This window comes from Stenella coeruleoalba (assembly GCF_951394435.1).
Source record: "Stenella coeruleoalba genome assembly, chromosome: 14".
NCBI lineage: Eukaryota > Metazoa > Chordata > Mammalia > Artiodactyla > Delphinidae > Stenella > Stenella coeruleoalba.
Genome location: NC_137160.1, coordinates 87,682,297 through 88,161,803, shown reverse-complemented (window position 1 = coordinate 88,161,803; position 479,507 = coordinate 87,682,297). Strand labels below are relative to the sequence as shown.

The 479,507-nt window shown below is 48.1% G+C and overlaps 4 protein-coding genes and 1 long non-coding RNA gene across 14 annotated transcripts; 3 read left to right on the top strand and 2 right to left on the bottom strand.

The window, feature by feature from the left end:
• Nucleotides 1-44,332: 44,332 nt before the first annotated feature.
• On the bottom strand, nt 44,333-49,329 carry RAN (RAN, member RAS oncogene family). Of its 3 annotated transcripts, none has more exons than XM_079942434.1 (7): nt 49,222-49,329; nt 48,605-48,650; nt 48,096-48,180; nt 47,891-48,016; nt 46,475-46,662; nt 46,182-46,352; nt 44,333-46,092 (listed from the first exon to the last, which is right to left on the bottom strand). In XM_079942434.1, exons 2-7 carry the CDS (start codon nt 48,638-48,640, stop codon nt 46,048-46,050), a joined length of 651 nt encoding a protein of 216 aa, XP_079798560.1. In that variant the 5' UTR covers nt 48,641-48,650; nt 49,222-49,329; the 3' UTR covers nt 44,333-46,047. The 3 variants fall into 3 exon arrangements, with proteins under 3 accessions (XP_079798560.1, XP_079798561.1, XP_079798562.1); XM_079942435.1 differs by having other exon boundaries at nt 48,605-48,647; nt 49,222-49,301; XM_079942436.1 differs by lacking the exon at nt 49,222-49,329 and adding an exon at nt 49,054-49,075 and having other exon boundaries at nt 48,605-48,647.
• A 22,778-nt stretch (nt 49,330-72,107) lies between these two features.
• STX2 (syntaxin 2) lies at nt 72,108-117,955 on the top strand. Of its 4 annotated transcripts, none has more exons than XM_079943405.1 (11): nt 72,108-72,612; nt 86,764-86,838; nt 91,632-91,731; nt 103,459-103,533; nt 105,191-105,264; nt 105,935-106,022; nt 107,977-108,050; nt 108,173-108,310; nt 110,419-110,529; nt 112,505-112,630; nt 115,778-117,955. In XM_079943405.1, exons 1-10 carry the CDS (start codon nt 72,583-72,585, stop codon nt 112,583-112,585), a joined length of 846 nt encoding a protein of 281 aa, XP_079799531.1. In that variant the 5' UTR covers nt 72,108-72,582; the 3' UTR covers nt 112,586-112,630; nt 115,778-117,955. The 4 variants fall into 4 exon arrangements, with proteins under 4 accessions (XP_079799531.1, XP_079799529.1, XP_079799530.1 ...); XM_079943403.1 differs by having other exon boundaries at nt 105,914-106,022; XM_079943406.1 differs by lacking the exon at nt 72,108-72,612 and adding an exon at nt 86,150-86,336 and having other exon boundaries at nt 105,914-106,022.
• A 953-nt stretch (nt 117,956-118,908) lies between these two features.
• LOC307196787 lies at nt 118,909-165,833 on the top strand. The gene is made up of 5 exons (XR_013831224.1): nt 118,909-119,731; nt 136,374-136,466; nt 160,286-160,397; nt 161,124-161,231; nt 165,656-165,833. It is a non-coding gene; the product is annotated as an uncharacterized lncRNA (long non-coding RNA).
• Nucleotides 165,834-197,840: 32,007 nt separating this feature from the next.
• RIMBP2 (RIMS binding protein 2) lies at nt 197,841-439,555 on the top strand. The gene is made up of 22 exons (XM_079942129.1): nt 197,841-198,081; nt 328,403-328,492; nt 336,782-336,904; nt 365,095-365,199; nt 373,713-373,763; nt 384,562-384,757; nt 389,258-389,403; nt 390,910-390,986; nt 396,406-396,515; nt 399,346-400,155; nt 403,499-403,650; nt 404,628-405,089; nt 406,974-407,117; nt 409,698-409,856; nt 412,560-413,255; nt 414,772-414,889; nt 420,394-420,578; nt 421,273-421,441; nt 427,379-427,482; nt 428,605-428,676; nt 435,672-435,806; nt 437,959-439,555. The coding sequence occupies exons 1-22, from the start codon at nt 198,079-198,081 to the stop codon at nt 438,145-438,147; spliced, it is 4,296 nt and encodes a 1,431-aa protein (XP_079798255.1). The 5' UTR covers nt 197,841-198,078; the 3' UTR covers nt 438,148-439,555.
• A 6,417-nt stretch (nt 439,556-445,972) lies between these two features.
• Nucleotides 445,973-479,252, bottom strand: PIWIL1 (piwi like RNA-mediated gene silencing 1). Of its 5 annotated transcripts, none has more exons than XM_079942629.1 (21): nt 479,074-479,182; nt 476,357-476,444; nt 475,898-476,009; nt 469,509-469,634; nt 468,801-469,015; nt 468,298-468,419; nt 467,153-467,233; nt 466,306-466,503; nt 465,756-465,867; nt 461,869-461,995; nt 461,530-461,647; nt 460,897-461,011; nt 459,589-459,776; nt 459,152-459,224; nt 457,450-457,650; nt 457,233-457,336; nt 455,996-456,066; nt 455,683-455,836; nt 451,734-451,859; nt 449,411-449,558; nt 446,836-449,254 (listed from the first exon to the last, which is right to left on the bottom strand). In XM_079942629.1, exons 2-21 carry the CDS (start codon nt 476,432-476,434, stop codon nt 449,138-449,140), a joined length of 2,586 nt encoding a protein of 861 aa, XP_079798755.1. In that variant the 5' UTR covers nt 476,435-476,444; nt 479,074-479,182; the 3' UTR covers nt 446,836-449,137. The 5 variants fall into 5 exon arrangements, with proteins under 5 accessions (XP_079798756.1, XP_079798755.1, XP_079798754.1 ...); XM_079942628.1 differs by lacking the exon at nt 479,074-479,182 and adding an exon at nt 476,851-477,244; XM_079942630.1 differs by lacking the exons at nt 466,306-466,503; nt 479,074-479,182 and having other exon boundaries at nt 445,973-449,254; nt 476,357-477,244.
• Between the last annotated feature and the right edge of the window lie 255 nt (nt 479,253-479,507).

Below are 479,507 nucleotides of genomic sequence, written 5' to 3'. Positions count from 1 at the left end.
AGCCACAGTGCATTTATAGATTTGGGGTACAGGGGAGATGGGTGGGGGAAGAAGAGTGTAAGTATGCCGATGCTGGACTTCCCTGGTGGCGCAGTGGTTGGGAGTCCACCTGCCAATGCAGGGGACATGGGTTCGAGTCCTGGTCCAGGAAGATCCCACATGCCACAGAGCAACTAAGCCCGTGAGCCACAACTACTGAGCCCACGAGCCACAACTACTGAGCCCGCATGCCACAACTACTGAAGCCCATGTGCCTAGGGCTCGTGCTCTGCAACAAGAGCAGCCACCGCAATGAGAAGCCTGTGCACTGCAACGAAGAGTAGCCCCTGCTCGCCGCAACTAGAGAAAAGCCCACGTGCAGCAACGAAGACCCAACGCAGCCAAAAATAAATAAATATTAAAAATCAATAAATAAAATAAAATGACAAAAAAAAGTATGCCAATGCTCAAACTGTCCTTTTGAAATAGTGTTCAACCCCCAGCCTCAGGGGGTCAAGGGACCGTCGAAAACATCTGTTCAGTGATTACTGATGTTAATTACTGGATTTTTTCACGTTTGCCACAGAGTAGAGTAATCCAGGTCATGGAACTCAGATACCTAAACAGTTCATGTGTCTCAGTCTGAATGATTTTATTTCCGTGACCCAAAATTTCGGATGTCTCTAAACCACACCTAAGAAATTGTCTCAGAATGTGAAGAATTTTTGAAATTACAAAGTTTTTATGCCCTAAGCTCATCTGTTTCTCTCACATTTAACAATTGCAAATGGTTCCACAACGTTGAAGAAAAATATGTTCTTTCTGCAGTCATTAAAGATCCTACTTCCTGAATCCTGAACCTAATCTCTTACAGGCTACTTTAAACTAGCTAATTCCTGTTATTAATGTTAATATGCAGGTTGCATGGGCATCATTTATGCACCTCATTCCTTTTCTGTCTCTTTATCAAATTATTCCTATAATGGCAGGAATGATCCTTTTATTTCCCTTGTATTTGTGCTCAGAGCTTATCAGACAAAGAGCATGACATATACTAATTATAAATGTAGAAAATCATCCTGTTTTTAATCAATTTAAATTAATGATATTAAACTACTCAACAGTATATTCTTTCTTTCTTTCTTTCTTTCTTTATTTTTGGCTGCATTAGGTCTTCGTTGCTGCACCCAGGCTTTCTCTAGTTGCAGTGAGCAGGGTCTACTCTTCATTGCGGTGCACGGGCTTCTCATTGTGGTGGCTTCTCTTGTTGTGGAGCACAGGCTCTAGGCACATGGGCTCAGTAGTTGTGGCTCGCGGGCTCTAGAGCGCAGGCTCAGTAGTTGTGGCACATGGGCTTAGTTGCTCTGCGGCATGTGGGATCTTCCCGGACCAGGGCTCGAACCCGTGTCCTCCGCATTGGCAGGAGGATTCTTAACCACTGCGCCACCAGGGAAGCCCAGTATGTTCTTCTGAGAGCAGCTGGTTTAGGTTCGAAATCATATCCTGCAGTGGGGGATGGTGGACTGGCCAAAATCTGTTTGAAAACTGGAGTATGTCCTAGGGCAAAAGGCTCCCAATCTGTACACGGACAATGTCAGGAAAATCTTCTCAAAATCATTTGCAAGTTCAGAATGAAGTACTTCCAAGGAGTACAAAGCACCATGAAGGCCGTTGTGTAGGAAAAGAACAAACCATTGCTTATAAAACAGCAAGACAGATTAACCTTAACTGTGCAGACTGTCACATACCTTATTTAGACCTACAGGAATGGCCATTATATAAGTGGGAGAAAAAAAACCCTCGCATGTAGCCCTGCTCCAAAAGCATGACTGTTTCTGTAACCAGTCTTGTTTTCCTTGAATCTGTGCCACTGCTGAACTGGCCATCCAGAGGAGTCCAGAATCTAAGACCTTTAAGAGCCAAAGCAGAGGCAGTGGCACAGCGAAGCTTTCATTCATTTTGGAAAATGAGAAAATATATCTGAAACCATGACCTTCTGAGATTTTAACAAGCATGTTTTTAGATTCCTTTAACATTTTGTCTCTGCACTCATGAGGAGCTCCTCAGTCAGGCCAACTAATAGATACTGCGAAGTCTTGGTAGAAGTAGATTAGATCACACCCCTTTCTGTCATCATCTTCATCATCATCATCATGATCATCATCATCTTCTTCATCATCATCATAGACATCATCATCCTCATCACCATAGACGACATCATCCTCATCACCATAGATGACATCATCCTCATCACCACAGATGACATCATCCTCATCACCATAGATGACATCATCCTCATCACCATAGACGACATCATCATCCTCATCACCATAGATGACATCATCCTCATCACCATAGATGACATCATCCTCATCACCATAGATGACATCATCATCCTCATCACCACTGTAGACAACATCATCCTCATCATCACCTTCATCACCATAGACATCATCATAATCTTCAACACCACAGACGACATCATCCTCATCACCACAGACGACATCATTCTCATCACCATAGACAACATCATCATCTTCATCACCATAGACAACATCAGCATCTTCATCATCATCCTCAGAGCAGACAGCTATGGAGCAAGAACCCTGTGCAGACCTTGTTCTCTAAGTACCTACCTATGATAATTCATTGAATTCTTACAACAACCCTAATGAGATATATGCTAATATTTTTAATTGAAGTATAGTTGATTTACAATATTGTGTTAGTTTCAGGTGTACAGAAAAGAGATTCAGTGTTTTTTTTTTCAGATTATCTTCCATTATAGTTTATTACAAGATATCAAATATAATTCCCTGTGCTGTACAGTAAATTCTTGTCGCTTTTCTATTTTATGTATAGTAGTTTGCAACTGTTAATCCCATACTCCTAATTTATTCTTCCTCCCCTCCATTTCCCCTTTAATAACCATAAGTTTGTTTTCTATGTCTGGGAGTCTTTTTCTATTTTGTATATCGATTCATTTGTATTTTTAGATTCCACATGTGAGTGATATCTTATAGTATTTGTTTTTGTCTGACTTACTTCACTAAGTATAATATTCTCTAGGCCCATCCATGTTGCTGCAATGGCATTATTTCATTCTTTTTTATGGCTGAGTACTACTCCATTGTATATATGGGCCACATCTTCCTTATCCATTCCTCTGTTGATGGACATTTAGGTTGTTTCCATGTCTCGGCTACTGTAAATAGTGCTGCAGTGAACATTGGGGTGCATGTACCTTTTTGAATTCGAGTTTTCATCTTTTCTGGATATATGCCCAGGAGTGGGATGCTAGAGACACACACTATTTTTAATCCCTGCTTTGCAGATGAGGAAACTGAAGCCCAAAGAAGTGAAGTAAGATGCCTAAGATCAAACAGTTTTTGAGTAGGGAGATAAGGAGCAGGGAGTCTTGCTCTAGATCCACATCCTTCACCACTACACTGTACAGCCTCTCTATGTCCTAAATATTCCAAAAGAAAAATGTTCCATAAGAAAGAAGTGTACATTTATATATATATATAAATTCATTTACATGTTTATTTATGGCTGCGTTGGATCTTCGTTGCTGCATGCAGGCTTTCTCTAGTTGCAGCGAGCGGGGGCTACTGCAGTGAAGACGTTGCAGTGCGCGGGCTTCTCATTGCGGTGGCTTCTCTTGTTGCGGAGCACGGGCTCTAGGCGCGTGGGCTTCAGTTGTTGTGGCTTGCCGGCTCTAGAGCACAGGCTCAGTAGTTGTGGCGCACGGGCTTAGTTGCTCCGCGGCATGCGGGATCTTCCTGGACCAGGGCTGGAACCCGTGTCCCCTGCATCGGCAAGTGGATTCTTAACCACTGTACCACAAGGGAAGTCCCAGAAGTGTAAGTTTTTAAAGTTTACTACTACCTTGATATTATATTCCATTAGTGCACAAATACGTAGTTATCACCAGCACACACACAACTTATGGTTGCCTCAATTTCGGTTTTTTTTCAAACATACACACAGTCTCACATTCGCACGCGCCACTGAAGGAATTAAGTTTTTTACACTGGTTTCATGTGCAACGATTCAAAGACTTTGGAAATGGAAATCTTGCCAGTCTCATAGCATCTACCTCTCAAGAGAATGCTTCTTTCTTTCCCTATTAAAAAACAAAAAACAAAAAAACCCTTCATATTCCATCTCTGCTTGAGCCTTTTAACAATAGTCCCTTCCCATTTGCCACCATAATAAGGCATGCAAATAGCTGGCCAATATGTCCAGCGTATTCTCAGTAAGGAAAAAATAGTACCACTCACACTTTGCTTTGCCTGAAATAAAGTCTGAGGCACCTTAGGAAGAATTTTAAATGTGTGAGTCCGTGTGGAATAAGAAAACAAAATCAACGTGCAGTGAAAGTGTTTATAACAATTCGTAAGGCACACGGTTTTTTCTATTTGATGGGAAATGGGATGCATAGGCCATTAGATGTCAACTTTTGGCAGGATCTCAAGAATGATGAATACAAGAAAACATCACTGTAACGAGGAGGTAGCAAATCTTCTCCATATGCTACTTTCCCAGTAAAATGTGTTGCCAACTGGGTTATGCTATAGTTGCAGAGAAAAGAATTCGTGCTAGATTTGGAGGGCTTGGTTATTTTTTGCCATGTTACCTAAGCCAAATGTGAACTAATACGCAGCACCCACAGTGACCATCGTGCCGTCACATAAGTCATGATCTAAGCTGTATACAGACTGTTGACCTTTTTGGTCTTTTGCAAGGTCGAAAGAAATAGTGAAGGAAGGGCACCTTGGAGGGTGCTGCAGCCAGAAAGAAACATAGCAAGAGAGCAGAAAAAATCTGCCATGGAATCTCTGCCAGTGAGCGTCGTATCTGTTGCCAACCCATCTGATAGAGGCGAAAGGAAAATGTACAACTGGTCCACCGGAGGGAAAGGCCAGCGGGGCTTTCTGGCTGCGGACACAGCCGAATCCAGGAGCTTGAACGACCTCTTGTCATGCAGCTTTGCCCTCCCAATGTCAGCTGTATTCCCAGACCCTGTCCTTGTGGTAAAGAGATGTGGGAGGATGCTAGCAGCTCCAGGCCTAGGTTCCCTCTCTGACTCATTGCGATTACGTTTTCAGACCAGTTTCGGACAAAAATCATAGAAAAAGCATGACAGTTGAAATCTCAGTTAGCAAGAAATGGGAGAGAGCATAGTGACCAATTAATTTAGGCAAATGAGCATACGGGAGGACAAGGGGGTCTCACAGCAGAGAATGAAATGGAGCAGGACCCTGTGGGACCCTCCAAGGAACAAATCCTTTCTGTGTCCCCCATTTCTTGTTTATAGGAAATAGGCTTCTTTCAGCCTCCTTGACCTTCCCTAAGTTCCAAAGGGGAGATTCAAACAGCTGCTAATCAGGGAAGGGAGGGGATGCAGAAACAAAGGAGGAGCAGTCAAGACACCACAGTACAGGATGGGGCAGCGTCCTGGCTCCTCCTCAAGGAATATATGTAATAATAGCTTTGCGTTCTTCTGCAGAACAAGTCCCCCACCCACGTGGAAAATGGCAACTTCAGGCCGAGGGCAAGATTCCGCCCTGTTACCTCACCACCAACCAATCAGAAGAAAGCTTGCACACAGCAGAAGATAACAAAGGCTCTGACCCCTCCCCCAATGATTCTCCTTTTAAAAACGTTCATGGTCGAGCAGAATCTTTGGAGTTGGTTTCTTGGACACCTGTCTGCCTTCTCCCCAGGTTGCCGGCCTCCTGAATAAAGCAAACTTTCCTTTCCAACCAACACGTGTCTCTCGAGTATTGGCTTTCAAGCAGCGAGCAGTCAAACCCGGGTTAAGAAATAAGAACACTCTCGTTTTTCCAAAAAGGAGCCCTGACTTGCTGCCGATACTTAAGGGGGAAACCTCAAAATGACTGGGATTTTAGGAAGCTTAAAAATATCTGAGGCAGACTTCCCTGGTGGCACAGTGGTTAAGAACCCGCCTGCCAATGCAGGGGACACGGGTTCGATCCCTGGTCCGGGAAGATCCCACATGCCGCAGAGCAACTAAGCCCGTGCACCACAACTACTGAAGCACACGCACCCTAGAGCCCGCACACTGCAACTACTGAGCCTGCGTGCTGCAACTGCTGAAGTCCACGTGTCTCCACAACAAAAGAAGCCACTGTAATGAGAAGCCCGCGCACCGCAACAAAGAGTAGCCCCAGCTCGCCACAACTAGAGAAAGCCCGTGCGCAGCAACGAAGACCCAATGCAGCCAAAAAAGAAAAAAAAAAAATGTTACGCATTCCCTGGTAATGGAAGCAAGTCAAATTATATGAATTTTAGAGGCCCCAGAATTCCCCAAATGCTTTAGAAATGGCTAAATAAACAGATGTACGTTCATGTTTTGTGTTGTCGTGTTGTGTAGCTGCTAAAAGAATGAATAAGGTCTACAGGTACCAATGTAGTAAGATGTCCAAGAAATACTGCATGAAAGAAACAAGTTACTCAACCACTGATATAAGGGACACCATTTACGAAAAGTACATGCACAGACACACATACCATTATTTTTCTCTGGATCCTGTCAACTGAGAAACAACGCACCATCTAAAAGCTGAGAATCATGTTTTATTTGGTGGCCTTCCTGTAGCCCGGGATGGCAGCCTCTCTGAGAGCTCGGAGGGACCACTCCACAGAGGTCGGGGAGGAGCCAGGATGCAGAGGAGTTTTGCTGGAAAAACACATGTAGTCGATCATCAAAAAAATATTACTGCCTCACAAAAAAACAGACATCTCAAGTTAATGATATGGGTGTTTTTCTATGTATGGGAAGATGCGAGCGTCTGGGCTCGTTGAAATGCTTCCCTGGATGTGCACCTTAGCTGTCTAGGGCCAGTGTCCTGCTTTTCTCCATCCTGAATCCCCTCAGGGAAGCTGCTGTGGATGACGCTTTATGGCTGCAACATCCTTTGTTTACTGAAGTGGCAGGTGGCATTCTTCTTCCACAGAACATATAAATGTGTGTAAAGGCACAGGGAAAGTTCTGGAAGCATAGGCAGCAAGCTCAGAGAAGAATGTACCTCTGGAAACAGAGAGAGGGGCCAGCAGGCAAAGAGGTCTAGTCTTACATGGAACATTTCAGGTCTTCACAAGAAGAATGGCTCCAGCACATGACGACTAAATCCTGTATCCTGAAAGTTTAGAGCATACAGGAGGACTTCTCATTTTAAGAAACCAGCTTGACTGTGGAGAACAGTTTGGAGGCTCCTTAAAAAACTAAAACTAGAGTGGCCATAGGATCCAGCAATCCTACTCCTGGGCACACACCTGGACAAAACTATAATTCAAACAGATACACGCACCCCCATGTTCATAGCAGCACTATTCACAATAGCTGGGACAAGGAAGCAACCTAAACGTCCACTGACAGATGAATGGATAAAGAAGTTGTGGTACATATATACAATGGAATATTACTCAGCCATGAAAAAGAACGAAATAATGTCACTTGTAGCAACATGGATGCAAATAGAGATTATCATACTAAGTGAAGTAAGATAAAGTATCATATGATATCATTTATATGTGGAATCTAAAATATGGCAAACATGAAATTATCTGTGAAACAGAAACAGACTCAGATATAGAGAACAGACTTGTGGTTGCCAAGGGGGAGGGTACTGGGGAAGGTAACGATTGGGAGTTTGGGGTTAGCAGATGCAAATTATTATATAGAGAATGGTCCTACTGTATAGCACAGGGAACTGTATTCACTATCCTGTGATAAACCGTAATGGAAAAGAATATGAAAAAAAAATATATATATATATATATGTATACAAATACATATATGTATTTCAGTTACAAATATATGTAACTGAATCATTTTGCTGTGCACCAGAAACAGAACACTGTAAATCAACTATACTTCAATAAAATACGTTTTTTAAAAACCAGCTTGTTGCACTGTTTTTCATTATAGATTCAATTCTTCACTCATCTTTTGTTTTCCCAAATACGTGTAATTCACCCATAGGAGGTTCAAGAACTTGAGTGAGATCAGTCAACAGCAGAGGAACGCCCCTCCCCCCAAACCACATAAACTAAATGTATCCCTTACTTCCGCTCAGAAGCAGAAAATAAAGAATGTCATATGTTATCAAAGCTTCTGACCTCTATTTACTTCTATATTCAGCTCAAGCTTCTTCAGATGAAAAACTGTTTGGGCAACGTCGGCGGCCCTGTTGCAGTGTCCGCCTTCTTTAGGAAGAAACTGGTCTGTGTTTGGAAAACCACAGTCCCTACTTTTTACTGCCTGGTTGGACGTGTTGGAATCAGTCATCTGTCAGAAACGAGAATGGTACGTGGCTCATTGTTGAGTGCTGGAAGGAACACAGATTAATACAACAGATGACTCCTGACCCAAAGAATTCACAGTCCTGCTGGAAAGACCAAGTGGACCCACACGAGCGAGAGTAAGGACCACGGAAGTGGTGTGTGATGGGCAGCCGTCAACCTAAATGTAACAGGGAGGAGCCAATTTTGACTCCTTGTTGGATCTGTTTCTTTGATTTTAGCTTTTGCTGTTCGTTGCTTTTGTTCTTTTTTTTTTTTTTTTTTTTTTGCAGTACGCGGGCCTCTCACTGTTGTGGCCTCTCCCGTTGCAGAGCACAGGCTCCGGATGCGCAGGCTCGGCGGCCATGGCTCACGGGCCCAGCCGCTCCGCGGCATGTGGGATCTTCCCGGACCGGGGTACAAACCCGTGTCCCCTGCATCGGCAGGCGGACTCTCAACCACTGCGCCACCAGGGAAGCCCTGCTTTTGTTCTTATAATCATACATCGTGGGCTGCCTCAGGGAAGCCCACCCACCAGTGGATGGCTGCAACAAAGAAGAAAGACTGAGAGCCCTTTTACTCTACGTCCCCCCCACCTCTCCCTCTCTGTTCTGCCTGTTTACTTTACTTCCCTCTCTGATCCTATAAAAGAAACTGTCATCCAGACCCCAGAAGATGGTTTTCTGGAGACACTAGTCTGCCATCTTCTCGGTCTGCCAGCTTTTCCGAATACAGTCGTGTTCATTGCCTCAACACCTCATCTCCCGATTTCCTGTCCTGTCCTGCGGCGAGCAGCGCGAGCTTGGACTCCGTAACGTGAGGGCGTCTCTACTCGCGCGCAGCCTCTGTGGGAGGAAGATGACGTGGTGGCAGTGGTGGCAGGCAAAGGGTATCTCCTCTGCCTGACAGTTGAGAGGTCAGCAGAGGATTTCACCGGGTCAGCGGGCGCCACTACTAGGTAGGATAACATTTCTGGTACTCGTTGGTGGGTTCTCTCCGTTCGCCCGTCTTCCCCCACCTCCCACATGGTTGTCCACCTGCGCCACGACCTCTCCAAGTCACTCTGCCTCCAGGCCAGACACACAGGCTTGAGTCACCTGATGGAAAAGCAAACTAAGGCTTCAAGTCTCGCTGTGTTTTCCCCTGGGCTGTGTGTGAAATGTGGCAGACCGGCAAAGACGGTGGCAACGGAGCGTGTCTGTCCCGCATCTGGCTTCGGTTGGGTCCCCAAGGAGCTGGAGCCCACCCTTCACGCAGAGGGGCTGCCCAGCTGGGGCTGGTGTCCCTGCAAGCACGTGACGAGGTGCTCCTGGGAGGGCAGAGAGAAGCTGGAAAGCTCGGGGTAGAGAGCCGCGTCTGGCCCTTCAAAAAAGAAGAGATGCAAAGGGCCAACAAGCACGTGAACACATAGGTGCTCAACCACATTAGGAAGATGCCAACTGAGACCATGACTGCCCACCGCGCACACGCCAGCACGGCGAAAACCACAAAGACGGGCCACCCCAACTGTTGGCAAGGTCGTGGCGGAGTCTGAACTCTCGCACACTGCTGGGAGCATGAGCTACGGGACGCTGGCGAGGACGGACCGCGTCTGCTAGAATGAGGGAGGAAAGGACACTGGTTGGCTTCTGGGCAGCGGAAAAGCAATCAGCACCTGCCCTGGAGGCTCCGCAGCTTTTCCTGGGGGTCCTGGGGACACAGTAGTTCCTGCCAGGTAGACATGCGGGCTCAGGTTTCAGGATCTTCTGATTTCTGTGGGGTTTTTGGAGAAGCTGGAAATTCTAAATTTTGTGTAAAACGCTTTGATTTTTCAGCATTGGCAACTAATTCGAATATCCTGAAAAGGTGTATGCAGGCCCAATAGGCCCAAGGGCTACCAGTTTTCAGTCTCCGTAAAAGAGGATATTGACCAATTTTTTGAATTTTTTTATTTATTTATTTTGGCCGCGTTGGGTCTTCGCTGCTGCGCACAGGCTTTCTCTAGTTGTGGCGAGCGGGGGCTACTCTTCGCTGCGGTGCGCGGGCTTCTTACTGTGGTGGCTTCTCACTGTGGTGGCTTCTCTTGTTGTGGAGCACGGGCTCTAGGCGCGCGGGCTTCAGTAGTTGTGGCGCGTGGGCTCAGTAGTTGTGGCTCGCGGGCTCTAGAGCGCAGGCTCAGTAGTCGTGGCGCACGGGCTTAGTTACTCTGTGGCATGTGGGATCTTCCCGGACCAGGGCTCCAACCCATGTCCCCTGCATTGGCAGGCGGACTCTTAACCACTGCACCACCAGGGAAGTCCCTGATCAATTTAAAAAAGGGATTTGACAAAGAAAATAATACCGCTTGGGTCAAAGGCCCTCACAGACGTTTAAATGCAAGGAGATGCATGGTGACATCTCCCCTCCCCCATTCCAGGCTCAGGATCAAATATTTTTTCTTAGAGCTGAGTATCGATGAGCACGACCTTGCCAAGCAGTGACCAGCCTCGGATGCTTCTTCCAAGACCTGTCAAGCACCCGGGATTCTTGGAGCTTTCTAATCTCTGCTCCCATAATCGCCCCGAGTGATACAACGTGGCGTTCTGCGAACGTTAAAACATTCATTCTAGGAAAACAGAACCGTCAGCTCCGAAAAAGACCATTCCTACTTTTTGCTTTCTTGATCGTTTCTCGTTCCCCCGTGGAGTTAAACATCGCTTCGATTTCAAATAGAAAGCAATTAACAGACAAATCCACCGTCTTCAGCTAAGGCGCTTCCTTCAGATGCAACGTTTCTGAAGAAAAGATAAAAGCCAGGCTGAAGTGATCACATTGTGTGAGGCTATTCCTTTTATATCTGTTGAAAGTGACCTCAGACAAATTTTCTTCGCCAAGAGAGCCAACGCCTAGTACACTTGTACTTTATTTGCTTGGCGTCCCTCGGGCTCTTCATTTTTCTGGTAATTAGGGAAATATTTGATGATAACCGCCCGCACTTGAGCCAGGCTCTCCCTCTTCCCTTCCTCCCTCCACCCCTTCCAGCTTTTCCCCAAATTGTGTCTCCCTGGGAAATCCAACCTCTCACCCCTGCTGCTTCCTTTCACTACCTATGGCTTATCTTGATTCAAATCTAGACTTTCATTCCAAACCCTCCCAATGAAAAGGAGAGTATATTCCAAGTGAAGGCCAGAGCCCAGCAATCCTTAAATTGGGTCGTGATGGAAAAAGGCAGCCCGGCTTTGGGGTAGACAACCTGGGTGTGAGTCCCAGCTCTGATTCTTGCTGGCTGATGGAACCCCTCTGCAGCCTGTTAAGTGAGTGTTCTCACGCGTAAAGTGCCAAGAGTGATATTTACTCCAAAGGGTTGTGCTGAGGATGAAATGAGATTATATTAGCCAAGTGCCTAACATCTAATAGTCCCTCAACAAATGCCGGTACCCACCCTGTCTCCTCAGATTCCCAGGACGCCACACACTCACGTCCAACCCCAGGAGCTGATACCGGTTCCTTTTTATCTGTGTCGGAGCCAAGCATCCTCTCCCCGAGAGCGCCCTCTAGCAGGGCCTGACAGTGTTCACCTGTATTCTTTTGCTTCTGTTTCCCGGCATCCCTTGAAGTGACATTGGTCTCGTCACCAGTTCTGGGAATGTGAGCAGAAGGGGCGCGTGTCACCTGTCTCCCCTGTTCCCATGCAGCTCAGGCCTTTAAGAGGTACTTGGGGCAGCTCCCCATCTCTCTGCTTGAAGGCAGAGGGCGCTGAGGCCCAGGTTGGCAGGGCCCGCACCCCTGAATCTGCACGGCAGAGCACCGCCAACGAGGAACATGTATCTAGACCTTCCCATGGGAAAGAAAGAAATTTTTGTCATCTTAATTGTTTTGGAGGAATTTGCCATTGTACATGGGTGCAGCAGGAGGCGACATTTATCCCCACCCTGGAGGATGAGGGGACAAGACCCTCCATTTCCCCACCTCGGCAGGGTCAGGGAAGCCCGTGCGTGACCTGGGATCTGCGAGTGTGGTCCTTCACCCGGGCCTCTGCGTCCCAGGGAGCAATGGCCGGTGCGTGCTCACGCCGCAACCTCGCCGTGCTTCCCGCAGCCCAGCCTTCCCAAGCCCCCTCTGCTGGTTCTATTTTCCAAGCCTGACCCTCCAGCCCCACGACGGCTCTGAACCCTCCACATCCTTTCAAAACTTTCCCTTTTGCACAAGAGAGCCAGGGTCGGTCCGTGGCTTGCAACCAAGTTCCCTGACTAATATGCTTGATATCAGCTGGGAAAAAATGTTTACACACACTTAGTCTGTTCTCAGTCAAGCCGGCCACCCCTCCTCCCCACAACTAGATGGGATGCAACGGCCAAGCGGCACGCCCTTGGCAAGTCTGCAGGAACATGTCTTGCGAATTTACGACAGTCCCGACGGCCAGGCCCGGTCATCGTTTGGCCATGAAGCGCGCACTGGCAGAGAAGGGCCGGTGAAGGTGGTGCTGAATTCCACAAGCAGTGTGTGATTTCTGAGCCTAAGCGATAGAACCGGATTCCACTAGGAGAAAGGTCAGGGGAGCTCACGCCTCCCCCTGAAGATGGCACCCCTGGAACCTTGGTGAACCCTCGACGCCGTTTTGTTCCACGGACCACCCTGCGACGGTGTCACCACGCGTCCAGAGGCAGTTTGGAGAATCTCCGCGCCACCAGCTGGTTCTCCTTATGCCCCCTCAGCCCCCGAATCCGAAAGACAGCCTAGCTCTCTGTGAGGTAAGACAGTGCCAACTCCAGGAACAAGCAAGTCCAAAATCACCAGTGCCCACGCACAGTATTCACTTCTTGCTGGCATAGACCCCAAATGGCAGTCCTCCTCAGCAGGCAGCTTCCCTCCGTGAGGTGACCAGGGACCCAGGGACCCACTGACCTCCCTCAAGCCAGTGGACAGGACCTCGAGGAAACGGCTGCCAGTGTGGAACGATTTCCACGTCAGGCCTGGAAGCGTCGCATCCAGTCCGCTCACTTCCACCAGCCACACCTACCTGCCCCGGGAGCCAAGACATCAACCCGGTGCCCACCAAGAAAGGAAAGATGGGACCCCCGCACGGACCCCCAGGCTGGGTGAGCCACTCTCCCACCACCTGCTCTGAGCAGCATGTGTCTGACGGGACCGGCACATCCGAGGCCACCTGTCCACCCCGCGGAGCCAAGTCCAGGGCAGGACGAGCGACGCGTGACTCCAGCTGACGGCTCTGATTTCAGTGCAGGGAAATAGACGAGTTTTTTTTCCGGTGCTGGAGGGGGAGCCGCAGGGATGCTCGCGCGCTGGTGTCCACCCTGAACGATCGCACCCTTTCGGAAGCTGGCTGAGCCCCTCTGCCCTGAGATTATGGGGAGATCGGAAGCTCACTGTCTCCACCTAAAGAAACAGAAGAAAATGTAAGACAGGAAACAGCTATCCTCACGCACTGGTTCAAAGAGAGCCCTTCACAGCTCTGACCTTGACACTGGCAGGAAAGTCATCACCTGAAGGCTGTTTCCTCCCTCCTCTCCGGAGGGCTGTTTGCCAGCTGCTCCTTCCTCTGAAGGTGGAAGGGATGGGCAGCCTGATGCCTCTGAGATGGGATGGAACCTATCTGGCCACCTGTCCCCAAACCACCCACAGCGCTCCAGTGGACGGCTTCTTCCTGCTCTCCCTCAGATCTAATTCAGGATTTAATTACTTTTACCATCTGGCAAAGCGTCTGTGTGTCTGCCAGGACCCCTGCAACATATCCGGGTGGGAATTAACATCCACAGTAGTGCTGGGAGGTGTCAGCCACACACTCCGGATGAGACAGGCGAGATGGGGCAGGCAGGTGCCCTTCACCCTCTCCGTCTGTCATTGTCACCTGGAAACCGACAAGGACTGAAGCCAGACAAGCGGGATACAGTGTATGTGGGCTGTTTGCGAAGGTTTCTGCCAAGGTATCTGGAATCTCAGCGTCAGGATTCAATGGCAACACAGTTTCAGTCCTGGGAGCCTCAAGCCCGCTGGTCTGCTGCCCCCACGTGGAGATGCCTGCACGCCTCCCGGCTCCCTGGGCCCCGTGACGTGCTCACATTTTGCAAAGATAAGTCTGTCCCATGGAGACAGGCTGCACTTACTGTAAAGGCAGGGCGCCTGAGACCCCACTTCCCCTTAGTGTGCGGTAGCCTTACGTTGACCCCCTGGGCAGGACCACCCAGCGCTCCAGCAGGAAGAGCATCCCGCCAGGTCCCTGCCGTCCCCTCCAGCCGAGGCTCCAGATATCCCCCTCTCACTGTGTCCCAACCACGTGGACCTTCCAGCTCTTCACAGAGACCCGGGGCCCTCCTGCCCGGGGCCTTGCACACGTGGCTCCCTTGTGCTCCCCCCAGCACCACCACCTAAGAGACCCCCAGCCGATCCCCCCTCGCCCCGCAGACCACAGCCCTCGGGCTCCATCCTGACTTCTGAAACAGCTCACAAGCTGTTACGTGTGTCCGAGGCTCTCTGCCGCGCTTCGTTGCTCGTGGCACTGAGAGCTAGGAATCGCCCATCTCTGCGATTTTGTGTCTCCCAAACGAAAATAATAACCCTAACAGGACAGGGGTCAAGTTCGAGTTTACTAGCCATTCCCCTCCAGCCACGCGGACATGTGGTGGGAGCTCAGTGCTCTTGAATGATGGAAGCGGATGAAAAGGGGAGGTGGTGTGAGACAGGCTACGTCCTTGTAGAAGTCATCTCCCCAGGATGCCCACCTCGCTGTACCTCAACGCTAAGTGTGGTCCGAGAAACACAGACTCAGAATCTGCCGGGAGCTGGTCAGAAACGCAGACCCTCAGGCCCCGCGCCCCCCCCCCCCCCCGACCTGCTGAGTCAGAGGCTGCTGGTGGACGGGCTCCCAGGTGACTCCCGCGCTCCTTAGAAAACGCACGTAAGCAAGGAAGACGCTACAGCTTTTCTATCCGAGTCTTGCTGCTAAAATCCTGCCCCTCTCTTCTTTCCAAGCATCTAACAACCTCCAAGGCCTTAGGAATCCCCAGAGCTGCAGCCTTTGGCAGAGAGAGCTGTGCTGCGCTACAAAGCGCCCGACTCCTCCGAGGACGTTCCAGCTTCAGACATTCGCCCGGTGCTTCCACCGCTAACGCGCTCCCCTAAGCCCTGCTGCAAAGTCTGGCTCGCTGGACTGACTTTTTATTTTCAGCTCTTCGTCTGCCAGAGACGCAATCTCATTTAGGCTTAGAACATTCAATGACGTCAGGACGCAGGTCCAAAGTGCACGATCATCTCCCTAAAAACCTCCCTGCGATGTGGTGTGTGTGACTGTAGCATCGGAGGACCAGCCTCCGCTTGAGTACGGCTCCAGCCTTGCGTGCCGAGCCCCGGGCTTCACCCCCTCCCTCCCTGGAGGTCCTCAGCTCAAGCAGCCCAGGGTAAAGCATTTCTAGCCACCCGTGCCTCTGCCTGGCATTTCAGGAGACACGTCAGCCTGTCCCACCCAGCCCACCCCGAGTCCCAGTGCTCTGGAGCACTGACAGTGGTCCCGGCGGTGATCAAACAACCTAGGCAAGAGCTAAGGAAACTGACACCGAAAGGCACGTGGTCCTCTGGTCCAGCCCCGGCAGCCAGACGGCACCGGTCCCCTGGTACACACCCGGGTGGCCTCTTTTGCCTAATAGCTTACAAACACGTTTTGCGGTCACTCAGAACAGGAGATTCACTCATGTCCCCTTTCCAGACGGTAAACTGGAGGGGTGATTATCATGGACAATTTTGTTTTGTTTTGTTTAACAGATTCGCACTGTGTGTGTCCACAAGCGTGGAGCGTGAGTGCCTCCTGGTGGCTCTTAGGGGAATTCATCCAGTAACTGCCTGAGCGTCTCCTAACTGAACCGGATAGAGGGCTCTGCACCCGTGGGATGGGACACCAGGTACTTGGAAGAAGTAGATGGACGCCTGACAGTCCAGCCCAGGCCCCCAGGACGGGCAGTCTGCTTTGCTCGCCGATGGTCCTGAGTGTCTGCAACAGGGTCTGACACGGGTGCTCAATACACGGCATTAAATGGACACATGAAAATACAAGACCAGGAGGGACCGCGGTGAAAGCTGCTACGGCAGAGGGTGACCGGGGAGAGGGGACCAGAGTCACGGAGGCGCCCCTCTGAGACGCCGCACGGCCTGACACTGGGATCCCGAGAAGGAGCCCAGCGTGAAGCCCTGATGGGGCCGGAAGCTCCCTGCGGGAGCGGGGCACCACACAAGCCGTGGAGGTGCTCACTGTGCCCCCAAGGAGGTCTGCGCTCTCATCCTAATGGAACCTGTGGAATTCACCAGGGTGAGAGGCCAGTGCGGGTGTGGCTGAGCTAGGAGCTCGGGATGGGAGAGGGTCCTGGACCATCCTGGTGCCCCAGTGTCATCACAGGGTCCTTGTGAGAGGGAGGGGGAGGGTCAGAGTCAGAGATGTGAGGACAGAGCAGAGGTCGGAGGGCTTTGAGGGGGCAGCCACAAACCAAGGGATTGGACCTCTTGAAGCTGGAAAAGGCAAGAAAACCTTTCCTCCTGAAGCCTCCAGAAGGACTGCAGACCTGCCAACCCCTTGACTTTTGACTCTGACCTCCGGAACTGTAAGAGACTAAAGTTATCTTAAGCCACTAAAGAGAGAGAGAGAGAGAGATTACAGGGAAACATAGACCAGGCAGAGAAAAGCAGCAGAGCAAAGGCCCCCGGGGTCCAGGAAGCTGGTGCATCTGAGGACCAGGGAACAGGCCGGAGAGGGAGAGAGTCCAGGAGGATAGCACCGGCCAAGTCAGGGGTCCCTGCAGGGCTGACCGCGGGAAGGCTGGGTTTCAGTCTCAGGGGGCTTTGCGTGGTGCACTTACATAGATCCTTTAAACTTTAAAGAGATCACTCGCAAGGTTTTCCTTTTATTTAACAGAATTTCGTTTCTTGGCCTCGGGAGACATGGTGGATCTGAATCTGCTTATGAAGGAGGCGGAGCTACAGCCCTGCACACGTTCATCACACGAGGACACCATGCACAGGCCCGGTGGTGCACACAGCCACTGGCAAACTGTCTGATGACATAAGCACTTCATCATTCTGGATAGAAGAGAACCATCTTAGTATTTTCCAAACTTGACTGATGGTAAGGTAATTCTAGGGGACTTTTTTAAGCTGACATTTAAAAATTTTATTTATTTTTGGCTGCGTTGGGTCTTTGTTGCTGCGCTCGGGCTTTCTCTAGCTGTGGTGAGCAGGGACTACACTTTTTGTGGTGCGCGGGCTTCTCATTGCGGTGGCTTCTCTTGTTGCAGAGCACGGGCTCTAGGCACGTGGGCTTCAGTAGTTGTGGCACGTGGGCTCAGTAGTTGTGGTTCGCGGGCTCTAGAGCACAGGCTCAGTAGCTGTGGCGCACGGGCTTAGTTGCTCCGCGGCATGTGGGATCTTCCCCGACCAGGGCTCGAACCCGTGTCCCCTGCACTGGCAGGCAGATTCTTAACCACTGCACCACCAGGGTAGCCCTAGTGGACTTTTTAAAAGGACAGATACCCAGACCCATCCTCTGAAGATTCTGACTCACTAAGTATGGGGTGGAGTCTGGGAATTTCTACATTCAACTATACCCCAGGTGTTTTAGAAATAGAAAATCTGAACACACCAATCATGACAAAGGTTCTTAACTGAATCGGTAATCACAAAGAAAAGCCCAGAACCAGAGGGCTTCCCTGGTGAATTCTACAACCACTTAAAGAAGAATTAACACCCATTTTTCTCAAACTCTTATGAAAAATAGAAAAGGAGGGAACACTTCCGAACTCATTTTACAAGGCCAGCATTACCCTGATATCAAAGCCAGACAAGGACGTTACAGGAAAAGAAAGTCACAGTTGACCCTCGTCAGGGCTGCCAACTCCACCCCCTGCACCCTGTACAGTGGAAAATCCACATATAACTTTTGACTTCTCAGAAACTTAGCTACTAATAGCCTACTGTTGAGTGGAGGCCTTACTGAAAACACAAAGTTGATTAACATGTACTGTGCATGTTAGGTGTATTATATACTGTATTCTTAAAATAAGCTAGAGAAAAGAAAATGTTAAGAAAATCATAAGCAAGAGAAAATGCATTTACAATACTGACTGTGCTAACATGGTAAGTTTACATCATCTATGAGATCAATGTCCATCTGTCTGCCAGTACTTACATCAATGTTGCTTTACATGATACAAAACACTATAGATGTTATGTGTTACTAACACTTGACATCAAAAGTGAAAAGGTAGGACTTCCCTGGTGGCCCAGTGGTTAAGAATCCACCTGGCAATGCAGGGGACTCGGGTTCGAACCCTGATCCGGGAAGATCCCACACGCCGCAGAGCAACTAAGCCCGTGTGCCACAACTACTGAGCCTGCGCTCTAGAGCCCGTGAGCCATAACTACTGAGCCCGCGAGCCACAACTACTGAAGCCCACGCGCCTAGAGCCCGTGCTCCGCAACAAGAGAAGCCACCGCAATGAGAAGCCCGCGCACTGCAACGAAGAGTAGCCCCCGCTCGCCGCAAGTAGAGAAAGCCCAGGTGCAGCAATGAAGACCCAACACGGCCAAAAGTAAATTAATTAATTAATTTTTTAAAAGTGTATTTAAAAAAGTGAAAAGATAACGTGAAAAAGAACTCCACACTTATTTACAGATGTAACCGTTCAGGCCTTGATAGTGAAGAAGCTGTCATATGCCTTATGGTCACCTAGTGAGATCAGCGTGATTGCCTCATGGTGGCCCCGCCTACACACTAACGAATGAGTCATTATAAAATTTTTATGGCCTACAGCCTTACAGTCATATTCATAACACAGTACTAGAAACACTGTTACATTTTTCAAAAACCTCTTACCGGATGATAGGCTGACATGCAGTTTTTCCAGTTACGAGAGGGAAGGTCGTGCTGCAGACGCAAAGTCTTAAAGCAGTAGGAAACTAGCACGTTGGTAACTTTATATCAGATACCACTCAGTTTAAGTAAGGATGACTAGCGTCTACGTATGTTTTATGCATTCACGACATGCCTAAGTTTTTCTTTTTTTGATATTTCTAGGCTACAGGGTTTATCAGCAAGTTTTCTCCAATTGTCGCGAATCTCAAAAAAAATCCCATATATTTATTGAAAAAAATTCGGAGAGGGATTGGCCAGGATGGTGGAGTAGGAAAGAGTCTGAGCTCAATGCCTCTCACGGGCACCGACATCACAACAAATTACAGAGCAGCTATCGACAAGCTAGACTGGATCGCAGCGGAAAAGCTCTGCTACAACTAAAGACACAGAGAGAAGGAACCACAGCCAGACGGGGGCGAGGGGTGGAGACACGCTGCAGTCGATCCCCCCGTCCCTCACCCCACACACGGGAAAATAACTACAACTGCAGAGGCTCTTCCCAAGGAACAAGGGGTCCGAGCCCCGCACTGGGTTCCCGCACGAAGAAGACGAGCCCCCAGAGCCTCTGGCTGTGAAGGCCAGCGGGGCTTTCACCTTCAGGAGACCCACCCTTAAAGGGCACACACAGAGCCTCACTCACTCCACGACCCGGGGCAGAAGGGGGAGTTTGAAAGGAGCCTGGGTCAGCCCCACCTGCTGATCTTGGAGGGTCTCCCTGAAAGGCAGGAGGCCATGGGTGCTCCCCCTGGGGACACAGACACTGGCACAGCCGTCTGGGGGGACGCGCACCCTACTGAGCGGACACTGGTGCTGACGAGTGGCATTGGTAGTCGTCCTACCTTAGCTCCAGGACCTAACCCGCAGCAGAACTGGGACGCCTCAGGCCAAGCATCTAACTGGGCACTGATACAGCCCCTCCCCCACCAGCAGGCTGGCTGCCTTAAGACCCCTTGAGCTCACAGCCACGCTGAGACCCAGCTCGGCCCACCAGAGGGCCCAGGACCCGGCACAGCACACCAGGTCAATGGCACAAGCCCGGGGGGAACCCCAGGGTCCCACAGCCAGCCGTCAAGACCCAGCACCACCCGCCAGCAGGCCAGCACTAGCTCCAGACCTGGCCTCGCCCCCCGGTGGGTGGGCACCAGCCCCAGGACCCCTCGGGTCCCTCAGCCAGCCACCTCGGGATCCAGATGCCCCCCCATCAGCTCTGGACCCTGTCGCCCTAGCCGTGTCGAGGGCCGGTCCCACACATCAGCCCGCCGACACCCACTCCGGGACCCCAGTGCTCTGCAGCCAGAGACCCTGGGCCCTGGCCCCGCCCCCCAGCAGGCCCAGACGAGCTGTGAGACGCCTTGGACCCCTCGGCCAGCCACGTCAGGAAGCATCCCTGCCCACCAGCAGGCTGACACTAGATCTGGGGCCCCCAGCTCTGCAAGCACCCACACCCGAGCTCGGCTCTGCCCATCCGTGGGCTAGCGCTAGCCCCAGGACCCCCCGGCATCGGCAGCCTCCACACAAGGCAGGGCCTGACAACCAACCAGCCCACGGGCCGGCCACGCCAACCAAAACATCTCACGCCCGTCAGAATGGCTGTTTTCTAAAAGCTAAGAAAGATGTGTTGGCAAGGGTGCGGAGAAAAGGGAAGCCTCAGGCACTATTGGTGGGAACGTAAACTGCAATATAAACTATGCAGAACAGTACGGAGAGTCCTCAAAAAATTAAACACAGAACTACTATATGATTTCACAATTCCACTCCTGGATATATAGCCAAAGAAAACAAAAGCACTAATCAGAAAAGATATATGCACCTCTATATATTCATTGCAGCATTATTTACAAGAGTCAGAATACGGAAGCAACGTAAGTGCCCACCACTGGATGAATGGATAAAGAAGATGTGGGAGTTATGTATATATATATTGGACCAAAAAGTTCATTCAGGTTTTTCTGTGCCATCTTATGGAAAACCTGAACGAAACTTCTGGCCAGCTCAATATAATTGAATATTACTCAGCCATAAAAGAATGAAATCTTGGGAATTCCCTGGCGGTGCAGTGGTTAGGACTCTGCGCTTTCACTGCTGAGGGCCCTGGTTCAATCCCTAGCCGCAAGGTATGGCCAAAAAAGAAAAGAATGAAATCTTGCCATTTGCGACAACATGGATAGACCCAGAGGGCATTATGCTAAGTGACACAAGTCAGACAGAGAAAGACAAATGCTCTATGAGTTTACTTACATGCAGAATCTAAAAAACAAACCAAATAAACAAATATAGCAAAACAAACAGTTATAGATACAGAGAACAAACAGGTGGTTGCCGGGCGGGGGGGGGGGCGCATGGGGAGAGGGAAGAAATAGGTGGGGGAGATTAGGAGGTACCAACTTCCAGCTGCACAGTGAGTCACAGGAATGCAACGTACAGTGTGGAGAGTGTGGTCAACGGCTATGCAATAGCTTTGTATGGCAACATATTTGTAACTAGACATCATGGTGATCATTTTGAAAGGCACAGAAATATCAAATTACTACGCGTGTAACAGAAAACGACATAGTGTAGTAGGTCAATTATGCTTCAAAAACCAACAAATAAAAAAACTCAGAGAACAAGAGATCGGTTTTGTGGTTACCAGAGGCAAGGGGTGGGAGGCGGGGGACCTGGATGAAGGTGGTCAAAGGTACAGACTCCCAGGTATAAGGTAAATAAGTCTTAGTGATGCAACGTACGACACCATAAATGTAACTAGTGCTGCTGCACGTCCTATACGAAAGTACAGTGAGTGAATCCTAAGAGTTCGCATCCCAAGGAAACGTTTTTCCTGTTTCGTTAATTGTGTATCTATATGAGATTCACCAAACTTACTGTGATCATCTTTTCATGATGTCTGTAAGTCAAATCACTCTGCCGCACACTTGAAACTTATGGAGTGCTGTATGTCAATTATGTCTCAATAAAACTGGAAGGAAGGGCTTCCCTGGTGGCGCAGTGGTTGAGAGTCCGCCTGCCGATGCAAGGGATGCGGGTTCGTGCCCCGGTCCGGGAGGATCCCACATACTGCGGAGCGGCTGGGCCCGTGAGCCATGGCCGCTGAGCCTGCGCGTCCGGAGCCTGTGCTCCGCAACGGGAGAGGCCACAGCAGTGAGAGGCCCGCGTACCGCAAAAAAAAAAAAAAAAGAAAAAGAAAAAATTCTGCATATAAGTGGACCCGTGCCATTCAAACCTGTGTTGGTCAAGGGTCAACTGTATAAGGCCCACATCCCTGATGAACACAGACGCAAAGCTCCTCAATAAAATGTTAGCAAATCGAATTCAACAGTACCTTCAAGGGACGATGATCAAGTGGGATTTATTCCAGGGATGCAAGGATGTTTCAACATCTACAAATCAATCAAGGGGATACACCACATTAACGAAAGGAATGATAAAGAGCATATGATCATCTCAGAAGATGCCAAAAACTGTTTGACAAAATCCAACTTCCTTTCATGAGAAAATTCTCAACATGGATATAGAGAGAACGTACCTTGACACGATCAAGGCGTACGTGCCCAGCCCAGGGAATTTCCTTCTAGTACCAGTTGGCTGGCAGTTTCGATCAGGAATGGCTACTGGATTTTGTCAAACGCTCACCAGGATTCTACTGGGATGATCGTATGAGGTACACCATCTTGAACAAATGAAACGTGGCTACAATAAGTATTTTCACATCATTTTCTAAAAATTCTGTCATTTTCTGGATTGCGATCAATGTTCTCCTTATTACGGGTCACATTTCTCCCACTTCTTGGCATGTCTTGTCGTTTTTTATCGGTCGCCAAGCACTGTAAACTTTACATTGTTGATGGTTCGATGTTTTCGTATCCTATAAATATTCTCAAGCTGTGTTCTGGGATGTATTCAGTTATCTGGAAAAATTTAACCCCTCTGGGTCTTGATTTCAAGTTTTTAGGCAAAATTAGAGCAGCTTTTAGGTCTAAGTCCAACTTTGTACCATTTCTGAAGCAAATTCTTTTGAGTACGTTACCTCATGCCCAGAAACTATGCAGTTTTCCTTTCCTTTCCTAGAAGCTGGTGGGACAGGAACTCTTCCCAGCCTTGCGTGTGCTCTGAGACTTGTTCTCTCTCAGAGAACTGGGTGGTTCTTTCCCTGCCTTGGATGTGTCAGGACTCCGCCCTCACACTCTAGTTGCTTCTGGTATATTTGAGGAGCTCATCTCACATGTTCTCCATCTCTCTGAGATCACTGTTTTTCACTGCTTGAAGTTCCAAGTCTTAAAAACCACTGTTGTATCTATTTTGCCCAACTTTTCACTTGTTTTGGGTGTTTGTGTAGAGGGGAGGGAGAGAAATCCAGTCTCTATCACTCCCTTTGGGGTAGAAGCAGAAGTTGAGACTTCTCATTACAGGAAAATAAATACTCTTTAAGCCGCTTTTAGATGTTCTGTCATGTGCAATAGAAAGAAAGAAAGACCAAAAAACCCTGACAAAGACGACCACCATGTTGAACTGTTTCATTTTACTTTGTTAAAGTGTCTTCAATTACGTCAATTGAAGATTCACCCGGTTTACTCACAATCTTTTTTTAAATGTCAGTACTTCCAGTAAGAGCAAAGAGCTATCAACTCTTTCTCATTGAATGCAAATTGTTTCTGACTGCTTCCCATCTAATAGCTGGCTGAGATTAGCCAGACTGACAATGAAAAATTTAGTTTGGGGCGGGGGGGCCAAGGCGAGAAATGGTCTGAAATTTGGAGAGGAGATAGAGCAAGCTTCGGGAGAAAAATACATCTGGGGGGGAAGAAGGGAGACTTTTGTTCTGTTCGAGGATACTGGGGAGAAATATTTAAATGAAGAGCCCGAAAGGTGTCCAATCATTAGGCTTGATCATATGAACCTGCCATTTTGTAGGTCAAAAGGGAAACTATCGGACTCCCCCGGCGATCCAGCGGTTAGGACTCCGCACTTCCAATGCAGGGGCCGTGGGTTCGACCCCCGGTCCGGAGCTGAGATGCCGTGCGGTGCAGCCAACACTACCACCAACCAAAAAACCAGGCAAACTATCAGTGATTTCATGCCGTGCAACAAAATATTGTTTTCAAAACTTTGCAGTGAGCTGACTGGTCTGCCGCTCCCAGGAGGGAGAACACTGGCTGGTACAGGCTAGCCCTCCTGTGAGCGAGTTTATTTATGTATCCCCCATGGTCCTGACGCTAGGGATAGAGCCCTCAGGAAGACAGAAGAACTCACATGGAGCCTGTGACAAGGCTGGGAAACGGTGGTCAAGCGGTGCACTTGTGCAGCGCCAGCCATGTAAAAACCTTTCAGGCAAATGGGATGGAAAAGAAGGGCATGAGCGTGGCGTATTCATGGGACAGAGGGAATAACGATGTGCCTGGAGCGATGGGGACAGTCATTGCCGATAAACTGAAGAATCAAGATAAGGCTTTATATTTTATTCTCGGAGACATCAGACGTCACCCGGAGTGACTAAGTCCCATGGTTTGCCCTCTTTCAAAAATAATACAATGGAATATTACTCATCCATAAAAAGAAACGAAATTGAGCTATTTGTAATGAGGTGGATAGACCTAGAGTCTGTCATACAGAGTGAAGTAAGTCAGAAAGAGAAAGACAAATACCGTATGCTAACACATATATATGGAATTTAAGAAAAAAAATGTCATGAAGAACCTAGGGGTAAGACAGGAATAAAGACACAGACTTACTAGAGAATGGACTTGAGGATATGGGGAGGGGGAAGGGTAAGCTGTGACAGAGTGAGAGAGTGGCATGGACATATATACACTACCAAACGTAAAATAGCTAGTGGGAAGCAGCCGCATAGCACAGGGAGATCAGCTCGGTGCTTTGTTACTGCCTGGAGGGGTGGGATAGGGAGGGTGGGAGGGAGACGCAAGAGGGAAGAGATATGGGAACATATGTATAACTGATTCACTTTGTTATAAAGCAGAAACTAACACACCATTGTAAAGCAATTATACTCCAATAAAGATGTAAAAAATAAAAATAAAAAAAAATAACTGTACCACCTGGTAAAGTAAGACATTCCTGGACTAACCTAGGAACTTAACTCTCACTACTTCTCACTCCCCTATGACACACAACCTGATATTTAAAGTTGGGTGAGTGTGAATCTTCGCTTTAGAAACATAAATCTGCTCCCAAGTTGGAGAATAACTCTATTTAAATAAAGCAGAAAGAGAAACTCCCATCCTCCTGGAATATATTGCTATTTAATGACCTATAAGACAGAGGTCCAACTTGACCATGGGCTCTTAAGAGATGAGACAGAGAGTGTCAAACGTTTTAGCAGAGAATCTGAGAGTTTCAGAGACAGTGCTGCTGTGCACCGAGGAGATAACACCTCCCGTTCCTTCTTTCTGGCCTTTTCCGTGAGGGGGACACGGACTTATTGTGCCCCCCTCCTAAACTTCAGTATTTGAGGGATTTTTCTATCTGCATCAAAAAGGTCAGATACCACAAAGACCACACTGATGACCTATGTTCTCTAAAAACACTTTCAGTTCAGATCTTCCGACATCAGGCACCCTTATCATTTCAAGACTGCTTGACATTTAGGGCCTTAGGTACAAGGTTGAAGTCAGTAGACAAACTCCTTATATAATTCCAGACTAGAGAAAATAATAAAGAATTCTCATTTCATTTTAAGAAGACAGCGCACACAGGGAACAATATTCAACATCCTGTGATAAACCGTAACGGAAAAGAATATGAAAAAGAATGTTTGTGTATAACTGAGTCACTTCGCTGTACAGCAGAAATTAACACATTATAAATCAACTATACCTCAATACATTTTTTTAAATAGAAGACAGAACAACTTTTTCCTGACATTTAAGAGCACAGTGTATGCCAACCCTCTTCTAAGTGTTTTACGTGTAGTAACTCATTTAATCCTCATGGCAATCCACAGAAGTATTACCTGTATTCTCACTTTACAGATGAGGCCACGAAAAGGGAAAGAATAAGTATTCCGTGGACACACAGCCAGTGAGTGGGGACAATGGGGCCCAAACCCAGGCAGTCTGTTCCCAAATCCTGGCACCAAAACCTGATCATGGTAATATAAAACCAGAAAACAACTGATCCATCCCCCTCATAAAGACACAAAAATTCACAAAGACGATGCAGAAGTGCACCACATAAATCCTACAACCAATGTATTCCAGAAATTCAAGAATGATCGATATTAACAAATCTATCACAGACATAGAGAACAGACCTGTGGTTGCCAAGGGGTGGGGGAGGGGAAGGATGGATTGAGAGTTTGGGATTAGTAGATGCAAACCATTATGTACAGGATGGATAAACAACAAGGTCCTACTGTAGAACACAGGGAACTATATTCACTATCCTGTGATAAACCATAATGGAAAAGAATATTTAAAAAAGAATGTGTGTGTGTGTGTATATATATGTATGTATAACTGAATCACTTCATTGTACAGCAGAAATTAACACATTGTAAATCAACTATACTTCAATAAAATAAAAAAAGAAATCTATCGACATTAAAAAGTTACATCAAAGGAGGATAAAACAAATTATTATAAGTAGATGATGAAAAGGCAATCGTTAGAGTTTGGTAATCGTTTCTAATAAAATCTATATAAATAAAATTTAAATATGTTAAAAATTCTTTGCCAAAGACCAAGAGTAAAGATCATTTACAGTAGTAAATATGAATGCTTTTTCCATTAAAATAAGGAACAAGACATTGATACGAATAATTGTCATTATTCAAATTGATTAGGGGTTCCAGAATATTGAAAACTGTGAGAAAATACAATAATCAATATAAATATTAGAAACATCATAACAGCCTCTTTCTGCTAAATGTGATTGAATACTCGGAAGAAAAGCAAAAGACCTGTAAGATAAAGGAGTGTGTTAGAGCCATTGGATTAAAGATAACTAAAGTTTAAAAACTTTTTTTCTTCATGTTAGCAATAACCACCTAAAACTTAAAATGGAGAAAAACATTCCATTTGTCTAATGGGATGCAAATTTTAAAATAAAGTTAAAATAAAAGTAGAAGATCAATTTTAAAATGTGTCTTATTATGAAATAACATCTTCACAAGTAGAAAAATATACTGTGAAACTCACAGAAACAGAGAGATGGTTGCAGGGGCAGGAGGTGGGAGAAATGGGGAGATGTCGGTCCAAGGGTACAAATTTCCAGTTATAAGAAGAATAGGTTCTGGGATCTAATGTACAGCGTGGTGACTATAGTCAACAACAGTGTACTGTGTACAGTAAGTCTCCTACATACGAACCTTCAAGTTGCGAACTTTCAAAGATGTGAACGTGCGTGCGCATATCCAATCACGTAAGCTAGTTCACGTGTCTGGCGTACACTGTCACGTGTGCACATCCTCTACAATTGGTGGTGCTTTTGTGTACTTTACTGTACAGTACTGTTGCTGTGCAACATGAGGCGCTTACTCATGAAGACCCGATGGAATTGGGGGCCCAGAGAAAGGATGAAGAGGGACAGGAGGAAGAAGTAACTGAAGAACCGAAGAGATTCACGAAGCAGGAAGTGGCAGGGGATTTTCTTTATCTGAGGAGGCACTGTTACATTTTGAGACACAGGACCCGAACGTAGAACGGTACACGAAAGTTGCAGCTACCGTTCAGAATGCAATCCAGTGCTGCCGTGTCATCTACGACGAGAAAAAAGGAGCTACTACCCAGACATCACTGGACTGTTTTTTCAAGAGGGTGGATAGACTTGAATCCAGCAAGGAACCAGCACCTGAGCCATCAGCGTCAGGCGTGAGTGCAATTGCAGCTCGCCCTCCGTCTGCTATTGCTGACGGTCCTTCAGCTCTACCATCTCTCACCCCCCTCCCTCCTCCAGTCAGTAACTCTTCCTGCCTGTTCACTCGATGCCAGCCCCTGTGTGCCAGCTGTTGTGCGGCACTACTGTACTTTTCAAGGGACTGCGATGTAAGATTTAAAATGTTTTCCTTATTTTTTGTGTTGTTTCTTTTTATGTATTAGTTGCATGAAAAGTATTATAAACCTATTACAGTGCAGTACTATATAGCCGATTGTGTTAGGTGCGTACCTAGGCTAACTTTGTTGGACTTAAGAACAAAATGGGCTTACGAACGCGCTCTCAGGATGGAACTCGTTCGTATGTAGGGGACTTAACTGTACTTGAAGTTTGCTACAAGAGAGTAGATCTTAAATGTCCTCACCATAACAAAACCTACAACAACAAAAAATGTATATATATATGATGGAATACTACTTGGCCATAAAAAAGAAGGAAATATATGCCATTCACAGCAACAAAGAAGGACCTAGAGATGATCATACTGAGGTAAGTCAGAAAGAGAAAGACAAATACATGTGATGTCACTTCTATGTGGAATCTAAAATATGGCACAAATGAACCTATCTACAAACAGAAACAGACTCACACACCTAGAGAACAGACTAGTGCTTGTCAAGGGGGAGGCAGGGTGGGAGAGCCATGGAGGGGGAGTTTGGGGTTAGCAGATGCAAACTATTATATATAAAATGGATAAAACAACAAGGTCTTACTGTATAGCACAGGGAACTATATTAATATCCTGTGAAAAACCATCATGGAAAAGAATATTTTAAAAAGAATATATATATATATATATAAACAGAATCACTTTGCTGTACAGCAGAAATTAACACAACTGTAAATCAACTATACTTCAATAAAATAAAATTTTTTAATGATAATTATGTGAGGTGGTGGAGATGTTAATTAACTCTGTTGTGGCCATAATTTTGCAATATATACAAGTATCAAATCATCACATTGTAAACCTTGAACTTACACAATATTTTATATATATATATATATATATATATATATATATATATATATATATATATATATCTCAATAAAGCTGGAAAAATTAAAACACCACCATTTGGGAACTGTATAAAAGTAGCTCATAAATATTTAGAATTAATACAAAATAAATTTTCACATTATACAGAAAATGACAACTCTGAAACAAGCAATGGAAACCAACGAAAGCATTAGACAAAAATATTCTGTCTAACATAATTTGTTAATAATTAATTTTTTCAATATCTAAATTAAAGTTAAAGAAATTAGAAAAAGATCAAAAATTCCAGGGAAAGAAGGAATTAATAAAGAGGAAATAAAATGTTAATTAAGAAACATACAAATGTGAATGCTATCTTAAAAATCCAAGAACTTATGTTTTTTAACTAATCTAAGAAAAACAATAGAATATTCAAATGTAAAATAAATGATAAAGGAGAATTAATTGCAGAGAAAGAAAACTGAAGAAAACTGGAGGGAACAATTTGTTTACACCTATGGAAATACACTAGAAGACCTAAATGAAATATTTATTTTTCAAAGAAAGTGTAATCTACCAAAACTGCTTTCATAAGAATTGTTATATTAGCACAGAAAGTGATAGAAAAAGACCCTTAAATACCCTCAGGTGACTATGGTTCCAGAGGATAAACCAATGCAACAGGAATTCTCTCATTCATTGCTGGGGGGAACGCAGCCACTGTGGAAGACAATCTGACAGTTTCTTATAAACTAATCATCCTTTTATCATAAAATCCACCCATCACACTTCTTGGTATTTACCCAATGAAGATGAAAAACTGATGTCCAAACAAATGTTTACAGTAGCTTTATTCATACCTGCCCCAAATTGGAAGCAACCAAGATGTCCTTCAGGGGACTTCTCTGGCAGTCCAGTGGTTAAGACTCCAAGCTCTCACTGCTGAGGGTCTTGGTTCAATCCCCGGTCAGGGAACTAAGATCCCACAAGCTGTGAGGCACAGCCAAAATATTCAAAATTTTAAAAAATTTTAAATAAGATATCCTTCAGGAGGTGGCTGGATAAACTGTGGTCCATCCAGACAATGGAATATTATTCAGTGCCAAAAAGCAATGAGCTACCCACCAGTCTGAAAAGGCTACCTGCTGTATGATTCCCACCGTCAGTAAAAAGTGGTTTATTCTCCCCGGTGTAGGAGAATTGCAAATTAAAACCACGCTGAGTCACTATTTTTCACTGATCATAATGGCGAAATTACAAAAGTTGAATAACACACACTGTAATTGAAGCTACGGGAAAATAAGAACTCAATTTTGCCAGGGGAATGGTACCCTGAAATAACCACTAGGGAAGGCAGGTAAGTAATAGCTATCAAAGTTAATCGGTGACCATGATTCCACCCCTAGGAACTTATCCTGCAGATATACATGCACACACACAAAATAACAAATGCACAAGGATATACTTACTGCAGTGTTTGTCGTAGTAAAATATCATAAACAACCCAGATACCCTCAACGGAAGACTGGTTACAGAAATTCTGATGCAGCCGTACAGCTGCAATGCGATGCAACTATTTACAGAGGGATCTTGGGACTTCCCTGGCGGTCCAGTGGTTAAGACTCTGACCCTCCACTGCAGGGGGCACAAGTTCGATCCCTGGTGGGGAACTAAGATCTCACATGCCGCGTGGTGCAGCCCAAACCAAAAAGAGACAGAGAGAGATCTCTTATACAATGTGAAATGATCTCCAATGTGGAACGATCTCCAAGGTCTATTGGTAGGCAGAAAAAAGTCAAATGCATATTGTGTAAGTAAGGTGACTTTTGTGGGTTTTTCAATGGTAGAAAAATAAGAGTCTGTATTACGTGTTTGTTTATGCATAAACAAATTATGGGAGGATACATAAAGACACTAATAAAAGCCGCTACCCGCTGAGGTGAGACAGGAACGGCCAGGAGGGGGGTTTTCACCAGGGTGCCTTTCAGTGTGTTTTCATTTTTGGACCAAATGAATGTATTATGCATGCCCTGTTCAAATCATTAAAACCTCATTAAATCTGTATACACACACAGTATGGTATGTGGAACGATATCCTACCAGTTTGTCACCATTGATTACTGGGTGGGAGGAGGACGGAAGAAAAAGAGAATGACTGTCCTTTTTTAAAGTGCAAGAGGAAAAGAACATGAATGGTGACATGAACCACGAGGCCAAAAAAGGTGCTTGTCTCAGAACATGTGATTTCAGATGGCTTTTATATTAATATACATATATATATAGAGAGAGAGATAGTCTGCATTTTTTATATAATTAACATCTACTATTGTGTAATCAAAAACTGGTTATTTTCATTTCATAGAAAATTTTCAACAAATCAAAACTATCATTTATTTCTCAAAAGGAAAAACCAAAGAAGATTTTACACTATAGAAGGAAAACATTTAGCCCATCTTTAGAAAGAAAATTTACAAATCAGAAATATGGATATCTTCTTTTAAAAAGAGAATTTTCTTTTCTTATTGAGACACCTTACTATATCCTTAGGTAGAAATAACACATTCCAAATTCAGTTGTATTTGGGTCTTACCCTATACTTTTTTACTCTCTTAAAAAGAAATCCTCAGGACCAGTATGCCTGACATTCAGTTTCGAGGCTTGGGAAACATTACTGAGATAATTATATGGTCATGAAATAATGTCTACTGTGAAACTTAGTGGTTTATACATGCATTCGTTAATTGTTGACACTAGATCATGCTAGATAGGGTTCATTATATGATTCTATTTTCTGTACGTCTGGATATCTTTCTTAAGAAAAAGGTTTAAATTGTGCAATACAAAATGAGTTAGCTGCCGAGATGCATTCCAGCTCTGTGTGATTTGAGAATCACAAGAAAAATTCACTGTTCTCTTCTTACATCAGCAGACTTTTAAAAAGAAAGTAATTTCTCACAGTTTTCCCTGGAAACCGAGACACACAATACTTTTGTTATCTTCCGTAAAAATAAAACTTTAAATGGATGATGAATAAAATATGTCGATTCTGGTCATTGTGGGAACTAAATTGCATTATGAAATGTTCAGGGAAACTCATACAGTGTGAGGACATGATGAATTGCAGCATTTCTCTTTGTCAGCCTGGCCGCTCCTACCCTTACAGTAACTATCACAACCCAGATGATCTGTGAAAATGGAAGAAAGAAATCAGTCCTACGGAGGAAAGAATTGGGGCCCGTAGATTTCACGTGGTCTGAACCCATGTCTCCTTAGCTCAAAAGCACTTTCTTTTTTCCACTTCCCCAAATCACCTCTGCACAAATGACGCACGGTAAATCCCTCTGGAATCAGTAAATAATATAAACTGTCAATGAATGGTGGCAAAGTGGAGAATGCTCATTGTGTGTTGTGACTTAAGATCAAGCAGACGTTGCATAGCAAAGAAAATCATCAGCAAACCGAAAAGACAACCTACGGAACGGGAGAAAATATTTGCAAATGATGCGGCCAACGAGGGATTAATTTCCAAAACATACAAACAGCTCATACAACTTAATATCAAAAAAAATCCAATCAAAAAATGAACAGAAGATCTAAATAGGCATTTCTCCAAAGAAGACATACAGATGGCCAACAAACACATGAAAACATGCTCAACATCGCTAATTATTAGAGAAATGCAAATCAACACTACAGTGAGGTATCACCTCACACCGGGCAGAATGGCCATCATCAAAAAATCTACAAACAATAAATGCTGGAGAGGGTGTGGAGAAAAGGGAGCCCTCCTGCACTGCTGGTGGGAATGTAAACTGATACAGCCACTATGGAGAACAGTATGGAGGTTCATTAAAAAACTAAAAATAGAACTACCATTTGACCCAGCAATCCCACCCCTGGGCATATATCCAGAGAAAACTCTAATTCAAAAAGATACATGCACCCCAATGTTCACTGCAGCACTATTTACAATAGCCACGACATGGAAGCAACCTAAGTGTCCATCACGGATGAATGGATAAAGAAGATGTGGTACATATATACAACAGAATACTACTCAGCCATAAAAAAGAATGAAATAAAGCCATTTGCAGCAACATGGATGGACCTAGAGATGATCATACTAAGTGAAGTAAGTCAGACAGAGAAAGACAAATATCATATGATATCACTTATATGCGAAATCGAAAAAAAATGATACAAATGAACTTATTTACAAAACAGAAATAGACTTACAAACATAGAAAACAAACATGGTTACCAAAGGGGAAAGGGTGGGGAGGGATAAATTAGGAGTTTGGGATGAGCAGATACAAGCTACTATATATAAAATAAATAAACAACAAGGACCTACTGCATAGAACAGAGAACTATACTCAATATCTTGTAATAACCTATAATGGAAAAGAACCTAAAGCAGTATATATAGATATATATATTACTTTGCTGTGCACCTGAAACTAACACAACATTGAAAATCCACTATATTTCCAGTAAAATTGTTTTAAAAGCCAAGCAGACTGCCTGAGTCAAAATCCTGACTCCATTACCGTGAAGCTTGGACAAGGTCTTAATATCTATCTTCCAAACATCCATTCTTTCTCTTCTAAAATGAGGAAAGCAATAGTATGGATCTATTAGGATTGTTAAAAGGATTAAATGACATGTCAGGAAGGTACTCATTGTGTCTGGTTCATACATGTCATAAATATTAGTTGTCTTTATTATATATATATATATATATATATGTTTTTATATATATTTAACACTAATAATATATATTTTATTTACATATCATATAAAAATAGATACAAACAAAATATATATTATTAGCGTTACCACTAATATATATCAAAAAGCTATGCCTTCCATGAAGAAACTGAGATATTTTTAACTCAAATCAAAACCAATTTATCACCGTCTTAATCTTTTAGAGGCTATAGAGATTCTACCTAGTTGTACAAATTTGCAGGATCAGTTGTTTTGTTATTTTCCAATGCATTGCACACTCAGGCCCTTTCTGGACTTTTTTGGATTTGCTTGAGTTTTGGTGAAAGAAAACACTGACAGTATGTATGTGAGAGCTGTTTTAATGTTAAGAAGCAAAAGAAGAGAGTTCTTTGAAATAAAATCCACATTTAAGACTTTTCAAAGGCATGCATGTTCACATTGTTGATAGCTCTAAAAATGTCATCTTTTCAGAGTGCCTGTCACAGTGCCAGGCCTAGCATGTGACAAAAGGCCCAGAATGACCACCGTGTCCTAGCTGTGAGGCCTTGTCTGGTGACAGGATCACTCTGAGAGTCAAACAATGTACAGGAGGGCCTCATCACCCCATATTCCTAATAAGAGGTTGTGAAAGGGGTCAAACGCCAAAACACAACATTTTTCACAAATGACCTTTTTTAAAAAAATTAATTAATTAATTAATTTGGCTGCATCGGGTCTCTTCTCTCTAGTTGAGGCGTGAGAGCTCAGTAGTTGCGGTGTGAGGGCTTAGTTGCCCCGCGGCATGTGGGATCTTTGTTCCCCGACCAGGGATCGAACCCATGTCCCCTGCATTGGGGGGGGGGCAGATTCTTAACCACTGCGCCACCAGGGAAGTCCCACAAATGACCATTTTTAAAATGACTCCTGAACATCCTTCCCTGCTTAGTGCCTGCATCTGTCATGGCCCAAGCCAGGAGGCAAACACCTCCCATCTTAGTGACTCCAGCCCTCTCCGACTAATGGAATTACAGTAAAAATTCAGCAGCAGGGCTTCCCCGTGACACAGTGGTTAAGAATCCGCCTGCCAATGCACGGGACATGGGTTCAAGCCCTGGTCCGGGAAGATCCCACATGCCGCGGAGCAACTAAGCCCGTGTGCCACAACTACTGAGCCTGCGCTCTGGAACCCGCGAGCCACAACTACTGAGCCCACGTGCCACAACTACTGAAGCCCGCGCACCTAGAGCCCGTGCTGTGCAGCAAGAGAAGCCACCGCAATGAGACACCCGTGCACCGCAACAAAGATCCAACGCAGCCAAAACTAAATAAATAAATAAATTTATTTTGTTTTAAAAATCAGTAGTAGTAAAAATCTCCTTCAATTTTAAGTCCTGCAACAGATGCAAGGTTTGTTAAACTGGATAAAAGGCATGTTGAAGAACTGCCCAAATTTCATGCAAGGTTACCAAAACATAAGTTATCTGGCAGAATTTGACCAGCTACAATTGCAGAAGAGAAATCAACAGGGGTGATCGGTGCCCCAAAAGGGAAGGATTCAAATCCTGCAAGACTAATCAAGGCCTAATCAGATATTTTTACAAAAAAAATTATGATTATGCTGTGAAAATTAAGTGTGACTTGAAGCACAGACCCTAACTACCATACAAATTGTATTCCTCCCCAGTGAACACAGTTCATTTCTGGAGAACTAGTACATAACTTCAGTTACAAACTCAATGGCGTTAGATAGAAAACTTGTCATAATTTTTGGTTTCATTTTTCAAAATAAAGCCGTAATCATTTTTCACTCTTCACTTGAAAATGTTGATTCTTGTTTTAAACATTCATCTCAGGCGACTACTTTTAATACCTATTAGACTACAAGGACATAAATCAAAGAGCTTTATTAAACGAGAGTATTGTAAGGATTTAATATTGCCAAATATTTGGTGATTTAATCTTCAAATGATCACTAACCAGCAAAATCTGCATCTTTCTCAACATCGCAGTGATATTGCTGCTACCAGAAGCACTGTTCCAAGCCTGTCGTCTTCATCCTCCTGCGACAATTCTCAATCGTCTGACATAAAAATCCGACTCCGGATTTGGATGTCGAGGCCAGGCCAGGTCCCCCACACTTAACCTATACAGACACCATTCCCTCTGTGCTGGCTTCTCGTTAAAATAAAGATAAAGGTCCTAAAATAAAGTTGAGAGTCCCACTATTTCAAACTCCACTCAATTTCTATAGAATGAAAATAACAAAAACTTTTAAAACCTGAAGATCTACTGCTTTCTATGTTACATAAAAACTGTATAAAATGTACTGAGCCCTCTCTACACACACACACACACACACACACACACACACACACACACTCATACACACTCTCAAATGGAAATACTGCTAAAGCAGATACGTTTTCTGTCTCAGTCACAGGCAATGATGATTTAAAACCATGAAGTACCACTTATAACAGAATTCACAAATTCAAATGCCTACAAACCCATGCCTGGGCTGGGTGTAAGCAAATACACAAAAATCTGTCAGCAGCGGGAGTACTGACCACCAAGAGAACCCATCCCATCCACGTGGGAATAGGAGAGGGGTCCCCAGATCTTTCCAAATCTCAAGAGAAAGAAAAAATCTAAATTTTTATGAAAAAGTTTGTAAAATGAATAACTTTTTAACAATGATTGTGGCCAAAACAGAAATAAGCAAAGCTAACTCTGTACCAAGTTGATGGTATGAGCAAAAAGAGAAGAATTATTTCAAGTGATTTTAAAACACTGTATTTTGACCACATGCTGTTAGTGGGAAAGAAAACACATACACAGAAGGAGATTGTAAACTACATTCAGTGTTATTCTCATAAGTGGTAAAATTGGCATTGTTATTCTAGATCTATGAGATGCAGTAGGATAAAGCATTAACAGTGCTAAAAACCAAGATTTCAGCATAAAAAGATGTAACTATAAAATCAAAGAAGTAAAAAGTGCAGTCTTAATGTTTACTTGAAAATAACAGTATGAACTATTTTTCCCTTTCAGAAAAGACTTGTTTCCTGTCTTTGTCAATTGAAAGGCTAGAAGCAATGACAAACTAGTAACAACAAACGGTCCTAGCGCTCAGATTCTGGGCTCTAACGAGCGTCTCTCTAGGACTTCCTGGAGAAATCTGAGGTCTGCAACAGGAAATGTATGGAAGGACCTAGGATATCTTGTCCCACCTCAAGCAAAAATGTTATTAAAAGAGAGAAGGGTCGTATCAAAATTACACAGGAACTAACTGGATGTGGTCGCCAAGGGATAAAGATAGTACAAGTTGACCATCAAAAAAGAACGTAAGGACTACAATATATCGAAGCATACCAAATATATTAAAATATATGTGTCCCTAATGATACGACAAAGAAAAAACAGAACCTCATTGGTCAGCATCAAATAATTACTCAGACAATTTATGGAGGACAGGACTTAAGTATTTATTCTGTCTGTCCCACATGGACCATACTTCAGGGCAACCAAACAGTTGACGAAGAGAAGTTATTCCTGATAAAGAGGCCAGCCAACAAATCTAGGAGGAGTGACAGAACGAGGAAATGGCCTTTCTTCCATCCCTAGTGAACCGATGGATCTAGAACTGGTCAATGACTGCTAAAGCTATCAGGTGAAAGATTGAGGCAGAACGTTTATCAGTTAGATTTTCATTACAGAAATTTTCAACCATATGCCAAAGCAGACTTCCAAAAAACTTATCAGAGCAAAACCAAATTAACCGTAACTCCTTCTAGGGTCATCAAATATATAATCAATGCTCGGATTTCTTGGATTGTCTACCAAACACATAATTTTTTAGACTTTGTCAAAATCCATATCCAAACGAGGGCCACAGATTGCTTCCAATTCATGTTGATCTTAAGTGTCTGTTAAGCTATCATTTCTCCCTTGGTTTGTTTTTTTTTTCCTAGAAGGAGTTTGTTCTGTTCAGTTTTTTTTCATATTCTGGATTTTGCAGACTTGATCTGAACAGTGTGATTTGACATATTCCTCTGATCCCATATTTTTATAAATCGGTGGTTACGTTTAAGAGCTTGATCGATCGATTTTTCAGGTTAACCTTTTGGGCAGAAATATTTCCCAGGTGGGACTTTGGATTATGATGTCGGCCATGGTGGCAGAGTTTTACTCTGCCTCTGCCTATGAAAACTGACAGAGAACCTAGGGTAGCAAAACAAAAAGTATTACGGCATCTCAAGAAAAACAGAAAACCAGGCTGGGGACAAATCACTGGCTCCTGGATGGTCCATTTAGTACCAGCACCTTTGATGGGAAAAGGGAAAGAAAAGACAACAGGGCCGCTGCAGGGTCTGAAAGCAGAATCCCAAAGTAGTCAACAAGCTGGTCACTGAGAGGCAGAAAGTGGCCGGCTTGAGAACAGCAACTGAGAGGCATCCCACACACCAGAAGGTGGTGCTTCGAGGACCAGCAGGGACTGGAGCATCTTTAGCTTATGAATACGTGAAACTAACAAGCTGTATGAGCTGGACGTTCGTGGCCCTCAAACTCCACGTGTTGAAGCCCTAACTCCCAGGGTGGCTGTATGTGGAGGAGGAGCCTACAGGGAGGTAACTGAGGTTAAGTTAGGTCATGAGGGTGGGGCTGTAATGGGATAGAATTGGTGGCCTTATAAGAAGAGGAAGAGGGAGATCTCTCTCCCTCCGGAGAGCACTCAGAGAAAAGGCTCTGTGAGGACAAAGGGCCGTCTGCACACCAGGAAGAGTTCTCACTAGAAGCTGAACCCTGCAGAACCCTTCAGAACTGTGAGGAAGGAAAAGTACGTTGTTACAGCAGCCTGAGCGGGCACAGTCCCACGCTGAGCAGAAGCTTCTAGGAGTGGATTCCCAAGTAGGCAGGGCTGGGACAAGAAGCAAAAGGAAAACCAGAGTCCAAATAAAAGCAGGAAAGGGTAAGAACCAGGAAATTTCCAAGTAGGGAGCTATTTCTTAAACATCACGAATCCCCCAGAAAATCGGCTCTAATCCACCCCTCCCTTCTGAAAGTGCAGGACGCTAAGCTCCCAAAGATAAGCAAGAGAAAGGGATGATGGTGGAACCTCATACAAGACAGTATCTGAAAGAGAAAGAGAGAAAATAAGCAAATAAAATAACGCACCTGCAGACAAGGAAATGATGCCAGAAAGAGGCCTCCTCAAAAAAGATTAAAACTGTAACCGTAATATTTCAAAATGAGCAAAAGGAAATTATGAAAATGATGTCAGATATTAAAAAAATAAATCAGGCCCCAGAAGAGGCGGCTGACAATGCCTCTTAAAAATGCTTTTCTTGAAGTAGAGCTGGTTTACAATGTTGTGTTAATTTCTGCTGTACAGCAAAGGGACTCAGTTATACACACACACACACACACACACACACACACACACACATTCTTTTTCAGATTCTTTTCCATGATGGTTTATCAAAGGATACTGAATAGAGTTCCCAGTGCTATACAGTAGGACCTTGTTGTTGATCCATTCTATATATAATAGTTTGCATCTGCTAATCCCAAACTCCCAATCCATCCCTCCCCTCCCCCTTGGCAACCACAAGTCTGTTCCCTATGTCTGTGAGTCTGTTTCTGTCGTAGAGAAGTTCATTTGTGTCGTATTTTAGATTCCACATATAAGTGATATCATATGGTATTTGTCTTTCTCTGTCTGACTTATTTCACTTAGTACAATCATCTCTAGGTCCATCCATGTTGCTGCAAATCAGACGCCTTTTAAAACACAATGATTTTCATAAACTGCGACCAGATAATCCCCTGCCCATTTCTAAGGAAAAAAAGTTCAAACCATATATACAAAAATGTTCGTTGCAGTTATGGAAAAAATGGGAATAAGTTGGTTATTAGCAATGATTTGAAAAGTACATAATCCTTTTTAATAGAGTGTGTGATCATTAGGGTAAATGATCACCCCAAGGCCATCGCCCACCTCGGCCCTGCTGCCGTGCGAACAGAAGCCCAGGTTTGCTCTGGGTCTGCGTCAGGCCCGTCTCTTTCCAAGCATCCCCTTTTGTATCTCCCACAACCAGACGAAAGGGTCTGAGGGACTCTGCCTCTTGGCTGCTCTAGCCCCAGGCTTTGAGGCAGAAGTAGCCACAGAGAGACAGCGTTCCTAATCCCGGCAAGGGCAGAGACAGTGGCACTGCTTCTGGAATCGAGGCCTCAGTGGCAGAGGGTCTAGGCAGAAGCCCCCAGGTGTTCAGAGGAAGTGATGACTGAGTTAGGAACTAGAGTTTTAAGTCACCAGTTTATTAATAGTTCTGTGTGCTGACAAAGTTTACCTTCTAACACAATCCCGTAAGTAGAGGGCCTCAAATCATGAAGACTCAGGTAACAAGACACCTTATATTTCCTACCCACTCATCCTTCTTCAGTAGGCCCAGTGGGACTTGATAGCAACCAAACGGCCAAACGTGGTCTTAGAAAAGAACAGGCTGGGATGTCCCTGGTGGTGCAGTGGTTAGGAATCCGCCTGCCAATGCAGGGGACACGGGTTCGAGCCCTGGTCTGGGAAGATCCCACATGCCGCGGAGGGGCTGGGCCCGTGCGCCGCAACTACTGAGCCTGTGCTCTAGAGCCTGCGAGCCACAACTACTGAGCCCACATGCCACAACTACTGAAGCCCACGCGCCTAGAGCCCGTGCTCCGCAACAAGAGAAGCCACCGCAGTGAGACGCCTGCGTACCGCAACAAAGACCCAATGCAACCAAAAATTTAAAAATAAAAAAGAACAGGCCACCTTAGCCCCAGTATTTAATTACTGGCAACTATTCATAAAAGGTAAGATTATGCCTGAAGGGGTAAAATTGTTCACAAAAAGAAACTAGTTAGCTCCCTTCCAGAACTGGACCATCATGTGGTTTTTTGGTTTTGTTTTTGAGATTTAAGCTTTCCACATCCTTTTTCCTCAGGGCAGTTTTCTTTGGTTAGCCCTACTCTTCTTCCAGATCTTCTCCCTATAATCCAATCCCATCACCAGTCAATATTTTCTGAGCTCCAAATTGGAGCATAACACAATATAAACACTTGAAAAGGGGGTAAGAGTACACACCTCACTTTGAGTGTCTGTGAAAACACAAAACATGAATTCACAGAATAAGTAGCGGCAGGGAAACTATTTAATAAAACGTGTTTAGTTCAGCACAGACTAGTATGTTCGCATCTTGCATCGATCAGACACGGGGACAGAAAGTTGAAGATATGGCAAAACACACATGCAAAAGGTTTTTAAAATAATTTTGATTTTCCACCATCTTCAAAAGTTACAATTTAGAAACATGACGATTTTAGTAGTACATGGAGGTGAAAGGACGTGGAAGCTCAATGCATTTGGAAATAAGAGCTAGACCCTTTCTGAAAACCAAACGAAGAGCAGAGAACAGAGAAACATAACCCGAACAAACAAAAGAATGTGTCTGACCATGGGATGGCCCATCCACGCTGTGGGTTACTAGGTAATTACCCAAAGTGGTGTAAAACCATCTGATGTGGAAAAGCCCCTAATAGAGAGTGGAAAATGTTTATGAAACCATATTATAGTATAATCAATCCCACTCTTTGAAGGAAGATTTGAAATGTCGACGAAATGTCAACAAGTTACCTCTGAATGGTAAACAGAAAATGTGGTGGCTGTGTATGTTTTAGCTGTTCAAATCCCTAAACTTTTAATCCATAAAGTATATGACTTTTTTCTCTTTGGGAAAAAAAAGGTCAGACGTATGAGGAAATAAAAAAGCAGACGTTACTCACCCCCAAATGGCCCATGAGTTCACTCTGCCAGGCTGGCTTCAGTGTTGTCTAGAATAAAGGATGCTTCCTAACAGTTTGGTTTCCCATCTTTCATGCCTAGGGGATCACAACATAACCATCTCGCCTGACCGATAGTTTTGTCTGTAAACAACTGGCCTTGAATTCGTAACTTTAAATAGGTTTAAGTCTCACCGCTACTCTTGGGGAAGCTCAATTTTTTTAAGATCCCCTTGTCTTAAGAAGCAAATTTATTTACAACAGCCAAGACACGGAATCAACCTCAGTGTCCATCGGCAGATGAATGGATGAGGAAAATGTAGTGTGTGTGTATATATCTATCTATGCGTCCATCCATCCATCCATCCATCCTTCCATCCATCCATCCATCCATCCATCCATCCATCCATCCATACATGACAGAAAATTGTTCAGCCTTAAAAAGAAGGAAATTCTGTCATTTACAATATGAATGAACCTCAAGGACATTATACTCAGTGAAATAAGCCAGAGACAGAAAGACAAATAGTGTAGGGCAATAGGCGCATGTGGAATCTAAAAAAGAAAGGTGAACTTGTAGAAGCAGAGTAGGAAGGTGGCTGCCAGGGGCTGCGGAGAAGTGCACGAGAGGGAAATGGGGAGATGTTGGTCAAAGGGCACCAAGTTTCAGTTATGCCAGATGAATGGGGCCTGGAGATCAAAGGGACTGCATGGTGACTGTAGTTACTACTGCTTCATTGTACGCTTGAAACGTGCTGAGAGAAATCCGAAATGTTCTTACTACACACAAAAAATAACTGTGAGGTGATGGATGGTGGACGGTATATCAAACCACCGCAGTGCACACCGCAAACACACACAATCTGTGTCAATTATACCCCAACGAAGTTGGGGAAGAAACGTGAGTGTGGTGGCTAGCAAAAAAGAGGGGGCCTGGCACTCCCAGCCGGTATTTATTCAATTTAGTTTTCGCTGAGATGCTTGCTGGATGAACAGGGGCTTTGTCCACGGTGTCACCCTCCCTTCTCCGAACTATTGCAGCGAAAGTCGAGAATGGACTTGAGTGGGGCAAGCCTGGACTGTCACTGGCCCGTGGGAGCCCACTCCTGCTGCCACAGCTTCTGAAACGTCACTCTGACCCTCCTCCAGGGGCTCCCCACGGTGTCCCAAGTATCGAAATCTGTACCTGGGCTTGAAAACCCCTGTCTATGGCTCTCCAGCCACGTTCTCTGCCCCGGGGTTTTGTTCCCTTTGCCTCACGTGCTTTTCTCTCTCGAATACCTTCAGATCACCGCCCTTCCTCCCAAGACTCAGATTCAATTCCTGTCATGCTTTCACAGCGTTGTCTAAGGTTCCATCTGAGTACTCACTACGGTCATTAACATTTCTGCAGGTGCCTCCTGACCACTCGCCTCCCAAGACGAAAGCTGCCTGGCCAGCCATGATATCCCTGGTCACGGAGCTCAGAATTTAGGGGGTGAACTGCCCACATTACAGAAAGATATCCATCTGGGGTGGCTTCTCCTTTGCTTCTTAAAGGCAGGGGGCTGACTGAAAACCAACTCAATTCAAGGGTCCTCTTCCACTTCCTACGGTCCAACCTGAGGCACCAGACCATGCAACAGCACTGTCCTAACCTAGTTACTCGACAACTGGCAAAGCTCCCGACGGGCCCCCCTTTCCCCACTCCTGTAAAGACAAACTGGAATAGAAGGACCAAAGACAGTGCAAACTACGAATTCCGGGAGGGAAAAACTTCAAAACCACCAGACTGTAATGGCGTAACCCCCACCCCCGCCCCTTCCCACCCTAATCCCATCGACCCCAGCCCTACCTCCAACCCCTAAGTTCCTTTCCTCCTCAGGGTTCAGAGATTTAATAACACCAGGAACATGAGGGAGCAAAAAGACACGCTCCTTGGCCCCACGGCGATTGGGCCGCCGAAGGAGACCACCTCTAACACAAATCTACCATCCGATGCGGCCCGAGGCCGAGGCGGTCCAGTGATACGGCCACGGCAGGGACCCCCCGACCCAGTTTAAAACCCAACGCGTGAGCTGTAAAGGAGCTGCAGCACTTAACTGGTGGGCTTACTTCAGGAACGAGAAAGGAGGTTCTGCAAAAGAACACTGCGAAGCCCAGAAAGGCAGGACCCACGCGTGCAAGGCCTTGCGGATCAGGTGGATCAGGTCCGAGCCACTTCCCAAGGACCGCTCAGGGCGCTCTAATGGGAAGGTGCAACGGGCCAGGGCCGCCTTTCACCCCAACACGGCTCTAGGTGGGAAGCATGTGCCCAGGTTACTGTCAGGCAGGGCGCCTAGAGCTCCCACACGCCTGAAGGCATCTGAAGGCGTCCTCGATACGTAATGTCACTCGTCTCCGAGGCACGACTCCCGAGTCAGACACAATTTCTTTAAGTGATGCTTTTACAAAAGGGACCAGAAATTCTCACCACCTGGTGCACACGATCAGCCAGGCAACTGGTCTTACAAGTTCAATGCGTTTTCGGCCATCTCTGCCCTTTCCTAGGTATTGAGACCGATGGGACCAAAGACCCATTCTGTGGGGTCTTAAAACTTGGCCGGGGCACATCACGAGACTGTCTTCAAAATCACTGTGTGCTTCTACTCCGACCAATTCTGTTCTTAGAAGCCATTTCTAGCTTGGCTTTCAACTGAAGGTTCCCCCGTGTTAGAGACCAGATTTCAAACTGAGGGGAAAAGTCCCCATTTGTATAAAAGAGACAGAAACGCATTCCCCGCAAGATAACTGAACACCAGATGATTCAGAAAATCCAGGCAAAGTAGAAGCAATGTATTTGGCAATTTTTTTCTTCCGACGAATGACGTAAATTCTCTCCCACCTCCAAGCAGCTTGCAAGATTTAAGTGTTACATTTAAGATTCAGCGTATTTGTCATTCTACATGAGGTTACACACACATACCCTTCGTGTAAGTTATCTCATCCTGATCATGGGAAGAAACTTCACATCTGTTAAAGTCTGGTTCTGAATATAGCATAGCATATACAGCAATTCAAATCTGTAAGTCAATCTATTAATATTTATTCAATATTTTAACAAATTAAAACGCATCCAATTGTACCCTTTATATTTCAGTTCTCCACATACTGACGTGATCCTTCCCTACCTTTTTAGGTAGGAAAGTAATCATTTAAGGATAACTGGACACCTAAAGAACTTTGGTAAACTGCACTATAGTACAGTAGTACTTACATGAGCAAAACAGCTCTTATTTTGACTTCTAATTGCTACAGTATGGTGTCGATGGGATCAAACTCAGGCAAGACGGACTCAATTCATGTTTACATGTGGAAACCATACGAACATAAGTGGTTAACCTATTGAGACTTTGGCAGTCTTGTTTCACTTCACTGAGAAGCCAATCTAAGCCCTACTTTTCTGTTGCAGCATCCTGCTGTGTCCTTGCACCGCCCACAAAAATTCTTTGTGGGGAGAAAAACCACCAAAGCTGGGATGTGTCCAATGAAATCCTTAATCTTTGACATCTTTAAAGCTTGGGAGTACTTGACAACAGCAGGTAAACGTGGAACATCTTCCTAGCATACCAACTTTACGTTAAACATGTTAACGCTGAAACAAAAGGCAAGTAAACGCACAATTTATATTCATTTTTAACAGATGAGACGTCCCTCAAGTTCCCGCAACCATCTGTATGGTTTCATCAGACTTTGAGAAGCTCTACATTAGAACATGGTTACTTTTGCCATAAAAGCAACTATAATTCTTAAGATCTCTATTTGAAACGTCTAAAACAGGTACCACTTTTATTCTGACAGGTCACACAAATCTCAAACAAGCTCTTCCCTAGGTGTGAAACTACCTAGGCCAAAAGACAGGTGGGGTAGGTATTATTTTAGCCTGACTGCATTGACAGTATTTACACCTCTTAACGACTTACCGAATACAATACTGTTGACCTGTCATTTCATTTGTGTGAAATGATTCACATGTACAGAAAATTAGAAGAATTTAACCTAACAGACTTCAAATTAAGTAGTAATAGCAAAGGCAATTCAGATACTAACATGGCACAATTTTCCCTGTTAGTGGTTTTAAAATGCTCATTTAAACGAGGGATGAGTTCATTTGCTTAGATATTTGAAATACAACTTTATTCTGATTCTAAACGAAAAGGAATGGGAATGACAGTAACAAACAAGATTCCACCACTGAATATTGTGATGTGACTGTAGCAGTCTTATATTTGAAACTTAAGGAGGAAAGAACTGTGTTCCAAAACACCTAAATATGCAGGTCCAAAAAAATGAAGTTTTTTTTTTTTTAACTGCCACATTCACTCCAAAGCCCATTCATCTCCTTCAGCATACCAAACATTAAGCACATGTTCTGCTTAGCTATATAATAAAGTGGCAAACACGCTGCACCACTGACATCACAGGACAGTTGCCTATAAAACTAGACTTCTGACGCTGGGCTCCAGCTTCACTTTTCTCACAGGTCATCATCTTCATCCGGGAGGGCAGTTGTCTGAGCAACCTAGACACAGAGATGAAAACGTTGTCATGCTCCAGGTGAAAACCACTAGGAACCTAGAAGCATTCACTACCGAGCCGCACACACCGTACCTCTAGATCGTGCTCGTACTGCGCTGCCAACGCTGGGTCCATGACCACCTCTGGCGGGGCGAGAGCAGGCATGGCGACGAACTCCAAGTTAGGGTCTCCGATCAGTTTTCTAGCAAGCCAGAGGAAGGGCTTTTCAAAATTGTAGTTACTTTTGGCGGAGATGTCATAGTACTGTTTAAATGAGAGGTAAAATTAATTTTAAAAACCCACACATCAAAGATGTTGATGAAGCACTTTAATGGACTCATAATTTACCTAAGGATCATAAATCCAGTAAGTTCTAAGAACCATACCTGAAGATTCTTCTTTCGGTGGAAGACGATCGACTTTGCCTTAACCTTTCTGTCCTTAATATCCACTTTGTTGCCACACAGCACGATGGGGATGTTCTCACACACGCGTACCAGATCTCTATGCCAGTTGGGCACGTTCTTGTAAGTAACCCTCGATGTTACATCAAACATTATGATAGCACACTGGGCTGAAAGGAGCATTTACAGTAGATTAGTGTCGGCCTAAGAATCTGCTACATGGATGAAACATGCTAAGAACTATGGACTCACAGTCTCAGGCCTAACTCCAGGTCAGCCACGTTTCTCTACTCATTTTCAAGATCTCTACCAATTCCAAAAATCTCAAATCATTTTAATACACAGTATTATTTAAACGTCCATTTTACTGTACATGAAACCATGAAAGACCAGCTTACCATATGAAATCTCTCTACCTGTAATACTTCGTAAGTTCTGCCTCATCCCAAAAAAGTATCCAGTAGATCAACGATAAATCAGCATTCCAGGGAACTCACCTCCCATATTCTGAGGATCTAGCAATCTACTCTTTCAAAACGTTCTTAAATGGCTGAACACACTAGGATATACTGTGCCTATTTTTAAAAGCTCAGTTAAGTCCCTATGTTGACCTGCAGAAAGAGCCATGATAAAGCTGGTAAGCCACTGAGTATGCGTGATACATTAAACAGATTTTTAGGTAAAGAATGGGGGCGGGGAGGGGAGAGGAAAAATCTTTGCAGTTGTACGCACTCTCGTAAGGCAAAAGACATGGAAAGATTCCCAACGATTTTCATGGGAAGAGAAAGTCTTACATTGAGCATTTTCTTTGTTCATCTTTTTGCTGGGTATAATGAGAAGCATTTGTTTCCTTTGCACTTTTAAAATCAAGCACTCTGAAAAAAATATTCTGCAAGACCTAGTGAAATTAAAAAGAAACCGGCTGGTCTTATACCACATTTTATAAGATAGAAAGCCTAGTGCCTCTGGTCCAGGATCTGGTCAAACTGTTTACTACCTTTTTAATGGAGTGCAGAAGAAATGATCATCGACTACCACCAAAATATATACCCAAACCTAAGTTTTCAAATACTGGGGCTGCAGCAACACCTTGTCTGTTGCTTCCAGTTTTTAAATTAAGAGCCTCAACATACATCGCATCACCTCTTTCAAAACAGTGCCTACGGTGACGCAAGCATGCAATCAAATGGCACCAGACAACCTTCACAGGACCTCCTCCCCTCCGACCGAGGGTCAGCTCTCAGGAGCCAGCCCACCTCCTGAACCGAAGCGCATCGCGCAATGGCCAGTCAGCATGAGGCACGTGTCTGCCGGGACAGACCTGATGACCTGTAAGCAGCCTTGGACGGGAAGCTACAAATCCTCTCAAAGGCGGCCGGTTACGAGGCAGATACCTACCTTGGATGTAATAGCCATCTCTCAGTCCACCGAATTTCTCCTGGCCAGCTGTATCCCATACGTTGAACTTAATGGGTCCTCTGTTGGTATGGAACACAAGGGGATGGACCTCAACGCCCAAGGTGGCTGGAACATAAGCGTGGAAAGTTAGTCAGTGACCTCATCCGTCTCCCACACGTTTTCACACATCGTTTCCCCCACGTACCTACATACTTCTTCTCAAATTCACCAGTCAGATGGCGTTTCACAAATGTAGTTTTCCCAGTACCGCCGTCACCAACCAATACGAGCTGTTGGGAAACACATCTTTGAAGTAAACACCGGAACGGGTCTCAGGACCTCGGGACTGAGAGACTGTCCCGGTGCTCTGGACCGCCGTCTCACAGGGAAGTACCCTACATGCCCCCTGAGCACACCTAAGACAAAGCATCTTAAGACAGCAGCCCCGTCCCATCTCACGAATGACCCGAACCGGCGGAGCTCCGAGCCCAGCTTCCCCGCGCGCAGGGCGGGGCTCGCCCCCTCCTCCCGCCCCTCCCCCCCCCCGGTTGTCAGGGGACCGAAGGCACTGCCGCAGCACCAGCACGCTGGCCGGCGAGGCGGGCCAACGGCACCCGGCCGCGGTCACGAAGCAGAGCCCGCCGTTAAGGCCGTCCGGACGCGGGGCCCCCGTTCCTAGGGCCGCCCTTCCTCCCGACCCCCTCGGATACCCACCTTGAACTGCACTTGGGGCTCTCCTTGCGCAGCCATCGCGATGCTACTGCGGGCAAAGGAGAAAGAAGTGAGGCCGCATGGCCGGACCCGCCCCACGTGCCCGGGCCCACAAAGGCCTCCACCCCGGAGCCCGGCAGCCCGCACCCCACCCCCACCCCGACACACACACACACACGCACACGCGCGCGCGGGGGCCGCGAGGGCGCGCGACGGCGATGGCGGCGAGGCGCTGCTCCCCGGCTCGGCTCCCCCGGCCGCCGGGGCCCGGCTCGCACCCGCTCGGCGCCGAGGCCCCGGCGCGGAAAGCGCCCGGTCACGGCCCGCGGCCAGCCCGGGCCGCCCCGGCCGCCCCCCGGCCCTCCGCCCGCCCGCCCCGGCCGGATCTCTCCTGCAGCCCCGCGGCCCGGCCGCCCGGCCTCCCCTCCGCCCCGGCCGCCCGCCCGGCCCACCGCGGCTCGGGTCCCGGCGCCCTCGCGGCCAGATAGGAAGGAAGGTCCTCCTCCCGGAGCCCGGGGTCCCCACGCAGCCACCGCCTCACGGCCGCCTCCCGCCGCCGCTGGGACGCCCCGATCCCCGCCCCCGCCCCGGCACCGCAGCCCCCGCCCCAGCTCCACTACCTTCCAGAAGCGTCTCCGAGCCCGTCTGACTGAGGGCTGGAAAGATGGCGGAAGCGCAATTCAAATGCCCGGAGACGCAGCCGACGCCGGCGCGCGCCGAGGGAGGGCGGGGCAACGGCGCTGCGTCGCTCCCACGTGACCCCTCGCGCACGCGCACGCACGCCGCCCCGGCTCCGGCGGCTGTGCCCGTTGGCCTGGCGCATAGGGAGAGGTTCGCGGCGCGCCGGGCGCGGGAGGCTAGGCGGTCGCGCGCACGCACGCCGGCCCGCGGGACCACGTGCGCCAGCCCGGAGGGCGGGTTCCCGCGCGCGCATGCGCCGACGGCGACGAGGCGCGCCCAGCTGCCACCGCGGGAACAGAAGTGGAAGGAGAGGGCCGAGGCCCCCTTGGGCGGGAAACTCGCGGGGTGGCCCACACAAAGGCCCTGCCCCTGTGTACAAACACGGCACGGCGGGCCCGGGGCGGGCGCCATGTTGGGGTGCGGGCCTCCCTACCCGCCCTTCCCTCCGGCTCTTCCCCCGCGCCTCCGTCTCGGTCAGGACCTTCTGGGAAGTAAAGGAAGCAGAGACCGATGCTTTTCCCACCCTGGAAAGATGGCCACCTTATTCTTAGAGCATCTAAGTGGTCGGCAGCCTTTGTGGCCCTAATTCTGCAAACAGGATGATGAAATTTAGTGTTTCCAGCCGTGGCAGCTCTTCTCATCTTAGTGACAAACCAGGGATGCAATCCATGAGTATTTAGGTTCCAGGGTCAAGGGTCCAGACAAGAACTGTTCACGCATAGAACTTACATTCTCCTGGGGCACAGCCTCCTCTCAGTATTGTCAAAGATGGAAAATGAGGTACACCTCCAGCTCGACAAGTGTGGGTTATTATCCTTCACTGGCTTTCAGCAAAGATGTTGGCCGAAGGGAGTCCTCCAAACTCACACACATCCTAAATATAGAAGGCCAGTTTGGGGCATTTGTCTGAACAGCCACGGATTCTTAAACTCATATGGTGGCCCCTCTCCTCAAGCAAGCATCCACGGCTGGCAGCAAGAGCAGACAGCTAATGGCCCCATCAGGAGAGTCAAGTTCCCTGGGAAAGATGCCACCATGGGGAGTCCTCCCAAAGCAAAGAGAACCCAAAATGACAAGGAGTTAGCTACCTAGTCCTGAGCACACTTGCAGACAAGTCTGCTGGGAACCCAAGTGATGCAAATTGGGCACAACAGATCTGAGAACCTGCCCGCTGGGAACTCAGGTCCGAGGGTCCCTAAGGACCCTCAGGCAAACACCAAGCCAACCTCGATGCCGCTGGTGGGAGTGTAAACTGGTTTGGCCACTTGGGAAGGTAGAAACATAAAACACATAAGTGTCCATGACTTATGACCTTTATAGTTCCATTTCTAGGGAGATGCCCTGGAGTTCAATTCACACATATGCCCAAGAAGACAAATATCACAATGATCACTGCAACATTATTTATAATAGCAAAAGATTAAACTTACATAAATGTCCATCAGGGAAATTTATAAATAAAATCTATTATCTAGACTATGGACTTACTGTACAGCATTTAAAAAGAATGAAGCTCATCTAATCAGCAGGGTTGGGTAGATCTCAAAAGGCTCACGTTGAGAAAAAAGAAGCAAGTTCAAGGAAGATGTGATAATAGCTTTATACAGTCTATACATAACTTTATAGAGGTTATACATATAGTATAACACTGCTTATGTTTTTTACAAATACACAGAAACCATATTAGTCCTTGAATGTAGGTTTTTAAAAATTGAGTGCAAGTATATAGACTGAGTTCTGATGGCTGTCGCTTCAAGAAATGGTGAAAAGGATTCTGATGGAACGATGAGAGGTCAACGAAGATTGTAACTTTATCTGCGATGTCTGCTTCTCTTTTTCTAAAAGGTGATTTGAAGCAAATATGACAGCCTATTAACCATTATATAATTCTGGGTGGTGAGAACACGTTTATAGCATTTTTATAGCATTTTATAGCTATAAAATGCTATAGCATTTTATAGCATTTTTCTTCCGGCAAAAATGCTAAGGGGATATATACCAAACCAAGAGTACTAGCTGTTCTAGACAGAGCTCCTGGGTGATTGGTTCGTTTGCAGTTTACAGAGGTACTTACTTGTCTCTGGCATCCAGTGTGGATTGCAAGCCGATGCTTAACCTGTAGTTTAAAAAAATGTTGCAAAAATCGTACAAGGAATTTCAGCATCCATTACCTTTGATTTCCCCAAACGTTAACATTATTTACTTGATCATTTGTCTTTACCGTCCTAGCCTGCTGTGTCACAGTATATATATCGTACATACATTTTTCTGTAGATCATATATATAGATATGATTTTTTTCCCACTGCAATGTTTGAGACTAAACAGCAAACAGGACACCCCTCTGTGTGTACTGCTTAAAACGTCAGGACATTCTGTTACATAATCGCGGCACACTTACCAAAATTGGGAAATTCATATTGTTATCGAATATCGAATGTTATCGAATATCGAATTATCAAATGTACAGGACTTAATTGGCAGTTTTCTCCCTCCTGCCCTTATCTGGTGCAGGATCCTCCAGGATTACACGTTACGTTGACCTGTCCTGCTAGTCCCTAACTCTTTTTTTTTAATTGAAGTATAGTTTATTTACAATGTTGTGTTAGTTTCTGCTGTACAGCAAAGTGATTCAGTTATACACATATACATTCTTTTTCTTTTTAAATATTTATTTATTTTTGGCTGCGTTGGGTCTTCATTGCTGCGCGAGGGCTTTTCTCTAGTTGCAGCGAGCAGGGGCTACTCTTCGTTGCTGTGTGTGGGCTTCTCATTGTGATGGCTTTTCTTGTTGCGGAGCACGGGCTCTAGGCACACAGGCTTCAGTAGTTGTGGCACATGGGCTCAGTAGTTGTAGCACATGGGCTCTAGAGCGCAGGCTCAGTAGTTGTGGTTCACGGGCTTAGTTGCTCCGCAGCATGTGGGATCTTCCCGGGCCAGGGCTCGAACCCATGTCCCCTGCATTGGCAGGTGAATTCTTAACCACTGCGCCCCCAGGGAAGCCCCACATATACATTCTTCTTTTTTTTTTCTTTTCTGGCCGCGCCTCGAGGCATGCAGGATCTTAGTACCCCCAACCAGGGGTCGAATCTGCGCTCCCTGCCGTGGAAGTGCAGAGCCTCAACCACTGGACCTCTCTGTGCTATACAGTTGGACCTTTTATTTGTTTTGGGCCGCACCACATGGCTTGTGGAATTATAGTTCCCCAACCAGGGATCGAACCTGGGCCCTTGGCAGTGAAAGTGTGGAGTTCTAACCACTGGACTGCCAGGGAATGCCCCAGTTGGACCTTGTTGTTTATCCATTCTGTATATAAAAGCTTACATCTACTGACCCCAACCTCCCACTCCATCCCTCCCCCAACCTCCTCCCGCTTGGCAACCACCAGTCTGTTCTCTATGTCCGTGAGTCTGTTTCTGTTTCGTAGATATGTTCATTTGTGTCATATTTTAGATTCCGTATATAAGTGATATCCTATGGTATTTGTCTTTCTCTTTCTGTCTAGCCTCTTTGAATCCAGGACAGTACCTTCCTCTTTGTCTTTCATAGCCTGGACCCTTATGCTGAGTATTTCATAGGCCCATTGCTTTGTAGAAGGTCCCTCCATTTGGACGTGTCTCATATTTCCTCAGGACTAGATTCAGCGTATGCAGTTTGGGTCGGGACACCCCAGAAGTGATGCTATGTCCTTCTCAGTGCATCTTATCGGGAGGCACAGAGTGATCTTCTGAAAACATATCAGACCATCCTTCTCCCCTCCTAACCCCTGCAATGCTTTCCTATTTATCACACTCAGATAGCTGAAACCCAAGGCCAGCCAGGTCCTACATGACCTATTTTGTACCTATCTCTCTGCCCCATCTCAGGTCTCTCTCCGTGTAATTCTGCTGTAACCACACAAACCTTTCTGAATCTTTCCTCGGCCAAGTTCATTCCTGCCCCAGGGCCTTTGCAGTTACTGGTCCTTCTGCCTAAAATGCTCTTCCTCCACATCTTTGCGTGATTAGCTCCTTCTCACCCTTCAGGGTGAGATGCACAGATCACGTGCTACTTCTTAGCGTTAGCACAAAAATTGTCTTCCTTAAAATCAAAAGGGTGAGGATTGCATATATTATTGCCGTATGGCCCTTTGATCCCACAGAATGGTGCAGACGATATGCTTTGACGGTCCATGAACGAATCCAGCCTTCAGAGCTGTCGTTTGTCCTACACTGGTTGGGGAAGAGCAGCGCGCTTTATATCTGAACTACTTGCCGGCGTTTTTAAATGTGATGGTTCGGGGAGTTCCCTGGTGGCCTAGAGCTTAGGATTCCGGGCTTTCACTGCCACGGCCCGGGTTCAATTGCTGGTAGGGGAACTGAGATCCCACAAGCCGCGCATCGCGGCCAAAAAAAAAAAAAAGTGATGATTTTAAAATGAGTCCACAATTCTTTGATATGTCTCCCCTCAAAAACTGGAGCTTAATTCTCCTCTCCTGGAGCATGGGCTGCGTGTAGTGACTCACTTCTAACCAATGGAGGGTGTCACAATGGACAGTGTGACTTCTGAATCTAAGTCATTGAGGCTCTGCGGCTTCCACCTTGCTCTCTGAGGTCACTCATTCTGGAAGCCGGTCCCCATACGGTGAGGACAGGCACAGCCCTATGGACAGATTCATGGAACAAGGAGCTGATGCCCCCTGCAAAAAGCCAGTAGGAGCTTGCTGGCCTGTGAGGGAGTATCAGGGAAGTGGATCTGCCAGCCCCACTCAGGCCTATGTCTTACCTGCAATTTCTTGAGCCCTGAGTCAGAACCCCGCAGTTAAACCACTCCTGAATTCCTGGAAACTGTGTGAGATAATACCGTGCATTGTTGCTTCAAGCTATTAACTTCTAGGGTAATTTGCTCTGCAGTGTTAGATAACTAACACAAAAAGTGAGGATATTTCCTGTAAAAATCCAGATACCTGGTTTCTGTTGAACATCTAGACTGGAAAGCACTGGACCTGATTTCTTGCATCGCCACGCTGTCTGGAGGTAAATACCGCTGCCCCGCACGGCTGGGGCAGACACTGCCATTTGCCTCGGACCCCAACATTCCCCATCATGTCTCCGACTTGAGACCTGGTGTCATTTGCTATTGGTCACTTGTCATCTGACACCCAGCCTGCTCTACTCACTGACCTGCCTGAACCCTGAGATGTCTGAATTCACAACCTCTCGTTGAGTGAGTCTGAGACACAGTGACAAAAAAATACAGATTCATTAATTCATTCAGTTGATGTTTACAGAGCACCTCGAGGGACCAGGCACTCCCTGAGGACGGGGGCAGCGAACAAAGCAGACCCACAGGGTCCTGGGCTCACGGATCTTTCGTCCTTGAAGGAAGAACAAGACATGGACTGGCCATGTAGGTGAGATGAGTGACACAGTGATCATTGCTCAGGGGAGAAACACAGCAAGTAAAGAAGACACAGATGCCAGAGGCAGGGGGCGACAGTGAGGCAGGGTGACCAACAGCCCTCCCCTAAGATGGTGACATTTGAGCAGAGACCTGCAGGTGAGGGAAGGAGCCACACAGGTGTTGGAGGGAAGAGAATTCGGGGCTGAGGGGGTGGTGGGGAGGGCAGGGCAGAGGCACTGAGGCCGAGGCTGCCAGGAGACGTGCAGCTGGAGGGCACCAGCTCAGAGAGCACAGGAGGGGCTCACACTTGGCTGTATTTCTGTGTAAACTCAGGGTCTCCGCAGGAGTGCAAGGGGCCTCTTGTGTCAGGAACAACGGTTGTTTCTTTTTAGCAAGAAGAACTTTAAAAGCTGCCTGTTGGCAGTCCACAGTAGGACAGAGCCCTCTCTGTGAAAGAGGCTTTTATCCTGTGTCCCAGGTCACTTTAGGAGGGTGTAGTCTGAGGAAAGAGGCTAGGAAATGCCATAAGAAAACAGAATTATATAGTAGGGTATAACAGGGCTTCTCAGAGGTTGAGACAGGCCTGGACATTTTAGGCCTATCTACCTATCTATCTATCTGTCCATCTGTCCATCTGTCTGTGTATCTATCTAGATCTCTAGGTATTTATATTTACTTCCAGATATAGGTAGAGAGATACCTAGTAGCTATATACAGTTGACCCTTGGACAACAGGGGTTTGAGCTGCGTGGGTCCACTCATACACAAATTTTTTTCAACAGTAAAAATTGCAACCATATGATATCACTTATACGTGGAATCTAAAGTACGACTCACGTGAACATATCTACCAAACAGAAACAGACTCACAGACCTAGAGAACACACTTGTGGTTGCCAAGGGGGAGTGGGAGGGGGAGGGGTGGATTGGGAGTCTGGGGTTAGCAGATGCAAACTATTATACATAAGATAGATAAACCACAAGGTCCTACTGTATAACACATGGAACTATAGTCAATATCCTGTGATAAGCCAGATTGGAAAAGGATATGAAAAAGTATTCAGTATTCAGTACATGTATAACTGAATCACTTTGCTGTACAGTAGACATAACACAACATTGCAAATCAAGAATCCACCTGCCAATGCAGGGGACAAGGGTTCGAGCCCTGGTCTGGGAAGATCCCACACGCCGTGGAGCAACTAAGCCAGTGAACCACAACTACTGAGCCTGCACTCTAGAGCCCACAACTGCTGAGCCCACGAGCCACAACTACTGAAGCCCATGTGCCTAGAGCCCGTGCTCCGCAACAAGAGAAGCCACCGCAATGAGAAGCCCTGGCAGCGCAAATGAAGAGTAGCCTCGCTCGCTGCAACTAGAGAAAGCTCGCACGCAGCAACAAAGACCCAACGCAGCCAAAGATAGATAAATTAATAAAAGAAAAATGCAGTACTACATGATCTGTAGTTGGTTCAATCCACAGATTAGGAGGAACCACGGACACAGAGGATTATGTAAGTTATACGTGGATTTTTGCCTTCGTGGAGGGTGGGCACTCCTAACCTCTGCATTGTTCAAGGGTCAACTGTAATATATATATACATAGTATAGTATCTGTACAGTATCTGTATCTATAGATGGATATTTATACATGTGGATATATAGGTGTATAATTTTAAGTGTGTATGAAAAATTCCACTATATTTGTTTTCGAGTATAGATTTAATAGTATATATATCTAAAATTTCAATATGTATATTTTTTCAGGATTTCAAAAATTGTGGTACTTTTAAAAAATATCTTTATTGGAGTATAATTGCTTTACAATGGTGTGTTAGTTTCTGCTGTATAACAAAGTGAATCAGCTATATGTATACATATATCCCCATATCCCCTCCCTCTTGCGTCTCCCTCCCACCCTCCCTATCCCACCCCTCTAGGTGGTCACAAAGCACTGAGCTGATCTCCCTGTGCTATGCGGCTGCTTCCCACTAGCTACCTATTTTGCATTTGGTAGTGTGTATATGTCCATGCCACTCTCTCACTTCATCCCAGCTTCCCCTTTCCCCTCTGTGTCCTCAAGTCCGTTCTCTACGTCTGCGTCTTTATTTCTGCCCTGCCACTAGGTTCATCTGTACTGTTTTTTTAGATTCCATATATATGTGTTAGCATACAGTGTTTGTTTTTCTCTTTCTGACTTACTTCACTCTCTGTGACAGACTCTAGGTCCGTCCACCTCACTACAAATAACTCAAAAAATTGTGGTACATTTTGAATACTTCCTTTGCACAAAACTAACTCTTATAAGACAGAGTAATCACTAATATAGCATCCCTGTGCTATTTATAAGATAATTCCAGGGTGTACTGGTTTCCTAGGGCTGCTATAACAAACTACCACCAACTGGGTGCCTTAAAATAACATAAATTTAGTCTCTCACTGTTCTGGAAGTCTGAAATTAAGGTCTTCACGGCAGGGCCATGATCTCTGGAGCCTCTCGGGGAGAATCTTTTCCAGGCCCTTCTCTTAGCTGCAGGTCTGCTGGCATCTTTGGGGCCCCTCCGTTTGCAGATAAAACTGCAATGCTTCCTCTGACATCACATAGCATTCTTCCTGTGTCCCTGCCTCCGTGTGTGTCTGTGTCCTAATCTCCTCTTCTTGTAAGATGAGGACCCGTCCTCGGCCTCCTCTTAACTTGATCACATCTGCAAAAACCCAATTTTCAAATAAGGTCATATTCACGGGTACAGGGGTTAGGTGTATATTTCTGGGGCAGACACAATTCAACCCATAGCACAGGGTTTATGAAATACATGAATTCACAGTATGCTTTGGTAGAACGGATCAGACCTGGGGTTCAAGCTTAAGGCAGTGTGGTGACTGCTTTCTTCTGCCAGTGCTGACAGCACGTGTCGGGACTGCCCGAATGTATACACCTCACTTAGATGGAGGCCGGTGAAGCAGCAGGACTCTGTCTTCTTACATAATAGTCACTACACTGGTGAATCCCAAGTTGTTCAGATCTTCCGCTACCAATAGTCATTTGTTTTGAAGCTTTTTTCCCACTAAAACAATGCAGCAGTTAATATCCTTAAACATATCTATTTACATCCTGGGGCTGTTGTTGTTATGGAATTTTAATTGATTAGTTAATTAAGGCCACGCTGGTGGCTTGCAGGATCATAGTTCCCTGACCAAGGATCGAACCCGGGCCCCCAGCAGTGAAAGCACAGAGTCCTAACTGCTGGACCGCCAGGGGATTCCAGTCATGGAAATTTAGATTCCTCAAGAGGAATTGCTAGGTCAAAGGGATTTTGCTAGGTCAAATTGCTAGGATTTTGCTAGGTCAAATTGCTAGGTCAAGTTGCTAGGTCAAAATTTTCTATTTTCCCTAGAAGTTGGGAAAATAGTGTTGAATTGTAGTTTTGGTTTGCTTTTCCTGATTATCAGGGATATGTGTATCTCTTTGATCCCCATGTGCCATTTCAGCCTCGTAGCTCAAAGAGTGTCTCCTCAGGAGTGATCTGATGATAGCATTTCAAGTATTTTTTTTTCTCTTGGATAATATCAATGCTAAAACAGAAGTCATGAGTCATGATCTGTGGAGTATGTCATCCTGTTTCCTTTCCAGTCACATAAGCGAATACATTAAATAATTCTCTGAAAAATAAACCAAGAGTATGTGTCGTAGGCAGAAAAATGGCCCCCAGAGATGTCCGTGCTCTAGTCCCAGGAGCCTGTTGTGACTATGTTATCTTCCATGGCAGATGGGACTTGGTAGGTATGATTAATGGTATGGACCCTGAGTGCAGAGGCCATCTAGATGGGCCTCGTCTGATCACAGGAGTCCTGCAAAGTGGAGCGCAGGCTGTGTTCAGAGTAAAACATGTGATAATGGAAGAAAGGTCAGAACGATGCTACACTGCTGGCTTTGAAGATGAAGCAAGGGGCCGTGAGTCAAGGAGCATGGGTACCTCTAGGAGCTGGAAAAGGGAAGAGCCTCCAGAAAAGGCTGATTTTAGCTCAGTGAGACATCTGGCCCGTATGACTGTAAGATAATAAATTTGTGTTGTTTTATGCCACTAATACAGTGGTAATTTGTTATAGCAGCAGTAGGAGATTAAGACAATATGTGACATCATAAGGCTGTTTCCAGATAATGTATTCAGTCCCATCTTTAAAAGGGTAGCCTAGGGGGCTTCCCTGGTGGCGCAGTGGTTGAGAGTCCGCCTGCCGATGCAGGGGACACGGGTTCGTGCCCCGGTCCGGGAAGATCCCACGTGCTACGGAGCGGCTGGGCCCGTGAGCCACGGCCGCTGAGCCTGCGCGTCCGGAGCCTGTGCTCCGCAACGGGAGAGGCCACAGCAGTGAGAGGCCCGCGTACCGCAAAAAAAAAAAAAAGGGTAGCCTGTTTCTAAACTTTGAATAATGATAAATTAAACAAGGCTATTGCATTTCCAAATACCTTAAAAGATTCATCCTCATTTAAATGTACATTCTGTATCTGGGTCAGGAGAAGACAAAGTGAATTCTAACACAGTCTTCAACTGACAGTCAGAGCAAACAATCCTGTGGTCAATTGACAGTCTTCTTTTTTTTTTTAATATAAGTTTATTTATTTATTTTTGGCTGCGTTGGATCTTTGTTGCTGCATGCGGGCTTTCTCTAGTTGTGGCGAGTGGAGTCTACTCTTTGTTGTGGTGCGCGGGCTTCTCATTGCGGGGGCTTCTCTCGTGTGGAGCACAGGCTCTAGGTGCGTGGGCTCAGTAGCTGTAGCTCGCGGGCCCAGTAGTTGTGGCTTGCAGGCTCTAGTAGTTGTGGCACACGGGCTTAGCTGCTCCGCGGCATGTGGGATCTTCCCAGACCAGGGCTTGAACCCGTGTCCCCTGCACTGGCAGGCGGATTCTCAACCACGGCGCCACCAGGGAAGGCCAACAATCATTTTTTAGAGGTCTGAATTTGAATGGATTTTTTAAATGTCCCCTAGTATTTCCTTAAGTCAAATAAACATAAGTTAACTGATTGTTTCTCGGCCTAGGAGGTGGTGGTTGCAGCGGCTGCTGCTACGGATACTGCCCAAGACTGGGGTGCGGGAAGCCGTGGAGGACTGTCTGCCACACTCCAGCTGCTATCTTTCCCTTTTAAAAGAGACTCAGGCTGACAGAGATGGTTCGGCCAGCACCCCAGATCCCCGCCGCCTGGGCCATGAACAGCTGAGCAAGACTGGACCCCAAAAGGTGGGAGAAGAGTTGAAGAGGCAAAAAGCCATGTGGCCCACAGGGTCTTGGTGCTCTGGCCGAGCATCAGGCCTGAGCCTCGGAGGTGGTAGAACCCAGTTCACGACACTGGACCACCAGAGACCTCCCGGCCCCACGAAACATCAAACGGCGAGAACCTCCCAGAGACCTCCATCTCAACACCAACACCCAGCTCCACTCAACGACCAGCAACTACGGTGCTGGACGCCCTATGCCAAACAACTAGCAAGACAGGAACACAACCCCACCCACTAGCAGAGAGGCTGCCTAAAACCATAACAAGTCCACAGACACCCCAAAACACACCACCAGACGTGGACCTGCCCACCAGAAAGACAAGATCCAGCCTCATCCACCAGAGTACAGGCACCAGTCCCCTCCACCCGGAAGCCTACACAGCCCACTGAACCAACCTTACCCACTGGGGGCAGCCACCAAAAACAACGGGAACTACGAACCTGCAGCCTGTGTAAAAGAGACCCCAAACACAGTAAGATAAGCAAAATGGGAAGCCAGAGAAACACGTAGCACATGAAGGAGCAAAGTAAAAACCCACCAGACCTAACAAATGAAGAGGAAATAGGCAGTCTACCTGAAAACGAATTCAGAGTAATGATAGTAAAGATGATACAAAATCTTGGAATTAGAATGGAGAAAATACAAGAAACGTTTAATGAGGACCTAGAAGAACTAAAGAGCAAACAAACAATGATGAATTACACAATAAATGAAATTAAAAATTCTCTGGAAGGAATCAATAGCAGAATAACTGAGGCATAAGAATGGATAAGTGACCTGGAAGATAAAATAGTGGAAATAACTACCGCAGAGCAGAATAAAGAAAAAAAGAATAAAAATAATTGAGGACAGTCTCAGAGACCTCTGGGACAATATTAAACACAACAACATTTAAATTATAGGGGCCCCAGAAGAAGAAGAGAAAAAGAAAGGGACTGAGAAAATATTTGAAGAGATTATAGTTGAAAACTTGCCTAATATGAGAAAGGAAATAGTCAATCAAGTCCAGGAAGCACAGAGAGTCCCATACAGGATAAATCCAAGGAGAAACATGCCAAGACACATATTAATCAACCTATCAAAAATTAAATACAAAGAAAAAATATTAAAAGTAGCAAGGGAAAACCAACAATTAACATACAAGGGAATCCCCATAAGGTTAACAGCTGATCTTTCAGCAGGAGCTCTGCAAGCCAGAAGGGAGTGGCAGGACATATTTAAAGTGATGATAGGGAAAAGACCATAACCAAGATTACTCTACCCAGCAAGGATCTCATTCAGATTTGATGGAGAAATTAAAACCTTTACAGACAAGCAAAAGCTAAGAGAATTCAGCACCACCAAAACAGCTTTACAACAAATGCTAAAGGAACTTCGCTAGGCGGGAAACATGAGAGAAGGAAAAGACCTACAAAAACAAACCCTAAACAATTAAGAAAATGGTAATAGAAACATACATGTCGATAATTACCTTAAATGTAAATGGATTAAATGCTCTAACCAAAAGACATAGACTGGCTGAATGGATATGAAAATAAGACCCATATATATGCTGTCTACAAGAGACCCACTTCAGACCTAGGGACACATACAGACAGAAAGTGAAGGAATGGAAAAAGATATTCCATGCAAATGGAAATTAAAAGAAAGCTGGAGTAGCAATTCTCATATCAGATGAAATAGACTTTAAAATAAAGACTATTACAAGAGACAAAGAAGGACACTACATAATGACCAAGGGATCAATCCAAGAAGAAGATATAACAATTAGAGATATTTATGCACCCAACATAGGAGCATCTCAGTACATAAGGCAAACGCTAACAGCCATAAAAGGGGAAATCGACAGTAACACAATAATAGTAGGGGACTTTAACACCCCACTTTCACCAATGGACAGGTCATCCAAAATGAAAATAAATAAGGAAACACAATCTTCAAATAACACATTAGACAAGATGGACTTAATTGATATTTATAGGACATTCCATCCAAAAACATCAGAATACACTTTCTTCTCAAGTGCTCGTGGAACATTCCCCAGGATAGATCATATCTTGGGTCACAAATCAAGCCTTGGTAAATTTAAGAAAATTGAAATCGTATCAGGTATCTTTTCTGGCCACAACGCTATAAGAGTAGATATCAATTACAGGGAGAAAAAACTGTAAAAATACAAACACATGGAGGCTAAACAATACACTACTAAATAACCAAGAGATCACTGAAGAAATAAAGGAGGAAATAAAAAAATACCTGGAAACAAATGACAATGAAAACACGACAACCCAAAACCTATGGGATGCAGCAAAAGCAGTTCTAAGAGGGAAGTTTATAGCAATACGAGCCTACCTCAAGAAACAAGAAAAATCTCAAGTAAACAACCTAACCTTACACCTAAAGCAATTAGAGAAAGAAGAATAAAAAAAACCCAAGTATCCAATAAAGATGTTAAAAAAAAAAAACCCAAAGTTAGCAGAAGGAAAGAAATCATAAAGATCAGATCAGAAATAAATGAAAAAGAAGTGAAGGAAATGATAGCAAAGATCAATAAAACTAAAAGCTGGTTCTTTGAGAAGATAAACAAAATTGATAAACCATTAACCACACTCATCAAGGAAAAAAAGGAAAAAGACTCAAATCAATAGAATTAGAAGTGAAAAAGGAGAAGTAACAACAGACACTGCAGAAATACACAGGATCATGAGAGATTACTACAACCAACTATATGCTAATAAAATGGACAACCTGGAAGAAATGGACAAATTCTTAGAAAAGCACAACCTTCCAAGACTGAACCAGGAAGAAATAGAAAATATAAACAAACCAATTACAAGCACTGAAATTGAAACTGTGGTTAAAAATCTTCCAACAACAAAAGCCCAGGACCAGATGGCTCCACAGGCGAATTCTATCAAACATTTAGAGAAGAGATAACACCTATCCTTCTCAAACTCTTCCAAAATATGGCAGAAGGAGGAACACTCCCCAACTCATCCTACGAGGCCACCATCACCCAGATACCAAAACCAGACAAAGATGTCACAAGAAAAGAAAACCAGAGGCCAATATCACTGAGGAACATAGAGGCAAAAATCCTCAACAAAATACTAGCAAACGGAATCCAACAGCACATTAAAAGATCATACACCATGATCAAGTGGGGTTTATCCCAGGAATGCAAGGATTCTTCAATATACGCAAATCAATCAATGTGATAAACCATATTAACAAATTGAAGAATAAAAACCATATGATCATCTCAATAGATGCAGAAAAAGCTTTTGACAAAATTCAACACCCATTTATGATAAAAACCTTCCAGAAAGTAGGCATAGAGGGAACTTACCTTAACATAATAAAGCCCATGTATGACAAACCCACAGCCAACATCGTCCTCAATGGTGAAAAACTGAAACCATTTCCCCTAAGATCAGGAACAAGACAAGGTTGCCCACTCTCACCACTTTTATTCAACAAAGTTTTGGAAGTTTTAGCCACAGCAATCAGAGAAGAAAAAAATAAATAAATAAAAGGAATCCAAATTGGAAAAGAAGAAGTAAAGCTGTCACTGTTTGCAGATGACATGATACTATACATAGAGAATCCTAAAGATGCTACCTGAAAACTACTAGAGCTAATCAATTAATTTGGTAAAGTAGCAGGATACAAAATTAATGCACAGAAATCTCTTGCATTCTTTTACCCTAATGAAAAGTCTGAAAGAGAAATTAAGGAAACACTCCCATTTACCACTGCAACGAAAAGAATAAAATACCTAGGAATAAACCTACCTAAGAAGACAAAAGACCTGTATGGAGAAAACTATAAGACACTGATGAAAGAAATTAAAGATGATACAAACAGATGGAGATATATACCATGTTCTTGGATTGGAAGAATCAACATTGTGAAAATGACTCTACTACCCAAAGCAATCTACAGATTCGATGTAATCCCTATCAAACTACCAATGGCATTTTTTACAGAACTACAACCAAAAATTTCACAGTTTATGTGGAAACACAAAAGACCCCGAATAGCCAAAACAATCTTGAGAAAGTAAAATGGAGCTGGAGGAATCAGGCTCCCTGACTTCAGACTATACTACAAAGCTACAGTAATCAAGACAATATGGTACTGGTGCAAAAAGAGAAATATAGATCAATGGAACAGGATAGAAAGCCCAGAGATAAACCCATGCACATATGGTCACCTTATCTTTGATAAAGGAGGCGAGAATATACAAATGCAAAAAGACAGCCTCTTCAATAAGTGGTGCTGGGAAAACTGGACAGCTACATGTAAAGAATGAAATTAGAACATTCCCTAACACCATACACAAAAGTAAACTCAAAATGGATTAAAGACCTAAATGTAAGGCCAGACACTATCAAACTCTTAGAGGAAAACATAGGCAGAACACTCCATGACATAAATCATAGCAAGATCCTTTTTGACCCACCTCCTAGAGAAATGGAAATAAAAACAAAAATAAATAAATGGGACCTAATGAAACTTAAAAGCTTTTGCACAGCAAAGGAAACCATAAACAAGACAAAAAGACAACCCTCAGAATGGGAGAAAATATTTGCAAATGAAGCAACTGACAAAGGATTAGTCTACAAAATATACAAGCAGTACATGCAGCTCAATAACAAAAAAAACCAAACAACCCAATCCAAAAATGGGCAGAAGACCTAAATAGACATTTCTCCAAAGAAGATATACAGATTGCCAACAAACACATGAAAGGATGCTCAACATCACTAATCATTAGAGAAATGCAAATCAAAACTACAATGAGGTATCACCTCACACCAGTCAGAATGGCCATCATCAAAAAATCTACAAACAATAAATGCTGGAGAGGGTGTGGAGAAAAGGGAACCCTCTTGCACTGTTGGTGGGAATGTAAATTGATACAGCCACTATGGAGAACAGTATGGAGGTGCCTTAAAAAACTAAAAATAGAACTACCATACAACCCAGCAATCCCACTACTGGTCATATATCCTGAGAAAACCATAATTCAAAGAAAGTCATGTACCACAATGTTTATTGCAGCACCCTTTACAATAGCCAGGACATGGAAGCAACGTAAGTGTCCAGGACATGGAAGCAACCTAAGTGTCCATCGACAGATGAATGGTTAAAGAAGATGTGGCACATATATACAATGGAATATTACTCAGCCATGAAAAGAAACGAAATTGAGTTATTTGTAGTGAGGTGGATGGACCTAGAGTCTGTCATACAGAGTGAAATAAGTCAGAAAGAGAAAAACAAATACCGTATACTAACACATATATATGGAATCTAAAAAAAAAAAAAATGTTCTGATAACCTAGGGGCAAGACCGGACTAAAGATGCAGACGTAGAGAATGGACTTGAGGACATGGGGAGGGGGAAGGGTAAGCTGGGATGAAGTAAGAGAGTGGTATGGACATATATACACTACCAAATGTAAAATTGATAGCTAGTGGGAAGCAGCCGCATAGCACAGGGAGACCAGCTCGGTGCTTTGTGACCACCTAGAGGGGTGGGATAAGGAGGGTGGGAGGGAGATGCAAGAGGGAGGGGATATGGGGATATATGTATACATATAACTGATTCACTTTGTTATACAGCAGAAACTAACACACCATTGTAAAGCAATTATACTCCAATAAAGATGTTTTTAAAAATAAATAAATATATTAGAGTCACAAATTTTAAAATAGGTAGGAACTTTGCTAAGTTCAAATTCAAACTCTGCAGCTGGCCAGAAATTCACAAACCTGTAATTTGCCGTTAAGTTTCCCACCACAGTAATAAAGTTTACTTTTGAATGAATACATGTAGTAAGCAAATTTTGCAGCATAAGTTGTTCAACAAATATTTATTACACACCTCCTATGTGCTGGGCCCCATTCCAGGTGTTGGCGAGAATTGCTGAGCAAAGTGGACGAAAATCCCTGCCCTAGATGGAGTTGACATTTCGGAGGAGAAAGACAAATAATAAGCAGCATACAAAATAAGTGGTCAGAGGACATAGGACATAGTTGGTCGGAGGGTGTAGGTATTAAGGAGAAAAAAGAACAAGGTAAGAGGGTTCAGGGTGTGAAGAAGAAATGGCAATTCTTAACAGGGTGCGGCAGGACTGGCCTTGCAGAAAAGGTGTCACTGGACCAAAGTCTTAAAGGAAGTAAGGGACCAAGCTACACAGGTATCTGGGGGAAGAGCATTCAGACAAGCACAGCCAGTGCAAAGGCCCTGAGGTGGCACATGGCTGGCTGGGAGTCAGTGGAGGGAAGTGCAGAGGGAAACAAGGCTCTGGAGGTCTTGGAGGATGTTCAGATTGGGCAGGACCTTGCAGGCCACTGTAAGGACTTTAGTGTTTACTCTGAGTGAGTAATACTTTCTATATATATGGTTTATAAATGGTCCCATCAATCTGCACATCATGTTATCAGTGTGCTGTAACCTGCAGAGCGTTGGCTTCACTTCAGGGTACTGAAGAATCAACCATTTCTGATGGATGAATCAGGTGGGAAAAATAAAAACGATGATCTAGATGAAAATTCTAGGCTGCGTAAGAGAAGGCTGGAGCCAATGTGTTGGGGCGTACATCACCCTTAACTGTGAGTCTCTGCCCTGTGAATTGTCCATGATTCCCACCGTGATCTCAGGAGGCATTCGGTTCTCTTCTAGCTCTGTGTAGGCCCTTCTCACGCTGTGGCACCTAAATGTATGATTTATTTATTCAGTTCATGTCAACCCAAAACACAGCTATGTGGGGAGGACAGATCGAAGGATCAGTGTGTCACCATCCTTGCCCTATTCATTCTTTCATTCATTTATTTGTAACACTCCTTGAAAAGGGACACATAATATTAAGAAATATGCCCTATCTTCCAGGAGCTAAATTCCTAATTTTAGTAAATGACTATATTAGTTTTCTGTTATTGACATAACAAGTTATCGAAAACTCAGCGGCTTCAGACAATACATATCTATTAGCTCACAGTTCCGTAGGTCAGAAGTCTGGGTGGCCCAGCTGTGTTCTCTGCTTGGGTTTCATAAGGCTGAAATCAAAGTGTCAATGCCCGGGCCCTTATAGGGAGGTATAAGGAAGAATCGGCTTCCAAGCCCACGCAGGTTGTTGGTAGAACCCAGTTCCTTGCAGATATTGGACAGAAGGCCCCATTTCCTTGCTGGTTGTCAGCTGGTGTCCACCCTTAGTGCCTAGAAGTCTCTTGGGTCCTTGCACATGACCCTTCATTTCAGAGTCAGTGATGGGGCATTGACACCTCACATTTGCACTTTCTCTGACAGCCCCCTCCTGCCACACCTTTTTCACCTGCAGAAAGTTCTTTGCTTGCGAGGGCTGAGGTGACTAGACTGGGCCCACCCCTACTAATCCAGGAAAGTCCCAGTGCCTGCAAGACCCCTTTTGCCATATAAGGTAACAAAGTCACAGGTTCTAAGGATTAGGGTGTGGCCATCTATAGGGGGACATTATGATGCCAATGCCATTATCCCAATGACTAATGGCCTTTCTCGTTGCCCCCGTTCTCTCTGCCTTCTCTCCTTTCTAAGGTGGCCTACTGTAGGAGAGGATACCTTTTCAGGCCTTGTCTAAGTCCAACTCACAATGACCCCCTTTCTTCGAGAACCACCCCCATCCATCATGGGGGTGGTAATCACACCCTCATTCTTCCCCTGGCAGGATAAGAAAGTTCTGGTTGACAATTCAACGTTATCCAACTGCTCCCCCTATTATATGCTTTCGAATAATCTGTTGGGGGGAGGCGGAGGAAAAGGTAGGGCCAATACTTATTGGAGAGAAATTAACGATGGTGGTGGATGGACGGAAAGTGCTGACCCAGTACGAGTGCCCTGGTGGGTAAGTTTAGAGGGTGCTGAGTGAGAAAAAGAGTACTCTGGGAACTGTAGGGTAGAAAAGACATGAACCACTAGAAGACTGTAGAAAGGATTTAAAGAGTGATCTTGGGGGTTACAAATGAGACCTCTTTTAATATTCTTAGGGATAACTTAATAAAGATTGGAATCATTTTTAATTGCTTTGACTGTGGGACTCCATTTTTTCAAGTGAGATGCCACATTCAGAATCCAGGGAACATTTATGCATAAACACATTTAGTCAAAATTGTTCTGACATCAGTAAGGATTCATTAAGAAAGTGTTTTCCAGAGGGAACCGAGTTAGGGTAATTCAAGGCCTTAATTAGGGCTCTACACAGTACAATGGAAAGACCACAATGTCTTCCTTTTTCATTTCTTGCTAGTGAGTTTATCTTCCCTGGGATGGAGTGGCATGGGGTGGTTATTCCGCTCCGCAGAACCCCTTGTCCTTCTGCAGGGTTTGGCCCTGTTCATTAGACCTCCCTCTGCCAGTGAATTCGGGTCAGGCATTTCCGGTCCCAGGGAGGTCACATGACCGAGTGTGACCTATCACAGCCGCAGAGCCACCTGACTGGTGATTGGTTCGGGGGTAGACAAATGACCCCAGTTGATCCAATCAGAGTGAAGTTCGGGAATCTGGGCCTGCTGCCCAGAGAAGGTGCTCTTTTCTTTTCCCTGGGACTGAATCTGGCTCCTGCCAGAGCCGGAGCCCAGTAAAGAGGAGTCACCTGCGGGATGAAAGCTGAGCCCTGATGGCTGCCTGAGTACCCGGATCAGACCCGCCTGTCTGAGTCACTACTCAAACCTGAGTAGTGTACTACTCAGTACACTACCCCTGTATTTTCCGCTGCCAAGATTTTACTCATTAATCAGCTCTTCAGTATAAAACGTTTATTTATTACAGCTTCTGGCATTGGCAAGTATTGGTGTGTGTGCAGGTAGTTAAATAAGTTTTACTCAGTGCAGTTTCTCCAGGCTTCATCTTGCACATCTAAGGTTTGTTAAGATTTGATGCTTTCATCAATTTGTAAAGAGCAAATTTTGCAGTGTGCATTTTTAGGAAGTTAATTTTATGTTAATGATTCTTTCTACGAAGGCTAATTTTCCTGAGTAATTTTTTCTGCTGTTGCTAACCAGATATAACTTTTCAATCGGTTTTTAAAATTTGTAACACATTTTACCATGTGTAGTTTAGATTTCTATTACTTGTTAATTGCTTCTAAGAGTAATAAGCATAAATTGATTAAACAGACATCATTCATACTTATTGTTTGCAATTAAGAGGGCAAATGAGTAGGGTGAATCAGTCTCTGGAGGCATAGTGGGGTCAAAATGGGAAAGTCACAGCCTTTCAGCTTGAAAGCTGCCTTTTCACCGCTTCACAGGCAGGAAAATTGAGGCTTAGAGAAATTAGTCTTTTTGTCCTGTTAACCTGAAACAATAAAAGTCAGTTATTTTACCAGCAAAATGGGTTTATTCCTGAGCAGCAAAGAATTTCAATTTGGGATGTGCAACTATGGCAACCTACAAGCAAGTCTGGTAGAACAAAAGAAAGGAAACTCTTATCGAGGAGAAGGGGAACTTGGGAGGGGCTGTTATGAACAAAAAGTCCGTTGGAAGAAACTGGGAATTTGAAATACAGTGGCTTTCATTGGCTGAGGTGTGATGGTCTCTCACTGGCTGAGCTGTTGCCAGGCCAAGAGAAAATCTTCCTCTCGCTGGTGGTAGTAATGTCACTTCCCACAGGGGATGTGAGGTACCATCTCTTCCTGCTGGGATCTGTATTGACATTGGGTGAGAGCACCCGCTCTGGCCTCTTGACTCCATTTTAGTGAGGTTTCCCTTTATTAATTTTCACAGTCCAAAGTTGCACAGAGAGTAAATAGCAGAACTGGGATTCAAAGCCAGGACTGGACATCTATTATTATTATTATTTTTTTAAATTTTATTGAAGTATAGTTGATTTACAATGTGTTAATTTCTGATGTGCAGCAAGGTGATTCAGTTACATATATATATATATTCTTTTTCATATTCTTTTCCTTTATCACAGGATATTGAATATAGTTCCCTGTGCTATACAGAAGGTCCTTGTTACAATATACAGTATACAATTGTATATACAATCCTATATACAATAGTTTGCATCTGCTAATCCCAAACTCCCAAGCCATCCCTCTGCCACACCCCTCCCCCTTGGCAACCACAAGTCTCTTCTCTATATCTGTGAGTCTGTTTCATAGGTAAGTTCATTTGCATCATATTTCAAATTCCACATATAAGTGATACCATATGGTATTTGTCTTTCTCTCTCTGACTTGCTTTACTTAGTATGATAGTCTCTAGGTCCAACCATGTTGCTGCAAATGGCATTATTTCATTCTTTTTTAATGGCTGAGTAGTATTCCACTGTATATATGTACCACATCTTCTTTATCCATTCCTCTGTTGATGGACGTTTAGGTTGCTTCCATGTCTTGGCTATTGTGAATCGTGCTGCTATGAACATTGGGGTGCATGTATCTTTTTGAATTAGAGTTTTTGAACATCTATTATTTTATTTTACAAATTGTGTATTGAGTGCCTACAATGTGCCTGACATTTTGTAGGAATCGGAGACACAATAGTGAACAAAACAGACCAAAGCCCCTATTCCCTGGGACCTTACATTTCAGAAGTAGCTTACCTCTTAGTCTGTAAATTCTCACAGCAATGTATTAGGATGTCTTCATTCTAAGTGAAAAAACTTAAAAAGGAATTCATTGGCTCGTGAAAGTCCTGCAGTATGTGGGTTTCAAGTACTGCTTGACACAGGAGCTCAAATGCTGTGTCCGGGACCAGGTGTTTTTCTACCCTCGCTCAGTTTTACCCCCTTTATATTAACTCCAGTCTCAGAAAAGCTCTGTACAATCGCTGCCGCCTCACCCCCTGCTCACACCTCATTTTAATTGCTTAGTCAAAAGGGAGGAGTTTTGTTCAACCCATATCCATCAAATTATTGATTTTGATTTAAATTATGAAAAACATAACAAAGTCATAAATGAAGAAGAGACAAATTTGCCCCTGGTCCACCCAAGTTTAAGTCCCTATCTTTGGTTTCTAAACTGTCTAGTCTCTGCTTCCCCTGCTCCCCTACTATAATCCAAGAACCCAGTCATGCCCAGAACCAAACCCCAAATTCCCTGCTTTTTCTGTCTAGACTATTCTCAAATATATTTCTTATGGCTGCTTTCTTTACCTTAGATCATAGCACAAAAGACACCTATTCAAGGAGGTAGTAAAGAATTTAACCTTGTCCAAAAAGCAATCTGTCCTTTGCTCTCACTCCTGGAAGTAGCATGTGTTTGCCTGGGGGCCTTTGGACTAGCCAGAGAGCGCCAATGTGATTTGGGTTACATGGGTACAGGTCAACCTGGAGACTTAGATCAACCAGGAGGGTAATCAATCAACAGTCATGCCTATGCAATGGAGCCCCAATAAAAACTCAGAATTTGGTGGCTTGGGTGAGATTTCCTGGTTGGTGACTTCGTGTATATTGACACACATCAACGCTTGAAAGTAATGTGCCCTGACTGCCCAAGGAGAAGACAACAGAAGCCTCCCATTTGGTGCAACCGGTCTCCCCCCATGCAACTCTGCCCTTCGCTGATGTTAATCTGTATCCTTCCCCTGCGATAAACCCTGTCAGCACTGCAGTTTTTAGTGAATTCTGAGTCCCTCCAGTGAATTATTGAACTTGAGTGTGGTTGGGGGAACCCCCAGAACTTGGTAGTTGGTGTCAGAAGTGAGAGTGGTCTTGGGGACTGTTCCCTCTAACTTTGTTGGGCTAAACTCTGGCGCCTCCTATGCCCACCTTTCTGATGTAGCCAGCCCTCTTTCAGCTCTCCTCCAAGTGCATGCCCCTATTTTCTTTGCTTATTTATTTATCTGCTTCTGTATCCTATTTCTCCACTAGAACTGCATCCCAAGGCCTGAGTCCCTGCATATCACCATCCCATGCCATTTTAAGTTATAGTCTTTGTTATGTTCGTTAAGCATTATAGGCCTTACTTTATCTCTTGTCCTTTATTCACACAAAAGGCTGGTATGAAGCCTTAAAGAGAAGGCCTATGTTCAGAATACGCATATGCAAAGCTGCACCCAGCTCATCTCCATAGGCTTGCTAAATTTGTCACCAAATTCACCACGAATTTTTAAAATAAATAAAATGAATGCGAAAACACAAAAGCAATCAAGAAGGGTAAAACGTGCATCTAATTGACCAGGCTAAGAGGCCGCCAGAACGCAGCTCGGCCGGGCCCCGCCCCTCCATGGCCAGCCCCGCCTTTTCCTCAACAGGCCCCGCCCCTCCACTTTCAGTGAGGTTCTGCCCTTTCCCCCACCAGGTCCTGTCCCTGTCCCGGCCTAAGAGGCCCCGCCTCTTTCCCCTCTCTGGCCGGCCCCTTCCCTCCCCGATAGTCCCCGCCCACCCCGCCAAGGCTCCTCCCCTCCCCGGCGGGCCCCGCCCCTCGGGCCGCGGCATTCCCGCAGGAAGGCTCCCGCCGTCTGCGTGGGCCTGGGCGCGGCGCGGGCCGGGCGTACGCAGAGCGCGCCGGCGCGGTTGCCGTGGCAGCGCCGGCGGAGGGGACGGCGACCGGCGGGCTGAGGCGGCGGCGGGGCCACCGAGAGGTCGCGGCCGGCCGGAGGCGGCGCCGGGCAGGCCTGAGCGGCGGCGCGCGGCGCCCGGCCCGCGGGGATGCGGGACCGGCTGCCGGACCTGACGGCGGTGAGTGGCGGGCGGATAGCGGTTCGGGCCGGGAGCACTGGGGCGCGGGCGTTGGCCGGGGCCTGGCGGGAGGGGGTCGCGGGCCGGGCTGGGGGCGGGGGCGCGGGGACGGGCGGGAAGGGGAGGCCAGGTCGGGGGGCGCCGGCCCGTCGGGGCGGCCTAGCGGGTGGGGTCGGGGCGGGGGCGCAGGGCTCCCCCAGCCCGCAGCGCCCCGCGTAGGTCGCCGTCCCCCAGTCCCCCGGACGCCCCGACAGCCCAGAGGCGGGCACTGTTCTGCCCTCGCTTCCGCGCGGGGGGGAAAACAGCTTTTGAAAGGGCGTCTCAGGGGAGCGGCCGGACTGGACCTCGAACCCCTTTCCTGAGCTGGGCTCTGCCGCTTCTTCAGCTTGATTCGTTCCCTGGAGTCACTCCATCCTGTCGCCTGGTTTGAATGTTGCACAGCACTCAGCACGACCAGAAATTACTTGCTGAATTATGGTCCGTCCCACCCTAGTGGGTGTCAGCTCCTGGGGAGCAGGACTTGTCCCCTCGCCCCCTGTCTTGTCGCTGGGGTCTAAGACGGGGCCCCGCGCGGTGGGAGTGAATGCACCTGACGCGCCTCCGTCGGGGGCCCTTGCCGGGCTGGATGCTGGGAGGGAGCGGCGAGGCAGGTACGGAGCGGCGCCTTTTGTTTCCCCTGTAAATAGTTTGCTTTGTGCTTGTTTACTGCCAGTGAGCCCAGCTAGTGGAGCGTGTAGGTGCTCAGTGAGTAGCGACAGCAGATGACCGATTATTTTAGTAAGAGAACAGCGTTTTGTTCACTTCGGCGTTGGACTAGTGTTTGATGCATTTCACAGACAATACTGTGAATGAGATGGTGACGTTGAAACTGTAGTGGATGTTTATACTGTGGGAGAGTTGAAAAATTTTAGGCCAACAGAATTAATTCTTTTTCTTTAAAAATATTCAATACAAGTACTAATTGTGCTGAACGTTTGCATTTTGTTTCCCAGTGCACAGAATCCCTGGCAGCCTCAGACCTGCGCTAGGCCCACTGCCCTAAGGCATCCATTGACTGTCATGAATTAACTTCTCTTCTTTGCTTCTAGAATGGATCTAGCTGTGCCCCAGGCTTAGGAAGTAGAGAGAATAGTCAGATTATTATCTGTATTCTGTCCGCCAGATGAGGAATCTTAGTTCAGAAAGGCAGTGAATTATTCATTCTTAAGATTATGGAAATTATGCCTTTGCAGTCATCCCCAGAAAGTTTCTTCATAGTGATTTTTCTTTCCTTCCTTTTTTTGTTAACGGTCAGGTACTTTGACCTCTGCACTTTGCAGGTCAGCATCCTGTGAAACAGCAAATTACTGTTCTGTTATCTCACTCAAGGGAGTATCTTTCCTTGTTAGAATTAGAAGCTCAAATATTTGTTAAGAAGTGACGAATGTATCATGAGAGGACAGCCAAATGTTTGAATGTTGGGCAATAGTAGAAAAGCTCTGTCAGTGGAGGATGTGACAAGCTTTTCTTGGCTTGATTAGCAAAAAATAAAGAAGACGGTTATTTATTACTCTTCAGTGTATGTGTATTTCAGCTCTCATGGCAACAGTGTTCGTAAGAACAAGTTTTGATCTAGAATTTTAGAGCAAGAAGTGACCTCTTCTGGTCCAATATCATCTTGCTGTAGATGAAGACTGAGCAGCTGTAGAGCGAGTTAGCAGAAGTTTCTACGTCTGGAGTCGTCGAATCTTGGGCAGAGAATTTTTAAACCTCTCAAAACTTCACTTTTCCTGTATATAAAGTGGGGATAGTAACATCTTTCTTGTCTACTCTCATGGAAGAAGCTGTGAAACATAAAATTATCTGTTGCGTGTGCCACTCTGGGAGGTGGGAGAGAGAAAACGGTCTGTAATTACAGGTGCTCTTAATATTTATTAGTTTTTAAAAATGTTTCCAGGAAGTTATAAAAAGGAACCTTCTCCCTGGCATAAAATATTAAGTTAAAATTGAATTTGACATAAAGTTTGATAACTTTTAATATTTAAAAACTTCTCTGAAAATTATCAGATATAAAAGATAATTTTTTTTCCAGGAAATGTGTCCTCTCCAAGTAGTTCTTGGAGAAGTTGACTGTCCTTTCACAACCGTGCTTCTAAATGGCTGGTGTTTTTTTCCTAGGTAAAGTTTAATATTTAATTTTGGTAGTTAAAATGCCTGTGATGTCCACATTGACAAAATATTTGTGATGCCTTCTAAAGATTTCTTTATTAGCTGCTAAGGATTCCTCCTGAGAAGAAGATTCCCACTGATAACTACTCAGAAAGGACTTAAAAGTTAGTTTGTCTAATACAGTTTGTCAAATATAGAGTTAGCTGCTTCTAAGCAGTGATTCTCCTTTTGAGCAGCCAATTCATCTGGGTGCAGAAAGTTTAACTGACTTGCCCAAGATTGCCTAAACTCTAAATCCAGAAAGATGTTTCTGGATTATAAAAAAATAAAAGGACGACCCATTCAGCAGGCACTTGAGTGCCAGTGCTCTACGAGGTAATGTGCTAGGTGCAGGGGACACAGAAATGAACTGGGTGTGTGCGGTGGGTGTGCACAGCCCGGGGAAGGAAGAGTGAAGAAGCAGAAGGAAATACTGTTTAGGAAATAAGTCAATCAGAACGGAATTGCTGTCCTGTAAGATAATGACCCCAAATATATTTTGATTACCTTTAAGAAAAGTTTGCAAATGCAAATGGCTATATTTATTATAGTTAAAAATAGAAAAATTGCAAATTTCAACTGTGGGAATTTGCAGGGTAATAAACATAAACACACAGTAGCTATGTGGTATTCATTAGTAGATGTATGAGAAAATTACCTTTCAAAAACATTTTATTGAAGTGTAGTTGATTTACAATGTTGTGTTTAATCTCTGCTGTACAGCAAGGTGACTCAGTTACACACATGTATATTCTTTCCCATGAGGGTTTATCACAGGATGTTGAATAGAGTTCCCTGTGCTCTACAGTAGGACCCTGGTGTTTGTTGAGAAAATTACTATTTTTTTAACATCTTTACTGGAGTATAATTGCTTTACAATGGTGTATTAGTTTCTGCTTTATAACAAAGTGAATCAGTTATACATATACATATGTTCCCATATCTCTTCCCTCTTGCGTCTCCCTCCCTCCCACCCTCCCTATTCCACCCCTCTAGGTGGTCACAGAGCACCGAGCTGATCTCCCTGTGCTATGCGGCTGCTTCCCACTAGCTATCTATTTTACGTTTGGTAGTGTATATATGTCCATGCCACTCTCTCACTTCGTCCCAGCTTACCCTTCCCCCTCCCCATGTCCTCAAGTCCATTCTCTAGTAGGTCTGTGTCTTTATTCCCCTCTTACTCCTAGGTTCTTCATGACATTTTTTTTTCTTAGATTCCATATATATGTGTTGGCATACGGTATTTGTTTTTCTCCTTCTGACTTACTTCACTCTGTATGACAGACTCTAGGTCTATCCACCTCACTACAAATAACTCAATTTCGTTTCTTTTTGTTTGTTTGTTTTTTTGTTTTTGTTTGTTTTTGCGGTACGTGGGCCTCTCACTGTTGTGGCCCCTCCCGTTGCGGAGCACAGGCTCCGGCCACGCAGGCTCAGCGGCCATGGCTCACGGGCCTAGCCGCTCCGAGGCATGTGGGATCCTCCCGGACCGGGACACGAACCCGTGTCCCCTGCATCGGCAGGCGGGCTCTCAACCACTGCGCCACCAGGGAAGCCCTCGTTTCTTTTTATGGCTGAGTAATATTCCATTGTATATATGTGTCACATCTTCTTTATCCATTCATCTGTTGATGGACACTTAGGTTGCTTCCATGTCCTGGCTATTGTAAATAGAGCTGCAATGAACATTTTGGTACATGACTCTCTTTGAATTATGGTTTTCTCTGGGTATATGCCCAGGAATGGGATTGCTGGGTCGTATGGTAGTTCTATTTGTAGTTTTTTAAGGAACCTCCATACTGTTCTCCATAGTGGCTGTATCAATTTACATTCCCACCAACAGTGCAAGAGTGTTCCCTTTTCTCCACACCCTCTCCAGCATTTATTGTTTGTAGATTTTTTGATGATGGCCATTCTGACTGGTGTGAGATGATATCTTATTGTAGTTTTGATTTGCATTTCTCTAATGATTAATGATGTTGAGCATTCTTTCATGTGTTTGTTGACAATCTGTATATCTTCTTTGGAGAAATGTCTATTTAGGTCTTCTGCCCATTTCTGGATTGGGTTGTTTGTTTTTTTGTTATTGAGCTGCATGAGCTGCTTGTAAATTTTGGAGATTAATCCTTTGTCAGTTGCTTCATTTGCAAATATTTTCTCCCATTCTGAGGGTTGTCTTTTTGTCTTGTTTATGGTTTCCTTTGCTGTGCAAAAGCTTTTAAGTTTCATTAGGTCCCATTTGTTTATTTTTGTTTTTATTTCCATTTCTCTAGGAGGTGGGTCAAAAAGGATCTTGCTGTGATTTATGTCATGGAGTGTTCTGCCTATGTTTTCCTCTAAGAGTTTGATAGTGTCTGGCCTTACATTTAGGTCTTTAATCCATTTTGAGTGTATTTTTATCTATGGTGTTAGAGAGTGTTCTAATTTCATACTTTTACATGTACCTGTCCAGTTTTCCCAGCACCACTTATTGAAGAGGCTGTCTTTTCTCCACTGTATTTTCTTGCCTCCTTTATCAAAGATAAGGTGACCGTATGTGCGTGGGTTTATCTCTGGGCTTTCTATCCTGTTCCATTGATCTATATTTCTGTTTTTGTGCCAGTACCATACTGTCTTGATTACCGTAGCTTTGTAGTATAGTCTGAAGTCAGGGAGCCTGATTCCTCTAGCTCCATTTTTCGTTCTCAAGATTGCTTTGGCTATTCGGGGTCTTTTGTGTTTCCATACAAATTGTGAAATATTTTGTTCTAGTTCTGTGAAAAATGCCAGTGTTAGTTTGATAGGGATTGCATTGAATCTGTAGATTGCTTTGGGTAGTAGAGTCATTTTCACAATGTTGATTCTTCCAATCCAAGAACATGGTATATCTCTCCATCTATTTGTATCATCTTTAATTTCTTTCATCAGTGTCTTATGATTTTCTGCATACAGGTCTTTTGTCTCCTTAGGTAGGTTTATTCCTAGATATTCTTTTTGTTGCAGTGGTAAATGGGAGTGTTTTCTTAATTTCACTTTCAGATTTTTCGTCATTAGTGTATAAGAAGGCCAGAGGGCTTCCCTGGTGGCGCAGTGGTTGAGAGTCCGCCTGCCAATGCAGGGGACACGGGTTCGTGCCCTGGTCCGGGAAGATCCCACATGCCGTGGAGCGGCTAGGCTCATGAGCCATGGCCGCTGAGCCTGCAAGTCCGGAGCCTGTGCTCCACAACGGGAGAGGCCACAACAGTGAGAGGCCTGCGTACCGCAGGAAAAAAAAGAAGGAAGAATGCCAGAGATTTCTGTGCATCAATTTTGTATCCTGCTACTTTACCAAATTCTTTGATTAGCTCTAGTAGTTTTCTGGTAGCATCTTTAGGATTCTCTATGTATAGTATCATGTCATCTGCAAACAGTGACAGCTTTACTTCTTTTCCGATTTGGATTCTTTTTCTTTCTTTTTCTTCTCTGATTGCTGTGGCTAGAACTTCCAAAACTATGTTGAATAAGAGTGGAGAGAGTGGGCAACCTTGTCTTGTTCCTGATCTTAGTGGAAATGATTTCAGTTTTTCACCATTGAGGATGATGTTGGCTGTGGGTTTGTCATATATGGCCTTTATTATGTTGAGGAAAGTTCTCTCTATGCCTACTTTCTGCAGGGTTTTTATCATAAATGGGTGTTGAATTTTGTCGAAAGCTTTCTCTGCATCTATTGAGATGATCATATGGTTTTTCTCCTTCAATTTGTTAATATGGTGTATCACGTTGATTGATTTGCATATATTGAAGAATCCTTGCATTCCTGGGATAAACCCCACTTGATCATGGTGTATGATCCTTTTAATGTGCTGTTGGATTCTGTTTGCTAGTATTTTGTTGAGGATGTTTGCATCTATGTTCATCAGTGATATTCGCCTGTAGTTTTCTTTCTCTGTGACATCTTTGTCTGGTTTTGGTATCTGGGTGATGGTGGCCTCGTAGAATGAGTTTGGGCGTGTTCCTCTCTCTGCTCTATTTTGGAAGAGTTTGAGAAGGATAGGTGTTAGCTCTTCTCTAAATGTTTGACAGAATTCGCCTGTGAAGCCATCTGGTCCTGGGCTTTTGTTTGTTGGAAGATTTTAAATCACAGTTTCAACTTCAGTGCTTGTGATTGGTCTGTTCATATTTTCTGTTTCTTCCTGTTGCAGTCTCGGCAGGTTGTGCCTTTCTAAGAATTTGTCCATTTCTTCCAGGTTGTCTATTTTATTGGCATAGAGTTGCTTGTAGTGATCTCTCATGATCTCTTGTATTTCTGCAGTGTCAGTTGTTACTTCTCCTTTTTCATTTCTAATTCTATTGATTTGAGTCTTCTCCCTTTTTTTCTTCATGAGTCTGGCTAATGGTTTATCAATTTTGTTTATCTTCTCAAAGAACCAGCTTTTAGTTTTATTGATCTTTGCTATCGTTTCCTTCATTTCTTTTTCATTTATTTCTGATCTGATCTTTATGATTTCTTTCCTTCTGCTAAATTTGGGGTTTTTTTGTTCTTTCTCTAATTGCTTTAGGTGCAAAGTTAGGTTGCTTATTTGAGATGTTTCCTGTTTCTTAAGGTAGGATTGTATTGCTATAAACTTCCCTCTTAGAACTGCTTTTGCTGCATCCCATAGGTTTTGGGTCATCGTGTCTCCATTGTCATTTGTTTCTAGGTAGAAAATTACTATTTTTAATACCTGAGTTCATGGTGATGAATTGCAAGTATAATTTATGTATGTATGTATTTTTGGCTGCACTGGGTTTTCGTTGCTGCGCGCGGGCTTTTCTCTAGTTGCGGCGAGCGGGGGCTTCTCATTGCGGTGGCTTCTTTTGTTGTGGAACACGGGCTCTAGGCACGCGGGCTTCAGTAGTTGTGGCTCGCGGGCTCTAGAACGCAGGCTCAGTAGTTGTGGCACATGGGCTTAGTTGCTCTGCAGCATGTGTGATCTTCCCAGACCAGGGATCGAACCCTTGTCCCCTGCACTGGCAGGCGGATTCTTAACCACTGCGCCACCAGGGGAGTCCCACAAGTATAACTTTTTAAGCGGCAGGAAAAACTGCCCAGATATTTTTAAGGTTCTTTTTTGGCAGCTCAGATTGCACGCAGAGTGCAGATTGTTATGTAGTAAAGTTTCAGGTTCCAATTTGTAAAATAAAAACATTTTTTTCTAAGTACTTCGCTGAAACTTAAAATACTGAGAATTTCATAATACATGTATAATTTAATATATGAATATATCTCTAATTTTGAATGTTTATGGTTTAGAATTTCATAATTTACTAAATCCTGTATCATCATACAGACAGTTCCCACAGTTGGAATCTATATAGTTTCTCCAGGAAGTATAATAAATATCCGTTTGTATACAAAATAAAAGAGCAAAGCCTGTACCTTTCCACAGGTTAATTACTTCTGGTTTTTAACTTCAAGTCTGTTCATTCTGAATGTAAGGAATAGAGAACCTAAGCGATAACCAGCGCCCTCACTCCCGCAGATCGCCTTGTTCCAGTCTCTGTTGTTCCCATGTGCCCTTCCGCTCCGGCCCTTGCACACGCTGCTCCATGTGTGTGTCTCTCTCCCCCTTTCTCTGCCGGCCCCACCCCTTCTTTTGTTTTGTTTTGTTTTGTTTTTTTTCCTTTGCGGTACACGGGCCTCTCACTGTTGTGGCCTGTCCCGTTGCGGAGCACAGGCTCCGGACGCACAGGCTCAGCAGCCATGGCTCATGGGCCCAGCTGCTCTGTGGCATGCGGGATCCTCCTGGACCGGGGCACGAACCCGTGTCCCCTGCATCGGCAGGCGGACCCCCAACCACCGCCCCACCAGGGAAGCCCCCCCACCCCTTCTTTTGGCCTCAGTTCAGACATCACCACCAGGAAGTCTTCCCACCCTCCTTCCCCCTTGGGTCCCCAGAGATCTTCCTGTCTGTGCATCTGAACACACACGAGGTCCTGTTTTCTTCCTGCGCCCTCCCTCAGACTCTGCACCGTTTCCAGGGCAGATGTGTGCTGTCAGGTTTGCTCTGAAGACTCAGGATTCTGCACAAAGCACCTGCTAGGTGTGTATTGAGTCGTGTGTTTGCTTTTGAAAATGCAAAGGGTTAGGGAGATGCAGATGACAGTGGACTCTGTTGTCTTCAAGGTTCTTTGGGTTGCAAGGGACAGAAACCCCTTAGCTAAAACAGAAAAGGGAGATTGATTAAAGGGTAGAATGGGGCCTCAGACTCAGGGCGGGCTGTGCCGTGAGACCTCACGAGGAGATGGAACCAGGGCCAGTGAGCAACCAAGCCCGCCTCTGTCCTTGACTTTCGTCTGCCGTGCTGCTTCTCACTGTGTGTGTCTGTGTCTTTGTTTCCTGGTTTCTCTGTCCTTCTGTGTGTGCTTTCTCTCCGCTCCACCCCCATCTCTGTCTCATCTCTCTGCTCTTCATTCATTCCTTCAGCTGATCTCTACTGAGTGGCTGCTACGTACCAGGCACTGTTTCAGGCGTGAGTTATGACAAGACCCTTGAAGTCCTTGCTCCCCTGAAACGTGTCATGGGGGAGGGGACAAGAAACAGCTAAGTCAATGAGCAATAAAATGCCTTTCCCGGTAACTGCTGGGGAGGAAATGAAACAGGGGGAGTGGGTGTGGGCGTGGCTGTTTTGGGCTGGGCCATCAGGGGTCTCTGATCGGGGGAAGTCTCTGAGCTGAGATCTGAATGAGAAGGAGCCAGCCGGGCACAGGTCTGGGAGGTGGGCACTGGGCAGAAGGCACGGCCAGCCGCAGGGCTCTGCTGTGGGCACAGGTTGGTGTGAAGGACAGGAAGGTGGTGAGTTTGATTGTCAGTGGTGAGCAAAACATGAGAGATGAGGAGAAATCTTTAAACATACCTTCGAGAGGAGAAAAACAGAAGCATTTGTGCAATACAGTGTTATTTATGTAAAGTGTAAGTACCTGCAGTATTTATATAATATTAATAATGGAGACAAATATGAAGTAAAAATATAAAACATGAAACAGTGTAATAGTCTACCTAGGGCATGAAACTACGACTGATTACATACATATATGGGAAAGAAATGCGACTGACATTCGACGGCACAATTACCACCTGGCCAACAGTCAGCTTTGACCTATTTTGAATTACAAGTATTCGTCTATTACTGAAGCAATGGAATTTTGAAATTAACGTGTTGTAGCAGCAAAGCTACTACAACCATTGTACATATTTCAAGATAATTATTGCCTCACAATTATCATTTGCATGGAAGGCCCTAGTGTATGTGTATTTGGAGAACAACCTGGAGAAAAATCCAGTGTTTGATCCAACTTTGGATTCTACTAATTTGTGATAATTCAGCTTCTGAATTATCTAAACGGCATTCCAGTGACAAATGATTCATCTCTGTTAAATAGTCTCTAAACATGGAAGCTACTTGATGTCTCTTCCTCAGAACAGTTTTTACAGAGAGAATTGTATTTTAATATACTGCTGCTTTTAAGGAGAATTGTTTTAAAATTTAACAGAAATGGAAAGCTGATATTTGGATGTTTATCTTGCACTTTGACACTTTAGAAATCAAGTTGGAGAGTATTCCCACTGCTCATAGTAAATGCTTTGCCACAAATCGTTTTGTTATAGACGATAAGTACACTGTCGTAACCAGCAGCTACTGTACAGGGATCACACCGTCTCCGCTAGAAAGGTTGAACGTGGGCTTCACTGAAGACGGGGCGATTGTGCAGCAGCTTAAACAGCGTTGTTTTCGTCTTCTTTTTCTTTTTTTTTTTGGCCACGTCGTGCGGCATGTGGGATTTTAGTTCCTTGACCAGGAATCGAACCCTGGCCCCCTGCAGTGGGAGCACAGAAGCCCTGAACCACTGGACAGCCAGGGGAGTCCCTAAAGAGCATTGTTTTGGTAGTCACTTCTTTGTTTCTTTTTTCATTAATGGAAAAGCTAAGACAGTATTACTAGGTCTATTTCCTAATGTCAGGTAATTCTGAGAATTCCAGATAGAACTAAGAAATATAAGTAAAGGGTTAAAAATGAGAAGGAAAAAAGAAGACATTAGAGGAAACAGATTCCAAGTCATTGGCTCCCTCTTGGTCTGCAGGTACAGAAACGAATGATTTACCAGGAAGCGAATGACTGAATAACGGTCACGCATGAGACGTGGGCTTCAGCGGCGAGGAAGAATTGAGTTTCTTTGGTAACTGTTTGTTCACCGCCTCCTGCACGGAGTGTGGTCTGTGTGTGATGTGATAGTAAAATGACCGACTGCCCGTAGGGAGAGTGTCATGTTGGAAACCGTCTCTCCTGAGCCTGGAAATGAGTGAGTGTCTCTCCCGGAGCAGGTGAAGTAGCGGGCTTAGGTTCGCGACCGTGTCACACACACAACAGGCATCTTCGTGTGGGCTTCGCCTCGAGGTGGTCTAGTGCCGCGGGGGTCAGGGGTGGGGCTGGGGGCGTGCAGGTGAAGCAAGACAGGTGTGGATTGATCGTCGTTGAACCCCTGCGATGGACCCATCGAGGGCCCAGTATGTCATTCCTTCCACTTTTGTGCGTGTTTGTCATTTTCCACGGCAGAAAGTGAAACAGGCCGAACGCCGAGGCCTCTGAGAACCGCGAGTGGCTGTCAGCGGGGTGAGATGTGCGCCCCTGGCCCCGGGGAATCCCAGCCCTGCTAGGCCACGTTCACGTTCACTCTCTCCCCTCCCCCGTTGAATCTGCAGGGAGTTGGCTACTTACAGCTAAGTCCCTTGAGCCCTATGAGCGCCCCAGCTGAGAAGCGACTGGGTGGGGCGCGGGGAGGCAGTGACGTGCGGGGCCACTCGGGGAGCGCGTGGTGTCGAAGGCCCGCGCGAGGCCGCCCGGCCCGGAGCTCGGAGGAGAGCTGGGAGGAGAGCTGGGAGGCCCGCTTCGCCTGGAGGACCCTCCTGCAGCCCTTTCTTCCGGGAGGAGGGCGGGGGCGGGGTTAAGAGCAAGGGCGTGGGCTGGAGTCAGAGGGGCAGGGCGGTCCCTCCTGGCAGAGGGCGGGTTGTGAAGTGGCGCGCGAGCGGGTGTGGGAGGTAAGTTTTGTCGTCCGGTGACTGAGCCAGGCGAGGGCAGCTCTTGCCGTTGGGGAGTGAGCGCAGTGTGGGATCTGTGAGGTCGAACCCACCTGGTGCCCAAAGAGGCTGGGTGCTCAGCCGTCCATGGGGTGCTGTGTGCGTGAAGTGGGGATGCTCGCAGGCCTCGGGCGGCGCTGGAGGACCGGTGAGACAGCGCGCGACCCGTGCCCTGGCGCGCGCGGTACCCAGTAGCAGCCGTCTTTCACTTCAGGTGCCTTGGGAGCCTGGAGAAAAGCACTGCGGAGTTGGTGGGCGGGTCTGCACATAACTTTCTGTCGCTTGTTAGCCGATTGCCGATCTGTCTTTAAGTGCTTTTTAGCTCGGAATTAAGAGCATGGACCAGAAGTGATTTTAAGAGCCTTTATTGGGGTATGCATGCCCTGGGAAAATAACGCCCTTCCGAAACCCACAGCCCCGCCTCTGGGGGCGGGGACGGGATGGGTGTTGTCCCCGCCTCGTCGCCCGGTTAGAACCCACATCTGCGACTCCCGGTAGGTACAGGGTTTTTTCCTCCGGACAGCGCTGTTCACGGGCTGCAGAGTTGAGAGGAGTGTCTCGGTTAGCACGCTTGATTGGAGAAAGGATGGCGTGAGCGTGCTTCAGCCCGTACTGGTGCGTGCGCGTCCTTGGGCTCTCGTGCCGCGGGCCCGCAGACTGGGGCCTGACCCAGGGAGATGTGCCCTCCCGGCTCTGGAGGCCAGAAGCCAGGGTGTCGCGGGGCCGCACGTTCCCCGAACCTGCGCCAGAGCCCTGCCTTGCCTCTCTCACCTTCCCGTGCGGGCGGCGGTCCTCAGGGGTCCTCGGCTTGTAGGTGCATCGCGGTCATCACGGGCCGCCTCCCCCTGTGCATCTCTGTCTCTTCTCATGAGGACGCGAGTCACGTTGGGTTAAGGGCCCACGCTGCTCCAGCACGACCTCATCTTGACTGACTGCATCTTCACTGACCCTTTTTCCAAATACGGGTCCCAGGCTGAGGTCCTGGGGGTTTGCAACATCTGTGTTTAGGGGGCACAGTTGAACCCATAGTGCTCGCCCTGTTAGCAGAGCTCACATGAGACGTTTGCAGTGGCAGTGTTGCCTGACTGCAGGCATCTTTCCCCGCAGCTGGCGCCTGTGAGAGCAGGGTCCCTCAGCTCTGAGAGGTGCCGGGGGGCCTCCGGCCCGCAGCTGAGGGAGCTTCTGCCGGAGTCCTGCGTAGGTGGGTCTCTGCTTTTCCCTCCGAGACTGCCCCACGGCTGCCCCAGCGCGAGGTGTCGCCTGGTGATATCGTTCACGGTCCTCTCGTAAAAGCCCGTTGTGTGAGGGAGCTCGCGCCTCCCGTAGAGGAGCACGCCTCTTCTCCCTTGCCGTCCTGGATTGTCTCCTCGAGGAGGCCCTGGGGTAAGGCAGGTGCCGAAGCCTTCCCTGGGGTGGTGAGAGATTATTGTTGATTTTTAGGCCACATCGAGTTGCCTTAGTGAGGGCCCTGGGTGGGTGCAGGGGGAGGCTGCATTGTGCTTTCTTGACACATTTATTAAATTTTGTAGCTGTTTTCCTAGATAAATTTAGTGGAATTTTGTTTCCACATTATTTCTGGGTTGTAGATCAGTAGAGCCACACTTCTGACTTTCCGTGGTTAAAGACTCTGATTTCACGAGGGTTGAGAGAATCCCCGAAATCTGGCCGCCTCGGCTCTCGCAGGGTTTGAGCTGAGCTGACTCACCCTGCATGTCCTTGGGGAGACAGTTCCTAACAGTTCCCTCCTCTGTATTCTGGCAGGTGTATTTCCTTTTTCCTCCCGAGTCCCCAGCTCTCGCTGGTGGATGCTGTGTAACACGTCCTTGACAAACACTGTGATTCCGGTACCAGGTCCCGGGTTCTGACGTTGTCTCCTGTCCCCCATGGCTGTAGACGGAGGTCGCTTTCTTCCCAGGAGAGACTTGCCACCGTTAGGTTCTTCTGCCTCCCTCAAGGGGTGGGGAACCCAGCCCGGCAGCATCACTTAGAACTTAGAATGTGACGATGTTCCCGACGTTCTAGGACAGTCACGAGTGCATGGACTGCCTCACCCCAGCCCCTCTGAGTCAGAGACTCAGCCCTCTAGGCGGAGCTGATGCCCCTCAAGTTGGAGACCCATTGGTCTAGAATAACATCTCCTCATTCTTTATTCTTCAGTGTTATTTTAAACTGATGGTACCTGTTTGTGTCTACGTGAAAAGTTTTAAAACCAGAATTTTACGTTTTATATTTTTCCATTTTAGTGTAGGAAACATGATGATGGAGACACAACTGTTGTTGCTGAAAAGGACGCTTTTATGGGTGACTTGTAAAGTACGGTGTTATCCTGGGTCTTCCCAGCGGTCAGTTGCTTTCTTCCTCCGTGTTACTTACTCAGGTCTTCGCTACTGAGTCTTTCCTTGGTAAAGTGTTCCTTGATTATGAGTGTGGCCGTGACTGGGAGTTACTCACGCAGGGAAAATTGGTAAGCACCAGCTAACATATGTGATAGTTCCTTGAAGATTATTACGTAGTCTTGAAAAGTGAGCTGGTGGTATCAGTATTTTCAATCTTTATAGAGAGTGAGCAATGTAAGCGGTTTCACTTGTTGAGGATAAACCTGGCCTGTGTTAAGTGGACGTACTCAGCATGGGTGATTCTGCGTCTCTCAGTTCTGAGAGATCTCGCCATCGTTTCCCCAGGACGTGGCTGCTGCTCAGGGCGTGCAGCCCAGTCTGCCTGCCTTGACTGTGGCCTGGTGCGGCTCTGGCACACGTCGGAGTCGTTACACTTTGGTGCTCTTAGCGAATTGGGATCCTGTAGGTACCGAACTGCTCTTGTCTTTCAGTTCACTGTGTCTATGTGAAAATTTTTAAAACCAGAATTTTACATTTTATATTTTTCCATTTTAGTGTAGGAAACATGATGATGGAGACACAACTGTTGTTATTGAAAAGGACCATTTTATGGATGATTTCTTCCATCAGGTAAGAGCCGTTTAATGAAACCCAGACGGACTTGTTTTCTTTAAACATAGTTAAACTAATGTAACTGTGCACTTGTCATATTTGAAATAATACCCTAACTAATATTTTTAAAAGTTGGTGTTTGAATTGCAAACGTTCTCTAGACTTTTTAGTGCTAGGAAAACATTCTTCTTGGTGAGGGACTTGGTGGGGGGGGGGTTGAGAATGGTGATCGTGGGTGTGGAGGGCACATGCGGAGACTGATGCCCGCAGGCTGGGGTGCTGGCCCGGCGGGCGTGCTGCTCCAGGGCCGCGTCCTCAGAGCATGGGAAGGCCCCGGGGAGATGCTGCTGCACCCATGGCCAGCGGTGTTCTCCAGACTCGGGGCGGTTTGGTCCCGGGGAGGGGAAGGCCTGGGGGCGGTGCTGCCCCTCAGCTGGTGGTCAGGTGTGCAGTACACACAGTGAGGCTTCCCTTGCTTTCCTCCTGCAGAATGGCAGTGAGTCCCGCTTATCAAAGAGCTCACGTTGTGTATTTCCTAAACGCTTTGATTGAATTTTAAATTCCTCTCCTGAGAAGTTTTCCACGTTTCAGAATACCGGTCTCTAGGTCATATGGGCTTCTGTCCTGAGAGGTCCGATCCGTAAGCAGAGGTACGATTGTGGCAGCTCTGCTCTGCCGTTGCTCTCAGGCAGCGCGGCCTTTCTCTGGGCTGTCTGCGTGTGGGCCCGCGCCCTTGGAGCTGACCTCACACCTGTCCGTTCCTTCGGGCTTCCCTGCGAGGCCTTTCCCTCTCCCTCTTAGCCCCCCAGGGCTGTTTCTAGGCTGGCGTCATGTTTAAATTGTTAACCCTAAGTTATAGCTGATCAAATTTTGCATAATTTAAAATTTTTGAAATTGAGTCAGAGAACAAATATTTTGACTTTGTTACATATGAAGAAAAGAAACGGGTTCATTTTTTAATGATGAAAGCTTCATTTGCAGGACTTGTTTTGATTATGTTGAATCTCGTCTACAAGTTTCAGTTAACTCAAATCTGTTGACAGTCTAAACCGGTCTATCAATACGTGGATTCGAAAATATGTAATATGTTAATAAAAAATATCTTAGAAGTTATCTAAGATAACTTTAGAAGTTATCAGTTTTCCAGATCCAGTCAGAATTTATTGAATACCTAGTGTAAGAACCTGTTCATTGGGTTTCAAGCATTTATGTTAGTTCTTATCTAATGGAAAAAACATGAAATTAAATCATTAGCTACAGGAACTTACTTTAAGGTACAAAAGAGTTAAGACGGTGGATTTCCGGCTTTCACTTTGGAAATGAGACTCTTTACTGTCTTGAGCTTACCTGCCCACTTTGTAAAATCACTACTTCTCTGATTTTACCCCCTGTACCTAGATGCTTAATTCTTCCGTACCAGTTCTCCAGAAAAACATATTTCTTATTTTAAGAATCTCCCAGCATTAAATGTTGTTGTACTTTCTAGAAGAATTATGTAAATCACTCAGTCATTAAGCTGTAGTAACTTAGCGCCAACCCATTCCGGCTGTGGGCGTCTCAGAGCTGCAGACAGAAACGGGTGACTCGTGTTAGGGAGGTTTGAGGGCCATCGATTGTAACGTAAGTTCCAGTTTCATTTGTTAAATGGTTGATTTATTTTACAGTTAATTTCTGTGAAATGACTTCTTAGATAGAGAAGCAAATGATGTTTGTTAATACAAACGCTTTTCTTAGAAAATGGCACTCAGATCTTACATATCACATAGAACATCGCAAAAGGTAGGAATTTTGCACGTGGCCAGTGTTTGCTGAAGACTAGCACAGTGCTGTAATGAGCGGCCAGGAATCTCCTCTCTGCGAAGGTGGTTTGTAGTTGGCGGGGGGGGGGGGACCCCTGCGTGATGTGCTTCGCAGGCGCAAATGGACCTGGTGGACCTGGTGCCACAGCGACGGTGGCGCTTCCCTCCTGGTCCCGAGTCGGTGGTCCAGCGGTTTTCTTTTTGGACCACGCTGGGACTTCTGCTGCACAGATACTAGTGGCATGCGTACTGCAGAACCCTCCAAGAGGTAAAACTGTGTCTCTCCTACTTTGTGACAGATGTGTGCTACTGAATTTATTTTAGAAATGCTGCTTTAATGATGCCTCGTTGAAGTGTAGATCTGTGCACTAAAACCCCAAAGTCGTCATTTGTGTTGAAGCCTGCATGATAAAGTAGCAAAAATTTTAAAAGATGCCGTTTTAATTCTGTGTACTGTTTTTACATGATTAATTAAATTATAAGTATGTGAAGTGTATGAAGTTCTGTACAAATTGACTGTAAATAAATGGAAATAACACCCAGGCCTAATGAAATAGCCGTTCACTGCTCTATGCAAGTAGAATTCTGTGTTCAACTCTCCTCTAAAACTTTGGTTTTCAAAATGTGCTGTGGGGCTTGGTCCCAGTGTCCCTGGGGTCCCCAAGGCCTTTCCAATGAGTTCGTGTGGCTGGTAACGATTTTCATAAAAATACCAAGATGTTTACCTCTTTCCTCTCACTCTGTCATGAATGGACAATGGGGGAGTTTCCCAGAGGCTACATCAAGTGTGTGATACGGCAGCAGACTAAACACAGAAGCAGGTATCAGAATCAAGGTGCCTTCCGTTAAGCTAGAAATTAGATTTGCAGAGAAATGTAGATCAGTGCTCGTACTTTCACTGATTTGGGGGGGAGGGAATTCTGCTTTTTCCATAAAAATAGGTTATTGGTGTTAACATCTGTATTAATTTCCTACTGCTGGTGTAACAAATTACCACAACCGTAGTGGCTAAACCCAACATACACTTAGAGCCTGACAGCTGCAGAGGTCCGAAGCTGAAACGAGCCACTGGGGCTCTCGTCAAGGTGCCGGCAGGGCCGCGCCCTCCTGCAGGGCCGGCGGGGAGAGGCTGCATCCTGCCTTCTCCAGCTTCTGGGGGCACCTGCGTCCTTGGCTCGGGGCCCTTTTCCCCAGCGTCGGGCACCTCACCGCAGCCTCTGCTTCTCCTGTCACGTCGCTTTTTTCTAAGTTTGGTCCTGTCGGCTTCTGTTTTATAAGGACTCTTGTGGTTACACTGGAACAACCCAGATAACCCAGGATAATCTCCCATCTCGACTCTTAACTCATCACACCTGCGAGGTGCCTTTTGCCCCGTAGGTGACATTCTGAGGATGAGAACGTGGACATCCACCATGGCATGTTGTGGGCTTGTAATTAACTGTCTTCAGTGAATTAACGCATGTCGGAGCTGTTTCTCCACTATGGGAATTATCCGAAGCGAGCTACAGCCTACGTGAGCCAAAGCTCTTTGGGGTCTTCCGTAACTTTCAGGATTAAAGAGGCGCTGAGACCAAACACACAAGAGCTGCTCTAGTCCGTAGGGCTCCTCATGCTGGCATCTCACCTCCCCACTGGGATGTGTGTCCCCGTTGCTCAGAAATCAGGATGGTGGGAGAGGATGCACTCGCACGAGAAGCCTCGCCCGCACTCCTGTCTTCATCTGCTGGTTTCCTCACCTCTCCCCTCGGAAGGTGACCCTTTTCTTAGTTTCTTATTTAGACATCCCAGTGTTTTTTCATGTAAATGTTAACATCTGCAGGTTAATCTCTGCTTATTTTGACCTCTTCCTTGCATCGTTGCTAACATGTATACGTGTCGTCCTGCACCTTGTGGGTAATTTTTTTTTCAGCGTGTTTTTAACTTGGTAATATATCCTGGAGGTGTTTTCGTATCTTTTGTTAGAGTTCCGTAATGTAACCTAACGAAACCCCTGCTGATGGGCTTTAGGGTTTTCCTCATCGTTCAGATGGAGAAGTTGTGCTCAGTTTCCTAGGGCCGCACACACTGAGTGGCTGCAAACAGCACAGATGTACTGTCTTCATCCCTGGAAGCCGGAAGTCCAGGCTGGTCCCGCCGGGATGAAGCCACATTGCCAGCAGAACCGCACGCCCCAGGAGCTCCGGGCAGAGCCCGCTGCCCTGCCTTCCCCACCTCTCGAGCTGCACGCCTGGTGCCCCTCCGCCTGCCAGGCCGGCAGCAGACCATTGTGCTTCACTGGTGTCGCGTGGCCGCCTTCTCTCGTCCCATCTCCATCCACTTCCCTCTTACAAGTACCCTTGGGGTCATACTGAGGGCCCACCGGGGGCTCCGGGATTGTATCTCCCCATCTCAAGACCCTTTGTTTCAGTCACATCTGCAGTTCCCTTTGCCATATAAGGTAACCATCCAAGGTCCCAGGGGCCAGGACCTGGACATTTTGGGGGACAGTATTCAGCCTGCCACACTTGTTATGAATCCATCTGGGCAGATCTTGCTAATGGATACGTTACATTTTGAGACAAGTAGTGAATACTTTAGACTATCAGAGGCAAAAAATAATGACTAGGAAGGCTTGGTCTTATCAGCTGTCAGTACCTCCCCGCATGAGAATATGATGGTCGGCCTCTGCTGCAGGGTGAGCTCCCTTCTTGACTGCACGGAGACCTGGCGTTGGTAGTAGATGCCTCTGGCTGCCATCATCTGTGGTAATCCTGGGTCGTGATTGTAAAACTTCTCACAACCAGCAAGGTCTTCCCGGTGGCTGATACTGCCTTAGCCATAGGTAGCTATTTTAATATGGCGCATTTCCCTTTATTTTTTAAATTAAATGAATGGGAAAAGGTGGTTGTTTCTTTATGTGGTAATTATTCACTTATTTTCTTCCTCTTTTATCCTTCTCTTTTTAGGTAATGGAAAGTGGTTGCAGATGTGCATTTGCCGCAGTGGTGATGACTTTCTCTCCCTCTCTCCTAGGTTGAGGAGATCAGAAACAGTATAGCTAAAATAGCTCAGTATGTTGAAGAAGTAAAGAAAAACCACAGCATCATTCTTTCTGCACCAAACCCAGAAGGAAGTAAGTTGTTGGTTTTAAAAAGAAGTGTGTCTGTCTATCTGTGTGCCTGTCCCTCTTGCTGTCCACAGCACAGGCCTTAGCCTGGAGACACGTGAGATTGAGCTGGGAGCTTGTAAAAAGTGCCGGAGGCTGGTGGGCCACCCCTCGGGATTCTCCTGCCTCTGGTCTGGATGAACCAAGGCATCGGTGTGGTTTTCTACAGCTTCTGCGGGATCTGGTGTTCAGCCGGGCTGAGGACCACTGATGTGTGATATCCACGAGCATACATGGATGTGGCCTTGCAGAACTTTGGGGTCACGTCAGTGACTGGGCCTTAGATCTGTATTATGTCCACAGTTAAACAGGAGTGATAGAATTTTGTGCTTAGATGAAAGTTAGTAAGAGGTTGATTTGGAAAACAGTACTTGTTAGAGCAGGTTTAAAGATGAAGAACAGACTAAAGTGATCTCAAGTCTTCAGCAAAGGCTTCTGTATGGAGTGTGCTGTTCGTGGTGTCTGTTGAGGGCAGCATGTGAGCAAGTGATTTAACATTAACTGGACATCAGGGCATTGTTAGTTATAAGGAAGTGTTTCCTAGATCTACAGTGACAAAATTTGAAAACTTGAAAGGTAAGATGGATCTGGATAAGCTAGAGACTGCAAATTGGAATCCATACATCATTTGGGGGGATAATTGATATCCTCACAATACTGAGTCTTCTAATCCGTGGAACTGCTCTGTCCCCTTACTTACATCTTCTGTAATTGCTCTCAGTGATGTTCTGTAGGGTTCTCTGTAGCGGTCTCACACACCTTTCATGGTAGGTGATGGTTTCGGTTTTAACGTGAACAGTATCTGCTGTAAATTTTGTTTTCTACTTGTTTCCATATATGGAAATACAGTGGGTTTTGTATGTGGACCTTGTATCCCGTTATCTTGCCTAATTACTTAATTAATTTTAATAATTTGTTTGTGGATTCTGTTAGGTTTTTTTCTACACCCAGTCATGACACCTGTGAATAATCACAGTTGTCCCTCAGTTCTTATGCTTTTTATTTTCAGTTGACTTATTTCACTGACTTTCCGTACAGCATTGAATAGAAGTGGTGATGGGAACACGCTTATTCTCAGTCTTGGAGGAAAGTTGAAAGCAACTTTGTTAGGTTATTTGATGTGGCCTTACATTGAAAAAATAACTTGGTATTAAATTGAGAAAACTCATTTTGAAGATTTTGCATGTCTCGTAAAATAACGCTCTGGGCGTCTGTAGATGCCTTGTCTTAGGATTTAGAAGGATATTTTCCAAAGTGTGTTCCTGGAGCATGAATCTCGTAGCTAGTATGTGAAACAAGACTTCTGTGGCCAAATGCATTCGGAGTCCTTTTCACACCATATCCCCACTTGGAAGGTTGCAGAGTAATAAAGGCTCTGAGAAGTCCTGCAATGAAGAAACCTTTGCTTAGTGGAGTGTTTCACAAATGTATTTGCTCACAGAACTTTTTGTGTAACACCTGTTAACATCTTGCTCAGTTCTTGGGGAAGCTGAATTTGAATACATATGACTGTATTTTTTTCTTTCGAGAAGTTTACCTCCAAAAAACTTTTGCTGCCAAGTTACAGCAGCTTCAACAATGTTGGAGCGAAGTTGGGGCTCTTAACGCTTCGTAGTAGTCCCTTTGGGCTCTGAATAAGACTGTTGCTTGCTGTCTCTGTTTCACAGCAGGGTGTGAACCGGAGCGTAAGAAGTGATGTCTCGCTGCTCCCTGAGTTGCTCTCTGTAAAGAGCAACGCGGTTACTCCTGCCCCACGATGCTGGGCCCTAGGAAGTGCCCAGGGTGGGGCAGTGGGCAGTGGGCTGCTGTCCCCCCAGCCCTTCGTCCTGGCGGGTGGGGAGGGGCAAGGTGGAGCTCCAGCTCTTCGGTGCCGGTGCCCTCCCTGCCTGGGCTCCTGGGTGGGCCCGCAGAAGGGGTTCCAGAGCACAGTGGCCACCGGGTGGCGCCACCCCATGGCCGGGCCCTGGCCTGTTGGCTTCTGCTGCAGAGGCAGGGCTGGCTGGCCGGCCAGGTTGTTTCATTAACCTCAGTGACAAGATCCCAGAGAAAGATTTGCCTGAGAAGCTAGCAGAGGGCCCCTTAACTCTCACTTTTCTTTATTGACTTTACATTTCTGTACTTTCTTTTTTTAAGAGGGCCACTGAAAATGTGTAAGTTTCAGGCCCTCCGAAACATGAACCCACCTGGTGGGAGCCTAAAATGTGTGTTATTCAGCTTTCTGGGTCTTGCTGGTGATAGTGTTGCGACTGGCATCACCATCAGAGAATGGAGGGGATGTTACTCATCAGTAACACGGCTTGTAGTTCCTTTGAATCAGGAGTCAGAGCCCTTCTTTTCATCCCATGTTTTAGGTATGGGCGTCCTAAACAGTCACACAACCTCTTGCTAACATTTTATCTGCCCTTCTTCTCCGTCTGCGTTGTCACGCTCCTGGGCTGGCCTCTCGTCTCTGAGCTACGACGATTACATCCGGTTGCCTCCCGTCTCTAAATCCTCCTCCTTTGTGCATTTTGTGCTTTTCTGCTGGAGTACACGTTTCAGACTCGCTTGAGAACCGTGTGGTCACCACTTAGTGTAGAAAGCCTCTTCTCAGGTGAGTGGTGGGTTCAAACCCCAGTTCCACCGTGAATTCACTGTTTACCGCGGACAGATGGCGCACCGTTCCGTGTAAATGCCGACTGCTACTGTCGTCAGTGTGTTTCCCCCCATCACCTTGTTTCCATCCCATCCTTCCTCCTGCTTCCGCGTGAGAGGTGTGTGTCTCCTTTTTAAGGGCAACTGTGGTATGTGGCCTTGAGCCACCTCTCGCTGTACTTCCGTCCGGGCTCCTGGACCGGAAGGCCGCCCGTCTGCCCGTCCAAGCATGCCTGCCCGCAGCCCTGCCTCGCCCCGCGGCGGCTGTTGCTTCCCGAGAGGGGTCTTGCGGGCCTCCCCTCACCCCGGCTGCGCCGCAGGTCCTGCCGGCAGCCTCAGCCCTGGCCCTTGTCCTCCCTCCTTAGCGTCCAGCCCTGCTGACTGGCTCCCCCGCCCCGCCCTCACCCTCTTCATCTTTTAAAGTTAACCTGTTTTACGTTATCAGAGTTAATTACGTGCTTTATCGTGGGCATTTTGGAAGAAAGCAGAAAGGAAGAAAAAAAAACAATGCTCGTAACCTGTCCCGTGGTGATAAACACCGTTAACGTTTCGGTAAATATTTTTCTAGCAAAAAATATGTATAAAACATACACTTTTAAAGAAGTGTACTGGACTTTCCTGGCGTAAAATGGTTAGAACTTCGCCTTCCAGTGTCGTGGGTACGGGTTCGATCCCTGGTCAGGGAGCTAGGATCCCACATGCCTCGCAGCCGAAAAACCAAAACACATAAGAAGAAGCAAAATTGTAACAAATTCAGTAAAGACTTTAAAAATGGTCCACCTCGAAAGAAAAAAGAAATCTTTAAACAAGTGTAGAGTTTGGAGCACCCAGTGCCTGTTGCCTTACAGTGTACCTCTTTTGCTGATGAGCAGAGCGTTCCAGGACCCTTTATTTAATGGCTGCCTGGTGGTCATCGTCGGCCGTTTCTGTGGGAGCAGAATGGCCTGGGGCCGGATGGCAGAATGGCCTTTTATTGTTTACAGAAAGCTTGCTCCCAGTGTGTGACGGGTATTGCCGGGACCTCGCATCGTTGTAGTGTCATATATGATTCTTAACTTAGACTTGCTGCTGTGCAGAGCAGCAGGGACCAGGCTGAACACTGGACGGGTGGAGGCCCGTTCACTCCTTGTGCTGGCCTCGCGAGGCCTGTGCTCCCCTCGGGTGTGTCCGAGAGCCGAGGATGTTGGGGGATGGAGAGGGTGAGCATTTAGTGCAGAGTCTCGAGCGCCCTGGGACTCAGCCGGCTCTGCTGTCCCGCTGCTGTCCTGAACCGCAGGCAGCACCAGGCGGAGCCGCGGGCCCACCCAGCGTCCGGGTTTCACGGTTACAGACCACTCCGCCCCGGGCATCCTCGCCTACCTGTGTGTCCTTGAGTGCTTGTCAGCTCACCTCTCGGGCCAGCATTCCTGGGAACATCGTGCTACATCAAGGGACTCGTCCCATTAAATGTTCTTTTCACATTTTTAGTGTGAAACTTTTCTAATTTATGGGAAAGTTGCAATTACGGTACAGTGAAAACTCACGTTCCCTTCACTGAGATTCACCAGTTGTTAACATTTCGCCACGTTTGATTTCTTTCTCTTTGTGTATGTGTGTGTATGTGTATGCATATGTGTGCGTGTACACACACATTGCACATGTATATATACACACGCATACATACACACGTTATTTTTGCTGACTCATTTTAGAGTGAGTTGCAGGCCTTGTGACCATCTGCCCCTGAGTACGCCAGTGTTCATCTCCTAAGGAGGAGGTTCTCTTGTAATTATCTAATTCAGAACATTTGATGTTGATAAAAACGCTGTCTAATCCACAGTCCATATTCTCAGTCAAAAATCATCACGTTGGTAGCCTTTATAGCTGTTTTACCCTCTTTCCAGGGTCTGATCCAGACACCTAGGCAGATAAAGCCTAGACACAAATGCCTTTAGTTTTATTTACTTATTTGTTTATTTATTTATTTATTTGCCTGCACGTGGGATCTCCGTTGCTCCGTGTGGGATGTTTTTTTTTTTTTTTTTTTTCCCTCGCTGTGCACGGGCCTCTCACTGTTGTGGCCTCTCCCGCAGCGGAGCACAGGCTCAGAGGCCATGGCTCACGGGCCCAGCCTCTCTGTGGCATGTGGGATCTTCCCGGACCGGGGCACGAACCCGTGTCCCCTCATTGGCAGGCGGAATCTCAACCACTGCGCCACCAGGGAAACCCTCCTGGTTATTTTTGATTGAGAACTGGGCTTGGTATATGAAGTCTTGTGGCCATAGTATGAGTCTTAGGATAATATTTTCTTTTTTTTGAATTTTTGAATTTTATTTTATTTATGTTTTTATACAGCAGGTTCTTATTAGTCATCCATTTTATACACATCAGTGTATACATGTCAATCCCAGTCACCCAATTCATCCCACCACCACCCGCCTTCCCCCCTTGGTGTCCATATGTTTGTTCTCTGCATCTTTGTCTCTATTTCTGCCCTGCAAACCGGTTCATCTGTACCATTTTTCTATGTTCCACATGTATGCGTTAATATACAATATTTGTCTTTCTCTTTCTGACTGACTTCACTCTGTATGACAATCCCTAGGTCCATCCACGTCTCTACAAATGACCCAATTCCGTTCGTTTTTATGGCTGAGATTCCACTGTATATATGTACCACATCTTCTTTATCCATTCGTCTGTTGATGGGCATTTAGGTTTCTTCCATGACCTGGGTATTGTAAATAGTGCTGCAGTGAAGATTGGGGTGCATGTGTCTTTTTGAATTATGGTTTTCTCTGGGTATATGCCCAGTAGGATTGCTGGGTCATATGGTTATTCTGTTTTTAGTTTTTTAAGGTTTTTTATGGTTTTCGCTGGGTATATGCCCAGTAGGATTGCTGGATCATATGGTTATTCTGTTTTTAGCTTTTTAAGGAACCTCCATACTGTTCTCCATAGTGGCTGTATCAGTTTACATTCCCACCAACAGTGCGGGAGGATTCCCTTTTCTCCACACCCTCTCCAGGATTTGTTGTGTAGATTTTCTGACGATTCCCATCTGACTGGTGTGAGGTGGCACCTCATTGTAGTTTTGATTTGCATTTGTCTAATAATTAGTGATGTTCAGCATCCTTTCATGTGCTTCTTGGCAATCTGTATATCTTCTTTGGAGAAATGTCTGTTTAGGTCTTCTGCTCATTTTTTGATTGCGATGTTTGTTTTTTTAATATTGAGCTGCATGAGCTGTTTATATATTTTGGAGATTAATCCTTTGTCCATTGATTCGTTTGCAGATATTTTCTCCCATTCTGAGGGTTGTCTTTTTGTCTTCTTTGTAGTTTCCTTTGCTTTGCAAAAGCTTTTACGTTTCATTAGGTCCCATTTGTTTATTTTTGTTTTTATTTCCATTACTCTGGGAGGTGGATCAAAAAAGATCTTGCTGTGATTTATGTCAAAGAGTGTTCTTCCTGTGTTTTCCTCTAAGAGTTTTATAGTGTCCAGTCTTACATTTAGGTCTCTAATCCATTTTGAGTTTATTTTTGTGTATGGTGTTGGGAGTGTTCTAATTTCATTCTTTTACATGTAGCTGTCCAGTGTTCCCAGCACCACTTATTGAAGAGACTGTCTTTTTGCCATTATATATTCTTGCCTCCTTTGTCATAGATTAGTTGACCATAGGTGCGTGGGTTTATCTCTGGGCTTTCTATCCTGTTCCATTGATCTGTATTTCTGTTTTTGTGCCATAGCATATTGTCTTGATTACTATAGCTTTGTAGTGTAGTCTGAAGTCAGGGAGTCTGACTCCTCCAGCTCCGTTTTTTTCCTTCAAGACTGCTTTGGCTATTGGGGGTCTTTTGTGTCTCCATACAAATTTTAAGATTTTTTGTTCTAGTTCTGTAAAAAATGCCACTGGTAATTTGATAGGGATTGCATTGAATCTGTAGATTGCTTTGGGTAGTATAGTCATTTTCACAATGTTGATTCTTCCAATCCAAGAACATGGTATATCTCTCCATCTGTTTGTATCATCTTTAATTTCTTTCATCAATGGCTTGTCTTATAATTTTCTTCATACAGGTCTTTTGTCTCCCTAGGTAGGTTTATTCCTAGGTATTTTATTCTTTTTGTTGCAGTGGTAAATGGGAGTGTTTCCTTAATTTCTCTTCCAGATTTTTCATCATTAGCGTATAGGAATGCAGGAGAGTTCTGTGCGTTAATTTTGCATCCTGCTACTTTACCACATTCATTGCTTAGCTATAGTAGTATTCTGGTGGCATCTTTAGGTTTCTCTATGTACAGTATCATGTCATCTGCAAACAGTGACAGTTTTACTTCTTCTTTGCCAATTTGTATTCTTTTATTTCTTTTTCTTCTCTGAGTGCCATGGCTAGGACTTCCAAAACTATGTTGAATAATAGTGGCGAGAGTGGACATCCTTGTCCCGTTCCTGATCTTAGAGGAAATGCTTTCAGTTTTTCACCATTGAGGACGATGTTGGCTGTGGGTTTGTTGTATATGGCCATTGTTATGTTGAGGTAGGTTCCCTCTGTGCCTACTTTCTAGAGAGGTTTTATCATAAATGGGTGTTGAATTTTGTCAGAAGCTTTTTCTGCATCTATTGAGATGATCATATGGTTTTTATTCTTCAGTTTGTTAATATGGCATATCACATTGATTGATTTGCATATATTGAAGAATCCTTGCATCCCTGTGTTAAAACCCACTTGATCATGGTGTATGATCCTATTAAGGTGTTGTTGGATTCTGTTTGCTAGTATTTTGTTGAGGGTTTTTGCATCTATATTCATCAGTGATATTGGTCTGTAATTTTCCTTTTTTGTAGTGTCTTTATCTGGTTTTGGTATCAGGGTGATGGTGGCCTCATAGAATGAGTTTGGGAGTGTTCCTTCCTCTGCAGTTCTTTAGAAGAGTTTGAGAAGGATGGGTGTAAGCTCTTTTCTAAATGTTTGATAGAATTCACCTGTGAAGCTCTCTGGTCCTGAACTTTTGTTTGTTGGAAGATTTTTAATCACAGTTTCAATTTCATTACTTGTGATTGGTCTGTTCATATTTTCTATTTCTTCCTGGTTCAGTCTTGGAAGGTTATACCTTTCTAAGAATTTGTCCACCTCATCCAGGTTGTCCATTTTATTGGCATAGAGTTGCTTGTAGGAGTCTCTTAGGTTGCTTTCTATTCCTGTGGTGTCTGTTGTAACTTCTCCTTGTTCATTTCTAATTTTATTGATTTGAGTCCTTTCCCTCTTTTTCTTGATGAACCTAGCTAATGGTTTATCAATTTTGTTTATCTTCTCAAAGAGCCAGCTTTTAGTTTTATTGACCTTTGCTATTATTTTCTTGGTTTCTATTTCATTTATTTCTGCTCTGACCTTTATGATTTCTTTCCTTCTGCTAATTTTGGGCCTTTTTTTTTGTTCTTCTTTCTCTAGTTCCTTTAGGTGTAAGGTTAGACTGTTTATCTGAGATTTTTCTTGCTTCCTGAGGTAGGCTTCTATTGCTCTAAACTTTCCTCTTAGAACTGCTTTTGCTGCATCCCATAGGTTTTGGATCATCGTGTTTTTGTTGTCATTTGTCTCAAGGTATTTTTTGATTTCCTCCTTGATTTCTTCAGTGATCCCTTGGTTATTCCGTAACGTATTTTTTAGTCTCCATGTGTTTGTGTTTCTTACATTTTTTTCCCTGTAATTGATTTCTAATCTCATAGCATTGTGGTCAGAAAAGATGCTTGATATGATTGCAATTTTCTTAACTTTACTGAGGCTTGATTTGTGACCCAAGATGTGATCTATCCTGAAGAGTGTTCCGTGCGCACTTGAGAAGAAAGTGTAATCTGCTGTTTTTGGATGGAATGTCCCATAAACATTAATTAAATCTATCTGGTCTGTTGTGTCATCTAAAGCTTCTGTTTCCTTATTAATTTTCTGTTTGGATGATCTGTTCATTGGTGTAAGTGAGGTGTTAAAGTCCCCCACTATTATTATGTTACTGTCAATTTCCTCTTTTAGAGCTGTTAGCAGTTGCCTTATGTCTTGAGGTGCTCCTATGTTGGGTGCATATACATTTATAATTGTTATATCTTCTCCTTGGATTGATCCCTTGATCATTATGTAGTGTCCTTCCTTGTCTCTTGTAACATTCTTTATTTTAAAGTCCACTTTATCTGATATGAGCATTGCTACTCCAGCTTTCTTTCGATTTCCATTTGCATGGAATACCTTTTTCCAGCCTGTCATTTTCAGTCTGAATGTGTCCCTAGGTCTGAAGTGGGTCTCTTGTAGACAGCATATATATGGGTCTTATTTTTGTATCCATTCAGCGAGCCTGTGTCTTTTGGTTGGAGCATTTAATCCATTCACGTTTAAGGTAATTATCGATATGTATGTTCCTATTACCATTTTCTTAATTGTTATGGGTTTGTTTTTGCAGGTCCTTTTCTTCTCTTGTTTTTCCCACTTAGAGAAGTTACTTTAGCATTTGTTGTAGAGCTGGTTTGATGGTGCTGAATTCTCTTAGCTTTTGTCTTGTCTGTAAAGGTTTTGATTTCTTCATCGAGTCTGAATGAGATCCTTGCCGGGTTGAGTAATCTTGGTTGTACGTTCTTCCCTTTCATCACTTTAGATATACTGTGCCACTCCCTTCTGGCTTGTAGAGTTTCTTCTGAGAAATCAGCTGTTAACTTTATGGGAGTTCCCTTGTATGTTATTTGTCGTTTTTCCCTTGTTGCTTTCAAGAATTTTTATTCGTCTTTGATTTTTGTCAGTTTGATTACTATATGTCTCGACGTCTTTCTCGTTGGGTTTTTCCTGCCTGGGACTCTGTGCGCTTCCTGGAATTGGGTGGCTATTTCCTTTACCATGTTAGGGAAGTTTTTGACTATAATCTCTTCACATATTTTCTGGGGTCCTCTCTCTCTTCTCCTTCTGGGACCCCTATAATGTGAATGTTTGTGTACGGCCCCGGGCGTCCCCGGGAGTCCCGACCAGCAGGACAAATCCTTGTGAGTCCGAGGAGGAACCTGTGGGGGTTGAAAAAAGGGGGAAGGGCAGGAGACGCGAAAGAATGGAGGCAAGACAGAATCCTGATCAAGCCTCAAACTTTTATTGCTGCGGTAGCTGTATTTATACACTGCAGAGAAAGGGGGGCGGGATTCAGAATGAGGGAAGTACTTGGCTAATCATCATTGGTGCTGCGTGCGCGGGCTTTCATTTTAGGCGCGAACTTCTATCTCATAAATCAGGAAGAGAAGCAGGGTGTCGGCCATCTTCTAATGGCGAAAACTTCTTGGCTCCCAACAAGTGTTGTTGCATCTAATGTTGTCCCAGAGGTCTCTTAGGCTGTCTTCTTTTCTTTTCATTCTTTTTTCTTTATTGTGTTCCACGGCAGTGAATTCCACCATTCTGTCTTCCTGGTCACTTACCCCTTCTTCTGCCTCCGTTATTCTGCTATTGATTCCTTCTAGTGTATTTTTCATTTCAGTTATTGTATTGTTCATCTCTGTTTGTTTGCTCTCTAATTCTTCTAGGTCTTTGTTAAACATTTCTTGCATCTTCTTGCTCTTTGCCTCCATTCATTTTCCAAGGTCCTGGATCATCTTCATTATTCTGAATCCTTTCTCTGGAAGGTTGCCTATCTCCACTTCATTTAGTTGTTTTTCTGGGGTTTTATCTTGTTCCTTCATCTGGTACATAGCCCTCTGCCTCTCCATCTTGTCTGTCTTTCTGTGAATGTGGGTTTTGTTCCACAGGCTGCAGGATTGTAGTTCTTCTTGCTTCTGCTGTCTGCCCTGTGGTGGATGAGGCTATGTAAGAGGCTTGGGCAAGCTTCCTGGTGGGAGCGACTGGTGGTGGGTAGAGCTGGCTGTTGCTCTCGATAGTATTTTCTTTTTTACGAGATGATTCTTAAACATTTCTGCTGGTTGGCCGTGTGCACCGGCGATCTGGGCCTGCGGCTCCCCTTTCTCCAGCATGTGGTCTTTAGCTTCAGCTCAGCTTTTCCTTGGCTTCTCAAGGCCTCGGCTGCCTCTGGCTCAAGCAGCTCCCTTGCTGGGCTCATTTCTCTGGGTTTCCTTCTTTTGAGTCTTCTTTGCTGCCTTTATAGGTTGATGACGTCCAGCTCTTCTGCTTATTCTCAGCAGGAGGACTCATAGGAATGACCTAGTTCCCAATATTGCCCTTGTTTTCGGAGGTTTGAAATCCTGCCGTTATCAAATATAGCCTCATGGCCAGCTTCTGTAGCTGAAGGGTTCAGCGTCGCAACGCCTCTTGAGCCCCTGCGCACCTGTGTTAGCAGGCAGGTCCAGGCGTTCCGTCCTGAGTGACCCCCAACCCTGGGGCTCTCTTATCCAGAGAGGTGAGCCCTTGGAATGTCCCCAGCACTCTCAGTCCTCAGTCATGTGTCTGCGGCTGGTCAGCGTCCCCGGCTGTCCCCCGACTGGTGCGTCGTGTCCTCACTGGGTGGACCCCGCACAGACCTGCTCCACGCGCACTTCCCCTTGGACCCCTTCCCCGACCCTCCTTCCCCGCACGCGGAGGCGGGGCCTCTGGGGGTGTGAGTTCAGCCTTCCCCGGTGCAGGAACCCACGCTCCTGCCAGGAGCCCGCTTTGATGAGAGAGAGGACAGCAGGAAAGAAGTCAAACACGTGGAGGCTTTTTTCCTCCCAGAATATGGTTACATTTCTGCTTTCCTTTTTCAGGTCTAGATGTCAGCACTGGGTTCAAGGAACTGTGTCATCAATTAATTGGTATAAACTAGGTACCCTGAAACTTAGGTGTGCACCAGAGCTGCCTGGAGGGCTTGTTAAGTCACAGTCCTGGCCCATCTAGTGAAGTTCCTGTGAGTAGGTCAGGGGTGGAGTCCAAGAATTTTCATTTCTACTAAACACCCACCTGATAACGGAAGCTGCTGGTCCAGGACCCACACTTTGAGAACCACTGGGGTGATCAGCAGTTTTTCTCAAGAAACAAACAAATGACTATTTACCAAGAATACTGTTCTGTTTAAGTTTGTTGAACACTGATGTTGGATATTATAACTCATGTCTTTTTTTTTTTAATTTTGTAGAAATAAAAGAAGAACTTGAAGATCTGAACAAAGAAATCAAGAACACTGCTAATAAAATTCGGACCAAGTTAAAGTGTGAGTGTAAAGTTGTGATTACATGTAATCATTGACGGTGGGGATGTGGGTAATTATTATTTTCTTCTTTATAACTTTTTATTCTTTTACATTTTCAAAAGTTAAGATTGTGACCGCTTTAAAATAAGTTGTATGTACTTGGAATAGTAAGTCTTGTTTAAGTTCCTCATTATTCTAGAATTCTTAAACGAGGAGCTAAACCTAAGGGCTGTTAACCCTTAAATTTCAGAGTGAAGCACTAATTCGTGCCCAACAGGAGTTAGCACTCGCTTATAAATTGTTAATCTGTTATATTTTATGACATTTGGGGCTAAACTGCAGATATTTGAGAAGGCGACTAGCCTTTGACATGAGTTGCTGGGTTCTTCTTGAATGCCCTCGTACTCGGTGAGCTCCTTTGAACCTTTCGTAGATTCATCTCGGCTGACGGTGCTGGGTGGAGGTCCACAGCTTCCCTGTGGGACCGAAACAGACGTGGGTTTTCTCTGTGTGGTAGAAAGACAGACTGTATTTAATTTTTACAAAATGACATTCAAATCAAGAATATTTCTGAAGATCAAAATGAACCTTTATTAAGGAGAATTTCAGACGTATGTCGGGGGAGGGGGTCACCACCACAAGCCTCGTGTCCACGCCCTTGAGCTCTGCAGGTCCCAGTGGCCCTCACCCAGCCGGTTTCACAACCAATCCCAGACATCTGGGTCTTCATCAGCATATAGTTTTCTGTGTGTATTTCTAAGAGAAGGATTTTTCTCCCCCAAGTACAACTATAATACTACTATTTTTTCTTCTTCTTTTTTTTTTTTTTTTGCGGTACATGGGCCTCTCACTGTTGTGGCCTCTCCCGTTGCGGAGCACAGGCTCAGTGGCCATGGCTCATGGGCCCAGCAGCTCCGCGGCACGTGGGATCCTCCCGGACCAGGGCACGAACCCGCGTCCCCTGCATCGGCAGGCAGACTCTCAACCACTGTGCCACCAGGGAAGCCCTATAATACTACTATTATATCTAAGTCACATTAATTACTATTATTTATTATAAAATATCCAGTCAGAATTCACACTTCCCCAATGATCTTTTTATTTTTTTATTTAAAAATTTTTTTTTAATAGTTTGTTTGAATTGGGTTCCTTATTTGGACCGTATCCTGCGATTGGTTGATATGTTGCCATGTTGCAGAGTTTTGCTGATTTCACCCCTTTAATGTCACTTAACAGGTTACACTGTGCTCTGTATTTCCTGTGGATTGACAGTTAAATTCTCCAAACTTGATCAGATTCATGTTGCCTGCTTTGAAATGTGAAGCTGTAACATCTGGTTTTATTTTCTGATATCATCAGCAACTGACAATTACCAAAACTCATAAATTTACTAGGAGTTGAAAAGATAAGAAAATACATTTGAGGTTAGGCTTGAAAACCTTTCATTTTTTAGTTTAAAAGATAACTCTTGGGCTTCCCTGGTGGCGCAGTGGTTGAGAGTCCACCTGCCGATGCAGGGGACACGGGTTCATGCCGCAGAGTGGCTGGGCCCGTGGGCCATGGCCGCTGGGCCTGCGCGTCTGGAGCCTGTGCTCCCCAGTGGGAGGGGCCGTGGCGGTGGGAGGCCCGCGTACTGCAAAAAAAAAAAAAAAAAAAACTCTTTCCTGTTTGTTTCTAGCTATTGAACAGAGTTTTGATCAGGATGAGAGCGGGAACCGGACGTCAGTGGACCTTCGGATACGCAGAACCCAGGTTGGATTGTTGGCCGTGTCTGGATTGAAGCAATGCTGAAGAATAGGTCTTCATACTTCTTCCAAATTCAGAATAATTTCATCTTTACCATCACATTAGTTCTTTCAGCATTTCTGCATAAAAAAGGCATCGTATTTATAGACTCCCTCTCTAGATTATGAAGAAAAAAAGTGTATTCAGCCCAACAGCAGAATTCTGTTCTGAAGAGCAAAGAATTATCTCAGTCATTTTAGTGTTCATGGTAAAATCCTCACCGTCTATAGGTTTATGGTGCAGCAAAGTGGAATTTAGTCCACTTAACTCTACCTGACAAATGGGGATTATGTGCTCAGGCTCTGGGGACAGTCTGCCTGGGTGCCAGCCTGACCCAGTCAGCCTGTAGCTATGGACTGATTGACTTCTTGAAATGACGGTTTCACTTCTATAGAATGAGGGATAGTAATAGTATAGTAAGGTTACTGTGAAAATCAAATAAGATAATGCATGTAAAGTTCTTAGCATAGATTCTGTTATACAGTAAGTTGCTGTTAATCTTATTTTCCATTTGAAGGAAAGATAGTTTGAATCTCTATAATGTAATGTTTTTATGTATCACTTTTAATAGAAGCAATGACCAGTGTGTATTGATCTATCTTTTTTATGTTAAAAGCATTCAGTGCTGTCTCGACAGTTTGTGGAAGCTATGACCGCGTATAACGAAGCACAGACCCTATTTCGGGAGCGAAGCAAAGGCCGGATCCAGCGCCAGCTAGAAATAAGTGAGTCAGTGAACGTGCTATTTCTGTTAAAAACATATTTTTCTTCCTTAGGGTCTGACATGAAAGTATGTAACTTCAAAAAAGTAATTCCATCTCTGTTTTGGTCAATAATGTAAGCCTAAAGTGCTTTCATAGCTTCCTAGTCATTGAATCAACCAACCTATTATTCATTTAAATCCTTCAGAGAGTTCTAGGTGAGTGGACTTTAGATTACTTGTAGAGCGTTAATGAGACCTGGAAGACTCTCAACCGTCATCTCTTCCTGTATTTTTTGTGTCCCCCAACCCTTCCTGCCCCATCTCAGGGGACAGTTCCCTGTGGGTCTCGCGGTTCTGCATGTCTGGTGAGCAGACACTCGCTGCCTTTTTGCTCCAGGCTTTCTCCCGCGGGTGTCTGTCTGTGTAACAGGCAGCCTTAGAAGATGCGGCTCGTGGTTCCCTCTGGGCGGAAGGCAGTTTGCTTGCTGAATAAAGGTTAGGCAGCCTTGCTTACTCCCCACTACGGAAGATCAGGGCTCCTCAGCTGTGACACAAGCCCCCTGTGGGTGCACCTTCCACTGGGGCTGCTCTGCGTCTCCCACGGCTTGGGGAGGGGGGAGCAGCCGTAAACGTGAACCTCATTAAATGACATTTTAGGACCTCTCTGGTGGCGCAGTGGTTAAGAATCCGCCTGCCAATGCAGGGGACACGGGTTCGAGCCCTGGTCTGGGAAGATCCCGCATGCCGCGGAGCAGCTAAGCCCGTGTGCCACAACTGCTGAGCCTGCGCTCTAGAGCCCGCGAGCCACAACTACTGAGCCTGCGTGCCGCAAATACTGAGCCCACACGCCTTCTCACCGTGATGAGAAGCCCGCACACCTCAATAAAGAGTGGCTGCCGCTCGCTGCAACTAGAGAAAGCCCACACGCAGCAACGAAGACCCAACGCAACCCCCCAAAATAAATAATGACATTTTAACATCTTTATTGAGATTTAGTTGCTGTGCCATGTGGATGATACTCAACTTGTACAGTGCAGTGGTTCTTAGTATATCAGCACAATCAATTTTAGACCGTTCTAGTCACTCCAGAAGGAAGCTTGGTGCCCGTTGTTGGGCACTTCCCGTTTCTCCCCTGAGCCCCAGGCTACTGCCAGTTTATTCTCCTGTCTCTGTAATTTTGCCCATTTGGGGCATCCACATGAATGGACTCGTACAACATATGGTCTCTTGTGACTGGTCTCTTTCACTTAGCACAGTTTTTTCAAGGTTCAACCACACTCCAGCAAACACCAGTGTTTTATCCCTTGTTTACGGCTGCATCACGTTCCATTGTGTGGATGGACCACATTAACATTGTTTATCCATCCATGAGGTGATGGACATTTGGGTTGTTTCCACTTTTTGGTGATTATGAATAATGCTGCTGTGAATATTCACATTAAATGATATTTTAATTATGATGATGTTTCAATTGGGTTTTTCCAAACTTCTGTGAACCTGTTCATACACAGCATTACTACATTTAACTCAAGGAAAAGTATTAACGCCCAAACTACAGAAAGTATTAGAGCCTCTGATGCTAATTTTGCAGTCTTTATTATGTGCCTTTAACATATGCTGGATCTAGTTTACCCCCTTTTCCTATAAGCCAGAGTTAAACTTGTAGGAAAACTGATACGCCAGAATGTATTATCAGTTTCGTTTTTATAGTTGTTCCTTATTCAGACTAAAATTGGATTTTATTAGTCATTCCAATCAAGATTTTTCATGAGTGTTTTCCAGTTCTTCCTACTTCTTAGGCTTATGTTAATTTCTCTCATCGTTAATATTTGCCTAAGAAAATACATTGGAGAGGTTAGAAAAACATTGGTTGAAAATATTAACAACTCAGATTTTAGTTGCTAACTTATGGGTGCAAAAGTCATTTTTAAATATTGCTGCATTCTGAATGGAGTTTTTAATTGTTAATATTTTAGCTGGAAAAACTACCACTGATGATGAACTAGAAGAGATGCTGGAAAGTGGGAATCCCTCCATTTTCACGTCGGACGTGAGTATGCAGGTGGCTTTGTGGCCTTGTGTGTTTGTATATATACAGATGATTTTTTTTCTTTAACTTGCAGAGCAATCGTAAGTTCATTAGTATTTCTCTTCTGTTTTTGTTTTTCAAAGATTATATCGGATTCACAGATTACTAGACAGGCTCTCAATGAAATTGAGTTGCGTCATAAAGACATCATGAGGCTGGAGACCAGCATCCGAGAGCTGCACAAGCTGTTCGTGGACATGGCCGTGCTCGTTGAGACTCAGGTAGTCACACACGTCTCTGCTTCTCCGAGACAGAGAGCTGTTTTCTGTAAAATCTTACGTTTGATTCCAGTATACCTGAGAAAGCCAGTATTCTGGATGCGGTCTCGTAATTCAGCAGTCGTAGTGTTTTTGCCACGTGAGACTGAAACGCTGTAAACAGCTTCAGCTTTCAACAGTGGGGGACTGGTTTACGTGAGTTATGTGTGGTGTGTCCGTAGGACAGCCTGTTAGGCAGCCACGGGCAACATCGTCTTTGTTCATGGAGGACTTTGAATGAAATATGTAAACGTTATGTGCCAGAATTTCAAGTTGACATAAGAGGGAGATACTAAACCTTACACGTGTATGTATAAACGTGAATATGTACACAACACACGCCCTTCTACTCCTGTGTGTATGTATATATGGCATGAACTCAGCTGCATGAAACAGTACTCACAGAAGGAAAGAAATATACCAAGCACTATAATAACAGTGGGACTATGGGAATTTTAGTCTTCTTCTCTAAAATATATGTATTTTCAAGTTTTCTGTAAGGACCATATACTAGAGTAACAATTGGGAGAAATGTATGAAAGAATAAGCCCCAAAGGGGATACACTGTGACGTAACTAGAAGCTTGTACTTGCCACGCGGTGTCTAGTACCACCGGCGTGAGGAGACCCTGTGAGGAGCTGAGGAAGTTGATACAGATTTTTGAAAACAGAAAATTCAGTGTGAAGCACAAGCCGGTGGTTCCAGTTGGGTTTGCGGCTGTGCTTGCGCTTCCTCTCGTGATGCTGAATGAGGTCCTCCGTGACTTTGCAAGCGCGTGAGGCCGGCCCTCGGTCACTCACTGATCAGTGGGCCATTGAGTTCAGCTGACCGCCCCGTGAAGGGGGAGCATTCATACCAAGTCATCTTAGGATTCACGTCACACTCACGTCCTCGCTCCCGCGGAGGCTGGTTTCAGGATCTCTTGTGTCCTCTAAGAAGGTTCGAGTCTGACTGGCCTATTTCTCATTGCCTGGGTTATGTAAGGATCACTGGGAAGTCCATCCAGGTGCCAGGTTCATCCTCCACATCGCCACTAACATTTGAAGAACAGTGTTTACTTTGAGGAACCTTGTCATAAAAATGTGTGCAGCGCTGCAGTGCGGTGCATTTGCAGTGTAGCGCGGGGACGGGGCAAGCTCACCCCTTCTGCTGGGAGGGCCGGTGTGCCACTCAGTGCAGAAGGGGGAGAGCTGGGAGTCTGGCTGCCACCAGCTTCTTGTTTTCAGGAAGGAAACCAGTTAGACAATAAGACAATCAGTGATTCGTTTTGTTATTACTAAAGATTTTAGAGCGCCTTGGGCTTTTAATTAGGATTATTCGATGTCAGATGTATTAGCCGCCATTAGAAAAATCGATGTGTTCTTAGCTTTGTTCCATTGTTTCCTTTTAGAAGTCTGTTAGTGCCGCGTTATATTGGCTCGTCTAATTCAACATGTGCGTTTAATCAAAGCTTACTAGTAAGTTTACACGTGTGAATGAGTAAGTTAACTGTGCGCCATTCTTCAATGCTTTACCACTCACTGCTGCAGATTGTGTCTGCCGGTGGACAGAAGACCAGGTAATGTGTTGTCACCCCACATTTCACTGGATGCACCTCATTAATTTAGTCAACTTAGTGGCCACCGTAAGCTATTCTGAGGTTACTGTATTTTGAAGATATTGCAGCAATCTTCTACCCATTAGAAAAGATGTCATTCTTCGTCCACTATATGTACGTGCATAATCGTAAATATTCGCTTAGCCTAAAGCTAGCCGCGTCCCGTTCACTGCGCCCATCTTTAAGGAGTGTTCTCACGTTAAAGCATATCTCAGTCTACACGATACGCCCTCAGTTATCAGCATTGTTGCCCATCCCTTCTTGTTCTTTTTATAGTATAAGTTGGATTTTGATTATTCTGCATATTGTACATTAATAATGGTCTCATCTTTTCGTAAATGTGAAAAAAAATTCGGTGTCCATTACACGCACGTTATGTTCCTGTGGAAACTTTACTGCTGCTCTGTGGCTGTCTTAAGATACACAATTAAGTCATTTGAAAGTATCTCCTAAGTTTGAAACTTTCTGTTTTAAGGGTGAAATGATCAACAACATAGAAAAAAACGTTATGAATGCCACAGACTATGTAGAACATGCTAAAGAAGAAACGAAAAAAGCTATTAAATATCAAAGCAAAGCAAGAAGGGTGAGTTTGGTCCTTAAGAATTAAAGTGCGTTTTTCTCTGGATTTGGTTTTGAGTGTGCGTACATCGATGCAAGCCCACTTAACAGGTATTCCAAGAAATGAAAACTTGTTACATTAATGTTTCATTTGAAAACTGAAGTAATTCTTTTTGCTAAAACGTTTGAAGTTTATCAGATAAGTTATGTTGACTGTGAACCCTGTTGGTTTTAAGTAATGAAAACCCTTTGCAGCCGAAGTCGGTCTCTCTGCTTTTCTCAGTTGCATGGGTTCCAATTCCAGAGTTCTCTGTGTCTTGGGCCATTATGTGGAGGGACATAACGAAACTCATGGGACTGGAAGTTCTAAAAACCATTGGTTACACATCTTATGCAGTGAACACTTTATTCTTTGTTTACGTTATTTGCTAATCCTTTGGTTTGGAGGAAAGACGAGAATTATTTGAGACCATGGACCAAAGACGTTACATAGCACTCGCGTTGAAGCTTTGTAAATGAGTTTTAGTATCTTTATCTGAATCTTAACGTGTGTCATGTGTGAGTGAAAGCTCTTCTAAGAAAACAGCGAAACCACAGAATTAAGTTCTGATTCAGGGACTGGAAAACTGTGTCTCACTGTGTGACCTCACCCATTACTTCTTGGTCCCTTTCTCTCCAGTGTGGAAAGGAGCAACACGAAGCACCAAACCCGTGCTTTCAGGGCCTGTCACCCTCCCACCTGCTGGGAGACGGCTGCCTCAGTGCCAGTCAGGGGAGGTTTCCAATGTGATGGCAAAAAAGGGAGTTTCAAAAACTCCTTGTAAAGAGGGAGTTTCAAAACGTTCAGGAAACATAGTCAGATTCTGAGCGCGGATTTACCCGTAACAATGGTCCATGGACGGTCTCAAATAAGATGCACGTCTGGGCTTTAATGTCAGCCTGCAAAGCATCTCACCCTGCTTTTTCTTGGGAATATCTGAGTGTTAATTATCTCTGAGACGTAAGACATGGTTTCTTACATAATTCTGTGTTACCACCTTTTGAAATATTGACCTTTAAAGTAAAGTGAGGTGATGAGGTCCGCGTGTGAAGTGCTTTGGCTGGTCCAGGCACGAAATGGACTTTCACTTAAAAAAAATCATTAAAAAAGGGCAGTTCCCTTCCTTTCTCCATGACCTAAACAGCACGTCAGTCCAACGAAAATTTCCATGAGAAGTTCCCTGGTTTTACAGAGATAAAAGGTGGTCGGGGGATACGTCTTATCCTGAACCGGCAGAGCAAGCCTCGTTCTGGCAGGTGGCTGGGAGCAGTGCGCTACCTGGAGTGGCCACTGGTCAGAACGTGATGTTTTGTTTCAAAAATTATTACCATCTCTCTGACTCAAGGCCTGGCATCTGAAACCACACACAGCTTGCTCAGCTTCTCCCTCTGCTGTTAGGTGCGTGGTTGTTGAGATGTTGGCCGTCCCTCCCCTCTCCTGGTGTCCTGGTTCCATTCCCGGGGCAGCTGAGTTAGCCCCTGAGAGACCAGACGGCCCTAGTGGAGTGTGGTTTGTTTTACACGGCGTGGCAGGGGCAGTGAAGGACTTAACGGCCAGTAACAAACAAACAAGAAAGAAAAGAGTGTAGGGGCTTATTACATAGATAACTGATTTCTGAGTTCACTGACCTGGCTACATAGCTCTGTATACGTGAAAAAAAATCAGCTGTATGTCTCAGTCCATCAGAAATTTACTGAAAGAATGTGGTCATGCAGCTTTCTCATTGATGAAACCTAATATTTCGAGTTCTATAACAGTTTATCTCCAAGTAGTCTGACCTCATTAAATTAAAAACCCGTCTTTATGAGAACTGAAAGTTGTCAAGCAGAATTAATCGATGTCCCATAACTTAGATTTTAAAACGAATTCCAGTAGAGTCTTTGATTTTAAATGAATGATGTCCTCTAACACGGCGGTGTGGCATTAACCACGATGTAATCGGCTTGCTTTTCTTTGACAGAAAAAGTGGATAATTGTTGCTGTGTCACTAGTTCTGGTGGCTGTGGTTGCTCTAATTATTGGCTTATCAGTTGGCACGTGATGTGGTGGCTGACGTCAGCGTGCATGCCTCCCTGCCGGCGCGGCAGTAAGTAACTCAACTAATCTGCTTGTTCACTCGCCCAATTAGCTAATGGTGGTACTTTGCCCAATTAACAACTACTGGAAAGCAATGAGAGGCTGCCAGCGGAGCGTTTGCCTGACTTCTGTGCCGAGAGCCAGCATAGGCCGGGCGGCCCTGCACTTCTAAACCAGGGTCGTCTCCCTGGTGGTTTCGAAGCCTCGGCTGGGTTTGCCTCTGTTACTAAATGTGACAGCGGCGCAGGCGGCAGCCCCTGACTCTTCAGTCTTCTGTTTTTGGTCCGGGAGGATGCTTCCTTCTTAAAGGAGCCCTTCATTAGTGGAATAACCTTAGCAGTGAGGATTAATTCTTAATTAAAAAACTAAACTGTAATGTTTAATTTATCTCTTAAGTTTTAACTCTTCAATAAGTGCAACAGCCGAAAGTTGCTCTGTGAACTCTCTTTATTTACTCATCATTTTACTGTGGAATTAGAGGGAATGGAACGAGAGCTGTGAAGAACACTCAGTGGAATTGAAAGACTTCGTCTCCCTTGTTTCCATTTGTCAGCGTCTAGGTTGTTGTAAATGTGGCCGCATTAAAGAGAAACCTTGTGCTGAGTGAGCATGCCTGTTAATTCTTAAGGATTCGGAATACAGAAGATATGCAGTTCTTTATTTAGAGTATCTTTATTTTTGTTTTCTGTGTGAGTATCACCCCTCTCCAAACTTCAGTAGATTTTGTGTTTTTCCTCCGTTTTTTTTATGCATTTGGAATCATCCTTCTTGCATTAACTCTTAAGTTAGCATGCTGCCTGGTGTATTAAATTTGGACATACCAGTTATTTATCTTAAAACGTTTGTTTGGCGTGATCATTGTGATTAAAATTATATCTAGATTGTGACAAGTGGTCCTCGATGAATTCATTATTTTATCGTGAAAGCAACTGCTGGCTTGGTAGACACTTGGCACTTTCTTAAAGAGAAGACGAGGAGTTTCTCAGCGTGAGCATCTGTGCACTGAGGACCCGCCACAGGCAAGGGGCCCTTGCAGTTACTGTCCCAGCGTTCACATGAGCCACCACCTTGCACTCGAGGTAGTTCCCGTTAGAAGCTCTGGGATGTTGAGTTTGTTAGCGATCCACTTTTTCAGAAGGCAGAAGGAAGGAAGGCTCTCTGTTTTCATCAGGCAGGATGTTCATGTATCCTTCCATGCTTTCCTATTACGTCTGCTGAAAAAGTGGTATATGTGATTTCCCTTCATTAATAATGATGGTATTTAAAAACTATTTTTATAATTTTTTATGAACTATGTATTTTCTTAGCTTTTCCTAGTGGCCATAATATGGCTAGTTGGATGTGCTTCCACTAAAGATAAACTTAATTTTAGATTGGATGCTGTGGTGATGCGGTGGAACGAGGGCAGGCTCCTCCCAGCAGGGTTCCCTGGGAGCCTTGGGCTTTGCTGTGTGCCCTGGGCCTGGCCCGGTGGTGTACCTTCATGCCTTTAAGCACGAATGAACACAAAACAACGCTCATTAATAAGAAGCACATCAGACAGCACACCAACAGGTTTTTTTTTTTTTTAAACACAAACGCAGTGGTTGGTGTCTTTAATTATACTTTTGAAAAACTATTCTTGCAGCAGGTAGTTCGGCACAGCCCTCCTCGGGGCCTGTAGGCCTGTGTGGAGGGAATCCTACTCCCTGGAGCCCTGCAGCGAGGCCAGGGTGCCCGGTTTTCTATCCAACGACACTGCTAAGAGGACACGTGGCCCAGGATTTACGTGTAGTAGGTGGTGGCTTGACTCCCAGGGGTGTGCGTGGGCCAAGGAGAAGTCCAGGCATTTGGCTTGAGTTGTGAGCAGGTTATTGGGCAAGAATGGTCATTAAATCTATGGCATTGAGAGTGCAGGAGCTCAGCTATCGTGGAAGTCAGGAGAGCACCTCTGGAAGCCAGATGTGGAAGCAAGCACGCACTTACGTGCTACCCAGAGACTCGGCAGTGAGAGTCAGAGTCTCCTGGTTCTCTAAGGTGGTTGGGGGCAGTGAGGTTGACAGGGGCATGTGGAGGAGGTTCTGGAGCTGAAGGGCGATGCCAGTGGGAAAGGAGGGGTGATAGGCTGAAGGAAAAAGGTGTGTCTAGAAAGGTGCTGAGAGAGGCTCCCCGAGAGACACGTGAGGACGATGCGAACATGGTCGGGACCACGTCCTCGCTTTCCAGGAAATGCCGTAATGTTAACAAGCAACAGGAAGTTTGAGGGCATGATGTCCTGAAGGCAGTGGTCCCGGGGTTCTGCATAATGGACGTGAAGGTTTACCGAGGGGCCCGGCCGTGCTCCCCTTCATGCAGTAATCGATGGCGCTCTTGGCAGGCTAATACCGATGCAGAGCTGGCCGGTTTGAGCAGCTGTGATTTCTCAGATGAAAGTGTGCCATGAGTTCGGTAACTGTAATTTAAAATGATGAATCTCTGCTGTTTACAAAGAGAACTGGAAGTCAGACAGCGTGGTGTGCCTTTCATCTTCGTGAATTCCTCCTGTTCTCCCGCAGGCCAGACGGGCTTCCCGGAGAGGCTAGATTTCTTAAGCCAAAGGTTGTTTAGCTTTTCAGCTGTGCGAGGGCTTGTTAATAGACAGCAAAAAGTTACTGTTAATATTGCCTTGCTCTGGGCCCCGGATGCAGCAGGAGACCGAGTTAATGGCTTGTTGATTTCTTCCTTGTATCACACCTCAATGTAAAAAAAGGTATAAATAAGATTTTTTTCAGCAAGTGAGAAATAAATCCATTTAAAGTTTTAAAAAGATGTACAACGCATCCAAGAAATAACTGTTTGGGATTTTCTTGTGATCAATAGAACGTGTTCATGAAGACCCCACATGGTGTCAAGTAGACATTGCCTTTTACCTCCAGGAGTAAATAGTTGTTGTCTTAATAATACGTATTTTAAGTTATTAAATTCATTTAATATACATGTGTCTATAACTTAGTGCTTTGCCTCTGGAACTTTCCTTCCCCACCCCTCCCTTTTCTATGACCTGTAGGGGTTCTTTCTTGATGATGGGCTTGTATTTTAAACATCTCAAATTCCAGGAGAATTTTGTTAGGAAATGACGTTAGTGATTTCTTTCCTTTGATATCTTGCAAATTAATAAATGTTTTTCTTTATCTTGCAGAAAATGATGTTCATTATTATTTGCGTAGTTATTTTGCTTGTGATCCTTGGAATTATCCTGGCAACAACATTGTCATAGCAACCATGTCCCAAGAGCCGTTTATCCTTGGAGTCAGACCACATCTGCAGCAAATGAGCCTCCTCCCATTTCATGAATGAATCCTAGACATTGTGACACGTGGCATTGAGTGCTGACTTTTTATTAGTGAATTCAAGGAGAAAACGCAACAGAATGTATTGTTTGGTGAGAAAAGCAGAATGGATGTGATGAGTTAACCCAGACATCCTCGGACTCTACGTAACACACCACGAAAAATTAACAATGTGAAACTGGTTTCAGTGGCCTTAAAATAAGGAATTATTGAAATTTTCAGTTTTTTTTATATTTCAGTGTTAAAAATGTATGTGAGGTTTAATTAGGAATGTCTTATGTTATGAAGCTCTTCGATGTGAGGTCTAAGACTTTCTTCCCTCTCCCAGCTAACATGCTGATTGAGACGTTTTTGTACTGTGTTTGTGTTTATGTTTGCAAAAATTATTTTTATTATCACAGAGCTGTTTTGTAAGATATCTATAATTTTAAATGTTTATAAATTGTTTAATATATTAACATCTTAATTTACTCCAATTTTATATATTAACTATTGCCTTTTAAAAGAAATAGGAAGGTTCATGATATTAGAGCCATTTTTGCACAGTTGTTTACAAAGTTTGCCCTCGGCCTAGAAGACATTGGTTGCAAGGTTCCCCCAAAAGCCTTTGTAGTGCCTTCTGTTAAAATTGATTTATAAGGTTTAAATGCGCCCAGCACCCTGCGGGAAAAGCTCAATTATTGTACTCAGCTCCATTTCTAGCTGTGTCATTACCCAAGATAATAAATTAGTTACTGCACTGTAAAGACAATGGTCTCTTCTTTTACTCATTACAAAATAAGGTTTGTGATTCCCTGTTTAACACTGATAAAGTCTCAATTTAAGATGGTGATAAAACCAAATTTTAAACTCAAGGGGATTATTCCCAGACATTACGTAATTCTTTTAAATTTCAACCGTTGTACAGATCACCTAAATGTTCTTGTTCAGTACCTACTCTTCTGCTGAACTTTAAAAGTTAATTCCCAAAGTTTACAGGAATCTTTGATAATTAACATTTTTATTACTCATTATTTTTAGTATAATATGCTTTATTTTTAGACTGTAAAATGTATGAAATCTTACTAGTGAATGGACATCTATAAGATAGCATCTCGTCAAAATCTTAAATGAATATGTGAAGGATACTCAGAATATAGTTAACTCTTGTTACTTCTGTATGTGATTGTGTAAGCACAAGACTATTTAACATTGGCTTGAAAACTGATATAGATACGCTTGACTGCAAACTGTGTGAATTATATTGGACCGTTTAGAAACTGTGTTCCTTATTCAGTACAATTATGAATTTCACTCATTCATACTTTATACATCTAACTGCTTAGCTTAGGCTTAAGTCTGTATTTATGCATTTTATTTACTTGCTGGTCATCACTGTGTAGTCCAAATTCCTATAGGAGTATCCTGGCTCTAGCATATATATTTCTTAAATCTTTAAAAAGCCTGTCAGTGGGACACGCTCCCTGATTTGTGCTTAAGTTGAAGGTGTGACTTGCCCTGAAGGATATTTAAATTTCTAGAGATCATGCTTGTATTAATGTAACTTTTGTACATCCAAACATTTGTCTGTATGATTATGTCCCTGTGCAGAGGAACTTTGTGCTCCCCCTGTGTCCCACTGTTCCCTTCAAGTTAAGTCTTTTTAGTCCCCACCTCTCATAATAATTCTTACTGTATTTTTTCAAGACGTTCTTTCTGGATTTGAAGCACTTACTGAATCTGTGTTTTCTAGTTGAAGATATGGAAGTGCTTTTTGATTTGTACTTAGGTGTTTAAGTCATCCATCACGTAACATATTTTGTATGTCTAAGCCTCATGTACCTATTTGAAATGAGATTTTTAAAAATGCATATACAGGTTCATTTGTTACTTTTTATCATTTCTTCAAATATTTCATGTTTACATTAAAAAAAATCTCAGAGAACCAAAAAAGAAATATTTACTTTCTGCCTCGTGTTCATTTCTGTAAAGATTTTTGGGGAGATATTTTATTGCATATCCATTAATAAATTCTACTATGAAAATCACCTCTGGCCATTATGTGTAATGATATAATGTGAGTTAATAATTTTAGGTGTTTTTGATAAATTTTTGACTGTTTTATTTATTACTATTGTTATTATTACAAGCTTCTGTGGTTCGTGTCTCAGATATCAGCAGGACATACTAAGGAACCCACCTGAATTCTTGCTATTGACAACAACGGCCAATCCAGGGGTTTTGGCTTTGAATGCTTTTGCCAGTTTGACAGGTTCTCATGAACATTTATTAACAGGGCGACCCCCTCCCCCCATATTCTGAGTTATTTAGCCTCTAGACTTTCCTTAATCCTCTTTTAGTTTTTATTAGGTGGAATTTCCTTAATCCATAACCCTTACTGAATTCTAACCATGCTGGAAAGTGATGTTCAAAATCCAGAATATAAAAAAAGAAAGAGGGGCTTCCCTGGTGGCGCGGTGGGTGAGAGTCCGCCTGCCGATGCAGGGGACGCGGGTTCGTGCCCCGGTCCGGGAGGATCCCACGTGCCGCGGAGCAGCTGGGCCCGTGAGCCATGGCCGCTGAGCCTGCGCGTCCCGACCCTGTGCTCTGCAACGGGAGAGGCCACAACAGTGAGAGGCCCGCGTACCGCAAAAAAAAAAAAAAAAAAAAAAAAGACAAATAAGCTAGTCCTGGAGCACATCAGTCCATGGAGGGGGACCCCGACACGTGACCTGTAACTGCCTTTTCCTCTATTTCGCAGGGACTTTCCTTTCAAGCTGCAGTCTTGATGTGCACATTCAGTAATTTAGTGCCTTTGTCTATGCTTCTTCAAGAATACGAAGCTTATCGCCTGAATGGAGTTTTCGGGTTCGCACCCTTGGGCATTTCCGGGTGGAAAGGTACCCAGAGGGCGGGGAAGCAGCCCCTCCGGGTGGGAGGTGGCCGTTCAGCTTCCCTTGGAGGCTTTGTCTGGGGCACTGAGGGGCAAGGTCACCGCCCGCCGGCCGCATCTCAGAGCTCAGAGAGACACGCCTTCCCAGGGTTCAGGCACCCACGCCGCGCCAGGGTCTCCACACCTGCTCTGTCGACGGTGGCCCCGGAGGGTAGAGCGGACATCCGGGGACGGGGCGGGGGCTGGCTTGCGAGTCAACCAGCGGCCGCGTCCTTTCCGGGACCTCTTCCAACGAATTGTTGTTAATTTCTTCCCTAAAGCGAAGCCCACATCCTTCCGCAGGTTTAAAGGGTGGCACCCCCAGGTCAGGGGGCCGGGCCCCCGGGGGTTCAGGGGTCAGGGTCGGGGGGCAGGCCGGGGGTCAGTCTGTATCTTCTCCTGGCTGTGACTCGTGCGCTTGGCGAGAACCCCTGTGACAACTGAGGCTACTGTTTCGGCTAACACGCAGCACGTTTCCCTGGGCCATGACGGTGAGCCTCAGGGAGAACGGACTCCAGAGGGAGACGAGGGCGAAGCCCGGCCTCTGGAGGGCAGCCGAGCAAGGCCTGGGGGCGTCTCCGCCTGGTTTCCAGAGCGCAGCGCACGCCGCACAGCTGTGCGCCGGGGCCCGCCTTGCTTAAGACTGGACGCAGGGTGTGATGTGGACGAGACGGCGCGCTCTGCGGAGGCGGCCCGCGTCCGAGCTGCCGCCGGACTGAAGACGCACCTACGCCTCCGGAGAGGACGCCGTGTACGTACGTCTACGGCTGTAGACGGCCGTCGTTTCGTCGCCGCTCGGGCAACATCCGGTCGTCATTTCCGGTCTTGCCTCCCTTGAACGAGCAGGTTTCTAAACCAGGAAAACGGTTAAGGGCCGGCCTGTGAGAAAGGGGTAAGTTCCAGAAAAGGCAGCGTGGTCCGGGTGAGCGAGGGCAGTGGGTCGGCAGGTTCAGCCGGCGGGCCTGTGACCTCTGTCGACTGTAGAAAAACGCACAACCTAAAAGTGGAGATGTTTTATTTGGTGTCTTTATTGAGGCTGTAAGCCCGGGGTACGGCCTCTCGGATCGCTCCGAGGGGCCGCTCCAAAGAGGTCGGGGAGTAGCCAGGATGTATAGGAGTTTTAGTTGGAAAAAATCAAAAAACAAAACAAGTAGTCGAACATCAGGAGATTGCTGCTAATCACAAAAACAGACACATCTCAGCGTAATGATTTTAGTGCTTTTCTATGTATGGGAGATGCAGGAGTCTGGGCTCATTGAAGTGATACCTTGGATGTGCACCTTAGCTGTCTAGGGCCAGTGTGCTGCTTTTCTCCATCCTGAATCCCCTCAGGGTGCCCAGTCAGGGCGGCCACAGGGGTGATGGCTTGAGAGTGGCCAACATTCACTGTTTACTGAAATGGCAGGCGATGTATATATTTTTAATTGAAGTCTAGTTGATTTACAGTGTTGTGTTAATTTCTGCTGTGCAGCAAAGTGATGCGGTTACACATAAATGTCCACTTTTTCAAATATTCTTTTCCAGTTTGGTTTATAGCAGGCTATTGAACATAGTTCCCTGTGCTCTACGGTAGAACCCTGTTGTTGATCCATTCTATATATACTAGTTTGTCTCTGCTAATTCCAAACTCCCAATCCTTCCCTCCCCCACCCCCTCCCCCTTGGCAACCACAAGTCTGTTCTCTATGTGTGTGAATCTGTTTCTGTTTTGTAGATATGTTCATTTGTGTCATATTTTAGATTCCACGTATAAGTATTATGACAAATATGGTATTTGTCTGACTCACTTCACTTAATATGATGGTCTCTAGTTGCACCCATGTTGCTGCAAATGGCATTACTTTGTTCTTTTTTATGGCTGAGTAGTATTCCATTGTGTGTGTGTGTGTGTGTGTGTGTGTGTGTGTGTGTGTACACACGCATCTTTATCCATTCCTCTGTTGATGGACATTTAGGTTGCTTCCATGTCTTGCCTGTTGTGAATGGTACTGCTGTGAACATAGGGTGCAGGCAATATTCTTTCCCCACACCTCGGTCCCCTCCTCTGCGGAACAGAGGGTGGGAGTCCTGGAGAGCCTTCCCGGACTGTAGTTGAGGTTTACGGTTACCTCACCTAAGTTGGTCCTTCTGGAAGGAGACTGTGGAGAACGCTCCTGGGCAGAAACCCCTATGGAGACAGCGGCTGGCACGGCGGTAGCGCTGCTGCTATGTCCCCGTGCCAGTCGTGCTTCCGGCTCGTCATGGAGTTTCCTGGGCAGGTCCAGGCCCTGTCGTCCAAGGGCAGATTTGGGACGATGTGAGATGACTGGATTCGGTGTTGATAGAGCAGCAAGGAGGCCTGTGATAGTGAACAGCCTGGAGGAGCAGCTGCAGACACAGTCCCGCCTGCCGAGCGGAGGCCAGGTGGCCAGGCAGCGGGTGAGACTGTGGACGGAGATCCAGCTGAGGGTCTCAGTGTCCAGTGTACCCAGGGTGGGGGGGGGGGCGGGCGGGCGGACAGACAGCAAAGGCTGCCTGAAGTGCAGAGCACAGGTAACGGGTAGACCAGATGGGGGACCGTGACACCCCGCAGCAAAGATACGAGTGATGGGGTGTGGCCAGGGAGGCAGGCGGGAGGCTGAGGACAATGGCCGCGTGTGGACAGAGCTCTCCAGCTGCTTCCCATGTGCCCAGAGGGGATCTGCTCCCCCTGGGCTCAAAGCTCCCCAGAAGTCCCCGTCTGCAAGCTGGGGTGGCCTTGGGTCGTAGGGCTGGGTCTTGCAGGACCAAGACTTGGTCCACGTAGCTCCCGGCACCCGTGTCTTTCTGTGCTTCCCCAGACGTGGAACTCTGAGCCCCTGGCTTGTCCTGGAGGCCTGGGTGCAGTGAGGCGGGGGGTGGGGGGGGAGGGGAGGGTCTCAGTTTGCTTAAAGGGCAGAGGCCGAAGGCCTGGGGTGATAGGAGTGTATTGCCTGCCACACCTTGATCTTTTTAAAAGTGCCATTTATTTATTTATTTATTCGGTTGCACCAGGTCTTAGGTTGCAGCATGTGGGCTCCTTAGCTGCAGCGCGCATGTGGGATCTAGTTCCCCGACCAGGGCTCGAACCTTTGCCCCCTGCACTGGGAGTGCAGGGTCTTACCCACGGCGCCACCAGGGAAGTCCCTTAAGTGCTCTCTGAGGTATAATTTACCATGAATTCATCCATCATAACTGCATAATGCTATGATTTTTAGTGAATCTGTAGACTTGTGTGACCATCACGATCTTCCAGCTTCGGAACATTTTCATCAAAAATGTCCGCTTGTTGCCAATCCTTGCCTCCCGCTCCCAGCACGAGGGGCCTCTGGTCATGCTTTCTCTTTATAAATTTGTCTTTTCTGGACGTTTCATGTATTGAATACTTGGAGTCATACAGTACGTAGTCTTTGATATCTGCGTTCTTTCACTTAGCATAATGTAATGGAGGGCCATGCATTTTGTAGCTTGAATCAGTAGTGTGTTCCTTTTTATTGCTTTTTATGGTGGACCACACTTGGTTTATCCATTCCCCAGTTCACAGACATTTGAATTATTTCCAGTTTTAGCGTTTTAGCTATTACGAGGAATGCTGCTATGAACCTTTGTGTGCATATATCTGTGGACATCTGTTTTCATTTCTCTCGGGTAGGTTCCTAGGTGTGGTATTGCTGGGTCATATGGAAGTTTATGTGAAGCTGCCAGACTGTTTTCCCAGTGCTGTACCATTTAACACGCGCCCCAGTGATGGGTAAGGATTCCAGATTCTCCGCGTCCTGACGTTGGGTCTCGACTATCTTTTTTAGTATAGCAATGCTTGTGGGTGTGGAGTGCTATCTCACTGTGGTTTTAATGTGTATTTCTCCACCGTTTAATGACGCTGCACATCCTTTCATGTGTTCGTTAACCACTCATATATCTTTTTTAGTGAAAGATCCGTTATAGCTTTTGTACACTTTAAAAATTGGGCTGTCTTATTTTTGAGTTGTAAGAGTTCTTTGTGTATTCTGGGTAAAATGATTGTTTCGCACAATCTTGTGACTTAAAGAAGTTAAGAGAAAGCTGTCTTTGCAGCGCCTTTTATGTTAACACACCGATTTACATTTCTGGTGCCTTTCATTTCTCCCTGCAGATTCAAATCACTGTCTGGAATCATTTTATTTCAGCTAAAAGGACTTCCTTCAGTATTTCTGTAAGACAGTTTGCTAGTAGCAAATTCTCTCAGTCTTCCTTTATCTGGGAATGCCTTAATTTCACCTTCAGTTCTGAAGGGCTCGTTCTCTGGACGTTGACCTGTTGGTTCACAGTTCTTTCCTGATTTCAGCTCCTTGAATATGTCATCCCATTGCTTTCTGTTCCCCGTTGTTTCACTGAGCTGTTATCGTTTGGGTTTTAATGGCATTGATGCTCCCCTGTATCAGATGTCATTTTTCTCTTGCTGCTTTCGGGGTTTTCTTGTTGTCTTTCAGGAGTTTGATTATGAGGGGTCCAGGTATGGATCTCTGAATATTTTGGGGAGCTTTTGCCCAGTATTTTTTCAAGTATTTTCTCCAGCTCCTTCTCTTCTTTTCTCCTGGCACTCCTCTTACATGTATATTGGTGTCCTTGACGCTCTCCTCCACGTCTCTGAGGGTCACTTCATTTGTCTTCAATACAGTAAGTCCCCTACATGTGAATGAGCTCCGTCCCAAGAGTGCGTTTGTAAGTCCAATTTATTCGTAAGTCCAACAAAGTCAGCCAAGGTACCCAACTAACACAGTCGGCTACATAGTACTGTACTGTAATAGGTTTATAATACTTTTCATGCAACTAATACATACAAAGAAACAACACAAAAAATAAGGAAAACATTTTAAATCTTACATCGCAGTCCCTTGAAAAGTACAGTAGTGCCGTACAACAGCTGGCACACAGGGGCTGGCATCGAGTGAACAGGTAGGAAGAGTTACTGACTGGAGGAGGGAGGGGGGTGGGAGATGGTAGAGCTGAAGGACCCTCAGCCATCGCAGACGGAGGGCGACCTGCAGTTGCACTCACGCCGGACGCTGACGGCTCACACGTACGCATCTTTGTAACTTTGCAGCTTGAAGGTTTGTATGTAGGGGACTTACTATATTTTTTCTTTCTGTTCTTCATATTGGGTAGTTTCTACTGCTGTAACTTCAGGTTCACTGATTCTTTCTTCTGCCACCTTGAATCTACTGTGGAACCCTTGTAGTATATTTTTCTTCATCTCAGGTATCCTACTTTTCAACTCTATAATTTTTTCAAATGGGTCTTTTTTAGAAATGTAGTTTCTGTCCATTTGAGACTCTCTATTTGTTGACTCATTACTGTCATACTTTTAATTCTTTAAGCATAGTTTCCTTCAGTTCTTTGCTCAGATTTATAATAGTTGCTATGAACTCTTCGCTACATTGAAAATCTGGGGGCACTGAGATGTCTGTTGCTTGCTTTTTTCCCGAGTATGAGTCCCATTTTAATGTTTCTTTGCATATCTCATCATCTTTTGTCTCAAACTGGACCTTTTAGATAATATATTGTCTCTGCATTATTTACCTGTTAACCGCATCCTGATCTCCCACTTAAGGCCTGTTGCTGCTGCATCTCAGTTTATTTCTTTGTTTCTTTGCCTAGTAACTTGCCTAGGCTGAATCTGTGAGGTCTCACTCTATGGTGTGTGGCTATCAGTTTTTTTCCTTAATTCTTGTCCTTATTTTAAGCCTACTTTCCTGAGGGTTGTCCCTTTGTCTGCATAGGTTAGTGGTCATCCAGTAATTGACCGCCTTGATCCAGGAGGGCTTCGTCTTCTGCCGAGGGATCTGTAGGAGAGCAGGCAGCGTGTTCACGGTTCAGGCTGCTCTCAAGTCGGCCTCGGCTTTTGTTTTCTTCTGGGCCCTCTGAGGTCAGTACCAGGGCCTGCTGTTCTCTATCTGTGCCACCTCTGTCCCTCCTCTGCCCTCCTCCTGCTCTACCCCCCAGAGGCTGACCCCTGGGACCACATCATCCAGCCTCCGACTCTCTGATTTCTGACTAGTTTGTCCAATGCGAAGCACTAGTAGGAGGAAAAGGTTAGGGTATTTCTTCACTGCTCCCACCTTTCTTCAGAACCACCTCTCTCTTGGTTGTCTCAGCCCACTCAAGCTGCAATAACAAAATATCACAGACAGGGTAGCTTACAAACGAAAATTTATTTCTCAGTGTTGGGGGCTAGAGGTCTACCATCAGGGTGCCTGCAAGGTTGGGTGAGGCCCTCTTCCAGGTCACAGACTTCTCGCCGTGTCCTTTGGAAGCTCTCTGGGGTCTCGTATAAGGGCACTAATCTCATCCCTGAGGGCTCCACCCTCATGACCTAAGCACCTCCCAAACCCCTCTACCATCACTTGGGGCACTAGGATGTCGACATACACATTTTGAGGGGACACAGACATTCATACCTTAGCGGCAGCTTTGTTGTTTTGTTACAGAACCACACTTGGGTCCACTCGCCACGCGCAGTTAAGCCAGTCTACTGACGCCAGGTGGTGGTGAAGGAAAATGTGGTGTTTATTGCAGGCATCAAGCAAGGAGAGCGGGCAGCTCATATTCAAAGGACCCAAACCCCCTGAGTTTGGCTTTGGCTGTCAGGGAAGGGTTTTTAAAGACAGCGTGAGGGAGAGGGTCACAGGGTACGTGATCAGCTCGTGCACATACCTCTGATTGGTTGGTGGGGAGGTGATCGGGAGCCAACATCCTCAGCCTTCTGGTTCCAACCTTTCTGAGGTCTACATGCTTGTGGGCAGCATGCTGTCATCCTGGTAGGCATTTCAGTGTTTGTGAAATAACTCAAGGATGCGGCTCAGGATATTATCTGTAGCCCTTGAGGAGGAGCTAAAGGCCCTTGATTTTGTTTTATGGCCGAACGGTTTTCGTTTTGTCTTGCTCGATTGCTTTTGTTTGTTTCTGCACTTCCTCCTTCTCTGATTAAATTTGCTCTTGGGAACTGGGGGGAGGCCTGGGAGGCTAAAGCTTGTCTACAGACAAGAGGTGGGGACATGTGGGAGGTTCCTGCTCAGTTACAGTTTCCTGATTACGCTTCTCACCATGAAGGGATGCAGCTTTCCTGGCCTCTGAGAATTCCTTTTATCCTCTTACAGGTCTTTGGGCTCCTCCTTAGCATCCGTTGTTCATGTATCTCCCCCAACCTTTCTCTGAAAGTAGCCCTTTCAGTAAACGCTCTTCACTTAAACCATCTGTCATGAATCTGTTTCTTGGAGGGACCCTGGCTAGAAGAGAGAGGAGGCAAGGATGGCAGCCAGGTGTTCGGTCCAGGACAGCAGGTGGATGGGGAGGCCGTTGGCCACAAGGAGGAGAGCTCGGAGGCCAGTGTGTTTGGAAGCGGATAATCAAGGGTGATGCTTGTTTGGGGCGCCTGTTAGACACGGAAGTCAAGGAGTTAAGTTGGCAGTTGAATATGGGAGACCAGAGCTCAAGAGATGAGGGGCTGGTGATCTGAAACTCGGAAGGCATCCGAGGATTGGTGGTACTTAAGCTGTAGGCATGAGATCATCTAGGGAGAGGGTGTGGAGGAGTGGCCCAGGATGAGAACTAGGGTGTTTCCAAGTGAGAGGATTGGACACGGAGCAGAATTCAGCCCTGGAGACTGAGATGGGGTGACAGTGAGAGAATAAAGAGCATGACGACCCAGAATCCTGGGAGGAACGTGCTTCGAGAGGAGGGAGTTAATGCTGCTGGGAAGGCATGGGGGGCGGAGACCCCTGGGCTTGGGAGCATGGACGTGGCTGCTGAAGGGCTTCAGGGAAGTGGAGCTTCGTTATGCAGAGAGCAGGGAGCTTGGGGGAGAGCTGGGGGGAATGTAGACGCATGGAGTTTGGTTTTGTTCTGTGTTGAATGGGAAATGAATGTAGGGAGAAGAAGTGATATGCAAGAGAGAGAGGGGTTAATTGTAGCAACCAAGACCTTGACCTTCAGGGTGTGGGACCCGGGGCTGAAGCAGAGAGTGGCAGGGGCAGCGCCTAGGCTGGACAGGAGAGTAGAGCCCTTGTGCAGGCATCAGTGCTCACGGTGTGTGTGTGGGGTGATGTTTGGAAGAACAGGTTCCTACATCAGGCACCGCTCTCCCCAGGGCTCTTTGCGCAGACTGACTTCACCTCTTATTTCCCGGAATCAATTGAGGCCATCAGGTGTGAATCCTCCCCTTTTCCTCCCAGAGATCTAGCCCACCTCGCATTCTCCTGTCCTCCCTAGACAAGCTCCAGCAAAGGTGAGTCCACCCCCGGGGTCAGCACTGCAGAGCATGGCAGATCGTGTAAACAAGTGACAGGGGCCTCCCTGGCGGTCCAGTGGTTAAGACTCTGTGCTTCCACTGCAAGAGACGTGGGTTTGACCTGTTGTCGGGGAACTAAGATTCCACATGCTGCACAGCGAGGCATGCATGCACGCGTACATACATACATACACAAACAAGGGGCAGCACCGCGGACAGGGCACAGAGCCGTGTGGTTGTTACATTATGTGCAGGAACCAGCCTCACCTCCAAGGGGAGGCTTTCTCTGCTTTCTTTTTTTATATATAAATTTATCTATTTATTTATTTTTGGCTGCGTTAGGTCTTCGTTGCTGCACGCGGGCTGTCTCTAGTTGCAGCGAGCAGGGGCTACTCTTCGCTGCGGTGCGCGGGCTTGTCATTGAGATGGCTTCTCTTGTTGCGGAGCACGGGCTCTAGGCGCGCGGGCTTCAGTAGTTGTGGCTCAGGGGCTTAGCTGCTCCGCGGCATGTGGGATCTTCCCAGATCAGGACTCGAACCCGTGTCCCCTGCATTGGCAGGCGGATTCTTAACCTCTGCGCCACAAGGGAAGTCCCTTTCTCTGCTTTCTTGAACACGCTGCCTTCTCAGATTGGGTATCATTTCTCCACATTTGACGGCAGCGCGTTTCAGGAATGAAGGAACCCCATCTGTACAACAGGATGATGGCTGGTGGTGGGTTAGTCAAAAGAAAATACCGCTAAAAATGAATAATTAAAAATAATACACTCAGACTATGAATAATTAAAAAGACGTGAGTGTACACACACTTTCCAAGCTTTTCAAAGAAAGGCGAACCTTTTCTTTGATTATGGGTCTGCTTATAGATTCCTTGGTCTTTTTTGCTTCCCTGAGTCTCTAATCTGTTACCTCCCGTTTCCAGTTTCCTTCACGTGGGACGTGAGCCTGAATGTGTTGGGAAAAAGCTGGGCACAGCAGCTTAGATTTTAACTTACCGTTTTCACTTATCTTTCCTTTTGTCGCGCACACCTTGTTGGGAGCCTGACACTTTGCAAATCTGAGACTGGGTCGTCCAGGAGGAAGTGCCCAGACCAAGTCAGAATGCCTTTGCCACTGCCTGGCTGGTGATCATGGGTACGTTCCAACCTCATGGTCCAGCTTGTCATCTGAAAAGGTGGGAATTAGAAAAGGTGATGTCCAAAAAAAAAAAAGTGTCCAAGTCCCCCCCAGCTCAGTTATTGGGATTAATAACACAGCAGGTAATCTCAGGAAGGTCCCTTGAAATGCTCTAAATAGCTAGTAGTCTAAGAATATATATGATTCATATAGCTAGAACTAGTATATCGTTTAGGCGATGCTCTTGGCTGCAGTACTAGAAAACCCAGTTGAAATGGCTTTAAACAGCAAGGAAAGTTTAGTATTCCACATATTAAGAAATTTGGATTCAGGACGGTTCCTGATCTAGTTAATTTTCTGGGTCTGTACCATCAAGGACCTTTCCATCTCTCAAGCTAGTTCTCCTCGTGGTTGCAGAATGGCTGCCAGAGATCCACGCGTAGATGGACGCAAAATATCTACAGAACAGAAAAGAATACAGCGTTATTTTTCCTGTGTTGTTTAAAAATAAATGTTCCAGTCTCCCCAGTTCTGCCCCCAGCCCACTTGCCCCAGTATCTCAACAGCTGAATTGGGAGGCAGGCCCATTCCTAAGCCAGTTATGGGACAGGAGAAGTGAAGTGGCCAGGATTGGCCTTGATCAAGCAAAGCTGAGCCTTGGGGGCTGGCTCCCAGCTCCTGATGCAAAGTTGTGATCTGACAAGAGTGAGCTGGCATGGGAACAGGTAAGAGGTCTGCCAGCATTAAGCATAATCAGTGCTCAGAAACAGTAGAAATGAAAACATATAAAGGAAACAGAGTGTTTAAATAGATGGTTCTTAGCTCCTCTGGGGCCACAGACAAGTCGGAGAACCTACTGAAAGCTATGGCCCTTCTCCTTAGGGGAAAAAATGCTCAGATATACTTACTTAATAGGACTGCCTTGAGTACAGGCACCGGCCAATTAGAATGTTCCAGCTTAGTGCTGACCAATCAGAATGAGTGCCAACCTGTTACTGACCAATCAGAACAGACTGTGCTCAGGTACCAGTCAATGAAAATGGACGTCATACCCAAAGGATGACTAGGGCCCTCCACAGTGCATCCTCCTTGATGTATTCTGTTTTGTCAGTCAGTGTGTACATTTTCAAAATAATTGGCCCCCAACATTTGAAATGGTAGCTTTTCACATCAAGAGCCAGATTTCTGCCCCTCTTTACACACTTGAAGATGTGGCCACGCTGCAGCCACCATGGCAGCTGAGAAATGGAGGAGGTTGGTACCTTCCAGTTTGCCACACTCTCCACCCCTCTCTATTGCCTGTCGCCTCTCCCACTTCACTCGGGTACATGTCCTGCCAGCCCTTGTAGTACTGGATTTTGCAAATGCTGGAACTGGCCATGGCCATCTTGGGGGGGGGAAGGTGTTAATGGGGTGACTGGGTTCATGTGGTTATTACTCTTTGCTCCCCAGTGTGCCGGCATTTGGTAGGGACCAGTTTTTTGTTTTTTTTTTTTTGTGGTACGCGGGCCTCTCACTGCTGCGGCCTCTCCCATTGCGGAGCACAGGCTCCGGACGCGCAGGCTCAGCGGCCATGGCTCACGGGCCCAGCCGCTCCACGGCATGTGGGATCTTCCTGGACCGGGGCACGAACCCGTGTCCCCTGCATCGGCAGGCGGACTCTCAACCACTGCGCCACCAGGGAAGCCCTGGTAGGGACCAGTTTACCAGTTCCCAAGGGAAGTGCCCTTGACCACGGCCCTGATAATCCAGGCGCCCCAATCCCAGACATGTAATAACCCCCAGTGAGGTCATTCTTCCCACAAGGAAGAGGATCTTTTTACCCTATGGAACCAAAAAGGTGATTGAGTGTGAAGGTCTCAGACTCTGGAGCCAGATTTTCTGGGTTTGAATCCAGACTCTGCCACTTACTTGCTGTGTGATCTTGGGTGAGTTGCTTAGCCCCTCTGTGCCTTGGCTTTCTCATCTGTTAAATGGAGTTGATAGAAGGCTTAAGTGAATGGCAAATGTACAGTGCTTAGATTTACACCTGACACACCGTGTACGTGTTCATTATTATCACGTGACCTTGATTTTGTGAACATTCTGAATCTGGACTAGGCTTTTGGCTTTACCTTTGTATGTAACCAAAAGGCTTATGAAAAGACTGGAAGCGAAAGTCTTCCCTCCGACGATGCTTTCCTAAAGGGGATTCTTCATGACTAGAAAAATAAGTTACTGTGGATGCTTTGTGGCTGCTTCTGGGCGGCTGTGCAGTGTTGGGCGTCATCCCACTGGAGGAGGAGATTGTTGTGGTTTGTTTCGTTTGTCGGTAAGACACAGGGTTTGTTTGCTTTGCCCTGACTGTGGCATCAGAGCCATTCAGCGGGAGGCGGGATTTTCCATGTCTCTGCTCAGAGGAGTTGTCCCAGGAATGTGGACGATGCACCCACTGGACTGGGACCCCCCCCCCACAAGGAGTGTGCCCAGAGCTGGTGGCTGATGCCGAGACAACCTGGAGGGCGAGGAGCTGGCGGCTCAAGACGGGCAGCAGGAGGGAGACTCTTCACGTGGAAGGATCTGGGCATCTTCCCACCCTACCCGGGCTTTGATGGAGTTTTAGGAGTTGCTTTTCTAGAGAGAAGATTCCGGGACATTGTGATTCTGAGCTGCAGTTGGTGTCTGGACAATTGTCCACTGCAAGAAGGGAGAGTGGGCGGCAAGGGGGCTCCAGGTGGAGGGGGTGGGGGAGTCTAGCTTCCAGAGCGGGCGGGGCTCCTGCTGTTCCAGGCAGAGAAGGAAGGTAGGAAACCTCTACTCCCCCGACTTGCTCCTGGTCCCTGCTCAGGAGTTTCCTGTGTGTTTGCATCTGAGCCTCTAACACAAGAACTGCCAACTCAGACTCTTCATCAGATCCCTCATCCTCCACCCAGTATGGCTGCCTTCATCATGCCTCTTAGGCTGTATTCTCTTGACGTGGGAAACACACAGCAATATTCTGCCCTCCCACAAGAAATGTGCATGCTCCCCTCCTCTTTTATTTCACGAAACACGAAGCTGTTTTGCTCAACAAATACTTGTAGAACACCTGCGTGCCAGGCAGTATTCTGTGTGCTGGGGATACAGCGGTGAATCGCCCGGGCGAAATCTAGAGGAAGAGGACAGGCAATAAACAAAATGATTAGGTAAAGTCTACGCCAGGTGTGAGAAAAGCTTTGGAGAAAAATAAATCTCAGAGCAAGAGGAGTGCTGGGGTGTGGGAGGGCCAGAGAAGGTCTGACAAAAAGGTGGTCTCGAGCTTCCCTGGCGGCGCAGTGGTTGAGAGTCCACCTGCCGATGCAGGGGACACGGGTTCGTGCCCCGGTCCAGGAAGATCCCACATGCCGCGGAGCGGCTGGGCCCGCGAGCCATGGCCGCTGAGCCTGCGCGTCCGGAGCCTGTGCTCCGCAACGGGAGAGGCCACAACAGTGAGAGGCGCGCATACCGCCAAAAAAAAAAAAAAAAAAAAAAAAAAAGGTGGTCTCTGCGTGATGACACGGAACAGGTCAGAGTGTGGTCCGTTTGGATTTCTGGGCCAAGAGTTTCCAGGCTGTGGAAGCGGCATGTGCAAAGGTCCTGAGGTGGGTGCATGCCAGGGGTGTGGAAGGCTGGCGGCAGGAGGTGGCGGGAGGTGAGACGAGAGATGATAGCGTGTGCCTGTGTGTGTGCTGCCTGTACGTGTGTGCGTGTGTGTGTGCATGTGTGTTGGGGGTGGGGGGGGTGGGGAACCAGATCACTCAGGACCTTGCGGCCACTGTAAGAACTTGACTTTCACTATGACGAAAATGGGAGCCACGGAAGAACGCGTACAGAGATTGATTTGTGTCTTAGAGGCGCCACCGTGACTCTTGTGTGAGACACATCTAAAGCAGGACAGGATGGGTAGAGGAAGGCCAGTGAGGTTGCTGAAGTGTCTTTTATCGAATAGAGTAGGGATGTCTTTTATTTATTTGCGTATTTAAAATTGTTTATTTTTATTATTTTTATTGAAGTATCGTTGATTTACAGTGTTGTGTTAATTTCTGCTGTATAACAAAGTGGTTCTGTTTTATACACACACACACACACACACACACACACACACACTCTTTTAAATATTCTTTTCCATTATGGTTTCTCACAGGATACTGAATAGAGTTCCCTGTGCTGTACAGTAGGGCCTTGTTGTTGATCCATTCTACATATAATAGTTTGTATTTGCTAATCCCAAACTCCCAATCCATCCCTGCCCCCCAGCTCCCCCTTGGCAACCACAAGTCTGTTCTCTGTGAGTCTGTTTCTGTTTCGTAGATAAATTGACTTGTGTCATACTTTAGATTCCACATATAAGTGATATCATATGATATTTGTCTTTGTCTGACTTACTTCACTCCGCATGACAATCTCTAGGTCCATCCATGTTGCTGCAGATGTCATTATTTCGTTTTTTCATGGCTGAGCAGTATTCCATTGTATGTAGGTACCACATCTTCCTTCTCCATTCATCTGTCGATGGACATTCAGGTCGCTTCCATGTCTTGGCTATTGTGAATAGTGCTGCTGTGAACATAGGGGTGCGTGTATCGTTTTGAATTAGAGTTTTGTCTGCGTATATGCCCAGGAGTGGGATTGCTGGATCATATGGTAGCTCTTTTTTTAGTTTCTTGAGGAACCTCCATACTGTTCTCCATAGTAGCTGCACCAACTTACCTTCCCACCAACAGGAGGGTTCCCTTCTCTCCACACCCTCTCCAGCAGTTGTCCTTTGTAGACTTTTTGATGGTGGCCATTCTGACCGGCGTGAGGTGGTACCTCGTTGTAGTTTTGATCTGCATTTCTCTGATAATTAGAGAAGTTGAACATCATTTTCATGTGCCTGTTGGCCATCTGTATGTCTTCTTGAGAGAAATTCCTGTTAGTAGGGATTCTTTTAGATGCATGTGTTGTTTTATAGGAAAGCCATGTCTGATATAAACTGCTTGGAGATCCCTGGATAAATAAAGAGCTTGCTAAGGGACCCAGGAGACCCAGAGCAGCTCTGAGGCTTTTGGTTCAAGGGCGATGGCTGAGAGGTTTCTCCCCGGCCGGGAAGCTGGTGCCCACGGCGGATGGCCTCCTGTGACCCCAGCTGCTGTTTGAAGCACAGTGACTCACGCTTCTGCACGCCCACTTGACGCCCGTCAGAACCCCTTCCTTCAGCAGTTAGATTGGAAAGCAGAGTCGTGAGCGGAGTATTCTGGGCAACATGTCAGCAGGGAAAACACCAAGCACGCAAACACCCCTGCCCCGGGGAGAGGTCTCCTGCAGAGTCCGACTTCGCTGCGGAGCTCCCCGTCTGGCTCCTGGGACAGCAATGGTGTGGAATCGGGATGATCTGTCCAGCTGTCGGCACCTCCGGGGCTGTTCAGACCGGGTGCTCTCCGTGAACAGACACAACCCAGCACGACGTGAGTGCTTCCAGACATCCCTGACCACCCACCAGCCCTCCCACGGGGAGAGCCTGACTCAGCCAGCTTCCTCTGCCTGTCATGAGCACCTGCCTCCCTCGCGGCTCCATTGTTCACGAGGCAGGACAGAGTCAGGGCAGTGGGTGGCGAGAAGGGAAAAGACAAGAGAGGACGAGAGGGGAGGGGCTTGTGTGCCGACCCGGGTCTAGCAGTCTCTGTCACGGGGTGGGGGGTTGGGAAAACGAGGGTGAAACCGGTGAAGTGGAGAGAAATCAAACAGAAAAAAGATCCAGAGGCCGCAGTACTTGAACAAGAGGGGAAACCAAGAAAGAGGAACTGAAAATTCCTGGAAGCTGGGTGCTAGGAAGGGTATTTTTCTGGGGGAAGTGGGCTAGTGTGGGGGAATCAGTGAGAGGTTTCCAGGTGTGGAGAACTGGAGACAAAGGAAGTGAGATGCTCAGAGGGATGGCTCCAGTGTTTCCACATCCGGAACTCTTCCCAGAATAAAGAGTAGAGTTAACAAGATGGCCATGGACTGTGAATTAGATGCCTGAAATCTTCGCTAGAAGCACAGAGATTGGAATTGCTCCTTATTCTGCCTGCGTCACGAAGAGCATCTCCTGATGTGCAGCCTGGTCCGCCAGGGCCCTGGGGCCCTCATGGGTTACCCTAGAAGCTCTTCATTCTCTGGACTCCCAGAACAGTTCATGTGTTTCTTTCTAAGACTTATCACACCTGACTTTATATTTGGATTCTGAAGGAAAGAAGGATCTGAATTAGAATAAACGCGAACCCCTCGTGACACGCAGTGTCCCTGGGCTGTATGTCCCCAGCCTCCTCCATGGAGCACATCCTACTCATCTCTTCACCCCTTGTGATACCTGGGAGGTCCCCCAAAGGAGTTCTGAACCTCTGGGCAGAGCCACATCATAATAACCCATCTCCCAGCTACAGAGAGGATGGATAATCTGTGACCTTGGATCTTTCTTCTTTTTTCTTTTTTTTTTTTTTTAATTTTTTGGCTGTGCTGCGCGGCATGTGGGATCTAGTTCCCCGACCAGGGATCGAACCTGAGCCCCCTGTAGTAGAAGGGCAGAGTCTTAACCACTGGACCTCCGGGAAGTCCTAGGTATCAATTTTAACTCCTGAAAAGTAGAGAAAAGGAAGGGGATCCTGACCCCCAGGGAAGAGCTGGTTTTGGCAGCCAAGCATCTTAAAGAACTGTGGTAAAATACACGTAACATAAAGTTTCCCGTCTTAAGCCTTTTAAGCGTATAGCTCAGGGGCCTGAAGTACATTCGCACTATTGTGCGACCGTCACCCCCATCCGTCTCCAGAACTCTTCCCATCTTCCCAAACTGAGGCTCTGTCCCCATTAAACACTCACTCCGCATTCCTCGTTCCCGTATCTCCGGGGCTGCGCACCCCAGCTCGGTGGCCTTGCAGCCCGCGCGGCACGGAGATGCTCATCTGGTAGGAAGAAGGCAGATTCGTGGTCCCCCGTCTCCCCCCGTTCACACTCCAGACACATCAGCACCATGAAAAACTCACACTTAAGGTTCTGTCAGATTAATCAGGAGGAAACTGTAGACTCTGCTGTTTTACATGACGGCCCGACGTTTTTTAAAGTTAAGATATTTATCTCGCTTTAACTTCTTATTTGCCTGTGATACTGAAAGAAATTCCAGTAGTAGGAATTGAGTGTTCTGTGAATTCCTCCCATGGAATTCCTTTCGTATCAAGCTATCGAGCAAACCAAAGTTGTTGAAAAATCACCGAGGTGACCCTCCGGGGTGAGTCACACCTACCCTTGCAGGACGAGAAGCATCTCATTATTCCATCAGAGAGGCCCAGGTCTGGAGCTCGCCGAGGGGTGGTTGGTCTATAAACGGATTAAGGGAAAATCACATCTTCTTTCTACACGTGACCCCCAGACAGTCTGGCGTGAGAGACCCAAGGGTCCGAGGAGGTGACGGCTTCGTGCTTCGTTGCAGCTGAAGTTACGCTGATGCCCGGGAAGGGCTGGGTTCTTTATTAGTGGGGCTCGTTGGAATCATTTGGCGCAGCTTTTCAAATACAGATGCTGCACCTGACCCGGAGGATTCCTACTCAGAAGGTTGGGGTGGAGCGTGTGTATTTTGGAAGGATGGCCCAGGGGATTCTCTTGTGCAGGTCAGGGTCACAGACCTTTCAGGAAGGCTGTCTCACCTGCCAGGGTTGCTGCTGGACGCCGGGGCTGGCCCCGTAAAGACGTTTTGAGCCATCACAGAAATGCGATGGGAAAGCAGCAAAGGCCGCCTCCCAGATCCCTGCCAAGGAAAGTGGATCTCGTTAGCCGAGGGCTCGACTTTGCCGGGTGGGATGTGCTGGGAGTGGGGATGGGCTTGCGTCCTTCCCTTAACTACAGAACAAACGTTTAAAGACTCTTTGTCAGAAGAGGTGCCAGTGGTCAGCATGCCTAGGGTCTGTGTCCCTCAGGCCCCTCCCGTGCTGCATCCGTCCCCTGCCCAGAGGAAGCCTCAGGCCCCTCCCATGCTGCATCCGTCCCCTGCCCAGAGGAAGCCTCAGGCCCCTCCCATGCTGCGTCCGTCCCCTGCCCAGAGGAAGGCTGTCCTGCGAGTGATGCTGAGGCTTCTCTGGGGCCCTTTCCTGGTCCTGGGAGGACCTGAAAGTGATTCTTGTGTTTCACCTGCGTGTTCTTGGTTTCTTACAGGGCACGCTGCGTGTCGGCCCCGACGGGGATGGCCGATGGCCCCAGGCTTGGGTTCGGGTCCCATCGCTGCCTTGGGGAAGAGCCTGGGAGATGGTAAGTGAGGGGAGGGCCCTAGTGGCTGGCCACAGCGAGCCCCATGTTTTGGTGGCTCAGAGGAGGGGTCCCCACCTGCGGTCTAGGAGGGGGTGGAGGGGAATTGTCAGGGACCCTTTTCAGAATATTTAAAAACCTATCAGAAATGATACATTTCCCTAAGATAAACAGAACTGATTCATTTACTTATTCTTTTAATCTAAGAATCTATATTTAACAGGGCTCAAGATTTTCATAGATGTAATTGTCTTCTTTCATCTAAATTCTCATCATTGTTCATTTCTAAAAATTTAGTATCTTTAATTCTGATGTTATAACAAGGGTTTTTTTTTTTTAATATGCAAGGAGAGAAGTTTGGTGGCTTGTTTAAAGAAAACTGAGCTCTTACAAGGGATGTAAAAGGACGTTTAAATAAATGAGGATAAACATCATAATTCTGGGTAGAAAGACTCCATATTTTAAGAGGAAAATGTTTCCTCTAATATCTTTGAAAATGTCAACCACTGATTCTCAAATTCATCTAGGAAGAATAAAGAGGACATTTCTGATAGAAAAGAATAATAAGGAAGGACTTCCCGTAAATAATGTTGAACTGTGTGCGACAGAGTCATAAAACGGGTGCAGTACTGGTGGCGGAATCCACGAGACCAGCGGCAGAGAACAGGCAGCTGCTAGGACATCCATTTGAATGGAACCTTCCAGCAAAGAGTGTTAGCAGAGCTTGATGACCTGTTCCTCTCCTGTCCCGTGCCAGCCCGAGTCTCGCAGTGTGGACCTTCCTCAGGCCGCCCCGTTCAGGAATCAGAGCTAATGATAACAGTACCGTCCTCGCAGAGTGGGGACTGAATTTGCGAGTAAGAAACATCCTGAAGGGTGCAAACAGTAGGCACCCAATAAGTGTTCTGTCTTCAACTCTACTTTGAGTTCTTCTCTGTCTTGCACAGCCTTTTTTTTAATCTTTATTTTTATTGAGGTGAAACTCAAGAAACATAAATTCAACATTTTAGTAATTTTATTAGCCATTTAAAGCCTGTAATTCAGTGGCATCTAGTAATTTACAACACCTCTAATTCCAACACAGCACCCTCACCCCAAGAGGAAACCCGCTGGTGGTCGCCTCCCCACCCAGCCCCTGGCAGCTACGAATCTACCTTCTGTCTCTGGGGCTTTGCCGCTTCTGGATGTTTCACGTCATACAACATGTGTCTTTCTGTGTGTGGCTTCTTTCCCTAAACATAATGTTCTCAAGGTCCCTGCATGTGGTAGCATGTGTCCGTGACTCGTCCCTTTGTGTGGCTGAATAATTTTCCATTGTATGGATAGACCGACAGTGAGTTTTCTTTAAAACCTCCTGGCCAGAGGATATCTGGCCAGCATTGAAAACACTTTTTAAGGAGTTTATCGCACTGTCTCTTGCTTTGTGTAGCAGACTCTGAAGAGATAAGTTTCATAGCCTTGGGCCCCGAACTTCACATCCTTTGGGCCAGTGGGCAGCTGTCCATCAATCCGTTGGGTCAACCACACGGGCACTGCCTGAGCTTAAAATAGCATCGTGACTGTGCATTGGTCAGTTTGGTGGTCTGACCTCGGCCTTCCTCACAGACCTCATTTCCCACCGTCATCCCCTCTGGTCACTCTCCATCAGCCTTACTCAGGACTCCCCTCTGTTCCTCCGACCTCAGGGCCTTTGCACCTGCCGTTCTCTGTGCCTACAATGCTCTTCCCTTCTGTCTTTGCATAGTGGCTTCTTTCTCATCACGTGGGCCTCACTTAAACGTTACCGCCTCAGGGCAGCCTTCCCCACCACCCCGTCTAAAGCAGCCACTGCCCCCGACGCTTCCACCCGGTTTGTCATCACGGCGCTCGTCTCTGTGGGAAGTTGTTTTATTCGTTCACGAGTTTCTTGTCTTCCCTTTCCCTCTGGAATGTAACCTCCACCAGGGTGGGCGCTGTTTCTGTTTCGTTCACGGTACTTCTTAACAGGGCTGGTGCTCACTGGAATATCTGTGATGGACGGACAGACAGAAGGAATGAAATAGCACTGAAATTTCTCTACTGCGTTTTCTAGTTTTTGTGTCTGTTTCCTCCTAGATCTGCTCGAATAGGGAAGCTGCTAGCCACAGGTGGCTATTAGAATAAAAATAAAATAAAACCCAGCTTCCCAGTTGAGCCAGCCACCCTGCAGGCGCTCAGGGGCCGTGTTTGGCTGTGACTGCCCCGTTGGAACAGTCCCACCCTGGCAGCAAGGGCTGCCGGGACCCCCAGGAAGGGGCAGGTGCCACCTTTGTGCACCTTTCTGTCCCTGGGCCGGCCCCACCTCCTGGTGCCTGGTGGGTTCTCCGTAGCTGTGAAGTGAATGAAATACTGCTCAGCTGATGAATAGGCAAGTGCGAGTAACGGGGTGAATGACCCGTCCGGTCCCCAGACCCCCCTGGGGACTCCAGGTCTGTCTCTAGTCGGGCGGGCGTGCCTGGCTTGCTGTAGCAGTCCGACAGATGCGCTGTGGCCACCTGCTTCCCACCAGGCACCATGCTGGCGGGAGGTGGCGCCGGGATGCCGTGCTTCACACCTGCCAGCGCGGCGAAGATGAGCTGTGGGCGGGGAGATGCTGAGCGTGTGCAGGGCGCTGGCCACAGCGAGCTGGGGGGAGGGGTGTGCCTCTGTTTAACGTGGCGGGGGGGGGGGGGGGGGGGGCGGCAGTGATGTGCTCGACTTCTCCAGAGCCCGGATGGGCCATTCACTAGTTCATTCTTTCACCAAATAACGATTTCGGGTGGGGCTGGTATCAACTCCACTCAAATGGACCAGAGGCGGTTTGGGGAGGTCGCAGGTGGGAAATCAGGGCGCTGGGTACCAGAAAGGGAGGCTGTATCCCGTGCGAGCAGAAACGCCAAGCAAATGAAAGCACACACAAAATGCTCAGCAACTGTCCACATGGAGGGCTTCTCCCCATCCTGCTGTCTCCTTGGCCCCCAGAAGCGCCCTGATCTCCTGAGGGACCAGGGTCTTGGGGTTTCTGGGCCACCAGACCTAAGGCTTCCTCCCTTCCCGTCTCCATCTAAACATTTTCTATTTTTGCCAGGATGACTACTTGGGTGGGCGGATGGGGACAGGAGGAGGGAGAGAGCAAGAAAAAGCAGGAGAGCTGTCTGCCCAGTCTGTCTTCCGGGTGGGACCAGCTGATTAGACCTGGGGCGCTCTGGGGGGTTGGGGAGCAGCTGCTGGCTGGCAGGACAACAAGGGCTGTGGACCCAGAAAAGCCCTTGAGAAGATGTCGACTTCCCCAAATCCAGCCTCGCCGTCTTTTTTTTTTTTTTTTTTTTTTTTTTTTTGTGGTACGCGGGCCTCTCACTGTTGTGGCCTCTCCCGTTGTGGAGCACAGGCTCCAGACGCGCAGGCTCAGCGGCCATGGTTCACGGGCCCAGCCGCTCCGCGGCATGTGGGATCTTCCCGGACCAGGGCACGAACCCATGTCCCCTGCATCGGCAGACGGACTCCCAACCACTGCGCCACCAGGGAAGCCCCAGCCTCGCCATCTTTGTATTAATGGGGCTGGTTTGCGTGGAGGGGAGCAGGCCACGTCCCTGCCTTCCTTCCTGCCAGGGTCAGCCACCTGACGCATCTGGCCAGCGAGAGGCGAGCAGAAGATGCCAGGTGGGCTTCTGGAAGGTCTGGGCAGAGTGCAGAGGGCAGGCTCAGCTCCTGGCTCTGTCCTCTGTCCTTCACCGTTCCCACACTCCCTCCTGTAGCCTCTTGTAACCATGGAAACGGGGTTGCATGCTAAGGATGGTGGGGCCGGGAGACGGGGCCCCTGGGACCTTGGTGACCCCAGGCCTGGGCCCCGTTTCACACGGGAAGTCATGGGAAGGCCGTTAGTGTCCGTAGAGCTGGACACAGTCCAAGCTGAGCATCTTCCTCGCTGAGCTTTAAACTTGCACGAGGAGGGAGAAGTCAGGACAGCATTCTGTTTCTGGAAGCATGGATGGAAGTCGAAGAAATGGACTGGTGGGCATTTCACAGCCAGTGTGGTACGTTTCACTGCATCCCCTAAAAAGATAAGTTTATGTCTTAGCCCCTGGTAGCCGTGAACGTGGTCTTATCTGGAAATAGGGTCTTCGCAGATGGTTAAGTTTGGAGAAGGCCGCGCTGGAGTAGGGTGGGCCCTGGTCCAACGAGTGGTGTCTTTGTAAGAGAAAGGAAAGGGGAACTTGGACACAGATGCGCCCGCATAGAGGAGACACGCGGGGAGGAGGCCAGGCGAGGGTGGAGGCGGAGGCCGTAGTGACGCACCTACAAGCTGAGGGGCCCGAGGATGCCGCAGCCCGGGAGGCCGGAGAGAAGAGGGAACTTCCACCCCCGAGCCCCCAGGAGGTACTGCCCTGCGGACACCCGACACCTTGACCTTGGGCTCGTGGCTTCCAGAGCTGTAAGAGAAGACATCGCTGGTGATTTAAGCCCCGTTTGGGGTGTTTCGTTAACGGTGGCCCTAAAACCTCTTGCAGCCACTCTTCCATTTATATTGGACCTGCCAGTGGTGAGGATGACAGGGCGCAGTAGAAACGGGAAGGGGCAGCTGGCGTCTGGTCCGTCGTCTTGGAAACCCAGAGCGAGCGGGATGCCGTGTGGATGCCGCGGGATGAGTCGCCCAGATGGCGCCCAGTCGCCCACCTTCTCTCTCCCTGATTTGGTCTGTGTTACTCAGGGCACCTTTTAGTTCTGCACGGGCCACATAGTTGAGTCAAAGCGGCGTCAGCAAAAGAAGGGGATTTTTTTTTGGCTCACGTAACAGAAGCCCGAAGGGGAGCCCTGGTTTCAGACATGGCCAGACCCCGAAGGGCCCGACTCTGGCCACTGATTTCTTCTCCCCCAACCCGTCCGGGTCCCCCCGCTCCTGCAGCCCCTCCCGTGTTGGCCCTGTGCTCAGCAGCTCCTCCCAAGGGCACCGATGACTCCAGGCCAGTGTCCTGTCGGGAGAGCCGCCCTGTAACTGTGGCACCTCTCGCACCTTGAATTCTAGGGACTGAGACTCAGTCCCGGTTAGACCCCTGAACACAGCACCGCGGCCAAGGGACTCTGCTCTGCCCGCCTGGGTCGTGTGCTCAGCCCTGGAGCTGGGGATGGGGTCGACACTCCCTGCGCTCATGGATGGAAGGTGACAGCGGTGGTTCTCAGAGGGAAGATGGAAGCTGTTTCCAGAAGGAAGCAGAACGGATACTGGGTGCAAAAGAAGGAATGTTTGTGTCCCCCTCCAATTGACAACGTTGAAGCGTAATCCCACTGTGGTGGTGTTTTGAGGTGGGCCTTTAGTGATGAGGTCATGAGGGGGGAGCCCTCGTGAATGGCATGAGTGCCTTTTTAAAAGAGACCCCAGGGGGCTTTCCTGGTGGCGCAGTGGTTGAGAGTCCGCCTGCCGATGCAGGGGACACGGGTTCGTGCCCCGGTCTGGGAAGATCCCACATGCTGCAGAGCGGCTGGGCCCGTGAACCATGGCCGCTGAGCCTGCGCGTACAGAGCCTGTGCTCCGCAACGGGAGGGGCCACAACAGTGAGAGGCCCGCGTACCGCAAAAAAAAAACAAAACAAACAAACAAAAAAAGCAAATAAAAGAGACCCCAGGGAGCTCTCGCCCCTTCTACCAGGCGAGGACACAGTGAGAAGACTATGAACCAGGAAGCTGGTCCTCACCAGACACGAGATCTGCCAGCACCTTGACCTTGGGTTTCCAGCCTCCAGAACCATGAGAAAACCGTGTAGAAATGCCACCCGTCTGTGGTGCTCTGTTATAGAAGTCTGAATGGACTAAGACGTCGGGCAGTGAAAGCCACACAGGCCCCCTTTGCTGTCACCTAGTGCCCTCCTTCCTGTGTGTCTGTTATTATCACTGTGTAACAGTTTACCCCCAAACCAGGCACCTGAGACCACAGCAGTCATCTCTTCATCCTCTCTCGTGATTTGGGGGTCGACAGGGCTCCGCGGGGGTTCCCGTTCTGCTCACTCAGCAGCTGCAATCAGGCGATGCCCGGGGCGGTGCGGAAGCTCCATCCCCCTCACATCTGGTGGTTTGTGGTGGCCGAACACCTGCACGTGGTCTTTGCACGTGTCCTGGGCTTCCGCACAGCATGGCGGCTGGATCTGAGTGAGCACCTCCGGAGCACCAGGCAGAAGCCGCATCCCCTTTTGTGAGCTAGGCGTGGGAGTCACGTCCCAGAGGTGGGATGTGAACCCACAGCCCTCGGCTTCGGCCCCCGTGCCCTCAGTCACCACACCCCTCCCCGACGCCGAGCTGCTTCTCAGAAACACAATCCTGTCCCGCAGCCTAAAGCGGCCACCCGGAGCCAGCCCGCCATCGGGAAACCTTTGGAGAAACATCCCTTTCGGGTTGGAGAAAGCCAGGCCCCCGCACTTCCCGGCTCTGCTGGGACGATCAAGGTACAGTCGTAGCCGAGCTGGTGAATTCTGAGGTCACATGGCTTGATCTGGGCTTTTGAACATTCTGGGAATGTGACTGCCAGACCAAGAGGGGAGAAGGTTCCAGGAGAAGAGGATGTGACAGCTGTCGGAGGGATGATGGGCGAGCTCGGAGGGCGCGGCGCAGCTCCTCAGCGTCCTGGGGAGGACGTGCAATGAGGCAGGAGGGGTGGCCGGGCGTTCAGAAGGCGTCCGTTAGAATCTCCTGACGGAGGAGGTGAAGCACCCAGGCCCGTGAGTGTGAGAGAAGCTCACGTTCATAACAGCCCGGGGAGAGGATGGATGCAGGCATGGCCGGGTCCTCCTGCCCTTACTCTGGGCTCCGCTTTCCACTCTGTTGGTGGGTCTCCAAGCGGGCTTCCTGGGCCAGGAGCGTCGGCATCGCCTGGGAGGTCACTGGAGACGCGGATTCTTGGTCCCAGCCCAGAACTGCTGACCCACGGACTTCGGGGACCGGCTTAGCCATGTGTGTCACTCAGCCCCCGAGATGATCCTGAAACACGTCAGAGCTTAAGAATGTCTCCCCTCTGTTAGTTCTTTCTCGGTCAGGCCATCTCCAAGTTCATTGTTTGTCCCTCGAATCAAGCAGAACTCCCAGGCGCTGTCCAGGTCGGGTCATTTTCCCATTCCTGTGTCTGCTAAGCGTGGCCGGGGAGATGGGACGGTGATGGCCACCTGGATAGCCTGGTGCCCAGAGCTGGGGCACCCCCCCAAAGAATGCACATGGTGAGCTGGGGGTGCCTCCCACCCAAATCGGGGTGCCATTAGCAGAAGAGGGGAGATGCACGCTCAGGAGGCGCCGCTAGTGGGACGCGGAAGCCAGCAGGCGGCCTCCTGGGGAGACGGGTGTGGTCACACGAGGCCCCATACTCAGGAGGGCCTGTGCCGGGGGTTCAGCGCGCTGCAGTCTCGTAAGGGTCCCGGGGCGGCCGTGACGAAGCACTGCAGAGCAGGCGGCTTTGACCAGCAGGAGTGAATCGTCTCACAGGGCAGGTGGCACAGGGCTGGCTCCTTCCGTCCGGAAGAATCCATCCCGGGCGTCTCTCCTTGGCCTGCAGGCAGCCCCGTGCCCCCCTGTGTCTTCACAGCCTTCTTTCTGCACTCCGGTCTGTGTCCAAATTCCCCCTTTTTCATAAGACACCAATCCTGCTGGGTTAGGGGCTCACTCCACCCCAGGATGACCTCATCTTAACTAATTCCATCCGCAAGGACCCTATTTCCAACTAAGATCAGATTCTGAGGTCCTGGGTGCTTGGGGGGAGGGAACAGTTCGGCCCATAACACTTGCCATCTTACAATTCTTAATCCTTTTGTTTCTGAGCGGGTGTCTGTGGTCCGATGGGACAGTGGAGCTTTTTCCCTGGGCGGCTGGCTGTGCCCTCGGGCGCTGCCCCCTCTGCCTGCTGGGGTGGGTTCTCGGGTGCCCGGGCCTCACCCCGCCACCCTGCACGCCCGGGCCCCCCTGTTCGCCCTCACTCTGTGACACGCAGCCTTCTGCCTTCCGTCCTCCTCGGGGGCTGGGCTGAGCATAGGGGGTCAGGGCCAGGCGCACACACGCTGCGGGGTCTCAGGCAGGGCCTGGCAGTGGCTGGCGGGTGACTCAGCCGGTGAAACCTCACCTGCCCCAGTCCAGGTACCGAGTGCATCCTGACGTGGAGGTTGCCAACTTTTGGGGGGGTTACCATCCAATGTGGGCTGGGTCAGTGGGTCCCTGTGGAAGGGGACTGGGTCTAGTGGCCCTGCCGGGTCCAGTGGCTGTTGGAGGGTGGACCGCGTGCCGAGTCACGGGACGGGACCCCCAGAATCTGGGCGGGTCTGTTCTCACCTCGAGAGCATCTTCATCTCCCAGGAAGCATGACATTAAGTAGCAAATAAAGACACCATGACAAACACCAAGGTCCTACTGTATGGCACGGAGAGCTGTATTCAATATCTCGAGATAAAGCATCATGGAAAAGAGTATAAAGAAAAGAATGTAAGTATGTGCATCACTGAGTCACTGCTGTAAGCAGTAATTAACACAGCATCGTCAGTCATTACACTTCAAGTAAAAAAACAATAATGAATTACAAGACTCATAAAGAGAAACAACCACCAAGAGGGGTCGAGAGCGAGAGCACGCAGATGCGGCCGCGTCTTATGTTAGTGTCTCTAACGGGGTCGAGAGCGAGAGCACGCAGACGGGGCCGCGTCTTATGTTAGTGTCTCTAACGGCACTTCTTCCTGCTCCCCGTCTAAATTTCACACTTGGCCCTACACCTTATACAGAAGCCAGAGGGCGGAGCTGAGACATTCACAGGTGACAGGTCATGGCGGGAGCCCGGCTCCCACTGGGGCGTCCACGTTGCCCTCTTCCGGACAATGCCACTGACCTTCTCAGTGATGGCTTTTCCCCGTGAGGTCTCTATACGAATTGTAACCGTAGAGACTGCGACTGGGGGTCTCCAGAAGCCTGCGGCAGGGGCTTGCCAAGGGTGGAGCCGTGGGCTTTGGAGGAGAGGACAGACACGGGGGTGTTTACAGGGAAGCGCTGGCAGAACCAGGGCACCAGCCAAGTACTGGGGGTGAAGGACCAGGTGTCTCCATTGAGGGAGAAGCTGGGATGGGGCCTGGCTGTTGTGGAGCTGAAACCCTACTGGGGACGTATTTTCATTTGAACAGGTAGACGCCAGGCTTCCCCTCAAAGAAACAAGTCTCGAACAGCACAATTTCAGATGACATCACCTGCTTTTTTCACTGCCTGCTCCGTCAATGAATAAGCTTGATTGAGATCGTTGAATGATCAGTTTTCATAGATTCTGAGACACGTTTCATCCCATCGCCGTCACTTTGATGATGGTATCTTTTCTTCACTGTGCTTTCTTCTCTGGGCCTCGGTCTCCCCATATGTAAGAAGGGTGTTGGGTTAGCCCGTGCCTGAGGAGTCGGGAGAAGCTTCTGGGGTGCTGAGACTGGACCCGTGGAGAACACGGAGCTGCCCCTCACAGGAGGGCCCATCACAGGACATGTCACATTCCACATTTGTTGCTCATCTCAGTGTTGAAGCTTCATGACAACCCCAGCAGATCATCCTTGTTGACCAGAGCATTGCCGTGGAAGGCCCGTTCCAGGATTTCAAAACTGCCCAGGAGCGGGCCCATCCCACTGTCCTGGGGAATAAGAAGACCTTCTCTTCCAGGGATGTCACACAACCACAGCTCATGTGGCCTTAAAAACACTGAGACAAAGACAAGTATCATATGATATCGCTTATATGTGGAATCTAAAAAAACGGTACGAATGAATGTATTTACAAAACAGAAATAGAGTCACAGATGTAGAAAATAAACTGGTTACCAAGGAAAAAGTGGGGAGGGATAAACTGGGAGATTGGGATTGACATAGACGCACTACTGTATATAAATAGATAACTAATAAGGACCTACTGCACAGCACAGGGAACTCTGTTCAGTGCTCTGTAATGGCCTATATGGGAAGAGAATCTAAAACAGAGTGGATACATATATATGTATAACGGATTCACTTTGCTGTACACCTGAAACTGACACAACATTGTAAATCAACTGTGCTCCAATAAAAATTAAAAAGTAAGAACACAGTGCCAATTAGCAACTGATTAAAATTTTGTGACTGGAAAAAAAAAAAAACCACTGAGAGAAATCATCACTTTAAGTATCTGGCAACCGTTGCCCCTTTGGAGGGTTCGGGGGGTGGGGAGGAGAGCTTCAGGGACGGTGGGTGGAACCCACACCATTTACCCCAAATCTTCTTGCCTCCCAGGCTCTCATCTGTTAAATGTTCAGAGACGGTTCTAGCAGGTGAAACACATCTTAGTTTGATTCAATTTTCCTGCTTCTGTTCATTCATGACAAAATGAACCATTCCGTGAGAGGGAAACTGCATTTCCTTGTGGACGACAAGTGAATGGATCGTTGGAAGTCGACGCCAAGCCTGTTAGGAACAGTTCCGTCACGTGCCAGCCTTTGCAAAAGTTATTTCAAAGCTTGGCACTTTGGTGGGAAAATCCACCCTGGATTCTTGGATGCTGTCGAACTGGCCGAAGTCTCTGAGACCATAGACCTCAGACCTGATTCGGGGTTGTGTTACATCACACAACAGTACTTTGAAACCTACTTTTGTCCACAGAATTGAATATTTTTGCTGAAGAATAAAGGACGAATAATTAACAATGTAACTTTGAAAGTCACTGTGTGGCTTTTAAATTACCTTTGGCTGAAGCAAGCATTTGGAGCGACGTGGTGGGAAATATCCCAGGAGAAAACCTCCTGGGCTGTGGGTACCGGAAGGAAGCTGTCCTGGGATTAAACGTTGGTCAAGTTTAATATCAACATGGATAATTAACATTCAGATGATGCAGTCTGGCTGCATCTCACGAGCCATTGTATGTGTATTTTGGGGGCCATTTACTGGACTTGAACTCAGTACCTGTTTGTTGGAAGAATGAAACAATCAAGGCTCAGAGCCAGGAGTCACCAGCTCAAATGCCACTGGCATCACGGGGGACCCAAATGAGTGACCTCGAGCAGGTGGACGAAACAAAGACATGGCCTTTACTTTCACAGGGAAAATTTGTTTTCTCCCATTTTTTTCTTCAAATACGCTCTAGGACTGGTTAGTTTCCCAATTTTATTCTAACCATATGATTAAAAAAACCCAGCGGGGCACATGGCAATGGCCCTGACCTCAGGGATGCAGAGGCAGCAGGAAGTGGACTGTGGGGACCAGGACACAAGGCTCATCTGAAGCAGCAGCTGCCACCCAGTGCCAGCTGACTGCTGCCAGCCAGGAGCACGGGGCAGGCTTGCCGGCAACGTCCACGTTTTCAGGAGAAGCTGGCCGTCCGGGTCTTCATGTGAGACTTCTTTGCATTTATTTTATTTATTAAAACATCATTCCAGGGCTCCCCCGGTGGCGCAGTGGTTGAGAGTCCGCCTGCCGATGCAGGGGATACGGGTTCGTATCCCGGTCCGGGAAGATCCCACATGCCGCAGAGCGGCTGGGCCCGTGAGCCATGGCCGCTGGGCCTGCGCGTCCGGAGCCTGTGCTCCGCAACGGGAGAGGCCACGACAGTGAGAGGCCCACGTACCTCAAAAAAAAAAAAAAAAAATTTTATTATTGGGTTGTACCGGGTCTTAGTTGCAGCAGGCGGGGCCCTTAGTTGCAGTATGTGGGCTCCTTAGTTGTGGCAGGCGGGCTCCTTAGTTGTGGCATGCATGTGGGATCTAGTTCCCTGACCAGGGATTGAACCTGGGCCCCCTGCACTGGGAGTGCAGAGTCTTAACCACTGCATCACCAGGGCATTTAAATGTTGCAGCTGTAAATGAACTTATCTACAAAACAAAAACAGACTCATAGACATAGTGAACAGACTTGTGGTTGCCAAGGGAGAGAGGGGGGAAGGGAGAGGAATGGACTGGGAGTTTGGGGTTAGCAGATGCAAACTACTACACTTAGAATGGATAAACAACAAGGTCCTACTATATAGCACAGGGAACTATAGCCAATCTCCTAGGATAAACCATAACGGAAAAGAATATTAAAAAGAATGTAGGGACTTATCTGGTGGCGCAGTGGTTACGAATCCACCTGCCAATGCAGGGAACACGGGTTCGAACCCTGGCCCGGGAAGATCCCACATGCCGCAGACCAACTAAGCCCGTGCGCCACAACTACTGAGCCTGCACTCTAGAGCCTGCGAGCCACAACTACTGAGCCCACGAGCCACAACTACTGAAGCCCACGTGCCTAGAGCCTGTGCTCCACAACAAGAGAAGCCACCGCAATGAGAAGCCCGCGCACTTCAACGAAGAGTAGACCCCACTCACTGCATCTAGAGAAAGCCCGCGTGCAGCAACGAAGACCCAATGCAGCCAAAAATAAATAAATTTATAAAAAAACAAAAAACAAAAACAAATAAATAAAAAGAAGCAACGGGATAACATAAAAAAAATGTAATGTGTATAATGAGTCGCTTTGCTGTATAGCAGAAATTAGCATAACATTGTAAATCAACTCTACTTCAATAAAGAAAAAAATTTTGCACCTGATTTTATTTTCGTATTTATTTTTTAAATTATTTTTTATTGGAGTAGAGTTGATTTACAATGTTATGTTAGTCTCTGTTGTACAGCAAAGTGAATCGGTTATACGTATACATATATCCACTCCTTTTTAGATTCTTTTCCCATATAGGCCGTTCCAGAGTACTGAGTAGAGTTCAGTAGGTCCTTATTAGTTATCTATTTTATGTGTAATAGTGTTTATTGTCAATCCCAGTCTCCCAATTTCTCTCTCCCCTCCCTTATCCCCTGGTAACCATAAGTTAACCATCTGTAACTCTATTTCTGTTTTGTAGAGAACCTCCCTTCTGTGGGTCAAATGTGGGGCAGAGAGAGGGGGAACCTCTTAAGTGGACTTGAGCCCCCAGAATGGGGAACAGGTCCAGAGAAAAGGATCCCTCCCTAAGAGGCGGGAAGCAGGCGTGCCCGGGCTGTGATGGCCAGGACGCAGGGAAACTAAAAGCCTCCTACTTTGTTGGCGGGCATGTAAAATGATGCAGCTCTTTTGGAAAACAATTGGGCAGGTTTTGAAAAAGCTAAGCATAGTCTTCTGTGACCCAGCAATTTTACTCCTGGGTATTTACCCGAGAGAAATGAAGACACACGTTCACACAAAGACTTGTCTACAAATGTTCTTGGTAACAGGATTCATAAAAGTCAGAAACCCAGATGTCCACCAACAGGTGAGGGGATGCACAAAACGTGGTCAATCCATCCAGAGGAATACTCTCTAAAATCTGTTTCCATTTTGTACTGGAGTACAGTGGGTTTGCAATGTTGCGTTAGTGTCAGGTGTACAGCAAGGTGGATCAGTTCTACATATACGTGTATCCACTCTTTTTCAGATTCTTTTCCCGTAGAGGTCATTACACAGTAGTGAGCAGAGGTCCTTGTGCTCTACAGAAGGAATACTGTTGAGCCCTGCAGCGACATAAATGAACTTCAGAATCATTACATGAAGTGAAGGAGGCGGATGCAAAAGCCTGCTGACTGCAGGGTTTCATTTATGTGAGATTCCCAGGGTGGGCACGACGATAGAGGCGGGAAGCAGCTCTGGTTTCCTGAGGATGGAAACGGTGCCGGGTGATGGGGACATTTCAGAACCGGATTGTGGTGATAGTTGCATAACTAGAAATGTACTAAAAACCATCCAACTCACCTTTACAAGGGGGTGTAAATCATAGCCTAATGAAAGTGCATTAAAAAACTCATTAAAGAAACGCAGGGCTTGGACTATGAGGACGTTTAGCTGGTCCCCGTGGCCTCTGCTGTCTCGAGGGTTTTTCCTCTGCATTTGCTTTCACGGCCTGCAGAGCATTGAATGAGCAGCAGAGGGCGCTCTGTCACAGTCCCTGAGTCCAGGCTCTTTGCCCAGCTGTGGAATGCGGCTTCTTTTTCTCCCTGACAACTGTTCTTAAAATCCTTGGGTCAATAGAATCGGTGTCAGTCAAATCCCATTTCTCACTGACCTGTGCGACCCTTTAAGAGCTGTTTATCATCGCTTCTGAAGGCGGGCCCCTTCCGACTTCAGGCCTCCAAAGTTAGCAGGACATGAATAATCCGCAGACAATGGTTACCTGTAGGACGGCACCGTCTAAAGCTTCCCCCGCAGCGACTGCTTTTGTAAACTAGAGCCTATTCAGGCCTGTGAAGGATCCCAAGACAGCAGGGGACTCTCTGGTCAATAGGTGGAATAAAACACCGGGCCTGGGCTTTCATAATCAAGGCCTCCTGAGAAGGGAATTGGAGGGAGTTTCCCACAATGCTTAGTGGCGTCTCGTAATCCTATTGGAAACGGGGAGCGGGGCAAGGAGGGAAGGGGTACCTAGGTGACCAGAGCAGGAGCCAGTGATTTAGCGGTGAGCTTGTCCGCAGGCCCTGTGGTGGTCTGAGCCCCTGCGGCGTCCCCAAGCTCAAAACCATACAAACCACCTGTGCCATGTGAACTCTCTCTGCCCCGGCCGCTGTCTTGTTAATAATTCTCCCTCAGGAAGCTGAGGTCGGCCAGATGGTGAAAGAGTTGGACCTTGATTCTTCAGGGGTGTCGTGTCCTGAGAGATCGGACCCGGTGCTTGCAGTGCTGACGTGCGATGGGGTTATTTTATTCTCGTGGACAGAGGGGAAGGTGGTCCTGGGATGCGGCAGCACAAACGATGCCAGCGCTGGGCTGCGAGCTGCAAGAGAGGGTGGGAGTGGGGCTGGATTGGGGGAAACGAGGCTCTTTTTTCTCAATTTAACTGAAGTTGATTTCCAATGTTGTGTTAGTTTCAGGTGTACAGCAAAGTGATACAGTTATATATATGTGTGTGTGTGTATATATACATATATATATATACATTTTTTCAGATTCTTTTCCATTATAGGTTATTACAAGATACTGAATAGAGTTCTCTGTGCTGTACAGTAAATCGTTGGTGCTTATCTATCTTACATAGTGTGTATCTGCCAATTCCAAACTCCTAATTTATCCCTCCCCTCTTTTCCCCTTTAGTAACCGTAAGTTTGTTTTCTGTTTCTGTTTTGTAAAAAAGTTGATTTGTATCAGTTTTTAGATTCTACCTATAAGAGATATCATATGATATTTGTTTTTGTCTGTCAGACTGACTTCACTTAGTACGATAGGTCCATCCGTGTCACCGCAATTGGCATGATTTCATTCTTTTTTATGGCTGAGTAATATTCCATTGTGTATACATAGAACTTGAGGTTCTTGATGGTAATGGTGCCTCTGGTTTTGATCTGGTTGAAGTTGAGGTGCCGCTCCGGTGTGTCGGGGGAGGGCTGTGCGTGGCTGTCAGTGTCGGGTGGCCCTCCCTGAAGGGGCAGGTACTGGAGACACGTGTGTGGGTGAGGGATGGCTGGAGCCCCCAGGGCCATTAGCCTTTTGCTGGGGGAAGCAGATTTACAAAGGGGAAGGGTCACAGGCAAGACCCCATGACCCCAGCACTCAGAACCCAGCCAGGGAAGACAGATATGCTCAAGAGACCAAGCCATCTGCTTGCTCAGAGTGAAGCAATGAAATCATGTCTCAAAAGCAGCTCCCCCCATTAATGACTTTTAAGATATTTGTCGAGCACTTAAAAACGTGAAGGAGCTGTGTCACGAGCACAGGCATGCCCACCATCTGGATGCTGCAGTTAGCATTTTGCTGTATTTGCTTTAGCTCAAATGTATCCGCCTCCCCGTCATACTATCTATCTCTGAATACATCTTGTTATTATTATTTTTAAATCGGAAGCAGCTTTTCAAATTCTAAAAGGCCATACACTTGGAAGTTATCCCTTCAGGTTAGTATCCTAAAGTCTTTTCTACTCCGCTGGGTAAAATGTAGATCAGATCTTCCTGACGGTAAATGTCAGAGAAACCAGTGTTGCTCACAAATAAATAATACTGTTTCAAGAGAGCTGCTGTGAGCTTGGGGTAATGACACCCACCCAACCGAACAGATTACTGAGAAATGCAGCCCTTCTCTAGTTAACCGAGGGAAACAGGGAGAGCGACGCTTACACTGCCCTATGCGTGAGCCGCTGTCCTCGGGGCTGTCCACATATTGGCTCGTTCCAGACTCACACAAGCCTAGGAGGCATCACTACTCCCTTTATTCCCACTGTACAGTCGAGGAAACGGAGGCACAGAGAGGTTAGGTGACTGGCCCAAGGTCACACAGCTGGTCTGCGGCTGGACTGCACTGCCCCCCAAGCAAATTATAACACCAGATGTTGGTGAGGATGCAGGGAAAGAGGCGCTGCTTGTGGGGATGCAAATTGGTACATCCTAGGTGGCAGTTAGGCAGGGAGAATCCAGAGCCATATAAAAACCTACAGTCGGTGGATTCGGATATTTGGTTCCTAGGAATAAATTGCTATGAAATCATGAAACCATGAAATTCCTAGCAAGCAAGTTTGTATCCAAGGGTATCATGCAGAACCAAGTGAAATATCAAACAATGGGAGGCGGATATTACACAGTGATGGAACGTTTCTATGATGACCATGTTCAGACCCCTCGACTTAAAAGAAAAAGTTATTTTGTGGGAAAGTGTGTGTTAAGTGGAACCAGTCAGGTTACGAAACAAAATCTAGGAAAAACAAAATAAAGGAACACTAATCTTCCCCTAATGTTATATGTATAGAGAAAATACCTATAATAAATATAATATGCATATAATGCACATAAGAAAATAATGTCATAAGGTAAACTGGAAAGGTTGGTACCAAAAATAAGTACGGTGGTTACTTCAAAGTGGCGCTTTATGGGTGGGAGGGCCTTGCTTATAGCTGGGATTTATCCTTGGGCTGTTTTTGTATGTTCTACAAAGGGCAAGCATGGATGTACCACTTTAGGGATCAGAACGCCATCTCTCCACTCCCACAACTGTTATATTGATGAAAGAGAATGCGACCAGCTCAAAATCGTCCCTTGTTTCTGATTTTTGAGCGTGAGGAAGCTCTGGGCTGGAGGGGGAAGAGAACCAGTAGGTGGCGCCAGAGGGCAACAAGTGCCTCAAGCTGTGGCCAGGCCGGCCCAGGTGAGTCCCATGTCCTCAGAGACCTCAGGTTCATCCGGCCCGTCCGCAGTTTTGGCATTTGTGTTGGCTCAGCTCCCTGTGGCTGGAATGGGGGAAATTCCCAGCTACACAAGGACGAATTACTACCATCCAGTGCACCCGAGTGCCCCTAAGGCTTCATAAACACCTGCCCTTAAAAATCGGCTGGGATTGACATGGACACACTGCTATATTCAAAATAGGTAACCAACAAGGACCTGCTGTGTAGCACCGGGAGCTCTGCTCAATATTCTGTAACAACCTAAATGGGTAAGGATTTGAAAAAGGATAGACACGTGAATCGCTTTGCTGTACCCCTGAAACTAACACAACAATTAAGTATACTGCAATACAAAATAAAAGTTAAAAAAAGAAAAATTCAGCCTTCAACCCCTCAGAAGGCCTTTTCAGACTTTACAGCTTATGCTGTTAGTGTTACATGTGATTTGTTCATGAACAGGCATCACTTATGAGCCAATGTTGTACTTAAAAAAAAAAAGCAAACTGACTTGCCTCTCTGTTTCAAAATTAGAAAATAAAAAGGCATTGAGAACCACAATAAACTCACAATTTCAAAAAAAATCAGCTCATCTCAGGCATGTGGAAACAGTGAGAAGAGGATCTGCAAGACAGCCAGAGAAGTTATTGGTGGAGAGAGAAACAGTGGAAAGTTTCGCTAAGAATTTTGCGCGGCTTTAGTTTCCGAGGAGAAAGAAGATGAAGCAGGAGGATAAAATCAGATCTTATTGGCCCAGATCCCGACCTGTAGAGGAGATGTGAAGAGTAACAATAGTCATAATAGTGACAACGACAGGATAGGTATCATCTACACGGTATAGTCAGCTGAAGATGCTGTGAGCTGGGACACACAGCCCAGAGATTGATGGGTTGGGCCTCTCAGAGCAAATACAATAGATTTTGTTCCCCATTAATGAGAGTAGGTAAATCTAGTTCAGCTAAATTCTAAAAGTGTTCACTGAATACCTTTGAAACGGTAAAGATGATGATAATAGTGACTACGATGATAGTAGCCCCTGACTGTGCTGTGGGCTTTCCGTGTTACTGTGCGTTTCTGTCCCACTGCAGTGCTAGCAGGCAGGTGTCATACTATCACTCCTGTATCACAGACGAGGAAACTGCAGCTTCAGGAGATGAAACATCTCCTACACTGTCGGTGGGAATGTAAATTGGTACAACCACTATGGAGAACAGTATGGAGGTTTCTCCAAAAACTAAAAATAGAGCTACCATGTGATCCAGCAATCCCACTCCTGGGCATGTATCCAGAGAAAACCATAATTCGAAAAGATAGATGCACCCAGAATTCATTGCAGCACTATTTACAATAGCCAAGACATGGAAGCAACCTAAATGTCCATCAACAGATGAATGGATAAAGATGTGGTACATATATACAGTGGAATATTACCCAGCCATAAAAAAGAATGAAATAATGCCATTTGCAGCAACATGGATGGACCTAGAGGTTATCATCCTAAGTGAAGTAAGTCAGACAGAGAAAGACAAATACCATATGATATCACTTATAGGTGTAATCTAAAATATGACATGAATGAACCTATCTGTGAAACAGAAACAGACTCACAGACATAGAGAACAGACTTGTGGTTGCCAAGGGAGGTGGGTAGGGGAGGAAAGGATTGGGAGTTTGGGATTAGCAGATGCAAACTATTACATGTAGAACGGGTAAACAACAAGGTCCTACTGTATAGCACAGGAAACTATTATATCCAGTCTCCTGGGATAAGCCATAATGGAAAAGAATATAAAACAAGAATGTCGATATGTGTGTGTAACTGAGTCACCTTGCTGTACAGCAGAAATCAGCACAACATTGTAAATCAACTACACTTTAATTAAAAAAATTTTCTGTGGGATTTCAAAAGACAGGCAGGAAGTCATCATGGCTGGAGGCCATTGGCCAGTTTTACGGAAGGAATAACTCTGAGCTAGGCCTGGGTGGGATCAGAAGGTGGGCAGGGCGGTCACTCCCGCAGGAAGGAGAGGCATGAGCCAGGCGCCTCCAGGCTCTAGGCCCCCAATAGGCTGGTACAGTCTTTCATCAGGCCGTGTGGAATCTAAAACAAGGATACAAATGAACTTATGTACAAAACAAAAATAGACTCACAGACATAGAAAACAAATTTATGGTTACCAAAGGGGAAAGGTGGGGAGGGGGGGAGGGATAAATTAGGAGATTGGGATTAACATATACACACTACTATAAATGAAGTAGATAACCAACAAGGAAGGACCTACTGTATAGCACAGGGAACTCTACTCAGTTCTCTGTGGTGACCTAAATGCGAAGGAAATCCAAAGAAGAGGGGATATATTTATACGTATAACTGAATCACTTTGCTGTACACCTGAAACTAACACAGCACTGTAAATCAACTAGACTCCACTATAAAATAAAAATTAAATTTAAAAAAGAGATGAAACAACTTTTCCAAAGCTACCCAAAGCTAGATTTATCACACGCTTCCTATGAGCCATGTAGAATCAGTCAGGATGGGTTAGCTTCTGCTGCTGTAACAAACGAATTGCAAATCTCAGTGGTTTAAAAGTATGTATATTCTTGAATCATGCTTTTGCCTGTTACAAGTCACCAGGGGGCTCTGCTCACTGTAGTTCTGAGGGACCTGGGCAGAAGGGAGATCCATTTCAATGCACGTTCCCATGACTGTGGAGGAACAGAGAAACAGAGAAAATAGCAAACCAGAGGAGACGCTTAAAGCATTTTACCCGGAAGTGACACACACCCAAACTGCGCCCAGTGCATTGGCCAAAGCAAGAACATGGCCCTCTTGGGTCAAGAGGGGGGATGTACATGTACATTCCTCTCATAAGAACGGGGGCCAGTTATTGTGAAAAATATGCATTAATTTCATTTAATTCTCACAATGCTACCTGTTAGGTAATATTATTTCTGCTTTTTAAATGGATGTATAGTTGATTTACAATATTACGTTACTTTCAGGTATACAGCATAGTATTTCTGTTTCATGCAAGAAAAAACGGAGTTTACACAGCATACTTTAGGACACACAGAGCTTCGTAGTGGAGGATGTGAGATTCAGACAGCGCCGGGAGAAACTGGAATCCCAGCTCTGAAATTTCAATCATACCCCACCCAGTGTCTCACCCGTAAATATGTTCCCGGAAGTACACTTGTTGGTTTTTAATACCAAATTTCATCATGTATATGTATAGGCATATATTACATATATAATGTAGAATATAATAAGGTATATGATATAAATGTATCACTTCTCAGATATGTATTTAAAGAGAAATATACATTTTGGATCCCACGATTCAAGATGGCATTTTAAACAAAATGATAAGAGGACAAAGTTTCAACGTATACTCGAAATACAAGTGGTAGAACTTCAAAATCAAGTGTAGGTATTTGGAAAGGCTAAAGGGCCGTGCAGCTCACATATCCCAGAGGGACCGCGAATTGTCTGATAGTCAGGAATTGATGCTGTAAGATTTTTACCTGCTCCCAGGACAGTTGGTTATGTATAGGTAGGAGTTTTACTGCTTTTTTAAAGTAACATTTAGGAAATTGGTTGGGGCATTTGGGTTGATGTGTAACGTGTAATAACTTTTGCAATTTGAAATAGTAGAAAATAGGATCCTGGAAAGCAATTTCCCACCGGGCTTCTGATTTTCTTCAGGATTGTTGAGACATGAAGTGAAAGATGCTTGTACAACGGAGTGGCACATACGATACAGTTGAAAAACAGAATAAATTCTTGAGTCCCTGACATCAAATAGAGGAAATAAGACGTACATGTCTGTGTGTGTGTTTTGGAGGTTGTCTATTTGATTTTGTAAAACAAGGACTAACCGGGACCACGTGTGGGACGGAGACCCCCAGGCGCCCTGAGAAACAACCAAGGCAGGCTGGGGTGGTGGTGGCTGAGGAGTCTGTCATGCATGTTGTGATGAACCAGCGAACAGCTCGTTATTATGTTAACTCACATTTGTAGACACGTGTTGGTGATACACATGGATATTCAGTCTATGAAATTATAATGGGACACCCTGGGGTAACCTCCCATGTGAAGCGTAAAATCTCTTGCGTTACCATATAATGATTTTCTTTCTGTCCAAAGGCAGATGGGATTAATAGGCTGTATGGATTGACTGTTGTTCTTGAGCACAGATCACAGACTTCTCTGCTCCCCTCCATGACATGGGTAGCCCCTCTTCAGCAGGGGAAGCTAGTCATCAGTGACTGCTGCGTAACAAACACTCCCAGGTCTCTGAGTCAGAGAAGACAGCACTTGGCTTCTCATATCAGGGTGTGCAGGTCAAGTGAAGCCCAGCAGAGTGGGCCAGGCATGCATGGATGGCTCTGCTTCAGGCTCGGGGTTCAGCGGGGTCTCCTGTAAATGTCTCACTCTGGGGATCGGGCTGCAGGCAAGGCTACTGCCAAGGGCGTGGCCATCTTATGATGGAGCAGAGGCTGAACAAGGGGAAGGTCAACTGTGCAAACACCTTTCATACATCTGATACAGTTATACCTCCTGATGCTTCCAGGATTGCCGTCAGTTATGCCTGTCCCCCTCGTATCCCCAGAATCTGATAAGTTGGTGCCCAGTCCCCTGGTGTCCCCAGGGTCTCTCTAAGTGATGCCTGTCCCCTGATGTCCCCAAATCTCTTTTGGTGAGACCGGTTCCCTTAATCCCCCATCTGCCCCCAGACCTCTGTCAGTGTTGCCCATTCCCTGGTGCCACAGGAATCTCTGTGCCGTGCTACCTTCTCCACCTGATACACCAGGTTCTTTTTCTGCTTTTACCAGAAGTTACCTCTTCTGTTGCCCATTCCTCCATGGCCAGCTCTGTGCAATCTTTTATAAAAGTACTACAAAGCTGCTGAGGTCTCCCGTCCCCTGTAATCTATCCAGAAAAATGTCCAGTTGTTTGGGGATTTTGGAATCACAGTATCCTTTTTTTTTTTTTTTTGGTTTTTGTAATTTTTATTGAAATATAGTTGATTTACAATGTTGTGTTAGTTTCTGTCGTACAGCAAAGCGACTCAGTTATACAGATACGTACATTCTTGTTTTATATTCTTTTCCGTTATGGTTTATCCCAGGAGTTTAGATACAGTTCCCTGTGCTCTACAGTAGGGCCTTGTTGTTTATCCATCCTGTATACACTAGTTTGCATCTGCTCATCCCAAACTCCCAGTCTGTTCCTCCCCCACCCCCACTCCCCCTTGGCAACCACAAGTCCATTCTCTATGTCTGTGAGTCTGTTTCTGTTTTGTAGATAGGTTCATTTGTGTTGTACTGTAGTGGAATCATAGTATCTCAACCCAGATGAATACTTAGCAGCTGTAGAATTTTTGACCTGCGGGAAATAAACTGTTGACTGAGCCACGTTGACACTGATGTTTCATCCTGGAGCTTCCGCTGGTGCCCAAGTCTCACTTTGCTGTTTCCGCTCCCAGGAATCTGTTGGTTTTTCCTGTCCCGGTCTACGCGTTCCGGTTGCTAGTGTTTCTGGATCGTGCACGAGGTCTAGGGTGGGCAGTAGGCAGAGGCTGGACCCTTTTCTGTGCCCCATCCTGAGTCAGGCTGGAGAGAATCTGTTTCTGGAACTAGTCTCCCTCTTTAGATCTGTCCTGACACACGAACCTCACACACAGCCTCTTGGCTGGCGTTCACATTTGCCATCTTCCCCGTGGAGTCCTGGGCTCCCAACTCCTCCGAGCGTGACCCTTGTGATCGTCCTATCAACTGGCTGGACAAACAGACCAGGCGGAAGAGCTGCCAGCAAAGCGAAAAGCGTGTGGGAGCAGCTGAGCAACGAGGGGAGGGCAGGCTGGAGCGACTCATTCTTTATTTATCAGCGTAATGGAAATCCTGCTGGAGTTTTAAATACACTTTATGCTGGGGTCGCATCTTAAATATATCTGCAGCATATTAATAATTAAACAGAAGTGGAAAATGTTCGGTTTGGGGAAGGAAAATAGGAATCTTCAACTTTATGCAGAGAACCCTCCCCGTGGGACTTTTGCCTGAATCAGGACTGAAGAATTAAGTCCACAGTTTAACTGAAAATTCTCTTCTTGTGGGAGGGAGAACAGGAAGGGACCCCAAGAGAATATCGTGCAGTATATTTTCTCACAACTCTTCTCTGGAGCCTGATAAAAAAGGGAAAGATTTATTGTGTTATCAGTTAAAAATGGGTTTGACAAAAGAAATAGAATACACCCCTAACAGTGTCTTAAACAAACAAGACTTTACTTTTTCTCACGTGAGAAGTAGGCAGCTGCTGGCCATGATTCAATGGCTCAAGGATGGCAAGGCTGCCATTATGAGCCCCCTGGCCTTTCCCTCATGATTGCAAGACCGCTGCCACAGCTCCAGCCATCACATCTCTAATCGGGACAGGAAATAGAATGGGGGATAACAGTAACCTCATCTACTCCCCTTTATGAGGAAGGCAAACGTTTTTTCCAGACTCTCCTTCCTGACCCCCAATCAGCACAGCTCCTTGGCCAGAACAGCATAACAAGGTTACTTCTGCAGAACCTGAGTACATTGCCACCTAAATAAATCGGTATCTTGTTAGTTCAGGAAAAAGGGATGAAGGACATTAGAAAGGATTAGCAGCAGTATAGGCCACACCAGCCAAAGCAAAATTTGTACAACTTTCAGCATCTCTCTTTTTTTGTTTTAAGAGAACTACCCATGCTGTGTCTCATCTGGGAAAAGGACAACACACTCTAAAGGCTGCTTTCCACTGGATCCAAAGGTCATAAGTTCCACGGAGCAACCCAGCCCCTGCAGCAGGTACCCAGGGAAGCGAGGCTGGGCAGGCACCCAGAAATCAGTACCTGGGGCATGAAGAGGGGGAGCCCGAGGGACCAACCTGGGGGCCGCAGGGTAAACCCACTTTGCGCTATTGGCCTGAAAATAAATGAACGCGGAGGGCATGAGCTGCCAGGAATGAGTCAAAGACAAGAGCTCTGTCCTTGGGGGTGCTTTTGGGGATTTTTGTCCTGCATTTTAAAAAGTCTTATTTTGACGTAATTAACACTTAGAGAAAAGCAGCTAGAATAGCATGAAGGATGCTTTCATATCTTTTACTCAGATTCATCAATTGTTTATATTTTATCCCCATTTCTTTATCATTTTATCTATCTCTCTGTCATCTATCTATCATCTATCTACCAATCATCTGTTTATAGACACACAATCATCTGTTTATAGACACACACACACAGTGGGAGAGGGAGAGAGATTTTCCCTCACAACCATCTATCTGACAGTAAATTGCAGGTGTATTGCCCCTTGGTCCTAAAGTATTTCAGGTGCTTTTCTAAGAGCAAGGCCACCCTCTCACATGACCACAGTTCAGTGATCTGCAGGCTTAACACTGATGCATTAGCAGCGTCCAACCCACAGCCCCTGTGCAGATTTGACCAGCTGCTCCCATAATGCCCTAAACAGCCACTTTCTTTCCTGGCCCCGTGTCCAGTCCAGGACACATTGCATGTTGTCATTATGTCTTTTCAGTTTCCTTTAATCTGGAACCGTCCCCAGCCCCTCCCGGCCTTGTGTGACCTTGACACATGTGAAGAGGACAGATAGGCCCATCATTCTGAAGACTCGCCCTTGATTCAGGTTTGCCGAGTTTCCTCACGATTCGATTTACTTTTGCATTTTTGGTGTGATTGCTTCCCAGGTGATGCTGAGGTGACCTCTTAGGGCGTTATCCCAGGACACACGTGATTTTGGCCTGTCCTCTGTGGGAAGATATTTGAAGCTATATAAATATCCCATAACTTAGCTGTATAATAGGGCTGCACGGTCCATACTTTTTATCAGTAGGGATATCTGATCAAAAAGTTTGAAAACCTTTGACCAGGGAATGCAAACTTTTTCTGGAAAGGGTCAGACAGTAAATATTTTAGGCTCTGCTGGCTGTATAGTCTCTATTGCAGTTCCTCATCTTTGTGATTTATAGCGTGGAAGAAGCCATAGACAAATGAAAACAAATGAGTAGGACAGTGTTCCAATAAAACTTTATTTACAAGAACAAGTGGTGGGCCAGATTTAGCCCGTGGGCCGCAGCTTGTTGACCTGTACCTGTACCACCGTCGGTGATCTACCCCTAAAGCCCAGGAATTTTCCCTTATGGGTGATATTCTTACTTTATAGGGTCTGACCTCGAAGCTTCAGGGTCTTAATTTTTGGGGCATGGATTTTCAAAGGATGAATCAAATTATGCAGCAGCTGATGTACAATCTCAAAGTTGCTGTGACATCAACTGAGGTTTGAAAGGCCAAGTTCCCTTTAGTTCGTTTTTTTAAAAAAATATTTATTTATTATTTATTTGTCTTAGTTGTGGGAGGCGGGCTCCTTAGTTGCGGCATGCATGTGGGATCTAGTTCCCCGACCAGGGATTGAACCCGGGCCCCCTGAACTGGGAGCTTGTAGTCTTAGCCACTGCACCACCAGAGAAGCCCTTCCCCTTTAGTTCTGTCAAGAAGTTTTCCCCTAGAAACTGTCAAGAAGGCCCCCAGCCGGGAACCGTGGTTTGTTTACTTGGCACACTTTGAAGTAACTGGAATTGTTTTTGGTGGGGCTTGAACTCTCCCAATTACCACTTCCCACGTGGATGGGTTCACGTGACCCTGAAATCATGTTTCTTTTCCTCCCCTTTGTGAAGTGTTGAGAATTAGGGAATCGCTTTCTAGAATTCCTATCTCTCGTAGGCATAGAATGCGAAATCCCAGGGGGAAAATGAACCAAATCAGGATGTTTCTATTTAGTGCCCCAGTTAGCCACATGCCAAGGAAAGAACCTCCGTCACGGTAAAGGCTCACTCCAAGGAATGTGGTCGCTTTGGAAGGACGTAGTTATTAACTTGATTTGTTTAGCTCTGTTCGGTTCTGCAGGTTGGGTATCCGGCCTGAAACAGGCAGGCCAGTTCTGGATCACAGTAGCGTACTGGTAGCTGATTCTGGGATGTTCAAGAGCCCCAGCTTTCTAGTTCCAAAGCTACTTGCGGGGGATGGTTGTAAGCGATGTCTTGGGAAAGTAGGCTCGAGTGTTGGTTGGGGACAGTCTGTTGGTTTATTTCTCAAGGAGGGAGGTTTGTGGAAGATTCCTCTGTGGGACTAGTCTGAGATTACTGTCCCCCAATGGTAATACCCTTCCGACTGGTTCTACTAAGAGTGGGTCCCCAGTGGAGCAAGCAGGGGTGTCACCTCCCTTTTAATCTAACAGGGAGGGTCATGGTGAGGGAGAAGTAGAGATTGACATCTTCAACCACCGCTCTGTACTTTGATTTTTTTCCTTTCCAAAGGGGATCGAAACTTCGATTTAGAAGTTAAAATGGACGCTTCATCCTGTGGCTTTGATCTCTGAGGTTTTGGAGTTGTCCAGGAAAGGCTGAGTTAATTCCATTAAAAAACCCAGCTACAGAGTCTCTCATCCCAAGAGAATGTTCCTTTCACAAGACAGCTGAGAGCACCCAGGAAGGGAAGAGAATCTTCTTAGGAGGAAAGGTCAAACTGGAGTCAAGTGTTAGAGACAGCGTGGGGTCAGATGGAGGTCAAGTTCGGGGGGGGGGGTCTCTCTCCTGCCACGAGGTCTTCTCTGAGGAAAGGGGTCCCTTGGTTTGTCTCCCTCCCCACGGGGACACATCTGTTTTCCTTCTTCCTCTGTTGTATAATATGCTGTATCTGTGTGATGTGCCCGTAAGTTTGGCAGGGGTCGATGGCCTTAGGTCATGTGACTCAGAGCTGAGAAACTCACATGCTCCCGGGGCCAGGCAAGTGGGATTGAGGCGAACAGGAGAGCTAGTGACCTGAGAAGAGTGAGCACACGCTGCTCACACTGTCAGCTCGTGACCTCAGGGCATCAGGGTCCCTGTCCGTCAACCTAGTTTTTCAACAGAAGTCAGAAATGTAGATTTGCATACGGTTTAAAAAGTCGTGCCATCAGATTCAGTGAAAAAAGTTTATGGGCCCTTCCCTGGCGGTCCAGTGGCCAAGACTTTGCCTTCCAGCGCAGCGGGTGCAGGTGCGACCCCTAGTCGGGGAGCTAGGCTCCCACATGCCTCGTGGCCAAGAAACCCAAACATAAAAACAGAGGCAACATTGTACCAAATTCAATAAAGACTCTAAAAAAAATGGTCTACATGAAGACATAAATCTTAAAAAAAAAGTTTAGGGACCAAATACAAATAACGGAGACCTCGGTGCAGTCACAGAGACCGTGATGGGGGTTGGGGGATCTGACATTATTTCTCCACTGAGAGCTTGGCCGGTACCCTCCCCGTGGGCTGGACCCAAACCCCATCTCGTCCGTCTCAGGTTGTGCAGGTTTGACGGTTGTCATGTGTCGTGTCATCTTGACCCATCGTGGGCCGGGGACGTGGCCTTGTGAGATCAGAATCCTTGCTGCTGTTTGCTGAAGATCCCGTTTTAGGAACTTTGGGAATTCAGCTCGAGCGCACGCTCGCCCTCGAGTTCTCCGATGCGTCCTCCTGTGCCCCCTTTACCCAGGACCCCAGTGGGGGCTGTGAGCGCCTATGGCTCGCCGGGGTCCCTAGTCGTTGTCCCACCGTGGTGCTGCCAGGCCAGGAGAGTAACAGAGTGACTCAGGTCTGAATAACGCTGTATCAGTCTTCTCTGTCACTTTAAATGAAACTGCCCCTTGGAGACCTACACGGAGTTAAAATAATGGGAAGACAGCAGATGGAAATGCAGATGCCCGGTGTGTCCTGCAGAATCAGAAGATCAGGTTCCCACAGGGCGACCCTGGAACACCCCCCTACACTGACCCCCGCCTGGTTGCCCTCAGCCCATCCTGCACGCCCAGGTGTCCTTGCTAAGTGGCTCCGGGGGGCTCGGCCAAGGGGGGGCGGCATGGGCCAGAGACGGGAGAGCAGAAGCAGAGAGAAGCCGGCGCTTTCTCCCACTGCCCTGCTTTGAGACCCACGTGTAGCCGTGGCCGTGTGTCTGTGGCTTCAGCTCCCACCAGACACTATCTCCTTTCGTGGCCCCAACCTCTGGGCAGCAGCTGTGTCCTAGGGGCCTGACGAGGCCATCCTGGGCGTGGCAGTGACTCCTAATGATGCTGAGCTCACGGCCTCTCACTGTTACGGGTTGGATCGTGTCCCCCTAAAGTCAGAGGTTGAAGTCCTAACCCTCAGTACCTCCAAATCGTGATCCAGTCTGGCCGGTGTCCTTACAAGAAGAGATAGAACACAGACACGCACAGAGGGAAGACATGGGAAGAACACAGGGGGCAGACAGCCGCCGACAGGTCAAGGAGAGAGGCCTCGCCTTGCTCACACCCTCGTCTAGGACTTCCAGCTTCCAGAATGGTGAACAAGTACATTTCTGTTGTTTAAGCTACCAGTCTGGGGTACTCCGTTACGGCAGCCCTAGCAAACGAATGCCCTCAGCGTACTCTATTTGTCAATGGACGCTACTTTCCTTCTATTAACTTACACCTAACTGTTAACACTATGCCTCGTTCTTATTGTTTCTATTATAGTAGAATTTTTATCATTTTCATTATAGTAGAATACAATGAAAGTGACATTTTAAATACCCATGTCTCTGCTAGAAGTAGGAGCCTAAGCGTCCATCGACTGAGGAACGGATAAAGAAGATGTGGTGCATATATACACAATGGAATACTACTCAGCCATGAAGAGAATGAAATAAGGCCACTTGCAGCAACATGCATGCACCCAGAAGTTATTATACTAAGCAAAGGAAGTCAAAGACAAATATCATATGATATCACTTCTATGTGGAATCTAAAATACAACACACATGAACATGTCTATGAAGCAGAAACAGACTCACGGACATAGAGAACAGACTTGTGGTTGCCAAGGGGGGGGAGGGGAGGGAAGGTCTGGGAGTGTGGGATTAGCAGATGCAAACTAGTATATATAGGATGGATAAACAACAAGGTCCTACTGTAGAGCACAGGGAACAGTATTCAATATCCTGGGATAAATGAGAATGGAAAAGAGTATGAAACAGAATATATGTGAATAACTGAGTCACTTTGCTTTGCAGCAGAAATTAACACAGCACTGTAAATCAGCTCTACTCCAATAAAATCAAATAAAAAAGTCGGACGAGACGGATCTGTACTGGGAAGCTGTTTCTCACCCTCCGTCCATTTGCCGCCTGTAGGCATCTGACTGCAAACGCTGATGTAAACTCCAGGCTCTTCTGTCAATACTAAAGCAGCATCTAGGGAAGATCAGCACATTTTGTCTTAGCCTGTTGGGTTCCCTGATTTTCTGGACCGTCTCTGGGCTCAGCAAGATACACAGTTTTGAGATTCCTGATGGGAGTTTCCCAACCAACTAAAATCACAGGCGCAAACTCCCCCTCCACTCCTCGCCTCTGCTCTCGCGTGGGATATTCTTAAATGTTTTTTCACGGGAGCCAACAAAGAGGAGGTGAAACGATTCACGGCTGCCTAAGACAGCCTGAAACACCCCCCATCCGGGCCCCTTCAGGGGCCACCAGTGCCTTGTGTTGTGGGGTGTCGAGCAACGCTCTCCGTAAGCCTTTGGAGCAATTCCAGCTGCTGGAAACCACTCTCCACTGGGACTCCAGAGAAACACGCGCTCAGAGCAGGAGAAAGGTAAAACGGGAGAAACTGCGGCTGGGATCTTTGGGTCTGAGCATTCTGTCTTAGCGGATGTGAGAACAGGGGCTGAGCCGGGGAAGGGCCAGGCCGGCGGGTTCTCGGCAGGTTCTTTGGCTCCTCTGCTGGGGTTGGACAGTGATGCTGGGAAAACGCCAGCCTCCCCGAACCCACCACCTCCCTCCCGCCTGTCACTTCTTTTTTTTGGGCTGCGTTCCTTGCTGCGTGTGGGCTTTCTTTAGTTGTGGCCAGCAGGGGCTTCTCTTGTTGCAGAGCACGGGCTCTAGGCGCACGGGCTTCAGTAGTTGTGGTTCGCGGGCTCAGTAGTTGTGGCTCAGGGGCTCAGTATTTTTGGCTCGCGGGCTCTAGAGCACAGGCTCAGTAGTTGTGGTGCACGGGCTTAGTTGCTCTGCGGCATGTGGGATCTTCCTGGACCAGGGCTCGAACCTGTGTCCCCTGCATTGGCAGGCGGATTCCTAACCGCTGTGCCACCAGGGAAGTCCCCCCGCTGTTGCTTCTGACATGGGAGCCCCAGCAATCTTGCTGCTTCTTTCCAAGTTTCCTTCTCTCTACACCGACTTCTTTCTTGGCCCTTACTAAACTCTGTAACATTGGAGTCAGTGGAGGAGAAGGGGATGCGTGACTTTCTGGCCCCCAGGCATGGCCCTCCCACCCGGGGACTATTGGGGCGACCTTCTGAAAACAGAGGACATCAGGTTGTGCGCCTGTGTTCAGAACCTCCAGTGGCTGGCATCTCACTCAGAGAAATAAGAGTTCTTGCCACGTCTAGTAAAGTGCACACGGTAAAGCTCTCCCCCCACCTCCAGCTGCCGTCCTGTGCCCCCTGCAACAGCCCTGGGCCCTGTGCGCTCCCCAGCCCCCCGCCTACGCCAGTCCAGGCATGTTCTCATCTTGCCCCTGGCTGTGCCCACCTGGAGATGCCCCTCGTCTGCGTCTTATTCCCTCCCTCGCCTTAGGTCTGTGCTCTGCTGTCGCCTTCTCAGCGTGGACATCCTGACCCCGCCAGCCCACCTCTGTCCACCCCCTTTGCTGCCTCAAGTGTCTGGTTTTTAAAAATATGTATTTGTTTATTTGGCTGCGCAGGGTCTTAGTTGTGGCATGCAGGCTCTTTAGTTGCGGTGTGTGGGATCTAGTCCCCTGACCAGGGATTGAACCCGGGCCCCCTGCGTTGGGAGCGCAGAGTCTTAACCAGTGGACCACGAGGGAAGTCCCAAGCTTCACGTGTCTTTGTGGCCCCATCACAACCCACGTTCCAGGTTCCTGATCTCTCTGTATCTGTGCGTCGTCCCCCTCCCTGTCCCGAGGACACATGTACCTGGACAGCAGGGACTGGGTCTCATCTGGGCTGTATTCTGAGCGCCTGGAGCAGGTCAGGGTGCACAGGGAGAGCTGGAAAGGATTCCTCGAGGGAGTAAACGCCTTGAGTGGATGCGTTTAAACAGAGACCAGGCTGATCCTTAGATACATACTGAGGACGTGGAAATACTGATTCTCTCCAGCTGGGTATTCCCTCTGCAGCTCAGAACAGCTGGTGGTGGGCCTAATGGCTACAGGCAGAGTCTCAGGGTGGTGGAACGCTCCCTGCAGCCAGGGATTGTCCATCCCTCTCCCCTTCTCTGTCTGTCTGTCTGTTTCTCTCTCTCAGAGCCCATTTCTCCAACAGAAGGAGACTCAGGCGTCTGCTGTGTGCTGGACAGCAGCTTCCTAAGCATTTCCACAAACGCACACAGAAGCTGCCTGAGTAGATGCCCCGTGGTCCATGGCCTGGCCACCGTGCCCTGAAGGACTGGTTTTGCTAGTGCAGGAAGTACTGCTAGGCTGCAGAGATGACCGGCAGCCATGTCTGCGGGAAGCCCAAGCAAACGCGAGTGTGGCCTTCAACGTGCTCAGGCTGGGTGGAGGGGCCGTTCGGGGTTCCAGACGCCTGGGGTGCGTCCAGACCTAACATGGATTTGAACCTTCCGTTATTCACACGGGAACCATTGTTTTGGTGGATTCCCAAGGGTCATTTTTGTCTTAGCTGCGTTTCTGCTTGTCTTTCTATTGCAGTAGTTTGATGTGTTCAGTCTTTAGGTTTATACAGGATTATGGGGTAAACCTGATGCAAAGAGTAACAGTAACACATTTCAAATCTAGTGTAAATGTTTTAGAGTTTTATACTACCCTGCATTACCTCTATCCCTATTCAATCCAGTAGCTACAGTAAAGCAAATGTTAAATAATGGGCATTTTTTTCATTATGTCCCGTGTGTGTGTGTGTGTGTGTGTGTGTGTGTGTTAGTCCTGTGTGTGTGTGTGTTGGTCGTGTGTGTGTGTGTGTATATATATATATATATACACATACATATATTAATTTACTCTATATTTATTACATAATATCTTTTTAATAATCATGTTTTAAAATACCTATATTTTTAATTTTAAATACAGCTAAATTTACCCATGTTAGGCTTACAGTTCATTGAGTTTTAGTAAATAATAGCACTTGGAGTAAAAACGAAAGCGTATCTGCCCTTGGTAAGCAATTCACACTGCATCAAAGTAGAAGAGAGCCTTCCCTCTCAAAGCCTTCGTCCCTCGTCTGTCTTTCAAGAGGCAGCCCCTCGTGTGTTGCAAGCTTTCTGAACAGTCTGTGCACGCATAGACGTTCCTTTATTACATGCAGACTAGAGAATGCATGCACACTATTTGCTGTTTTCTTTCTTCACTGAATATGTTTTGGAGACTGTATGGTGGCAACACCTCATCATTGTTTGTATTGGGGGGTGCTGAGCTGTGTATATACAGCCTTTGCCAAGTTTTCAATTGAATTGTAGGTCTCATTGATTTGTAAGAGCTCTTTTTATATTAAGGAACTTAGTCCTTAGCTTGTCAAGAGGCAGATTTACATGAAGCCAGTGAAGTCTAAGCTTCAGTTGTCCTCACCTGTACAAACCCTTACAAGACCCTGAAAGGATCCTAGCAACACGTTCACAAAATTTACTCAGCTAAGTTATTTTAACTGCAGTCATTTAAGACAACTATATCTTTTCATTGAGAGTTTCCCTCATGCTCGTTTTGTTAGACAGGCTGTGGGCATTTTTGACATCTAGCTAAGAGAAAGTCCAGTTAAGGTGACATTTAATTGGGGTTTAATGAGATATGTTAAATGCGTTTCTGCCATTTCTGGGTATAAATGATCACTGGCCGTCATGGTATGTGCTGGCTTTCTGGAATACATCTGTTGCCCTCCCTGCCGAATTATCCTTCATCACCCTGTGTAGCCAAAGATCGTATCATAATGTGAGCGTATCTTAGGCATTTGACGCTGGAAGCATGTGGGGAGTGGATGAGAAAAGAGGTTTGAGATGTACAGAGATGAAAGCCAGTCCATGGAAAAGTCTTCCAGTTCTCAATGTACAGCTGTAAGCAGAGAAGCCTTTCTCACCAACGCATGACCAACAGGAAGTTTTCCTGTCTGAAATATCGTCGGTAATCCAGCCAACACCCATATAACCCGTCGTACATTTTGTTTTCTTTTTTGATGGGAATCAAATCAAATAAAGTTGATCAGAATTCCTCTGCGTTTTGGACACATCCTGGAATAGTAGTTCAGGAACTACTGTTAAAGTTAGTTGTATGTGGAATACATTTGTTAAAGAAAACTTAAAAAAATTCTTAGATAGTTTATTTTTTTTTAATTGAAGAATAGTTGATTTACAGTGTTGTGTTAATCTCTGCTGTACAGCACAGTGACTCAGTCATACACATATATACATCCTTTTTTATACTCTTTTCCATTGTGCTTTATCCCAGGATATAGGCTATGGTTCCCTGCGCTATACGGTAGGACCTTGTTGTTTATCCATCCTAAATGTAATAGCTTGCCTCTACTAAGCCCAAACTCCCAGTCCATCCATCCCCTTCCCCCCGCCCCCTTGGCAACCACAAGTCTGTTCTCTATGCCTGTGGGTCTGTTTCTGTTTTGTAGACAGGTTCAGGTTCATTTGTGTCCTATTTTAGATTACACCTATAAGTGATATCATTTGATATTTGTCTTTCTCTGTCTGACTTACTTCACTTAGTACGATCATCTCTAGGTCCATCCATGTTGCTGCAAATGGCATTATTTCGTTCTTTTCTACGGCTGAGTAATATTCCATTGTGTATATGCACCGCATCTTCTTTATCCATTCCTCTGTCGACGGACAGTTAGGTTGTTTCCATTGGCTATTGTGAATAGTGCTGCTGTGAACATAGGGGTGCATGGATCTTTTTGCATTATACTTTTGTCCAGATATATGCCCAGGAGTGGGATTGCTGGAACATATGAAGAAAACTTTTAAACTACAAAAAAAACTTTAAAAAACCCCAAATTTGATGAATTATGCTGGGAAAGAATTTTTCTTTTACTCTCTCAAAAGAGAATAATGCCACAGAATCATTGTCGTATGGAGAGGTCATTAAACATTACACAGCTAATAAAATGTGAAAAAAAAGTATTATAGAGGTGTCTCAGGCACTTAGTTAAACAAACATAATGTTATTTTTCTAGATTTTGTGATGTTTATGGGGTTCGTCAGCTTTTTAAAGTCTGGAATTTGTTGTGATTTATTTTCTCATTCTTTAGATGTGATCATGTTTGTACCGTTTTGCATTGGTGGGTTTGTTTTTTGTTTTTATTTTTCTTAAACAGGGTCCCCAAGTTGAACAAACTCCAGGTCCCCCCAAACCTGGACCCATACCTGAGTCTGAAATTTGTGTTGCAAATATTTTATCCTGGTTTGTAACTTAGCGTTTGATTTTATTTATGGCATTTTTTTTCACTGTGCAGAAGTTTTAAATTTCCATGTTGTCAAATTTAATCAGCCTTTCCTTTCATCATCCCTGATTTCCTGTCTTGGTTAGAAAGTCCTCCTTCATTTTAAAGTAATGAAAAAAATTCATGATTTCTTCAAAGATGTCTCATTTTTCCTTTATGTGTTTAGATACTTGATTCATCTGGAAATGATTTTTGTGTAAGAATTTAAAAACATTTTCCCATTTTCTGAATATCATATATTGAATGATCAGCCTTTTCTTATTGATTAGAAATGACACCTTATCATGTAGTAAATGCGGTTATGTGATAGGATTTATGCATCCAAGTCTGTTCATGCACCAGGACCAACAGTTTTATTTACATATAATGTCTGGTAAGGCTGGTATTCTTTCCTTACCCTTTTCTACCCTAAAAACTTCCAAGTTATACTTTCGTGCCTTTATCTTCTTACAGAGTTTAGAATCAGCTTCCACAGGTCTAAGAACATCCTGCCTGTATATCTTGTGTAAAGACGTTAATTTTTAAGATTGATTTAGGGAGAATTTTATAGAATCTAAGCATCCCATCCAAGCATAGGGTATACTTTTCTCTTTATTCAATTTTCCTCTTTTGTTCCTCAGTTTTCTTCATGTATTTCTTACATATTTCTCATGCAAATCATTCATAGGAATGTGTTTCATTTTGCAGACTGCTACCGGAAATGGGATTTTGTTCCCTTTCCATTATATTTCCTAACTGGGTGTTCTTCCTATACAGGAAAGCTATGGATTTTTACGTATTATTAATATTAAATGCAATGATACGCAATTTTTTTTCTGGGAACAAAAATAATACCTGATTGTATTCTATCAAGAAATACATGAAGAATTTTCCTATTCTGTTGTATTCTATACTGTTCCATTCCGTTCTGTTCTTATTTGTAACAGTTTCTTGGTTCACATGGGTTTTCCCAGTAGACAATCATAGCATCTACAAAAGCGACTTGAAAGCGACTTAGGTGAGCACACCTCACTGCTGGCCTTGGAACTGGCCTAGTGGAAAGCCCCCTGTGCTTTGTGGCAGCTCAGGGCCTGCTGAGACCCTGACGTTCAGGACCTATTCTTAGCTCCACGACGATCGTGGATTCTGCTGCTTTAATACTGAACCCTCAGAACCACATTGCCGCCGACACCTGGCATTTCCTCGGAGAGCCGGTCCAAATGTGCTTCCTCGGGCTCAGCTGTGCTTTCTCCATATATACGACTGGAAGGCTCTGGGCAGCAGCTATGCAGCTTTGCATCTGGTGCTCGCTCCTCTGTCGTCTTGCAAACACGCTTTGCATTCGGGATCAGATAAACAAACGGCGCGTTATTTACAGCAACTCTTAACAACCGAACAGGCCCGGTTAATAGGGGTGCCTTCGTGGGGTCTGTTTTCTGAGTTGCCTCCGATAAGTGTGGAAGGGGTGAGCTTCTTTGATTTCTTCAAGGAAGCGAGTCTCGGCCCTGGCAGCCCATCTTCCAGACCTAGGTGATCCTCTCCCGCTGTGTCTTCATGCCCTCGTTCTTCACAGACGCAGCGTGGCTTCCTCTACATCGTGACTTACCCAAGAGCCTCTGCCTGTGAAATTCTCTGCTTTGTTACATTCAACAGTGTCTTAAGCCCAGAATTCACCTGGTTTTTGTGAAGTTAGAACATGGTACCCGGAGGTGGAATCACTGCCTGCCTTTTCTTTTCATTTCTTTTTTTTTTTAATTTTATTGAAGTGTAGTTGATTTACAATTTTGTGTTTAATTTCTGCTGTGCAGCAGAGTGACTCAGTTATATATATATATATTCTTTTCCATTATGGTTTATCACAGGATATTGAATATAGTTCCCTGTGCTGTACAGTAGAACTTTGTTGTTCATACATTCTATATATAATTGTTTGCATCTGCTAACCCCAAACTCCCAATCCATCCCTCCTCCACCCCTTCCCCTTGGCAATCACAAGTCTGTTCGCTGTGTCCATGAGTGTGTTTCTGTTTCATAGATAGCTTCATTTGTGTCATAGTTTAGATTCCACATATAAGTGATCTCATATGGTATTTGTCTTTCTCTGACTTACTTCACTTAGTATGATAATCTCTGGTTGCATCTCTGTTGCTGCAAATGGCATTATTTCGTCCTTTTTTTATGGCTGAGTAGTATTCTGTTGTATATATGTACCACATCGTCTTTATCCATTCATCTGTTGATGGACACTTAGGTTGCTTCCATGTCTTGGCTATTGTGAATAGTACTGCAATGAACACAGGGGTGCATGTATCTTTTTGCATTAGAGTTTTGTCTGGATATATGCCCAGGAGTGGGATTGCTGGATCATATGGTAGTTCTATTTTTAGTTTTTTGAGGAACCTCTGTACTGTTCTCTATAGTGGCTACGCAAACTTATATTCCCACCTGCCTTCCTTTTCTGATTGGACGGGGCAGTGTCCTCTCCTGGCCTCAGCGTGCCTGGTCCTCTAAGTGGGCTCGCACAGAGACCCTCGGGTGAGCAACTTCCATTGACATGAAATACTGGGAGAATGATTCTGGAGTCTCAACAAGGCTGGTTCAAGTGGCCGTAGCCCGGCGTGGGGAGGATTCAGCATCTTAAAAGTATGTGCTTTTGTAGGTGAATTGTTTCAGAACCTTGGACTTTAGGCCTGTCTGATCTATGGATTGCTTCAAAACAACCTGCTGAGAAAAGAGGGGGAGAAAGCCATATTCATACCATTGAATGGCCTTCTCAAAGAACGAGTTCTTTTCTAAAATTTCTAAGGGGGGGAGAGTTTTATTTTCTTCCGTCAACCCTGTTCTTTTTCTCCCATGATAGCCCCATGGGTGGATGCTCTCTAAGAAGCAGATACGATACTTTTGTAGCTGAGGGAACAGACTGACCTGTTGAAGGTCACACAGAGTTGGGATTTAGACTTTGGCCAGCATGACTCCCAATTCATGTGCTTTTTTTTTTTTTTTTACTTTTTTATTTGCGATGAGGTTCATGTAGCATAAAATTAACCATTGTAAAGTGAATAATTCAGTGGCATTAGTGCCTCCACAATGTCGTGCAACCACCACGTGTGTCTAATTCCAAAATGTTTTCACAGCCCCCAAAGGAAACCCTGTGGCCATTAGCAGCCCCTCCCCCTCCCCTCTCTCCCCCTCCCCCGAGGCCCAGGCGGCCATCCCACTCATCTCCTTTCTGTCTCTGTGGCTTTGCCTATTCTGGACGTTTCATCTACATAAAATCATACGACACGTGGTCTTTTGTATCTGGCTTGTTTCCTTACCAGCATGTTTTCAGTTAATCCGCACCGTAGCCTGTGTCTGTGCTTCCATCCTTTTGATGGTGGCTTGTTTCCTTACCAGCATGTTTTCAGTTAATCCACACCGTAGCCTGTGTCTGTGCTTCCATCCTTTTGATGGCTGCATAGTATTCCACTGCCTGGACAGACCACTTCTGTGGATCCATCTGCCCATCAGCGGGCATTGGGTTGTCTCCACCCATTGGCTGCTGTGAAAGGAGCTGCTGTGACCAGGGGTGTACAAGCGTTTGCCTCCTTTTCCCTGGTCGTGGTTACTGGGAACTGATGGCTCTGCCTGCAGAATGAAAAAGGGAATGGTGTATGCTTCATAAAGAGAGTTAAATGTCAAGTTGCCATATGGCCTGTGAATTATATTCAATAACATTAAAGAGCAGCATTTGCAAATTGCTTCTGTGCCTGGTATTTTAGAGTTTGGTGACAAATTTATGACCTTGACCCTCATAATTAAATTACTTCATTCTAAAAAAAAAAGGAAATGGTGGGGCGGTTTGCTTCCCCCTCCTGAAAGGGGCACAGAGCTCTTGGTCCAACAGAAAGAGGCTGGGACTGGCCTAGCGTATACGGAGCTGTAGGAAGCCTTCCGTCTTGCAGGCAAATTCAGGCGCTCTCCATCCTTGGGAAGCAAAAGCGGGTCCTGATTAGGAAAACTTCCACTCCACCTGTGTACCACGGTGACACAGAAGTCGTTTGGGGAAGGAGTGTCCTTCTGACCAGTTAGCTTTTTATTTTTTATACTATGTTTATTTATTTTTTAAGAAGTTCAAAAAATTTTTAAATTTTTGGCCACGCCGCTAGGCTTGTGAGATCTTAGTTCCCCGACCAGGGATCGAACCCACACCCTTGGCAGTGAAAGTGCGAAGTCCTAACCACTGGATCGCCAGGGAATTCCCCAGTTAGCTTTTAGCTCATGGTGGTTTGTATGAGGCAAACAACCCAACCACCGTGGTGGAGGGTGTGTTGGATTTTCCCGATGCCCGTTTGGTAAGCCTGTTAATAGGAGAAGCAACAGAAAGCATCTCGGGAGACCCTTTCGTTTTTGTACAAAGGACCTGCAGCTAGTGTATGCCTGCCTCCCACCCCGCAGTCCCTGTCCAGGCAGGCGGCACTGGGACCCCTCAGAGACACAGTCCAGGTTCATGGGACCCAACACGGGGCTTTCCTTCCACGAGCTAAATTGTTTAGCATCTTTAAATCACACATGATGGGGTTTTCATCCCAGGGAACAAACTGTGTGTGCCCGCGTGTGTGTGTGAAGTCCACGCACATTTTCCTATTTTCTCACTGTCTCTGCCGCGTTGCTAGGTAGCTGGTACCTCTGTGCAAGGGTCTGAACTTCTGGGAGGATGAAGAGAGCACATGTTAATTTTCTTTGGATTCGGGAGGCTGGGGGGCAGTGGGGGAGCTAGACCAGCGGGTGCAGACCTGAACAGCTTGGGTGGTTGGTTGCACATAATCACTTAATTCCTAGCTGCACTTGAGTTTCTGAGCTTCGTGGGGCGCGCGAGGGCAGGTTTTCCCTCCCCTTGGCAGCCCAGAGGGCCGGTTGGTTGCAGGAGCCACCCGCCCCCCCCCCCCCCCCCCCCCACTGCCGGCAGCCAGCAGGGGAGAGCTAGTGCTGTTATTCCGGGGAGGGAGCATCACCCACCGGACCCCGAGCCCTGCTTGGCTAAGAGAGCTGTTTCGCCTTCATTTCTGTCCCAGCTTTTGGCCGCAGCTCGGTGGAAAAGACACTGGCAGGGAGACGAGAGCCATCTTGGGGTGTGTGTGTGCGCGCGCGTGTGTGTGTGTGTGTGTGTGTGTGTGTGTGTGTGTGTGTGTGTCTAAACACTGACGTTTCCTAGGCTCTGGGTACCGCTGCATGGCGGATGATTCCTCCCCCCCGCCTTTCTCTCTGTGGGCCTGCTTGCCTGCCTGCAGAAAACTAATGAATCATTTCTAGCCGAACCCAAGCGGCGCAGACACACCAAGGCCCTCTCTCTCTCTCCTCCCCTCCCCCCTCCCTCCCCTCCCTCCCTCGGCCCCAGTTTGTAATCTGACACAGCAGACTGCAGTTGTCTCTGGGTGAACCTCCCAGTCTTGGCACTGCTGCTTCTAAGGTAGGCTGAGATTTATTTTTTTCTCCTAAAAATAGCTTCACGTTTCCCTTTTCACCCCTCCGCACGCACCCGGCGCTGCAGCGGCGGTGATCTCCGGGCGATAGCCGGAAACTGTCTGCGCCGACAAAGTTTATTTTCCAGCGGTTTGAGGTTGCCCTTCAGCACGGGGTCCCGGTACCGAGCTGCCATGGACGCCGGGTGCAGGAGAGCCGCGGGGAGGGGGGGACCGTTTCCAGACGATTCCTCCCGCGGATGTGGGGTGCTGCGGCTTGGTCCCCGTGGATCTGGTTTCCCAGGGCAGGGCTGACGGTTCTCTGTCGCCGTGGGGTTCCCGGAGACCCCTCCCGCCCCCCTACCCCTCAGCTTTGCAGAAAAGCCCCTCTGGGCGCAGTTGGACATCACACCAGGCAGTGCCTTTGGAACTCAGAAGTGTGAGCTTGGACTGTTTCACATCTGAGCCTCTGGGGGCTCTGGAAGTGGTCTTTCTGGGGGTGGGGCTTGAAGGGGGAAGGGGTTGGGGGCCAACAACTAAAAAATAAGAGTTGTATCGTCCACAGCTCGGCTCAGATTTGAAATGCATTGAGCCAGGAGCTTGGACGTTGAGAATTTGTCAATTCATGTCCCATAGACTGACTTGAATAATATGTTTGTCAAAACAGATGTTCCCGGCAGAATGTGCGTGTGTGTGTGTGTGTGTGTGTGTGTGTGTGTGTGTGTGTGCGCCCACGGCAGGCTGTTTGCTGGGGCACACTCTCCCCCTGGAAGCCGTGTTTTCACCTGGAGATCCAGTGTTTACAGGACCACCTGCCCGGAGGGAAGTTGGGTTTGGGAGGTCCAGTGGGGTCAGGGTGCGGCTTGTTCTCCTCACGCTGAGGCCTTTGTAGAGTCAGGCTTGCTGCTGTCCCCAGGGTGTCCCCACGGGCTGGGTGGACGCAGCTCAGCACCGGGTCGTTGGGCCCAGGGCATCGGGGCTGCCGGGGGGTCATGCAGGGATGCGGGGCAGGGTCTGCGTGCCCCCGGGTTCTTAGGATGGCCGGCTGAGGGAGGAGGGGAGGGCGTTGGGGAGAGGGGTCCACCCTCACCTCTCTCTGCATCATCACCTTTCACTAGCGAGGCCCCACCTCATCAAGGGACAGAAAATGTCCCCACGGGGGAGCAGGCCGAGGAAGACGAGAGTGGGTGGGCTCTGAAAATGGAAGGTGGGCTGGAGCGAGGAGGGCTGTCCCGGCTTGCGAGCCTCTGAGTGTGTGGGCCGTGGACCAGCTCTCCTCCCGTCCAGTTTCTGAGCCAGGAGTGAACACGGTGCCAGTGGGAGGGGTGCCCTTCAGTCTCAGCCTGATTGCAAGGTGGCCAGTCCGGGGGCTGGGGACCCGCTGGTAGGACCCTCCTCTCCATCCCAGACGCCCCAGCCCTGCTCCGGGATCTCCTGGAATTGGCTTCTGTCCCGGCCCCAGCTTCTGGTCCCTGGTATCTGGGGCTTCGTACCTGGGAGTGGGGTGTGGGAGCCTCGGGGCGGGCAGTTGGGCGCCATCTGGGCTTGTGTCTCCGGCGCGGGGCTGTGCTGTAGGAGGTGGGCCGGCAGACGGCCCTGGTGACTGGGCTGGGCCTCAGGGTCTAGGGCTGCTTGGCCAGCCCTACGGCACTGCACCCGGGACACAGAGCAAAGCATTTTGAGGTTATTTCAGGGAAGTGGCCGCCAGCTGATATTACCACCCTCCCCTTCTGAGAAGATGACAAAGTGGGTCAGGGAAAGGTTGGCGCTGTCAGTGTGCCAGGGGAGATGGTGGGACCGTAGGGGCCAGACCCCAGCCAGAGGCCTGTGTCCAGCTCCCCGCAGACCCAGCCTGCGAAGACGGGGACCCGGCCACATCCGAATCCCAGGCAGGGGGAGTCTGAAAGCTTCCCCACGTGAGGCCCTGTGCAGACTGGGCTGAGAACTAGCAATTAAAGAAAAAAAAAAAAAAAGGGCAGCAAACCAATTCAGCTGATTCTCTCCACTGTGGGTTTTAGTCTCATTTCTCTTGCTCGGGGCCTGGTTGGCATTTGGGAGGAGAACAGCGTGTGCTCAAAGGGCAGGAGGGAGGGGCACAGAGCAGGGAGGCTCTTTCCTGAGCTCCCACTTGCAGACCTCCCTCCTTTGTGTTTTGGAACGAAGCTTGAAGTTTTCATTAGTGGGGGAGCACCCGAGTCATCGGAGGGCGGGCAGTGGGAACAGTTCTGCTAGCAGAGCTAGGGACGGGTCCTCCAGGGTTTGCGTCTCTCAGTCTCTGGTGCTAACGCTGCTGGCCCAGGGACCTCATTCTGAGAAGCGCTGGGCTAGGGCGTGACCCCACGGCGGTTAAGCATCTGTGGGAGTCGTCCTCCGCGCTCTTGACTCTGGTTGCGGATGTAAATGAAGTGTGACTCTGGCACGGCCCTTGCCCCTCAGGTGGGTCTAGGCTCGTAAATGCTGGAGCTTCCTTTGTACCGAGCAGACACCTTTCCAGAGCCACTCGAGCAGCTGATGCCGGTGGTGGAGACGTGGAGGATTTTACCGCGGAATTTCCCAGCCTCTTCCGTGTAGCTGGAAGGTTGGAACCTGTGTGGTTCTGAGAGCCCAGTGAAGGATGCACCTGCTGTACTGGTCTGTGGTGGGTGCACCGGAGTGGCTGACACCGACTTCTAGAAAACTCTGTTCTTCGTTTCTCTGGTTCCTTTTGAATTGGATGGTTGTATTCTATGAGCAGTGTTTCCCTAACTTCTCCTCGCCTGTGCCCATCGGTTTGAAAAGCTGCCTGATCTTGTTATGGCATTTGCTCCAAGCTCATCTGGGCTTCGTGCTGACAAGCAACGGCCTGTTGGTGTTGGTGCCGCTGCCTTGGGTGAACCACACTCCTTGGTCCTTAATGTGCTGTCATTACAGGGCCTCCTTTTCCCTTTCCCCCTCTCTTACCCTCTGTCTCTGTCTCTCCCTGGCCTCTTCCCTTTCACCCCAGTCCCCACCTCCTTTACCTTCTCCATCACAGCCAGTCCCTTCAACATGTTTGATATATACCCTTGAATTTGCATCTATGTGAGGTGTTAGTGCTGCTGTATTCGCAGGTGTTCTGATGAACATAAATTCCATTGTGCTCTAGACCTTGTTCTGTTTCCTGCTTCTCTCATGCAGCCCTGTCCCTTTACAGTCCATCCATGTGGCTGTGTGTATTTCTGGTTAGTTACTTCTAACCGCTGGGAAATATTCCATAGAGCTCATGGACCACGTTGTGCTTGCCCATCCCCATCGAGGCCACCAGGTTGGCCCCAGAGCCCTGCTGCACAGACGCTGCTGCGGCAGAATCCTCGCACGTGTGCCTTACGGTCCCACGTGAGAATCGTTCTGGGTGCGTCTCAGAAGTGGATCGCTGGGGCAGAGGGGACGTGTCGACTTCATTTCATCAAGTTCTTCCAGCTTGCTCTGCAGGGTGGGTCCTCTTTCCCCAAGTTCTTGCCAACACTTCACATTGTCTGACTTTCTAATGCTGGCAATGACTTTTTCCAGCCCCTGTAGGTCCGGTCCTCCCTGAGGAGGTTTGGGAGTGAACATTCACAGACACTACGGTTCCAAACTAGCATCTGTGGGTGTCGGGGGGGCATGTCCAGGCAACTGGGCTGTGTCTCTTCGTACGTCTTAGGAGGCCTGCCCTGTGTCTCAGGCTCCGTAGGTAATGGGTCTTCCTCTTTGATAACTGGATATGGTCCTCAGGGGGATCTGGGAGGACCCTTTCGCCCAGCCTCGCAGTGACAAAGAGTCTCAAATTAACCCTTGACGTTAAAAGCTACGGTTTCAGTCGCCAAGATCCACTGAGAAGACTCCAAGAAAAAGTTATTTCTCATGTGACCTTAAACCATTCCCAGCAGCTGGACCACCCACCTGTGTGGATCCCTCTTCATAGGTCAGTCATATTGTACTAGAGTTTGTTGGGTTATAGTTAATGTATTATTAATACGTTATATGTATACATCCACACATTATACATTAATTATTACATGGATACCTGAAAAGTAACAATTTAAACCTGTCTTGACATTTCTTAGTCTTTCACTGGGCCACGAGGCTCCTAAAATGGGAGAAGCTGGATCTCTTCTGGGATTCTGAGAGGCCAGATAACCTATTCTTTCTTTTTTAATTTACTATTATTTTTAGTCGAAGTGTAGTTGATTTACAGTGCTGTGTTAATTTCTGCTGTACAACAGAATGACTCAGTTATACACGTATATACATTCTTTTCAATATTCTTTTTTATTACGGTTTATCCCAGGATGGTGAATATAGTTCCTTGTGCTGTACAGTAGGACCTTGTCAAATAACCTACTCTTAATGTTCACCCACCCGGGAAAGAGGTGTCACGACTTCCAGGGCCTGAGGGGCTATGCAGGGACACAGGCGTGTGAGGGGACAGAGTCTGTGGCAATGTGGGGTAGTAGGGCTTGCGGAGAGATGGAGGGAGCAGAGTGGCCTAAGGACATTCATCTGAAAATATCTTATCTGCTGGCATTTTTATGGTCTGCTTTTCCGCCCAAGCAAGCGCTTTGCACAGAGTAGGTGGTCAATAAATATTTTTTTGGAAAGAATGAATGAAGGAAATGAAATGACCTACAGGATATGCCCCAGGGTGGGGTGGGCACCCCTCCCTCCCCTCCCTCCCCTCCCTCTCCTCCCTCCCCTCCCCCTCCCCTCCCCTCCCCTCCCCCTCCCCTCCCCCTCCCCTCCCCCTCCCTTCCCTCTCCCCTCCCCCTCCCTCTCCCCTCCCCCTCCCCCTCCCCTCCCTCCCCTCCCTCCCCTCCCCCCCCTCCCCTCCCCCCTCCCCTCCCTCCCCTCCCTCCTCCCCTCCCCCCTCCCCTCCCCCTCCCCTCCCTCCCCTCCCCTCCCTCCCCTCCCTCCCCTCCCCCTCCCCCCTCCCCTCCCCTCCCCTTGATCTGGTTACTGCCTGTGCACTGTTTTTCTCTTCACCCTCACCATGAGAGGGTGAGATCTCACCATGAGAACCATGACGGTTCTCTCCTCTAAAATGAAGTTCCTGGAAGGCAGTGGTTGTGACCTTTATTTTTATATGCCTAGTGCATTCGCTTATTCATCCCACAAACATCTGAGCACCTATTAAATATTAAGTAGCATTTTATTTATTTATTTTTTTATATCTTTATTGGACTATAATTGTTTTACAATGTTGTGTTAGTTTCTGCTGTATAACAAAGTGAGTCAGCTATACATATACATATATCCCCATGTCCCCTCCCTCTTACGTCTCCCTCCCTCCCACCCTCCCTATCCCACCCCTCCAGGTGGTCACAAAGCACCGAGCTGATCTCCCTGTGCTATGCGGCTGCTTCCCACTAGCTATCTATTTTACGTTTGGTAGTGTATATATGTCCATGCCACTCTCTCACTTCCTCCCAGCTTCCCCTTCCCGTGTCCTCAAGTCCGTCCTCTACGTTTGCGTCTTTATTCCTTCCCTGTCACTAGTTTCATCAGTATCATTTTTTTAGATTCCATATACGTGCATTAGCATACGGTATTCGTTTTTCTCTTTCTGACTTACTTTACTCTGTATGATAGACTCTAGGTCCATCCACCTCACTACAAATAACTCAGTTTCGTTTCTTTTTATGGCTGCGTAATATTCCATTGTATATATGTGCCACATCTTCTTTATCCATTCATCTGTTGATGGACACTTAGGATGCTTCCATGTCCTGGCTATTGTAAACAGTGCTGCAGTGAACATTGTGGTACATGTATCTTTTTCAATTATGGTTTTCTCAAGGTTTATGCCCAGTAGTGGGATTGCTGGGTCATATGGTTTTTAAGGAACCTGCATACTGTTCCCCGTAGTGGCTGTATCAATTTACATTCCCACCAACAGTGCAGGAGGGTCTCCTTTTCTCCACACCCTCTCCAGCATTTATTGTTTGTAGATTTTTTGGTGATGGCCATTCTGACTGGTGTGAGGTGATACCTCATTGTAGTTTTGATTTGCATTTCTCTAATGATTAGTGATGTTGAGCATCCTTTCATGTGTGTGTTGGCCATCTGTATGTCTTCTCTGGAGAAATGTCTATTTAGACTTAAGAAGCATTTTAGGGGCTGGGCACAGAGCAGCCAGCAAGATAGCTGAAGTCCCTGTTCTTATGGAGATGACATTAGTGTGTGTGTGTGTGTTTGTTTGACAACAAGCAGGTGAATAAATAACCAACAAGTGGAGGTAACACCATACAGAGGTTTACAGCAGCCTGACTTGAGAGACTGTGGTGGGATGATCCTGGAAGGACTCTTGGAGGAGGTGACATTAAGCTGAGCCCTGAATGACGAGAAGAATCCAACTGTACAGATATCAGTGCAAAGACCCTGAGTATTTGCAGGAAGGAAGGGTGTCTTCATTCCTTTTAGATGGCTGTGCAGGAAGTGCTGACAGGGTGTTTCTGGAGCAGGTGGGATGACAAGGGTCTGGAGTCCCCAAGCTTTCACCCGTGGACACTGAGAATGAGCTGTGAGTTCCCAGGAGTGTCTGGAAACCAGTGGGCGGGTGTACTTTGCCAGTTCCTTCCTCAGGGAGTTGGCTATGGGGGGGGGGTCCCGCTGTTGAAGTGCAAAGGTTCTCCCTTCCTCCTGTCCCCACCCTGCCCCACCCCCCATCCTGTGCCGCCAAAGAAAACCCAGTTGTCCTGCTTTTGGAAAAGAGGCCTTTAGAGGGCGGCTTGTAGCTGCCGATCTGGCGGCGGGACTTTGGTGAGATTCCCTCGGATGAAATACTCCTGTTGCCAAGACATGGATGCTGTGATAACGGTATTTAGCATTGTCTGCTGCAGTTGGTTCAGCAGAGTTGGTTTCCATTGGGATGTTTATTGTTGGCTGATTGTTTCTAACACAGAAACACTCCCCATCATGTCACTCCGTTGTTACTTCAGACTCAGAGATGCAGAGAAAAATCGGGCAATGGTTTTGTTTGCTTTTTTCTGATGTTTCCCTCCTACCTCCCAGCCCCCAGCAAAGGAGCCCTGGAGTATTAGGAAGTTATGTCTGGGGTGTTAGTGCCAGGTCTGTAAAGGGCTCAGATTCACGAGCCCAGGATCTGATCTGTGCATCCACCTAGTTAGCTGGGACCTGCTCCGGGGTGGGGATGCCGGTGAGCTTGGAGCCTGGGGCTTGGACAGGTGACAGGGGAGCCTCTGTTGACATCAGAACCACACAGACAGTCCCTCCCCAGCTCACGGCATGGGTTCTGCAAATTGAATTTGTTTTTTTTAATGACATCTTTTAAGTTTTATTTTGAAAGTAATGACTGTTCATTGTGGGAAAGTTAGAAAGTATCAAAAAAAAGAAAAGCAGGAAGAAGAAAATATTTATGACTCACAGTTCTGTCACCCAGACACAATCATTGTTAATATTGGCATTTTTTTCCGTTTCTTTTCTCTATGAGGATTTTTATTCCATTAACTGTTTTGAATTATGTTTTTAAAACATTTTACATGATAAGGTTGGCATTCTTCCATGACATAAAAAAACTGCAAAAAACATACCTTAGAGTAGCTGCATGTACTTGAACGAGGCTGTCGATGTTTCCTCATTATTACAGACAACGGGCGGTCACCACACCCAATCTGCTGTCCTTCTGGGTAACACGCGGGGCTGGCCGTTTGGAGGGTCGTGGGCTGAGTTTTACAGCAGGGTCCGCCACGGCACGGGGCAGCCACACGGGAGAGTCTCAAACTGCCTGTCAAGGTAGATTAAAACCTGGTGTCAAGGTAGATTAAAACCTGGTGCCCACCGACCTCATCTTCCCTCCCAAACCTCCACTGCCTCTGGAAAGAAATCTCTGGACATCAAAGTGAAGAGCGCCACCTGCCACTCAGACACGCCATCTTGAGGATTGGGGGTCACTTTGGACTTCTCCCGGCCCACCCGCATCCAGACGGTCCCCCAACTTTGCTTGAACATAGCCGTGGCCAAATGCCCCGTGCCAGCAAGTGGCTGACACGTAGTAGGCGCTCAGCTGACACACAGCAGGACGGGCTGGGTGGCTTTGTCACCCTCAGGCTCTGGACAGTCCCCAAGCCCATCAGCTCTGGGTGGTGTCCCTTCTTTCCAGTTCTGGGCCATTTTTTAGGCTGAGAATTCAATAAGGGAACTTGTGTGAGCAGTTCTTGAAGCTGCAGATGCAGGAATACGTGTGCTGCTGGCTGGACATCTCCGCGTGCCTTCACTTTTTACATGTGCGACACTGTGGCTTCACGAGGTGGGCCTTGGTGCTAGTTTAGACCCATCGTACAGACAAGACAATCATCTAAGAGAAATGAAGGGACCCTTCCAGGGTCGCACAGCTGGACAGGGACGGGCCAGGCTTCAAACCTGGGTCGGCCAAGCTTGGAAGCCAGTGGGTACCCACCGTGTGGCGCTGCCCTTGCGGCCCACCTTTTCCTTCCTCGAGGGAGGACGAGCAAGGTGGTGGGCGCAGGGTGAGGACATGTTGGGAGGAAGCAGGTCCAGGTCACGCAGCAGTGATCGGAAGGGCCTCAGATCTGTTCCCGGCGAGGATAAAAGCAATCAGGAGGCCCCCAGGGGGTTGCATGGTCTGCCTGTTTTCAGTAGGCTGCTCCGGCGGCTGTGTGTGGGTGGACCGCAGGACAGACATGGACAAGGAGGTGGGAGGGGCCGACACAGCCACCCGGGGGTGTGTCGGTGGGGTCTCAGCTCAGGTCAGGGCACAGTAGTGGCCATAGTGAGAAGAGATCAGACTCGGGATGTGAAGGGAAGAAGGGGGAACAAATCGGCGGGAAGAAATCTAGGGTACAGCTAAGGGGGGGAGAGGAAGCAGGGAGGAGAAACAGTATGGAGTTACACACGGCTCTGTTTCCAGCAACGGTTCTCAGATCTTTTAAAAACTACGGATGCCTGCTGATGAACAAAATAGGTAGGTCCACACACGGGAATACTACTCAGCTGTGAAAAGAGTGACGTTCTGATGCCTCCCAAACCGTGGGTGAACCTCGAGAACATGATGCTAAGAGAAAAGAGACAGACACAGAGGACCACCTGTTGTATGATTCCACCGGCATGAAATGTCCAGGACCGGAAATCCGTAGACAGGAAGTGGATTCGTGGCGGCTCAGGGCCGGGGACTGGGGGGGATTGGGAAATGATAAAGGTGTAAGGTTTCTTTCTGAGATGACGAACATGTTCTAAAACGGATGAAAATGTCTCGAAGTGGACCGTGCTGACGATTGCATGTATCTGCGAATAGACTAAAAACCACTGAATTGTACACTTTATTATTATATTTTTTAACATCTTCATTGGAGTATAATTGCTTTACAATGGTGTGCCAGTTTCTGCTGTATAACAAAGTGAATCAGCTATACATATACATATGTTCCCATATCTCGTCCCTCTTGCGTCTCCCTCCCTCCCACCCTCCCTATCCCACCCCTCTAGGTGGTCACAGAGCACCGAGCTGATCTCCCTGTGCTATGCGGCTGCTTCCCACTAGCTACCTATTTTACGTTTCGTAGTGTATATATGTCCATGCCACTCTCTCACTTCATCCCAGCGTACCCTTCCCCCTCCCCGTGTCCTCAAGCCCATGCTCTAGTAGGTCTGTGTCTTTTTTTGTTTTTTAATGGATGAGTTCGATGCTATGTGAGCTCTATCTCAATAAATCTGTTTTTAAAATCCTGATACCTGTGCCGCACCCCAGAGCACCCACTCCAGGAGGGTTGAGTGGCCCCTGAAGGCAGGTCTCAAAGGCTCCGGGCACTGTGGGGCGGCTCGGGGCTCCAGGGGCTGGTCTCTTCTGGCCTGGTTCCCTGTGCAGCCGCACCCCCTGCAGGAAACCTGTTTCCTCCTCTCTCCTCGAGGGCGGGGCGGGCTCCCCTTGTCCTTTGTCGGGGGCCGCTTCCTCTGGCCTTCCTTCAGGTGGTCACTGTTCGGAGGGTGCCTGACCCCTCCGGGCATGGGTGTCTCCTCCTGCCCAGCCCGGCATTCCCTGGCGGGTGAGGCCTGGGTGTGCAGACGGCGCGTGTGCAGGGTCAGAGCTGTAAGCAAGGCAACTGCACTGATGTGGGTGGCGTGTGACTCCCGAAGGTCCGTGGCACCCGAGGCTGCTTTCTTGTCTGTAACTCAGCTTGTTTTAGCTCCGCTTTTTCTCAAGAGCAGGAAAGTTAATCTTATCACTGGAGGATAAATTCAGTTACTCGGTGTTTTCGCTAGCATTTCAGGATTTCGCAGTTAACTTCTCTTCCGCGCGGGGAGGAGCATACAGCTGGCTGGGGTCAGCTCTGCCAGCAGGGTTGAGCCTAAGCAGGACTGGTCCAGAATATTCTTTCCCTCTTCCCTGGGGTGCAGGAGGTCCGGGGTGAAGGCCTCCATCACTCTGTCAGAATACGGTCCTGCCACATTGGGGACCGTTGGTGTTTTCTGAATAATTCCACTGTTGATTATTACCATAGTAATAATGCATTATTGATTCACAGTTCCAGTTGTGATGAGTCTGTTTGGGGTCCAGTCATAACAGCGGTACTAAAATAGCTAATGCTCTAAGGCGGGAGCTGTTATTCTCCGCACCTTCAAGGTGGGGACTGAGACCAGGGAGGGGAAGCCAATTGCCCAAACTCATGTGGCCGGCGAGTGAAGCAGCCAAGGTTCACTGTGGCCCTTTGGGCAGAGCTCATGCGCTAACCATCTTGCCACACTGCCACTGAGGAGCGTGCTGACCTGCCCCTGCACTTACGTCTCTCCCTACGGCACCTGCAAGGGGAGTTAGTTCCACAAATGGGACTGTCCGAAATGGCCTTCAGTAGATGGCATTGGCCGTGGTTAGTCTTGAGCCACACTGGCTGGTTCTCATCTTGGCTCTGTGATCTCCTGGCTGTGTGACCACAGGTGTGTTTCTTAACCTCTCTGTGCCTCATTTTCTCATCTCTAAAAATGGGAGAACAATGGTACCTACCTCCTCCTCAAAGGATCGAGCTAATACAGGAAAAGTGCTCAGGACCTAGTAAGCGCTCAGTAAATATTAGCTATTACCATTATTCTCATTCAGATGGGGAGACTGCAGATGGGGCGTTTTGATGATTAAGTGAGTTAATCATCATGATGTGAAGCATTCAGGACAGGGCCTGGCGTATAGTGAGGGCTCAGTACATGCTGGCTAATATCATCACTGCTGTGATTCTTGGATTCTAAACAGACCAGGCAGTAAAATGACAGTGGAATTAGTAGGATAGTATCAACAGGACAGAATCGCACCTGATATATTAACGGGGGCCTTCTCCCCGCACCCCCTGCACTGGATGGGGGTTAGTCCCTGTAAGCTTTGCACCTGCTCAACTGACTGACAGCAGAGCTGAGCCCCTGCACAGGCCCCCTCCCTCAGCGGTGCCCTCTACTGGCACGGGATGAAAATGTCACATTCTCCCCGCTCTCAGCAACTTGAATGTTTAAGCAGCCACGTTACATCTTGGTGACGCGCGTACTCTGCAGAAACGGCCACGTGGAGGGGAGGCTGGGCTCCCATGTGGCTTCTTTATGAAATGCCTGCTGCCGTGTTGACCTGGGGAACAGCTCCTTTAAAGCCCGGACCCCGGCTTAGTTCACGTCACAATCAGGCTTGACGTCGGGCCCCGCAGTTCTGATCTGTTTCGAGAGCCCAGAGCAGAGGTGCCAATTGCACTGGTCCTTCGAAGTTTGTCTTGACTGTTGTCTCCTGGGCAGTGTAACCTAGATTTTTTAGTAGGTTTTTCTGCAGTTTATTTATTTTCCTTTTCTTGTGAGCAGAGCTGCCTAAACTGTGTGGGAGGAAGAGACTGTGCACGGAGTGACATCCGTGTGGCCCTGCCTGGGTGGATGAGCTGTGATGGGCTCGGTCTCCCTTTGTCTATCTCCTGCATGGGGCCTTGGGGTACATGCTTGCGTTTGGAGCCCTGCCCAGGTCTGGGCAGACAGGACGTTTCTGCAGCGGGGGGAGCCCGAGCCTCCTTCCTTCTCCCCTGCACGGTGACCTGGAGGCCTGCAGAAGCAAGGGAGAGGGAGGAACGGCGGCAGCCTCAAACCCAGCAGCAAAGGCAGGAAACGCCCTCATTGATTTTTCATCAAGGAGGAGCACATCAGAAACAAGGGTGCCCACGGGGGGTTAATCGGTGCGCCTGGCCCATGGGACAGCTGTGTCCACTCCGGGCCAACCCCACCCCCAGGATGGTCCTGTGGCTCGCAATCCTGGAACAAACAAATGGGGGAACATAACTCCTTCCTCCCCAGCAGTAAACACGCACCGGAGAACACGGTTAGCTGCCCCAGGAGCCCTGGGTTCTGGTCTTTGTTTTGTAATGAACAGGCTGGTACCACGGTTCCAAGGTGGAGACAGTAATCTCACGCCCGTGTTTCCCAAGCTGGGGTCACGCAGGCATCCTCTCCCCACCTCGTGCACCTGTGTGTTGTGAGCTGCCGCAGTGCTTTGCTTGCCCCTTTATCCCTGGAGTGGGGTGGATGCCCCCCCTGCCCCCCCGGAATGCCAGCTTCGGAATTTCTTTTTGCCCCCGGTGTTGAAGCCTATGCTATTGCTGACTTAGTATCTGTTTCAATGGACTCGTTTTCCTTTTTAAAGACATTTATGGAGGCTAAAAAGAAACAATTCTATGTGATTACCATAAATGAAATCTTCACATCATCTTAGATGAAATAAGCCTAACAATGAAAATAGTGAAGGTAAGAGACGTCTAATGTTTTCTAGAGGTTTGCTCCTGCTCGCCTAGGCTCGGCCCTTGAGGCCTACCCTGTTTTGGTAAAAAAGGTTAATAATAATAATAACAATAACTAACGCTGCGACAGCTGACAAAGGCATTCAGCTCTCCCTGGGTGCCAAGCAACGTCGTAGACACTTGGCAGGTTTTAGCTCGTTAAGTCTTCATAGCAGCCCTACAGGGTAGGTGTAGGAGGCTGAATGCATCTGTGTCCTAATCCCTGGAATTGTGACTATTGCCTTATATGGCAATAGAGTGAATATTACCTACATGGCAAAAGATGGGATTACGTTAAAAGGACCTTGAGAGGAGGAGCTTATTATCCTAGATGGTCTGGTGGCCCTGAATGCCGCCACCCCGTTCAGACACAGCGGAGGAGGCCGTGTGACCCTGGGGCAGAGACTGGAGGGATGCGGCCACAAGCCAAAGAAAGCCTGGGGGCACTAGAAGCTGGAAGAAGCCAGGAAGGACCCTCCCCCCAAGCCCTGGAGACCTTGTTTTCAGACTTATGGCCTCCAGATCTGTGGGAGAATGAATTTTTGTCGTTTTAAGCCACTCAGTTTGCTGTAATTTGTTACTGCTGGCAGAGGAAACTCAGACAGTAGCCATTGCTACCATCACCATTGTGTAGACAAAGAAACTGAGACACAGAGAGGTGGAGTAGTTAGCCTGAGATCACACAGCCAGGAAGTGGCAAAGCTGGGATTTGAACTGGGGTGGATGGACCGCGGAGTCTGGGGATCTCAGACCTGCCCGAGGCCGCTCACCGCTCGTTGGTGGGCCTTCCCCGCTTTGGGAAAACTGGAGGCCGGCAGGCAGATTCATCACCGGGAGCTCATTTAGGAAGCAGGTCGAAACGTGGAAAGCGCCACACGACAGAAGACGGCTCCTGGGTGTAAAGGCTGCCTTCTGCAGGTGTGTTTGTTTGCTTTTCAGATAAGAGGCTGGAGCTCAGCCTGTCTGAAAGCCCACGCGGGGAGGGGCTTGGCCATGACCGAGGACCTGCAGAGGCGGTTTCCCCTCACCCCTGCCTCTGGCGGCTCAGCCCTCCTTCTGGCGCCTCTCGGCACCCTCGCCCGTGGTCCTGGTGCCAGGGGAGGGTCAGCGTGGCCACAAGGTCCCCCACCCACTTTCCAGAGGCCCCTGGGCCTTCCCGTGCCGCTCCATCCAGGAGGGGGCTCAGCTGGGGCGTTTGGGGCACAGAACAGGGATATTGTAGGAGGACTTCACTGAAGCTCTCGTCAAAACACAACCAGAGGGGAGCCGTCTCCTTCCCCAGCACGTGACAGACCCAGTGCACCCAGAGGGACGCCCTTCCCCAGCGGTCGGGCCCCAGGCCTCTGCCTCGTGCTGAGTGACCTGGGGCTGTGATTCCTCCTGTCGCTTCTAGATCTTTCTCTCCTAAGCCAACCCCTCCTCCTACCCCCGCCTCTGCACTTCCTACACTGTTCTCTTATGGGGTGCTGTTCTGTTTTTCTTTCTTCTCCCCTAGGAATCTCCATCTACACACACACACACACACACACACACACACAAATACTCCACCAGTTAGACTTGTTGAATCTTATTCAAAATGTGGAAAGTCAGCGTGAGCCCAGAGCAGGCTGCAGGCGGCGGCTTATGGCTGGAAAGTTAATCAGGGCCAGGAGAGGTCAGCCTGGTCACGTGAGCTAATGCCTCTCAGATCCCGATTACTGGGCACCTGACGTTGCGCCCCACCAGAGCCAGGCGGCAGAGCCCAGGCTGGCGCTGAGTCAGGATGGGGTCCGCCGTCCCCAAGCCTCCAGGGCTGGGCGGCGGGTGGCTCGGGGAGAGGATGCGGGATGGCAAAAGGCATGTCTACGCTTTTTAAAAATGATGACCATTTAAAAATACCCTTCCTGCCTGACTCCTAAAGGTAATTTTCAAACACTGACACTAGGCTGTCATTTTCTTATTAGCGAATCAAGGATTCTCGGGCCGCCTGTGCAATAAGCGAAGCGCACGCGCGCTGGGCAGTGAGGGGCCCCTGCGTGATGATTAGCGGCGACCGTAAAAGGCAGATGAGCCGGGGCGCGAATGGCTGCCCCGGTGATCCTGGTTCCGACACTGCACCTGCAGCAATTATTTTAGGCTTCGAGACAAACGATCCAGCCTGTGCCCGCTGAGGTGACCCAGTGACCTGCAAGCATTACCGGGAAGATCCTATTATCATGAACTTCTCGGGGCATCTAAAGCGAAGCACCAGCATTTACTGAAATGAGGGAATTGCTGGAAATCCCAGTCTCATCGTCTCGGCCCGGGAAAGAAGGAGGGGAGATAGATGATGATGCTGCTGCTAACATACAGAGCCAGGTCCTCTTCGACGCCCTCTGAGTTTTTAATTTGACTGAATTTCCACAGCCCTGTTATGAATCCCGGTTTTAGGAATGGGCTTTGGATGAGGCACCAGGAATTTAAGTAACTTGTTCAAAGTCACACAGTTTGTAACTGGGGGTGGGGCTGGGGGCAAGATTCTAATCTAGGTCATCTGATTCCAGAGCCTTCTCTCTTAAGCAATGTGCAGTGTTTCTTATTGGAAGAAATTAATAGCTGAGAAGACATTCTTTAAATGCCGGTGGGGAAAGGAAGGGCAAATACACAGTCTCTCTCCCTCTCTCTCTCTCTCTCTCCCTCTCTCTCTCTCTCTCTCTCTCTCTCTCTCTCTCTCACACACACACACACACACACACACACACACCCGTTTCCACCTGTTTTCTCCTCCAGCTCCTTGATTACTGACTGTTTCATTGCTGAGTTTGGTGGGGCCAATGTTGGAATGCACCTAAAATCATTCCCCAGGGTTCGCCCACTCTAATGCAAATAGTCAGTCCCATTCTTTTGTTAAGAAGAGCAGTTGTTTGGTTAACTGGAACTCTAGAAATTTCTCATACTGGATTATTGGCTGAAATCAGCTGGAACCAGTGCTGTCAGGGAGCTTCTCCTAGGCCGTGCTATTATTAAAGGGCGCCTTTGCCTGCAGTGCTTCTTTCTGCAGCTCCCGACCCCCTTCACGTGCATGTGTGAGGGTCGCACGCACAGCCAGCCGGGCTGAGCGGCACGTGCCCGGCGGACAGTGCCGCTGGCCGGGAGCTATGGTGGGGGAGAGGCAGGCTGCAACAGCTGCACACCCCCCTTCTTTGATTTTAAGGTCACAGAATCAGTTGTAAACCTATTTTTCCCACTGAACTTAAGGATCCATTATTAAAAGACATACTGTTATTCGGCCCAAAGATCTTGGAGAAAAACGAATGAATTCTGCGGCTGCCCATCATGAATGATTTGGGTCCTGTTGCCTTCAGGGCCTGGAATTAGCAAAATGCTCCAATGCTCGGTGCCCCTTTCAGGAACCTTGGAACCCGAGGCCCTGTGTTCTGACCCCAAGCCAACTGTGAAGTTCTCCCTTGAGTGTTCTCCACCCTCCAAAGGTGCTGTCCTTCCTCCTCGCTACTGTTACTCCTCTCTGTTCTTTGGAGCCCTTATTTCTTCAGGGGTTGTGTTATGGGCTGAGTTGTGTACCCACCCCCCCAATCCATATGTTGAAGTCCTAACCAGGACCCCCAGGACCTCAGAACATGACTCTGTTTGCTCTTTAAAGGAGATGGGGGCCTTGAAACAAGGAACTAAGTCTGAAGGAGGTCACTAGGGTGGGCCCTAATCCAAGAAGACAGGTGTCCTTATAAGAGAAAATCGGGGACACAGACACCAGAACTGTGTGCGCGCACAGAGGAAGCCCACGTGAGGACCCAGCGAGAAGGCGGCTGTCCCCACGCCAAGGAGAGAGGCCTCAGGAGAAACCAACCCTGCCCACACCTTGATCTTGGACACCCAGCTTCCTGGACTACAAGACAATGCATTTCTCCCTCCCTCGGTGGTGTTTTGCGCTAGCAGCCCGAGTGGATCCAGCCAAGACGAGCAGTTAAATGTGTGACCCAGGCAAGGCGTGGACGGAGGGGACACGACCTGCTCGGTTGGCCGACATCCTTACGACTCTATGCGGGCATCCCCGCATGGCCTGATGAAAGGCTGCACCAATGTACTGGGGGCCTAGAGCCTGGAGGCGCCTGGCTCATGCCTCTCCTTCTGCCCACCTTCTGATCCCATCCAGGCCTAGCTCGGAGTTATTCCTTCCATAAAACTGGCCAATGGCCTCCAGCCGTGACGACTTCCTGCCTGTCTTTTGAAATCCCACAGAAATTTCTTCTATTATTTTTTTGAATTGAAGTGTAGTTGATTTACAGTGTTGTGCTAATCTCTGCTCTACAGCAGAGTGACTCAGTTATACACACACAGACATTCTTTATTTCTTATATTCTTTTCCTTTATGGTTTACCCCAGGAGACTGGATATGGTTCCCTGTGCTACACAGTGGGACCTTGTTGTTTACCTGTTTTAAATGTAATAGTTTGCGTCTGCCAACCCCACGCTCCCAGGCCATCCCCCTCCCTGGAGAACCCACACGATGAGGTTGGAGACGACGAGGCAGGGCTGGGTTGCAAGCCGCAGTCAGGACTGGGCACTTGATCCTCAAGGTAAGGGGCAGCCTCTGAAGTCCTTTAAGGAAGAGGATGACACAGTCCGATGTCCATTTTCCCAAGACTGTTCTGCCTTCTCGGCAGAGCTTGAATTAAAGGGAGGCGTGGCTAGAAGAAAGACCGCTGAGCGGGCTGGTCACGTGATCCGGGGGGAGCTACTGGTGGCCCGGATGAGGATCGCAGCATGAAGGAAGTGCATGGATTGGAGAGTTAGTAGGAGGCCACCTTGGCAGGACGCGTTAACGGGCTGAGTGACAGGAGCGAGCTGAGTCGGGAGTCGTGGCTTCCTCATCCGATCGGCGGGCAGGGCTGTCAGGGCTGCTCTCCTGGAGAATCTCACTCGAGGATTACGGTTCTTGCAGCATGGAATGGCCCTCTGGTCCATGGTGTCCTAGATCCATCATTCAGGATTATGCTCAGTTGCATGTTAAAGAAAATGCAGTGCCTCAAACAAGATACGGCTTTGTACTTTTGTGGCTTAAAAATGTCAGATGTGGGGAATCCAGAGCTTCCAGGTGTGTGGGCTTCCCGGAATCACTGGGGACTCAGGGTCCTAGGATGCTGCTCTGTCGTCTTGATGACAGTGACCCTCATCTTGATGCTCTCGGGATGGTGGCTGGAGCTCCAGCCGGTATGTCCGCATTCCAGGCAGAAAGAAGGGGAAGTGGATGGAGGGCAAGAAAAAGGGAGGGACAGCTGAAGCACCCCCTGTCGTGTGTGTTCTTGGAGACACCATTCAGTGGCTTCTGCTTATCTCTCATTTGTCACACCTGCCAGGTGCCCAGCCCAAATTGCACCAGAAGCTGGGAAATAACAGCTGATTTCCTGGGGCGTGACCGCCTGCAATACAACTGGAGTTCTGTGAGAAGGAAGAAGGGTGAGTGCATACTGGGTAGACCAGTGGTCTTCAGAACACCTGCTCTCCTCACCCAGCGTACATTTATTTTCTGGCCCTTAAGCCTCTCTGGTGACGGACCTACGAGTGGATTCTCCACACAGTCCTTGGGTTTCATTGGCGTTGAGGGTCACTGCATTTAAAGGGAAGCACATAGGATAAACAGCCGTCACTTTTGTGGTTCACCAAATTTCACTGGATTGATCCTCTCTATCGTAGGTTGTCATTATGCTAGAATTGGCTTTGTGTGTGTGTGTGCGTGTGTGTGTACTCAGACTTTTCCCAGTTGTCTAAATTATCTTTAAAAAGAAAGTTTGGGACTTCCCTGGTGGTCCAGTGGTTAAGACTTAGCCTTCTAATGCAAGGGGTGCAGGTTCGATGCCTGGTCAGGGAGCTAAGATCCCTCATGGCTTGTGGCCAAAAAACCAAAACATAAAACAAAAGCAATAGTGTAACAAATTCAGTAAGACTAAAAATGGTCCACATCAAAAGAATCTTTAAAAAAAAATAGAAAGTTCTAAGAAGTGCATTTTTAAAAATAAATTTATTTATTTATCTGTTTGTTTATTTTGGCTGCATTGGGTCTTTGTTGCTGCGCGCGGGCTTTCTCTAGTTGCGGCGAGCGGGGGCTACTCTTCGTTGCGGTGTGCGGGCTTCTCATTGCGGTGGCTTCTCTTGCTGCAGAACGTGGGCTCTAGGCATGCGGGCTTCAGTAGTTGCAGCGTACAGGCTCAGTAGTTGTGGCTCGCGGGCTCTAGAGCACAGGCTCAGTAGTTGTGGTGCACGGGCTTGGCTACTCCGTGGCATGTGAGATCTTCCTGGATCAGGGATCGAACCTGTGTCCCCTGCGTTGGCAGGCGGATTCTTAAACCCTGCGCCACCAGGGAAGTCCGGAAGCGCATTTTTAAAAGAGTGTTATCGTTGGGTGACTTCATCTTTAAGCTGCCCTCCTGGGTGGGGATGAAAAGGTGTAATTACGTGAGTCCCTTCAGGAGGCAGGCTTCTGTCATTGCTGATTGTTTTAACATCGGAGGTGCAAGGAAAAGTGGACAAATGAATTTAGAGATCACCCTCTGCATTTTCTTCACATTTCATTCATCCATCCATTTATTCATTCAATCAAATTGGTACATGATGATTGCATATAAAGTCATATCACATGAAGCTCACAGGGAGAAGGGCAGTCAGATGTGTCACTTTTGAGAATGCTATAATAAAAATACGGGGGGGGGGGGCAGCTCGAGTGTTATAGGAGACAGTTCTGTGTTTAAATCGTGTCTTCACTACTTGCTCATGGAGTGACCTTCCCTCTCAGTTTCCTTGTCTGTAAAATGGAGATGTTAATAGTTCCTAACTTGTAGGTGAGTGTCTATTCAATTTCATCCCATCCCATCCCCTTCTATGCTATTTAAACAAATGGTGTTAAGACCTCCTAAATCGATTCCACAATCCAATCGGTCGGTCATGCCTTGACGTCTGGACAACTCCTTTCCGGAACCTCACGTTTGGCCGTCCTGCGGCGAGATAGGGCATGGGTGGGGCTGGGATCTTGAGAGAGGAGATGGGGCCGCCCTCGGGACGTGGGACCCACCCGGAAGGAGACCTCCAGGGTCTTTGTGAGATTTATTTCTATGCATCAGGACGGGGCGCCTTTAATGGTTTTTAATCACAATTTAATAAATAAAACAGAGAACAAAGGACTCATCAAATCGTTCTTGTTGTTCGCTGTTCAACACCCGCTGCTCAGCGCCAGTCAGTTAAGAGGCTTGGTCGTAAAGCAGCAGTGGGTGGAGGGGCAGCAGGCAGGAGGGGGCTTGGAGAGGACGCGCGGCAAAGACGGGGGTTTGGGCGGCAGGTGAGAGCTGGACCTGGGTGGGTCCCGCGGCACTCGGACCGCCGCCGTGCCTGTGAGTGTGTCGCCCCAATCCCCCTTGTTCAGGAACCCTCTCCCTTCCCACCTGCCCCAGGAGGCCATGGGCTTAAGGCTACCAGCTGTGAACTCGACTTATTTCCTGCTCTGTCCTGAGAACCCTGAGGCTTTCTTCCAGAAGCAGGAATAAAAGCCGCCCCTCGTCTCCGGGTCTGGAGGACTCTCCCCGGAGGCTGCCTTCGCTGGCACATTCAGCTGCCCATCAGCCCCGCCAGTGCCCCGTCGAATCCCTTTCTCGCTGGTGGGTGTCTGAGACATGGCCAGCGTCCTTCTTTCTGTGCAACCATCAACAAATAGATTCTCCTTTTCCATCGTGGCGGCATCCGGTACTGACTTCGTAGACCCCTCGAAGCACCCACAGACCACGTCTCTCAGTTAATGACAAGCTCCCACTCACCCGGGAAGCCTTTATCGGCGACCTGCCGCGCCCCAGACACAGCTGCAGCTACCTGCGGGGTGGCGGTGAATCAAGCCCCATTCACACCGTGAAGGAGCCTTTAACTTCCAGCCGATCGCTACTTAAAAATAGTTTTCGACCACGTCCGTGCGGCACACCGCACGCTTGCTGTGTTGTTTTTCTCTCCTGAGAGCTGGGGTGGGTCCCACCTAATTCAGCTTCTTAAGCAAAAGGGGCCTCCGGCAGCTGCCCTCCCCCCGGCCCCCTCCGTCCTGGCCTTTAAGGAAGGCTGGATGGGAAGCGGGAGGGAGGGAAGCATGCGGATGCCCGGGCTGTGCTCGCGGGCAGGCTCTGCACACGGAAGCCTGGAGCCCCATCCCCCTCGCGTCTCCAGCATCTCCGTGGCAAGCCTGCTCGGACAGCCACCTCGTTTGCAGGTTGACAGAATCACAGGCCTGCTTCGGGTCCTGTGTGGAGTTGCCGAGGCACAGCAAGGATCCCTTGAGCCCTGCCTCCTGGAGGCGCTGTCGGCCTCTCGCTTTATACTTACCCTGAGCCTGTGGGGAGGGGCGGCAGCCGGTCTGAAGAGCTCACCTCCGAGGAAAGCGAAGTCCGTTTACACCTTCCCGCCTTCAACAAACACACCTCTTTCATGGGGGACCGCGTGGGAGTTACAGAGCACCCATTTGGGAGGAAGTCATCCCTGTCACCCGCTTCCCCGTGGACCACGGGGTTCTTCAAGCATCTCCTAACGACCTGTGAGGAGTCCCAGCAGCGGGGGGGCGGCCCCGCCCATGCGCTCCTGACACGTGAGGTCACATCCTCCCGGAAGGAAAAACTCAGCCTTTTTCTATCTTCCTCTGGAGTTTCCGGCGGTGGCCGTGGCGTCTGGGTCACGCGTCCGCTCTCCAGGAGGAATGTGCTCTGTCCATTCCCTAAGCGTGTCCCAGGCGCCTCCTGCCAGACCTGGATGGTTTCAGGTGGTGACAGGTGCTGTGAAGACGGACGTGAGAGAGAGTGGCCGGCATGGGCTGGGTGAGGCCCTTAGACGGGGAGACCTGAATGGTGAGTGGGGCCCCGGGGGGGGGAGGGTGTTCCAGAGTGTTCTAGAATGTTCCATGTGCCCCCTGATATCAGGGCGAGCTTGGTGTGTCGGAAGAATGAGAAAGCCAGTGAGGCAGGGAGGTGGGGAGAGGGGTGTGGGAGGGGATGGGTAGATCGCGTGGTACCCACCGTGGGTTCTGCTGTGCGGGCAGAGCCTCAGCGAGTGGCGTGACGTGACTGATGCGTTAAGGGGCTGCGTGCTTGTGCAGAGAACCCGCCGGGCAAGATGGTCAGGGGTCTGGCGTAAGTTCCAGGCAGGAATAATGGCCCCGACGAGGCTGGGAGCTGGGAACCACGTCTGGGATGGCAGCAAAGCCTGATGGGAATATGCATGACTTCACAAGATGTCTGATTACCCCTGTGGCGCGTCCCTTCTTCCCTCGGTATGAATGGGGTTGAACAGTTGATCTAACCTGCGGGCTGAGGCCGTGTGGCCCTTTGGGCTTGTTCTGTTGGGTCTCATGGTGGCGATTTTGTAAAATCCCGCTTTTCTTCGAGTGCTACCTTGGTTCATTCCTGGGTGCGTGCTGGGGGCTAATTGTTGGTCTTTATCGTGCTGTGGGGACTCTCTCTCGCTCGCTCTCTCTTTGAAGCACACGCCCAAAGCATGCTAGACGTTCAATAAACGTTCCCATCAATGAATGAAACTAGGCAGTTAATACACTTCTCAGTGAAGGTCCATGTGTGTTTCCACACGGGGATATGGGCAGAAAGTGGACGTCTTATGCTCTCGATGACAGGAGATTCTTAATTTTTAACCTTCTTCCTTCTTACCTTTCCATTTTGCCTAAATTATCTCGCTTTGAGAAAGCATTGCTTTTATTTCCTATTTACCTCTTTTGTCCAAGGTCCAGTCCCCTGGGAGCTTTTAGTAAAAGAAACAAACATCTGGTCAAATAAACACCAGAAGACCACATGGAACAGACACACAATAACCACCTTTTCACACATATTCTTTCTTCCTTTCATTTTCCTGTAGTTCACGAAAGAAAATTGCAAACTGAAATGTGCAGAGACTACGACACGTACGTGTGTGTGCGTGCATGATTTTTAGCGTGAAAATGATATTTTCATTTTCAAAAAGGTAAGAACATTAAGGAATTAGTGAAAAGGAAAATGCACGCTGTCTGTCCAGGGCGATTTCTCCTGGAAGCTGGTCTCGCATCACCGCATCGCCGGGGTTACAGGCATCATCTGCGTTCCAGGCTGGTGTGTGCGGATGGTTACGTGTAAATGGCATCGTGAAAGCTGCGGCCCGTCCCCCCCCCGCCGCCCGTCTCCGCCGTCGCTGAGCCCCCTTCCTCCTGGGCAGCGCCTCTTCCCGCCACCATTTCCAGTTCACACCCTTCTCCTCCGAGCCACCAAAGCCATCTGGTTCCCCAGCCCCTGGCTGCCAGGGCGCCTCCGTGGGGTCCGGCCAGCTGGCAGGTGCCACTCTGGCTTGTCGAGTGGTGTTGGAAGATGCAGCCGGGCTCCCGATAGCTCCCGACGCCCCCGCCGGTGTGCAGGCCTGTGGGCTCCAGGCCAGGGCCGCTGTGCCAGCCATTTGCTTCATCATCAACTCCTCACCTTGGCCTCAGACTCGGCCCCCTCCTGGCACAGCGAGCGCGTTTAACCTCAGCAGTGATTTAAGTGCAGAGATCAGCTCATCGGTCCAGCAGAGCAATGTGACTCCGACACTCAGGGCCCCGGTGTGGATCTCCTTCCCGCATGGGATGCAGGCGGCGATGGCCTCGTGGATCCTGTCTGTGCAACAGTTTCAGTGTCCTGGGCTCCGAACAAGCCCGCAAGAGGTGTAGAGTGTGTACTGTTCACTGCGCCAAAGAGGACGATGAGAAGCAGAGGTGGTTCTTCACCGTCTCGAAGCGAGCGACACATGGAATTGATGATGAACATAAAATAAGAAGCACACCTGGGCCTTGCAAGGAGGCATCACTTGAGAGGATGCTGCCCAGGGGAGCGGCAAGGGGCCACTGCAGTCGGGGGGCTCTGAGCATCGGTCTGCAGGTGGCTCCGAGGGCAGGCTGAAAGGGTTTTCCTTTATTGGGAGGAGAAGATGCTGGATGTGGGCAGCGGGATGAGGCAGCAAGATCTGGGTGCAGGTGAGCGAGTGTTTTATCCCTGGCCGGGCTGTCCCCAGCAGGGCTGTGCCGGCAGGACCTGGGGGAAGGCAGCCCCCGAACCGGCATTTTGTTCTGCTTGATCTGTGGGCACAGATTTTCCGTGATCTGTCGCTGACACCAATCCAAGGGATGCAATTCTCAGAGCGAAGTTTTGGGGGAGAGCTGTGACGGTTCATGGGAGGCGTCCGGAACTCAGTGAGGGGAGAAGGAGAGGGGAGGAGGCCTGGGGAGGTTGCAGGGCTGAGGAGAGGCCAGGCTGTGCGGAGGAAGGTCCCTCCCGCTTCCATGCAAGGCCAAGGGAGCCTGGACAGCGCGGCACTGGGGGCATGCGGGAGCCTCTGAACACAGGCACGGAGGTGAGGACCAGTGTGCCTCCGCCAGGGAGCTCAGCTCAGCCGGGAGGCACTCTGCTGGCGGGGATGGGGGCGGAGGGAGGGGACTGGGGGTGGTTGTCCCTGTACAGAAGCCAGAAGCGCCCATGGTCCCTGCCTGGCCAGATCCACCTAGTGAGAAGCGTGGGGCAAGACGTTCGTCCTTCTTTCTACCACTATTTGGGCACCACCTGGGTGGTGTTTCAGGGAGGCTTGGGTTCCAGCCCTGGCTCTGCCGCTTAGAGTTTGTGTCTTTGGACCAATGATCTGTTCTTCTGGAACTTTGCTTCTTATCTGTCAGATCTCTAAAATGGGTATAATAATCTCGATCTATGAAAATGGGTGAATGAGAACATTATGTAAAAATCCTACCACACGCCCATCGACACGTGAAGGGATAAACAAAATGTGGTCCATCCACACAGTGGAACATTTCTCGGCCACAAAGAGGAGTGAAGCACTGCCACGTGCCACGACGTGGATGAAACGTGGAGATGTTATCTGAGTGAAAGAAGCCAGACACAGAAGGCCACGTATCACGAGTCCATTTAGATGGAACGTCTGTTCCTCCAAAGAAGACATACAGGTGGCCGGTAGGCACGTGAAATGATGCTCAGCATCACTGATTATCAGAGAAATGCGAATCAGAGCTACAATGAGGTGTCACCTCGCACCGGTCAGAACGGCCATCGTTAAAAAGTCTACAAGTAACAAGTGCTGGAGAAGGTGTGGAGAGAAGGGACCCTCCTACACGCTTGGTGGGAATGTAAGTTGGTGCAGCCACTGTGGAAAACAGTATGGAGGTTCCTTGAAAAAGTAAAAACAGAGTTGCCATATAATCTAGCAATCCCAGTCCTAGGCTAGGCATATACCTGGACAAAACTATAATTCAGAACGATACATGCACCTCTGTGTTCATAGCAGCGCTATTCACAATAGCCAAGACATGGAAGCAACCTAAGTGTCCATCGACAGATGAATGGATAAAGAAGATGTGGCACATGTATACAACAGAATACTACTCAGCCATAAAAAAGAACAAAATAAGGCCATCTGCAGCAACATGGATGCAACTAGAGATGATCTTACTAAGTGAAGTAAGTCAGACAGAGAAAGGCAAATACCATGTGATATCACCTCTATGTGGAATCTAAAATATGACACAAATGAACCTATCTACGAAACAGAAACAGACTCACAGACATAGGAATCAGACTTGTGGTGGCTGAGGGAGAGGGGGTGAGAGAGGGACTGGGAGTTTGGGCTTAGCAGATGCAAACTATTGTACATAGAGTGGATAAACAACAAGGCCCTACTGTGTAGCACAGGGAACTCTATCCAGTCTCCTGGGATAAGCCATGATGGAAAAGAAAATAAAACAAGAATGTCTACATGTGTGTAACTGAGTCACTTGCTGTACAGCAGAGATCAGCACAACACTGTAAACCAACTACACTTCAATTAAAAAAATAAATGTCTAGAATTGGCAAATCCATAGGGACAGAATTCAGATGAGTGGATGTCGGGCTGGGGGAGAGGGAACAGGGGGTGGGGCTTCTGTTGGGGGTGACGGAAAACTTTTGGAAGTAGATGGTGGTGACGTTTGTGTGCCACGTTATGGATGGACTTAATGTCACCATGTTGCACACTTTCAAATGGTTAAAATGGTAAATGTCATGGTGTGTGTATTTTGTCTTAATTTAGAAACAACCTCCTGGAGTAAGTACCCCCAAGTAAATGTTAGGGATGGGTACGATGACCTGGGGGACAGGCCGCCCTCACTCCTGGTTAATCCGGCGTTGCCGATGGGATCCTGTGCCCCGGTGGGCACGGGTGTTACCAGCCACCCGCCCTGGCTCTGTCCCCCGTGTGGCAGCCGTGCTTTGTGTGGTCACGTCCTCATCCCAGAGAAAGCTCTGTTCAGTTTCTAGCCACTTTCCTCCCGGCTGGAAGCTGGGCTTGTGTCGGCCCGTGTGCTTTATGCACGAGCCCACCTGTGTTTTCCGTGCAAACCTCAGTGGTCCACTGAGCGCTGAGTTTTCCCAGCCAGTGAGACGATGAGCCGTTGGAATTCGTTCATAGCATAGTGATGACACATTTCCACACCGTCTCGGCCGCTTGGTTCCAGCCTGAAGTTTGATTAGGGGTGTGGATCTCTTGTCCAGGGCTTCACCAAATGGGCGTTTGGCCTCTTTGTGCCTGGGGTAGAGAGAGGGATGCCGCTCCAGGTTGGCACGCTAGCACCTGGGGAGGCAGGCAGTGCCCAGCTCCTGTGCTGAGATGGGCTTTTCCGGGCTGGGCGCCCACCTCCCCTGCTGACAGTAGTTCCTGTGCTTTCCTGGGAACCCAGACAGAGAGCAGTTTTGTGGCTATTCTAACAGTTTAGCCCCAGGTATATTTCTCTATAAGGCTCAGCAGCGGGCGCTGTGATTCTTAGATTCCCAAGTGAGAGCTGTTCCTTTGAGGAATCTCGTGTTCCTCTCTGACATAGACTACCCATTCCTTGGGGACTTCCTTGTGTGTGTGAGGGCAGAACAAATTCCTAAGTGAGAAGAAGGAAGTGAGTCGAAACTGCCCCTTAAGGAATGAAGGTGTGGGAAGAAAAAAGGTGAGGACCGCAACGGTTCGATCTAAATGCCCTGCTAAGGTCTGCAAACACACTGTGTTTTCAGTTTTGAAGACACGGCCAATGTTAAAAAAAGGCACCAACATTTCTCGTTGATATTCCAGATTCCTGACACTTTTCTTGAAGAAAGTCAGAGGCTCTGGCAACGCTCTCTCAGTTTCTGCGTGGCCACAGTCAGCTTGCATGGGGGAGCAGCAACTCTTTAAATTAAAATTTCCCCACCAGCCTGCCTCTTTCACCCCCACTACCTGCCTGCCTTCCGCCTTCGACCCCTGGCATAGGATGTACTGTTAAATCCCTCAGGTTGCGGTTCTTGCTCTGTTGGTAACTTGGCCAAGCCTTTGAACTCCCTCATTCTTCCATCTCCCACCTTCCAGAGGAGCCACTGCAAGGCTGTTACAGGAGGGGAGGGGTCCTGGGTGAATTTGAAAGTGCTTGGGAACCTTAAAGGTGCGTCAAGAAATGTAAGGTTTGGTTCAAGCAAACGAGGTGCCTAGGAGCTCAGCTCACCCCGCCAATCTGGACATGGCGTTTAGCCACCCTCAAACTTGCTGATGGAAAGTGATTTCTTATTTCTGTAAATAATCCTGCCAAGCAAGTGAATTAATTGATTTAATGAGTCGTATGGCGAGAATCAGACCTGGCCAGGAGCGTGTATTTATTTCTGTCTCCATCTGTGGAACTTTCCTTAGAATTAGAGCAGTGCAGTTTTAGTGAGGGATTTGAGGTTTTAACTGGAATTATCTTAGAACTCTCGAGAGCGTCGACTGAGAGACTTGGAGACACATTGAGCCGAACAACCTTGGCGAATCTGTGGAATTCTAAGCTTCCATCGGAGGTGGGAGAGAGAAAAATGCAACCCTTTTCCATCCTGAAATCGTATCACCTTCCATCTCCAATTATGTCAGAGGGCAAATAAGCACAGATGCTGGCCCGTTGACCATCGTATCATTTGATTCCTCTGATGATAAATGATTTTCTTCTAAGTGGCATTTTCTCCTGAGATTCTGTGCTCTGCCAGCATCTCATAGGGTATAATTTTTGTGTGCACTTACAGAAGGCCGTTCATTCATTCACTCATCCATTCATTAAATCAGCAGTTCTCAACCAGGAGATTTTGTCCCTGGGGGACATTTGGTGATGTCTGGAGAGGTTTTTGTTTGTCATAGTCTTGGGGGCAGGAGAAGGTGTGCTGCTGGCAGCCAGCTGACAGAGACCAGGGATGCTGTTAAACGTCCCACAGTGCACAGGACCGCCCTGTGCAATGGATAATTCTCCAGCCCCACACTTCCACAGGGCTGAGGTTGAATACTAAACTAATATCCACTGGGTGTGTTCTCTTTCACAAGCACCGTTTTAGGCCCTGGGGACAAGGTGGTGAATAAGACAGAGAATAGTCCTGTTCTCATGGAGCTTGTACTCTGGCTGTGGGGTAGAGGAGGTCAGAGAGGCAATAAAGTAACAAGATAACTTTATCTCCTACAGCACAGGAAATGAATCAGTGTCATGTGGTAGAGATAGCTGTCTGGAGGGAACAATGTTGGTTAGGGTAGTTATGGAAGTCCACTTGGGTGAGGAAATAGATCAGTTGGGAATTGTATCGTCTAAAATAAGAAAACGTGACATACCATGGCTGAAACAAATGAGGGTTTAATTGCTCACTTAATAAGGAGTCTGGAAGCGGGTAGCTGCTGACACTGATTCAGGGTCAAGGGCTCTGTAAGTCTCTTGTGGTTTTTCCCTCAAGGTCACAAAACGGCTGTTGTAGCTCCAGGCATCACATCTGTGCACACAGTGGGGAAAATGGCACTAGCCCCATGTAGCTCGCCTGTCGGAAGAGTAGAAACTATTATGAGCCGGTGGGCAGACCTAGGCCACATGACAACGAGGGCTGCCAGGAAGGTTGGATAAGTTAGTATTTATCCTTTCTAGCCTCCCTAGTGGGAGAAAGATGTTGGGGATAGGTGTCAGGTCAGCCAGCTTTAGGGTGCTGGCACGTGTGACATTCGAGCTGAGATCTTAGGGTGTCCCAGAGGGAGGGGAAAAACACGTGTAGGGGCCTGGAGGCTGGGGCCAGACGAGCAAGAGAAACATTGATGCTGTTATGAGATTCTCCATCACCCTATTCACGAATTTCCTGAAGGAACGTGCCCACGCGATGGTCGCTGCCAGGAAGATCTGCTTCTCTGAGCATCCCAGGAGCTGTGTGAGTTTCCTGCAGCTGCTGTAACAAATGACCACAAACTGGGTCATTTGTGACCAGTCACAGCTGGGTCACAAACTGGCTTGAAGCAACAGTTTCTGCTGTCAGAAGTATCAAGTGGCCAGAAACCCAGGTGCTTGTGGGACGGCACTGTCTCCAGAGGCTCTCGGGGAGACTCCGTCCTTTGCCTGTTCCAGCTTCTGGTGGCCGTCGACGCTCCTCAACCTGTGGCCCTGTGACTTCAGTGTCCCCGGCCGTGGTCATACCGCTTCCTGCTCTTCCATCTGTGTGTCTGTCTTCTTTGTGCAGTGACTGGATTTAGGGTCCACCTGGATAATTCAAGATGAGCTCATCTCAAGATCTTTAATTGCACTTCAGCAGTTTTTCCAATAATATAACTTCACAATTTCCATGGTTTAGGATATGGATACATCTTTTAAAAATTTTTTTTGTTGAAGTATAGTTGATTTACAATGTGTTAATTTCTGCTGTACAGCAAAGAGTCTCACTTATACATATATATATATTCTATTTTTGTTTGTTTGTTTTTGTTTTTGCGGTACGCGGGCCTCTCACTGTTGTGGCCTCTCCCATTGCGGAGGACAGGCTCCGGACGCGCAGGCTCAGCGGCCATGGCTCACGGGCCGAGCCGCTCCGCGGCATGTGGGATCCTCCCGGACCGGGGCACGAACCCGTGTCCCCTGCATCGGCAGGCGGACTCTCAACCACTGCGCCACCAGGGAAGCCCCTGGCCAAGGCTGAATGTCCTGTCTGGTTAAGCTAGGCTCGGGCTGTTCCCCACGTGGAAAGTTCTTCCCTCTTCTCTTCAGTGGGTCCCACCCCGCACGTCCTCTGTCGCAGCCGCAGTGTGGGAGGACACAAAACCATCAGCCGTCTCTCTCGTGTGCTGTGGAGCCGTGTGGGTTCAAATCCCAGATCGCTGTCTCTGAGACACAGCCTCCTTGTCTGTAAAGTGAGGATGCTAAAGAAGGTCGACCTTACAGGCTGTTTGTGGGGTTTAATGCTATATTGTTGGTAAAGCACCTGGTACCTTGGAAGCATTCAAATGTCACCGTCTGCTCAGCATTTGGGTATATAGTTGCAGTGCGGTGCTGACGCTGGTTGCAAAGAGCTCGGTCAAATTTCTACACGATCCCCAGCCCCTCCCGTCCTGGAGGGTCAGGCTGACATCACCTCGCTCAAAGCCCCAGCCCTCTGGTCACAAGGTTTTTCCTGCGTGACCACCCCCGCCCCTGGCCCTGAAACAGCCTGTGGTCCCACCAGGACCCACCTCGTTAGCATCAGCTCAGGTATGGCCCTGGCAGCCTCCTGTGCCTGGGGAAATCCCAAGGGTTCAGAGACTGCCTTCTGGGACCAGGGGCCAAGGCAGCCACATTCTCTCTGCACACCAGCAGCTGCGTGTGTCCTGGCGGTGCTTGCGTTCTGCGCGTGTCCCAGCAGGCTGACCTCCAGGGCCTGCCTTGTCCTCACATGAGGGCTGGGGCTGGGACAGCCAGGTATCTGCTCCGTCCCTCCTCAAACCCACAGCGCCTGCCCTGGCCCTTTCTCCCACCTCTGCTCTCCCTGGAGTGTGGTCATTACTCCTCCCCTTCTCTCTTCTGGGGTGGGTGTGGGCTTCCAGATGTCACTGGCCCGGCGGACCTCCCCATCTCTTTGGTTCCTGTACCTTGCCCACCACTCTGTAAACAATTCCCCTGTTCAACTCTCTTCAATTTACCCAGTTTAGGTGAGGATGCAGTAGGGTGTGTCGAGTCTGCTTTCTCCCCACAGGGACATTTACCTCCCCTCCCCTCCCTCCCTCCCTCCCTCCCTTCCTTCTTCTTTTCTCCTGTTCAGGATTCAGCCCAGGATCACACACTACATACAGCTGTGCTGTCTCCTTAGTCTCCTTTCTGTAACAGTTGCTCAGCCCTTCTTGGTCTCTGCTTACTTTGACTATCCCTGAAGAATACAGGCCAGTTACTTCATAGAACGTCCCTCACTTCGGGTTGGTCTGATGTTTTCTCATGACAAGATGCTGGTTGTGCATTTCGGCAGGGGTACTGCCGCGGTGATGCTGCCTGTGTCGTGGTGTATCCTGGCAGCGCGAACACAGGATGTGAGTTTGTCGTATTGTTGAGGATGTGGACTTGGTCACTTGGTTGAGGTGCCGCCCACTGAGCCCCTTTGCTGTAGAATTGCTCTGGTCCCTTTTGTAAATTGGCGAGTGATTTGTGGGGAGGTGCCCTGAGATCATGTAAATATTTGTTCTTCATGTCTCAGCATCCGTTGGTGACTCATCCACATCAACGACTGTTTGTGACAGTTACAAAGTGCTGATTCTTCTGTCATTCCTTCAGTACTTGTTAGTTGGTTTTCCTCCGTAAGGGAACACGTGCCTCTTTCCCTCCATTTTATATTGATGTTTATTTCTGTCAGTTTAGATGAATGGATTATTCTTTTATTCAAGGGTTACATTTACTATCATTATGTATTTAGTGCTCACCTTAACGAGCACTGGGAACTCCTTCAAGCTGGTTTCTGTGTCATTTTGATGTGTGACCATCGGTTTTTAGCTCTTCTTTACTTTCTGGCTTGTTAGGTCGCTCCAGCTCAGCCTCTGCTTGCCCTGCTCCAGTCCTGGAACTCGCCATTTCTTTCTTTTTTTTTTTTACTGAGGTATAGTTGTGTTACTAATCAGTTATACGTATACATACGTCCACTCTTTTAAAGACTCTTTTCCCATATATGTCACTACGCGGTATTGTGCTCTACAGTAGGTCCTTGTTAGTTATCTCTTTTACATATTGTAGTGTGCATATGTCAATCCCAGTCTCCCAATTTATCCCTCCCCTTTCCCCCCAGTAATCATAAGATTGTTTTCTACATCTGCAACTCTATTTCTTTTGTAAATGAGTTCATTTGTACCATTTTTTTTTATTTTAGATTCCGCGTAGAAGCCATTTCTCGAAGGAGGCTTTGTTTCTTTTGGTGGAGAATGATATTTAGAAACCAAAATCTGGGTGCTAGGTGTGATCATTGCAACTGGAGTGTCATGATCCTAGGACCACTCAGCAGTCAGAGCTAGGGGGTGTGTGTGTGTTTGAGTGTGTGTATTTGTGTCTGTTTCTATTTCCAAGTCTATCTATGTATCTGTTTATCTCTACTGAAACCATGAGTTCATGATTATACTGGAACAAACCCAATCTGACTCGACAGGTTTCCTGCAGTCTCCCTCCACCCCTGCCTTCCACGTGTCTTACCCCCTTCTCTGACCGTGAGAAACCTGGATTCCATTTTACGCCAGATATCTACTCCTGTGCTCAACCCTAGAAGACAAAAGTGCCGCTAAGGAGGGTTTAATATGTATTCACAGCTCTTTCTGTCTTGGGCACATCCGAGTACTGCATTTATAAGTTACTTAGGGAACCCCCCTCTGCCCTTCACGGGCTCTCGTATTCATTTGAAATACAATTCAGTTCCCTAGTTTCTGTTTGTATTCTGTTTTAAGAGCCGTTTCCCCATCCCGTTATATAATTTTGGAGATCATATGGCTTCTAAGAGGGCAGGCGAGGGATGTCCGAATACAAGATCTCCCTGACCCAGAAATGTGTTTTCTCATCCGTGGCAGTGACCTTTCCAGGAGCCTCGGTGGGCTTTGCCGTTGAAAGTTGCTCACGAGGGTACACGGGCTCTTGGCCTCTTACCCTTGAATGGTCCGAGGAAGCAGAGGGTCCAGTGAAGGCTTTCCTGGCCACAAAAGCAGTTGCCCCTCCTGCAGACTTCAGTGTTTGGCGAGAGAGCGTTTCTGCCACTGGTTTCAGAGTTCAAGGCAGATGAATCCTGCATGCGGACTCCTTCTGGTCCAGAGCCAGGAGACTCTCACTGTGCTTCCCGCAGTGCAGACCAGACCTCCTCACATTCATGTCCGCTCTATCACCCCCCCACCTCACCCCGCTGTGGCTCCCACGATTCCCCGCCCTGCAGTTTGCACTGGAACCTTCTCAGGGACCTTACACATTCCCTCAGCTCCCTTGCTCACGTGGCATCTGTATAAAGACAGTCACTGAACTGGAGGTTTCCGTGAGATGCCGAAGAGGAGAACACAAGGAAAGAAGAGAGAGGTACGAGGCAAAATCTTTGGGCTAATTAAATCCCAGTGACTGAGCCCAGGCACTACTGCCAGCGCTCCTGTGTCCCGATGTCTCAGGGGTTTTATGCCAGCAACCGCTCCTTCCTCCCCAAGTCTCTCCTCCCCAATCCAGACTCCCGCCCTTCCCACCTCTTCTCCTGCCTCTCAGCCCTGCCTGCCCATCACAGAAGTGGCTGTCACGCCCTCGAAATGCGGCCAGTCTGAATTGAAACGCGTAATGACCAAACGTGCACCGGTTTTCGAAGGCTCGGAGAAGAAGAATGTGAAACAGCATTAGCAATGTTTATACTGGTTACAGATCTATTTGGATATTTGCGTGAAAGTGTACTGTTAAAATTAATTTGATCTGTTACTTTTTACTTTTTTAAAAGTCCCCCCTACTCCCAGTGTAAGATTCCGCGTATAGCTCACGTTATCTTTTTTCCTGGACGGCCCTGGCTTAGGCCACGCCTGCCCGCTTCACGCACGCCTCTCTTGATCTTGCTTTGTCCAGATCTTCTGATCTTTTCCTCAAAGGCGGCATTAAAATGATTGACCGGGAGCACGGGTGCTGGAATGCTGCGGAGGGGGAGACGGAGGAGGGGGAGGACTGTCGGGTGAATGTGCCGCGGAGCCAGGCTTGAAGCATCTTTTCAGCTGCACGTCTGCATCCTCCACCTGGTCTGTTACCCCGCAGCATCACTTGTGTTCTTTTAGGGTCCAGGGACAGCAGTGAGTGCTTGGCGGAATCCTTCCCAGAATCTCCCTCCGAAGCGAACTTGGTTAATTTCTCAAAAAGTGGTCCCAGCCTGGCTCGGATCTGGACGTGTAGCTGCAGCTGCGGCTCTTGCCTATAAATATTTAAATGGCAGCTCTGCTTTCAGACGAAGCACGCCAGTGGCAAAGATCAAGCTTTCTGACCTTTTGTCAATTTACTTGGTGAAATATGATTCTCCTGGTCTCGTTTTTTCCAAAATGTTGTCTCCTCTTTTTTTTTTTTTCATAGTGGAATAGGCTGCATTTTCTCCCAACGCACAAAGGAAAAGATGTAAGAGTTTTGGGGTCTCTTTGTATTTATATCTAAATGTATCTAAATGCAAACAATAAATTTCCCGTTCCTGCCTGCAGGAGTATGTCTCAGGGTAGGGTTAGCACCTGGCTTCAGCACCTGGGGAGGCAGGTGAAGTCAGCTGAGAGAGTTGCAGCCGGATGAGAAACCTGGAGGTCCAAATTCAAGTCCTCTGGCTAGGCAGGTCTCCCCGCCTCTGCCAACCTCACCAGGCTGCCTCGGGCCCCCAGGTGCTGCAAGCTGCTTCCTGTGGCCAAGCCCCTCTCACGAGCTAATTGTTAGTGAGGGTGTCTTTTGTAGGTGCTGGGAAGGTCAAATACAGTAGTGGAGAGAGGAGGGAAGTCAAGCATCTTGGGGTTTAGCATCAGATGAAAGAAACTATCTGCTCCTAAATATACACGTGTTTGGAATATGGTTTGGCTCCCGTCCAGCCTTTATTCTCTGATTTTGAATATTCTCAGCATATGCATATGTAAAGCAAGATAGAATATATACCAAAAGGGACATTTAAAAAGAAACGCAGTCAGGCGGCTGCTTCAAAGTAACCTCAGGGACTGGAAACCACATACTCTGTGAAAGAATGAAAGCTCTGAGGTCGAACAGGAAGGACTCAGGAGTGTAATAAAGCTTTATTTGCTCTCACTGCCCCCGAGAAACCCTCGCTGTAAGGCTGGCTTCTCCCGTCCCCTCGGATGAAACCTCGTATCGATGCCTTTGACTCTTCTCAGGCAGTGAGTATCCTCTGTCTTTGGTCCCTCGTGGGACACTGGTTTAGCTATTAGAATACCCAGGCCCACATGCAGCCTCATGTAAACTTAAGCTTTTCGTCTCTCCTGGGAAGGACCCGACTTGGGTTGGTGCCTGTGGTGTGTGGATCATTGGTCCAAAAGGGCTGGTTCTTTGGGCAGACGCAGCTCAGAGGCTGAGTCTAGACTCTGCGCAGGTGAAGTTGGGGTCTCTTCCTTTGGAGCCGCTACCGTGCTGTTAGGTCATAGGATGGCGCTGCTGGGGCCGGGACGGTGCCGTGGGAAGTGGACCATCTGGGTTTGGACCTGCCCCTCTACTTCCGGACTATGGGCTGTGAATGAGTAACTCAACCTTGGTGTTGCTCACAATTTTCTCATCTATAAAATGAGAATGACAGTGTTACCTGCTTAACAGGGGGCAGTGAGGACTAAATGACTTCATACACTGGCAGGTGACCAGATACCACGCGCACAACTCTTGCCCGCTCACGGGAAAAACTCACGATGTCTATCAGCATCCTTATTGCCATCATCACACTGCCCGTCTTATCATGGGCCGTGCACCTCATTCTAACGATTTCTTCTTTTCAGCCTGTCTTCCTGAGAACCCCAAGGTCTCCCTGGTGGCCAGTGAGGGGTGCTCCCTGCTCTTACCCCCCCTTTCCCGTGGTAAGGGCTCCAGAGGCAGTACTGGGAGATGTTTGGAAGCCCCGTTTCTCTGCAGAGTGAAATGGAAAAGTGTCAGTCTTTGTGGGATGCAAACGCCAAAATGCCCCTCCAGAAAGCATCACTCTGGAAGTTGAGATTCTCATAAGACCCCAGAGCCTGGAATCTCAGTGCTGGACTCGGTTGTGGCCCTTCTCTCTGCTGGAGCCTTCTCACCAGCACTTAGCATCCTTCCTGTGACATTTACACAGCAGGTTTATTTATTTATTTATTTATTTTTAAGACAGGGTTGTGCAGATTTTTGTTCAAGGAAATGCTGCTTGAAATCTCTTTGATATTTGCCTCCGAGGTCAGGAGGCTTGCATTTATTCCTGGCAATTTCCTTTCGGGGCACAGGCTTAAAATGCGAAATATAAATTTTAGATGCTGTCACTTGTTTTGAAGCGAAATCTCTCTCCTCGTCGCTCCCCGCGCCCCCAGGAAACAACGATCTGTTAAGAAAACAACCCTATGCGTATACATATATCCCCTTGTTTTGGGATTTCCTTCCCACTTAGGTCACCACAGAGTATTGAGTAGAGTTCCCTGAGCTATACAGTATGTTCTCATTAGTTATCTATTTTATACATAGTATCAGTAGTGTATATGTGTCAATCCCAATCTCCCAATTCATCCCAACCCCCTCTTTGCCCCCCCCGCCCCCCCCCGTATCCATACATCCGTTCTCTATGTCTGGGACTCTATTTCTACTTTGCAAATAAGTTCATCTGTATCATTTTTCTAGAGTCCACATGTAAGCGATATTATACGATTTTTGTTTTTCTCTTTCTGATGTACTTTACTCTGTACTCGGTCGTCTCTGGGTCCTTCCACGTCTATGCAAATTTGTAAAGCAACTATACTCCAATAAAAATTAACAAAAAAAAGATAACAACCCTAACCCTTCCTGTTTACTGAAGTGGTGAAAGGGACTTCAGACAATTAAGTGAGATTTGGGCTTCCTTGGGCAAAAGGTTGAGGTCAGTATCTGTGTGTGCAAGCAGGATCTTCAGAATGTTTCCACATGGACCTCAGGTGCCAGCTCAGGGCATATGGGCCCATTGCACTGCCTGATGGGGCACAGTGCGCACCCCCCATAAACAGAGGGACCCTGCCCCTGGGTCACACCCTGTGGGAGGGCTTCCCTGGCAGAGTCCACAGATAAAGATGCTGTGAGATGCCGAGGGCTGTGCTGAGCGGAAACAGCACGGGTGTCATGTTGAAAGCAGGTCTATCCGGAGCCCAGACTGGGAGCTAACGACACTTTGCTGCAGGTGCTTCAGCATGACCTTGGAGGACTTTACGAATGGAATTGGCAGCTGGCTGTTGGGAGAAGGGGTGCACGTCGGCCCCCAGGGAGCACAGGGCACGTGTGGGGCAGAGACATACCCCATGGCCCAGCCTGCAAGCTGCCCACCCAGGACATGGCCCTCCGTTTTGGTGCCAAAGGAGCAGAGGCAATTTTCTCCTTTTACCCCGTCCAGCCCCCGCTGGATCTTCCCGAGCAAGTTATCAGATCAGTTCACCCCACACTTGCTGGGTACATCTCCACCTCTGGCATCTTCAGCTTCAGCTGTAGGCTCGGTGTACACCTGTCTTCTCTCAGAGCCTGGAACACCTGTTCCTATTTACTCTCTGACCTGCGGACAAGGTTCCAATTTCGATTACGCTGAGAGTATGGGCGGGAGGCCTGTGGGGGAGGTTTCTGCCATTGTGAGAGTCACTGAGTGCAGGGCTCCCAGGCCTCTGCGTCCGCTTCTGGGCAGGGCAGCCAGGCCTCAGGCCCCCACCCCTTGTCAGGTTATCTTGTCAGACTCCTGAGTAGGTGTAGAATGGTCAACTCTCCAGGTTTGCCCAGGACGCAGGGGACTTTCAGTGCCAACTGGGAGGGTCCAGGACAAAGCAGGATGAGCTGGTCACAGGAAGGGGGCCCGTTGTTTGGGGGGTCTCCTTTGCTGCCCACGCTGTCTCCCCATGGAATAGGAGGTGGCTGTTCATCTAAGGTGTTTCAGCTGCTTCTCAGCTAAGGAGCCCATTTTGGGGCAGCCCCAGGTCTGGGTGGTCCACGGGATGGTTCTGGCCAATGAGAGGAGAGAGGAGGTGATGTGTGATGCTTCTGGGCAAAGCTGATGGAGAAGCACAACCCTTTGTAACCCACCTGTGGGCCGGATGTGAGGCCTGTGAGCCCCCAGGGGACCCACAAGATGGGAGGGGCCTGGGTCTCCAGGTTGCTGCCTGCAGGGAAGCTGCCCCCAGGTAGGACCACCTGCATTGATGGTTTCGTGAGCAGGAATAAATGCATATTCCTTTAAACCCCACACTTCAGTGCCTCCCTCGGTAAAGAGGCTAGTTTTATACTGACTAACACCCTAGCCCTAACCCTCTTCAATTACTTCCTTGTCTATCGGTTCCCCCCTTACCGCCGCCCCACTCCCCACTCCCCAATTGATCTTATCCCTGTCGTGTAGCGCGTGAAATTGGGAGTGCTGTTACTGGTGCCTCCAGGCTATGGGCCCATCAGGAACCATGGGGTCCACACGGCTCTGTGATAACCGGAAAAGCAGCATTTGCATCCCACACTATTTAACTCGTCTTGCGCGACAGTTGTCACAATTGTGACAGTGTGCACTGTGCACGTGCCATTTCTTCCTCTCCTTCTTCCTTCCTTCCTTTCTTTCTCTTTCTTTTTTTTAAATTAAAATTTTATATTGGAGCATATAGTTGATTAACAGTGTTTTGTTCGTTTGTTTGCTGTGTTGAGTTCGCAGCAAAGTGATTCTTATACATATACATGTGTCAGTTCTGTTTTGAATTCTTTTCTCATTTAGGTTATTACAGAATATTGAGCAGAGTTCCCTGTGCTCTACAGCTGGTCCTTGTTTGTTATCTATTTTAAACATAGTTACTGTGTTCGTGTCAATCCCAAACTCTCCCAATCTATCTTAAATTATGGAATTTTAGATTGCTTTTACTTAACTCATAGAGTAATATATATTCGTTGCAGAATTTTTTGTAGTGTAGAAAATAAGTTAGAAAAAAATTAAATCATCCATAAACATACCTCGGCACCATCCTCACAGATAACACTTGATATTTATAGCTTGAATCTTATTTTGCTGGAGTATTTAGAACATGTATATGGGTTGAATGTATTTTGGGGGGATACTAGGTAGTTTTCATCTTTATGCTTAGTGATTTTCTGTCTTTAAGCAATGAATACACTATGTGTTTAATTCTAAAAGATAAGATGATTCAGTCACATCCATTATTATCCTTTAAGATAAACTTACACAAGCAGAATTTCTGGTTCCAAAGATAGACATGTTTGTAAGGCATGACAAACAGCTTAGATTTGATAGTGTATCTGTTTGATAAATAGGTTGTGTCCACTTTCTCTCCCATTAGCAGTATACAAGGTGTGCCTTCTCCTCTTGTCTTGAAAGCCTTGGGGAAATTGTTTCCATTTGTCATTATTTATTAGAGAAGAGTTAGAAAATAAAGATGTGTAAAAATTAAGGAAACAGTAATTAGTGACAGAGGCACTCAGTGATAATCAGTGCTGAAATTTTAGTGATGCTCTTTAATCCAGAAATATATGGTATGAAGTGTGTGTGCGCACGTGTGCACAGGTGTGTCCCACGAGAATCCCATAGGCCAACGCCAGTCCCCTAGACCAGCATGTGGGGAGTGGCGAAGCCCAGATTTCACTGCCTGTGACCCCGGGGTCAGGAGAGCGGGCTCCAGGGCCTGGCTCTGTGACTCTGAGTTGTGAGACCATCAGTAAGTCACTCAGCCTCAGCCTGCTTTCTCCGTCTTGTTCTTGAGTAGATGACTCTCATGGCTTTTTCCAACCGTAGCTTTGTATGATTTTATGTTTTGAGTGAGGCAGCCCCTCCCCTGACAACACCCCTGTTTAAAGCTCCGAAGTTGAAACGTCCCTGCTATGTCCTCGGTCCTCTGCTGCTCCATCCCAGAGATGCATGTATTTTGCAACCTTGACTGGTGCCAGAAAAGCATCTTTTAGACTGACGCCTCAAGGATGCAGTGGGAACAGAAAGTCATTAAGAGCGTGGAAAACCAAATGAATCACCTCAGCTGTGTGAACGTGCTTCAGCGTTCACGGATTTCAATGCTCGGGTGCAATGTGAAGTGTGGTTCACTGGTGGTGTTATTCTTCTTTTCTCCTTAAAAGCTTGGCAGTACAAACAAAGCTATTAAGTGATTTAGTAATTTGAAAGAGCTTTAGTGAATCCACTTAGTTAGGCAAGGAGAAGCCACATGTAAAGGCTTGGTTTCAGATTTCTATTGGTTGGGAATCTTTCCATTAAAAGAAAACACATCTCCAAGAGACTTAAATATTAAAAGGGAGAGTATAGACTCAAATAACCTCCAAGTCCGTAGATCAGGAAGCCATCAGGCATGGTTTGATCCAGAGACTTAATGTTGTCAGCCAAGACTTTGCTTCTTTCCATCCTTCTCTGTGCTGTCTTTGGGCTAAAGCTGGCTCCTCCTGGCTCAGGAGATGACTTCTTCTTCTTTTTTTAAAAAAAAATTTTATTTATTTATATTTTTTGGCTGCATCAGGTCTTAGTTGCGGCATGTGGGCTTCTCTCTAGCTGTGGTGCGTGGGCTTAGTTGCCCTGAGGCACAGGGGATCTTAGTTCCCCGACCAGGGATCGAACCCGCATCCCCTGCATTGGAAGGCGGATTCTTAACCACTGGACCGCCAGGGAAGTCCCACGAGATGGCTTCTAATAGCTCCCGCAGGCTACGAGCTTGATCGCTTAATTCCAGTGGGAAAGAGCGTGACTTCCCAATCTTAAGGTTCCCTTTGGACCGGCTCAGGTCCTAGGCTCACCTCTGCCTCACTACCATAGTTAGGGAAATGGAACGTATCGGTCGGTTTTCTTAGTCTGTTCGGACCACTATAACAGGACACCACATGCTGGGTGACTTATAACAGCAGAAATTCAGTTCTCACAGTTCTGGAGGCTGGGAGTCTGAGATCAGGCTGCCAGCCAGCATGATCAAGTTCTGGTGTGAGCTCTGTTCTGGGTTGCCGGTGGCCGTTTTCTCCTCGTGTGGCAGAGAGGCGAGTCAGCTCTCCGGGGCCTCTTTGATAAGGGCACTAACCTCATTCATGAGGCCTGCCCCTTATGACCTGATCACCTCCCAAAGGCCCGCCCCTCCTAACACCATCACCTGGGGGCTTAGGGTTTCAACACATGGACACTGGGGAGACACATCAGCCCCCAGCATCACATGGAGCCAGTGTTGGAGAAGGCGCAGGGCGGGGGCAGACTCTACAGCATACATGGAGTCTGAGTCTTCATTCTGATTATCTTCTTGCCTGGATAATAGAAGTGGGTTTTAGGAGATGGCGTCCTGCTAACCTGGCTCTGTGGGAAAAAACAGCACTGCTTGAAGTCTTCGCCTGATTCCATGGTGTAAATCCTCCAACGGGAGCTGATTTCAGGCTACAGCTGCTTCAACATCAACTTTCCTGAGTATTTAACAGTTGGAGAAAGTGGCCTCTGGCTTCAGTACACTGTTGGGAGCTTCTCTGTAACTTGCAGCTGGTTGTACCTGGTTGACCCACCCAAGTTGGCAATACCCACAGGCTACAGCTACCTGATGTCAGGCAGAACTTGGAATTTCCTAAAGGGCGCTTTCCTAGGACTTCGTGAAACTCTTTCTTCCTAGAGGATGACTTCAGGATGCACGGAAGCAATGTGGTGACTGTGGCCGTGCAGACTCGAGAGCTGGGGGTCCGTCCTGTGGTTTTTCTGATGTTGTTTACTGGCCGTGCTGACTCTGAAGGCTACCTGTGGTTAGAACCCTCTGCTCTTGAAACCTCTTCCAGTGACCCCTGTGCGTCACTGCAGTTGTTCAGTTTGGATCCGAGTGTGATGCCTGCACGAATTAATTTGTCCTTGATCTTGAGGCCCCTTGAAATGACGATGCTTTTCGTCTTTCCCATCCCATGGATATAGACTTCTTTAATGGTTAGTCTTCCTAGACTAGATAATGAATAAGGCCACTGATCGAGTCTGAATCAGTATGCAATCGTATTTTGAATGCAGCATGCATCTCAGGGCTGGGTTTTCCTGCCCTCTTAACCAAGGTTACACAGGTCTGCCTTAATAGATGAAAAGCCGAGAGGGCTGTGAGAGCTAATTCATCTGAGACCACGATGGAGGAAATGATGTGTCTCCTTCTGCCACCTCCTCCCTCTTCCAGTTTCATAGCAAGTATCGTTTTGAGCAAATTTGAGGCCCTCAGTGTTTAGTCTGCCTCCCCACTTCCTCCCCTTTGTCTTAAAGGAGGAGGGTGACAGACTCCAGGACCTCACAAGCTAGCTTTTCTTGCAGGGAGAGGCGGAGTCCTCAGTGAAGAGGGCAGTGTTCTGACAGAGTGGCTGTAGACTCTAGTGCCTGCCTCAGGACCTTTGCACATGCTGTGCCCTCTGCCCGGGATGCTCTCTCTCTCCATGTCTCAGCATTGAGACTCTCTCTCATCAGTCTCTAGGAGGGACACCTCCTCAGAGAGGCCCACCCTGACCACACTTTCTAAAGTGGCTCCCCCTTGGGGGAGTGGGGCAGGGATAAATTAAGAGTTTGGGATTAACAGGTGCACACTAAGATATATAAAATAGGTAAACAACAAGGACCTGCTGTATAGCACACGGAACTACCTCAATATTTTGTAATAACCTATAAGGGAAAAGAATCTGAAAAAGAATATATAGATTCTGTACACCTGAAACTAACACAACGTGGTAAATCAACTCTACTTCAATTAAAAACAAAGGTTAAAAAAAATAGCTCGCCCTTAGACTTCCCACCCTTTTCTTTCACACGTTCTTATTCTGTTTCCTCCTCGGTTTTGTGAGCTGAGATTGTCTTGTTTGCATGTTTGTTGTCTCTCTCTCCCACTGGAATGTGCACTCCTTTGGGGCCAAGACCTTATCTTTCTCTCCCTCTTGTTCACCGCTGCACCTGCGCTGTAGGTGGGCCACACATTTAAATGGATGAGTAAATAGGTGAGTGAAGAGCTGTAGTTCTCCACTTCCAGGAAGCCTGCCCCGGGCGAGCTTTCTCTGCCTCCACGCCTGTGGGATTCAGCTTCCTCATCTGTAATATGGGCGGCCTGCCCTCAGCCTGGGTGATTTCTGGAGAAACCTGTTTTCTTCTTCCCAGTTTGATAGTTGCCACCCGCCTCCCCCAGTCTGTCCTGTTGGTTGTCGGTGTGGCTGGCCTCTTCCTGATGTAAACTGCGTGCCCGTCATGGAGGGCACAGATGACAACAGCCTCCGTGGCCTGTGTGACCGTGGCCAGGACTTGTGCACGTGCCTTACACAGTGGATGGCTCAGGCAGAGGCTTCCCTGTCATCTCAGAACACGAGGTGGGATGGCAGGTCGCCATTTAGGGGAGGGCTTCATTTTATTTAAAAAAAATTATTATGATTTATTTTTTATTTTTTTTTATATTTTGGCCATGCCACACAGCTTGTTTCCTGACCAGAGATTGAACCCGGGCCACTGCAGTGACAGCACTAAATCTTAACCACTAGGCCACCAGAGAACTCAAATTTATAAATTTTTAAAGGTTATTTTCCATTTACAGTTATTGCAAAATATTGGCTCTATTCCCCGTGCTGTACAGTACATCCTTGAGCGTATTTTATACCCAGTAGTTTGTACCTCCCACTGCCCCACCCCTATATTGCCCTCCCTTCCCCTCCCCACTGGCAACCACTAGTTTGTTCTCTGTTTCTGTGAGTCTGCTTCTTTTTTGTTGTATTCACTAGTTTTTGTATTTTTTAGATTCCATATGTAAGTTATATCTTGCAGTATTTGTCTTTCTCTGTCTGACTTACTTCACTTAGCATCATGCCCTCCAAGTCCATCCATGAGGATGCAAATAGCAAAACGTAAATCTTTTTTATGGCTGAGTAGTATTCCGTTGTATATAGGTACCACATCTTTGCCCATTTGTCTGTTGATGGGTGCTTAGGTTGCTCCTATATCTTGGCTATTGTAAATAGTGCTGCTGTGAACATTGGGGTGAATGTATCTTTCCGAATTAGTGTTTTTGTATTTTTCAGATATACCCAGGAGTGGAATTTCTGGGTCATATAGTAGCTCTATTTTTAGTTTTTTGAGAAACATCCGTACCGTTTTCCACAGTGGCTGTACCAATTTAGGTGTAGCTAGGAAGGTTCCCACCAACAGTCTAAGAAGGTTCTCTTTTCTGTACATCTTCTCCAATATTTGTTATTTGTGTTCTTTTTTTATTTTTATTTTTTTAATTTAATTTATTTTTTTATACAGCAGGTTCTTATTAGTCATGAATTTTATACACATCAGTGTATACATGTCAATCTCAATTGCCCAATTCATCCCACCCCCCCACCCCCCCACCGCTTTCCTCCCTTGGTGTCCATACGTTTGTTCTCTCCATCTGTGTCTCAATTTCTGCCCTGCAAACCGGTTCACCTGCACCATTTTTCTAGGTTCCACATACATACATTAATGTATCATATTTGTTTTTCTCTTTCTGACTTACTTCACTCTGTATGACAGTCTCTAGATCCATCCACGTCTCTACAAATGACCCAATTTCGTTCCTTTTTCTGGCTGAGTAATATTCCATTGTACATATGTGCCACATCTTCTTTATCCATTCATCTGTCCATGGGCATTTAGGTTGCTTCCATGTCCTGGCTACTGTAAATAGAGCTGCAGTGAACATTGGGGTGCACGCATCTTTTTGAATTATGGTTTTCTCTGGGTATATGCCCAGTAGTGGGATTGCTGGGTCATATGGTAATTCTATTTTTACTTTTTCAAGGAACCTCCATACTGTTCTCCATAGTGGCTGTATCAATTTACATTCCCACCAACAGTGCGGGAGGGTTCCCTTGTCTCCACACCCTCTCCAGCATATGTTGTTTATAGATTTTCTGATGATGCCCATCTAACTGGTATGAGGTGATACCTCATTGTAGTTTTGATTTGCATTTCTCTAATGATTAGTGATGTTGAGCATCCTTTCATGTGCCTCTTGGCCATCTGTATGTCTTCTTTGGAGAAATGTCTATTTAGGGCTTCTCCCCATTTCTGGATTGGGTTGTTTGTTTTTTTAATACTGAGCTGCATGAGCTGTTTATGTATTTTGGAGATTAATCTTTTGTCCGTTCATTTGTTTGCAAATATTTTCTCCCCTTTTTAGGGTTGTCTTTTCGTCTTGTTTATGGTTTCCTTTGCTGTGCAAAAGCTTTTAAGTTTCATTAGGTCCCATTTGTTTATTTTTGTTTTTATTTCCATTTCTCTAGGAGGTGGATCAAAAGAGATCTTGCTGTGATTTATGTCAAAGAGTGTTCTTCCTATGTTTTCCTCTAAGAGTTTTATAGCATCCGGTCTTACATTTAGGTCTCTAATCCATTTTGAGTTTATTTTTGTGTATGGTGTTAGGGAGTGTTCTAATTTCATTCTTTTACATGTAGCTGTTCAGTTTTCCCAGCACCACTTATTGAAGAGACTGTCTTTTTGCCATTATATATTCTTGCCTCCTCTGTCATAGATTAGTTGACCATAAGTGTGTGGGTTTACCTCTGGGCTTTCTATCTTGTTCCATTGATCTATGTTTCTGTTTTTGTGCCATAGCATATTGTTTTGATTACTGTAGCTTTGTAGTGTAGTCTGAAGTCAGGGAGTCTGACTCCTCCAGCTCTGTTTTTTCCCCTCAAGACTGCTTCGGCTCTTCAGGGTCTTTTGTGTCTCTGTACAAATTTTAAGATTTTTTTGTTCTACTTCCTTAAAAAATGCCATTGGTAATTTGATAGGGATTGCATTGAATCTGTAGATTGCTTTGGGTAGTACAGTCATTTTCACAATATTGATTCTTCCAGTCCAAGAACATGGTATATATCTCTCCATCTGTTTGTATCATCTTTAATTTCTTTCATCAGTGTCTTGTAGTTTTCTGCATACAGGTCTTTTGTCTCCCAAGGTAGGTTTATTCCTAGGTATTTTATTCTTTTTGTTGCAATGGTAAATGGGAGTGTTTCCTTAATTTCTCTTTCAGATTTTTCATCATCAGTGTATAGGAATGCAGGAGATTTCTGTGCATTAATTTTGTATCCTGCAACTTTACCAGATTCATTGATTAGCTCTAGTAGTTTTCTGGTGTCATCTTTAGTATTCTCTATGTATAGTATCATGTCATCTGCAAACAGTGACAGTTTTACTTCTTCTTTTCCAATTTGAATTCCTTTTATTTCTTTTTCTTCTCTGATTGCTGTGGCTAGGACTTCCAAAACTATGTTGAATAGTAGTGGTGAGAGTGGACATCCTTGTCTTGTTCCTGATCTTAGAGGAAATGCTTTCAGTTTTTCACCATTGAGAATGATGTTTTCTGTGGGTTTGCCGTATATGGCCTTTATTATGTTGAGGTAGCTTCCCTCTATGCCCACTTTCTGGAGAGTTTTTATCATAAATCGGTATTGAATTTTGTCGAAAGCTTTTTCTGCATCTATTCAGATGATCATATGGTTTTTCTTCTTCAATTTGTTAACGTGATGTATCACATTGATTGATTTGCATATATTGAAGAACCCTTGCATCCCTGGGATAAATCCCAGTTGATCATGGTGTATGATCCTTTTAATGTGTTGTTGGATTCTGTTTGCTAGAATTTTGTTGAGGATTTTTGCATCTATATTCATCAGTGATATTGGTCTGTAATTTTCTTTTTTTGTAGTATCTTTGTCTGGTTTTGGTATCAGCGTGATGCTGGCCTCATAGAATGAGTTAGAGAGTGTTCCTTTCTCTGCAATTTTTTGGAAGAGTTTGAGAAGGATGGGTGTTAGCTCTTCTCTAAATGTTTGATAGAATTCACCTGTGAAGCCATCTGGTGCTGGACTTTTTTTTGTTGGAAGATTTTTTTTTTTTTTTTGTGGTACGCGGGCCTCTCACCGTTGTGGCCTCTCCCGTTGCGGAGCACAGCCTCCGGATGCACAGGCTCAGCGGCCATGGCTCATGGGCCTAGCCGCTCTGCGGCATGTGGGATCTTCCCAGACCGGGGCATGAACCCCTGTCCCCTGCATCGGCAGGTGGACTCTCAACCACTGCGCCACCAGGGAAGCCCTTGTTGGAAGATTTTAAATCACAGTTTCAGTTTCATTACTTGTGATTGGTCTGTTCATATTTTCTATTTCTTTCTGGTTCAGTCTTTGAAGGTTATACCTTTCTAAGAATTTGTCCATTTCTTCCAGGTTGTCCATTTTATTGGCATACAGCTGCTTGTAGTAGTCTCTTAGGATGCTTTGTATTTCTGTGGTGTCGGTTGTAACTTCTTTTTCATTTCTAATTTTATTGATTTGAGTCCTCTCCTTCTTTTTCCTGATGAGTCTGGCTAATGATTTATCAATTTTGCTTATCTTCTCAAAGAACCAGCTTTTAGTTTTATTGAGCTTTGCGATTATTTTCTTTTTTTCTGCTCTGATTCATTTATTTCTGCTCTGATCTTTATGATTTCTTTCCTTCATTTATTTCTGCTCTGATCTTTATGATTTCTTTCCTTCAGCTACTTTGGGTTTTGTTTGTTCTTCTTTCTCTAGTTCCTTTAGGTGTAAGGTTAGGTTGTTTATTTGAGATTTTTCTTGTTTCTTGAGGTAGGCTTATATAGCTATAAACTTCCCTCTTAGAACTGCTTTTGCTGCATCCCATGGGTTTTGGATTGTCGTGTTTTTATTGTCATTTGTCTCTAGGTACTTTTTGATTTCCCCTTTGATTTCTTCAGTGATCTCTTGGTTATTTAGTAACGTATTGTTTAGCCTCCATGTGTTTGTGTTTTTTACACATTTTTTCCCTGTAATTTATTTCTAATCTCATACCGTTGTGGTCAGAAAAGATGCTTGATATGCTTTCAGTTTTCTTAAATTTACTGAGGCTTGATGTGTGACCCAAGATGTGATCTATCCTGGAGAATGTTCCGTGCGCCCTTGAGAAGAAAGTGTGATCTGCTGTTTTTGGATGGAATGTCCTATAAATATCAGTTAAATCTGTCTGGTCTATTGTATCATTTAAAGCTTGTGTTTCCTTATTAATTTTCTGTTTGGATGATCTGTCCATTGGTGTAAGTGAGGTGTTAAAGTCCCCCACTATTATTGTGTTACTGTTGATTTCCTCTTTTATAGCTGTTAGCAGCTGCCTTATGTATTGAGGTGCTCCTGTGTTGGGTGCATATATATTTATAATTTTTATATCTTCTTCTTGGATTGATCCCTTGATCATTATGTAGTGTCCTTCCTTGTCTCTTATAGCATTCTTTATTTTAAAGTCTATTTTATCTGATATGAGTATTGCTACTCCAGCTTTCTTTTGATTTCCATTTGCATGGAATATCTTTTTACATCCCCTCACTTTCAGTCTGTATGTGTCCTTAGGTCTGAAGTGGGTCTCTTGTAGACAGCATATATAAGGGTCTTGTTTTTGTATCCATTCAGCCAATCTGTGTCTTTTAGTTAGAGAATTTAATCCATTTACATTCAAGGTAATTATTGATATGTATGTTCCTATGACCATTTTCTTAATTGTTTTGTTTTTGTAGGTCCTTTTCTTCTCTTGTGTTTCCCACTTAGAGAAGTTCCTTTAGCATTTGTTGTAGAGCTGGTTTGGTGGTGCTGAAATTCTCTTAGCTTTTGCTCATCTGTAAAGCTTTTGATTTCTCCATTGAATCTGAATGAGATCCTTGCCGGGTAGAGTAATCTTGGTTGTAGGTTCTTCCCTTTCATCACTTTATGTATATCATGCCACTGCCTTCTGGCTCGTAGAGTTTCTGCTGAGAAATCAGCTGTTAACCTTATGGGAGTTCCCTTGTATGTTATTTGTCGTTTTTCCCTTGCTGCTTTCAATAATTTTTCTTTGTCTTTAATTTTTGCCTATTTGATTACTATGTGTCTCGGCGTGTTTCTCCTTGGGTTTATCCTGTGTGGGACTCTCTGCACTTCCTGCACTTGGGTGGCTATTTCCTTTCCCATGTTTGTTAAGGAAGTTTTTGACTATAATCTCTTCAAATATTTTCTCTGGTCCTTTCTCTCTCTCTTCTCCTTCTGGGACCCCTATAATGCAAATGTTGGTGTGTTTAAGGGTGTCCCAGAGGTCTCTTAGGCTGTCTTCATTTCTTTTCATTCTTTTCTCTTTATTCTGTTCCGCAGCAGTGAATTCCACCGTTCTGTCTTCCAGGTCACTTATCCGTTCTTCTGCCTCAGTTATTCTGCCATTGATTCCTTCTAGTGTAGTTTTCATTTCAGTTATTGTATTGTTCATCTCTGTTTGTTTGCTCTTTAATTCTTCTAGATCTTTGTAAAACATTTCTTGCATCTTCTCAGTGTTTGCCTCCATTCTTTTTCCAAAGTTCTGGATCATCTTCACTATCATTATTCTGAATTCTTTTTCTGGAAGGTTGCCTATCTCCACTTCATTTAGTTGTTTTTCTGGGGTTTTATCTTGTTCCTTCATCTGGTACATAGCCCTCTGCCTCTCCATCTTGTCTGTCTTTCTGTGAATGTGGTTTTTGTTCCACAGGCTGCTGGATTGTCGTTCTTCTTGCTTCTGCTGTCTGCCCTGTGGTGGATGAGGCTATCTAAGAGGCTTGTGCCAGTTTCCTGATGGGAGGGACTGGTGGTGGGTAGAGCTGGCTGTTGCTCTGGTGGGCAGAGCTCAGTAAAACTTTAACCTGCTTGTCTGCTGATGGGTGGGGCTGGGTTCCCTCCCTGTTGGTTGTTTGGCCTGAGGCAATCCAACACTGGAGCCTACCCGGGCTCTTTGGTGGGGCTAATGGCAGAGTCTGGGAGGGCTTATGCCAAGGAGTACTTCCCAGAACTTCTGCTGCCAGTGTCCTTGTCCCCACGGTGAGCCACAGCCACCCCCTGCCTCTGCAGGAGACCCTCCTACACTAGCAGGTAGGTCTGGTTCAGTCTCCCCTGCGGTCTCTACTCCTTCCCCTGGGTCCCGATGCGCACACTACTTTGTGTGTGCCCTCCAAGAGTGGAGTCTCTGTTTCCCCCAGTCCTGTTGAAGTCCTGCAATCAAATCCCACTAGCCTTCAAAGTCTGATTCTCTGGGAATTCCTCCTCCCGTTGCAGGACCCCCAGGTTTGGAAGCCTTACGTGGGGCTCAGAACCTTCACTCCAATGGGTGGACTTCTGTGGTATAAGTGTTCTCCAGTCTGTGAGTCACCCACCAGCAGTTATGGGATTTGATTTTACTGTGATTGCGCCCCTGCTACCGTCTCACTGTGGCTTCTCCTTTGTCTTTGGATGTGGAGTATCTTTTTTGCTGACTTCCAGTGTCTTCCTGTTGATGATTGTTCAGCAGTTAGTTGTGATTTCGGTGCTCTCGCAAGAGGGAGTGAGAGCACGTTTCTCTACTCCACCATCTTGAACCAATCTTCTATTTCTGTTCTTTTTGATGATAGCTATTCTGACAGGTGTGAGGTGACATTTCATTGTGGTTTTGATTTGCATTTTCCTGATGATTTGTGATGTTGAGCATCTTCATGTGCCTGTTGGCCATCTTTATTTCCTTTTTGGAAAAATGTCTCTTCAATTCTTTTGCCCATTTTTTAATAGGGTTGGTTGTTTTTTGATGTTGAGTAGTATGAGCTACTCAACTAGCTCATACTAGTGTTTATATTTTGGATATTAATCCCTTATTGATCGTATCATTTGCCAGTATTTTCTCCCATTCAGTAGGTTGTCTTTTTGTTTTGTTTATGGTTTTCTTTGCTGTGCAAAAGTTTTTAAGTTTAATTAAGCCCCATTTGTTTATTTTTGCTTTTATTTCCTTTACTTTAGGCAATGGATCCAAAAAAATATTGCTACAATTTATGTCAAAGAATGTTATGCCTATGTTTTCCTCTTACATTTAGCTTTTTAATCCATTTTGTGTTTTATTTTTGTATATGGTGCTAGAGAATATTCTAATTTCATTCTTTTACCAGTAGCCATGCAATTTTCCCAGCACCACTTTTTGAGGGGGCTGTCTTTTCTCCACTGTATATTCTTGCCTCCTTTTCTGTAGATTAATTGACCACACGTGCATGGGTTTATTTCTAGGCTTTCTATCCTGTTCCGTTGATCTCTATGTCTGTTTTTATGCTAGTACTACTGTTTTGATGACTGTAGCTTTGTAGTATAATCTGAAGTCAGGGACCCTGATTCCTCTACCTCTGTTCTTCTTTGTCAAGATTGTATGGCTATTTGGGGTCTTTTGTGTTTCCATACAAATTTTTAAAGGGGGAAGGGCTTCATCTGACTGACTGTCAGTCAGTCCATAAGTCAGCACCCCCAGGGTAGCTGTGAGAGGTGGACAATCAGGTGTTTGGAGAGTGGGGAATTTCAGAACGGGTCCAAGACTGTCAGGTGAGGCTATGAATCTGTACAATCAGCTAGGGTCTGAGAAAAGCTTTGGTGGCGATGAGCTGAAGGACTCTATTGGCTTCCTACCAACCCCTCATTCCCAGTGAGAGGCGGTGTGCTGCGGTGGTTACAGCACGTGTTTCAGTTAAGAGGGAATGCTTGCTGCCTTGCTGTGTGATCTTGAACATGTAGCTTGGTTTTCTCATCCAAGAAATGGATATAATGAGAGGACTGGATTCATAAATTTGTTTCTATAAGGATTAAATGAGGTGAATAAGGCCTGGTACTTAGAAGAGGATAAATAAATGTTAGTTGATGTTGGTTGTTAAAATAACAAAAGTTGTTATTTTTATTGGGACAGCCTGGCTTCTAAAACTAAACTCAGAGCTCCGGGTAGAGCAAGGAACCTTCCTGTAGTTTGGGCTACCCTTTGGGACATCCCAGATAGAGAAACCACGTTCTCTCTTTCAATCAGTCTTTAAAATTTTTTTAAAAATCTTGTTTTCTTTCAGTTTTATTGCGTATAATTGGCCTGTAGCACTGTGCAAGTGTAAGGTGTATGGCATGATGTTTTGATATACATACCTCATGAGGTGATGTTCCCATTAAGTTTAGTGAACATCCATCATCTCATATAGATACAAAATTAAGGAAATAGAAAAACATTTTTCCTTGTGATGAGAACTCAAGATTTAGCCTCATGATAACTTTCATGTGTAACATACAGCAGTGTTAATTATATTTATCATACTGTGCATTATATCCCTAGGACTTATTTATCTTTTTTTGAGTCAATATTTTTATAGATTATCCTCCATTTAAAGTTATTATAAAATATTGGCTATATTCCCTGTGCCGTACAGTATATCCTTGTAGCTTATTTATTTATGCATGCTAGTTTGTACCTCTAATCCTACACCCCTATCTTGCCCCTCCCCCACCACTGCTGATCACTAGTTTGTTCTCTGTATCTGTGAGTCTCTTTCTGTTACATCATATTCAGTCAATCTTTTATTTTATTTATTTATTTGGCCACGCCATGTGACTTGCGAGATCTTAGTTCCCCAACCAGGGATCGAACCCGAGCCCCTGGCAGTGGAAGCTTGGAAAGCTAACCACTGGACCGCCATGGAATTTCCTTATTTTTATTTTACTTAAACTTGTTTTTTATTGAGGTAGGAACACTTAATGTGAAATCTACCTTCTTAACAGAATTTTTAAGTGCATAATTCAGCATCGTTAACTATAAGCACAACATTTTACAGCAGGTCTCTAGAACTGAATCATCTTGGATGAGGGAAACAGAATAGAGAGTCCAGAAATAAACCCACACAGACACATTCAGCTGGTCTTTGACTGGGGCCCAAGGCCACGCAACAAATGGCGCTGGGAAGACTGGATATCCACGTGCAAAAGAATGAAACTGGACTCTTACACCATACACCAAAATCAACTCAAAACGGATAAAGATTTAAATGTAGACCTGGAACTATAAAACTGCCAAAAGAAAGCAGAAGGGGAAAGCTTCATGGCGCTGGGTTTTGCAATGCTTTCGGCCTGATGGTTCCACACTGTCCCCAGTCTTTGCAAAAATGCAAAGAGTTTTCAGGCACCGAGGGTAGCAGGCTGCAGAGGGCTGTGGTTAGACATGGGTTCGACCCTGGGCTCTGCTGTTTGCAAGTTGTGTGACCTCTGTGGGCCTCAGTGTTCTCATCTGTACAATGGGGGTACATGGACGTATGCTGGACTCGTGCTTGTGCTGCTCAGTGCTCGTTGCCCAGCATCCAGGGGCCCAGGTCCGGTGCAGCAATGCTTGGCGACCCCTCTCTGTGCTGACCACGGCCTGCAGTGCTTGTGGTACATTCTCTGCCCTCTACCTGTAAGGGGAAGTTGAGGGGCCCTCAAGGCACTGACTCATTTTCCAGGGCTCACCCAGCAGGGCCACGCTCTTCATTCCCTACGAGGCTGAGACCAGCATATACGCAATCTGTTTTTCTGCTTTAAACTCCTGTCAATTCTCAGGCACTAATGAGGGCCTCTCAGCTCAGGGGGCTGATTAGAAGAGAGGCATTGAGTGGGACAATTCTGATGCCGAAGAAGGGAAGGACAGGGAGGGTCCTAATCCCAAAACAAGCTGGTGTGAGATCAAGCTTAACGTTCCACACGTCATCTGTCAAACAGTCACCCTCCGGCCGCTTGGAGGGCTGCCCCCCGCGGTTCGGGTCGGGTGGTGTGGTCTGGGTAATCACTTAGCTTTCTCCCTTGAAATGGCAAACAGCAGACTAGGAACAGGACGCTGGCACTTGGGTAATTTTGTAATTACGACGTCGCACATTTAAGTGGCTCAGAATAAACAGGGCCCTGGACTCACAAAAGATGTGTGACAGTTGTTTAAATTGATGGTGACGCCGAGGTCGTTCTGGGTGCCGGGAGGGCTGCCGTCTTGCCTTGATTCAGCTCTAACAGGGGTAGGTGTTTCTTGTCTTTGGTTTAGAACATTCCTACAAGTTTTCTAGTATTAAAGTTTTCAGTTCAACATTTGCAAAGGCTGTTTCTCACGTTTGGAAAGAGAAGGCTTTTTTCTTTGAAAACATTGGCAGTTGAGAGCCATTATCCTTTCCCCTCGGTCTGTACTGGCCGTCTGACCTACGGGGCTGCTCGTCGCGGGGCAGCAGTAAAGCCCTGTGGCCGAGTGCGGTCCATGCAGCCAGGCTGCCACAGTAAGTTCAAATCCTGACTTCTCGCCTCCCAAGCTGTGTGACCCACAGGGTGACTAACTTCTCTGTGCCTCGGGGTCTTCCCCGGTACTATGTGCAGAGAATCATGGTACTGACCTCGGGGGTCCTTTGAGGATTCAATGGGACACTTTACTGAGAGCAGTGCTTGGTATATAAGAAGTCCTCACAGGCGTAGCTGCTCTCATTCATGCTGATAGTTAACATTAAAACAGAAAATCAAATGCCTGAAATAAGTTTATTTTAGAAGTAACACCAGACGAACCGGTTTGCAGGGCAGAAATAACGACACAGATGTAGAGAGCAAACGTATGGATACCAAGGGGCGAAAGTGGCGGGGTGGGGGCTGGGGGGATGAATTGGGCGATTGGGATTGACATGTATACATTGATGTGTATAAAATGGATGACTAATAAGAACCTGCTGTACAAAAAGAAAAAAGAAAGGAAAGTAACGCCATACACTGGACTTCAGTTTGAAAATAAAGAAGTGATTGGGCTGAAGAAAAGCCTCATCTGTGGTAGACGGGTGGACACACAACTGTTCCAGGGCTTTTAAAAAGGGAGAGCAAACTTTATTTTCATGTAAGATGATTAAGCAGATGAAATAGCTCTTGTGCAGTAAACGTGTGTGATTAAATGCAGGCATTGCCCCTGGGATCTAGGCTCAGGTACCCACCGTCCTCTGCGGTGGCCCCTTTCTCTTGTTCTCAGGGCCTTTATCTTTGAGCAACGTTGATGCTTCCAGGTGGCGGGTCTTTCGCCGCGTTCCTTCGTGGCTGAAATGGAGGAATCCACTGAGTGGGTTTGCAAGCCCTGGGGCGCCTCGTGCAGCCTGGAGACAGGGTGTGTGTCTGAAGGGAGAGTTAATAATTCAAACCAAGGAGGGCCAACGAGAAAGTAAGCGAGCAGCCCCGGGGGCAAGCATCCCAGATCAGAAGTGCCGGATGCTGGGCGCGCCCTCGCACACCATCCTTTGTGGCGTGGTCCACGCGTCTGCGGCACTCTAGGATTATTTTATTGACTTACATCTCTGGAGAATGTAGCAGCCGGACTACTTTTCCTGGGGGAGGTTTTTATCTCGGCTTTCAATTTTCACTAGTTAATGTACTGTCACTCATGGCCAAGCAGAAACACAAGAAATGAAATCTTTTATTCAACAGATAGTCACAGAGCCCTTTCGGTGAGCCAGGCCCATTCTGAGGACCGGGGACATGACAGGGTCGTCCCGAGCTCTGGCCGTCGGAGAGCGCGTATCCTCCTTGGGCACATCGGATGCCCTCAACGTGGTGAAGAGGAAGAAATCCACTCACCCAGAGTGGGGTAGAAGCTTGTTGTGTGCAAAAGAACAGCAATGAAAGGGGTGGGGATACCTTTGGGGTCAATTAAAAAATCAATAGACTTTTTACAAAAGGTCAGTTTTAGGCTGACAGAAATGATGATCAGAAAGTAGAGAATTCCCACGGACCTCCTCTCTTCCCGGCCCACAGTTGCCCATATTACCCACATCTTGCATCAGTGGGTACATTTATCACAGTTGATGCACCAGCGTTGATACCTGATTATTATTATTATTTATGGTCATAAGCTCAATGAATTTGATTTTATTTTTTTAATTGAAGTATAGTTGATTTACGATGTTGTGTTGATTACCGCTGTACAGAAAGATGACTCAGTTACACATATACATTCTTTTTCATGTTCTTTTCCATGATGGTTTATCACAGGATGCTGTGCTCTACAGCAGGACCTCGTTGTTGATGTGCTGATGCGTTATTATTAACTACAGTCCAGAGTTTACTGAGGGTTCACTCTTGGTGTCGTACGTTCTGTGGGTCTGGACAAATGTACATGACATGTGTCCACCATTACGGTCTCATACAGAACAGCTTTTCTGCCCTAAAAGTTCCCTGTGCTCTGCCTATTCATCCCTCCCTCCCTCGCCTCACCCCCCAGTAACCACTGATCTCTTCATTTTCTCCATGGTTTTGCCTTTTCCGGAATGTCACAGAGTTAGAATCACACAGCAGGTAGCTCTTCCAGATGGGCTCCTTTCACTTGCTCATATGCATTTAAGGTTCTTCTACATCCTTCCATGGCTTGATAGCTCATTTTATCTTAGTGTTGAATCAACCCATTGTCGGGATGGACCGCGGTTTGTTTATCCGTCACCCACTGAAGGACATCTTGGGTGCCTGGGAGGGTATTTCAGATCCCAGCAGTGGATATTCCCAAAATAGGACAGCTTTCCTATCTATTGATCCAGGGCAACCCCAGAGAAATCAGGCAGGTGAAACATTGGGGGATGTCTATGCTTTTGGACGTGGATTGAGTAATTCACAAGTTATTCACCTAATGTCATCTTGTAGCAAATAGATATTACTGATGTCGCCACACCAAGGAAGTGGGAGGGGGGGTCTTTACAACCCACGGTCATTAAATTCACATGTTGCAAAACCTGATTTTCTCAGCAGTCTATCCAATGGCCAAAACACTGACAAAATTCACCAAATAACCAAATAACTAAGAAATTCTTAATAACCAAAATCAGTAGAGCTGGTATGATACAGGGTACTAGTAATTTGGACAATCTTTCTTCCTTTTCTCATGAGCTGTACACGAAGAGATCCAAGTGTAGGTAAGAAGGTTGCTGGATGAATAACAAATAAAAACAACACACACAGATAGCTAGAGGATATTTACGCCAAGCTTCTATAGCTCCATCTCACTCTGTTGTTCATCAGGACTGGTTCCGATCAAGTCTTACAAGTCTTTTTCTCCCAGCAAACAATGCAGGGAATACTTTGACAAGTCCTTCATCTTCGTTAATTTCTGGTTTCCTTATATGTGGCCCAAATCTTCTGTTTTCATTATGCTACTCTTACTATATTATACTGCTTCCATTTTAATGAGACTGCCTCTTGAACTCACTAATTTTGTAACTAATTACACCAAAATATTGTGCTTTCTCCAGTGTAATCTGCTATTTTATTCATTCATTCATTCATTCAACACATGGTTATTGTGCATTTACTGTGTTCCAGGCACCAGTCTCAGGGGACATAGTGGGGAGTGAGATGGATAAGGGACCTGACCTTCTAATGGGGCCACAGAAGATAAACATTTTTCATTGATGTTGGTGGGGGCTGGGTAGCTGCTGTGTGCTTTGGACTGAATGGTCAGGGGGCAGCTTCTATGGAGAAGCGATGTCTGAGCCAAGACCTGAAGACAGAAAGGGAGCAGGGTGGGGAAAAATGGAAGATTCAGTTCAGCAAAACATCTCGGGGCAGAAATCCAGTGGCTATGGAGTATGGAATATTTTATTTATGCCACTACAAACTCTTTCCTATTTTTGATTTTCTGTTTCCTACTCCATCGGTCTGGGTCCCACAGTGAGGCAGATGTGGGGCAGGGCTATAGCTGACCCTCCACAGACACAGAGTATAAGTGGGAAATAAACCTCTGTCATTTGAAACCACTGATATTTGAGGACTATTTGTTACCATAGCATAACCAAGCCCATCCTGACTGATACATGTTTCAAGGCAACATTGAAAACTTCATTCAGTTGGTGTTTCAACAAATGTTTGAGTAGCTTCTCTGGCTGGACAGTGTGGATTGCTTGGAATAGCACACAGACCATGGTAGGCAAGGTCCCTGCCCTCATGGGGCTTATGGTCTCCTGGGGGACAGGCAGTTGGGACATGGGCCTGCCTGGGCTGTGGGTTTTCTACAGCGGTCGTCAGCAGCCTGTCCAGTAGGTATAGAGAAGGTGGGCTGTTGGTTAACCTAGGGGTTGGGGGTCTCGCCAGGCTGATACCTGGGGGTCAGAGGGAAGAAAAGCTTAGGATACACTGACAAGAGGGTAGTTTGGAGGGCAGAATCCAAGCTATGTGGGTAAGGAAACGAAGAGAGGAAGGGGCTTGTTGGGGGGTGGGGCAGAGGAGAAGGAAGAGCCTGGGCAGTAGCAGGGCTTCCTGTGGCCGAAACAAAGAAATCAGACGAAACACAGGTTTTACATTCTCGAGAAAAAATTACCAGGAGGCAGGAACAGTAGCAGGAATGAGAATTAAGAGGGTACCTCCACTGCTTAGGGTTCTCTGGGCCCAGGAGTCGTTCACGCTGCCACCTGACTTGAGTCTTCTCAGCTCTAAACGTCAGACCATTCTCGGGAGCCTGTGACTTAATTAATGCCGTTATTTCCGGGTGCTGGAGCCCCCGCTGTTACTGAGCGGATGCATGTAAGGCATTCCACGGTGGAAAACTTCTGACAGAGATGAACTCTTTGCTCACCGGCTTCATCGCCCCTTCGGTTTTTCTTGCGGATTCCCAAACATCTCCCCCTTCTCTCTGTCTCCAACGGTGCACGCTTCTGGCAAGAGAACAGAGATGCATCCTCGTTCCTTTCCCCAGAATCCAGTCCCCAAGTGTGGCTCCCTCTCTGTCCTGCGTCTCATGGAGGATGTGTTTGGGGTGGGCTGATTCGGAGGGGAGAAGAGTGATGGAGGAAGGGTCCTGTAACACTATTCGTTGTCAAAACACACGTTTCACCCGTGGCTCTGAAAGCCATGTTCTTTTTTATCTGCGTGACTCATTATGACAGATATGCCATGTGCCGAGCAGTTCCCATTTGGAGATTGAATTACCATCCTATTCAGCTGACACAAAGCAGTTCGTGGCCGGCTCGGGCAGTCCATGAATAAGTAAACAGTCTTCCAGTTCGATGCCGAGCACAAACATCGGAGGAGGCTTGGAGAGGCTGGTGCCCGCGGGGGCCAGGAAGCTGGTGCCGGCTGGGGGGCAGGCAGCCCAGGCTAGTGCGTCTGCTACACTGGGGCACTGATCCCCAGCATCTTGTAAGTACCCGCTTTGGGGGATGGGGAAGGGTCTGCAGGGTTAATGAGATACGGCTTATTCGCAGAGGCAGGAAAGTCACCCTCCCGGATTGGGCTGGCTCAAGACTGGAGAACTGCCCTTCCGCTCCGAGACCCAGGTAGAGCTCTTCTGCAGCCTCGGAGACGGTGCTCCTTCCCGGTTTCAAAGCCTTTGGGTCTTACTTGTGGCTTCGATCCCTGTTGCTACCCTGTACTCATTTACTTCCCAATCTGTCCCCAGGCCAGCGTCAGGGCTGCAAGGATCCTTTGCACCAAGGGTCAGTTCATTGGGTAAATTGTGAACAGGACACTCAGAATAAATATACTGTCCCTCAGGACAAAGACAGCTGTTCCGTTTGCTGAAGTGTGGAGCGCTCCTTATTTGTCCGCCGAACCTCACTTGCTCAGGGAAGCTCTGCTCCAGGGGAGACCATTTGCTTTTGCTCATTTGAGCATCACACGGTGGGCGTTACAAACAGCACGTATTTCGAGTTGCAGTGTCTCCGGTGGACGTTTCTACCTTTGTTTTGTGTTCAGTTTGGGGACAGCATTGGCCAATTCTTTAAGCCCAGCTTGTGAGACTGGGTTTGACACTGTGAAGTTTTCAGGTAATGAATATAACTAGAGAATGAATGTCATTGTAGTATTTTTATATCATGTAAGTGCAATATTTCTTGAAATAATATGTGTGAAAATGTCAGGAAGCATGTGCTGGCTGTTAGACTAGTGGATTCTTTGTGTGTGTGTGTGTGTGTGTATCCTGTGTATTGTATGTATATATGTATGTATGTATTTTTTATTTCATATTGAAGTATAGTTGGTTTACAATGTTGTGTTAGTTTCAGGTGTACAGCAAAGTGATTCAGTTATACATATACATGTATCTGTTCTTCTTCAAAATCTTTTTCCATATAGGTTGTTACAGAGTATTGAGCAGAGTTCCCTGTGCTCTACAGTAGGTCCCTGCAGATTATCTGTTTTATTTATGGTAGTGTGTACACGTTAATCCCAAATTCCTAACTTATCTCTCCCCGCCCCACCTTTCTCCTTTGGTGACCATAAGTTTGTTTTCTAAGAAGGCCAGTGGATTCTATTCTATTTTTTCTATTTACTCTGGTATTAAATGGGTAGATGAAATGAATGGAGTGTATTCTGAACATTAAGTAGCTAGAACGGGATTTTCCCTCTGGCAGAAGGATTTATTCCGTGCTCCGTGATGGACATGTTTATAGGGCAAAGCAGGCGAGCAGTGTTTTCAGTTGCTTGGCATTTGATAGCAGCAGTAAATTGTGCATTAATAAATCATTGCTTTTCTTTCCCTATTTGCCCCAACAGTTCTGTTAATTAAAACTCTGTATGAAGTGATAGTCGAGCCGTACATCGTTTCACTTCAGACTCATTAGAGTTGGTTCTGCACATCCCCTCAAAGGCATTATCTTGCCGGACCACTTTTGAATTAATAATAATCATACTTCACATGTAAGCACGCGGAGGGTTTTTTTGTGCCATATTAACAAGCTGTCCAGTCAGCTTGGTGAAAGGGAGCAACGTTGTAGCCGCTTAGCCCCTGTTAGGAGTGGGCTGGGGAGAAGGGGCAGAGAGCGGAAAGGTGGTTGAAGATGCATGATCCCAGAGCCCAGAGCCCAGAAAAATGAAGGAAGGGAAGAGGTGAATCTGCTTCATCTATGCAGAGAGCACCCAAATTCACTAAACGCATCGAGAAGCTAGGAGTTATTGTCCCACTTATTTTTTCTCTTTCACAGAATTAGGAAATATTCGCACAACTTGCAAGTTTTCATGGTTTCTTGTATTCTTTTTTTTTTTTATGTCATCTTTAACCATTTCTCTTAGAGAGACCTCGTTGGAAGGTCTTGGGGGATTTGCATTAAGAGGAGTTGGTCAACACAGATGCAGTGCTTCTGCCGGTGGGATTCTCACTGGAGATCTCTGTGCTTTGAATCGCTTTCCAATTGGCCCACCTGATGGTGTATAGAGACCACCCTGCGTTTTCATGGCTTCGTTTGTTGTTCAGTTTTAGAGTAAGATCGTGACGACCTGGTGGACGTCTGTGGGGCTTGTCAGTGGTGGGCTCACTCCAGGGTAGTTGCAGGGAACCAGACATTTGTCATGGAAGTTCCCAGTGTCACCATATGGAGGTCTTTGCCCTTGGGTGATATTTCCAATCTCCTGCGCGGCTTGAGGGTCGTGTGGGGAAATGCCCAACTACTTCCGCCACGCATCGGGGCTGGGGTGGGGTCTCCACAGGCAGCCTCTGTTAATTTCTCTGTTTTCACAGCACTCCACTGCTGTGAGCTCTTCCTGCTGCCTCTTCGTCCTGAGCTCTGCCATTCACTACGTCCAGGAAATAAACCTCCAGTCTCCTGTCTAGACACCTTCCCCTCACATCTCCTTTGCACATCATTCTAAATCTTATTAAAGTCTAGCTTGAATTCAAATCACACACGCATGTTCCAGCCTCCCCTGTCAGACTGTGGGTCCTGGAAGGACCCAGTCTTACCGATGTTTGGGTCTGACAGCCGCCAGGACCTTCGTAGGTGCTCAGCAGATGTTGGCTGTGTTGAGATAAACTGAATTTTCGTCCTATGCACTGTTTTTCTGGTTCCAAATTCCAAGCTAAAGCCCAGCTTGCTGTTAGTTCTTCCACTTGCCCAGGCTGCTTACTTTGAACCTGAGACACTTTCGAGCTTTTGGATGAAACCTAAGATAATTCAACATATCATCTTATTCTGCAGTTCTACGAAGTTTAAAGACATCTTATTAACAAAATAAGTAGAATAACTTCTGTTTTTTATTGTTTATGTCAACCTGAAGGTCTGCTGAAATATGGGAATTTCTGTTTTTAATATTTGGCAGAAAGATGGAAATTTCCCAAGAGTTTGCTGCATGCAGCGTGCTCGTTGGTTTTTATGTTGATTTTTATTCATTAATTTGACCTATAGTAACACTTCTTATAATCCTCTGGCATCCGTCACGTTGCTATAGTTAAGGGAACGCATAGAGCAAGCCTGGATGTTGACTTGGGTCTCCGTTCTGTCCCTCTTGTCATCAGCTGGTGGCATGTCACCATTATACAAAGAGGGGTAATTAGCCCTACACACAGTTTATCTTGTCACATTCAGGAATGTGGAACTCTACTCAGAGAGTCGTGAAAGCTTAGTGCCAGGGTGTGTGCATATTTTTGTGTTATTCTACACCAGGACATTTGGGTGAAGGGAAGGAAAGTGTCAGGCTGGGAAGACCACGAGCTAAGTCTCAGCTGTGTCACTTACTTAGCCCTCAACACTATGAACTAGAAAGTAAGAGCGTATTCCTTGACTCTGCCTGTGTCTTAGGCACAGAGGAAGGTGAAAGAGGCAGAAAAGCCCACGCATAAGCCATTCTTTGTGATAGAAGGTTATACCCTTCTTCCTATAGTCGAGAAATGACCCATCATACCTGCAGCCTGTGGGTCCAGAAGACACCTTTGCTCAGACCCAACCTTTGGAAGGCCCACTTGGGAACTTCCCACTCTGTGTCCTGACACCTGGAACCCAGCAGTGGAACTTTGTGTTGAGTTGTCCTTTCTTCCATCTGAGGCTCTACCCACTGCATCATTCAGGGCTGTGTCCGTTTTTTCATTGTTTAAGGGTCTCTTGAAGACATGTTTATCAAGGCCAACTGTATGTCATCTAGGTGGGGAGGTCAGAACAGTGACCAGAGCAAACGTCTGTGCTCCTGTGGAGACAGCAGTGTCGTGGGGGAATGGCAGTGCAAAGGTCCTGAGGCAAGATAGAGCTTGATGCGTGAAAAGTGTTTGTCTGGACGCAGATGGGGAAGAGGTGGAGAGGGGCAGCCCATTCAGGACCTTATACGCTGTGTAAAGGTATAGGTTTTAGGTCTTAAGAACAATGGCCAGCCAGTAGTGACCGATTTTGCATAGGAAAGTGACATTTGATCAACATTTGCCTCCTAAAAGTATCACCCCAAATTCTGAGTGGAGATGGAAGCAAGTGTGGTAGCAAGGAGAATTAGGAGGCCACCAGGTAGCCCAATGAGTGGCCACGGTGGCTTGCATCAGGGTATTGGTGGCAGAAGTGAAGGTCACCGGAGACATTGCAGATGAACTTGGGCAGTACAGTCTGCCAGTCATTGTGATGGACCGGGGTGGACGAAGAGTGAGAGGTCACAAGCGTGACGTCCAGAACTTTGATGTGGACAAGAGAGTGCAGGGGGAGAGCCATTTCCTACGATGAGAAAGACTGAAAGAGAATTAGATTTGTGGGAAGATACATTCAGATTCAGTTTTGTGCTGAAACTCTGTTTTGAGTTTGAGTTACACCTAAACACGGGGCAGGTGGGGGATTGGGGAGGAAAGCAGCAGTTAGATGGGCGGGTCCACAGTGCAGGAGAGAAATCTGGGCTGGCTCGATGATTCCTTTATGTGGGGTTCAGGTTTGAGGGTTCCTGGGTGGAGCCTTGGTCTGAACACAGTAAACACGGTGGTAGGGGTTAGTGGGGATGATACAGGTGCTGATGCTAGACATGGTGATGGCGAAGGTGATGGTGATGGTGGTGGTGGGAATGGCCCCAGCCAGGATGTGTTTGTTAGACTTAAATTCACACCCAGTCCTGTGAGTTCTATTTTCTGTGTTCATTTTCCCTGGCAGGAAGCAGAAAGAGTCTGTATGGGAGACTAAGCTGTTTCACATGTAGGATATACACTTGGTAACCATCCGTTTCCCATCACTATAGAGCCAAAAACTCCCCAACATTTAGTTAGTAAAGGCAGGGTCCTTGGAGGTGGGGAGATGCCTGGATAATATTCCAGACCCTTTATCTTTCATCATGATCAATCTAACACTACCTGTTTCTTCAGTGGATATCATTTATAAGAAGAGGCGTTTACCTGCATGCCCTCAGCAGACAAATTGTGTCATTAAGAACACGTTCAAAGAGGATAGTCTCAGTTGAGTGATGCGGGTTATTATTTGTGTGTAATTTTTTCAAGTTCCTTTATTCTACCTGGCCTGGGGGACCTAGAAGTTACTCTCTTCTTTTAGGGGTAGCAGGCAGGTTATTTTGGGAGCTTATTACTTTAGGTTTTTAAATTTGGTGGTTCTGGGGTTGGAAGCTACAGAGAGGGGTGATGTGCGTGTGTGTGAATCTCTCCTATATTTGGAACGGGCTGATCTTTTTTTTTGATAGATCGTTGGCTGCTTGGAATTGCAGATGCACCATTACGTTATTGCATTTAAATTTAGCTCTTGTTCTCACTTTGGAAGGGGATGGAATGTTTGAATTATTTCACTGCGAAGGGAAAGCAATTAGAATACAGATCCCTGTGACTTACCGAAACAGGAGGTCTAGCCAGCGAGTCTCAGAGGGCGCTGCATGTTTGGCTCAGAGGAGAAGGCTCCTGAGGGCACCTTCAGTGTGGAGGGCGTTAACATTTCCTTCAGCACACCTTGGCGCTCAGTCCCTGAGGTTTAAGTTTGCCGAGGGCAGCACGTATCTAAATCTGTCGTGATCATTATTTTCAGTAGGATGGTGTCCATTCTTTTAAACAGGGGCCAGGGCCCCTTTGTGTAATGAAAACATTAAACTGTTTGTTCCTAGACCCAAGGTGGAGACATTATGTCATCAACAACACTTTCATAGAGGTTGTGAATGTGCGGAAACCTCTTGAAAATCGTTTTCCTTTGTCATATTTCAAGGACAAGAGATGTTCCTTGAGCTCACATCTTAAAGAGGAGTATAAAGTAAAAGGTTAAAGTCTCCTGTATAACTTTCCCATCCCTGGTCCCCATCAATAATCACTATTAACAGTTAGGTGTTTCCTTTTAGAATTTCCAGACCCTTTCCCATGCGCACACAGATCTACATGCAGACATAATGTCTTAATACATAGTTACCTGTGCATATGCAGAAGTGGGATGCATACATTGATATATGTACCCAAGTACCTGCACATACTGCTCTGTGACTTCTCAAATTCATTTTCCGTGACTCAGTCAGGAAATCGATATATTCAGTTTGTAAAAACTCAAGCGTCTTGGACTCTCTCCCTTTCACCAATCTCACCAGTGTCGTCAGTTTGGTCTTTCCGGACCTTTTTCCTACACATCTGTGTGTGTGTGTGTGTGTGTGTGTGTGTAACAGCCTGACTTTGTACATTATAGGCGTTCAGTCAATATTTGCTGATACCGGGGGTCATTGAGCTGGGAGGAAATGGACCCACCATGCACTTGGCACTTGGGCCACCCCATCTGTTTGTTTACTCCGCCTCTTAGATAAGTTGTATCCCTCCTGTGTCCTGGAGCCGGCTGACTGTTCACTCAGTGCCCTGAGCTGATGGAACAGACATTCCATCCAAGCCCTGAGTAGGGTCAGAGAGAGAGAAATTTTGTCTTCTCTGCTTCTGTGGAGAATTTTGTGACCGTCAGCCTGGGGAAGGCATAGCCTAAATCTGTCGGCCAGCCCAATATTTCCAGAGTGTTCTACAGGTAACCAAATAGACAAACACAGTCGCCCAAGCCCAGATACAGTCATAGTGTTACTGGGAAAAAATAGAATTCTTTATTAAAAAATTATAAGTAGCACATTAACCAGTGTTTTCATGGTAGTAATATAAAGTTTCTCTTCTCTCAAGAAATAAATCTGTACCTTTCATCTTTATTAGGTTAATTATTTCACAGTCGACCAATGTATTTTTCAGTCTTCTTTTATTATGTAAGTTTCAGGCGTATGGCATTGTAGTTTGGCAGCTGTACACACTACGGAGTGACCACCACTGAGTACAGTTACCATCCTTCAACGTATAGGTGACCCCCTTCTTCACTCATTTCACCCTCCCGCTAGACCCCCTTCCCCTCTGGTAACCACTAATCTGATCTCTGTACTTACGAGTTTGTTTCTGTTTTACTGTTTGTTCTTTTTTTTTTTTCCCCCACACATGAGTGAAATGATACGGTGTTTGTCTTTCTCCACTTGACGTATTTCACTCAGCATAATGCCCTCAAGGTCCATTCATGTTGCCACAAACGGCAGGATTTCATTCTTTTTTTTTAATGGCTGAGGAATATTCCACTGTGTACATGTACCACATCTTTTTCATCCATTCCTCTGTTGATGGACACTTAGGTTGTTTTCATACCTTGGCTATTGTAAATAATGCTGCAGTGAACATGGGGGTGCGTGCATCTTTTTAGATTCGTGTTTCCACGTTCTTTGAATAAATACCCAGAAGTGGGATAGCTGGGTCATATGATAGTTCTACTGTTAATTTTTTGAGGAATCTCCATACCGTTTTCCCTAGTGGCTGCACCAATTTACATTCCCACCAACAGTGAACAAGGGCTCCCTTTTCTCCACATCCTCTCCAGCATTTGTTATTTCTGGTCTTTTTGATGATGGCCATTACGACAGGTGTGAAACTGGACAGCCGCGAGCAAAAGAGTGAAAATAGACCACTGTCTCTTTTTCTATACATAAAAATTAACTCAAAATGGATTAAAGACTTGAATGTAAGACCTGAAACCATGAAATTCCTAGAAGAAAACACAGGTGGAACCCTCTCTAATATCAGTCTTAGCGATGTTTTTGTGGACCTCACTCCACAGGCAAGGGCAGCAAGAACTAGAATAAACAACTGGGACTACGTCAAACTAAAAAGCCTCTGCGCAGTAAAGGAAACCGTCCTCAAGCCCGAAAGGCAGCGTGCCGAATGGGAAGATGTATTTGCGAATCATATATGTAATGCGAGTAAATATCCAAAATGTATAAAGAACTCAGGCAGCTCAGTAACAAAACAATCTTAAAAACTGGGCAGAGGACCTGAATAGACATTTTTCCAAAAAAGACATACAGACGTCCAACGGGCACATGAAAACATGCTCAACATCACTGATCATCAAGGAAATGCAGATCAAAACCACAATGAGATAAAATTTCCCTTTTTCAATATCATCATGTCCATAAGACACACATGCTTGTTTAAGGAAAAAGGGGCAGTTATTAGGTGGGACGCAAAAATGGCAAAACCTGTGATATTTGCGGAAAACAAGTTTCCTCCAACCTCAGAGAATGCAACCTTGTGAGCTGCAGGGGGTTCCTGGGCTCCAGGACCAAACTGAAGACTACCGCTAGACTGTACTTCCTGCAGGTTCCGGGGTCTCGCTTTCGGTTGGGACCTCAGGACAGACTGTCTCAGCGTAATGTCATTTGGGTGGAAATGTCTAGTTAAAATGGCTCTTAATGTAATTACTCTTCATGACTAAGGCAGTTATGTATTTTAAATTTCATTTTGTTTGTTTCCTTTTTTTTAAGTAGGCGAGCCAAAATGGAAAGGGCTCTGTTGCTGTGGAAGTTCAGGGCCAATTATAGTCACATGATCGTTAGTGCCGTCCTGGGCCTGCAAGGGCAGTAAAAATCAAGAGAGTGCAAAGGTGTTTGGCAAGGGTTTCCGAAACGCTGTGAAACTCAGACTCTCAGCTACAGTAGACGGGTCTTGATAGCGTCTGTTTCACTCTGCCGTCTTGGCAAACCCAGACCCTGGAATGTAGCTGACGTGCTCCTTTTGCCCTGCAGAAAGAGAAGTGCGGCTGCTGGCGTGGCTGTGCTCTCGGAAAGGATTTTGGTGCCCGCGACGCACTACGCTGTCATGTGTGCCAGGGCCCTTTAGCTTGCAGATGACAGAAAGCCAGCTCAAACTAGCTTAAGCACAGAGGGGAGTTAATCGAAGAGAGTGTAGATTCTGACTTCAGGAACGGCTTGATCCAGGACCTCAGACTCTGTTTGGGGTTTCTGAGCCAGCTTCCTGTGTGTTGGCTTCAGTTTTCACCAGAGTCCCTTAACCATGCATTTAGGGTTCACAGGCCTGGGGCTTTCCCCCCATTGACTTGGCATCTCTACAATTAGGCTCAAAAGGCAGCAGAACTTGGTATCATCATTTCTTGGGCCCCATGCTTCTCACTCACGGAGAGGATCCACCCACATTCTACCAGCTCGATGCTCTTGTTTCCGAGGACCCGTTTCCTGAACCCTTGTGATCAGGATCAAGAGTTTTCAAGTTCAGCTAAGGTTACCTCCCCTATAAGCGTGACCACGCTCCCTGGGAGACGGGGGTACAAAACGCACTCATCCTTCACCAGGAGACCACCTTGTCCTCCCTACAGACGTGTGCTTGGCTTTGGCAGCCCTCTCCACCCAGCCAGGTCACCAGGCACGTTGCTCACCTGCCCGTGGCTAACATACCTGTTCCATAGAGCACTCACAGGGTCCCGGCCTCACCCCGGGATCCAGGTTTGTGGGCTCCCACGTGCTCGCCATGGCTGTATGGGGTGGTCCAGTCTGGATCACTCAGAGATCTATTATGGGTTGAATTGTGTTCCCCCCTCCAAATGCTAGAGGTCTGAGCCCCAGTACCTGAAAACGTGGCTTTGAGAAGGGGTCTTTACAGAGGTAATGAAGTCAAAAGGAGGTCATCAGGGTGGGCCCTAATCCAGTAGGACGGACGTCCTTATAAAATGGGAAATTTGGACACAGCGCACACACAGGGAGAACACCGTGTGCAGCAGAAGCAGAGGTGGGCTGATGCTTCTACAAGCCGAGGGGTGCTGCCAGCGGACGGCCAGGACCTGGGGGAGGGGCAGGGACAGACCCCCTTGCGCGGCCTCAGGAGGCGCACCTTGGTCTCAGACTTCCGGCTCCCAGAACTGGAGACACACAAGCCTGTGTTTCTAGCCGCCCGGTTTGCGGTGCTTCGTTACAGCAGCCCCGGCGAGTAGACACAAGGTCTCTGGGTGCAACAGCACAGCCTAATCCTGGCAGGCTCAAAACCAGGCACCTTCTAGAAGAGTCAGCAGGAAGGAGAGGACTTGGCAGTCTGGGGAGTGGGTGTCCATGGCTGATCCCTCAGAATGACCCCAGAGGAACGAATCTGCTGCAGACACTGGTTTTGGTGTTTGGGTGTCTCTGCTCAAGACTTAAAGTCAGGACACTTTCTGGTCCGGGTCTCTCTCATCCTGTGGCTGGAGGGGGCTGGACGCCATGCTTGCCATTCTCACCAGACCACGTTCAAAGTGAAGCCGGGCGCTTTGGCTGGAAGCAGCGTGAGCGCAGCCTCCGCTGGCCTGTGCGCCCGGCTGCTCTCCGGATCCAGGAGCCTCTTGCTTCCTTCTTTCCTGCGTCGAATCGTGGTGCCAGGGAGCGCAGCCCAGGGAAACACTGCCGCGCTGTGGGCGGCCGCGAGTGGGATCCTTCATACTTGCACGAGCCTCCTGGGACGAGGGTCCTGCCCCACGTGGCCTCATGTTGGCTCCCGAGTGCAAAGGGCCAAGGACGGTGTGCTGGCTGCAGGGCCGCATCCTCACGGACACTCTCCAGTCAGCACGCCCAGCCTTCAGGCGTCTTTGACCTGCCGCGATCCAGCCAGGGTTTGTCCCCGTCACCAGTTAGTAACCAGGCAACAGACCTTTGCCACTGGCAGACGCTATCAACAGAGGGTGGCCAGCCGCCCGGAGTAAATGGAAGGGCTTTGGGTTCCGAGAGGAGATTGAGAAGGGCACATTATCACAGGTGGAGCTTAATTTTTAACCTGTGGCCATGGACCAGGTCTGGTTCCCATGACGACATGGCTTTGTCAGATTAAGGCTACATGTGAGTCAGTCACTGTGGAAAGTAGCGGATATTCAGATAAAAATATCCCAGGCTGTTAATCCAGAACTGTGGCTTCTAAAATCTCGACTTGCTTTAGTTCCCTGTTTGATTAGGGCCGGTAACTCGCAGGCAGAAGCTCCACTCTGTAAACGGGGCAGTTTTAAGTTTCTTTGAATTTGAAGGGTCTGTTTCCCAAGGAACTGAGAAATCAATCATGGCAGGGCAGGTAAAGGGCATCCCGATTTCCGTCCTGGAAGAGATGAGGGAAGAAAAGTTCTCGATAATGAGCTGCCGCCATTGGTTTTGTGAAGAAATTATCTTACAGCCTCCACACCCCCTGACACCGTGTTTATTTATTTGCTTGTCTGTGGACTGTGTGACCCACTTCAATAGGGGCTTCATGAGGGCAGGGAATTTGCCTTATTTTTTCAGGGTTCCGGCACCCAGGATGTTTCCCTGACACACAGCAAGCACATATATTTGTTGAATAATTGATTGAATGCATCATGAAATGACTGAATGAACACCAGCATGCTAGAAAAACGTAGTTTTTCCAGTTTTTCCAATTTGATGCCATACTTTGAAGGTAATTTCTTACAGAGTAATTTTTTTTTTTTAAAACACAGACACTTCAACGGCAAGAGAGGTGTTAATTTCTGGCTTTTAGACAAAGACCTATCTCTGATCAAAGTCTGGGCTGGAGGTTCAAACTAACTTCCTTCCTTCCTTCCCTCCTTGCCTCCTTGCCTCCTTGCCTCCTTCCCTCCTTCCCTCCTTGCCTCCTTGCCTCCTTGCCTCCTTCCCTCCCTCCTTCTCTTTCTAGATGGGCTGTGCGCCTTGCATTATTAGCAAGATCACTGTACAATTGAATATGACTGAAAGCTCTCTTTTCCGTCCTTCTGATGTGCAGTCTTACATTTGCTTCTGTTGCTGGAATTTTGGCTTCAAGGTTATTTACATTACAAAGCTATAAAAAAATTCCTATCTCAACGCTTTTGAAGAGGCATTTTGCCTGAATTTCTATTTGAAATCCCATCGGCTGCCAGCATGATTGTTCAGACGTGGCCACGCGGTATGAAAAAGTGCAAGGCCCCTGGGAGCAGGTAGCACCAGGTAGAAAGGAGGCGACACGGCCCGTTGCGATGCTAGAGTGGGAATCCTTCCCCGCCCGCTGAACAAGCCCATACCAGGAAAGTTGAAGGAGGGAGAAAAAAAACCTGAGAATGAAGAGGAACCGATCTTTTTGTCTTTACCAATAGGAGAGGGTGAGAAGATTTTTGAGTCCTTTGGTCAATTTGCCCAGAAACCTGTCCTGCTTTGGGGAGACCATCCTCCCCTCATGAGATCAGTTACTTGGGAAACTCCATACCTGTTTTAGTTACAACGTGTTTTGTTAAAAATAATAGAAAATCTGTTTGAATTAGCTTAAATAAGAAAAGATATTTTAGGGCAAGTCCAGATGTAATCTGACTGAGGTGAGGCTAGATGTTTTATCACAAATATATCCAGCTCGTTTCTCTCTCTCCTTTACCTTGAAATTGCCTTTCAGGAGTTGCAAGGTGGTAGCTGTAATGGGTTGAATTTAGTCCCCACAAAAGATACGTTCCAATCCTAACCCCTGTTACCTGTGAATATAACCTTATTCGGAAATAGAGTCCTGGCCGATGTAATGAAGATGTAAGTTAAGATGAGGTCATACTGGATTAGGGTGAGCCCTAAATCCAGTGACTTGGTATCTTTGTAAGAAGGCAGTGTGAAGACACAGAGATACAGTATCTTTCTCTATTCAGATGATTAGTACAGAGAAGATGGACTTCTGAGATTCAAATGTTGGTGTATCAGTCACAGATTTTTTTGTTTCAAGTTCATGAATAGTCAACTCAGTCTGGCTTAAGCGAACAGGATATTTATTGAGAGAAGGACTTCAGGCAAGGATGGATCCAGGGGCTGAAGCAATGTCATCAGGATTTAGTCTCTTTCCATTTCCCAACCCACCTTCTTCCACACCAGCTTCACCTCAGCAGGCTCTTTCCACACAGTGGCCACCAGCAGCTCTAGACTAACCTTCTCTTTTCCTAGCTACCTAAGCAGGAAGAAAGGGTCCTGCTTCTTTCTCATAGCTCAGCAGAAGTCCCAAGATTGTCTCTGATGGGACCAACTTGGCCATCACCTGAGGCATCATCTGTCTCTTAACAGTTACTTTGCTGAGGCACTTTCTCCGGGTCTGGATCACGCGCCCACTCTGGCTTGGATAAGAGAACGATAATTTCCCGGAGACAACTTGCAACGTTAGAACTAGGAGAATGGGGAATGGATGCAGTGCAAAGCAAAGCAGATTCTGCATAGAGACAAGGACATCACGGGCCAGGGTGATCGAGGTGGGCTTTCTGGAGCACGAACACCGAAAGCCCTGGGAGAGAGGCTGGACTCACAGAGGCAGAGGGAAGACTCAGCTCGTGAGACCGTAGCCGTTGCTCGTGTGCTGTGGGAGATTTAGGAACGAGTAAGACGTGAACTAGCCACTCCATGGACCTGATATTGTGAGAAGATGATGTGGGCTCATGAAAGTGATAGCCAGCCAGCCCAGGCAGAAGGTGAGAGCAAACATTGTGGAGCATTAGACAAGGGAGTTGGAAACCTGCGGGTTTGGAAGAGAGAGAACTGTGTTCGTTAGTTTCATAAATATTTATCTGGGAGAATCACCACCCTCCTGATTTTTGCCCTATCTGCTTTAGAACTTTACTATTACTTATAATAATATTATATCTCTTTAAATTAATATACTGGGTAAATCTATTTGAAAAAACCTTTATATCACTAGATTAAGTGGAAAATCCTTCTAGAAATAGAAGCAGGAAAACAGCACTGCTGTTCAAATCCAGCTGGATTCCGGGGACTACCTGAGTCTTCAGACTTGATGCCTGTAGCACCTACGCCGAAAGGGAGATAACCAAGTATCACAGAGGTATGAAAAGATACATTTTAGTGCCAAGCAGAGCCTTTCTCGTTGAAAAACATACTGAGAGAGAATATTAAAACAGTTATGATTCTATGGTTTATCATTCAGAGACTAATGAAATGCCTGACAGGTCTGTCCCTGAAAACACCATGGGTTCCATGAAGGACCATCCTGTGTGGGGTCTGGCGGAGTGGAAAGCAGTGGCAAGGTGAATGAATCCAAGGTGAAAGGTCAAAGGTTAATAATTCAGAAAGAGTCATGGACCACAATGTTCACTGCAGCACTATTTACAGTAGCCAGGACGTGGAAGCAACCTAAGTGCCCATCAACAGGTGAATGGATAAAGAAGATGTGGCACATATATACAATGGGATATTACTCAGCCATAAAAAGGAATGAAACTGAGTTATTTGTAGTGAAGTGGATGGACCTAGAGTCTGTCATACAGAGCGAAGTAAGTCAGAAAGAGAAAAACAAATACCGTATGCTAACACATATATATGGAATTAAAAAGAAAAGGCTCTGAAGAACCTAGGGGCAGGACAGGAATAAAGTCGCAGACGTAGAGAATGGACTTGAGGACACGGGAAGGGGGAAGGGTAAGCTGGGACAAAGTGAGAGAGTGGCATGGACATATATACACTACCAAACGTAAAATAGATAGCTAGTGGGAAGCAGCCGCGTAGCACAGGGAGATCAGCTCCGTGCTCTGTGACCACCTAGAGGGGTGGGATAGGGAGGGTGGGAGGGAGACATAAGAGGGAGGGGACATGGGGATATATGTATATGCATAGCTGATTCACTTTGTTATGCAGCAGAAACTAACACACCATTGTAAAGCAATTATACTCCAATAAAGATGTTAAAAAAAAAAGGTCAAAGGTTAACCTTTTCAGTAGAGTCAATGTGGAATTCTTTTTATCCTCTCATGGCAATTACACCAGTGGGGAAAGGCACTGAGTAAGAAACTGGGCTCTTGGCTTCAAAGGGGGCAGTTCCGTCGTGTTCCACAGCCAGGTGGGGATGGAGGGTAAGCCTCCCTCCCGATGCCTCTCTTTCAGGGGCGGTGGTCTGGCTCTTGTTTCAGCTGGAGGCTCAGTGAAGGAACAGAGGGGGGTCCTGGCCCTTTCAGCAAGGAGATTGAGTATCTCTGCTCTGACACTCACAGCGAGTGCCTCTGTCCTCTGAGGTCTTCAGATGGACCAAGCTCTGAATTAACAGGAGGTACCTGAATTAATTTCGGCAGACCAGGAATAGCTTAGTTGTGTGGGCAACTTGGAGATGGTGTTCAAGGGTTAGAAAAATTTGCATGAATCAACTGATTTGCAGGTTTCTGGTTTTTTGGTTTTTTTTAAGAGCTCTGAGATATTTCAGAAGTGTAACTCTCATAAGAAGCTCCTGGAGGACCAAAGCAATTTTGCAGATAAGTGTTAATGATGTTCTCCAGGCCTTGAGTTGGCAGTTTGTCCGTAACCGTATCAGTGATGGGGCTTCATATATTGTCTAAACAGTCATTCATGCCTCCTGTGTACTCGGCACTCAATGCTTCCCCTTCATTACATTCACTCCGGTTTAATCAACACAAAAAGGCCTTCTCAGAGAAAATGGGGTTGAAATGTTACACGTGGTAGTTACCCTTTTAAGAGAAGGTATGGAAGCTGGATGTATTGTAGGGTGTTTCATCTCGCTCCGCGGGCCGGGCCCTGGTTATGGTCTTTAATATAGAGATCAATTATTGGAGGGACATTAGAAGATCCTTCCTTTATCTCTGCGGAGGTGGATTCGTGGAAAAAGAGAGCATCTAACCAGAGTGGGAGAGGAGCCTCCTAGGTCTGCATTTCATGCAAAGGGGAAAGGAGGTATTCCGGCTCACACCTGTGCTCTCCTGGGAGGGAGGACCGAGCCTCTGGGGAGTGATGTCACATACGTACGTGGCACAGTGGAGGTTTGTTGACCGCCTGTCCAACTCCACTCCCCTTTCCATCACTCCCTCTAGTTTCTCGATTCCCGAGGCTGGGAGGAAGCTGACTCTACCCCTGACTCTAGGCTTGGAGCGTGGGACCTTGCCAGTGGTGGGTGCACTCTGTCTCTCCGGCCACTTTCAGATCCCCGTGTGTGGCCTCAGCTAGTCCAATCGGAGTGCCTCTGGGGCATGTGATTGCCGTGCTGTGATAAAGATATTCTCCTTTTCGCGCCAGCAGGTAAGAATGCTTAAAACGCCTGCACCTATTAGCACCTAGCCTGGAATCAGAATTAGGTATTGAAGCCATCCCTGGGGAAGGCAGCCCAGACGCTGGAAAGCAGCTGAGCTGTGTCATCCAGGCCACTTGATCCAACCCTACCTGAAGCCCTTCTCGTGGCTCTTTGAAAGCTAAGTTATCCTAACCAACACGTACAATACTCCCCAGCCTCTTGCCCATAGCATATACTGCTGGTTCTCTGTGCTGCTCTTTCCTGCCGAGCCTGGTCACAGCCTCTAAACCCTTCTCAAAGCCACTAAATAACGGCGTTAAAGAAAGTCGATGTGAGATGAAATCTATTTGTCATTTCTGCCGAGAGAAGCAACTGGCGTGTGCTTAGAGCTGGATATATTGTAGACCAGAGCTCTTGTGGAACTCCCAGCTCACGTCCTAGGGCAGCGTTTGCTAGGGGAAAAGAAATGTAGTCTAGGGAAGACAGCTGTGCCATTTGGTTGCAGACAGACCTGGGCTTAAATCCTGGCTCCATCACCTACCAGCTATTGGATGTGGGCCTGTGTTTTAATTTCCATAAACCTACCCATCACCGTGTGTTTAACCAGGATGGGAGCTGTAGCACTTATCTCAGGGGAGCTGTTTGTTTGTGAGGGTTAAATGCAATAAGACTGGTAAGGTCTGAGCGCCAGGTGTGGTCCCCAGGAAGGGCTCAGAACAATTGGCCCTGAGGTATGAGGTTGGAGGTTCTAAAATATTAGGAGATGGGACGCAGCATCTTGGCAGTGGGATGCGGTGGGCTCCATGAGGACAAATGGGGTCCCGGCACCCCAGCTTCAGGCTGGCGGCCGACACCGTGTCCGCGGACCAGCCGTCCATACAAGCGGTCCTCAGTGGAGAGGGCTTTGGCCGAGCTCTCTGCGGCTTCTGTGCTGGAGAATAAAGCTGCCTTCCCTTCGCTGCTGCTTCTTTGGATCCGTTTTCCTGCCCAGTCGAGCTCCCTGCTTGATAGAGACGCGAGGGAGGAGAGCTGCGCTGTTCTTGGGAAGGGGCCCAGGGCTCCGTGCTGGCCAGGTCTCAGGACACTCACGGCTTCCCGCCAGCCCCAGCTCCGCCCTGTGTCAGCTGGGGTGAGCAGTTCCTTAGCCTCTGTCTGTCTGGGTCACTGCTTCCTGCAGTAGCTCCTGGTGCATCGTAGGAGCTTAGCAGACATTTGTTGATTGCATGTTTCTGTGCCTCAGTTTCCCTGGATGACGAATGGGTTTAACAGTAGTACCCACCTTGCAGACAGGTTTGGGGACAAGGGTGTGAGTAAGTGCTGCTGTGGTTGTTATCCAGGTGATTGTACACCAGCCCGAGTCGTGAGTCCTCCTGAAGGCAGTGAGGGGAGGGAGACAAATGGGGAGAGAGGGAGAGGGAGGGAGAGGGGCAGCCGGAGACGCAGAGAGAGCCAGAGAGCCAGAGAAAGTGTGCTTATGTGTGTGGGGGGGTGGGGTGGGGTTCCTCTTTGATGTCTGGGTCTGGAACGGGAGACCTTGGACAGCTCCCCTCCTGGCCTGTGAGCCGTGTGCAGACAGAGTGCCGGAGTCTGTAACAGTAGACATCCTTTGCTCATGGGCACAGAGCACCGGGTCTGTAGGTTCCTTTAAAAATTCAAGATGTTTGTGGAGCGTGTGCTTCCCCTGCTTCCCCCTCCTGCTGGGCTGGAAGATTCCTGCCTGTCCAAAGTGAGGGAGCAAACGCCTTTGTCTGCAGCAGAAGGACCGGGGCATCTAGGGGGCCGGGGTGTCCACACGGGGGCCTCCGCTCCCAGCTCGTCCGGACGGACTAATGGCCCGGACAGTCATGCTGGCAGAGGGTTGAAGCCTTTGCCCATCACCGCAGGGAGAGGCCTGCCACTGTCCATGAAGAACAACACTTCCTGCATTCATTAGTTTTATTTCTCCTTAGCTCTCCTCTCTAGATTTTATTTCTCCTTAGCTCTCCTCTCTAGATTTTATTTCTCCTTAGCTCTCCTCTCTAGATTTTTCTCACATCACTCTCCCCCCTGCCCAGGTAACGAAGGTGGCTCCCGCACACCTTTCTCCCGGCTGTAGCATCAAGCACAAATGCCTCTGTGCCCACCTTTAGGCCTTTTTGTGTTTTGTCAGTTGGTTTAGTAAAAATGGAAACGTGCCCTGTGTGTATCTATTTCTGTAACTTGTTTTACTCAAAAGTGTGTCATGAACATTTTTCATGCCAATACATACATTTCTAATTCATTATTTTGAATTTGCTCTATGGTAATCCATGGTATGGATACACCACAATTAAAATTTTCCCCCAGCTTTACGGAGATATCGTGGAAATAGGACGTTGTCTATAGACCACAATTTTATTCAACTGTTATATTAAAAGACATTCCATTTTTTTGCCTCTACAGGGCTATCATAAAGATCCTGTGGCTGTATTCTTATGATTTTTATTTTCAAGAATCCATTTCTAGGAATTTATGGGTCAGAATATGTTTCTATTCTTTTAACTTACGCCTCTGACAGATGGTTTTCCAAAAAGACGCTAGGAATTGACCTTCCTACCGGTTATAGATGGAGTTTCCTATTCCTTATAAACTCACCAGCACTGAGTGTTACCATTCTTTCATGTCGTTTTCAAATCTGCTGTGTGAGAAGCATCGTGTCGTTTAGCACGTGTATGGCGTATTTCATCATCGGAGTTTGTTTACGTTAGTCATTTAATTTACAGCTCCCTGACTCTAGGTGTTTATTAATCATTGAGTTTTCCTCTTCTAGGACACCTTAGCAGTCTTTGACCTCCAAGAAGGAGTGGTCCTGACTTGGAGGAAAGACTGTCTTGGCAGCCTGAGCGGCAGGAAGGAAGTGTGCTCCGAGTTGGGCGGAGTCACGTGGCCCTGGAGCGGGCCGGGGACAGCGGGAGCTGTAGCAGCGGGGCGGGTGGTGGGGGGGACCTCGATGCAGCGTGTCAGGAGATTCCCGTGATGCTGCCTCTCAGGGGTGACTCCCTTAGCTCTTTCTTTAGGGAGAGGGCACAGCATTCGTTTTTCTCACTTCAAATCAGAGGATACACACGGGGCTGTGTCGCCAAGTACAAAGCATTTCCGAAGTTCAAGTGCAGACTCGACAGGTGCAGTGGTCGGGTCCGGATGCAAGCAGAGCCTTGCAACACTGCCCGAAGGGGACGGGGCAAGTCTGGAGGCAACCACCCCGGGGTGGGGGGGCCCGGGCTCCAAGCACACAGCCTCTGGGTGCCCTGCTGTATTCGTGGCCAGGCTGCGGCGCCTTCAGGCATCGTGAACACAGCAGAAGCGCAGGGGGAGGGCTGTCTCTGCAGGACCCTGTCTTTGTATCTGGACGGGACGGCTCCGAGACGGGTGTCCTCCGGGTGTGTCCCAGACCCAGCCTCTCCGCCTTCCTGTTCTGCCCTGTGCCCTGGGAGTCTGCATCGTCTGTTCTCGCCGATGGAGGCTGGAGAGGCTGGGGTACTTACTGCTGCCCCACTGGCCCCCGAGCCCGAGTGGTGACAGCGGAAATGCTGCTGCCGGTCCCTGGGGCTGCGTCCTCCTTCCTGGCCCCGAGCCCACCCACGTTGCTGCCTCCGTCCCCCCATAAATTCTCTCCGTTACTCCCAAAGTGGGGCGTCTGTCTTGTCCTGGATGCTGACAGATACAACCTGCCTACAGATCAGAAATGTCTCCCTGTTGATCAGAAAATCACAGGATCGTCTTTGCCCACACGGGGATCTGGAAAACGTACAGGAGGGGAAGGCGAGGGACCAGTGCGTGTGAATGGCCTTTTGTCAGCTCGCTCACGACGTGTAAGCAGGTCCGAGCCGGTGGACCAGAGCTCAGTTAGAGGTTCTTGTAATGATCAGGGACTAAGTGGCTAGTTGTGGGCTGGTGGGAGGGGGAGAAGGGGAGGTGCCCGAGCTTTGGGCCTGGAGGCAGCCGGATGGCGTGAAGGGCCGAGGCTGGCCCTGCTGGGCACCGGGGGAGCCCATCCATGAAAAGCGCGGCCACTCTGACAGGCTTCCCCATGTTTCTCCTGACGCTACACTCGCACTGCTTCCTTCAGAGTCTTTGCATCAGGTCTTAGTTGTCCTGCTAAAATGTCCTGCTTAAACATTCTTTTAATAACACCATTTTTTTCATAATGTAGCCTGGGGAAGCCGCTGTCCCTCCTGCTTCTTCCAAAGTGCAGTTAGGTTTTGGGGTAGAATGAGTGACACCAGGAGAGAGACAGACAGAGACAGACAGAGAGAGAGAGGGAGAGAGAGAGAGAGAGAGAGAGAGAGAGAATGTCCCGTGTGGCTGAAGTGGGGCTGGGGGCCAGAGTCTCGGGACGCCGAGGGGAACGTGAGAGCTGAGCGGGGCCGGCCGTGATCGCGGGGCGAGGCGGGGCCTGCAGTGTCTTCTGCCGTCTAGCTGCTGTAGGAAACAAGATGACAGTTGGCGCTTAAAAGAAGATTGTGCTTTTATTAACAACTGCATGGAAGACGGACGTGGACAGGGCCCCCGACTGTCCAGAGCTGGCCTGGGTTGGCCGAGCCGACGATGCTGTCCAGCGATCGGGCTCCGTGTCTCCTCACCCTGCCCGGCACGTGGGCTTGGGCTGCAGGCGAAGCGGAGGCTGAAACACGCTCTGCTCTGGGAGCCACGCGTGGGCAGGACGGTTCCCGCCCCGGGCCTGAGGCTGCCGTCTTTGCAAAGTCTGCCAGCCAGGCTGGCCCTTGTCTGGCGTCTGGGATCTGGGATTTCGAGAGGGTTCCCGCTGTTCCCCACCTGACCAGAGTGGCTTGCTGTGTCCAGACTGTTTGCACAAGCGATTTCATTGACGGGGACACCTGCTTTCCCCCCGGGCGTCTGGGATTCTGGTCCATCCCAGGCAGAGGTGCCTACGTGACCACCTCCCGGTGAGCCCTGGGCGCTTGGTCTCCGCGGGCTGTCACAGTTCGATGCTGTGGGAATTACGTTTGTCCTGCGTGACTCCCAGGAGAAGATTCTGGACGCTTGCTCCTGGTCCCCTAGATCCCGCCCCGTGCCCTTTCCCTTCGCTAGTTCTGCTTCCTGTCCTTTGCTGTCTTAAATCAGAGTCCCAAGCACGACTGTGTCCTGTGATTCCCGCCAGCGAGTGTCTGCCCCCGGGGGTGGTCCTGGGGACCCTGACCCAGGGCTGCTTTCCTTCGCTGAGACCCCGTCACACCATTTGGATCAGGGATTCATACAGAAGAGAGTAGCTCACGCACCGTGACCTGCCCACCTTGACCCGACGGTTTGCCCAAACCAAGTAGATGGAAAAGAATGAGAAAAAAGGTGGCACCTGATGAAAAAGCCAATATAATTTTTTTAAAGGTATTTAAGTGGGGATGTGGGAAAAAAGTCTTTCCCTGGCCTTCGGGAACATGCCTGGGGGCACACACAAGCCTCGCCGTCTGTGAGGCCCGCAGGTGACTCTGCTCTCCATCCTGGATACACCCACAGGCCATCCCCAGCAGATGCCCTGTCTGCAGGCCTCTTCTCTGGCCCAGAGATGTGACAGTGCAGCGGGCCAGCTGTGCAGTGTGACGTGTCCCGGGCCCCACCCTCTCAAACTGTCCCTGTGAGCACCCAGATCGCCGCAGGTCCCACGGCCTGAACTGTCCGGCAGCCGGCTTCTCAGAGACGCACTGGACTGGCTTCGGGTACACAACGGCATCCAATCCCCGTTTTCCCCGACCTCCTACTCAAGGAGCCTTCCTTCCGTCTGGAGTCATCTCGCGGAGTTCCCTGCATGACAGAGAACGTGACCATCAGAGCATCTCCTCCACAGGCAGTGGCTGAACAGGCTCCTGTGTCCTTGCCAGGCGTCCGCTCTTCGTAAAGTGTGCAGTTAACAGCATTTCAGGCAAGAGTTCACAGCTTTCTGTCGCGTGTGGTACCGGGGCTGGACGAGAGCGGCTGGAAGAGACGGTGGTCAGATTGCAGCTGCAGTCGAAGGGCCGCCTAAATCGAGGCTCTGCAAACCTCCTGAGCTTCCCTCAGCCCTCGCGCTGCAGTCAGTCCATTCTGTGGGGGGGCCTTCGTTGCCAGCACGGTTCCTACCTGCAAGTTCTACCTGCAGCCTGTATCCGGCAGGCAGCATCTTCCAGCCAAGGACCAGAAGAACCACGGATGCTAAATAAAGTGCCCTGGGCCCTGTGGGGTGAAAGGTGAACGGGCCAGGAAGACAGCCCCGTGATTTGCTATCGTACGTCACAGGCTGCAGCCCAGAGAGACGGAGGGACGGACACCACCGTGAACCCGAGAGGACACAGCGGCTCCGTGAAAGCCAAGCAGTGACACTGGAATCCTGGGAGAAGTCGGCACAGATGCTCATTGGATGACAGGAGGAGGTGGAGTCCAGGAAGCCCTGACGTTTCTGGACTTCTCGGGGCTGAGCAGTGATGCTGGCAGAGTCCCGCTGTGGCTGGTGGGCCTGGGGCTTGGCCCTGAGGCTGGGTGTAGGCTCTGCCCCTTAGTTCCCTGGCCTGTGAAATGTTCGGATCGATGACCCTCAGGGCCCTTTTGGTTAAACCTTGTAAGTGAGACGTGAGCAAACGCTGAGACAGTCATCGGTCAACTAGGATTTCTAACAAATGCATGTTTCTGATCATAGATATCCTAGTGATGCTGGGTTGGCACTGAATTTAGAGGAGGAAAGATTTTTTTTTTTAGTGAGCCACAAAATGTTTATTTACAGTCTCTTGTAGGTTGCTAGGAAATGTTTGTCTTTACCCTTTTTTTGAAATAAATTTATTTATTTACTTTTGGCTGCGTTGGGTCTTTGTTGCTGTGCGCGGGCTTTCTCTAGTTGCGGCGAGCGGGGGCTACTCTTCGTTGAGGTGCGCAGGCTTCTCATTGTGGTGGCTTCTCTTGTTGCAGAGCACGGGCTCCAGGCATGCAGGCTCAGTAGTTGTGGCACGCGGGCTCGGTAGTTGTGGCTCACGGGATCTAGAGTGCGGGCTCAGTAGTTGTGGCGCACGGGCTTAGTTGCTCCGCGGCATGTGGGATCTTCCCGGACCAGGGCTCGAACCCATGTCCCCTGCATTGGCAGGGGGATTCTTAACCACTGCGCCACCAGGGAAGCCCCTACCCTCTTGTTTTCGCTTATCAGAAAGACAGGTGTTTACTGACTTAAAAATCTAAGTATATACAAGCACGGAGAGGTTTTTCAAAATTATCCAACTTTGGGTCCACACAAGGTGATGCAGACCCTCCCCACTAAGTACAACTATCAACCCTGCAGGTAAAGCCAGAGGCAACCACAGCAGAGCTCTGAAAGTCGGGAGGAGACAGGGGAGCTGGTTAGGGACCCCAGGACCGAGGAGCAGGGTAACAGCAGGGCACTTTATGTTCCCCACCCGACGGAAGATGGGACCCAGGTCCAGTCCAGCCACAGAAGGCAGCTGGAGTAGGCTCATTCCTTCCCCGGATGGCTGGGGGTCCCTCTGATAGAACCAGGCGTAGCCCCACACCCAAGCTGGGGCACCGACCTGGAGTCCAGCAACGATGACCAGCCAGGGCGCCCAGCTCCTCCCCCCCGCAGGGCCTGATTCCCCTGCCTTCTGCTCCCAGAGACACTCCCCCACCTCTAGCTGGGGTCCCAGCCAATAAGCTTGGGAATGCCCCAGAGGGACCCAGCCACACCCAAAGCCTCTTTGGCTGCAGGGTTGAAACTTCCTGAAACGCCCAGAGACGGCAAGATAGACAGAGAGCTGCTTGCAAACGGCTGGGTGGGTTGGGGCTGGTTCACACAGGACCACAGCAATGATGCTCCAGAGCTGTATCCCTGCATCCCTGCCCAGCATCTAACCTCTCCTCCTAAAGGGCCAGAGCTGTATCCCTGCATCCCTGCCCAGCATCCAACCTCTCCTCCTAAAGGGCCAGAGCTGTATCCCTGCATCCCTGCCCAGCATCTAACCTCTCCTCCTAAAGGGCCAGAGCTGTATCCCTGCATCCCTGCCCAGCATCTAACCTCTCCTCCTAAAGGGCCAGAGCTGTATCGCTGCATCCCTGCCCAGCATCTAACCTCTCCTCCTAACGGGCCAGAGCTGTATCGCTGCATCCCTGCCCAGCATCTAACCTCTCCTCCTAACGGGCCAGAGCTGTATCCCTGCATCCCTGCCCAGCATCTAACCTCTCCTTCTAAAGGGTCAGAGCTGTATCGCTGCATCCCTGCCCAGCATCTAACCTCTCCTCCTAACGGGCCAGAGCTGTATCCCTGCATCCCTGCCCAGCATCTAACCTCTCCTCCTAACGGGCCTTGGTTCCCACTGCATCTCCCCTCTTCCCCTTTTGCGTACAGCTTTATTCAGGTACCTCACCCACTCACTGGAGAAACCAGCGTTTTCTAGAGGCTCTTCCTGCAAGATTTTTCTGTTTTCCCGCCCTGGTATCGAAGTAGGGGGAGGTTGGATATGTAAGCTTGACCAGTTGGGTGCTTTCGTTTGGAATTCTGAATCTTTGTGGAGTGAAGTAAGGGGAAAAGTCCACATTTGGGGAATATTTATTTCAATGGCGAGTTCCCAGGTTGGGGGATAGGAACTTTCTAGCAGTTCCACAACTCTGGGGCAGCCCTCTGCTTTCTGAGTCTGGTTCTCCAGCCTTTCTTTTTTCTTTAAATGCAATCTTTAAAGGTTACACTCCATTTACAGTTGTTACAAATATTGACTGTATTCCCCGTGTTGTACGATACATCCCTGTAGCCTGTCTTCCAGTTTTTCTTTTCCTGGGTGTTTCCACATCCTCCCCATAAACTCTCTTGTTGATGAGGTCGGCCACAGTTTGATTTCTTTTCTGTTGCTTGCCCAGTACAGAACCTAAGCTGCTGGGATAACGATGCTTCAGTCAGAGTTGAGAGAAGAGGCCAGAAGGGAGCTGAGTGCAGCCCAGGCTGGGTGGGTGCCTTGGTGGGCTCCCCTGCACGGCTGCCCAGTGCTGTCTGACCAGCGTGTGCCTCTTGCCCGGGAGGCGTTTGTGTCTGACTCACTCAGGCTGAGCCTGGAGAAGCAGTCGCCTGTTAAGATGACTTAGGGAGCTGGTGTTTCCATACCTCTCGCAAAGCAACTCACGGGAGACGATCAAAGCACCATGAATAAGCAATGTGTTCATGTCAACACCGTCCCGGTCTGGAAATGTTGCAGAAATCCTGTGAAAGAAATCTACAAGTGCTTGGGACACTTAGCTGGGGCAGTGTGTGGCGAGTGTGAGGGAGCCAACCAAACAGCGCAGCCTATCAAATCGAATCCCGGTCGGCTGTCACACTGTGATCCGAGCCCACGCTGTCATCTGGAGAGCTCTTCCTCCCTCTAGAAGGAACACGGGCAGGACGCTCCAGGAGAATTTGTCGGGTGCTCAGGTTCATGGCCGAATGCCGTGTACGAGCTTGTCACGGGATGTAAACCACATGGACGCAGAGAAATGAAACTCAGCTGAGGAGCCTCATCTCAGCGGCTGAGGCTGGTGACTCGGGACGAGCCGTGTTTCCATTATGGAATTTGAGTCCTTTGTCACTTGAGTTGGACTCTTTCTTGTGGCCTTTTAAACCTTTTATTTTTGACTTTGCCCAAGTGAAAGACATCCTTCTGCACCAGGACAAAGGTCTGTCCAGGTATAATTTGAAACTGAGAAGTAAGTTCTAGAATATCTCAAGTTCATAGTCTATAGCTTGCTGTGAAAATGTTCATTTCACGACATGCACACTTTCAGATAAGGTTTGGACGAAAGCCACCACCAGTCTTGCTACGAAAGAAGAGAGAACGCGGCAGAATCCCTTTTGGAGTGCGTCCCCTTTGCCTCTGTGTCTCCAATCCCAGTGCCCTCACAGCCGTGAAAATCTGCTTTCCTGGATGGAGTTAGGAAATGAAGTAGATGAATGCATTCCTTCCCATGTGTCATCTTAGGCATCTCTGGAAACTCAGTGCTTCCTTTCTGCGACCTCTTCTGGGCAGTTAGTGGTGGAAAAATAGTGAGATGGTGGCCATCCCAGGAATTCAACATTCTCAGAGTTATTTATTTATTTATTTATTTGGGAGTTTTCTTTTTTTTTTTTTAAAGTAAAGTACAGGGACTTCCCTGGTGGTCCAGTGGTGCAGAGCCAGCACTGTAATAAATATCTCTTAAATAAAGAAAGCAGGCTCTGGAGAACTTTATTGTTACCCAATAATAAAGAGTTGCCCCTTTAGCCCACGTCATTGATACCGTACTTGGCTAAAAGGATCGCTGTAAGCTTCTGTAGGGATTATGTCACATTCATTTGCGTACTGAACATATAGTAGCCACTCAATTAAATGTTTCACTGGATTAATTAATGTGCTTCTCCAGAGAAGGGCTCTCCCAACAACAGGATCTTTCCCCTTGAGACTCAAGACTGTTCAGTGTGTCTTTGCGGAAGCAGGTCCATAACTGGATCCCTAGTTCCATAGGCATAAAGAGCCCAGGATGAATCGTGAGTGACTTTGAAGACACGCGTTCTGTGCGTGCTCAAAGATAATTGTCTTACAGAGCTCATAAACCTCTCTCCCAACACCGAGGCCTCGAGACTGGGCTAAATGATGCCTTGGAGCCCAGCAAGACTGTCCCAAGAAAACTCAATTAAGAAATCCAGCTGCAAGCCAGGCTGGACGGTAAATTAATTTTTAATCCACGGACGTCGCGCACTTTTCAGCGTGACGGATGTGCCACAACCCAGCGGCTGCCAATCCAACAGGAAATAAAAGAGATAATCACATTCGCCATGAGTGTGCCCACTCCTCCCAACCTGGCGTGAGTGCTGGCCCTGGGGCTCCAGGCAGCTGGCAGGGCTTGTTTGATCCCACTCAAGGTCAAGAATGCTGGGGACCTGGACTCACTCTGTTCAGCTAGTGATCTTAATGATCGCTGGTGGCTCTTCTAGTTAGTTAAATCACGTAGTGACTGAACCTTGGCGGTAAGAGGGTTACCCAAGCCCAATTCCCAAACTGGCTCACCATTTCAGCGAAGGGTGTGATGAGTGCCCACCCGGAGAGGAGTGTGGCGTCGCAGAAGATGTCTGAGTCGGGGTCTGGCGGGAAACGAAGGGCCCACTCCACTGGGGCTTTGGAGAGCCTACAGGGGACCGTTTATAGGTGTGTGGGAACGATTAGCATAACCAGTAAGAGGTGATGCAGTCAGGGTCTGGTGACAGCAGGAAGCTGTTATCATCCACAAACTCCAAGGGGGAGAGGCAGCGATGGGGCAGCCTGGCTGACTCCTGGGGCCGAGGCCAGGGGTATCCGACAGAAGCCGTGGGCACGGAAAGGGGAGACGATTGCCAGGACGGTGGAAAACAGAGCAGGCTCAGAGGAATAAGTCCTCTGACCTTTCTCTCTGACCACCCACTGATTGCCTGCCAGTGCCGCCTCTGGCTGAATCAGCCAGACGGACGGACGCCTAAGGGTAAGGAAGCCAGCTGAGCGATGGAGCCCGCGGAGGTCCGCCCCCCACTCTAGGGCACGAGGCAGGGTGGAGGACGGAACGGGAGTGGAGAGCCGTCCACAGAGTAGGTAACATACGTGAGCGAAACGAGGACCTTATTACCGTTAGCAGGTTCTATTTTCCAAAAATGGTCGTAAGAATATCTCCCATTCTACCTGCTCTTTTGCAACGTGACCACTCCCTTCACGCCCAGAGCTGAGGTCCGTGTCTCCAGCCCTGGAACCTCAGGGGATCCTGGGGCTGCCCTAACAGACTAGAGAGGTCATGCTGACTTGGGAGCGGTGTGTCTAACTAGCTCAATAGCTTCTAGTTCCTGGAAGTCAGCAGTGCACCTCCTCTGAGGGCACCATGCTGAGAGGTGCAAGCCAGGTGGAAGAGAGACAGACAGACAGACCGAGGACCACCAAGGCACGGGCACGGGAGTGGGAGTGCAGCTTCTTCACCCACCAGCTGTATTCCTGATGCCACGTGGAACAGAGGGGAACCACCCACCGTCTGAGCCCTTCCAGATGATCCTGAGCAAAAGATGGCTGCCTTAGGTCAGCCTTGGAGTTCTCCGTGATGCAGCAAAAGATTACAGAAACCACTCAGGGAGTTCGTGGAGTGGGCGTGAAGCACACGCGTGAAAAGCTTTATTCAAGCATCTTCTCCTTGTGCTTATTTAGTCTGATGGCCTTGCTTGCAAGGCATGAACAACAACACACTTTCATCGAAATATGTCCTTCGTGTCTAATGTATATATTTACAGTCAAAATGTAACATTGCTACAACATACATCATTCAGAAGCCTGTAGTAAGAAAACAAGCTCCTTCTCTGCTTCCATGAATTTTAAGGAAATGTTTACTCATCTTCCAGTTAAAATGAACTCCCTATAGTTTTTTTATTTCCCAAACTTTTAAATTCCTTGCTTGAAATCAGGTGTGATTTCACTACTTTTACTCTTAAAAATAATTGTGAGGCAATAAACTGTCCATATTTGAATTGGAAGTGTTGACATGTTTATACACCCATGAAATCATCACCACAACCGAGAAAGTGGAGGGAGTTTCTTTCCATCGTCACTTTGCTAAGAGTTGTTGTCAGAAATGGATTCTGTAATTTCTCACATGCTTTTTTGGGTGTCTATTGAGATGATCATATGATTTTTCTTTTTATTGTATTTTCTTACATCGACTGATTTTTAACTGTTAAATTAACTTTGCATTCCTGAGACCAAGTCTGTGCTACCCTTTTTAGATATATTGTTGGATTCAATTTGCTAAAATTTCGTTCATAATTTTTGTGCTTATGAGATGTAGTTTTCTTGTAATGTCCTTGTCTGGGTTAGTATCAGGGTAATGCTGGCCTCAGAGAATGAGTTGGGTAGTGTTTCCTCCTCTTCAATTTTTTGGGAAGACTTTGTGCAGAATTGGGATTATTTTGTCCTTAAATGTTTGTTAGAATTCCCTGGTGAAACTATCTTTGACTGGAGTTTTCTCTGTGGGAAGCCTTTTACTACAAATTACATTTCTTTAATAAATGTAGAGCTATTCAAGTGATGTGTTTCTTCCTGAGTGGACTTTGGTCATTCGTGTCAGGTTGCAGAGAGCAGGGGACATGATGATGATTTTCCCAATGGTACAGAAATATGAGGGGTGTTGCTAGGGGCTCCTAAAATGTGTGTCCATATTTCATTTCACAAATGTTTATTGAGCACTTACTACGTTCCAGGCCCTGCTTGAAGCACTGGGACTACAGCAGCAAACAAAACAGAAAAGCCAATCGTTCTAGCCTTCTGCACTTGGTACACTGGTGTGTTCACTCTTCACAGTTTTGCCTACAATGGGAGGGGATGCTATGGTTAGTCGTCATATATGTGAGTTTTAGAGCCCTGTCGTCTGGGTTCAGACTCCAGCCTTGGAACTTCTGGGCTGTGTGTCCCTGGGCAACGTTCTCTGCGCCGGCTCCTCGCCTGTGAAATGAGGGCTAATCATGCCCCCTACTGGGTTTTGTGAGTATTACACGAGAAAATGCAAGTAACGCCCTTGGTATAACTGGCATACAGTAAGTGCTCAATAAATGTGGATGTCGTCTTTATGAACAGATTTGCAGAGATCTGTTTAGTGCTGTACTGCCTGCTTGCTTCCATGTGGCTGTGAATTTAAAGAATAAACCAGCTGACTAGTTAGAACTGTGTACAAACTAAGAGTCAGTAGGTGCTGAGTGAGGGTCTGACATGGGCTTCTAGGAAGCAAACTGCATGAAGTCAGGGACACAGTTTTGCAACGTCTGCTCTGGTGACTCAGAGGTCTTTCTAGTCGACTTTTTGTCCAGTACGGTGTGTTCAGACAGGCAAGGGAGTGCTGAAGCAGGTTTTCAGAAAGAAGGGGTGTCACGCGGTATAAATATCAGATTCTGTTGTGTTGGTAAATGCCCCCAATTTCCGTGTTATGCCTGTGGAGTCCTTTTGTTCCAAAGCCCCCTGTGCACTTTATTTCTAGAACGGAAGTCTTCTCCACAGGCCTGTCGAAGACGTTTCCTCTCCTCTCTGGCCACCAGGGGTTTGCCCTCATTGGCACCAGGGAGTCCTGTCTCGCAGCCAAAATCTCGAGGTGACATTTCCCCTTTTCCTCATCTTTGGTGAATGAACAGGTACACCTGCTCCTAACACGACGAGGCTCTTGCCGTTTCCAAAGCAACTGCCGCTGTTAACTATTCAAGGCAATTGGAAGTGTTTGCCAAAAAATGTAATGTTAATAGACTGAGTTTAGCTGAAGGATGCAGATGAGGCTTGGGGAGGGTTTGCTGTGAGAAGCCGTGTGTGACGGTTGTGAGTGCAGCTCTGGAGCCGGGCTGCTTGGGGTCAAGTCCAGGCTTTGTCCCCAACTAGCTGTGGGTCTTTGGGCATGTTAACTTCACTGTGCTTTCGGTTGGTCATACGTGGTACCAGCTAGTGACTATCTTACAGGGTAGTTACAGGAGTAAAGGTATTAATAATACAGGTAGGGCTTCCCTGGTGGCACAGTGGTTGAGAGTCCGCCTGCCGATGCAGGGGACGCGGGTTCGTGCCCCGGTCCGGGAAGATCCCACATGCCGCGGAGCGACTGGGCCCGTGAGCCATGGCCGCTGAGCCTGCACGTCCGGAGCCTGTGCTCCGCAACGGGAGAGGCCACGGCAGTGAGAGGCCCGCGCACCGCAAAAACAAAACCAAAAACAATAATACAGATAAAGCATTCACACAGTGCCTGGCAGTGTATACAGTTTAATAGACATGAGCTGCGGTCATTATTGTAATTGTTGTTGCTATATATCATTTTCTTACTTACTGGGGACAGTAGTTTGCTCAGGACACTATCAGGACATCCCAAACTGAGGTGGAAGATGATTTTAAGTTAAAATTAAATCCAAAATATCTCTGGGAGTTTGATACTTTAGAACAGTGGGTTTTCAGACTTTCTGACTGTGAATTATGGAAGAAATATACAAGGAGATGCAGTATTCACATGTACAAACACGCACACAACACACACACACACACACACACACACACGCACGCACACCCCTTAAAAGACACGTTTCATGAAAGCATGCCTGCCTTTCCACGTACAGTCCAGTCTGGGAGCTTCTAGTCCATTCCATCCTGTTTTATTCTCTTCTGCTTTGTTTACAAAATACTGGTCATGACCCACTAAACGGATGTGAGTTGTGACCCGCATTTTATAGGACACCTTCCTAGAAAGAGGCCCGTCTGAGAGATCTGTTGAATGGTGGTGAATTAGGATTGGGGTCAGGCATCCCCGCACAGCCTGGCCAGCAGAAAACCTGCCACTTTAGGCAAGACCCTCCAGTAAGCTGAGACTCACTCCACCTTGGAAAGCTGAAGAAAGGAAGGTCAGAGCAACTCCTGTTTGAGCATCTACAACAGATGACTCTGCGCCACCAGAATGTTACGGGAATAAAAGGAAATTATGGGTGTCAAGGGTTTCATGGATAAAGACACAGCCTTCTGGTGTTACAGATCATCTTAGCAGCAGTATCATGGAGGTACAGTGTGGAGCTAGAAGAAATTTCTCAAGCAAGCTACCATAAGAGAACCCTTATAACCTTAAACGTCGTTTAAAAATGATACAAATGAACTTATTTACAAAACAGAAACAGACTCAGAGATTTAAGAACGAACTTGTGGTTATGTGGGGAGGGGTGGGGGGAGGGATAGATTGGGATTTGGGGATGACACGTACGCGCTGCTGTATTTAATATAGGTAACTGACAAGGACCTGCTGTAGAGCCCAGGGAACTCTGCTCTATACTCTGTAATAATCTAAGTGGGAAAAGAGTTTGAAAAGGATAGATGCATGGAATCACTTTGCTGTACACCTGAAACTAACGCAACATCGTTTTTTTAAAATTTAATGAAATTATTTTTTTATACAGCAGGTTCTTGTTAGTTATCTCTTTTATACATATAAGTGTATACATGTCAATCCCAATCTCCCAGTTCATCCCATCACCACCCCCTCCCCGCCCCGACTTGACTTTCCCCCCGGGTGTTCGTACGTTTGTTCTCTACATCTGAAAGAATTTTTAACTTTTTAAAATTCATTTATTTATTTTTTGGCTGTGTTGGGTCTTCGTTGCTGCACGTGGGCTTTCTCTAGTTGCGACGAGCGGGGGCCACTCTTCGTTGCGGTGCGCGGGCTTCTCATTGTGGTGGCTTCTCTTGTTGCGGAGCAGGGCTCTAGGCATGTGGGCTTCAGTAGTTCTGGCTCACGGGCTCAGTAGTTGTGGCTCGCGGGCTCTAGAGAGCAGGCTCAGTAGTTGTGGCACACGGGCTTAGTTGCTCCGTGGCATGTGGGATCTTCCCGGACCAGGACCCGAACCCGTGTCCTCTGCATTGGCAGGGGGATTCTTAACCACTGCGCCACCAGGGAAGTCCCCGTAATGTTTTAAGATAAAGATAATAGCTAACATTTCAAAATTGAGAGAACTCACATAAAAGTCAGGATTTCCAAGTGCTGTCGAAAAATCAGAAAATGTGCCCTGCAAGACATGCCCTGTAGATTGTCCCTGGGAGCACACAGCCATCCGTGTCACGCAGCCACCTAGCCTCCAGGGCATCTAAACTCTCCTCTCTTCATCTTCACCAAGGGCATACTTTCTGGCCTCTTCCAGGCTAAGCTTCACTTCCTGGCGGGAAAAGTTTTCATTCTTCCCCCCTGAAGTTGCAGAAGCGGACTATTGCATGGACCGTGTTCTTAGGCAATCCCGGGAGTAATAAGCTCCGTCTCTTAACCCAGAGATGCAGATGTGTTTATAGTGCATCTCCAGGGTACTTGGCACTCCGCCTGCCGTCAGGTATGCTATGGGGGACAAAGGAAGCGCGCCAGTTGTCCCCGTGGATCTTCCCCTGAGCAGTGGCAGCGCGGCAGTGATGCAGCGCTGGTGTGTGAATGTGGAAGGTGTTAGAGGGACAAGGGCAGGCTGCCGTGAGGGTTAGTAAAGAGACCGCTTGAACCTTCTTAGGGAGGGGAGATGTTCAGTGATTTCAACACGCACAAACGCACATGGTTACTATATGATGGGAATGTTCATTAGCTCAACTGCAATCATCTCACAGTATATATGTGCATTAAAGCATCAGTTCTGCACCTTAACTACATACACTTTTATTATCAATTATACCTTAAAAAAATTTTTTAATTGAACTATAGTTTGTTTTTTTTACAAATTTCTATAACTTTTTTTGAATTTTACTTTATGTTTTTATACAGCAGGTTCTTATTAGTCATCCATTTTATACATATTAGTGTGTATATGTCAATCCCAATCGCCCAATTCATCACACCACCACCGCCACCCCGCCGCTTTCCCCGCTTGGTGTCCATACGTTTGTTCTCTACATCTGTGTCTCAACTGCTGCCCTGCAAACCGGTTCATCTGTACCATTTTTCTAGGTTCCACATACATGCGTTTATATACGATATTTGTTTATCTCTTTCTGACTTACTTCACTCTGTATGACAGTCTCTAGATCCATCCACATCTCTACAAATTACCCAATTTCGTTCCTTTTTATGGCTAATATTCCATTGTATATATGTACCACGTCTTCTTTATTCATTCGTCTGTTGATGGACATTTAGGTTGCTTCCATGACCTGACTATTGTAAATAGAGCTGCAATGAACATTGGGGTGCATGTGTCTTTTTGAATTATGGTTTTCTCTGGGTATATGCCCAGTAGTGGGATTGCTGGATCATATGGTAATTCTATTTGTAGTTTTTTAAGGAACCTCCATACTGTTCTCCATAGTGGCTGTATCAATTTACATTCCCACCAACAGTGCAAGAGGGTTCCCTTTTCTCCACACCCTCTCCAGTATTTGTTGTTTGTAGATATTCTGATGATGCCCATGCTGACTGGTGTGAGGTGACACCTCATTGTAGTTTTGATTTGCATTTCTCTAATAATGAGTGATGTTGAGCAGCTTTCCATGTGCTTCTTGGCCATCTGTGCGTCCTCTTTGGAGAAATGTTTATTTAGGTCTTCTGCCCATTTTTGGATTGGGTTGTTTGTTTTTTTAATACTGAGCTGCATGAGCTGTTTACATATTTTGGAGATTAGTCCTTTGCCTGTTGATTCGTTTGCAAATATTTTCTCCCATTCTGAGGGTTGTCTTTTCATCTTGTTATGGTTTCCTTTGGTCTGCAAGGCTTTTAAGTTTCATTAGGTCCATTTGTTTATTTTTGTTTTTATTTCCATTACTCTAGGAGGTGGATCAAAAAAGATCTTGCGGGCTTCCCTGGTGGCGCAGTGGCTGAGAGTCCGCCTGCCGACGCAGGGGACACGGGTTCGTGCCCTGGTCCGGGAAGATCCCACATGCCGCGGAGCGGCTGGGCCCGTGAGCCATGGCCACGGAGCCTGCGCGTCCGGAGCCTGTGCTCCGCCGCAATGGGAGAGGCCACAACAGTGAGAGGCCCGCGTACCAAAAAAAAAAAAAAAAAAAAAAAAGATTTTGCTGTGATTTATGTCAAAGAGTGTTCTTCCTATGTTTTCCTCTAAGAGTTTTGTAGCCTCTGGTCTTACATTTAGGTCTCTAATCCATTTTGAGTTTATTTTTGTGTGTGGTGTTAGGGAGTGTTCTAATTTCATTCTTCTACATGTAGCTGTCCAGTTTTCCTAGAACCACTTATTGAAGAGATTATCTTTTCTCCATTGTATATCCTTGCCTCCTTTGTCATAGATTAGTTGACCATAGGTGTGTGGGTTTATCTCTGCGCTTTCTATCTTGTTCCATTGATCTGTGTTTCTGTTTTTGTGCCAGTACCATATTGTCTTGATTACTGTAGCTTTGTGGTATAGTCTGAAGTCAGGGAGTGATTGCTCCAGCTCTGTTTTTTTCCCCTCAAGACTGCTTTGGCTATTCGGGGTCTTTTCTGTCTCCATACAAATTTTAAGATTTTTTGTCCTAGTTCTGTAAAAAAATGCCATTGGTAATTTGATAGGGATTGCATTGAAACTGTAGATTGCTTTGAATCTGTAGATTGCTTTGGGTAAAATAGTCATTTTCACAATGTTGATTCTTCCAATCCAAGAACATGGTATATCTCTCCATCTGTTGGTATCATCTTTTTTTTTTTTTTTTTCTTGCGGTACGCGGGCCTCTCACTGTTGTGGCCTCTCCCATTGCGGAGCACAGGCTCTGGACACGCAGGTCCAGTGGCCATGGCTCACGGGACCAGCCGCTCCTCAGCATGTGGGATCTTCCCCGACCGGGGCATGAACCCGTGTCCCCTGCATCGGCAGGTGGACTCCCAGCCACTGCACCACCAGGGAAACCCTGGTATCATCTTTAATTTCTTTCATCAGTGTCTTGTAGTTTTCTGCATACAGGTCTTTTGTCTCCCAAGGTAGGTTTATTCCTAAGTATTTTATTCTTTTTGTTGCAATGGTAAATGGGAGTGTTTCCTTAATTTCTCTTTCAGATTTTTCATCATTAGTGTGTAGGAATGCGGAGATTTCTGTGCATTAATTTTGTATCCTGCAACTTTACCAGATTCATCGATTAGCTCTAGTAGTTTTCTGGTGTCATCTTTAGTATTCTCTATGTATAGTATCATGTCATCTGCAAACAGTGACAGTTTTACTTCTTCTTTTCCAATTTGAATTCCTTTTATTTCTTTTTCTTCTCTGATTGCTGTGGCTAGGACTTCCAAAACTATGTTGAATAATAGTGGTGAGAGTGGACATCCTTGTCTTGTTCCTGATCTTAGAGGAAATGCTTTCAGTTTTTCACCATTGAGAATGATGTTTTCTGTGGGTTTGCCATATATGGCCTTTATTATGTTGAGGTAGGTTCCCTCTATGCCCACTTTCTGGAGAGTTTTTTTATCATAAATGGGCGTTGAATTTTGTTGAAAGCTTTTTCTGCATCTATTGAGATGATCATATCGTTTTTATTCTTCAATTTGTTAATGTGGTGTATCACACTGATTGATTTGCATATATTGATGAATCCTTGCATCCCTGGGATAAATCCCAGTTGATCATGGTGTATGATCCTTTTAATGTGTTGTTGGATTCTGTTTGCTAGTATTTTGTTGAGGATTTTTGCATCTATATTCATCACTGATATTGGTCTGTAATTTTCTTTTTTTGTAATATCTTTGTCTGGTTTTGGTATCAGGGTGATGGTGGCCTCATAGAACGAGTTTGGGAGTGTTCCTTCCTCCACGATTTTTTGGAAGAGTTTGAGAAGGATGGGTGTTAGCTCTTCTCTAAATGTTTGATAGAATTCACCTGTGAAGCCATCTGGACCTGGACTTTTTTTTGTTGGAAGATTTTTAATCACCGTTTCAATTTCATTACTTGTGACTGGTCCGTTCATATTTTCTATTTCTTCCTGGTTCAGTCTTGGAAGGTTATACCTTTCTAAGAATTTGTCCATTTCTTCCAGGTTGTCCATTTTATTGGCATAGAGTTGCTTGTAGTAGTCTCTTAAGATGCTTTGTATTTCTGTGATGTCTGTTGTAACTTCTCGTTTTTCATTTCTAATTTTGATTTGAGTCCTCTCTCTCTTTTTCTTGATGAGTCTGGCTAATGGTTTATCAATTTTGTTTATCTTCTCAAAGAGCCAGGTTTTAGTTTTATTGATCTGTGCTATTGTTTTCTTTGTTTCTATTTCATTTATTTCTGCTCTGATCTTTATGATTTCTTTCCTTCTGCTAACTTTGGGTTTTGTTTGTTCTTCTTTCTCTAGTTCCTTTAGTTGTAAGGTTCGATTGTTTATTTGAGATGTTTCTTGATTCTTGAGGTAGGCTTGTATAGCTATAAAATTCCCTCTTAGAACTGCTTTTGCTGCATCTCATAGGTTTTGGATCATCGTGATTTTATTGTCATTTGTCTTTAGGTATTTTTTGATTTTTTCAGTGATCTGTTGGTTATTTAGTAACATATTGTTTAGCCTCCATGTGTTTGTGTTTTTTACATTTTTTTCCCTGTAATTCATTTCTAATCTCATAGCCTTGTGGTCAGAAAAGATGCTTGATATGCTTTCAATTTTCTTAAATTTACTGAGGCTTGATTTGTGACCCAAGATGTGATCTATCCTGAAGAATGTTCCATGCGCCCTTGAGAAGAAAGTGTAATCTGCTGTTTTTGGATGGAATGTCCTATAAATATCAATTAAATCTGTCTGGTCTATTGTGTCATGTAAAGCTTGTGTTTCCTTATTAATTTTCTGTTTGGATGATCTGTCCATTGGTGTAAGTGAGGTGTTAAAGTCCCCCACTATTATTGTGTTACTGTCAATTTCCTCTTTTATAGCTGTGAGCAGTTGCCTTATGGATTGAGGTGCTCCTATGTTGGGTGCATATATATTTATAATTGTTATATCTTTTTCTTGGTTTGATCCCTTGATCATTATGTAGTATCCTTCCTTGTCTCTTGTAACATTCTTTAATTTAAAGTCTATTTTATCTGACATGAGTATTGCTACTCCAGCTTTCTTTTGATTTCCATTTACATGGAATATCTTTTTCCACCCCCTCACTTTCAGTCTGTATGTGTCCCTAGATCTGAAGTGGGCCTCTTGTAGACAGCATATAGATGGGTCTTGTTTTTGTATCCATTCAGCAAGCCTGTGTCTTTTGGTGGAGCATTTAATCCATTCACGTTTAAGGTAATTATCGATATGTATGTTCCTATGACCATTTTCTTAATTTTTGGGGGTTTGTTTTTGTAGGTCCTTTTCTTCTCTTGTGTTTCCCACTTAGAGAAGTTCCTTTAGCATTTGTTGTAGAGCTGGTTTCGTGGTGCTGACTTCTCTTAGCTTTTGCTTGTCTGTAAAGCTTTTTATTTCTCCATCGAATCTGAATGAGATCTTTGCTGGGTAGAGTAATCTTGGTTGTAGGTTCTTCCCTTTCAGCATTTTAAATATATCACGCCACTCCCTTCTGGCTTGTAGAGTTTCTGCTGAGAAATCAGCTGTTAACCTTATGGGAGTTCCCTTGTATGTTATTTGCCATTTTTCCCTTGCTGCTTCCAATAATTTTTCTTTGTCTTTAATTTTTGCCAATTTGATTACTATGTGCCATTTTTCCCTTGCTGCTTCCAATAATTTTTCTTTGTCTTTAATTTTTGCCTATTTGATTACTATGTGTCTCAGTGTTTCTCCTTGGGTTTATCCTGTATGGGACTCACTGTGCTTCCTGCACTTGGGTGGCTATTTCCTTTCCCATGTTAGGGAAGTTTTTGACTATAATCTCTTCAAGTATTTTCTTGGGTCCTTTCTCTTCTCCTTCTGGGACCCCTATAATGCGAATGTTGTTGCGTTTAATGCTGTCCCAGAGGTCTCTTAGGCTGTCTTCATTTCTTTTCATTCTTTTTTCTTTATTCTGTTCCACAGCAGTGAATTCCACCATTCTGTCTTCCTGGTCACTTATCCGTTCTTCTGCCTCAGTTATTCTGCTATTGATTCCTTCTAGTGTAGTTTTCATTTCAGTTATTGTATTGTTCATCTCTGTTTGTTTGCTCTTTAATTCTTCTAGGTCTTTGTTAAACATTTCTTGCATCTTCGCAGTGTTTGCCTCCATTCTTTTTCCGAGGTCCTGGATCATCTTCACTATCATTATTCTGAATTCTTTTTCTGGAAGGTTGCCTATCTCCACTTCATTTAGTTGTTTTTCTGGGGTTTTATCTTGTTCCTTCATCTGGTACATAGCCCTCTGCCTCTCCATCTTGTCTGTCTTTCTGTGAATGTGGTTTTTGTTCCACAGGCTGCTGGATTGTAGTTCTTCTTGCTTCTGCTGTCTGCCCTGTGGTGGATGAGGCTATCTAAGAGGCTTGTGCCAGTTTCCTGATGGGAGGGACTGGTGGTGGGTAGAGCTGGCTGTTGCTCTGGTGGGCAGAGCTCAGTAAAACTTTAACCTGCTTGTCTGCTGATGGGTGGGCCTGGGTTCCCTCCCTGTTGGTTGTTTGGCCTGAGGCAACCCAACACTGAAGCCTACCTGGACTCTTCCTTGGGGCTAATGACAGACTCTGGGAGGGCTCACGCCAAGGAGTACTTCCCAGAACTTCTGCTGCCAGTGTCCTTGTCCCCACAGCCACCTTGAACCACAGCCACCCCCTGCCTGTGCAGGAGACCCTCCTACACTAGCAGGTAGGTCTGGTTCAGTGTCCTATGGGGTCACTGCTCCTTCCCCTGGGTCCCGATGCACACACTACTTTGTGTGTGCCCTCCAAGAGTGGAGTCTCTGTTTCCCCCAGTCCTGTCGAAGTCCTGCAATCAACTCCTGCTAGCCTTCAAAGTCTGATTCTCTGGGAATTCCTCCTCCCGTTGCTGGACCCCCAGGTTGGGAAGCCTGACATGGGGCTCAGAACCTTCACTCCAGTGGGTAGACTTCTGTGGTATAAGTGTTCTCCAGTTCATGAGTCACCCACGCAGCAGTTACGGGATTTGATCTTACTGTGATTGCGCCCCTCCTACCGTCTCATTGTGGCTTCTCCTTTGTGTTTGGATGTGGGGTATTGTTTTGGTGAGTTCCAGTGTCTTCCTGTCGATGATTGTCCAGCAGCTAGTTGTGATTCTGGTGTTCTCACAAGAGGGACTGAGAGCGCGTCCTTCTACTCCGCCATCTTGGTTCAGGGCCAAAGTATAGTTGATTTATGTTTCAGGTGTACAGCAGAGTGATTCAGTTCTACATTTATAAGTATTCTTTTTCAGAATCTTTCCCATTGTAAGTTACTCTGAGGCAGTGGATCTCGTTCCCTGCGTTTATCTCTTTTATGTATAGTAGTGTGTTAATCCCAAACTCCCAATCTATCCCTCCCCCCCCCCCCCGTCAATTATACTTTGATAAATCTGAAGAGAAACAGAAGGAATATTCCGGGAAGAAGGAATAGCACAGGAGTGAACAGCCGCCCTCAAGGAACTGAGACCATTTGAAGGATTTGGAGTCTTTCCTAACCGAAGAGGGGGCCCTGGGAGGGTTTTAAGCGGAAGAACAGAGTGACTGGATTTGGGTGTTTGGAGTTCTCTATGGCTGCAAAATAAAGAATGAAACCGGAGGTCAGAAGTAGAAGCTGCTGGCCGCTTAGCGGGGAGGGAGTGGGGGAGGGATGGATTGGGAGTTTGGGATGAGCAGATGCAGACTAGTATATGCAGAATGGATAAACAACAGGTGCTACTGTAGAGCACAGGGAACTATGTTCAATATACTGTGATAAACCATCATGGAAAAGAATATGAAAAAGAATGTACATACATGTATAACTGAATCACTTTGCTGTACAGCAGAAATTAACACAGCATTGTAAATCAAGTATATTTCAATAAAATAAATTTTAAAAAAAGAGTAGAAGCCACTGTTGCCGGGCAACACTGCAGCCATCATGTTTTACCTGCACGCAGGCTCCCGTCTTACTGAGTTCCTGCCCCGTAAATCCTTCTCACACACGCAGCCCGACGGGTCCAAGCATCGGCCGCGGTGTCCCTGTTCTGTGCCCCCTCCCTGACTGAGGGCAGAGGTTGAGTGAGAACAGAGGGAACTCTGCTGCCTTCCATGCCCTTTGTTAACAATCTCCCTGGCACTGGGACTCAGGGGAAAATGTCGTTTCCAGATAACTCACACGGGGCTGGGTAGTAACAATTGGGGGCAAAGAAGCTTGCTCTGACTCAGCTGCGCGGTGGGATTAGGATGTTACTAACCGAGAGGTCACTGGCCCAGCCAGCTCCTAGCATGTGCTGGCCACTGAGCCGTGAAGCGGTCACGCCACACCTTTCCATTCCTGCATGTCTGTCGGAAGAGGTGCTGTTGGCGCCCAGCCACACATCCTCGGTCCAGCCCAAGTGCACCTGCAGACACAGTGGAGAGTTCACAGAGATGCTGCTGGCCTCCACCCCAAGCACGGTCCTCTCCCTGCTGCTCTGGCCCACGGGGACCTGCCCAGCAGGGGCAGAACAGCCAAGAAAGGCTGAGACTCGACACCTCTGTACGGTTGCCAGATAAACAACAGGATGCCCAGTTCAGTTTGAATTTCGGAATAACAAGTAATTTCTTGTGTATCTGTAATGGGTTGAATGGTGTCTTCCCCAAATATGTGTCCATGCCCTGATCCCTAGAGCCTGTTAATGTGACCTTTGGAAAAAGGGTCTTTGCAGGTAATCAAGTTATGGAGCTCTCGACGGGATCATCTTGGAATGTCTGGGCGGGCCCTGTATCCATGGAAAGTGTCCTTTCAAGAGGCAGAGAGGAGGCCACGTGAAGACCGAGGCAGAGACTGGCCCAGGAGCTGGAGGAAGCGAGGAGGGATCCTCCCCCGGAGCCTCTGGAGGGAGGACAGCCCTGCTAACACGCCTGGCCTCCAGGGCTGTAGGAGAATAAATGGCTGGGTTTTTTAGCCACCAAGTTAGGGGTCATTTGTTATGGCAACCCCAGGCCCGCTCAGAGAAGTGACCAGCAATCTTGGGTCATGGCGGGATTTTTATTCTCAGGCGTCCTTCAAAATACTTTGGTTGTGGGGTCTCTGAGGTTCTCTTTTCTCCACTTTTCCAGCCTCTAGAAGAGTTGGCAGACTGTGGACCCAATCCTGCCAGCCACCTGTGCTTGTTAATAAAGTTTTATTGAAACACAGCCACGCCCACTCACTTGCTGCCTTTGCTTTGCCGTGGTGGTGCTGAGCCCTTGTGCCAGAGACAGCCCAGCTTGCAAGACCTAAAAATATACGCATTCTCCGGCTTTTTCCAGAAGATGTTTTGCTGATCCTGCTTTCTCTGGGGAATGGACTTTCTCTGATTCCAGCTCACACGTACTCTGCCCACGTGAGAGCCTGCAGAATCAGTCTGCGGATGGCGGTGGTCTGTCTTTCTGTTCGCCTCCTAATTTTTAAAGTGAGTTCCTGCTTCTGGACTCGGGATCCAGGAAAATTAGGCTTAATCAGTTTCTTTAGGAGCAGAAACAAGCAGGCCCAATGAAGTGGAGCCGCAGGCACGTCCCCCGAGGGACATCCCCTTGCTGGAGGTGGGAGTGTGGGCTGTCGTGTGTGAATGCTGGGTGCTGGCCTCCACGCTGCATCCTCCCCCAGCCCAGCTCTGCTCTAGGTGACCCCCTGCTTCCCCGCAAGAGGTTCACGGAGTGTGCCCTCAGCTGGGGGAGGATTGCTTTGCTCGTAAAATGGAAGATGGAGTCTTTACAATTCTAGCCTTTTCTGGATAATCTTTAACAATTGCATGGCTTAAAAGGTATCAGAGACAAACCAGAAGGTGAGATTCTCTGGCTGTTCCCAGAAAGGGCGGTCTCCAAAGGGACACACACCAGGTCTGTGTTCAGGAGAAATGCAAGGAGCTCCGTCTACAGACTCAGACGTGAACCTTTTATCCTTCTAACTTCAACTGCTGTCCTTCTTGAGTTGCAAAATTGTCAGCTTTGTCTCTAGCCATCATAGGCATGCTTTGTCCTGGTGAGCAAGGGCTGCAGAAAGCCCTGGAGGAGACTGGAAGTCTTAGTGATGCTTTGCAGGAATTATTTTTCCTGCAGGGGCCCTGATGGTGAAGCAGAGAGAGAGAGAGTGAGAGCCGCAGGGCACTTGTTGGTTTGGGGCTGTCTGGCCTCCGTGCTTTCTCACCGGCTCTCCAGGGAAGATGGTGGCTAATTAGGAGCAATTAAGCATGTTGTCAGCTGGGGGTGGACTTGAGCTTCCGACGAGGGTGTAGGGATAACGTGCTTCAGGGTGGGTTTCCGTCTCCGGGGCATTCAGTGATGCGCTGAGAACTCTCATCACAGAGACAGTTTTCACTGGCTTATTTAACGGTGAGCTTCCCTTTGCCCATTGGCATGGGGGTTGCCTTCCTGGTGTAGAGGCTTCTACAGGAAAACTCTTTTCATGGGTTTCCTGTGAAGATTTATATCTTTATATGCTTGAGAACAGAGGTCCCTAACCACATCTGTACCCGGAGGGCATCAACCCACTGACGCCAGCATCCCTCCCCAGAGACTGCGATTTAGCTGGTCTGGGATGTAGCTCAGGCTTTGGCTGTTTTAAAATGTCTCCCAGTGATTCCAGCATGCAGGTGAGGCTGGGGACCATGGCTTGAAGGCAGCCTGGTTTTCTCAGGGACTAAATTTCTTCATGGGGTGAATGGAGGTACCCGGGGCACTCAGACCAGCCTCATCCTCCAGGTTGCTCTCACCCAGACCTTTCCCTGGTGCCGGGCAGCAGGACCCTTTTTATTTTCCTTGGTCCCCTGGAGCCCCTGGTAATAGGGGTGCCCTGGCCAGTGGGGTTGGGGTCCTGGCTGTTTCCCTTGTTAGCTGGACGCTGTTGTTTGGAATTTCCATGCTTCAGTTTTCTCCTCTGAAAAGAGGAGCAGTAATTGGACCTACCTGGTAGGGTCCTTACGAGGAGTGAACGAGGTAAGGCATGGAAACTTCTGGCACATGTGTAAGCTCTTAGCGAGTGGTAGCTCGTTTTTGTTACCGTTATTTTCTCATGATTATTTCTTCTTATTATTACTAACTTCCCAGCTTGGCTGATAGCTATAGGTGGAGGAAATGATGATGGTTAGAAATAGTTGTCATAGGAATGAAGACACAGATGTAGAGAATGGACTTGAGGACACAGGGAGGGGGAAGGGTAAGCTGGGACGAAGTGAGAGAGTGGCATGGACGTATATACACTACCGAACGTAAGATAGATAGCTAGTGGGAAGCAGCCACATAGCGCAGGGAGATCAGCTCAGTGCTCTGTGACCACCTAGAGGGGTGGGATAGGGAGGGTGGGAGGGAGACGCAAGAGGGAGGGGATATGGGGATATATGTATACGTATAGCTGACTCTCTTTGTTATACAGCAGAAACTAACACAACATTGTAAAACAATTACAGTCCAATAAAGATATAAAAAAATAAATACGCCAATAAAGATGTGGAAAAAGGAAGAAATATTTGTCCTGAGATGGAGGGTTGGGTTGGCTACTGAGTTTTAGAGGTTTTAAAGCGTCAGAGGATACAAAGGGAGGCACTCTTGTCAGAGTAAACCTGGCAATCAATCACCCCGCTCAGAAAACGGGGACCCACATGCCTTTCTGAGGGAGGAATGAGCCCCGAGTTGACACCGTGTGTTCAGGAATACGGCTGCTTGGGTCCGATTCTTCTTTCTACCTACCTGCCAAGTGACACTGGGCAGCTTCCTTCCACCAGGGGTTCTCAAACTGGAGGGTGCGTGGGGTCACCTGGGGGGCCGGTCAAACCCCAGCGGCTGCCCGCATCCCAGGCTCTGACTCCTGGGTCCAGGTGCGGCTGGGCAGCTGCGTTTCGAGCAAGTTCCCGGCGATGCTGTGGGTGGTGGTCGGGGAACCCCACTTTGAAAACTGCTGCTTGAAACTGTCGACACTTCAGCGTCCTTGTCGGTAAAACGGGGTTAACGACAGTATCGAGCGTGTGCACAGTGCCCCCCACAGCGCCTGGCATGTGGTGCGTGTTCAGGAAATGTTGTTTGTTATTATTGCACGTGAGAATTTGAGATTTGAAACTGTTTTCTTTTGAAGTCGGCAGCACAAGAAAAGACCATTCCATAAAGGGATTTGGGCTCGAGCACCTGTCAACCTGAATTGAAGAGCATATGCAGTTAGATTCTTTCCCCAGGCCTCACCCCGAAATAAATGGCAGATGGACTAAAGACCTGATGTCACAGAATAAAACCCTCAACCTATAGGAATGCTGAAGGAATTGACGGGGCCGCTTTTCCAGGGAGGACAGTGAATGCTGGAGTCCTGTAACAGGAGGAAAAGAAGCTGGGTGGGCCCCGTGCCATTGTCCACCTGCCACCTGTGGGGAAAGCTGGGGAGACCACAGGATCTGCCTTCTAGAAGCTTCTGGAGAGATGAACTGTAGGGTTATGAAATAGCAGGCTACACACAGCCCAAGGCAGCACGTAGGGTGCCTGTTGAGGGTGGAGGAACCCACAGGAAGGCGAGCTCGTGCGCTGGGGCTTTCAGGATGCCTGGGGGGATGGTGAGGTCCGGTCCACGCAGATGCCGCAGAGGGCATCTCAGGTGGCATGCCAGGGGTGTTCATGTGGGTGCCCAGCTCATCCCAGTTCCCCCCGAGGCTTACCAGCTTCAGCCCTGAATCCGGGGTCCACCCCTAGTCCCAGGCAAACCAGGACGGTCAGTCAGCCCTGTTCGTGGGCAGGGCCTGGCCCATCCAGCTGGCGTGCGCGGTGTTTGTCAGGGGGCTGTGTGGCTAAGGCGGGGTTGACCGGGTCCTGGACTCACCAGGAATCACCTGCCTGTGTTGAAGGAGCAGAGAGGCACGCTCTCCATCTGGTTTAGGCGCTGACGCCTTCCTCTAGCCGGGACTTCAGAGGACTCTGGTTGGAGGCGTGTGGAGCTGTTTTTGCAGAAGGAGAAGTGATTCCTTGGGTTCATAAATGCATGCCTTTCACTGAGAGCTGTTAATATTTCTTTTGAGAAAAGTGAGTCTGTTTCTACTCATCTCAGCAGGAGAAAAACACCACAGAACAAAGAAGTGCGTGTGCGTGTGTGTAGAATCTTTTGTTTAAGGAGATCACGGTACGTTGCTGGGATGAGTAGGGTTGGTGGCCCCTGTGAGGGTCTTCCCTGCTTCCTTGCTGTTACTGACTGGAGCTAGATTATTAAGGGAAAGTCCTGGAGATAAGAGTATTGATGTTTCAGTTCCTGGTTAGCAAGTCTGATCTACTTTCAGTCACCAACTTTCGCAGAGAGGGCTTAGGACACAAGGCCAGGCTCCCAAGCATTTAACCCGGGCTGCTCTACACAAAGCCTGGAGGAGATTAACATCGGAAGGAATCCCTGACTTTGCCATTGCAAATCCCACCTCCCTGGGACCTGCGGGTACCAAAGGAGAATTTTAATCATATTTGGGACGCCACTTTCATCAAAACATACATTGCATATACGTTCTGTGAGCTCAGCTGTGTGGTTGCCTTGGTGGACGCCTAGGGGAAACTTCATGGAGCTCACTATTTCCTGTGGGAATGAAAGCAGAAACTCCTATGTTAAACTGATGACAGGACAATAGATGTAATCAGGTGACAAAATGACCACGCTGTGAAGTGAGGCGGCCCCAGATGCTTTAGGTAACATCAGTCCCGTGTATTTGAATGACTCCCTCTTGCGTCTCCTGCAATCTTTCTGATACTGAAAATGACAGCGTCTCGGGTTGGTGCTGAAGCATCATTACCGCCTCTCCCGTGAGAGTCAATCTCCTTTCGGCTCTGGTGTGAAGGGCAGGTGTTGGGCGCAGTGACTGGGACAGGCCAGGGGTTTAGCTAAGACCTGATGATGTTCGGTTTTTCTTGTATTTATTTTCATGGTTACCATTTAGAATAAATGCTACTTGTTCTTCATTTCAGTGTAATGAAATCAGGTCTCCTGGAAAGTGAGTTTATTTGAGAAAGTGTTAATAGAAAGTGAATTGACCTAAATACAAAAGATTTCCAAATGAACAGCGCCGGTGGCATGGGGATATGGCACGGATAGGGAAGGGGGAGCTGCCTGCCTGCGGGCTGGGAAACACTGATGTGGAGCTCAGAGCTCGAGAAGGGGCTGGAGGCTGGAGGGGGTGGAAGGAAGGCTTCTTGGAGGAGGTGGGACTTGAGTGGGGTCGTGGAGATTGGAGAGGAGTTGGAATGGTGGGCTAGAAAGGAGGAGGGACATTTCAGGCAGGGGCTGGGAGAACAGTGGGTGCAAAGCCTTGGCGATAGGAATGGTGCTGGAATGTTCCGAGAGCTGAGCTTCTGCCTGGGAGACACCTGCAGGCTTGTGTGGGAGGGAAGGAGCGGAGAGATGATTCGTGCCTGCAAGTGTGCTGTGGGCAGCTGCCAGCCGTCTGGGTGTGACAGCAAGTGAGGGACATCACTTCCCCCTGACTCTCTCCATCTTAATGTACAAATTCCCCTCAGGGCTGGACAAAGCTATGAAACCCAGTGATTTTGTAAGAGACGCTCTATTGCATATCCCCTGGCGGATCACTGAAAGGGCTTGTGGGCATTTTAAAAATGACTTTCAAAATAACTTTAAGCTGCTTAAACACATTTCAGAAAGACTGAGGAAATCGATAAGTAGAAAAACAATTAGCCGGTCTCCCACTCTCTACTTCGGTCCATTTTTTCTTGGTCTTTTCTTACTGACACTCTTTATTGCCTCAGGGTTGCGAGCTCTGAAGCTTAGGCGGCCGGGTCGAGGGAAATGAGTGAATCAGGCGAAACGCGGCAGAACTGGTACAGGTGCAGGCACAGCAGGGATGGGTCTTCCCTTCAGAATTCTGTGAGCTCAGTGTTGCTGCATCTTTTTGATCCCAAGACCCATGCCCAGGGCAACAGCTGGAGTGGAAGACGAGATGGGCGGTTCTCCCAGGCCGGGAGAGGAAAGTACAGCCCGGCCCAGCCCTACCAGATGGACCCAGAGAGGCCAACACGGGGCCAGAGCCGGCCACATGGGCTCCTCCAGCTTTTCCTGAGATGGTGCGAGAGGGTCTGGGCCATCCTTTGCTCCTTTCTGTGCTCGTCTCTGTCCAAAAGCTCTGCCCGCCCAGCCTCAGCCACTCGTTCAGGCTTTTTTCGACACAAAGATCTTTGCTTCCAGGCACCTGCCCGACTGCAGTGGAAACACGCCGTTTTGCAATCTCTCTCCTGGTGTGATTCATTTAGGACTCGGGCTTCAGTTGATGGCATGTGGAGAGTGCATATGCCTCTTGGCTCCGCGGCAGGGCTCCTGGGCGCTCGCAGCAGCTGGTGCTAAAGGGCCCCGACCGTCCTCCTGCCCTGCCAGCTCCGTCTTAATCCCCGTCTTGCTCCGGTTTCCATACATTTATCCACCACTTGGCTGGGGAGACGAGAACAGTTTGGTTCGATTCTCTTTTTTGGGTGACTTCTGTGGTCCTGGGTATGAACAAGCGCACACAGGGACCCATCTTCTTCGCCCTGGAGAGGGGAAGGAGGCACCTCTCCGGGGCTGCTCAAGGCTGGGATGCTACCCTCTGAGCCGCTCCCGCGGGCCGGTTACTTAAGGCTCTGAGGGTTGCGGCCAACCTGCTGAGACCTCAGACACATGAGGGGTGGAAGCCGCACCCCAGAGCATCTCACACATTCAGTAGCGAGCCACTTATTTCCTCCGTGAAACTCCCATGGCCCTGGACATGAGACCATGCATTTTCTCCTTTCCTTCCCTTCGCCTCCCTCCCTCCCTCGCTCCCTCCCTCCCTCCCTTCCTTCCTTCCCTTTTTTGTCTTTGCTTTGGTCTTATAGCTTTAAACTCTACATTTAAAGATACAGGACTGTCAGATGTCTCCACACTCAGGATAAAATTCAAAGCTCTCGCATTGTCTACAAGGCCCTGTGTAACCTGCAGCCCTTCCTCCTGCACTTCACCCACCCCCACCCCCACCCCCCGCTCCATGCCACCCCAGCCGATGGAGCTCATCCCCACGTCAGTGTCTTTGCACTGCAGTCTCTTCTACCCACAATGCCCTTCCTAACCATTTCACTCCCGCCCTTACTCCCTCTCATTCCCAATTCTGTCTCCGTCCAGACATCCAGGGGGCTTCTGGTAAACCATCTCCTTGGGGAAGAAATCCCACCCACCCCGAAACTCTGGTTTGTAGCATTTGCCCATTTCCATGGTGCAAGTACTTCCACTGGGATTGTTTTCGAGTTACTGGGTGACTTCACTGAACACAGAGCTGGGAGGAGGTGTGCAGACTCGGGTCTCGGGAACCTGAGTGACACATCCCTCCTCTTTCATTCATTCTCCATCTTCTTTACGCTGCTCTCTTTCTATAGTACTCATCACTACCTGGCCTGCTACGTCCATTTGCTGTGTGTCTCTTCCCTCCATGAGAACAGGGGCTTTGTCTGTTTTGCTCGTTGCAGGATGCACAGTGCCTAGAACAGTGCCCGACTGTTGCAGGCATTCAAGGAATGGGGAAGAACTATTAACCATAAATAGATATAACGTAGCATTGTTCGGAACAGTAAAAAAAAAAAAAACAACCCTGGAAACATCTTGTATTTTGATTGATAGGGGACCTGGCTTTACCTTGTTTGAAATTTCACGTGTGTTGCTTAGAGATTCACATAGTTGGCATCTAATCCTGTATCAGCCTGAGAAGTTTCGACCATGCTGCAGTAACAAACATCCCCCAACTTCGGATGCTTATTTGTTGCTCAAGCTGCATGGCTGTCCTGGGATGGCAGGACTCTGCTCACTGTGGCCCCTTGCAGCCACCGTCTGAGCCGTTGCTGGCTGTCCTGCAGAGGCGCACAAGCTGGGAGCACCTGGCTCCAGTTGCTGAGTCCTCTGGTCCAGAAAGTGGTACCTGTTACTTCTACTCACAACTAATTGGTCAGAACTGGTCACGTGATCCCACCCAACACAGGGGTCCAGGAAGTTCAGTCTTCCCTGTGAGCGGAAGGGAGACTGGGTTGTAAGGTGGGGCTGCTCGTGGCTTCCAGGTACCCCCTGTGGCGTCCAGGAGGAAAGTCACAGACCACCTGTCACACCTTCCCTAGGTCCCCGGCAGTCTGAATCCCCGTGTGCCACTGAGGGTGCAGCTCATGAAACCTCTTTCTCACCTGGACTCCAAAAATGCAAATCTGCCTCTGGGGCTGGGCTTAGAGACCCTCAGTCTGAACCCAGAGGGGTGCACCTGGAAAGGCACATTGCACGTGGAGCAGTGCACACACGTGGGGAATTTTATTTATGTAAGAAGTAAAACGATGGCAATGACAGAAATGCTCTAGGAGGAAGTAATTTGCCCCAGAATTCCCCTAGCTCTTTTGGGAACAGAATGAGATGAGAATTAGAGTCCCCAGTGTGAGGATTTTCTTCAGCTGGCAGGGGCAGGGACGTTCTTCCCCGCCGTCCATGTTTCTGGGGACTTGGTAGCTCATCCACTTGGATGTTTCTTCCTGCAGGGAGGTTCACCCTTGTTTTCCAAATGCTGCATCTTGACCTTATATATCTCCAACCAGAAACAATGTGGTGTGTATGACGGGGTTTTATCTTCATCCATTTGAGGATTTTCCCCCTCATTTTGGTGATGTCCCATTGCGGAGCACAGGCTCCGGACGCGCAGGCTCAGCGGCCATGGCTCACGGGCCCAGCCGCTCCGCGGCATGTGGGATCCTCCCGGACCGGGGCACGAACCCGTGTCCCCTGCATCGCCAGGCGGACTCTCAACCACTACGCCACCAGGGAGGCCCTAGAAATCCTTTTGAAGGGAGAACAATTAAGCTTGACCTTATTATAGGAGCGTCACGTGAGCATGGTGATAATCTGTTTAAATGAAAACTCACAAGGAGACGGCAGAGCTTCGATCTCTGCTTGCCATTTTCATTCCCTTCAGAAATGGCAAGCCTTTTTTCTCCTTTCCTTCTGAATTCCATCCCGTGCCTGCAGAGTCGTGGGCAGAGGCTGGAAAGAGAGCCGGGGGCGACTTGAGCTGAAGGGGGATTTCTGCACCGAACAGTCGGCTGAGTCCGGGCACAGCCCCGGAGAGGTTTCAGAATTACCCCCGTCTCAAGTTGAGCAGCGTTGGGCTGCGTGCAGCGTTTCTCTGCTTGCGCCACCTCCACTGCGCTGCTCTGTCCCCATCCTCAGCTGCTTCCCGTCACCAGGGACCGGAAATAGTCACCTGCCCCCAGCAAACACGCCCAGTCTCCCTCCTCCTGCCCTATGCTAGAGCCAGGTCTCCAGATTTCAAAGAAAAGGGCAAGGGAGCAAAGGGTGAAAAAATTATTTTAAGACCCATTGCTGGGCTTCCCTGGTGGTGGAGTGGTTGGGAGTCCGCCTGCAGATGCAGCGGACCCGGGTTCGTGCCCCGGTCCGGGAAGATCCCACATGCCGCGGAGCGGCTGGGCCCGTGAGTCATGGCCGCTGAGCCTGCGCGTCCGGAGCGTGTGCTGCGCAGCGGGAGAGGCCACAGCAGTGAGAGGTCCGCGTGCCGCCAAATAAAAAAAAGACCCATTGCTGATGGCTGATCAGACTCAGATCCTGCAGATAATTAATTCATTTATATGGCTCATGATATTAGCTCACCTAGATCTTCAGCAAACACACACACACAGATTTATCTTTAAAATCATTATACCAAAAATAGAGAACATTTTTATTTTTAAAATTAAATTAATTTTATTTTGAATTGAAGTATAGTTGATTTACAATGTTTCAGGTGTACAGCAAAGTGATTCAGTTATATGTATATATATATGATTTATATATAATATAATTCATATATATGATTCTTTTCCATTATGGGCTATTACAAGATATTGAATATAGTTCCCCATGCTATACAGTACTTCCTTGTTATTTATCTGTTTTATATTATTTATTTGTAGAATATTTTAATAATATTTATTATTTATAATTATAATAAATAATTATTTATTGCTTTAAATATATAAATATTTAGTTATATAATATTTTTATATTATTTATTCTATTTATCTATTTTATATATAGTAGTGTGTATCTGTTAATCCCAAACTCCCAGTTTATCCCTCCCCTACTTTCCCCTTTGGCGACCACAAGTCTGTTTTCTACGTCTGTGAGTCTATTAAAGAACATTTTTAGATAAAGGAAAGTATTTACCTCTGACCCTACCCCAAATCAATAACTGATCCATCAGTTCTGCTTTCTCATCTCCCCTCTGCTCTGTGAGTTTGTTCACGTAGATATGAAAACACACGTATATATACACACATTTCCTTTCCTGGCAGGGCTGTCGCCCTGCAGCGCCGCAGTTTCGCTCTGCTGCTCCCCTGCGCGTTGGCATCTGCCCCCTTCGCGCCCTGTGTGGGAGGCACTGGGCTCCTTTACTGCCTCTGCTTGGCGGCGGTTCGTGTCAGCCCGCGAGGAAGGTGAGCGCCGGAGTCGCTGCAGCTGCTGTGGACAGTTCACCTGCTGTCGATGCAGCAGGACATCTCTGCAGCGGAATTTCGGGGTTCTCACCACTTGCTCTCATGCCCCTCCCACCCCAGTCCCACCACGAGCTCCTGCCGTACTTCCGATTGAACTTCTAGGTTGTCAGACAAAGCCCCTCCGGCTGCTTGCCGAGCCCGTGGACAATGACTGTGGTCCAGTTCTATTTCCGTTGGCATTTTTCTCTCGGTCTCTGCTGCATATTCAACTCTGAGCTCCAGGAGGGCGGGCGCTTGGCCTAGTTTCCCCCCAGTTTTGTGTTCCCAACACCTACAGCAGTGCCAGTAAGAAGTATGTGCTAAATTAATTAGTACTTTTTCCACCTACTGAAAAAAAACCAGACACTGACTACTGTTGACCATTACTCCTCCCGTTTCATTGCTGCTGCCATTTTTATTGTGGGGCTTCTGTTGATCTTTCCTGTAGTAAATCATCATCATGATGGAAGTGTGACGAGTGCTCAGATCGGGCCAGACGCGTCTCCTTGACTTACCAGAACTGTATGTGGCGTGGGAACCAGCACAGGGAGAGGTGAGCACGTGAACGGGTTAGACGCTCACTCACAGGGCGCCTGTAGGAGCTCGCACTTCCGCTCAAGCCTCTCTCGAATCCCAGGGTCCCACCTCTTAATTATCCCATGATATCGTTCTTTGTTTGATGTTTCTGCAGGTGTTGACATATCAACATTTTTCTCCTTCCTGATGTTTATTCCAATAAGAGGTCTACAAGTTCAGGTTTTCATGAGTCACGTCGAGGGCAAAAAATAAGGTGTCCAACAAACCTGTGTATCCTCTTCCTTAGCGTCTGAGTTTTAGAAACGACTGAGATATGTCATTTTGAGGCCAAAGTGGTGGTGTTCTCTCCCTGTAAAGTTGTGTGTAAAACGAATTCGTGTGTGGCAAAGCTGGTTTTTAACAAGGTCATCGTTGCCATAAACCCTTCAGTAGATGCCTTCTGATCCAGGCGTCAGCCCGCTCATGTCCAGTTTCCAGAGACTGGATTTGTGTCCACGTTGGGATCCCCTGCTGCAGGGTCTGTGGCTTAGCCCTGACTTGTGCAAGAGCATCAGTGGGGTGCAGTGAGTCTTTGGGGTCGCACAAGGACCAAGGAGAGGGAGCCCTGGAATTCTGTAGTTAGGTGGTTGGAGGAGACGCTTTATTCTCTAAGCCAGTGGAGGTTTACTCCTCTCCTGAAGGCTCCCTCAGTCGTCTCTTTAGGTATGAGGTGCCTGCCCTTTAGGTAATGATCAAGGTCATTGTGCCTCACTAGTGACATGAGAAGAGCCACGTGAGACTGTGGCAGGTGTCCGCAGGGTCGGCGTACCCTAGGCTAGCAGAGCGCTGACCGCCTCTGCGGTGTTCCCAGTGCATCATTTCATCTGATATGAATAATATTTATACGCGGAACTGAGACAACTATAAAATACAGGGACGCCTGCCCAAGCTGCTATGTAGGGTTTGCAAAGGAAGTAGATGGCCAATAGATGTTCCCATCATCAACAACTGGCTTGGAGGTTTGGGCTGGCTGTGTAAGGAGGGTCGATGGCATTCTAGAAATCAACCCCAGGACCGTCTCTGTTTTTCCCCATTGGATAACACCCTGCTGTCCAGAAATAGTTTTATACCTGTGCAGACGCCTGCTTGGCACGCAGGTAACTCTGCCCACAGAAGAGGATCCGGCTGGAAGAGAGAGCGTGTTAAGCCACTTCCATAAGACGTGTGTCTGTGGGGTCAGGGAACTGGAAGGGTTTTCGACAGATGTTTCAAAGCAGAGCATTTAGCTTTAAGCACCTGGGAAGAAACGTGCATATCGAGTTAGCAAAAGGGTCTGTTAGTGTGACAGCTGCTCTGACTGTGATGGGGTCTCGGGAGCCCGTCTCTCTGTTCTTCTGAGTTTCCCACAGGGCAGCCTGTCACCTTCACCTGGTATGAAAAGTTAGGATCAGAGGGTGGAGGGTTGAGCTTACAACAGTTCCCCGCGCTCAGGGACTGGCCCTGAGTCGGTGTAGGGACTGCGAGACCCGTCCACTTGCTGGAGCAGATCTGATCAGAAATACCACGGATCCGTGCCTGGCCGTCAGATTTGGGCTCCTGGGAATTTACCGTTCAGAGCGGAAGGTCTCGGGGTGCTGAAGCAAGGAGCAGCCCTCCGGGGAGAAGGTTCTTGAGCTCCTCTTGCTGGGTCCCCTGAGATATCCTGGGTTTGTCGTCTGGCAAGGTTGGCTGCTGAACTTGGCTTTGGGTGTTTCGAGACCCCACCATCCCAGCTGACGGTAGCCCGAGGCTATTTCTGTTGCTTGCAAAGGAAGAAGCTTGACTAACGTGCAAGGGGAGGGAGATGTTAGATTTCAGATGATTAGGAATTCTTTTGGCTGATACCTAGCATCGACGGCAGTTCTGTGACAGCAGTTCTCCTTTTCCTTCTTTGACACATGGCAGGTGATCTTGACAAGATGGCTTCAAGGCGCGGATAAGAGGGACTGAGGCTTATTTGAAAGACACACTTGTATCACTAGGGGTCGAGTCAGGGGATGGAGACCACACCAGTTATTTCAACACAGAGAATTATATATGTATGTACACATACACAAGCAGAACTGTGACTCGGGTATTAGAGAATGACAAAGGCAGAAAGGGGGATGCTGAGTGGCTAACGTATGAACATTCAGAGGCACGGTGGGTGGGACCCAGAGCCGCAAGCGAGGGCTGCTGACTCTTGTTGGTCCCCCAGGGGACACGATGATGGGAGAACTCCAAGTAGGCACCAACTGCTGCTCTTGGAACAACCTGCCCGTGTCCAGTTGAGTGCCGGGGCAGGGACAACAGTGACGGACAGCCTAAGAGATGATGCCCTTCTCCTTCCTCCATCCTTCCTGTCTCCCTAGCACCCCCTACTGGCGGAGTCAGACAGGGAGCAGAGGAGAGAGGGTGGGCTTGAGTGCCAGACAACACGCCTTCCCGCAAGGATACCAGAATGCACAGGACTGTCAATCGTAATATAGTGGCATTATAAACCCTAATTTATAAGAAAAGAAACAAACTAATAAATGTCCACATACTTTATTAGTAGTGACAGATTGACTGTAGGACAGTTGACCTTGCCTTGTAATCATACACCTGTGTGCCAGACCCCCTGCCTGAAAACCTCAGGTCTAGAAACATGTTTTTGTGTCTTTAAATCACTGTTGTGTCTTATGAATCTACAGGATGTAAGTATATTGATATGAATACATTCTCATTATAACATTTTCAACAGTTTAGATATTTCAAAAGATCCCTTTGTTATAAAGAATTTTTGTTCTCCTGGACTGTATTTTGTGTTTCAGACTTTTCCAAAGTGAGCCACCGTTTACATAAGCAAGTTAAATCTGGTCACAACACTTTTATTTTTTAATTTTTAAAATTCAAGTATAGTTGATTTACAATGTTGTGTTCGTTTCAGGTGTACAGCAAGGTGCTTCTGAAAAAGAATATGTATATCTCAGATTCTTTTCATTTGTAGGTTATTACAAGATATTGAAGATAGTTCTCCGTGCTATACAGTAGTAGGTCCTTGTTGTTTATCTCTTTTATACACAGTAGTGTGCATCTGTTAATCCCAAACTCCTAATTTATCCCCCCACCCCCTTTTCCATTTGGTAACCATAAGATGGTTTTCTATGTCTGTGGTCACAAATCTTTATACCAACTTTCCTCACTCCTTTTAGTCTCTTTATACTCCCCCTCCCAACTCCTTCTGCCCTAAAAGTGTCTTCTCTTCTCTCCTGTTCTGTACACTTAACCCCGCCCTCACTGCCCAAGTTGTAGGTGTAGCTAGTTCACAGATTTAACTCCTCATTGATGACAGATTCCACTGCATGGTGCCTGTATTTGACAAACTGCTGGATACAAAGTGCGTTGTCTCCAGTACAAGTTTTCAGCTGTTTCCCACTCCTCCTTGAGAGTCAAAGCAATATTACTTAAAAGCCCATCCAATATGGCCGGGGATCGGTTCCTTCTCCCCATCTGTCCAGCAGAGTTGGGGCGTTGTGTGGTTACAACCTGGAGATACACGGTTTCTATTTATTTCATTAACTCTTCTTCTTCTTTTTTTAAAATAAATAATTAATTAATTACTTTTGGCTGTGTTGGGTCTTCGCTGCTGCACGTGGGCTTTCTCTAGTTGCAGCGAGCGGGGGCTACTCTTCATTGCGGTGCGCGGGCTTCTCATTGCGGCGGCTTCTCTTGTTGTGGAGCACGGGCTCTGGGTGCGTGGGCTTCAGTAGTTGTGGCTCGCAGGCTCTAGAGCGCAGCAGGCTCAGTAGTTGTGGCGCACGGGCTTAGCTGCTCCGTGGCATGTGGGATCTTCCCGGGCCAGGGCTCAAACCCGTGCCCCCTGCATTGGCAGGTGGATTCTTAACCACTGTGCCACCACAGAAGTCCCTGACTGTTCTTCTTGTGTTAACTTTTGTGCTGCTGTGTGAACAAGTGAGGCTCCAATAAATAAAAAGATCTACAGAGTGAGGCCCCATACATGTTTTGGAGCCAAAAAAATTCAGAGAGAGGAGGAAATGGGTCTGCTTTGTAGCTGAGATATCAGCAGAAACACTGAGTTATCCTACAGATATCAAGAAAGTGGGGAATGGCTTGGTGCTTTTCTAAGATGAGAAAGGCCGGTCATCTCCATGTTTATCTATTTAATTCACAACAATTTATTGAGCCGCTGTTCTTTTCCAGGCCCTGCTGTAGGTGCTGGGATCCTTTGAAAACAAAGCACAACTCTCCCCCAGAACTCTCATTCTACTGGGGACAGACAGAAAACAGTAATACGTAATAAAGAGCAAGAGAGTGGACTTGCTGGCTCATACGATAATTCTGTGTTTATGAACCTCCAGACTTCTTCCACAGTAGCTGTACTGCTTCCCAGGCCTGCTAGCAATTTCTGCACATTCTCACTGACACTTGTAATTTTCCTTTTTTTTTTTTATTATAACCATCTCAGTGGGTGTGAAGCGGTGTCTCCTTGTGGTTTTGATTCGCATTTCTCTAATGACTAAGGATGTCGGGCATCTTCTCAGATGCTTGTGGGCCGTTTATTGGACTATATGCCACCAGGTTGTTTATGTTACAAGGGTTAATTTTATTTTTTGTGAATCTCACCTCAGTTTTTAAAAAAATCTTTAAAAGAAGTCAAAGATGTTGCATACTTTAATGGGAAATGTTTTGGAAAAAATATAGTGTTTAGGGGACCAGGGACACGAGATGGGGAGGAGCTGGCTGGAAGGAAGTTGGAGATTTTTTTTTTTTTTTTTTGCGGTGCGCGGGCCTCTCACTATCGCGGCCTCTCTTGGTGCGGAGCAACAGGCTCCGGACGCGCAGGCTCAGCGGCCATGGCTCACGGGCCCAGCCGCTCTGCGGCATGTAGGATCTTCCCGGACCGGGGCATGAACCCGCGTCCCCTGCATCGGCAGGCGGACTCTCAACCACTGCGCCACCAGGGAAGCCCAGAAGTTGGAGATTTTTGAAAAGGTGGCAGGGTGGCCTCTGCAAAGAGAGAAAATATGAGCCAAGACTGGAGGGGTAGAGGAGTTACAGCCAAATAGATTTCTGGGAGAACAGCTTCCCAGGTAGGAAGGACAGCCAGCGCAAAGGCCCTGAGGCAGGGACTGCCTGGCGTGTTTCAGGAACAGCAGGCACAGCTAAAGCAGAATGAGCGGGGAGGAGGGGGGGATGTAGCAGGAAATGAGGTCCAAGAACTCAGATCATACAGACATTTGTAGGCCTTGGAGGAGTTTGGCTTTTTTTGTAGAATTAAATGGAAAACCTCACTACAAATAACTCAATTTCATTTCTTTTTATGGCTAAGTAATATTCCAGTGTATATATGTGGTGGATGGACCTAGAGACTGTCATACAGAGTGAAGTAAGTCAGAAAGAGAAAGACAAATACCGTATGCTAACATATATATATATGGAATCTAAAAGAAAATGGTTCTGAAGAACCTAGGGGCAGGACAGGAATAAAGATGCAGACGTAGAGAATGGACTTGAAGAAACAGGGGTCGAGAAGGGTAAGCTGGGATGAAGTGAGAGAGTGGCATGGACATATATACACTACCAAACGTAAAATAGATAGCTAGTGGGAAGCAGCCGCATAGCACAGGGAGATCAGCTCCGTGCTTTGTGACCACCTAGAGGGGTGGGATGGGGAGGGTGGGAGGGAGACGCAACAGGGAAGAGATATGGGGATATATGTATACGTATAGCTGACTCACTTTGTTATAAAGCAGAAACTATAAACACGACATTGTAAAGCAATGATGTAAAAAAAAAAAGAAAGAAAGAAATGGAAAACTACTGCAGGGTTTTGAATGGAAAAATGATGTAAGCTGACTTACAGTTTCAAAGGAGCCCTAGCAGCTGTGTGGGTGGAGGGAGATATGGTATTACGATAAGGCAGGAGGGATGCTGGTTGTATATACACCCCAATTACTACTCAGTTTGCATAGGGGATGATTTAGCCATGGGTTTGAAGCAGCTGACCTGGTTTAACTAACATGATGGAAAAAAAATTGCTCTCGTATAGAGCCCTGGCTGCAATAAGGTGTACTGGTTTACCCTTTCAAAGGATATTAGCATTTATATAAAAGCTCGCAACACAGACTCAATTATGTTACCATTTTTATATTTTGTTCCCTGTGTACCTCCTCTGTTCATTCCTTTGAATGACATCATTAGTAACTGGCGATGAATCCCAAACCTTCTCCTATTAACTTTTTTTTTCTTTGCGGTACGCGGGCCTCTCACCGCTGTGGCCTCTCCCGTTGCGGAGCACAGGCTCCGGACGCGCAGGCTCAGCGGCCATGGCTCACGGGCCCAGCCGCTCCGCGGCACGTGGGATCTTCCCGGACCGGGGCACGAACCCGTGTCCCCTGCATCGGCAGGCGGACTCCCAACCACTGCGCCACCAGGAAAGCCCTCCTATTAACTTTTGATCTGGAAATTCAACCCCATCGACATTGAGACACACATTTGATCTTTCCTTGCGTTTTGCATTTGAACGATTCCGCTTCCTCATGTTCAAGCTAGTTATTGGACGTGGAGCCGGAGGTGTCACCTAGATATCTTGTTGAGAAAAAGCCTCGGGGGGAGCCTAGGGACGTGTTCCAAGCGTCTGGCAGTTCACTTCTTTGTGGAGGAAAAACGTACCCCGGTTTAAAGGGCACCGGAAATATTACAAAATCCACTGGGTGGGTCCTTTCGTGTCACCTTCACTTAAGACTTCTAAGTGGTGTTTGAAAAGCCCGCTTAGATTTAGAACGGAATACAAGGTAACAGTTTTTCCACGCGTGCCTTTTGTGCCGCCTGAGTGGGTTTACAGCTTCTAGTTCAGTCCTGGGTTAGACAGAAAGATCAGATCAGCCGAGTCCAGAGCGGACTCCGCCAGCCGTCAGTCACAGCGGTCACAGTGTCAGAGGTTTCTGTTTAGATTTTATTAAATGCACAGCGAGTTGCCCCTGGCCCAGCGATTTTCCTCTGCCTTTCAAATTCCCTGCACTCTGGCAGGTGCCCAGTGGAACTCTGACAAGCTGTCAGACCCAGGCGATTCCTACGGAACTGACACGACATCTGGTTGCTTATTAACATCCATTTCCACCCCCCACCCACTTATTCCTGCCAAACCGCTTTCCAGGTGGCTCCCATGCTCTCAGTCTGTGCACCCACCCTGCAGCCAGGGGCCATCTCCCCTGGTTTTAGAGCCGCCCAAGACAGTCTAAGCCTCAGACATTGCACTGTGTTTTGTCTGAGTTCCCGTGCTGCCGTGTATACCAGCTGTTTGCCCCAAAGCAAATTACCCCCCTCTCCAAGCCTCAGTTTCCCTCTCCATAAAGTGGGTGCAATGATCGTGTTAAGAGGTGACGTTTCATGTGTGTTTACCATGCTGTAAGTGCTCTGCATAGATTTCCACACGTGGATGACTAGTTCCACGTGTGGAACAACTCCGCGTGCACAACTCCCCGAGGCAAGTGTCCTTTTGTATCTTACAGCTGAAGCACCTGAGGTGTAGAGCAGGTAGGTAGCTCGCTCAAGGTCCTCCAGTTGGAAGGTGGTGGAGTTGGTGGTGTCTATAGACAGGTAAATGGATAGAGAAGGCGTATGTCTACTGTGGAATAGTGTTCAGCCACGAGAAAGGAGGAAATCCTGCCATCTGCAACGTAACGGACCTTGAGGACATCATGCTAAGAGAAAGAACCAGAGAAAGACAAATACTGTATGATACCACTTATGCGTGGCACGTGAAAAAGCCAGATTCATAGAAACAGAGAGAAGAAAGGCAGTTGTCAGGGGCTGGAGGGGTGGGGATGTGTGAAAGTGGTCCAAGGAACAACTTCCATCTGCAGGGCGAGTCAGTTCTGAGAATCTGATGTACAGCATGGTGATCAGAGTTAACAGCACTGCATTACATAGACTTGAAAGTTGCTAAGAGAGCAGATCTTAAATGGTCTCATCACACACACAGATGGTAACTATGTGAGGTGATGGAGGTGTGAACTAACCTTATTTAGTAATCATTTCACTTTATCTATACATGTATCAGATCATCATTGTACACCTTAAACTTACACAGTGTTACATGTCAATTCCATCTCAGTAAACCTGGGGCCAGGGAAAGAAAGCAGTGGAGTTGAAATCCAAGCCCTCGCTAGTTTCAGGGTGGTGAGACTTCCGAGCCGGGATCCTTGGTCACCGCCCCCTGCAGCCGCAGAGCCGTGAAGACGGAAGGTCTCGTGTAAGTCAGGATCCCACAGCCGTGCTGAGTGCGCGGTCTGCCCTTGGCTGGTGGGAACTGTGGCTGTTAAGAGAAGTCTGGGTTTACTTGACAATTTCAGTATCATGACCACGTAGATAAATTATTTGAGAAAATATAGTGTGGACGGTAAAATACAGCAGCATTTCAGCAACGGAAAGTGTCGACCCAGAAGGTGGCCAGAAACGCGGATCGCAGGCTCCTTCCTGCCGCTCCTTCCTACCGCCGGTAGATCAGAACCACCTTCTTCACAAAGCGACTCAGTGGCCCTTTGGGACTTGGGAAGGGCTCCTGTCAGGCCACCTGCCCCTTGCACTTGAACCCAGAGCAGTGAGTTAAGGTAGGGCTGACTTCACCGCTGCCCTGTCCCTCCTCTCTCAGACTCTCCATCCTTAGGTTGGCAGGACATACTTCTACTTGGGTCCCCGGAGCCGGCTCTGACTCTTCTGCTACAAACCTCCTTGATGAGTACTGGACCTCCGTAGGCCGCAGGTGGCCAGTGGCGGCTCTCCCTCTGTCACCATCGCTGGGAGGGAGGGAATTCATGCCTTTAATCTCAGGAAGTGGGAAAGCACAGCTCCACCCCAGCAGCTGTGTTTGTTTGCAGAGAGAGGTGTGTTTGTCGGTGATCACAAAACGTTATGATGCCGTATGTCCAAACTGATCATAACCGTGGAGATGTTTATTTTCAGACTTATCTGGGGTGCTAATGGCTCCCATGTCGTTAGTGAGCTATTCTCCGTGAGACAATGAGAGAGAATGATTCGGGTGGGTTTGGTCAGCTGAAAAAACGCTCAGGAATGGCCCCAGGAAAATTGACTGTGCTGTAAATTTGTTTGTTTCATTCCTGGGTGAACAGAATCGAATCATGGGCAACCTAATGATAGTAACAATAGGCTAATAGTCAGTGAGCGTGTGCTCTGTCCAGGCCCTGTTCTGAGCTCTGTGTTCGGTACATACTTATACCTGTTTGCTTAGTTATCTGTCACAGCGACCCCATGACATAGGTGACATTGTCACCCGCACTTTTCAGAGGGGGGAATGGAGTTACGGGGGCTAAAGAGATTGCTCAAAGCCGCTACCACATGGGCAGGGAGAGGGCAGCTGTGGAGCAAGGTCACGGTACTGACCACACACAGCTCCAGGGACAAAACATGATTAACAGTGTAGCTTTTTATCAGTCTCTCAAGGTAGCCGTACTAGTCACCTACTGCTCTGTAATGAATCATCCCAAACTCAGTGGCTTGGGACCACACACTGTCTCACAGTTTCTGAGGATCAGGAATCCAGGCTCAGCTTAGCTGGGTCTCTGGCTCAGGGTCTATCATGAGTTTGCAGTCAAGCTGTCCGCTGGGGAAGCAGGCATCTCACTGGGGTGAGATCCTCTCCCCAGCTCACTCACCTGGCCGGGGGCAGGTCAGGAGATCACCCCCAGCTCACTCACCTGGCCGGGGGCAGGTCAGGAGATCACTTCTAGCTTATTACTCACCTGGCATGGGCAGGTCAGATCACCCCCAGCTCACTCTCCCAGCTGCTTCAGGCTTAGCTCCGTGCTGGCTCTTGGTCGCAGACGTCTACATGGGGCTCCCCACAAAGCCTTTTGCCACATGACAGCTGCTTCTCCCCAGAGTGAGGGACGCAAGGCGAGAGAGAGAACCGGAGACGCCCTACAGTCTTTTAATGACCTAATCTTGGAAGTGGCATGCCATCAACAGTGCGAGTGGTGAATAAGCGGGGAATATTGATACAATTTTGGACAAAAAACCCGGAGAGAGTTACTGAGCTACGTCCTCCCACTGTAAAGACCCCAGCAGACGGGGAGATGGGAGCAGTCGCGAAGGAAGCGGTCCGGCGACCAAGGCGCCACGGTGTTGGGGGTTCAGTGCGGACTGCTGCACCGCGTCTGAGGCAAGATGTATATGAGTGTGGGGCTGGGGGGTGGGGCCGGAGACACCGCAGGGGCCACAGCTTTCTGACCTTCGGACTTTAAGCCCGGATTTTAAGTTGTGCACCCAGACCTGGCCTCACTGCGCACGTTCTCAGGACCTGCCTCTTTCTGAGGCACTTTATAAAGGATCTTCAGTCTGCAGTGGAATGGCTTGGGTGGAGGACACCATTTATTCCACCAGCTCTGGCTGGAAAAGACTGGGTCTTCCAGCACTGATCAGCTGGTCCTCTTGGGGCCTGGGTGCGTGACACCCTCCACCCAGGGAACTCTCGCGCCCCGGCAGCACTGACCCCACCCCGGACCACGCTGGAGGACCGGCTGCTGACGAGGATGGAAAGGTTTCTGTTAAAAGAGCAATCATGAAAACAAACATTTTTGCTGTCTGAGTGGCCCAGGCTCAGGGCTGAGAGGAATCCTGCCTTCCTGGCGACCAAGTCTGTCCTTATTTGACCAGTTAAAAACGCACGTGGCTGTAACACGGAAAGCCAGGGGCGGAGTCTGGGAGGTCCTTTCTTCCTGTGTCCTCGTGATCGGCTTATCCAAGCTCCTTGGCCGTAGAAGATGCTTTCCGCCGCCGGCAGCCTTGAGTCTTCGCTGGGCAGGCAGCTGTGTGGAGGCAGCTGGGAGGGCAGGCTGGGCGTCAGCTGCCCCGTTTATACCCGACTCCACCTGCGGCTCGCGTGTGACATCGGGTGAGGGACCCTCCCCCTGTGCCCTGGTTTTCCCACTCATAAAATAGGGGTAGGGCTTCCCTGGTGGCGCAGTGGTTGAGAGTCCGCCTGCCGATGCAGGGGACACGGGTTCGTGCCCCGGTCCGGGAAGATCCCACATGCCGCAGAGCGGCTGGGCCCGTGAGCCATGGCCGCTGGGCCTGCGCGTCCGGAGCCTGTGCTCCACAACGGGAGAGGCCACAGCAGTGAGAGGCCCGCGTATCAAAAAATAAAAAATAAGGGTAACAGTAGTGCCCACCTTATGGTGTTTGGTAACTTAAAATAGATACAGATAAAAGGCTTAGAACGGCACCTACTTAGGGGTTCAGTGCTTGTGAGTTATTGTTTCTGCTTCTCCAATTGGACAGAGGGTAGACAGAAGAGCTGATGTCTCTTACACAGTCAGAGAGAAAGAATCCATTGAAAATATTCTATCATCTATCTGTCTGTCTATCATCTATCATTTATATCTATCCATCATCTGTCTATGTATCTGTCTCTCTTGTGGGAGGGTTAGATAATAAAGTAGGCATTTCATTGTTTTAAGGAGCGATACATTCCGTCCCATATTCTCTGGCCCAGACATTCTTCTATGCCGATCTGGCGTCGCCCACACTCAGCGATGCAGTTTACTGTCCCTGGTGCTTCTCTCCTGTCTTTACCCAGATCCACAGACTTTCCCTGCCTGCGTGTTCATAGGCAGGCTGGTGGTGCGTGTGTCGGTATGCTAGGGCTGCCGTAACAAAGGGCCACGAAGAGGGTGAACTAAACAGAAATTTCCTTTCACACAGTCCGGAGAGCAGGAGTCTGAGGCCACGGTGTCTGTCAGTGGGGCAGGCTCCTTCCGGAGGAGGTTGAGAAGGGGCTTCTCCGGGCTTCTGGGGGCGGCTGGCAATCCTTGGCTCACAGGCGTCACCCCGCCGTCTGCTCTCATGTTCCCGTGGCGCTCTCCCTGGGTGTGTGTCGATGTTCAGGGTTTCCGTTTCGTAAGGATGGCAGGCGTATTGCATCCGGCCCAGCCTTCTCCAGTATGACCTCCTCTTAACTAATTACATCTGCAAGGACACCATGTAAAAATAGGGTCACATTCTCAGTTTCTGGGTGCTAGGACTTCAGCATATGGATTTTGGGGATACACAATTCAAACAATAACAGGGTAAAGCCGTTTCCTCTGGGTCAGGACACTGAGACTCAAAGAGGTGATACGTCTTTTAAGCCTTGGCCCTTGAGATCCAGTAATGCCGGGTCACACCCGACGGTCTTGTGCTCTGCGTTCTCCCCTCCTGACCTCCTGACCCACTTGCAGTTCTGTCCATCCCATCCCGTGACCCCAGGAACTGATCCTGTGCACTGCCCCACCTGGGCTCCCGGCCCTGGACCTTCCAGGTGGGTTCATCCAAAGAGAAGAACCACCCCGAGGTTGAAGGGCGGTGGGAGAGAGGTCAGGGGTTTCTTCCCCTCCCCTTCCCTCCCTGGATGCGGTATTTCCAGCCGGGCTGCACCCTACCCTTATGACTCCAGCTTGTCCCCTTGTCCCTTTAGGCACAGCGCTGGTAGTGGCCTCCCACGGTGCCTGAGCACGGGGTCCCTGCCCCTCCCTTGTGGACATCCACCCTACCCACACCCTTCTAGACAGTTCCTTCCTTAACTGTTTAAAAGCCCAGCTGGAGGAGCCGTCTGTTTCCAGATAGCACCCTGATGGATACCACTTCCCAAGTTCCCATCATTTGTGTTAGACACGTGGTAAAAGAAAAATGATGCAAAGAGCTAGAATGGATTACAGGTCTCCAGGGCTGCTTGGAACCCCTTGATCTATCGGCTGTGAATCTGTCCTGTGCGAGCAATGAAAGGAGCAGGTCGTGGCTGCATTGCTTCTTACTCTTAATGAAGATCTGGCCAAAGGGAGCACATATATATGCCGCCAGGGCGGTCCTGCTGTGATGTGATGACAACACACACGCACACGCGCACACACGCACACACGCCAAAGAACCCTGCTTTTTAAAAATAGAATCTCTTGCAGCCAGGAACCAAAGTACAGCAGGCCTTGAACCCTAGTCAGAATCGAATACACCGCGGTCAATTCTGTTCATTTTCTCTCCTCCTTTCCAAAGGACAAGGGGGCCCGGAAACTCACCTGCGGTGCCTTGCGGTTGCCGTGGCAACCGCGGACGTGCCTGTGGGCGCCGCTTCCTCTGTGTGCGTGGCAGTGAGCCTGGCTTGTTGAAGTGCATTTCTGGGCGCTGGGCTGCACGGGGGCCTTTTATGATGTCGCTCACAGTGGAAGCAGATGATTATTAAGTTGCGCCAGACATGGAGCATCATTTTCAAGATCTCAGACAATCTCCCTCCTCTGGTTTGTGTGGCCTTGCACGGGCAGCTTTGTGTCTTTGCCGTTTTATATAGAAATCCTTCCAAGGTCAAAGTCATAATAACATCATAAAACGCCTCCCGTAAATCAGTGGTGAGGCTGTTGATTGAATATTGGTCCGCCCTCCACCCCCACCCCCCTAAGATAGGTCCCCCGTTAAATGATAAGCCATTTACATTGTTTTCTGGGGAAATAGATATATTTACACTTTGGTTAGTTGCCACGTCGTGCATTTCTCTGTAATGTGATCATGTCTTTGCCATCAAATGAAATGCAGTGGTGTGTGCTCAGAGCTGTATTTATGATCCTTGAGTTCATTAGATGGAATAAACTTCAGAGGCTCAAATATAAATATTAAAGGTCATTTGTGTCCAAGCCAGCGAGGGATGTAGAATGTGAAGCCCTCGCTGTCCCTGATTTTGCCTAACGGCCGCCATAGCCAGGGGCTGAAATGGGCTTGTGGAATTTGTTTTTCCTGCGAGTCCTTTATGCTGACTCTTTCCTGATGTATCTTAACAGAGGCAGGAGCTCTCCGAGAGGACCCAGGTCAGGGTAGTGGTGAGGTGCCGAGCCCTGGAGCAAGATTACCTACTTGGGTTCAGGTCCCGGCTTTGCCTTCGCCTCTCTGTGACATCAGGCAAAAGCCATCTTACGTGCTGCACCTCAGTCTTTGCTCTACGAGATGGGCATGGTGATAGCACCTACCTCACAGAGCCATTATGAGCCTTGAATAAATCAGTGTTTCTAAAATGGTCAGAACAGCACACGATAAGGGAATCTGAATGTTTGTCCAATGAATAAAATAAATATTTAAGAATGCTGTTCACACCAGGGATGCTATACACAGAGAGGAAAGACCAGTGAAGACACAAGGGAGAAGGGGGGCCATCTGCAAGCCAAGGAGAGTGGACTCAGAAGATACCTAACCTATGGACACCTTGATCTTGAACTTCCAGCCTCCAGAACTATGAGAAAATACATTCTGTTGTTTAAGCCACCCAGTCTGTAGTACTTTTGTTATGGCAGTCCTAGCAAACTAATATTGTTGTGTATAAGAAAACTGTAGAAATGAAATTTAAAAAAAGAATGCTATTCAATAGTGCTTTCACTAACAACTTCTCTCATCCAGTTTTATTCTTCAGCCTAGGAACTGTCGTTGAGTCATGAGAGTGATGTTAATATGGTCACGTTAGGAGGACTGTGTATTATATCCATTTTCCGTAACCGCAAAAGTGAGATTTCATATCTAGTTTATATCCTTTCTCTACCAGGTTGTTTTTTTTTTTCTTAATCTCAGGAGAGTCACTAAAGATACTTGAATGATGGAACAGGAAGATAGTAACTTTTAGTGTTTTCTCTGACCACTTGCTATGTCCTAGGCATTGTAACAAGTGTTTAATCGGAATTATGAATTTTTTAGGGCCCAGAAAAGGCCTAGGAGTTGGGTAAGAATTGAGGAAACTCCAGCTGACAGCAGTTGTGACTGATCCAATATTGCGCAGCGAAGTAGAAGGTGGAGTGGGGATTTGAAACCGGGATCGCTGTATCTGCTGTCCTGTGTCATTACACGTGTCTTCTCTTTTTTGGTCTGTGTGCAACTCTCTGCTCCCCAAGATCAGTGGGTTAACAGACTGTCCCCTGTTCATACACTAAACTTGGAACGCGGCTGGTCCACAATAACCGTTTGCTGGACGTATGAACGATTATTGATCCCTTTCCACCGTGGAACTTTTACTGTGATGTCATAACTCTGGAGTCCTTAAATTCCATACATTTTCAGTATTCTTAGATCCCACCACCAATCAAGTGAATTTAAGTATAGTTTCCTCCCAGCTTCTCCATCTTGGTGTAGAGTTTGGGGGAGAGACAGGTTTTAGTTCAGGTCCCAGAACTACCCCTTGGTAACTTTATGACCTTGGTCAAATTATGTAACCCCTAACATTCAAATTCCACATACTAAAATTGGGCTAATAATACCTGTCTTGTAAGATTGTCGTTAGGGTTAAAGAGAAAACATTGGGAAAATATTCAGCACGGAAGCTGACACACAGAGGCATTCAGTGAGTGTTAATCAGTATCATATTAACGCTAGTTAGATTTTATCAAATGCCTCTTTGGTGTGGATCTAGCCAGACATATGTTGTCCTTTCTCTCTGCGCTTTCCTCAAATCTACTCAGAAATAACTGCTGTTACAGAATGGAATGGCCTTGGCCATCTTCTAATCAGCACCTTGGACAGGGCCCAAGGGTCCGTCAAGTTTGGGGGGCAATTTTCTAATCAGTTGCAGTGATCAGCGCAGACCAAAGACAAACTTTATGCTTTTTAATCACTGAGTTGTCTACTGACTTTTATATGAAACAGGCAGAATCAACAAGTTGATTTGTTATGAAAATATGACCTTGCTATATTAATTCCTAGTGTCAGGATTAATGATGCCCTTTTCCTTATCAACTCACCAACAGCTTTTAAAATGTCTTATTTTAGTAAGTATTATTTTGGAAAAGAATACTCTAGTTATCTTTATTGCCATTATTATTTCCCCTTACATTTTAGACACAAATCTTGTCCTAATTTACTGCAGTTGTGTAATTGTCTCAGAAAATATATTAATATGCTAATTTTATTTCATGAATGTATTTACTTATCAAGCCCCTTTGGAAAGAAGAGATACTTTGTGTCAAACGCAGCTCTGCATATGTGATTGTCACTTAAATAATTTTTTTTAACTGAGACTTTGCACACTGCCCCCTCCCCCCATCCCCACTAACCAAAACTATTTCAGAGAATGTGGACTTCGTAGGTTCTCCAGTAAAACACATGAATCAGTTCTTATGTCTGCATTTATTAGAGGCCGTGTTGCTGATTTTTATGTCACTGCCATGAATTAGCATCGTCCCAGTGAACACATCTTACAGGTGTTGAAGCAGTTGTCAGCACAAGCAGCCCATTATCCAGTTCAACCCATGCCTTGGAAACTCCTTTAACAAGGGTTTAATGATTCATGTAATTAATGTAGGATCTGAAATTACTGGATGTGCTTCTGTCATTTGAAACTTTTTCTTTTAAGCTTGTATTTCATAATTTACTGCTAACATTAAATGAAACTACTACACCATTTGGTATTTGGTGGGGGGTTTAACATATGAATAAAATCCTGTAGGATAACTGGAAGGTCCCTTTGTGGAAAAGAATTACCTTTAACTGGAAATCTTACTTGAAGCATCCTCTAGGTCTTTGCAACACTGGAGGGACCCACTGGCATGCTTACATATTGGAGTTCTTGCTTGGTTTTCTCTGGTCCCTTTCTTCCCTGACTATATTCATGATTTTTTCTTCTGGTCAAGAATACATACTTCAGTGAATTGGACATAGACAGCTATAGTCACTAGGCCTGACATCGCTCCTACAATTCAGCATTAGACTAACAGACTTTGCCAAAGCAATAAAAGAAGAAAAATAATTAAGAAATAGAAGAATTGGCAAGTAAGAACAAAATTATCATTTTTTTTGCATTTTATTATTTTAAAAATAAGTAAACAAAACTCATTTATTTTTTAAATTAACAATTCTTATTCATACAAAATCTGAGTGCCCATGGACATGTACACATGTACACAGATGGGAGAGATGGAGTGAGAAATATTGTGTATTAATTAAATCACGTGAAATACTTTGTGGGGTCCTGGGGAAGTGACACAGTCATAAATTCTCTTTCTGGCGTTGAAGCCCCTCTCTGGTCTGAGTCCAGCCTATTCCCACTATCTCTACAAAGGTGACTTGCCAGGCCAACTGGCAGAGACTCTATTTCCCAGGTAGAGTTCCACACCTGGAGGTCCCACTCAGGTCATCCTCTGTTTATAATTCCTGATCCATTCAATTCCATTTAAACCCTTAGCATCTTCATTCATTCATATCCAATCCCTCATGCAATAAAAATTGACTCAGTGATTATTGTGTGTCAGGTGATGTGGGAATCAGAAGTGAAAGGCACATTGTAAACACCACCGTCTGGGAGGTCACAATACAGCAAGCCATCGTTTTAACATGTGCACACGTGCTTTTTCCCATTGAACATATTACATCCGCTTTTCAGCTCAGTAATTCTGTAATAAGTCATGTGCGACCTTGTAATGTCACTTATGTTCCATTAGCATCAATTTTAAACATTTCCTGTATTTCTGGACTCTATTTTTCCAAGTATACTATCAAGTTCTTCTGGACAGAGGCTACTTCTTGTACATCTTTTAGAATCTCCTACCAAACTTAATACCTTGCCTTAGGTGTTTATTTGTTAAATCATAGACTAATTGGCAGAGAACAACCCACGTTCTGGCTAGCATTTTATGGTTTAATTTTTAAAACCTTTTAATTTTGGAACAAGTTGAAACTCATATAGACATTGCAAAATTAGTACAGAGAGTTCCTGTGTCCTTTTTTAAAAAATTCATTTTATTGAAGTATAGTTGATTTACAATGTTGTGTTCATTTCTGCTGCAACCTGTATACTCTTTACCCATCTAACTCCAATGATTACATCATTCATAACCACCGAACACTTATCAAAACCAGGAAATTGACATCTCAGACGGTGTTCCCAGAACCCTGTTTTTGGTTTTTTTCTGGGGGGGGGGAAGGAAGCTTTCTGAACATCTCAACTTTTCTCTCTGCATGTCTTTTACATTGAAACTTTCAGGGGACTGAGGTGGAAGTCTCTAGGAATCTGAGACAGAGAAGCAGAACACATGTGGGCATGATATCAAGTGGCAATTGAGGCAGAAGACATTCCCTCCCTGGCACAAGATAAACATGCATACTTATCCCCTTTCTCTTACTTTAGCCCATGTGTAAATTATAGGTACACTTGGTTTTGCGGAGTGTTTGAATTACCTTGCCAGTGCATGCCGTTTCATCTCTTCATTGTAGCAATAGATAAGTAAGGCCAAGTTCTCACATGATTCCCCCAGAATGGGCATCAGGTGTCTGCTTAGTCCATCTATCAGAGGGAATTTTTATTTAGATTTGAGGATGCTGACTGTTCGTTCAGATTTACAGAAAATGACAAAATACTTGTGAGCCTAGGGTGACATGTTTGAGTTGGCCAGTCCTCCCCCAAATGGAGAGCACATTGAATAAAATGTACTGTGTCAGCACTTCTTACCAGTTTCCTAGGATAGTTTAATTAATTAATTAAAGGGGAAATGAAATTATTAGCACAGATGTAGAAGTTTTCTCAGAGATACTTTTGCAGAATCATTGGTACCAAGTCAGTTTTGCAAAAGTCCTTTGAGAGATGTCTCACCACACAGCTGCCACCCAAGAGTGGGTATCCCAAGAGGGGTCTTAACCTGATTCAAACAAAGTCCTACAGGTAAGATGGATGTGAACAGCATCCTTCCCAGGAAACATCAGAGATGGAATCTTACGGGACGTTTCATGGAAGTGGTAAAAAGAGCATTTGAAAACATTCTGTCATCTAATTGACGGGAGATCAAAATCTTAGCTTCAGCTCTGGAGTGAAAGTAGGAGTTCATACCAGGAAGAGGTGGCAGAAAAGGAAACCAGAAATTACGGAGGTCAGGAAGGGATCTCAGCTCTCTGCCTCAGCTCTTTGCCCCTCCTTTGTTCTTTGTATCTTTCATGTTTCAGAATCCCGTCTATGACTCACGTTCAAATTCTTCATTTCACGACACAGTGAAACCAGTCATGGATTTCTCTTCTTCTGTTGCTTCCGTTCAGTCTTTGAAGGAGAGTGGTTTTTAGTCTTGAGTGGTTTTTGGATAATGGCCAATTATTGGAGGCTGACCAGGGCAAGTTATTGTGCTCCACAGTGGCCACTACTCACGAGACGATTATCTGAGCCCCAGGCAGGAAGGTCTGGGCACCGTCAACAGCAGAATAAACAGTTATCTAGGAGAAGGAAGGAGAGCTAAGAGAGGCATTGGGTCTTTCTCAGTGGAAACCTCCTGCTTAGCAACTGAAATGGGTATTTCTGAAATAGAGTGAGTTTCTTCTGTCTGTCTTCACTGGGAAGAAAATCAGGAGAATCCTTGGGAGCAGGAAGCGGCTTGGGCAGTTTTCTGTGATCGTGTTTTCCCAGAGATCCCCCTGGCATCGGGAGAGTTAGTGAGAGCCGGTTGAGAACAGCTAATGATGCGGCCATATCTTGAATCCTCCCCGTTTCGGGCTTGACGTGAGAAAGTAAACCAGGCTTTTCATTTCCCTCCTGCAGCAGGGAGCGATGTAATCTCACACACCTCGTTGCCAGGCCACAATTGCTTCTGTTGGGTTTCATTATGTCCCAAGGCCTCCCCATGGAAAACTGTTGGAAAGTAATTTCTGCAGCCAGCATTAGCGTGGAATGTAGACCTTTGATTAACATCATACTAAGGCCGCTAACAGGATGATAAATAAAACATGATGGTGAGAAAACCATCTGCCTTTGGTCTCTGTGTTACAACTGAAGTTCATACTAATAAATCAGGGGCGGGTGTTTCTAAACAGTCTACACAACCGTGGTCGAGAGTTTTTTCCCCCCATTATTTGGCTGGAAAACCAACTATACTAAGTAATGAGAAAGAAACTCAAGGCCTGGAGAAGTCTTTACATAGGAATGTACACATGCTTAAAAATGATTTTAATTGTCTTCAGTATAAAGAGCCTTGACCATGCCGAGTTTTGCTCTATAAGAGGAAAACAGAAACATCTTCATTCAAAGAATATAATCGAAAATTACGCGGACACAGGAACTAACTTCCCAGTCTGCATTTCATTTTCATAATCTCTGTGGAAGTAGGGGTACAGGGAGATGTTTTCATAATATGAGAAAGATAGCAGCACAAGTGTGATAATAAGTAACCACTGGTCCTCTCATCATCCTCAGGGTTGGGGAGACAGTAGAGAGTAGTGGGAATTGGGGCAAATCGAAGGGTGGGCATCCCATCTCACAGGGCTGGCCTCCTTACGCCTTCAATCCACCACAGGTGCCAGCGCTTCTGATTTTTCAGGAGAAGACAGAAATTCAGATTTTTTATGTGAATTGTTTTGATTTGTGAAGGATTGGCAAATAACAAGGGGTGGGGAGGGATTAACTGGGAGATTGGGATCGACATATACACACTACTATATATAAAATAGATAACTAATAAGGACCTACTGTATAGCACAGGGAACTGTACTCAATACTCTGTAATGACCTATATGGGGGAAGAATCTAAAAAAAGGTTTGATATATGTATATGTATAACTGATTCACTTTGCTGTACAGCCGAAACTAACACAACATTGTACATCAACTATACTCCAATAAAAATTCTTTTCAAAAGATAAACAAAACAAACAAAAAATGCTGTGTGGACTAAGTGATCCACAGGCCTTATTCAGCCACTGGGCTGCCAGTTGCCCAGTGTTTTCATAGACGTAGTCAGCTTAGTTTTGCCCTCAAAGGAGGTTGCCTTTGAGGCAAAATAAAAAAGATGCTCGTGGTTTCTTAATCTTCGGCTGAAGAAAGAAGGTCGATGGAAAGAAACAAGGAGTGATCTCTACAAGCGCTCAGGGATGTCCTGGGAGGGAAGTAGACTCCCTTGCAGGAGAAGGTGTCCTAGCAAAGCCGTCCTGCTTCTGTGATGCTTATTCATTTCCTTACACAAGCTTGATGAAATTTGCTTCTTCCAACCAAGGCGCTGTGCTGAGAAGTCCTTTTTGATGAATCCCCAATTCTGTGGCTTTTTGTTTTTTCACAGTATCATAAACTAGAGAAGAAGGATGACGGCACAGAACATAACATTTTAACACCTGTATAAAGGAATTAAAACATCGATGTTCTCACATGCCTGCCCTGGTGATGAGGTGACATTCATTGCTGATACAGAGATGGGGGCTCGTTAGCTTAAAAGAAGGCTTTTCCGGAGGGGTTTTCGTATGATAACGTCCCTTTTCTGCCACTGATGCGACATTTGATGGTTATTCTGAATCGGGCTTCTTCCCCTGACACTCTCCTATCCTGTGTGTCTAATAGGAATACAACAGGAGCCTCGAATGTGAGGCACAAATATAGTTCTACGTTTTCTAGTAGCCACATTATGGAAAGTAAAAAGAAACAGGTGAAATGAATTGGAATAATATATTTTTATTTCACCCAACATATTTCAATAGCATCACTTCCGTATGAAATCAATATAGAACAGTTAATACTTTATTTTACATTTTGTTCAGTATTAAGTCTTGAAAATCTGGATGTGCTTTAAGCTCAGAGCACATCTCGGATGGGACCAGCCTCATCCCAATGCTCAACAGCCATGGGCCACTAGAGGCCACCGCCCCAGACAGCGAAGATCTGATGTGATCCGGAGACATACTGGCGTCTCGTGTGCTCACCATGCTTTTAGGTCCCAGAGTCTTTAAGAGAAGTTTTGCCTTTAAGGACCTTGCAGTCTTGTTTTTCTTTAAAATTTACAAATGAAACAGTTGGAAGATAACGTTTAATAGATAAAATTTAGTCCCAAGAATCCTATCCTGCCAAACACACTTCCCCCAAAATATGTTCCCAAGACACATACACATTCAGGAGGTAGGACATGATGCCCTAGGTCACAGCCGGGTCACTGCCAATGTCGTGACTCTGAGATCCAGGGGCCCGTTTTGGCCAGACCATTGTTCTGTCTCTGCTGTCACCCGTCCAGACCACGGAGCCAGCAGGCAGAGCCAGCCTGATGTGGGCTGCAGATATGACAAATTGTGTTTTAGGAGAATATTTTATGACCTGTGGAAATACTTGTAACATTTGAAGTTTTGAAACAACGCATGCAATATGGTCTTAACTTTGTAAAAAAAAAAAGATATGAATATTTAGGTATCTGAGAGAAAAAATGCTGACAGTAAGTGTAACATAATGTGAAGGGTGGCATCTCCAGCACCACTGAAAACACAGCCGATTTTTCTTCTCTGCAGTTTCTAGATTTCATAAATCCTTTGTCATGAAGTTATTTTCAAAAGAAAAATGGTATATAATATACAAAAATATATTAATGTATTATATATTTATATATGTTAAAATGTATATTCAGTGCCTCTGCTCTCTAGCTTAATATCTACAGGTCTTCAAAGAAAATAATCTCTTCATTTGGAAACACGTGGAACTTACCTAAATCAAATAGTAACATCCCTGTGTGTGTGTCATATTTTGTCATGGTCAGAATGCTTTCACATACCTTGTACCGTTCAGGGCCGGAAACCACTCTGAGGGTTTCAGACACAGGAAGCTGATGGAGCGGACATCACTTTCTCTATAGGTTTAGCACGTGGGTCCTGGCCTGCTTCGCTGGCTGGTTCCCAGCACAAGTTGCTTGGTCGGAGCCTTTTCTATTTTGGTGTGTGTGGTTCGTCTGATGCCTGTGGGGCAGTGCTTTGATGTGCATGCTGGCAGCAAGGACCTTCCCTGGCCAGGCCGCCTGACGTCTTTTGGCCAAGTGTACTGGTTTGAATGGTGTCCTCAAAAATTCACGTCCACCAGAACCTGTGAATAGGACCTTACGTATTTGGAACTAGGGTCTTTGCCGATGTAATTAGTTACAGTGAGGGTGGGCCCTAATCCAATCACTGTGTCCTTATTAAACGGACACAGAGATACACGGGAGAAAACACGACGTGACAGTCGAGGCGGAGAGGGAACCAGCTGAACGCCAAGGATTGCCACTGGGGGCTGGAAGACGCGGGGAGGATTCTCCCCTGGAGCCTTCAGAGGACGCGTGGTCCTGCCCACACCTTGCTTTTGGACTTGCGGCGTCCAGAGCTGTGAGAGAATACGTTCCTGTTGTTTTAAGCCACCAGTCCACGGTGCTTTGTTAGGGATGCTGTGCTAATATTCCAGAGGAGCGACTGTGCCCCCTGGGCCAGACCAAAGGTTTCCCCTGCTGCTGCTGCCAGGCCAGCAGGTGCCTCTAAGTGTCACTACAGGAGTTTTCATATAGGATATTTATGATACAATGTTGCAAAGCTAGAAGAACCGAAAAGGAGAGCTGAGTTAACCCACAGATTAGCGGCTGCAGGAAGCAGCCGGCACTCCTGAGCCTGGGGGACAAAAGGAAGGCGGTGGGGTCACTAGGAGCGTGGAGGAGGGGCTGTCTCAGCATCCGGCCCCCTAGAACGTGGGCTGCTACTGTGCTGGGACCACCAGGGTGGTGCGGTGGAGCCAGTGCTCAGATTTTCTAGGGAATGTTGCCCAGCTGGGAACGTTAAGATGCTGGAATTGCCGCTGCTGTTGCTGGAAGGAACGTGGAGATAGGAAGCAGAAAGAGCCCCCTCCCCTCCCCCTCCCCCGACCCTACCCTACTCCCACCTGCCACTTCCTGCCAGTTCCAGCCGGGGAGTCTGGGAAACGTGGTTTCCGCCTTCCAGCCCGAGCCTTACAGTGTTACGCGGGGCAGAGTACTGAAGACTAAGCATGGGGTCCAGAGACTGTGTAGGAAGACAGCCAGACATATTCTCATTTCATCGTCAAAACCCCGAGAGATGGGATCAGCTCCATTTTACGTGTGAAGGAGTGATGCGTCCACGCCCTCCCCCAGATATGTGATGGCTCGAGGTCCAAACACCAAGTCCCCGGCTCCACAGGGGTGTTGCTTTAATGGGCCAGTGAAGAATAATGGCCAGGCAGACCATGGTTTTCCATTCTTCTAAAGCATCGTTTTAAATCAGTTTTGCTCCTGCTTACGAGAGCAAGGCTATTTTCCCCTTTTACAATTAAAAAGTCCCATTGGAAACCTGGGGTCCCAGTGGAGGAAACTCATTGTTTCTGAGACCAGATAGCATTAGTCAAGTGAGATTATGCTCTGTCGTCACAAGGAAGCTACGGAGAGCAGGTGTCTAGCTGGGACTGGTGCCTGGTGTTCCCCTACCTCTGACTGCGGGTTTTAGAATATGATTGTCATACAGAGTGAATCCTTTCTGACAACAGGGTTATTTCTTTAGTGATTCTTTGAGACCATGGAGTTCAGAAACTCTTCTTCATCCAACACCCTCTTTTCTCAAATTCCATTTGCTGTTTTCTTTTTCTGCAACATCATTATGTGTGTTTTCAAAAGCAAGGGATTAAACCGATACCCTGTGATAAAAATTGATGTCAGGTTCAGGTAGAGAATTGGTGGAGTTGGTTTGAAGTTTAGAGACTTTGCTTCACGGCAAATGTGCGTATACTGAGGTCCCCACCCATCCTCCAGCCCCTGGTCACTTCCTCTCTCATCATCCCTAACCCAGCCCACCCTCTTCTCTCTGGCCAGCTGCACCAGCCTCCAGCAGGTCTGCCTGGTCCCTTCCTTATCCCTCCACAACCCGTTTTTCCCTGTTCATCCTCTTCTAGGTGATCCTTCCAAGACCTGTGCTATATCTTGCAGCTCCCCAGCTCTCAACCCTTCAGGGCTTTCCATCAACCTTTGAATAAAACCCCAGCTCCTGCCATAGTCTACACCTGGCTGCCTGGCCGTCTACACGTTCTCTACTCTCTGTCCCGGTGCTGCGCTTGGGGACTCTGCACTTGCTGTCACTGATGCCGAAAACTTGGCCTTTCTGTGCAGGTGTGGAATCAAATGTCGGAGACAGAGTTTTGGGTGAAGTAGAAAAGAATAGCTTTATAGCTTTGCCAGGCAAACGGGGGCCACAGCAGGCTTGTGACCCTCAAAAACTGTGTGTCCCAACCCAGGAGAATTTGGTGAGGAGTTTTATAGCAGTGGTTCAAGGGCGGGGTTGCTGATGAGAATCAGGGTGTGTGCAGGGCCTGCGCTCCTTTCATCGGAGCTCAGGGGTTTCTTGATGAGCTTCTCAAGGTGATCAAACTGTGATCTTCTCTGGAACGAAGAATGCTGACAACTTCCATTTGTTGGGGGTTTTAGTTCTTTAAAAGAGCTCAAAGCTATTGTTCTGTGTATCCGTTGAGGCGGAACCAGGACCTGCCCCAAGCCTGCACTATTGTGTCCTGACTGCTTCCCCCTTGTCTCTGCATCCCCTCCCTTCCCTGATTAGCAACAGTTTGAAAGGCTTTGGAGCCCAGGAGCCGCACGGGGTCCTGCTCTGTTTCATCACCTCTGCTCTGGACGTCCTTCCCCGGGATGTCCACCTCGCTCCCTCATCACCTCTGCTCTGGACGTCCTTCCCCGGGATGCCCACCTCGCTCCCTCATCACCTCTGCTCTGGACGTCCTTCCCCGGCATGTCCACCTCGCTCCCTCATCACCTCTGCTCTGGACGTCCTTCCCCGGGATGCCCACCTCGCTCCCTCATCACCTCTGCTCTGGACGTCCTTCCCCGGGATGTCCACCTCGCTCCCTCATCACCTCTGCTCTGGACGTCCTTCCCCGGGATGTCCACCTCGCTCCCTCATCACCTCTGCTCTGGACGTCCTTCCCCGGGATGTCCACCTCGCTCCCTCATCACCTCTGCTCTGGACGTCCTTCCCCGGCATGTCCACCTCGCTCCCTCATCACCTCTGCTCTGGGCGTCCTTCCCCGGGATGTCCACCTCGCTCCCTCATCACCTCTGCTCTGGGCGTCCTCCCCCGGGATGCCCACGTCGCTCCCTCATCACCTCTGCTCTGGACGTCCTTCCCCGGGATGTCCACCTCGCTCCCTCATCACCTCTGCTCTGGACGTCCTTCCCCGGGATGTCCACCTCGCTCCCTCATCACCTCTGCTCTGGACGTCCTTCCCCGGCATGTCCACCTCGCTCCCTCATCACCTCTGCTCTGGGCGTCCTTCCCCGGGATGTCCACCTCGCTCCCTCATCACCTCTGCTCTGGACGTCCTTCCCCGGGATGCCCACCTCGCTCCCTCATCACCTCTGCTCTGGACGTCCCTCCCCGGCATGTCCACCTCGCTCCCTCATCACCTCTGCTCTGGACGTCCTTCCCCGGGATGCCCACGTCGCTCCCTCATCACCTCTGCTCTGGACGTCCTTCCCCGGGATGCCCACGTCGCTCCCTCATTACCTCTGCTCTGGACGTCCTTCCCCGGGATGCCCACGTTGCTCCCTCATCACCTCTGCTCTGGACGTCCTTCCCCGGGATGCCCACGTCGCTCCCTCACTGCTTTTCGGTCTCGGCTTAGATGCCCCCTTCTCAGAGCCACTTGCCCCGATTGCATTTTTCTAGAAATCTCTTTATTTGTTTCCTTCTTTATCTCCCTATGTAGTGTTCATAGCATAAGCGAATGCTGTACAATTCGTTGACCCTTGAACAACATGAGTTTGAACCGTGTGGCTATGGAGGGACCACGCGTGAGGAGGAACAACTACAAGTTACGTGTGGATTTTCCATGGCACGGAGGGTCGGCGTCCCTACCCCCGGTGTTGTTTAAGGGTCAACAGCCTAGAGAAATAAGAAGGAAGCGAGCAAGCAACAAATAAGCGTGTATATATTTACAAAAGTCTCTATCATTATAGAGCTGTGGCGATAATATATATATATATACCTTCTGCTCACTGTTTGTGAGCCTCTGGTGTCCTGGGCCTCTCTCCCCGGACATGGCAGCATCTCTGAGCCACAGATCACCATGTCCTGCACTGCGTGATTGAATCGCTTCTGAAAAAAGTTCACTTTGTAAATGAATTAGCATGACTGTGTTCCAGTAAAACTTTATTCACAAAAACAGGAGGCAAGCTGGGTTTGGCTTGTGGGCCGTGGCTTGCTGATGCCTGGTCTAGGAAGGCACCGAAAGTAACTGACGACCAGCCCCAGAGGGTCTGCAGAGCCATAGGCACGTCCTGCCCTTTTATCACGCTCGGGCTCACCCTGCCCAGCCCCCTCCCTCCTTACTTGGTACTACATCGTGGTCCCCCCACCCCAAAACATGACCGCCTGGCAACGGGATAGAAGAAGGATGGGAGGGAGAAGCCAAGTTCGTCACCCCCTTGACTTAAGCACGTGAAGTCGGTTGAGTTCTTGGCTGGCCCGGCAGTGGACCTGCGATGCTCGTGACTCACTCTACTGCAGATCCTGTAAACTCTATCTTAGGAAACGTGCTCAGACGTTGCAGAGCTCAAGTGTGTAGACTCTGGCCGCAGGGCAGCACAGAGGGGATGCTTTCACAGCAGCGTGTGCTGACGTGAGCGCGGGCTCAGTCTTCGGCGAGGGGGGGGCGGGAGGCAGGTGCGGAGGAGGGGTGCTGAGGGCGTGGAGGAGGGGTGCTGAGGGCGTGGAGGAGGGGTGCTGAGGGCGTGGATACAGCTTCAGCCTCTGGCACGGGTCAGCTGTGTGAGCTGTGTGAGCTTCCTTACGTCGTCTGCCCTCTCTGAGCTGCAGCTCCCTGAGGAGCTCAGGGATGAGTAAGGACACTTAGGACCAAAGATGAAGAAGCGTCGGGGTTTATGGCTAATTGTGACCATGTGGAAATGCAGACCCAAGTTCGCCAAATTTTCTGATTTTTCACCGGAAAGTGTAAATCTTCCTTTTTTAGTAATAATAAATGTTCTATTTTAAAATGTTGATGACTCTTTAGATAACTTGGGCCACGTAAACCATGGTGGGGCAAATCCAGTCATATGTTGCCATTTTGAATAACCTTCCTTGTAAAACACTGAGAAATTTTTAGCCCTTTTCCCTCCACATTGAAGGACTCTACAGGCATACATTTTGCTTCCGTCAGCTCTTGGAGTCAAGTGATCCTGCGTGAATGAAAATGGAGACGGCAGATCTGTTGACAGTCCCATCCAGAGAGAGACAGAGTAAGAGCAAACGTGCTTGAAACTAGCAAGGCTCTCACCGTGGGTCCAGCCTCAGCAAAAGGGGAAGTTTTAAAAAGTGATCTGGATTTAGCTCTAAGCACTGACATGGACCCTCTAATGACATCTCCATGCCAGAAAGAGAGGCAGAGTCTCATTTCCTCCATCAAAAGAGATCAGGACGCTTCCTGTTCCCCGAGGCCGAGGAATTTGTGATAGGAGAAGATTTTCCTTTGCAATTTGAGATGCGCTGTATACGCTGTGCAGCCTGGGTTGAGAATCCTGCACGGGGACACTAGAAACTTACATTTGCTTTCTTTCTAGTGTGTAGACTGTTTATTTCAGTCTTCCCAATGATCTTGCGAGGGTATGGTTGTGATGCCCATTTCTATAGGTGAAGGGAGGGAGAAGTAGAGAAGTTAAGTAATTTGCTGACAGCAATGCAGCTGGCCACTGGGTGAGCTGGGGGCCCTCCAAGGTCGAGTCTCAATCTGCTTTTTCTGAATCTCCACCAACCTCATACTTGGGACCTGATACCTTCTTCCCAGCCCAGCACCCTCCATCCTGCATCGCCAGTGGCAAAATGGGATTCATGGAAGATAAGTCTACTCAGAAATGTCAGCTACAGAGGCAGAGGCAAACTTTGGGGGCAAAGTCAGGTGGTTCTCCTGTCTGCCCAGGAGTATTCCATGGACCAATTCCAGCATTTGCAAATACGCAGCTACAGCTGACATCGTGTCTAGGTACAAGGGCCCAGGTCGCCTTGGTGGTGTCCCAGTGTTCTGTTCCAGGATTCCACTCAGGACCCGACATGGCCTTTAGTCATCCTGCCTCCGTAGTCTACTCAGATTTCTGAGAGTTTCTCAGAAGCTTAGAACATCCCCAGTTTGGGGGTTTCTCATGATTAGACTGGGGTTATAGGTTTTTGGAGAAAGTACCACAGAGGTGAAGTGTCCTTCTCATCTCCTCCCATCATATGATGTCAATGTGATGATGATGTTCTCACGGGTGACGTTGACCTTGATCTCCTGGTTAAGCTGGTGTCGGCCAGGTTTCTCCACTGTGAAGTTGCTGTTCTTCTCTAAACATATTCTGGTCTCTGGAAGCAGGTTGCTAAGTCCAGTCCATACTCAAGAGGAGGGTAATTAAGCTCTATACTGGAATTCTACTTGATTTTAGTGAACTTTAAAATTAAACAACCAGATGTGTCTGGTGGCTACCATATTGGACTCCAGTAGTGGAGGTGGGCTGGGGGTAGCTTATTGCCAAAGTCAGCCAATCCATAAATGCCCCAAATAAATGAACGTCCGGATGCAATCATGTAATTGGAGTGTTGGTTTTGAATGTTTAAACAATTTTGTTGAAGCATAGTTGATTTACAGTGTTGTGTTAATTTGTTCTGTACAGCAAAGTGAATCAGTTATATATATATATATATGTATATATATATGTTCTTTTTCATATTCTTTTCCATTATGGTTTGTCACAGGATTTCAAATACAGTTCCCTGTGCTCTACAATAGGAACTTCTTTTATATCCATCCTATATATAATAGTTTGCCTCTGCTAATCCCAAACTCCCAATCCTTCCCTCCCCTCCCCACTGCCTTGGCAACCACAAGTCTGTTCTCTATGTCTGTAAGTCTGTTTTTGTTTTGTAGGTATGTTGATTTGTGTTGTATTTTAGATTCCACACGTAAGTGCTATCATATGGTATTTGTCTTTCTCTTTACTTCACTTAGTATGATAATCTGTAGGTCCATCCACGTTGCTGCAAATGGCATTATTTTGTTCTTTTTATGGCTGAGTAATATTCCATTGTATATATGTACCACATCATCTTTATCCATCTGTCGATGGACATTTAGGTTGTTTCCATGTCTTGGCTATTGTAAACAGTGCTGCTGTGAACACTGGGGTGCCTGTATCTTTTTGGATTAGAGTTTTGTCTGGATAGATGCCCAGGAGTGGGGTGGCTGGATCATATGGCAATTCTATTTTAAGTTTTTTGAGGAACATCCGTACCATTTTCCACAGTGACTGTACCAATTTACATTCTTATCAACAGTGTAGGAAGGTTCCCTTGGTTGTGAATTTTTTGATGTCTAAAAAGGATTCTCAAGCCCTTTCGGGAACCGCTCCCAGAGGAGGATTCATAAAATCAACAAAGAGTTTGGTTTTCCTTTTTGAGCTTCTATCTGGGGATAAATTGAGTCAATCATTATTAAGTCTAGGGACTAAAAGTGTCAACCTATTCTAGGATCACCTGCATTTCAGAAGGCAGTAACCACGGGATGATATTTATTTGACCAAACATAATGTCTGTGGGTGAGAACCTCCCTCCAGCTCCACAAGCCAGTCCCGCTCTGTCCCCTCTCCTCCCCTCCCCACTTCTCCCTCTCTCTCTGGCTCACATGCACCCCTACCTCTGTCAATTATTTTTATTCTATTTACATAGAGTTAGAAAGGAGGCAGAACAATTAGGGGTTACCTTTTGGGAGAATCTTGACCAGGAAGGAGACAGGAGAGGAATCTGGGGGCTACTGAAAGGTTCTGTGTTGTGACCTGGGCTGTGATTGTGCTGACGTGTGCACTTTCTGAAAGTTAACAGAACTGTATGCCTATGATTTGTACACTTTTGTGTATGTGTTTTTTACTTCAATCTAAAAAGTTAATGAGGGACTTCCCTGGTGATCCGGTGGTGAAGAATCTGCCTTCGAATGCAGGGGACACGGGTTAGACCCCTGGTTGGGGAACTAAGATCCCACATGCCGCGGGGCAGCTAGGCCCTCGCACCACAACTACTGAGCCCGCGCGCCTCAGTGAGAGAGCCCACATGCCGCAAACTACAGAGCCCACCTGCCCTGGAGCCCACGGGCCACAACTAGAGGGAGAAAGTCTGCGTGCCGCAAATAGAGAGAAGTTCGCACACCCCAACGAAGAGCCCATGCCGCAGTGAAAGATCCCGCGTGCCTCAACAGATACCCGGCATACTGCAGCTAAGATCCAATGCAGCCAAGAAAATAAAGAAACAAACAAAGAAAAAAACTTTTAAATAAAGAAAAAAATTTTTAAATAAAAAAGTTAATGAAGTACCCATCAATAGATGGATGGATAAAGAAGATGCAGTGTGTGTACAATGGAGTATTACTCAGCTGTAAAAAGAATGAAACCTTCCCATCTGTGGCAACATGGACGGACCCGGAGGGTATTATGCTAAGTGAAATAAGTCAGACAGGGAAAGACAAGTACCATACGGTAGCACTTATATGTAGAATCTAAAAAGCAAAACAGATGAAACAAAAAAAACAGAAACAGACTCATAGATACAGAGAACAAACAGGTGGATGCCAGAAGGGAGGTGGTTTGGGGGGTCAGATGAAGTAGGTGAGGGAGATTAAGAGGTACAAACATCCGGTATAAGAGAAAGATGTCACAAGGATGTAATGTACACATAGGGAATAGAGTCAGTAATACTGTGAGAACTTTGTATGGTGACGATGGTAACTTGTCCTATTGCAGTGATTATTTCATTATGTATAAAAATATCAAATCACTATGCTATACATCTGAAACTAATATAATATTGCATGTAATTATAACTCAATAAAAACAAAACAAAACAAAAAGTTATCTTAAAAATACCTGAAACATCCAGGGACTTCCCTGGCGGTCCCGTGGTTAAGACTCCACGCTTCCACTGCAGGGGACACGGGTTCAATCCCTGGTCGGGGAACTAAGATTCTGCATCTTGCGTGCCGTGCGGCACAGCCAAAAACAAAAAATATCTGAAACGTCCAAGTAGGAAAGGAATTTGGTCTGTTTTCTATGACGTTTGATGTACCACGATGTGGACAGAAGACAGATTTGGACCTAAACTCAAATATGTCTTTTCCAACACCTGGAGGTCTCTGAGTCGTAAGGCAAATCCGGTCACTAATCAGTCGGAGTGATGGGTCTTAGGGGGAGACACTTGGTGTTACTGAGTGAGTGGCTGCTCAGTTTGCCCAGGGTTACAGCCTGACTCTGCCTGGCTGGGCCAGTTTGCAGCACGACTGTTTCCACTTGCTTGTATAACTCCAAGTTTCCACGATCAAGAATTTGGAATGTGGTGAAGGAAAGAAAGCCCCTAGGTTGGCAGGAGTGTAAGACGCTGAAGCTCTTAACGGAGCGGTACCACTGTGTAACAACATTGTAACAATGTGGTTACTGATAAACTCTCTCTTGAAAAAGCAAACACTTTTTTAAAAGGCACTTAAGTATTTTTTTATCGCCGTGTTATTTGCGGAAGGATCCTAGGAGGCTTATCCTTTCCATGAACAAATTTCTATCTGATCACTTGTCCTTCCAGTTCGTAGCTGGCAAGCTCCGTGCTCCAATGTGATGTTCAGTCAATGGGTAGAATCCTCTATGTGATTCCCTGGTTATACATTTTTCTATATATTGTACTCTCTCTCTTTTTTTTAAAATTCTTAACCCCCCTATTGCATAAATATTTCATTACAGGCATCTTTAAATTCTTTTTGGAGAGTAGGTGGAAGATGGTTTTAAAATTCTTACGCGTTGTGTGTGCCGAGCAAGCCTATGGAAGAGTTGCATCTTATGCCAGCATTCAGTTCCAAAGCCAGCAGGTTATGCCGAAGTCATGTACAGAAAACGGGTTCCTGAAGGTCCCTTTGGCAGGAGCCATATTGGAGACGAACCTAACAGGTCTCAGCTTTTCCCTCTAGCGCTGGGGGGGGACTGCTGCTTATTGGTTGAGGACCAGATGCAGTGGTGTTTGCATCTAGGAGACCAGTTGTCCCAAGTGGGTCTCAATGCGGGAGCTACTTCCAACAGGAAGAGCTTGTGGAGAAACAGTTGGGGAATAACCTTTCTTGTCTCACAGCACTTCAGGCTCTGCTGCTGGAGGAACTGATGACAATTTTCAAAAACTGAGGTTAAATTCATACAACATAAAATTAACAGTTTTATAGTAAACAATTCAGTGGCATTTAAGCACGTTCACAGCATCGTACAACCACCACCTCTATCCGGTTCTAAAACATTTTCATCACCCCAAAGGGAAACCCCGTATCCATTGAGCAATCACTCCCGCTCCCCCCGCTCCCCCCAGTCGCTGGCAACCAGAAGCGTGCTTTCTGGATTTACCTATTTTTTGTATTTCATACCAAATATACACAGTATGTAACATTTCGCGTCCGGCTTCTTTCACTTAGCTGGATGTGTTCAAGGTTCACCTTGTAGCGTGTGTCAGTGCTCCATTCCTTTTTATGGCTGAATGACATGCCGTTGCATGGAGAGACCACGCTTTGTCTATGCGTCCCTCAGCTGATGGACACCTGTCTGAGTTTTTTTCCACATTTTGGCCATTGTGAATAGTGCTGCTGTGAACATTTACGTACAAGGATTTGTTTGGACCCCTTTTTTTCAGTTCTTTTGGGTATATATCTAAGAGTGGAATCACGGGGTCATAAGGTAATTCTGTTTAACCCTTTGGAGGAAACATCCAGTTCTTTTCCACAGCGGCTGCACCGTTTTATGTCCCCACCAGCAATGTAGGAAAGTTCCAACTCTTCTACGTTTTAACTGTCCTCTCTTCCTCTCCCCGTGCTCCCCTACCCTTGTTAATCCCGTGTCGAATAACTCTCCTAGGTCCAGTCCCACCGTTTTTGGTAGAGAAGAGCTGTCTTTGGGGCCAGCCTGTGTACTGACGATAGTGCCCAATGGGAACCAAGCATAAATTTCACTGTGCTTATATTTAACCATTAGAAGGACCAAGCACACATAGTAAGTACATGTAAACTGATGAAATACAATCACTGAGAGACGCTTTCTTTAAAATACAAGTGTCTGTCTGGGTCATGAGCTTAGCATTACAGCCTGCTTGGTGTGTTACATTTTTCCATTTCAGCTCGTCTTTAACCTATATTAGAAAAATAGCTTTTAAATAGCACGGTGTGCTTCTCCGTAATTGCATTATTGGCATATGTACGATGCCTGAATATCAAACAGGTCAAGGAATAGCGAGTATTCCAAGTGCACATTTATGGGTTTTTCTGAATACAGACGGGGACTTAGAGATTTGGATTTCTCTCTCCCTGCCCCGACCCCCAGAGCATTACAGGAAAACAGAGGCAGTCCCTTTATTTACATAACAGTCTTTCACATTCAAGTTGCCCTTTACAGATTGCCAAGTGTGCTTGTGTGCATTATCTCATTTAAATTGCCAGGAATGCTCAGAGGGTTAAAGAATTCACCCAGAATCACACTTGGTAAATGTTAGAATTAGGTCTCAAACCCAGGTCTCCTGAGTCCCAGTATTTCTCCAAAGCATGTGATGACTTAGACGCTGTCCTGGGCCTTGACCACAAGAGGCAGGAGTGGGGCTCAGCCCTGGTCAGGACCCTGGACAGGAACAAAGCAAGCTCCTCCCCCTTCCTTCCGGCTCTCTCACCCCAGGCGCTCCACGCCATCCTGTTATTCCCCCTTCCTTTCCCTCCCGCGCTACTCCATCCTCCCCGCCCATGCCTTTAGGCTAGAGCCACTCGGGAAGACTTTTCAGAAAGGAAAATATTATCAAGCACATCCCAGTGTTGACTTTCATAATTTTTACTATATATTATTATCATTGGTAATTATATCACTCTTGCACAATATGATCCTACTAGACTTGCACGTTATAACAACAGAGTCTTTATTATATTTAAACATAGTGTGATTATATATTTATAATTCATAATGTAATTACATGTGCACAGTGATAAAACTGGTTTATAAAATTTTTACAGCTTTTCTAAACCATACAGCCGCCACAAATGAACAGGTTAGAAAGAAACAAATGAGAGAAACCAATAAAGTTCAAAATTCAAACTTATTGTAATTTAATGTGTCGGATGATATTATTTTATTTAAACTGAATTTTCCTCTATAAGTAAAGATGGTGCCCTTTACGTAACTTTGCTTAGGCAGATGGTGACAGCTGCCTGAAAGTTGATTCAACATTCCTACCGTTGATCTCTTTCAAACTCCTGCAAAATCTTTGATTCTTAAGCACATGTGAAGGCATGTGGCTCGCACTTGGTATGAAAGCACCATTTACGTTAGCCTTTGTTATCTTTTCATTACCTTGGGGCAGTCAAGATGGTAATTCTTCAAGCCGGTGCAGACACACACACACACACACACACACACAAGCATTGAAATTCAGTAGAGTGGTAAGGAGGCAAGGGATATGCTTATATTTATTCCTTTTAGATTTCATGGAAATAAAAAATACCAACATTTTATTTTCATAGACCACCCCCCAAGACTGTATCTTCAGCCCCCAGCCTCAGGAACGCTGTCCCAGGTCTCCCAGGACACCCACTCCTCCCAGCTGGAGGCACTTCTGAGCCCATTGGCAGCTCCCGGGACCAGGAAAGCTGCAGGACCTTTTGCTCTTCAGAAAGAGAGTTGGGGGCGACGGGGGTGCAGGGAGCAGCGTGGTCCAGTGCTCGGGAGCTGCCCCACCTGCTACGTGGAGGTTACCTGTTCAGGTTACTTAACCCCTGGTGCCTTGGTTTCCTCGTATACCAAGTGGGGATAGTAGTGTCCACCTCACGGAGATGTTGTGAGAATTGGATGAGCTTTTAAAAAGAAAAACAAGGAAGCACCGAGCTTAGATCAGCTCCTGGCTCAGAGTAGGAGCTGTGTGCATTGCGGCCGTGATGTGATTGAATGTGCATTCGTCTCCCCTCACGTGGTCTCATCCCCGAAGTGCTTTGTGCTTCTCTCCTGCCATCGCTCCTTCCCAGTGTGGCCTGCCGCTCGCGTGAGCGTCACCACCTGCGGCCTTAACTGGATTTCCCGCGAGTGTCCCTGTTTCCATCACCCGCCAACAGCCACTTACCTGCAGGAGGAGGGTGGAGCCACTGGGTCTTGTTACCTACCACTGCTGCTGCCCAGCCTGCATCTCCTCCGCCTTCCCGCGCCACGCACGTCCCTCGGAGGCTCATCTTGGGCTCGCTCCTCCTGTTCAACTCAGTATTCTTCCAAGAACTCTCGACTCTCGGTTTCTGGACCTCTCCCGTCTGTCACACGGTGACCTCTGCTATTCCATCCTCAGCACCTGTCTTTGTATTTTTATTTTATTTTTGAAAACTTTTTAAAACTTTCTATTTTTTTTGTTGAAGTAGAGTTGATTTACAATGTTTCAGGTGTACAGCAAAGTGATTCAGTTATGCATATATATTTATATATCCTTTTTCAGATTCTTTTCCATTATAGGTTATTATAAGATACTGAGTATGGTTCCCTGTGCCACACAGTAGACCCTTGTTATTTATCTGTTTTACCTGTATAGTAGTGTGTATCTGCTAATCCCAAATTCCTAATTTATCACTCCCCCGCTTCCCCTTTGGTAACCATAAGTCTGTCCTCTATGTCTGTAAGTCTATTTCTGTTTTGTAAATAAGTTCACTCGTATCACTTTTTTTATAGATTCCACACATAAGTGCTATCATATGGTATTTGTCTTTCTCTGTCTGACTTACTTCACTTAGTATGATCATGTCTAGGTCCATCCATGTAGCTGCAAATGGCACTACTTCATTCTTTTCTGTGGCTGAGTAATATTCCATTGTATATATGTGCCGCATCTTCTTTATCCATTCATCTGTCGATGGACACTTAGGTTGCTTCCATGTCTTGGCTATTGTGAACAGTGCTGCTATGAACACTGGGATGCCTGTATCTTTTTGACTTAGAGTTTTCTCCAGATACATGCCCAGGAGTAGGATTGCTGGACCATATGGTAGTTCTAGTTTTAGTTTTTTGAGGAACCTCCATACTGTTCTCCATAGTGGCTGCACCAATTTACATTCCCATCAAGATCGTAGGAGGGTTCTCTCTCAGCACCTCTCTTGAAGGTCACGGGGGACGTCTTCAATGCTGCACCCACTAAGACCACGTCTGTCCTATGGTCCTCACCTGGCTTGGGCAGCATCTGATGCTGTGGCCCCTCATCCTCAAGTTTGTGCTTCCTTAGCTTATAGGACGCCACACTCCTTGTTCCCATCACTCCCGCCCAGCCCTCTGCAGGAGCCTCTTCTGCCCGTTGTAGTATCTGTGTTTCTCTCACTCTGTCCGGGGTCCTCCCTTTAGTCTCACTGGCAGATGGCACTCACTCCCGGGACTCAGGCTTCAGGGGTAACTGGTCCCAGGTGTCCTCAACTCAGTACCGGAGCTCCTGATCAGCCTTCTGGGAGCTGGTCCTAACCTCCAAACGTTCATCTACAAAGTGGGAAAAAGGACTGTGCCCTTTTCTCTCTGTGGCTGCAGACAGCTAGATTCGACAAACTGTGTGTTTTGATTCCTCCAGGGTAGAGCCTGTCTCGGGCACCCACTGTTTGTGAACCCTAAACCCTCTTACTTGGACGGCTTCAAATGTAAAGTATCCGAGACTCAGTCTGCTCCCATCACGACGCTGAGAGTCTCCCAAGGACAGGAAAGCTGCACCGTTTCCGAGGAAGCGAACAGATACACAGAGGCTGGTTTTTCTCTCTTAACAATCGTTATTTCAGGTCGGGAAGACGGAGCTTAAAGGGTGATTTCATACAGCTGGTGTTCGGAAAGTTCTTTGTTATCACAGTCCTGGTGATGCATGAGTCACTGGCTTTGCATCTCCAGGCGGTGGGCGTGGGCTGTCAGATTCAATTCCTGGGCCCTCAGATGTGGTCAGTAGTCAACAGTGTCAAACCCCCAGCACAGGGGAAGCCAGCGTGGCGCAGATCACACTGTGGCGGGGGGAGGTGTGTGTGCACACCTGTGATCTGGGCGCTGGTGTGGCCGGCTGCCTTACCCCAGGCTGTGAGGAACCTCGTCACTCAGCAGGAGTGTCAGATTATATTAAGTCCTCGCCGTCCCCCTCCTCCAGTGAATTGTCATAGCTTGTGCACCCGCGCCTGTTGGCGAGTCTCATTTTGTCGTGTTGCAACTGAAAGCCCACATCTCTGGGGGGCCTTCTGGTCTCAAGCATGCGGCCAGTACGTGAGGTGTTCCGTCTCCTGCTTGACAGCCCTGCTTTGGTGGCGCTGATTAATCCGGAAGGGCTAGGTGACAGCTTCCCCGGGTGGGCAGCTCTGGTCCTGCACGGTGTCAGTGATGAAAGCTTCCAGGGTAAGTCTTGCTGCTCCTCGGCATCTCGATAGGACTGGAAGCGTGAGCCGTAGGCTTTTTCTGAATTTTCCCCCGAGCAACGCAAGATGCATGCATGTCTGAGGGGCGTCCGTGCTCTGTTACTCCAAAGGGCGGGAGGACCGACGTCTGCCGTCACCGCAACACTGAGGGCGAGACCACACGTGTCCCCTGCCCCATGCTCGCCTCTCGGCTTCTTCAGTGGTGATCGGCAAGTCTGGATAAATGAGATGCTATAATCGGGCAAAGAAATCGCGTAGTCTGCGTGGCTTACGTGGCATCTTCACCCTTCTTCGGGCTTTTACCTGGGCGTGTTGATTGCTGGATGGGTTCTTTCAGCATCACTGTGTGAGGGGCTTTGCCTTCTGCTGAGGAGTTTTCTGTGGGGTGCAGGGTTGTTCGTCTGGGGATGAGTTTGCTTTTCAGCAGCTCTTTCTGTTCCCAGCTCCTCTCGGCTGGGGAACCAGTACAGTAAGCTGTACCCCAGTTGCCGATTCATGCTTGGACTGATTTGGGGAAGCGATGGCCACGTGTCCTCCCTTTTGCCTGGTGACACTGTGGATCGGTGCTTCCCGGACTGGAGTTAGATGCTGGGCTTTTTTTCTTGTGAAGATGGATTTTATCAGGTGAAGCAGCTGACCTTGATCACTGAGATGGAATAGAGGTGAAACAGATGCATGTAACTTTTCTACAACCACCGTAAAACCGGATGAAAGGGTTAGCACTGCTCCTCTTCCCGACGTCCCCTTCTTGCAATCCACTTTTCTAGGGGAGTTGCAGAGGGGGGTGATGGCGGGCATGGCAGAATGCGGACGGTGTGGACAGTGACAGTGGTACCTCCGGTGGGGAAGGGGACCCCTGCTTGAGCTGCCGTCGTGCGCAGGGAAGCGCTTGGTGCTCCGCGAGAACCATCTCCTTTAATCCTCCCAAAGGCCGCTTGGGTGGACACTTCTACATCCTTCCGTCTTAGTGTAGAGATATCGGACAACCTGCCGGAGGTCACAGGACAACACACAGAGGAGCTAGAGTTTGTATTGAGCCCGTTTGACCGCAGAACTGACATCCTAACCCTGTTTAAAGTTGCTCCTGTAACTCCCTGAGACACGGCCACCGTAGTTCACCTTGGGGCATCCAAGCCCTCCCAGGCCAGGCGTCAGGTGTCTGGATCAGTGCACCCATCCCTGTGATTGCTGGTGACTCTCACACGTGGCACATCTCAGAATGTCTCCAGGTCCTTCAAGGAGCTGGCAGGGGACTCCACTGTAACTGCTTGACTTAAGAAAGACAACCATGCATTTACGCCGCTGGGGCATCTCAGAGGAGCGAGGCGCTTTCCCACGGGTTGGGGACCATCGTTTTCCAGAACCAGACCCCGCGGGCGAGGCGCGTGGGAATTGCTTCCACGTGCTTCATCACCATGGAAACCTGGGAGATGCCATGGAGAGGAGGAGATGGTAACGACGGTGGCCGAGGGGAAGGGGGCTTGACTGAAATACGGGACCTGAAAACAGCCAGGAGGAGCCTTTCTTCCTGTGGGAGGTGTTCAGAACCGTGTGATTGCTGCCCCTTTCCTATCGCGAGTGTGAATGAGCCCAAATTCAGAACTCTCGAAGTATTGCAGAGCAGATTCCCGGGTCAGTTCAGACGTGGGTGCTCCCCGGAGAGTAACTCACTTAGGAGGTGAACAGAGAACACACTTGTTTTCAAGCAAACAAGAAAACTGCAGACCTGACTACTGGTGGCCGTTGCCGTCCCCTTCCACAGCGGGCCACTAATCGTCCCTGTTGCTGCTTCCTTATGCTTTCTGAGTGGACGTCATCCCTTCCTTTACCTTTGCGAGGACCCTCAACTTTGCTCGCTGATGTCATTGGCAGGTTGCTTTGTCATTTTTATTTCTTCTGGAGTCAATTCACCCTGGTTACCAATTTTGTTAAATCTCTTTAGTAGTGTGAGTTTTCTTTCTGGGTTTTGGAATTTCTATTTTCAGACTCACCTTTCATGGAACATTTTTACCCCCGATCTGTCTCTTTCTGTGCTCATCTTACTTCTTTGTAGTCCTGTCCCACCCTGTGGACGCTCCCAGTTTTACTACTGGTAGCTCAGATTTCCTGCACAGGTGATATCACTGAGCCAGGGGGTCTGGTCCCTCTGCCTCTCCAGGGAATTCCCTTATGTGAGCTAGAGCTCTGGGGTTGGGGACTTGACCTCAGTCTCGGGTCAGGTGGTGACCTTTGCTCAGGCCTCTAGCCTCAAATGGGACGCCTCCAGTCCTGCGTAGCAAGAAAAATTGGGGTCCTCATTCTCTCTGCCCATTTCTGGACTCAGAGTCTGGCGGGTCCTGGCAGTTCCACCACCACATGTGTTCCAGCCATCCACAGTCCTCGTAGATTTTTATCTTCTTTTGGAGCAAGACAGTTGTCTACCGTTCATTACGGCAATGTGCTTGGAGCAGTGTTTGTGAGGAGAGGGGGCGGGTCAAAGCTTGAGATAAACTGCAGTTGGAGAGCGGTTCTGTTGCCGCTTTAGGACACGAACGTGTAATGCAGGTCAGCACGCCGTGGATCGGATGTGAATTACCTTCTCACACTTCACTACAGGCTTTATAGATACTATTTTATCATCTGCTTGTAACATCGTCGTGAAGTGTCATTCCTCCCGTTTTATGGAGTAGGAAACTCATGGTCCGGAAAGAAGAGAAGAAACCGGTCCAATACCACAAGCCCTGTAAATCGCAGAACCACACCCAACCCACGTCTGATTTCGAATCAGAACCCTTCACCACTGTTCCACGTGTCTCTGGAGGCTGGGGCTTCATCTCACCGTGCCCTTTCCTTTTGTTCTAGGAAAATGCACTGAAGGATGCTGCCCAGGGAGACCATCGCCTGAGACCCCATCATGCAGGCCTTCCCGCAAGGGCCCGGCAGCTGGACAAGGTAACCGACAGCCACTATTGACGGGCCACCGGGAGGGGGGCCGTCAGGCAGGGACCTGGGGAAGGCGAAGAGGGAGACTCACTGCAGCCCACCCAAAGGAGGGTGGCCGGGACGCTGGGTCCCGCCTCTTCTATTTCATCATGCGGCCACTGCCCGAAGCACTTGGGAAACGTCTCGTTTGCTGTCTGCTAGGTATCCCTACTTAGACGTCTACTCGGTCACATCGGGGCCGCAGCAAAACTTCCCATGTCCGATCCCCAAACCATTGCCTGTCCTGGTTTTCTCATCCCAGTGACTGGCCATCGCCCAGCTGCTCAGGCCAAGACGCTGAGAGCCGTCCAGGATTCTTCCTTTCCTCACCCCTGCACCTCACTCTGAACAGCCCATCCCCACTGTGTCCCACCAATGCAGGCCGCCACTTCTCTGGCCCAGATGCTGACACGGCCTGCTTACCACCCTTCCTGACATCCGACAGTCATTTTCCGGCAGGATCAAGAGTGATCTGGTGATTCAAGCCAGGCGGTGTTGCTCCTCTGAGTACACTTCCTCCCAAATAGGAATGCGTCTCTTCCCCACGGCCGCCACCTTGCTCAGCCTTGTCACCTGCCTCTCGACCTTTGATTCCTGAAGTTCTGTCCACCCTGAACTTCTTTTTGCTCCTCTGACCACCAGGCCTGCCTGGGCAGGCCATGACTTTCCCTGCTTAGAGCTCTACTCCCTTCTTTTCCGATGGCCGTCAGCTTCTCGCTCTTCATATGTCAGCCTAAGAGTCACGTCCTCAGCTAGACCTTCCCTGCTTCCCACCTGCGTCCCTCCTTCCTCCTCCTTCTAACCATGTGGCTTCACCTGGCTTTTGTCTTCTTGTGTCTCTTATTACTTGGTCGATCATGTGTCTTCACTAATGTGTGTGTCTGTCCCCACCCCCCCATAAGAATGTCACCTCCCAGGTAGCAGAGGTCTTTGCCTTCATATCCATCACTGTATCGCCAGCACCTGATCTAACGGGACACATCGTGGGTGCTCAGAGTAGATATTAGTTAACGATTGGTTGGTGGTTTGGAGTCGCTAATTTCACAGATGTACTAAAGCGTATTTCAGTTACTATAAAAATTAGAGCTTTCTTGATTACACACTTACTTTCCTGCCTTCCTGTTTGGCCTTTTTTTTTTTCTTCCCCCCCCGCAAAAGTTGTGCTTTTCAGAAAATAGCAGGTGTTGGTGGGAATGTAAAATGGTGCAGGGACCACCGAGAACAGGATAGCAGATCCTTAGCAAATTAAAAATGCAGTCACACCATGAACCAGCAACTCCACTTCTGGGGATACACCCAAAAGAATTAAAAGCAGGACTGAGAAGCAGTATTTGTCCACCCCTGTTCATAGCAGCATTATTCATAATAGCCAAAATGTGGAAGCCCCCGTGTCCATCTACAAATGAATGGATAACAAAAGGTGGTATATACGTACAATGGACTGTTACTCAGCCTTTAAAGGAAGGAAGTTCTGACAGCGGTACTGCAACGGGTGAACCTTGAGGACATTACGCTCAGTGAAAAAAGCCAGTCACAGAAGGACAAACACTGTAGGATCCCACTTATATAAAGTCCCTAGAGCAGTCAGATTCCTAGAGACAGAAAGCAGGATGGTGGGTGCCAGGGCTGGAGGCGGGGATGGGGAGTTAGTGTCCAATGGGGACAGAGTTTCAGTTTGGGAAGATGAGAAAGTTCTGGTGGTGATGACTGCACAGCTCTGTGGCCGTACTTCATGTCACTGAGCTGTACACTTAAAAATGGTTAAGACGTTAAATTTTATGTCATGAGTATTTTACCACGATTAAAAAAAAAGATGTGTTTTTTCTACGCCCCCAACTCTCCCTTTAGTTCCCCCTTTGCCTCCTATTCCTGCCAGGCCCTGTGTCCTCTGTCCTTTTTCCTTCCAAACAGGAAAGTCTCTGATAAACTCACTCACGCTGAAGTGTGAATCCATAATGAGGCTCAGTGACCTTCTCAGCCCAAGAGTCTTTGTATTTAAACAGGAACAAAGATGAAAAAAAATGGTGGTGCTTTCGGCATCGGAGGCGGGCTGACGACAGGGCTGGGCACGCTGGCCAGAGGAAGGGTTGGTCCTGGCTTTCTCTCTCCTTCTCTTTTTCCTTTTCTTTCCGGCTTCTCTCTTTCGCTCAGTTCACTCCATGTGCGCGTCTGTCCGCTCCTAAGCTGGGTTCCTGCACCCGGAGTGTGGTTCTCGAAGAGCAGATCCAGGTGGTGGGTCCACCACCGTCTCATTCCCGGACCTGTCTCTCTAGCTACCCTGAGGGGCTCCCCTGCTCCCATAGAACTCTCACCAAATCCGACATTATTTTTTCACTTTAAGATTTGAAACGTGTTCCCCTGCTGCCTCCACACTGTGGCCTTTTATAAATTTATTTATTTATTTTTGGCTGCGTTGGGTCTTCGTTGCTGCGCACGGGCTTTCTCTAGCTGCGGCGAGCGGGGGCAACTCTTCGTTGCAGTGCGCAGGCTTCTCATTGTGGTGGCTTCTCTTGTTGCAGAGCTCGGGCTCTAGGAGCGCGGGCTTCAGTACTTGTGGCTCATGGGCTTAGTTGTTCCGCAGCATGTGGGATCTTCCCAGCTCAGGGCTCGAACCCGTGTCCCCTGCATTGGCAGGTGGATTCCTAACCACTGCGCCACCAGGGAAGCCCCACCGTGGCCTTTTAAACAAAGCTTCAAGGCCCAGAAAATGAGCTCCCTTCAGCATTAAAAGACTCCCAAGAGGGAGGAGATATGGGGATATATGTATATGTATAGTTGATTCGCTTTGTTATAAAGCAGAAACTAACACACCAGTGTAAAGCAATTATACTCCAATAAAGATGTTAAAAAAAAAAAAGACTGCCCTCAGGGACCAGCGTCTGTGTCCCGGGGTAACCTGGGGATGTGCAAGGGGCAGGTGGGTTTGTGCTGCTGCTGAAAACATGCAACCACAGCACCAGATGCACTGGGGGGGCCGCCCCTGTGACCTGTAGAGACACAAGGAGCCTTCCTGGTTCTCTGGAAGACGTCTGGGAATTCCCAGTTCCCCCAGCTGATTCGGGCTTGGATTTGCAGTCTGCTTTTTAGTCGCCTTGATTAAATAAGCAAATTTAATGCTCAGAGCTCTTAATTATTGAGGCAAAGGGATGCAGTCAGTGTGTCCCCTGAAGCCTGCCCAGATGGGATTGCCTCGTAGGTGCAAAATTGGATATTGGATTATCTGGAATATTGCATTGAATTCCCCTGGGCAGGCAGCCCTGTGGAAGGAAACAAATGAGCTGGGAATGCAGGACACAGTGCAAAGGATGGGGTCAATGCCCTCGAAGCCTGCACACCGAACTTTTTTTTTTTTTTTAAACTGATTTCAAATTTCTTCCTTGCCTGGGTGCAAAGGAGCCCATTAAGCTCCACCCCCCAAACTGGGCAGGTGTTCTGGTAGCTAACTGGAGGTTCAGGCTTTGTCGCTGAGTAACTGTTGCCTAATGTTTTAAGCTACTTTCCCGCCTGGTGCTACCGCGGCTGCCCCCGAAATCTGTATTTTGATACAGAGACGAGTCGAGTGGCGGGATCTGGTGCCTGAGTCAGGAGTGCGCCACTGTGCCTGTGTGCGGTGGGAGGTCCCGGGCAGCAAGCAGGACACGGTGGCACCCATGTTCTGAAGCCAGGTACTGTGTGGGGTGTTCAGTTCATGACCTGTGAACCTATGACCTGTGAACTCTTTTTACCTGCTGGCCAGAAATCTGAGGTTGGCTGGAATTCCGGGTTCGGTTACAAATGACTGGTATGGACAGTGGTCATGCCACTCCCTAGCTGGTGGTCTCTCTTCTTCATCGCATTACTGAGAAAACTGGGCATCTGTCGGATGCCACACGTGGACGTCTGGGATTCGTGGAGCCACACACCTCTGGCTGGAAAAGCCCAGCGGGCACACCTGAGTATCGTTATCTATTTTTCCTTTATTAAAAAACAAAATCTTGTAAGGGTCCACTGTTCTTAGCTTTCCACCTTAGGAGGAATTGTCTGGGCTTTTAAGCTTGAACATCTGAAAACTTTTTTTCCTTTTTGTGGAGGAGGGGAGTTTATAGGTCTTAGTGAAAAATCTCTTCCCATCCTTTCTGCTAGTCCGAGACTTCCTTCTCCTTCAGTAGATAACCTGGCTGATTCCCAGGAGAATGTTCTAGTCCAGCTGCCAGGACATAGGTTTGGCTCTATGGGGTTCTCTGGTCATGAAAGTGACCGGCTTTGAGCTCCGGACACTGGGCAGCCGGGGACCAGGGACTTGTAAGCCGATGGGCCTCTCTTCCAAGGCTCCCGGGACGGGCGGGGCTGGAAAGGCCGGCTGGGCAGTGGCGTGAGGTCCTGAGACTCCAGCGCTGCAAGCAGCCCGTTGAGCCGACATTTAGAGTGTTTTTCGTTTGGAGCCTCGGTCCTGTTTCCAGACGGGATCGGCTGTTACCAGATCAGAGAGAGCCCCCTTCTCTGCGAGAGTCAGCGGCGGTTCTTTCAGCTGCAGGTAGCAGGGACCCAGGCTGGGTGATGTAAACACCCAGGGGGCATTCTTGTTCTCATGCGACCAGAAGTTCCCAGAGCCCAGGGCAGAGGCACCTGCTGGAGACGCACGGGGACACAGGCTCCTGCGCCCCTGCAGCGTCGTCCCGCGGGGACCGCGGCTCTTGTGGTCACTGCAGCATTGCTGAGGGTCCCGTCCTCGCTGCAGCTGGAGCAGCCCAGCCTTTCTTATAAAGCATCGTGTTCACGTGGGGTCATTGCCCCCCAGAGATTCCCTCTGGCCTGTCACGGAGAATGGGGTCACACGGCATCTCAGTCTGGGTCCCTGCCGGAAAGAGATGACGCACCTCGAAAAGCAATGGGGAGCGTTACTAAGGGCCATTTAGGTGGGTGTGGGTGAGTTAAGGGAGCTGAGCTGGAGGGTGACGTGACCAGTGACAGTGGAGAATTTTCATTTCTTGGGAAAGAGCAGAGATGTTCACAAACAGGTATTTTTTTCATGTGAGAGATTAGTCCTTGAGATTTCCAAGACCAATTTAACCTCATGTTTCCAACACTTTCTTTTTCCTTTCCTTTCTTAATTGTGGAGTCACTGGAACCAGACTGGTCGGTGTCAGAAGTCCTAGAATCAAGGGGTCGGCAGGGCTCATCCCTTCTGGAGGCTCCAGGGGAGAATCGCGTTCTCACCTCTTCCAGCCCCTAGAGGCACCCGCGTTCCTGGACTCGTGGCCCCTTCCTCCCTGTCCAAACCCGGCAGTGCAGCATCTTTAAAATCTCTTTTCCGACCCGATTCTCCGCCTTCCTCTCATCAGGACCCTTGCCATTGCTACACTGGACCCACCAGGATAATCCAGGACAGTCTCCCCATCTCAAGATCCTTATCTTAATCACCCCTTCCAGGTCATTTTTGCCACGTAAGGTAACGTTCACAGGCTCCAGGGTTAGGATGTGCACGTCCTTGTGGGGTCTCTATTCAGCCTACCTCAGTCTCTCCCCAAATCTGTCCTTTTGTCTCCTTACCAGCAGACTTTCTTTCCATTGTTGCAAACCGGGGAAGTGACCTCAATCATTCCGATAAACATAAAGGGGACACAATGGAAAATTTTAAGTCAAAGAAATGCAAAACCACAATCTTGGCATGAGATGACGTGTATCAGATGTATTAAAGTGCAAATGCCAACGACTTGCGGAGGCTTTTAGCTGCCCAGAAGTCCTCTGGTAGATTCTTCCTCGTCCACAGCTGCTGTCCTTTAAAGCGTTGTCTTCAAGACAAATAAAGCTTGTTTCTTTCCCCCAACAGTATTGCTTTCTGTTAAGTTACTATATACAACGAACACAGTGTTTCCCACAACAAAAGCACAGCACTTTAGCTCCATGTGGGGTAAGCGGGATTTATGGGTGGGCCTGACCCTCTAACGTCTGTCCTAACCACGCTGGCAACATCCCTGTGGGAGAGCAGGTCTGATGCCTGCCAGTCAGTTAGCAGATTCACATCTGGGCTGTGGTCTGTCTGCAGGTTGGGGATTGGCTATTCTTGGCCAAAGGCCTGGTCAGTGCCCTCGGGAGGGTGATTCCTGACTGCCCGGTGCTCTTATAAGGGACTGGATAAAAACTAAATGTACGGAAATAAATGAGGTCAGCAAACGGAGCCTGAAACCCAAGTCGGGGGATTCCCTACAACGCGTGAGTCTGAGTTTCTTGGAAACATCTGACTTATGTGGACTTTGGCTGTTCACTCTGCTTCTCCTCTCTGACGACAGGGAATCGGATCACAAAAGAAAACTCCTTTCCCATCGGAGCTTACATTCTAATGAGGAGAAACCCCAAGAAAAACGTAAACAGCTCACAGGATAATTTCACATAGTGATAAACGCCCGTGGAAAATAAAGCAGGGCAAAGCAGTGAGGGGAAAGGAGGCAGACAGGTGGGGAGGATTTTGGTACCCGAGGGCTTGTCTGAGGAGTGACATAATTGATGAGAAGGAGCCAGACTGGCAGAGACGGGGGGGTGGAGTGGGAGCTGGGTAGGGATGTGCCACAATGGGAAGAGCCGTGCAAAGGCCCTGGGGCGGGAATAAGCTTGGCTTGTTCAAGGGAAAAAAAGAGGCCAGGGTGGCTGAGCATGGTGAATGGTTGCGGGTCAGATCAGAGAGGTGGGTGGGCAAGATGCTACAGGACTTTGGGGCCACACCAGGAGTCTGGATTTTATTCTGATCTCCATGGCAGCCTGGGAGGTTTCAGTCAGGAAGCAGCAAGATCTGCTTTTTATTCCGGAGAGCTAGTGCTGGCTACTGTGTGAGACTGGACCTGGGGTAGTCGAACACCAGTCCCAAGTCTAGTTTCCTTGATTAGCCAGAACATGAGAAGTCATGGCTTTCCAGCAAACCCAGTGTTGAGGTTCAAGTGCGGGTACTGCTTAATTCCTATAGGTCATGACATTTTCACAAGGGAGCGTGTGAATTTTTCCCCACGTTCATTGCCTGATGCATCATGCTGTAGCAAAATGCCGTGAAAATACCTCTGGGAATCAGATCCCTCTACGACCTCTTAATAACAGCTTCCACGTAACCCTGTTCCATTTAGGAATGCCAAGTGGGCGCCTTCCTTTCTTTCTATGCCACAGAAATTGTAAGGTTAAACGAACACTCTGTACCTAAAGCGTTTGAAGCAGGACTTTTGTAGCTAAAAAAAAAAAAAAAAAAGTGACTTTGTGACAGTCTGTTATTGAAGACATAATTCATGTTGTAATGTTTGGGGAGGAGGGAGAGAAATTAAAATCCTGTGGCTGGGTTAAAATACGCTGCACAATTAAAATAAAGGAAAATAAATCAGATAACTTCTTCGTCAATGGCTGCCCTTATCTGTTTCAAAGAAGCTAGAGGAGAGATGGAGAATCGGTGGAGCCTCCCAGATGAGTTCTAAATGTGGTCCTGGGGGTTGTGGGCTTAGGGTGGACGTGATTTCTGAGGTTATTGGAACACCTACCGTTCTAATCCATGTGGAGCCTTGCTGCCCCTTTTGTCCACTTTTAAGACAGGGGTGAAAATTTTAGACGACAGAAATTAGTATGGCTCGACAATTTGGGTAACATTTTGTCTGTTAGGACTTTCAGTTCAGAGGGACAGAAGACAATTCAAATTGGTACAAGCAAACCAAGGGAATCTATTGGCCCAAGTAACAGGAAAGGAAAATGCTAGCTTCAGGCACAGCTTGATCTAGGTGCTCAAGTGATGTCATCAGGACCCTACTTCTCCCTCGGCCTCTCTTGGCTCTATTCTCAGCTGAGTTCTTCCCTCATGATGGCACAGTAGCTCCAGCCTTTGTCCTGAACTTTCCAAGTCCAGAGGGCAAAAGAGAGAGTCTCTTCCCGGATTCCTACACAAGGCCAATATCTCATTCTCCGCGGATGCGCCTGGGTCCTGTGCCCTGCCCCAACCAGTCACCATATCCAGGGCATGGGATTACACTGATTGGCCAGACCTGGGTCACATTCCCAGTCCCGAGCCAATCACTGTGGCCGTGGCGAGGATGGGCGGGATGAAGAAGGAGGCTATGTGCTGACTGGCCAGCCTTTGGTCACACGTATTCACCCCAGCAGGAGTGGACCCACCATGAAGTCCATGACTGAGGATGACAGAGGGGAAGAGTCTCCAAAAAGGGGAGGTGACAGATGACAGCTGGGGACAAATACCCACCGCAGCTCCTATGCATGTTGTAAACAGCCCCTTCTCTCCATCCTTGCTACTTGTAGGTGAAAGCAGAGTATGCTCGACTTAAACACACGCTCACCATAGTGACCAGAGAACGCGATTTGGCCGTGAAGGAGAAACACCAACTCCAAGCCAAGCTGGAGAACCTAGAACAGGTCCTAAAGGTAGGATGGGCTTCACTTCCGCTTTCCTGAGCGTGAGCGTGAAGAAGGAGGGGCTGCGGACTTCCAAAGCAGAAAGTGGTTGAAACTCCTTCTGAGTTTCAAAATCATCAGAATTCAGGGCTCTTGGCGCCGCTTTTACCCTCCCTGTGGCATACGAAGCAATAAATAAGAAAATGTGAATGTTTCTGGAAGCGATCCTGTAAAACCGATTATGCGTTTCCATTTCTTAGGAATGTCAAACACTGCTGAACAAGAGATGGTAGGCAGCGCTCCGGAATGGAAATTGGGCTTATGTTGAAGACCAGAGGTGTCTACCTTTGGTTTTTCAAACTTCATGAATTTTAAGCTGTTCTTCAGATGGTTAACGACCTTTGTCATAAAGGGAATAGCTAAGTCAGAAAATTGCTTTATCAGGGTACAGGTAATTGGATAGCTTCATGCATTCTTGATGAGCTGGGATCTCCTTCAATATTTAATGGGTGGGTTGATTTGTTATTGACGTTACTGAGTTAAGCTGAATGAATTCTTTGGCTTTTTTTTTTTTTTTTGAGTGTTAAAATTTTATTGGATTCTCATAGTGGGAAAAAATATTTAAACATAAAAGAATAAAATAATCATCACCTGCAATCCTACAATCTAGTACCTAGATTAAGCCTTTGTATCTCACACGCATGGAACAGAGCTATGCTGCACCCACCCACCGTCTTGCATCAGGAAGTGATTTTAACTGCATCTATAGCTTATTTGGGGGAAACTTCTAGAACTCTGAGGGGACGCAGATCAGTGGTTGGCTGGGACTATTTGGTGAGGGGGGAAGTGGATACGGGGTTTCTTCTGGGGGTGATGAAAATGTTCTGGAATTAGTGTGATGATCACACAACCTTGTGAATGTACCAGCACCTCTGAAATGTACACTTTCAAAGGGTGAATGTTGTGGGATGTGAATTACATCTCAATTTAAGAGGGAAGATGCCCTGTTCTCTCACTGCTGGCCCTGAAGGGGAACCACGCCCCTCGTGTGGCTCTCAGGAGGTGGCAGATCTGTACCCAGTGCTGGTGGCATGGAAGATGCCCCCGTGTGTCCACCTGACACTCTCTGGAGGAAAGGCCAAGGCTAACCCTGACCATGCTGCTGTTTACCATTTGCTCTGAGTTTAGAACAGCCATAAAGGATGAGATTCCACCATGTAATTATTCATTTCAGCAGCTGCCGCGACCACTGACTGCAGGTTCTCTGAGGCAACGACCATGTTTCATTCAGCTCTCTACCTGTAAAGCTTGGGTTTGGTGAAAGTCAGGGTTTGGTGAATTCAGTGGCGGATGGACTGGGAATCCAGGTGCACCCGGGGGCTTTGCTGAGGGTCTGTTGGAGTAAAGTCAGCATGAAGGACAGTGTACGTGACTATGCCCCCAGGGGATATTTGACAATCTGGAGACATTTTTGCTGGCTGGGACCGGGGAGCGGGCTATTAGCATCGCGTGTGCAGAGGCCGGGGCTGTTGTCAAGTCTCCTGCGATGCACAGGACCGCCTCCACGGCAAAGAGATAAGTGGCCCAAAATGGCTTTGGCGCCGAGGGTGAGAAGCTCTGTGAATTAGTTTGTTACTGTTGCCGTAACAAATTGTCCCCACGTGAAATAAAACAAATGTATTCTCTTACAGTTCAGGAGGTCAGATCCAAGATGAGTCACACGGGGCTAAAATCAGGGTGTCAGCAGAGCTGCCTGCCTTTCGGAAGGGTTTGGGGAGACCTTCCCTGCCTTCCCCACCTTCTGGTGGCTCCCAGCCCCTCCCTGTTATTAGAAGTTGCTAATTGCAGAGCCAGCAATGAGCATCTTCTCTCCTCTCCGACCTCCTGCCTCCCTCTTATAAGGACCCTGTGATTACACGGTGTCCACTTGGATGATTTCCACATCTCAACGTCCTTAACTTCATCACATCTGCAGGGTCCCTTTGTCGTGTAAGGTGACGTAGTCACAGGCCCCAGGGACTGGGAGGTGGACATCTTTGGGGAACATTATTCAGCCTGCCCCACTTCTAGAGTATTTGAAGGAGGCGACCAATAGCACTGATGCTACCTGTGGGTAGAGGAGGCCCTGTTTATAATTTCGGGGCGTGAAATTCCCGTCTTTGTCTCCTGCCTGCCGGGCTTCAGGCCAGTCTCTCCTGCTACCTGGAGTGGGTGAAGGGCTGTGCATTCTCACTGGCCTCTTGGGGCCCGCCGTCCTTCCTTCTGACCTGGGGTTTGAGCCTCATCACCAGGGCCTTGCACGCGTGGAGACACCCCGAGTTCACGTCCAGGTTCTGCCCATGGCGCCCTGCAAACAGCCCTCTCCTCGGCTGCCCACCCTGTCCAGGGGGTACACCCCAGGGGTGTCACCTGCCCTTCTGGGGGGCAGACTAGGGAGGGGGCCTGTGCAGGAGCTGGCGGGGGAGCTTGGGGGCTTTGAGGCGGGGGCATTCCAGGGTCCGGGGAGCTGGACTGTGGTCCAGAGGGGAGCGTGTGGGCTCTGGATGGGCGTGTTCCTCTGGCCCCCTTTCTAAGGGTGGAATTGGGTAGCTGATGGGCAGGCTGTGAGCAGTCATCAGGGGACACGGTCATGTTCGTCACCAGGAAAGCAGCAAGGGGGGGAGAGGTTGGAGGCCGTGAGGGGCCCAAAGGGACAAGTGGCAGCGTCACAGGGCCGGGGTTCTGGCCCTCGCCTTCTCTTGGTCACCGCCCCACACGGTGCTGTTCTAGTCTGTTCTTCACGGGCTGGCCAGAGCAGTACCGTCCAAACCGAAGTCAGGTCCCAGCACCACCCGCAAACCCTCCGCAGGACCCGCCAGCCCAGCTCACTCACCCAAAACCTGGTGCCTCCCTGGCCACAGCCCTGCAGCTGCCCTCGCCTCTCGGGACCCCTGTCCTCCCCTCCCGCCCTGACTCCATCCTCCCCCATTGCCCCGCCAGGCCCTGAGCACCTTCTCCATAAAGTTCTTCTCAGTACCATTTCAGTGAGTGACTGACGATGGAGCCAGGCTGGCCTGGGGCAGGGGCCTTGTTGGGAGCAAACAGCGCTCTTTCTCAAAAGAGTTTCGCTCTGTGCAAAAAGGGAGAGAAAGAAGACCCGGAGGTGAGGAGAGGCATGTCCTTTGCAAGGGGTTGATTCCATGGCGGGCGAAGGAAAGCGCATGCCCTGAAAATTTGCAAAACCCTGTGTGATCTGCCCTTTCCCACACCCAGCACTGAGAGCCTGTGGGGCTGAGAGCAAGGAGGGAGAGGTCGGGGAGGTGACGATTCCACTACAGTGGCTGAACTCCCTGGGCTCCGGACAGAACCTGCCGAACTTTGCTGCTTTCAGAGAACCCCCCAAGCGCGGTAGCTGCATGTTGTATCAGCGTCGCCTCAGTTTGGACCGATTGAAAGCACAGCGATTTCCATGTTCTCCTTCTGATACTTTGGTCATGATAATAAGAGGGCTATTCAAGATCAACCTTCTTTCTGTTTTGCAATTTGGTGGTTGTATTTTATTTTTTAATTCTATTTTAAATTTATTTCATTGAGGTAGAGTTGATTTACAATGCTGTGTTAATTTCTGCTGTACAGCAAAGTGATTCAGTGATACAGGTATCTATTCTTTTTCACATTCTTTTCCATGATGGTTTTTCACAGGATATTGAATATAGCTCCCTGTGCCCTACAGTAGGACCTTGTTGTTTATCCATTCTAAGTGTAATCGTTTGCATCTGCTAACCCCAAACTCCCAATCCATCCCTCCCCACTCCACCTTAGCCTTTCTTTTTTTCTTTTTTTTTTTTGCGATACGTGGGCCTCTCACTGCTGTGGCCTCTCCCGTTGCGGAGCACAGGCTCCAGACGCGCAGGCTCAGCGGCCATGGCTCACGGGCCCAGCCGCTCCACAGCATGTGGGATCTTCCCGGACCGGGGCACGAACCCGCGTCCCCTGCATCGGCAGGCGGACTCTCAACCACTGCGCCACCAGGGAAGCCTCTTTCTTTTTTTCTTGAGCGGCAAAGCCCATCAGTGGGCGATGGGGAAGGGAGGAGGTGATTGCCATGCTGGGCGGAGATGCAGCTGACTTGGCTTAGAAAATTCTGGCGTTGCTGTAAACTTGGGCAAAATGATGACCTTGCATTTCCAGAAGTTGCCTGGACATCCCCAGAACTCCCGGAGTGTGATGTATGGTCTCTAGTTGTCATTGATTTGAATGGAATTTGATCCCCAAACCAGTGTCGATCAGCATGATTTGCTGAGAACCAAAGAGAACTTCCCCAGGCTCGGGGGCCACGTGAGGGGGAGGTTGGGTGGTGCATGATTCCAATCTCAACCTGTCTGCCGCCGAGCCTGGACGGGCTGGCTGACCCCCGACCCTCATCTGGGAGAAGCAAAAATGCTGAGCTGCTAGTTTGGGGTAGGGACTGGTGAGTGGCCCGCAGAATCACACTGTCACTGGTTTTTACCAGATTGTGAATGGAATGTCTGTTTTCCTTCAAAATACAAAAACTATTCCTAAAACAGAGAAGACAGGATTTGGGGCTGTTTTCTAAGACAATCCAATGAGAATAATACCCCCTGCACGAACCAAACCAAAAACAGTTAACCTGATGGGAATTCATCCTGATTTTTATACTTTTAAAAATAATAATTGATGAACTCATTATCTATGTATATGTTTTTATCATGCTTCTTTCCAAGAATGTCGTCAAATCACCGAAACTGTCACATGTAATGGAACATGCTCAGATGCTCTGAATGGAAGTGAAACATTCAGATAAAGAGAAAGGAGCATTCAAGTATGCCAGCCTGGAGGTTAGACACAGTTACTCTAAGATTCTAATTTGGCCTGTGTTTCCATGCAGCCTGGATATAAAAGGAAATATAGGCAATTACGTAATTCTCACTCCCTAAGAGAGGGGAACCTACTGTTTCCCCAGGAAAACGAAGCATGGAGGACCAAACGTGATTTTCTTACTTGGAATGATACCTCAGAGGGGGATGCAGGACAATGTAGTAGGAGATGTCTTCAGCAGCACCTTCATAGCTACTGAGGAGCAATTTTCCCATGTGTCTTTCTTGGGGGTTTCTTTGGGCAAGCAGACCTAAAGGCCGTTTTCCTGAGCTATTAGCAAGGAAAATTGGGAGGAATCATTAAAGCCAGATTTCCCACACCTAGGAAGAACCCAGGAAGAGTTCTTCGTGGTGGGAATTGAAGAATAGGAAAAGTAATGTTCCTGGACCCATTCCTGTTCTTCGGAATTAAAAATAGCAAGAGATGGAAAACATCAGAGTTTGAGCAAAGATGGGATAAGAAGGCTCCCCTTCGCCTGTCCACCTTATCTGGTTGGGAATCACCCCACACCCAGCGGCCTTACCCAAGAGAAAGGGATGTACCCGTGCATCTCAACAGGGGTCTGCGTAGTCAGGACAAACAGTGGTGTCCCTGGCCCACAGTGTTTATTACATGACCATTCATTCATTCACTCACTCACTCAGTCATACATGTCGACTGAGCACTGCCTGTGTACCAGGCCCGGTTCCCGGCAGCAGGAACGTTGTAATTCGCAAAGCAGAGTCAATGAGGAGAAGCCGTGCAGAAGAAGACACACATTTGTAATGTGGTGTCAGGTTTGAAGGACAATACATTAGGGCGAGGCAGTAGGAAGTGATATAGTGACCCTTTTAAAAAGTAGATGGAGGGCTCCCCTGGTGGCGCAGTGGTTGAGAGTCCGCCTGCCGATGCAGGGGACGCGGGTTCGTGCCCCGGTCCGGGAGGATCCCACATGCCGCGGAGCGGCTGGGCCCGTGAGCCATGGCCGCTGAGCCTGCGCGTCCGGAGCCTGCGCTCCGCAACGGGAGAGGCCACGGCAGTGAGAGGCCCGCGTACCGCAAAAAAAAAATAATAATAATAAATTAATTAATTAAAAGTAGCTGGAAACAACAAGGTCCTACTCTACAGCACAGGAAACGATATTTAATATCTTACGATAAACCATAATGGGAAATAATAAGAAAAAGAAGGTCTGTCTATGTATAACTGAGTCACTGTGCTGTACAGCAGAAATGAACACAACCTGTAAATCAAGTACACTTTAATAAAATAAAGAATGGTTGGGAGGGGGCTTCTCCCAGACACATCAGCTGAGCAGAGTGAGCGCCTCTCAGTGAAGGGGGTGCAGGGGGCTTGTCCACGTTCAGGGGAGGAACCCCAGCAGGTGGACAGTGCAAGGAGCTGAGATGGGCAGGTTTTCGACGTGTCCGCGTATCAGCCAGGTGGCTGGTGGACAGGGACCGAGGGGCGGGGGGTGCAGATGAAGCTGAGATTGGGGTGAGGTCTGGCAGTCTTATGAGCCCGAGTAGAAATCCAGGGGTTTTGGAATTTGCTCTAAGTGTCGTCAGACACCTTTGTCACAAACTGCTGCGTAAGAAACCAGCCCAAAGCCCGTGGCTCCAAACAAGAACGGTTCGCACGGTCCCCGAGGCCGTGGCTTGGCTGCCCGGTGCTGTCGTCTTGGCTGGACCTGGCCGGCTGTTGTTGACGCCGGACGGTCTGGGTCAGGGTGACTGGCTTGGTTCCCTGCTGTCCCAGCCCCCAGCAGGCTAACTAAGGCTTCTAAGAGCGGCATAACGGGCCACGAAGGAGAGGGGTGCGCGGGAGGGCGCGGGAGGACCAGGCCGGAAGGGTGCAAGTCCCTCCCTCCCTCTCTCCCATCGGCCAAAGCAACTTTCAGGCCGGCCTGGTTTCACGAGATGCAGGAACAGGTGTGACGTCCCCTTACCAAGCCAGTGGATACACGCGGCGAGGGGATCGATGCTCCTGGGGCGGGGTGCTGGAGAGCTGATGGACCGCATCCGCTTTTCATCTGTCGAGGGTCACTGCAGTGGCCGCACCGAGAGAAGAAGCCGGGGAGCAGGGGTGGGAGCCAGGGGGTGGGTTAGGAGGGATTCTCCAGACACGGGATGTGGGTGCCTCCCCCAAGGCAGGAGCAGAGGGGACAGAGAAGCGGTCAAGTTTGTGTATATTTTCAAGGTGAAATCAACAGGATTTGCTGACAGCTTGGCCGTGGGGTATGATAGGGAAGGGCCCAGGGTGATGCCAAGGGCTCGGAGGTGTGTTTGGGTGAGGGACGGAGCCGTTGGCTGTGACGCAGATCATTAGGGGCTTGGACTGGGGGTCAGGGAACCCCCTTGTGTTGGAGACGGAGTGCACCGTGAGCAGGGGATCCTTGGTGCGGGAGAACCTCCGTCCTCACGCTGGGGACCACCCTGCTAATCCTCAGGAAGCGGCTTCATTCAGTTATCAGGTGACGTGAAAGGCAGGAACAATTCCTTGGGGTTAAAGTGTGAGGCTCTGAAGGCGACCACGGCGTCCTGTCCTTTGAACGTCTGCTGGCCACAGTCAACTAAGTTGTGCTGCCTTGTGCCTGGCACCGTCTTCTTCCAGGTTCTCAGAGTGATGGGGGCAGAGAGGACATGCCGTTCGGTGAAGGAAGAGCGTGCATTTTATGTTGATGTGGAGTCACAGAGCTCTGGAGTTGGGCCAACACGCGTTACGCGTCTGTCTGAGCTGATAATTACTCCATTGATCGCGTCCATATGTCGGCTTTTTTGTTTCCAAATATCACTGATGGGCCCCGTGTCTTCATACTGATAATTCAATTTAGCAAAAGACAACGTGCGCCTTAAGGTCTGTAATGGGTCATGTAAAGCAGGAGTGCAGCAGCACATCGATATGTTAATTTTTTTTTCAGCGTCCTTTTCTGCTCTATCAGGGGGGCCGCCAAATAACTTTGCACTTGAACAGCCAGAAAAGTAGGACCAGATATGGTGATATTCAGAGGAAATGGGTCCCAGATGCCTCAGACACTGGTTTCCTGCAGACCTTCCAGTGTAATAGCCCTGATGAAAACCCACACATAAAGATGTACTCAGGACTTCCCTGATGGTCCAGTGGTTAAGCCTCTGTGCTCCCAATGCAGGGGGCCCGGGTTTGATCCCTGGTCAGGGAACTGGATCCCAACATGCATGCTGAAACTAAGAGTTTACGTTCCACAACTAAGGAGCCCCCATGCCACAACTAAGACCCAGCGCAACCACATAAATATTAAAAAAAAAAAAAAAGACACATTCATGCAACAGGTATTTATTGAGCACCTAATATGTGGCAAACACTTCCTAGGTGCTGTCCTTGCTTCTGGCAGAGAGTTGATAGACAGATTGATGTACGTATCAGGGGTGACAAACACAAGGGGTTAGAGGGTGATGAAGATGAAAGTGCTACTTTATATTCAGTGGTTGGGAAGGTCTCACTGATTATGTGACATGTGGGCGGAGACCTGGGTGAAGGGAAGAAGACAGTTGTGAGAAGTCTGGGGAAAGGATGTTCCTGCAGAGGGAAGAGCAGATACAAAGGGTTGAGACAGAGGGCCTGCCATGTCTGAGGAACAGAGCAGAGGCCAGAGTTGCAGAAATAGAATGAAAAGGGGGATAGAAGGTTAAAAGAGGAGGCCAGGGAGACAAATAACTTGAGGTGTGGAAGGCCAAGCCCCCTCCTCACTCTCAGACACACTACCTCCTTTCCGGTCTTTTCCTGGGGTGCTCCAGCCACCGCAGGGCCTTTGCACTTGCTGTGTCTGCTGTCTGGCTTGCTTTTGTCCTGGTTACCCTCCAGGAGAAGCACAATATGGGCAAGTTCCATGTCTTTTTTGCTTATCGTTGTATCCTCAGTGCCCAGCCTGGCGTAGAAAAACCGTACAATAAATGTTTGTGGGCTGAACGAATGAGAGAGGGAGGTAGGATAGTCTCAAGTCTGCCTTGCTTACAATAGCCAAGAGGTGAGCCCTCCGCTTTGCAAAGCCTTCAGGCATATATGCCCTTCCTAAGATGGGCTATCCCCTGGTGTCGAGCCACAGCCACGTTGATAAAACAGAAATTGCGTCATGTTCCCACTGCTTACCGCCCCACCAATTGCTTCTTACTGCACAGAGATGAACATCTAGACTCTTTCCCGCAGGACCCTGTGCTCTGTGGCCCCCACGTAATCCTTCAGCCCTCATCCTACCATGACCCCTTACAGCCTGGAGCCGGCTACAGTGGCCATCCCTGTCCTTCTGGAACTTACTGCACTCACGTCCACCCCAGGGCCTTTGCACTTACTGCTTCTTCCACCTGGAAGGCTGTTTCCCTCAGCACTTTGTGTTTCTGACTCTGGGTCAATTAATTAGGTCTTGGTTTCATGTCACTTACTTGGCAATGACTTTCTTGGCCACCTTATCTGTGATAAGAAGTTGCTATCACATCCTCCAATTCATTTTCTTCCAAGAAAACTTATCTTGCTGGTTTTAATTATCTGTATATTGTTTGTTTTCTCCTACCAAAATGTAGCCTCTTTGAGAGAGACTTTGTGTCAGTTCATAGGACAAAATCTGACATCTAGAAGGCACTTGGTAAATATTGATTGATTGATTAAATTAGTAAATGAATGAATGAGTGAATGAGTGAACGTGTGAGCGAGAGCCCGCATGATACTGACATGGCCTGGTACTGCAGACACCTTCTGCCATCGTGGAGAGTAATGGAGCAGGTGAAGGCTTGTGGTCGAGGAAGCTTGTCTAGAAGGGTCACTTCTTTGGGGCTTACAAGTGCTTCTGTCAAAATGCAGCCACAAATCAAGCGCAGCCTCTTTCTGGCAGAGACTGAGATTCTCCAAGAGGACAAACCACAGGAGAGTTGGTGATTTCCAGCCCCTGCTCGGCCCAGGCCGGGTGACTGTCTGGCAAGGGTGTCCCCCCACGGAGCTCCCCACCTTCAAGCCCAGCAGCCCCTGGGTTAGGTCTCGGCACAAGTGTCTGCCCTTGTGATGAACGGAGTAAACCAAGCTTCTTGGACTCAAGGATTCTGAAAAAAAAAAAAAAAAAAAAAGCTGGTGTTTTCATGTAAATTTCCTGTTGCCGGATATTTCGGATCGTCTAGACCCTTAGCATCTTACCAGCTCCACGGAAATGGAAGAGGAACGTGCGAAGCTCCGGGTTTTGTGTTTGATCGGAGCGCATCCTGCCTCTTCCCTGCGTCTTCTTACTCAGGACCCGAAAGATGGCTGCATTTGTCAGATGCAACAGAGACGTGTGTCTCTATTTTAGGACAGCATTAGCATCCTGGCAGGGAACGATGCCACACTCCAAGTGTCTAACTTACACAAGAGAGGTCAACACAGAGACCGTTTCGAGAGGCGTGGGCCGGGGGAACCGACAGGGGTGGGAAGGCAGAGAGAGACCAGCAGAGCGGGCAGCTGTCCCCCCCTTCCCTGGGCCTGCGGGCAGTTCCTGGAGCTCAGTGGGAACCGCAGTCACGGAGAAGCTACTGGACGGCTTTGTGTGGGGATGAAGAGCGTCCCCCAAATTCACATCCACCCAGAAGCTGTGAGTGTCACCTTTTTCGGAAAAAAGTTCCTGGAGAGAGAGAGTGTGTGTTATTCCGTCCCATCCCTACTGATCCACTGGGAAGCCCCAAATCATTTAAGTATTTGGACATCTCCAGTAAGACCGTGGAGTGAGGTATTTCAAGGCTGACTTTCACTTAATTTTAAAAAACCATGAGTTAATCAGGACCATCCTTTTCCTTGACTTCAAGGACCCCTGAGCACTTTGTCGACCGGCCGTGCTGGCGGCAGGTTTACAAGGGAACCTTTGCAGCCCCCTTTCCGGTTATCTGACCAGCACGCAGTGCAAATTCTAGAAATCTGACCCAGGGCTGTAAAAATATTTTTGATTAATTAAACTTAATCCATTATAGTTTATGATTCAAAGACAAGGGAAAAAGTATTCTGGACCAGATTTTGTTCTCACAATCAACAGATTAGTCAATTTCAGTGACGATAATCTGACGCTTATTTTGTGTTAATGAACAACTGATTATCTGGGATGAATAAGTAACTCTCGAGGTGACAATCTTCCCTTATCTCCAGCTCCTTCCCTCTTCCCCTCCCATTACTTTGCATCTGTGCACGGAGATTCATCCTTATACCTACGAACACAAACCTGCCTGCGGTCATTGTCAGGTTTAATTAAGGTTTTGGAGTTCATTTTCTATGTGCTGATACTCAAATGCCAATAAAACCCTCCAGCGTTCTCTGAACATGAGAATAATGTTTAGGGCTCCGTCTCCAGCAAAACCCTTGATGTGAATAGATGATAGCTTTATCTGGTTGTTCAGAGACGGGCGAGAAGCAGGAAATGTATTGATCTTCATTCTCCGCTCCTGTCTCCATGGGGAGAGATTTAGGTAAGAGGCACCGCCAGTTCATCGGCTAGTGCTGTGGGACACACACGTGCCTTCTTTGCATCCAGCAAAAGGATGGGACGAGATCTCATTCTGAGGCTCGGACCCCCCCGCACTGGACCCCACCATGGAGTTGACGATTTTCTCCGTGCAGCAGGCAGCCCAGTTCTTTGTCCTCTGCTGGGATCCCCACCCAGCGCTTCAAAATTCTGAGCTACTCAGCATATGAAGTGTTCAACTTCACTGATCATCAGGAAAATGCAAATTAAAACGACAGCGAGATGCCGATCTCTTCATCAGATGAAGAAACTCTTAGGAGTGACAGTGCCCAGGGCCAGCGAGGAGTGGGGAGCAGGCATGCTTACACGATGCCGGCCGAAGGTGAAGTCTTTCTGGCTTCTGGAACTGTCCATGTTCAGCTTCAGCATACTCTTCTCCCTCAGTCTCCCTTCTGAGAGCGTACAGAGACATAAAGCTCCCACTGTGTGCCCCAGATCTTTATTGTAGCATTAGCCATGCAACCGTGATGTTCACCAAAAGCAGACCGTTCAGGCAAAAATTTAAAAGTGAGTCACGTCCGTATCTAGTGACCAAGACATGTAGTCAAGTGAGGGCTTCAACACGTCCATTTGGACCCACAGCTGTCCAGAACTGTCCAGAACTGAACCCACAGCAGGGCGATCACCTCATCTGTTCCCAGATCTGCCCCTCTGCCTCACCTCTCACCACCCCCAGCCCCTCGCAACCCTGCAGCCAGTGGACACACGCCAAGCTGGCTCTTGCCTCCAGAGCTTTCCTCAGAACGTTGCTTGTCGTCATGTAGGTCTCAGCTAAAATGTCACCTCCCTGACCGGCTTGAGTAGAATCGGTACACCTGCCTCTCTCCCCTGCACGTCACCTCGCTTTCTCTCCTCTATCAATCTCTGAAATTCTTATTACTTGCCAGCTTCCTTGTTTAGTTTCTGCATACCCTTCCCCAGCAGAATGTAAACTTCATAAGAACAGAGATGACCTTTGACTTACTCGTTATTCTATCCCAGACATCGAGTATCTGGCACAGAGTTAAGTGTTCAGCTAGGGTTAGAGTTAGATTGTTATTTTTACTAATGTAATAATTATTAAAAGAATAATTTCACAATTATTAAATAATTAATAATTTAATAATTATTAATTATTTTTGCATGAACGAAAGCACGTGTCCAGGAGGTAAACTCCATTTCAGCACAAACCCACAGGCCCTGAAATAAGCCCAATCGGATTCTGTTTCCCTGTCTCACCATCTGCCCAGCTGCTCCAGCCGGAGGTGTGCAATTCCCTGTCCCTCGTACTGGCCGTGCAGTTCATGGAAAGTCCTATAGATTTAAAGCAAGCCATCCAGAAACCTCCTGAGCCAACCTGACTGTCCTCAATTTCTACTCCTGCTGCCTGAGAGCACACAGCTTGCTCAGGTTCTATTAAATGTTCCCTAACTTCCTGCCTCTTCCTCTCCTCTACTCTGGCTCCCCTCTGATCTTTTCTCCATACCACAGTCTTTGCAAACACAGATCCCCTCATGTTATACCCTGACCCACATCCTTGCATCCTTGCCTGGCTGCCCATCGCTCTGAGAATGAGGATGACATTCCTTCAAGGCCCTGATGGTCTGGTCCCTGTCGGCCCCCTTGGCTTCCCCTCCAACATTCTGCATCTCTCCCCCCATGCCAGTCACACCAGCCTTCCTTCACCCTTGACCTGGCTTTGATCCCTTCTGCCACAGGGCCTTTGCACATACTGCTCCCTCTACATAGAACGCTTTGCTCTTCCCTCTTCTAACCAACTCCTATGCATCCTCAAAAATCCACTCGTCTGTCACCTCCCCAGGGAAGCTGACGTCCCCAGGGCTCATCTTTTAGTGATGGAAGACTCTGAGCATTCAGCACTTCTCTTTCATGACACTTGTCACAAGTTTCCAGTTTTATAGCCTTATTTGATTAACCCTTATCCTCACCACTAGAAGGTGAATTCCACACAAGCCAGGACCACTTCCGTTTTTGTCTTTACGGTGTTGCTAGCACTTGTCACATACTTGGCGCTCAATAAGTCCCGGGTGGATGAGAGAAACAGAAATGGTAAGTAGCTGGGGAGATGTAATAGCCTATTTTTCTCCTCTTAGGTCCTTTAAAATATGTATGACAGTTCAAAGAACAATTATAACCCTGAGGGTTCTCTCTGTGTTTGGATGTAGTAATCCATGGGAAGACAGCGACAGAGAGAGAGTAAAGGTGCTGAGACAGGGGTAGCGCCTCTGCATTCCACTTGGATCCATGGGAAGACAGCGACAGAGAGAGAGTAAAGGTGCTGAGACAGGGGTAGCGCCTCTGCATTCCACTTGGATCCATGGGAAGACAGTGACAGAGAGAGAGTAAAGGTGCTGAGACAGGGGTAGCGCCTCTGCATTCCACTTGGATCCATGGGAAGACAGTGACAGAGAGAGAGTAAAGGTGCTGAGACAGGGGTAGCGCCTCTGCATTCCACTTGGAGCGGCACAGTTTAATTCTGAATAGATTATTTTAATTTAAACACGTATATTGAGACCCCTGGAACGACCACTAAGAGGTGTATAAAAATATATAGTCACCCAATAAAGACCTGAAATGGGATATACTACGAAGCATTCAGATCATTGGAAAGAAAGCAGGAAAGGCGAAACAGCGATGAAAGCAGAGGGAACAAACAGAAAACAAAAAAAAAGGGAAAACCGAAATCAACACTGACCCATAATTGCATCAAAGGTCATTACTGTGCAGGTCACTTTGAAGCTCATATCTCATCTGGTCCTTGCAATGACCTTGGGAAAGTTGGATTCTTCTCCTTCACTCGATAAGTGAAGAAACTGAGGCTCAAAGAGGTACACACCTCACCTCCGAGCACACAGTTTATAAGGGGTCGAAACGACATTTGAAGGCAGGGCTGGCTGACCTTATGCCCTGCACCTGGCTGGCCTCAATCCCCAGGCCTGGCAGGCAGGGACCACTGGCACATGACGAAAACCGTGCTTCGGAAAGGTGATCTTAATAACCCTGAGTGCCACTGTCCCCATGTCTCCAGAATCCGTCAGGGTCAGATGCGCAGGAGAGAGGCTTGTCTGGAGGCTTAAGGACGATCAGGAATCAGGAGAGCTCCAGTGTTTGATAAGGGGGCTCCTGACTTCCTAATTTTTTCCAGTTTGAGAAACGAAGATACTTCGGCTAAAATATATTTTGCCTTCCATGGCTCTTTCCCACACCGATCCTCATTAGGAATGAGTCTGACTTCCACAGACGGGACAGGGAGTCATAAGGCATAGAAAACACACGGCTTTAAATGCCTTCTTCCTTGGTTTTGAAGACATGAACTCAGTAAGAGCTGTGTTCTTCCCACCGGGTGTCTTGTGAAAGGGAATCGTGGGCACGGAAATGCTTCATTACTTCCACCAGGAGTACCAGATCCCATGAATGTGACGTTAGGAGCATCGCTGTTAACTCCTGTTGAGGGAAGTGAGTCTTTCCTGAATTTCGTTACCAGGCAGGGCAGGAGCCAAAGCAGAAGACAAACCCCCTTTGCTCTAACGCGGCTGAGATGACTCCGTTTGCTCCACACTCGTTCCCACCGTGTCACATCTGAGCTTTCCCGGGGAAGCAGCATCTTGACACTTGGAGGCTACTTAAGCACTCGTGTTAATGCCGACATCCGGCTATAAATATCACCGCTTTAAAAATACATCCTGCCACAGGCAAAGCATATCAAACGGGCACTTCTCGCTGGGGCGCACGATCTTCAGGACTTCTGATGTGAAATGTTCCCGTGGAACGTGGCCTGTGCCCTTGGAATTGGGAGGAGGTTTGTAAAAGGAAGCAGAAGCCAAACCTTAGGAATTTGGTGGGAGTTTGTCTTGGAATGAAAGCCGGGCATTTCCAGACTCTCTGCAAGGACCCATGGGCCCCTTGTGCTCCCAGGGACAGCCTGGATCATGACGGCTTGTGGAATTGATACCAGTGATGATGATGTAAATTTCCTCCCTGGAGAAACGCCGAGTGCTCTGCGCACTGGTTACGTGGCCAAGGGCAGCGTGTCTTCAGTGGCCTGAGAACCCCAGAGGGACCTGAAGTAACTCCAGGAAATGTTCTTGCGTTGACTTTCTTGCCAGGTCTGCTGGATGTCAGCACATCCCACAAATAAGGGTGGGGTCCTGCCGGAAATCTCCCGTAGAGCAGACAGATGAGTGGAGAGAATGTGAGCACAGATCTGTGTTCAAATACGGCCTCATCATTTACTAGCTGGGCAACCTTGGGCAAGTTACTTAACCTCTCTGGGCCTCGGTTTCCTTCGCTGTAAATGGGAATAAAATATTTCCTGCTTCAAGTGTTGTTGTGAAGATTCAATATGTTATATGTGTTAAATACTTAGCACAACAGTACTCGAGAACTTAGTAAAGGTTACACGCTTAGACGAGAAGGAAGGTGGTGCTGCCTGGGGCTAGGACCTCGGGCAGGACACTCTGGGAAAGGCATGCCAGCAGTCTGCTTATAGAAACAAGAAGGACGTCGATGTCCACCAGGTGTACCACCTGCAATAAACACCAAGGAGGCTTTGACCGCGGGGGCCACACACACGGTATCAGGAGCTCCCGTGAAGGCTCACGGCTGCCCACGTCTCTCCCTCCTTCCACCCGAACCCTTTCCCAGGGTGGCAGAGCTCCAGTGCGGGTTTAAATGTGGTCTCTGTTTCAATCCTCTGGCCTGGCCACCATCCAGCCCAGAGTTTCACTGGAACCCCCTTGGGTGGTTCAGATGCTGGACTCATGGGTTTCAACCTCTACACACCACAGGTACCCTGTGGATAAGAGTGATCTCCTTGAATAGCGAAACTTGCTGCCAGTGACTTTGATCTTAGGACTTTGTTTCCTGGCCCCAGGAGAGACATGGTACCCAGCACCTGCCCCAGCCCCACCTCATTGCACCCCACTCCACCCCCGTGCCCTTGCACCCCAGTTTATCCTCTTTCTGCTGCCGAGAAGTTGTCATTCTACTTCTGGAAAGCTCCTTTGGGTCTCTGGCTGCTTCTTCCCCAAAACAGGGAATTGAAAGGACTCCAAAACTGTCACGATCCACCAGCTGTCTCTTTATTTTGAGAAACAAGACTAAAAAGTTATGAAGGTTCAGTGCATAAAAATGAGACATTATAGAATTAAGTAAGTTTTGTGGCAGTCGTAAATGCTGTTGAAAAATATTTTAGTGAGGACCATTTGGGATCAAGTTCATGCAAACCTATGTCAAATGGTTTTAAGAGAAAGAAATAATTGGTTTATAAAGTGGGAAATATGAGCGAGGTTAGGCTTCAGGCAAGGTTGAATCAAGGTGCCCAGGTGATGTCACCAAGAACAGTCTCTCTTCATCTTTTATCTCTGCTTTTTCCTGTCAGTCCAGTTCACAGGCAGGCTCTCACCAAGTCACGTCAAAGATGGTACCCAACATCTCCTGGCTTGCATCCTACCAATTTAGTCACCACGGAAGAGGATGTCTCTTTCTTTCCTAATATTTCCAGTAAATGTCTCATGAAACCAAAATTTGTCCCTTTGGTCTAGCTTTGGGCTCATGTGCCTAGAAGAGTGTAGATCACATGCAAACCCCGGAGCCAAGGGTTGGGGTTACTCCCTGAAAAACGTGAGGCTGAGAGTAGGGAAAGGCTGATGTCCTTGGGATAATTCAGGATACTGCTCTCATTTGAACAGGAAATACATGTGGGGCAGAGAAGATTAGCAGCTGTCCATTGCAGAACAGGAAGTCAATAGGATGAGAGTAATTGGGACAAATTGGAGAAAGTGAAGTTTGAGTTAGGCTTGGGGCACAGGGGGATTCGTGAATATTTAGGAGAAAATCAGGCCATTAAGGGAAGAGGGAACCTCCTAATTGAAGTCAGGGAGGCAGAAATGACCTTGAAACGTTACTGGGACATGAAAGCTAGCCCAACCCTGGGGTACTTGGTGGCCTGCCAAGGGGCTGATTGGCAAGCTTGGACAGTGAGGGAAGTGGGGACAGCTACAGGTGTCAAAGTCACTCAGCCACCCATCCATCCGTCCATCGATCTGTCCGTCCATCCGTCCATCCATCCATCCATCCATCCTTCCATCGATCTGTCCATCCGTCCATCTATCCATCCATCCATCCACTGGACATCTTCACAGTAACTGTGAAGGGAAGGTGAAAAATGAGACAGAAGGATGTATTTGTTTCCATTTTTCATCATTTCTAAGGTTTCCAGTATTCAGCAGATGGGTGTATGTCAGAAATAAAATGGAAAGGTGTTTGTGTCTTGTCCCATTTCTAGTAAGCTCTCAGCCCGCTGGGCTTTCAGCCTTTGGTGTTTGGGCAAGAAGACTTCCTAGACAGAAGGCTGGGGCCTGGACCCAGGGATTGTCATCCTTGAACTTCTTCCACCACTCTGCATAAGCCCCAGGCTTCAGGGCTCACTGAGACTGCACGTCTGTGCCCTACCTTCCAGGGGAGGAGATAATACAGACTCATTAAAGCAGCTCTCAGTCCAAGATCAACTACACTGAGAATGAAAGGAACAACTTTTCCTAGTTGGGAAGAAGCATCAAAACCATCTTTTTTTTTTTTTTTGGTAGGAAAAGTTTCAAGCAAAGTAACGAAGGGATATTAAAACAAACCAGTGAAATTGTGGGTAAGTAAATGAAGCCATTCTCAGGCTGTAAATGTTCCGGGACTGATGAATCTTTACTTTGCAGGGTGTCAGCAGAGTTCAGATTTCAGTGGGTTTTCATTTTTTTCTTCCAGTTGTCACAGTAAATCTATAAAGCAGATTTGAATCTAATTGTAAAAACTCAAGTGAAAGAAATATAACATTTCCCCCCAAAGTTACTTAATTCCCTTAAGACGCTCATTTTGAAAGACTGCTAGAAATGTAATGTCAATTTGGAGTTGGCTTCATCCTTTTCCTTCAGTCTCTCAGCCAGATTTCAGTTGAAAGGCAGACGGCAATCTAGGTGTCTTCAGGTGGAGGGACTTTAACGCAGAGGATTAGTTACACAGGCAGTAGAAGAGCTGAGAAGTCAAATATGCACTTGGAGATATATCACCTCTAAGGCTGCGGAGATGGGGGCGGGGTGATGGTCTTCCCAAGGGCCGGAGGCTGAAGCCATGGGTGAGGGCTGCCCAGCAGGAGCTAGAGCCCCAGGGGAGGAAGAGCCACCTCTGGAGACAACACGGGAAGCAGAGAGAGGGAGAAATACCTGGCTTCTCGCTTCTTCCCACCTTCTGGTGCCTCCAGTTGGCCAGTCCCCAAGGAGCAGGGGCAGGGCCGTCTGGGAAATGTAGTTCTCTGTGAGCAAAGCAGGGAAGGGGGAGGAGTGGATCTGCGAGCATTAGGACAGCTTACCGGCACACACCAGGGTTACACCTAAGTTGGGGTTGGGGCCACATGATACCGAAAGGTGGAGGATTTCATCTCCCACCCACCCATGCATGCATATGCTGAGATTTCCACCATTCTGTCCAGTTCTTATTATTTACATATAGGCTTTAAAAATCCACAAGCCACAGTCTAACAGTTTTTTCCCATCATTTTGGAGACAAGGCTTAAAGTTACATGACATCATTGTAAAATACGAGACCAAAGGATTGTATCAGTTTCGGGTGTAACATTATGATTTGATATTTGTCTATGTTGCAAAACGATCACTGCCGTAAGTCTAGTTAACATCCATCACTGTACCTATAGTTACAGAATTATTTTTCTTGTGATGAGAACTTTTAAGATCTACTCTCTTAGCAACTTGCAAGGTATAATTAACAAAAGGACTAAAGATCACTTGTTCAGTCGTATGAGTTCATACTGACTCTTGGTTATGCCAGTGTAGTGCAGAAACCTCTGCCGGGTGGCTCAAAGCTTTGTTTTCTGGACTCACCTGTTAGCCATAAGTTCTCTAGGGTCTCACCTCTCTGGAACTTTCCAGAAAGCAGAGCCAAAGCCCTTCTCTCCGGAATTCACCAGTGTCTATGCACGTGTGAGCCTGTCTGTCAACCTCCGATGAAGCACTGTTTTTCTGCGGGTGAGGCGGGACGTTCTAGTCTCAGGTCGTTCTCACAAGTAGTTCATCGTTGTAGGGCTTGTGCACCAAAGCCCGGGAGGGTCCTTTTTTCTGCCCTTCACCCTGTGCACCCTCCCTGAGGCAATGAGTGCAGAATGGACCTGCCATCTGGTTGGGACGTGGGGGAGGAGTGGAGGAGAAATAGAAGGAGAGACAGAAAGAAATATTAATATCTCAAAAATATGAACCTTGTAACGCTGTGGTTTTCTATGTGTGTTTCAACGTAGGCATATCTGCTGGCTCTATTTGGAAAGTCAGTGCTGTACTGGACGAAGCAATAGCATATCCTTATGCCAGGACATATGAGTATGTTGAGTGCGTGCGTGTGTTTTTGAGGCTTGTCTGTTTCTCCGCTTTAGCTGGTTCACAGATCTTACTAATGTTCAGCTCGCAGGTCCAACCCCATCCGTCGCCTGAGTTAATTTTTTCTCTCCACCGTCCACCTAACTCCACAGATTTCAGCCTTAAAAACCAATCTCTCTCTTATTTTGAGTTTACACTTTTTCTCACCATCCATTTAACTCTACTCTTCCTCAGTCTTCAAAGCCCATCTCCTAGAGGACATTGGACAAATGGGTGACACTCACCCTACCGGCATGGTTTCCCTCCGGGAGAGTTAGTTGATGTATCTGGTTCACAGTTTGGTGAAAATGTGGTGAGAATTGTATCTCCTCTAGTCTCTCCAAAGGCAGAATCTAGTTTCCTGACAGCCTCAGGGTGGATCTTCCATCCATAAGCATTGGTTGAATTCCATTTGGCAAACGTGAATCCGGCTTCTACCGCCTGTGGAGTGTGGGCATGGAAGAGACATTCAGAGTCCAACTGAGAAAGTGAGAGTTACACAAAATAACTCAGAACAGAGCAAAGCCGATTATAGTCTATATGCAGAAGAATAATAATAGTGCCTATATAATAATAATGCGTACATTATATGCAGAATAATAATAATGACAGTACATCTGTTACATGCAGAATAACGATAGCTACCATCAGTGATGGAGAGACCAGAGGTGAGGGTGGGCTGGAGCCACGGGGAAATGTTCTGCATAAGGGACTTCACTGTCCTGTCATTTATGCCATCCCACTGTGTGCCAGAGACTGTGTTAGACCCTGGGGCGTATCAGCAGATGGAGATGAGTTCTCTAGCCTCGTGGATCTCACAGATTAGCAGGGGGAGGGAAGACATAGAATAAATAAACATATAAATAAACAAGATAATCTCTGGAGGGGATACATGCTGTGAAGGGCCAGCCATGTGAAGATGCAGGGACCAGCATTTCAGGCAGTGGAATGGCATATGCTAAGACATGGGGGTGGGGATGATCTTGACGTGACAGTGGAGCTGACCAGAGGCCAGCATGGCTAAGGCGTAGTGAAGGGATTAGGCAGAGAAGCAGCCCCATCACAGAGGAACCCATCAGCTGCAGCGAAGATTTTGAACGTTGTTCTAAGTGCAGTGGCAGTCATTGAGTGCTGGAAGCAGAAGACAGTGTATTAGTCAGGGTTCTCCAGAAACAGAACCAGTCGCATATACAGAGAGAGACATGGAGATACAAGAGGAGCTTTATTCTAGGAATCGGCTCGTGCAATGATGGAGGCCGAGAAATCCCACGATCTGCCTGCCAGCTGCAGGCTGGAGAACCGGGAAAGCTGGTGGTGTAAATTCAGTCCGAGTTCAGAGGCCTGAGAATTCAGGGGCTGATGCCGTAAGTCCCAGTCTGACCCCCAAAGCATGAGATTCAGGAGGCTGATGTCCTAGGGCAGGAGAAATAGATGTCCTGGCTCAAGCAGAGAGCGTGAATCCCTCCTTCCCTCTGCCTCTCATTCCGTTCGGGTCCTAGGCAGATGGGATGGTGTCCTCTCACACGGGGGTGGGGTGGGGACCATCTGCTGTCCTCAGTTCCCCAATTCAAACGCTAGTCTCTTCCAGAAGCGCCCTCCCAGCCACACCCAGAGGTCATGCTTTCCCAGCTCTCCGGGCCTCCTTCAGCCCAGGTGAGTTGACAGAGAATTAGCCATCACAGATGGCCGTGTTTGGGAGAGAGCACCCTGGCCTCTCTTGGGGACCTGTCAGGTAGCAGGACCGATGGCAGGAAGACCAACTCCAAGTCTGCTTATGGTCCGGCCGAGGGGTGATAGCGGCCGGTCGGGCAGTGACGGCAGTGGACACGGAGAAAGGAGCCAATCCAGGAAGGGTTTTGGTGCAAATGCAAGATTTTCTAAAGCCTTGGACGCCGAGCAAAGGAGGGAAGGGGGCAAGAGTGACTCCTGGCTCTGGGCTGTAGGAACTGAGTGGCTGGTGGGGTCCTTGCTGGAACGGGGCAGCTGGGGACACAGGTGGCTGGAGAAAGAAGGTCAAAGTCTATTTTGGACAGGCTGAGTCTGAGTTTCCTCCTGTACGTCCACGTGGAGGTGAGGGGTGGACAGTTGGATATGAGTGTAGAGAGAAACATTTCATTTGGCAGCGTGAGTTTGTAAACAGCAGTTAAACTGTGATGTGGGATAAGATCCCGTAAAGAAAGAATGTCAACAGAGCAGCGGCCACTCCAGTGTTCAGAGATCAGACAGGAGTGGAGAGGAAGAGGGGACACCGGGCCAGCGTGGAGATCCCTGGGCCAGGAGCGGAGGGTGTTTCATGACCCTCCGCCATGTTACATGTTACATGCTGCTGAGACATGGGGTCCCTGGGCAGAGAAGTGACCGCTGGCTTGGACAGCAGGGAGCCCCTTGGTCATCTTGGCAGGAGGCTGCCGGCTGAGTGGTGGTAGGGGAGCCAAGGTGAAGAAGCTTTGAAGGGCGAGTGGGGTGTGAGGTCGTGGAGACAGTGAGTAGAGAGACACCCCGTAAGCAGTGTGTTGAGAAAAGAAGCAGATACATGGGCAGCTGCTGGAGGGGAACATGGCTTTGAAGGGACAGGTAGGATGTGGGAAGATGCAAAAGAAACTAAAAAAGTTCCCAGCTAATCTTGTCCCCCGAGCTGCGACGCCCATCATAATTAACCTCGAATACCATGTCCCTCTGAGACAGGCTGAGACCTGGACCCTCTGCTGCAGTGCCTGCGCCTGGACAAATGTCTCCTCAAGCAATAAAATACAAAGAAGCCGTAAGGGACTAAGAATAACTGCGCGCGTCTGCAGTTGGCGCAAGTTATGGACAACAAGGTACAAAAAGACCCCCCAAAATCCAGCTGCTGCTTCTGAAGAGCCTGGAGGAAAAACAGGGTGTCAGGAGCAAAGGCAGGGCACTGCGCAGGGCCCCCGCCCTCAACACCACCTAAGCTATCCTCTGCCCAGCCACCTGGACCCACGCCTACCCTCAGCCCAGATAAGGAGCCGGCAAGGGAACCTGTTGTTCGTTTTTCGCTCCCCGCTGCTGCAGCAGAGGCCCCGCTAGAGCCTTGCGGGAATTTCTCGTCCGGCCTTCTATCAATTTCTGTTAATTAAGGAGCGCCAAGAACCCTGATCTGTAACACCCCCGAGGGGCATAGATTTTTACACACTTTCCTTTCCTGAAAACTACTTTATATTGACTTGGTCCCTCAGCCCGAGGACAGCTATTTCCATCCCAGCTGTTCCCATGCACCTGACCTACACACCCCCGTCTCCCTCTTGCCTCTAAGCAAGGAGCCCGCTAAGTGTCTGTGGCCCCTCTGTCCTTCAGTGACCCCGATGCCTGGGACAGCACACCTGGAGCAATTTTGTATTCAGTTCGTCTTTCTAATGAATCCTCGTAAGGAAGATGGTTTCCTTCTTTCCACTAATAACTTCCCTCAAAGCTAAATAAAGATTACACAGGCTGCGTTTGGCACTGACCACTTCCGGAATAAACAGAAGCGCAAAGATTAGCTGGAACGGCTGCCTAACTGTCCATCCCAGCCAGGTTCGCTCTTTGGGAGCCTGAAAAAGTGGATCTGCCCCTGGTAGAGTTTCACGGTGAAGATGGCCATGGAGGAGAAGTGGCCTGAGGCCAGCAAAGGGTCAGTGGTCGGGCGGACCCTGGCTCTGTGGTTTGCCGTTCTTGGGATGGCTTCCAGGCTCTGCTGCAGCACCCTGTGTGGCCTTAAGCAAGGCGCTCAGCTTCCCTGAGTCTGTGGCCTGTTGTAACGGTGAGCACAGCACACAGCTCTCAGCACTGGGTGAGACAGGGCCTGGTACTCAGTAAGTGCTTACTGAATGGTAGCACATTTTGTTTAACTGCACCATCTTACCAATGCCATCATCCTAGTCCCTCACTGCCTTGCTGGTAGAGTCCCTGGTCACCGAATACCTTCTACCCCGACCCCCCTGCCCCGTGCACCTTGAGTTTTATACTGAAGTGGCATCACGTGATACTTCATAACGTGATGCTCTGTTACACGATGCCAAATCACATCATGCTCTACCACGTGGTACTGTATCACATGACACTTTATTACACGAAGCTGCATTACAGGGTCCTGCCTTACATGATACTGCATGAGGTCCATGGGAAGGGGTTTTCTTATATTCAGAGTGAAAGGTAATAGGCTTCATAGATGCCAGGTACTACCCTAAGTCATGTCATATTCAGAACCCCTTTTCGAAGCAGGTGTTCATTCCTAATTAACTAATCAACATTGTTAACTACCCATCGAAAAGTTGATCCATATGCTAATAAGCAGTTCATCCCGAAGAAGGAAATGAAGCCCAGAGAGGTTAAGTCACTAGCTAGAGGCAGCAGAGCTGGGATTTGAACCCAGGCAGTCTGGTTCTTGATCACCTCACCCTGCACTTTTATTGACCTGAGATACCGGAAACACACCTCCACCATCACTGTCCCTGCAAGCACCTGCTGGGGAATGTTCAGAAAATTCCCGGAGCTGGGCCGAGGCCAGTGTTACTGGGACAGACTGGGTGGTCAGAGCTGAGTCCAAGGAGTCATGAGGGAAGATCACAACGGATGGCTTATTTACTGAGTGACCTGTCCAGGGCAGGGACCACAGCCTGAGACAGGAGCCTGTTTACATCCTAGGGAGGGGAAGCAGACAGTGCGCTAGTAAAGTGTGAAATATATTAGATGGTGAGAAGTGCTCTGGAGTGAAATAAAGCAGGGTGGAGAAAAGGATGCTGCAGGGGGGTTGGTTATAGTTTTAAATATGGCTTCACCGAGAAGGTGGTATTTGGGCAAAGCCTGGACTTTGAGAGAACAAGCGCTTCCAGTATTGGGGATGGGGGAAGAGTGTGACCGGCAGAGGGAACAGCATGTGCAAAGGCCCTGAGGTGGAAGTTTGCCTGGTCTTTGGAAAGAGTAGGAAAGCCCGGGTGTGTGTAGCAGAGCGGGAGAGGCGGGCAGAGTGCAGCCTCACCGCCACGGCAGCACTGCGGTCTTACTCTGTGTCATGAGGACCACTGAGGGGCTCTGAGCAGAGGAGGGGCACGACCCACCTTCTGGGTGCAAAGACCCCTCAGCCTGCGGCGGCCAGGGTTTGGCCTCAGGGTGGGCATCTGGCCAGTTTGGGCCAGAAAGACCAAAGGGGAAATCGTCAGGCACACTCTGGAAAGACGTTCCTCCTTGAAGTGATGGAGGATTAAAGGCTCCCTTTCCCTCCTGTGGGACATTGTCCGCACCAGAGAGCGGTGTCTGGAGCAGGGAACCTTCTGGAAGCTTCCTAGGAGCTCAGTGCAGCCTCCGTGCTCCACAGTCCTGTTAGCAGCCTGACTCAGTGCCTCGGCTCGGTGGGAATGGGCGGCATCCAGGCGCCATGCTGTTCCCACGCCTGGACTCCACCCACAGCCCTTCCTCGGGGAGCGGGGCGGAGCTCCGTCACCAGCCTCTGGTCTCCGCTTCTTCTTGGGGAGGCTCCGGCCACTTCAGTGAATACTGCCAGCCTCTGCTACACCTGCAGCTCCGTAGCCCCCCGTCCCACGCCGTATTTTTCTCCTTAACACTTAGGACCACCTGACACACTCCACATTGTTTAATATACGTGGGTAGGGTCTGTCTCTCCCTCTCGAGTGTAAACTCCAAGAGACTTGGTTTTGTGTGTGTTTGTCTTCACTGCCGTCACCTTCAGAACCCAGGGTGGTGACTGACACATGACAAGTACTTGGTAATTGTTTGTTGAATGAATGAATGAGTGAGCGAGTGAATCTTCATTATAGTATTGGATTGGCATTTCATCACAGGATTAGGCTATGTGAAATAGCCAGTCTTATAGGTCAGAATGATTGCATATCAACTTTAGTGGTTCAGCCTAACGCTTCTTGTTGCAATTGACATTTCCTTGTTTATTTGCTTTGCTATGTCCTTTCTTACCCGCTCGCTCAATTAGAATGTCCATCCGTGGAGGCAGGACCCTGTTGTTCTTGATGCCCAGCGTCGTGGCACATGACAGGTACCCAGTAAATGTTGGTTGAATGAATAAATATACAGAAGTAAATGAATGAAGGAATGGAACAGAAATACTCCTCTCTAGAGCGAGAAGCCTCACACACACGGTCCCATCGACCCTCTGACAACCCCATGAAAGTTGGTGGAGGATAAGTACTAATGAACTCTAGTGCCCTTAAGAAGAAACCCAATACCAGACAAAAGTAATATCCCTCTGAGTCGGTGAGAAGTGTTTGTGGAAGAATTTCCAAAGCTTCTTGGAAGCTCAGAGAATTCCTGACATGTTTAAAGGCTCTGGGGGTTCGTCTTAGTGTTCCTGAAAATGCCTGGTGCCTTGGGCCACCGGTCGGGGAATCAGGGTGGGTTGGTGGTCGGCAGGGGGGAGTCGAATCTGCCACAAGAGGTCATTAGAAATTGCTAGGCCCAAGTTGGTAATCAGAGCTCCGCAGGGCCGGGAGAGCTGTGTTCAAGACTGGCTCTTGGGAAGCTACGTAGCAATAACCCCTCTCCTGTCCAGGAAGGCGAGGTGCAGTCAGACCAGGAAGGCTGGAGACTGGAGCAGACGCAAGAAGTTGCATGTGTGCTGTTTCTCCTCCCGCCCACATACAGACACAAATGGCCCATTCCAGTCCCAGCTCGGGGCAGGTTATAGTCAGTGACAAACACACCCATTTCCACCTTTTCAGGGGATTTGGTTCATGTTTGAGGGGTTCTAACTTTCCAGGATCCTGGGTTCTGGTGAGAGTTTCCATAGCAACAGTGAAACCAGCACTCGTCCACCGAGGGGCTAAGAAATTGCAACTTCCCAGGGAAGTGAGACAGCAGAGGGGCTGCAAGGTTGTTTAGCCCCAAACTGGAGACAAAGCCAGAGCGTGATGTCGCCACGCATGTAACACGTGCAACACGGGCTGCAGGAAGACTTCACTTTTTAATGCAAAAAAAAAAAAAAAAAGTAGAACTTTGGGATGTGAACCTGCAAAGCTTCCCCATCTGTGGTTAAAAGTGTTGAGTGCCAAGATCTTTCCCGGAAGGAAAGAGCTTTTGGTGGCAGTGGGTGGGATGGACTTGGGAAAAATGGTGAAGAGAATAAATTTGCCTCTCTGCCCTTATCTCTCCGAGACCCCTTCCCCAGCCTGGGGGATAAAAATAAGTAAAAGAATTAAAACAAAATTTAGAAGTAATAATAATAAGTCATCAACAAATTCAACCTAAGGAAGAAGGTATGTTAGGGTCCCTTCCCCATTATATCAAGGTATCTCCTGTCTGTATAACAGGGGTCATGCCCTCAGATGTCAGGTCACAGGAAGGTGAGACTGGGTCTGCAGGGACAGCGGCAAAAAGGAGGCGTGTGCTCGGGAAGGGAACAGCTCTGACTCAGCCTCTGCCAGCCCTTCCGGGTGGGACACATCGCTAAAACTTTTGGGAAAAGATCCAGATTTTTAAAATGTTGATTGCTAAGCCATCTTTGGCATAGATCTCGTTATAAAAAAGAAATAGGAAAGAAAGAAGAAGGGAGGGAGGGAGGGAGGGAGGGGAGGAAGCTGAATCCAAATGTTGTGCATTCCCTGTGATTCTGCCTGTGTGAAAGTCTATCCCACCCACGCCTTTTTTCTACATGGTGTCATTTCTCATATTTCCTCCCCACCAGGGTTCACAGGTGGTCGCTGTTAGGGCCGGGGAGGTCCCGGTGTCCTGGGATGCTTGCTGGTGGGTTCTCCTGGGGGATGACTTTGGGTGACAAGAAATCATCAGAGGTGGGGAGAAGATGCTCCGATCAGAGGAAGGGTCCAGCCCTGGGACTCCCTGCCTCGGTGGGACCTTTGCAGAGGGACAAATGAGGGGGCATTTGGACTTGCTGGGGCTGAGCACCCCGCTTCCCCAGGGCGAGCGGACAGGACCAAACCCTGAGATTCAGAGGCTCCACGGAGGCGTCCGATTTGAATCCCAAACGGCCACTCACCATGTGTGACAAACAAGGAAAACTTGGTGTGTCAGTTTTCCCATCTGTAGAATGGGGCTAGTTACAGTACCTCCCTCCTACGATTATTGTGGATGACATGAGTTAAATGGTAGTAAACAGCTTGGAACAGTACCCCTATGTAGGGAAAAGTCCATAGGTCTTGGCTGGTATTTGCAGAAGACCTGGGGGAAAAACACGGAGAGAAGGGAGGATTTTTTCCAAACAGGAAGAAGAGAGCTTCACCTCCACAGCACGGGAACCTGCAGCTCTGCTCACGTGCTCCTGGCATGTAAACTAGAAAATGTGAAAACGGGGGAGGGAGGCTTGTGGGTGTGAGGGTTTCCCCGGCTGGTCCCTGCTGCCCTCGGGAGAAGCCGGGGATGCAGGCGGTGAGTCAGAGTGGGGAGCCGGCCGTGGGGACCCAGGACGCAGCTCCCTGCCGGGCGCTGGGCTGACCTGACCTGCCCTCCCCCCAACGCAGCACATGCGAGAGGCCGCGGAACGGCGGCAGCAGCTGCAGTTGGAGCATGAACAAGCCCTGGCCGTCCTCAGCGCCAAGCAGCAGGAAATCGACCTCCTGCAGAAGGTGAGCCGGGCTGAGGCTGGCGGCTGGGAGGACGCGGGCGGCGGAGGGGGCCTGGGTGCGGGTGGCTGGCTGCTCTCCTGAGCCCTTGCTCGCAGGCTAGGGAGCGCCTGCCTCCCCTTCCTGGCGCGGAACGAGTCCCTGTGCTCTCTAGTTTCTCCTAGGTTGACTTGCGATTATGTTCTAAACTGCAAAAAAATCAAAGGAAAAGCTCTAACAGTCGATGCTGGCGAAATTGTAGGGAAAATGGCACGCCTGTGGATTATGGAAAAGGGTATGAATTGCTTCAGCTCTGGGGGCAAGCAACCTGACAGCGTCAATGAAAGCTAAAAACACAGGTCTATTTTGACCCTGCAACCTTCCATTCTGGGGATATGCCGAATATGCCCTGTAAGAGACACAGGAACCCGTTCACAATGATGGTTTGTTTGGTTTGGTCTGCAGTCCTGCAGTGTGGGCACAGGTAACGGGGTTAAATCGAATGCTCACCCCAGGGTGTGGTTGTGTGAATCGCGGGGCATCCATGCCACAGAGCGGCGCGACAGCCTTGGGAGGAATCATTTTGGTTTGCAGCTGCTCTCTTGGGGAGGTTTACATCACGGTCTGCTAAGTGAGCAAATCAAATTTCAGAGAAATATGTGCAGCGTGATCTCATGAACGAAGGACAAGAGGGAGAGAGAGAGAGAGAGGGAGAGAAAGAGAGAGACGGGGAGAGAGAGAGAGAGACGGGGAGAGAAAGAGAGAGGGAGAGAAAGAGAGAGACGGGGAGAGAGAGAGAGACAGGGAGAGAAAGAGAGAGACAGGGAGAGAGAGAGAGACAGGGAGAGAAAGAGAGAGACAGGTAACACAGAAAGAAGAAAGAAAAGGAGAGAAATAAGGAGAGAGAAGAGGGGAGGAAGACGAAAGAACAGAAACCAGAGGGAGGGAGGCGGGGAGGGGATTGGGGCACTGAGCGGTTCAGAATGTGTATCCCCATGTCACTTGTGATGGTTTGGGGACCAGGAAAGTTCCTTCCTGCCCCATCCTTAGTCACAGGCCTCGGTCCTCTTGGCCCTCTCCAAATGCGTCTGAGGATTCCTCTTTCAGAGCCATGGGTCTTGGGTCCCTGTGTCTATCTCTCACTACGTTTCTTTCCCAAAGCCCGGTGCCCCCCACCCGTGGGAGGGCAGCCGGCCTTTCCAGCCAGGGCACAGTGTGACCGTTGGCACAGGTGCTGGTCCCAGACGCCACCCGGCGCCAGATGGGATGCGCAGCAGACACCTCTTCCTCCAGTCGGTGGGTCCTTCCATCCCCCGACAGTCCCTCCAGGTCTTTGATCTCAAATAAAGGACACGATGGCTTACCCTGCCTGGGTGGTGACCCCTATCTGTCAGAGTGGTTTTTCTGCTCCCGAGTTCATTAGCGGAGCGTGTGGCATCGGGCAGGTAACTTCTGATGCTGTTTCTGTTATCATTTACGGAGACCTCGCGCTAAGGATAGATTTCATCGGGCCGGTGCGATGGACACAGTTGCAGTCCTTGTGACCTGTCATAGCGAGTTGGCTGGCCCGCTGAGCAGCAGTGTTTCATTAGATGCTATCCAGAAAGGACATTGCTGGGAGATGCAGACAGTGATGTTACTCTTATCTTCTCCTGCCACGTGTGAGGGACCTTTCGGTGCCTGGAGAGACCTGCCTGGTATGCGCGCTCCTTCACTGCCTCCCCAGAAGCCATGCCCCCAGGCTGGGAATTTCTAGGACAGACAATACTCCGACAGAAATACAAGTATTGTCCAGCAAGGGAGACAGGTCGAATTTTCTCAGCAGAGCATCATTTTCCACGAGCTTGGAGTTTTATTTACGAAGCACTTGATGCCGGGGACAGTGCACTAGAGCCAGGTCCGTCATTCAGCTCCCAGTGTCCCCTGAGCACCGTCCAGCTTCTTGTGCTTCATTTTCCCCCTGTGTTCATCCTTGTCTCTATTTTGGACACACGGATGCTTCATCAGTGGGGGAGCACAGGAAGAAAAACTAATGAAGGATGAATGTGTCAACTTCGTAATTTCTTAGAGCTCTGATTTTCTTTTTAAAAAAAGTGTTAGAAGAGAAAGGTTGAGACTTGAATGGAGCAAAGACCAATGAGTTCTCTCCAGCGTTTGCGCGTCCGTTTGATTTACAGCACGGATGGCCCTCGTGTTGCACCTGCTGCCCTGATCCCTCCTTCCTTCCCTCCTTCCTTCCCTCCTTCCTTCCTTCCTTCTTTCCTTCCTTCCCTCTTTCCTTCCTTCCTTCCTTCCTTCCTTCCCTCCTTCCTTCCTTCCTTCTTTCCTTCCTTCCTTCCTTCCTTCCTTCCTTCAGGGTAGGACAAGACCTCTGCCTTACAGAGTGAGAGTAAGTGAACAAGTACATGAAGAATTCAATAAGTTCAGATCAAGAAAATGCATGAAGGAAAACCCATGAATGAGAGAATGAATGAAGTGAGAGACTGATGAGGGCAACGGCTTTAGATGGGGTGAAGTTGAAATGTGTGGCTGACACCCGTTATGCAAGTGCCCACGTCGTATGGAAGGACAGTCTAGCCCTTGTCCCCCCACCTCAGTAAAAGTCACCAGAGCTCTCTGAGTTCCAGTTTGATTCTCATGAGACCACAGTGTGAGATATCTCCAAGGGGCCGCCTATTCTCTCTGACTACAACTCCCATTATTTCTTTTTTTTTTGAATTGAAGTATAGTTGATATACATCGTTGTGTTAATTTCTGTTGCACAGCAAAGTGATTCAGTTACACACACGCACATTCTTTTTCTTAATATTCTTTCCCACTATGGTTTATCATAGGATACTGGATATAGTTCTCTGTGCTCTACAGTAGGACCTTGTTGTTCACCCACGCCATAGATGAGCCTGCCTCTGCTGATCCCAGCCTCCCACTCCATCCCTCCCCAACGCCCTCCCCCTTGGCAACCGCCAGTCTGTTCTGTAGGTCTGTGAGTCCATTTCTGTTGTGCAGATACGTTCATCTGTGTCGTATTTTAGATTCCACGTGTAAGTGATGTCCTACGGTGTTTGTCTTTCTCTGTCTGACTTGCTTCACTTAGTATGATCACCTGTAGTTGCATCCGTGCTGTTGAAAATCCCCATATTTCTTGAACCCACTCCCATGGGCCCCACCTTCATCTCCCCAGTGCCGTGGCTCTTGTTCAGTCACCCGGGACGTCCTGCTCAGTGGTTAGTGCCCTGCCCTCATCCTCTTTGATCCAGAGGCACAGTTTGAGGGGGTCCACCTCCCCACCCCCCAGGCTTCCAGGGCCCCACCCTCTTCCAGCTTTCCTCCTTCCCCACAGACGCCCTCTGAACATCCCCAAGAATCAGTCCGCAACCACGTCTCTTCTTGACCTACACTCGCTAGGTCCCCGTGGGTTTGAATGCCCCCTGTGTGCCAGCCGCCAGATTCGGTTCTCCAAGTCACATTCTGCCTCTGAACCCCACTTCTTTTGTCCAGCTAGACATCCAGCTTGGACGATCTCAAGCGTCATGTCCCCAGTTGAATTCTGTTCCATCCTCCGCAACGCGTGCTCCGCACACGACCTGTCAGGCTCTGCAAAGGGCAGCATTTCCTTTTTGTACCGCTTTTCCTTTTCCCTGGAGTGAATTGCCTCCTTCTGTGTGTTTGCTCAGTCCTCTGTGTACCCATCACTCCCCTGTTCCTAAACCTTCCGCCAGAGCTGTAGAATTCCTCTCGACATGTCCTGCTCCAGGGGACGTTTTAATTCCATTTCCCCTGAGACGTCCTGCCTGGAGCCCGGCCTCTTCCTCCTGTGCAGGCTGGTGGCTCCGGAGGCCAAATGCGAGCTGGGCCTGGAAATGCCCTTCGCCGTCACCTTGGGAATTCCCTTCACGCCTTTCTGTACGTTGTTGGATCCGCTGCTTCCTGGATCCCATAATATATTTTTTTCTTGATATACAGGATGTGTCTAAGGAAGCTGTTTTCCCACGAAATGTAGGTGGATTTTTTGACATTTTACACTCCTTGGAGATCCCTTTGTGGTTTCAGCCTCACCTCTGGACCTGGCCACCCTAAGGAAGGTCTGGGCATTCAGCCAGCTGGAAGGTCAGGCGCCCGGAACCTTCCCCAGGGAGCCTCTCCCCCCGGAGGCTCAGCTCATCCCTCCGCTCAATACGGTGGTTGGCAGAAGCAGGTGAAGGAATGTGCAAGTGGAAACACTTGTTCGGTTAAAGAATGAACGAATGATCAAACTGCCCGCGGCTATTCTAATGGGAATCAGGGTAAGATAGGGCCATCAGCCACCCCTTATCTCTGGTAGCTGGTGGAGGCATAGCTTAAAAATTCAAAGTCCAAGCAGAGCGAGTCCCATCTACGAGGACTTCTCCACGGGACGCCTGCTCGTGGAGATCGGGGTGCCAGGGGCTGAGGCAAGCATCCTCACTTCCATTCATTCAGAAAGAGCGCCTGAGCATCCTGTGTCAGCCACATAGGGGCTAAGGCACAGCCGTGAGCGTGCGCGAGGCTGCGCACGTAGGCCGTGCGCCATGGCGATAATACGAAAAGCTACGCCGTGAACATCTGCTCTCAGTGCAGCACGCTCTGGGCCCAGTACCTGGAATGCACGTGTCACCATCTTGAAGTCCCCGCCTGCCTCTGTCTCCTCCTGTCCTGTGTCACTCTCCACCCAGAATGCCTGGTCCCCAGATAACGGCAGAGCTGGCTTGCTGCTGTCACTGAGGTCTCCACCTGGCCTCCCGCCAGCGCTGCCGCTCTCTGCGCCTCAGCCCGTGTAGTGATGCCACTTGCTCTCTGATGTACCTGTTTGCCTATTGCCTGCGCTCGCAGAACATTGCCTGCCACAGAGCAGGTACTCGACAAGTGATGCTTGGGAACTGAATGAATGGATGAATGAATGGATGAATTACTGTGGGAATGAATGAATGAATAAATGGGGATGCTCGGCAACTTTGAAGGAATGAATGGATGAATTACTGGGGGAACGAATGAGTGAATAAATGGAGATGCTTGGGAACTTTGAATGAATGGATGAATTACTGGGGGAATGAATGAATGAATAAATGAAGATGCTTGGGAACTTTGAATGAATGAATGGATGAATTAGTGGGGGAATGAATGAATGAATAAATGGAGATGCTTAGCAACTTTGAATGAATGAATGAATGGATGGATGAATTACTGGGGGAATGAATGAGTGAATAAATGGAGATGCTTGGGAACTTTGGATGAATGAGTGGATGAACGAATGGGAGACCTAGTAAGATTCCATCCACTGATGTAGTTCATGGTCATATGAAATTACCAGGATAACTGACGGTTAAGTTCTAGGCAATCCTCTATGAATGTCTGTTGAATGCATGAGTGGCGGCAGCGGTCAGCCGTCACCCGGAACCTGTGGGATGCGGGTCCCCTTACATGCAGGACCTGGAGGCCTGACTCCGACCCCGATGTCTCTAGGGAAACGGCGACCGGAGTCCAGCTGCTTTAGCTGCTTTGGATTTCCAGTTTCTCGTGCGGGTTACGTCTTTGTCTTATTACAATTAGCAGCTATAATAATCCAGATGTATGAGCAAAAGAGTTTTTCCACATTTAAAATTCGTCTGCAGATTTGATCAATGTGACTGTCCTTTCAGATTCCTCCCATGTGGGAAATGAAGGCTCCAGGTTTAAGGCCATTACTGACACGTGGGTTGCTAAAAGAAGCCAAACTCCCCCCACATCCCGTAAGAGCGCTTTGCCTCCATGGCAAGTGCTCCCCTTGGATGTGTTGGATTTAGTCGTTGTACGTGGATGGTGGGAGGGGGGATCGCAGGCTGACCCTCCGAGTTCATTCAGTTCTTGTTTTCTCCTATGACACATGCCTGGAATATTGGTTCATGGCTTCCTCAGCTCTGTGGAACTCAGGGACCTGAGTTGAGGGTCTGTATAGCCCTCAGTCTGGAGTCCATGAATCGTGTTCACTTTTCTGTGGAGCTGAGATTAACAGGACCCAAAAATGACCGTCCCCCTGCTCATACCAACCAGCATGCACACTCCCAACCCCATCACCAAGGTGCTTGGGTCCTTATTATTCTGAGTATTACGTGTCCAGTCTGTCTGAGCCGCATGTCCAGAGCTTTGGCAGCGGGAAAGCTACATCCCCTCTACACAGCTATGCCTCCCCTGAAACAAATGTGCTCGCTGCGGTGTCATCCCACCCCCTGGACATTTGGTCCCCTGGATGACGGGCCCCTTCTTCTGACAGCAGGACTGCGGGCCTCCCTAGGAGTCATGGTCCCTCTCAAATTCACCGTGTTCCGTAGGAAACCGTGTCTGCGTGAAGATCTCAGCTTCCCCTGTGCGCTGGCAGTGGCCCCCGAAGTGAGCCTTGCTTAGGCTGTTGCTTAGATCCTGCAAGGATTCAGTGCTGCCAGTTTTAACTGTTAATTTTAACCATCTATTCTGATGCCCAAATGGCCAGCTTGCAAGTAGCCTACAAAAACGAACTCCTGACTTTCACTTGAAGCCAGAAACGAAGTTGTCACTGCCAGCTTGGCTCTGTCTTAACAGCCTGCGATGGCGTTTTTAGTTGTTTTTCATTCTGCCATTTGAAAACTATCTTTGACTCAAGTGGCTCAATGATGGTGTTATTTATATAATCCTTGTACGTTCTCTGGTTGTTTGTCTTTTTTTCCTATTTCGTGATTTATTGTCCCTCTTGTTGTTTTTGCTTTGAAAGGAATAATTTTGAGCCTTTGAAGACGGAGCTGAATTCAAGAATGGTCTAGTTAATTTGCTGGGTTCTGTTCACTTCCCCAGCTCTTAACAGCCTCATTGGAAATATGTGAGAATGAAATGCATATGAATGAACTCTATGGAAATCTCAGGCTACTTTTCGCTTTTAGTCTGTGCTGGAGAAGCCAAGCCCTTCCCTCTTTCCGACTCACGGAAGTTTTCAAGTGAGAAGCAGAAGCTGTTAAGATAGCGCTCACTGGCTTATTTATGATGTGACCTCTTCTCCTCATTATTCTCCAGGCACCTGGAGAAAAGTATACCCCCAGAAATGAGAATTCTAACTGTGAGTCTCAGTTTGAGACACGGACTCTCCCTTAGTGCTCAGTGTTCAGAGGCAGCTACCCTACAGCGCCAGGAGAGCATCTCTAAACGTTTGTGAGACCTGGGAGACCAGTCTGATGGGAGGCATCAAGGTGGTGATGTGGGGACAGGCCTTCCTCCTCCGTCTTACGACACCCGCACCCTCTCACTAAATTTTGGTGTCTCCAACTTTAAAACGGGGGGTGTCGTGCCTTCGGCAATTGACAGTTGTGCTCATTAGGACTCCTGGTTTCAAGTGACAAAAAAACACAAAAAGAGGATTTCGGTTGTACACGCAACTGAAAATCTAGCTTCAGGTGCGGTTGGGTCCAGGGCCCAGATCAAGCTGGCTTCAGGCATGGTTGAACCCAGCACCTCCCGAATCCCTTCAGACCTCCGTGGCTCTCCTGCCTCTGCTCTCCCTTGGCTTCATTTCTGGTCTCCACGTCAAGGCCCCTGGCTGCTCCAAGGTTGCCCCTCATGGTGGCAAGGTGGCTGCCGCTGCTCCAGACTCTCCTCCACTCGGCCTCAAGTTCCAAAGGCGAGAGGCCTCCCTTCCTCCCAGCATTCCCAGGCAGAGTCTCTTTGTTGTAACTGGATCATGCACTCACCCACTAACCCATCACTGTGAGTCTCGAACCCTGCTCATGTACTCAGTGCATCCCCAGCAAAGTCAGGACCTCTTCCCAGGACATAGTTCCAGGCAGGTAAACACGACAGATATTTACTGTCATCACAGTATTAGAACTTCAGGGTCCGTGAGGACAGGAAATAATGATGTTGCATCTCAGGTTTGTGTGAACTTACCGTGTGGCCTGGGCAGCAGCCGTCCTGAGAAATTTCTTTGGTGAAACTTGTACAATTTCTTATTCTGTGGAGCTGATGGCTTTGTGTCAGATAATTTGAAGAAGGCAGCCCCCCTGCTACAGCTGAGAGCCTGGGCGCTCAGGACCACCCGGGCAGCTCCTTCTCAGGACCTGGTGGGATTTCAGCAGACCTTCGTTTATCTAGGGGTCAAGTTCGCATGATTGTGTTTTATTTCTCAAGCAGTTAAGGACATTTGAGAAAATTATGGTGCTCCCTGAGGCTTTGGGAAGAATGATCCTGCCGTCTGGGTTCAGCCTCCGACCGTGTGTGTGGCCCCTTCTCAAGAATAGAACCCGGCTCCTCCCCTCCTGCACCAGCTGCATCCCACCTGCCTCCCTGTTCTCTGCCACATCAGGGGCGCTTTCCAGTTTTTACAAAGAGCATCAAACCCGAATCCATTGCTCTTGCCCAAAGGGAGAGACAAATGAGAACTGCTTTAGACCCTTAGAATTTAGGGGTTTATTAGAGGAATAAAAAGCAATGACCCACACTCCCGGATAATTTAGACATTAATCTTTAATTCTCTTTTTCTCCCTTTAAACGTTCACTCTTCTGTTTTTTTATCATCAAAAAAGGCTCAGGTTGAAGCTAAGAAAGAACACGAAGGCGCAGTGCAGCTGCTAGAGGTAAGCGAACCGGCCATGACGGCTTTCTTCCTGGGGGTGGGCGAGGTCAGGGGATATTGCGTTAATGCCTCATGGAAGCAATAGCTAACCTTTACTGAGTGCCCGCTGGGTACCGGTTACTCAAGCAGCCTATATGATAGGCGCCATTATGGTTCCCATTTTACACGTGAGGAAGTGAGGCACAGAGAAGTTAAGCAATTTTCCTGTGGCCACACAGCCAGCATCAGAACTGTGGGTCTCAGAGGTGGTCTGCTCTCCTCTGCTGGCTCCTCCTGGATGGAAAGCAAGGAGGGTGAGCCCGCTCACTTGGGGGGCATGATTTCCTCGAGGAGAAAGGTCGGGGGATGGGCCATTCCTATGGGTGACAGATGAATGGGGGAGTTGTAAGTGACAGCACTAAGCCCAAGGAAGCACTTGGCGTCTGAGGGGGGCTTTGGCAGGAATCACAGCAGTGAACACGGTCAAGGTGCTACCACGGGCACCGTCCCCGTGAGCACAGCGGGAGCGACCCTCCCCAGCTGCCCAGAGGCCTTTCTCACTGGCCCTGGTGGTGGGGGCTTGGCCGGAAGTGGGGGGCACGTCTGGACCACTCTTCTGTCCCTGGCTGATGGCCTGCTGCCTGCATCCTTGGGAGCAGGGGGAACTCCTGGGATCACCCCGGGGCCTTTGCCGTCTGCGTTCCTCATGCATATGATAAATGGACGTAAGGAGTGTCCCTGCCGAAGACAGAGGTCACCCAGTTCCTGACTCCTCACTACAGACACGGCAGCGGGCTGTGTCTGCACAGCTGGGGTGGCCCCACGAGGCCTCCTCCCCTAGTTCCGTCCCATCAGGAAAGGCCAAAAGGGCCTTTCCGCCGGGCTGCCACCGCCGCACATGGGAAGCACCTGTCCTCTTAAAGATGACCTTGTCTCTCGTCCCCAGGGGACCAGCGGCCACTTAAAACAGAATATATTCATCTCTTGCGTTGCCTTTTAAAATCTATTCCTCCCCCAGGAAAAGGTTTCATCATTGCGGTCATAGGTATTAAAATTGATTTTTTGAAAGCGTCCATTAGCTAATGAATATCTGGAGAGCTGAGAGTAATAAATTGCAGAGTGGGAAATATATAACCCAGGAGACTGGGAACAGGCCTCCAAAGGGCCGTACATCTCCCTGAAAAATCACTTCATTCCCCCGCCAGCATCACTCACCGCACTTTGATTTACATAGTCTCCTGGCTGGAAGTGCAGTTTCTCTTTTCCCATCACCCCAAGCCCATCGATCTGATCGTCCGTGTTGTTTTTATCCGCCTTCTGAGCTGCCGCTCTGTGACAGCCCCGCAGAGGTCATGTCCCCCGGCGCTGGCGGCCGTGCGTGCCCCGGCACGTGGGGATGGGCGTAACGTGCTTCGGTTGGAAAAACGGAAAAGGCAGTGCAGATGCACTGAGAATCTGTGTCTTCTTTTATTCACAACATCTTCCTGTCGTTGTGTCTCGCTTTGCTTTTCACCCAGAACACGCTGGAGAGCATGCAGGTATTTTAGGGAGTGAAGTCTGCCCCTCCCCCTCCCCGTGTGTTTGGTGTTGCTTCCCCGTTCGTGGACCAGCCGCGCACCCCTGGGCCCGCTCCATCCGCCCCTTCTTCCGAAAATGGGCAGCTTTCTGATGCGGTCGGTCCTGGGTGCCTGGGGCTCCCTGGGGCCAGGGCAGCCGAGGAGCTGCCCCTGGGGGCTCCACCCCAGGGAGATGCTTTATTCTGGGCATTGAGGCCCAGGGCTCTGTCCTCTGAAGTGATGAGCGGGGCCAGCAAAGCCGGCTTCCATTCTCAGGCTGGAAGAACGTTCTGTGAATTCAGATGACCTCGGGGAGGAGAATTGTCGGGATGATTCTACCCTTGGGTCAGCCACGTGCTTTCGAGCCCGGCCAAGAGCCCAGAATTTGGTGGGTCCGTCATCGGAATTCAAGCCTTGCACCTGAGCGGTCCCATTCCCATTCTGTGTCGAGTGAGGGCAGCGACCCTCCCAGCAGCTGGGGACCCTTGCTTGTTCTCACAGGCGTCCGCCTGGGGAAGAAGAGAAATGAGCTGTCCCTCCAAACAGGGTTTTGAGCCTTTTCCAAAACTCTGAGTTTGGCCGTGAATTTGTAGAACCAACGACTTTTCTCACTCTTGGGTGGTTTCCAAAGCGGCGTTCTGGGACCCGCAGTATCGGCATCACTGGGGAGCTTGTCAGACCCACTGAGTCAGAAACCCGGAGTGGGGGACCGAAATCTGAGTTTTAACCAGCCCTCCGGGTACTTCGAGAAGCGTTGTTTGGAGAGTGCCAGGCTGGTTACAGGAAGGAGGACTATATCTGGAGGGGTAAGCCCCCTGGGACTCTTGGCCAATCCTGGTTCAGCACCTTAGGAACCAGAATTGTTGACCAAGAATAACCCCAGTGCGACCCCGCCCGCCGATCCTCCGAGCATCCCTAGGGGGCAGTGTAGTCTTCGTTAGGAAGTTCTCTCGTTCTCTGTGTCTCCTACTTGGCAGGCTGGTGACTTCCTTTAGTCAGATATTCTACCGAGCAGAACAACCCACCTCCTTGCGCAGCTAGAGAGAATGCAGTGACGGAGAAGGGCTGCCCCGGAAGACGTGTTAGGTGAACCCCTCAAAACACCTACACGCGCACATCCGGTTCTGTGGACGTTTCTCAGTGCTGTTTGCTGATGAACGATTGGCCAGGATGTTTGGAGATGGGGGGGTGGGGTGTCTTTATTCCTGGTCGGGACACCCAAGGACCGATCCGGGCTGGCTTGGGGGCTGAGCAAAGACAGGGGTCAGGAGTCAACTGAAAATAGAACAGAGCTTTTCAGAATCCGGAATCAGAATCCAGGTTTGCTGTTTGCAGACCTAACAGCCCAAGAGCAGGTACTAGCTACATAGCTTCCTTGGCACTTTATGAGGGAGTGAGTTTAAGACAAAGAAGCAAAAGAAAATAGTTATAACAACAGCAACGGTGCCAACAGCAATGTTTATTGAACCCTTCTCTGAGCCGGGCACTGTTCTAAGGGTGCATCTGCAGGTTACCTAGGAGATAACGGACGTATTGTCCCTCTCAGTCTCCATGACAACCAGGGGAACCGAGGCAGGAGAAATGACTTCCGCAAAGCCTCGGAGCTAGTCAGGAGCAGAATCAGGAGCGAAAGCCCCAGGAGTTTGGCGTCAGAATCCAAACCCTCCACCACTGCACGGCAGCATCTTCTGATCTCGGAATCCTGACCTCCCTGCGAGGTGGGGTCAGGTCTCCTGCCAGCAAACCTGTACCAAAAGGTGGATCAGCTCCCGCAGCAGCCAGGCTTGGAAACGCTGGCCGAGCAGCCCAGCTGCCCTTCCCCAGCAGCAGCAGAGACAGGAACGCACGCCACGCGGCCACAAGTGACAAGAGTGATGGAATTTCATCCTTTTAATACCACCCAGGGAGGTTGGTATCAACCTCCTCATTTCGCTGATCAAAAACCAAGGCACAGAGACGCTGAGCCACCTGCCGAGGACACACAGCTTCTAAGAGCAGAGCCTAGGCCCTGAGGGTCCACGGGTAACACCATCGCAAGTCACTGAGAAAAGAGTGTGCAGAGAAGAGATGGCCCGTGACTGTGGGGCCCGTGAACCCTAAATCCTGTTGGGTAGGAGGCAGCGAGTTCTGGGGTCCGTTGCCAGGGGACTTTCGCCCATGGTGAGCTGCTTCCCGCCAGCGTGTCAGTGCTGAGTGCTTCGCATGTGCGTCTCGCATGCTTTGTGGCTGATTCTCCAGGGCTCCTTCCTAGGTATTTATGGCCTCACTCCCAGCACTTGTTGCCGTCCTCCTGGACCAAGGCATCCACCTGCGGGCGATGCCAGGACGAGCCTGAACAGGCTCCATTCATCCCTGAGTCTCATTCGAAAGGAGACAGGGCTCATCTGGAGGCAAGGGTCCAGCATCTGAGTTGCACGGTGACTCTCCTGGTCCCCAGGCTCCTTTTGCTTTCATGGGTCCCTTCTTCCATAAAAACACAAAAATTATATTTTACATCTGCTTAGGTGCAAAGACGAATATAATCCAGGTTGGATTCATTATTGTTATATGCAGTTTTCCTCTGAGTTTAAAGGAAATTAAAATGAAACCATTTCTGTGGGTCCCTAAACAAGGCCTCAGGTACCCTCTGCTGCCTGGCTTGTGTTAAGATGCTCAGTGACCGTCTGGCAAGGGAGCGTGCTTGTGAGTAAATGAATATGTTTGGTCCCATCAAACAGATGAACTTGGTCTCTGGTGCATGTGTTCGGGTAGGCCAGGCTGTGCTGCAGTAACAAACACCGAAGTCTCACACTCAACGCACGAAGGTTCATTTCTTGCCAGTGCAGATACAGGAACACTCCACGAAGCTCCACTCCACATGGTGACTCAGGGATCCAGGCTCCCTGCATCTTGAGGCTGTGTCATCCGGAGCGTACGGCTTCCTGGTCACCACGGCAGGGAGACCTCTTCCATGTCTCAGCTACAGAAGGCACGGGTGTCACCTCTGCTTACAGGCCGCTGGCCAGAGCTAGTGACCCAGCCCCGCCTCGCTGCAGGGCAGGCTGGGGAGTGCAGTCTCCCTGGGTGGGGGCCTGGTGGCATGGCTCTGCCACGTCTGAATTCTCGAATCTTCACAGAGCAATGCAGTTTTGATACTAAAGTGGACAGACAGAATATTAGCTAAGTCGAGAATCTGAGACGTGCACAGATAAAGAAGTTGATACTTAATGCTCTGCCTTTAAATCTCTTAAGAATTCTCTGTCCTCCGGGAATTGTGGGGATGGGGTCTCTGCCTCCCTAGGGTAGACTTGGCTACCCTGCGCCCATGAGTCTTAGCTGGAGGACGAGGTTGTTAGGGACAAAGGAACTGGGGCAGGTGTCTGGGGGTTCAGCCACCCAGGACTACCTCTGCTCCAGCTTTATCTCCCTAACGCTCCCCTTCCCAACCGCCGTTGGGAGGACGAAAGCTGCGGTCAACGGGAAGCCCCAGGGTTTGACGTCTCATCCGTGAAGGGCGTCTATCTGCGCACAGGGCGCCTCTGCGACTAATGCTCGTCTACACAGAAACAGAAGACTCAGACGACCCAGACCCACCAGCAGCAGAACTCACTGTGCTTTGGTTGGACAATTCGATAAAGGCATTAATCGTGTGAACCGAAGCAAACGTTTACGACACTTGTGTTTTAATAGTGCTGACTCCACGCACATTAAAGGATGCGAAACATTAAGTAAAAAGTCACCTTCGCCCAAGTCTCCCCTTGGTTATTACTTTGTTACATTTTAGTATCAGGATGGCATTGTCCTGTAAAGATTCAGAGCAATTATTTGTCAAGATCCTGGAATTCAGAGCCGGTTCAGATGAACTGATGGGGTTTTTCTGTGTACATTACAGTTGCAGGCAAGAGCTGGGCGCGGGTGTGGGTATTCACCTGGCAGTGGAGGCTAATTCTTAACTGGGAATCACCGTGAAAGAGTATGGAGAGACTCTCCGTGTCTCCCGCTGATGATAAAAAGTGGGGAGATTCCAATCTACCTGCATGGGCTGAAATGCACCATCACCTTTGCTGAAAGCAGAAGTTCGGCCGTCTGAGAGGCGAGGGTGATTGGCTCACTAGTTAGCCATCCCTCTGGCGCTGTCCTTTGCCCGCAGAGGACAAAAGATCTTAGTTTCTGCTCATGGGGCCCCTACCATGCCCGCCAGAGTCTGGACTTACAATTTTCCAGAGTTCTGGAAGGAAGCTTCTCTCCCATTTTATAGATGAAGAAACTGAGGCCCAGTGAGCTTATGTGACTTTCCTCCACGCCCTCTGAGTGAGTGAGAGAGTGGGGGCGGGGGTTTGGGATCTAGACACAGCCCAGAGCCTGGAGTCAGAGAGGATTGGGTGTGTCCTGCCACTTACTGGGTGTGTGACCTTGGTCTTTAGTCCATCTGGCCTGGTCTTCCTCAGCCATGCAACGGGCTCACACCAACTTACCCCAGGGAGTCTCTCTGGCCATCAGCGCTCGTGCGTAGAGAGCCCCTGGCAGGCCCTGGCACACAGTAGGTACTCACTAAGCAATAAATAGCACCACAAATCTTGTTTACCCCTAAAGACACCGCACAGAACAACTTACTCCAAATCCCTCCTGCACTGCCTAGGACGCCCCTGGCTTGGCTGTGCTAGCGTGAGTGTTCACAGCATCCCTGGACCCTCAAAATTGTCCTGGCTTGGACACTAATTACAGGGCACAGTACTCATCTGCTCCCCTTTATGAAGCCTGGAAGTCAGATGAAACATACAGGGCTTCCCTGGTGGCGCAGTGGTTGAGAGTCCACCTGCCGATGCAGGGGACACGGGTTCGTGCCCCGGTCCGGGAGGATCCCACGTGCCGCGGAGCAGCTGGGCCCGTGAGCCATGGCCGCTGAGCCTGCGCGTCCGGAGCCTGTGCTCCGCAACGGGAGAGGCCACAGCAGTGAGAGGCCCGCGCACCACAAAACAAAAACAAAAGCAGATGAAATATACAGAGCGGAGGACCTTGGGAATGCTGGCAGGTGCATCTTTGAACGTGTTTTCTTCGTCTTTATAAATGCCCGCAGCCACATCTGCAAGTCTCTGCTGTTGATTCCAGTCGGGGTTTACTTGCCGGGTGACGGTGCCGTCTGTCCCCGCTGCGGTCAGAATGCAGCCGCCCTCCGCTCTCGATGCTCAGGTGGCGGGTCAGGGTGAGGAGAAGCGGGGCCGGGACAAACCGGGATGGCGACACTCAAGCAGACTGGTTAATTCAAGCGGGCGTGGTTCTGCCCCACCGGTGTCGCCACCCAGCCAGGAGCTGATGGTGCCCTGAATCCTGAAATCAATCCTGGCACCCCAGTAAGCCGGCCGGACCCAGCAGTGGGCTTGCTGTTTGCTTTCTGCATCACTTGGAAGCAGTTCCTTCTGGTAGCAGCTTGGGGACCATCGGAGGCACTTAGCCCCAGCGGCCGGGCTCAGCATCAGAGACCCAGCCGCCGCCAGCTGCAGCCAGGCCCGGAGAGGGTGTCCGTGGAGGCTCTGGAAGGGACACCTGCTTCCTTCCTGGAAGGGGGCAACAGCAGGGAAGCTTGGTGAACTTTCCAGAGGGAGCGCTCACCTGTGGGATGTTCTTCCGGTTTAACGGGTCCCTACGCCTCATCTCCTAGTTGTTCAGACCGTTTCCCCCCTGAAATTAGTGAGAAGAGGCATCTGGAAGCTGCCTGACTTTGGGGAATCGTCCTCCTGCTGTCTTGAAGCCGTGTCCTCGGAAACCCAGAGGAGAAACAAAGCAAGGAATTGATAAGAGAGGGGCAGAGAATTAGGTGTGATCACGCAGGACTCGTAGAATCTTTGGGGTAGAAATGCCGGGTGGGAGAGGCTTGGCCCTGCCCCTTCGCTCCCGGGTCACAATGGAAGCAAGCCTCAAGCCCAGTTGTCGCACGTGTGCAGACGTGTGTCACGAAACGCTTGTTGACGAGAAGGCACATCCCTCTTCCCTGCCCCTTAGGAGCCTCCTCCACCAGCCCCCTGGTCCCCAAGATCCTGGGGGTTTGCCTCGCTCCTCCTCTCGTGGGCATCTCCCACCACCTCCGGGGATGTTCAATTTAAAGACGGTTTGACGCCAGCTCCGATCCACCTGCTTCCAGGACCCTCCCCTCATCACTCACGTCAGAGCCGGCCCCCTTTCTACAGGCACGTCCTGTGCCAGCTGCCGGGGAGAACCGCCTGCCACAGTCCCCATCAGTGAAGGGGACCCTGAACAAAGAAACGTTCCCTGGAAGGAGGCGCTCCAAGAGCTGGGGTCCTGGCGGGCCGGCAGTGGCGCCCAGGAGGTGGGGTTCACCGTAGCACCTAAAACGTGCAGCGGTTCAGCACCCCTGCGTGAGCCCCGGCCTTTCTCTCTGCTTTGGTCTGAGTCCCACAGGGCCTGCTGGGAGCACACAGCCTGCCCTCCTCCCTCGCTGTGCCGCCCGCGCCGGGCCCCAGTAAATCAAGAGCTCCCGCCAGGGGCCTGTTTCCAGGCGCCTCGGATGCCCGACCTCCACGTGGGCTCCTGAGACCTCGGCCGCTCTAACGCTCAAGGCTCCTGATCTGATGTTCCCACAACGCCAGCTTTTCATGTACCGCCTTGGAGATTTTCTCCATGATTATTTCGTATTTTCTTTAAATCCATTCACTTTCTAGAACTCTCTATTTTGAAATAATTTTGAGACTCCCGAGAAGTTACGAAAGCACAGATGGTCGCTGTGTACCTTCACCCACCTCCCCAAGGACAGCGTCGTAGGTGACCAGAGTACATTGTTGAAACCAGGAAGCTGACGCAGGCACAGTTATCAGTAACCAAACCACAGAGACTCACTCTTTGCCCTTCCTTTGGCGCTTAGTTCTGTGGAATCTGATGGTACATATAGATTCATGAACCGCAACCGGGAATACAGATGGCTCCACCCCCAAAGACACGCCCTCATCTTAATTCCTAGTACTCGGACCTTCCCCCCAACCCCAGACCCTGACAACCATTGATCAGCTCTCCACTGCTTTAGTCTCGTCATTTCACGAATGTTACATCAATGAAAAATCTGTCTGCTTTTTGGGTTGGTTCACTTTTCACACACCGCGTGACATGAAGGACCTGATTACCAGTTGTCTTTTTCTTGTGCACATTACAATGAGGATGTGGCCATCTAAGTGGCATTTGTGTTCTTCCACGTTCACCTGACACCCTCCCACACACGCCACCAGGGCACCCGGCGGCACACCTGGATGAACGGGTGAGCTCAGGGCTCTTCTGATGCCCTTCCTGCCTGAGGCTGGGTTGTTGGCGACTGTTCCCTGCCTGAGGACCTGTCGCTCAGCCCTGGAGCAAACATTTCGTCTTCAGGGCTGAGCAGGGAGAGCCAGAACCCTCGGCCTTGAGGCATCTGATGCCGCCATCCTGGGGTCACCGCTGCTCCTGGGCGGGTGCCGCGTCTCCCCGATGGGGGGTGCCCGGGCGGGAGGCGGATCTCGCCACGTCCCCACCTGTGCCCACGGGCGCCCAGCGTCACTTCTGTGCCTTCCTCGGTGGTGACAGCAATCGTAGCCAAGCTCATTCAGCCTTTTAAGAGAAGAATCCTGCTGATTTTGTTAAATGCATCGAAGAAATTAATTATTGGTTTGGGATTTGTTAGATCTATTTTTAGAATTCCATGATCTCAGACATAAACAGCACTTCATTCTGGCCTAAGGAGCTGAAAAGCTTAACACCAGTGGAGGAGGGACAGGGAAGAGGGGGGGACGGGAAGAGGAAGAGAGCATCGGTCTACCACTGTCCTGCATCCCTGCGTGCACACCGCCATGAGACCAAACATCTCTCAAGCCCCGACTTGGTACCAAGCTCTAGTCCGAGTGCTGGGGACACAGCGGTAGAGAAGCGGACAAAAATTCCTGCCCTCGTGGAGTTGACATTTTAGTGGAGGAAGCCAGACGGTGCCCACGGTTAATAATACAGCAGATGGGATTTTCCACTTATCACAGACTGAGGAAGGGAGACAAGGCAGGACCTCCATGCAGATGAAAGAAGCTGCTGCCTCTAGGAACGTGATGCCTGCAAGTCAGGGGGTCCCCTCTTCTCTGCCTCAGCAAACAGTTACGGAGCACCTGCCACGTGCCAGTGCTATGCAGCGCGTCGTGGGTGTCTCAGGGAACCAGAAAGCACAAGCTTGGCGCATAAATGATCTAGTCACGGAGGCAGACGAGAAGTAATCAGGGAGCTACTGGAATGTGCCAGGAAGGGAGCTTGCAGGGGAGGGGGCAGAGCGGACCCTCCCTGTGCCCCTCCTCCGGTGGCCCAGGGCAGGGAGTTCTGACAGCAGGAGAAAGGGCGCCAGGGGAGGAGGTGTAGGGAGTGTGCACCATGGTTCCCCAGGGAGAGGAGAGTGGCTGGGTCACGCCTGCCCAGCTGAGAACCCAGAGCAGGCAGAGATGAGGGTTAATGGGGGGAGCTGCCCAGGGCACCCTTCCCTGCCGCGTGTGCCCAGGGGACGCTCCCAGCTCCCTGGGGGTTAATGGGGGGAGCTGCCCAGGGCACCCTTCCCTGCCGCGTGTGCCCAGGGGACGCTCCCAGCTCCCTGGTGCTCCCGAGATGTCTCCGATGTCTGCAAATGGCAGCGATGTTGCTAAGCCAGTCCAGCAAACAGCACTTCCCTTTAATGCCAAAGCGGGGTGCTTTGGGGTTCTGCAGCTTACAAGAAAACTGCATCCAGGGGTTAGCAACTGAGCTGTCCGCAAAGCTGGGCTGTGTCACCGCCTCACGCTCCAAATTTCAAGCAGCTACAGTGAGGCGTGCCAACCGCAAAGTGCCTGGGCTGTACACAGAGCCCGGAACAACCCGCAGTTGGCTGCTGGGATCTGAGTGTTTGCAAGGTTTCTCGGCTCCTGTGCTTTCCCACGTTCGCCCTGAGAGGAAACCTGGCCGACGGCCAGGGTGCACAGGAAGCTTAGTTTGTTCAGACACCGTTCTCGCGTGGAGGAAAGAGGCAGCCCTCCTGCACACACACACACACACACACACACACACACACACACTGTCATTAACACATGCACACACGGCACTCAGTCCTGTGCACACCCATGCAACACACATGCACACAGTACACACGCACACGCACTGTCATCCCCCCATGCACACGTGGCATGCATTCTTGTGCACACGCGTGCACACACACGCACAGACGCACACCTGTGCGCAGACACGCGGGGCCCCAGCAGGCCAGGCCGCCTGCTGACCGCGGGTCCGGGTCTCCGCGCGCAGCGCAGGGCACGGGAGCTAGAGGAGAAATGCCGCGCGCAGAGTGAGCAGTTCAGCCTGCTGTCCCGGGACCTGGGTCGGCTCCGGGAGCACGCGGGCGAGATCGACCTGCAGGGAGGCAGCTCCCTGGACGTCCCCTCGTCCCCCGGCAAGCCCTTCCGGAGCTTCATGAACGGACTGGCTCCCTCCATTGGCAAAGGTAAGCGCCTGGACCGACCGACCTCCCTCTCTCCCTCCCTCCCTCCCTCGCACGGCAGCCGGGATGGAGAAGGGGCGCTGGCAAGGGTCGGGGGTGGAGGTGTGTGACAGAGCATCTCACCACACCTGGGGCGGTGACCAGCCTAGCAGGCCTTGGGGCGGTACAGGCCAGCCGGCGTCTCCCACGTCCACCCCACGCGCCAGACCTCGTCCTCAGCCCTTGACGGTGCCGACCAGCGTGGCTCCGCACACCTTCTGAGCCCCATTCTACAGACAACACGGGTGGAGGGGCTTAGTGGGTCGCCCAGCCGGGCGGTGAGCCGGGGCTCGGCCCCAGGGGTCTGGCTCTGGGGTCTACGCTGGGATCTGCCAGGTGGGCTTCTCAGCTTCCCTCGTTTCCCCTCTTTTCATCCAGTGGCCTCTCCTTGACATTGTGATGTACTTGGAACTTCCCTTCTGACAAAGGCCGCGGTACTAACAGCGATGCATTTCAATGCCCTCCCATCACATTTGTGTGTAGGATGCAGAGGTGGGGGGCAGGGAGGTTTGAATTTGCGTGGTTGAGGGGAATGTTGATCCCAGAGGCATTGAATTTAACGTCATGGAAGGTTCCCAGTGTAGGCAACAGAATACCCTGCTCAGTCAGGGAACTTTCTCTCCACTGAAGGTGGAACGGGTCGCAGGCCCAGTTTTATCCTCCTGTAAAACAGTCGATGTTTTCAAGTTTACTGGAGACGAGTGTCAGATATTCACTCTGGAATTCCATAAAAGAGAGAGAATTCCCACATCTCTCCTGGGTCTTGTCAGAACGTAGGGTAAGTTCTCTGGACGCTTTTCATTTTGAAAACAAGGTGATGCTGCCTGTGTCTTGGTAAATCATGTTTCCTGGCTTCCTGCTCCCTTCCCGCGCTGCTCATGCGGTAGGAGAATGCTAAGCGGCCACGAAACACAAGACAGGAGGAGAGGGGGGTCGGGACACCCCCACCCAACAGACAAGTTCTGAGCACAGGGTACCCCCCCAGGCCGCGATGCTGAGCAGATGGCCAGGCCCTGGGTGGAGCCCCTCTGGGTGGGGGGAGCACAGACAAGAAACAAGGGGACAGATGAGTGACTGGGCAGCTTCCCACTCAGACAGACGCGGGAGGTCAGGTGACAAGAGAGCAAGTGACCCAGGGCCACTTAGACGGGGTGGTCAGAGAAGGTTGCCTCCCAGAAAGAAGACCGTTTCTCCAGCTCCCACGGGGTGAGAAGCTTTGGGGCTGCCGGTTCACGTGATCTCGGCCATGCACGTTTTTCAGGGTCCCCGGGTCGCGAGCAGTCGGTAAGTCCCGGGACTCAGCATAACGTCGTGTCCTCCTGGCTCAGAACTGTTCCGGCGGCACAGGACAGACACACGGTGGGCCCGCAGAGACGGGCGTCCGGGGGGATCCACGTGCAGACAGTCGGTACCTTTTTCCTCTGGGAGGACCACCCAGAGCGCCCCACGAGCACCACCCCGTGCGGTGGTGAGGCCCAGGGACGCCCAGTAGAGATGCAGCCTCCAGGGTGCACTGGGGGCTGGTCACGTGGGCACCTCTGCCCGGCACACACCGGAACCCCAGGCCCCCCAGAGCGAGGCAGGCGCCTGGCACACACCAGGCGGCGCAAACAGGCTGGTTACAGGGAAGCACCCCGTCACTTAAGGAGCCTTTCCTATTGGTGCAGGAACACTTCAGAAGCTGTGTTCCCGGATACAGCCCAGCCCAGCTTGCAAGCGGGCCCTTCTAAAAGTGGCAGCCAGGGGCCCCCTACGCGGATTCCTTGCAGCACAGCGTGAGAATGTGTTAGTCCAGGGCGAGCTCGTGGGTCAGTGGGGGTGGGGAGGAGAGCAGTGAGTGACCTGGTTCAGTCGGTGTTGCGATGATCTGGAAAAAAGGATCTAATTCACGACGGAGGAAGATGGATGCTGAGAACAAAACCAACAAAACCCAAACAGGACGCTGTCTCCGATCCCGGCAGAAGAATAGGTTTGCACCGAGGCTTCCGTTCAGCCCCGTGGAAGAGCCATCGTGATAACAGACCAGCTCATTTGATAAGCGCTACCTCGCCCCCGGGGGCCCCCTGCTGGCAAAGCCAGACAGGCTTGGCCGCCTCCTTGCCGCATCCTTGCTGTGCTAGCATCGCTTGGCCGTGGGAGGAGTGCCTGGTAGGCCTGAAGCCCCCCTCAAAGCCATTCCTTGACGGCAGATGGCAGGGGCCTCTTTAAGGGTGAGAGTGACAGGGAACTCGCCGCTGGGCTGGCCTCCCCTCCTTACGCAGGAGGGGAGGGTGGGGCGGGCAGAGGAGCAAGCAGGGCCAGTGCAGGGCCAGAGCAGGACCCGGCAGGTGTGCCGTGCATCCCCTGGGGGCCTCCTGCCGGAGGCTGGGTCCGCCCAAGGTTGAGGAAGACAAGGACCGCTTGACCGTGAGTCCCTAAGGGACTCGCCTTCTGTGCAGTAGTCACATCTGCAACCAGCAAGGCAGAAATCACACAGGGACAGAATCATCCCCAGAAATCTCCTAGGAAGGGGGCATGTCATCTCCCAGGGCTGCCCCTACACAGCCAGTTTCCTTCCAGTATTGGAGCTGGGTTTTGGTGAAACACTGGATAAAGTCATTGATTTGACCTTAGTGGCCATATTTTCCAGAAAAGGCATATCTTGAAACACGCGGAGCATGAAGGGGTGTGCCGCTGAGGGCACTGCATGATTTTGTCTCTAATCTCACATCCACTCAGAGAGCAGAAGGGCAGGTAAAATGCCCCATGCAACAGAATATTTTTGTCTAGACAACTGGATTTGTTTAAGTTAAAATGTGAATATGAGATGACTCTACTATACTCATTTCACCTTTGCTGGTGGTGTCACCCCCTGCTATTCCCGGCAGCAGTGTATCAGTCAAGATGGGCTAGGTTCAGCTGCAGTAACAAACATCCCCAAATCCCAGGGGCTTGAAAGAGAACAAGTCTTGTTCTCGATCACACTGCACATCCATCTCAGGTTGGCTCAGGGAGTGGGTTCCACACTCTCTTCACTGGGGAATGCTGAGCCTTTCCCATCTGGAATGTTCCATCGCAAGGGAAAGGAAGCATAACAAATGAGACACTGGCTCAAAAAGGCTTCTGCCCCAAAGCAGGACACGTCTCTTCCACTCACAGTTCGTTGGCCTGGGCGAGTCCTGTGTCGGGGTGAAACACCTCCCCTGCAGCACTGAAGCACCCTGCAGCCAGGCCACGCCCTCCGCCGGCTTTCAGAGGGAGTCAGTTAATTCAGTAGATATTGACTTTGCACCTGCTCTATGCCAAGCACTGGCTGCTGTGGTCATGAGGGGTCCTGGGCAGTGACCAGAGCCAGGCCGCTGCGCTCTGAGATGTGGCCTCCTAGCGGGGACCCCGGGTCCACTGCAGCATCAATTCTTTGTTGCAGTGATGGTCCCCCAAGGTTCTCAGTTCTCTTAATCAGCTAGGGGAGGGGGGGTTCTCTGGGGGTGACTTCTACACAGCCTTTGTGGGAGCACTTCTCACCCTGTATGTTTTTCCTGATTTGGGCTCAGCGTGTCGTCTTCCTCAGTGGAGCTGTCCCTGTGATGGGAGAGCCACAGCCAGCCAGAGACTAGACAGAGCCAGAAAGGAGCATCCGCAGGCCACCAGGCAGTGAGAACGTGGGGAAGGGAAATGGTTGCTTCTGGAATTCACATCCGGTCCTAAGGAAACACGCCTGACTTAACCCGACAGTCCGGGCCAGCACTGGTCAAGGTGCTCAGTTCTCCCCGCCCTGCCACATGTCACTGGGCTGGGGCTCAGCAGCCCCATGAGGACAGGGTGGGCAGATCTGCTCTGGTCCTAGTGAGTCTCAAGAATAATTTTTAGCCATAAACCTGACCATTTGGCCACTTTGTGTATAAATCAGGTCTCTTTCAGTCATAAGTGACAGCAAAGCCGGCCTAAACTGGTGCGAGCAAAAAGGAATTTGTTTATCCCATAGAGTAGGTGAAGAGCCTGGGTTTAGCCTCAGGTACAGCTGGATTCAGGGGCTCCAGCCATGCCACTGGGGTCCAGTTCCTCCCTCTCCGTCTCAGCTCCTCCTTCTATGAGCAGTCTCCATTCTCAGATGGACTTTCCTCCTCCTGGTGGCAATGTGGCTGCAGTATCACTGAGTCTCATCTCCTCTCCATTTTAAGCCAGAGAAAAAGAGAGCCTCTTTGCCCATGACTCCCACGAAGTTCTCTCTGATTGGACCTTCCCATCTCATGTGCAACACCACCACCTCCACCAAACAATTGGTGTAGCCAGGCGTGGACTCTGCCGGATGGACAGCCCAGAGCCGGGGGTGTAGATTAAGAGTGGGAGATGGGTGGGTCCCAAAATAAAAGTCCAGGACTGATGCCAAAGACAGGGAAAGACCCACAGGGAAGGCAAGTGACCAGTGCACTTTGATTATTTCCTTCGTGTCTTCTCTCAAATTGCTCCGATGTTGGTGTACAGGTCAGGAGAGCTCCGCTGGAAGCCGCACTGTGATCGGTGAATCTATCCGGCCCCTCCCGCTCCCAGGTGACAAGCCAGAACCTCTGTCCATCAAGCCCCCCTTTCTGTCGAGACCTGGTGGCCCAAGATGCAGATTTGAAGCCGACGTGAGTCCTGTGCTGGCTGAGGCAGCTGCCCAGCGCGTGATGCGCGCTGTGGGTGTTGGCGGCCCTCCCCTCTCTCCCCAGCCCCCCTTTTTCTTGCCTTCACCCCCGTTCATTGAGCACCTACTATGTGCCAGGACGTGTGGCCCCAGTTTTACAGATGGGGGTGGGGGGAGTCCCTGCTCTCATGGGCTGAATGACCATAAGTAAGTCAACACCTAAAAGTCGGGTAACAGCGAATGTCATGAACCCAACAAGCCGGTGACCCGGAGGGACGGGGTGAAGGACAGGGCGGCCCTTCTTGGCCACTCGTGGTCTGTTTATCTGTGAGAAGGAGCCCAGGGGAAGCCCGCTGGGGCTGGAGAGGAGCTGGGAGCTGGGGAGGGGGCTTGAGGCCTCAGGGAAGCTCTCGACTTTTGGTCCAAGTTCAGGGGGAACCACTGAAGGCCCTGAGACGGGGAGTGCCGTCCTGTGACCCCCAGGAGAGCCCTCTCCCCGGTGCGGGAGTGTCAGGAGGGACCCGGCCTTCTTCTCCCGGGGTGGGCGGGGTTCATGGTCACTCCCACCCTCCCCTGGTGCCCTTTCCTCCCTTCCCCGACCCCAAGACAGTTGTAGCCGGTGTAAGGAAACCCCTATAGGCAGCATCCCGGTGCCCGGCAGACTCGGGCAGCAGAGAGGAGCGGGGCGGGGCGGGGGGGTATCGGGAGGAAGCAGCCCCCGTGTCCCTTTTCCTGATCAGGATTCCCGGGGGCACCGGGCACCATCCACGCATGCTCCCCTCCCTGCACGGAGCCCTTGAGGGCTGAGGGCACAAAGCATTACCTAGATGTGTCCTCCGAGGAGCCTGGCAGGGTCTGGGGCAGTGACATCTCAGGCCTTAAATTATGTTGGGGGATGGTCCTTACCTTGAGTCCAATCTGGGTGTGGGAAGATGAGGTCTTTTTAAAAGTAGCTTTTAATTAATTCATCAATTTTGATTGAAGTATAGTTGACTTACAGTACTGTGTCAGTGTCAGCATAGTGATTCGGTATTTTTGCAGATTACACTCCATTGTAAGTTATGACAAGGCAGTGGCTGTAGTTCCCTGTTGCGGATCTGTTTTATATAGAGTAGCTTGTATCTGCTGATCCCATACTCCTAACGCCTCCCCCATTCTGGTCACCACAAAATTGTCGTCTATGTCAGTGAGTCTGTTTCTGTGGTGCACATACCTTCATTTGTATTATTTTTTAGACTCCACATAGAAGTGATATCATACAGTATTGGGGGAGACAAGTTCTTTATAACTGTCCTCTGTGAGACCAAGAAGCCCGAAGGGAAGGACCCCGCCCCCATCTCTGGGTCACACCCAAGACCAAGAACCCGGGTGTGGCCGCATCTCACGGGGGTCCCACCATCTGAGGCTGAAAAGCCCAGGGGGACCGTGGAAGGGATCTCCTGCGTGCTTCCGGCATGAAATGTGACGCCTACAGCTTCAGTGACCTGCACGTCCATTGTGTCTCCAATAGATGGATAATGAATGGAATTCCAGTACCGCCAAGCAGAGATACTCGGGGAAGGTCCACTTGTGTGTCGCCCGCTATAGGTAAGAGCGACGGTCCTCTCCACATCCTCTGAGATCCGGAAGCACGGGCAGCCTCTGGGCAGTGGGGTGATGGGGGTGGGAACGCTCCGTGAGCTGAGGGGACCCTTCCCAGGTGCCGAGAGAAAGCGGCCAGTTCATCCGGGCTTTGGAGGGTGGCAAGGGTTTGTCTGTTCTGATAGCAAGCGTTTGGATAGCGTGTTAGTTTCCCAGGGCTGCCATTCAAAACTGTCACCAACTGGGTGGCTTAAGAGCAGCAGAAACCCGTGCTCTCCCGGCTCTGGAAGGCCGAAGTGGGGAATCAGGGTGTGGGGACGACCGCTTCTGACTGTCAGCGTCCCTGACGTCCCGCAGCTGTAGACTCGCCGCTCCAATCTCTGCTTCCGTCTTCACGTGCCCTTCTTCTCTGTGGGTCTCTGTGTGTTCCCTCTTCTTTTTATAAGGACCCCTGTCCCTGGATTAGGGCCCGCCCTACTCCAGTATGACCTCATCTTAACGTGATCCCACCTGCAAAGACCCTATTTCCAAATAAGCTCACCTCCATGGGGGCCAGGACCTGAACGTCTCTTTGGGGGGACACAGTTCACCCCACGACAGGCGGCAAGCTGAAACTCAAAGAGGGGCCCCCTTGCCCAGAGCCCCCTGCTCGGTGCCTTTCCGGCCTCGTCCCTGTCCGCCCGGTGCCTGGGCCACGTCACGTAGCTGTTACAGCTGCAGAGCTGAGCTCCCGTTGGAGGACCTGGGTGTCTGTGTCCACCACCGTGAGCCGGGCTGCTCACGCACGGCCCGCAGATTCTTTGTGTTACCACTGAAAACCCTGAGGTGGATGAAGGTAGCCGCCTCCCTGCAACTTCCCTGCCTGGTTATAATGCGACAGGCGTTATAATGCCCAGAGTTTGCCGGGTGTGCAGACACGGATGAATCCAATAGTCACCAAAAGCAGACATAAAACAGTCAGACCTCCTGTATTTTATGCTCAGTGAGGACCTGGGCTCTTGTGTTTCCAGATGCTCCAGTGACCCTTTGCCTCCTGGGTTGGCCGGGCAGGAAGGGCAGTGTTCTGGGGGCAGATGCCACTGCCCTCTTAGTGGGCGATGGGCAACCAGAGTCCCCCGTGAGGGGACTGGACTGTGCACGGAGCTGTTGAGGAATCAGACCTCAGGAGCCGTCACCGAGGGTGGATGCCTCCCTCACTAGCTCCTTAGAATCTGTCCGCGTGGAGGAGGTGGGGTGAGCTTCCTTTGAGCCCGCCTGCGCACCTTCAGTGCCGTGTGCCATCTCCAGTGAGAACCGTTTCTAGTAACTATGCTGCCTGTCCGTGGATTATTTTCCGCTGATCCACTAATTTCACCAATGCAAACCCACTTCTGACGTCCAGATAATGGAAGCCCGTGGAGTAGCCGCCCTGGGCTGGGGCGTCATGGATGAGGATGCCAGCCGGCCCCTGAGGAGGGCCCCCCCCATGCCCCCGCCTGCATAGGGTCCATGGGGACATCGCCACATCACTGGAGAGAGCGTTGAGGACGCCAGTCCTGGGGCCCAGGAAGGAGGCCTCAGCCCCCCCCATGTCTCTTGGGAGGGCGGTTCCGCCTCTGTGTGTGTGGAGCTGGGCTGGCACAGCTGTTCAGGCAGAGCCCTCCGGGCCGGCCAGTTGGGGCCGCGGCCGGGACGCCGATCTGCCTTCCAGGTTTGTCTCCCTCGCCAGCTGGGCCCTTCCCAGCGATGAGCCTGGTCCCTCGAGGCTGCGGTGGCCCCTTGCTCCCTGGGCACGCCCTCCCTCCGCTCTCCTGGGGAGACGAGACCTTATTCTGGGGAAGGTGCCCAAGAGCGGAGGCACCCAGAGGCTGGATCCACAGCCAGCGTGAAAGCAGGCAGAGGGAAAGCCTGGGCGGTCAGCCGGTGTATGGCCGACAGCGCGGTCCCCAGCCAGGGCGCTCGGTGAGCCCCACCTCCATCCTCTGCTGGCGCTCTGGGTGTTTTCCACCTGACGCCCAGCCACATCAAACCACATGGTGAGCAGCGCAGACAATAGTCCCAGACAGAGTCGCGCGGATCTGAGTTCCCCAAACACCCTGCGGATCCCTGGAGGAGTGGCTCGAAGGTAAGGGGAGTTTGGGGGTGTTCCCCCCCAGAGCTAAACACTGTCCTTACTCAGCACCCTGCTTCGAAGTTTCCCCAAACTCGAAACAGGAGAAGCCCTGCTCCCCGTGGCCCCGTCCCCTCCTCCCACCTCTGCTCGTGCAGCCGCCCGTGGAGCGGCCTTGCTTCCCCATCTCTTGCCCCCTCTTCAGCCCGGAGTCCCCTCCCCCAGCAGCAGGACGAGCCCCGCTGAGGCTCCAGGGGGCCCCTTTCCAGAAGTTCTGCAGGCACCCGATGCAGGCCTCCCGCACCCTTCCTTTTAAACAGCTTTATTGAGGGGTCGGTCACATACCTTACAGTCCCCCCATTTTTCTAAATTGGAGTACAGTTGATTTGCGATGCTGTGTTAGTTTCTGCTGCCCAGCGAAGTGCATCTGTTGTACATATACATGTACCCACTCTTTTTTAGAATCTTCTCCCATTAGACCATTACAGAGTACTGAGCAGAGTTCCCCGTGCTCTGCAGTAGCTCCTTGATAGTTCTCTGTTTTACGTAGTGTGTCTGTGTCCATCCCAATCTCCCAGTTCGTCCCACCCCCCGACCCCCCTTGGTCAACGTCAGTTTGTTCTCTACGTCTGTGACTCTCTTTCTGCTTTGCCAATAAGTTCATCTGGACCGTTTTTCTAGATTCCGCCTATAAGCGATATGACACCGTATTTGTTTTCCTCTTTCTGGCTTACTTCACCCTGTATGACGGTCTCTAGATGCAACGCACAGTACGTGCCATCCTTGCCACTGTCAAGTTGAGAACATTCCTGTCCGCTCACCAAGATCCCCGTCCCTTTCAGGTGTCAGCCCATCCCCTCCATCCCCACCGCAAATAACCACTAACCTTTCAGTCGCTGTGGGTTCCCCGTTCTGGACATTTCCTTCCCATCTTAGCATTGTGTCATCAAGGCTCACCCGCTGCAGCTCTGTCCCCTTCTATACCCGGATCACAGCGGACTTTGGGGAGACCGCATTTTTTTTTTTTTTTTTTTGTGGCACACGGACCTCTCTCACCGTTGTGGCCTCTTCCGTTGCGGAGCACAGGCTCCGGACAGGCAGGCTCAGCGGCCATGACTCACGGGCCCAGCTGCTCCGCGGCATGTGGGATCCTCCCGGACCGGGGCACGAACCCGCGTCCCCTGCATCGGCAGGCAGACTCTCAACCACTGTGCCACCAGGGAAGCCCGGGGAGACCGCATTTTATCCGTCCATCCCTGATGGATGTGGACTCCGTCGTCGGTGCACAGTTCCCCTTGGTGCCCACGGTCCCCTCCCCATGCTGGCCTCTTCCACCCTCTTTCCCACCAGCTGAGACTTCTCTTCCTGAGAGTGATGTGCGGCCTCCTGAAGCCTGGGCCCCGTCCCCTGTCTTCCTGCTCCATCCTCCCCCCTTGGGCGACCTCTTCTGCACGTGGACCACTCCAGGCTCCACCTGCAGCCACAGCCTCTCTGAGCCTAGGCAGCGTAAGGCGCCTGGAACTGGCCCCTGGGCCTCCCGTCTCCCCGCATCCAGCCCCGCTCCCGCCAGCCCCTGCCCAGTAATTGCACACACATCTGCACCTCATGAGGCCAGAAAGCTTCGAGTCCGCCGGGACCCTGCACCCCTGCCCTCATACCCAGGCAGCCCCCCCTTCCATCTCCTCTAAGGACACTCCCTGCCCAGCTAGACCCCATCCACACGGCATCAGAGGGACCCCTCTGCAAAACGCAAATGCGATCACGTCACTCCGTAGGTGACGCCTCCTTCCCGATGGCTGTTAGCTCTGGAGGTTAAATCCACACTGATGTGGCCCCTCCGACCCACGACCCCCAGCGCTCCCACCCTCACCCGTCCTTCTCCAGCAGCTGAGGGGACCCCGCTCCCATCCTCCTGGCCTTTGCACGTGCCATTCCCTCTGCCAGAAACCACGTTTGGCTTCACTCCAGCCGCTGGGCTTTCACATCGTACATCCGTCTGCTTGGCTTTCCATCCCGATGCAGATGCCCCAGCAGTCACTGACTCAGTAAAACCCTCAGGGCGCTGGATGGCATCCCTGGACCTCTGGACCCCGAGGGACAGGGCGACGCAGTGTGGTTAAACCCACGCAGGGTGAGGGACAGGAGACCTTCGTTCTGCTCCCACCCACACCTCTTAATGAGCGTGTGGCTTTGGACAAGTCACTGCACTTCAGCTGGCCGTGAGAATTGGGAATGAAAATAATATCATCTCTGCTCTCCTCACTGAGCGTCGGTGGGGATCAGATAAAACACACAGAGGAAAGTGCTGGTACCTCACGGGGCTGCTGGCCCCCAGGGGAGCTGCAGCGGCTTCACCCTTTGTGTGACAGGACACTGAGTGACACCCTTTGTTCTTTTTGTTTATGTGATCATCTCCCACGATCACTGATGTCATTTGGATTTTCTTGTTGAGTCCTTTCCTGTTATTTTAAATTAATTGACCCTTTAACTAGAAAATCAAAAATTCATCTCACATGTTTTATCTGCAAGTTGGACATGACTTTAAAAAAAATGTTAATTCCAATATTTGGAGGATTTGAGGAGCGGGCATTTTACAGTCCTAGTGGGGAGGGGAAGATAAAACGTACGTCCATTTTTAGGACATTCTGGCTGCACACACCTAAGCCCCTAAGACGTGCAGGTCTTTGACCAAACAAATATACCACCTAGGGACTTATCTTTAGGAAGAAAGTGGGCAGGTGTGCAGCATATGTTGATAAAGATATTGGAGGCAGCACTGATTATATCAGCCAAAAGTTTGAAGAAATATCAATGCCCAACATAAGGAATTGGTTAAATAAAGTATGTTAATCTCTTCAGTGGAGTATTATACAGCCATCAAAAAGGATATGATAGAATATTTCATGAGGGGAAACATAATCATGTCATATTGCAAAGTGTAAAAAGTAAGCAGGTGACTGAAGCATATACGTCGTATGATTCTACCTGTGATCAATAATATATCTTGAACAATGATAGGATTAATTCCTTTTTTATTTGCTTGCTGATTTGGAAATTTATTTAAAAATATAATTTGGAGTCATTTAAATGTCATCTGATACAAAGGACTCAGTGTAGAGCTTGCTTCCAGAACTGCCATTCAGCATGGAATCTGTGTGAGTCGAGCTGCCGATGGCCTGAGTTTTCAGTGCGTTGACCATCCACGAGCACCGAACCATCGCGTGGGTCTAAAACGTCCTGGCGACAGCAGGGAGGAGGCCCCGAGCTCTGCAAGGGACGGGCTGGGGTCGGTCTCCATCCAGAGCATCACTGAATGGGTTTTCTCTCTCTCTCTAGTTACAACCCCTTTGACGGGCCAAATGAGAACCCAGAGGCTGAGCTGCCCCTCACGGCGGGGAAGTACCTCTACGTCTATGGAGACATGGACGAGGATGGCTTCTATGAAGGTCAGTGAGAGCGTGGTGGGCAGGTGGCGCACACAGGCCAGGCCAGGGCCGGGCCGCCCATCACTCCCGGCCGCCCCAGCCTCTGCTCTGACCCTCCTGCCCTCGGGAGTTACGAGGTGTTTGTTCCCCTTTTGTCTGATTGAGTGGGGTTTCCTATTTTTAGCCCCAAGCAGCCCTCTGACACGGGGTGGATACCTTCTCATGTTCACGTTCACAGAGCTTCCCAGGAGCTCCCGCAGATACGTGGGGCTGACAGATGAGGGTCTCTCCTCCCCGCCTCTCTTGCAGCCCAGCACCTTCTCCGAGGCAGGGCCGGGGACCCTTTCAGGGGACCTCGTCTGGTTCACAGCGATCCCATTGACCTTCAGCCTCTGTTGTTAACCTAGGGTGGTCCAGCCCCGTGTCCTGCCTGACCACTTCCTGCACCTTGCGCAGTGTGAGATCAGGAAATGGGAATTCCTCTGCCCAAAACTCATAACCTTGGTCACTTTTGTAGCTAGAGGATGAACATGGGACATCCCCAGGAGCTTCATAAATCCAGATTCCTCGGTTCCCTAAACTCTCCCATTGCCCTAACAGAAGGGTCTCGGTTTCCTCCTGTCCCTCTGAGCAGAAAAAAATTGTTTCTTGCTAAACTAACGTGACCTCCTGGAGTTTCCCTGGAGCTGATGGCCACACTCTTGACTCTTGTCCTGGGGTTGATGGGCTCCGAGATCAGGTGGCCTCCGCTGAGGTCGGTGAGCGGCAGCCCAGCCTGGGCTGTTTTTCTGAAGGTGCCAGAGCCTGGAGTCATTGAAATTCTTGGTTTCCATTAGTTACTGGAAAAACAGTGGCACAGCTGTGGGTAGAGGCCCCCCGAGAAATTTCACCACAACTGGTGGCGAAGCTGCTGGAACTCTTAACACAAATCCACATTGCCGTCACCCACGTGCGCACCAGGGGAGAACTGTGTGCCCAAGGCGGCTGCCAGGTAACCCTTGTTGGAGTTCTCTAGAGTATTTGCGCCAGGCACTGTGCTCACATAGACTTTCCAGAGGCCGGATGGAAGGCAGGCGGCAGAGCTCAGCGTTCCGTTGTCCACGTGACAGTGGCAAGCTCACCTCCCCTCGCTATGCAGACGGCCGCGGTGGCCACCTTAAGGGGCGGCTGTGCCGATAAATGAGGAAGCAGACGTGGGGTCTGAGGACGCGGCCTGGTACACAGGACTTGCTGTCACTCCCACCCTCCTCCTTCTCGGCGTTCCCTGTGTCAAATGACGCTGTTTTCCGAGCATCCTCGAGGCAAAGACTGACGTCTCAAGACCCGGCCCCTGGGGACAGGAGCAGAAACAGATCCTCACTGATCCTGGGAGACTCGGGACTGACTCAGTGGTCAGCATCCCTGTCGCCCGGGCCCGTCGCACGTCCCTTGACGTGTGCGTGTGTCTACTGGGAGCAGACCCCACCCTTCGTTCCACGCTGCCCAGCCTCCCGGGTCCCCGGACCCCCAGTCAAGCCCTTTCTGTGACGCGCCAGGGGAAACAGCCCTTTCCCGCTGGTGTCGCGAGATCACCCAAACGGTGTCATCTCTGAAGCTCCTCCGAGCGCTTCTCAGTTTTCCACGGCTCTGCTCTCAGCAGCTTCCGAGCCCCACGAGTAAAGAGAACGCGAAGAAATTAGACCATTTCATGAAATAAAAAGCGGTCCCCGCCGTGACTGCCCGCAGCCACGAGATCTATTTCATGAAATAAAAAGCGGTCCCCGCCGTGACTGCCCGCAGCCACGAGATCTATTTCATGAAATAAAAAGCGGTCCCCGCCGTGACTGCCCGCAGCCACGAGAGCTATTTCATGAAATAAAAAGCGGTCCCCGCCGTGACTGCCCGCAGCCACGAGATCTATTTCATGAAATAAAAAGCGGTCCCCGCCGTGACTGCCCGCAGCCACGAGAGCTATTTCATGAAATAAAAAGCGGTCCCCGCCGTGACTGCCCGCAGCCACGAGATCTATTTCATGAAATAAAGTGGTCCCCGCCGGGACTGCCCGCAGCCACGAGATCTATTTCATGAAATAAAAAGTGGTCCCCGCCGTGACTGCCCGCAGCCACGAGATCTATTTCATGAAATAAAAAGTGGTCCCCGCCGTGACTGCCCGCAGCCACGAGATCTATTTCATGAAATAAAAAGTGGTCCCCGCTGTGACTGCCCGCAGCCACGAGAGCTAGTTTGGTGGCGTTCTTCGGGCCACTCAGCCTCCAGGTGGTTCTGGGACCAAACTGATCGTTTCTCACCAAACGGACACATGTCGGGAATTTCGCCAAGACAGACACATTGCTCTGCAAGGGGCGGGGGGAGGAAATTCACCTTTTAATTCCTGTTTGTGTGATCGCCTAATCAAGAATCAGAGTAAGGTGTGTAATTTTTTTAGCCTCCAAACCCACACAGTTTGCATGTTGTTTGTCCTTCTGACACACTCTTACTGAGCACCTACTCTGTGCCAGGTGTGCCTGTAGGTCTAGCAGGGAACAGAGTCCCTGTCCTCCCAGAGCTTCGTCCCCGTTGGAAGGGGGGCGTTGACACACATACGCGGGTGGCTGGCCGTGGTGTGCTGGGCGCTAGGGGGGAAGCCAGCCTCACTGGTGGGGTGGCAGGTGGCAGGTTGCGGGGTGCTGACGCAGGGGCGGGGGTCCCGAAGAGGTGATGCTGGAGTGATTCCTGTAAAGGGCTGAGGAATCCACTGTGACCCTGCTGCTTTCCGTACAGCAGTCCCCTTGTGGGGAGGCGCAGACTCCACTGCAGGCCCTTGGGCCCCCATGGGACAGTTGGGCGGTAACCCTGTCCTCGTACCCCACAGGCGAGCTCCTGGACGGGCAGAGGGGCCTGGTGCCCTCCAACTTCGTGGATTTTGTCCAGGACGAGTCTCGACTGGCAAGCACTCTGGGGAAAGACCAGGATCAGAACTTCATCAACCATGCCGGCGTCGGCTCGGACGGGGAGCGCATCCTGGACCTCCACTCCCCGACGCACACGGACTCTGGCCCCTCCGACCACGGGGCGGGGACGCTGGACATGAACATCGATGACATCGGAGAAGACATCGTGCCTTACCCTCGGAAAATCACCCTTATCAAACAACTTGCCAAAAGTGTCATTGTGGGCTGGGAGCCCCCGGCGGTGCCCCCGGGCTGGGGGACTGTGGGCACCTACAATGTGCTGGTGGACGCAGAGACGCGCCTGAGCCTGGCGCTGGGTGGCAGGACCAAGGCCCTGGTGGAGAAGCTGGACACGGCAGCCTGCACCTACCGCATCTCCGTGCAGTGCGCCACCAGCCGGGGCAGCTCGGACGGGCTGCGCTGCACGCTGCTGGTGGGCAAGGACGTGGTGGTGGCACCGTCCCACCTGCGTGTGGACAACATCACGCAGGTCTCCGCCCAGCTCTCCTGGATGCCCACCAACAGCAACTACAGCCATGTCATCTTCCTCAACGAGCAGGAGCTGGACGTCGTCCGGGCCACCAGCTACAAGTACCAGTTCTGCAACCTCAGGCCCAACGCGGCTTACAAAGTGAAGGTCCTGGCCAAGCCCCACCAGGTGCCCTGGCAACTGCCCCTGGAGCAGAGGGAGAGGAAGGAGGCCTTCGTGGAGTTCTCCACGCTGCCGGCAGGTGAGCTGTCCTCCCGGGGTGGGGGGTCGGGGAGGAGGTAGTCCCCAAGGGAGGGGATGCCGGGATGTTGCCCTGTGCAAGGGGAGGGGCGGGGGGAGCGGAAGGGGAGCCGCTGCCGACAGCCGGCGCCGTCCCGGAGCATCCTTCCATCAGCCGGGGACCACGGAATACACCCACGCACGCCTCTGTGTGTGTGAGAGGGAAAGAGAAAGCTTGGATTCTGTTCAGGGGCCGTGTTGTCGGAAATATTTAACGCTTGCGTCTGTAAGAGGCTCGTCCTACAGAAAACCGGAGGAAATGAGAGCACCCTGGGCCATTGGAGGGTTCCGTCTCCCCCGTGTCACCCACTCCTGGCCGTGCGCTCACAGAGGGGAACCTGGAGGGGCGCCCACAGCGCTCGCAGAATTGTTCTCTCTTCTCGTGTCTGCTTTTGCTGTACATACACATACGCGTATATATCTCACACATGCGGGTGAATCTGCGAAGACGTGAAGTTCCATTGCGGACGCCATCTTGGCTTCCTTCCCTGCACTCCCAGCTGTAACAGGAGGAGGAATGCACCCCTCTCCCATCCCCCCCCCCACTCTCTCCCAGGAAACTGTAAAGACATGGGTTGAGATGGACATCCTCTGATTTATCCACGGGGCAGCCGTCACCGCCGTCTCCACGAGGTTCCGTCATGCTGATCTCGCCTGGGGCTCGCGTACAGGGCAGCCCTTCCGAGGAAGGCAGCTGTGCGCAGGATAGGAGCCCGGACACCTGGGGAAGAGCAGCCTTCCTGGAGCAAAGGTTGTGTCTGCAAAGATGTGTGAGGGCATATTCTGATACCTCGAGGGCTTATTTTAGTCCTGTGATGTTCACAGAATTCCCTCAGAATGCCTGTCACTCTCCTCGGATTTGTCTTCTGTGATTAATTAATCCAGCTCTGCCCAACCTCATTTGTCAGCAGGTTGACAAATAATCCAGTGGTTCTCCAGGATCATTTCTACTAACTGCCGAAAGCCTTCCATCTCCGGCTAACTGGATTTGCTTTTAATTCCATGGTGCTCTCCCGTCTTTTTGAACTCCATCATCAACTAGAGTCTGACCTACAAAGCAGCAAGGTCAGGGGCAGGCGGGACAGACGCTACTTCGAGGAGGAAGCAGGTCTGAGTAGGAACTCATTTATGAAGGGTCAGTTCATTCATCTTGTAAGGTGATGCTGGGTTTCCTGCCTGCCTATCGGGATGTCAGATCGTGGATATTGGGCGAGTGAGGACTTGAGCTTTTCATTGGTTCCTGGTGGGAAGTCTTGTGGTCAGTGCTGGGGGGTGAAGAAACCAGAGACACCAAACCCAGAGACCCCAGGGCCTCCGAGGAGAGGCAAGAGCACATACGTTGGGACAGCCGGGAGAGTCTTTGTGGAGAAGCTCAGGTCGAGATGGAGAGAGACCAGGAGAAGATGCTGAGCCCAGGGGGGGCCTGTTCCCATGGGTTCACGCCCAATTCCTGGCTGTCTTAGTCAGCTCGGCTGATGTAACGAAATGCCGTAAACTGAGTGGCCTATGAACAACACGCGCTTATTTCTCACAGTCCTGGAGCTCCTGGAGATCCGAGATAAGGCGTGGGCAGACCCAGTGTCTGGCGAGGCCCACTTCCTGCCTCCTAGACGGTGAAGACACTGTGTCCTCACCTGGAGGACGGGGTGAGGGAGCTCTCTGGAGCCTTGTTGATAAGGGCACGAATCCCGCTCATGGGGGCTCCCCCCTCACGACCTGACCACCTCCCACGGGCCCCTCCTCCAAGCACCATCCCCTTGGGGGTTAGGATTGCAAGATACGAATTTGGGGGGACGCAAACATGCAGTCCACAGCAGACTAGTGCCTTTGCCTGTCCAGGCAGAGGAGGATTTGGACTGTGGAAATGTCACAAGTGAGAGGCGTGGGGAGGGCAGCCCCTGAACCTCGTTCAGCGTGAGCGCGTCATCGGGCACGTGGCTGGACCAGGTGTCCCCACGTGATGGACGTCAGTGCGACCCCCTCACCTCTCAGCCACTGGAGGGATGGGCTGGAGCTGGCAGGTCACAGCTACACAAGTCTTCCGCACCCACAAAACCCCGGCCCTCCGCTGTCATTGGTCTTGTGGTAGAAGTGGGCACCCAGCAAAGTCCCAAGCCAGTTTCAGTTCTTGACCTTCGCCCTTAAGAAGAATAACCCATCTGTCATGTTTGAATGGACCGTCCCGGTAGAATTTAACTTCTGAAGCCGGTTGTAGGGAAGTTCAGAAGCCCCATATTGCAGTGTGTTGAGGGTGGCTTGCATCAGCCCTTCTCATGAGCTGCACTGAGCTGCACGCCGCCGGCGCTTCCAACACACAATAGCCCAGCAGCTTCCCTCGAACCTTACCTTCCTCATTTGCAAAACAAGGATGCGCTGAATTCACAGGACTGTTGTGCGGATCAAGTGATGTAAAGAGTCCAAAGTGAGTAGCAGAATGAGCTGCACAGAGAAAATCCTCAGCAAACAGCCACTGCCCCCGCCCCCCCCCTCCCCCCCCCCCCCCGCCCAGAAATCCGCGGGCCGGAGCCGCGTCTTGGAGGATGAAGCGCATGCCTTCCTCCGGAAAGCTACACGTTCCTTTCCAAATAGAACGCTAGTTATGGGGGTTTTGCACCAGACAGACCCGGGGGGAAAGGAGCTGCCTGTGGGTTACAGGGCAGACAGGTGGTCCTGCTGTCCCCAAGGGCCACCTGGAAGGACCAGCGACATGACCCTGGCCTCCTTGTTGGTTGAAGTAGCTACTCAAGACTTCCATGGTGAGCGCGATTCAAACGGTTCGGGGGCAAAGGAAGCGGCCCAGCTGGTCAGCCGGGCAGTGTGTGTGCAGAGCCGGTGTCCAGGGCCGGGTGGCTTCATCAGAACCGTCTCTCTCCAGCTTCCGGTTCTGTCCTGTCCCGCAAGGCGGTGAGATGGGGGATGTGCGGTCCAGCTCACTGCCCCCAAGTCTGATGAAGAGAGAGACGGAGGGACAGAGGGAGGGAGGAGGGGCGCGGAAGAGGATGGAGAGGCGGCAGGGATTTCTTTCCTCTGCCAAACGCTGGGTCCTCGTGGCCGGCTGGCCTGGCCCGGGTCACGGGCTCCCCTGGGGACGGGGCACCCGTGAGCGGGGTTCCAGGAGGGCACCGCGCGTGTCCGGTAGCTGCCACCTCCTCACCCTCCTGCCCTGCTTTCACGCTTCATGTTCTGCCCGCGACCCCTGGAGGCTTTGACAGAAGATCTCGTTTCCGGGCGCCCCCAGCCGGGCGTGGTAGCAGCTCTTCTGCCAGAGGGCCGCGTCCTGAAAGCCCCTCTGCTCTGTCCCCCAGGTCCTCCCGCCCCTCCCCAGGACATTGCCGTCCAGGCCGCGGCCACCCCAGCCACTGTCCAGGTCTCCTGGAAGCCGCCCGCGCTGACGGCCACGGGGCTGTCCAATGGAGCCAACGTCACCGGCTACGGCGTGTATGCCAAAGGACAGAGGGTGAGTCCTTGCGGGGGCAGTGCTCGCCCCAGAGACCCCAGCACTCTCCGCTCAGTGACGCGCGACTCTCCCTCTTTCCTCAGCCCCCAAGACCCACCAGCAGCTACTTAAGCACCCCCTGCGCCGCCATCCCGGGCTCGGCTGCAGGACACGGAGAATTCCATCCTTTTTGCGCCGTCCTCCTGCCCAGAGTGCTCTCTGCTCTCCTCCCGCAGTGACTACCTGTCCTGCCCCGGACCTTTCTTGTTCTCCCCTGGGTACCAAAAATTCACATCTTTCGAGCCCCACGATATCAGGGCCCACTCAGTAGATTCCACCAAAACGATTCTTGGCGAGACGGTAGTCCAAATGCCCCGGAAACGCTGCAGGGAAGTGTTAATGCCCGCTGTGGGGGAGCCCGCAATCTCAAGCCCCAGCCGGTCCGGGCACAGGAGACAGACACGGCTGCCCTTGGGAGGCGGGGCTGGAGCAAGCTTCTGCCTGCTCTCCACTGCCCACCGTGTTCCCCGCAGCCCCAGGGCCAGGGCTGCTGCATCAGACGCGGGGCGGTGTCCCAGCTCGCCCCGTGAGAGCGGCCGCTGCACGGCCCTCTCTCCTCCCAGCTCCCCGCAGAAGCCCCGCAGGCAGGGCCCGGAGGGGCCGCAGTCACGTGTCCCCCACGGCCGGAAGCCCGTTTTGGCCTCCGCCGGCACTGCCCCGGGGCCACGCTTTGGCAGTGACACGCCCGGCATTCTGATTGCTCTACGCCCCCGCGGCTGCTCCCGGATTGGCTGTGGACGCGGAAGAAGAGGGTGTGCTCAGCGGCGCCCGCAGGCCTCCAGCGGCGGGCGGGAGGCGGGGCTGCCGCCTAGCGAGGTTTCCGGGCCGGGGGGTGTGGTTTGAGGGGGATGTAGGCGGGGCCCAGGGCCCTGGCTGCTGGAGAGGCGCCCGGGCGACCCCTGACCCCTGACCCCTGACCCCGCTCTCTCTGCGCGCAGGTGGCTGAGATCATCTCTCCCACGGCGGACAGCACGGCCGTGGAGCTGGTGCGGCTGCGGAGCCTCGAAGCCAAGGGTGTGACCGTGCGGACCCTCTCCGCCCAGGGCGAGTCCGTAGACTCTGCCACCGCTGCCATCCCCCCCGACCTCCTGGTGCCTCCTGCCCCCCACCTGAGAACTGCTCCCACACCGAAGCCATTAGCAAATGCTGGAGCCCCCGATACCAAAGATGAACACCTGGGTCCGCACGCCGCGGCGCATGAGGCCTGGGAGCTCGGCCGGGCGCCTGCTCCGGCCCACGGGCACCTGCTGGAGCCGCCCGGCCTGCAGGGCTCGGGCCCGGGGCGGCGGTCGCCCTCGCCCAGCCGCATCCTTCCGCAGCCGCAGGGCGCCCCGGTCTCCACCTCCGTCGCCAAGGCCATGGCCCGGGAAGCCGCGCAGAGGGTGGCCGAGAGCAGCAGGGTAAGGCTGGGCGTTTCCTCGCCGGTACCGCTGCCCGTGCCGTGCGGTCCGTCCCTGCAGCCCAGCGGGGATGGGACCTTCCACGGCACCCCGAGTCGGCGGGGAGACGCGCCCCGAACTCTCAGCACCCAGAGTGGCGGCGTTGACGTGGGGAGAAGGATGCCGTGTTCATCCGCCAGTTTTCCCCTAGGGCTGCATTCCAGGGCATTCCAGGACTGAGCCTGTCGGAATCAACGTGTGTTTCCGTAGATACAGACCCAGATAACCAGAGGAAAGGGTTATCCACCAGCCTGGCTTAGCAGACGAGCTAACAGCCTGCTAACCAGGCTCTGGCCTGTGTCCGGGGATCTGAGAGGTGCCGCCTGGGAGTGGGCTTGGGGCACATCTTCCTAAACGAGGGTCACCTCCTGGCTGGCTCACTTCAGACTTCTAGCTGTGTGTGTGTGTGTTTGCGCATGTGGCTATGTGCCTGTGTGTGTGTACACACGGATAGACATGTACGTGCGTGTACATACATGCACGCACACATTTATATACACGTGTGTATACATAGATACCTACGCGTAGAAATGCACGCACATCAGTATATTTGCATGCCCATTGCTAGAAATCGCCTGGACCGTGGGGATGAGTACTCGCATGACCGTGTGGCCACTGCCCAGAGGAAATGTGCAGTGAGCCGAGACAGTGTAAGAAGCAGCCGTGAAGTGACGCCGGGGAGGAGGGTGTGGACCTGGGCTAGGCCGCGGGCCCCTCCCTGCCTGGGCCAAACCCCCATCTTTCTCCCTTGGGTGCGCTTGTCTACCAGGGCGCCCAGCTTGTCTGCTGCAAGCCCGAGGTCAGGGCCCTGGCAGAGGGGACAGTGGTGGTCAGTGGTCTTCTCAGCTCTGCCCAGCCAGCCCATGGGGGTCTCTCCTGGACGGCAGCCCCTGGCAGTGCCTTCTCTGAGATGCAGATGGAGACATCCATGTCGGTGCCGGGAGACCCTCACCTCCTGGGCATCCCCGGGCCCGGGCCAGGCCCCCTCCGGGCTGGAGGCCGGGTCAGGAACTTGAGGAGAGGCCAGACCCCTAGAGGTCAGAGCTGAGGTGGGCGGGCCACGGCCAGGCAACCGGGAGGGGTAAGAGGTACCGTGACAGCACTTCAGTGCCTGTTGAGAAGCTGGAAATCCAGGCTTTCTGTGGACTCTCCCGATTTGTTAATAGTTGCACAGCAGTTTGTACCCTTGACTAAAGGAAATGCCTCAGAATGTGCACCTTTATTACGGGCACCCTGGCACTCCGCCCTGATTTCCCGCAAAGCAGAAGCCCAGGTGCTTTGGTGTAGGAGGGGGCTGGGGGGCGGGGAGCTCTGCACACCGCCCCCCCCCCCCGCCCTCTCAGGTAGCAGCCACGCATCCCACCACCCTGAGCTCCCAGACAGGACCCCCGAGAGCAGGCTGGAGCCAGAGGCTGGGCCCAGGAATGCCTGGGACAGTCGCCACCTCCCCACCTCCCCCCGGCCTGCCTTCCCCTTTTAGAAGGTGTGGAGAGAAAGCAAACCTCTGAGCTTCCATATTCAAGAAAAGGTTAACTGGTCACGTTAACAGCCGGGCCAGGGTGGCAAACAGAGGGAGAGGAGCCTTTCCTCAGCACCCACGCGTTACCTCCTGCAAAGGCAGGAGCTAGTTCTGGTGGGCATGGGAGGGGCGGCGGGCACCCAGGGCAGCATCAGAAAACGCCCGCCAGCCTGTGCGGGTCACTCACCCCAAGTCCCTTCGCACAGTGGCTCCGAGGAGGCAGAGGAAAGGATGGAGCCCTGTCGGGCCTGGAAGCCGCCTGCCCCTGTGCCCATCCCCAGGGCCAGGCGGCCTCTGCCCTGACACCTCCCCTCTTCTCTTCCAAGCTAGAGAAAAGGAGCGTCTTCCTGGACAGGAGCAGTGGGCAGTACGCAAACTCGGACGAGGAAGACAGCTACGAGTCCCCCGACGCCAAGAGGAGGGGCGCGTCGGTGGACGAGTTTCTGAAAGGCTCGGAGCTAGGCAAGCCGGTGAGTGCAGCTCCTGGTGCATGGCCCCAAGGCCCGGGTGACAGCAGCCACAGTCCATCGGAAAGTTTAGATTGCTCAGTGCCTGCGTATTTGTGACCTCACGGGGGACAGTTTCAAAAGTCAGAATGTGAGGTTTTTGCCCTCCCTGACTGCCCTGTATGAGTATCCGTTCATGGGCTGATTTTGTGTTTCAGGTGAGTCTCCAGGTAACCGCCTGGTCTCAGTTTAGGCAAAACCTACCGTTCGTTTCTTTACTTTCGTTCATCAGGCAGATGTGTGATGAGCGTCTGCTAAGTGCTAAGCATCATGGGAGATTCAGAAATTAAACGGTCAGCATCCCACCCTTGGAGGGACAAAAATGTCAGGGCTTCTTGTCCCAGACCGGGCTCACAAGTGACAAATCCATCCAATGTGGGTTTGGTCTCCAATTTCTGATTATGCGTATTCTAATGGGAATGTTCTTTAATGGTGTCAAGACCTAAGTCTGGGCAACAGGAAGAGTGGGGCCTGGAGAGTCCTGAGATCTTGAGGTGTCAGAGCTTGAAGACCCCTCAGATGTCAGACCCTCCAGCCCCTCAACACACAGCTCTGCAGCAAGGCAGTGTACAACCTAGCCAGGAAGAGGCCTTGGAATCTCACAGACTTGGACTCATTTCCTGGCTCTGTCACTGCTAGTAGGAGGCAAGTGACTCAGCTTCTCCAGCCATCAGGTTCTTTATCTAAAAGATTAAAGTAAGTCTATCTGCATTCATTTAAACACAAGAAATAGAATGCCCAACTACTAATGACTAAGATAACAAAGACATTTCATTCTCCCACATCGCAGGAAGTCTCAGGTAGGAGGCTGCAAGGTTGATTCAGCTGCTCAGTGGTGTCCTGGCTCTAGGTTCTGAATCTTCCATTCTTTTAGCCTTTCTCTCATGGTTACAAGGTGGCTGCCATTGCTCCAGTCGTCACACTTTCATATGACAGCACCCCAAGAAGGAAGGAAGGAAGGAATGAAGGGAGGAAGGGAGGGAGGGAGGGAAGGGAAAAAGGAGGGGGGCTTTCTTCTCAGGCACATCTCTTTTAACTGGTAGAAAAATCTTTTCCAGAAGCTCCATCAAGACTCCCCGTGACATCTCACTGGGCAGAAGAGAGGAATAGGAGTCCTATGAATGGCTTATCCATGATGTATTTGGCAAACAGCAGACACCTCCTTCCATCCCACGGGTTTATTACTAACTCATCATTGGGTTTGAATCCAGTGAGATTGTGTTCTCGAGGAGAGTTCCTTCCCATTTGCCTTGGGGAGACCTCTTTCAAACCAACCTGATCTTCGTTTATTCATTTAAAATCAGTTCACCTTTACGTCTTCTCTGCAGTGCCTGATAGAAAGAATTAGGGCTGGAGCAGCTCAAATGCTGACACACAGACTTCCCAGGCTGAGAGCATCTGGGCCACTTCTCTGAGGGCTCGGCTGGGTCGGGACCCCCAGCCTGGGCACTCACGCTGCCTTCCCATCAGCGGGCCAGGAACTTAGTGCCACTCAGGTGCTGACATGTCTTTATCTAGAGGAGTGATTGAAACTGGGGTATTTTTAATAAGCATGTCTCGAGATGCTATTAAAGGCACTTGTCTGGTCGCCCACCAGGAGAATAAAGAAATTGCTCTTAATGGACACCATCCAGCAGAAACAAAACAGCTTTATGCATGTTTGGGGCTCATAAGTCTGAGCTCGTAGGGTGTGCAGTTTGAGTTGCTGCAAATACTCGAGACGCTGAATAATGGGCGCTTGCTTCGAGGGTGGGGACGGGACCGCTGAATTGGACCAGCCCCCAAATCCCCAGACCCCATCAGGGCTGCTGGTGGTTCAGTTTACATGTTAGCAAGCTACTTTTCCTTGCTTTTCTGTTGACTCTTTTCCGCCGTCCCCAGACTCCTCCCCAAGCACCCCCAGCAGCGGGCCTTCTCTGGTGTCAGTGACCAAACTGGGCACAGAGTGGGCACACCACACAGTGGGGCGTCCCACCCCGCCCGGACCGGGCTGTTCTTTGACAACCCAGTGTGTGCACGTGTGTGAATTTCAGACTGCATGGTTTTCTTAAAACTCTTAGGCGCCCTTAATGGTGCATTTGCACCCCTGCCACCCAGCACTCTCTGCTCCCTGCCCCTAGATGCAACCTGCACGCTCACGGGGGGCCTCGAGTCATGCTGCCACCTGAGTTTACGACCTGTCGCTTGAGCCTTTGTCCAGCCACTAAGTTGGAGAGGCTGACGGTACCCAGAAAAGCGATGTTTTCCTGTGTGTCTTGTGAGCCTCCTGGCATTCTGTCCTGCCAAGAGCCCAAGGGGTCTCTGCCTGGGCCCGTCTGGATTTAGAGTTGGGAGGCCTGGGCTGGTCCTCTGTCTGCCATCCCAGCTTGCCGCAGGCTTGGGGACTGTGTTTCCCTCACCTCTGGGGTGAGTACCTCACCCAGACACCGAGACACGACTCTGAGCTCAGAAGTGGGCAGAGCAGGGGAGGCCAGCCAGGAGGGGCCCCGGGTACTCCCGCGTGCTGGAGCTGCCCCTCCATCTGCATCCCCTTCTCCTGCCCAGCCACACTGTTGCCATGGAGACGAGTACCACACGGAGAGCAGCCGGGGGTCCGACCTCTCGGACATCATGGAGGAAGACGAGGAAGAACTGTGCTCGGAGATGCAGCTGGAGGACGCGGCCCGGAGGCGGCCCGGCGGCGCGGCCCGCAGTGCCCTCAAGGTCAGTGCCGGGGCACCAGGCCCCTCCCCGCCGTCCCCACAGCCGCCCCATCCCTGTCCCTTTGCCAGGCCACGAGGCCGGCTCCAGAGGCAGCACCTGGTCCTGCAAGCAGAGTCCACAGGTTCGCACGGGCTTCGCTCACTGTTGAGTCTGCGCTCGGGGTCTCCTGTCCCTCCTCTTTCCCCAAATTCTGGGTGAAGGAGTCTGGGAGAATCCACTGGGCACCCCCAGGGGCACCCACCTCTGCATCAAGAACTGAATCGGAAAGAATAGAACAAAGAAGATTCCCACCCTGCCAACGCCCTGGCTTCCGTGGCCATCCGCAGACGGGCAGGGCCTGGGAGGGCGCGAGTCCGCCTCCGAGGCAGACTGGAGACTGGGAGCGAGTCGCGCAAAGATTCTCAACCGCGGTGGACGCTGCTGGACCGCAGGAGGGCCGGGGAGAGGGGCTGTCAGAGGAGGTCAGAGGAGGGTCCTCCCTCCTGGAGGACAGCGGCGTCCACACACCAGCCCCTTCTCAGACACCTCCCACCCGGGGCCCCGGCATCCTCTGCTTCCGCCTCTGGCGTAGCCGTCAGCCAAGGGTTTGACGCGGGGTCACCTTGACCAAGATCGCGCTCCAGGCCCCGGGACGCACCAGGAGCCGTCCTGCTGCTGCCGCTGCCCGTTCCAGCTGAGCATCTGTTCACTCGGCACGAGCTGGTCGCCCCTGTGCGCCAGGCCCTCCGCCAGGCTGGGGTATGAGGATGGACATGACCTCCGACCTCCAGCTGCTCCCAGCCCAGCGCGGGAGACACACAAAGGGCTGGAGAGCTGGTCGGGCCGCTGTGGGGTTTTCACGTGAAAAAGGCCTCGGAGAGAAAAACCCCGCCCGACCCCGGCCTTCCTCTGGGAACACAGAGCCACGCATTTTGAATGGTGGACGGAAGGCAACTCCCAGATCTGACTGCCCGCTCAGTGCCCGCTTGCATAGACCAGGCTGCCTGACGAGCTCCCCGCAGAGGCCCCCCGCAGGGCCCCGGAGACGCTGTCGCTGGAGAACCTGCAGATGCCTGTGCAAACCCCGCACGGCTGCAGCTCCTACACCCCCCACCGGCCCCCCTCCTCCCCGCCCTGGGCCGCCGTCCAGCAGGATTCACCGTGACCTTTCTTGTTGGAGGAAGGTCCCAAGCTGCCCGCGGTCCAGCCTGACCCGCTCCCCATGCTTCCCCACGAGCTGGGCCGGCGAAGCGCATCTGCTTCCCTTCCCCTCCCCTCCCCCATGACGCTTCTGGGATGGTATTTCCTGCGCCGCGTTAGCAGAGAAACCAAAGGTCACCATGGCTCCCGGGGAGAAGGCCTAGAGGGCAAGTTCAGCGATCTGGACTCCTAGTTTCTTTTCAGAAATTCCAAGACTTAGCTTGGGGATCCGGCCCGCGGGCTCACCTTCCCACGTGGCAGCCCTGTTGGCTCACGTGCGCCCCGCTTGGCGCCCGGGGCTGGGTCGCTGCTTCCTCGCTCTCCCTCTCCACCTCCGTGTTCCCCGGAGTAGACGGCCTCCGTGGGGCGCTTGTGAGCAAATGAGCGAAGCGTGTGCCACGCCCTCCTCGCCTGGCCCTCGTGGGCTCCAGACCTGCGGCAGACGTGGCCCTGAGTCGACCCCGCTAGGTCCCCTTGCGCGAGGGGCGCACAGGCCGGTGGGCTGGGGGCAGGGAAGCAAATCCGGTGCTCCCCCGCGGAGGCGTCTTTAACGTGCACCCCTGGAGGCCCGTGGCAGGGCAAACGGTGGGCTTACGGCTTCGTGGAGTCGCTGGAGTGTCCCGGGAGGGGCGCCCAGCGGGCCGGTTCAGCGGGACCAGAGGAGGGGGCTGAGGGCAAATCCGGAGAGACACCGACATCCGGGACAGTGGCCGTGGGGTGTCCGCCCCTCGATGTCCATTAGGCCCCTCTGAGTGGGCCAGCCACCATACTGGCGGGGACGCGGCTCCTCGCTGGGGGCCTCGAGGTCCGGGGTCTGGCGGAGAGACAGGCAGCCTTTGCAGATACGGACAGAGCAAGACCGTCCCCAGAGCCGTGACTTTGGGGCGCCCGGTTCCAAGGTCCCCGCGTTCACAGCCTGAGATCTGAGCCAGGGAGAGAGGCCATAGGTTACTGCGCATGAGGATGGATTTCAGAGGGTGCTGAGAGCTTAGAGGGACGTGCGGAGTCCAGTGGCGTGGCCGGGTTGGGGTCCCCGTTTTGTGAATCATCTCCAGTTGCCGGCGGCCCACGGCAGCTGCCTTCCGAGTTTCTGAAGGTGCAGCCAGCGGACTCAGACGTCCCTGCCTCTGGGTGTAGCCGTGTCACAGATCCTAGCGCCTCGGTCAGCGTGAGGCCTCCTGCCACCATCCTCCCTGCACCCGCGGCCCAGCTGCCACTCTTCCCTTGTTGGGGCTGCATGGCTGGTCCTGAGGGTGTCAGGCCGCTCTGCGTGTGCTCTGCCCACCCCACCCTGCTCCGGCCCCATCCGTCTAACCCATTCTGTTCTCATTCCAGAGCCCCGGCCAGAGCATGCCATCCGCCCTCCCCTCCGCTCCCCTCCCGCCACGACTACAAGCATGCTTTCTGTCCCTCATGGCCTCGGAGACTAATTCTGTCTGTATTTTCTTTCCTTCCCTCTGCCCCACTTCATATCTGATCACACACTGACTCCCGGCACCTGTTCTAACACACCACCCCCTTAAGGAGTGCTCTAAGAATAGGACCACTGAACGTGCTTTCTTGGAGCTGCCCGAGAATCCCCAGCAGACCCAGCACAGTAAGAAGCTTTTCAGTATCCCTGAAGTAGCCGAGGAGGATGGAGAGCCCTGTGAGCTCTTGTACAAGCAGGGCTTCAGGGCCCGGACCCGGCTGGCCAGAGAGCCCAAGCCCGCCAGGCCCTGCAAGGGGCACGAGGCCCCGCTTGGCTCCCGGGTCCCTGCCAGACCCAGGGGCCCCCAGGCCAAGGACCTCGTGTTCGAAGACAGAGGCTGTCGGTTCAGCCGCTCGGCCACCAGGAGCCCGGACAGCGGCCTGGACTGTGGGAGCGAAGAGGAGGAGATACGGTTTAGTTTCAGAAGCCCCGCTGCCCAGTGCAGCCCCGGCCCCGGGCACTGTCCCTGTAGGAGGAGCCTGAGGCCCCTGCTGGCCCGGCGCCGGACGCTGACCCGGCAGAGCAGCGTCGAAGAAGATGTCGGGGAGCCAGCGGAGCCCGGCCATGTCGTCAGCAGCAGTGAGGCCCGCCCGAGCCCGGAGCGGTCCACCCCCAGCAAGTGCAGCTGGGGCGAGCCCGCGGGCCAGGAGGACTTCCGGGATGTCTGGAAGAAAAGCATAAAAATGTCCGACAGTAGGGCCAGTGCCCGACACGCCCAGCCTCCTCCCCGGGTTGCAGACGGTCCTTTGGTGTGTGAAGTAAACCTCCCGCTCACATCCGCTTGCCAAACCAATCCGTTTTCATTTTTTCACCTTCTTTTATTTTGGTGTCCATCCCGGGCACGCTCTCTGCTGGCTCTCTTGCATTTTCCATGCATCTTTGATCTATGCAGCTTCCCAGTCTGGAGCACGCTGATGATTTCTTTACTTTGCTTTAGAATGATGACCGCCTACCCCCAAATCAGTGATGAGTGTGGCTGCTTTAATTAAAGGACAACTGAATCTAAATTTTAATTAAGGGTTAGCTGAACTACGATTCTCCAAAAGTTTGGCAACACATACTTTGCAAAGCGAACCGTGGGGACTTACTTATGACTTACTGGTATTACTGAAAGTTTTTCTCTCGTTGTGGTTTTGGTTTTTGGTTGTGGTTGGTTTTGGCCTTCACCTATAACTGAAAAAAAATAGGGAACAATGATTGAAGAGATCCGTTTTTGCATCTGTTTCCAAAGGTTTTCTTTTTCTTTTTTTCCCCCGGTTTCTTTCCTGCGACCAGTTTTCAGAATGACTTTTCCATCATCAGCTCTAGACCCATCCCCCTGCCTTGTCTTCCAGGCTTGTGAGTGGTTTTCAAGAGTAGGGATTCCTTCAAGGCTTCATTCATCTCTATATTGTGTCCTCTTTTCAGAACACTTGCTCCTGTCATGCTGAACTTTTCCATGAAAACACAGGTGAGACATCCCGGGGCTCCAGGCCCTGGGTCTGAGCCGGTGCAGTTTGTGATATGTCCACTAGAGGGCGCCGATCCACAGCCCACTGACACCAGCAAACTGCAGCTCGCTCCCTGTTCCCCGCCTGTAACAGACTAATTTCCGTCACTCCCAACCCCGGTTCCTTCCCTGTGTCCCTGAAAACTTCCTGACTCAAATTACCAGTGAGCTGGAGGCTTTGCTTTGATTCTCATACATGATGCGATGCAAACCTGTAGTGTGAATCAGAGGCCGACTTACCCGTAAAGGAGGGCCGTTCAGGTTAGCCCTGGAATGGGATTGGTGTCTTTGCATTAGGGCCAAGACGTTGCCATGAGCTTCCAAGCTGATTACACACAGAAACTTCTGTCTTTGAGTTTTCGGTAACCTCACATGCAACTTTGCCCAGGCGGGACATCTGGAAACGCAGTGTTTCCCCCGCTTTTGTGGTCTCTGGAGGGGCTGTGCTGAGACTAGGAAAGAGGGGCTGAAGGTGTGATGAGTCGTCTGTGAGCCACTCTCACTGTGGTTCAAAAGATTTGGCGTCAGCGGCAGTAGCAGCAACAGAAAGGTGCCTCCCGAGGGACGCTCTCTCGCCCCTACCCGTGTGCTGTAGAAGACGGGGTGCCTGGGGTGAGCCCTTTTTCCTCTTCCAGGTTATTCAGCTAACCTTTCAGTTAAAAGCTAAGTTTAGTTGCCTTTAGAGCTTCTGCTTCTAAGTTGAACTGATTTGGCTGACAATTCTTTCCTTCCCGCGGCTGGCAAGCCTCATGACCGTGTTGTTGTTTTGTCTTTAGATTTTAGGAAACCCGGTGACTGCTGGACGGGCTGATCGGGTGGATCACGTGGGCCGGAGGTTTCCCCACGGCAGTGCCAGCCGCCACAGGTCCCGGCCAATGATGGTTCCGTCTGCCGGTTAGTGGGCCTGATGGAGGCCTCCCTCTTTCTTTTAAGCACAGAGCACGTGGCTGCTTGGTCCTCCATATAAATAGTTTTAAAAAGTCATTAGTGGCGCAATGGTTGAGAGTCCGCCTGCCGATGCAGGGGACACGGGTTCGTGCCCCTGTCCGGGAGGATCCCACCTGCCGCGGAGCGGCTGGGCCCGTGGGCCATGGCCGCTGAGCCTGCGCGTCTGGAGCCTGTGCTCCGCAATGGGAGAGGCCACAACGGTGAGAGGCCCGCGTACTGCCAAAAAAAAAAAAAAAAAGTCATTAGGAATAGCATTTTCAACTAAATACAGAACACCCTCGGTTATTTATGGCAGAAGAAGGCAGAAACAGCACAAGATAAATATAACCGAAATTCAAGTATTCTCAAAATATATTGACTTTTGACAGCAATCTTCTCCCTACCAGTTTTTCTTTTTTCACTGCAGAGGCTGCCATGGTAGGCACTGAAGAGATGGTGACGGGCCACCTTCCCACCTCCTAGGTCATGCTCTCGTGAGTTGCTCATGGTCAAAGCAGCAGAGGCGGGGATGGTGGCCGAACTCCAGATATCTAAACAAGCCCTGAGTCAAAGGAGGGTTATCTGTATGCGTGAAACCCTTGGACAACTGGGGTTGAAAGTTATGAAAAACGCCAGGAGGCCTGAATGTGTGCCCTGACCTGTGTGTTGACCCCGTCCATCTGGTCACCTCCTTGTGCATGAGTCATCCTCTGGCATCCAATTCCATTCTCTTAATTACTTTTTGGAATTCAGCCAGCCGTGCTGAAAGCTGTCATTGTAGTCATTCTGATCAGTCCGCTAAGAGGGGAACGTGGCTGAAGGTCAGATGGGAATCTTTCTACTACTGGAATGAACCCCGGCAAAACAATTCTAAAAAGTATTATGCACAAGATAATGGAATCTGGTAATCAGCACAAATAAACTAGCTTTGTGTGAAAACACACACACACACACACACACACACACACACACACGAAACAAAGCAAGAGACCCACTCATGGAACAGAAGTAGATGAGAGCAAAACATCTTGATCTGGCGAGACAAGGCTCAAGGAAAGCCACCCATGGAGGTCCAGACACCTGAAAACACAGCCCCAATCACATTTAAATAGCTAAGGTTTAAAAGACCATCGTTCACATCAGCCAAAAATAAAGACTTTATACAGCAATACAGATCTCCTGAAGTTTCGTCCTTCTTTCAGGCGTTTCTTCCTCATGGAGTCCAAACAATAGGGAAACAAAAGTTTCCTTTTCCATCTTTACAGTTTTTAGAATGTTTTTCTTTTTTTTTTTTTGCGGTACGCGGCCCTCTCACTGTTGTGGCCTCTCCCGTTGCGGAGCACAGGCTCCGGACGCGCAGGCTCAGCGGCCATGGCTCACGGGCCGAGCCGCTCCACGGCATGTGGGATCTTCCTGGACCGGGGCACGAACCCGTGCCCCCTGCATCGGCAGGTGGACTCTCAACCACTGCGCCACCAGGGAAGCCCTAGAATGTTTTTATTTTTATCAGTAAAAAATTTCAGACTGTTAACCGACCTTTGAAAACACGGAGCGTATTCATTTAGCTGAAAAATAGCAAAATAAGCCGAAATATAAACAAAATCAGCTGGAAAACGCCGGTTTCACTTACTGCAGACGCACTAGCAGCGTTCTGTGTGTACTGAGCTCACTCTGGTTTCGAGTGTTGTAAGCTGCGGCCACGTCGCTCAGAACTTCATCTGATGTGTGTATAATTCCCCCGTAGCAATTACGGAGGTCAGGTAGGTGCTCCTGGCTTGCAAGGTAAATGACTTGTCCAGACTGACTGTCTTGAGGAACGAGGTGGGGACCAGTTCAAGACTGTTCTTCCTGTTTAGCTTGGTTCCTGAGTCCTCGTTCGACTGTGACTTTAACGAGTGAATGCTCATCATGTGAGCTGCCACCCTTCCCGTGGCTGCAGATCAATGCCGCGGCACCAGGCAGGGGTGTGCTCTGCAGGACGTCCCGTGGGTCTCCTACTCCGGTCTCCTAGGATGGAGAAGGAGAGTCTACAGGACTGAAAATAACGGTGCTGCAAATTCCCAGCTGGGCAGGGGCATCAAGGAAAACCTCGGCGGACCCACCGCCTCCCCATCGGAGTCTCTAACACTCACTCAGTCAGTGTTGTCTTAAGGTAGAGAATGCAGAAGGCTGCACACGTGTCTTAATTTCGGTAACACACTAGCTACGTTGGCAAAAACAGAGTAGTGCTGTGGTAACAGCTTAACCAAAAGGTCTGTTAATAATAGAATTCAAAACATGTTAAATAAATCCGTGATACAGTTGCTTTCATTGTACCTGATTTCTCATCATGGAGAAATGCAAGAAATCATGTAAGAGGCGTAATTAATATCAAATACTTTATATATTCATACACATATATACATACACAGATTGAAGAACCTATTATAATTTCAGAAGACAAAAGTGAATCGTGGGACTTCCCTGGTGGTGCAGTGGTTAGGAATCTGCCTGCCAGTGCAGGGGACACGGGTTCGAGCCCTGGTCCGGGAAGATCCCACATGCCGCGGAGCAACTAAGCCCGTGCGCCACAACTACTGAGCCTGCGCTCTAGAGCCCGCGAGCCACAGCTACTGAAGCCTGCACGCCTAGAGCCCGTGTTCCACAACAAGGGAAGCCACTGCAATGAGAAGCCTGCGCTCCGCAACGAAGAGTAGGCCCTGCTCGCCGCAACTAGAGAAAGCCCGCGCCCAGCAATGAAGACCTAACGCAGCCAAAAATAAATAAATTTATTTATTTAAAAAAAACAAAAGTGAATCGTGTTCAGCAGCTACCAGAAAAGAAGAGAATCATGCCCCAAACCCTAGGAAGTGAACAGTCAGTGACGTGTGAACAGACTATTTTCCTAGATCTAGTCCCTGTGTAACCGGCAGTGGGGTCCAGCCGCTCGCTGCTCAAAAGCCAATAAAGAGGCCAGGTTGGTGGAAAGGAAAGTTTGCTTTATTTTGGAAGCTGGCAACCAGGTGGTGGCGGGGGACACCTGTCCAAAGGCCGACTCCCCCCTCCCGCGACAGTCGGGGGCAAGTGCTTTTATAGACGGAGGGAGGGGGCTCCGTGCAGAACCAGCACAGGCAGCCCCGACAGGCATCTTGAACTTGGTCATCGGTCGTCTGACCAGCGTCATCTTGATGGTTTTAGGTACAGTGAGTCTTCAGTTCCAGGGTCCGTTTGTTCCCATTTCCTTGAGGCCAGTTCTCGGAATTGTGGCAGCTCATGTCATGGCTACAGCCTGGTCATCGTGTAGTTCACTTCTCCACCTGGTGTGGGTTTCCGAGTCTACAAGACGGCTCCCAGGACACGGCTCAGGATATGATCTATAGCCCTTGAGGAGGAACTGAAGGTCCCTGATTATGCTTAATGACTGAACTATTATTATTTGGTCTCCTTTGTTTTCCTTTGCTTCCTCATTTTCTCACTTCTCTGATTAAACTTCTTTGCTAAAGCTTTTCCGCAGACAGAAGGCAGGCGGAGGACATGGCGGGGCGGGCAAGGACCATAGGGCCCTGCTCTGTTTCACCTGTTCAGTTATATTTTTCTTGTGCAAATGTCAGCGATTAATACTTTAGAAACCTGCCGTACTCCAAGAGCATCCGTTTTCTTTTTCAGAGGAACTGAAGTCTATAGACCATATGCTTCCTAAGTATATTTTTAATAAGCAGTGCAGTCACAGTTAAAATATACCATACTTTTAATATACCCCGGGTTTCCTAAATTAAGAAAACAATGCCCCTTCTGATTTAAAAAGATAAAAATTACATAGCTCCACATCTAATAAATTCTAAATCATGTAATTAGCATAAGGAAGGCCTCATAACCTTGATCGATGACCCCAAAGGAGGATTTCACTGGGTTTGGTTTCTTCCTCTACAATGTTTCGTCTTTGCATTTATCTAGTTATTTACCTGTCAGGTGAAAAGGCCCGAGGGTATATACCATTCTAAACAGGAGGACTCTGTTCTTGCTGACCGACTGTGCAGGTCTCCACCACCCCCCCCGCCCCATTTTCCCCAGTTATTTTGGCTACTGACCTTGTAGAGCAGAAGGAAATGGAACGCATTTTCTCTGTGTCCAGATGAGAAAAATGAATAACTAAAGAAACAAAACTTGGCCCTCTAGAAAGGAGACTCTTCTCCCTGGTTTCCCTGCAAGGAGAAGATGAACAGCTGTAAAGTATGTTCCATAGGTGACCCCCTTTCCCTCCGTAGAAGTGACAGTGGAAGCAGTGCCCTTGGTCGGGTAGTGAGGGAAGCAGTTCACCTGTAAAGGACGATGTTTATTCGCAGCACAGGTGGCCTCGGGAGCCGACAGGGGCCAGTCACGAGCCCCGGCTTTGCACGTGGCGTGCGGACCCTTCCTCCTTCCTGACAAAGACCCCCTCCCACCCCGGGCCAGGACATTCCACATCGGGGCAGAGGGAGGAGCGCCCACTCCCAGGTCAGACCATCAGCTGGAGATAAGTTCTTCCTTGAGTCTAGCCTGCCACCAAGAAAGAGAAGGACCTCTCGGTCGCCCACTTTGGTCCCTGAGAAGACGGGTTTCCATGGACACATTCCACGGAGGCCACTGTTCTCTCGCCATGAGGTCTGATTCTCATACAGCCTCTAGTATACGTTCTCTGGAGGAAACAGTGCAGCGACATCACAGCCACTCATGGAGAGACGCTGGTGTTCTGAGCCCTGTTGTGTGGTCAGAACAGTATAATTTACCAGCAGGTGTTCATTCTCTCTCTCTATATTTAAACGTGTGCATATGTAGTGAGATATATGCACATGTATGATGATATCTAATAATACGTGTGCATATAAGGATTTCAAAAAGAATTCTCTTTAGAAGCTCAATGGTAGGTAGACTTGAAACTCAGTCCCGCTAGGAAGTCATTAATTTGCTATAATGCATTTGTTGCCAGTTAGCTATTTGGGGCTAAGTGAGCAGCTTGGTCACCTATATCAAACTTGGACTAATACACAGATGCCTTTCAGCGTCCAGGTACTCTGGCTCGGCTGTTACGGAAACACACAGAGGGGCTCCGGGTCTCTGGCCCCTGAACAGGCCTGTGCGGCCGCGTCCTAATCCCAAGGGCTCGCCCACCTGCCGCCCCTGGCGCTCAGGCCTGCCCTGCAGGGAGGTCTTTGACACAAAGTCCTTTATCTCTCTCCCCGTCTTCACACGCAGCACACCTAGGGTCATGCTGGTGCCTGTGTTGTGTGCTAGTTATTTGCTTGTCAAACCCATCTCTGTTGAGATGATCCACTTCTGCCTGCATACCAAGCTACCCATGTTTTTAAAAAGACAAAAGTTAAGGTGCCACAGCCTCCCAAAGTGTGGGCGTTTCTAAAACCACACTTCCTGTAACAGCTCATGTTTCTGGGTAAAGCTGGGGGGTGGCCGCGGGAATTACTTAGCACCCTGTCCTTTATCCCACACGCTCCCAGATGAGTACGGTGGGCGGAACCGGCTTTCTCCAGACTTCTACGAAGAATCGGAGACGGACCCTGGGGCGGAGGAGCTCCCACCTCGGATCTTCGTGGCTCTTTTCGACTACGATCCCCTCACCATGTCCCCGAACCCAGATGCTGCGGAAGAGGAGCTTCCCTTTAAAGAAGGGCAGATCATCAAGGTGGGGGCATGGCTGGGGGTGATGGGGAGGGCACGGTGGGGGGAGAGTAAGGGGGAAGGATGGGGAGGGGCTCTCGCCAGACCCAAGTTCCTTCACACATCACACGACAAGCTGCTTTCTTTCTTTTGCATTCGACGTTCAGCCTTCCTCTCAGCAGAGGAGGGGGGCCTGAGTCTGCAGTCGGAACGAAGAAGCAGGATGCTCCCCAGGAGAGGGGAAAGAGCCTTGAGTCCTAAGTTTGCAAATTTCCACAAGGGCACTGACAACTCGCCTTTGAAAATGGTCCTAATGTTTGTCTGATAAAACGGGGCCTTTAAAGGATGGTGATGCTTACCCCACAGAATGGTACCCGCAGAATCTCTGTTGAGATTTTTTTCACTTCTAGAATATCCGACAGAGGCACTGTCTTCTTATGGAAGAACCATTTGCACTTCTAAGTGGGGTGGGGTCTCATCACCTGGCCTCAGCTAGCAGCCCCCCCCCTTGATGGGAGGGCCAGGGGCTGTCCACACCCTGGAGGAGAAACAGGTTCTTGAGGTAGAGATGTGTAGGGCGAGCGCTACGTGTACGCGTTTACACCCGCGTGCCGTGTCCTTCAAGTCTGGTTCTGACAGGTGTGACTCTACCGTGAGTAGAGCTGATGTATTTCTGAACCAGCCCATCCCAATGCCTTAACTTCTTCCCATGGCTCCAGGTCTACGGCGATAAAGACGCTGATGGATTCTACCGCGGGGAAACCTGTGCCCGGCTTGGCCTTATTCCTTGTAACATGGTCTCTGAAATCCAGGCAGACGATGAAGAGGTGATGGAGCAGCTCCTCAGACAAGGCTTCCTCCCCCTGAACACACCTGTGGAGAAAATAGGTAAGAGGCAACCCCTGGCTCACCCATGAACCTGTAGGCTGCGAGGCTCCTGCCCTCCTGAGGGTTTCATAGCAAAAACACCAGCTCAGAGCAGGAGACAGCGCTGCGCAGGATCCCACCTGCACCGTCTGAATGTGTCAAGGGAAATCCGAGTGTTAACCATTGGCTTTTCTTGGGCAAAACCCACTCGGTAAACCAGGCTTGTAATAGTCTTGCTGCGATACGGACGTGTAGGCATCTAAGTATTTATGAAACCACAGATGGTCTTCTCAGGGAAGATGAAGTACAGCCTTGCTTACTAAAGGTCTATCACATCTAGAAAATAAACAACTGCTTTTGGGTTGTTCTGGACTGACTGTGTCCCCCCAAAATTCATTCATTGAAATCCTGACCCCCAGTGTGATTAGGAGGTGCGGCCTTTGGGAGTGATGAGGTCATGAGGGTGGAGCCCCCCGGATGGGATTAGTGCCCTTATAGAAGAGACCGCAGAGAGGCCCCTCACCCCTTCCCTCATGTGGGGACACTGTGAGAAGTAAGCCGTCTGTATGCCAGGAAGGCGGGAAGAAGGTCCTCACCAGACACCAAGTCAGCCAGCACCTTGGTCTTGGACCCCCAGCCTCCAGGACTGTGAGAAATAGATATTTGTTGTCTAAGCCACCCAGTCTGTGGCACTTTGTTATATCAGCCTGAATGGACTAAGACACTGGTAATATACTTTGAACGTTGCGTATCTATGATAAATTTCAAAGGATGATGGGGTAGTGTTATGCCTTCCATTCTTCAGGTGAATTTTGCTTATCCAAAAGGCATAAAAGATTTTTACCCTTTAATTTGGATATTAAATGCCTTCGTTTATCTTGAACCACTCTGCAGCACCAGTGAGCCAACCAAGAGCAAAACTGTTTTCAGCAACATTACACTTACGATCTTTATATTTTCCCCTGTGCAAGGAAAATCTCCTCATTCAAAAGGCCTCTACTTTTTCTAAATAGCTGTAGACAGATATACCTGTTTTGTGTCATTCATATTTAAAGTTTTAATACTTCAAAACGTTAGATTCACTTCTAAATGACACTCCAAAGACAAAATTCAGTGGTTAAAGAATATGCATGGTTTTAAGGATAAACACAAAATCAAATAAAACGCCTCAGACTTTTTGGTATTAATGAGCTCATGGTTTCAAGTTACGATCCACGTCGAATAGTCGAGGTTTCATATGATTAAATTGCCCAGATTAAATCCACGAGACTGCAGCTCTCTGAGCCCCTCACACCATCCACTCCCTTGCACTGCTGTCTTCTTTCCTGAAGTGGACAGTGAGTGTTCATAGAGGGAGCGGGCTCTGTGCGCCACAGACCCAGGGAGCCTAGGAGTGATCTGCTAAAAAACAGAAACTTGATTTACGTGATCAGTTAGATTAAATGTCTTTTTATTCCATTCTAGTTTTCTAAATATGACTAGTTGAGGGAACCAAGCTGAGATATCTGCTTGCCCCTCTATTGTTAGGAAATAGCCTTCTTCATGGTGAAAGACCGAATGCTTTCCTCCCAAGACTGGGAGTAAGGCTGCGATGTCTGCCCTCACCTCTTCCTTCCAGCATCACGCAGAGCGTGCAGTACGGGGAGAGCCAGGAAGCAGCGGTACACAGAAGGAAAAGGTGACATGAAACTTTACTTTAAAAATCTCACATATCTATAAATAACGCTCCTAGAACTCACAAGTGAGATTAGCAAGGCCAATGGATACAAAAGCAATGGTATTTCCACAGGTTAGCAATGAAAAATTTGAGATTTAAATTTTAAAAGTAATACCGCTTAACAGTAACACAATGCAGATGTGAAATACTTACGGTTAAATCTAACAAAATACGTGCAGGATCTGTATGCTGAAAACTATAAAACACTGATGAAAGAAATCAAAGAGTCCCTGAGTGAATAGAGACAGAATGCTCATAGACTTAATACTGCTAAGATATTAAGATGTCAGATATCCCCAAACTGACCTATAGATTTCATCGCAACTGCATGAAGGTCTGCACAAAGGTTTATGTAGAATCCATAAGCTAAATCTTTCATGAAAAGTCAAAGGAACTAAAATTGCTCAAACAGTTTTTTAGAAGAACAGAAGTGGAAGACTCAACGTAACTTGACTTTAAGACTCACTATAAAGGCAAACTGATCAAGACCATGTGGTATTGGAGAACGGCAGACACACAGATCAACAGAACAGAATGGAGCCCAGAAACAGATCAACACATACACGGTCAGTTGATTTTCAACAAAGGTAAAAATGCAGTTCAGTGGAGAAAGGAGAGTCTATTCAATAATAGGTGCTGGAATTATTGGACATCCACGGGCCAAAAATCAATCTCAAGCCATAGTCTCACCATATTAAAAAACTTAAGACGGAGCACTGTCTTAAATATGAAAACAAAGACTGTAAAACTTCTAGAAGAAAACGTAGAAAACCTGTGATGATAGGGCAACCATTTCTTTGATACGATGTATCTTTAAAATTGTGTTAGACGCCATCAAAATCAAATACTTCTCAGCTTAGAAAGACACCGTTAAGAGGATGAAAAGAGAAGCCACAAGCTGGCAGAAGATATTTGCGAGCAACTCGGCAGAAAGCGATTTATATTTAGAATACAGAGAAAACTTCCAAAACTTGACAATAAAAAGAAACCCAATACACAGAAGTCGAGTCACGGATGTAGAAAACAAACTCATGGTCACCAGGGGATGGGGAGAGAGGGACAAATCGGGAGATTGGGACTGACATATACACACTACTATATACAAAACAGATGACTAATAAGGACCTGCCGTAGAGCACAGGGAACTCTGCTCAATACTCTGCAATGGCCTACATGGGAAAAGAATCTAAAAAAAAAAAAAAGGGTGGATATATGTATATGTCTAACTGATTCACTTTGCCGTACACATGAAAATAATGCAACGTTGTAAATCAACTAATACCCCAATAAAAATTTTTAAAAAATTTTATCATAAAAAATAAATAAAACCATCAATTAACAAATAAAAAAGTAGCCCAGTAAAAATGTTGACAAAAGATCTGAAGAGATCCCTTACCAAAGAAGATATTTGGATGGTACATAAACATATGGAAAAATGCTTAACATCATTAGTGAATAAAGCCATGATGAGAAACCAACACACCCACTAGAATGGCTAAAATGAAAACGACTGCTCATACCAAGTGTTGGCAAGCGTGGAGCAACTGAAACTCTCGTTTGCTTGCGGTGTTACTGAACCAGACTTGGGTCCACTCACCTGATGTGCAGCAAAGACGATTTATTGACATCAGGTTGTGGTGAAGGAAAGTACAGCATTTATTGCAGGTGCCAAGCGAGGGGAACAGGCAACTCATGCTCAAATGAACCAAACTCCCAGTGGCTTTCAGGGAAGGGTCTCTGAAGCAAGGTGAGGGAGGGGGCTTCAGGGTGCCTGGTCAGCTTGTGGACCGTCTTCTGATGGGTTGGTGGTGAGGTAATTGGGAATCAACATCATCAATCTTCTGGTTCCAACCAGTCTGGGGTCCGTGCTGGTGGTCTGCAGTTAACTACTTCCACCTGGTGGAGGTTTTAGTATCTGTAAAACAGCTCTCAGAATAGTACCTATAACCTTGAGGAGGAACTAAGGATCCTTGACATTGTTTTCTGGCTAAACTATTGTTATTTTGTGTTGCTTGACCTTTTTCCCTTGTTTCCACATTTTCTCGCATTTCTGATTACATTTGCTCTTTGGAACTTGGGGAAGGCCTAGGAGGCTATAGCTTTTCTACAAACAAGAGGCAGGGGACGCCGTGTGGCAGGGGGTGGGGTCTGTCCCCAGGAAGGCCCTGTAGGGTTCTGCTCGGTTTCCCTGGAGTGTAAGATGCTACAACCACTTTGCAAAACAGGTGTGGGTTCCTCTAAAGTTAAACCTACACTTACAATCCAATCCTATCCACTCCCGTATACTTACCCAAGAGGCATGAAAACACGTTCACACAAAAGGCTGTACGTGAGTATTTATGGTGGTTTGACTAATAATCACTGATAAGGGGAAACAACTCAAATGTCTTCCAGCTGGTAAATGGATAAAATAACTATGGTGCCTCCGTACAACGGGATACTACTCACCGCTAAAAGTAGAACAAACTATTGATCCGTGCAGTAACATGAATGGATCTCAGATGCATTGTCCAAAGGAGAGAAGCCAGTCTCCAAAAGCTACATCTGTGTGATGACATTTAAACGATATTCTGAAAAAGGCAAAACTGTTGGGACAGAAAACAGGCCAGTGGTTACCCAGGCTGGAGGTGACAACAAGGGGGCATAAAGGAATTTTGGGGGGTGACGGAGCTTCAATATCTTGACGGCTGTGGTGGTTATAAGACCGCGTGAGCTTATCAAAACTTGCTGAAGTGGGCACTAGAAAGAGTGAATCGTATTGTATGTAAACTACGCCTCAGTACAGAACATGCATATTGTTATTGCCCCCTTCAGAAATTCATCCCTGCAGAAAACATCCCCCGTGAAATCCGCAATATTTAACAGCACTGTACTTAACCTCTGGTTACCACTATACTTTGCTTCAAGGAAACATATGTCCTGCAGGTCCTGCAAAGGTGTGCTTGCTTATTTTAAATGAAAGCAGTGATTCTTCCGTGTTTTTTTAAATTTATTTATTTATTTTGGGCTGTGTTGGGTCTTCGTTTCTGTGCGAGGGCTTTCTCTAGTTGTGGCAAGCGGGGGCCACTCTTCATCGCAGTGCGCGGGCCTCTCGCTATCGCGGCCTCTCTTGTTGCGGAGCACAGGCTCCGGACGCGCAGGCTCAGCGGCCATGGCTCACGGGCCCAGCTGCTCCGCGGCATGTGGGACCTTCCCGGACCGGGGCGCGAACCCATGTCCCCTGCATCGGCAGGCGGACTCTCAACCACTGCGCCACCAGGGAAGCCCCGAAAGCAGTGATTCTTGACCAGGAGCTGAGGGTTGAATTTTGCACACCCACTGCAGGCCCTATACCTGCCACAAGCCACTGCAAAGCCACGTAACTAACGTTAGTTGCTTTCAAAACACCTGCCTTTGAGAGTTTTCATTTCTATGTTTTGAATTCCAAAAATTCATTGTAGGTGAAAAGCAGCTGTGTTTAGAAGAAATGCTTCAATGCCGGCTTTTTCCAGGAGAAATATCATTTAGAACTGCAAACAACAGCGGGTTTGCCAGGGAGTTCGACAGTCTGGGCCAGATCCCACGGTTCTCCACGGACCCTTCTTATAAACGGCTGTTTTCAGTTTTCGCCTCTGCTCTGCTCGGGGTTTCCTCTCCCCTCCCGGCTTGTGCTGCCGTGTGTGCTGGGATAGTGCCCTGGGGCTCCGTCTGTGGCAGATCACAGCCAGGCAAGGGGAGGGGCCTCCCCAGAGCCTTCCCCACAGGCGGCATCGTTTCGGGGGCAGCTGTTGAAAGCACAGTGGCAGGGCGCTGGAGGGGAAAGCGGTGGGAGGGACCCTTGCGATGGGTAGAGAGGGTGCCGCTTTCTATGGACTCTTGCTTCTCTTGATGCCAGGCCGGTGGCCGTGCCTCTGGTCTGAGCGAGAATGACTTGATTCTGTGGCTTCACGGCAGCTACACGGGCAGCAGTTTTGACCCGGCGTTTGCGGGGCTTCCTGCGAGCGAGCTGCCAACCTCCAGCCAGCCCGGTGGTCCTGCCCGTGCTGCACCCACCCGGTGCCGGCCTGAACGGTTTAGATCGACTGTTGCAGAGGATCAGTCTAAGTGTCCCTTGTTCACGGATGTGCTGGAGAAAGGGGTGGGAGCTGCCCTGGCTTTGCTGGCACTAGTGCCCAGGGGTCGCCTCGGCCACACTGGCCATCTGTGACCCGGCTCTGAAATCACTTCATGGTGTCTTTCTTCTTCTCCTGTGACGGGAACAGAGAGAAACAGAAGGAGCATCAGGCAGCCCTCGGTGGCGACGCGGAGGATGGTTGCCCTGTACGACTACGACCCGAGGGAGAGCTCGCCCAACATCGATGTCGAGGTACCGGCCAAGCGCCCCACACCTCTGCTGACAGCACTGCTGCCTCCCTGCCTTCTCTGGACCCGTCCGAGGGCAGGGCTACCCGACCAGTAAATAGGGACCCAGGCAGGCAGGAGAGAGGTCGTGAGCCTGGTGACACGCTCAGGACATGGCAGCCACTGACATTGGGTTTCCCTGGACCAGCGCCGGGCAAGCCCTGTGACCCACACCTGGTGGTGATGGGTCGTCCTGGAGAGAGAAAGCAAAGTCCCCTGCATGTGGCCGCTGACCCTCATGGCCGCCACACACACATTCAAGGAAGATAGAGAAGAAAGGATGGGTGTTCTCCGTGCATGTAGTTTTGGGGTCCTAGGAACTTTGTGAAAACTGAAAAGGATTTGCCTTCAGAAATGAACGATTAGGTTTCCAGTCCGTGGGGCCGCTTTCTTAGATGGCGAGCTGTGTACCGATCCCTGGGCCTCAGTATTTCTGTTCCGCCTGACGGGCGAGCAGCTCATGGCTCCGATTCAGAGCTCAGGTGTATTCACATCTCTACAGGCTCGATGCGCGTAGATGCCTGATGGCTCTTACGTGTGAACTTTAGTCCCTCTTTCCGCGTTGAGAGATAAAAATGCAGTTTTTTCTGGTATCCTCTGCTGGAGTCTATGCACCCACCTCTAGCCTGGAGCCTGGCATAGAGTAGACACTTAATAAATAGACATTTAATTACTGATTTTTTTTTTACACTCACTGAAAGGCTGTTTGTGCAATGGTCCCTACGCTGCAGAGAACATCTCCTTGAGGCTCCGGGTTTTTTAAGTTGACTATTTGGTTCAAAAGATGTGCCGCCGGCAGAACATGGGGACGACCTTGAATTCTGGCCGAGAATCAGAGCCCGGCAGCCCTTTTCTTGTAGGCTGGAGTCATCATGACATATCCTTACTTTCTAAGAGGCTAGGGACAGAGGCATTCATCAGATTTGTACCTTTCCTCCTTATTTGACTGAAAGAATAGGTTCATACCAAAATAATAAGAGAAAAAGAGAAATCATACCAGAAATCATGAAGAACTTTTTTTTTTTTTTTAAAAAAGCAGCTTCTGTCTCCAGGAGAACACTTTTAACTTTATGTTCTATCTCCACAGGCTGAACTTACATTTTGCACTGGAGATATTATTACTGTTTTTGGTGAAATTGATGAAGATGGATTTTATTATGTAAGTTTTGAAGCGTCAAGTATATATATATATAATTTTGTTGTCTGTTGTTTTCCCTGAAATCACGTATGAACTTTGCATGGCTTGCTGACGGGTTGGCTAATTCGCTTGTCTCCCCTCCTGAGGACATACACTACAGGACGGCACTCGTGTAATTGTCACGGTTCCTTCTTTTCTAATCGGGGTATTTTTGACGTATACAAGCTGTCAGCAAAGGGAGGGTATTCACATGTTTACACTTAAAATTTCCTCCATCCAGACCTTTACCAAACAGTGTAATGTTCTGGATGACTTACTGCGTAGGTCATAAATACATTTTCAAATAGGAAAAGGGAGAGATACAAAGCAGCATAATTAATTAACTAAAAGCCTCCTCGCCGACCTCCTTCGCGCAGCCCTGTGGACCCAGCCTCTGGGGGGCAGTCCTGGCTCTACGCCGGCGCCAGCCTCCTTCCTTCTCATTCCCCTTCCCGTGGAGGAGCCGGTCTCCCGATAATCCCCGAGGAAGAGAAGGTGGTCATCTTGGCGGCTCCTGCCCGGCCAGACACCCACCGCTGTCCCCTGCCTTGGGAGTGGGGTCACCATCTTGCATCAGAGTCCAACCTTCCTCCTTTTTCTTTTCTTTTTCTAAAATAATCAAAGTAGCTGAGAAACTCTATGGCAGGTTTCCCTTGGGGTCAAAGGGATTTTACAAACTCAGGCCCACGTGGCCTTTCAAAGCTCTCTCCTCTGCGCAGTTTCTGAGTTTTAAGAGTATAGTTTTTAGTGAGACTATTCATACCGTTACCGACCAGGGTTCTCGGCCCCCTTAATCAATAGATATTGATCAGAGGCCAGACAAGAAGTTCAGGCAAGGCTTTACTGGGGCCCCTGCTGCAGCAGGGGGAGCGAGAACCAGTAACAGGTTCCCTTGATCGCTCCCTGAGGGGCTGCGAGCTTGTTCCTTCTATGGGGTGAGGGTAGGGGTGGGTCCAGGGGTCGGGCTGGAGGCGTGGCTTAGGAGGTCTGCCCACCCCTTTGGTGGTGCTGAGTGCGGGGGGCATGCGCAGTGCCCTGCTTTTGCTCCTGACACCCTGTTTTTGCTCCCAGCTCTTCAGAAGGGGCAGTTGGGTTTTTTTTTTTTTGGTCTTTTTGTACCTTGTCCATAATTTGCCCCAACTGTGCATGCAAGCGGTTATTCTTAGTCCCTTATAGTTTCTTTGTATTTTGTTGCTTGAGGAGATGACATCTGTCCAGGTACAAGCCCTGCAGCAAAGGGTCCCAGGTCCCAGGTCCCAGCCTGTCTCGATACTTTGTCCCGTATGTTGCAGATCGTTCTTTTCTAGGTCATTGTCTGCTTTGTAGCTTTTCCTTGTGTGTGTGTAGTTTTGTTACGTTGTTTTCCTTTCTGAAGCAGGAGTTCTAAATGCGTCCGTAGTCAGTTTCGTCTGCCCCTGGGAGTCATGCTTAAAAAGTCCTTCAAGGCGACTGATAGAAGTTATCTTACTTTGGTTCTTCACTTTTATAGCTTCATTTTCACATGTAAATCTCAAGTGTTTAACTTTATTTTTGATTTCTAATTGGAGAAACTAATGTCCCCACACCACTTATTAAATAATCCGACCTTTCTCCGCTGGTTAAAGATCCCATCTTTCTCCTATGAACTGCAGTCCTACCTAGAGTGTTTCTGGACTTCAATGCTACTTGACACTATCTCAATTATTGTATTTTTATAATTCATTTTCATATTTGGGAGGAACCGTTTTTGTAGAGCCTGCCTACAGCAAACCCATAGTATTTTGTTCAGAGGTGCGTTTAGCTTTTAGGTTAAACTGGGGGGAACTTGACATAATATTGTCTTCTGATTTGGACACATGGTGTGTCTGACATTTTTTAAGTTTTCCCTTTCATCTGTCAGAAGGTTCATGAATTTCTTCTTGCACATCCTTTTATATATCTTTCAAAGTTCATTCTTATGTTCTTGCTGTTATGATTTTTTTCTGGTATATATTTTACTGGTTATTTAGAAAATATGTTGGAAATGTGTGTGTATGTATCAGCGTGTGTATGTGTATGTGTGCAACGTACACGTGTGTGCGCATGTGTACATGCATATGTACACGTGTACATGAATTGTATGTGCACGTGTATATTGCATGTGCACGCATGTGTGTGTGCGTGTGCATGTTTATGTGTGTGCACTGTGTGCCCATTTATGTGCATGTGTGTTTATGTGCGCGAGTATGCATGTGTGTGCATGTTTGTGTGTGTACTGTGTGCCTATTTATGTGCATGTATGTGTATATATCGTGTGCCTATGCACGTGCACGTGTGTGTATGCATGTGCATGTGTGTGTATATATCATGTGCCTATGCACGTGCACGTGTGTGTGCGTATGCATGGGTGTATGTGTATATATCGTGTGCCTATGTATGTGCACGTGTGTGTATGTGTGTTTGTGCATGTTTGCGTGCATGCATATGTATGCACTGTGTGCCTGTTTATGTGCATGTGTGTTTATGATCCCCTGCAAATCTTTTTTCTGAATGCATTTATATCCATTGTCATCAGTTGGTTCTCTCGGGTTCCCCAAATCATGACATTTTGTCTTTTCTTCAGTATCTATCAGTCATCTCTTTTTATTGTCTTATTATTGCATCATTGAAAACAATTCTGAATGACAGGGACAGGGGATCCCTGACAGTCTGTATTTTAGTAGGAATATCACTAATCTTTACACTGTTATGTGTTAGGCTAGATTATCAATAAAGATAGGTGGTCTTTATCATGTTAAGCATCCTGTTTTTCATTTGCTGAACTTACTTTTTTTTTTGTCAGTAAATTACTGACCATGGTGTACAACTATTTTTTTTACAATTATTTTTAAAGCACTGGATTTGATTTGCTAACATTTTATTCAGAAGTTATGTTTATATTCCAGAAATTATATTGATTTATATTTATTGGAGTATCTTTTTTTGTGGCTTTTGGTATCAGGATTATGCTAGAATTATGAATGAACTGGTAAGCTTCCAGTATTTTTCATGCTCCGAACAGATTAAAGGACATAGTTAAGGTCCTACAATTACATGAAGGTTATTACAACCTACCTAAAAATATTATAGGTTCAGTGTCTTTTTAGGATGCAGTTGTACAAAAGTTTTCACTTGCTGAAATAATTATCTTCTTATTGAGTCAATTTTTAATACTTTATATATATTTAGAAAGCCATGCCTTTCATTTAGATTTTCAAACATACAGACAAAACTGGACATAGTATTTTCTGGTAATTTAAACATATTTTTCTAATATGATCTGCATGTTCCCATTCCTACACTGTTTTATCTACTTTATTTTCTTGAACAGCCTGCCTAAGGTTTACATGATAGTAGGAATCAGATCTAAATTGATCTGTGCACACGTTTTAGTTCTTTCCACCAGATGGCTTTAGTATTATTTTGTTGGTCAAATTTGCTGAGTAGACTGCCCAGTGCAGTTATTTTTTATTTGGTAAACAAGAACCGCGGATACCTAACTTAATACCAAACATCTTAAATTTCGCCACACCTGCGTTGTCTGACATCGCGTGCAGTCTTGAAAGCTCTCGAGAGAGCTGACTTGCAGCTCTTTCATGGGACCTCGTCCTGTCATGTCTTCTAGTCTCTCCTCGGTTCCACCACCTCCCATAGTGAACAGAGTGTAGACAGAGGGGCCTCTGCTGTCTACCTGGGCCTTCCCCTCCACAACTCACGGCCTCCCCAGTGAAGTCCCTGCCTTGTCTCCAGTCATCTGAGACTCCCAGCACCCCACAGTGCTTTAGCCCTCACGCTGTGTTAGCCAGACGCTTGCACCGCCCAGTGTTTCAACACCCAAACTCTTAGATCATCTACTTCGATAGGTCAGAGGGAAGCAGGCCGTACAGTAGCATTCTAAAGTATTAAAGGAAGCAAAGGAGGAGAAGTGTGCGAGCGTGATGGGGCCTCGTGCTGACTGGGCATGGGGAAGAAGGGGCCGGGGTAGACTGTAACGTTTTCTGCCGCTCAGCCCAGCCCAGCGGATTCCAATCCTGTTCGAACTGTAAGGTCTTCACACGGTTCGTATCCGGCTTCAAACACAAAAGCGGTAGAAGTGAGGCTTGAGGAGGAGCAGAGATCAGACTGTGAAGGGTCTGCAAGTGGGGGAGATGTTATTATGGTCAAGGGCTTCGCAAGTGGACCGTGTAAGGGAGGTGCGAGTCCCAAGAGGCCAGGCGACGGGCGATGGAACGGCCCAGGTGACGGGCAAGGGCCTGCACTGAGACGGTGACGGGGGAGGCTGACAGAGATAGGCTCGAGGCCGCGCAGGGCTCAGATCTGTAGCTGTGACATCTTCCAGGAGGGTCTGCAGATTCTGCCGCAGCCGATGGGTGCCCTTGGGAACACAGAAATGAGGACACGGTAGCGAGGAAAACACGGCTTAGAAACTATTGAGCTTGGGGCTACAGAGCCTCTCCAACGTGGAGGGGGACTCACGCAGGAGCGTGATTCTAGCGACCACGTCCTGTGCCGGGGTACGTGGCGGTGGACGCCAACAGTGAATTCGTGTCGTGTGCACTTTTGACGTGTGATTTAGCAGAACTGTGCTGGGAGGCTCGAGAGAAGAGAGGAAACAATGAAGAGCACAGGCAGGTCCCTCCACCGCTGTATCGGGGAGCCCAGGGCAGGGCTCAGCCCGGGAGCCTGAACACGCAGGCCCCTGGCGGTCGTGGTTCACACAGGTGCCTCTTGAGATGTGAACACGGTGCTGATGGGGATGTGTGTGTAAAGCTGTGCCTTTTCATAGAATGTAGCCCCCACCACGAGCCAGCTGCTCCGTCTGGTGCTTACCTCCGGTGCTGGAGGGAAAATCTGGCTGGTGGACCTACTGAGAGGTCTGGACTGGACAGACGTTCCAGCGCCTTCGCATATATACATGTTGTCTGCAAGCGCTGGCGTGGAAGAAATCACCAGGGAGACATGTACAGCAAAAAGCAAAGCTGTCCTAGAAAGAGTGCCTAAGTAACACCAACGGAGAAAGACAAGCTAACGGTGGAGCCTGAGGAAGCAGGGTTGAAGCGGCCACAGGTAAACAGGAGGGCGGGATCTTCAGGGTCTAGGCAGAAGGAGCTGGTGGGCGACTGGGCACGTGGCTGTCGGGCTCAGGAGGGATTATCGCACAGGAAGGCGTGGGGGGTACCTGGACCTGCCTCTTTTAAAAGAATTAATTTTAATTGTGAGAAAATACACATAATTTACCATCTTAATCACTTGTAAGTGTACAGTTCAACAGCGTTAAGTACACTCACTGTCGTGCAACCGTCACCACCATCCATCTCCAGAACTCTTTCCATCTTGCAAGGTTAACTCTGTCCCCGTCAAACACCAAGTCCCCACTGTCCCCTCCCGCTGGCGCCCACCCTTCTCCTTTCTGTCTCTAGACTCTGGCTGCTCTCCGGACCCATGTAAGTGGAATCACGCAGTATACGTCTGCTTGTGACCCTTCACTTAGCATAGTGTCCTCAAGGTTCGTCTCTGTTGTAGCATAGGTCAGAATATCCTTCCTTTCTTAAGGCTGAATAACCCTCCACTGTACCACATTTTGTTATCCATTCACCCGCTGATGCACAGCTAGGTTGCTTCCATCCTTTCGCTATTGTGAAGAATGCTGCTATGAATATAGGTACACAATTCTCCCTTCAAAATTCTGCTTTCAGTTCTTCTGGGTAAACACCCAGAAGTGGAATTGTTGGATCATATCATATGGTAATTCTATTTTTAATTTTTTGAGGAACCACCGTACTGTTTCCTCCATAGTGGCTGTACCGTTTCACAGTCCCACCAACAGTGCACGAGGGCTCCAATTCTTCCGCATCTACACCAACATTAAAATACGTTTATAGTAGCCATCCTAATGGATGTGAGGTGGTGTCTTGAGGTTTTGGTTTACGTTTCCCTAATGAGTAGTGATGCTGAGCATCTTGTATGTGCTACTTAGCCATCTGTCTTTTTTTTTTTTTTTTGGGAAATTATCTGTTCAAGTCCTTCGCCCACTTTTTGATTGGGTTGTTTATTTTGTTAAGTTGTAGAAGTTCTTTATATATCCTTTATAACCCCTTACTAGATATATGACTTGCAAGCATTTTCTCCCATTCACTCTGTTCATCATGTTCCTGGATGCAGTTTTTCATTTTGATGCTGTAGGCTGTCTCTTTCAAGTTGCCACCGTCTCCTACACCTACTGGACAGAGAAACACACTCCCAGGTTGTCTGGGGCCAGTTTTGAGCTTGGTTTTGGGTTCTGTGGGGCAAGGTGGCACTGGGGGGGTTGATGTGGTGGGCTGTGAGCTGCTCGGGACTGACGTCCAGTGGGCAGTTGGAACTGTGTTCCATGCACGGACACGTGACTGCGTAGACAGGTCCAGAAGGATATATACCGACCTGAAGCAGTCACCTCGAGGAGGTGCCAACGCCTTCACCTTCCCCTCTTGGGTGCATTCTTACAGCGAGGCTGTAGCGACGCACAGGATGAAAGATACCAGGTGGAACCGGTCGGCCCCCTCAATCCTGCCCCCGCATGTGACACCCGCCCCCCACTCCCCTCTCTCAGTGCACCCAGGCAACGCTATTTGTGCAAGCTCCCATGGGACTCAGAGGTTGGTCAGGGCTGAGGACCTCTAAGTGAGGTGCTCCCCAGGACTGTTCCTAAGCGTGCCTGACCCTGAGAACCACCCAGGCCCCTTGGCCAAAACAGGTCCTCAGCTCCGCTCCAGACAGGCCAGCTCGAGACCTCAGGGCAGGCGCCGGGACCCTGCGCTTCGAGCACGTGGCCGAGCTCACTCTTGTGGTCGGGGGAGTCCGGGAGCACTGGCGTCCCGGTCTGTCTGCCACTTCTGAGCCAGAAGAAACTCGCTGCTCTGAGCTGTACTCCTTTGCCTGAAGCAAGAAGCAGGTTTCTGGAAAAAGAGAGTCAATTGTGCTTCTCACCCCTGTGTTTTTAGGGGGAGCTTAATGGGCAGAAAGGCCTCGTACCCTCCAACTTCCTAGAAGAAGTACCCGATGACGTAGAAGTCTATCTTTCTGACGCGCCGCCCCACTACCCGCAGGACACGCTGACGCGCTCGAAGACGAAAAGGGTAAGCACGTGTGTTCAGCACTTTTAACCCCTGTCCCACTCCGCCACAGACGGTCTACTGCAGTCTCTGCATTGCTTTTTATGTCTTAGGTCGAAAAGCATATACCCTGAATTTTTCCTCTGCCCTCCCATGGGGGTTGTGCCTGAAAATTCCTAATTCCAAATCAAGTTTACTTGTTTCACCAAAATGCCCCTTTCAATCTAATCAGTCTGCTTTGCTCACAAAGGAACTTGCCATCCTACGTCACAGACGCACAGTCCAGTTTAAGAGTGAAACGGGGATGGCGATAGTCCTTAGACTCGGTGGGCAGTAATGGTTATTTGCCCTGTCAGGGTTTTAACAGATCTTCTCAACAAAGGTCAAAGAACTTCTCAGCCATATATAACTGTCAGATTACATTTGTTTGGTGTCTCATTTTTATTTTATTTCATCACTGCGAGTTTTTATATATTATATTTTTATATATATTTTATTTCTTTGCTCATCTGCTTGGAAACAGAAGAAGAGTGTGCATTTCACCCCTTAATCAGGCAATGTAGCCTTCACGTAAGTGAGCAACTGAAGATACCTGTAAACATAGCAACCTAAGCTACCTGCAGTGGACCAATGCGGTAGACTTAAGGCTTCACTGGGGGGCTAAAAAAAAGAAGAAATATGTCTCAAAAACTCACTGGACCTAAAGTGTTATTGGTCTCAGTTGTAAAGCAACTGAATTTGTAGAGAAATAAATCAGCTTTGATAATCATTTCCTACGATTTACGTTAAGAATATTTGGAAGAGGCCAACATTGGGAACATATTTCTTAACAGGCTAATTGTTTGTTTACACAGTGTTCCAATGTCTAGTCATAATTCAAGCTGCATATTGCATTGTTAGCCACTCTTGGGAAAAGCACAACCTAATAAGATGTTTCCTCTGGAAATTTTACCTAAAAAAAACCCCGCAACTCAAGATCGAGCGGATGAGTAGTGAACACGAGGTGATCTAGAGTTGCCTCTGAACGCTCCCCATGCTGCCTGGAATGGCAGGCAGCTTTTTCTTAAGTGACCGTCCCTCTACCTTACGGGAGAGCTGATGCGTCTCCTCAAAGCACAAGCAAGTGTCCTGAACACGCAGGCGTTTGGCTGGAAGACTGCTTTGTTGGTATACCAATGCAATACCAAGTTTAATGAAACATGCAGCTCAAATGATTGCATTAGATGGAATAGATGGTATCTTCAGGTGTACTTTGGGATGATTTAGTAGGTGTTCTCCATTAGAATTAGACCCTGATTTTAAATCCAAGGAAGCTTGAAGCCCCTGGGCTCCTGTCTGCCTGATGAATAACGAGTCCTCGTATTAGAGCTTTGCTCTGGTGGGGTAAGGGAGCAAGAGGAAAGGTGGTGTTATGTAATCGCAGGCATGCATGCGACCGTAAACGCGGGTGAGCCCACGTCATCATGCCCGCGTTAGAATACAGTTCCGCTCCTGCGAGGCACCGGGAAGCACTCGAGTGCACGGAAACCCTACCATGTGCTCTGTATCGACAAAAACGCACCTTTAATACCTTGGAAATGATGAGAGCGTACAATAAGGGCCTTTAAGCTTTCTTTGATTGAAATTAAGGTTCATTTTATTTTTTTTATTTATTTTTCTTTCAACCGGTGCGCCATCTCCAGTATCTCTCTAGTATACTAACCCAGGAATGTACTCAACGTCAGGATCTCACATGCCCAAGTAGTTTTCAAATTCGAAATTCCCCTTAAGAACTTTTGCTTTTAAGATTACTGACGGGTACTCAGCCAGTCTTACTCTCAACCTAATTCAAAATGACTCCTCCTTCCTGCTTCTGGTCTTAAGTTACAAAGTCAATGATTACCCAGCTCTGTGTTGCCAGAGCAATGGCCACTCCCTCCCCCGAACACAAAGAAACCGAAAACCCCACACTGCTGGCCCTCTGTCTGGGGGCCCTCAGACCCGCCCCCTCTGAGCTATGCCGTGGGAGGGCCGTGTGCCTCTCACGGGATACTTCAACCCTTCAGAGAAGAAACGAACCACGCTCACCTTGCCTGGTGGGAAGCGGGGCCGTGTGGCGTCACTGATGCCGCGCGGCGAGCGGAGGGGTGCTGCCGGCGCTCGCGCACTCAGTGACCTGTACCAATGTGCCTACTAGGTTCCTCCTGAGGGTTCAGGTACAGCCAGGAGAGTACCATCTCCCACAGCCCATCTCCATTCTGGGCCACCTACGTCATCTATGGGTACTGGTAGTCCTGGGAGAGGCAGGGAAATGTCCTCGAGAAAGAAAAAGGGGCTGCTTTCCAAAGGCAAGAAACTGCTGAAAAAGCTGGGTGCAGTGAAATGATTCACGTGCTTCCGGACAACTTCCAAATCTATGTAATTTTCTTTAATTCCAAACTAGGGCTTTCATGACTCAAGTACTTCCTAAAAAACCAATCTTCTCCCCTGACACCAGTAGAGAAATGCTCTTTGCACTACCGTCCACTTTAAACCCAGCGCCAGGACACAGAGCTGCTGGTACTCCCGCCGGGCCTCCGCGCCCGTCGCTCTTGTTATTGCCGGGCCCTGGCGGGAGCTGGGCTGTCTCGTGAGCACACAGGGCGGCCAGTAGCTCTTTGTAGCTCACTCCCTACCTGGGGCCCCAGCCTTTGTGCATTTGTCATCTGCCCTTGAAGGAATGATTCCAACCTCGCTCCCTTTTCAGAAATGCTTGCCTCATGACGCATAACTCTCACTTGAACTCTGGTCTTGAAATTCCTAGTTTAACCGCCTTGATGTCCTGCCTTATACATGCACAGTGATCTGTACTGTCCAATAAAAGCTACGGTGTACACGTTGTATGTGTTGTGCATTCAGTGCCCTCCACCCTCACAGACACAGTGCTTTGAGACCAAGTTGCACAGGCTGTGCAATGATAAGATCCTGGTTTTCTGTCTTTCGAAGCAAGCCAGGCGACACACAGGAGATGTTTACTTATTCAAATCATTTAAAAAAGAGGAGAGGAAGTAACTTTGGTAAAGTACCACTACTCCAACCTGCCAAAAAGCTGGTAATAGTCATTGCTTTCAGTGTTACACTTTGTGGCATATGGACTTACGTTACTTTCATCATTTGTCAAAATGCCATACACAGATAATCAACAATGAACAGCCCACACGTAAAGCATCCACATAAGCCCCACCGAAAACATACTAACTTTAAGTCTGTTCAGAATGACTCCACACCAGTCTTCACCATTGGCACCCGAACAACAACAACAAAGATTTACAGAGTTGCTGGCAGATGTATTTGATGGTTACTATTTTGTAATTCTTGTCCACTTGTAAATTGTTTTTACTCTTTATACATACTTTTCAGACTGCCTTTCTTTTGTAATTTATGGGAGGTTTATAAATGAATGATGACGCTTTCCCCATTGTGTCTTCAAAAACTATATTGTAAATTGTAATATAATAGTATGTGGTAGATTTATTAAAAGGAAATTACCCAGTGTGTGGTTAAGTTCTGTGTGGGTGTGTGCATGTGTACAGCTAGTGTAAAATATTTTATAGAAATAAAATTTCTTATTTTATACAACGCCATTTATTCTGTGTTTGTTTTGAACGCTTTTTTTTTTTTTAAATCATAGCAGCATAACTGAATTCCTTTCTCCTATACGTACAAGAAAAACTCTATAACGTTACCTTTTCTGGCAGTACTTTTGTTCTAAAGCAATTCTGACCTGGGAGTCATTTACAAAGTGCCGTCACTCTCGCATTGTTGGTGACGATCCACTCAGTGGCAAAAGAAAGGTGCTGCGCCCGAGTGTTTCTTGTGAAATGCTCACGTGCAGCAAAGATGTCGAGAGTGAGTTCAAACCATATTCATAACATCTCCCTTTGGCAACTCCAGAATTCAAATGATCTGAGTAAAGAGCTACACCAGCTAAATATAATAAAACACAACTTAATTTTTCAAATACAAAGCATTTTCCTGAAATCCTTAATTATTTTAAAATTCTCCCAATAATAGGGTTTGTTATCATTAAGAGGTAAGACCAACGTGCAAGGTGAAAATATAATTCAAACGCATAACTTTATGAACTGTATGCAAGCACATAAAATGACTGCTATCATAACGTCATTCACGGCGAACTATGTTTTCACCTAACGCATTTACAAAAAAGGTTATGTTTGAATAACTGATGACAGAGAAATCCTGCATGATCTCACTCACACGTGGAACCCAAAACAGTCAAAAACACTTAGAAGCAGAGGGTAGGATGGTGGTTGCCAGGGGCTGAGGGTGGGGGAAATGGGGAGATGTGGGTCAAAGGGCACAAAGTTTAAGTTGCACAAGATGGTATCAATTCTGGAGATCTTAAGTTAAAAAAAAAAAAAGCTGAAATGCTAGATTAAATGGAATGTCTTTAATTTAAAAATATTCCAGCTTAAGAAATACCAGTATAAGAAATTGAAGTCCACACGACAGTGTGGATGTACTTAACGCGACTACACACTTAACATGGTTGAAATGGTAAAGCTTTATGTTACGTACACTTTACCACAGGGAAAAGCAATTCATGACAGCTCCTCCAAAAACATAAAGTAAAGTAAAACCAGTAAAAGTAGCCAGGGTTGAATGTTTTGAACACATTTACAAATTTCCTAAAATATGAAAATGTAGGCAAGCCCAAAGTGATCATGAACTGGACTTATTAGCTTTGGTGAATACTATGAAACATTTACGGAATACATACGGCCCACTGTACACAAATTCTTCCAGAGAAGAGAGAAGAAAGAAAAATGCCCAAACTCATGAGGCCAGCATTATCCTGATACCAAAACTAGGCAAAGACATTGTAAGAAAACTACAGACCAATAGCATCATGAATGTAGATTAAAAAAAAAAATCCTTGACCAAACATTAGCAGATTGAATCCAACAATATATAAGGATGATACACTATATTTAACTGTGGTTCAACCCAGGAATGAAGGTTGGTTGAACACGCTGAAGAAAAATCAATGTGTTTTACTGTATTAACAGAACAAAAGAGAAAAGCTACCCAGTCATTTCAATAAATGCAAGGAAAGCACTGGACACAATCAACAACTGTTCAGGAAACCAGGAAAAGAAAGGAATTTACCTCAACTTGGTAAAGTTAACAGTCAACACACATAACGATGAAAGACTGACCACTTGCCCTTTCTGTCAAAAACAAGACAAGGACGTCCACTTGACTACTTGTATTCAACACTATACTGGAGTTTCTAGCCTTGCAATAAGGCAAGAAAAGTCATACACTTTTGAAAGGAAGAAGTAAAACAGTCTTTATTTGCAGATGACATGACTTTATGCAGAAAATGTTAAGGGGTATCTACAAAACGCGGTTAGTACTAATATGTGGATTTGGCAAGGTGACAGGGTACAAGGTCGACATACAAAAGTCAATTGTATTTCTGTATAAATTGCATATTTTGTATCACTCTCCCCAGCAGGGAACAATTAGACAGAAGTTAAAATATAGATATAACTGATATAAAATAAAGGAAGAAATCAACATAAGCAGTTATAGTAGCATCAAAAACATGAAATTCTTAGGGACAAATTTAACAAAATACATACAAGATTTATATACTGAAGAATGTAAAACATTGCCTAAGACTATGAAAAAGCTCCTAAATAGAGATATAAGAGATGTTAATGGCTTGGAAGATTCGTATTGTTAAATGCCAGTTTCCTCCCGGTAAATCTACTGATTCTGTGAAATGGCAGTCAAGATTCCAGCAGGCTTATTCCAGAAATTGATAAACTGAATAAAAAATTACACAGAAATGCAAACGACCTAGAATAGTCAAACCCATTTTGAAAAAGATGGACAAGGGGGAAAGACTAACGTTGCCTAATTTTGAGACTTACTGTAAAGCCACAGTAATCAAGGCAGTGGTGTTTGCATGTAAATCACAGCTATATAGAAATAAAGATACATATAAATCAGTGGAACAAACAGATGCTTACATATTCAGTAAGTTCATTTTCAACAAAGGTGCCAAAGCAATTCAACAGGGGAAATATGGTATTTTCCAGAAATTCTGCAGAAAGAAGGGGGATTCATAGGAGGGAGAACTGACTCTTACCTCATATGATACACAAAATTTAACTCAGAACACAGCCCTAAATGAAAATGTTAAAACTATAAGACTTCTAGAAGAAAACACAGGAGAAATTTGGCTAGAAAGATGTCTTATACAGGACACGAAAAGCACAAATTATAAGAGAAAAAACCCCTGATAACTGGACTCCATCGAATTCAAAAATATCTTCTCTTTGATACTTAAGAAAGCAAAACAAGAAGCCAGCAACAGAGAGGAAACATTCATAGTGCATATATCTGACAAAAGACTTTTACCCAGAATACACAAAGAAATTTTACAATTCAATAAGACCAACCAGTTTAAAAGATAATATGCAAAAGGTCTGAACAGCTACTTCATAGAAGCTATAAGAATGGCTAATATGCACACACAAAATGCTCAGTATCATTAGTCAGCAGGGAAATGCAATTAATAATCCAAGTGAGATAACATTACACACCCACTAAAATGGAAAGACTGACATCATCAAAGATTGGCGAGGATGTGGAGCAACTGGAACTCTCATGCACTGGAGGGGAGAACAGAAAAGCGTCCAGTCACTTGTCAGCTTGTCAGCTAATTATAAAATCAGAGACATTTAGCATGCAGATCCAGCAATTCTACTTCTATGTATTTACCCAAAAGAAAGAAAAACTGTGTCCATACAAAGGCCTGAACAGAATTTTTCTAGAGTTTATAATAGCCCCAAATAGGAAGCATCCAAAATACCCATCCGTCCACAGTGAATCAACAATGTGAAGTACGACCTTACAGTGAAACCCTGCTTAAGCAAACCAACCAACCAGACAATTAAACAGGTTAACTTCTGAAGCCCTCAGAGCAGAAGCAGCCAGGCGCAGAGGAGTTCATGCACCGTAGGATTCCGTTCACACGAGACCAGAGGAGGTCAAAGGCAGACCGTGGCTGCTTGGGGGAAAGGTGGGAAGGGCTGTTTGCAAAGAAGCAAGAAGGAACCTTCTTTGGGAGGGAATGGACATTTTTCTAAATCTCGATGGTGGCAGAGACACTGGAGTGTATAAAATGGTCAAAAGCTCATCAAGTTGCATTCACTTACATGTAAATCACAATAAAGTTGATTTAGAACAATGGCATGTAAGCTGGATAGGAGGGAACAGGATTCGAGTGCTCAAAGGCTCGTGTGTCGTCCAGAAAGAAGGTATCTATACCACCCCTATCCCCCAGCCTCACAGGCCCCTGAGGCCAGACGGGAAGAGGCTGACCCCCAACAGAAAGGGTGAAAGCATGCAACTCCTCAGTCAGGTGCCTCGTAGCCCAGGAATGATCCCCTACGGGCTGGCTGCTTCCTGGGCAGGTGCGGTCTCTGCTCACCGCAGGGCCAGGAGCCAAGTGCCTGCCTGTGCTAGGGCAGCCCTGCCGCACCACAGCTGAGGCCATGCCCCCTCCAAAGGGCTCCCTCCTGCCACACCTGACCAAGCCTCGCACAGGGAGCATATGGGCAAAGACGGACTGGGCAGGACCTCCTTTTCCAGGCACCCACGAAGAGAAGAATCCAGTGGCAGAACATCTGGTCCTGAGGTGTGGCCAGAAGCTGGGACTTAGGATCCAGGTTTCTCGGAAGCCTGACTGGTTGCTACCCACATGGATGATTTCGCTTCTTTGCCTCGTATAGTATTACTCCAGCTGTTGCTAAGACTGCTGAGTGCTCCTATGTCCAAGTCCCAGGCCAAGAGTCTCACTTATGAGAACCGGGTGGGGGCTTGCCATTAGGAGCTTTTAAAGCCCTCTGGTGACCAGAACACACAGCCCAGGACGAGAACCACTGCGGAGTATACAGGGCTCCCTTGACATTAACATGCATAAGAAGTACAGGGGCTGGCTGACTGAGTTAAGTTACATTAGTTATTTGTCCTTTCAATAAATATCTGAGAGCCTGTTATGTGCCAGACATTGATCAAGACGCTCGGAGACAACAGTGGACAAGACACAAAGATTCCTGCCCTCCTGGATTCCTGGAATCATTTGCATTCTAGTGGGGGAGCAGAGTAGAAAAAGCACAACAAGTAATATGCTACTGATACCAGCAAAGCTGGAGAGAGCAGAAAGGCTATGTCTCTGCCTGTGGGATGCTGAAAATTTAGAAAGTGGTCCCTCTGCTGGTGACATCTTAGCTGACCTGAAGGAGCATGTGGAAGTCTGGGCCCGGAGCAGCAGCAGAGGTCCCGGGGCAGGACGCGGGCACCTGGGTGGCACGATGCCACACCCTGGCAACGACTGTCTTCCCGAGGTGGGAACCCACCGCACGACGAGCAGGTGTGCGACTTGATCACTTTGTTGCAAAAGGACCACTTTAGGAGGCTGTGGTAGTGATTCAGAGACAGTGGTGGCCTGGAAGAGGGGACAGGAACAGTGGCTGGATATTCATGATCTTTTGAAGGCAGAGCTTATAACACTTACCGAGGAACCCAAAGTGTGACACGAGAAAGACAGGACTCAAGGAAAGATGCCAAGGGTTTTGGTCTGAACATCTGGGAAAACGGAGCTCCAATTAACTGAACTGGGGCAGGTCTGAGAGAATTCACAGTTCAGTTCCAGGCATACTGAATGATTCAACCAGAGGTTCTCACAGTGTGGCCAGGGGACCCCTGGGGTACCCTGCGACTCCTCCAGGGTTCTGTGGTCAAAACTCTTTTCCTGCTGTGGCCAGAGCTGACTCCAGATTCTTGCCCAAAGGCTGCCAACCCCTCCCTTGAACAGGAACTAACATGTCTCTTTGAGTCACAGGGTCCCAAACAAAGTAACGAAGCGACATGAAGAGAAAAACAAAACCCAGCGAGAACCAGCTAGAACCAAGATGGCAACGAATGTGACCTTCAACAGACCCGGAGTCTCATCTACGTTGTTTTTACTGCATCAGCTACTAAGTGACATACCTACCAGCGGCCATGACCGGAAGTTGCCGACCAAAAAAGGACAGAAAAAGGGTGGCATCCCATTTCAGGGAAACCCCGCCCCTCCCCCAGAAGAACAATGCAAATGCCTCCCCACCATCAGCCTCGCTCCTCCCCGCACCGTCCTTATTCTTTACAATCCAATCCCCCTCGCCACGTGAGCGTGAGTGAGAGGTTGACCTGTGAACTAAATTCCCACTTCTCCATCTTTGGCCAATGAATAAAGCTTGCATTGCACCGATCTCAGGTTCAGTTTTGGTTTTGGCTGTGTGAACCCTAATGGAAAAGCACCTTCCCTGCCAAGGCAGAGGGTCTTGGCTGGGCTAGGACCAGAGTAGGGGACCACAGGACCTGATTTGTTAACACTGAGGCCATCTGCCTTTTTCATTCGTGTTCTCTCACGAGTGTACAGTATTTTCTAGAGGCTTCATGACATGACGACAGCATCAGTCTAACAGTTAATGGAATGTGGGTTTCCGTATCGTTTTTAAAATACAATTTCTAATATACAATTAATAAATATAACCCACATAAACAAAACCTCTCCGGGTCCTCAGCAAGTTAAGAGGGTAAGGAAGTCCTTAGACCAAAGAGCTTGAGAGCCACTGTATCAGACACTCGGACACATCTGACTGTAGGAGGCCAGGGCTGGAGATGTGAATTGGCAGCATTTTGACAGAAATGAGTTATGAGACTGAATGGAATTCCCGAGGGAGGAGGAGTAGAAAGAAACTCTTTTCTTCCTGCTTCTCAGAGACCCTGCTTCTGAGCCTGGAGGCACTCCAACATTCTCAAGTTAGGGAGACCAGGAAGAACCAGCGAGAGACTGAGAACCCCGGGAGGCGGGGGGGGGGTCTCAGACAGAGGCTGCGGGCTGGAGCTCCCACGGGACTCCGGCCGCAGGCAGCACAGGGTGCTGGGAGGGGCAGCGTGACCTGGAGCAGAGGCGCTGCGGCCCAGGGAGCCACCACCGTGCTACAAGGCAGCGGCACGTGGCCTCTCCACTGACCTCACCACTTCCGAATTTTAACATTTCTCTCTTTCACCCTGGATTTTTAAACGATGTAACTGGGTTGGAATGATGAATGCAAACAGACCTAAACCAAGCCCTGGAAATGCTGCATCTGAATGACAATAGTATGGCTACATGAAAGAGTGACACCTCAGAAATCCACAAACTTCTGAAGATTCATATCATAGCATCAGGCGGAAACTGAATTTGAAACAGACTTTCTATTCAACCCAGAGACAACAAAGACACTATTTCCCGACAGAAATTCCGGAATCCTCAAACAAGATTTCTATGAGCTCTAAGGAACAGCACGTAAAACTAACAGAAAGCGTCAATGAGGGGCACGTTTTTGGAGTTTTGAGGGGAAAGAAAGCCCGTGTACCCAGAAAAAACTGGGCAGATTACCCGTCGTAATGCACTTGAGGGACCACCCCCAACAAACTGCTTCATCACCTGAGGAACGGCCAGGTTGGATGGGTCAGACCAGGCACTGAGAAGGGAGAACCTGAAGCGTCCCTAATGCTGAGGCCTTCAGAAGTAGAACTCGGGTGTGCATGTTGCTCTTTTAAGGAGAAACCTGGATTTCAGAGTTTTGGCTGTGTTCTTTGGAAGCACTGCAATCAATTCCCGTACAGGTGCTCGGTTGTAATTGTCCCTCTAGCGACCAGGGCAACTCCGACTTCCATCACAAGCTGACTTGCTGTTAAACAAGCAGACACCCAGTAGGCATCCACTGTGTTCACTTGTCTGTTCCATCTTCTGGTTTTAGCACCTAAGTTTTCCTTTGGGGAACCATTCCTCTACCCACTCCTAGATGGGCCTCATCTGACCCAACAGCTATTATTAAGTCCCCATCAGGGCAGTGTGTCCCTCAGGTTCAAGGATGTGTAGACAGCCCGAGTTTTGCTGCAACCATTGTGGACGAGGTGTTCCTTTCATTGCAGTGGGGCTGAGACATAAACCTAGGCTTTCTGACCATCTTTGTAATCCTATCTGATTAGAACCAACCCAGAAGGAAGCAGAGCGAGTGACAGATCCCCGATAGCATTCCATCAGCTATAGGTTCTATACACCTTCTCAACCGGCATTTGCCCAAATTCCCGGACAAACCACCTGGGATGCGTTTAGTAGTTCACCTGGCCTCTCCCCTACAAGTTCTGATTCCTGGATCTGGTCTGGAGCCCAGTGGTCTATGGTATTTCAAAGCAAAGAAGGTCACGTTTAACATTCCGTTTGGGAACCACTGCCTAGGATGACTTGAGAAAGCCAGTCAATAGCCCTTTTTGGCTGAAATTAATTTGAGGCTGTTTTGGTCCCTTGCAGACCAAAGTCTTTATGATATAATGAGGGTCTTTTGAATACTGCACCTTTCCCGGAATTACCACATTTATCATTTTTTCATAGTTTTAAAGACATTAAAGCCTTTCAACTTTAAAGGATAGTTTAAAACCTGCCAAGTATGAGACTTTAATGACTTAAGTTACTGACTAGCCCTAAAAATCCATAAATAAAAGATGCCCCAAATCAACCTTTTACAGTTGTATAATTAGACTTCCTTACGTTCCTTAATACTGTGACAACATTTGGCAACTGTCATCGATTTTATTGTCTTTATTTGGCATTCTTCTGAAACGTCACAATCTCCTGTGTTTCATTCCTTCTAACGTCTAGAAATCAAATAGGTTAAGGAACTTCGGCTAATAGCCAAAAACAATGTTAACAACAGTTATTAGCTCAAAGAACTAAAGGGAAAATGAAATGGTTTTCACTCATAATATGTTAATAAGGCTAAATCCAAAGGCAGTTATTTGATAAGAACAAGCACAATAATGGTAAGACAAGTAACTTTACTGAATGGCATCACTTGAAATCATAGTTCCTGTAGCTTGTGTATGATCACTAAGGTTTACACTCATCACGCTTGCAAGCAACGTGTAAAGGTGTTCTCATGGCATACAATCACTCATTAACTTCGAGCCTGCTCTTTGCAAAATTCCCTGAAAAGTCCTACAATTGTGTAGATGTGAATTATTACAATTATCAACTTCACAAAAACACAGACTTCTTAGTCTGCATTTTCTTACAAGTTAAGGATTTCCAGTCTTATACTGTTAATTTTGAGGTTGCAGCATTTCCTGACAGTTTTACTCTGAAGTTCGTAAGTAACCCAAATTTAGCTTTTATAAATGGAATTGTGTCCTCTGAGTGTACTCTCCAGCAGTTTTAAAAAATATAATAAATGGAAAGAAAACGCATATGCTTTCAGTAAAAACAAAAACTCACTGTTATATTCAAATAAGATGACAATCACTGCAATTTTATTTTATAACAAATGGCGTGATGTCCCAGTTGCAAAACAAAAAGTAACGTTTATATAGACTACTGGCCTCTTTCATTAAGGAGTCTTAAAATGTATCTTTGGACAGAAATTTAAAACTTTCAACTACCTTCTTTTTTTTTTTTTTTTTTTTTTTTTTGCGGTACGCGGGCCTCTCACTATCGTGGCCTCTCCCGTTGCAGAGCACAGGCTCCGGACGCGCAGGCTCAGCGGCCATGGCTCACGGGCCCAGCCGCTCCGCGGCATGTGGGATCTTCCCGGACCGGGGCACGAACCCGTGTCCCCTGCATCGGCAGGCAGACTCTCAACCACTGCGCCACCAGGGAAGCCCTCAACTATCTTCTTTTTTAACCCCCATAACACCTAGCCCCAAAAATGAAATAAAAATAAGCCTATTTCTCCACAGTCTCACGCCTTCCCTATACCTTGTATAGGTTATTTAATGGCAGCTTCTTCTTTAAAATGAGATCATCAGACGCTCAAATAAAATCCTACCGTACGATTGTACTGAGCCTCCACTTTATGCCTTTTCTCTCCTTTAAATTCAAAATAAATATTTCAAAAATAAGGTTAATATAGCCTTACAAGTAGGACTTGCTCACTCCTGAAAGCAATTTCAAGTAAATCCCAACTTTTCCAATATTTTAAGAGTCTGTTTATAATACAAAGCATCTTATCCACATTTTTTTTCAAAACAAAAAATCCTCACAACCTATTTATGAGAATCAAACAAGATAAAATATAAAATCCTAATTTTTACCTATAAAATAAAAATAAGTCAGTTAATAGCACTGTTAGAAATAAGACTCTAGATCTCCTAATTTCCTTCCCAAGTTTCACCTGGAAAGATAACAGTTAAAAAATAAAAGCTTCAAAAAATCCCAAAGTTATAATTTCACAAAGAAAACAAACCGCTACATCTTGTCTTCTTCCTGTAGGTTAGAGGTAGTAAAGGTGATTTGACAGTGACAGGCTGGGCTCTCTGTGAACGCTCTGGCCAACGAGGAAAGCCAGTTTGTGGGCATACTGGCAAGGGGCAGGAACACGGATGATGCCCTTCAGCGGGAAAAGAAAAGGTTCTGTTACTCTGAATCTAGCTCTCTAAACTGAAACCTCGGTATTAAACTGTAAAAGCCTTAGACAACATAGCAATTCCATTTTGAAAAATGAATCTCATTGACGTGAATAAACATTGATTAAAAAAATACTTACTGGCCAGTTATAATAGATATGACATAGCTTGTAAGTTAACCTCTGTATGTGGTCTGGCTTCAGGCCACTGCTGTCATAGATGACGTTGTAATGTGTGGGAGCAACACTGCCGCTTCTCACTGCCTGGCTCACGATAAAGAAATCATACCTGGAAATTACAAAAGAAAGAAACACACGGGTGTAAGGCTCATCTTTTTGAAAGCTAAAATTAAGATGATTCAAGTTTCTTACAGTGAAAAGATCCGGTATACTAAAATGTGACCTAATCTTCTCAAAACATAATATGCTTCCTTGAATTCAGAACTTGTTATTCATGAACCATTTTGGAATGCTTGTGTGTGAAAGAGGTTTAAGATACTACTATTATTTATACTTTTGAATATCTATCATTGATGCCTCGGGGCATTAGCAAACATTTGACACGGCTGCTAACTATGACGGTGCCACTGTGCCGGGTCACTGTTTCCACTCCGCATCTGGGGGAGACGACTGCACAGCAACAGGCTCTAGAATCAAGAACCAAGTAGTGCAAACGTAAAGGAACATCAGGGTTTTTGTTTGTTTGTTTTGTTTTTTCATTTTTTTGGTACCAATTAAACATCAATCCAGAGATATTGTAATCTGACCTGATACAGATATTAAGAAATTAACTGTAATTTATTATGTCCATTGAAACTAGACAAATTTTAAAATCAGAATTGATCTACAACAGATTACGGTTATTTAGCAAAATGAGGGTTTCAGAAATGTTAAATGACTTGCCCAAAAGAACAGACAAATCACAAAAGAGCTAGAATCAAAACCTGTTCCCAGTTTAAGCACGTTATTATCGTTCAAAGTGGGCTTCGCCAAGTATCTGAGTAGTAACGGCAGCTGTTAAGTTTTAAAGAACATCTAGGGCTTCCCTGGTGGTGCAGTGGTTGAGAGTCCGCCTGCCGATGCGGGGGACACGGGTTCGTGCCCCAGTCCGGGGGGATCCCACATGCCGCGGAGCGGCTGGGCCCGTGAGCCATGGCCACTGAGCCTGCGCGTCTGGAGCCTGTGCTCCGCAACGGGAGAGGCCACAACAGTGAGAGGCCCGCGTACCACAAAAAAAAAAAAAAAAAAAAAAAAAAATCTAGTAAAAAGTAATCAAATTTTTTCATACTTTATAGTTCAACTTGGATTTTACCCAAATTGTTAAAAAAAAATTATGTCTTTAGGTCAATGTTACACCTGAGCTTTGGTTATCAGAGTAGTAGTAACGTTAGAAGTATCATGAGGCCACTCTGAATCATTAAAGAGATCCTACAGGAAATGAAATTGTAATATCTTAGTTACTATCTTAGCCATTCTGTCTTCCTCCTTCAACGATTTTCCCCAACAGGTTAGAATCCTTCTGATAACTAACACCTGCCTGAGAGAAAGACACAATCCAAGATAATGCATCTTGAAATAAAAATGTCTATACATTGTCAGATAACAGGACTAAACAGAACCAAAATCTGTATTATCATTTGTCTACATAAATTTAGTACAGTAACGCCTCATCTACCTAAGGTTCATACAGGAGAAGCATTCCACATTTAAACTTTGCACCTAGGCTGACACTTTACCCTGATTAAAGTTGCCCTTTTTAAAAAGAGCTCCAAAAATGTATATATGAAGACAAAAGCACCACAGCTGTTCACTCTCATGAAGAGGGCGTTCATGTGGACTGACCAATGACTTGCCTTCGTGAACATGACTTGCTGCCTTGTACTCCATTCCCCACAAAGGGGTTTTCGAGGAACCAAATTTCGTGAGTTTACAGTTGAACCCTCGTGTGCTAATAAGATCATTACCGTGTGCCCCTGAAGGTTCTAGCTGGCTTTCTTACAGCAGAGTGCAGCTCCCGGTTACATAAAAAGTGTTTGCTCAGAAGCCACTTTTCTACCTGCAACTGTGTTTCAGATGACACTTTCTGACCTGTGGGTAACTAAGTGCATTACAGATCTAAAAATTTTGATTGGAAAACAACCATCTATGGATGAGGTTACATATGTAAAAAAAAAAAAAAAATGCAAAAGCAATCTAGAGCAGCTGTTCTTAAACTCAGGCTGTATAACTAATACCACAAACAATAACCCGCTTCCCCCAGAGAGAGATGGCACAGAAACCTCTGTTCACCATTTCAGAGACTAAGTAAATCATGGGCATTATTAGATCACACTAATGAAAGACTTTAGTATTTATAAGAAATAAAATATAAGAACTATCAAGTAAATGTGTTAAAGGTGATAAAGTACAGAGGCTATGCTAAAGAACAAAACAGAAACCAATCTTCATCTAATACAGAACTTACCATTCTGGTCTGGTAACCTCTACATCAATAACTGTTCCAGGAAGTGGATTTTGAAGTCTTCCTCCAGACTGAGCAAAAAATCTGGCGTTCACTCGTTTCTTCACCACAATGACCGTTAGTCTTGGGCTTAAGACGGTGATGAATGTAACTGCATTTAGTCAGTCATATTTTCAGGGCACTGAAGCATTCATACATTCATACACTCCATTTAAAAGGAAACGCACATCCCTCTTGGGGCATACTAGCTATCCCAGTTGTGAAGGAAGATTCCACAACTTGTAAGGGCGTGGAGTTACGGCCAGGAAAATACTGTGAGTAGAAAATAAAATGGCATATTTGGGCCCTGTGACTCAAGGTCATGTAGATGTTTCATCATTAAACCAAGCATATGACATACCTGTCTCACGAAAATGTTAAACCCAGCATGTTTTTAAAGTTAACAGTTTGAAAGCCTTTTCGGTGGGCATTTTCTTCTATGTAGAAAGTAAGATATTAACTCTCAAATCTTTGACAGGTAAGCTAATTTGAGCAGTCTCAAAGCCTAATTTCCTGCCTTTCAAAATGACTGGCTGACAACATATCGGGGATCTCTTGTCTCTCCCGGCTCAGCCACTCCTCAGCCCGCCACACAGCAGTACCAGAATACTGCCGTTCCCCCCCTCCCTCCCCAGCCCAATTCTGCAGGTGGTTTCCCATGTCAAGACTGAACTCCTCTGGCCTAGGGAGCTTTCAGCTCTGTGTCACGTTCGATCCACTGCCTCTACAAGCCTTTTGACTCTCCTGAGGGCAGCCCTGTAACTGCCAGTATGCATTCAGCCTGAATACCCTTCCTATCCATCTCTTAAAGGTTCATTTCAAGTTCACTGTCTGACACAGTCACACTGTATACACACACCCACTTGGGAGTAACTGAATTAGAGCACGTTAAGCACTTCGCTCGGTGCTGGCACGTAATAAGCCTCGACTATTATGATTTTCAGGGCCTCAAGTTTCCGGTGCTCTTTTTCCAGCTAGAACATTAGTTCCTTAAGAGCATAAATATACTGTATTCTAAACCTGGGACGCAGAGGGCTTCACATGCGGTATGGACCTGGCTGGTAATGTCTGACTTGGGTAGGTCGTTCACAACACACTGTCTGGACTGATGGTCTGAAAGATCCCCAGATGGGAACTTCTGTTCAGTCATAAACTTAATGTGCTCCTTCACGGTAGAAGTAACCAAATATACAAGGGGCAGGAAGGCGATTCTACTTAAGTAAATGGAAGAAGTTTTTAGGAATATCACCATCTCCATGTACAATAGACCTCTCACTGCCCAGCTACAGCACATGTGGGTATAACAGAGCCACAGTCTCAGGAATCAAAAGACAAAGTGGGGCTACCCTGGTGGTGCAGTGGTTGAGAATCCGCCTGCCAATGCAGGGGACACGGGTTCGAGCCCTGCTGTGGGCAGATCCCCCATGCTGCGGAGCAACTAAGCCCGTGCGCCACAACTACTGAGCCCGCGTGCCTGGAGCCCGTGCTCCGCAACAAAAGCCACCGCAATGAGAAGCCCGCACACCGCAGCGAAGAGTAGCCCCCGCTCACCGCAACTAGAGAAAGCCCGCGCGCAGCAACAAAGACCCAACACAGCCGGAAAAAAAAAAAAAAAAAAGTCAAAGTACACTAAAGTGACTCTTTGATTTGCTCCTATACCAAACATTCTAAATCAACTAATCCATGACGCATCTTTATAAAAAGTTAACATCAACATTTCAATTAAAAAACGAATAGGACAAAACAGAAAGGATAAAAAACAAAAAGGTAACTACAAACATTACAGCCCAAACTCTGCATCTCTTCGAAGTGAGGAGCAATTCCTGGGTATTGTTTTACTTTGCAGACAGCTCCAAACTTGTTTCTAGATGCATCACCTACTGCTTACTGAGCGCTTACTGGGCACTGTGTGAAGTACATTAAACACCCTGACTTACTCCTTTCATCAACCTTGGTTAAGCTGCCGCCCGTTTCACAGGTGAAGGCAAAGCTGGGATTAACCCGACTGATTTCAGACATACGGCTCCTGACCACTGATCTCTGCAGCCGCCAAACAACGGCGCGATGCACACCGTGAAACCTACTTCGTGCAACCGTCTGTTATACACTAGTCCAAGCGATCGATCTAAACCCTCCTTCCCTGCAACGTGGGTTCCTATTCGCTAAAGGGAAGCTGAGCAGGAAATCCCAGCCTCCTCAGGCCCAGTTCCACCCCCCTGTAGAGGAGGACCCTGTTCACAGATACTCACTTATAGGGCTAGAGTCTCCTCTTTGAGAACTATTGCTGCCAGTCCTTCTGGGACCCAACCCAAAGGGCTCAAAAGACTCAAAGAACCAGAGATGCAGGCCCCAGCAGGGACAACAGTGTTATGTTCCCAGTATCCCAAATATTCAGCCTAAGGAAATAAGATGAACTTGCACTATTACCTCTACTCTTCACTTCTTGAAATTTTCTTTTTCTCTAGATATGAGAAAAAAAGCAGCTAAGACTAGAAAATTCTGAGTGCTAAAGTAGTAAACAACTAAAAAAATACCTAAGAAAGCAGTGGTCCATCTGAGCCCTTCCTCTACTCCCTTCCACCACATCACCCCTCCCCAGAAGGACAGAAAATCTAAGGGAAAAAACACAATTTAAGGCTTACAAAACTTCAAAAACCAAAATAAAATAAATACCATTATTTTAATGAGAAAATACAAGCACTAGGGATTTTAAGATGACAGGAAAGAACATTAACCTTCATTTACAAAGTATTAAAAAATGCCTATTAGCATTTTAATCTGAAACACAATTACTTCACAAGAGATAAAAAACACCCCCGACATGCTCTGAGAACTTACTGGCATAACGATCTCATTTTGAGAAACGTGTAGAATCAACACTTAGAAGGGGCCTTTCAGAATCTGGCCAGAGAAGACTTGGAAGCACTCTGCAATTCAGCTAGAAACAAGCTCTTATGCTCCTCCCATGGGCCTATAAATCACAGCGAGCCCAAGTACAGCCAAATGACTTTCAAAATCCCTCATTTTTTATAATGATAACAAATACCGGCTGAAAAAGTCTGGCAAAAATAATCAGTGTTTAAACATGCACGTGCAAGCACATATAAACAGGTCTCCTGGATTTTCTAAGTATCCTTAAAAATCAAATCCACAAATCTTTAATACGTTATGCGCTCAGCTCTTACTAAACAGTCCCTGATCTGGACTTCCTTACAATCTGATAAAGAAAACAGCAAAAGTTAAACAACGTAACTTATTAAAACAGCTGTCTTGAGATGGTATGCAGTTTACTGCCAAATAGCACGAGCAATGACCTCTGTAGGAGAGCAGAGGAAGGCGAAGCCCAGTACCGCTTTCAAAGGAGGACACGGGCAGCGCTCAGGTACGAGGAGCACTAGCTGCCCTGGGTTCTGCAGGCCGCCTAACAGGGCGAAGTGGAACCATCTCCCCTGTGACACCAAACACACGCCCAACATCTTACCCACCAAGCACCAGTCCAGCTGAGTTCACACAGAAATCAAACAAGCGTTCATGGTACAATGAGGTAGAAACAAAGTTAAGACTATCTGGAATACATATTCCAGTAACCAATTCTGTGGATGCCTACGGCTGTACTGGGATAGTCAGACCCTCGTACTTCAAGGCTCTAGGAGAGAAAAGGCGGCGGCAGACGATCGGTAAGGCATCTCCATGCGTCATTCCTTGAAGGAGCTCCCGCTCTACATTTCCAGCCTGCCCCTCCTCCACGAAAAATTCTCCACAAGACACCCCCCCAACCCAAACCTCTTCCATTACCTCAAGCCTGACCGCACCTGTAAGGTTAGATTCTCACCGGTTTACCCTGTGACATTATTTTCAAAGATACAAAAGTGTAATTTTATAAAGAGAAAATGATTACATTTTGCATGCTTACTTGTAACCTCTACCAACAGATCTTAGGCAATCCAGAAACTGTGGTACTTCATAGTTCACCAACGTTTTAAGCTGACCGTCTCCTACGCCATCCCGATACACGATAATTCGACTAGGCATGTATTCATTGCAGCTATTCCAAGCCCTCAGAGCAGCTGAAAGAAAGCCAGACAAGTGTTAACTACAATAACACAGAACAAAAATGTGCTTCTACCAAATTCTGGGCACAGGATTTTATCAGAAACATAGCTTTAAGACAATCTCTTGAAGACCCTAATTCACAGGGCAGACGGAAACCACAACAGGAGACTCACCTTGCAAGCAGACTTTGAGCCCATCTACTAGCTCTTGCCCTCTATCTTGAAATACACAGCGAGAGAACCAGCTATTCAGAGAAAAAACATGGCCGTGGTGAGAATGCAACTGTCTAGAAGTTCTTCATTTTTGAATCATGCTATATCTATGTTACCCTTAGCCATTCATGTTCTTTAACTTCCTTTTTGAAATCTTAAGCAGAAGGGTTACAAGATACAGGAAATCTTCATAAAGCTTTCTTTCATTATAAATCAGTCCCATAATTCCATCACTGAGAAGAAAATAAAATTTAAGCCAGAGCTGCCTCCTAAGTTTACACCTCAAAACACACAGAACAGGCTTCCCTGGTGGCACAGTGGTTGAGGGTCTGCCTGCTACTGCAGGGGACACAGGTTCGAGCCCTGGTCTGGGAGGATCCCACATGCCGCAGAGCAACTAGGCCCGTGAGCCACAACTACTGAGCCTGCGCGTCCGGAGCCTGTGCTCCGCAACAAGAGAGGCCGCGATAGTGAGAGGCCCGCGCACCGCGATGAAGAGTGGTCCCCGCTCGCCACAACTAGAGAAAGCCCTCGCACAGAAACGAAGACCCAACACAGCCAAAAATAAATAAATAAACAAACGTGGGGTTTAAAAAAAAAAGAATATTATAAAAAAAAAAACACAGAAGCACACTCTTACTACTATACTCTTGATAAAAGATACTTTTCTAAAAGATAAAACACCTTGAAATATGCCCATTAGTAACGCTAACACATCAATGCTTCAAGTTTCATTCTTCCTATTCTTGGCAATTCTATTAGTTCTAAGAAAAGCACTGAAAAATAATTTCACTATGTTGAAATACAAGTGACTGGGTAAACTCAAGTGGGTTTTCCAAAATAAAGTTAACATGACAACTTGAAATTACATTCAGTGGTCAATAAAATTATTAAAGAAGTTTTTAGAGACAGTCACATTTAAAGAGATGCATCCTCCCCGCAAATACAAATAATAAAATAACCTGAAACGCAATCTGACCGCTACATCAGGTTAAGGGCCAGTGAAAGACATTAAAAATGGTAGGGTAGCTAATAACTGGTTTCCTTTTCTAACTTTTCTCTTTTACTGGATCTAAAGTAAGAGAAATCAAGGTAAAGAATTAACACAACCCCTGTCCTCCCCAGACACCGGCCCCTGGACTCGTGGGCTGTGTTGCGTCTGTCTACAGTTAATCTGCGGCTACCAAAGCCCACTCACCGCGTCATCCCTTCATTGATGCTTGCTACAAAGCCCGCAATTGACCTCCGTCCAGCTGCGGTGTCATGGTAACAATCAATGCCAACTATCATGGCGAGCTTCAGCTTCAACAAAAACATCGTAATGTTAGATACAACAGAATACCAGCAGTATTTAAAAAATCCATTTTTCTTAAATAACAATGAAAACTTTTATCCACCAATTAAATCAAACTTACAGGCATATCAACGCTCCAAAGCTCTCCTCCCATCTTGCAGTTCATCTGCAGGGCGATCTTTGTAGCAATGGCCATGACAGTCTGTTGTCTGCCTAAGGTTCGGGCCACCACACACTGACTTGGAGTAGGGCAATCTGTACATAAATACTTTTTAATAGCATCATATTTGTCCTTCCGACTGCTTGACAACAGGCAAACCACCTAAAAATGAACAAAACGCCCTCATTACAAAGAATTAGGAAACTGATAATTAAGTTCAAGGAAGAAGACAGGAAACCAAACCCACAAAATCACTGACTTTACTATTCATCTCTGCCATGTAGCTAGTAAGTATGACATTAACTTTTAGCTAATGCCCATCACGTTCAACTAGGTGATAGATACTAATAAAGAAAGCACGTTAAGCCAATCATTCAAAACTGGAGAACTTAGTTAAAAATGCTCTACTGCCAGCTTGGAACACTGCAGGGGGAGGGAATAGGGCAAAACGAGTTAGTGGTAGCCTGTAGGTGGACAAATAAAAGATTTCCTAAAATGCTCACGATTTTCTTACTCATGACCCACCTAGAATCACGGCTTTTAAACTTTTAAAGCTCTGGCTTGAGAATATGATCAAACTATGAAACTTCCTAGGAAGTCCATGGGCACTGCTGGGGAAGCTGAAGCACCTGATCTAAGCAGACGCCTGCCCCAAACGGGAAGGTGTTGGTCAAAGGGCACAAGCTTCCAGCTAAACGCTAAGCTCTGAGCATCTACTGTACATACAGCATGGTGACCACAGTTAACAGTACTGTATTATATACTTGAAGGTTGCTAAGAAAGTGGATCTTGACTGTTACCACCACATACACAAAAAGAACTGTAATTATGTGAGGTGATGGAGGTGTTAACTAACCCTGTGTGGTCATCATTTCACAACACGTACACGTATCAAGTCATCACGCTATACACTTAAAACTCACACAATGTTACATGTCAAGTACATCGCAAAACAGCTGGAAAATCAACCAACCAACCAACCAACCAAGCCACCCACACCTGCCCAAATTCTGAGGATTCAAGTTTAAGTTTTGGAGCTGAATCCAGCTCTTTAACTCATTGCTGTCTTCTCCAATTCATATTCTCAGATTCTTATCTTTCTTTCCATGGCCCCCAATAAAATCACTTTCCTACCCTAGGTGTCTCTATTATTCCAGACAACCTGATAGCAATTTGCCTGTGGCGTTTAAGTATGAGATAAAGGACTAAAAGGAATCCATTAGAAGAAGCCAATTCATTTCTTGGGTTTAAAGTAACACAGATATGCTGTTTATCATTAAATTTGTCTTTGCCACCTCATTCATTATACTTAAGTGTAACCACAGATACCCTAACTATACTGTGTGTGCTGAACAGCTAGGTACTGTTTTTCACTCTTGTGCCTTTTCTCCCCCCAGATTTTCTAGAATAATTGAAGCGTCTGAGTCCCGGTAAATTCGAGATGGCTTTGCTGTTCTCCACCCCCTGCTCACTGTTCACAGTGTACAACAACAGCTCCTAGGCGCACAGGTAGAGCCGCATTACCTCAGCCATCTTAGGTCAAGCACGTATTTCGTGACCGGTTTGGGAACCTAATTATCACATTTACAACAACGGACTCAAGTTCTAAGACTTACAACAACTGATTCCAGGTCAACTGCCTCCACATCACGTAGCTACTTACTATCTGGGTGTCTGACGTGACCTTCTGCTGTAAGACTCTTAAATAGGCCTCAGTTCTATCGTCCACTTCAATCCTGGAATGGAAATACGTGATCAACATTCAGAAAGAAACAAAAACCGTACTGTGTGGTAAAGGTTCCTACAGATTATAACACACAAAACACTTCTGTATAAAACGTGAAATAAAACACCAGGCGCAGCCGTGCAGTCAAAAGGCTGCTTCTAACTCGCAGGAGCGCGAGTCTGAGCGACAGTCCGGCCCATCCTCCCTCCACCCTCAGTGACTCAGGTACAGTTCTGCGTCCACCTTACAGGGAGCTGTATCAGACCTCTAAGATCATCTCATGTTTCTGATAGCTTTAGTAACAGTTTGAGTTCCCACACCCTCCAAATGACTGCTAATCAATTTTCAGAGTAGAAATGACTTGATAAACTTACATTACTGCTTTTTTCATTTGTATGCCCATGGCTGGTGTAACTTTAAATAGATTTTGTATCAACGCATTGGCTGCTTCATAATTTCTTCGAGTATAGATCAATAGCCAGTTATCTAGTGGCTTAACACTAATTAATGGTGCACCTCTTGTTTCCTTTGACCAATCTGCAAACTGTGGACTGTAATCAAACTAGAAGAAAGTTCAGAGACACTGTAAATTCCATTGTAAGTTCTCGGTGATAAAGCCAGAAAGTCTTCAATAATTCTACCGTGGCATAGTCTAAACCTCGGAGTACTACTCTTAAATTTGAACTGCAGTGACAGACGAAATGCCCTTAGTGAGGGGAAAAAAGATACAAAAATGTACTCAAAGGGTTATGTCAACTTTATTTAAACTACATTCATATTAACAGCTGCCACTCAAGTGCCTACCTGCCTGCACCAACTACTCTAAGTATCTCAAGCTGCGGTCTTCTTAACCTTTCTACACTCTTACAAGGATAAGTGTTATTTCCCTCATGATAAAGATATTAAAAAATGAGGCCTTATAAGCTAAGCAACTTTATGACTGAGGTGTCGGATACCGAAAGCACGCTGTGAAAACATCTGACGGCAAGGCAGAAAGCTCACAGACTCAAAGCACAGTGACCCTAGAAATATTGACCATAGAGGAAAAAACCCAGTGCTTTTTACATGTCCTACTCACCTCCGCAACACCCCTTATACAGGAATATATATTAACTACAAAGGGTAATAAAAACAATTGCAATTAAAGTATTAAGCTACATGATTAGGTTGTTATTCAGAGAACATTTAGAAGACAGAAGAGCACAGCTTTTTACAATTTGGGTACTTGTAGTGCTTCAGTGACACCAAAACATATTTTTTGAATACTTGCCTTCCTTTTCTGAAGACAGAATATAAAAGCCATCACAATATTTAATATAGATCCCTAACAAACAAGCGGTCCATGCAAAAATGAAGCCAAATAAATTGGGAGCTTTCCCTGTAAAAAGATCACTTTAGTGGCAGACGAAATACCAACCCATTCAGATACTTAGACTTCTACTGTACCTTAATTTAAGTAACTTAGCTCATTCTAAAAAATTAAGCCACCTTTTAGCTAAGCCTCACGGACGGCCTGAGGACCAAGCTGCAGGCTTCACCCCCTCTGTGCTCACGTCAGTGGACCGTGGAGGTGCGGGGGAGGAGAGGGCTGCCCTGGCATGAACTAGGGTGTGCACTCCTGCTCGCTCTGCTGGGAGTCTAACCCAAATCTGATGGACGGACAACGTTAAGAACTGCCTTACTGTTCTTCCACCCTGATGGATCTTCTCTGCTTGCAGAATTCTTCCTGAGAAGGTCAGTAAGCTGGAGTCGAAGCTCAGACCCCAGTCTCGAAGCTCCCTCTGCACGTTATCATCTCTGTGAATTTAACATATTTACATATGCCTCTAAGTGTAAAGAGAGAGAAGGAAAACTAGCGCACACAAGCAAACAGAGACCCGCTGCAACCTACAACAGATTTCTCTCAGGACTAAAACCCCGCCGAGAACGCTAGGAAACCCAGACGTACAATCTATTTTTCTCTCCTCCCAGCTATGTTTCCCTTCACGATATCCTTTCATTTAAAATTCCTGATGCCCAAACTATCTCCTCCTCAAAGTAAACAAAACGTTACAACAAAGAGAAAAACACAGACTTGTCCCAAACAATTTTGCTTTCTCTTCTATTCTTTTTCTAACAGAAGAATTAGAAATACCACAGGCTACAAGGCTGAATTATTCCCTGACAAACAGCAGCCTCACTTAGAAACATGAAGAACCCACCCTGAATACTGCAAATACAGAGCGAAACAAAGTTACCTTCTGTCACTCCTCCAAACCCCCGTAAAATAAAGAACTGAACTGAAGCCGCATCCCAGTGGAGCAGAGATGACTTACTTATGAATGTAATCAATCAGTCTTCCTACTTCACGCTGCCTTTGTTCTGGAGTTAGTCTTGTATGAACAGCCAAGTCTTTCATCACATTAAAATCATTACGCATTTTATCAGTTAGACCTTTAAACAAAATGTTTAAAGGGATACGGTTAAAGAAACAAGAATCGTGTCTAAGTATCTGGAGTGTCAGGTGGTGGTGAGTGAAAGAATTCTGAGGAGACAAAGCAGCTTTAAGGGCTTTTGAGGGGACGGAGGGTGTGAAGGAATGTTTAGTGACTTCTAGAACAGACGGGGAAAATAAGCTTTGTGGTTTCATTCCAGTAAAGAAAAGTCAGCAGTACCTGTGAGGTAGCAGAGCTCAGGGATAAGCAACGCAGGGCCTGGTGACGTGCCTCCGGGGCCTCTCCTTCTCTTCGGCTGACTGACCAAAACTGGTTGCTTCAAGTCGGTGATTTCTTGGTTATATTGCTATTCAAGGGAAGAAAGTATCACTGTTCACAGTAAATGCCTTTAGTCACACGTCATTTTGTAATGGACGATAAAAGTTTTTTTTTTTTTAATTAAGAACTGATGCCAACAGCAAGGCTAGTATCAGTTTCCAAGTATAAAAATTGTCTTTTTAATCCTACTAAACCCGGTTGTGATTTATATGCTCTGCTGAGTACCTCATCTTTTCTCCTAAAAACTTAGATGGTCAAGGACAGTAAGGCTCTAAGTTTTGACTTTCAGTCACAGTTCTATTTACTTCATGTTTTGACTTCTTGGTTTAGAAACAGCAGTCTGTGTAACTCCAAGTCTTCACCACAGTGTAATTCCTCTAAAACTACTCTTATTATAGCGAGGACTAGCTTGTGAAAGTCGCCTCACTATGAGAATAAACGGTGGAAGGAGGGGGTTTGCACACTACGGGACATTTTTCATTAGGGAAAGTTTCTCCTTTGAAGCTGAACTTCCATTTAGTGCTATTAAGATTCCCCACATGTAATCACCATCTAGGGTAAGTTTTTACAACCCGTAAAGAGACCAAAAATGTTGACGCTTAGAGTCTAACAAACGTGCGAGACCAGCTCTCCCGCCTCCAGTTCAGCTCTGCAATTCGAGACCGCGCAGACTTGTCACAAGTTGTCTTCCCTAGAGCTCCTGGCCCTGTGTCTTAAAGACCCTGTTTCCATCATCTCTTGTATCCTCCCCTACCATCTTTTACTAACCTGGTTAATTTAGTTCTAACTTTTTATCTTTAAAACAACCACATCTCCACTAAGCATACAGGACAGTAATACCATCATGGCCATTTCATGAGTCCCGGTCTCTCAAGAGACTACGGTACCTGACCGTTCCTTATTCCTATCGTACAGTCAAGGTCCTGGCCATCTATCATCATGAATTAAGAGACCATGAATTCTAGCTTGTCACTGACTTTGTCCTACATTCAACTCTTTACCAACCACCCACAGAAACGCTTTCATTTCAGACAAGAAAATTCCAAGTAGAACATGCGTATCTGACCTCTGCTCCACTTATCTGTCCCACTACTTTATTACGGGTCTATTAACGGTCACCCTGCTTACACGTCATTCACTTGGGCACATACACAGGTAGAAACGTGGTAGTAACTTCAAAGCGTTCCTATTCTCTGCTTCACCAAAGGGCTTTCAATGCAGTTCTTAATTACAGAGCTGTGGGATTTCCCGCCAGTTCTTTTAACATTTTCCCCTACGTATGAAAAACTAGCACTTTCATTTGTTCAATACTACTGTTAAACCTTTTCTTTTTAAAAGTGATGGACCATGGTCTTCCCTTCCAAAGGCCCTTCTCTCCCACTGAGTGCTTCCTAGACATTATCTTCAATACACAAGAACTAAGCCATCACTTACTACTCGAACTCCATTTCTGCTAGGAAGTTCTAAGAATACCTTGATTCTTTCAAATATTTCAAGCCCACCCCTTTGGATTAATTAGGTCTACTAGACACCTTTACCCCTGGTTGTGACAGACATCTTCCCTGAGGAAGTTAACCTAAGCTGAGATGTCTCCCTAAGAGTCAAGCGTGCAGAGCCAGCGCTGGCAGGCAGAGGGAGCCCCGTGGCTGGATAAGGCGGCTGGGCAAGTGACAAGATGAGGACACATAGCGGCTACATCACTCAGGGTTTCACCGGATAAGGAAAAATGTGCTTCCTAACAAGACACAGGAGCAACAGGAAGCCACTTAATTACTTTGGGTAGAAAGTGTAACATCAGATTTGTATGAGTTTTGAAATGGATCAGAAGTATAAGAAATGAAAACTACGAGACCAGCTGAGTGAGAGAGAGAAATGGGGCCTAGACAGGAGGTGGCAGTCACTTAGAAAAGGAGGAAAACGAAGGTACTTCAGATAAGCAAGGTAGGGTGATAGGGTCTGACAATTAGTTATACAAGGTAAGTTATACAAAGCATGGTGATCTGAGGTTTGAATTATCCATCATTCACCTGTTCATGCAAATACCTGAGTGCCTACTTAGGCACTGGGGCGTATATAAACTATAAAGTCCCTGACTTGGTGGAAGTGGTGTTCCCTGCTCTGATGAAGAGCGCCGCACAGGGCCAGGTTAGGGGGATATCACATGTTCAGTGCTGGTCACAGGTAAGGCATCTCTGAGACATCCAAGTATTCGGAACAAGTAGGTTGAGGCATGCCTAGGGCTGGAGACAGAAGCCTGAGACTTGCTAACACGTCATGTGTGAAGTCTTCACATAGACTGGAGATCACCTGCAGAGTGTACACGTACAGTGACTGGGGAGCTGACGCAGAACCCTTAAGTATGCCAGCACTTAGCAGGTCCCTTAAGGGAGAATAAGCAGGCATGTGAGGTTCAATACTGGTCAGAGGAGGGGAGAATCTTCCCTGACTTCGCTTCAGGTTTAAATCAAACTTTCAACTGCGTCCTCTTTATATCTGCTGTTGGTATATACCAATTATTCCCATCTCTGATCATGATTATTAAAATGAACTACAGAAAAATGCCAAAATTCATTTCTCATAGAAACCTCTGACACCCAGAAGAATCTAGGTCAAACATGGTTGGATTCCTCAAGGAGTTTTCAGAGGCTGAAAACAGCAGTAGGGAAATCAAGCTGAAATGACGCTTGGCCTGTTTTCCTTTTGCCCAGAGTAAGACCAGTTCTTAATGGGACTTCTCAGAGAATCCTTTTCCTCCAGAGTGGTATCTGATCTTCTCACTCACAGGAGAGCAGCTGAAGATCAGGCAACAGTAGATATTCAGGAAAAAGACATTTCAAAGGTCACTAGTCGGATGTGTACTTTTGACACAAAATATAAACACATAATAGTTCATTTACTCCACTTTTTAGAAAAAGGAAATAATCTAGAGAAAGTAGGAAAAAATGAAATAAATTTTAGCCCTTCAAAGACAGGTTTTAAGATTTTAATTAATGTGTTTTCTTTAAATACTTTTCCTGCACGTTTAACAGAGCACATCAAATGGGATGAGACCTTCTAAGGATATAGGGGCAGATCTGCTTCTCTCTGAACGCTACAGCAATGTTCCGATGCCTTCCTGGAGAAACATTTTATTCTCTTCTAGTCAGTGGCTGCTCTTTCTTGCTATTTGTCTCTCGTGTCTTTGTCAGTTTAGTGATCACTGTGCCAAACAGCAAGAATCATCTTTATAAAACTGGGGCTGGGGGCCACCCAATAACCTGATCTAGCCCACATGAGACAAGTCTGTCTCACTCTGTCAGCATGTAAAACAAAAGTAAGAGTTAGCCCATCTGCAGATTTATCACAACGGATGCTAAGGGTTCAAAGATCTCTAGCCCACGCCGCCAGATGAAGTTTAAAAGAAGTGCTGGCTACAGAGTAAGACACAGTATATGCTAAACTGTTAACTTGCACTGTTTTCCTACTGGCCCTCCACGTGCCGAAGTTCAAATGTAACCTTGTATTCTACTGCAGAAAAGGAACCAGGACCGGGCACAGCTCATTTGCTAACGAGCTAACTATGCCGTGACCGCCTTAGTAACATTTATAGACAGCTTCAAAGGCAACGTGTTCCATATGCACACCTGTTAGAAAATTCTACTGAAGATGCTTCAGATTTCTCCTAAGGTCTCAGCCCTTCCCAGTACGAAGATAAGAGTGCACAGTAGCACCTCACCTTCCTGTAGAGATTTCTCCTAAGGTCTCAGCCCTTCCCAGTACGAAGATAAGAGTGCACAGTAGCACCTTACCTTCCTGTAGTACTCTAAGAAGCTGACTTCAGAGCCGTCGGCTTTCCTGAAGGTGCTCTTTGGATTCTGGTCCCAGTCAATATCGTCTATTCTGTATGTTTTATTGTTATACCTATGGAGTTGAGATTTTATTGGTATTTGATTAAAATATGTAGAAATGTTATTAAAAAGAGGGGCTAGACACTATGTACTCTCTAAAAAATAAAATTTCAAGTCATTTGGTAATATACAATATTATGGAAAGATAAAGGGAAAATAATTTCTTAAAGACTATGCTATACACTAGATGGATGGGGAAGTTAACTGAACTATTAGAAAATAAAGTTAAAACTAAAAAGAATAGAAATCATTGGCTATTTCTCCTTTTAAGATGAGTATATTCCCCCAAAACTTTTGCTCTTGAGAAAAAGGTTATAAATATCCCTCCCGTTTTTGTGCTATTCCCACCTCTCAACTTAAACCCTACTTTCTCTCCATCTAACATTATAGGACTAGAAAGCCTCAATATCTTCAGACTTGTAAAATTATTTTGCATTATTAAAAGCCTTACTTGGTGAGAACAATTAAACCTATCAGCTCTTTAGCAACTTGTTCTTGAAATTTATGTTCTTCAGTTTGATGAAACAAGTTGAACATGAAATCTAAAACAGTTTCACTTCGAAGGACTTTATGACTGACATCAGTGCAAAGCATGATGTTATTTTCATACTGAAGAATAGAAGTAGTGAAGCCAGGCCAAATCACCAACCTGTCAAAGACGATGAATGCCATTAAGTGACCTCTATGAATATCCAAACGTGCTTTGTATGTATCAAGTTATGGTTTTCACATTATTAACTGGGTCAAAGTACAAGTCTTTGAGTACATTTACTTAGCTTCAGGTTTTACAGGGTTCCAGATAAAGACTGATCTTTTTAAGATCTTCAACAATGAATGTTTATAATAATATAATAACTTTATAGGTTCCATTTTAAATTTAATATACTAACTTTATTAAATTTTATTACTTATATTGATCTAAGACTTGAAAAATCTAATTGAAAGCATCTACATTTATTATAATAAACCTAAACCACTTGAGCTGCAATCCTGATACACTGCAGTAACTTTTGAAGCAATCGTCACTAGCTGATGAATTTTGTTACCTGAGAGCAAATACAAACTTTGTGTTGGATAAGTCTTTATGCTTTTCCCCCATGACAAATAAATATCACATGATTTTTTAAAATCCAAAAATTCTGGGATGTCTCCTTCATTATTTAAGCCAGGTTAAATGTCCACTTAATGTGATGGGTACCACTAGCGGCCAGAGTAAATCTGATCATTTCAAAACAGAGCATCACTATCAAAGTTTGTGATTAAACCTAAGGAACAGAAACTTTCCACTTCATACAAACCTATGATTTGGAATATCAATCGGGTCACTTGGGTTATAATAATTCCGTCCAATCTGCTGCAAATTCATCATCTTTAAAAGCCTAGAATTTGAAAGGTCAGAATAGAGAAATGAATATTGGTAAGTGTCTCTGACACTACAGTCACAATGGCATGTTGTTTAGGGCAGGAGTTGGCCAACTATGGCTCATAGGGGGCCACATCCAGCCTACCTGCTGTATGGCCTAGGAACTATTTTTTCTTTTTACATTTTTTTAAAGGTCTGGAAAAAAAATCAAAAGATTAACGATGCATGAATTATGTGAAATTCAAATTTCAGTGTCCATCAGTAAAGCTTTATTGGAACACAGCCATGATCATATATGTCCAATGACTGTTTCTGTGATCCAACAGCAGAGTTGAATAGCTGAGACACAGACCACATGGCCTGCAAAACCTAACATGTTTACTATCTGGTCCTTTGCAAAAAAAAGTTTGCCAACCCATCATTTACAGAAAAATAAATCTTCCATTACATTAATTCAAACAAGTATCCACCAAAATGGGTCAGTGACAAGTTATCTCATGACCAACTTAGGTAAATTACAAATCCAAGAATTACGTCTCACTATGCTCACGCCAAGCTCAGGCTCATCCAGATTGCTTCCCACTCAGCAGGGGGACGGCAGGGGCGGGGGGCCTTCACAGAACTTGTGCCCAACAACTTTGGGTTTGGAAAACACAGCACCCACACTGAAGGCCAATCGTGGAGCACGCACTGTACGTGTCCTACGATGGAAGAAGTAAATCGGAACGGACCTAAACCCTGCCCTGCTTTCTGAACTGGCACCCCCTGTGGGACAGAAGGAATATAAAGTTAAAGTGCTGAGAGAACGTGTGCTCTTAACATAAACTCAGATGGGATCTGGAAGATCTAATCTCAACACAAACAGGGAAGTGAAAGACATGACGCTCGCCTGAAGCAAATAAATGAGACTTACACCAGTACACCGCACCTAAAAACGATTAAAACTCAGGGTAACCCAGTGATCCTAGCCAACCATTGTAAAATCTAGGTACTAAGTATACAGGTACTTATTGTACATGTCTTTCAACTTCTGATTATGTTTAAGATTTCTTAATACAATGTTTAAAAATGCCAACATACCTCCTGAAAATAATATTGTAGAACTGCAAACAAGTTGGTGATGTGGGCGGGAGCTCATTTGTCAAGGTGACAGTTATCCTCACATGCTCTCCATTTCGGGTCTGACTAAAAACTTCGGTAACCTGAAGCCAGAGTGGTGGAAAACCAAACTTTTAATTTTGTTAAAATAGGGCCAATCACATAAGCCTGTTGAATAAGGCAACAGTGAAAAGTATGGAAAAGTTTTAGATTAAAAAAAAAAAGAATGCCTATGAGAAAAGAGTAAGAGAATGGGCGTGAGAAAAGAGCAATCAAGTGCCTTCTTATTACTTGACTGTAATCGTTAAGTCACTCAGGTGGATCTGAGGATGGTATAATAATGCCAAATACACCCATGGGTGTATTACAAGTCCTAAGAGACAGGAGACCACTGGGGTTTCTCTAAAGCTACCCCAGACTGTGGCAGTTTAGCTTTGAGGTAGAACTCCCCATCTCCCTCTCCCCAACCCGACAACTGAAATAACCTTGTGCTGTAGTCTTTTAGGTAAAAATAATATCGTTCCATCAAAAGCATGACACCTTCCAATTAAATCTTCATGTTGAAAAAGAAGAGCTGAGCGGAGTCTTCTGGCTTCCATCAACGGGTTATAGTCAACGTGATACTGATATAAGGCCCATTGGGGACGGGATGTCAATCGAAAATGGTTAGTGCTCAGCCTTACTATAGTACCTGAAGAACCTGTAAAAGTCAGTCACATTCAATTAATGAAATAGCAAGTTTATTCCTCCTTGAAATCTTCACTGCCATGACAAGGCAGACACAGTTCTGTAAGCAAGGGGTTAAAAGCAGCAGACAACACAAAAGTCCTCAGACATCTGACGCTGGAGACTGTTCCACTTAGGTAAATTACTAAAAGCATCCATTTAGAAATAAATCCTCCCTAGACTGAGTAATTTACAACCGAACCAATGAAATCTCTTTACAGCAAAGAGCTTTAAAAGAAAAAAGTGATCTATGTAATAAAACAACATTTCAGTGCAGCTAACGACATCTATAACCTATTTCAAAACCAAAAGGGAGAGAGGAAAATGCAAAAGCCATCCATGCAAAATCCTTGACCAAATGTGCTCCTTCACCCTAGTAATGCATCGTACAAATAAATACCGAAATTAAAGTGCCTCAATTCACTGTCCTGTGCACTTGAAAACTGTCCTCTTAGTAATTAACCTACCTGTTTTTGATTCTTTAACATGATCTAGGTTCTGTCTTGTATTCACACCAAGATCATGAAAGTCTCTACGACGACCTCCTCTGTCTGCTAATGATAACTCGTGAAATCCAGCAGATATCTGGAGTTCTTAAAAAAAAAAAAGGAAAAAATTATACATCTAAGTAATATGCAGCATGAAATAAAGCATGACGATTCCCAAAGTACTCTACTACCTGAAACCCAAAGGCTCCTGAGGTGCTAAAGACAGAGTGTAACAATCCCATCCGAATGTTCCAGGTAACTGCCAGCCAAAGGAGAACAGCTGCTCAGCCATACCTCTTCCGTGAAGCCCTTCTTGTCACTGCCCTAGGCAAACTCAGCTCCTTCACAAGACACGTATACCTCTACAAGATCAAGACAGCTGGAGGGATTCAAGAACTTAGGAGCACATGCGTATTGACTGGGTAATTATTTTTCTGTCTCTAGGTCTGATAACCACCTGTGGGCCTTAATATCAGTATTTTTCACAATTTTTATGATGTAATTATAGCTGTAGGAATTGGTAGTTCATATGATTTAAATGTGCAACCTGAATTAGAAAACGTTAAGTCTAAAATGTAATTTCCTCACTAATTTCCCTTACGGACCAGCAGAGCAGATGGGATGGGCCTGTGTATATCCTGTGGTCATGACACACATCTACTGGGATAGGTTAACCATCAGTTCATGCTTACTTGTAAAAGCTGTGGCTAAAATATCCTAAATTATTAAGTCCTTTAATTTGCATGAAATATATTATGAAGTATCTCATATCAATAGTATGCTGTGGGCCAAAGAATGAACATGGGCTTTGTAGTCAAGTGTTAAGTTCTAGCTTTTAGTTAATAGGCATGTTGTCTTGTGTAGCAGAGACTACTGACTACCCAATAACCAATCTTTCATTCTTATTTTAAAAGTTTATTTGGGGAGTAATACAGCTAAAAGACTAGAATTTCCACCTTCCTTGCAGGTAAGGAGGGCCTAAGAGACTTATGCAGAAATTACCGGATGAAATGTCAGGGAAAGCGCCACAGGGGAGTCAATAGCTGGCTTTTCTGTTGTCCAGGCCCCTAGCTGCCAATCTTGCCTGGAATCTGGATGTGATGGCAGGAGGGAGCTCAAGCAGACATTCTGAACAAAACCTAAGTCTTAATGACGGAGGTCATGGACTTGGCAGGAGAGAACAAAAAGATGAGAGCCCAGTTCTCTTCTGACAACAAATGCCAGAACTAGCCCAGAACTGCCAGCTTCTGGAGGAGAAGTAACACAGCTTAAACAAAACATATGTTAGTTTAATGTGAGCTTCAATTTCTTCACCTGAAAAATTGATTATAATAAATTTTACAGGATGTAGTAAGTTTTAAACGAGAACTCCGTTTATAAGGCGCTTTAAAGGTCCTGCTAAATGGGTTGGTTCTGGTGCCTCCTGATTTTCAGGGGCTCTGTTTTAAGCCTTTTAATATGCAACTGTTTGTATTTGTCTCCCTTAGTGAACTTTTTATCCCGAAGTCTTTCAGCTTAAGGTATCCATGGATTAATTACACTAGCAAAGGTCAGGTATTGAGTTTCTCTTAAAAAAGTATCAGTTCTGGATGTGAAAACCTGATTGCAAGTTTCTGAATATAAACAATGATGAAGTTTGCTCCCCTCTCTACATATAGCACCGCTATTATTAACATTTTAGCCAAAACTTGATTAACTGTCAATCTAGAAAGATGACACATTTCAAAATGGATACAACTGGAAACCTTGCTAATTCCCCTTCCAGGCAGCTGCCAGAGCGCTTTACTAAAAACACGGATCCCATCGATCACGCTGCTGTTCCATTCAAGAGTCCTGCAATGGAGCCCTGTCCCCCTTCACAGAGTGAAAAGTCGAGGTCTCAAACAAGGGCTCATTAACGGGCTCTAAAACATAGTAGATACTTGAACATTTACTGTGAGAAGCACTTCTCAGATATGATACTTACAAGACCAGTGAAAGGCGGTAAAGTCAGGCCTTGTATTTGTGACCCTGAGTATCACCTGATCTTCACAGTGGTCCTCAGCTATAAAGATGCAATATATACCTTTTCATAGGTAGGGAACTAAGTTTCACAGAATTAAATTTAAATTCATAAGAACTGTTAAAAAAAGTATTAGTGAAGATCAATACAAAGAATGTTTAGATTTAAGTGTTTCCAGAAATTTTATTTGCATTTTAATGCTACAATAATAAGGATATGTTTTTTAAAAAACAGCTTCAGCGCATCCTTTTGCCCAGAGTTTTAATTCAATGAAATTTTGCTCTGTTGAACACTGCTGAACATGTCAAATATTCTAAGTTTCAAAAGAACTGTGAAGAACAAAGCAAGAGGCATCACACTTCCTGATTTCAAGCTATACTATAAAGGTGCAGTAATCAAAACAGTATGATACCGGCACAAAAACAGACACACAGACCAATGGAACAGAATCAAGAGCCCAGAAATAAACCCAGGAATACATGGTCAACTCATATCTGACAAAGGAACCAATAATATTCAATGGAAAAAAAGACAGTCTCTTTGAATTATGGTTTTCTCAGGGTATATGCCCAGGAGTGGGATTGCTGGGTCATATGGGAGTTCAATTTTTAGTTTTTTAAGGAACCTCCATACTTTTCTCCATAGTGTCTATATCAATTTACATTCCCACCAACAGTGCAAGAGGGTTCCCTTTTCTCTACACCCTCTCCAGCATTTACTGTTTGTAGATTTTTTGATGATGACCATCCTGACTGGTGTGAGGGAGGGTGACGCAAGAGGGAGGGGATATGGGGATATGGGGATATATGTATATGTATAGCTGATTCACTTTGTTGCAGAGCAGAAACTAACACAACACTGTAAAGCAATTATACTCCAATAAAGATGTTAAAAGAAAAAGACAGTCTCTTCAATAAACGGTGCTGGGATAATTGGATATTCACATGTAAAAGAATGAAACTGGACCCCTATCTTACACCACTTACAAAAATTAACTTGAAATACATTAAAGACTTAAATGTAAGACCTGAAACCATTAAACTCCTAGAACAAAACAAACAAAACGAAAAGCTCCTTGACACGGCATCTTGGTAATGATTTTTTTTTTTTTTAAGACATGACACCTAAAGCACAAGCAACAGAATAGTTGATAAACAGGTGGGACTATAAACAGGTGGGACTACAAACAGGTGGGACTATAAAAAACTTCTGGACAGCAAAAGAAGCCGTCAACAAGGTGAAAATACAACCTGCAGGATGGGAAAAATATCTGCAAACTTTACACATGATAAGGGGTTAATATCCAAAATATATGAAGAACTCATACAACTCAATAGCAAAAAACCAAATAAGCCAATTTAAAAAACAGGCAAAAGACCTGAACAGACATTTCTCCAAAGACGACATATGAAAGACTAACAGGCACATGAAAAGATGCTCAACAGCACTAGTCATTAGGGAAATGCAAATTAAACCCACAATGCGCTGTCACCTCACGCCTGTCGGAATGGCCACCATCAAAAGGACAACATAACAAAGGCTGGCGTGGATGAGGAGAAAAGAGAATCCCTGTGCACTGCTGGTGGCATTTTAAATTGGTGCAGCCACTATGGAAAACAGTACGGAGGCTCCTTAAAAAATTAAAAATAGGACCACCATATGATCCAGCAATCCCACTTCTGGAAATATATCCAAAGGAAATGAAAATACTCACTCAAAAAGATATCTGCACCCCCATGTTGGTAGCAGCATTACTGACAATAGCCAGGACATGGAAACAACTTCAGTTGTCCATTGACGGATGAATGGATAAAAGAGTTTGTGGTGCATATATATAATGGATTATTATTCAGGAAATAATAAAAACAGGAAACCCGACCACTTGTGACAACATGGATGGGCCCTGAGGGCATTATCCTAAGTGAAACCAGTCAGACAGAGAAAGACAAATTACTGTATGATCTTGCTTATATGTGGAATCTAAAAACAAACAAACAAAAAACAACCCCAAACCAAACTCATAGAAACAGAGATCAGACTTGTTACCAGAGGCAGAGGAAAGGGAAGGGAGAGTTGGAGGAAAGTGTCTGAAAGTACAAAATTGCAGTTATCAGATAAATAAGTACTAGAGATATAATACACAACATGATGACTATAGCTAACACTGCTGTAATGACATACAGGAAACTTATTATGGGAGTGAATCCAAAGAGTTCTCATACAAGGAGAACATTTTTTCCTCTTTTCTTTTGATGGTATCTTTATCAGAAGGTGGGTGTTAGGTGAACCTAATGTGGTAATCATTTCACAATACATGTAAATCAGACCATCATGCTGTATGCCTTAAACTTAGACAGTGATGTGTGTCCATTATTTCCTCAATAAAACTGGGTAAAAATAATAAAAGCAAGTGACCTAGAGGTGAGTTTTGGAGTCACTGGTTTCAGCACTTGACTCCCACTCTGGATTTATTCTTGTCATTTCTGGCCTCTGAAGATTTTCCAACTCTCTAGCCACATCAGATGAATTTTAAAAAGTTATTTTAATATTTAGCACATTAAAGGTATTTAGTTGGAGGATATCTAGCCTGCTATAATGCTGGATACAGAATTCTCACTTGGCTTGTATATTTAAAACGCATGCAAGTTTCTAATATTAGAAACATTTGTAATTTACTGTGATATATTTATTCTAATAGAACAGATTGTACCCCCCTGTTCACTTTTTGGATTCAATGGGTAATTTAAAAAAGAAAGAACTGAGGCATCTAGACAAAGTGACTGGATAAAACCCTATAAATTTAAGGAGATTAATTCCCATAAAAGAATTGTCATCAGGCACTTTGAAGTCTGAAACATCCTGTAGTACCACAAAAGCAACAGACGTAATTAGATACATAAAGCAACAAATAAAAGGCCCCTTGTCTTCTAATAGATTCTTCAAATGAAGCACTATTAACCACTGATGTATTCTTCCCCAAAATTTTCTATACAGAAAATATATACACACACATAACACGTATTTACTAAAAACACAAAGCTGTTTTACAAGCTGCTTTCATTTCAGTCAAGTTTTTACATTCTTGAAAATGGCTAAAGGGTACTCTATTGTTAAAGCACAGCGGGTTTTACCCTTATTGGGTAGGGGTTTCCAGGGTCTGGGTGCACTACCCCGAATGTACTGCTAATAGAAGCGTACTGCTGCTACACATTACAAAACGCCATCCAAACGTTAGCACAATCCCACGGGGAGCACAAATTCCAGTTTCACAGTTGCCAACATTGGCAAAAAGTAAAATGGAGAATAAACAGATGTTTATTCTTTTTAAAAAAATGTTTCAGTTTAATTTAAACTTAATGATAAGGCTTAACATTTTACTGGCCTTTGTATCTTTCACTGCTTTGCCCTTTCCTTTGTCCACTTGGCCAGCAGCTTGTTAATATCACAGATTCATAAGACTGCTCTGTGTATCAGAGAAATGAGCTCTTCCATCATTTCAGTTAAGTTCCCAGGTTGTCTTCTGACACTGACGTTATTTGTCATAGCTTGATTCACACCACTTCAAGTTCATTTTAGAGTCATTCATGTTTTCTTCTAATTTTATGGATTTCATTGGTTATGACTAAATATTCAGAGTACATGGAACGCATAAAGCAAGGAACCAGGTTTGTTTTCTAGTTTTCCCTTTGCGTCAACACTATTTTATTGCCCATTTCCCACGCCCATCCCAGGGTTTAAAAGCCAATGTGACTATATTAATTCTCCCTATGTCTACATGGGTCTGCTTTTCCTATACCAAAACCAAACTTAGTAACTGTAGCAGAATCTTACACCAAGCATCCAATTAATTAGTTTTCGCAACAATGCAGTGAAAAAGCACAAGTTTTGGAATCAGAACCGGTGTTCTGACTCTACTGGCTGTCACAACTTTGACCTCAGTTTTTGCAACTGAGAAACAGGATGAACAGAACCAACACATGTGAAAATATGTTTTCTAAGTCAAAGGTACAAATGTAAAAGTTGGTACAGCTTTGATGAAGTCACTAAAGATGCCAAGAGAATGTTCTAAAATGATTAATGCATAATAAGCAAATTGTAATCAGTTTAGAATTTGCTTTGGAACAGCCAGTGTGGGGCTCTGGTAGGCTGGAGTTCATTTCCAAGGAGGAAAGCAATCCTGTGGCCCTGCACTCAGGGGCAGGCTGCACGGTTTGCGGGAGATGCGGCTACACTTTCAAGGACTGCTGGGGGTCCTTTCTCCTTATACAGAGCTTTGGTCGCCATGCACATCTAACGCTGCCAGTGCGCACGCGCGCGCGCACACACACACGCATGCACGCACGCAGCCCCTTCACTCTCCCTTCACCTTGTGGCTTGGCTGTCGCTCCTACTGTTCCTCTCTGTCGTCCGCGGCCAACTAACTCCCCCTCGTCTGGTGGCGGCTGCAGTCTAGGCTGAATATAACCAGGCTGCTGACTCTGCAGTTATATGCAAATGAAGAACAGCATTCTTTTCACGTCAAAAGGTTACAGGTATCAGAGGCAATAACTACTCAAACAAGTCCAGGGCATTTAACCAAAACCGATCTAAATTAGTAATCAAATATTTTATCCTCAGAAAAAAATTTCTTCAAGAAGGGTCGCCAACTGAAGGCAAGCCCCAGCTTCCAATATCCACAGGACACAGAACGTCAGCTTCCTGGTTCAGCCCTTATCCCTTCACAGGACACGGTTCTTAACCTCCTTTTTGCCAGTGCAAGCTGATGAAGGATTAAGAACACTGTGTCTAAGACGCCTCCGCAGTTAGGACAGGGGAAAGCACTCACTGCAGCGGCGCCCACGCATTGCACCGCCTCCTGACCACGAGCCCTTCCTCTTGCTCTCGCTCTGGCTCTCCCAGTCATTCTTCTTTTTCTTGAGAGGAAATAATCATGAAGACAATACTCAGTGTTCACTGTTATATTTGAGTGTTTCTACAACGTTACCTTTAAACGGATTTGGTTGAGATTCTAAAATAAGCTCCCGGGTAATCCCATACTTTTCTAACCTCTTAACATACAGTCAAAGGCAATATCCCCACCTTCGATAAACTTAAGTGCTCCTGTGCTAGGTGGTGGCACTGAAGTGGAAGACCTACTACACTATTTCATTTTTCAATTGGATTATTTATTATAAAGAGATTTAGGAGGATAAAACTGTTAAGAGACTGAAGGTGCTGGTGACTAGTTCTTTCTTTCACATCTGGATGTGTAACCTGCTATGAAAGAGGGCACCAATGGCAAGTTTTATGCCAGGCTCTTTACATAATTCTTATACATACGTTACTGTATCTTCCAGGATCTTCCCACAATTCCATGTGTAGCTTAATCTTTTCTACCACATCATTTATGTCCCATAATTTCATTCTTGGTGAGGGGCATCCACTTCGTCTCTAAAGAAAATCGACTGAGTCATTCGTCTCTAGACTACTCCTTTACTCCGCCTACCACATCTGATCAACAATTCTCTCCATTTCTTCAACACCCAACACCACCATGTGTAATGAGTGAGTACCTAATGTGAGCCAGGATCTGTGTCAGGCATCAAATATGTTGTTAGTCCTATGTATAGAGGTTCCCCACCCAGTCACCCCCAACCACAGGGCAGAAAGCAGTATCATCAGGTTATCACCAGGAGAGACCTCAGAGCTAGACTGTCTGAACGCTACTCCTTCATGTAAGTGACCTTGAGCAAATCACATAACCCAAAACTCACGTCTTTATTTGTAAAACAGTTGTAACAACCTATACCACACAGGTCAACTGTGCGGCTCAATGAGAACACACATAAAGGCTCAGCTCACAAAATACCTGGCACACCATGAGAATTCCACCCATGTGAGCCCCGGTGGAAAAGGCAGATAAACTACAAATTCTTAAGTCTAACAAAGGAACTAAGAAGCATGTTCTTACAAAGAGGAAAGCAGAAGCTAAGTTACACACTGAAGAGGCCTGTCTGCGATGAAGCTAACACTGGAGGACTAGGAACCGGAAGGTAGGTGGTTCCATTCTTCGGACAAGAGGGGACAACCCGTGACTAAGTGCTGACAGCTCGGCTTGTCTGCAGAAAGGAAAGATGCCTAGTGTGACTGAAGTGTAATGAGCTTGGATTTGATGTTCAATTCAAGGTGAGACTACTGCAGCTTCCAAACAGGGGCAGATGATGACATTATTTACAGTTGAGATCACTCTGCTTTAAGTCAGGGTATCTTTTTTGTCTGTTTTCTCAGCTTCTGAAAGTTTTTGTTCCATGGCAAGCTTCCTAGAAAGACAAATCTAACGACACTCTCCACTTTGTCTCTTCAAAGACCTCTCTGACTTCCTAGCATGTTCTAAAGGACTAAAAATACATTAGCTCACCGCACTGTAAAAACCAACCCAAGTCAAGCAACTCCCCAAGAAGGTTCCACGATATGACCTGCGGAGGCACCAGCATATTCGAGTTTTTCATACCATTATAAAGTATTCTGTATTTGTACTACGTAGACCATGACCGCGGCTATACATACGTAACTTACACGCTGAGCACACTGGCATACATGGCGGTCTCTGACTGGGGGACAGAATCAAAGTCGGAGGCCTCTGCCTGAGACGCTAGCAAACGTGGCTTTCCTCCACGCAGCAGCCATGATAAATTCCACGGTTCACTTTGGCCCCCCCGCACATCCTTTGCTGAAGCGCCTCACCCTCCTCTCTAAAATGGAAGAACCCAGCTTATCCTTTAAGGACCAAGCTGGGCGCACGCGGATGACACCAACCGCACGGCACGGGAGATCAGCCTCCCCCTCCCTCCCTCCCTCACACACACTTCAGGAGCTCCTCCACACCTGGCGGCTCATCAGTGCAGCCCCTCGCACCTAAGCCCAGAGCGGGCAACCCAGCAGTGACTGGGTGTGTGTGAAAAACCCAGTAATGAGCTCATCTGCCGCCCCAAGAGCGAGTGCTTTCTAACCAGTGCAGCAGTGTTCTCAAAGCGTGATCCCTGACGGGCAACACCTGGAACGGGATGCCAACGCGAACGGGACGGGGGTCCCACGCCCCGCCCTGAGCCAGAAGCCCGTGCTCAGCAGGCTGCAGGGGCTTCTGATGATCGCTGAGCCCGAGGACCCCGGAGGACGCTACCCACGGCATCAAAGCCGGGGCGGGCAGGACCACCCCATGCCACCCGCTGCACAGGTGCGGGGCTCAGCTGCGTCCTCCCCACTTCAGCATCCCCCAGGCTGGACCACAAGCTACCCCACCACCTGGAAGTGAGAAACCCAGCTGGTGCTCAAAGGTACCGCACCAGCTACAAAGGACGTCCGGGTCAAGTCGACGTCCTCCCCGGGGGCAAGGACACTAGCGTCCACCCCAAAAGCGCAGCCGCTCGCCGCTGCCCCCCAGCCCGCCCGGCCACCCCGCCCCCACCCAGGCCCAAGGAGGGCAGAGGCCACCGCAGTCCCGGCCGCCGATGGGCTGAGCGACCGCACGGTGGAGGCCACCCCTCCGCAGGTCCGCGGCCTCACCAGGCCCACAGGCTGGAGCGGGAGAGGAACCGCCGTGCCAGTCCGCAGCAACGCCCTCACAGGACCCTCCGCCTCGCCAACGCCCCAGCCGCACTAACAGTTGTCGCCGCGCTGCCAACGGTTATCTCACGCCGGATCCCTCCGCGCCGGGACTTGAGACTTGGCGCCCCGACACGGGACCAAACGGACCCCGGTGCCTCTCGGCACCACGGAGCCGCGCCGCCCGCTCTCACCTCGCCGTCCGCTGTGGGCGATTGCGGGGCGCGGGAGCCGACGGAAATGGGCGGGATCCTCTTTTTCTGGGCGGATGGACACTGACTTCAAGGGGTAAACTGCCCCGCACGTGACGCCCAGCTAACGGCGAGGCGGGTGGCGGCCCGCGCTGCGCGCTGATTGGCTGCTGCGCGGATGGCGGTTTCAGTGGGGCACAGGCA

What these genes read in the sequence shown, in the direction of transcription:
- PIWIL1 (XM_079942629.1), bottom strand. Translation starts at nt 476,434, where the DNA reads ATGACTGGGAGAGCCAGAGCGAGAGCAAGAGGAAGGGCTCGTGGTCAG. An exon ending in GCTCAAAGTCTGCTTGCAAG is followed by an intron (nt 455,837 to 455,995) that starts GTGAGTCTCCTG and finishes GCTTTCTTTCAG; the next exon opens with CTGCTCTGAGGGCTTGGAAT. An exon ending in ATATCTATTATAACTGGCCA is followed by an intron (nt 449,255 to 449,410) that starts GTAAGTATTTTT and finishes TTCCCGCTGAAG; the next exon opens with GGCATCATCCGTGTTCCTGC.
- RIMBP2 (XM_079942129.1), top strand. An exon ending in AAATCGACCTCCTGCAGAAG is followed by an intron (nt 365,200 to 373,712) that starts GTGAGCCGGGCT and finishes TCATCAAAAAAG; the next exon opens with GCTCAGGTTGAAGCTAAGAA. An exon ending in CGCCCAACATCGATGTCGAG is followed by an intron (nt 427,483 to 428,604) that starts GTACCGGCCAAG and finishes CTATCTCCACAG; the next exon opens with GCTGAACTTACATTTTGCAC.
- STX2 (XM_079943403.1), top strand. Translation starts at nt 72,583, where the DNA reads ATGCGGGACCGGCTGCCGGACCTGACGGCG. An exon ending in TGCACCAAACCCAGAAGGAA is followed by an intron (nt 91,732 to 103,458) that starts GTAAGTTGTTGG and finishes TTAATTTTGTAG; the next exon opens with AAATAAAAGAAGAACTTGAA. An exon ending in CCTCCATTTTCACGTCGGAC is followed by an intron (nt 108,051 to 108,172) that starts GTGAGTATGCAG and finishes TGTTTTTCAAAG; the next exon opens with ATTATATCGGATTCACAGAT.
- RAN (XM_079942434.1), bottom strand. Translation starts at nt 48,640, where the DNA reads ATGGCTGCGCAAGGAGAGCCCCAAGTGCAGTTCAAG. An exon ending in ATTTGAGAAGAAGTATGTAG is followed by an intron (nt 48,017 to 48,095) that starts GTACGTGGGGGA and finishes CTTATGTTCCAG; the next exon opens with CCACCTTGGGCGTTGAGGTC. An exon ending in AGATGGCTATTACATCCAAG is followed by an intron (nt 46,663 to 47,890) that starts GTAGGTATCTGC and finishes TGCTCCTTTCAG; the next exon opens with CCCAGTGTGCTATCATAATG.